Here is a 486,047-nt window from a genome sequence, read left to right on the forward strand (position 1 = left end):
AATGGTTTATTCAATCGTTTCTCAAATTTTCTCAATGGTTTATCACAGTAATAGTTATTATTAACAGGAGAAATGCATGGTATTAGCTATGAAAAACATGGTTTCACTGTCAGTTAGATAGTTTGGATTTTGTATAAGTCTTCTAATAGAGCGATGCTACAGGGCTTTTCATCAGCTCTTTGCAGGATTTTGCAAATTGTAACGTGTGAAAACATCACGGGAAACTCTCATCTACACAGCTCCACTGAAGCCCAAGGATCTGCCTTCATTACTCCGGCTAACATGTAAGGGCTATAAAGCATCTTCCTATGCATGCCAGGTAAAAATAGTTATTAGAACAAATTACGAGCTGAGCGATTTCAGCACAAGGGGAAAAAGAACAAGACCAGACCCAATGTGAAAAGTAAATCATTAACAAGCACTTTCTGTAGGTGAGCATTTCATTCTGTGACTAGCTGAATTCTGATTCTTAAAATAAACACAGCAGAACAGAGGGTGTTTTGCTAATGACTCTGTTTACTTAGGTTATAATCATACTTATTCACATATGATTAATGACAAACTATACCTCAAACCTATAAAACCTGAGGACGTACAGTACCAGGCGGTGTTCCTGCTTCATTGTTACCTTGGGGCCTAATGTACTTGGTATCGGTTTGACTGGATGGTTTCTCTCAATTCTTCAGAACAGAATAAGAGTTAAATATTGTAGCAATTTAGTTTACTGAACTGTTAGTTTTATTCTAGGAAAGCTACTATTTTCTTCTCAACAGAACTTGAAGACTTGTATCAAAATGTATTGTGGAGTTTATGTGAGTATAAAGATCTGTTCTCTGAAATCTTTCAAAACTTTCTCTTGCTCTTGAGTTGTCTTTATACATGTTGGGACCCATTTCCCTCCATTGGCAGAAATTAGTCTCAGGTGAAGTTAATTTATTTGTAATTTAGGTCTAATTCTGGGGTTACTTAGAGTATATATGAAGTATCTGAAATGAAGATTAAAATATAAAGAATTATCAGTCCCTGTCTCATAATTTTAGACCTTTCAAGATAAAATAATTTGTCTTTTATCTCTTTATGAGACTCTGTGGGTCTTCTATACTTGCTCTTAGCTGTTACACAAGACACAAAATAGCATACTATCACCCAATTGTATTGAAAATAAAAATGTTTTCTGGAAGATATTGGTTTATGGCACTATTTTGGTGGGTTTTTATTTTCACAAGACAGTCTGTAACTGCATAAAGTAACTGAATAGCTTTATTATTTATAAACATTTGGTTTTGTTCACAACGTGAAAAATATTTTAAGGCAAAGAAATACTATTCTACAAGGGCTATCAATTATTGTTCCACATCAAAAAAATTATAGTAATATATTAAATGTTTTCATTAGCACTCTTCAAGAAAATAAAAGTTCATACTGCAATTTTAAATCTCCATTCTGAAAGCTACTATAGTTATTATTTCATGACAGCAAAATATGAAATTGCATTCTGCACCTGGCATCACCAAGGACATTAATATTCTTTTAATTATTATTAATAGGAATAATGATTCATTCCTCTCAAATGCTTTTTTGCATGTGTATTCCCAATCAATTTACAAAGTAATATAGAATTTTCTAAAGGATTAACATTTTTTCTAACTTTTTATTTGAAAGTATAATTGCACTAATTATTCCAATCTCACCAGTAAAGTATTTCTTCCTTTAAAATTATATTGCATATATTTGTTTTTCTAAAAAAATAGGTATTGAATGGGTTTTACTAATGTGTTTGGTTTTCTGCAGTTTGGGATCTTGCATTCTTTATTAGACCAGTTAAGAACTGAAGGGATTTTCTAAAGGGAAAAGGGATTTTCTTCGTTTCTTGTTTTCTCTTAATTACTATGTTACTAATCTATTCCTGATAGTTAAAGGAAGACAGGAAGAATACCTCCATCTGACAAAGCTAGTAGATCATTTCAGTTGGTGAATTCAGGAAGTTTGTCTTCTTTTCTTCTACTGATTTATTGAGACCAATTGTATTTAAATAATTGGCACTGTATCTGCACATAGTATGTTGCCTGATATAATATATATCAGGTGAAATATAATTACACATATTAGTAATTACATATATTATATATGAACAACTGGATAGGATGGAGTCCCCCAAGATCAAGAACAAGATGTACAAAATGTCAACAGTAGCAGTTCTGCCAGATTCAGCAATGCAGGGCAACATCATGATCAGAGATTACGTACAGAAAACGACTCCCCACAATATCACAGAGGTAAAACTACCAGAAATTAGAAAAGATGACATCTGTGACCTCTCTAAAATACATATACTGGGAAAGATGGGAGGTATTAGACAAAGAATTTTCTGTGTTTGGAAGTATCCCTTCCATTATTGTATCTTATGTTATTCAAATGAAGTGTAACCCATAAAATAAACTCACAGCAAATCAAAACACTCATTAAATTTTTATTTCATGAAGTTGCACACAAAGGATATATTTGCAAAAGTATAGCTAGCTCATAGGCTGTAGTTAGCTAATAAAGCAAGTATTTTATTTTAGTATATATTCCCTATGGGGAATATTCAGACTAAGGAGTCTGACTTTGTTTTTATCAGCAGAATGACTTACTGAACAAATATTATTAGAAGGTTGTTCATACTTTAGGTTGCTTTTTCCATCACAAGACTGAATTGCCTGAACTTTACACATCATAATTTGATAAAAGCAGCCTCAGCTTTTACTGATACTTTTGTTGAACTACTTATGGCTTTGGTCAAGAAAAGCTGTAACTTCCTTGCTCTTGCACAGAAGAAAGGTAGAGTGCAAGTATCATTTTCAGACTTATTACAAATTTTACAAACCCTTTCCAATCTCTTTTGTTGTTTAGATTTGTTCCACTAACACCACACAAACCTGTTCTGCCTGCACAGCTGTTTTGGAATCAGTCCATTTCAAACGAGTTAAATGCACATGGGCAAACACACAGAGGTATTTATAAAGCGCCCATCTTGACCACCTCTGTGGAAACGGATGTGTGTTTTTGTAGATGAAGGTATCTTGAAGTCAGAAAGAAGATCAAAATCCTTAAAGACAAAAATCACTGAATCACCTCTGGAGATTTGTTTGCCTTACCCTTAGGTGCTTGAATACTTTGGGTGGCAGGGGGAGCAAAATATTGTTCATTTTCTTACTTCTGATTAATAGATATCCGTTTGTTAGGCTGCTGCAGAAGAAAGACAGTATGAAAACCATTTCTCTCATGGTCACATCTGGTCTAAACTACCCCATGAAAAGGGGAAACTACTCTCAGAAATCAGTTTCCTCGGCTGCTCTTTGAAGGCAGCTCTTTCTAACACAGAAAGCCCTGCCACGCTGAACACTAGCTTGCAAAGAGTGCTCCAAATGGTGTGTATGTGATGAGGAATGCTAAAATCCAGATATCAAAATTAACACAGTCTTTTAAAGTGTGGAATTCTTAATATTCTTTCAGTGACCATACCAGACAATTGACCCCTGGTTTCTTCAGAAAATTTGGCTGCATTTCTGTGTATCTGTGCATCCATCTATGCTTACCAGTAACTTTGAACTTCATAGTGAATTTCTATCATATTTGGCAGATGAATGGCAATCTCTTCTGAAGTCTTGTGAAAAAAACTGCTCAATGCGGGTGAGAGAACCTAATTCCTTTTCCAGTTAAAATACAGCAGTTTAAACTCAGTCATTTATTCTACTGGCCTAGCACTAGCCAAGCAGTGCATGCATACTCTGGCCTCAGTCACAGGACAAACCATCTTTTACTCAGCCAGTGATTGACTCGGAAAGGACCTGATGGATTGTGAATGTAGATGGAGAGTCAGTGAACAAGAAGGGGAAATTAACTGCTGTTGTTGTGGGTAGAGGAAGTAAGTAAGAATACAGAGTCAAAAGAATCTAGAAGAAACCAGGTGTTACTAGCTGTACTGCGCACAGAATAACTTGTATTTCAAAACCATCCCAATATCCACAAAATCCATATTATTTACCCAAACTGAGTAACAGAACGTGACATTGGCCAGCAAAACACCTATGTACGCACTTGTGAGGATGGATATTTCTGAGTGCAGACAACTTGAAGGAAAAGTTTAGTGTTACTCTATCCTGTACCTAATTAATATATCTAAAAAAACATGAACAAATCTGGGAAGAGCCACACAAGATTACCTGAGTTTTCATAAGGTTCATTATGAAGATCATGGGAACATGCAGTGTATTAGTAGTGAGGATATTTGAAGAATATCTGGGGAAGAGAGAAGTTAAGAGATTATCTAAGTTTAACTGTCATCTTGTGTAAAACAAAGCTTTACTGACTTCGACAAAGTTATGTACATTTACACCAACTGAGGACCTAGCCCATATTTCTTCTGTATGCTTTTTAGATCAGTATTTACTTAAGGCAATATTTAGATATCCTTTCCCCACACCTTTTGTTTGTTTGTTTGTTTTTCCATGAATTACTACATTTACCACGAAAGAGCTGAATAATGAGCTGTCTGCACTGACTCTGGTCTTGTTCCAGATACTTAGAAGTTCAGCTCTGCAGTTTCAATGTATGCTAATGTCCCTTTAGAAAGGCGTAACTATATTCAGATATTGGTGAAATAGTGAACACCTTCCTTACTATGGCATCCATCCCAGATTAGTATAAATAAAACCTATTTAGGGAAGGAGTCTTTTTAATGTGATTTATTTATGACTGGTAAAGATAAACTGGCTTGCTGTAGCTTCCATACAGACATTATAGTTAGGCTCACTTAATATCCATAAACAACTTTATTTTCTGTGCAAGTATCGAAGTATGTCACTCCTAATTGTCAATCTCTTAGGCTCCACGCTCATTATACCTTTGCTAGTTTCTCATCTGGGAAATGAAAATGCATAAATAAATTGCACACGAACTTCATAGTGGTTTCATACTGACATGTATACAATTCTTACCAGCATGATAACTGAAATATTCACATTCTTTACAGTGGACACCAATGATCACTGATGTAAGTGTCAAGTTTTGAGCCTGGTCCTGCAAAGAGTTTAGGATTCTTGAAGGCCTATGTCTGGAACTGGTGTACACCCTACAGGACTGATCCCTAGAGCATAATGCAGGTTTCTTTATCACTCAATCCCATGTCACTGAGACCAATGGGTGTTTCATAATGTTTACTTATTTTTAAAATTGAGAAAATCCTGTTAAATTTTGGTTTTGAAAAAAATTATAGAATTATTAGATTGAATGCAGGGTTGGTAGGTCATTTACCCCAACCTCCTTATCAAAACAGGGTCAACACTGAATGCAGACCAAGGTGATTAGGGATTTGTCCAGTTCAGTTTTTAAAACTTCTGAGGATGGAGAGAGCCTGCTTTTTACAAATCAAGAAACTTATTCAGTCTGTAGGTGAAAGGTTGGAATTAAATTTTTAACATTATAAATTATAATCTAGAAGTTCTGAACTACAATTAAACAATAACAACTTCAACTGTCAAAACTGTTTCTTAAGGGAAAGATGTCAGTGCAATCCCAGCCTTTCCCTCCCCGCCCCTTAAGCCACTGTTCTGCCGATTTTATTCTGCTGAATTCTTTTGTCTTTATGCTATAGCAGTCTAGTGCTTAAGGTGCACAACATGCTCAGTACTGATTTTTGTCACACTTTACTACCGTTCTTGCTGAGAACATCTTTTTTTTTTTTTTTTTTAAGCTTGTTTCTGTCTAGGGTGGCTTCTGATAAAAGCACAGATTGGTGTGTTGCCATCCCCCTCCCCCCCCCCGCTTTTTTTTTAATGTTCATCACAGTAATTCTTGATGCACTGTCTCACAGCAATTGCCACCTCATGTTTTCTATTTTACAGAGGAAGCTCTAGTGATTCTGCAAGTTTTTATTCACTTTGATTTATGACATGCTCTCTGGTCCTGTAAAATATTTTCAACTAATCTTCAGAAGGAGTTATTGTAATGTGATTGCTGCCTCAAAGCTGTTGGAATCTGATGATGGTACCAGTGCTACGGGCTTCCTAATAATTCATCCTGATCAATGGGGAGCTGTTACTTGAATTACTCAGAACTCTGTTGGACATTTCATTCACTGGAGGGTGTTTAAAGGTTTATGTCTTCTCTATGTAGGTAGCTTTTTTCTTTCACATAAATTTCACTTGATGTTCAGGATCTTCTGGTGGATATTTGGAAAAACTAAATGTATTTTTAAAAATAAACATTAAGTAAGAAAATCTCAACGGGGAATGACTTCACATCCCTGTAGTGACCATCTTAAGACATATGGAAGAAAAGTCAGGAGATCGTATTAGTAATTTCCCTGTGCTTTTCAGAGCTTAGGGAAAAAAAAAAAGATGGTGCAAGCAAAACAGAAATGGCCAGAGACTCAAAACTGGCCATGCTGATGTCAGAGTCCAATATTCTCTGACCAGATTCCTTCAGGTAATGTACCCCTTGAGGGTGTAATGTTTAGTATCAAATTTATTTATTTATTTAAAGATAAGTGATTTTACATAGGGCTTTCAATCTAGCAGAATAATACAAAATGTATTGAAAACACAATACAAATGTAACACCACTGTGACCCCCATTACTGGCCTCTGTGTTATGCTCACTGCTACAATGCAAGGCATCCACAGTCACCAGGAAGGAATACAGGTGCTGCAGCCAGCTCAAGCCCATTGCTCTCTTCCAAATTATTTTGCTAGTTGCTTAGTTTTTATACTCTATGTTGGGCTGAACCATATGCTCACTCCCCTCATGCTGGTCTGGCTAACTCAGGCAGATTTTCACACCCTTTTAATGAACTCAGTCATAAACGTTTACCCCACTAGTTCATACACTCACCTATTGATAGCTGTTCATCTAGAACAAAGGCCACCTTTGGTCCCCTTTGTGTTGCAATAAAATCAGCTTTCTTTGCAACAGCTGTGGTCAGTCACAACCTGCATTATCCCATGAGCTTCACTGCAACACTACCCTTACCCAGCTCCTCTGAGCCTTCTTCCATTGTAGGCATTTACTGGTCAGTCACAGCTGACTTCAGTGAAAATTAATGAAGTGAAATAGCAGTACCTGTAACTACATTCAGGTGTTCAATCAACCCTAAAAATGCCCTGCTTCAAAACAGGGCAGTAGAAATTCTCCAGTGAAAGATAATGGAAAGGAATAACTTCTTCCTGTGTAGTGGCCTGCTCCCTGATCAAAATTCAATCTGTTGTAATTTCATTCACTTACCAAGTGCCTCTACTGCTCTGCTTCCTGAGTTTGTGCAGTACACTGCTGCATTTCCTATGCACATTTAGGCATGCAAACCCTGTATAACCTTTTTAGGAAACAGGAATTTTTTTACCCTGGGCCCTAAGTTATGAAAGCAGAGCTGCAGCTTTCCCAAGGTGAAGATTGTTTCACCATGTTTTCTCATTTTCTTGAAGAATGTTGATTTTAAAAATGTTGTAACCACAGATTTATTACAAGATTGTAACAAATCTTTGCAAAACAAAATGCCTGCCACAATCTCCTGGCTTATCTCTCAGTACAGGAGATTATTATGAGCATTCAGGCTTGCTCAACAACTAAAAACTACACTTGCTCTTTCATCTCCATAAAACTACCCCAAAGGACATTAGAGCAGTCACTTGCTCAGAAAAGCAACCTCTTGGATTTCTGCATTGCTTTTGAACCAAGTTTTTTCCTTCTCACCTGCTGTGTAGCATCTTGTCACCACAGTACAGTAGTGCCGCCTGCCATCACGGCACTAAGGCCCCATCCTCTGTGACAAGTGCATGGATTGTCCACATGGGATTTACTTCAGAGAAACACTGACAGTACTTCAGCATCCAAGAATCAATCCCTGTCTCCCCTGAACTATCTACCAATAAATTTACTTGGCTTTGCCTTCCATGGTAAATAACACACAGTGCTCTCAAATTATTTGCAACTGGACAGAAAATGAATAGCCACAACACACAAGTGGTAGGCTATCACTGTGTAATCACACTGAATTAAGACCCAAAATCACCAAAGTTCAGCTCTGAAGGTTTGACACAGACCTGCTTGTGCCCATATTTCAAAAATTCAAAAACCACCTGAAAACAGGCAGAATAACTTTAATAAGTAATAAACTCCTGAAGATTTTGAAATTAAGTGCATAAAGTGAACCAGGAATGCTTCTGCAGGCTTGTCAAAGACCGAAACTATGAAAGTGGTTACAGGGTAAAACTGGCATAGGTTGTGATGGGATAAATCTTCCTAAAGGTTAGACTGTGTAAACACCACTAAGTAGCAAAATGCTTTCTTCAAGGTACACAACATTGCAACAATCACTCTGTGAGCTATGCCAGCAGTAAGGTATCACTAGTTATGTAGAAATTCTTTCTGAGGATCCTGACAGCATTTATGCAGTAAATCCTAGATCTTAGTTCAGAGAAGTGTGATGTATTCGCAGAATGCTGAATTTGCTGAGATACCACTGTGAAAATCCAAATATGTGGTACACTGAAAATCCTCATCAAAAATAACACTCTGGGACAAATGTCTTCTGTAGGATGCAAGACGAAGCCAAGTGCAATGTGTACACTGTAAGAAAATTTTAATTAAATTTTAATTTGTTTGAAAACAAACAAAAGGATGAGAGTTCTTTCCCACAAGGACTTGTATTTTATAAAAAGTTGTATTTTACACTATCTTCTAGAAGTTTTTACCTGAACCTTCATATTTAATTTGTTTCTACTTAAAAGCATTGTGTTTTTACTTAGATCCTGGCTAGGAGATAGGTGTTCACTAGATCAGGTTTAATCTACTGATGGTGAGCCTCAAATAATGAGAGGGTGAATACTTTATAAAAGAAGTGTTCAGCAACTCTGCTGAACTAAGGGAAAATGGAGCACATTCAAAAATCTATTATTTTGCCTGAAAGATCCACTGTGATGAGATTTTTGGTCAAAAATTTACAAGCCTGAAAATCTGTATATTCAAAACTGTTTTTCTATGATCAATTCCTCCATTATATTTTTGCAAATATGCATTCATGAAAGGCACTTTTTTTGTTTTGACTGTTTCATGAATACAGATAGATATTCAGAAATAATTAATGCTTACCTCCATTCTGACTGAGAAGTGATATCTACTTCGAAACCCACTTTTACTCATTTTTTGTTCCAAGGACTATGCAGGAATCCACCCTTAAAGCATTCACTAAGTTAGTCACTTATTTCTGATTTTAGTGCAAGTATCATAAATGCTGAAAAGATCAGTGATTTAGTGGTTCATTTTGTGACACCACAAACCCAAATGTGTGAAAGGAAATACTTTGAGATAACTCATCTTCATGGGAATTGAACCTGTTCAAAGCTGATGCAGAGATGAAGAGCCAGTACTGCCTTTAAATTAGCTTTGAATAAATGCACGCGTCCTACATTTTCTCTCCTCCCCACTGCCACCCTTCTGACCAGCAAGCACTTAAACTGAATGCCAGATACGCTTATGCTTTCTACCTTTGGTTTAAAGTGCAGGCTCAGTCTTTGAATCTCATGTTACTTGCATTCCATTTACATCCTACCATTCTTTGTTATTATTCCCACCAAAATGTTTTCTATTTTGGCAACATAATATTTGATGATGTGTTGTGTCTGGATTTGTTTTTGTTTTCCTGTCAAGATTGATGACCTTTCTTTATGTCTCAGACATTTTGGGAAGCATGAATTACAGAGCCAGAAAGCTAAATTTCTTTTCCTAACTCACAGCATATATGAATATGGTTTTGATTCTGCATTCTAACAGTGCCTTCTAGCACTTCTTTCCATGGTGATTTTGTTTATTAAAAAGCTTTGGGGTGGTTTGCCCAGCTGACCAGCCGCAGAGCTCCAGCATTTCTGTTTCCTGACCTATGGAGAATGATGATTGAACTAAGGTCAGCATTATTTGACTTGCTAGCAAGTGGGGGGGAAACAGAGCCTCATGTACCATGTGGCCAAACAGCACTCAAACTCCCACTGCTGCAAACAGCACATGCCTAGGAAACTTCTGGCAAATGACATTTGAAGAAGTATGTGTGCTGTCAGTAACAGTCATGAGGATACAAACTCAGTTCTGAAGCTAATATCTGCAGAGCCCTACCCTAGAGATACGTTAAGTAACAAGTGATGCCCAAGGGACACAGACAATTCCCACACTGACAAAGGAAGATGGGATGGAGCATATATTAAGCATGAGTCTGCAATTCATTTTAGATACAACAACACATACCAACCTACAAAAATTGGCACAGTCTCATTGTCTTCTCCATGGCCAGTATTTATCTCCATGGCTCCAAAAGGTTTTTTTTCTCATTATATTCCTGATTGTTTTAATGAGTAAAAAAGCACTATGTATTTTATGATCAGTTGTAAAAATAGGGCTTTATATTTAAATGATGAACAAACTGCAGAAGGATATTTTTCTACTGGTAAGTACTTTCTTCTTTGTGTAAAGGCATGTTGCTCTATCAGTACTTTTTAAAGTAACTCCTGTAAAAATCTGAAATTTCTGACCATGCATTCTTTTCTTTGCCTAGCCACTGACAATTTGTTTCCCCTACCTTTGCTTGGTGGGTCTAAAGTAATGATCAAACATATCAAGAAACGAAGTCTTCCTTCTCTTCTAAAATACCAACTTCTTGCTTGGTAGTTTTCAATTCCCTTGCTAAAACTGCAAGCCAGAGAAGCACAATCAGTGGCCATACGCAAAATCTGTATGTGTATGTCGTTACTACTGAAGGCATAACAAATAAAAGGTTTTCAAGTGTATGTAAAGCAAGCAAACAAACAAATTAGTGTAATCAGTGTAACACCTGATTCTAGGAGGTATTTGTAAAAATACCCATTTGTATTTATAAAATACACCATTCTTCCTTGAAATGTAAATTTAAAGTTAACAGTGTCATTTTAATCAGATGTGTTGACTGAGACCAGGAATCATCATGAAAAATAACCTTTATACTTGGTACATCTGGAAAAGCAGGTAGAATCCTCAGGGGAACTAAAGAGGTTAACCAGGGGACAGAGCTTTCTACCTCAGCTATTTTCTTCTGTATACATATGGGTCTGTGATTCTATTAAAATGAGTACATCAGTTCTGTTTATTATTCACAGATTTCTTAAAAAGAATATGAAAAAATACATTAAATATAAGGTATGACTGAGAATGAACTGACAGTAAATTAATCAGTTACAAAGCAACTAGAAAAAGTGTTGTCTTCCACCTGGCATATCAGAAAGCTATCTCACACTTAGCAGTAACATCATTTCTTCAAAAAAATCACTAGGTTTGTAAGCAACCTCTGTATCCCATTCATCATTTTCTCACTAGTCCTTTCAAATTAGAAATACCATGAGAAATAGATATTGAAGACTGTCAGGGATATAATGGATTAACTTTGAAAGATAAAATAATGTTTTCAGAAAAAGGTTGGGAAAGGGGTAGGCACAAAAATGTGGTTACATTTTAAAGCAAAAAAAAATTAATTAGGACTAATTTTTTTTTCAGGCCTAACTCATGCTAGGGGCAACTTCCTAAAACATGGTCTGTCTTCCTAGGGCATACTGCAAGTTTAAGTTCTGTTTCATAAATTAAAAACTTTGCATCCTGCTCCCCATGAAGCATAGACAATATAATGTTATGATCATTGGTTTTCAACAAAATTATATATGCAGTGTTATAGATGTAAAACACCTCAATTAAAGGCTGCTTTCTCCTTTAGCAGATGCAAGGAACGATTTTTCCCGCTCCGAATTTTAACCCTATTACGGATGCCCAGTTGCTAGGAGGAGCCCTACAGGGAATTAGTGAGTATCTTGACTGATTCTAACACATCTTTTTTTTCAGAAGGCTCTCATAAAATAACAAGCATTAGGCAAAATAAAAACTCATAAAATTAAAAGTGTCACCAAGTATCTGTTGATTTTTCAAGGTATCACAATAAGACACACTGGTGATGTCGAAATAAATCATGTATTTGCATTTACAGGAACTAAGAGGTGATTAAGATAATCTAAAATCTATACCAACATGTAGAGTAATTAATGCTTTCCTTGAGAACATAAGAAAAAAAGCCCAGAATTCTGTTATGCGCTACAGTGAAGATCAACAAAGGAAAGGTTTTTAATTTTAACTTCAACAATTAACTATTACCAGGAACTGTTAAGTCTTCTAATCAGCCATCAAGAAATAAAAATAAATGGAATAGAAAATTTAAAGAATTTATCTTTCACTCAGGAGCAATTTTTCTTTGTCTATGTACAAAAAATTTTTGTTTACGAAAGCATTTTTCTCAGTTCAGATTTTTGTGTTTTCCTGTTGAACATTGTTGGCATTGCTGAGGGTCAAAATATTGATTTTTAAATTTTTTTTTACTATCTGAAACATTTTCTACACATTAAAATCTTGTCCGTATCAAAATTTTTATACCTCTTGGGCTTTTCACAAGGCTGTACAGCACCAAATCTTGTTTTATCTTTTCAGTTCCTTTAATGGAAATGTGGGGACTCAGACTTAATGTCAAATGAATTAAAATGGGTATTATTGATCAAGAGGAATCTGATGTATCTTTTTTATTAAGTTGACTACAGACGAAAAGTTAAACATTTTGCTAGACTTCAAATGCTACTTTTAATGCAACATTGCTAACACAACACAGAGATGATTCTTTTCATTTAATACTGTACAAGTGCATCAACCTTACTTTTAATTTACCTATCAAAGTACATGGAACAAAGTTCTAATATCAAGGACAATCAGCAAAAAGGTCAGCTTCAGAGGAGTTTAAGTCTCCATAGCCTTTATAGGCACTGACACCTCTTACCTTGAATCTTGCACACAACATTCATCATTGTGATGAGGTTCAGTTACATTTGTCCCACTGATCCCAGTGGTATTACACAAATGGACAAAGTTATTTAGGTTTTTAAATATTTCCTGAATCCTTCTTCGTTTCAACTGTAGAGACTGTATAAGCTGTACAGATTCCTAGTGACAGTTATTTCTGAAAAGTAGAAAGAAATCCTTATGCACAGAGTTTCAGTAATATAGTTATTTTGTGAGTTTGATGGAAAAGAATCAGACTGATGTTAAATCAGTGTCACGCTAAAAAGGTGGTGTAATTGCGGTGAGATAATCCAGAAGAAAGAGAACTAAACCTGTATAATGAACAAATACAGACTTCCTCTGCCAACTTAAAAAATAAAAAGTATTCAATATCTGGTTACATCTGTATCAAAATGAAACCTGTCAGTTATAGATCATATGACAAAATCTGCCTAACATAGTTGTAATATGTACAGAATGTGTATCTAAAACATATAAATATATTTATGCATGCCTACATAACAATGACTGGTAGAAACATGAGAGACTACCCTAATGCATTCAGATGCTAGCTGATCCCCATGCTTTCTAGCCTAATTCATCTCTGCTGCAAGAGAGATAAAGTCAAATGATATACACTTGGAGATATATCTAAAATTACTGACAGCCATCTTTTGGGATGGAAAAAAATATAAAAATGGTAAAATTTTCAGAATAGGTTAATCGTTATCTTCTTTTTCATAAGCATACTGACTCATTATAGAAGTTTAGCAGTGTGCTCCAGCTATCAAGCAGAAGATCATATGTCACCTTCAATAAAATGCCCTTGGAAATTGGTTAAATTATTATATTTTTTAAAACTTCACAACTTTTTTATACAGTTCCTCTGAAAATACCTCTCTCAGTTTTTCAGCAAATGGTCTGATAAAAGAGATCCCTAATCCTGAAATGACAATTTAATCAATATCAACAGCACGTACAAGTATGACCCCCCAGGCTCAGCCACAAATTCTGCTAGTGTGCCTAGTTCTGAATAGATTAAAACCTCTATCTGTTTTATTGATGCTTTCAAATCCACTGAGCTTGAAAGAGATGGTGATGCATCTGATTGATAATAACAGACTACTTCACTTTTTGTTGGTATTACACCATCAAGTGAAAGGTACATAAGCATGGTAGATATAACTGATGTTGGTAAACACCAGTGGAATATTAATCTATTGATCAATTTTTTCAAATTTAGGTTAATGTTCTTGAACAAAACATGACCAATCACTAATGTAAGTAAATAACTACACTTCCTTAATATAGAGTCTGTGTCGTGTCTCCTTTACAGGTTGTGAAAAGGATGTGTTGATTGATATCCTAACACAGCGTTGCAATTCACAGCGGCTCATGATTGCTGAAGCGTACAGAGACATGTATGGCAGGGTACGACAGAGTCATTTTGTATTTTCATTACTTCTGTCCAGTACGGTGGTCAGTCCTTCCCTCAGGCCAGTCACTGGAACCAAAAGCCTGGCAGATAGCCGGCTGGCACCAACAGATTGGCACATCCCTTTGCTCATGTAGCTATTGCTACCTCTGATGGTTGTAAATTGTCATTTCTGTAGCAGTAGAAGTAACGTCTGCCACATGCGAAGTTTAAAAAAATGACACAGAAAGTTTCTTCTTCTATAATTCATTCTCCTCCTCTGTTGACCAAGCCAGAACTTCTGGACAGACTTATTTCTTCCTTTATGTGCTTTTGGGGGTTTCTGCATTACTTCTTGCAAGTTTTTGGAATACATAATAAAATAGTACTGTATTTGGGTTGAAATACCAAACACAAACACCATACCAACAGTTACAGGTAGTTGTATCTTATTCATGCGCTGATTAATGTCCTCATCTCAAGCACTGATATTCTCAGACCTCATACTATGTAATCCCATCCATACACTAAGCACAATACTGATCTGAGTTGCTGAATGTTAAATTTATGATTCTTTGAAAGGTGTTTCAAAAGTTTTCAGACAGAAAAAGTTAGCTTTTTTTTCAAATGCATTTTATCAATATTTACTGTATGTAACAAGGTAATTTTTGTTATATGAGTTCTTAAACACACACAGAGATAGATACCCTCATTCTATTTCTAGATCTACCATTGCTAACCAAATTACTTTGGGAAAGTTGCAATGCCTGCATTTTCCTCAGTTACCCCAGCTATAAAAGAGTGAAAATAATAATAACACCCCAGTAAAATCTTTACATTGGATTTTACTTAGTTCTTTCACAGCAAGTGTTGCATGGAAGTAGATACTATTGGAAAGCTAAAGAAAAATGCTGTGATTAAATTGACCAGACGTGCCCTTCCCCTAATAGAAGCCAGCCAAACATTTTAAACACAGTCCAGTTTTCTTCTTCTCCTGAAGCCTGAACCACTAATGGCTCACTGGAAAAAGCCTTGAAGGTCAGTGCACGCTTGCCATTGAACTGATCACGGTGAAGGAGGACAGTGAGTTTGCAGAAATCCCACCACACATCCCTCAGCCCTTGTTAGAATTAACTAGGAATGGTTTGTTCAAAAACTCTACATAAACTTCTGATGTAGTAGTCTCTTACCTACCAGACTGTTAACTGGTAGTACTATGTATTTTCTTCTTTGGGTAGCTGAGCAGTTTTCCAGAAACAGCCTTTGGACCACCTGTATACCAAAATACCTCACAACTGTTGACCTGTAAATATGCTGGAACACCCCCTTACTCTCCTAGACTTGGAGGAAAGAGAGGAGCTGGATTTATCAGTGTAGTGGGTTGATCTGGTGTTGTTACTTACCTATAGGACACCACTGGCTTTATTTGGACTATTACAGAAATACAAACCCACAGTATTTGTGGTATTTCAGATGCAGCTTTGAATGGATGAGTATGTTTTAAATAGACCATACAAGAACAACAGTTGAATCACAGGTATCCTTACCTTTCAAAGACTGTGGCAATGACTGAAATCAGTGGATCTGAATCATTAAAAGTGTTTTTCTATTATGAGGTATTTATAAGGTTACCATTGCACATGCAAACCACACAAGTTCAGTGTTTAAGCAGGCAACATTCTGCACAGAGTTTTAGTTTTACTTACAGAAAACTAAAGCATGTCAAGCTACACAAAGGGGCCTGTGACAGTGAAGCACCTAAGCCATTCTTTTCAAGTTTTCGTCTATCTCCCTGATCACTGGACAGTGCTCCTCCTCTACTCAGTCCATAGCAGCTGGCTGAGGTTTTTTGACCTTTTCTCTAGAGTGTTTCAACTGGACCTATAGTTTTAACAAGGGAAAACATTTAAAAGCTCTTTAGCATTTTTTATCTTTAATTTCTGTCCTCTGGTTCATGAAGATGACCTAGAGAGAACACCAATGATATCTCAATAAAGAACTGCCAAATGTCCTTCAGGAATGGAGTTACAATTTGCCATATTTAGTGTTCAAAGAGAATAGTTATTGACTTGATTTCCACGGATCCATTTTGATTTTCTTTTCAAATCCAAAATAAAAATATAAACAAATAAATAAATCCCTATGAAACCACACCAGCTTTACCTTTATACCACTGTTAGCTGTATTCAGTCATCCTGAAGTGCTGTGAAGCCAGTGGCCACAGACCTAAAGATCCAGAACCAAAAAAGCCAAAGAAAACCTGAGATGTAGTTTTTAAGAATGTCAATCTCTAAAACGTTGAATAATAATAGAAGGGAAAGGCAAGCAAACTATTTTTATATTTCAGCAATGGGCTACAGAAAATTCTGAAACTCATGGAACATCTTGCATATACACCCACAGTTTTAATTTAAATGAATCCATTAAGCACTGGGTATACTTTATAGCGCAAGACATATTGAGATACTCTTGACAGCTTTCCAAAAAAAGCCCCAACTAGTTCTAGCTTTTGCCATGTGGAAACAGGTCAGTCAAATTAGCTCTAATCTAGTTCAGAGATGAGACAGGAATGCAGATTTTTTTTGTCTCACCTGTGATAGCAGATATACTGAAATGGCTAATCTGGTTAGTGCTCCATGAAGTTTATTTGACTGATCCCTCAAAAGTCTGCTATCTTGGGCAGTAACTGCTGAACAGGATGGGATGCGCCTTGCCCTGAATTGCTGGAGTTTACACTTCAGAAGATCCTTTAACACACATCAGTGATAGCATTTCATTGGCTGTAATCTGTATTAACGGATATATTGCTTTGGGCAAATGTGCCATGCAGCAGGCCCAGCTTACGAGTGGTAAACCCTGCAGGACAGAGAAGACAGACAGCTAAGCAATAACAATTTTAGCCTGCTCAGTTTAATCTATAGTAAACCTGTCAGTCCAATCAATTCAGTCTGTTCAATATGGTAGCCACTATGCCCACTCATTTGACAAACGTAAAGTGTGGCACATTAGAAGAAGAAATATAGAAAAAAAAGAAAATAAAACCCTGAACTGGCTGCATGATTTAGACATACAGACAGGCTTTAAGATTCCTTCTTACAATTAGCCTTCAAGGATTTCTTATAAAAGAGACAATTAGGAAATGTTATTAATGAAAACTTAGAGTTGTCTCTTCTTATTTTTCAATACTTCCCTTAATTCTGATTGCAGGAGTAATTTTTAATTAGTATCCACTTGTATTATTAATCCATTTCCCCACAGGCCTATTGTCAGAGGTGAAATGTCTTAATGAATTAATTTCTATTCCATGTGTGATTTAGTGGTTGTCAAATGCATCTGATGTGCATTCACTGAAGACTGCATTTGTTTCTTCATCATAAATTTAATTTTTATTGTGTATATGTCCTCCTTCATTACTACTCTAGCAACTAATTTAATTATACTCAAATATGTATCAAAACCAAAGTACAGGCCTGAAAAAGATGCAGCTCTGAAAAAAAGAATAGTTTATATCATGAGAACTGTTTCTGCTACTCCTTTAAATTCAGACTTAGGTCAGAACATATCTGACAGCTGCCTAGTGCTGTACAGACAAAAAAATTAGTGCACAAGCACCATCTTAATCAGAAACAGCAATAGTATAACTAAGAAGTTTTTGGTGTTCTCAGTGTTTTGAAGGATGCTACTGGGAAAGGGGAGCATGGGGAGGAAACTGTCATCAGTTACTCAGCTACGTGGCAAGCAAGTACTGAGACACATGTGGGGGAAGAGGGGGGTTCCTTTTTATTAACCCAGAATCTGTCAGAAGTAGTAAATTCAGTTTGAATGTAATATATACATAAATTGAAGCACATAACCTTCCAGTAATCCAAAGCAGATACTTTTATGTACTAGGAGTAATACGGATTATTTTTTAAATTATTCACATAGTGAAAAACTGAAAGAAGCACATGAAATCACCTCTATTCTATGGGATTTGACTTCCAAAGGTGCCTAGCTCCCACAGGTTTGCAAAGGGAAGATGCCAAGGGAAGCTGAAGATGCTATGCCATGGTATTCAGGTTTCCAAGCCTTCAAGTAGTAGTTGCGCTTAAACCCCTGAGTTTTCTTCTGTATTCTAATGAACCAAATATCAACAATCCTATGTGGTCTGCTTGCTTGTGTGTCTATTATCGTCTCGCCCATACTATCTGAAGAAGCAGGTACTATTTAAAAGAATATTTTCCTTACTTTATTTTAGCCAGAGTTCTTCTTTGACAGTTATCTTTATTAATTTACAGAGAAAACCACTAATAGATTTTTTAAGCTGTCTTCGTGAAGTGTGACTATTGAAATAATCCTGTCTATGCATTTTCTTTTTCTTTTCAAGGATCTGATAACGGACCTAAAAGAGAATCTCTCTCATCACTTCAAAGAAGTCATGGTTGGCTTGATGTATCCACCTGCCTCCTATGATGCCCATGAGCTCTGGCATGCCTTGAAGGTACTTGTCAAATTCAGAATTGCTTAGAGTTGCAGTCACTATTTACAGTACTGAACATGTTAAATCAATTTTTCTTTTTTACATTTAAATGTCTGATAAACTGCTGGAAGTTAGTACACTGGAATGGTGTACTACTACATAGTACACTAGGTCATCAGAAATACAGTGCCATACAAATACAGCAGCCATGGTAAACTCAGTAAATTAAGAAATATTTGTACAGGGAAATGCAAGGCTCTGATCCTGAAAGCATTTATGTATGTTACGAACAAAATCCATTTGAACAGCCAGTGCCATGCAGTTAGCCTCCACCTCTGAAAAGACCCATACTTCTTTAGCAGAACATGTCTTTACATAAACACTTACAAATTACTCTGTGACAAAGCCATGATTGCTACATTCAAATTGAACTGGTTGCACATTTTGAAGAAAATATTTCCTTTTCTCCACAGGATCTGAGCCTGTGCTCCTTAAACAACTGAAGTTTTGAAACCAAAATATTTTCTCAAAGATCATGTAATGAACGAGTGACATTCATTCATGCAGGGCATTGTGGAGGCCGAAAGCACAAATCAGTTCATTCAGGACTTCAACAAATTCTTAGCAAATAGGTCCACTGTTGGCTATTGACGATAATAAACCTTGGCAAATTCCTTCTCAGGAAATTCCTAAATTGCCAGTTCCTGGAAGATAGGAAGGCATATCAGAGCTCAACACTGTTCTCCTTTTCTTTCCATTAATATTTGCTACTGTCCACTGTCACAAATAAGACATAGAGTCTGAGCAAGGTGATCTATCTTGCATATTTTGAGAATCCCTTCCAAAAAAAAAAACCCACCATTTTTTCTTGTCCTTCCTACACTTAAACCAATGCACGTTTAAGAACTACTGATATATTTTAAATTACAGTTGGCATTAAAAGGAAATATCATTGGTAGCACTGGAAGCATGACTTTTATTGAAATTATTAACAAGATTGCCAGTTTATATTTTTTTCTAAATGCGGCTCAAAGTTAAACTGTCTCATAGTATTCTGTCTTGATCTGGATTCATATGGCCAAAGTAAAAAACAGGCTATATGTGTCTCTAGGCTCAGGCTTGATATCATGTTCTCCCTTTATCCCAAATGCAGAATACTCACCAACACTGTATTTGTGCATACCAAAAGCAGCATATGCAGTGTATCTTATGTCAATTCAAGTTTATAAAAATAATTCAAATCCTGTGGGAAAATACAGCAATTTGCAGCACTACATGCATGGCCATGAAGCTTCCCTTACATACCAAGTTCTACAGTAGATATTACAGATTGTAACATTCATAAATAAATTAAAAAAAAAAAAAAGATTGAAGCACAACGTATCAGTTGTGCTCAGATCTACTTCAGATTGCCTGAACACTTATTGGGGATGTATGCTCAATCTTTGCATTTGATTTCTTTCAGCAAATCCTAAATTCTTATTAAAGCTCTAAAATTCTTCCCACTACGTTTCTCTCAACACTAGGCCTGCTTCACTCCCCACTTGTTAATGTACACACTGAAATTCAGATTAAGTAGGAATATATTTGAAATACAGGGTTCTACTACTAAAGTAATTTCTATTTGAACAGGTAGACTGGGCAAAAGTACACTCTGCATTGCTCCAGCAGAGACTGCTATTCTTTTGTTACTTCTGATAAGCACAGTATTGCTTTCTCCTGAAAGCTGTGGTTTCTACTAACACCTTTTCATATTTACTTCTTTCCACACAGGGAGCAGACACAGAAGAAAGATGTCTAATTGACATATTAGCCTCAAGATCAAATATGGAGATCTTCCAGATGAAAGAAGCCTACTTAATGCGTAATGTTTTTCACAAATGCACAATAGCAGTTGTGTTCTGGATGTATTAGCACACATGAAGGAACTGAACTACAAAAATATCTTAATACTAACTGGTTCCCTTGCACCTCCTTTCCCATAATTACATACAAAAGGCTGAAGCAAAATGTTTAAAGTTGAATATATGTCATAGTATTTTTGAGATGTATTGCTGCCTATGACATATGAAATACCTGGCAGCCATATTTTGTGATTTTCAGAAAGTTTTGCACACTTAAACATAAGCTGGTTTCTTTCAAAAAGTGCTTACTCAGGCTGGAAACTCCACTCACCTTCCTTGATGGGGCATTTCTGAGTATCCCACCGCCACACAGCAGCAGCAGCAGTGGTGGGGCTGCACCCGTGGGTGGGTGGCTGGGTGGACAGGCGAGCCAGGGCAGCAGCTGAGGCCCCCTGGCAGGGCAGAGCCCCCAGGCAGGGCCCAGGCAGACCTGCCAGCCCCACAGCTAGGTCCGTGCAGAACCTGCACCAGTTACTGTGGAATAATCACCATAGAAAATAGACAAGTATTTGCACCCTATTTATTTATCCTTTGCTTGCCAATCTTCATTAGTACTATCCAGAACACATTCATCTGTGATTGAGATTACACATTTTTGTTTTAACCTAGAATATAATAATGATCTTCAACAAGACATTGATTCTGAGACTTCAGGTCACTTCAGAGATACGCTCATGAACCTTGCTCAGGTACTGTGAAAACAAATAGCATGACTCATATTTCTAAAAAAACCCATAATAACTTTTGATACTATTTGAGAAGTCTTAAATTTTAAGGTGAATGCGGTTAAAGCTAGTTCAATAGGGCTATACTTTTGAAAAAGAGAGGGGGGGAATCAGAAGAGGAAGAGAACTTGAATTCCTCCATCTACTTCAAATTTGGCTTTCAGATGGAGGCAAAGGTCAACACACTATTTTATGGAGTAAGTCTCTGGATATTCAACTGCTGACCCTCTCCTCAATCTGTCTCATCTCAAAAGGCGTCTACTTCATGTACAAATGAGATTTTTGTTTTTAATGCTCTGTTTTCTCCGCTATTAGAATATATGGTTCATAATCCAGTCTAGGCATTATGTAAAAATTGAGATATATCCACATTTGACTATGATAGAAAGTATTAAATAGCCCTGTTTTAAACATTATATTCTTTGTGCTACTGCACGTGCTAAATCGCAGCATGTTTGCATGCAGGCAAACAAATTGTCACCATCACACACCAACTTCTGCAGGTTTACCGGTTTGTAGTTTTATGCAACAAAGTTGGTCATTCTTGTCAGACCATGAGTTCCCATTCTCATGGTAGTCACTGTGCTCATTATCTTAAAAACCTTTTGTAAACCAGAGTAACAAATAATGACAAAAGGACTGCCAGGAGATAATGGCATACATAAGGTATATCTGTATTTTTACATATGTGTGTCTGGGGAAAAAGTGTTTCTCACTGAGATTTGAAATAGCAGCAGGCTTCACTGAGGTACAGAGATAAAGAGCAGACATTTCTATAAACAAGATATATTTTATTCTAGTGCTGGATGTTTTTCCCCCTACCAATGAAAATTCTTCCTTGCTTAAAAATGAAGAGCTACAGGTTAAGCAACCTCAGTTCTCATCTTTAAAACCACGGGACTCATTTTACTGGCCAAAAGAACAAATTTAAAGTAAATTATCTGAGATTATATTATTAGCCCTTATTTTCTTAAACCACAATTATTGATAAAGAGGCCTGAAATCAGCAACTTCTTAGTTAACAAGATCTAACTGCTATTCTTCTCAAGATAAAGAAGAGTTGCAGGAAATTCCAACTTTACTCAGTTATACTGTATACTCCTGAAGATTGTTAGTTGAATCATCCATGTTTGGATATGATCTTATATTAAAACTCAGTGATATTTCATTAACATACGTCCTTTCTAATTCTAGTAGCATGCACCTTACACAAGATTATTCTATAGCAACATTTCGAATGCATCCTTTAATGCTTTTTTCAGACACGCTTTGCTTTGATTTCTGTTAAATCTTGGGATTGGTGACACATCTGACTACAGATAAAAAAGTAAATGTGTTTCACATATGGAGAGCAAACTATTCAATTGCTACAGTGTGGTATTTATGGTTTTCATAGCCACACTGAGGCAAATTAGAAATTATAGATTACAGTCCTTCCCAAGTAAATTAACAGAGTTACGAATTCAGGCTAACTATTATTCTAGTGTGAGACAAACAGATTTTTATTCTAATTCTCTTTTTTTTTATTAATTGAAATATTATCATTTTCTACAATTAAAAAAATAATTATCCATACTGGGGGTTTCTCCAGCAAAACTATGCCAAGAGTAGCCACTGTTAAACATTACTGGGGAAAGTGGGCACTTGACTCGTAGAGTATTATTTAACTTATTTTATTGTTCGTTTGTCTCTTTTTCTTCTCCTGTGTTTTCTCGTGTATGTAACTTTATGCAGCATAATTTCCTTCAAGTAATTTATTTTGTTACTAGGATTTCCACTGTGTGAAATTCCTACAATTTAATTAAAATATAAATTAACATTTTTAACAGGAAAGAGCTACACATCAGTCATTCTACATGTTGACAGCCAATACTTAATTTTAATCCTCCCTTTCACATATAGGGTAAAAAGACTGTAAATTTTAAACTAAAGCAAATTGCTTCAACCACATATGATTAAGGCAGTGACTACATGCAGCTTGAGATTGTTAAGAGTTCTGCAACCAGGGCTGACCTGTATCCTTACACGACAATTATAGTTAAAAAAGCAATTCCAAAAGTCGTGTGCTTTTCTCTTTTTCTAACAACAATGTAATTCAGATCATAGTGTGTTTACTAAAGCATATCAGCTTGATTTGTGTAACTGAAAAGCTATTAAATGTATGGGAAAATTAGAAGTATTCTTCTGTGGTTTATGTACCAAGGTTGTCAAACAATTTCCTAGTCTTGGATCTTAATTTTAGACAATGATTATAACCAAGCAAAATCTCCATTATTTGTGCTTGCTCCTTCAGTTGGTGCAGGGAGAAAAAAACTGAGAAAAGATTCTTCTGATAATATGCATGTTGATAAGAAATAATCAGTGAATGACAAATGTTACTCTTGTTTCCCTCATAGTTACATATTATATTAAGCAATATAACATCCATAATACTGGAAATGGTGGTGGGATGGTAGTGGTGAGGTAAAAGCTTCTTTAAAATGGAACTAAAAATGGAATAGGTTTATCCACTTCCCCTACTTTTTTCCTCTTACAAGACTGTCTGTCATTCCAGAGTTCCTCTACTTAGAGGAAATGAAGACATAACATTTGCAAATTCAGCCATTGAATAGACCGATCCAATGAAAAGCCCATATGTGTTATCTCAAGAAACAAAACATAGCTTCATATAGAGATAACTTTATATTCTTGCAGGCTTTTAGGATTCATTTTTAAAGAAAATGTATCTTTTTTTTTTTTTCTGCCAGGGAACAAGGATGGAAGGATATGCAGATCCTTCTACAGCTGCTCAGGATGCAATGGTAAATACAGTCAGATGTGAGCTTCTCAAACATAAAAAATGAACAAATACAAATTCTGAAAGGTAATTTAGGACTTACTTAAAATCTTTTGCATTTTTTTTCCTTTTTCTGGTATTTTAGATTCTATGGGAAGCATGTCAGCAGAAAACAGGCGAACACAAAAACATGCTGCAAATGATTCTCTGCAACAAGAGTTACCAGCAGTTGTGGATGGGTAATCCAGCAGTTCAGCTGTTTCAACATAGGGTGGAAGGGAAAAAACTGACTTGCTAATAAAACCATGGTTTACATACCAAGAAGCTGAATGCGCAGCAGGGGATTAGCCTGAAAGAGTGAACTGTTGGAGCTCTCAGACTCCCACTGATGTTAATGGGATTTTGGAAGTAATGCAAAACTGAACTTTGCCTGATGACTACAGACAGCTGTAGATAGAACAGACAGATATCAGGAAGCCTAATAACAGAGAGAAGAATGCATGACCAAAGAAAGGCATAGTCTATGACTGCACTGTGTTTACACACAACACAACAGGATGAGGCAGATTTTTCTTAACTATTTTCTTCATTTTTCCTAAGTAACCCCTTGCTATGAGTGGAAACACCTTGGGAGAGGCAGCTGGAGTATTTTCAACAAATGTTTGTATATGAGAACACATTGCTGTGTTGAAGCTGTTCCACAGAGTTTCAAAGAAATTTATAATGGGAACACTTCAGGGTCCACATCCGCTCTCTTGTAATGAACATACACACAGAAACATAATGGGACATTTTTATTTACAATAGATAATCCAACATAATTACAGATTGCAAGAAAATTATATGGGATCATCCAGATCTTCCACTGCGGAAAAGAAACCTGTTGTATCTGTTTGGTAACAAGTTTGAGATGTCTTTTGCTCTGCAGTGGAAAAACAGTCTGTTTGGTGACAAGTTTATCACTGTGCAGCCAGCTGTGTTTCTTATGCCAACTTCTAACAGTAGCTTAGAACTACTTTGCTGTCATGGATCAACAAATTAATTATTCTATCACGACTCCTGTAAGGCTGGTGATGATAGGATTAACAAAACATGACACACTTCTACTCTCTTTCTGTAACAGAGACTTGAGGGTTTGCTTGTAATGTAGCCCTCCGTAAAGTTTGTAGTGGGCAGTGAGTTGAAAATTTTCCTCCTTCCCCAAAGGAGTAAGCACACTCTGATATCTGTGTGTCTAAGTCTGGATACCTGCATTATCCAGGGTGTCCATGTCTGGATACTGACATGGTAAACATGTCAGGCCATGATTTCCCGTCACAATCTGTGAATCTCTGGCCAGTTTTAGCCAAGCTGAGCAAGGAAGTTGTCTTAACGACATGACATTCTTACAAGTTTCATAAATAGAGGTTGCTAGATAGAGAATTTATTAAAGCTTCCAGTGAAACAGAGGCTTTGGACTGCATTCATTTTTTTACTGTAGACTGGAGAACCCAGAGGGAGAACATACTAGAAGTGAGGTTTCAGGATACTCATTTAGATTGCCTTACCTTGGGGATATAAACTTAATGAAACACTGAGAATAAATAGCGAAAAAAACAAACCTCAGTAGTTATAGTACTGGGGGGAAGCAGGAGAAAAAAGGCAAGTTGATTATTATTAATGGTCTAGAATAAAGCAAGATGTTTTTTCCCCAAAGTTTTCCAGGAGTTCCAAAATATCTCTGGGCAAGACATAGTAGATGCCATTAACGAATGTTATGATGGATACTTTCAAGAATTACTGGTTGCAATAGGTAACGTAAAAAAATTATTTTATACTATGAGTAACCTCTTAATAAATATCTAGTATGTTATCTCTGAGGCACCAAGAGTATTATTTTTTCTGATATTTCTATCCACTTCACTCTCTTATATTGTGTAAATAAATTCTCAGAGATAATTAGAAAATAATATTTGAAGTACTTTTCCATGTTTGTGTAAATCTAAAAATGTATATTTGCAGCATTACCAACTGATTCTACACATATTAAATAACTGGTAAAGTTTTCAGGACATAAGTGATATATAACCAAGTTCCAAGCTTTATGTGCCTTTGTTTTCCATGTATAGAATAAGGATAATAATATTTCTACAAAGATGTCATGTGAGCATATTTGCTGATATTTAATAAGCCCTTCGATGCAACAGTAATGAGTACCCACCCAAAATAAGTACCACACCTTTAAAATTATAAATATAGTAATGTCTGTGAAAACTGGTAGCTTAATTGTAAAGCTGAGTCATGGACAGCACTACCCAGCTTTATATTTCAAGAAACCCAAAGCCAATAGAATTGGTTTTGTAATAATCTTATGTTCACCTGTTGCAACTTTTCTCTCCTAGTTCTTTGTGTTCGTGACAAGCCTTCCTACTTTGCTTACAGACTTTATAGTGCAATTCATGTAAGTAATCTTTCTTCTTCACATACCATAAAAAGTAGCTTCCCTTTTCTCTTGGTTTGCCTGATTATTCTTAAACATGTACTTACAAATCAGTCTGTTCAATCTTTAAGGTGTGATTGCATGTTTTAAAACTGTTGGTACCTACATATATTTCAAAGCAGTAGTGCCTAAGCAGCAGTTAGGATTTAACAGTAAAAGGTTAAATATTTAGATTACTTAAAAAGTATCTGTCTGGTAGCTTTTTCAATTTTTTTTTTCAATTGAAAACCTTTCTTCTCTGTGGATTGTATCTCCCCCTGCTGTGCAGAACTCAATGTACACTTTTCTTACTATGCAATTTTTGTATCTAGAGATTTCATAAGTATCACTAAAACTTAAACCATAAATTAGTGTTACATAAAAACAAATGGTCGCATTTTGTTGTGGGGCTCAATCTATATATGCAGGTTCTTTATCTTTGTGTGCAAGTGCTAACATAGTAAAACAAATGGGTACCAAGAAGAAATGTGTGTAAATGCAAAGAAACACCTACAAATTCTTCCAACTAGAGCTCACTGAAGACATTTTCTTTTGTTCTTCATTCAGTAGTAAAATAATGACGCAAAAATAAAGTATAATCTGTTAAGCTTAATCTTTTAAGTGTAATCTTTAGAAAATGGTCATAAAAGCCAGCCATGGGTAAAATGGGAAGTATCACCTTAGAGCAGGAATGGCAAAGACAGGATTCAAGCCAGAACCATTGAACAAAACTACTCAGCAACACATCAATGGGGCCCCAGTATCCTCTTCCAGATGGTGGAATGCCTTCCAGATGTTGCCACTAACTGCTGTCCCCTTTCAGCTAAAACAGCAACAGTGGCAGCAAAGAAACAAGGAAAATCCCTGGGGCTGAGAAGAGGCAATATTTTGTCTGAGTGGTCAAAAGAGAATTCTGGCACATGACATGAAAAAGGTTTGCCAGAAACACTAGGAAATACCAACTATCAGGAAGAGTGACACTTCTCAAAGGTCCTATATCAAGTTAAAACCTCACTTTTAAGAAATATCACAAGCAGTTTTATATTATATTCAGATGATGTATGTGATGCCGGAAAAATTTTTTAATGAGTGATTAAGAATAAACATTTGCATTTTGTTTCAATTAATATTTTTACTCTGATCCACAAAGTGTTTTAATGAACACAGATTACTCTCAAAAGAAATGCAAGAGTTTAAAATAGTGTCTGGTTTTGCAGACAAATTATGTCCAGCTAATACCAAAAGTTTTTTACATGTCCATTTATAATACAATATAATAAAAACCACCCAGGATTCTAATGCTTGAAATCATAGTCCATAGTGGTTTATAAGAAAGGTTTTAATCTAGCCACCAAACATGTACCAAATTCTCTATAGGCCGCTTTTTAGCATATCTCATTACTTGGTTTTTTGTGAGAACAAGATTTCAATATCAATGGCTAGTTGATAAAATTACGATTTAGCTTTAAACGAGCTAAATTGGTCATCAGTCGTCCCAACCCTAAATCTGTTCTGATTACTTTTACTGCCACTAGATGTCCCCGTTCTCCACACGATTACAATAGGAAAAGTTATTTAGAAACAGTTAAAATACAGTTGAATACAAGCTATGTAAATTATAAATCAATGGTTAAAAATCTCACTGAGTTCACATTTGGCAGAAGTTGTTGTGAAATAGATTACTTCACATAATAGTTTCACATAATAGTTTGAAGAGACTCCAAAACAACAGTCAAAACAGCTACCTACGAACTGAATACCTAAGACTACTGACAAAAGTTCATCAGGGTGTTTTTTTTTTTAAAGTTCCAGGGCATGGTTAAAATACTGATGTGTGGAGAATCTCTGTTATTCAGTAACATGAATTCTATTATTTGAGCATGTGAAAACTATGTAGGATAAAACCTTTGAATGCTTAGACTCCTTTAAAATCTAGGATATCTTTATAAGTAGCCTAATTCATCGGCTTATCTATTAAACACTAATATAAGCATATACAGATAGGCAAACACATATTGTCCAACTGTCAAGTTTCCTCACATCTTCTTTTAATTTCAGGACTTTGGCTTTCACAATAAAACAGTTATAAGGATTCTCATTGCCAGGAGTGAGATTGACTTGATGACTATACGACAGCGATACAAAGAGAGATATGGGAAATCACTCTTTCATGACATTAAAGTAAGTTTTTACACACTTTTGCATATATTCAGCACTGGCACTACACAGACTGTACCAATCCCTACCAGAAAAATACAGAGGGTTAATCTCCATTCATTCAGTTGTTGTTTTTGTTGGTTTGTGGTTTGTTTTTTTTTTTTAAAAAAAAGAGCAATGTATAAAAACAATAGCTATCTTTTCAGTGCTTCAGGCTGGCTGCAGTGAGCAATGAATTCTCAACTCACTCTCATTTTATGTGATTTTTTTCCCTCTCCCCAACAGAAGAAGAAGATATAAACAAGGCAGGAGAGTGTATGCTGAGGAATAGTTTGCATAGTTTCTACACTAATTGGTACCATCTTCTTTCACACTGTCCTGCAAGATTAGGCTGATACCACTTTCGTGAAAAACTGAGATAAAAATCTGGTTTTACCCTTGCGCTTTGGTAGTATCAACCTTCAGAAAAACTATTCCTCTTGTACTGTTGCTCCATATCATAGAACAAAACTCTGACACTGTTTAATAGTACAAAAATTACTCTTGCTAAGACACTTCACCTTTTTGATGTTGCTATAATACAACTGTAAGACATGCAGCAACTGTAAGAAATTGCTCACAATTTTTTGGTTTTGAACTTGACAAGTATTAAACAGGTTTGATCCAACTTTCAAAGGTAGATTGTTTCTAGGTGCCCAAGCAACCAAAGCCCAAAGTATGTGAAATTTTAAAAATCTTGGCCTAGAATCCTTAGGAAAACACTGTAATATTTTACAAAGCCTTACAACATCAGTCTAGTCCTTGTCCCACACCAAGAGATGAAAAATTAAGAAAACATATAGTCACAGAAATGTTTCTTTTTTTCTTGCAGCATTTTGCTTCAGGGCATTATGAGAGTGCTTTACTTGCTATCTGTGCTGGTGATGCTGAAGATTATTAAGGAAGAAGCTGAACTTTGAAGGCTGTATAAATCTATTTTAAATAGAAATTGAAGCTATACACAATACACTAAGAGATCCCTATTCTATGTAAAAGAACAGAAAAATCAGTGCTATACATTTGCTAATATTAAATCTTTCTTGAGACATGAGAAAAAGTTGTCAGGAACGTGGTTTTATACCTAGTTCTAATTAATAATTCTGTTTCTATGATTAATGTAAATTAATGAAGCAAGTGGTAAAATAACTCCATGTAAGCATATGTTTATCATTTAGTCTTGCAACATCCCAAACATTAGACAATAGGCTATAGAAGAACCTATTCCGTTCCACACTGGAGAAAAAAAATGTTTTGCTTTATTTACCTCTAGCAGCATGATTTCTTCCTTTAAGTAATTTTTTTCCTTTTCTTTCCCACTTCTTATACCTCATTTTATGCTCTTGAACAATATTGTTTTAGTTACTATCAAACTAAGCATCTGCCCCAGTCTATTATCATTCACTCACCGAAGAGTGCTTTTGTATTCTCCTTCATTTAGCCAACATACTTAATGGCATTTCCCTTTTTCCATTTGAAACGAAAGAAAAAATTAGAATCAAGTATCCCAAATCATTCTTGACTTAGTGCCATGCACTGGAAACCCCTGGAAGATGAAGCACTACGTTGCTTTGAGCGTAGAAGTTCCAGAGGATTAAACTCTGAAATTCCACTTCAGCCTCTCTCATTTGAATCTTTAATTGAATCTTGACCCCCAGAGCACTGAGGCATTTCCAGGATGCCCTGGATGGCGCAGTTCGGGAGCTGGCTAGTACCGCACCTCCAAAACAGGCTGAAGGATGCAGCGCTCCTCAGAATACCAGCGAGTGCAGTCTGACAACATCTGGTGCCAACAGCTCGCACCGCAAGGAGGAAAGGCGGCAGAGCCCAGCCTCAAGTCCTCGCAGGAACACTTGGCACTGCTTTTGAATACCTTGAGTGTATTCAGTGCAGCCTGTCAATGAGACTTTTCCGCCCCATGCGTTTGTACCTTCTGTCAGTCTCTTACGTAAACAGACAGAAGTGAGGAAAAATGCAGTAACACTCACTGAAATAACTATCCTTTGTTTTTATCCTGCAGCTAAATGGTTTCCAACTTGACACAGACATTTGATTTCTTTTTTCAATAGGTACTTTCTGCAAGCATAGCTCAGTATGACTGAATAAAGCACTACTATAAAAACATAGGAATACGTGTTTGCTTTTATGCTGTTTGCACCTGTCCCTTCCCCCAGTCTCTGAAAATAATGTTATTTTCAGCATATCATGCCCTTTTTTTGCCAACACTGACTTTATGTTACAAATCTGTGGAATTCCAAATAAAATTTCAATTTAGTGCCTCTTGAGTTTGACACAGTTCAAAATGTTTCAGGTGGCTAACGTAATTGCCAAGCCAGAACTTTAGAAGGAACGGCTCTGGGAGGAAAAATAAACTGAGAACAAAAGCGAGAGCGAGACGAGCGCTATGCCAGTTTGTCAGCGTTAACAAAACCCTAAGCTGAAATTCGATGACGATTTTGCAACTCTAAGTTAGCGGTAGTTAATGCCAGCCGTACCTCAGCGCTGCGGAGTGACTTCGCTTTAACGCCGCACACTGGCGGGCAGGCACGGGGCCGCCTCTCCCGACCGCAAACGCCTCGTCCCGCGGTGCGCCCCGCAGACGGGCCTCCCGAGGCCGGCCCTCCCGGCGCGCAGAGCGGGAATCCCGCGGAGCGCCCCTCATGACACGGCGGCGGCGCTAGGACCCGGCAGCCCTCCTGGGGTGCTGCCGCACGCTCGCGGGGCGGGGGACTGGTCCAGCATGCCCCGCCCCGCGCCGCCAGGCCGCCTCTCACGCACGCACGTCACCGCCCCACACCCTCTCCTCCTGTTCTGACTGGAAAGCGGCAGTGTCGATCTCGCGCCTCCCCCAATCGCCACCGCCTCCTTGCTCCTCCCCTTGGCTGCCGGGTTCCACTTCCTGGGAAGTTGGCGGTTGGAGTTGGGAGCTCGCGGGCTGTCCGATTCCTTTGCCGGGGCCCCTCAGCGGCGGGGCTCGCTACTGCTGAAGCTGCCGCCGTGCTGGAGGCGGCGGGGCAGCGGGGCTCGCCGGGGCCGCCCGCCCGGCCCGCCTGCCAGCCGGGACCGGGTTCGCTGCAGCAGGAGCGGCGGGCCCGGCCGCCCGCCTGCTTGTCGCAGATGGAGGCCAGCCTGACGTGCGCCGTGTGCCTGTCCCTCTTCGAGGAGCCGGTGACGCTGCCCCTCTGCTCGCACAACTTCTGCCGGGACTGCGTGCTGGAGTGCCTGGCCTCGGCCGAGGCCGCCCGCCTGCAGCAGCGGGGCCAGGGCCCGGCCCGCCTCTCCCGGGGGGTGCCGGGGCCGGGCGCTGGGGGCGGCGGGGCGGCCGGCGCCCGTGTGTCGTGCCCGCTGTGCAGGAAGCTCTGCCCGCTGCCCCGCGGCGGCGCCGCCGCCCTGCCCGTCAACACCACCCTGGCAGAGGTGGTCAAGCTGTACCGCTCCGGCACGGCCCGGGCAGGGGAGGCCGAGCAGGGGCCGGGGCCCGGCCCGCTGGCGCTTGGGGGAACCTGCCAGAAGCACCCCAGCCGGCTGGTGCAGCTCTACTGCCGCATGTGCCGCCAGGCGGGGTGCGGGCAGTGTGTCTCTGAGGAGCACCAGGGCATCTTCCACTCCGTCAACCTCATAGACACGGTGTACCAGGAGGAAAAAGTAAGCGCGGCGCTCCCCTCCGCGGCAGGGCTCCGGCTGGGGGCCGGGCTGTCCCACGGGGGACCCGGCCCGCCTTGCCTTTACTCGGAGGGGCAGGGGAGAAGGCAGCCTGGTGGGCAGGCACACGAGAGGCGGCGGGGGAGGGGTATGCTGCTTGGCAGCAGGAGTCGGGGTTTGTTTGGGGACCACCGGGGTGTGCCATCCGCCGCTGCCCTCAGCCTTCATCCACCGCGTACGGGGGACCAGGCGATATTGCGGTATCAGCAGATCTGAACCCAATTTCCAAAGCACCTGAAGGGTTGGATGGTTTGTGTTTTGTTTTTTTTTTTTTAAAGAAAAAGTACAGAGACTTGTAGTTTTTGCTGGAAAAACCCCACTGATGCTGAGTGTTTATTGTATGTCTGCATCCAGATTTTCCAAGTTCAGGAAGATGCTAGTCCTAATAACAAAAAAAAAACCAAACCACCAAACAAACCCTGCCCACAGATGTTTTGTTCACAGGCTCCCTGAGCTAGCATAGGTAATTTGGATCATAGGTAATTTGGGTCATAGATAATTACATATTTAGAAAGAGATGGTTTAGGTAAGTAATAATTTAATAAATGTGAAGCCAAAATGTGTTCCTGTTTACATGAAGAAAGCAACTGCCTGGCCTAATGTTTGGCTTGTTGTAGCGGTGGTAGTTGTGATTTTTGCCAAAATAGCTATTGTTGGGGTAGAATAAGCTTTTTGTGCCCTATGCAAATTAGGTACAGGATGGCAAGTCGTGCAGCAGTACTCCTGTGCAGTAATTGAAACGACTGCAGGGCAATGATGAAGAGATAGATATAAATGTTTAAGTACAGCACTGACTCTTCTTGAAGCGAAAAGTTCTTTTGCACCGATTTCCCTCCTGCCTCTCCGATCACCAATTGCGTGTCACTTTGGAAACCAGGGGAAAACAGTCTTTGCACTAGACTTTCTCTGTAAAACTTAGTGATAATGTAGTGAGGTAAAGGAGGAAAAACCAGTGATAATCTTAGTTTAAAACTAAACAGAAATAACTCGGTTATGGACAGCTTTCTGTTTTGTTAGTGTGAGGCTTTAAAAAAACAATATCATACAGTTGCTTGTCAAACTGGAGTAACAGTATTAAAAGTTATGTAGCTATCCTAGCAACATGCATTGTAGGTGAGCTTAAAAACATTACTTTAAGAGAGAAATAGCAAAAGAAAGTTTGTGTACTGATCCAGGAAAGCAATAAATAATATTAAGTGATGTTTTGAGTCACAAGCTATGTTTAATATGTTGCACAGAACATCCCATGATGTGATTCTAGATTAAATAAATACATTTCAGTGGTTATGGAGTGGATAAATTAATTATAAGTGTTTCAATTGTCTTGCAGTTAACCTTCTTCAGCAGTCTGAAAAAAATGAGAATACTAAATGAAAAGCTCATGAATGAGATCTCAAGTCAACCGAATGATACAGATGTGAGTTACAGATGCTGGATATTTTATATATATATATGTGTGTGTTCGTGTGTATATATATGTCTTTGTTTCTTTTCTCATGATAGGCTAATCACAACATGGAGCATACTGGTGCTTCTTGTGGCATAGATATGCTCTGAGCTTACATAGGGAAGCGACTCTAGATGTTGCTACTGCATTTTTGTCTGGTTTTATGTTCTTGTGCTTCTAGATGGTGCTGAACAATGATGCAGAGATAATTGCACTGGAATTTGGAGAAATTTTCAAAACTCTGGAAATGAAGAAACGGCAATTGCTAGAAGATGTTGAAAATCAAAGAAGTAAAAAAGAGAAAGAGTTTCAGATTTGGAAGAAAATGAAGGAAACTCACAAGAAGACCATTGAGAATTTTTTGAAGGATTGTGAAAAGCTTGTCCACGAGTGCGATCCTCAGCGTTTCCTGGAGGTGATGGCTGCCTTTTTGTTATTATTTGATATCATTTGTATAATGAACCTCAGGTGCCATACAGAGCCTGCCATATTGTAGATTACGATTCTGTTAATGACTGGATAAGGAAAAACACGTTCAACAAATGAAAAATACAAGACTAAAATTATTTAACACTTCATACTTCTTATAACAGTGCTTTTTGTTTTAGAAGAGTTTGAAAAGCTTTCTTTGCAGCTTATCAGTGATATTTAGTGATTTTGGTAGACATTTATTTCCTTCACTGAAAACTAATGAAACTAACATTGACCGTGTAGCTGTTGCTGTAACACTTGCTATGCCATGCTACCAGCTGGGAAAGTAACCCACCTTGATGCTGGGGAGTTATTTACTAGTACTGCCTTCAAAATTGTTGCACATTTATTTGCTTTTTCATATTTGCTTTCAAATGCTTTGTGTATTAAGCACTTCCATTGCATTTTTAAACTTGCAAGACATTAAAAATGCTTTTTGGGGAAACATTGGAGCCAGAACCGGTAACTTCTCTCTGCTGCACAGTGGAGTACCATGCTGGAATACCTGACCTAAGGTGATTATACTGATTTTAAAACCTGCTGTAAACTTTGCACTGAGGTGCGCAATGGAGATAAGCTAGCTTTGAATAGGCTAATTTAGGTACTTCTGATATACGCTATATTGTGTAGTGTATACACTACTGTATACAAGACCCTGAAAGTCTTCCTTGTAGGGTTTAAGGGATCTGCAGAGAAAAGCTGTTTGTGATCTAGCGATAAATGCTAGAGGAACCCAAGACACAAGCTTAATCTTCAAGTGTTAACTAAGCTACTGTAAAACTTTTCATCTCGTTTGTCAACACTGGCTGCAGTTGTGTGGAGTTTCAGCAGATGGTAGATATAGGGTCAAGTACTTAATTTTGTGTTTTCTTTAACTTCAAGGCTTAAGCTTTCCTAAGCAACCACGGCATATTGCTGTTTTCTGCAATGGGTCTTTTTGCTGCCTTCAGATAAATGAGAAGCTAAGAAGGTACTTAGAGTACGAAGTTTCTGGTAACAACTTGTTAAGGGAAATGTCACTTTTACCCAAAGTGAAAGCGACTCCCACTTTCGAAAGAAATATTCTGGCTTCAGTGATTAGTATGCTTTAAACTTAGCACCTTCCCGCCTGCCCCCCATAACAGTACACAACTCATTTCAGCGAGGTGGGTTTCTCTTGCTGTTTTGAGATTCAGCACAGTGGGATCACCTGGTTTTTACACAGAAGCAGCTAGTCTATAATCCAGTCAGATTTTTACTTTTCGTGACCCATTCTTTGGGCAGTGTCGCTTGATTACAGCACAATGCACTTCATACTGCCACTGTCTGGCTGATTTAAAACTAAAAGACAGCACTTCTTATTTTATTAACCCCAGTGTAATAGCATCTTGAGATCTTCCCTCACCAAGAAATACAACACAGTCTTTCATTTGAATGTTTACCAACATCTGAGATGGATTAGATAACCATATGGGTCATGATTGGCAATGTGAATGCTTTCATTTGGCTCTGAAGGAGTTCTTTTTTTTCTTTTTTTAACATTTGGATGCTCTTTTTTTTCTTCTACTTTTTTGAGTGTTATCAGATTTATTTCCTGTAGTTCTGTGAAATGAGGAAGGGAGTTCAGTCTCTGAAGTATTTTGATAAAGCAATAATCTCCTTCTTTTGAGAGTTGGAGGAACACTCATTCATATCTTAAAAATTCTTGTTTTATTTATAGGTGGCCTGTGGCTTGAATACAAGGTATATATATTTTATTTCATGCTTTATTAGTTCTCTAGTGTAATTTTAAGGTTAAAAACTAAGAAAATAGTTACTTTGAATATGGTCAGATATAGCAACCTAAAATGACAATAGAATTTTGTAATTAAGACATTATAATGCTTTCAGATTTTTGGATGCTCTGTGTCCCAAATTCAAGGAAATGTGTCAAAAATTTTAGTGATGCACCATCTGGGATTCATTATCTCTAATCTTTTGTATTGGCTTCCTGACAAAAACTGAGTGTAGGAATTCATTAATACATGGTGATTGGATATTTTTAGATATCTTGTTTAAACTCAGGAATGCTGAAGCATGTGTGGAGCTTTTAGAGAAATCTTAAAGTCGATGGATGGATGGAGATTCTGCAGTCTTCGTTTTTGTTTGCAGTGCATGTAGCCTGTATATTTAATTATATGTGTTCTATTATATTATAGAATTATATATAGAATATAAATATATAGAATTATTATATTTCTTTCTATATTTGTTTAATGTAATTAAGTCTTAATTATATTTCTTATCACTTTTTAAGCAGTGTTTAAAAAGAATATTGGAAATTGAGGTCTTTAAAATATATTGTGGTTCAGACTAACATTAGCCATGCCTTCTGAAGGAACAGTATAATTTAGATTCAGGTACAGTATACTAAGAAAATTGGGGATGTGTTGATCTTTTCGCTGAACAACGGGCACTACTTCTTGCAGTTTTCATTGTGTATGAAACCTAATTGAAGTGAATTGTCAAGTAGTAAGCTTTAAGAAAAAAATTAGGAAACTTGGCATATTATTGAACACTTTTTTCTGATTTCTTTTCCCTTTTAGTGTTTTCTTTTTAAAATACTTTTTTTTTGTATTAGGCAGGTGTAATTTAGTTGTTGGCATGTGAGCCTTAAGAAAAGTGTTTAAGGTTAGGGTTTTTTCCTTTTCCAGAATGAAAACTCAGCTTGACCTGATGAATATAGCATCCAGCTATGAAAAACCACCAGAGTATACTCAAAAGAAGATGGATATCAAACCTGTAGTTAATGAAATCTTGGCTTTGAGGTTAATGCCCGTTAACGTAGGCATTGTTAAAGGTAGGGAAGAAGAACCTGATGCAGGACGAGATTCAGGAAGTCACTCTAGGAACCTGCAATTTGTGGAACTAATTGCTGATAAACAATCTGCATGGCAAAAGTATTCAAGTGTTCAGAAAGCATCTGAGCAAATTAATGGATAATAAATTCATCAAGGGCTTTAAATGCATTTTAGGAATGTACTTTTTCTAGAAAGTCCCTAGGCTGTATTTTTGGAAGTTGGGGGAAGTGTCATAATTTTCCTATACAACCAGTATAACCGCTGTTAAGTGTGTTGCTGGACTAGGTGGGCATGCGTTGTAGTGTAATATGAATGTTAACTGTGCTCTGATTAAATACTTTTACCTCACAGGAGAAAATGTTAGGTTTTGTATCAGGGCAGGTATTGCCAGGCATTTCGAAAACTTCTTACGCTGGCCTCTTGCCAGAGGTATCACAGAAGTTTTGACAAGCACTAGGGTCTCACTTAGGGCAATATACTTTTGTCCTCACTTGGAATCTGTGTTTAGATGCACAGGAACCTTTCAGTGTTTTCTATATTTAATGTGCTCTCCATCAGTATTCTTGTATTCTTTCTAATAGATCTACCCTCTGGAGGAAATGAGAACTCAACAAAAAATACTCTATTTAAAAATAACATAAAGCAATGGCAGGACCAGAAGAATATACCCAACACATTTCTTGTAAGTTATTGACTGCGGGGCTGTAACACTACTATTTTGTTTATTTTGTGTTAACAAAATGAACTATAATGTCTGCTGCAAAACATTTTTCAGCCTGTAGCAGGACAGGAGGAAGCACTAGCAGATGGTAGCAGGATCTGTACTCGCTTAATGTCAATATCAGAAATGTCAGCATTTCAAAACATGAGTCATGAGGTATGGCTGAACATCTGTTGTAAGTATGGCTAAGTTACTATTTGTTCTGACACAACTTTGTAAATAAGCTTTTGTAATATCTTTCAGTTTTCTTAGTAGAAAGGTACCCTTCCAATTTGAGAATGTCAGTCTGACTAGGTTATTAAGTCTGTCAGGATTTTTACTTTCTTTTTTCTTCAGAAAGTTGGAACTTAATCTTACTACTGACTTCAAGTACTTATTTTTATATTTTAGTGTGGCTGCTTCTTGAGTTACATCTGTAGCTTTCTAATCCAAATAAGCTTCTCTGTTGCCTATCTGAAGAGGAAGTCATCTGCCTGCGTTCTGTTTTCTGAAGATAATATAATTCACTCTTTCTAAGATTACATTCTTGATAATTTGACTTGAAACTGAATCCAATCTCTTCTTTGTTTTGTTTCCAATTATCTGGTCCATAATGACTTGTGTTCTGTTGCCCTCTAGCAGCAATGGAAATCATAAATGGTATAGAGTATACAAAACCTTTTCTTCAGTCTTAGGATTGTATGTGAGTTTTATAACCTTATAACCTTTATAATGTTTTACTTAATGGAATTCTCTGCTGTAATTGTAGGAGTTACGTTACAAATACTATATGGAGCGTCAGAAGCTCACCAATGAGTTCAAGACTCAAACTTTACCTGCAGATAAAAAGTGTAAATTTGTAACTGCTGAGGCTTTGAAGGATAGATCCTTGGGAATTCCTTTTGTGTCTTCACCTACCAAAGCAAATAACACAGATAAAGTAAAAATGGGAACCCTGCAAGGAGCAGATGGCTTTGAGAGAAGCTTTTCTGGAACCAGTAATCACAGCACTCCATCCACAAATATGAGCTTTTCTGAAACAAATGGTGACTTAAAATTACTTCATGAGAGAAGTTCCCAGGAAGTAACCACTCCGGCCTCATCAGAAAACTCTAGAGACTTAGTAATGAAAGAAAAATTGCCAATGCAGGCATCGGCAGTTATTGTCTCCAACGAAATAGACACAAATTCTAGCACTTCCTCGGGCTTAAAACCAGCAGCATCAGTAGCTGTTACTGTTTCAAATTCAGAATTTCTAGGTGTTTCTGCAGAGAGACTTTCTGCTCCACCTTTTGCTTTCAGTGCATGTAACAACTCGTTACCCAGATTTATTAAAGATGCTGGTACATTTTCCTTTAAAAAGAAAGATAGGAAATATGTTTTCCCTCAGTTTTATCTAGGAAAATGTGATCATGTGGATAAAACTGATAACCAGGATGAAAGCAAATTTAGAAAACATGGTCCTGTAACCAAACCCACAGTTTCTGATGCTTCAACCAGTCCTAATTTAGACTCAGCAGAAAACGAGAAGCCAGATTTTTCATTTCCCATTGGCAATTCAGAAAGAGATTCTTTCACAGGATCGGGAGTCAGCAATTCATTTAAGTTTTTACCGTTATCCTCATTTTTTAGCCAATCTGAGAAGCCATCTGACAAAAATATATCATCTCACATGAGAGACAAAACACTTTCTGCGAAGGAAACCGCAGAATATGGTACAGAGAAACCATCTGTCTCAGGGGAACAAAAAGCTGATGCCTCAGAATCCATCACAACTGTAGCTTGCAGTACTTCAGAAACTAATGCTGCAGCTGGGGTGAATGATGTCTCTGAGTCCCCCCTTCTTCCCAGTAATTGTGTATTTTCCTTCAAAAATAACTGTTTTCAGTTGCCTTCACCAGTATTTTCATTTGGAAGTATCATCAGAAATACCTCTGATTCGTTGACTTCCTCTGTGTTCCTATCTGGAAATGGTACCGAAAAAACAGAAAAAGAGAAGGTGAAATCTGACGAAACACCTCTAAGTCTGGGGAAGCCTGTATCTTCAGAGTGTGCAGAGCCTGCTTCTAGACCTAGTCACCCAAAATGTGAAGGCTCATTCTTTCCTATGAAGTTGCCTAAGAAAACTGAAAGTGCAGAAATGCTTGCTGACAGTAGTAATTCTTGCAGCCAGCCTCTATGTCCAGCTGTCCTTCCTGTTAAATATGAGAATGCATCTTCCACTCAGATTTTTGTTACAGCAACAAAACAAGAAACAAAGGTAAAAGATGATGAACGTGAAAGTGTTGCTGAGAACAACTGTTCCTGTCCTAGGAGGGAAGATGAACCTGAGTCTGTACAGTTTGAGAATGCAGCTTGTTCTGTTCCTGGCACATGCAATGATCCGCCCTTAGCGGGTTCTGTGCTTACGGTAAATGAGGCAGGAGGCATGCCAAGTGACAGCGATTCTGACACTGAAGAGCTAAGTCAAACCTCCGTCTCTACTGACACCAGCAGTGCATCGGAATATTTTTTTGTTGCCGAAGACAAAATACCTACTAGAGGAAAATCGGAGACATGAGAGAATGAAATAGAAGATGACTGTACTTACATAAGCTGGAATTAAATAAATGCTACTTAACACATTAAAAAGTGGGGATAACTGTGGTTTTACAGCTGCTGTTCTCCCTGATTCTTGCCAATTGAGGTATCTCTGAAGTTAGAAACATAACTGCTTATCAGCAAGTGCAGTGTACTAAAGTGGTTTTTATACTACAAACACAAACTGAAGAAACAAAAATGTCATGCCTTGTTAAAGACTCAAGCAGGGCGATATATGCTGTATCTTCAAGAATGCAAACCTTCCGAGAAGTGCCACTGGGGTACCACTGGGGTACGTGTGGGTGGTGGGGGACTGAGGCTTCCCAGAAAGCCGGCTGAGTGAGGCCTCAGCAAGAGGAAGCAGTATTTTGTTGTTTTGGTGTAGCAGCGCTTGTGCTAGGGTTAAATCAGTGAGAGAGTAAAGGCAGAGCGTTCATCCTCGCAGGGAGGAGAGCCATGGGGAAGAAGAAGGGATGTTGAAGGGCATTACTGAAAATTGTTTTGCATATTTCCCTTCAGCTGTTTTCTTTTTCAATGACATATTTAATGTATATTGAAGGTACAACTTCTAGTGTACTTTGAATCATTTCTCTTACGCTTTTGAAGTTGAAACACTGCGTCAATATTCTTGTTACACATTGCAGCAGGAGGTCAGCTACGCTTCTGAAATGCTGCCTTTATGAAAAGTAGCCATCACAACTAATTTTCAATTCCTTCTGGCAACAGTTTGAGAATCTGGACTAGGAATCTAGCTTTTAAAACACAAAAATCTCCTTTTAAGAAAGGAAAGCAGCACTTCTTACCGTGAGTATTAGTGATCCAGAACTCATTGAACTTTTAGTCTGTGAAATACAATGCAAAGTGAGGATAAAAATATCTCTTCTAATTTATTAATCATTTTGTTGCATCCAAGAGATAATTGTGCTTTAGCTATTGGAATATAGACAGTAGTATTATTTCACATTACAGCTCCATTTCATTCAGTGATCCCTCCCCAGCAAGAGCTGGTGCCAGATTTTAAACAAATTAATCCTTCATTAGGTAGATAAGTCAAGGGGCAAGTAGTAGATCAGAATGCAGAATGTTTAATATCCCTTCAGAATTTTTCACTGGCAACTAGATAGTCATCTTCAAGGAAAAAAAAATCCAAATTATCTTTGAAACCTCAAGAGAAATATTACTTAAATTTAAATCTCTACAAGGCTTACCAATATACTTACTGTGACAGAATACTTAAAAATACTATTCTTGATTCAGGAAATGTTTACCTAACTTTCATTTAATTTGTCTTAAACTCTTGGCCTCAGTTTTTCTGTGGCAGTGCATACTTCAATTGAATGAGCTGAAAAGTAGTTTCTAGAATTCATAAAACTTACTAATCTTCCCTTTCTGTTTGCATTATAGTAAGGCAGGTGGTGAAAATTCTCTTTATTGTTAGTTTTACAGTTCTTTATGTTCATCTCAAGTCTTACTGTATTTCAGTTTTCTCCTAATAATTGTTCTGCTTTTATCTCTAGGTGTTCTTGTCAGGTTCTTCTGCATGTGTAGGAAAGAAGTGTTAAAAAGTTGTTAAGTTAAATTACTAAAGGACAAAGGCTGAGCGTGATGGTACTGGCAGAGTGTGTCATGGATGGAAGCTGATCTCACTATAATGAAAGCAGGAGAATTAGAACAATTTTAGAGACAAATAAGGCACCTATAAAACTCGTTGCCAGAAGGTTGTAGAAAATGTTTTTCTGCTACAGTGACAAAAAAAAATTCCTAATGAGTTAGGGTTATTCAGAAACCCTACTGAGTTTCTTAAAATTGTTCATTATCAACGTATGTTCTATTAATTTCTATTACAGTGTTTCATGAGTTTGATAAAGTTATACTTTAAAGCAGATACTTCATCTTTTATGGAAAAGACACTATTACAACAAATAAACAGACTACAATACGCTGTTTTTGAAAGCAGAAGTTGTTGATGTGGGGGTTCAACACAGTCCTAGGGCTTTCAAGCATGGAAAGTTGTGTAAGTGCATTATAGCTCAGCATTAGGGTTTTACATGAGAGATAAATGTAAAACATCCTGTTTACCTTACAGTAGGTCACAGTAAAATTACAATCCATGCAGACATTAAATCTGATATTTTCACAATTTGATTTCTTGGTCATTTTGAATTAATCATTTTGTCATCTTTCACTATTGACTCCCTACTAAAAGCCATAACAGGAGTGAGGTGCTTTTTATATATGTTATTAAAAGTGAAATGTAGATTGCTGTTACTAATGTTTCAAGAGATATTACAGTCTTCAGCATATAAAATAAGTACCATGTGATAGACCTAATAAGTTTGGTTTTTACCCAGGATTTCATGCTTACTGGGCAAATAACTGAGAAGCCAATAGGACCAATTCCTGACTTTATTCCTTGGTCAATTTCTTGTTTCTTAGCTAAAAAAATTACTCCATTTATACTGGGAAATATGAACATGAAAAGGCCTAAATAAGGTCACTTCTACCCTAGCTGAGGAACAGTTTTTCAAGATCTATCCACATATGGCATGACTTGCCAGACAGTAGAGAATAATTTGAGTAAATTTTATTCTGGAACACAGTGGTAGGAAACACTGCTTTAACTCTGCTTGCATTTGTCATCATCGTGTTTCAGACATCAAAAAACTGTAAGGAAAAAAGTTTAAGTCAGCTGATGGTAGCGCAGCAGCACTACCTGACTACATCCAGGTTTTCCCCCCAGTATCTCCTAGCAACATGTTGTATGTAGTTTAATGCTGCCTAAGAGATGTCAGGTCAAAGATGTCATCAGTGATCATTTGATCAACACCAGAGCTAACTCAAAGAAATGGGATTCTGAATTGGCCTTAATGCACATTTTGCTTATTTATCAATAGAGAATAACTTATTTCACTACCTTGGTCGTAACTATAAAATTTTGTGTGACAATGAGGACTGTTGTCAACGCCTACCTTTCCTGTGTTATCTAAGCATTAGTTTGTGTGTGTATATTTTTTCAGACAAGTAGACTAAAGTGTACTGTTAAACCGAAGAATTTTCAGGAATAGTATGAAAATACTGCTGAAAACTTTGCTTTTCCCAGAAAAACCCAAGAAAATAGTTAGGAAACCTATTTTACTAAACTCAATAACTGGTATTGCAAGGGACCTCTTGACAAGTATGCTAGAGGTGTCCTGGACCTTTCTGACTCTTCAGTATACAAGAGGTGAAAAATGAAGCAATTCTACATATGTTTGGAATATTTTATTGATCAAACTTGATTGTGCTGATATAAAACCCTATTTATACTTAAAATTTTGTAGTCTAAAACTGCAGACAGGTTTAAAAGATTTTATAATGGTTCATGAAGGTATTACATCATAATTTAATAGAAACCTTGGCAAATAATTAAAACAATTTATCATAATTGCCGAATATCCTTCACAAATGGGCTGGAAGGTTTCAGTGCTGCCCCACTGAGGGGCTAACCTCACCAGCTGTCACAACTGTGACATATGTTCAGCATATTTCTTAGAGCTGTCTTAACATATATATCACTGCCTGGAAAAAAAAGTGCAATTGAGAGATATGTGCAATTACCTAGTTTTGTGATCAGTTAGAAACAATTATTCAGTCGGCATTGGAGTTGCTAAAATGTCAATATGTAAAAGTTAATTCTCTAAAGTAAACGTTGCATTACTAATACTGGCTATTACTACAGCTTTATTATGAAACATATTTGATAACTCAGCCCTAGTCACTTCCTAACTTAAAAGGCAGCTGATCTGTGTGGTAAGAATATTATGTACTGCTGCTCTTCTTTTTTCTTCAGTTTTTTTTTCTTCAAGTAACACTCCTCAGTTTCTCTTCATAGATTTCACCCAGTTGTTGAAATGCCAGTAGAACATTATCGTTTGGATCGTCACACAGTTCACTGAGTGATGTTCTGGGGTTTTTTAAAAAAAAAAAAAAGCATAGTTTAATTTTAAGTTGCTTTAAAGGTGAAATATATTGCATATTAAAAAGCACGAGTTTATCATACCCAATAGACTTAATGAGGAGTGAAAAATCTTTGAGTGCGTAGTAAGCATCTCCTTCATTCAACCTAAAGAAAGAAAAAAATTCAAATGGATATGCACTATAACATACTGTTTCACCTTTAATAAACGCTGCTGTGTAGGTTGGGTAAGGATGCAGCCAGTATATACCATGGCCTCCAACACTGACATACTAGTTCATTAGCATCACCGTAGAGTAACTATAAGCTTAAAATAATTAATAATGCTGTAGATGTACATGTTTCTATAATTATACTAAACATATGAGACTCATGAGTAATATTTGGAGAGGTAATTTAATGTATTAATATCTTGGGAACATGGTTTTAGCTGTTTAGCTTGTGACAAGTTAGTTGTTCAAACTGGAATGCTATACTTGAGACAAATCTGTGGGCTGCATTGAGCAGGAGATAGTGTAAGCTTTGTACAAATGATGAAGACCAACCCTATATTTTGCAAAAGGACCACTGATTACTGAAAAGCATCTTAATAAAGGTCTTGATTCCTAGTAATTAAGAATACCACATTAAAAAAAAGTACAATCAGTATTATGTTGAAAACAATAGAATTATAGAATGGTTTGGGCTGGGAGGGACATATGAAGATCATCTAGCCCAACACACCCTGCTATGGGCAGGGACATCTTTCACTAGGTCAGCTTGGTGAATCAAAAAATTTGTATTTCCTCATCTCTTGATAATGTGGCAGGAGAGTGTAGAAGAAAAGACTGAAACTCCAGTTTTGGAAAATCTAGAGCATAAGTGATTCAGGAGGAAAGAAGAGGAGTGCATGTACCATGGGCTTATACATGGAAGTATGAGATACGGCAGTGGTTGACCAGCTGGGGCACAGAGTTTTTGGTGGGTGGTTGGGGTTTTTTTCTTCAAAGAGAGATGATAGCATGATTGAATTATCAGGACAAGTTGCTAAATACTTAGGAAAGATTAGGAAAAGGGGGAAATACTGAAGCAATACCGATACAAACAGTGAATTACTGGCAAATGTTGCTTTGCTACTGTGAAAGCCAGGTTTCTCTGATGACAGTCTTCCTGAACCAGAAAAGGGTCTGTGTTTTGGATGCTTCTATCTTTTAACACTGATCATGAACTCCTCCTTTAATCAGTTTCTGCCTTTATTATTTGACCAAGCTTTTGACATCTCTCTGCTACTGTGTTACTCTAGATTACTCTCTTGGGCTTCCTCATTTCAGGGACTTTCCTGATTTTTTTCATTGTGAAAAAAACCTTGATTATATATTAAAAAAAAAAACTTCTGAAGAGCCTGTCAAAATGGCTTTGCCACTGAGGTCAAGACTTCCGATTTACAGCACTGTTTTGAATATCTGGCTAACGCTTTACAGCTATTGCCATTGGACTTTAACGTAGTCTATGTTTTAGTCTCATTAAAACCTTCAACTAATCTAATCGTATTTAACAGCTATTCCATCCCTAAGTTCTGGAGGGAGAAGGCTTTAAAACCAAAAAGATGTACTTGTGTACCATATTGAAAACAATGCTGCTGTTTAACTGTATTAAAAATGGCAGTGCGTACCAGTTATCAGTTGTCAGTGCAATCAAGGAACCATGCTTATAGAAGTCCAGTGCATATGCATTGAGTGGCCGCCTCCTTCCTTGATTATCATACTTGTTCAAATAAAGTAGGGGGCAGTTTGTGATATTAATTCCAAGGGAACGTAACACAGCCTAAAAAAAAAAAAAAAAGTCGCATAGCTACTGTGGTTTTGTTTATATGCCTATTTTGTCAAACCTACACTTTTAGAGCCACAGCTGGAAAGTTCCACACTTCTAATCCTGGACCACTCCAAAAATCTGCACAAGTACATGTAGGCTGTAGCCACAGGAGGGAGTTTGCCAGTAAAGTGACTTATGCTGCCAGTGTAGCTCTGGGAGGTTCTGAGTAATTTAAAAGTTTGACTGGGTCGCTGGATTTCTCTTGAGTTTTAGATGAGGATTTTTCCATGTGCACAGATCACGTATTTGGACTCTCACTGATGCTTTGAATGTGTTCATCAACCTTAAGCATGGAACGTTTTAAGGACAAAGGTGACTTTCAAATCCCCAGTTGTAGGAATTTAATTTTTTCTGTTACAGAATTATGAGTCATGTGATAATTCCCTAATGCTACAAAGCCATGTAGAAGACCACAGGAAGATGCAAGCTGTAAACATGTTGATGTTTGTTACAGTTAAGCTGATTCATATGCTAACATAATCACTGAAATCCTAGGTAAGAAGCAAATGATCAAGGCAATAATGCATCCTTTTGCTAGGATCCTTGAGACTAATCTGTGATTGATTTAACAAAAAAATAAACTCCTGACATGGAGAAAACCATGGGATATGGTTTGAATCTGAAATTTTAGAGTAATTTACTTGTCTCAAGGGTCTCAAGGAACACAGCCCTTGTAAGAAAGCAAACTATTTACAGATTTTTTTTTCCTTACAGCCATCTGTTCCGTTTCATGCACTGTGATAAAGCAGTGCTACTCAGTGCTGATTTTTTTTGAGACCTTTCAAATTGTTTCTCCTGAAGGGTGGCACTTGTACATAGCGCTATCATATTACACAGAGGCAAGAAGATTGTAATAATTGTTTTTATTGAACGGTGATAAAATTCTGCCCCCATGAAAAAATAACTTACTTTATTAACGATCTCCCCGTGAAATAGGTCGTTGTCAACCACTCCAGATAAACATGCGAAAGGTGAGATGGCAGATATGCGTTTGGTGTTGTCCGTTAAATAAGATGCTAGTTCAGAGCCATGCCAATTCTTAGATGTAAAATCTAGACAAGAAGTATGAAATACAACATAAGCTATGCAGACACAAGCTCCCTGTCAGCAATCTAGTTTAAAAGCAAGAAATTTTCAGTTCAGCAGATAATGATAGGAAATAGAGTTAATCATCTAAACTTAAATCCTTCTTGACAGATGTTTCTTTTGTTCATAAGAACCTCTACGCAACTGATTATAGTAAGGAACGCACGTTATTTTTAGAGGAGCTAGGTAATGGGACAGTGGTATATTACATTCCTTTTATACCCCTCTTCTAGGAAGTAACATGAGATTATGTAGTAGTTAAATATTTTTCACCCAATGGCAATCCATGTTGCTTGGTAATTTTATAGTCATGCCTTTTCATATTGCTTTGGTTATTGGGCATCATTTATTGGCATAAGTAACTTTGTTGATGTAACAAATGGTGCAATGTTCTTTAACTGCTACTTCAATCTTGAGGCTGTTCCAGATGATGAAAACCTAACCTTTGTAAGACTCTGAAAGCAATTCAAGTATCACCGTGATTTGAGGATCTGCAAATGCATTGATGATTAGATAAAAAGGCTTTTATTCAATAATTACACTTAATTTTTTTTCCTTTTATAAAAAAGACCCTTTGATTTTTATTTCCTCTACAAAATAATAAAAGAATAGCAACTAAAATTGTCCTTTTCCTGTACAAAACTTCTACCATATACAGTAAAATGTATTATTATTATATTAGAATATTATATATTATTGTAATAGATGATTATTAAGAATTAGCCTAACTTCCCTAATACAATCCATTTCACAAATTATGAATATGCATTAATTTTTCACTTCCTACCTGTCTTTGACAGTGGAAGTCTGTATTCTTGCTCAATATCTGCCAGCTTGGCAGTTGTCAGAAGAAAATGAGCAAAATTTTCCTCCACTTTGGTGTTGTACTCATTTACAGCAGCTGCAAAGTCTTCTGGCAGATCTTCTAGAAAGACCTGAAATAACATGCAGTTTATTGCTTAATTAGTGTAATTTCTCCAAAACTGTCAGTTCTACATTGGTGCATACATAAAGTATTAGTAGACATAGCGTATTTGTGGAAAGAGTACAGCTCCAAACTTTACCCAACTCATCAGACTGCCTGGCCATCTAAAATTAATAGATCTTAAAGATGAACATGAATTTCATGCAGAAAAAGGCATGGAAGATAAACAGCAAGTACAAAATCCCTAGATTTTTACTCGCAGACCGCTTGGCGAACAGCTCTATTAAAGATGTTTCAGGTAGCTAAGAAGGGACTTTTGAAGGGCTGCCTTTCCCAGATCTTGTTTTGCGTATCTTGATGTTCAACAAGATGAACCAACGTGTCAGACTGATGCTTTGCTGCCGTTAGCCACAACAGTCCTGTAATCCCTCCTACGTGACTAGCCACTTTTCAGGAATAACGTTTTTCCTCTGGGTACGCTTGCTGGAAACTGGCCACATAAGCATCTTCATCTGGAAGATGTTTCCTTTGTTGTTCCAGCCATAGCACAACTATGTCCTGGTTTTGGCTGGGATAGAGTTAATTTTCTTCCTAGTAGCTAGTATGGGGTTATGTTTTGGATTTGTGCTGAAACCAGTCCTCCAAAAGTTTAAGGCTTTGCATAGAAGAGACAATAGCAGCACATTACAAATGTTTCACTTTCTGCCTGTACCCATGGTGTGTTAACTTTGTGCATAACTAATGTTAAAGATCATCCTACTAATATCGTCCTGTTTGGGGAAAAAGCCTTAAGCCTACAGTGTCAGGTACCACAGAGCATGCTGGTGTCCTTCTGGGTCACTGGTATGTGTCAAAAAAAGCTACGGCTCCTTAGACAGAGACAAAATTCTGGCAGAACAAGGAGAAGAAAGTAGATTGCCATTTGGGGAAGAGATGCTTGGTTGTACTGTATCAGGAAATGCTGCACTGTTTATACTTTTGCATTTTGCAATATCATGACAGTAACTATATAATCTTCTGTCATCACTAAAACATACTTGAATAATCTGGTACTTTTCATTCAACCTGGCAGTCAACTGCTGCTTCTGTGCTTAAATCACGACTTCTTTATTTTAATCCAGTGAGTATTTTCTTAATTTTTCTAGTTACTTGTGTCTATGTGGCAAGGTGTTGGGGTGGGGAGGGCACACAGTTCAGGGCTGGCTGCTGCGAGAAGAGGCCAAGGGCTGCCACATGACAGACACAGCCAGCTCCAATGGCCCCACCACAGGACAGTGCTGAGCCCATTAAGCACCTCTGTGAAAACTTACTTCAGAAAGGACAAAAATGTCACACAGGCAGAGTGAGAAGCAGCAATGTGAACACCAAGAACAGAGAAGGAGGGAGGGGAGGTGCTCCAGGTGATGAAGCGGAGATGCCCCTGCAGCCTGCAGAAGAGACCACAGTGGAGCAGAGATTTCCCTGTAGCCCTGTCAGCAGAGATGGCCATGCTGGCACAGATATCCATACTGCAGCCCATAAAGGTCCCCACACCAGAGCAGCTGGATGTTTCCTGAAAGAACTACAGCCCATGGAGTGCCCACACTAGGGTAGGTTTATCCTGAAGGACCGCAGCCCGCGGAGAGGACTCATACTGGAGCAGGGGTGACGTAGGAGGAGGAGGAAAGAACAACAGCAAGCTGTTAAGAATCAATCACAACAACTCATTTCTCATCAGCCCTGCACTGCTTGGGGTGGGGGATAGGTAAAGGAGTTGGGAATGAAGGAGTAAAGTTGAGCCTGGGGAAGGGGGTGGTGGGGGTGTTGAAATCTTTATTTTTTGTTTCTCACTACTAAAATCTATTTTAATTGGCAACAAATTAATTTAATTTTCTACAAGATGAGGCTGTTTTGCCCATGATCACAAGCAGTAAGCAGCCTCCCTGTTTTTGTCTCAACCCACAAGCATTTCCATCCTATTTTCTCCCCTATCCTGTCGAGATGGAGAGTGAGAGAGCGGCTGGGTGGGCGGCTACCTGCTAGCCCACCAGTCTACAGTACATCAATAATGACACTAGTCTAACTGACAAAAGTAAACAAGTTCATTGAAGTACACAACCCAAGTTGTGTTACAGTACATAATGTAAGTTACAGTAAAGACCATTGCTTTCTCTACCTTTGACTGGCAAAATGTGCGTTTATATTTCATTGAGCAGGCTGGAAGATATTTTCTGCCAAATAGGTTTGCTAGAATGAGCACTAGCGTTTCCAGGACATCTTCTGAAAAAACAGTTGAGCCTATAACAAAACAAAAAGTACTTCAGTTAAATATGAAAGTGTTAAAAAAATTTTTTTTTTTTCTTAAAACACACAACTACTACTCAGGAGCTTCTTTCCCAGCTGCCATTGTCATGATAGAGGTTATGCAAAATTATGTTGGATAAAGATCAACTCATTACATACAAAAAACTGGTAGATAATTAAGCAACTAATATACACAAATTAATACTGTATTCTTATATGTTCACATAATGCAGCTCTTCTCAGTGCACTGAATGGATCGGACTCGTACTCAGACATTAGCAGTACTTTATTTTTTTTAACTGGTTGATATTCAGAGTGGTCATCCATCTTATTTGCTACATGGCATTCAGATCTTGGGGGATTCTGGAGTCAATCATTATTTTTTCTATGTATAGCATTCTTTTGTACTTCATCGGGATGTTTCACAAACAGCAAATTTAGGTTCACGATATTAGCATTGCAATATGTGTGCCTTGGCTTTCTTGGACAGAAATATAAGCATATGCAGAGTGTGTAGAGGCAGAAGCCAAGGATATGAGGATGAAGGCTAGGCAAGCAAAAGGTGGCAGCAGCAAGAAGGCACACAGAGATTTCAGAACCATTGGGGTTACAGAGCCTGCCATAGACTGCAATTAAGATACATGTGGTATTATTTACCTTTAATTGGCTGGCACAATTTGTGGAATAAACCTTTCACAAGAAAGCTCACTAAAACAAAATTTGAAGGTTCATGATAGTACAAGTGTGTCACAAGTCCAGCAAATCCAGTGGGGTTACCTTCTTGATCCAAGTATCCCTATTTAATTTAAAAGCGAAAAAACTTAGTTGCGAAAGATGAACTTGGTTATGACAAAAATATAAAACGGTGGCATTCAGAAGAATAGTTCTTCACCATAATGCACAGGTACCTATTGAGACCATTCGGTTTCCAATGAAAGGCAAAAATTTGTCCTTACTGAAAAACGAGTCACCGACTATTTGAGGATTTCCATGGGAGATCTTCATCTCCCTGTGCAAAACAACGGCTAGATCTTGGCTTCATAGTTTTAGTGTCAATTTAGATTATGTTGCAAATGAAAAGCACATACAGTCACCAAAGTCAGATTTGATGCAACTTTCATTAGGAAAAAACCTATTAGCCTGAATGTTTGATGGGATAAAATCACAGCAAGCAGTGATTTGCCAAATATGTTGCTGCAAGATATTTGGGTGCTAGAAGTTTATAAAGTTTCAGAAAAACAAGTGGACAAGCTCATGTAATAAAACTCCATCAAAGGCTATAAATTCCAGCACACCTCTCCTATCAGAGATCACTTTGCAACACACTCTGTAAGAAAGTAGGGAGTACCCAGAGAATCATCATGATATGGTTGCCCCTTTTTTGTTTTAATACAGGTCTTTGGGAAAATTATTGGAGACGGGATACTATGTATGTGGGCCAGATTTTGTCCAGTTCTTATGCTAACTGAAACTTTTCAGAAATGTTACCAATCACTCTTGTACGCTGACTAGATTATTCTCTTCAATGGGAGTATCAGACTCCTGGTCTCACATACAAGGGACATCGAGTGGAGGAGGCAGAAATGTTGATTAGGGCTCCTTCTGAGAGCAGGACTGGGAAACCTGGGCACAGATGATTTGTTAATGTAATCACATTATTGGTGCCTCTTACTGCCTGTAGTCCTGGGCCGTGAGCCAAAATACAGTAATGCATAAAAATTTTCCAAAATGGAATCCATCAAATTGAAACTATTACTATGGAGAGACACAACAATAATTTTCAGTCTGCTCTAAGACCTACTTCCTCAGTTTTTGTTAGAGATAGAATTTCTCCCAGCATTTTGGAAATCATGCCATCCTTAGTATGTCTTAAACCCCTACAATTTCACATGCATGAATCTTCATATACAATATAAATGCACAACTTTTAATTTCCTAATCAATTTGTAATCACATAGAGCATACCATAAATTTTTTCCTATTGAATTTATTCCATAACATAAGTAGCTCTGAATTAACCTCAAACTTAATGCACTCTAATTTTATCTGTTTCCTTAAATTTCTTTCTAACAGAAAGAAATAACCTGGTGCTATGGAAAATAAAGTATATGGTTCTTTAAATGAAAGCATGCTAACACAAACAAACGAGAATCTGTAGATTTAAGAAGAACTACCCTTTATGAGAACGAGTTAAAGCCTACCTCTTTGAGAAGAAATTGCAAGGAAAACATAAAATAAATTTTTAATATTTCAGCATATCTCTTTTTTCTGAACGACATCAGTGAGTGCTTCAACACTGACAATGCCTGGTCAAACAAACAGAAAAAAGAGAAATTAGAAATACAAGGGAATGTTGATATTGTAACAAGCAAAGAAATTCAATACCCAGCTTTTATGCTTTGTTTCATTAATTGGTTTTCAGGGTAAAAATGCTGGGTGGGGGTTATGTTGTATATTTATTTAAACTGAATGCTTAACTCCTGGAAATGTTTGTGAAAACATCCATCCTCTGTCAGATGTGTGTGCATTTTGTAAATTTATGCTGAGGTTTGTAAAGTTAATGACATGAAATTCATATAGAGATCTAAGAGACAAAGATTTAAATATCATTAAACTAAACCCTGGAAGTTTTGAAATTACTCCTTACACTTTAATACCATTTTAATATTTAACACAGAAGTTTACCAATTTGCTTCATTATCTTAAGAAGATTTATGTCTGAATTCATTCAGTGAGTCCTTGAAAATAAATGCGTATAAGCTGAAATGGATGTAAAGACCAGATCATCTGGAGTTAAGAGTCCCTTCATTATTACAAGAGGTGATGTCTGATCAATTCGTAATCATGGTCATGAGTTGTTTACTTAAACCACTGCATTAACTGGCAAGAATAAGAATTCTTTGATTCCAGAGAGTTAGTATGTGGATTTGAACAAGTAAGTAATAGATGGAATTTTCTTATTATTTCAACTGAGATAGCATTTCAGAGCTATCTTCCCTATGGAAATGTATGTTCATATCTTTTCCTCAAATAAAGCTGAAATTTTAAATATTGAAAGACTTTCTGATTTTCCAAGCTAATGCAAATATTGCATAGAACAAGAGTCTGTAAAAATACCTTCCTGACAGTAGCATTCTTTCTGATGATAATATTTATTGCAAAGAATAAAGGCATGAAAATGGACTGCAATACTGTGGAGAAGGTGGCACAGGTACTAGAAGCAATACCGCAGAGTGCAATTTCATTTGGAGACAGATTGCTTACTTCGGAAGTCCATAACTTTCTGCTCATGTTAAGAGGATATTATAATTTAATTTAATTGCTATTAAGAAAAAAATAGTAAACCTTTGCTCTGGCATCTGCTTTGTCATCAGCCTTCGCAGCCAACAGCATGAGTCTCAATATTAAGGAAACAGTCAGAGGAAACTGGCCTTTCAACTGAGGTACGTTGGATTTCATCAGTCTTTCAACTTTGGGCAGTGGGATATCATAGAAGAATACATTTCCAATCATATCTTGTCCCCGTCTTCCAGCACGTCCTGACATCTAAGAATAAAACATTTAATAAACATATTATTAAATAATAAAATTATTAATTTAAAAACAAAATATACCAAAGTTGTATATGCTGGTATCATCTATACAGCATTAATAAAGCATTTATACAGAATTATTAAAATAATGTGTGCAAAATATATTGTCCCTTGAATATAGCTGGTTTACAAATGTGGCGGGTTTATTTACCTTTTTAAATATGAACTTCCAAATTTGATAGACCACCTAAACACTTATGTTCTCTCACATGTCTTTTTAATGTTTATATTTCTTCAAAGTAGGTTTTAACTTAATTTATACCTACACACCAACTTTGTTTTCAAGTTACATTTAGCTCTGAATTATTTCTGGGTAGATTTGGGGCAGAGGTAGTCTCAGTATGAATAAAGAGCAGAGAATATGAGTAAGGAAGAGATAGAAGTTGCCTAAGGGTGTATTCCCTTGCTTGGATCACCTGTTCTTGGTCAGGCCCGTTGTGGGGACTTGCCCCTTGTACCGGATGGTGTGACAAAGCTGGAACTGTGTCATGTGCAGCATGTAGGTCTGGCTACTGCACAGAACCACTCACACTCTGACTCTGAGAGCTACCTGCCAGGTGATGCCATCAGCTGTATCTGGCCTATATGGCCTACTGAACCAGAGGCAAACTGGCAGTACTTCATGAAAATACAGGTTTGAAAAGTAGCCCAACAGGAGGAAATGGGCTAATGAAAAGCTTAGAGACTCTCAGCCCACCCAGTAAGTTGTGCCATGGCTGGAGACATTCTGCTGCATTTGCAGCCTCATCTACACACTGCTGTGTTGCATTGTGTGGAGTGTTGCCTCCCAGATGGAGGGAACTCAAATATCCCTATTAATCCAGTCAGTAATCTTTCTTTTCCTCATTACATCCCCACTGCATGTTCTTATAGTGTATTTTTCACACGTTTATAAAACCCTGGCTAGAACAAAACAGCTTTTGTCCTTCCAGCTCCCATAACTGGAAGCTGAATCTATGCCTTTAATTCACGGAGCAATTGTAATACATTCATTGCTGAAATAGGTCTTTTGACTATATACATTATTTGTGGGCTGGAAGTTCTCAAACACTGGTAAAAGCATGTCAGCTAAAACTATTATAGTGTCACCAAAATGAACAGCTAAAACTCAGAACGTAGCCAGAAGTACATGTGAAAGAAAAGACATTTTTCTGAGTTTGTGTGTGATGATAGCTACATGCATGCTAACCTTGTAATAAAAAGTAGGTGTTCTATTTCCATACCTGTCTGTAATTTAGGGCATCTAAGAAAACAGAATCTTCAGCAAAGACAACAGATTTACATGGCATGTTGATTCCTAGAGCAAGTGTTGAAGTAGCTGTGACTACCTATAAAATATCAAACATGAGTATCTGTTAGAAAAGGCAATATCCAATTAAAAAAAAACATTGGTAATATCCAACTTAAATTAACAGGAATTTTACTATCATTTTTCATATAGCTAAACTTTGATTAATTTAACAGAGCTATGAACATACATGCATTTCACTCTTTACTGTAGTTCATATAGCTATAACATATTAAATTTTTGTACCCTGAAAAGTCATACCACATCTTTTATGGAACACAAATCAAAATAATATTGAAATTGAACATAAATTGAATCATTCTCTGAAGACAGTACAAAATATCATAATCCTATACAGTTCATTTAAACAAAAGACATTGTTGGCTGCTGGGGTGAAAGACAATAAAAAGTGGTTCTATAAATACATTAGCCACAAAAGGAGGGCTAAAGGCATCCTTTATTGGATATGGGAGGAATACAGTGACAAAGGATGAGGAAAAGGCTGAGGTACTTAATGCCTTCTTAATAGGTCAGAAGGAGGACTGGGGAACTACAGGACTGTCAGTCTGACCTTGGTGCCGGGGAAGGTGATGGAGCTGGTCGTCTTGAGTGACATCACGTGGCATGTACGGGACACCCAGGTGATCAGGCCCAGTCAGCATGGGCTTATGAAAGACAGGTCCTGCTTGGCTAACCTGTTCCCTTTCTATGACAAGGTAACCCGCCTAGCGGGTGAGGGAAAGGCTGTGGAGGTTGTCTATCTAGACTTTAGTAAAGCTTTTGACACCATTTCCCACAGCATTCTCCTGGAAAAACTGGCTGCTCATGGCTTGGACAGGTGTACTCTCTGCTGGGTAAAAAAACTGGCTGAATGACCAGGTCCAAACAGTTGTGGCGAATGGAGTTAAATGCAGTCAGCAGCCAGTCACAAGCGATGTTCCCCAGGCTCAGTATTGGGGCCAGTTCTGTTTAATATCTTTATCAGTGATCTGAATGAGGGCATCAAGTGCACCCTCGGCAAGTTTGCAGGTGACACTAAGTTGTGCGGGAGTGTCAATCTGCTCGAGGGCAGGAAGGCTGTAGAGAGGGACCTGGATCAATGGGCCGAGGCCAACTGTATGAGTTTTAACAAGGCCAAGTGCTGGGTCCTGCACTTGGGTCACAACAACCCCATGCAATGCTACAGGCCTGGGGAAGAGTGGCTGGAAAGGTGCCTGGTGGAGAAGGATCAGGGGGTGTTGGTTGACAGCCAGCTGAAAAGGAGCCAGTTGTGTGCCCAGGTGGCCAAGAAGGCCAATAGCGTTCTGGCTTGTATCAGGAATAGTGTGGCCAGCAGGAGTAAGGAAGTGGTCGTGCCCCTGTACACAGCACTGGTGAGGCCGCACCTTGAATATTGTGTTCAGTTTTGGGCCCCTCAGTACAAGAAGGGCACTGAGTTGCTGGAGCGTGTCCAAAGAAGGGCAACGAAGCTGGTGAAGGGTCTGGAGAACAAGTCTTATGAGGAGCGGCTGAGGGAATTGGGGTTGTTTAGTCTGGAGGAGGGGAGGCTGAGGGGAGACCTTATCACTCTCTACAGCTCCCTGAAAGGAGGTTGTAGCAAGGTGGGTGTTGGTCTCTTCTCCCAAGTAACAAGTGATAGGACAAGAGGAAATGGCCTCAAGTTGCACCAGGGAATATTTAGATTGGATATTAGGAAAAATTTTTTTACCAAAAGCTTTGTCAGGCATTGGAACGGGCTGCCCAGAGAGGTGGTTGAGCCACCATCCCTGGAGATATTTAAAAGACATGTAGATGTGGCACGTAGGGACATGGTTTAGTGGTGGACTTGGCAATGTTAGATTAACGGTTGGACTTGATGATCTTAAAGGTCTTTTCCAACCTAAACCATTCTTTGATTCTATGATATGCTAATCTGAAAGATAGAAACTCTTAAAAATAAAGTTCTACAGCTATCAGTTCATTTAGTTTATTTTATTTGTTTGGAAACTGTCATGTCAACATTTTTTAAATGAGTATGACAGAGTCAATGCAATATATTTTACCACTGGTTAAGGTACACTAAATTTTTTAATTATACATATGGAGATACTAAAATTTAAAAGAAAATAACTGATCCCAATTTACCAACCTTCATATATCCCAGCCTGAAAAGCATCTCCACTACTTGTCTTTCCTTGGCGTTCATAGATCCGTGATGATATCCAATGCCCCTCAATGCCATCATTTGCTGTAGGTAGCCTCTTCTCTCAAACCTAAGTCGATTAAAAATCTTCCTCAAAGTCTACAAAGAAAATAAACATTAAGTATTAACCTCAACCAGATGTTGTTAATGAATCAACATGTAAACAGAGCTGCATGTTCATTGTTCATGGAAATGAATTCACTGTAGTATACATCCAAGGACTCCTATCATAAGGACAAGTCAACATCTTTTTATTTGGCAGAATGAAAGTTGTCCATACATCTTAAAGTTATCTAAGACTGATACCTGGAATCCAATTTAAATGCAAATATTCAGAATGTTTCATGAAGTCAACACATACTGTTATGAAGTACAACTGCATCACACATTATAAGCATTTTATGTATTTATGCAGAAATTCATGCATTTTAGTCATACAAAACCAAAACTATAATTATCAGTGAATTACTTACATCTTCATCCACTGCTTTAGGATCAGCGTAAGTACACACAGAAGGGACAGCAGTTAGCCTTTTAAGTTTTTTTTCTAACTGCTGTTTTGTAGTCAAAAGACATAGCATGTTTTCCATTTTACTGGAGCTCAACTTTTTGGTACCCCTGTGTACAATAAAAAAATATTATTTCTGTAATTAACGTACATTTCTCAATTTTAAAATATTCTTTGGGTACTGAAAGATGCAGACTTATTCCCTTTTAAACTGTGGGCTCAAACATGTAGGCAGAGCTGTTAATGTCTATTAACGTAAGTTTACTGATAATGCTAACAGCTTCCTTTTATCATGGCTTGTAGGCAAAACAGCAAGTAATTCTGGGGAGGCAGAGAGGAATAATTATGGTGATATACAAAAATGAAGGAAGATGAAGACAGCAACTGTAAGTACCCCATTTATAAAATTAGTAAGCTAACAAGATTGCACAGTAGAAGAATTAAACCTGAAAGGAAAATGTGATGCATTTACTGCCAATAATGACATGGACTGTAGGAATTTAGAGCAGGATTTGAAGAAGAGAGGAGAGGAAAAATTATCTAGAGACAAATTTTCAAAATACTTCAATACCAGAATATCTGTCTAAATTCCTACTGGATTTTCAAGTTCTCTCTGCTATTAAAGTCAGCTAAGTTCATTCTTTCACGATATTATGTCCAAAGAATGCACTGTAAAATGTCATGATTAGGAGGGCAAAACCACGATGCTTTTATGTTTCTGATAATCCAGATAACTATAGCCTTATTTCATTGCCAATTGCCTTATAAAAATCCATACTTTATGATCACAAAAATAAAGAAAATTCAAGGTTAAGGGGGAAACAAATACAGCACAATCCAAGCAAAAGGCTGGCAAATATTGAAAGAACATCTCACCAGTCAGGTGAACCTGTACTTCAGAGATCCACCACTGTAACCAGCCATGATAAGGCTGAATTATGAAAATATTCTCCCACAGTGGCTGACCCAGCACCAGGGTCAGACACTACACTGTTTTTAAGAGACACATGACAAACATTACTGTCTGGAGAAAGAGCCATTCTGGTATCTTGATATCTCAGTAGTGAATTATTCCAAACTGACCAATCTCATATACTCAGTTCTCTCTCTTTGATTCTTATGTTGTCGTGCCAGCATCTTACCAGCACCAGCAACACTGTTATCTTCTTGCTTCCTGACTAGGCACTAGGTACTGCTGATTGATACCTGGCACAAAGAAGAACAGGAACTACTGTACCGCAAGCTGGATGAATGTGGTACAGTCCCCAGAAACAAATTAACACAAAATTATGCTCTGTCATAATATGTGAGCTTTTAAATAATATAGAGTTATAATACTTACTGAGGGTTGAATTTTATTAGCGTTTTTTTCACTTGTCTTAGTTCGCCCCTTAAACGTTCTTTTTCCCTCTCGGTATTAGGGTCTTGTTCTCTTTTTTGTTTTCTCATCAAATTGAGAAATACATTCTTGGCTGCATGTTCCACTGTATCCACGTTAAAACTTAAATTTAATAATACATAATATATGTCAGTTAGGTGAACTCTAATAGAGATGTCATTTATATGTAATGCCATTACAATAATATTCTGTGAGCCTTATCATCTGACAATACTTAGAATCTAATCATTAGAAGCATATCCCTGTTCTGTCTCCAAATCATAGTCCACATTCACTTTCAAACAGCTATTATTCCAAAATTCAGTGATAAAATGTAAAACGGTTCCATCAATAAATTATCTATAGAAAGTATGCTCAACTCTACCTTTCCCCAAGCTGGACTCTTGGACATACAGATAAAGCAAATTGTAGCTTAAGTCATTTTAATTCCTTTCAACTACCCAGTTGAGAACCAGTGCCTGTCTGTCTTGGTCTCCTACAGAGCTGTTCTTCCTCATAGCTTTTTTTCAGTATTGGACTGTCTGAAGTTTAACTGGGATGAATACTTCTCCAGCTTTACTATCAAAAAGTAGGTTTTTTTAATTCTTGTTGCAGCAGGCAGATCCTGTTAACTAACACCATACAAGGTGTTGGCAACACATGGGGTGAGGTTGCATCCTAGTCCATTGGAATATTCACAGTCATCTAAATCTGGCAGTCACTAAGAACAGGAGCAAAAATTGAAGGACTTTAACCTTTTATGCAGAAAGACCAAATACAGACTTTAAGTCTAGGAGGTAACCTCTCCTTAACTCAAGCTTTTCACATCTTCATGGCTGACAGAGGTCAATAACAGTCATTTGCCATTTACTCTTTTTTTTCCCCTTTGAAGCTCGGACTGAATGATCTAATTTCTCTCTATCATTGGGTTTATTCAGCCATAGGGAGTACTAAAATGGTGCAGCCTGCTCTTTTCTTTGGTGGCTCTACGAAAAGAAAAGCAAACTCTAGGTACTATTTTTTTCCCTACCACCAATGGCTGCAATGGCAATTTGGCTTCTACGGCTCTGATACCTGCTCTCTCAGGAGTCTCTCTTAATTCCATGCTGACATAACACCATAGAGAATGGCTGCTTTGTAACCTCATTCATCTATAATGGCTTAGGGAGAAAAAGCTTACCAGCACCAATGAAGCATAAATATCAATCTATTACTCCAAGTCACTGCCTACTATTTGTGAGGGCTACCCATCCCCTTCAGCTCCATCACAATTTCTTAGGACTGGGACATTTAACTAGAGAGGGGGTTTTGTTTGGTTGGGTTTTTTTTGTTTTTTTTGAATTCTGTCTGACTCTTGACTCTTGTCCTTTGTCTGACTACAAAGACACTGGAGAGGTCTACCAAGTGCTGTTACACTTTGCCTGTGCCTTAAAAGACCTTTAGATAACAGATTTCTGTACCTCATCCCCCCCAACTTGATACCACTAGGTTCTGCCTCCATGTTCACTTGTCTGGGATGTGTTCTTGTCTCACCATGATCATTTATCAATTGTCTAGGATATTCATACTCTACTTGCAGTCCCATGTCGGAGCCATAAGTCACCAAGAATTTCTAGGGACCCATCATTCCAGGGTAGATGAGAGGAAGGCACTTATCTATCTCCCCTAAGGAAACGCATCTTGGAACTTTCTGCTGAGTGCCCCAAACAATGTTGCAGTTCATACAGTAGCCCTGAAAATTATTCCTTATTTGAAGGAAATGCAAATACCTAAGAGTCCTTTTGAAAACTGTCCGTTTCAGATTGAAATCTGCTATAACATTAATTTACAACTACACCGTCACTGAGAAACAGAAAAATAAATCATTTACCAGCAACTAGAATAATTTGAGATGTACCATCAATATGTACCTTCACTTTTTGCTTCTTCCTTTCTACAGTTCTTTCAGAAATGCCTTTTTTAAATCACCATCAAGCGTGTGAGAACTGAAATGGCAGTGAGCATTCTACCCTTAGCTATCAAAGTGTCCAGTGTAAGGAAGACTTCAAATTGAAATGAGAAAACTTTCCATTTTTACGTGATTGCTCCTGTGCATTATTATAATGAGAATATGCACTAGACAACTGTTTTCTGATAAGCCGCTTCCTTTTATTGTTAATTCCAGCATTGAAGTACATACCTACTTTACTAATACCAGCAATGTCACTGTCAGTAATGTGACTGTCAGTAGGCTCAAAGTTGTGCGTATTAGACGTTATGTAATTACTTCCCACATATACGCAAAACAGGTTCATTGATGCATGTCACTGGATGTAAGATGAGTCTGTTAGAGGCTGCGCAGTGGAACCATCACCATGTGACAAATGCACACATCAACAGAACCTCATTCCATCCTTTCTGCTAGCAAATCTGCCCCTACATGCACCATTTGCACCTCTAAACAAAAAGCATACACTTTCCACAACTATTACTGACTACACTGGGGCAAAACAACTGAGAATCTGACTATCATTTTAATGTGATTCAGTTTCTTCTAACTCTTTCAGACATCATGCATGGATTCTACCCTGTCTACACAGTAATTAAACACTCCCAGTTTTATTTCAGCTAAACCTTTAGTGACATAAAGATACATGGATTGATAGAGCTTGTAGGCCTTTACTTTGTATATTTTAAAGCAAGGGTAGCAAGTACCATATAAATGGCATTTGCAGAGCCATATCAATGCTTATCTCTAAATGTAATTTTTCTGAATATAGGTAGTACACATATAATACATGGAATGTAAATACTTACATAAAAAATATGGCAGGCAACTTATCCATCTCATGTAATTTATCAACAAAGCTTGCAAAATGCTTCCACTTTTCCTGTTCTGAGCAATCCTCAGGTTTTGGCTTAAGGTGCTCCAGTAGCTCATTCACCTGACCAAAGTAGTATTATTGTGGAGATTTTAATAGCAGAAACCTCTGGCCCGAGGCTAACAAATATTTTTCTCCATTTTCCTGTGTCAACTTCCATCAGCTCAAATTTTTTAAATAATTCAGAACTGCAATAGTCACATATAGTTTACAGACTATAGTTTACAGGTCTGCAAGTTATCAGCCGACTTTGGTAAGAGCTCAAAATGCAAATTATTGTAGCATTTATGGCTACCATCACTGTGCAAATAATCAAGTATCACTAATGTACTGATTATGATATATTTTCACCTTTAGGTATCATATTTCAAAAAATTTATTTTTTCCCCAGATATTCTTTATTTTTTCCTTGTTGTCAATTCACCACCTCCTCATATTCCTTTTTATGATATAGGGATAGGTGGTCTCCAGTCAAGGACTTGATTTTCTGCTCATTGCTTGAATTTCTGTCTTTCACATGGAAACATATACATTGTCTGTGGTTACACAGATTTCAAATGAGCAGCAAAAAAGAGGCAGACTGAAAAAGCAGAGCAACAGTACTAACTGTAAGAGGTACCCTAAAGGAATCAGGAACTGAAATCTCACAGCAGTATCAGAAATCTAATTCCCAGAGAAGCTTGTGAAAACATCATCTTGAAAATAGTTATGGAAATGCCACAAATATTAGTGCTTATCTTTCAAGCACAGCAGCATTTAAACTTAGTAAATAATAATTATGGGAGGAGAAACTCCTGTAGTGACATTATTACATATAATTATTTTAAAGCTGTACACAATCTTAAGAAAGCACTCTGTAACAACAGTTACCTTCTGTCTTTGGCCAAGTACAATCCATTTGCCTAATTCTTTCTTCAGTTCCTGTTCATATTTCCTCACATCTGCCTTTTTTATGACTATTTTATCCTTGAAAGAGACAAACTCCTCAGGACATAGCTCCTGAAAAACATTTGTGTAAAGCATTTCAGTACTTTGTCAATTATTTATTTTGATGTGTATATGCACAGCTGTGTGTACGCACCTGTGCCCTTGGCCACTCTTGCCAGACTTTTACCATTGTGTCATAAAGCTGGATGCTCTCTCGTGGAGACAGAGAAAGATCTGAAGGAATACCATAGCTCTCAATCTGCAAGGAGTTTGAACAAAAGGAAAATAAAGTATTCATTTTGATGGAATGCATGTTGCCTAAATGTAACAGTTGCTAAACAATGTTGATATGCTTACATGATTGACTGTTAACGCAGCATATGGATGACAATGTTCAATGATGAAATCACCACCCTTTAGAGAACACACGTACTTTTCCAAATCATTGTACCTTTCTTCATATAAGACTGTGAAGAGACGAAAATGATGTAATGATGCACTTGGCTGTTTCAAAAAGTACTTAATCCTGCAAGATTTGTTTTCATTTAAAAGAAAAACCAAAACAAAATATGCTTAAGTTCAAGTTCACACACCATGATTAAAGCTTTTGCAGAAATAACACTAAAATTTATTTCTTAGTTACAAAATATCCTGGTACACACCTAGTCTAACACGATATGACTTCTTTTGTTCTTGTACTTTAGATTTCACTTTACATTTTCTTGTAAAGTTCTTCTCAGAGTTTGTAGAGCTTACACCCATTGTATTATCAGCCCGTTGCCAATACCTTTTCACAGATTGTAACCACCTACAGTGCAAGAATAAAATAAAAAGAAGAGTTGTAAAAAATATTTTAGGAAAATTGCTACAGCAATCTTCTCAATTTCTCGTATAGAATTTCCAGTCCCTCTGTCACCATCTTTAGTGCAATTTTCTCCAGCTTATCCCAGGGTACAAATAAAACATGTGAAATAGCGCCATTATATATATATATATATATATATATATATATATAAAAAATATAGTGCAGGTGTCTTCTCTGATTGATAATAGACAGGTGTGCTTATCAGGCTTTTGTAATTCATATAGATGTAAAGGCCTCCTAAATTTCTTCACCTCTGTCTTTACCAGCACTGCCGGGTCCCAGGCTTTGGGAACAAAATTCCTGGTTGATCCCAACACAGACCCACCATCAGTGAAGGAAGAGTTAGTATGTGAATTATTACAGGAGCCTGACCCGTACAAATCAATGGGCCCTGACGCCATACACCCAAGGGTGTTGAGAGAGATGGCTGACGTCATTGCAAGGCCACTTTCCATAATCTTTGAGAAGTCATGGAGAACAGGGGACATCCCAGAGGACTGGAGGAAGGCAAATGTTACCCCTATCTACAAGAAGGGCTCGAGGGAGGATCTGGGTAACTATAGGCCCATCAGCCTTACTTCAATCCCTGGGAAAGTTATGGAGTGAATCCTCCTGAGGGCCATCACAAGTCAAATGAAGCACATGATTGGGAAAAGCCAACATGGCTTCACTAAGGGCAGATCGTGCTTGACATATCTGGTGGCCTTCTACAATAAAGTGACTTGCCTGGTTGACATGGGGCAGGCAGTGGACATTGTCTACCTGGACTTCTCCAAGGCCTTTGATATGGTCCCCCACAGCCTCCTCCTGGAGAAATTAATGTGCTATGGCCTAGACAAGTGGGCTGTGCAGTGGGTGGGGAATTGGCTGACAGGCTGCACACAAAGGGTGGTGGACAATAGCTCTTTTTCAAAGCGGCAACCTGTCACAGGGATCAATATTGGGCCCAATGTTATTCAACATCTTCATAAGTGATCTGGATGACGGGATTCAGTGTAGCCTGGTGAAGTTTGCGGATGACACCAAATTGACTGGGGAAGTAGGCACTCCAGAAGGGAGAGCTGCTCTGCAGGAAGATCTGGATAGGCTGGAAGAGTGGGCCAACAAGAACCTTATGAAGTTCAGCAAGGACAAGTGTAAGGTCTTGCACGTGGGAAAACATAATCCAGGAGTGCAGCACAGACTGGGATCCACCTGGCTGGAGAGCAGCTCTGTGGAAAGGGACCTGGGGGTCCTGGGGGACACGAAGCTCAACACGAGCGCACAGTGTGCTGCTGCTGCAGCCAAGAAGGCAAACAGGATGCTGGGTTGCATCAACAAGGGCATCACCAGCAGAGGTAAAGTAGTCATTATCCCACTATACTCAGCACTTGTCAGGCCACGCCTGGAGTACTGTGTCCAGTGCTGGTCCCCGCTATACAAAAAGGATGTGGACAGGCTGGAAGGGGTCCAGAGAAGGGCCACCAAGATGATCAAAGGACTGGGAAGTCTGCCATACGAGGGTAGGCTGGGAGAACTGGGTTTGTTCAGCCTTGAGAAAAGGAGGCTCAGAGGGGATCTCATCACCATGTACCAGTACTTAAGGGGCAGCTACAAAGAAGATGGAGAATCCCTTTTTACATGGAGTCACATGGAGAGGACAAGGGGGAATGGACACAAGTTGCTCTTGGGTAGATTCCGATTGGACACCAGAGGAAAATTTTTCCCAGTGAGGACAGTCACCCATTGGAATAATCTCCCCAGGGAAGTGGTTGACTCAGCCGTGTTGGACACTTTCAAAAGTCGGCTGGAGAGGGTGCTGGGCCATCTTGTCTAGACTGCGCTCTTCCTAGAAAGGTTGGACTAGATGATCCCTGAGGTCCCTTCCAACCTGTTATTCTGCGACAAATTCCTTTGTGCAGCTCAGTTATAGGGTCTGAAGGAATACTAGCATCTGTTCTCATTACAGAGTTAAGAGTTGCAGTATTGGTTTGTGTCAATTGGGGGACTAAGGACAGTATAATACATATAACAATATAACTCCAAATCAGTTGTCCTCCAATAGTAATTGGCCCCTCTATTTAAAACAGCTCACATGCAATTTAAATATGCTCTTGCAAGCACAAAAATTCCATACGTACTCAGTTAGGTGTTCCGGGTTACTGACAGTGGCGGAGAGTGCCAAAAATGGGCACCGAATTGTTACCAGAAGATGCTCCCACACCTCTGCTCCTATTTCACCACCAAGACAATGGACCTATGTTTTCAGGAAAAAGGATTCAAAGAAAAGAAGTGTTCCTTATCAAACGGCACCCGTAACAGGAGTTGGTTTGTGTTTTGCAAAAACCAAAAGTTTGGCAAGATCAGTACTGAATAATTCTTATGTGGTAGCAATTACCATGAGGTCCAAATCAAATGTCCAATAAATCCCTCTCCAGACTTCACTGGATAACAAATTAGTCTAAATTTCAATACTACATTCACTGTTTGTACCCTAGATACTCACTGGCATCATATAGCATTAAATCTATATAAGATTAAAAATACAGTAGGAACTTTAAATTTAGCAAGATTAATCAATGACTTTTTCCCTGGAAAGGCTGACATGTACCATATGATGTGAAACATGTATGATCCAAGTCTGGAATGCCCTGTTTGTGCCACTGAGACTACAGTGGTGGCTTTTAGTTTCTCAGTTGACTGGCTTCAGAGAAATAAAGAAAATTCCTGGTGGCTTTGACTGAACTGTACGTCCTAGTGAGGACTAAAGAAGTTTTATGTTCTTTCACTAGAGTATATAAACATATTGGCAAACAGGAAAAAGCAAGTAAGTCTGAAATATATTTCTGAAAGTTGGTTTTTTACCAGCAATAACGTGTGTAATGAAAAACTGCGTCACTGGCATTTTTCCTCAAGATTTTTCATATATTTACTAAATTGATTACTACTAAAAGATGCCCACCTCATCAAATATAACATATTGTATCCGTTTGGTCCATTTCTGGCAACGAGGAGACAGCATCAAGATTTCTAAACATTGAGGCACGGTCACTAGTATCTAAGAAGAAAGGTTTGTAAAGCATTATTTTCAGGTAAAGTGACTAATTAACTACAAGTAGACTCCATATTTAAAAAGGATTGAAAAATATCTATGTATTTGATGTCAAGGTAAGCAGGAATGGATGGATGAATGATAAGAAAGGGTACCCAGGAAACTACAGGCTGGTCAGCCTCACTTCGATCCCTGGGAACGTGATGGAGCAACTAATACTGGAAATCATTTCTCAGCACATGGAGAACAAGAAAATGATCAGGAGTATTCAGCATTAATTCACTGAGGGGAAGTCATGCTTGACTAGCCTTGACCAACTCCTTGGATGAAATGACTGGCTTGGTAGATGAGGGGCGAGCAGCAGTCATTGTCTTCAGTAAGGCTTTCAACAATGTCTCCCATAATGTCCTCACAGACAAGCTGTTGAAGAATGGGCCAGGTGAGCAGATAGTGAGGTGGACTGAAAACTCTTTGGAAGGCTGGGCCCAGAGGTTGGTGATTAGTGCTACAAAGTCTAGCTGGAGGCCAGTAACTAGTGGTGAACTCCTGGGGTCTATAGTGGGTCTGATCCTGTTTAACATCTTCATTAATGATCTGGATGATGGGGAAAAGTGTACCCTCAGCAGGTTTGCTAATGACACCAAACTGGGAGGAGCGGCTGAGGGTGGTGGTGAGGGAGGAGTGGCCAGAGGGTGATGCTGCCACCCAGAGGGACCTAGACAGGCTGGAGAAATGAGCTGACAGGAACCTCATGGAGTTCAACAGGGAGATGTGCAAAGGTCTGCACCTGGGGAGAATCAAGCCCATGCACCAGTGTATGGTGGGGGCCATACAGCTGGGAAGCAGCTCTGCAGAAAAGGACCTGAGGGTCCTGGTGGACACCAAGTTGAACAGGAGGCAGTAATGTGCCCTTGTGGCAAAGAAGGCTAATAGTATCCTGGGCTGCATTAGGAGTGTTGCCAGCAAATCAAGGGAGGGGATACTTCCCTGCTACTCAGCACTGATGAGGCCACACCTGGAGTCCTGCATCCAGTTCTGGGCTCCCCACTAAAAGAGAGACCAACTTAGTGGTCTTCTATGAGGGAGTGACTGCATCAGTGGACAAGGGAAGAACTACTGATGTATTCTCTCTATACTTCTGTAATGCATCTGCTGTATGCTGGCAAAGGATTTGAATGTTTCTTCTTTTAACCAAAGCAAGACATCAACTGCATGTCTCCCAAGGATGAATAGGTAAGGTTGTATGGCATAGAGTTAAAGTGTCTGCTAAGCAGTATAGGTATGCTTAGATTTTTCTAGAACTTTGTATTTAGTAATGGCACAATTGTTATAATTAGAATCAACATTTTTAGAAGCTAGATGGAATAAAGTAGTCATTATCATTATGTGTTAAAACACCCATAAAAATATACCTGAGAATTCATGACATCATTGCGATAATCTCGCGTGAAGACTCCACAAACTACCAATCCATCTGGAAGTTTCTTGGTGAACCGACTGTATATAGTTCCCACCACTTGGTTTACAAGGGCCTTAAATAAAGCAGGTCATTAACAAAACTAGACAGTGTATGTCTAAAGGCATATGATATTCCGAGACACATAAAAGCATTCAATTTTGGCACCGATATTAATGTACTAGACTATAATGTACTATGTAATGTACTATTAAGCCTACGCTGTCAACAATGTTAATTTTAAAAAGATATGGTACATGATTTTCAATTATATTCATATGCTTTCAAATAAAATCAATGTTGTGCAAAGTGAGTTACACATTACTAATTCTGTATTTCAATTATTTTGGAAGCAGTTAAAAATGGATCACATTCTACTGCATCTACAAACACTTTAATGATCTCCAAGTCCTGGGGCTGCAGGTATAAAATACATTTCTGCACCCAACTGATATTCAAATGAAAAGATTATTTTGATGCCCAACCTGAGCATAACCACAAAAAAGTGATTTTACTTACAGAAAACAGTCCATGGAGATTGTTGTTGAATAACAGCACATGTAACTCAATATCCAAAAACTATATTACTGAATATTAAAATAAGTTTTGGAAGAAATCAAAACATTGCGCCTCAGCACTTAAGTCAGTTTTTAACTATTAGGATAGAACTCTCGTTAAAAAACATCCCACTTCCTAGAGTTTCATAAATTTTCTCTTGAAGCATCTAAGGGTGAATTCAATTAGAAAAAGATTACTTGCTTGGTCATTGTTCTGTTCTAATATTACTTTCAGTTAGGCTGAAAGTACTCTTGGTAGGCTTTTGATACTCTCACCATTTACTTAACATGATACTTACAGCACTTTTGTGTATATTAGTGTTTCTGACCTTAAGTTAGCTATAATATTAGCTATTAATAGACAAGAACACTACATGAACTTAAATATTTTGAAGATTAATCGTGGTAAATGTGATGTTTCTAATAAATGTAAATGTGAAACAGAATGTAAAGATTCAATTTCTAATTAAAAAATATATATATAAACTAAAAACTTGTGTAAAAAGTTACCCCAATGGTTTCAGAATCATACTGAGATAGTCATACACACAGAATATGCAGTAGGGTGCAACCTTACCTTTGTAGGAGCAACATACACAACTACTCCATCATTGCTTGTTTTCAGAACTTTCTCCATGCAATAGTATGATGCATATGTTTTTCCTGATGAAGTGGGAGCAACAATCACCGCAGACTCATTATTATCTACAGCATCTAGAAGTTCCCGCTAAAAGAAAAGTAATTACTTATGTCAAAATGTATTGCTATGAAGTTCTTATTGAGTAAGCTAGCCCTTTCTGTGAAAATGTCTCTTATTTTTGCATGTAGACTTCATATACAGATTTTAGACTTAGAAAGTAAGAATTAACATAGTCATTTTATGACCATATTCTTTTCTCTTAAAATGTTAGTGGACAAAAATGGAACTACAAATGATAACTTGTTTATTTCAATTATTTGGTCCGAGATTCTTATACCAGAACAAGTCCAAGCTTGGATGTTTTCAAATTAAAAAATAGAACCAGTTAACCCAGCAGTGTATAATTTAGTTCCAAAAACTTAATTGCTTTATATAAGGCAGTATTTTTTTTCTTGCATTGTAATAGTTACATCAATACTGTCCAAATCTCTCTTCTGCTCCTAGCATACACTGTTTATTAATCTGTTTTCTCCCCTATATTGTCTTCCTCCATGCTCTTTGACCTTACACAGGTCTATGAAAGGATGGTGGAAGGGCTACAGAAGGGGAAACAGAATTAGTACTAACACTATTCTTTATCAGCACATATGCCAAGTTCCAAACTGGCAGAGGATGAACATTCACAGATTATTCAAACAGGTCATTACCACCATCAAATATGGTAATAAGAAGTGAAATCCCATGGTTTCAGCATTTCTTATGTCAAATTCCTTGGGCCAAGCTCTCTGTAGAAAAGCTCTCAGTGTAGAAAGAACATGGAATACAGTCCAAAATGATCTACTGAATTTGCTAAACTTAAAAAAAAAATGGATCAGTTAAACAGCACTATTTTTGACAATTAGTATAATAATGTGTATTTTTAAATGGGGGGGGGGGGGAATCAAAGACCATTTCCATTAACTTTGGGCAAAAAGTTTGTGTCTCATTACCTGCCATGTATCTGGTATGAAATGTTGCACTCGGGGATCTGGATCATTTCTCTCTTCTCTGAGCAAGTAATAATCCATGTATTGCAGCTGAAAGCGAGCTGGACGCACTTCGATAGCATAGTTGCTTATACTCTGATTGTCACTTTCTCCTGTCTATAAGGTCAAACGGAAATTCAAGTTGGTTTGAAAGCTAGCAAGAGATTAAGAAAATGGTGCATCTTTTGCTCTGTGGAACCCTGCAAGTTTTGAAAAAATGAAAGTGCAGGTGATTTTAAAATAATTTCTTGCACAAACCTACACCATTTAGCCTTATGTCAGGTTATGCTTGTGTGTCTTCAAAGATTATGCTCTAAAAATAATATATCTTCCCATAGCCAGTGGTGGTGTTGGTGTTGGTTTTATTGTCGGAAGAGCTAAGAAAACTGGCTAGCAAGCAAAGCTCAGCCTCTTCAAGCTGTTACCTGCCAGAGCCTTCTCATCAACAAAGCTGGTGAAGGGTCTGGAAAACAAGTCTTATGAGGAGTGGCTGAGACAGCTGGGCTTGTTTAGTCTGGAGAAGAGGAGGCTGAGGGGAGACCTTATCACTCTCTACAGCTACCTGAAAGGAGGTTGTAGTGAGGTGGGTGTTGGTCTCTTCTCCCAAGTTACTTGTGATAGGACAGGAGGAAATGGCCTCAAGCTGCATCAGGGGAGGTTTAGATTGGATGTTAGGAAGAAGTTCTTCACTGAAAGAGTGGTCAGGCACTGGAACAGGCTGCCCAGAGAGGTGGTGGAGTCGCCATCCCTGGAGGTGTTCAAAAAACTTGTAAACGTGGCACTTCAGGGCATGGTTTAGGAGACTTGGTAGTGTTGGGTTGACGGTTGGACTTGATGATCCTAGAGGTCTTTTCAACCTTAATAATTCTATGATTCTATGATCCTATATTTGTCTCTCTTTTCATCAGTATGCCCTGACCCCTTGTGCAACAAATCACAGTTGCAAAAGGAAATTCAATATAAAGACTGGGTGTGATCCCAAATTTTGTAAAGCACTGTAATACTTAAACAACGCCTGTATACCCTAAGACATACCACATTTAATGTTCATGGACATGTCTTGTTACAACATCTGATCCTGAAAGCCATATAGAAAAGCATTATATGTTACAACATATACCAGAAGATCAGAAAATCATTTAATAATTTAGGTTGTCAGGGATGTCTGGATGTCAGTTAAGCCAACTCACTGCTTGAAGCAGGTGCAATTAGATCAGGTTGCTCAGAGCTGTGTTCAGCCAAGTTTTTTCTATCTCCAAGGATGCAGAAGTCACAACTTCAATTTTTTGAAATAAATATTTTCAGTTATTCCTTAAAATTTCAGTTATTCCTAAAATTCCCCCAACTTTGCAAAAAGTAGTAATCAGAAACAAGCAGCTGCAAAAGCAGGTCCAAAATGCACTGACTTATCTAGAGCCCTCTTGAGCAAGACATTAAACTTGTCATCATGTCCCCTCTCTCACCACAAACCTTTGCAACATAGAAATTCACATAGAAAAAGAGACAAATAGCTCCCACTCTTTAAGGGAAGAAATCGTCTTACAAAACAATCAATTCCTTTCCCACCTCTTAGTCCTGATCCTCAAGGAAGGATGATAAACACTTTCCACGACTAAGCTTCCAAAAATTCCTAACCCTGCCTAAAAAATGAGACATTGAAGTGATTGATATTGGCTTTACAGTTTACTGCAATCTTCCTTCCTTTTGTTATTGAATCCATATTCTGCAGGCCGTGAGTTATATCCTCCCTCTTCTACCTGAGATCCCCTCTCCCTAGTAACATCCCATCTACACACAAAGGTATCAAACTGCTTTTAACATTAAATCAGTCCATAAACAGGTTGTTACCATGCAGAAAAGCATAAGGTCAATCCTTACAGAAATTACTTCAGAGCCAAATTCAGTGCAGTTACTGGTGGTCTCAGCTGTGCTAGCAGGAACAAGCAATTCTGTATCTGAAACTGTTTCCTTCAGAGGTGGTCAGTAATACCATAACAACAAACAGAATAGTTTTCATCCGCCTCTGTAGTCTCAAGAATTTCCTTTTCTGAAGTAGCACATTTGGGCCTGTTAGAGGGCAGGTGTTCATCACTTAGCTTTTAACAGTTATTTTTAACATGCAGATGTTATCACATCAGCTGATGTGATGAATTGAGCAGCATGTACCTGTCAGATATTCAGAGATGTCTAAGGACTCAGGCAGACATAACTAGAGAAAATTAATCCTGATGCATGTTTCAAAGGATATCTTTGCAGCCATATAAAGTTCTATTTACTAAAGGGGAAGTGGCCTATTGTGACAGCTAGACCTCACATCAAGCAGAGAAAGTTATCTGTGAAACTAAAGAAGATTAATATCTAAAGCAAGAATAGATAGTTCCAAATTTTATGGTACAATACAAAATAAAATAAGCTCAGTATAGATCTTCTACACACTATTCAATGTTTAAGAAACCACTGTTGATATTCAGCTACAGGTCCAGTTACAGTATAATCATTGCAGTCTATAAAGTTACCTGGCCAGATAGAGAGCATGCCAAATTCTCAAATCCAAGAAGTCTTAGATATCTGGTCAGCTTCTGTAGGTGTGGTTTCTCCAAGAGATCTTGATATTTTTCAAGGAGGATATGAATTCTCCTCATGACTTGAACAGCTTTGCTTAAATCTTTAGATTTCTTACCTTTAAAAAAAAAAAGGCATATAGTTATTTGAGAGTGGATTGTATCATTGGGAATCTTCCAATGTTAGGTATTTTTAGAACAGACCTTACCCATCCAACCACATTTACAACTATTTAAAAATGAACTTTATTTAAAGACAAAGAAGACAGTCTACACTCCCGTGACCTCTACAAGGAGTGCCACTAAAGACCAAGTACCCAAATAATTCTGCTTCTGCATGCTCAGCTATAAGAGGGAGTCCTACATCTGACACCTACACAATAACTGAGCTCCCCCATTTCACCTTCCTGACCCACATTCTTGTTACTCAGTATTATTAGCAACATATTTCACTCTGAAGTTTACATGTCTCCTCAACACATTTAGAGCAGCGTGTGTTTGGATCCTCCTGACTGAGTGTATGGACTGAACAAATTAATCCTGGTGAAGTAGGCCACTAACAATGGTAACATAGATTTTTGTGCAAATCATCATCATTCAGACTGTGAGCTAACTACTTCAGCTAATTAAAAAAATCCACTGCAATATAGATACATTTTAGTGTGCATGCTACATAATCATTAAAGACATATACAATAAAATATTTATGTATGCAATGTGTACAAATCAAAACAGGAAAAACAGCTACAATCTAATTTCATTGGATACTTTACAGCTGACTCAAAGGATCTTGAAATTACAAAAGGGCACCAGAGCATGTTAATACTTGAAAACACTTTTCATGCTCCTGAAACAGCGCTGTATTTACATGTCTTTATTCCAGATGAGAATGTCCAAAGTCACTCACTGTCTTGGTTAAAGGGAGTGGAACTTGAATACTGAACATGAATTTGGCTATCATACCTTGCTCTCTGCAGTGTTCCTTCCACACTTCGAAACAGGCAGACAGTCCTGTCATTTCTACGCTGAACTTCACAGATTTACTTTTCAGGTTCTTGAGAAGCTTCTCCAATTTATTTATTCCAACAGACAGATTTGCTTTTATTTCCTTTTCAGTTGGTATACACAAGGCTTTCCATTGTTCCTGTTCTTTCATTTCTTCTTTAGTTCTTAGGCGCCTGTTGTTTTCCTCTGCAATTTTTTCTGCTTTACTTTTCTATGCAATAAAATGAAGATATTTAGAACTAACCATCACTGTGTACAAGCATCATCTAAAAAAAATTAATCGAGAAACTCAATCATAGCAGGTACATTACAAGTTTCAGTTCATCTCTCTAATGCATGTGTTTTGGGAATTGTTTAAAATAGTACTTCATTTTGAAGGAGATAATTTCTGAATCCCAATACATGTTTGCTCAAAAGAGATTCCCTAAGCTTTATTTCAGGTCAGTATAAAGCTTCACAAGTAGTATAAAAAAAAGCACAAATGTGAAAAAATAAATAGGAAATATCTGAAAGTTAAATTTCAAGCTTGTAATTTATACATGGGTAATAGCAATTCTTATTATATTGACATGCTTTTCAATAAGTTAAATAAAATTAAGAGTTCAACCTTACTTGAAGTTAACTAAGTTATTTTATATACAGACTTTTACAGGTAAGTCAAGAGGCCATAATCTGTAATCTGTAGTACAGTCTATTACAAAATACTAGTCAAAGTACTATTGCTCAGTATTGCTCAAAAGTATGCAAGTACATGCTACATACCCTGTGATGTCTGACAATGTTCACATAGTTAGGATTAACTGCAGTATCTACAGATTCTTTCACACACAATGTTTCCAAATAGTGAAGGGATATAAATAACTGAATAATGTTTTTTCCAGTATTTCTCAACAGTTTCTTAAAGTAAAATTAGATTCATGAACTCCAGTTCCCTTCACTCTACATTATAATACTGACCATGAGCCAAAACCTATCAGCCTTTATAGAGTTCGTATGTATTAATTTTTTAATTTACTTGTGCCTGTTAAAATATGATCACTTATCAGGATTCCTAACTAGGAAGAAAAATACTTTTTCCAATTAGCTAATTAAATTTGAAGTACAAAGGCAATTTACATTTCTTCAACTGAGAACTACTAGTGCATTTAGAATATAAAACTTCAACTGTGGCACTCAGAAATCCTTTCCTGGATAATAGAAAAAAGATTTGGAGAGAGCAACTCGAACATACTCACATGCTTTTTTTGTGTCTTTTTGACAGCAGAATTAGCATGCCCTGACACATCCTCCTGATGTACAATAAGTTTTGAAGCGCTGCCTTCCAACGTGCTTCCATAAAAATGACGAAAAGTTTGTAACTTTTGTATTTGTCTTCTTTCTTCTGGATCTTTGGATTTTGCTGCAAACAAATATAATTTATTAAAAAACACTCTGATAGAATTCCAGCCTAATCTATTTTCAAGGAAAGATACCTGAGTATTGGATAAATTTCCTAAAAATTCCTCATTGACCCACAGGTCAAAATCATATTTTGAAAGAGGCTGGCTACTAAGACGCACTGAAATCCAAAAGTACTTTGAATTATCTGAGAAATCAGCAATAGACTCCAATTCAAACTACTTTAGTCACACATTAAAAATGCTGGAAAACTTAACAAGCAGGATGCCTGGAGAGAAATTATAACTGTTAGAACAAAATGCCTAGGCTTCTCACACAGTCCATGAAAATAGGAAGGTGTCTTCCAAAGGCATTTCAGATGATCAGAAAGAGACCCCTTAGCCATGAAAACAAGACTCTGTCATCAGAACATAAATAAATAAAGCTGCTGGAAGAACACTTATGCTAGCCAATGATAAATACTGAACTGAGCACATGGACACTTCCACACTCAAGCATAGGTATTTCTCTCTGCCCTAAAATCAAAATGATGAGTCAGTTTATGAGTTTGAAAACCCATCTCAGATCTTTCTGTTTTTCACAAGAAAGACCGAGATGACACATGCCAGCATTCAGAGTAATCATGCAAGGCACGGCAGAGAGAGGGCCTTCTCTTCAGCTGGAGTGGACATAAACCTTCAACTCCAACATTATGGAAGGTGCTCTGCAGGTTATACTCTCCAAACTTCCCATTGAAATCATAGTTCACGGAAGAATGCAAAAAATCATCCAGTCAGAAAGATGAGCAGATGGAACCCTGATTTTGTAGGTCAAGTGGTACAAATACCCACTCAGGAAATAACATTTCTAAGTCACTGAATGAAAATCGTAAGCAACACTGGAAGTAACAACAGTAATCCATAACTTCTCAACTCCTGGTAGGTTTTTTACAGTTTAATTTACCATATAATGCAACAGATGATGGGAACATCTTTCAGAGAAAATTTTGTGTACTTGCTGGTACATACAGTATCGTATACTTCATTTCATGTAAATATGCAAATCTAAGATCAAAACTAAGTCCACAGTTTGTTTTCTTTAGTATCTCAAACTGGAAAAAACTTACAGGAAATTATAATGCATAACATCAAGCATTATGATACAAACAACTTTTGTTTACTTCTGTGCTGGTTTTAGTGAGATAGAGTTAATTTTCTCCAGAGTAGCTAGTATGGGGCTGTGTTTTGGATTTGTGCTGAAACCAGTGTTGGATAATACAGGGGTGTTTTCATTATTGCTGAGCAGCGCTCACACAGGGTCAAGGTCTTTTCTGCTTCTCACCCCACCCCACCAGCGAGTGGGCTGGGGGTGCACAAAAAGCTGGGAGGGGACACAGCTGGGACAGCTGACCCCAGCTGACCAGAGGGATATTCCATACAACATGACGTCATGCTCAGCATATAGAGCTGGGAGAAGAAGAAGGAAGAGGGGGACTTTTGGAGTTACCGCATTTTTATTTCCCAAGTAACCATTACGCATGATGGAGCTCTGCTTTCCTGAAGATGGCTGAACACCTGCCTGCCAATGGGAAGCAGTGAATTAATTCCTAATTTTGCTTTATGTGCACATCTTTTGCTTTACCTGTTAAACTGTCTTTATCTCAACCCACAAATTTTCTCACTTTTACTCTTTGGATTCTCTCCCCCATCCCACCAAGGGGGGAGTGAGCGAGCAGCTGTGTGGTGCTTCGTTGCTGGCTGTGGTCAAACCATGACAACTTCTTTTACTTCTTATTTTAATTATAGTCTCAAAAGATGAGATTGGTTATGTGTGTGCTGTCTAAACATCTAAGCAGATTTTGCACATTTATGGATGTGCTTACCAACCATTATCCAAACTATGTATTTAAACATTAAACTGCATCTGTACATACAGTTTGTGGATATAAATCTGTGAAGAATTTCGCAAGCAAAAGGGAATGTATCATGAACATCTGACCACAAGTGCTCATCCTGTTATACTCGTCCAACCTGTTTAAGATAATACACAATGCATACATATAATACACGTCAGTTTAAGTACACTTTAGGTACTGAAGTGTCTCTATCATGGCAAGTATTTATACAGCTGCAAATATTTTCTGAAATGAGAAGTCCTTCTCCACAACCATAATAACCTTTACCATACTGTTCTAGTCAACACAGACACATGGATTTCACGTTAGTTTTTCTTACCATCAGCGTTGCACCGTACTCGCTCATATTCCTCAGTCAATGGTCTGCCAGAATGCCAGTGACGAAGCTCATCAAATTCCTTGTATTTAATAAGTGAAGTAACTGCAGGATCGTTGCTGAAATATACAAAAATTTAAGAGCAGAAATTGAAAGAGTTTTCCGGCATCTCTAACAATCAAAACATTCAAAAAACTGGGCATGCATCAAAACAGAATTTTACTGTGGCAGAAAGCCAACAGAGGGTTTAATTCTACTCCAAATATAGCATGTTAAGATAGTAATTCTTTCTGAAAAACTGAGGCTAACAAAGTAAACCCCCATTTTTTTCACTTATATTCATACAGATTAATCACAGAATGCAATGTAACTACATAACTCGCACACTGGCTAAAAATAGTCATTGCGCAGCAGAGAACCCACTTCTGCAAGTAGCAGAACAAATGTAAAGGATAATCTCTTCTTACTTTTTTTCCACAGTATTTTTATTTAATGTTTTTCTTCTCCTGAAATCAATCCGAGCTTTGTGATTTAGGATAAGGTCTTTCAAATACAAATTGTACATTTAGAGAAACAGTTCCATAATGTAGAATAAGAATCAAAGACTATAATGCAAACAAATAACAGTATGAGAAAATATGGATATATTGACTCTTATCCATTCTTGTTCTGAACTTTCTGTTAATATTTACACCATGTAAATGTGAAAATTTACCCAGTCATAGCAAAAGCACTTCTACACTTGTACAAATTGAGCATAATATGGATGTAAAGTGTAGAAAATAAGAGTAGTAAGAGTAGAAAATAAGCCCATATAATATTAACTCATTAGAATAGAACTTATATATGTACCTTTCTAAAAAAGGTAGGTCTTTCAAAACATCTCCAGCATAATCTTCAACAAGATCAGATTTCACTGAGATTAGTCCAATGTTAGGAATGTCTTCATATTCTTTACAGTGCAAAAAATAAATAATATTTGTTAATTAAGAATATATAATTACATATCATACTTGAAAATTCTGTCAAGTTACATTATAAATTAAATCCTAAGAAATAAAATTTGGTAAAAGCAAACAGCAGTTCACTAGTTCCCCTTCTTCTGTTTCTTCTCAAGCATGGGAAGAAGAATGAAGCAGACATCATTATTGCTTCGGAGTACATATGCTTATAATCCATTTTAGACACCTGCACTAATGTTTTGTATGCCACAACCCATCCCATCTCACAGGCATCTACTTTCCTGCACTGATTCCCAGGATCACAGAACGGTAGGAGTTGGAAGGGACCCCTGGAGATCATCTTGTCCAACCCCCCTGCTTGAGCAGGCACACCTAGAGCAGGGGGCACAGGAACGCATCCAGGCAGGGTTTGAATGTCTCCAGGGAAGGAGACACCACAACCTCCCTGGGCAGCCTGTTCCACTGCTCTGGCACCCTCACAAGAAAGAAGGTTTTTCTCATGTTGAGGTGGAACTTCCTGTGTTCCAGCTTGTGCCCATTGCCCCTTGGCCTGTCATTGGGCACCACTGAAAAGAGCCTAGTCCCATCGTCCTGACACCCACCCTTTAGATATTTATAGGTACTGATGAAATCCCCCCTCAGTCTTCTCTTCTCCAGGCTGGACAAATGCAAGTCTCAACCTTTCCTCATAAGGGAGATGCTCCTGTCCCCTGAGCATCTTCGCAGGTCTCCACTGGACTTGCTCAAGTAGTTCCCTGTCCTTGAACTGGGGGGCCCAAAACTGGACGCAGTACTCCAAATGTGGCCTCGCTAGGGCAGAGTAGAGGGGGAGGATAACTTCTCTCGATCTGCTGGCCACAATCCTTTTAATGCAGCCCAGGACACCATTGGCCTTCTGGTCCACAAAGGCACATTGTTGGTTCAAGGTCAGCTTGCTGTCCACCAGCACTCCCAGGTCCTTCTCAACAGAGATGCCTTCCAGTAGTTCAGCCCCCAGCCTGTACTGGTGCATGGGGTTGTTCCTCCCCAGGTGCAGGACCTTGCACTTGCTCTTGTTGAATTCCATGAGGTTGCCCTCAACCCAGCTCTCCAGCAGGTCCAGGTCTCGCTGGATGGCAGCACAGCCTTCTGGTGTATCAGCCACTCCTCCCAGCTTGGTATCATCAGCAAACTTGCTGAGGTTACACTCTGTCCCTTCATCCAGGTCATTGATGAATATGTTGAACAGGACTGGACCCAGCACAGGCCCCTGGGGAACACCACTAGTGACAGGCCTCCAACTAACTCTGCCTATTCCATAAAGATCAGTGTCTCCTAAATATGCACTTTCAACTGCACTTACGTTAGATGACTGTTAAGAGATATTAGACTTAGATACTTAAAACAGGTGTTTAGAATAAGAAATAGAAAAATGAATGTATTCAATATTATTATACTAGTTGTGTTATCACAGGTGTATAACTGTTCTTTCCAGTTCATGTAGAGTACTGCTCACTCTGTCCCCTGTATAACCCCAACCATGGCTGGATTAATCACCAGCAGAGCTAATCAACAGCAAGAATAAATATAGAAAACTATAGTTAGACATGAAGATTAAGCGCTGATTTTAATATCTCTGTTAACTAAATACAGGTATGTAGATGAGGTATGTAGATGAATGAGTAGATAAATAAAAGGGTTGGAAGGTTAACTTCTAAGAGATCAGGAAACTTAAACAGGACATCAGGCAGGCATTCTAAGAAGGAGATCAAAGGCCTAACAATGGGCCAATAAGGCTCGTGACCAGAAGCAGAACCAAGACTGGGATGACAAGAACTTGCTGAAGGTGGAAAAATAAGAACTTTTAACTGACCGGAAAAATGAAGAATTGAGAACACAGTGGAAACTTATGGTGGACTTTGACAGTGACATAATTATCAGGGAAACCTATATAACCTGAAGGCTGTGTCTTGTTAGTTGCCACACACTGAGGTGGTGGCCCAACTGAGTTGTGATTAATAAAGCAAACCTAGTGGTACCCACTTGTCTTGAGAAATTCTTCAACAATGACTAAAGATAACATGTAACATTGTGCATCCTCCCACATGTGAAGTCTAGCCACAACTTCAGTCTTCAAGGTCTCCGAAGGACATACAGAAATAGGCAACACAAATGCTGTGCCAGAAGATGCCTTAATATCCCACAGATAACAAAAAAACTCTCTTTTTTTGCCCACTAGAGCCCACTTTGACCACTTGACACCTTTGAAACGAGCTGAAGAACACTCACAAACTTTAGAATTATATTCCAGCTTTTACTGAATTTCTTACTGTCTCTTCTAAAAATTTATACAATTTGATGGGTTTAAAACAAACATTTGAAGGTTGTAACAAAACTGGTTCTCAAGAAAGGTCAGCTATCAGGCGAAAATCTCTGCCTACTCCTTTCAGATATTCAGAACAGGTCTTCTAAGTGAGGGAAGAAAACAATCTCCAAGCCAATTATGCACTTCCCTAATTATGGGGTACTAAACAGGATGGTGGTGTAATTTAGACACTTACAGGCAAGTCACATTTCTACAACTTTCAAGGACTGTAATGTGAGCTAGTGATAGCTGGACTCTCTACCATTAGGGCAACAATTCTATATTTCACTTAATGTCCTGCTCTCACCCCCAACACCTGCATAACCCTATTTCAACATGTACAAAGATATTCTTCAGAGACAGTCTTCCTGCAGCATAATCATTACTTTAAATATGAGTAATTATTATGATTTTTACTATTATTTGTGTTACACTAATCATAATGTTTTTTACAACACGTACAATAGATTTGGGCTAGCTATCATGGAACTAAACCGAATTCCTATTGAAGTCAATTAAAATACTTGTGGTGTCTGCGGTCAGTCAGAATTTCACCCATAAGGCCTGGTCAGACTTATTTTAGCATCAGCTGCCAGTTTTGTTAGTGGGTTGAAAGGAAGGAGAAGATTATCCATAAAGCATGGATTAGATTTGTGATCAGGATAAAATCAAATCACTACTCCTAGAATTTTTAGTGACAGTAATGAAGATCACGCTTCTAAGTCTCTAATTTATGGAGTTGTCAGTACCTCTGAATGTCTGGTCCTGTTCAAGAAATAGTTGGGAGGTCTTTCGTATTGGGAAAGCATCTCCAAAACTGTATTTCACAGCCAATTTTGTTACAGCGTCCCATAAACATTGGTATTCATCCTCCATTTCTTTCCCCAATTCCTTTTTGAATGCTAATCCTGCACAGGGAGGAAAGAAAGAGGGAAAAAAAGCAAGCTTTAAAATTAAAAGTTTCCTCAAACAGAACTTACCCATTCACCTATGCAGCATCAGGTATAAAGACTTCAGTCCTATCCAAGGTCTTTGGTCATTAGAACAGATTAGGATAGAATGTTGTACATTCACAGTTTTTAATAGCCCAGGATACAAATAACTAAGTATACTGAGATGTATTTTGGAAAGAACACCAGATTTAGACTGTCTGTGCAAGTCTGCAAGCTCCACAGATAAAGAAGAAATTCTCTCACCTTCACCTCCTGCAGGAGAGGATCTAGAATTGAGAATTTTCTTTTTAGTGCCGAATAATAGGTATCATAAAAATAAATGTTTCATATTCCTGATTTATATTTCCTTTAAAAATTCTTCCACTCTTGCTTTACTGAGGTACATACAGGACCTTGTGACTAGATTCATAAAGTGTTCTGGTTTACTATCAGACAGAGTCATGGCAGAGGATTCCAGGTAAACAGAATTACTCTGAAAGAACATTTGCTACGAATCTTTTTCCACACTTACTTGCTCTGTCAGCTTTTGTAACTTTTTCGTGAATCATAACATATCTGATGGTGTTCTTAAAGAACCAGCTCCCAAATTCATGTATTTATAAGACAATATATGATTTTGTCTGAATCAATCTCATCTGCAATTAAAAATACTATCCAATGTCACAGTGACATTAGGGACTGAATCTAGTTTCCATTCTGACCGTGTTGCACTAAGAGAACTGGCTAAAAACCAAATGGTTGAGCATACCCAATGACAGTGAGACAGAGCTCTTACTACCTACACTATATCACTCTTCCTTTGCATCAGTACAGGTGGAACATTGAAGGTATGACAAGGTAAAGTATTTTGAATGAGTACTGGTGACACTAGTGAAAGACAATTCACATGTGATTTTCTAGACTTGGCTATGGAAAAAAGTTTCCCTATTACTCCATAAAATGTATCTATTATTATACGGGTAATTGGAAAATTGTACTCATTTCTGCTTGCACAAGCACTTTCATTCTCATTTTGCAGCTTAATAAAGTTAGAAAAGTAAAAAAGCAAACTGTTCAACAAAGATAAATACCTTCAGTGTATTCGACCTCATAGTAATGCGCAAGATTTACGAGCAGTGAATCATCATTTAAGTCAGGCAGGTAAGTTAAATCCAATTTCCAATGATTTGTATCACTTAGCTGTTTCAGAGCAAAATGCGTGCATAACTGTTGCTGTTAAAATAAAGCAAACAATTCTTATGGAGCACCTTTTCATGTGGAGGGATCTAAACATCTCCAAAGCAGGCTTAACTACCACAGATTTTACTGACATGAAAACCAACACACTGTTACTTGACTCCTCTGTGATCAGGAGACTGCCCTCACTGTTCTCCTTCACTGTGATAACCAACTTCAAACAATAAAAACGCTTGCCATCAAACCTCCCATACTGGATGAGACCAAACGGTCTATCTAGCCCAGTACCCTAACACTAACACTGGCTAACTGGAGATGTCTAAGAAGAGGTCAAGGATAGAGATATTGCCCCAAACATTCTCCTAGCCCCACTGATTTGTGGCTCACAAGATTCCTAAGCCAGGTAGGTTTCCAGCAGGTATATTACGTTCTTTGATCTCATCAGATGACTAAAGTAACATAAAAAGGAAAATAAAAACTGAAATGACAATTGCACCTGATGACAGGGGAAGTAAGACACTGCTACACATACCATTTTTATTAATGGTAAAACTTGCTTAGTCCAGCGGGATTTCATGATCCTAATCTGAGCTCTCTGTGAAAGAGGCATATGAAGAAGAAAAGCCACTGTAAGACACTGCATTCTACAGAGATCAGCTGCTTCTTCTGGAGATAGAGGTTTACTTCTTCCCTGTTGAGAGATGATAGATAAAAAGTTGACTACATCTTTCAGTAAAATAATTGTATTCACCTCTACTTAACTCAGTGGTTTGCACTTTGTTAAAGCAGCTAATAATTTTGATCTATTTAAGCAATTTGTGCATTGTAATTGTTTGTGGATACACATACTTGAAAACGAACATTCTTGTAGTGCTGGTAGTTGCAGATCAGTTATAATGTAAAAAAACAAACAAAAAACCCCAACTCTTTTCCAAAAAGAATACGACTATGAAAATCAAGACAAAATTTAAAAACAATTGTCAGTGTGTCAGTAGAAATGTTATTATTTTAAATGGAAAAGTTAATATCTATATATAGGCCTATTCTCTTTTCTCAGCTGCACAGCAAGAAGTCTGTACAGAAATGCAGCTGTGCTAATCACTCATAGCTATACTGTAGTCCACTGAATACATGTCTCATACAATATTACTGACATTTTGCATCTGCATTAACTTGATGAAAATATAAGGTTTGTAGTACAGTCACAAAAATTATGTCATGACCGCATCTTGGAAGAAACCTTTTTTCTGAAATGTCTTGCTAACTTGAGGAAAGGTGTGTTCTTCTGTAAAAGCTAACGTGCCACTGAAAATTAGGAAAAGAGAAGTAATAAGCACAACTACCTTTTAAGGTAAAACTTCCTATGGAAGTAATTGGTCCTAGAGTAGAACTTTCCCCAGGAATAGCCACTGTGGCAGGGGGCACAGTGCCACCCCACAGAGAGACTGTGCTCCTTTGGAAAAGCTGCGGCCACAGTAATTATTGGAACCAGACCACTTACAGAGTGCAGTCACAAAAAGGGCTTATCTTCAGCTTGGGATCTAGGAGGACAGCCATCTCTCTGGTTAGCAAAATATTTACAGTCACTGTGCTGAAAAGATATCTAAAAAATTCTTACTCTTGCTGATTGCTCTGCCTTTGCTCCCATGGAAGTATTTGCATTTTCCAACATGTTGCTGTATATTTTTAATCCCACGGCACAAGCAAGAACACAGACCACACGCCGAATGTCAGATCCTTCAGGCCACAGTTGTTTCAACAGATGGACAGTCTGGTGAACCTGTAGACATAACACGATGAATAGCACAACTGACCGCTGTAATAAAAATTACAAAAAATTACAATTATAAAAATCACAAAAAAAGGAGATGTCCTTTCCAGAGTTCCATCAGAAACGGGGTGAAAAAAAGGACATGAAAATTACAGTAGGAAATGTGGGCACAATCATTAGTTAAAATAGCTCTCTTTTGTCATTTCCCTGAGGGCACCAACAACCCTGACTGTCCTCACCTAACCCCTGGGGCCTGGTCCCACCTGCCAAGGGCCCCATATCAGCCCCTTGGGTGTAAGCCCTTGCCCCAGCAATGCCGCAGCAGCGCCAGTCTCCAGCTCCTCACAGCCCAGCAGGCTGACAACCCGGTCTGGCCTTGGCCCATTCCAGGGAGGTGCCTGATGCCTGAGGTTGCAGCTGCCCCCCAGCTGCCCTGCTCCTGGCTGAGGCAGTAGGACAGGCCCTGGCTACCAGGCCCTGCACAGCCACCTCCAGGGGAGCTCCCATGGCCAGGCTCCAAGGGAGCAGCCACCTGCCCTTCCTGCGCCCTGAGGTTTTTCTGCTCCTGGGGTATCTAGTTATCAGGAAAGATAATCATAATAAAACAAAATATTAGCAGTAGCCAGCTAGTTGCGTTTCTTCTGACTTTAAAATGCTTTATCAGTAACACCATTTTTTTCTGGACTGAAAAAAATCAACTTGCTGGACCAGTATCATTCCCACTGAAGTCCAAAGAAGCCTTGCTGCTGTTGTCTGCAGGAGCAGAAGTACAGTCACAACACTGCAGTGTAACTTAACACTCAGGAAAATGTAAGGGGTATATTAGGCAGTAAAGGTATCACATATACATTAAAATACCAAATTTTTAGGGTTAAAATATTGTAAAACAAGATTAATGAATCCATTGCTTTAATCATGCAAGCATAGACCTTGCAACTGTAATCAAGCTCTTTGAAAAAAAATTAAATCCCAGATTGTGAATACTTTTATAGTTAACAGTGTGTACAACCTTGGCAGCTGCAATGGAAAGGTTTAGATTTTGTGATGTCTCTACAGACAAAGTTGCTGCTGGCAGCAGCACCAACTCTCACTCGCCACTGCTGAATGTACCCTCCCATACCCTACTCTCAGGTGCCAGCTGCTGCTGCAGGGGTGAGGCAATGGCCGCAAGACACCCGGAGTGTAGTAGCAGCATGCCCCCAGGCATCTAAGGGTGGATTTATGCCACAGATGGTGTTTTCTGCTGAATGGGCTAGTTCCCACCTTCTACAAGATAAAGACAGTCACCAAGATGGAAACATCCCTCAAGTGGCATCCCACAGATCAGCTTCCAGCCAAACCATCCTACTTTAGTAAACTTTAAAAAAACAGCTTCAAGCTGCTGTGAAGGAGAGTGGGCACAGAGGAGACCTTCCCAGACTCAGGGTGTCACTTCAGGATAAGGCAGAGAGCCCCCAGTTCTGGCTAAAAAGAATTTCAGGTAAAGGAGTGGAGGAAGACAGACAACACGAGGAGGAAAAAGAAAAAGGATCAAAGAGGTCCAATTACCTCTTTTTGTATGCTTTTCAGGCTCAGCTTGAGATGTTCATATAGACACATGAATGGCTCTTTGTACCTGACGAGGTTTTCACAGGCATTTTGCAGATCTTTTTCATACTAAGAAGTGCAGAAGTCAAAGTTACATGCAAAAGTTAATATATACAATGCACCAGGGACTACTAGCCACAGCAGAAACCATTCAGATATATGACAATCCTCAGTCTCCAAGAAGCATCTATTCTAAATAAAACTCCTTTTAAAATCACGCGCCTGGCCTAAACGCTAGTCTTGTCTGGGATATTACAAGTCAACTAAGACACATGACACTGAAGATATGGGAAAGGCTGTATTTGAGACTAGCATATTTTAAGTGAACAAGGATGTGAAACGAGACTATAGACAACAGGGCAGGAATTTGCCACCAGTCCCAAGTTTGCCCATTAAGGATTTCAAGACCAGTAGACTAAAGATACATAAAATGAGACATACATCAGTGCTTTATAATTTTAATATGTAAAATCTAATACTCATATTGAAATATTTTAATTAAATCTGCTAAGTAGAACAAACACTACCATTGCAAACCAACAACAAAGTTGTGTAACTTACCTTTTGACAAAATAATCTGTGTTTATACACACTCTGAATATGATATCCGTAAACTCTAAGAATATCATACTCCTGTCCTGAAGCAAGTACAACATTGATTTTCTTTGACAATGAATGAGCAATTAAAATTGATAAATAGTCTGTTTGGATAGAGGTCAGTCCTATGTCAGATACAATGATGAAGTAAGGATAGCTTTTCTTCAGGAAAATCTCCCATTTGGCTGATAAACAATTGGAAAAATCTGTATGAACAGTGGCGCCTGTGTTATGCCTCAGGTGTTCTATTAATGCGGTACGTAAGAAAAGAAAATGAGGATACGGAAAGTACATCTGTTCTGCATCCTGTGGGAAATAAAAACAATGAAATTATTCAGTTACATTTGTTGACACAATGAACAGGCTCCTAATCCTGATTAGAATCAAGCAGTTGGTTTTGAAGGGGTGAAGTGGTTTAAACAGCAAACAAATGTTACTTGTTCAGTACCTTGAAGAAAACAATGATGTATTTTGCTCCTTTTTCAGTGAAATCCTGCAGGAAGCATTCAATTTGGTAGAAGAAATTTAGATACTGTGTTTTTTCATCTAAAAACATAAGTAGTAAGGAATCCCCATCTATCACAAAGAATTCAGACTCAACAAAGTCTTTTAACAGACTGACATACCTGAAAGAAAAAGAAATAGCACGTACATAACATTACTCCAAGACAAGCTGGGGACATGGGACTGAAGAAATGTGCTTACTAATAGGTTTAAAATTAAATCAACTAAACATTAAATTTATAAATTAAATTAATAGCAAATCATCTTTCTTGGATCTAAGGTTAGTCCTAAGTAGCTTGCAGTCCTTTCAGTTACTGAATGTATTAGCAATTGTCTGCTTTACAACTCCAGATACTTCCGTAGCATGAGAGACACCTGTGACTTATGTGGGACCTATTGTCCACAGGAGATAATCACAAAATATATTTTGAGACCCTTCCTGTCTGAGTTTCCAGCTAAAAATAGCGAGTGGGTTGTCAACAACTATCATGACATTGACAACTACCTCCCTTAGCCAAGGAATGTCTATGGCAAGAAAAATATCTTAACAGCAAGAGGAATCCAATCACAATATATTCCTTCAAGAGACCAAAGAATTAAAAGACTTCTTCATCCCCTTCCCTTTTCAGAAAACTATGAAAGTTGCTTAAAATTTGCATAAATCAGTCTTAGGCCAAACTGGGAGCAAATCCTCTTCACTGAAGATGGCCAGTATAAACAGGCAGTAATTTCTAATATGTCCTAGAAATGGACTGCATTCTCCAGCTCTCTAAGAATCTATGAAAGTCCAGGGACATGATGTTTTACCCAGGAGATAGCAAGTAGTTGGAAGAACTTTCGCAGGTCCAGATAAAGAGGCAAGCCCTTCTAGTAAAGGTTCCCTGCTTTCATGTTTGTTTATTACATACTACACTATTACATATTACAATACTAATGCATATTATGAGAACATTTATAACACTAAGAACCTGCTTGTTTTCTTCAAGGTTGTCAAAAATGCCTAATACACATCACCTTAGATCCACACCTGGGAAGACCCAGCTTTCCTTTCTGGCTGGGATCAATGGCATCTGGTTTACAGGTCCAGTTTGTTATCTGATGCAATGAGTAGCCTTCCATGAACAAAAACTATGTAAACCTCTGTCTTACATATTTAAATTGTCTGCCTTTAATTAATACTAATCTCTTTAGCATGTCAGCTCCACAATGCAGAGAGGACACTTCACTGTCAATGTGGATGACACTATTGCTAACCTTTTCCATATGAAGCAGGGAAAGAAATCAGAATCTGGAGATGCAGAAGATTGTGGATGAGAACTGATATGCAAAAACACGGAAAATATATATGAAAAGGAAAATTTAGTAGGACGACTGTTTTAAATGCTGTGAAAGTAGCCTTAAAACACGTAAGGAAACATGCTCAAAAAAAGCATGAGAGAGAATTTGAAAAAGAATAAATAGCAATAGTTAAAATTGTAGATCAGTTCCTAAAACATGCAGACAATCCCTACTCTTTGGGCAGTCTTTCTATTATATTAAGAAACTTCCTTCATGTGGCTGGAGGAAGTATAAAATCCTAAGCATGCCTTAGGTCTCCTGGTTTTCCACAAACCTAGGTGATGAGTACTTAGGACCTGGACAGGCTGGATCAATGGACCGAGGCCAGTCGTATGAGGTTTAACAAGGCCAAGCGCTGGGTCCTGCACTTGGGTCACAACAACCCCATGCAATGCTACAGGCTTGAGGAAGAGTGGCTGGAAAGGTGCATGGCAGAGAAGGACCTGGGAGTGTTGGTCAACAGCCAGCTGAAAATGAGTCAGCAGTGTGCCCAGGTGTGCAAGAAGGCCAGCAGCATTCTGGCTTGTATCAGGAATAGTGTGGCCAGCAGGAGTAGGGAAGCGATCGTGCCCCTGTACACAGCACTGGTGAGGCCGCGCCTTGAATATTGTGCTCAGTTTTGGGCCCCTCAATACAAGAAGGACATTGAGGTGCTAGAGCGTGTCCAAAGAAGGGCAACGAAGCTGGTGAAGGGTCTGGAGAGCAGGTCTTATGAGGAGCGGCTGAGACAGCTGGGCTTGTTTAGTCTGGAAAAGAGGAGGCTGAGGGGAGACCTTATCACTCTCTACAGCTCCCTGAAAGGAGGTTGTAGTGAGGTGGGTGTTGGTCTCTTCTCCCAAGTTACTTGTGATAGGAAAAGAGGAAATGGCCTCAAGCTGCATCAAGGGAGGTTTAGATTGGATATTAGGAAGAATTTCTTCACTGAAAGAGCAGTCAGGCACTGGAACAGGCTGCCCAGAGAAATGGTAGAGTCGCCATCACTGGAGATATTTAAAAGACATGTAGACGTGGCACTTCAGAGCATGGTTTATGAGACATGGTAGTGTTGGGCTGATGGTTGGACTTGATGATCCTAGATGTCTTTTCCAATCTTAATGATTGTATGATTCTATAGCTTTTTTCTCTAAGGGGTACTACACTGTGATATCCACTTAGTTCAAAGCTGTTTTTATTACCATTTATTACACTAGTTTCATGAACCCCGCTGTACTTACTGAGCTCTTGATAGGGATGCCCAAGTGTGTAACCTCAACTTCTTCAGAAATTCAAGATGTTTTCTTATTTCTAAAATAACCACATACATTGTTATTGATAGGACCATATAGCCGTAAGTCATCAATCAATTACAAAAGGTAAAACACTGCAATAAATGTCACAGACACAAGCATAAGTTAGTAACAACTCCTCACCAGGGCTTTGCGAATCACGTTTTTGCTGGAGAACTCTGAAATCTGTGCTTTCAGGTTGTGATGCTTGCTGTATCACTTCTTCAGTGGTTGAGACACTATAAGCGTTACTGTAATCTGGGTCTTCGGCTTCTTTTTTTCTATTTTCCTCTTCTTTAAGCATCCGTGTAACAGCTGCTTCTGCTTTGTCACTGGCCTCATCCTCCTCATCACTGTCACTTGTACTCCCACTCTCTTTATCTTCCTTTGTTGGAATGAAGCCTATTTTCTCACTGTCGATACACTCGCTGTCTTTATCATCATTACTAGCATTCTCATTTTCATCATTATAAATGGCTTTCTTGAAATGATGTCCTGCAGAAGCCATCACAGATCTTGATTCTGGCATCCAAAAAAAGAAAATTCTAAGTAATCAGGAGATAATTTTCAGGAAATACGGTATTCTCTGAGGTTTCAACCATTAAATTATGTACTTCATAATCACACTGGAATAAAACTTCAAGAAAAATCAAAAAGCATTTTGTGAACACCCCTGTGAGACATATTTTCATTTAAAAATCAATAAATATTTTTATAACTGTAAGGTAAACATCAAATTCTGTCTTTCTTAAAGTTTACTAAAGAGGAACACTGCATGTCTGTTCTGTGCTTTGCATGAAAGGACCCTTTGGGGGTCAGCTGTAATTTGCTATATTAGCTATATCCACATGGCACGCTCTAGGGAATGAGCCATGTTTCCTAGTTCAAGTGACTTGTACCCACACTGTTCATGCTAGTCCAGTCACAAGTAGGCATGCCGCATCTTCATTGCATGATGGGGGTAACGATGGTTTGGTATCAATTCCACTTTTTAATTCAGTTTTTGCTTTTTTCTTCTTTTTTTTCCAAGGGTAGAATTCTTAGATCTTGAGTGACCATATAACTATAACGGTTAGGGTAACTCCCCACTTTATGAGGTCATGACGTTCAATTCCTTTGAGCTAAGGAAAAAGCAAGCAGCTTGGGATAACCCTGCACACTCCCTACCACATCAGCTCAGTTCTTCTAAACTTAGTTTTCTCTAGTCTTCATTCAGGTAGCAGCCTCATGCAGTATTTATCATTACGGTATTTGCCATTGCAATACTCATATGCCTTATATATGGTCATCCTTCATCTTCCTGGGACCATAAAAGGACTATTTCATTTTCAGATGTCATTTTTAGTCTTATAACCTTTCTTAAAAAACTAACAAAAACTAAAGTGCAACCTCCATTTTTCAGATTTCACAAACTCCACTCAAAACTAAGCTGAAATTTTCTTTTTGATTTTCACCTTCCATTAGTTTAAACTCCTAGCAAATGAAGTTGCAGAAAAAAAGAAACAAAAATACATTTTTGTTATCTACTTGGAAAATACTGTACACAGTGCACTATATTACAGTAAGATGCTTAACATAACTTTACGGTTGAACTTTAACACCTATTTTCACAAAATATAAGCTATGTATATACATACAGCTACATAAAGTCACTTTTTGTGTATCTGCATGCATATTTTTTATTAAGGCAGTAATAAACCTAAGATTTTTTTTCCATTATTCTTAACTAAATTGAAAAAGTTGTATCAAAGACTTGAGAACACCATTCTGGGATGAATTATACATTTTTGCATGCTGAAATTGTTGCTTACCTAGAAAATGGCCATCACTACTTCAGCAATCTCCTAAGCAAGCAGGACTTTCTATGTCTGAAAATGTAAAGTCAGCCATCCTTAAAGAAAGCGAAACTGTATCTGTACCTACTCACATATGGAATGCTATATTTCCTTTCCAAAAAAAGCCTTAAATACCTTGCTGCATCAATGCTTTTCTGCAGCACACACACCCCGACATCTGCAGTTGCTGGGGCTACAGTGTGGGCAGAGGTAACCAGGTGGCTTGGACACCGTGCCAGCAGTCTCGCTGCCCCTCCAGCCTGGAGGGTGCTCCCTTGCTGCCCCTGCAAAGTTCCAGATGTTTCCCCTGCACGCTGTCCAGCCCTAAACCAACTGCAACCCTAATGCAAACCCCAAACCCAGTTCCAGCACCGTGCCTAAACCCAATCACAGGTCCCCCAGAACTAAGCCCAATCCTAGCCCCAACTCCCTCCTAAAGGCAACCCTGACCACAACTTCTACCAAAGCCCTGGCAGTACCACCTCCTGCTGTTGCTGCTGCTTCTACTGCTGCTTCTGCTGCTGCTGCTGCTGCTGCTGCTGCTGCTGCTGCTGCTGCCGCCGCCGCCGCCGCCCGCTCCGCTGCCCGGCCCGGCTCCGCCGCCACCCCACCTTTAAGTAGCCGCCGTGGCAGCCCTGGGGTCGGGCCGGGTCGGGTCGGGTCAGTCCCGCCCTGTCCCTTCGGCAGTCCCTCCAGCTTTCGGTTTCTGTTCCCGGCGCGGCCCGGCCGCCAAGTTCAGGTTTCTTTTCAGAAGTTGTGGGACAACCACGTCCCTGAACACGGCACTGCAAAGTATCACCAGTATTTCCTTCCTTCCATTAAATTATGCTTTTCAGTCATGACGGCTTCACCTAGTGGTCCAAGAGTCGTTAAGCCTGCATTGCTTAAGAATGTTGTTAATGCAGGTTGCATGTACAGTGCAGAAAATATTCATTCCTATTTCTGCCCCTTTTTTCACCACAACCTGTTCTTCTACCAGCCTGCTTTGCTTAAAGTAGGAAATGCCATATAAAAATAAACTAAGAGAGATGGTTTACACACTTTTTAACATTTGCAGCAAATCCTTTAGTGGGAACAGTACTGGGCCCCTATCACTTAGTTTAAAATAGTGAACCTTCGATTCGCAAGTGAATCTGGATACCCAAGCACTGTTGAAACAACGTTTAGGAAAACAGAGTTTATGTATCACATTGTCTTGGTGAGAAGTGAAAAGCCCAGCTCCTCCTGAGATGAGATGCTTGTGAGGCTACAGCACAGAAATGCACTGGGGTTACATAAGTAAGTATTCTCCTCATGGTCCCAGGCAGGTTTTTGCCAGCCTCCCTGGTGGACAGCTGACACGTAACACTTGCTGCGTAAGCAGATCAGAGGTCTTTTTCCACATCCTGCATTTCCTTTGAGACTGGTACAAAGATTCCAGAAACCCAGGAGAATGGTATCTTTTACAGAATAGTAAACACACCCACAGTGCTCCAGCATATCAGAATTGCGTTGCTTACCTAGCCAAGATAAGCCCCTGCTGCCTGCTCTCAGCACACTTGCTGCTTCTTTGGTAGGTAACAATCTAGGAAATAGTTGGAACTCGTTATTTCCTCTCCTCAAATTAAATGGGAGAAGATCTTTAGCCCAATGCTTCAACAGAATTTAATATAACTTTTAATTAAGTCCTGAAGACAGACCTTTAGATTCAATTTTCCATCCCTTTGGACAATGCATTTTTGTTCAGAGAAGTGTATTTTAGGTCTGCTATTCATCTGACTAAAAGGCAGATCCAACATGTTCCTGAGGAAGCTGGTGCCACCTCCATGAAAACATATTTAAGAAAGAGCAAAAACACCACTCAGGCTGGGGCCGGGGTAAGACTGAGAAACACTAGTGCAAACACCAAGGTCAGATGCTCCCATGAAGGACCCTATGCTGGAGCAGGTGGATATGCCCTGAAAAAAACACAGCCTGTAGAAAGCCCATATTAGAGCAGTTTTATTCTGAAGGACTGCAGCCCATGGAGAGGACTGCACTGCAGAAGGGGTAAAGTGTAAAGAAAAACTGTTATGTCCTGACTAACATACACCTTCCCCCCCACCCCCCCCAATCCCTCATCCCCCCTGTACTGCTCAGGGGATGAGGAGGGATAGAACAGTCAAGAATGAAGGACTGAAGTTGACCTGAGAAAGGGGAGAGTGGGGGAAAGGTGTTTAAAATTTTAGTTTTTGTTTCTCACTACCAAAATCTATTTTTAATTGGCAATAAATTAAGTCATGTTTCCCCAACTTGAGTCTGTTTTGCCTGTGATGGTAACTGGTAAGCAGTCCCCCTGTCTTTGTGTTGACCCACAAGCTTTTCCATCCTATTTTCTGCCCCCTCCTGTGAGGGGGGGAGTGAGAGAAGAGCTGGGTGAGCATCTGGCAGTTGGCCCATGTCAACCCACCACATTCTAGTAGATCTACATAATGCATGAGGCAAAGGGGGAAGGAGTATAGCTAGATGCTTGAAGTGAGGACCCAAGACAGCCGTTGTTTCAAGCATGAGCCAGAATGCCTATAATTATCAAGCATTTGGCAGTAACCATCTAGTATAGAAAAGCAGCTGCAGAAATTTTAACTTGAGACATCTTGCCAAAGGGAAATTCAAATAGTAACTGTTCAGCAATGGTAATTGGAGACCAAGTAATGACCTGCTCCTGGCAGTGGGAAGGCCTAACTCCAGAACCAGGTTAAACAATAGCAACAGGAATGCCAGAGGTGAAATGACGCTATATAAGGGAGAACAAATTCCCTTCCTGACAAAGTAAGAAATGCTGCAATATTGATTTGTAATGATATGACTGGTGCTGGTACGTGTATAAGGAATCAGCTCATGCTACATCTTTGCAGACTCCCTGTAGAACCGCTTACGGCAGTAGGACTCTGTCCAATGTATTGTCCATTAAATCACTTTATACTTAAGCACAAATGTGTATTTAATTCGCCACAAGGGGTACAATAAAAATTCCCCAACGTTTACTTGAAGCCATCAGGAATCACCTACCTTAAGCCAAGCTAAGCTCTCATCTTACAAGTAAATGCATAAATTCAAATTTTGCGTAAGTTGTGCCTCAACAGGTTTTTGGTCTGGTCTACCCCCAGACATAGAACTTTCACCACATTTCTCAGGGGTCAATTAAATAAACACTGGAAAATTAAAGGCAAGATTAAATGTGCACATACTTTGATGTAGAAGAAAAATTCTTAGCTTAGTGTTAAGATAGCGTTATTATGAACAAGCTAAAGTTTTAAATTAGGAACTATTCAGAGTTATCCAATCATTTTTCTCAGTATTTTTACTGTGCATTTTCTCATTTAACTTTCTAAAAGATGAAGCTCCAGTCATGCTCATCTTGTCAGTTTTTCCTGAAACTAATCATCATAGAGGGCTCCCCAATATCCAAATATTTCATCTCCATTTCTTAAGATCAGCTAGATTTTCATACATTTCTATTCAGTTTATAGGAATAAGGAACAAGTCTCTCCCAGACTCTAGGGATCTGCATCTGCTCATAATGATTTACCCATTCATGTGAGATTTCTGAAGTGGGTTTGCAGGCCATTCTGCATGGACAAATTACTCTGCTTTCTAGCACAATGGTAAGCAAGGCACTAGCATAGGATCCCAACGGTGGTTTTGCTCTGGAGGAGGGATATATCACGGTGGTTGGGGGTGTGTGTGTGTGAACAAACATGGGAAAACAGAGGGATAAGGAGGCAAGAGGCTGATTGCGTGTAAACAGGTTGCTGGGCAGAATGCTTGTCTAGCCATGCACATGCACCTAATCAGCACAGGCTGCCCTGTCTGCTCATTAAACCCCATTTCTAACCACCTTCCTGGGTGAGGGACTACCTGTGTGCGTGTGTGTGGATAGAGGTCTGAGTGCCACCAACTGGCATCGGACCACGGGTCACGGGGGTCCATGTGTCTGTGGAACCAGAAACAGGACTGAGTGAGGGTACATAAGTCAGCGTGCAAACCCTAGTGACTACCAAGCCAGACTTGCTGGCAAGCAGGTGAAGCAGCCTGGGAGCCAGGTATGCATGTCTCTAAGAGTGAGGCCCCTGGAGGAGTTGTCTACCAGGGGCTCCAGGCCAAACAGTGGCAAGACCATAAGGTCAAATTTAATGACATAAAACAAACTTTTACAGGTATAAAATCTGCTGATCACCACTAAATTGCATGTGGCTGTAAAAAGAGAGACAAAGAATTTGACATTAAATAGAAAAGCGTTCTTTGTAAAATAAGAATGCCTTTCTCTTGTGGCTGCCTTGAAATTCGATTTCCTACATGTTTATCAAGCATATTAATATCCTCAAAACCAGTAACAAAACACAATCTATAGAATTTCACATGCATTTTCTGAAATATACCCATCCTGAATACAATGTGTACTTGTAAGCCTTTTAATTACATACTTACAACATTGACACTTTCTGCATGAGCTTTTAATTGCTGCATAAGCAGTTATCATCACTTCCAGACCAGCAAAAGGTGAAATAGCTGTTCTTCCATTAATACAACCTATTAAGTAAGTTCACAATTCTGAGTTAGTGCATTCATTACCTGAGAAGTCTAAACAGAAATGACATAAAATGTAAGCGTAGCCATATTTATACACACCATTCTTCTCCAACCCATACAAAAAGCTTCTTCATGATAGTGTTATTTAAGCACTACCTCTATAAATTTGAAGTTACAGCAAAACATTTAAAATCTTCAAGACTTACTTTTTATTAAAGAAAAATTCAGCCATGTTCTTCATCAATTTTTTTTTAACAATTGAGATAATTTTACACCCCAGTAAATCTTTTCTCACTTTGTATATACAGAGTCTGTGTTCTCACCCACTTGTAATTTTGGCTAAAACGAATCTGATCAGAGATTTCACAAGCATGCTTTTTGCCTCAGTATGAATAGGCGTTCCTTAAAGATTCAAACCTTTTAGCAATTACCGAGAATAATTTTAGGGGAAAACAGGACTCTCTTTAGCTAGTATTATTTTTCTGTTTCTTTAGAAACCTCTATCATAAAAGGTTGTACCCAGAACTATTATGAAAATTTCCTTCCCTAATTGCAGTGTAATGAGGGAGTGGAATTTTACTGGAGTCTTTGGTGTTGTTCATATTTAAGTAAACTAAAGGACACCACCTCATCGCAAGCACCAGAAGGACAGCTCAGCCCCAGAAATTACAACTTTGCTTTTTAGAGATGCTCATGAAGGATAAAAGATACCCCTGGACAAACAAGGTAACACTAGCATCCTAGCCCTTCCAACACATCTTGGAAACCATCCCAGCATCTGGTGTCACAGATAAGTCCTACAGCAAGACTGAGTCCAAGGACATGTGAATCAGTGAACAAGCAGCAAGAACACTGATGGATGAGGGTGCTGCAGAAATACAGTTGCTTTGCAATGTTTTACTATGCTTAGTAGTAGGTAGCATATGTGTTAATTAGTCGTTAGTCAAATTGTATTGTACCCGCACACCTGAAGGGTATAAGAACCCCGTATAAAACCACATTCAGTGTGCCCCAGTTTGGCTGGGACACCTAATGCTCATGAATAAATATTTACCTTTGTAATTCTGTACTTTGCTTCCTAGCCTGTTTCCTTGGCCAGCTGCAAAATTTATGTAACACATTATATAGCACAGAAAAATTTCAATTACTTTTGGTGTTAGACATGTGCATTTTAAGTCCTAACAAAAGTTCACCAAGATTTGGGCTAAATTCTATCCATAGGTAGAATATAATTGTACGTATTCAGTACAGGTTATTTGTGACACCCTACTGAAATCTCTGATTACTCCTACATTTCATATGCATCAAGTGCGCGTACTAACCACGCTGAACATGCCTTACTCTCTCTTTCAATCTCACAATCATCACAGAGGAAAACTGTCAAAGGGATGCAAACACAGGAGCAGCAGCAAAATGTTTGTTGGTGCACTGGGTGGAGACACAATAAGCAAACAGGTTTTGATTAGAGGAAGAACAACCATGGTAGGAGAATGGGGGCACTGCCAGCCTGATATTATATGAAATGACATTTTCTTGCACACACCCACACAGATGGTTCTCCAAATCTTCCTGCAATCCATACAGCAGTTTGTTGAAGTTACACTGTGTGCCTGCCTATAAAAATAGAATATTTACCTGCCAGTTCCTAAACCAGGAAGTCAGTTTCATATCGACCATTCTAGAAGCAATCAATAGGAACTGGCCAAAGTTCTTCTTGGTTTTGCTGTCGCACTCCTTCGATGCAGCAGCAGCAACTTCTGGGAGATCATTACCTAACAAAAAAAAAAACAACCCACAAACCTGAACCCACTTTACATTTATGTTTCTGAGCAGCCAGAAGAAAACATGAAAAGCCATCATCAAATCAAATAGTATAATTGAAGTTCATTACAATACAGCCACAACAATCAATCAGTGCAGCTAATGACGAACAAGAGGCGCAGGGCCACTCCTGTCCTGTGGCCAAGCTGGAAGCACAGAGCAGGCAGCCACATTGCAGGCTGGGCAGCAACTGTACCGAGGGGCACAGTCTCACCACACCAAAGGCAGGTGGACAAGCAAGGCAGGGTGGTGACAGCAAAGGGTCCCACCAACCACCCAGTCATCATCAGACAAAGCAATAAGCCAAGGTCAACGCAGGAACCCCACAGAGTAATTCAGGAACAGACCTAAGACAAGCCAGCTGCAACTGGACCAAGCTTAAATGCAGCCCCACAGCTGGGGGAGCATAGAGGAAGGCTCCAGGTAAGGCTGGTCTGGGCAATTAGTACACTCAGGAACCCTGACAGTATCTGAGCTTAGGCTAAATTACTTTTCAAGCAGGTTTCGATATCTGTGTATTGACTTCCAAGAATTAAAGCTGATGTAAAGATAAGATCCATGTATTTTGCAGTTTTAAAGCACAGAATTTCAAAGCAAATCTACTTATTAGCTTTGGAATTTTGCAGACAATTTATCTTTTATTTCATACTGTTCCTGGAGCTTACACTTGAAGATGTGATTTGGTAGCTTCCTCAGCTTCCAAATCTGGTAAAAGAGTATTTTAGAGAATGTGAATATATCTTCTATGATGCATGTTTCTTATTGATTACATAGGAAAGACCTTACCCATAATTCCAGAAACTTATCATATGCTCGGTGAAAACAGTATTAGCACAGAATATCTTGGACTATGGTCCCTTTGTCACTGGTGATCAAGTGCCAGGGGCTGTCGTGTTTTTTAGACACTGTGTTCAAGAAAGCAGAAAGACAACACAATTAATATGTTCCTAATATTACTTTCCTGTGTAAAGAATTGTTATATTTCCAGATAAATATTTTTAAGGGAAAATTTTTTAGTGCATGAGAGAAATTCTTAGGTTGTGGTACATATTTTGTGAATGTTTGGCAAAGGCTTCTAGCTGTCATAGAAATACTCTTTCAGAGAGGTGATATGCTTGCAAAGGACTCAAATACCTTCAAGGGATCATCAACTTCTATGGTTTACATCTGAGAATATATTCTGAATCAACAGTTTTCAGTATGGTTGCTGTCACACTGGCACTCCCAGTGATAAAATGAAGTTGGATATTTCTTGCCAGATTTCCAACTATCATGTACTATCAGGCAGTCCACCTCTATTTGCCTTCCTTTATCATAATTTTAACATGCAGTTAAAACACAATGGTGGTGTTATGATGGCGGTGCTAGAACCTACTGTCTAGCTGATGATGTGGAATTCCTGACCTGCAAAGGAAATAGAGCATTAAAGTCAAGCTTATTTGATAAAGATGTCAAATAAAGCACATGGGTGGGGCAGGGAGGGAAAGAAAGTGTTAATTAGTAAATATTTAATCTCTGTTCACTATTCAGCATTTCTGATGCAAGTGAAGTGCATGGAAAGTGAACTGAAGTACACGGAAAATTTTGGGACTGAACAGCACAACTGGAAAGCTTTTGGACAGTAAAAGCAGTTACAACCAGTATAGCTGGACATGCAGTGACAAAAGCTAAATGGCATAACATATTTGAAAAGGAATTTACCCTGCAAAGAACTCTGCGTGGATAGATAGATATTTGTGCCCAGATAGTATATTGAGGTCACAAGAGTGTTGTAGGGGAATAGACAGGGATTGGCGACCGGAAGATCACGGGCTGTGACGGAAAGATAGACTCCTCCCCATAGGAGTGGCAGGAACAGGAAGCGCAAGAGCTATATAAGCGTGTGACGCAGTTAAATAAACGGACATTTTGTATCCATCATATTGACGTCTGTGCATCACTGTCCCCAGGGTGGGTAGAGCCCTGTGTCCCGGAGATATGCAGCCCAAGATAAGTTCTCCCACAGAAGCGTACAGTAACAGAGTGTAAATGCAGAAATAATCCATTTGGCTATAAACAAGAAACATGACAAAGAATTACCTCTCGTAAAAAAATGCACAGAAAACAAAAAGTAGAGCTTTAATATCTCTAAGGCTTTTCGTTGTTTGAAGGACATAAATGAATGCGTCAGCATTCTGACCCTCAGACAGCTACCTCAGCTCTGGTCATTTGGGATGTGAGTTGGTAAAAAGTAAGATTTCAGAGATGTGAGAACCTTGTGTTATGCAACCTCCCTCCATGTGATTATTTTACTGCAAGATGCCTCATAATTAAATTAAACCTTTTAAAACAGTCAGTGGATAAAAAAGCAGAGGCAAACCAGTCAGTGCCACTATTCAGACTGTATTTTATGCTGTACAGAGTAGGTATACAGGACCATACTCAGCTGTTAAATGAAGGAAGTGTAAGGAAAAAAGTATGCTGAGTTTTTTCATTTCAAAGTGTTTCAAATAATGAAATATTGCCACTTCCACTAGCTAAACATTTGTAAAGAATCAGGATTGGAGTTGTGAAGTGTAAATTAAGTTTACATGCTGTTACTGGAGTAACAGGAGTCTACATGTTGTTATTGTAAAGTGTACATGGTTTTTTAAAGGGACACTTATTCTTCCACTGTTTATGGCAGGACACAGTCCTTTGTTCCTCCTCCTCTCTGTTCACACACTTTTTATCAGGTCACCACTTCCGATGTAAAGGCTTAAAATTATCTTGGTTTTTATGATTTACAGATTTATTTATCCATGCATTATTTTTTTCTGTTCATCCAATTCTACATGTCACCCTGCCTCTGTGACATGCAGGAAAAATGTCAGTTTCAGCACTATATGGCAAAACTAATGAACCCAACTGCCAACCCGTTTCTTTCCAACTTGTGGCCAAATTTACACCACCATCCCTCTCCAAATCACTGTACTCTGCGGTTATCCCTCATTCTGTTCCTCCTACATATTTAAGTCAAATAATGTTGCATTATGATTCATTAGGGATGAAACTATAGGCAAATTTCACAAACTGCTACAAATGACAATGAACACACTCAAGCATTCTACATACACCACTTAATGTTACCAAAAAGATGAGATTTTTCAGCAAGTTTTAACATTGCATTGTAAGTATTGGGGTTTTTTTTCCAGTTTATGAGCTTCAGTAACTATCTTCATTCAATTGCATAGGTTAAGAATGGGGGAAGGAAATCCTCCATCAATTATAACACAGAAAAACACTTTTTCCCACTCCCCTGTCTCCACCAAGATCATAGAATCACAGAATCGTTAAGGTTGGAAAAGACTCTTAAGATCATCGAGTCCAACTGCTAACCTATCACTGCCAAGTCCACCACTAAACCATATCCTCAAGCACCACATCTACCCTTCTTCTGAATACCTCCAGGGATGGAGACTCCACCACCTCCCTGGGCAGCCTGTTCCAATGTTTGACAACACTTTTGGTGAAGAAGTTTTTCCTAATATCCAACCTAAACTTCCCCTGGCGCACCTTGAGGCCATTTCCTCTCATCCTATCGCTTCTTACTAGGCAGAAGAGTCTAACCCCTGCCTCGCTACAACCTCCTTTCAGGTAGCTGTAGAGAGTGATAAGGTCTCCCCTCAGCCTCCTCTTCTCCAGACTAAACAAGCCCAGCTCCCTCAGCCACTCCTCATAAGACTTGTTCTCCAGACCCTTCACCAACTTTGTTGCCCTTCTCTGGACACGCTCCAGCACCTTGATGCTTCCCTGTTTCTTATACTGAATGCGAGCTAAACCACCACTGAAAGACTACATAGGCTGCAAAAGGTCAGAGCAGGCTGAAGGGACATGCAGGTGAAGAAAAGAGGCAGAGAGCTTAGTTAGTGGATTAGACCTCCTGAGGTTATGAGATGTTTTACCTAGACTTGCCTTAAACACAGGCCTCAAGCATGACTTGTTTCCACACAGCTCTCATTTGGCTATTGAAATGTCTATTCATGCTGTAGGAAGTGGTGGGAAGAATTAGTCCTAGACAGTTAACACCATAAACCTCTGGCTCTTACCATCCTGAGAGGATGAGAAGGAAGAATTTCAGTTTGGGCTCTATTTACAATGCAGGATGCAGACGTGAGTGTTTTTACCCAAGGCAGCCAGGGAACAACCACAAACCTCCCTTTATACTTTGTGAACACGTGTACATGCTGGGCTGGGATTTCTTGCAGGTCACCAGGCAATTATACATAAGAAAATGTTGGTTTATATTTGTGGTAGCTACATATACATATGTATGAACTTTACATGTTCAGTATGCGTGTCATGCTGCTTATGTATTTCCATACCTGTCTGTATTTCAGAGCGTCCAAGCAAGAGTTCTGTAAAAAGACAACAGATTTGCATGCATGTTGATTCCTAAAGCCAATGACCTAGTAGCTGTAACAACCTAAAAGAAAACAAAAAAAAAATGGTGCAAGTTTATATTTTTAATCATAAGTTTCTATTTTGAAAACCAAAATTTTTGAAGCTCAAAATTTACAAATTCAAGTCTCTTTTCCTTAATTCCTTCAGGCACAGGTAAGAGACACAAGTGCTTCACCCCCTAAAGCAATGGACTTGTAGTAGAGTCAGATCTTCCACAGTCAAGGTGGTTGCTCTGTTTAAACGATGCACTTTAAAAAGTGATCATTAAAAATCTACATGTCTCTCAACTACAGTTTGGTGTGACTTTTATGTTGTAGGTTTTGTGTTTCAGATATGGAGCAGTTGAGCAAAGGATTCTTCAGGCATTTTTTTGAGATTTAGCCTGTTCAGCACATGGTCTTCCCTGTCCCATTAAGAAAGTAAAGCCTAAAATGCTCCCCATGAAAAGTGAAATGTAACAGTTAGTACTGCAAATGTATCAAGAATAGTAGCAAAAAGGTTTTGCTACTCTTCCTCAAATAACAGTTCTTCAGTGACAACAGTAGCACAGACAAAAAGTCACAGGATAATTGAGCCTGAAAGTTAACTTTACATGCTGTAAATTCCTGTTAGATGGAAAAAGGATTACAAAATGGAGTAGGGATGAAAATATGTAAGAATATTTAGCATTCTGAAATGGTGTCAGTTTGTCAAATAATGCAGTAAGGATTTATATTGGCATAGTACTGTATTTTTCATTTAAATATTTAATGCTATTTTTCTAAGGGACTGTGCACATCCCTAAGTTTATCTAAGGGTGATAGGCATTTCACAACATAGGTGAGCTGTAAGGTAAAAGGGTATTCAGGTGCAAGCCAGCTCTGAGATAACAGGAGAAAGAGCACGTTCTTTTACTGAAATACTATTGTAACACCAGAAAAAAACAGACTGTTAAGCAATGTATAAATGAATATTCTAATCTTCATCTGTTCTTTGTACTGCCCTTTCCAATAGTGCAATCAGCTTTATCAGCTACCTTGGCAGAATCAACATTTGACCATATTTGGTTTGAGGGCATCAAAGCAATCACTCTCTAGCTTTAAGTGAGAGAGTTGGCAGTGTCTCTTTTCCAGCATTAGTTAAAGATTCTTTTAAAACTGGGATTAATTTGTTCTACGTTAGTAAAGGCTTCTGTAATACCTCCCCCATCAGTAGTAACCTCTTTATTGCAGCTAATAAACCCTTTCCAATTATCAGTTGAGGAAAGGGGGATGTAAGATAGCTTATCACAGTTGCCTTCATATGCACAAAATCTTTGAAAAGACCTCTATAAATCCTTTTCTGAATAGTATCTATAGCAACTATCTTCCTTTGCGGTAGATAGCAGCATGATGGTATCCAAGTCCCCTCCACACAAGCATCTTTAAGCGATTTCATTGACTGTGTTCAATCAACCAATATCTGCAGAGTCTAAGATAAATAATAATTAAAATAAATGGTCGTCTTCCATACAAAATTTGCAAGTTCAGTGCCAAAATATCAAAATTATTTTTAATAGCCTTAAGGACATGGCTGGCAACCTTGTAAGATGGTAAAGTGGTACTTCACAACGTATCAGTAAGGATGGAGAACAGACAAGTTTCCCAGGGAGCCAAAGAAAGTACAAACAGAAATAAGGAATGTCATAAACTCCTCACTTTTACTTAAAATTCATTAGTTTTTCTCTGTCTTACTGTAGATAGAAGCACATAGCGAAGTATAGGCATTGTCCAAAAAAAAAAAAAAAAGAAAAAACGACAGGACTGGAACACTACTTTTATTTATTTTTTGTCTTGTAAAGGAGAGGAGTGAAAAATTGTAACCACATGTGATGGATATTAGTCCTATACCTAACAGCAGTACCAGAACCTGCCAGGATACGGTGGTAGTAAGAACAGTAGAAAACACAAGTAAAATAATATTTTTTGTGAATTTTTCATGTAATACACTAAAGAAAGTACCAGCAATATTTTTTTCTCACCTCTGTATTGGCAGCGTGGCAGTTTCCATATGTGCAGTCAGGAAGAATTCTAGTAATTCTCAAGTGTTTGCTGCATGTGTTGCTGTTCAGCTTCAGAAGCAGTCAGGGACTCGGGGAATGTGAGACTAATTCTTATTTAGAACAAAGAAGATAGTTTTCCAGGTAAAGTGATAAAATGGTTCTAATAACAGGTCAGAAATCTCAGACTGATCCTGGATGCATGAGCAGATTTGGACAGTTAGTCCCACTCAAGTAGCCATGTTCTAATGCTTGACAGAGAGAAGGCAGTTTGGAAGAGGGAAGAATAAGGAGGAAGATATCCATATAAATCCCTGTATCATTCAAATCTTTTTTTCTGAGATACAGGATATACAGAAGAGCACTTTGTGCTCCTGGGGAATCAAGGGGGAATTGTGGATTATTTGTATTTTAGAAAAGTTATTTGTATCTTTCATCACTAATACCTGGACTTGGGAGTATTGATACATTTCAGAAGAGTCAAGTGCAAATAACACTTCCATAGCCCTCTGTTTCTGTACTGTCTTTCCCATTTTTTCCCATTTTATTTGTCAATACTTTTGTATGCCTCTCAGGTTTGGGCATTTGTTTACTCTTCTGTTTTCCCTCCACGTAGTTGTTTACATTTTCAGCCCCTTGTTCCACCTTTTTAAGGTTGAATGTGAAATCAGATTTTGGAGACTGAGCCAAAGTCAGATTTTTCAGATGTATTGTCTGTACAGTCATCTATAGAATCGGAAGAGCAAGTCTCTGGATATCCAAGTATTTCCAGCCCCAAGGATTGGGGAAAAAGTGTCACAGCTGCTCTCCAAAGCAATGTAGTTAGGGCTGTCAATGAAAGAGTTGAAGGTAGACTCTTCCACTGAATCCTGTGGCATCATTTGTGGGATCTCACCTGCATAATAGCAGTGGGCAAAGAAAGTATCTACAGGTGAAGAACTTTGTGAGGGACTTACTGTAACAGGAGGCTGCCAAGGAGTGATGACCACAGCCATTAACTGTAGCTTCAGCACTGCACAAGAAGATGAGGAAACTTTCTTAAATCTAGACCGATTCAGCAGAAATATATACATATGTCAGTAGCCCTGCTTTTATTCCTAGCTGCAATATAAGGCTTCCCATTAGTTTACAATTCAGAGCTTTGCCTGATACGTTAAATGAGATGCATCATGCATTCCAGTACCACCTCCAAGTTTATGTAACAATAGCAACTGCTTCATGTATGATATATTCAGTGTCTTGCCACTCACAGATATTCTGAAATTATGAGGAAATGGAATTTTTCCTTTTGATTTCAAGTATTTCAGAGTCATAATGAGACCTGCCCTGAGAACTGTGTTTACTATTAGATTTCTTAGATTCCAAGATACTTCATTTGATTATATGCAACACCCCTATATTCTAAAAGCTAAGTATTTTATTTTTATTAAAGGTGTAACTTGCATAAAGAATAATACAAGCATTTCATTAGTTTCTCTTGGCTTTTCAGCGAAGAGTAGAAAATTGACTTTCATTTCATTTTCTGAATATGCACTGACAAAAGGTTGTAGCAAATTTATTACCTTCTTAACCTAGAAATAAAAGAAATAGTTGAAGAAGACACCAAATGGGTGGGAGTGTTGGAGGGTAGGTAGGCGAGGGTAGAAGGCTCTGCAGAGGGATCTGGACAGGCTGGATTGATGGGCCGAGCCCAATAGTATGAAGTTTAACAAGGCCAAGTGCCGGGTCCTGCCCTTGGGTCACAACCACCCCATGCAACGCTACAGGCTTGGGGAAGAGTGGCTGGAAAGGTGCCTGGTGGAGAACCAACCTTAATGATTCTGATTCTAAGAGCATGGAGAATCCACTTGATGTGTTTTTCAATGACTCCACATGCTCCTTCATCTGAAACAATAAGCCTTCTCATACACTGTTATCCTTAGGTCTGGAAAGCAAAACAAAACCTTTGCATCTTTATAATGAAGAGATTTTGAAAGTCTTTTAAAAGATTTTTAAAACAGAAGGAGAATGTAAGACAAAAGGAGATGCACAATGAATACAAGTACTTTAGTAATCAGAAATGCATATAAGTTATTGTAACAACATTTCATCCTCAAGAACTCACCATAAAGTAAAACCATACTTCTTAAAACAGTTGAAATTTCAGCTAGCTTCTTCATCTATGTAACAAGATTGCAGTATCCACTTATTATATATTTCCTGGTCTCTCTTTTTATTATGATATTTGTATCAATTTAAAAACTCAAGATTATGTGCCATCTAAAAAAAAATCAGCAACTTTATCAGTATTCACAAAATAAGCAAGTACATTCTGTACAATTCTGTATGTTTCAGCAAGATTATCATCAAGATAAAAAAACCTTAAAATTAGCATGAATTTTATGTATATATTCCAAAAATAATGACAAATTATTTTGAGGAAAAAAAATGTTGTGTATAAACTTTCTTCCTAGCAGAAGTAGAGTTAATGTTTTTGTAATAAATCCGATTTTCTTGTTTTACCCAAAGAAAACCCTCACAGAAATTAACAACTACCTCTTCTTTGTTATTATGTGAAATCCAATTTTTCTGTTCCTCTTCCAATTAATTGTCATATTTCCCTGCATCTGTCTTTTTGACTACTAGGTTATTTTTAAAGCAGGTAAATTCCTCAGGATTCAGTTCATTAAAAATATGTGGAAAATGTGAACACGAAAATTTCTTGACAAAACAACCACTCCAGCTAACTGTAGAAATAATAGCAAGTGGTACTTACACGGGCCCTTGGCCAGTTTTTCCTGACCTTTACCATTGTGTCATATAATAAAAGACTTTCTTGTGGTGATAAAGCAAGGTCTGAAGGGAAGCCATTTTTAAAACAAAACAAAACAAAACAAAACACACAAACCAAAACCAAAAGAGAACAGAAATATATTTTACTCTTGTGATTTTTTTCACTCTTAGGCCATAAGAAATTTTTCCACTCTGATATTTATACCTTTGGCTTTGATGCCTGCAATTCAGTGTGCATTTTAAAATAGGAGGGAGAAAAAACTTCTATTTATTGTGTCCATCAAAATACTCTGATTTTGAATTCTGCTACAAATGATATGGCAATGTTCATTAAGAATCTTCATTATTTGTTTATATAACATTCCTGCATCTGACAACCTAAGCAGGAAACCGATTTTGGTCATGAAATAACTTAAAAATACATTTTCTAATCTTTTAATATTTTAATTCCATTTACTTTTGCTATTTAAATTATATACTTCAGAGTTATAGGCTGCACATGGATGGTAGTGATGAATGACAAAATCACTGTTCTCCAAGGAACATATATACTTTACTAAATCATTGTATCTCTCTTCATAGTGCAGTGTAAACACATTTAGGGTTTTAAATCTGAATATTAAAAGCCAGCACTTGAATACAGGCACGCTTAAAGATATAGATTAGCACCTTCTCAGTGATGCCTAGAATGCACTTCTTGTGCTTTGCTCTCACCTGGATCACTGAGCCATACAAAGCTAAATACAAGCAGCCAAAAGAATGGGATTATTTTCAGCCTGCATCGTGTCAGTGATGCATCCCCACAGTCTTGTACTGATACAAGTATCAGTACAAGTATAGTTCCACTTGCAGTTGCTGAGGCCAAACTGATCAGCAGAGGGAGGGAGACCCTTGATCTACCTTCCCCATTGTACAAAAAATATTTTGTAGTATGACATGTGAGCTGATGACAGTTCATTGCAGCTGCTGGGAATATTTCCTTTTCATAATACCTCTCCTTCAGCTCTTTCACTCCTTTACCACCCATCGCTCACTCTCAAACACACAGCCTCATCCCTTTTCTAGTTTTGTTTGTCACTCATTTGCTCATTCAGCTCACTAAGATGGTAGAAAACTATTCACTTCCTTCTTGGGTTAGTTCTCTCCTGCATTGTCTTCCTGAATTCACTTGCTGTGGGGCCAGACGAAGTACCAAGAGCCAGTGTGAGATGGGGTAGCTCACACAGCTGCAACGGGAGAAAGAAAAGAGTGGAGAAGGGGAGAAGCAAAACTAGGGTGGCCTTTTTTGCCCCAACAAACCATTAGACTGGCTCTTGGCTCAGGGCCTCTGACGGTACTCTTCAGAATTCTCCATATTTGCAAAGATGTTTACTTTCCCATTTATATCAATGGTAACTGTGGGTACTAAGAATGCAGACAAACATGCCATTCAATCTTAAATATAGAATTAAGTGCCTAAACTTGGATGCCTATATTAAAAAAAAAACCTGTATTTTAAAAGAGACTTATATTCAAATTAAAGGCATTGTAGTTTCCCCTACTTACCCAATCTAACACTGTATGTATTATTTATTGTCTTGGCAGTCTTCTGTTTTCTCCTTCTTTTTTTTGGAATCTGCCAACAAACTGGAGATTTCTTCTTTCCTCTCAGCATGTTGCCAGCATCTCTTTACTTCCTGTAACTATCTAAAAAAACCCTAAAATACAATGCATTTATTACTTTTCTAGCAGATGTAATATAGCTATAAAAACTTGGCACACTCTTCAAAACAGCAACAACGAATGCAGAATCCACTGGTAAAAGGGTATTATTTTATGTCACTAATGAATGTATTTTTATTTCCATTTGCCTAACAGCCATTGGGTGGCAGACAATGAACAGTATGTAAATGGTCTGCTGTGGGTGTAAGAGGTTTCCTCATTTATACTGTTTGTGGCTGACCAGCCAGAGATTAGGTAGATACATTAGCTTCTTGTAAGGTGCAGAGTTAGCAGCACAGCAGTGTCCGAGAAGTTGCTGAACTGCTTTTAGATAGAGCCCACAGATTCACTCCCTCATCTTTTTTAATACAATCCCCACTCAGATTATTTTATACCTTTTTTTCCCCCAGGATTTATCATGAAAGGCAAATTCTGACAAAAAGTTTCTTCTGCAAAAAGTAAGTGGAAACTACAACTAAGACCGTTAGAAAGTAAGCAAACCTAACATGATATTGTAGCCAATTATACGTATATTCATCTTTGTAATACACAGAATGATTTTATTTTGCACTCTCCTGTGCGCCTGCATGATATGCGTGTACGTGTAGTTATTTGTCCACATGTGTATGTTTGGGTGCATAAGTGTATGAATGTTAGTGCAAGAAGAAGGAAATTACTTGGAGAAAAGCTCCAGATCCTGAACTCCATATGAGACAATGCCTAATAACTTATATCTAATTTCTGGGTTGGAATTCAACGTCTTCCAGCTGGCACTTCAATAAGATAGTTACAGTAGGTGTCAAATCAGCGTTCATATGCATTCCTTGGTGAGACAACCATGATGCTAATGAGAGCGTATTTGTTCTATAGCATCATCCTTTGTCCAACAGTGTTAGTTTTTATATGTTCTTATTTCTTTGGAAGGTCAACATTTATAAATAGAACTTTTTAATACTGATATACCCCAAGTTTGAATAATCATATTTTTCAAAATAATTGAAATAGTATAGCATACCTGGCAGTTGAGAGCATCATGGCAAAAACCCCATCTGAAAACACCACTCCCTGCAAAGCAATCTGGCAGTTTTATTAAATTGATGACAAATAGTGGCCCATATTTGGTTAACAAGAGCTTGGTTTTGGGGAAAATGCAGTAAACAAAAGTAAGAGATGAAAAAGTGTAAATAAAGATTTTGGTTCATCATCTTCCAGATGTCAGAAAAGTAGGAGTGCCTGATATGTCAGAGGGTCATGCTGTGAGGGTGACTGAGCACTAGCACAGGTTGCCCAGGGAGATTGTGGAGTCTCCCTCCTTGGAGTTACTCTTGGTGGCTCTGCTTGAGCAGGGGGCTGGACCAGATGACCTCCAGAGGTCCCTTCCAACCCTAGCCATTCTGTGGGTCTGTGATCAATGAACTACCCAAGTTATACTACTGTAACTACAGCAGTAGACTACTGTATGCTAAAGGCAATTCAAAATACAATTTATAGAGATTAAGGATGTGGTATAATAGAAAGCAACTCAGCATGTCAGGTATATCAGAAAAGAATGACAGAAGAATTATACTGAATGCAAGAAAGATTGCAAAAGATCAGATTAGCCACATAGTAGAGGCCAAATTAAACACCTGACAAATTTTTGCTGATTTCCATGTGGGTTTGGTCTTGTCTTTATTTATTCTACGCTGAAAATTAAGCATTTAACTCCAGCTAGCTAGATCATCAGCCTGCATGGCTGCTTAGCTTCAAAAAGTTCAATGTAAATACACTATTTCAGACATGCAGGTGATACTGTAACACTGCAGTGAATTACTGGTTTGTGTTAAGCTACACAAAGTAGTAAAGTCATACCTTTGTGGGAGCAACATACACAACCACCCCTTCATTACTTTCCCTCAGGATTTTTTCCATGCAGTAGCATGATGCATACATTTTCCCTGATGAAATACGGGCAATAGTCCCTGCAGACTTATTGTTACCTACAATATCAAGAATCATTTGCTGAAGAGGGAGCAACTGAATGGCAAGTTAAGAAAACTTTGTGATAAATACAGAATTACACACACACACAATTACAATGTTTCACTGATATAGGGGCAAATTTTCTATTTTTTCTTCACAATTTTTTTCTTTAAGGAAATAATTTCCTTGTTAAAGGAAAGTAATCTTTCCTTAATTGATGTCATCCTGCTATTTAGTATTACTAAAACACGACACTGTGAATAAAGCTCCTAGTTCCTTCTATCAATCCTCATCAGTTTGTCACGTCTCACAGTATCTAAGTTTAGATTTTTGCTTTCTTGTTGCAGGAAAAAATGAAGTTCTTTTGAGATTGGTAATCCCCATTTTGTTTTTGATTTCTCACTTTAGTGGAAAATGCTTGAAAACATGATCTAGATATACCCCAAAGTTCGGAATAGAAGAAAATTAAGAAATTAATTTAATAAAATTGTTTTGATCTGATTATTTTTAATCCAATCTCATGATACTTGAGACTTCACTCACTTTGAAATGAACAATACTGAAATGAGAAAGTAGATGTCACCTTCACTCTTTTCTTTGTTGAGCCTATTCAAATAACTATTGGCTCAAAGATACATGTCAGAGTACTTTTTTACCAGTATCTCAAGATTATCTTTGAATTTATTTCTTATAATACTAGTGTCTTCCTGTGCACACCCATAAACATAAGCACATTAAATAAAATTATCCGTGTATGGTATTACCTGCCTTGCATCCAGATAAAAACTTTGAACCCTGGGATCTCTATCTTCCTCTCTTCTCATAACAGGTAATGGCCCATGTCCTGTAGTTGAAATTGAGCTACTTCCAGACTAACAGAAAAGGTGGAGACCTCTGTTTGACTGTGCCCTGGATTCTGTAGACGTTTTGTACGTTTCAGTTGCATCAAAGGACCCAGAAAATATCCTGGGCAGACTTTAATTCTTAAAGAAATGAAATCTTGATGAAGTGGGTAAAAACAAGTGCCAAATGCATAATGCATCCCAGCTTGACAAAACTAATCACCTATTTTGAGAAATGCCATACAAATGACACAGACATCAGTGTAAGAAGAGTTAAGCAGAGTTTAAAAAAAAAAACAACCACGTAAACTGAATGGATAAAAGAAGATGTGGCAACAACATCAAGCACATACTAATATATCAGAAATTATCTGACATTCGGTTAAGGATTTCAGTTTACAAACCTCGTATTTTTCCCAAATATGGATAGTGGCCTGCCTTCTTTAGGGAGGTAGGCCTACAAAATGCAAATGAATTCAAAAGGACTACAAAGAATCACAGTTGCACTGCTAAAGTGGTATGTGCTCTTCAGAAAAAAAACAGAAGCATAATTTAGAAAGGGTATTATTGACCTAGTAAGTTGGAAGTGAATGGGATTGCTGGACAGTCATTTAAATCTGAACGAACTTCTAGAAGATGCTGAGAAAGAAATTTATTATAAAAGCTTACACACAGAGCAAGTGCTTCTTAAGATATCAAGCACCACACTCTGATACGCAGTCAGCCACATAGTGCTAGGCATTTAACATTTGAAAATGGCAGCCATGTCATAGGTCTAGGGGTTAAAGCCTTGGTGATAATGTGTTATGGAGTCAGTGCCATGTAATAAAATATTTTCTTGCCTTTTTCCCTCTAATGAACATAGAATTACATTTAAAATACTGTTACAGAGGCCTTCAATGGAGGTTTTGCACTTTTCATATTCAGGAAAAACAATCTTAACTTCCACTCCATTATTTGCTTACAAGATGTAGTACAGGCCATTAAATAGTGCATTGCTGAGCTTTACAGTTCTCTATTTTGCAATGTAAGTTAAGTTTTTATTGGGGCTTCACTGAAAAACAATATCAACTATGCAGCAGCAAATATATATAGGAAAAACAGTAAAATAACTTTTTGCATTTTTTAGACATAACCTGTGCTAAATTCTCAAATCCAGAATATCTATGGCATTTGGCAATCCTCTGATAATCTGTTGTCTCCAGTAAATCTTGCTATTTAACCAGTAGAGAATAGATTCTTCTCTTTGCTTCAACACCAATTCTTACACATTTCACACTTCTGCCTTGGGGAAAATATAATGTTTGTCATATTCAATTGTCATATTCAATACTTTTGCTTTTAAGAATCTTTCCCCTAATGGAAGAAACTTTCAAAAATCAGGAGCCAGTGATTCTCACAGATGTCCCAATTTGTACAAAAATCAGCATACGGAGTAGATATACCTGGAAACAAAAATGCATGCATATTCTGTCTGCAAATGCATGGCATGCATTTTCCCCTGGTCTCCCCTATCATTCCAGATCTCCAGTCCTATAAACCTTAGAGGCACCTGCTGATCTGGGTGAAATAGTTAATAATGTCAGCCCACCCCTAACTCTTGTCACCACTTCATTGCTAGGTGTTACTCTCCCAGTTATTCTACTTTAACTGATGATAGGCTAACCTTTATCTGTTAGGTGATGCAGCTTGAAAACAAAGCAAAAAGCTGCAATAAGAAGCTGGTATGTACAGGACTGGAAATTATTAGCCTGAAAAGAGCCAAACCAAAGGCTACTGCAAGCTGTTTATAATTTCCTTCCATTCCCAGAGAGTGAATCAGTGGGCTCATCAGAAAAGCTCAAATTGAGCAGCATCAACAATCCCAAATTAATGGGTTGTGGGTCTGGGCAACCACACAATAGCAATGCATCACCTGATGCAGTACCAGAGCCGCTGGCTGACACTGTGGAGTGTTGGGCAGAAGAGAGGCCATTACACCCAGTGGATGCATACCTCACTCATGGACCTTTTTACACCTTATTGTTCATCATGTGAAGAACATATGTTCACCATCACTGCTATGAATTTAGTGGAAACAGAAATGAAGATGTGCAAGCTTGATGTAATAAAACCACCCTCGAAAAGCACAATATGGGTCTATTGTGTGTCTTATCATGTTTAAAGCTTTATTTGCTCCTCTGTTACTCAACTGGCCCAACATAATCTGCAATACACCTATTATGAAAAACTACTTAGAAAACTCAGATGATGCCAAACTGATGAATTACTGCAATGCCTAGAAAACTCCTCAAACACAGAACACGCCTGTCCATAAACTAATTTCCTTAAAGTGTTCTGAGCTGCACACAAAACTCTGCTGTTACTATAAAAACACTATGCCATTACAATAGGCAAAATTTATTAGGATGTTCTTCTCCAGTCTTCATACAGTTAATTCCTGCCATCCCCTCCAAAGAAACCACAAAAAAACATACACTTACTTTTACCTAGGGATTGTTCTTTCCACAGTTGAAAACAGACATTCAAACCAGACATTTCTGCAGTACATTTCACAGAATTACTTTGACATGTTTCCAGGAAATCTTTTAACTTATTTATTCCAGACCTGAAATTCTGTTTAATTTGGTTGTCAATGCAAAGGCTTTTCCATTGTTTCTGCTCTTATTTTCCTCTTATCTTTCATCCTTTTCTGGTTTTCTTCAATGTTTTTCTGCTTTTGAATTCTACTGATAAATCAAATTACATATAAAGTATCTGTGAAATTTTATTTAACAAATGCTAAATGTCTTCCATAAATCCCATGTTCATTGTTTTATAAATTTGATTTACATTTTGCATTTCTCAAAATATTTTCAAAACAAAAACATGGTCAGCACATATACCACCAGTAATAACCCAGTGGTAAGGAAACATACCCACATACAGTGAAGAAAACATGTCCAACGACAAAGCAATATTAAGGCTTTGAGAACTCTTCAATCTTTTTTCTAAGTAAGGGCCGCATGTGTACTTCATCATACATACGAGTTGGTTAATACACAAATACACAAAACAGCAGTGATATTCAACTGAGTACCTTACATATTTAGACTAAATGAAACTTTTTTCCTATTGTACCATTCAAACTTTTTGAAACAAAGTTTTCAGTCTGTATCAGCTACTATCCAAAATTATAATGATATTTAGAATAAACAACCTTTGTAAAAGAATATTTGCCACTCGTTTGCTAATTAAAGTGTCTAACAATAACAATACCTAGAACATCGATTCCTTCACATGCCTTTGCCATTCCTCTGCCCTGTCCCATTTTCTGTGTATTAGCCAAGAAACAAAATAATTGTTGTATACATGTAAGCAGTGTGAATATCCCTGCTTTTAGCCCCTGTTCCCTGTAAGAAATGCTCAAAAAAGATGTGGGGGCTGCAAGCTCAAAGGACCAGTACTGATCCTTTCTTATCAGTATGCATCACTAAAACAAGAGACTGAAGAGATTTAGCATAAAGTCTTGCTAACATTTTGAACTGTATTTCTGAGGAAATGTGGATCTGAATGTATTAAATAACAACCACTCAGATGCCAGTGTTCTAGGTAGAACCTAAGAACCAAAGTAAACTTATACACATACACCCTATGATGAAACACTAGTACATTCAACATACATCTGTGCAATCCTGTAAGTGAAATTTTAGAAAGTCTTTGCAAACTATCACAAGGACTATGCAATCATATTCAAATACCCCTTTATTACAGGATGCAACACACAAGACAACATTAAGACTGAAAAGCCAAATATTCAGAAATCAGGTAATGACAAAATGAATCATAGAATCATTAAGATCAGAAAAGATCTCTAGGATCATCAAGTCCAACCATCAAACCAACACCACCATGTCTCATAAACCATGCTCTGAAGTGCCACGTCTACACATTTTTTAAATACCTCCAGGGATGGCAACTCCACCACCTCCCTCAGCAGCCTGTTCCAGTGCCTGACAACCCTTTCAGTGAAGAAATTTTTCCTAATATCCAATCTAAACCTCCCCTGATGCAGCTTGAGGCCATTTCCTCTTTCTATCACTAGTAACTTGGGAGAAGAGACCAACACCACCTCACTACAACCTCCTTTCAGGTAGCTGTAGAGAGTGATAAGGTCTCCCCTCAGCCTCCTCTTCTCCAGACTAAACAGGCCCAGCTGTCTCAGCCGCTCCTCATAAGACTTGTTTTCCAGACCCTCCACCAGCTTCGTTGCCCTTCTTTGGACATACTCCAGCAACTCAGTGCCCTTCTTGTACTGAGGGGCCCAAAACTGAATATAGTATTTGAGGTGTGGCCTCACCAGTGCTGTGTACAGGGGCACGATCACTTCCCTACTCCTGCTGGCCACACTATTCCTGATACAAGCCAGGATGCTGCTGGCCTTCTTGCACACCTGGGCACACTGCTGGCTCATTTTCAGCTGGCTGTTGACCAACACCCCCAAGTCCTTCTCTGCCATGCACCTTTCCAGCCACTCTTCCCAACCTGTAGTGTTGCATGGGGTTGTTGTGACCCAAGTGCAGGACCCAGCACTTGGCCTTGTTAAGACTTGTTAAAAATTCACCACAACTCTCTGGGCTCGGCCACCCAGCCATTTTTTTACCCAGCAAAGAGTACACCTGTCCAAGCCATGAGACGCCAGCTTCTCTAGGAGGGTACTGTGGGAGACAGTGTCAAAGGCTTTGCTGAAGTCCAGGCAGACAACATCCACAGCCTTTCGCTCATCCACTAGGTGGGTTACCTGATAATAGCAGGAGATCAGGTTGGTCAGGCAGGACCTGCCTTTCATGAAGTCATGCTGGCTGGGCCTGATCCCCTGGTTGACCTGCACATGCCTGGTGAGCACACTCAAGATGAACCACTCCATAACCTTCCCTGGTACCGAGGTCAGGCCAAGTGGCCTGTAGTTCCCCGGATCCACCTTCTGGCCCTTCTTGTAGATGGGCATCACACTGGCAAGCCTCCAGTCACCTGGAACCTCCCCAGTGAGCAAGGACTGCTGATAAATGATGGAGAGTGGCTTGGCAAGCTCCTCCACCAGCTCCCTCAGTAAAGTCTGCCTGCAGAAAGAAAATGAAATCATATAGAAACTTAGGACAGGAATGGATAAATTATCTTAGCAGTAAGGCAACTTCCCGTACAAATATGCAGTCTGCTTTCAAAGCCGTTGCATTTAGGAATTTGAAAGCCTTCTGCAAGGACTGAAGTCTGTACATGACAAGCATCAGTTCCTACTTGATTACAGCTGACCAAAAATAAAGTATTTGGTTAAACCCAACATTTCCTGAGTCATAAACTGTTACCTATCCATGTAGAATGCTGGTGAAGATCAGAATAATCATTATAATAGGGAAATACTTAGAATAAAAGCTCTGTAATGAACTTAGAAGAAAAAAGAGTTTTTATTAAAGTACCTTCCTCAAACCATATGAAAGTTTGATAAACACAAAAGAGGATTAGCTTCTTACTTGAATTTTTTAAATCTTCTTTGTTAAACTCATTGACTGTCAACATCTGCTCTATTTCTCTCCAATAAAATGTATTTGAAAATTCTCTGTAGTCACATTTATTTTTGCCCTGATCCTCAAAAGATATTTTTTCTTCACAGCTTTTAGCTATGAAATCATCACTATGATTTCTATTTTGAAAACAAACTGCAGATGCCATGACTGTCCCGTTTCAGTTTATATATACTTATTACATCTTCTGGGTACCTCTAAGAAAAAAAATATTCCTATAAAATTTACTAGTTAAATAACTATAAATGAAATCAATGGAACTTCAAAAGATGAAAGCTAGCTGTTGTTGTAAGTTTTGGTAAATCATATTTACTAATTTACTTCATCAGGGTTCAAAGTCAATGGACACCAACAACCCTAAGCATAGCCTCTGCCATCCCTTCTGTGCAGCTCCCAAAACTTCAAACTCACTCCCACCCATACTAGTGCCCAGGAAAATTAAGAGCATCAAAACTGGCTATACAGGAAACCCTCTAGGCTTCACTGCTTGCTGGAATGATACACCATCCATTCAAACTGGAGAAGGACGGTAAGAAGAGAGTTTGTGGTCAAACATTCCTAGATGTCTGCAAGGGAGAGCTGTAACTATTATGGGCTTTGAGGCAGTTGACTCTGTGACTAAACACTCACGGACAGCAGGTACCAAGAGGAAGCTTTAAATTTCAATTCCTGAGACTCACTTGTAAGATTATTTTCAATTTAGGACTTAAACAACATACTCCAGAATAATCCTATTAAAAATAGAGACAAGAATGCTGTAATAGCTTGTTTACATGGAAATTATCTACTGATCACAAAACTGTGCAATATGTTCTCATACAGTAAGTACAATTACCTCAAAACAATACAAGTTTTGTGTTAACTAATACCTCAAAACTCTGTATTTACATATTGTAGTTGTACATGTGCAGGTATTTTTTCAAAAATATGTTTTGCATGATTATTACCCCAATTCCATATAAAAGATACCTAATTCCTCCTCTCAAACTGTTTCTGCCAACAAAAACTTTCTAACTCTCCAGCCTGTTTGGATTATTTTAGGATTTGAGGGTGGCAACAAAGTGAATTAAGCATCTTGTTGTTTGGTATGGTTTGTTTAGAACACCAACCTCCCCCCCCCACTTGTTACATAAAGTAAAATCTAGATTGATTGGTTCTGTTGGATCCTAATTTTGCACACCAGACCTGCCTCTATTTTTCATCTGTACCACCTGTACAACAATACAGTTAATGCTATTCCAAAAAGTTCTTCAGTAACAGATTTACTGCCTAAGTTCTATAACCTATAGCCAGGTTTTACTCTTGCCCAAATTTCAAAGCATTAGGTTGCTTATATGGCACCTTAGAATTTCAGAGCCTTTTGTGATAGCATCACAAAAGCCTCCTGTCTTTCATCTGCTGGTTCTTTGGATCCAGTCAAGTATTGATGGCAAAGTCAGAAATTATATTCCGAACAGTTCGAAGGTGGTGTTTCTAATAATACACTTGGGTGAGTCACTGTTTCGGTAGCTCCCTCAGCTGTCTCATGACAGCTTTTAAGTCTCATATGCATACTAGCATCATCATTGAAGTGTAGTTGTCTTGGCTCTTCAGGCCTGCTTCCTCCAAGTCCACATTCTTCCTCTGACTGGTTGAATATTTTGCATCATTATCTGTAACATTTCCCCTTTTAAAGAGAGTTTGTTAGTTCACTGATCGGTCTGACTCCCTTTTCTAGACTAATACCACCAGCTTCATATAAGGAACAGAAAATCGCTGTATAAAGTGTTGTGGTTTAGAAGGCAACTCAGCCCCACACAGCCATTTGCTCACTCCCCCACCGGAGGGATGGGGAGAGAATCAGGAGGGTAAAGTTCATGAGTTGAGATAAGAACAGTTTAATAATTAAAACAATAACAGCAACAATAATGCAATGGAAAGTAAAACAATGAGAGAGATGCGAAACCCGGGCTGGGGGAATGAACAACCAAAACAAACCACACATGATGAAGCTGCTCACCACCCGCTGACACCCCATGCGCCAGCTGCCCCGGTTAATGTCCTGGTCATGGCGTCACGTGGTATGGAATGAACATCCCATTGGCCAGTCGGGGTCAGCTGTCTTGGCTGTGGCCCCGCCCCTCCTGGCCTCCCGCCCACACGGCAGAGCGCAGGAAGCTGGAAAGGCCCCTGACTGCTACAGGTGCTACAGTGAAAAGAATTAACTCTTTCTTAGCCAAAACCAGCACAAAAGTATCACCGAAACTCAAATGACATCTCATTCAACAACTATGAAATACATTAATTCAGAATTAACTGTTACTTCTTTGATAGGGAGTATCCAATACAATATGCACATCTGATGATGTAGAATTTAAAGCATATAAAAACATACCTGCAGGTAACTGCATACTTTGCCTCTTTATCTTGATTCAAACCAAGGTATCAAACCAGACCGCAAGGGAGGTGTGCATACCTTGTCATACATTTTTCATGCTTGATGGTGAGTAGAACCTATCATGTTATGTCTGGAATATATTTTTACATAGCTTTTAATCACTGCCTTCTAAATGTACTCAATTAGTCTCTACAATTTCACACACCTATCCCCCACCCCAAAATGATCACTGTTTAGGAAAAGGAAAAAACTTGATCCTGCCTAAATAGAGAACTTCTGTCTGTCTAAACAGAGAGAGAATATGTGAGCTTCTTTCACTTAAAAATCTTGGATCTCCTTTTTTCCAGTCCGTCAATGACAAAGTATCAGGATTTTTTATTTTTTCAAGGTAAAAAATTATTCACCTGATTGCGTACCCCACAGTGTTTCATCATTGGCTCTGAAGCTGTAATGCCTAGAAAGAGATGTAAGTACAAAATCAATACTCTGTCAAAATTCTAACTCTTGCTTTCAACAGAATCAGTGGATTCAAGCTCTATAAATTGACTCCAAAATGAAGAAATACAAGGATTGTTAGTGCCACCACACAAGTTTTCATTGCCACTGAAAGGGTCCTGCTTTCTCCCAAGTTCTGAGGCTTACTTTATGTCATTCTTAAAAGCACCTATTTTTAAAAATAATTTGTTTGCTACAGGATTTACCTTTAAAAGTACTCATTTACAATAGAGTAATACATTTCTATGTGAAGAACATAGGCACTTTGAACATAAAACATGTATTTGTAAATCAGAGGTAAGCAGAACACTTCATCCTGGAAAAAAAAGTATATTGTTTCAGTTTTAAGCCATTAAACATGTGCTATGGTAGAATATACCACTCCCAAATTGTGAACACAGGTTGTTATATTTTCAACTGACACTATTCAGTGCTTTGTCTGACCTCTTTTCATTTCACATCAGAAGGAAAGAAAGGAAAAATTCTGTTATATTTTTATGCGATACGGCCTATCATAAAACAAAAAATAAGTTCCCATTGCTTGTCCATATGATATTCACCATGTCTGGAATATTTCTGCCACCACCTTTTTCAGCACCTGTCTGTTGGCCAATCAGAAAAAAGCAAAAGGCCTCCAACTCCACGGAAACTCTTTCCAAAAATACTCCCAAGCTAAGTGTCTCCCTAATAGAAGCTAGTGACTGACAAATCTCTCAGCAGTTCATACTATATAGCCAGTTGTGTTTTAACTTCTTTTTTTTTTAATTTGGCCCCACTGAGGTTAACAGCGGAAGTAATCAGCTGTTCAGTGTTCCTCCTTCAGCATTCGTTCCTCTTTCCATAAGTATGGATGTCACATTCTTGCACATTTGTCTTTGTTTAGCACTATGACTTCTGGCAGCACTACACAGCTGTCTACCCTTATCTTGCACCAGACATGTTTTTAGGTGGCAGGCTGAGCCTTCCTACAGACCACAGGAACACATTTGGCATAATCAAAAGACAGCTTGCAGTAGCTGTTAAAAAGGTAAAGTAATGTAAAGCTGTATTATGATAAAAGGAAAAAGGGAAGAAAATATTTATTTTCCTAGAGATCAGCATTTCACAGTTCATTGAAAGAGGCACATTCCTTTTTCAAAGTTAATCCCCTTGTAAAGAAAGGCTTTAATCTGGTATTGAACTTCAGCGCTGTCTGTGGCTGCTCAGATCAAACACATTTCACATGCTAAGAAGGAATCTGAGTATATAACTGGCTGTGAATATAAACATGCAAAATATGCACTATAGGCTTGCAGCTAAAATTAATCTAATGGAGATCATCTTCCTTAAGAAGAGGAAAGTCTAACTGAGCTGCATTGACAAAGGCTTAGTACATACAACATAAAAAGATGCCATTTGATGCTATAATGCATTTTTCTCACTGCCTAGCTATGGGAGTTTTATGATATGCATAACTGCAAACAGTTTTTATAAAAACCTATCAGATTTGCTTGAAATATATTTTTCACAGAGGTATACAGGTAACAGCTAATGTGAATGGGATAGAAGCACATACTTAAAGCAGGAGTTCCATATTACACAGGGCATAGAGGGATGGATAACTTTTCAGATACGGTACAGGGAGCAATAACAAGTGTAATTAATCTACAAAATAAGAGAAATGGTAAAGCCACCTGAATATGACTAATATTTACAGAATACAGGACAAAAACTTAGAGAAGAGTTAACAGTTGAAGCAGTTAAGCTAAATGAAACTATACAATATTACAGCTAAGGTCTTGAACGTGGACCCCTTAAAAGAAAACTCATAATTTTAAGAACAAGACTAGTGTTAATTCTGCTTTGCACAGTCAGGACACTTAAATTAACTCCCCAACACTTCTGGTTTGCTTTTCTTCTTTCAAACGGTATATGAGACATCAGTCTGTTTAAGTTAGAATGTTACTTTTGTGACACAGATTTTCCACTACAGTGTTTTAGTTATAATTTATTCCACTTATTTCCTTAGAAAATTATGTAGGACTACACTGAGCCAATACATTAAGAAGTGTGCTTAGATTTTTAAAATGTATCATATGATCCAACATCTTTACAAGCTAGACTATCCAATCTCAATTATATTGCCATGTGCTACACTGCCAGATTTTATCCCTGTTTTCTCTACTCCTGTGAGATTGCATCAGTCCTGTCTTCTGTAACTTTCATGCCTTTCCTACGTTTCTTAATTCAACAGGAAATGGATTTCTTGGTTTTCTGTGCTTTAACATCAGCAGCTGTATACAGACTTGCTTAAATTCTCATTCATATACATTCCCAAATGCTAAAACCTGGAACGGCCTTTCTACGTAAACCACAGAAGACTGCCAATTCCAGTTTGTCAACACCTCATTTCTTGTCTTTTAATACTATTATATAATATGTCTTAAATATTTTAATGGAATCAGGGAGTGAAAAGGCCATCTCTAGGCCTCCTGCACAGATGTGAGCCTAGCCTATGTGGTTTTTTAAGGACTTCTATTACAAAAATATCACTACCTGTAAATCAGATTGTCCATGCATGTTCTCCATTCTGAGGAGGAATTTCGACGAGAAACGTGACAACCATGCAGGGCCTAACATACACGCTGGTCCCTGGCCGAAAAGTTTGACGGCACGCTCCAGAGCAGCACGGCCTGACAGCCGAGCTTGTTCTGTGGGCCTCTGCCGTGCCGCGACACCCTCCCGGCCGCCACAGCCAGGGGGAGCGGTGGGCTCCGGCGGTCGCTCCCACCCCTCTCCCCCTCACCCTTCCCCGCCCGAGACAGTGCAGCCCCTCAGTCGGTGACAACCGCCCGCCCCACTTCTCGCTCAGCGCCGACCCCCTTCCCGCCCTTTTCTCCTGCAGCGCCTCACTTCGGGCCGCTGAGCGGGTACGTGGGCCTGTGACTGGAAGGGTTTAAAAAGGCGAAAAGCAGGCTCAGAACCATTGTGTATGACAGCGTCATGAACCTCGAGGGAGTTTGGTAAACGCCGGGGCCTGGCAAAAAGCGAAGGGGCTGGAAGTCCCACAGGCTCAGGTGGCTGGCTGTTGGCTGCACTGCCCAGGCCACTGCCTGCTCTCAGGTAATGTGGGCAGGGACATCTTTACCCCAGGCAGCGTTTATTGGCAAGGATCGAATAACTTTGCTCTAGGTTTCTTCACCTTTGTGAAAAATCCTGTGAGGGCACAGTGTGCTTCACAGCCCCAGATGCAAAAGTGTATTAATCACAGTGCACAAGGGTGCAAATCCCTTGAGATTTTAAGCAATGTTGAAAACACCAGTAAAATAGCAATCTATCCATGAGTTCAGTTTTTACTTGTCTGGCTAGTAGTAGAGTAAAAAATATGGCTTCTGGAGAAGGAATAGTATTACTAGTGTTCTAGTAGTCTTGAGATAAGGGAAGCTGAATTACAGGTTTCTCAGTCTGAGGTAGATTGCCTCAGCAAGACCTTAGGTCTTGGGCTGAGAAGCCGCCATCTCTTCCCCAGTTTAACAAACAGCATTAGTTCTTTGTGAGATGCTTATTAGCTTTCCTTTCCATTTTATGGTTTCCTTTCCTACACACAGACATGGTAATTCTGAAAAGTTGCAATATTTTTAAGTTTATTGAACTGTTTGAAGTTTATTGAACTGTTGTTACTTGCAGCCCCTCAGTCACTTTGTTGATGAAGTATTCTGTAAAAGAAGGGTGTGAGTTACTATTACTGTTCTTTTAACAGTTTAATTTTACCAACGGTTGTATTTCTTCTGGACCAAGTACCGGTCCAACTGCTAGCAAAACTGAAGGTGTATGAGCTTTTCCGTTGCACTTCTACGGTGTCCTCCTAAAAAATCCTCAGAGAAACTCTTCCAGAAACTTGGAAATATGGTGTTTGAGTATCGTTGACACTGCTTGACTATTTCACTATGTTTGACAATTTTGTATATATATGACAGATAGGTACTTCCAATACATGCAACAAACACAGATTAGCTCTAGCTATGTAACAAATTTATTTACAAGTGTATTTACACGCAAGTATATTTACATGCAAAATTAAACTTGTTGGCATACTGAGGCAAAACAAAAAATGCAAAGCTATATTTGGCATCAAACTACAGCAAGGCAGTGACCCAGTATGTTTAACTGCAGGAGACCTTTTTTTTTTTAAACTTTCAGAGGTGGAAAAAATGTCTGTTAGTGACTCAAAATAACTGGAGGATTCTGTGGCAACTAATAAAGGTGCTGTCTACCACCTTTGTAAATGAGCGTACACATTATTTTTGCAATAAAAGTAGAAGGTCTTGATGAAAAATTAAGTAAGTTTCCAAAAGACTCAGCATAGGTCAAAGGATGTAAGCATTCCCTAAATCACGACAGAATGACATTTGGAAAATTTGTTCATGGCTTAATACAGCTGCATAAAACCTTACCCTAATAAATTTGCAAGTTATGCTGAGTATTTCATTAACACTTGAAGCCACTGGGAATAAATTGAACATGGATCTTTCACTTTCTGGCCAAATGTTTCTATCATGCTGTACAAAAAGTAATAGGCATACCTGATTTACACAAATCACCAGTGCAACTATATTTGTAAAAGCTCAGCTCCTTCAAAAATTATCTCTGCGGGTGTCTCCAGGCAGATATATTTTCTTCCCAGAAGTGTCGATTTAAACATATGATTCCAAGAACTAGGATTTCATCCACCCCTCCCTGTAGAAAATGCTGAAGATAGCCTGAGGCAGTTTGTTGCTGTTTATATGCGAGCTATTTTTGGCTCCCATTCCAAGGTGGCTAACTCTTGTGCATTTAGTGGAGGGGCCAGTGCCTGACACAGGGCCTGGATTCCACTCTGTGGAGTGACTGCTTAAAAATTAGGCATAGAGTGGTTAACTCTTATGTGATCAGCTGCGTTTTTCTGTACAGTTTTTAGCCTGGAATTTTTAGAATGGCAATTGTGTTCTTATTTGACACACTGAAATTACTGTAAGGTGACATGAAAGAAAATCCTTTTTATTAATTTTGTTACAACACAGTAAGGATCCCAAGTCATAAGAATGGGGTTTGTATGCGTTGTGAAGTAAGTATTGCTAATCCCACAGTGAATCTGTGGAACCTCTGATTAAGGGGCAGTAATTGCCTGTATGAAGATGCAAAGAAAGATATGATATTAACCACTGAAATAAAATGTGTGATACCAGCACTTGGTAACACATAAAGCTTGTGTCACCTTGGTCTGGGACCAACAGGGAGCTATGAGACTTGTGCACTTCTGTCACAGCAGCGGGTCTGCTGCACTGCCATTGTTGCTGAGGAATAAACTTCAGTAAAAAATGCAAGGCAATATCTAGAAGACCTTTAGCTAAGAACAAGTGCCAGCCCACAAAATGAATTCAAATCATCGAGCAGATGTAATGGATGCTGACAGAAGGGAAAGAGGTCCATTACACCTATTTGGAGCTACAATTTATCCTGTCTACTATGGAGAATTTAACTCCCAATGTGGTGCGGTCTGGCAGAAACAATCCTACCTACACATTGCTTTTATTTCTGGAAATTATGTGTTAAAGCATGTGGATTAAACCAGCAATCTTCGTGTTTATTTCTTCCTTTCACTGAGTATCAAAGGAAATTATGTGCCTGAGAAGGCACAAGTGTGCTCGTGGACAGAAAATTTTTCTACCTTGAGACAAAACTCTCACAGGAGTTCTTAATGAGGTGAAAGTACTGCCTTAGCAAAGCCAGTAAGGGAGGACTGACTGTGGTACTCATCACACTCTACAAGAAATGCATTTTGATTGTTTCAGTGTTAATACATGTGTCAGAGTTGTGGGGTCTTTTTAAAGCACACATGTTTCTAGGGATTTTGTGTGTCATTTCTGAGGGAGATGCTTCTTTTCTGATGATAGGATTATTTCATTTGAGATGTGAAAATTCAGTAGGTAAATTTATTTATACAGTATAGTATAAGATTACAGATTAATAATTATCTATTATTACAAAAATATGTACCATTTCTGCTGATAACTCAAAAAATGTTAAAGGTAATTTCCAACCTAAATGATTCTATGATACTCTGTTTTTTCTTTTACTGGGAGATTTTAAGGTAGAGAAGGAAACTATTAGTTTAAACTACTTTTAGTAGAAAAAGCCAATTATTTTATTTATTGTAATAAAAATAGTTAATTTTGCTAAAAAAAAAAATCTGTTAAGACAAAATGCTGTAGAAAGAAGTTGTTTTTCAAAAATTAACTTTCACACACTGTGTTTTCTATGACCTGTGGAGGTAGGCCCTTTAATAGTGAGCAAAAATCACATCCTAAAATTCCAGAATAAACTAGCCTAAAATACTGTGTTAAATACAACAAAAAAGGCTCATTTAAATGATTAAGTTCTCTGAAATTCTGAGTAGTAAGTGTACAGAACTTTGTGCTACTTCCAGGCCTAACGTTGCTTCTTCTGGAATTCCAGATAGCGGCCGTCTGCTGAAACATGAGTTCAGTAACCAAATATAGATGAGTGGGGTAAGAATTACATAGTCACAGAGGACAGATGTAATGCTCAGGCCACAGTCTTCTCAATGCTTACTGAGGACCAAGCAATCTTTAGTGAATAGCTGGAGCAACTTTAAGCCTGCTTAGATAAAGAAGGAAAAAAGCAAATTTACCTGCTGTTAATTACACTTGAGATCTTCATATTGGCCTGTTCATTGTAAGGTCTGTTTTGTATTTTCTGCTAAATTTAATTATTGTATTTTGGGGAGTAATTTTGCAGGATTTCAAAATTCAGAGGAAAAAAAAAGTGCTTTTTTGTAATAGATATATTTCTTCCTTCATATTATTCCTTTGAACAGATTGGCTTTGGGTCATATCTTTTTAAGTAAAAATTTTTCATTGGGCAGGTTTGCAAATTCAGGATGCTTATACTTTTCTTTAAATGAGTCCTTTGATTTTCTATGGTTTTCCATATTTCATTATTTATCTCTTGAATTTACTATTTACGACGTTATTCATTAGAGCATCTATATTATTTTCTGAATAAATATTTAAACAATGTGATATTAAAATGTGTGTTTACTTGTGAGTAGTTTTTAAATATATTGCAAATAGGACCCAATAAGTAGTTTATATGCAATAATGCTGGAAGTACAGCTAAACGCTGATCTGCATGCAACATTGTATTTTACATTTGTGTCACATCCCTCCAGGGAAGGAGGGAGAGGCTACTCAGATTCACCGACCGTCTTGGTGCACTCGCATGGTTCAAAGAGTTCTTTGTTCTAGGGGGTTACAAGTTAGCCTTGGTTTTAAATTGCTTGCTCTTCAAGTTGGTCTTCTATGGTTTGTGTCTTTAAATGATACAGTATATGGCTTTGCAGACTACCTAATGAGTAATGATGATGAAAACCGTTATAAATACGTTGTAGTCTAACTTGGAGAAGCTAGAAATAGCATTTAAAATTTCTAATTATGATCTTATATGCTACTTGATAGGGTTAGCAATACTTCACCTCTAGTTCGCTGTGGTTACAAGTTGCTCTAAAAGAATAGCGGTATTACAGTGTGGCTGAAAAAAAGTTTTTATACTGGAAGCTTCCATTCAGCTGTCTAAAGCTAGACATATAAATGCATTTTTAGGCACCAGACCTTTCTCACCGAGAAATCTTATCAGCATTAGAAATTACCAATAACCAGCACATGTTTAAATTCACCGACTTTATTTAAATACCCAGCTATGGATTGATTTACCTAAGTTTAAACATTGGGCTTTGGAAATTATGATGTATGTAGCTATTTTATTTTTCTAATGAGTGACAAAACAGCATAAAGCTGACTATTAGGAGGAGATATTCTCATTCATGAGACATTCATTTTAATCATCATCTTGGGTGTCTAGCAATAGATGAAATTGTCTTCCAACCCATAACTCAGTGAAACACTGGAGCAGCTTAATGTTGGAAGTCAGAGAAGTTTATCTAAGTATGTAACGTATCACTTTGAGATGTGAGCAAACTAGGAACTGGTACAAATCAGATTTAAGTAAAGATATCATTTGAAGCACAGATATTTATGAATTATCTAAACACTAAACTAGCACCTTTGTTCATTTTAATACAAAGTTTTAAAAAATAACTAAGATTACGGAGGCAGAAACTCTCCAGGTTTAACCCATGGTTCCCTGGCATTCATCCAGTTTATGCCTTAACAGCTGAGCCTCTAGACCAACTGTTTGCTTGGCTTCTCAGATTAATTCTTTAAAGCTGCTATGTGGTAGTCAGTTATACTGTATATACTTTTTTAGATCTTGTTGGCAAGAGATTGGCATGGTTGCTAAATTTGTTGCCCTTTAAACACAGAAAAAAAGGAAAGAAAGATGTAAAGCCAGCAAATAAACCTATCGCTGTATTCTATGAAAACATGTATCAAATCCTAAAATGCTTTGGTTCCCTTATACTCATCTTTTATGTGTTGAGTTATAATCTATTGGCAAGGCAAACAGGCATATCAAGAGGTGCATACGCCAGGCCAAGAATTCCAATATCTATCAGTCAGTTAATGACTACATGCTGGGTAAGCCCTGGTGAAGTGACTAAAGGTAATTGGAGCTTGCACAAGCTGATGTAAAATACATCCGAGTGTATCTCATGACTGTCAAGCCACCTATCTATCAGTGGAGGAATATTTTTGACCATTAAGAGAAAATATAATATTTTTAAAAAGTTGTGCAGAACTAATCTTATAGAAATTATCTTAAGAAAACAATTTTCAAGGGTAATTAAAAACACTGATGTTCAACTTAATTAAATGCTTTGCAGAAGCAGCAATTACTTTTAAGATCAGGTCACCCAAAATCTGGTGTCCAGCACAAATAAATTTCAGTAAGGAGAGTTTCAGGCAGATCCTTCCCTTGGGAGAAGAGTGGTTTCCCTGATGTCTTTTTTCTTGCTGGCTTTACAGAGGACAGAGAACACTCATTCATCCTCATTCTAAAGTCATGCGGGAAAACTGGAGATGCATAGATGCTTCTACACTTTGTGAAACTGCTACAGAATATTGTTATACACTTATGTGGTGCAGGATGATACATAGGTTGTGAAATCAGTTTCTTTGTGGTAGTTTGATATTCCACCTATCTGTTGAGAAAAGTGCTACTAAATTGTACTGAAAGGTAACAAGGTAAAAATGTTAGCACAAGAAGTAAAATAATATTCAACACATTATCAACATTAAACAGAAAGGATAACTTGGAATTTCTAATCCAGTCATCCTTGTGTAGATTCTTACAATGGTTTCAACTAGAACAGTGTTTTCCTCTTGGAATGTGATGGTTTAGTGTCTGGAAAGCAGTGCTGAGAAAAGTAAATATTTTCCCCAAATAATCATTAGCCTAAAACCATAAAAAGCGAAGTGTAATAGCATTGATGTGAAATAACAAATCAGAAGTCAAATAACAAATTGCTCATGATTGGTCCAGTGGAATTGAGCTTGTGCTAGGCAATGTACAGACAAAGGATGTCTTCATAGTTCTGAAGGAAGACGCATGAGAAAAATGACTCCTAAGTGCTCTCATTTCCACCTAGACATTTTGCAGCCCTGGACCATTCTAATAGAAACTAAGGTTTACAGTAAGTATTTCACATACCCTTGGGTTCTGCTCTTCTCTCAGTTTTGTGTCCAGCTTATGAGAACCAGGATATAACAGGGGTTTTATTATTGACAAGGATTTTTTTTTGTTAAGGAATTGTATTTATGTCTTCCAGGATGCAAGACAGAAGCTGTGGCCAGGCATTGCCTCTTTCTTTAATGCGGAAGGAGGCTTACTGTGCTGAGAAAGGCACCGATAAGGGATATCCTGAAAATATGTCAGAAGCTTCATCCTACCATGACTTTTTCTATGATTCCCTATCAGACATACAGAATGGGGAATTTTCAAATGAACTTTCTGCCTTCCTTACCCAGGAGGAGATATATAAGAGCCTTGACATAGCTCAGGAAGCCATTGCTAATTCCATGAAAGAGCATCAGAATGCAGCACCAGACTTTACTCATTATTTCAATACCTCTCTTCCTAGCACTTCAGAAAATCCTTCTTTCAGGGATACCAAAGTGCACGAGAAAGATGCTTTACAGAGGCGTCAAGCAAGCAGTCTGGCTTCACCTGCTGAAAGTCACATGCTCCCAGGGAATCAGAAAGCACAATTCACTGCACCTCAAACAGCAGGTAGTTTTGTCACAGTTCCCAGGAGGAAAGCAAGCACCTCACCTTTCCTAGCTGCTAGTCCCAGCTTCATTAGAAGCCTCAAACATTTGGAGAAAGATGGTCCAGGTGTAACTAAGACAAGCCCAAAGCCCGAATCAGCATCCCAGGGAGAAGTTCCTTTCAGGAACAAGTTGTGTGACAAAGCTGCCACATTCATAGAGGAACTGTCATCTATATTTAGACAGGCAGCAAAGACAAGAGGCCGAAGCCCTGATGGGGACTCTTCTTCTCCAGACAGTGGATACCTGTCTCCTAAAAAGAAACAACCAGCTGTAAGTACCTCAGTGAACCAGGAGTTTGACAAGCCACGTCAAGAGACTGAGACCGAGACAAAATTACCTGGGGTTCATCTGAATGGAGAACACTTTTCTGAAAGGGAGACCACCACTCAGAGTGAAATGGTCCTTTGCCACCCCTTCATCAACACGGAAGAGAATCAGTCTTCACCACCTCAATTCACTCAGAAGCTCCGGAGCCAGGAAGTTGCTGAAGGAAACAAAGTATTGCTGGAATGCAGAGTTGCTGGCAACCCAGTCCCTCATGTCAGGTAAGTGCATGGCTTTTAACTGAGTCACTGGATTGTGGAAGATACCTAAGGACAGATGTAACAGTGGACCTTCTCAGAGGTAGTCACATAAGAATGGTGGATCATGCAGTGGTTAGTAAGCACATGGAATAACAGATTCTGACCTCTTTAGTCCTCTTAGAGTGTTTTCATTTTTTTCTGCTTGGGAAATGAAGTTCTACTTGCTTCAAGAGCCACACGGCAAAATTAGGAATAGAATTGGTCCTAACATTCTGTGTGACCGTTACCTCATTAATGTAGGTGAAAGAATTCACAATTTACCCCTAAGAAGCATGTATCAGGCAGTTGATAGAGTTTTTACTGTCAATTTATTGGAATATCTCCAAGCCCCATACCAATGGGATTTGGGGTCTATATTATGTGATAACCTAAATGTAGCCAAATATCCTCTTGTGTAAGAGATTTCCAGAAGACATTAATACGGTCCCCATTTCAAAATTTCTTTTGATACTTTGTAGTGAAATTTATGTGCATTTGCTTTTGTTTGACAATAAAACATAAAAGCAACTGCAGTGTAAGTTTGTTTGGTTTAGGCTTTTTATTAACATGTGTTTATAACAGTTATAAAAGCTACATTTGCAGTATCAGTGAGGGCTGAATAACTCATAATGCTTTCCACTGTCTTTCTTTCCTTCTAAAACTAATAGAGATCAAGGTCAACCAGCACTGCACAGACTGCTTGCCACTTCACAGGTCTGAGCCTTAATACTAATATGATTGCTTAACTCGCGGAGAGGTAGATTATACCTCTAGTTTAATAGTTACTCACAATCTATTTTGGTTTCAAGTCAACTGAGCATATTTGATATTCTGAAAGGAAAATTTTGTCCAAAAAGTCCTGTTTGGACAGGACAGAATTTGTAGTTCCTCACTGAGGACTTTCTGTAAGGTTCTTTAGTTACTTCTGAAGACTACATAACTCTTTTAAAGTTATCAACATTTCCTTATAGGAACTTAGCAGTCAATTTCCTCTAATACCTGTGCTTTAAATTTCTTCATATTTTTTGCTGTGAAGTCTTTCAACACTTTGAAATTACTAATATTTTTGCATTAAGTTACCCCTGATTGCTTGCAGATAGTCACATGTATGGGCCTTGTGGCTATGCAAGCTTAGGAATTACTGTCCATCACCAAACAGTGTCTTCATGCATACCATAATTGAAGTTCCCTTTGAAATCAGTCTTTAACGTATTTTTAAAATCTATACCTTTTGGTACAGGTTTGCAGAGGGAATAAGCAGACCTGTCAGTTTGAATATTTTAGATCTATGTCAACAAGGTTAAAAAAAGTACAGCTTTGAAAAGGCATGCGATGGCTCTATGTGCTTGTATATGCTTTCTTTCGAAGGTGAAAACTTACTTTGTAGAAAATAACTTCAGAGTCTTGTTTGTGGCTGTTGAAGACAACAGCATTGCCTTTATCCTTCTCTGAGACTTCAGTGAAAATATATCCCAGACAACCTGAATATTGCGACACTGAAATTTTTACAGGGTCAAAAGATAATTTCTAGAGACATCAAGTATGTTCAGTTGTTTCTGCATACAAAGTGGAAGAAGTTGTACCTCAACACATTGAATACATTGGTTATGTACTCAAGCTTAGATTGTCCTGCAAACCAAAGCCAACTGATCTTCTAAACCAAGACAAGCTGTGGATCCAGGCATGCTAAACAAAGGAATTATATCATGAGCCTTGCCAACAAGTCAGGAAGCTTACCCTCAAAATGTAATCATAATGCCGAAATCATAATGCCAATCAAGCAATATGACAGCCATGTCATGTCATTAATAAACTGTTTGGTATTTTATTTTTTTAAACATCTGCTGGGGAAAAAAGGACAAGAATCATAGTTATGGGTGCAAAAGCATTCCAGTTGTTGGTTCTCTTTCAGACTTCCATGAAGCAGAAAAGAGGAATTGTAGAAGTCACACAATTATGACAGCCAGGGAATCCTTCTCTTGTGTCTCCTCATAGATTCTTCCTTCCTCCTCACTAAGATATTGCAGCCTGCCAGTGGTACTGATGCAGACACTAGAGCAACACAAGCTGTTAACTTCTAATAATTCTTTTGTTGTTGTTGTTGGGTCAGGTAATATGACAGCTAACATGCTATTACTGATACTTTTGAGTTGTAAAATAAAGTCATAGCAACAGACAGAAGGACTACCCTTAAGGGAAAAAAAAGTTACTATTCATTAATACTAAAGACCTTTTCACCTGATTTTACCCATTTGTAGGTTAGATATTTAACCTGACCACGTCTCTCCATCTACAGTCACTAGAGAAGCACGCCTACCAAGAGTCACCTGTTTGGTACATTGACAAGAACTTAAGGCAAATACATCAGACTAAACACTTCATTATTAGCTTGCTATAATAGGTAAGGTGAATCCCGCCCATCTCTCTGCCAATGGATGGCACAGGGAGAAAGAGTTGCCCTGCCAACTCATATCCACAGGTAATGCAACTAGAAGAAAAAACCTAAACTGTCTTTCTTACAGGTGAGAATTTACCATGATACATATTGCCTCAAAGGAACTAAGTTTTCCTAGGATTTCAATTTTGAAAACATCCATACTTCCATAACTTGAACAGCAAACTTCCTTACAAAGTTTTTTTGTTAAGAAAGCAAGAGATGCAAAGGTTTTTTTTTATAGGGTACTACTTATCAAGTAATTAATAACACTATTAAGGTACTGAGAGTGAGCCTGTAGACAATACTGTTTTACTAGAATAAAACACTGTTTCTGTTGGCTTGAATGGTTTTACCACCATCAGTCTGTTATGCTTTAACACATATTTCAGTCCTACTGTGTTACAAAACCTATTTTGTGGGGTGAAAATGATCTTAATGTAGGCAGCTCATAAGCATGGTGGACCTCTAAAAACAGAATTACTAAATATCCACTACATGGGTCCTCAGGTCAACAGGCATTTACTTTCATAACACAGAAAAAAATACCTCACTGGTGCCACAGACTCACAGACTCTGTTTCCTGCCATTTGTACAACTACAGTTCTCTTCAGAAATGATTGGAAGTTGTTGATTTGTTTTATGAAATACAGCATAGACAGTTTAGGTGAGTTTAACAGCAGGAATGAGGTTGCAGTGTTTTAATAGCAAAGATGCACTATTGTAATGCTTCAGTATCTTGTTGCTCTTATTTTATCTGGCAGAACATATGTCTTTACTTCTGTGATATGACTCCAGAACTGTACGTAAATATCAACTGAACTAGGAAGTTGTGTACAAGCTATGGAGCTTTTTGCTTAGGTCTTTTACATCACTGTTGTATTCATCTCAGAGGCTGCTAGTATCAAAATGTGTACAAGAAGTCTAGAGAAAAGCTTTATGTTCTTTAAATTTTAACTGTGCTTTTCTGAATCTTTATTCTTGCAGAATCATTAAATGAGAAGGCAAATCTTAATCACACTGCTGACATAATATTATTTTAAAAATCAAGTATAATTTTAAGTAACCTCATGAGTATCAATTAATTTGTACCTTTTGGTTTATTTCCCTTTTTGAAACCCATAATTTTGCTATGTTAATAGTCAGCAGATACAACCATTGCTGAATCGCAGCAAATTTGCTTCATTCCAACTTCTCAGTCTTTTGCAAAGCTCCTTGGCAGTCAATTTAGTACACTTGCATGGTCCATCCTCGAATAGGTCTTATTTAATAATTATTAATAATTCTTCACCTGGCAACAGCACAAAAATTTATGAATATACTTAAAGAAAACATACTACTTACTAACAAATAACTACTTTTCCGAAGTTCTCACTAAAAATACATTTCCCTGTTAGTCTCCATTTCATTGTGGATCTTCAAGAGAGGAAAAATATGTCAGCTTTACCTCAAAATTATTCGTTTTGAAAGCCAATGCAATTTTGCACCGGGAGCTTTCTGCAATGACTCTGACTTGGCTGAAGAGGTCACTCGCACACAGCACCGGCTGGGTTCTTGCAGGCTGGATGATTTCTGAGGGCCGAGGAGCATAGGGGGGAAGCATAGAGCCCCTTAGCTATCGGGTGCTGTTGGGGAGCCCATAGAACAAAGCCAGGATTCATTCAGTGGTTAAGAGACTGTGCTAACCGTGCAAAGTCTCAGCAAATACTTGTGTGCTGTTTAGGTGAGACTCCAAAGTCCTATCTCTGGATCTTGGGGAAAGGAAGGGGTTCTTTCCTGTAGAAGATAAAAAAGCATGCAGAAAAAATTTGTAGTGGGTTCTAGACTATAACAACATTACTAGGAACTCCTGAATAGTTACATAATATCACCTATGTACATCACTTCCTCTTCCTGGAGCTGAAAGGGGGCATGGTATATCCTGAATATCCAGTAAGTAGCTAATATGCGGCAGTGGAAAAAGACAAGCCTATTCAAAACCACTGATGTATTGCAGAGCAAGTAAAGAATGCTTGCTGTTTGTGGCACTTTCAGGAACTTTTCTGTAAATTAGATTTTTATATATGGTTAGAAAAAAAACCAAATAGTAGTGATACAATATTAGTTGACCATTCTCTTCCACTTTGGTAATCTAGTTTTCAAAAGCACTATCCAAATTGGAGCAAGAACCCTGCCACACTTCTTATAAGGCTAAGGATATAAGGTTGCAGAATCTTATTACAAGCAAAGAAACCGTCAAATGTAGTGTAAGGACGAGGTTTATGTTTGGAGGATATGTGACTAAGAAGGCCTCTTAAATTTTAAGTTCCTTGGATGTTCATAGCTGTATCATATAGAAAATAAAAATTGTAAGTATTATGGTTTGAGTAACAAAACTTCACTAAAGTAGCTTTGTTCTACAGGAGTAAAACAAGTAAACTTTGACAGGAGGACTTATAACTAGAAACTCAGGGTTCAATCCCAGGAGAAAACAAGTCAGTAGATTTCAAGAACCACTACGTTTCTTCAAAATTCAATGCCTAACTCACTAGTTCTGCTATCAGAAAATTAGATATCTAACAATGAAGATTTTGTCTCTGGTTAGAACAATTTTAACATTGCAGAACAACCCAGATTTCAACCTAAGACCTAGCAAAGTATTGGGTAGTTTGAGAAATTCTACGATATGTCTTCTAAAGAAGGACTAAAGCATATAAAATATAAGTTGAAACACAAATTTTCTATATTACTCTCAAAACCTTTGTCTCAGCCAGTAGCTCTCCTTCAAAGTGTGTGAGCCTATTATACTGTAAAAATCAAATATTTTATTGAAGTTTAACGTGATTCTCACATTACTTCCTATACATGTGCTTTAAAATGAAGCTCAGTTTTTGAGAAGAGGATAGAAATAGGCAACAATTCTGTTGCAGAAACTGAAGTGCTACTTTGTTCTAGAGATAGTATTGACTATACAAATAGTTTATTTCTGAATTTTTGCAATTTTTATTATTGAGACTTGTCATTTAAATTTGTCAAAATTCATTACTAATACTGTAATTATAGCAAAGTGCCTCTAATTTTTCTTTTGTCTTTTTTTTTAAACACATCCATCTCCTCATGTGTTTCTCTAGATGCTCTAGCAGCCTTACAGCTTTATAAGAGGCCTGCTTACTTTAGGAGGTCTCTAATACATTTTATTCAGGTATTGATAGTTTTAGGATGAAGTTACATTTTTCATTTTAACTCAGATATATTAATATACAAAGTATTTTAACAATGTTTTAAGCACAGCGACTCTGTCATGTTTCACTTTTTCCTTTGGTCTGTAGTCTACTGGATTTTCTGTTTATTGTGTGTATTTGTGGTGGTTTTACTTTAGTTTACTACTATATTGGGTTTGCATGGCAAGGTTTTAGTAGCAGGGGGGCTACAGGGGTGGCTTCTGTAAGAGGCTGCTAGAAGCTTCCCCTATGCCTGATAGAGCCAATGCCAGCTGGCTCCAAGGTGGACCTGCCACTGGCCAAGGCCGAGCCCATCAGCAATGGTGGTAGTGCCTCTGGGATAATATATTTAAGAAGGGGAAAAAAAAACAATGCTGTGGAACAACCTGCAGCTGGAGAGAGGATTGAGAATATATGAGACAAACAACCCTGCAGACACCAATGTCAGCGAAGAAGGAAGAGGAGGAGGTGCTCCAGGTGCCAGAGCAGAAATTCCCCTGCAGCCCCTGTAGAAGACCCTGGTGAGGCAGGCTGTCCTCCTGCAGCCCATGGAAGTTAATGGGGCAGCAGGTACCCATCCACCTGAAGCCTGTGGAGGACTGCATGCTGGAGCAGGTGGAGGTGCCCAAAGGAGGCTGTGACCCCGTGGGAAGCCCACGTTGAAGCAGGCTCCTGGCAGGACCTGTGGCCCTGTGGAGAAGAGCCCAGGCTGGAACAGGTTTGCTGGCAGCACTTGTGACCCCATGGGGGACCCATGCTGGAGCAGTCTGTTCCTGAAGGACTGCACCATGCGGAAGGGACCCACGCTGGAGCAGTTCATGAAGAACTGCAGTCCATGGGAAGGACCCACGTTGGAGGAGTTTGTGGAAGACTGTCTCCCACGGGAGGGACCCCACACTGGAGCAGGGGAAGAGTGTGAGGGGTCCTCCTCAGTGGAAGCAGCACAGACAACGTGTGATGAATTGACGGCAACCCCCGTTCCCCGTCCCCCTGCGCTGCTGGTGGGGAGGAGGTAGAGAAAATTGGGACTGAAGTTGAGCCCAGGAAGAAGGGAGGGTGGAGGAAGGTATTTGTAAGATTTTTCATTACCCTACTCTGATTTGGTAATAAATTAAACTAATGTCCCCAAATTGAGTCTGTTTTGCCATGGTGGTAATTGGTGAGTGATCTCTCCCTGTCCTTATATCGACCTACAAGTCTTTTTTTGTATTTTCTCTCCCCTGTCAGCTGAGGAGGGGAGTGATAGAGTGGCTTTGGTGGGCATCTGGTGTCCAGCCAGGGTCAACCCACCACAGTTACCAAATGAAATACTTTACACTAAGAATAAATCTAAAATACTTCCCTAACTTACAGGATAGTCTCTATTCCATTAATTCACATTGCTGTTATAATTGGTTTTGTTTATTGTTATTAACTGATTACTAAAGAAATAGTTGTTCTTTTTTATTGTGCAACCTTTTGTAAACAAGAGGTATTTCCAGAGTATTTTGTATTTATTTCCTAAGGGAAATAAGTTAGTTATGGAGTTAGTCGTTAAACTCCTTCCAAATATAAGCATTTTTGTTGTATTCTCCCCACAGTCTGATTGGTTTTCTTTATGAAACTAATTTGCCCGATAAACACACTTTTATATAGGAATCTACAATAGTCTTCTACTAATCATTTCAGGGCAGAATCCCACTAACCTTCTTACTAGTCTTCTACAAAGAGAGGGTACTTTTTAAGAATGGAGGAAGAGTCTTGCACCTAAGGAGGTCCTTGGATCAAAAATATTATCTTTGCAGATTTGGATATTTTTCTATGCATGGAGGATTGAAGATCATCTGAAATTATAAACAGCATATGTAATATTGCTGAATGTAAATAGAAGTATGTTGTTACACATTTTAATCTGGTAGTACATTCATTTCAAAAATCTGCTCAGCTGTTGTCATTTAGCATTTTGTTTGCATTCAAGTTAAGATATATCTCTAGATATGAAAATGATTTATCAACATCCTCAATATTTTTCTGTCACGAGAATATTTTTTTCTTAATCCTCCTTATGTCACTGATCTCTACTTTTGTCTTTTTTATTATTTATTTATTTACAAGTCAAAATAATGGCTATTTACAGTCTTGACTTTGTTATTCTTTTAGCCCTTCTTCCGTTCCCATTTATTTCCTTTCATATTCTTGGTTTATTGGCCCATTCTATGCCATTCTTATGTCTTGGATTTTGTTTGTTTGCTTTTGCTAATTTGAGATAAGGCCTGTCCATCTCCAGGGATCCCTGAAGTTTCATTTTCCTTCAGAGCAGATCTGGAATGTAACGTTGAAAGTCACCTCAGTGACTCGTGAAACTGCTTCTTAATTCCACTTGTCTTAGAACAGTGTTCTGGACTACTGGGCTTTATTGGGGAAGCAAGGGTTTATGCCCTAGCACAAATGGTTAAGCTATTGCAGTGGCTGCCTGTAGTAATTGGCGGTCTGCAGGTTTTAGGTAGGTAACATGCATCTTTCAAATATTTTCTTTTCCATTCTCCGTTCATTTTGTGGCAATGAAAGACCACCATGCCAGGATTTTCTGCATCTGGGGGCAAACATACAGTGGAGTTAAGGCCTATTTAGATCATGTGCCCATCTGCTTTGAAAATAGTGTGGCATATCTGAAAACTGCTAGTTAACTCGTAAGTAATCTCCTTTTACCTTACAACCACAGGGATGTTGGAAGGAGGATTCTTTATGATTTGTCATCACACTACTTAAGAGCATTTAGGAAACTCTAGTAGTATATGATAACCAAATGTTCTATTTGGATGGGGTTGTTTTGGTCTCACTTTATTGTCTAAAACCATAGAGTACAGTATTTAAAATGGGTATCATCTGGAGATCCAGGCTCTTTCCTAGGTGAAATAATTTTTACAAAGCCCAGAATGTGATAACAGGATAATTTATGAAAGTCTTATAAAATAAACAGATTGCTAATTCAAGCATAACTTAGGCTGAGAATTCCAATGATGTTACAAAATGAATATTCAAAGATGTAAAATTGAGACTATGGGGGTGTGGTTGGGTGAGTGGTGTGGCTGGAGGGGACACAGACTGTTTGCTTGTTTGTTTTTTGTAAAAGCCCCAAGGAGAAACCATAGATGCTGGACACTGGGGTTATTCTTGTGTTTCATTTACTTATTGTCTCTGTAGAATAGTTTTGACTACATGATGTATGTATTTCCTCATCTTCATTATACAGGCTCTGTGCATCACCAGGCTCTCTTTCTTCAGAGCTGTAAGTTTAGTATTTTTCATGAACACTGAAATACCTTTTGGTATTCTTTGTTTTAGAGTCTTGCATACTTCCTTTTTGGTCTTCCGTCCTAAAAATAGGAAGAATGAAGTCTGTTGGGTGCATGAAGATGGGTGTTGTAAGAGGCAATTGTAAAAACAGTGGGATAGTTGTTGAAACTAGGACTGCTCTTTCAAATTGGAGTTAGGAAGAGAATCCCAGCTCAGCTCCTTTATTTTTCTCTGCCTGCTTGTGAATACCAGTGTCTCTGTCTTGGTGTATTTCTTACTACATTACTGAAAGTTTAAAAGAATCTCAGTTCACTTCTTTTTTCTTTTTGTTCTGCTTTGTCTGCCTCTCAGTAAAAGAATGCAGATCTAAAGTTCCTTGCTAATGCTCCATAAATAAATAATGTGTTAGCTAGTATTTATAAAAAGACTCAAAGTTTAGATGAAAATGTTATCAAAGTACATTTTTAAACTGATTCTGTGCTTGATGGCTAATGTGAAAAGCTTAAAAGTAAATTAATAAAAGTTGCTCTTCTAAAATAAGAAAAATGGTACTGCTATCTGCATGATGAAAAAATACGTATAAAGAACTTTTGCCTTTTATTTACATAGGAACTGAATGAGACTTGGATGAACTCTAAAATAACAAGGCACCACATGTCTTCAGAAAGCTCTTTCACTGCACTAGCTTTGTCCATGTTAAACATTTTTACTTTAAAAACTAAGCTTAATTGAAGTAGTTTTAAAATACAGATTTCAAAAAAAAGTGGTGCTGAAACAGGGCCAGAGGCAGTATTCCAAGAGGCTGCTTTTACTTCATGTTTCAGCATTTATTTGTATAAATTTTATATATGTCTCTGGGCCTTTCCAGTATTGTGCAAAGCACCAACAGCCAAGAAGTCTGACAGTGAGGAAATACATTAGCAATCCGCTTGTCACGAACTGATTGAAAGTATCGACCTGTGAAAATTAAAAGTAAATCTAGAGGCTAAGTAGAACAGAGGTGGTAACATACCCAGATGTTTTAGGAGTGGACTATTTTGTTTGTACTGACGTGTGAAGAGAAATGGAGTAGTGAGTCTTTTCATAGAGAGAAGTGTTTGGAGTCAGTAATTCTGCAATTGTTACTTATCAATGTTCAACAGGTATTCAGTGCTATTCCAAATCCTATTTAAAATATGCTTAATATTCTTTGACATGTTTGCTCATTTGCCTAAAGGCATACCACATCTTGGATTGTTTAAGTTTCTTAAGGGTAATTACAGCAGTTTAATAATGTTACTTAAACAGGACATATCTTTGTAAGATACAATATGTTGCTTTATAAATATAAATCAAGTAAATACAATTATCACTTTGAAACTTGATGCTTTAAAAATTCTTTCCCAATAAAAAACATTGTCATGTCTGAAATACACTCTGTAAATGTGTTCTTGACAATGTGAAAGCTAACTTCAGGGATCTGGATGATGAAATTGAACAGGACTTTTCTGCAAACATTCATAGCTGTTGACTGGAAATGGTAGACTTCAGTTCATACAATTAGAGTTGACAGGACTTTGTGGTGGGTAGAGAAGGCTATGGACTAAAAGCTTAGAGTAGATCAAACATAGAAGAAACTTTGTTAAACAGAAGTGAAAATGGAGCTTATTTTATTAGCTCTAGAACCCATCTGGAAAGTGCATTCTTTTTAACAAGTCTTATATTTTGATGGGGCTCTGTTAAGTGGACCGTAAATGTGGATCATTTAATAGGCCATGGGCTTGCCTTTAGGCCCATGCAAAGTTAAAGGAAGGAGTAAAAGAAATTCCCTTGCCCACCTACTCCCTGTCACTTAAGAAAATAAGAGAGAAAGTGCTTCCCATAATATCTGTATTTCCCTTCTTGAGCACAGAGATGTAAAGTGAGCAGGAAAGTTAAGGAATTAGCAGTGCTTTGTTTTTATACCTTGTACAACGGTGCTCACGTTGAAAGGTGGGTGGTGTAAGAACATCAGTAAATAGACCTGTTATTTCCATGAACCCTCTGAAAATCTTCCTTTCAGTGAAACCCATCACCGATCAACAGTGAGGCTGGTAGAAGAAAGAAAGAAATGGAAATCCTGGGTAGCTTTTTAGGGTATGTTGGAGAGATGTTCAAGGGATACAGTGATGAAAGAAGCCTGTTGTTCCTACTTTAGGCAGAACTTCACAAAACCTCTGATGATGGACAATATGTGGAATAGCAATTTTGTTTATATCCAAGCATTATAATGTTTTCTCGCCACGTTACTTATTCAGAAAACATTTTATGTTGTCACGAGTTCTCACAATCCACATGTTTTGGGGTTTTTTTTGTTGTTGTTGTTTGGTTTTGGATTTGGTGTTGGTTTTTTTTTACTTTTGGATATTGAAAAATAATCTACAGTTATGTAGTGAGGAGAGCATTTCTTTTAAGATTGAAAAATGAACAGGATTTGGAAGTTTAGCTTTGCACAGAATAAACCTTCACTGAGGTGTTGTCCCCTTAGACATTTAGGGTTTTTTTCACTTTTGTCTTCTAGAAAACTTTTACAATAAGTAATGTAAGAAATTGACTTAATTACTGCTTTGTGTCCCTGCCAGTTGCCTCATCTGAGGCAACCCACAAAAGGAGAATTGATTAGTAGGAATAGTGAAAAACTGCAAACAACGGAAATAGTAGGGGGCTTGCTTAAGTATTGCAAACTTGACTCAATATCCATGGCATGTTTCTGTATATCAGGAAATGAGCAGATGTCTTAAAAATATACCTGGGTAGAGAAGAGATGCTATTTTATGAAACAAATCAGGAGATAATTCAACTAGGTAATTTAATTTGTATATACAAAGTTACCTTTAAGTTGCAGAAGGGGCAAATGCCTGTATACAAGTATCTTATCTGATGTACTGAAGTACTGCATGTCAAAGTGCTTATTACAGACCAGATGCCAAGAACCTTCTCTTCCTTAAGTAACACACTACTATTAGGGTGATACCTCTCAGTATAGATGAGTATACCACTCAAGATCAGGAGTAGTGTGAACTCAAATTGGTCAGACTTCCTGTGGAAAAGGGTAATAAATTAAAATGCTTGGGGGTTGGAGGTAATTAGCGGGTAGAATTCCTCCTAAAACACTGGGCTTTTTCAGCTACCTTCAGGTCAAAGCAGGTAGAGGACTAACATTTTTGTGCAACAAGTCTGTTATGAAGACAAGTTTCTTTTAGTCTAACATTAACATGCTGCTTCAAATCAAAGTGATTCATCGTTCCATCTTATTAATAATGTGTACTTGCAGTGTAAGCATGCAGTAATGTTATAAAAATAATTAATACTTCACACTTACGCAGTGCTTTTCATCTGAGCAGTTCAGTGCTTTATAAACAGCTTGGATATTATGTGAACAGCTTTTGTTTATCTCCTTTTGTTTGAAAAGGTTGTGCTTTTCAGGTGGCCAAGGGAAAAGGATTAGACAAGCAGAATCCATCTCTCATTTATGGTTCAGCTGACAGGTACCCATAGCTAACTATGAACTATGAATTCTTTTAATATCACAGAAAGTGTGGCCACTAAGATAACACTTGGGCCAAGAGTAAATCGTTGTTTATGGGAACACTACTTAAATATTTGCCCTGTGAGTAGCTGAGACATGTACTGAACCAACAAGAACTGAGGGCCTCCTACTCTTGTAGACTAATCTTGACGAGTGCAAGCTGATAACAAGCTTCATAGAAGACATTTGGCCACAACCTAGCATCCTCAGCATTTTGCTATTCCACTATCTTTTTTTCACTGTGACATATTAGGAAAATGGATAAAGTCTAATGCACTGACAATTAGGAGCCAAGTATAGCATCAGATGCTGTCAGAACCTATTATCCTTGGTATATGTTTTCCAGATAGCCAATTCTGAAGGGGAAGGTGGGTCTCTTTGGTCAAGCATGTCCCTGTGTGTTATGACAGCTTTGCTTTAAAGAGGCAGGAAACAGAAAAACCACCTTGAAAACCTAGGAGTCAAAGCACACTCCTTCATGCAGGAAGACAAGCTGTATTCAAACAAACTCTCCAAGGGTGCTGAGTGCATTACTCGCACAGTTTCCTCCTGGGAATAAGATATCAAAGTGGAATCCAGTTCAACAAAAATATAAATTCTCTGTTGATTAGTTTAACAGGTACATTCACTTAACTAAAATGAGGCCAGTTACAATGCAATGGCATTCTCTCAAATATGTGCAAAATCAATAAAGAAAATTCCTGTTCTCTCTCGTACGTAAGCATGTGTCTCTATTCATTGTCAAGTTAGAAAACATTGCAAAAATAGTTATTGTGTTATCAGATAAATATGTTTTCAGTGTCTAATGCAAGCAGTCATTGTGTGATGTACAGAAGGAAGAAAAGGGTTTTGTTTGTTTTTTAAGGTGGAAGTGCTTGCAGTAACTCATTGCTACAGTTAAATATTCTACATGTCTATGTTGGACTCTAAAGGCCATGAGTGGGCACAGAAGTATTCTTTGCAATATCCTACTTAAGCCCAGCAATCAAGTAGATACATGGATCTCATAATGTCAATTATCCATAGGTAAAGCTTGAATGTGAACTAACTTAGTTTTCACCTTATTCCCCAACCCCCCCCCCCCAAGTTATTTAAACAAAGATAATGTGTAAGTGAATTGACATTCTTATTTTCAGCTAAAGCATAGTTCTGGATAAAAAGAAGTAATGCATAGTTTGAGTTATGTAAGTTAATTTTTATAACTGTTAAAGTGTTTGAAAAGTGGATTTCTCTTATTGCTGATTAAAAAGTGTGTTGGCTTAGAATTCTTATTCAAGTATCAGATGTCCCGCTTAGTACAATGTGAAGCTCATCAAAACTTTTTTTGATTTGCTCCCTTCTTCCTGGAAATGTGTTTCTCTGCTAGTTCTGCATGTGAAAACTTGCTGAACCAATTAGTTCAGAAAATAACAGGGATGAAATAATGTAGATAGTTAAATTAACAAATGCAATGTAAGGTATAAAAGTGGCATTTCATTTTTCCTGTTCTTAATATATAATATAAGCTTCTTCTGTTAAATATTTATTGGCAAAATTCATTCTTAGTTCCAGTTAGATCCCTTCACTCAGAATTTTCTAGTTTTTAAATCTTAAAGACTTATATTAAGATAACTGACATAGCTATTTATCAAGTGGCCTGTTTATAAGCAGTGTAAACCAAACCCTTCTAAAACTTGCAGTGACCAATTGATATGTGCCTCAAGCAGATAAACAAAGGTTACTAAGTGTATTAGTGTTTTAAAAGAATGAAAAAAAAATCCTCCAGGGACATTCTTATGCACAATTGAAGTTATTAATAAAAAGGACCTGCTTTAATTCTGAATGACTAATCCCTGGAAAATTTGATTCTCAGAGTTGCTCTTTGGGGTATCCTCAGAAAGTGAACTCCATGATAATCAATGAATAGGATTTATGTTCCTAAATTCTTTGAGTTCTTTCATGCACAACTGATTTTGATACTATGTATAATATAACATAGTTGAAGATTGGTATAATATTCCAAACCGATTTTTAAAAAGTGAGGATATTCTCTCAATTTCTGTTTCTGTACTTTAACAACTTTCTTAATTAAATATGGATTTTTATGTCTCCTAAACTATGTTTTTCCTTAACTGCTCAACAGTGAAGCAAATTTGGAAAAGAAAAAAAATGGAGGGGAAAATACTTATCTCTCTGAATGGACAGTTTCCCCAATAATGCCTGTGAATCGCTGCTGCTGGAAGGAATTCTTCTGCAGATGTTAATTTACGGAGAGCTTGAAACATAGTTAAGAAGCAGGATAACATAATCCAAACTAGAATGCTGAACTTAATTTTTTAATATGTCTTTCCTACAAACTGCAGAGACCATTTGTATGTTACATTCTTTATCATCAATTAATATCGATACTGACTGGATCTAAAGACTGCAATCCTTTGTCCCTTACAGGAACAGAGATGGACAACTAAATTCTCAATTTATGATTTGCTTGAGATGTTGGTACAATGAGTCTTTTGTGTAGTGAAGAATAAGGGAAAACAGTTGTAGCCTTACAGAGGTAAACATGACTGTATATTTTCTGCCTTTTTTCCAAAACAGCATTGCCTCTGGTGAGGGCTTTCAAGTTTAATTAGGGAGGGTTGGGAGAGAAGGAGAGCTGATTCTCTCTGAGCTTCCTCAGGCTTTGCCATATAGTCAGAAGGAATCTATAAAAGCCTGTTTTCCACAAAACCTGTGAGAGAGAATTTTGGGGGACTTTACCTATAAAGGAAGTAGGTAAGATGGTGACTGGCAGTTAACTGGGGAATTATTACAGATGCCAGGCATTGCAACTCTAGAACATGCTACTGACTGCAAGTTCAGAGGCTGGTGATTGAGTTTCAGCCTAGAATCTCTCTTTATTCTCAGACCATTTCTAAATCACCTAATAAAGCCCCACCGCCATTTAAAAAAATAATAAAAAGAAATTATAAAAACCAAAAGAAAAAACCAAAACCCAACAACAAAAAACGAACAACAACCTAAAACACAATGTCAATGAGATTAACTTAATCTCTTGGTGGATAGAGGGAACACGACCGTTGCTATAATCGAGATAAGTGGCAACCTGAAAATTGGATGCATGTGAACTTGTGTAATGTGATATTACAGCCAAAGTCACTGCAGAACCCAGGACTGGCATAAGAGCTACGGCAAATTCCTGTTAAACTGATGCAGAAATTATCTTTCAGTGAAGGCCTTCCCTGGTTTAATAGTTATAGCAGGCCCACTATATTATGTTCCTTCACAGCTTTTGTCCTCAGATGGACTGTTCTTCAGGTGTATGACATAAGGATAGAAATTACATGGTTTGGATTGAGAAGGAAGATGCACTATTAAAGTTTCCCTAGCTGGATGGTGTTGGATAGGTAACCTTTAAGTGGAAGTAGTTACGGTTCAAAGCAGACTGTCTTACCCTGCCTCTTGCCTATTTGAAAGATGGCTCTAGTACATCAGCCTTCAGCACAAGGTTGGGCTACACTTCAATACTTTGCATTTTAAACACAGATGGATTTCATTAATTACTGCTTCCATTAACCATATAGTCTGCTCTGCTGTTTGACTGACTGAAAGACTTTACAGGTTTTTTAATGCAGCCTCTCTTATAGGTGTGGATAATTTGCTTGGGATTATATATTTTAAGGCTACTACATTATGTAATGTCTAGATAGTTCAAACTGCAACAAAAATGTGGCATGTACCTCTGTGGCCATGTTCATCCCAGGGATGAGCCTGATTTGCTGCACTATTATTTATTCATAGTATGAGAACTGTTCCCTTTTCTTTGTTCTGGCATTCTCAAAGATTAACTTCCTCACCTATAACTTAAATACTGCTTTCTAAATAGAGAACAGGAAAGGAGTTATATGTTGACATTAAAGTGGATTTTGCTGTCCCAAGAAGCATCTCTCGATCAAATGTATGTAATGTTACCCATAACTTTCCTGCTTCAGGAAAGAGCATAGTAGTGTATTATATGCAAATTCAAACTTCAGACCCTTTAGAAAATTAACTAGTGCATATTGTTATAACCTCTCAGTTTAGAAAGAATTTGCATGGGATTTTTCATGCTTAATTCAGAACTCAGAGCAGTTCTATGGGGTTTAGGGTGCAACTGAAAATTTTGACTTTAACAGACAGAGTTCTTCAGGGGCTTGGAAATTTGCTACTTAAGTCCAGTTGTCTATCTCTTTTTCTTGTACGAATGTGTGTTTAAGACAGCTCAATGCTCTGCACATGTTAGGGCAAAGAGGATAGCCAGGATAGCGAGGAGAATATTGTTTTGCAGTCGTTTGGTTCCTCGTGACTCTCCCCCCCCCCGCCCCTTAATTCGATAAGAAGCTCTAATTTGGTATTTTAGGTAACCTCACCTTTTTGTGGAAAAGGGAGTGTGAACATTGGGTTGAAGGGAGATATTATCCCTAGTCATGTATTTTTATATTGTTGATGTAAAGCGAGCATTGTCTAACAGTGGATTAATATTTAAGTCATATATATATATATAAAATATAATCTAATAATATATAAAGATGAAAGTATAGAATGAATATCCAAAATCAGAAGGGATCACACACTGAGAAATGGGAAACAATCTGCAAAAGGTACACTTGCTGAAAAGCTTCTTTGTATTCTTTGATTCCCTTCTTTGTCTTGAATTTCTTAATAGAAGGACTAAAGTTCTTTTAATCTAAATGGTTAATTTTTCTCCCAGAGCAAGTTATTCAATCTAGACTACTGGTTCTCTATTTTCAAGTAAGAGGGAGAAAATTAATACTAATCTTTGTTAAAAAAAAAATTCAACTCAGTTTTTCAGGAAAGGCCCATGTTCAGATAATATTTTTAGTATATGCTACAAATCTCCCATGAATTTCTGTCTGTTTTTGAACTGAGACATGTTGCCTGGCAAATCTATTCTTAACTCCAGTTTGTAAAACGCCTTGCCAATTTCCCTTATTCTGCACCAGCAATGACACTAGCAGGTTCAGTAATCTCACTTGACTGAAAAAATTCCATTTTTAAAAAAACATATAATATTAAAACTTGGAGCAGAGATTATTACAACCTGAAACCTGACTCAGTGTTGTAATAGGATTTATACACTTAAAAGACTCACGGGACAAACAAAAGCATGCTAGTCTAGATAAAGAAGCCCTCACTAAGTTTAAGTTCTATTTACACCCAGTTTACATGGTGTTCTATTAAGATTGCATTTGCAGCCAGCAAGAGCTTTTGAGAGACAAGCTGGAAGTGAAAACCACTGTTCTAGAAATCACCTGGTTGCCCTTTGCTGCCTTAAGAGTGCAGGGCTATTTCTAAGGTATGTAGCTGAGAATAAAGTATCTAACTTACCACAGTTAGAAGTGAAATGTCTCCTTTTTAATATTTACTAAAATTTGCATAGTAGTAGCCAGCAACACTGTAGCTGCACTTTTGGCAGCTTCTCTGTATTTTCGCTTGAAGAGTATTGCAGTAGCTTCCTTAGATAAGGAATGTCAGGAGTGAAATAAGCAACTTTTGATGCCTTAGAAAGGCGCTCTCGACACACCTAATAAAGATTCTTGGAATGCAAATGTCTGACAGTGGGAGACATGAGGAACCACTGACCCTGTGCATGGATCTTCCCATATATGCCTAAGGCATTCTGTGAATTGGCAGTGCAGGAAAACTACAGTACATGCAAACACGCTATTTATGGGTGAAATGAAAGAACTGAAGAAACAGCCACTACTTAGGAATGCTAGAGAGAGGCCTCGGGCACTGCCCTTACTGGAATTTGGTTTTGCCAGTTCAGTCTGGTTTTGACATCTCTTTAAGGACTCCCACTGTTGTAGACAAACATCTTATTCTTATCTCCTGCTCATAGGTGATGAAACTGAGGTGCAGAGCTTCCTGGGAGAAGGTTTAGAAGCATACCTCAATCTGACTGCCTTTTGTGCTAACCACACGCTTATATATTTTCTTTCAACAGAAATGTCCTTTGTTAATTTCTACTAATTAACCTACAGGTAGAACTTGTACAGAAGATGTGGTGACCATCACATACAACAGAAGAGATGAAGTTACTAGTGTTTTATTGTATACTTTTATCTGTATTACTAATGGTGAATTCTGCTTTAGAAATCAACTTTAGTAATGTACATAAAAAAATCAAGTGGTACCTTTTTTTCTTTTGTGGAAGAATATTTCACACTACCATCTGTGCCTCTCCCCTTTTCTTCAAATCTGTATTTCAAGAAACAGCAATTTCTTTTCATAGAAGGGCAAGTGTCTCTGAGAAATCAAGTAGCTTCATAACCCTTTACATCTGTCTACTAAAAGTCTTTGTTTCTCCCTACTTTTTCCTTTAGGTATTCAGAAAGTTTTTCTTTCACAGTATAAGATAGTCCCACTCATGCATAACATCCAGAATCTAATGTTAGGGATTTTTTTTTTCCTCAGATTCAGTCTGGTTTTCAAATCCAGCTTGGAGATCAAAGACAGCTGTGGAAACTCAGCTGCAGGAATGTCAGTTAGACCAGGGCAGTTCCTCAGTGTGTTGCCAGGTAGTTTACCAAGATGCTTATTCTTCTTCCACTAGAATACAGTTAAAGGGTTTGACTACTTGTACCTCTTCTTTAGCCTCTTGCTGTCTTTTTATTTATTTTTTAACTCCCTCAGCTGAGCTAGTACCTTTAGTTGTGTCTAAATTAGGCTATACTCCACTTCCATAGAGTGATGCTGATTTTTCTTGTCTTCCCAGAAGTAGAACACATCTGCCCTCAATTCCAAGTTCTTAATACATGAAATGTGTTAAGTCTTTCATCAGATTGCTGTTCTGTTGTTCTTTAGAATAATTCTGTTTCTTTTTATTGCTAATTAAGTTTTCGACCTTTGAATTCTTTCTCATGTCTGTTCGGTGAACAGTGTGCAGGGAATAGCTTCATACTTACCATTTTATTTTTGCCTTCCATATTATATTGGATCTATTTTCTTGTTTGTTCATTTATGCTTACTGAACAGTACAAAAACTATTTCTTAACACTCTTTTCCACCGTACTCAAAATTGAATCGGTCTAATTAGTTATTATCTCCCTCAAAATTTTTGGTCATAAAAAGTATTTAAGATTCTTTGAACAAAAAGGCTTTTTTTCCTCATTGTTCACCAAAAAACAGTGACTAAATCCATGACTGAATTAAAAATCAGTAGCAATGAAAAGATTCAAGTGGTCATTAAGTAAGGAAGCATCAAAAACTGGCTATTTGAAATCAAATCTCAAAGATACCGGAGTGTGGGGGTCGGGCGGGGGGGTTTAACACTACTCCATTACCCATTCCCTGTATATTAGATGCATGTCTTAAGATGGAAACATTGCATTGAACTTTTCACTTAGGTCTTGAAAAGTGTAATAAGAATTCTTAATACCTGTTATCTGAACCAGAAGGGATTTCAGTGGTGTGTTAACACAGATGTAATATTTGATATAAAATAATTATTTGCACCTTTGTTTAGGAGTGACAGTAGGCTATTTAAAATGTGGAATTTCTTTGTTGGCTTTTTTGTTGGTTTCTTTGTTCTACAGTGAATCAAGGGTTAGCATAATCTTCTCAGGAGGAAGGCACATAACTGACAATCTAAGGTACTTGTGGTACCATAAAGAACTGTTCTTTGCTTTTCTTTAATTAAGATTAAAAAACCAACAACAATGGGGACAAATCTCATGATGTATTGAAGATTACTGGGACATACTATGCTGGAAATTGAAGTACAGGAATAATGCTTGATTAACTTGGGCATATTTCTGTTAAATTTGGGGAAGATCTTATTTTTTCAGTTGTAAGACTAGATGTTTTTGTGAAGTCTTTAGTGAGCCATTCTTCACGCTTATTGCAGTGGATGGCGGTTTCATATTGTACTTAGTGTGTCACCAATATTATTTGAGGCATTATGCCTGCAAAACAAAATGTATGAATAACTGAGAATTAGATTGTCATCTATTTGAAGTCCTATGAGGCATTTTAAAGAGCTACTGTGTTTCATAAAAAAGTCAAAATTAACAGAACTGTCTAAACACACAGTGCCAAATGTTCAATCTGGCCTATTTCATCTTGACTCCCCAAAAGACCTTGTGTTGTGGGCCAAAGGAAAAGGGAGGAGGAGAAATGCTGAGGCTTCTAAAATATTGCAGGCATCTGGTATTCTTCTAAAATGAAAATATCTTGTGTAAGCTGAAGCAGGATAGCTTCAGCTATAAGATCAATTAAATCAGCTGCTCTGCTAGTTTTATTTAGTGAATCCTACAGAATAAAACTGAACCTTTTCTTGGCTTGCTGAATAGCGGAATGCCAAAATCTTTCAGATTGACCTTTTAGGCTGCAGGGAGATTAATTTCTGACAGATGCAGGCTTTCTACATAATAGCTCTGGCAAAGTTTTAAATTATTCTTAAAGCTACTGGTTGGGGGGAAAGGGGAGGGACATCACTGTTTTAGTACCATCCATAATTCAGGCTCTTGTACTAAAGAGTTCACTTAAACCCAGGGTCCTGACTAAATCAAAAAGCAAAATATGTAAAAAAGGGCTCCATTCCAAAGGAACTTGTTTAAAGCTGATGATAACTCTGTAGTCATACTTTGAAATTGCTTGCAAGTGTCCAGTTCTCATTTGTTAGTTAACTGAAGCAAGAGGAAGTTGAATTTGAAGCACATCAGTGTTTAACGAGTACAAGCCAGGGACAGGAAGCCTCCTGACTGTTATTTCAGAATTCTAACAATTTATTCTTACTTCTAAGCTTCAAGCAAGCAAGCATTTTGCACAACCAATTCCAATTTCAAAATACCCTTTATTGTATAGGCAGTACAGTAAACAGGAATCTAGGAGACTGATTTCAGGGCCCTGAGAGATTAATGTACTTTATATTTATTTCTCAAGTCTTAAACCCTTGTATTGAAACATGGGCATCAGTGAGAGATACCTGAGAGACAGAGCAAGCTAGTGGACAGAAAAGAGCTTGGTCTTCTTTCTGATGTAACTAGGTTAGAGAACTAAAGAAATCTGTAGTACAACAGACCTCATGAGATCCTTTGGTGACTCACTCTCCTCACAGAGCACAAAGATATCGCAGGATGCAAGCAAGGCAAGAGTCAGGCAGGGGTTTAAGCCCATGACATAGTTGAATGGATGGAGATTGGTGCAAGCTACAGATATGATTATTATTATTGCTATTTCCCCTATTCTTGTAGGAGTTTTGCAGTTGTCACTGGACTTGAGTTTTAATGCATTTGTGTAGCTCTACTGCATCCTAACTATAGCCACCTCATCCTAAGTATAGCCACCTCTCATTTGTGGTATAGAATTTCATGAAGTCACTCAGTTGTAGAGAATGGCTGTGACAACTTTGTACTTAGCTGTGGTGGTTGTAACAAGAGCATCATGTCCTGTTCCAGAGCTACCACTAGAGTCCAGAACTGACTGCTTTATTCTAATCTTTGTTTGCAAATATGTGTGTACCTGCTGAAATCTGTTCCATACATACAAACAGATATAGATTCTGAAAAGATGATAGTCTACCACGGTTTCACAACACACCTGTGTTGTGAACACAACAAACATGGTTTGATGAATAACAAGCCGTATGTCTATTGGCTACATGATGATCAAAAAACTTCTTTCTTCAAGGAAGACAAGTTATACATGCACTGTGCAACTTCAGTAAGGCCAGCAAGTCCTGTAGAGCTTCTTTTACCTTGTTTTGTAAACAGTACTGTGCTTTTTTGTTGCTTTTTCACAGAAGTCAGGAAAGGATCTTGAAGTGAGAAAAACAAGGGGCAAATAATTGTTGCAAGTTTTTAAAATATATCCAAATGGTTTTCCTTATTTCTATGTGATTATATTATTTCTATAAATGGTTCTTCTGCTATGTCTATTTTGGGCTAAGAAAAATAAAACTCTCCTTTCACCTAATATTTGAATCCCTTTCACTTTTCTAATTTTATGCTTCATGAAACCTTATAGTCTGAGAACCCTTTGAGGGCAGTCATCATAGATCTAACAGAATACTTTTGCTTTTTATCACAGCATGAAGGCGAAATGAAGAAATGCTGAGATTCAGTGATGTTTCTCTTCAGAGTAGCTACTTAAAAATACCAATGTTAATGTGTGTTAGGGCCAAATATTGGCTAGAAAGGAAGTATTTTGATTACATTGTAATAGGATGAAATATAGCCTAGATAATGAAAGGCAAAAGGATATGGCCTCTTACTATATAATCTCTTTGGCCATCAGCCAGAGCAGGAAATTTTCTCTGGGAGAGTGAAGGTATCGAGTAACTTGAAAAGTAATATATTTTTAAAGACACTAGCTTCATTTCACACTGCTTTCTAGAATTAGATTGTCACCTTAGAGAACAGACTTCTTGTTTGAAACACAGTCTGTAGTCTAACTCTTTGTCTGTATTTATTTAAAATATGCTTTAATTAGATGGGGAGAGAGGGGAAAAACTACAGAATACCATTGTTTTAGGAAGGACCTTTATTACACTTGAACAATAGTATACTGGAATATCTACTAGAGAGCAGCATATGCTATTCACGACTCTATAGCACAAATGTGTCACCTTAAAGGCAAACACTAAAATAACATATCTGGAGTACTTTACTTAACAGAACTGACTCTTGGCACAGTCAATGTCAGTAATATATCCTGAAAAGTGCAGTGATGGGCCTGCAATTATCCTCTGTTTCTTCTGTTTGTTGTACCAAGTGAGCTTGGTTTTTCTTTTCTTTTTTAAAGTCTTTGTGGAGAGGCCATTGTGTGCGTCTAGATAGCACTGGGGGGAGGGGTTGGCTGGGCAGGGAGGGAGGGAAAGGCTCTAGATGGTTGGAGGGATTTCAAATCCCTTCAACCTTGAAAGCATTTCGGTTACTTACGGACCTTTAAAAGAACTGTTGTTTATTGTACAGAAAAAGGTATGCTGATGAAATTTGAACAGTGAAATATGTTATTGCTCAAGATGATTGCAAATTGTGGACCACCATTCTATTTTTGGGGACAAAGCTATCACAATATGTTATTATGTACTAAATAACTTCTATTTCAGAAAGTGCACTTCAGTTTATAATGTGTTTGAAATGTCACTGCCTGTGTTACATTTACCACATGAATTGTGATAGTGATACTTCTTCTCTAAGCGAACGATTCAGCAATCACAATATTCATGTAACTTAAAAAGGCACCAGTAGGATCCCGCAGGGTAGGGGGAATTAAGACCCAGACCTACAATGACTGTCCTCCACCAAGACAGTCTGATCCCATCTCTTGCTGGAGTAGGATGGATGTTGCAACAGAAGGTGTCATTGGAGGGAATGTGGGATTCCATCTTTCTGCCAGTCCCACGCAGGAATGGTATCGTGGGTAGCATGTGAGAATCAGCATCGGTCATATTAGTACTGCAGGCATTATGATTCATGATGCCAGATACTGTAATGACATCATATCATAAATTATTTCTTTGGGGGCATCCACACCTCCCTTAATTGTTTCTATCCTTTGAAGACCTGCTGACTACGGCTGCATCATCCCTTAACTTCAAAAGTCCCAACCAATTAATAGGTTCTGGGAAGGATTTTGTGACAGCTAAGGGTGTGGGATTTTTTCTTTTTTCCTTTGTAAGAGAGGAATGAGCAGAAAATTAGGTGTTTAGTTTGCCTGAATTAAAAGAAAATGCTGCCCACTAATAGATACATTATCCTGCCAGTTCTTTAGGGCATATTTTGAAATTTGATACAGGGCAACCTTTGTGCTAGAGATGTGCCTTTTGCCACTCCTATGAAAATCCACCCAGACCTGGCCAAGTTGCAACCTGCAGTTCTTCCTGGGTTTATATGTGGTTCCATGATTGGGGAATTTTGCCCTAAGCAAAGACTATGTTTGTACTGGCTGTGTTCATCTCTGAAACATAACCCAAGCAGCCTAAAGCCTTTATGGTCTGGCGGACTTCTATGCTCTCCAATAGGCTAAAGAAACTGAGGCAGTGTGAAGAGAAGCTTTGGTCAGGAGCGTAGCTCAGCACTGATTGACCAAAGAGGCCACTACAGGGTGCTGTGAACAAACTGAGAGCTGATCAGATGAAAGCCCTCGAGAACTGGGTGAAGAGGGAAGGATGCAGTGCCTGAAAAAGTAGGCCGGAACTGTGATCCAGTAGGTATAGATGGAAGGAGCTGGAATACAAAGAAAACTAAGCAAGAGCAGTCAGGGTAACACTGGGCCTGTGGTAAGAAATCTGAAGATCATGAATTAGGGCTGGGTACACAAAAAGCTATAGATGTAGAAGGGATGGAACCAGAATGGGCGAAGACAACAGTGTTCAAGTGTCTCGCTCAATATTTAGTTAAGTCAGAAGTTCTTACGGTAGACAAAAAGGTTCTGGTGTAATTCCGTACCTTTCTGTGATGCTGTATGATAGAACTTACCTTGTCAGCTTGTTCTAAGAAACAAAAAAATACTTTCAATTATAAAGAATTATCAAAGTTATAAAGTCAAGGATTTAAAATGTAGAAAACAAAGTTGTACTTAAACTGTACACTACAGTATGTAATTACATAATCACATAATCACATTCCCCTCTCCCCCCCCATATTCATGAGATGAAGGGTACAATCAAGAAAGGATTTTTGTAGGATACTTATTATTGCTGAAGCTGGAAAGCATAATATTGAATGAATACTGAAAAATTACTCATGTTATTCAAGGTGCTGAAGTCAGCATTTTCAGCTGCAACTGAAAGCAGTAGAAATGCCGCTTTAAATACATATGTATTTAAAAGCATTTTGTATTCCCTGAAAAAGCAGCTCCTAAATATTTCAAATTATATTTTGCAATCCCACTTGCAAAGCAATGATAACACCTTTTATCTCACAGTGTTAATTCTGAAAAGAAGTTGCTTATGAAGTATTCGTGTAGAAGGAAATAAAAAAGACTCTAAGATATTAATGATAGTCTTAAAAGTAGGTAGGCATGGTATAGTAAAGAAGTCCAAATGTTGTTTGATGAAGCCAAGGTTATGGAAGAGATAAAACAGTAATGGGCATGGATATATCAAGTTGAGGACAAATGGGGGGAGAATGGGTCCCTTTCAGACTCTCAGATCTTTACTCTTATGCTTCCTGCACCATTAGTAAATGTTGGTGAAACCTGGTAACAAACAGCTCCATCCTATTTTCTCCCAGACACCATTTTTTGCTTGGTGAATTCTCTCAAGAGTAGGTGTTTGCTATTTGGCACTTCCTAACATCCGAGTGCTTAACCTCTTAGCAATGCTTTTAATGTACTAGGCTTGTATGTAATGTCTTTTCTTTCCAAGTGTAATACTGAAAGCTCAGAACCCTCAGTCGTCGTTCATGAGATGCATAAAGTCAGCTTGTCAGGCATGCAGCTGCTCCAGCTGACTTTAAAATACATGAATAATAAACTGTAAAACTATTTGAGAATGATTATTTAACCTGTGGGTTGAAATGAGTAAAATACTCAACAAATACTTTGTACCCTTTTAAAAACATGAGGAATCATTCCTCCAAATCTGCCGAAAAGCACAACTAACAAATATGATATGCAAATAAAAATTTCTGTTAAATGAGTGGTCACAAGGCATGAGTTTGACATTCTTCAAGCACATAAAAATTACCAGTTTTACTTGTGGGGAGTATTTTATCAGCACATTTTATTCAAACAATAACCATTCTTATCAACCAGAACCAGGTTCAGTCTTGTTAACAGGATGAATTGGCAATGACTTCTGTCTACATAGCAACCAGCAAATATTGTTCCAGTGGTCTGGGGTGGTCAATGAGAGGCAGGGCACATTGCGGTAGCTTTGCTCATGCCAATAGCACCATACTGCAATCCCTCCTTCTGAGAACCCCCTCCCCATTTCACTTACGTTAACGTTTTTAGAGTATGATCTCATCTGCAAATTGTAAATACTTGGCACTTTTATGACAGGAAAGTATTAGAAAGTGCTGAGGCTTGCTTCATGAAGAATTTAGGTAGGAAGCACTTTTAATTTTCTGTTATTAATGACATATACATATTTACAAAAAATTTTACTCTTAATCACTCTAACTTATTCATAATTTCAGTAAGAATTCGCGTGTGCAGTATTTAGCATTCTATTTAACATCCTCCCTGTCTTTAGGGCCTCTTAGTGGAACTGCACTCAGCTGCCTTTTATTGTTCATAAACAAGCAGTGACTGGAGAAAAAAATCAAACACTGTTCACTCCCCTTGTTTATAAGCTTAGAACATCTGCCACCTAATAACGCCTCTTTTAATTCTCCATTTTGTTGCTGAAGTGCCTTTACTTCACTCTGGACAGAAGAATAAAATGTGAAATATTATATTGGCTGCTTTTCCTTGTACATGTTATTAATATAGAATATACTTTTTCATGTAGAATATACTTAGGGCATCCGAAGGGAAGAGCCATCAAAATATAAGTCAGCAAGTGTTTGGAATGTTAAAAATGTTTTTTGTGTTTGTTTTTGGGTTTTTTTATAGGTGTCTATTTTTAAATGGTGTTTTCTATGTAAATACAATTTCTACTATGGAGACTTACCTCTTCCTTACAGTTTAAACCCAGTATAATATATTTTGAGTAAATGTTGTAATATATGTATATTCCACTCGTGAACATGATAAAGGATAATATCTTATAATTTTGCATATTATTAAGGTTTTGACTTCTCATTAATCATAAATATCACATGAAAACACTTCTATAGCAATACAAAGGAAAGAGAGAGAGGACTTTGAGGTCAATAGGGAAAATGCTACCTTTTATTTTAATTTAATTTTGCTTTTAGGAATAGGTCATCTTTTGTTTTAAAGATAGTGTTTCTGACTTGAAGAGATAGATGAGATGACAACATGTGTCAATAGTAGTAAAAAATGTCCAAAAGCACCAAATGTCCTAAAGTAATGCTTCTTCCTACATCTAAACTCAAAATTTAAGTAGAACTATTTTGAATCTAAAGAGCTAAAGTTTCCATTTTTTAGCATTCAGTGTAGCTTTCTGACTTTAAATTAATGAAACAAAAGATGCCACTTTTCATATATAAATTAAAGCCAGCAGGATTATCTTTTACAAAGTTGTAGACTGTAGAACACTGTGAAAAAACATTGTGGAGGTATATTTTATCAGATCGAATAACGAAGACAGAAAGAACAGTTGTTTAAATGTGCAGTGTTCATACAGAAATTATTGTTTGTACAAATTGTTGATACAAAACCATTTATTATGCCATAAACTGCTAAATTTTATATAGAGTATGTTCTTGTTCTGATTCCTGCTGATCATGCAGATTTCGTAATCATTTCAGTAGGTCACTTAATCTGCCAACTTAATCTGAAGACCAGAAAGGTCAGTGATATCATGGTTTCTGCACGTTGTCCTTAAAGGTGAGCTGCAAAGTTACACCTGAATTGGATGGGATCTAAAAGTCTAAAACTCTAATGCCATGCTGTGCTGCTGACAAAGAATATTAAACAGATTTTTCAGAAGAACTTAAATGTTTGTAAGCGTGGGAATATACACATTGATTTTACTTAAACCTCTTGCCTCAGATGAATACTTCGCTTAAGTTTTATCTTTGTTTGCATTGTGGTTTTTGCCTCTGTTAGTTCTATTACTGAATTTAAAGTGAGTTCATATTTACCCTGTACAGAAACCCTTTTGTTTCAGGGCTTGCCAACAATATTACATGTTCTACATAAGAGGAGTTATATGGATTGAAGAATTTTTGGATGCTTTTAGAGAACACAAAAGTGGCATAAAATTTAGGGTGTTTAAGTTCTAATGTGTATGCTTGCTATTTATGACAATTCAGTCATTAGACATTAATTCTCTTTCATAACTTTCCCCATAATGATCTTGGCTATGTAGAGGCAAATGAGTTAAATAAGTGATTAAAGACAAGGAAAATGAAGAATATGTAGAAAATGAGTAAGTAAGCTTCCTCGCAGGCAGAGTAAAAGCACTGGTCACAAAGCAGTTTGTTCTTTCATATTCTTTCCTGGACTACCCCTGTGAGGATCATCATGCTACAGGTTATTTGTACCAAGATTGCATAAATATGGTCCCTGTAAGATGAATGTTTGAAATAGCTCATATCAAGTGACAAAACAGATTTAGTCTATGTGGTAGCAAGATATCAAGTGCTTCCTCTCATATGAAATGTGTGTCATCTGACAGCGGTTATTCTCCACCACTTCACTGTGGCTATGCAAAAATGGTATAATTGTAAATTGCATTTGTACATGTTTGATCTTGACCCTTCCATAGAACACTTACAGAAATTCAAGCCCTGAATTTAATGGCTTCCTTTGGATCCAAACTGAATTGTGTCATTTTAATTAACATTCGTAGTCTCTGATTTCCACATCTTGATGACAGATTAGCATACCAACAGAGTGATAAAATGAGATTAAAAGGTAGACAAACTTCTGTTTTTATTAAGCCTGGATGTTACAGAAGAAGAAAGGAATTTGATCATGGAATGTTCCTAGATCAAGGATCTTAATAACAAACTTCCGTGGTATTTCTTTTAGGTTATTAATTGTTTACCTCTGTATTCAGATGTATTAGGAACTTAGATTATTGACTTGTTATGAACCATTATAATTTCATAGCTACAGAAAGCTCCAGTGCCATTGAAACAAAAAAAAGCAAGTGTCATTGTATACTTAAACATTTCTACTAAAGCCTTATCCTTGTTTTTAGTGAAAACATTCTCATTTGCTTATTTTAAGCTCCAAAGGCATAAATAGAGCTTGAAGGACTGCATCAATAAAATTGAGAGTTGGTTCATCTTATAAATGGGTAGTTGTCTATTGTAAATTAACATCTCCCCTAGGCTGAGTAGAAACTGCCAACAACTTCAGTCTTGGAAAAGATGTACAACTGGAAAATTCCATAGTGGATTCTTAGGTCTTTGGTTTTTAATGTTGTTTCTTACTTTCTGACTAAAACTATTTGTATTACATGCAATAGCATCTCAGAACAAATGTTTATATTCTTACAGACTCATTCAGCCAAACTAATTGCAGTGAATAAATTCAGCATACTTGAAGTAGACCTGTCTTTTGGACCTGTGGGCATTTTGATGATTTGAGCATAAATCCCACTGCCATATTTGAAAATACAGGGGAAGCAGTGTTTGAGCTTGAAAGAGAATTGGCAGATAGCTGTTATTATTTCTGGATATCCCCTCAAAGTAACAGTAGTAGCAGGTGCTAGTGAGCTCCAATGATCTTATTCCTAGAAGGGCCTACATTCATTGGGAAGAGCTGAAATACAGTTTCTGTACTTTTGTTGGCCAGAAGGAGCCAGCATATTGAGGTCTAGGTATTTTTTGCTTCAGATGTAGAAACAAGCAAACAAAAGCCTTCCTGTAGAGAGAAGTACAAGTAAACGTACAAAATAATCTGAAACCCAGCTGAATATTAGATATTATGTGGAACAGGCATTACATGTTGTGAAAATTTTCACTACTTGAAATTCATTTTTATTCAAAATTGGAATTAGGAACCAATTTTTTTTTCCTATGGGAGGGAGATCAACAGAGATTCTAGTGTCCACTTTATAGGATGAAGTCCATGACCCAACAGGGGCCTAAGGCCTCAACTGGAAGGAGTCCTTTTGTTTGTGTGTGATATTTTTAAGACCAACATCTGTTATCTCTACTGAATATGTGAGAATTATCTATTTCCTAGTTAGCTTTTTCAAAGTAATAATGTGCATTCCATAAATACATCCCTCTTTTTTTTTCAGAGGGAATTGGAAGTCCCACAGCATAGCTGGGCCTGCCTTCAGAGCCATCAAGGAGGAAAGGCCATGTCACGTTCTGTGGGAGTACAGGGAGAAAGGGGTAGTGTTGACTTGTAAGCAGGTATCGTCCAGGAGTTACTGACTTTGGCACTGTGTATTAACAGTAAACTGGATGCTCCTTTCAATGGATAGTGTAGTTGTGTCTGGTGAGTACTTTTATAGTACAGTAAATTGTTTGTCAGATTGAATGGCTGTTATATTCCTTGTTCTGCCCTGATAAAATAGGCCAGAAGTGTTTTCAAAACAGACTGCTCAGACTGGTTGGGGAACTATCAGTCAGCAGTAATCATACCAATAGGATTCTGAAAGCAGGTTTGTTTTTGTTTTTACCAATCCTACTAAACAAAGGTCTGTGCAGTATAGGAAGGGGGTCTTCTCACGGGGTAAAAGGCGGTAGAGAAGTGGAAATAACTCTTTTAGAGACTCATAACAAATTTTAAGATCAATATCAATGAAGCATAAATAAAAATGTGTGTGTAAGCATCAAGAGAAGCATCAGAATAAGTCTTAAAAGAATGGCCTGAAATGATAGCCAAGAACATAATTCCCAGTTGATCAAATGAAAGACTGTGTTGCTTCTATCAAACTGAAAAGGCCTGCACTTCAGTAGGACCACAGCATCTTGTTATTGGAAGACTATGCTTTCAGACAACAGAAGGGCAGGAACAAGGTTGTCATAGGTGCTATTTCTTTTTCTGTTAGTCCAAAAGGAAGAAATCTTACAGCAAAAGACTTCCCATAACAACTAACTCTTAAAGAATATAAAAATCTATCATTATTGCTAGTCAAGAAGAAGCCTAGAGAAACACAAGGACTTCATAGCCAGCATCTCTTGTTTTCTAGGTTGCATGCAAGTGATCTTGGCCAGACCTCTAAACACGTCTCGGTGATTGTAAATATATGTAGGTGTGAAAGCATGTGCTAAGATCAAGAGTAAATGAAATTGACTGGGAATGAGTGAGTAGGTAAAATCAAATTACCTGGAGATACTGTAAATGTTATTTCATCTTCCACAAGGTTTTGCACTGAGTTTTGTGACAGTAATTTCCTACATGCCTACCTAAAACTTATGAGGGAAGCATTTAATTATAAGTATGCACAACAGAAAAACATAGTGAAATTTCATCTCAAGAACAAATAGAAAGCTGAAAAAAAGTGTTAATTTACTGCACTTCTTTCTGCAGGCATGCTCTTACAGTTAAAAAAAACCCCAAACTGTAACACCAGCTCCATGTTGCACACACAAATCATTGCAGCCAGGGAGGGCAAATACTATACAGTTTTTAGAATGGTCATTTTTCCAAACTTTTGAGTAAAATACATTAATAAATACAATTAATATTTCAAATATTAGCTAAGCAAATCTTGCGATCATAGAACAGGATACATGACCTTGTCTCTCACCTAACTTTTCTGTTATTGCGATGTATCTGCTATTTCAATGAAGCATCTTACAGGCTACAGCAAGTCACCGCAGCCATAAACTCATATCTGTGAATTAGTGAAGAACATGTCTTACACTGATAAACATAAATACTGGTGAAGAATAGGAAAGAAAATCAATTGACAAGAATGTAAAATCAAGTTTTGCTGAGCAGACTGTACAAAAAGGTACATTGATGTAGCTGACTAATCCAGGCCAGGCAAAATGCATTTGAAATACTGGTTGGTATTTTATTTGACTGCTTTCTTGATTGTCACTTCTGACACATCTCACATGAGTATTTGAAGATACTTCTAAATCTCTCACAAATTTTTCTTTTAAGATAAATTTCCTTTTACATTAGTATATTTTAAATTTAATCATTTAAGGTGGCATTTTACTCTAGTAAATTAGGAGGATTCTTTCTCTTCCCTCCTTAAATGAGCCAGGAAATTATGTTTGAATATTTGCAGTTAAACATTGAAATAATTTACAGGTCAAAGCTTATCAAACAGGTATACATTTGTGAATAACTTTTTTTGTCAAATTCTCCAATTGGTTTCTGACAGAAGAAATTAAACCTTTTGTTTTAACAACTGCTATTAAATAATTTACATTAAATATAGGGTGCTCATTGGATCTTCATGCACAGTTTATTTTGTTCTCAGGATAAACAAGAGCATCTGTCCAAAGTGACACCAGCAGAAATGAAATGCAATTCGATTATACTCTAATAACCTCTTAATGACTGTGAAGTTGCTTATTGTCAACATCATGGAGTCAAGCTTAACTGTCTAGGTTACAATTTTGTAACCACTTCTTAGCCTCCTCTTAGCTAGAACTGCCATGTGTGCTCATCATTCAAGCAAAATGAGCCTGTGTGGGTGGTTCCTTTGTGGGAGCTGAAGACACAGTCTCCATTCCTCTTGTGGAAGTAGCTTACAGCTGGAGAAGGTGCCATTAGTCCTTCATCCTCTATTTCCCAAGGGTTTAGATTTGTCTTTTTTGTTCTTTCAGGTATCCTTTCTACTTGAATGTGATATCTTATAGTATCATTTTACAAAGACAGTTTACATCAGGGACAAATCAACTCGCTGTGGAGTTATCATTTACAATGTAAGAACTGGAGATAACTTATGCAGCATTCCAGTTTAGTGCCAAATAATTTATCTCTGTCTTTCTCAACAGTGACATCTTTGGTTGACTGTATATAAACTTTAGCAAGCCCCAAATTGCTACTCATTCCTAAACATGAGAGCACCCGTTTCAAGGAGTACTTCAAGGATGTTAAAGGAAAACGTTGGTCTTTAGTCCATATGTTAAAATGAAACTTGTACAGTATACTAATTAATATATGTAGGTTTCACCATCTTGAGTTAGAAAAAAATTCATTACGTATTGTCATATTTCATGTCATGAGCCTTCTAGCTGATTTGGTGTCAGCCTGTGTCCTCTCTGGTGATGACTGGAAAATGATAGTCCAATCTCTAGACTTATCATTGCCATTAGCTCATGTTATGAGAAATACACATACTAGATGACACCTCTTAGAAAGGAAAGCTGCAAGCAGGTGTACTGAGTTTAGTTCAATTTTTAGTTTCATCCCTGTGTGTGTTAGTTTGTATTAATGACTAAACTTGTGGGGAAAAATTTAATTTGAAGAAAAAGGGAAATGGAAAATGTCAGACTAGATTCTTTTGGTCGATTGTAAGACGTCTCCTCTTGGATGCTTATAGAAGAATATTTTCCGCAGAAAGGTTCTCAGCCCTTTGTAGTTTGCTTATGCTCCTTAGAGCCTTGATTTTGTGTTCTGCATAATGTATCAGTAGACATACTGATATTTATTCCTAAACCCTTTTTTTAATTTCACTTGAGTTGACTTTCAGAGACTCGTTGATACCATTTTGCCAGGTTGAAGGACCTGAGGCATAACACCTTCATACCTTGCTGTCCTTGCGCAGCAGCAGAACAGACACTACCTCCGGCGTCTCTGTACTGCACTCTAGTGTATGGTTTGGATATTTCCCCCATCCTACTCTATAAACTCCTTCCAAAATTCTGTTGATTTTTGGATGCCTATAGGTTTTTTTCCTCCCCTTGGTTTTTGATACAAAATGACAAATACTAAAGCAAAATGTAATATTCTGTGTTTTGCTTCGTCCTTTGAGAGTCGCCATACAGTGAAAGGAGGTTTTAGTGACTTTATGTTAATAAATGGAACTTCAAACTGCTTGTTTTCAGTTGTGTGCTGATGCTTTCAGGAATCTAAAGCAGCTATTCAGAATTAGTCCCCTGGAAGAAGAGTTCTATATTTACCTGCTTAGCTTTGAGCTAATGTTTGCCTGTACTTAGGTGCTTAGAAGGATCTGACATTTGAGTAACTTCTCTTCATATTGCTTTGACTAGGGAATGGTACCAACTGTACTACCACATGCTTTGCAGTGACATTGAGCTGGGTTATCCAGAACATTTGCAGGACAATCCATGTTACAAAAGACATGCAAAATCTAACAGAAGAGTGTAACTTCTAATGGAGATAGCTTTATGTGTGCCCGCAGTCTGTGTCAATCAAACAGGCTCCTGTGTATGTTATCAAACTCTGTCTGGAATGTAAATAGCTGTTCAGAAATGAAACTAAATCCAAATTAATCCCATCTTTTCTCTAGTGGACACCTCAGAACATGCATTTCTGTGTTGTAGCTGATTTTTTTTTCAGGTAACATAAAGTGGGATTGCAAAAGAAAAAAGCTGAAGTTCTGTTTAGCAGAAAAAGTCTTTACGCTCTGTTCCTGATAAGCAATGTGCAGAGAAAACCAATAACTTTTATTCCATATCAATAATTCAATCTTATATGCAATTTTACAAAGTTTACACATATTTAAATGAAAAGTCTTATCCTCATTTTAAAAAGGAATGCAGCATTAATTATGAGCTGCTACCAAGAATGTGCTATAGAGATACCCATTTTGCAGTTTCGTTTCAGTAGCTGCCTTTTGCAATGTCAATCGTATGCTGTAACATAAAACAAGTTCTTGAACTCTGACTTCATGATACGAGTTTAGTAATGGATGTGAACTGTATCTTACCTATTGTATCTTCCTGTTTTTCTATTCTCGCTTTTCTGTTTTGAGAACATGTAAAGGAAATCAGAAATGTTTCTTTGTTTCTGAATGTTTATTTACAGGGAAGATCTGCAATAGCTTAGTAAACAGATAATATAATGCTTGCAAAACTGACACTGCAATTTGAGGTGCTTTACATGGATCATATAATGAACTCTCAGCAGCTCAAAGACTCTATAGTCTTTTGTTCAGTACTTCAGTTGGACACGTAGCTACTCCAGTCATTTTTATTCAGCTAATATTCTATGCTGAAATGCATACATTTTAATAAATGTGCTTTTTTGTATGTACTAGCAATTTTTATAAAAATATTGTTGTTAGCGCTTGTGTGTGTTGACCTGCTTGCTCTGTAAATTAAGATACTATTTCAAGTCCCCAGTAACTTGTATTTATAGCATATTTCAATTGACTCTCCTTGTCATTCAGCAGCTTGCTGCTTTTCTGAAGAGTGGTAAAATAAGAGGAAATACAAAGTGATTGTCTATGAACCATCTCGATCTGGCCAGGCTCATCCCTTCTTCCTAGACTAGAAGGGTGAATGCAGTTCAGTGAGCTACATACTTGATAGATCGTAGTTGTCTTCAAATTGGCCAGGTTTCCTTCCGCAGACACTTCTGTTGGAAGGTAATTACTATGCAAGTCCTCCTACAGATAACCCTTAATGGAAGACAGGTAATGTTTGCAAAATGCGGCCCTTGAAATAGAGAAGCTATTGATAGAACCATGGTGGCACAGACAGACTTAACTCAGCTTGTGTGCACTTTACAAAGTAGGTAAACTGCCTATAGAAAATGGAGCACTATTACTGAAAAAGCTTTAATTTCTTTGTAAGGCTAGAGCATAAAAATATCTTTCTGCCTCCACCAAGTCAAGGGAATTGTATAAATATATAATAAGCCAGTAAGTGAAAATTTATTTCTATTCCCCATATGCATCAATCACTGCAACAAGTAGTAAGAAATCAATATTAATAATATCTATTAGAGGAGTAGGCAGGGTTGAAGGGAAAGCAAAGGAATGATAAGTCTTGCATCAAGTTACTACATGCTTAAAATAAAATGTCTTCCATTTTAAATGGAGAGTTGGCGTTTTCAGTGGTATCCAAAGGGGAGGCTGTGAACGAACTTTGGCAAACACAGATGCTCTGTCTGTGTCCCAAGAGCTCTGACTGGCATGTGTCAATGGGATGTTACTTCTGGCACTGTGTGAGCTTGATGATCTGCTGAGTCCCTGGCATACCAATCTGTGTAGCAAAGATCTGTGAAGACATCAAGGACTTGGCAGCATTGTATGTATCTTAGCAATACAACAAGCCTCAATTTGCCAACAGGTATTGCTGCATGAGTTCATTCACTGAATGCAGAAACAAAAGCCAGTTTTTCAGTGAGTGAGAGGGGAAAGAGAAGTTCTTGCCAGCTGCATTACTCATTAGTACTCTTAACCTAGCTTAACCCTTTTGTGCACAGTGAAGCTGTGAGGGAGCAAGGAGTGTTCGAATGCTTTGTGGATGTTTTCTGCATTCGTTCATCAGCTGCTATGGAGCAGCTGGCCATGCTGCTAGAGTGAAACTTTAAGAATGTGTTTCCAGATCTGCTTGGGCAATTTGCCCTCCAGTTTCTGAGGCTATTGTTGAAGGTATGTAAAGATCACGGATACTGCACTGGAGAGCAGCAGGATATCTGGTTAAGACATTTTGAATAGTGTATGCATGGAGTATCCATTTTGCACCATAAATCCTGTCTGCCATGCACTTAGCTCAGAGCTTGCACTGCAGAATGATGTGAAATGTGATCAGGTTCTACGATGAAATACACATGCAGTCTCTGCTTTTATTTTTGTATACTGGTTACTGGTGCTCATACCTTAATGAGATATTTTTTGCATATGGACAGGGTGCAACTACCCTGTTAAATAATATTGGACTGAAGGAAGACAACATATTCATAGCACTTCACCTCCAAAGGCAAGATGAAGGGATATTAAGTATGTAGGATAGGCGGTTAAAGAGTAGACTGTGGACTCCAGGAGGGTACCTCCATTCTTCCTGCACAGTACTCAGGCCTCCTGTCCCGGCTGCCAGTAGCGCTGCAATTCACTTCTGGCTATCTATCAGGGCTGAGGAGCAATCTTTAGGTAGACAGCAGGCCTGTCGGCCCGGTGTCAAAACTGCTTCCATAATGAAAAAGAGAAGTCATTGTCATAGGAGACTCCCTTCTGAAGGGAACAGAAGGCCCAATATGCATACCAGGCCCACTTCTTAGGGAAGTCTGCTGCCTCCCTGGGGCTTGGGTTAAAGATGTGAAGAGAAAGCTTCCTACCACAGTATGGCCCTCAGATTATTATCCATTAATGATTTTTCAGGTAGGCAGCAATGAAGTTGCAACAAGAAGTCAAGGGCAATCAAGAGACACTTCAGGGCCTTGGGATGACTCATTAAGGGATCAGGAGCACAAGTAGTGTTCTCACCTACCCTTCCAGTTACAGGGAATGATGAAGGAAGAAACAGGAAGAGACAGCAGACCAACGCCTGGCTCTAAGCTTGGTGGCACCTGCAGAATTTTAGGGTTTTTCATCATGGGTTGCTTTACATGATGCCAGGCCTGCTGGGAATAGATGGGGTACACCTGTCTCAAAGAGGAAAAAGGATTTTTGCCAAGGAGTTAGCAGGACTCATTGAAAAAGCTTTAAGCTAGATTTGAAGGGAGAAAGGGATAAAACCAGGCTCACTAGAGATAAGCTTGGGGTGGCATGCCAATGTTCAAGGGACAGTGTGCTAGCAAGGTCCTTCAGTCTGCTGTCTCCATGGAAGTAGGGGAAGGAGATCCATGCAGCAGCAAAGATGCAAAGGTTATTGGTGTGTTAGAAACCATGGAAGCACCTAAGAATGGTCACACAGGAAGTAGGTCTTCTCCCCTCAGAAAGACAGTGGGTTCAATAGCCCAGATGAAGTGCATCTACACCAATGCGCACAGCATGGGCAACAAACAGGAGAAGCTGGAAGGCACTGTGTAGCAGGGAAACTATGATACAGTTGCCATCATGGAAACATGGTGGGATGACTTGCACAACTGGAGTGCTGCAGTGGATGGCTATAAGATGGCTATAAACCTTTCAGAAGGGATAGGCAAGGCAGGAGAGACAGAGGGGTGGCTCTGTATGATAGGGAGTGTTTGGGTTGTCTGGAGCGATTGGTAGCGATAGGGTTGAGTGTTTATGGGTAAGAATCAGGGGGAAGGCCAATGAGGCAGATATCATGGTGGGAGTCTGTTACAGACAACCCAACTGGGATGAAGAGGCAGACAAAATATTCTAAGCAGCTGGGAGAATTGTCACAATCAGAAGGCCTTGTTCTCATGGGGGGCTTCAACTTACCAGATGCCTGCTGGAAATACAGTACAGTAGAGGGAAAACAGTCTAGGAAGTTCCTGGAGTGTGTGGAACATAACTTCCTGATAGAGCTGGTGAGTGAGCCAAAGAGAAGGACTTGTGGGTGATGGTGATGGTTGGAGGATGTCTTGGGCATAGTGATCCTGAAATGATAGAGTTTTTGATTCTTGGAGAAGTAAGGAGGGGGGTCAGCAGAACTGCCGTCATGGACTTCTAGAGGGCAGATTTTGGCCTGTTTAGGAGACTGGTTGACAGAGTCCCTTGGGAGGCAGTCCTGAAGGGCAAAGGAGTCCAGGAAGGCTGGACATTCCTCAAGGAAATCTTCAAGGAACAGGAGCGGGCCATCCCCATGTGCCAAAAGATGAGAAGATGAGCCAGCAGGGAAGAAGGCAGCCTGGCTGAACAGAGCGCTTTGGCCAGAACTCAGGAAAAAAAAAAAGGAGAGTTTATGACCTTTGGAAGAAGGGTCAGGCAACTCAGGAGGACTCCAAGGATGTCGTTAGTTATGCAGAGAGAAAAATAGAAGGGCCAAAGCCCACCTAGAACTTAATTTGGCTACTGCAGTGAAAGACAATTAAAAATGTTTCTATAAATAAATTAGCAACAAAAGGAGGGCTAAGAAGAATCTCCAGCCTTTACTGGATGTGGGGGGAAACACAGTGACAAAGGATGAGGAAAAGGCTGAGGTACTTAATGCCTTCTTCAACTCAATCTTCAATAGTGAGACCAGTTCTTCCCTGGGTACTCAGCCCCCTGAGCTGGAAGACAGGGGTGGGGATCATAATAAATCCCCATAACCCAAGGGGAAATAGTTAGTGACCTGCTACACAACATGGGCACATACAAGTCTATGGGGATGGATGGGATCCACCCAAGGGTACTGAGGGAGCTGGCAGAAGTGCTCACCAAACCACTTTCCATCAATTATCAGCAGTCCTGGCTCACTGGGGAGGTCCCAGTTGACTTGTGGTTAGAACATGTGATGCCCACCTACAAGAAGGATCAGAAGGAGGACTGGGGAACTACAGGACTGTCAGTCTGACCTTGGTGCCGGGGAAGGTGATGGAGCTTGTCGTCTTGAGTGACATCACGTGGCATGTACGGGACGCCCAGGTGATCAGGCCCAGTCAGCATGGGCTTATGAAAGACAGGTCCTGCTTGGCTAACCTGTTCCCTTTCTATGACAAGGTAACCCGCCTAGCGGGTGAGGGAAAGGCTGTGGAGGTTGTCTATCTAGACTTTAGTAAAGCTTTTGACACCATTTCCCACAGCATTCTCCTGGAAAAACTGGCTGCTCATGGCTTGGACAGGTGTACTCTCTGCTGGGTAAAAAAACTGGCTGAATGACCAGGTCCAAATAGTTGTGGCGAATGGAGTTAAATGCAGTCAGCAGCCAGTCACAAGTGATGTTCCCCAGGCTCAGTGTTGGGGCCAGTTCTGTTTAATATCTTTATCAGTGATCTGAATGAGGGCATCAAGTGCACCCTCAGCAAGTTTGCAGATGGCACTAAGCTGTGCGGGAGTGTCAATCTGCTCGAGGGCAGGAAGGCTCTAGAGGGACCTGGACAGGTTGGGTCGATGGGCCGAGGCCAACTGTATGAGTTTTAACAAAGCCAACTGCTGGGTCCTGCACTTGGGTCACAACAACCCCATGCAATGCTACAGGCCTGGGGAAGAGTGGCTGGAAGGGTGCATGGCAGAGAAGGACTTGGGGGTGTTGGTTGACAGCCAGCTGAAAAGGAGCCAGTTGTGTGCCCAGGTGGCCAAGAAGGCCAATAGCGTTCTGGCTTGTATCAGGAATAGTGTGGCCAGCAGGAGTAGGGAAGTGATTGTGCCCCTGTACACAGCACTGGTGAGGCCGCACCTTGAATATTATGTTCAGTCTTGGGCCCCTCAGTACAAGACGGACATTGAGTTGCTGGAGCATGTCCAAAGAAGGGCAACAAAGCTGGTGAAGGTTCTGGAGAGCAGGTCTTATGAGGAGCGGCTGAGGGAATTGGGGTTGTTTAGTCTGGAGAAGAGGAGGCTGAGGGGAGACTTTATTGCTCTCTGCAACTACCTGAAAGGAGGTTGTAGCAAGGTGGGTGTTGGTCTCTTCTCCCAGGTAACAAGCAATAGGACAAGAGGAAATGTCCTCAAGCTGTGCCAGGGGAGGTTTAGATTGATATTAGGAAAAATTTCTTCATTGAAAGGGTTGTCAGGCATTGGGACAGGCTGCCCAGGGAAGTAGTTGAGCCACCTTCCCTGGGGATATTGAAAAGATGTGGTGCTTAGGGACATGGTTTAGTGGTGGACTTGCCAGTCTTAGGTTAACGGTTGGACTCAATGATTTTAAAGGTCTTTTCCAACCTAAATGATTCTACAATTCTATCATTACCTACACTTTACTTAAGCGCACTCAAGTGAGGAAGCACCTCTCCGATGTGAGCAGGTAAGAGGGCTCTGAGTTCTGTTTTAAAGGTCTGTACACTCTCTTACAAAGAGGGTGCAGGGGGAGGGTTGGGGCTAAGATACAGGCTAAGATATGCCTGAAAGGCATAGCATGCTAGATGTAAGGCATCTCAGCTTTTCCTAATGATGTCCTGCTTATCCCTTGCAATGTCTATAACTGATCTATAAGAAGAAGCCTTCTGTGGAGAAGACTGTCCTCATTTAAAAGCTTCAGTTAAAAAGCTCTGACATACTGTGTACACTAATTGCTCAGACACATGTACATTACAATTTCACCTAAATTTTCCAATATCCTGAAACTTCCTTCTGTGTAAAGCTTTGCAAATTCAGCTTTGACATTGAGATACTTTACATGGAATGACGTTAGGAAAGCTTATCTCTTAAAAATGTAAAACCTATAACATAGATGTGACGCTGTTCCTGTTTCACTACTGTTGTTTGTTCTTTCATCTTGTCACCACCAAATATAAACAAAAAACTCAAGTGAAAAAAAACTCAGTTAAAAGAGCACGGGATTTCAAAGGACTGGTAGAAAAAAACACCCCCATGCATGCTAGCTCACCGTGAGAAAAGCACTGAAAGTGTGTCAGCAGCAGAGGGTTTGACAGCCTTTTTCTGAAGAAGCCATGATCTTAAAGAAGCCCAACTGTTCATGAAAGCTTGCCATGCAAGTGATGTCCTTGGTGTGGACACACTCCAATTCTGCTTGCCCTTCATCTGAATATTTCTGCCTCTTTCTGACATAATAACAGTTGAACTGCAGGCCAATTTCAAACAGAATTTATCACAAGTAGAGACTTCAAAGCTAACTAATTAAAAGTTCTGTTAAAATAAGAAATGAAACTTAATACACCTATTGAGCTTTAGGCTTCTTTGTTGGTGCAAATTGTTATGCAAAATTATTATTTTGTTTGCCCAGCTGCCTGTTCAGTCAGCTTGTACATAGCAGAGCAGAAGTATCGATGTCAACACAACATATAATGTTTGGTAGCTAGGGGCATAGAAAGGATTGCAAGGTGCAGGTTTGAGGGTTGACACTGATGCTGTTATGGGGAGGAGATTTTGTGATTTGTGTAACACAGCTTTGTAACTTATTAAGGTGGAGAAAACATAAATCTGCAAGAAATCATCCCTGAAGAGTAGCCTGGGTTTTATTGCTTGTAAAATTTAAAAAGCTGTATGTATGAGGATGATTTGGTATAAGTAAGAAATCACTCCTTGAATAGGCCCAAACTAACTGGTAATGTGTAGGGAACATTTACAAAATAGTGTTCTGGGTCACTGCAAGCGAAGTGGGCCTGAGGGGAAACTACAGGAAATATGTATGGAAATATCCAGAATTTGGAATAATTTAGCTTTGCAAAGGGGCACAAACTTCATATGTGTGGTGTCTGAAAAGAAAAAAAAAAACCTCCAACCATTAGTACCTCGGGGTAGAGGTAATACTTTATATGCATAAACATGGTTACAATGACTGCTAACTGTGTGTTGATGTTACCTGGGAAAGGCAATATGCACCTGAAGAAGGGGCAGTTCAGATACATGTATCTTAAATGGCAAATCAGTGGCCTTTTGAGATAGTGGCTTGGAAACCAGGTATAACTTTTAAATGGCAAAAATTATCTGCTATAAACAAACATAGTTGTTTTGGAAGTTATATGCAAGAATCATTTAGGTTTCCTAATACTCCCCGTCAAAGCTGGGAAGATGAGCAATTAAAGGAAAAAAGCTGGGGAATGAGGTAGCAACAAATAGGCTGTACATTGCAATATTTAAAAAAACAAACAAACACAAGAATACTGCATATTGCTTCTTAAATTGTTTGTATGTGTTTTAATAAATAGCTGATTTTCCAAAATGGCTGGATATTCTAGATATTTCAAAAGTGCTGTTCTGACGAGCAGAACCTGCTGTGTACTTGGTAACATAAAACATCTGAGCTTCTACAGAAAAAAACTTAATTTTAAAATCCCATTAACGACATCAAGAAAAAGTTTGGGTGCAGCTTTGGTTACTATTGGCCAGAAACACTACCGAATCCGTATATCAGCATGCACATACACCCCGCCCCTTCCTCAAGGTTTCAGCAATACATCTGAAGGGGAATAGAACTGTGTGTTAAGCATTACTTTTTCTGGTTTGCTTTAATTTTATTTTTTAATCTACCTATGAGCTCATTTCCTGAACTGATTTTCCTCCATGCTCAGGAATAGAAATATGTGGTTTACCTCAAGTTACTTTTGAAGAATTACTGCTGCGCAGTTAATCTGCCTGAATAGCATTTTTAAGATTTTTTCAAATCATGAAAGGGGATTTGTCCCAGAAGTAGGTGAAGCAGGCAGCCTGGCAAAACTCAGCCTTCACTCTGCAGCTATCCAAACAGCCAAAGCAAGCTTGAGTCTATATAAAAAGCATTGATTGATGTTCAAGGGAGGCCCTTTCCAGGCGATGCGTGAACTGGGACCCCCTTATGGTCCAGTCAGCAGTCTCTGCTAGGTGATCTATCGGGAAGTTTTCCCCCACCCGACCTAATCCTCAGTGTTTGTGCCAAAATAGCTTTTCTGGAAATCATTCTTAAAGACATCGCATAGTTTGTTTTAAAAAAAATTCTGTTTTGACTCCAAAGTGAAAGAATATAGAAATGAATGAGATTTCAATTTAAAAAATCAAGAATTAGATATACTTTTGAAGATTATTTAAATGTACTTTTAATTTAATTTTCTGCTGATAATAATACTTCCTCTATGACAAATGTTAATTCCTAAGTTGTTTCTACTTCTCACTCTCTATATCCAAATGTAATTTCTTTTTTTCTTTCATTGATAAAGAAAATATTTTAACCTTCCAGAAAAATATAATTTTTTAATATATAGTATCTCTCAAAATTTAACATTACAAAAGTTTAAGAAGGAAAAATTGTGGCCACCTTTGTAACCTTTCTTATGAAAAAGAATACCAGTAGTGGTAGAAAGAGAAGATGTCTCTTTAAATAAGTAGACATACATACTGTTTATGTCATCGCAGATGGACATGGGTTTTTGGCTCATTTAAATTCTACCCTTGTCTAACATAAAGCATTTGTGCAAACAATTTACATTTTCTATTAGTAGTAAACTAAAGAATCATAGGGGTTCTTTTGAAAACAAAGACTCAATGTCGTGGCTATAAGAACTTCTCAAGTACTGATTAATTTACATCAGAACCAAATACAAGGGTTTGTTTCTTCAATTTAGCTGCTTTCTTTATGAGAATTTGTAAATGCTGGCTAACCATCAACTCTGCTGAATGCTTGTACTGCTTAGTAAACACATCTTGAAAAATGCAGCATTTTTCACTTGGCTTAAACTAATCACTGTGTTTCATTAAAAGGAGGTGGTTCTTCCTGTTTTAAAGCTTTGTGGTTGCTGGTTCTCAACCTGCTGTTCTCTGAGAATAGGAGGATTTATTGTATGGTGACAATGGCAGGATGGTTACAGTTTTGCATGGTTTTGTTGTAAAACATGCAACTTATTTTTTAATAACTGTTATATGACTTTCAGGGGATGGCAGTTGCTTTGCTGTCAGTTAACAACTTGATCAGAGTTCAAGAACTGAACCTTTAGGACATGAGGAAAAACAGGGTCTTTTCTTCCCAGCTTAGCTACACTTTATTTCATTCTATTTTTTTCAAAATGCTTGTTGTTTCAATCTTAAAATATACTTTTATTTAAATGAAAATGCAGCAGTAGGTGGCTTTCTTCATTTAATACTCCTTTTGCTAATAAAGGCTGCAGAAAAGTATTGTTATTTAAAAGCTCGACTAGAATGGGATAAGGCAATGACTACACTTTTTAAAACCACTGTGGTTTTAAAGACAAACCAACAAACAAAAAACCCCACCTTCAGAATATTTGTATGAGATGTGGTGGGCAGAAAGGTTTGGGCCCCACGAACCTCTGGTTGTATTGCTACATTTTATTGTTAAGCTCCTGATAGTTAATTAGATCATAACATAAGGACTTTGGCATTGTTCATATTAAAAAACTATGTAAACTAAGCTAAGAACTAATATAAATAATTCTCCTTCACAGACTGTGTTCTTCACAGGGTCTTAGAATTGCAAATGAAATAAGTAAAAAAAGAATATGTTGTACAGGATGTAGTGATTCTTTTGTCACTTTATTGAAACCATCTTCTCTAAGTTTAAACTGAAAGAAAATTGTTTATGAGCTTCTTCTATCATTACTCTTTGACTTCTTGTTTCTTAGCTAAAATGGATTTGGTGGTGAGGTGGTAGCAGCAGCATCTGCTGACATCCTGGACATCCATTTGCCTAGAGAAAGATGTACTGGCAATGCTGTAAGCTCTTTTTTAAGAACTAATAACAAGCATTCTGCTTTTTCAGAATACTAGAGTTGTTTTGGTAGAGGAGTCTGGTCAGTTGTCCCAACCTTTTGCCTTGCTTGCTTGGAAAGAAAGGCTGCTAAACACCTGTGGTTCCAGTTTCTTTAGTAATATAACCATGGAAGGTTTATGCTCTGTTCAAGCTACATTTGTTTCTGGCATTCTTCATAGATTTTCTGTAGTAAATATTAGCAGATAATGACATGAAATAAAACTAACAGGAAAAAAAACCCACTGAGAATAGGGGTAGAACTAGGGAGCATTCACACTGAACATTATATTACAAGAGTTGCAACAATTTTTAGGTGTAGTTTGTTATTTTTTATAATCAAAACTGACACCTTTCTCTAGCCCTATATTGGATTTATAACTTCTTATGAAAGGAGGAGTGTAATTTTCTTTAATAGCTTTCAAAGCCTTCACTTATTTGTGAAAATCTTCAATTCTGACTGAGAATATCTGGACTATCCAGAAAGAAGTACTTGCGTTTTTACTTTCTGACAGAATGTAATGGAGAATCATTACCCATTTCCACACCGTAGGTTTGTATGTTTTCTCAACGTGAGAACGAAGGTGAACTAAAACTGCAGATAAACAGATGCATCAGAGAAGGCATGAGATTCTCAGACTCACTGGCAATTAAGAATAATAATTCCCATGAGCTATAGCCTCAAGCAGAATATCCCCAGTGTATGAATCATATGGACAATGCATGAATTAAACAAGTGGATGAGTTGAGTTTTAGAAATGTTTGGTTCCCCTCATCTCCACCCTACCCTTATTGTAGTTCATGCATCCTTTTAAGGTGCCTTTACATTTAATTGCTCAGCAATTTAAACGGAACCTATTTCAGGGTTGATTATTATATACTTATCCTGAGATTACAATGGATTCAATAAACAAACAAAAGAAGTAGATGGTTCTTTAACTCTGTGAATGAATACTTCAGCCATTTGACTTGTTTGGGCTTGGATGCCTGCATGTATTCCCCTAAAAGTAAACAAATTTCATTGAAATCAGATGTAGCAACTGATTGGGAAAATAACAGTTATTAAAATGGTTCTTTGGCTTTTCAGTCTTTGGGGAATTCCTGTTGGCATCTAAATGAGACATGCATACTCTACAAGGTTCCTACATTCTTCTAGTGTTCTGATATATCATTCATGTGGTTTGACTGACTTTCAAGCTTAAGTGCAGATGAGGAGGATTTTTATTTGTGTAATTGTAACAAATATGTATCCCTATCAGTTTATGTTATGATGCAGCTATAAAGCATTTGGAAAAGCAAACTTGTCCAGACCCGTACTGTCAGTATGATACAGATACTAATCTTGAGGGCATTCTGCTTGAGGCTGGAGCTTGTAGGTACTGTTCATTTTAATAGATATTAGGTTTGGAAACCTTGTGATTTCTTTGAAACTTCAGTTTAGGTATGATATTAATTCTGAACTTGGGTTGTGTGGAAGAGATCTCATTAATAAATTTATTCTAAGTTATCTGAACACACCCCTTTGATATACACTGCCTATATGGCTGTTTCTAGTACCTTGTTCTTTTGCATTTCTACTGCTTATGTATAAGTAAATTAACAATGTGTGTAAATAGAAACACTAGAGACGCCAAAGACAGAATTATGTATATTCTTTTTTCTTTCAAATAAGAAAGTTTTCATGCAAGGAAAGCATTACAAAAATTTTTATTTCCTCTGATTTAGATAATATTTTCTGTAAAAGTTTATTCAAATTTTGGGCGGGGGGAGTTCTATTTCTCATAAATAAATACTAACTTACGTTACTCCTCTAAGAGACAGAGAAGACTCTGAAACTCTAAGTCTCACTTTCAAAAATGTCTAAATGCTCTTTAGGCCCTTTTGAGAATGAAATTGTGGCATTAAATAATTTCAGAATGTGCAAATACTTGACACATTATCTTTACAGAGAAAAAGCTCCTCTCTAAACCTACACCACAGAAACACTTCCACTTTTTAAAAGAACACAAGTCTTTAGGAGCAGTGGAGAGGGTGAAGGAGATCAGGAAAGAGCATGCTTTGGGTCAGTAGTCACAGAAATCATGGTGAGGCTGTATGGATAGAAAAAGCAAAACCTTTACATGTTTTCCTAATCAAAGATAAACTCAGCATGGGTCATCATTTGAGCAATTAAAGTATGTAGACACTAAAAGGAAAATGTTTGAATTAGGAAAACACAGTCTGTCAGATCTCAGTTTTCTACCTTTTGCATTTTTCATCAGTCTTGTTTCTTTTATTAGATTATAGCCCTTGTCTTGCAAGTGCTCCCTACATCCAAACACTCTGTGACCTTAACTGCTGAATGCCAAATTTGCATAGGCTATATTGGGAACACATTTGTGTGTACAGAGTACAAGACACTGAAGTTGTTAAATGGCCCAATTTACCAGAGCTTTTGTCGAGCAACTGCTCAGAGGCAGCAAGTAAAACTTATTTTCCCTCTTAATATATGGCTATTATTATATTATACTATTATTCTGGGGAGAAAAAAAAAGAAACATAATGGCTTCTTCATGCAAACAATCCAGGAGGGTCTGCCATAACCTCTCTGAATGGGCCTTACCATATAGTAATCTGAGAAAACCTTGCATTTTTAGAAGTTACAACAGTAGTTGACGGTAGTAATTTCCGACAGTACTTAGAACACTTCAATCACCCTTAAGGAATGTTTTAAATCTGTATTATTTTTTGCTGATTATAATTTCTGATGCATTTATCTAATGCTTCAGAAATTACTGTAGCCATCTGGTCTGAGCAGCAACTAATTTATGATGGCTGTGTCTTACCAGTCAAAGTGTTGCTCTCACAAAGCACCTCATTTCTGTGTGTAATGAGAATGAACTTTCAGTGAAAGAAACTATAATACGTATCTTTTCCTTTCTAACTTAACTAGAAGTGACAACAGTTGGAAAACAAACTGAATTCTGATAAATGTCCATCAGAATTTGAAAATTGCAGCTGAATTGCTTGTAGTCAGAAAATAAGATATTTTACTTGGAGCAGATGAGCTGCAAATTAGCAAATGTATAGTTCTCATAAGTATCCTAAATGTGATAGGGTTACATTACATTGACTTAAAAACCAGCAACATTAGTCTTGTTAGCTTTTATGCAACTGAGACCCCTGAAAAATTCGATCTTTTAATTCACTAATTACACAATGACAAATAATTCCAGGTATTTTTTGTGGCGCTTGTCTTTGTCATCTATGTATACATCAGAGAACAAGAAGATTGTACTATCTATGCTAGTAATGATTCGTTTGATGGATAAATGTTGTGGAATATTAGCTACTGAACTACTCAACTTTACTTTATCATACCTAATTAGAATTTTTGGTTGTCTGGGTTTCAAATTCTCCTGAAAGCGGCATTATGGTTTTGGGTCTGGTTATGACAGCAGTGCTCAGACAGAGGAAAGCAGATGGCAGTTCCCTGTTACTTTTTTGTTTGCTTGCTTTTTTTGTGTTTATGTTGCAATTTTAATCTTTTGCTGGATTCGGGTTCTTTCAGGCCCATGGTTTTCCATAATAGCAAAACAAATTCAAATGTCTGGACTAAGACTGGGTTTTAGACTAACCTCTTTCATCTGGAGACTCAATTGCAAATGAAAGTAAATGTGGGCTTATTGTTGTCCACTCAAAGCATATGTTTTTCAAGTTAGAACTGTAATTAGCCAATTCAGCAAATTCAGTGCAGCTGATGTTCAAGATGGGATGAGGTGTGGACTAAAAGCCCTCAGGTAATCTTATCTGTTCTTGATCTTTTCTTGCATGTGAAATTTGTCAGGTTAAATTTGGACTGGCAAACCTTAGGACAGCAAAGGAAGCCAAGCTCTGTAATGCTACCAAGGAGTAAAGTACCAGCAGAAAAGTACATCACAGTAGGGCTCAGTGAACTTCCTGATACAGAACTTGGATTTACTGTAACTTTTATGGCCTTACAATATATTGAAATTCGGTCTCTAGTGAATATGCAGGAAGGCAAACTTAAATCATCATAACTTCCTTTCATTCCAGATGGTTTCTATAGGCTTCTGAGATTTACCTTCAACTTAGAGTGTATTTGTAGTTTTAAAATTTATCCTAACAGTTCTGTTTGCTACTAGCTTTGGAAAAGCACTGTAATTTCTGTAATGTAATGGGAATATATATAATTTCTATAAAACCTAAGCTCCTGTCCAAAGCTCCATTAGTCTAACTAAAGGATAAAAAAAAGGAGATCCAGAAAAATATTGTCCCTGGATATGGAAACCGCTAGGTCTGATCTACGCTGTCTCCCATAATAAGGAACAAAGTCTTGTGTAAACAGGTGGCTGGCACACCGGAGTGTTAATTTCTCTTTTCTCCCTTCTTTCCCACTTCTATTTCTGCTGTGAGAATTGGTATTTCAAAACCATTCATTGTGGAAAATGACCAGTTTTGGTTTTCTAAAATACCAAGTCAGATACCTCAAAATCTTGGGCTAAACTATTCTGCATGAGATGAGATGAAATCCAAAATTGCTTTGACCTTTCTTATTGTCCTAATTAAACCTTTTAAAAGCTAATACTACAATATTGTGCAAAGTACTACTCTTCGCAGAAAGTAGTATGATAAAAGGATAAGTTGTCCTGTGTTAGCTTGTAATATTTTGAGGGCACTTGCTTGAGATTGAAGCCCTACTGGATACAATAAAAATTACCCAGAAATTTTATCTAATCACAGAGACTGCTACTGGGTATATAGGTGGTTCAGTGGTCCTCAAATTTATTTGACAGCGTCCAGATTAAATGCAAGTAATAAAATAAAAAATTGAGGCTGTCACTAATGATTTGTTATTTTTCCTTAAATTTATTGTTCACTTATTAACTACTATTTTTAAGATTTTAAAATGCCCGCAATTCTTAGGACCTATATTATAAAGCTTTTTAAAAAAACATTTACAATAGTTACATTATAGCGTTCTGATTATCCAGGAAAGAAGCCTTAATATTTTTGCTCTGTGGGGTTTTCTTCTTTGTGTGGTGAGCGTTGATTTTCTTTTTGACAGAGGGTATTCTTTTGAATGTGGAATTTGTTTATGAAAATTTCTGAACAAGCATGGCAAAATTAAACTATATAGAGATTTTTATACCCCTATTTCTGCATTATATTGTAATCTTGCAACATTTGCTATTTTTAAAATCTACGTTACCTAGAAATACCTAGGACTGGAATTTAGGAACTTCTGGAAAGGCAAACGTGATGCCATTTTTTCTGACACGTAATAAACTTCAATAGTGGTTTCTGGTTTTTCTCTCCAGTTTGCGAACAAATGCACACAGTGCGAAATGCACTCTGGCTTCAGTATTATCAAGTAGATTGCTACTAAATCATGCGTTTCGTGACGTGTCCTTGTAAGTGTAGAGCTCCTCAGTTACAGTTTAATAGCGCAATCAAATGAGCTGCAAGTCACACTGGAAGGTTTTTTCTACCTACTCTTGAGATGAGAATCTTAGGATACAGACACTCTCAGCACATGCGATAAGAGGAGAGAATGAGGGGAGACGGATCACTACATTACTTCCTTCATGTTATTTTTGGATATGACTAGCATTCCTCCCCTTACACACACCCTCTTTTTTTCCCAGCCCCCATCTCTTACATGCGTTACAAGCTCATACAAACACTCTCACGTACTCTGAAGGAAAAGCAAGAGCAACAGTTGGACTGAAGCCAGAGGACTTAAACTCCGCTTCCTCATTGCCAGCAGGCTTTGTTCTTTGGAATCATTCAGAACTAGGGAGAACGTCTTCATTGCCGATCGTGAGTGGTTGGAATTTGGCAACTTGGCTGTCTATTAATTTTTTCTGTGCTCTTCTGCGAACTAGGCTGAATTTAGAGCAGCAAAGCTAAGACCTGGGGACAGTCAAGAAATAAAGGATCCAGAGACCATCAGCTATCAACTTCTTTGTGGGGGGTGGGGGTCCATCGGTTCTGCAACGGTAAGTGCCAGCATTAAATACATATAAAGATGCAAGAAACAAGAAGGTGCTTTAGCTGTTTTACTACAGTAGAGGAGGGAAAAAAAAGTACGTGAGTGAATCATACAGTGTGTGCTCAGTTATAGTGGTCTCGGAACAGTTCCTAGCAGTAAAATGTTCCATATTTTTCCCTTTCCAAAAAGCACTATAAGAATATATATATATATTAGCACAATTCCTAAGTACCTGTACAATTCTGGAAAGCTTTCCAAATGGCTTCATTATTGGGTTTTCTGCAATTCTGTTTTGTTTTGAACCATGTGTAGTATAGAGTAATTTTAACTAGTGGAGTAACCTATTTGTTGTAAGTGCAAGAGCACTTACATCACAGAGGATACGAATAGAACTAAAATTCAGGAGGACGGAGGAGTGAAAAGAGATGAAATGCTTCCTAAGTAGGTTAGGTTATAGGAACCCAAAATAAACTTGTTTTAAATGATTGGCATTCATTCAGAGAACACACACCCCCGCTCCCCCCCTCCCCAGCATTAGGAGCCAAGTGAATCTGTCTTTAAAAACAAAAAGCTTTGAGGGTCTACTGTTCGAGGGCATGCAAGTGAAAGCTAATGTACAGTGGAAAAGAGTGTATGCTTGGATAAATGATTCTGAGAGAGAGCACAAATTGCAAAAAGAAGCTGGGTTTTGCAAAATGATTTAGCTATTCTTGGTTTACAAAAGGGTTAATCCTGCTGCTGCCTTTTAAGTTTACTAGCAGAATGGATTGCTTTGTTACAAGGACGTTTTTTTTTCATCTCCCTGTCTTGTCTTTAGGAAAAGTTTTATAATCATCAGCACAGCGGCAGGTTAATCCAATAGCCTTGCTTTCAGAAATGCCATCTAGCTGTCAAAGAAATTCACTGTAGGGACTCATTTGTTTAAAAGCTACTGATAAGCCCTGCTAGCTATCAGCATGCTATTATGTCTTGCTACCTGGGTCATCTATCTTAATAAAGTGATAAATAATAAACTCTTGAAAAAGTTCAGCTGTATAATAAATTTGACAAAGGGGGAAAGACCAGGTGATTGAATGTACTTATGTACTTTTAAAAAACGAGCAAACAAAAAAAACATTACTGGGACAACAGACCTGAAAAGAGGAAAGCTTTCCTATCCCTTCCCTTAACTCTGGCTCTGTCAGCTGCTTCAAGTAGTTATTCCAATATTTTGTGTTGACAAGGTGAGCGGTCCCTTCCCCCTACCTCCTTATTTGTTGATAAGGTGAGCAGCCCCTTCCCCCTATCCCCTTATTAACTGCTGTTATCAGGGATTTGTGAAGGTGACTCTAGTCACATGAAAAATATGCTGAATGAGCAAATGGGTGATCGTGCAAAGTATAACAGGCACAGTCAATTAACTTTTTGAAGTCTGTAAGTTTGTTTTTTCCAACTCAGAAACTCGTAACCAAAGCTCTCTCATTCTGACTTCACTGGAAGTCTTCCTGCATTTGGAAGAACACTTTGCTTGGTGTGGTAGTAGGTAAAAATGATCCACTGAATTCTGTTACTATGTAATGACTGCAAAACAGTGCTCAGCAGGATAGCGTACGGTATGTTAGGGTGTTGGGGATGTTTAGTACACATTTTGTTTACCATGTACTAAGGCACTTCTTTCTATAGCAGTTACTAGCTCTATTTATGGCAAGTTACTCACTGTACTGGAATTGCACACTAGAACTAGCAAAGATACTTTTTCAGAGCTAAAAATGGAGTGGTGTTTTCCTGTGTTGGGCTCCCCCCCGCTGATGGCACCATGTCAGGTTGCCTCAGCAGCTGCTTTCGGTTTCAGAATTTACATGGGTGCTATAATGACATTTTTTCTCGTTGATGTGGTGGACATCTTTATGCTGTTTTTCCTGCTTTGATATGTTGAAGCATATTTTCTACTGACTGTGAGGTTTGGCAATGAGTGTTGAGTTCAGAGATGGGCCTGTACGAAAAACCCTGGATTCCAACATCCATGAACTATGAGAAGGTTAATAACTGGATCCAAACATCTTGGCTCTGGCCTATTCCCATTTTAAATGAGCATCACTTTGGCCACATGTTTAAATTGTTTTTTGAGGTGATTAAGACTGAAAGAAATCTTTCAGGCTGCAGACAGACTTTTAAAGAGGAAGTGGCATTAAGTTAGTCAAGCAAAGCTTGCTCATTTGCTCCTTAAACTTGACTTTTAGGAGCCCTCAAGGAATAACATTCCCCTTCCTCTATTATAACTTAGATGTAAGTAATATTTTGGAACTCCTTCTGAGATATGCTGAGAAAGCTAAGGTGCTTTGTGCCTGTCGTTGCTACTTGCTCGAGTGGAACAGTGGAGAAGGCTAGCAGCATACATCCAGGTAATTCCGGTCCTCAACGGGTTTTTTTGATCCTAAGTGGTTTGCCCACAAGCTTTTAAGAAAGTGCCATATACATACTCATCTGTGCAAAAAATTGTGGTAGCCCGTGGTAAGAAATACTGTAGTGCAGTGTAAGGGGGAGCACAGATTGTTACTGAAATCATGGTTATTCTGCTTTTTTAATTGATCAACTTCTCTGAGTCTGGCTGGTTTAATGGATTCAGTGGCTCCCTGTGAACAAAATTACACATGCATCTGCCAGCTACTTGGGGTATCTCTGCTTCAGCAAGAAAAACTGTTCTTTGGCTGTGTTGCCTCACTGTGGTTTGTGGCACACAGCACTGATTTATTAGGCAGTAGTTGCTTTTTTTTTTCATTTTTTCTTGAATGATTGAACTGTGATGTCACTTTTTGTCTTGGCTTTAACCTTTTAAAGAACTTTTTTTTTTTTTTTTTTTTTCCTGCAGACTATTCTCTTTAACACTAGGGAAGTGGGAAATGTCCCAATGTTCATTGCAGAGCAACTCTGTCTACCCCAGCACATTCCAGGGCCACCGAATCATTTGTGGTGAGAGTGATTCAGATCTGGTTAAGATGATTTAAAAGAGAGGTTATGGGCATACTGCAGTTGTGCATTTAAGAAAATACAGAGGGGTTTTTACTGCCTGATTGAGACCACATGGCTCCAACTTAGACTTTTTTTTAACGTGGAAATTGTTGGCTGGATGTACTCAAACGATTTTTTTTTCATTGCCTAGAGGCTAAGAGTGGGGATCATAGCATTTAATGGTAAGGTCGGGGTTAAAACAAATAGTTTTTAATGTTCCTTTGAATAAAAGGAGAAATGGCTTCTTTGAATATTTTGCATAGAATACAAACATGTCTCTCTTAAATGAGAGCAAATGTATCTCAGGAATTCTCTTGGACATTACAGGGTAATTGGTGACCTGATTCGAGAGAGAGAGAGAAGGATAGAGATAAGGGAAGATCTCCATTTATAAATCACCGTAAATATGTTCCATCCCAAATACATTATGAAAAGTAAAAAGAGGGGACAATGACCTTTTTGATAGTATACAGTTTAATTGCTTGCTCTCAAAGTTAGCATTTTGGGCTGCTCTTAAGAGGAACAAAAAGTTTATATTAAGCCCTTTATTAAACTGTTATAATTATCTAGAACAAAGTATATGCCTAATGTGAAGGGTGAGATTTTAATAATCTATATTGTAGGCACTTTGAATTCTTTTTATGCATATTGTTTATTCTGAAATAGATACTCGTAATCAAATCTTGTTCTTCCCTCAGTACTCTCATAGTTTTTTCTTCTCAGTTATATCCTTTCTCCTATAAACTGATGCATAGCACTTGATATAAGACTTTCATCAAAATCTCCTTCAAGTGTGACTATTAGATGGTGAATGTTTTTAATAAGGATACTTTCTAAATGGGAAAACGTGTCCATGGAGTTTCAAATGTAGACAACAGATCAAAAATTATAGCATTGAAAAACAATGTTTATTCTTGCCTCTGGTTGGAAGATGAAGTAAAGATGAAGAACAAGTCCTACAGCACTTCTGCATACACAGTAATTTATCTAGAAATAATATGGAAGTATTATTCTACAAAGCAAATCCATTAAACAATTATAAGCTTTTTGCTATCTTTAAGTATTGGGGTAGTAAATGTGGTGGGCTGAAACTGAAAAAAAAAAAAGAGAATAATCAGTCTTATAGCTGTGTAGATCCTTTTGAACTAGTTTCTTGCTTAACAATACTTCTCTCTATAATTTCCAGGATGCACATGAACTTTGTTTGTAACTTAAAAAAAGGATAAAAACTAAAAAAAAAACCCCAAACTTTAACCAGGGTTCACAAATCACTGTTAGTTAATTTTTGCCTCACATAAACTACAATGTAAATGTTTAAAAGTTATTTGCAGTTTTTTGTTACTTTGAAGTGCACAATGCAGATAGGAAAGCTATTAGTATTTCTGAATAACTGCTGTGAGAATTAATCAGAGGTCAAAATTTGTACTACAGCACCTTGATATTTCTGCCTCTGATATGGTAATGTGTTGTGTCAATGTTCAGTTTTGCTGTGTTAATGCATATGAAACATGTAGAACCAACCTGAATTGGTTTTATACTAGAAAACCCTAATTGTATTGTGGCTAAAACAGTACAGTTTTTCTGCAAAAGAAAAGGAAGGATGGTCTTTATGGTGCCCAGTCTTAAAAGATGCATCTTGTGCCTGAAGTCTTTGACAAATTCCAGAGCCCCTCAGTGTTTTACAGATTGAGTGAAGCAGTGGTGGTAAGATTCTGCTGCATAGTATAGGTGGGAATATCCTTGTGTCTTCATATAAAGACCAGAATATTCTGTTCCTTGAGACCTGTCTGGGACAGCTTTGATAGGGCTGCTGAGGGTATGCAGGTATTAATTTGTAACTAGATTGACATTTACTATTCTTCCCAAACTTAATGACTACTTATGTGGCTTTTCTGACTGTGTTGCTGGTGCAATCTGCATTGCACTGCCCATATGTAAAATAGATCCCCTCTCTTTCGGTCAGATTTTCAAGCAACAGAGAGAGGCATGATGGAAAAGGGCTGGAAATAAGGATCAAGGAATTCCAGGATTTACATGGGCCACAGTAAGCATCTATAGATTCTAGTCATAGCAAAAAGGAGTAGACCTTAAAGCAGTCTTGAGCGTTGACCCTCAGCCTGTTGGACTCCTGTGGAATTTTTGATTCTCCAGTAAAACCTGCTTTTGGTACTGTTTCGTACTTCAGTTTTCATAATGGCTGTGAAAAATACACATGGTATGCTTTGAGGCATGGCTGGCTAGGCCAGTGGATGTTGGTAGGTGGGAAGAATCTTGGAAGTGATGAATGTTTGGAGGGAACGAGCAGGCACTGGCCATAGCTACGCAGGTAGTGACCAAAGAACTTAGCAAGGGTACATGCATGCTTTTGGATCATAGCATACTGATGGCTGGCAACCATGGATATAAGCTTGTCTGATAAGGCTGAAACCAAAGCCTCAAGTGAGAGCCACGCTGTGTCTTGCAGCTAGTGAGAGCATTTAAAGGCACTTTAACTGATAGCTGAATAGATAGCATCAGTTAATCATTATTAATTAGGCAAAGGTGATGCCTAGTCCTTAGGTCTGGCTTAGGTGGTGAATGCAGTCCTCCACTAAAGAGAGTCTTTGTGGGTTTTGAAAGGCACAGTAATGCAGCAATTAATCCTAATGACAGGTATCTATTTGCATAAAACAAGTAGGTCAGTCAACTTTTGCCTATGCTATGTAATTGTATAAGGCTGCTGAGGAAATGGTGGTGTAAGTTTTGCTGTCTTGGGAGAACTGAGGCTCCAAAGGCAGGCAACTTTCCTTCCCCACCCTTTCCTTCCTCTTATCTGCTGTTTCAAGTAGACCCTTTCACATAGCACACTCTAACTCTGTCCTAGAACACCACAGATGTTATCTGGGAGTCTAAAGCCTTGAATCTTATTTTGCGTCTTTTAATGGGTAGCTTTTTGTTATGTCTGTTATTGTACTTACCTCTGAAGTAGGATAAAAGGAAACAGCATGCCAAAGGAAAGTACAGTTGCTTGTTAAGATGACAGCTGTCACATAGAGATCAAGCCTTCTTTTTCCACCAGCAACTGCGAAGAATGTCTTTGATAATATTAGCATTATGAATCAGAACAGGTATAGTCAGTATTGCTGATGTATTTTTTTGATAGTTAACGTTAGAAATTAATTCCCAAAACTTCCAGTTTCAGTCTAGACCGGTAGGCTCAGAAATTATTTAACATGTTACAAATGTGGGTTTGCAAAGTGAAGTTCTCTGGCTGTTTTGGATATTAAACTATTATTGAAAGAAAGTTAATTTTTTATTGTTTTCTGTATTTCAATTATTTTACAGGTGACCTTAGATCTAGCTTTAATAATTTCCTTTCCTGATTTTCCCTTTAAATAGTTTTCTCAAAATTTTCCCGTTGTCCTTACATAAAGAAAGTAGTCAATGTCACTGAGTCTGAATTACAAATTAAAGAATGCATGCAAGATAGCAAGATTTAGCTGTATGGATGAAGGAGACTTCAGCATATTTTGCAAAGACCACATCCATAAGTTAAGAACAAATTTTGACAAAAAAATTAGCCATTTAAAAATAATGCAAATTAGCTGCATTATTGCTGGGCCTTAATCCAGAATCCCAGAAGCTTCTATTGGCTTCTGGGATGCCAAGCAAATGTGAAAAGTAAAGAAGAAGTTCAAAATAAATAAAATTTAAGGAAGCATTATAGAGAAAGATAAATATTTTGAATTAAAATTGAACTGGAATGATCAGGATTTCTGCTTTTGCTCACTGCTTGGCATTACTAAAGAAAAACATTCAAACAACAAAATTGTCAAGACCCCAAAATACAGAATAGTCCCTATTTACAAAGTTCTGATTTTATTTATGAACAAGAAAATATTAGGAAATTGTTGATTAAAACAGCAAGGAATAAACAAAACCCCAAGAACCAGAGTATAAGTGGTTACTAGTGACTTTTTTAAAAAAAAACAGAAGGCATGTGAATTTTTTTCTGAGGTCTATGTTGTTGGGTACCTCATGCAAACACACAAAATACACATTTAATTTTCCTGATAGTCCTGAGGGCACTTGCATGAGGACTTTAAGTTTAGGAGATTAAAATTGTGATGATCACTGACAGAAATTATTACATAGAGCTTTAAGCCATACGCTGCCAACTTCAGCCAAACCATCTGTTATAATTATACAATTGCTGCTTTTGTGATCTTTAAATACATGAAACAGATTGAACTCTGGCAACTGTCTGTGAATACAGGTCATCCTAATCTGGAATGCTTCAGTAACGGAGTTTCCTCCGTTGACATCCGAGCCGTTCAAGATCTACTGCTAATATTGAAAGCCATAGTCAGTGAAGTGCTGAGGTGCTTGTTCTCTACATCCTGTGTCACTCTGCAGAATGATGCCAATCTCTGAAGGCTGAGCCTCACTGAGTAAATTTGACTGCTGTCATACTTAATGCAAGGCACTGACAAAACCGCTGACAGCTTGCTTCCTTTGATTTCAGCTACTAAGTTGCTGACCTGACCTGCATGGATCAAGCCTTTTATCTTCCGGTCAACAAAGTTATGTTTAGTGACTCTGGCTTGGAAGTAACTGGGAAGTAAGATAAAGGGAGGTGATAGTAGGAACAGTATCCATATAAGAATGAAACAGTTTTGTATTGCATATGTAGGGTCTCATTTTGTATTTAATCTGGTCTAGTTTAGCTAATGTTGCAGCTGGAAATCAAAGGGTTTATCTATTCAGCTACCATAATGTAGATAACTGTCTTCTGTAGGCATCATTTAATTGTGCCTATAAAAACACAGTGATGGCAATATATGTCATAACTGATTTAATAACTTCCTACCTTTCATAACTCCGGCAAGATGTCTGCCAGTTCTGAAGGTAAACCTGCAAGTTCCGCAGTTGCCACTTCCATATTTTCAGTACGAATTAGACTACATACCCTGGGTAGAGGTTTCTTTTTATTTATTTTTGATTTGCCAGTTATTAAGGTCTCATGATTGACTGTCGTTGGTTTTTTTTTCGGTGAACTAGATTGATTGGTCTAAAGTACTTCTCAGCATCTTCCCCTTTTTAAGTATTGTGGTTTTGGGAAGAAGTATTACTACTTCGTCTGAAGTGTGTGTTGCCAGCCATGAACTTGCCACTAACTCACTCACCACAATCATATTAAATGCAGTCTACCTTATGTATGGAACTTAAACTGCATAAATGCAATTTTATCCTTATAACTTTCAATTTTTTTTCTTTACTCTTAACTCTTTACAGTCCTCTCTCAATGTTATTCCACTAGAAGACTATGCCTGGCAGTTCTGTAAGAGGTTCCCCTCCCCATGTAGGCAAAATAATGGCAGCATGCTAGTTCCAAATCTGTTCCTGGTCAAAGGAGTATACAGTTATAATGGATAGCTAAGAGCGGCGTTTCTGTTATAGATAATATGCATTCCATTTCAGCTAGACAAGCAATTGTGTTAATCCTACAAGCCTCAACAGATCTTTGGGTCTGAAAAATGTTCAGCATTTGACATGTCATTATTAGATACTTAATTTTTTTAACCTGCTGTAATTGTCTTCATTGCTTTTAATTTTCTTTCTTTTCTCCCCTTCTGTGATCATGTTAATTTCCTATCAAGTACTAGAAGTGGTAACTTGTAAGCCTAGGTCTGCATAAGCCAAGTGATGGTATCTGCAATTTAAGCGTACGTAGTAACAACAGTTATTTAGTGCACTCACCAGAGAGACTTAGGTGCCTAACTGCCCTCTGGGTTAACAGAAGGCGGCCACATAAAATCCTTCTGTAACAAAAGGCAAACAGACCCCTAAGAATGAAACTCCAGTACGTCATTGCCATGCACTGCTGTGTAATAACTTATGTTAGTCTCTTCATTCCTATCTGCTAGGTTTTTTAAAAGGCTGAATAATAATTTTAAGGCTAACAGTACAGCTGGTAATGCAAGGTCAGAATCTGTTCTTGTTCCAGAGACCTGGTCAGCACGTAGAAGGTGGTCTTAGAGTTGAGGCAGTGGAAGCTGAGTTCTGACCTGGCTTTTACCTTTCTTTTGTGACGACGGACAAAGTGCTTAACCCCTGGTTCTCAATAATAAAATGTATCTAATTATCTTATGTTCAATTACTCTTTCAGTGCTCAAAGTCTTATCCTTTAGACAAACATTTTTATTCAGTTACCTCAGGCACAAGATCGTTCACTGCCGAGGTGCACAGAAGATTAGAGGGAACTGTTGTTGTGAACCATTAGATCCTCTCTAGGCTGTTGTTACCAGTGGTGGTCCAATGCTTATATTCAGTAAGATAAGTGCGATGTGCTAGACACTCTGGAAGATTATGGTGAGTGTTCTTACTGAGAATACACATGAGGGTATGCCTAACATAACAGAATGGGAAGAACGGATGAGGTGAGGGAATGGTGGAATAAAATGGCTGAGGCATAGTATGATGTGCTAGTTGGCTCTTCCAGCACACTCTGACACTGAGAACAAACCATATGAAAGCAGGAATGTTATCTCTAATGCCATATGTGTGTTTCTTCTGAAGCACTAAACTGTAACTCTGCTCTTGTATGCTTCCGCTGCTACTGGCTCCCAGTACAGGGCTGGTTGCATTTCAAGACTGCTTTTTAAAATTTATGGGATATCTTTCTATAACTTCCTTTAAACAAATATTTGAGGACACTCAACAGAAAATGAAACAGGCAGTGTTGCCTGCGTTAACTTTGCAATCCACTTTGGAGATAAAATTTGCATGTATGTATTTCCATGTGTGGCAAAGGGTTCCCGTAGCCACAGGGTGAAAAATACGGAGCAGCATCTCTACTTTGGAAATCTAATATTCTGATTTTTTGGAAAGAGATTATAATCTTTTCATGAAACAAAACAGCAAATAAATCAGTTTCTGCTGGCACAACTACAGACACAAGCAGAAAGGGGTCTGCTTGACTTACTGACAAATGAATTAGTGGAACAATCTGAAATGTAGATAATGTCTACCACACTTTGACTTCAGGGTAAGATGTTCCAGGCCCAATAAGGAAGTTGTACAAAACCCATCAATTTAATTACCTGTCAGAAAGAAAGAAATTATTGCTCACTGTCTGGCATTTCATGCCCTAAAACTATAGGGGCTCCTATGTAGTACCTAGTTAAATGCGAAGTGTGTGTTTCAGGTGTAGGGTTTTTTTCTGTGTTCAGTGATGAATTCCGTATAGAGTGTTTCACAGTTCTGTGATAAACCTCTGAGAGTATAAAACTCTAATAGTGTGGAAAATGAAAGGTTATACCTGGTAATCATTTAAACCTGAATTACATTTAAAAAAAAAAATGAAAACATCTACAATAATATTAGGGACAAAACTGCAGAGTCAGCTATTGTCAAGGTTTTTATGCTGCTGTTCCTCATTCTTCACATTTATAAACTGTTCCGTCTTTGTGCTTTGATACATGGTAGCAGCTTCCATGTTTATTGGCATTGGAGGCAAGCTATTGCCTATATTGCAGTGGAGACCAAACTGTATAAGATATTTCAAAAGAAAAAAAAATCTTCCAGCAAAATATGAAACGTAAAAAGACAAAATGAGGAAGTTGCATGGAGTGTTAAGGAATGAAACGAATGTGCATTAGCTGTACATACTCTGCCTGTTTTAATTTGAACTTGTACTTTGCTTCATTCTTCCTCTAACTGCTCATAGCACCTGCTTATTTTAGCGTAAAGTCTTCTGAAATACAGGTAAATGTACCACAAGACTACTGTATGAACATTCTTTTTCTGCGTCTACTGTCCTGATTCTTGGCTTTTGTTTTGTTTTTGTTTTAACTCATTGTGGAGAACTGGATTCAAAATATGTCAGAAGGCCAAAGAATTTTCCTTTTTAATGCATTTTAAATAATTTTGCAAATTGCAGATCACATTATGATACATTAGTATTCACGGGTGTTGGGCTGTGATTTTTTCATATTTTTTTTTTTTAAACTCTGAAACCCAGAGAGGTTACAGATGGGTTTACTACTGTATTTATTAAACAAGCAACCATTTTCCAAACCGAAGTCGCATAATCTGGGGGTTAAGAACAAGTGGGAATTTGCAACTATTAAATTATTTTGCCATATCGTGTGTTAAATGATACTGAGAAAACATATTTTTATATATAACACATATTTAAAAAAATACATACATAACTGTTGGGTTATTGCCGCTTGCTGCTATTTCCAATCCAATCTCTTTTTTTCCCTGATATTTGCAGGCTTTTATAATTTTGGGGTCTTATAACTAAGGAAAATAATTTTAAATTAAGGGAAGAGATTTTTCAGTCTTGACCTTTAACAGCTTAGCCTTCTGAAATTGAAGGAATTTTGTTATAAGGCAGTATTGGCTTTGTTCTGTAGGAAATTTATTTCAATTTCAACATGTAACAAGAGCTTGAAAAAATGACCTATTACCAAGCGCAGCCATCCAAGTTGTTGAGTGATTGCTTTCATTACTGAAATACCGATTTGTAATTGTAGTGGAGCGAAGAGTTTTTTGACTTTTCAGTTGTGCCAGAAGGTGCCTACTCTGACTTTTGAGAAGGGTAGTAGTTTTCCCTTTGATTATTCTGGTTTATCCTTGTTCAGTCTGGCTAACCTCTGACGCAGCAGAGTTATTTGTTAGGCACCTCCAAAGAAGCTCTAGCCATCTTTGCACAGACTGCACTTCATCTCAAAAGCCACTTTAGGAGATGTATCTCAGATATGTAGTTGAGTTGTAAGTGGCAGCAGTACTGATATATGTGCCAGGAACTCAAGCTTAGTCAACTAGAAGATTATATAAAATATCCTCCTGTAGACTTGAAGATATCAGGTACAAAATAATTATTGAGAAAATAGTAAAGTGTGAAGAAACTGTCCAAGAAGAGATGATGTAGGGAAATTGTTACATTAGATATTGTGAATCACTTGTTCTGCAATAAGATTTCTGAATTTTCTGAAGAAAATTACTGCTATGAAGAATCTCATTGAATTAACCTGCAGTACAGTTCCACATAGCTAATGAGTCCAACCACCCTCAGAAATGTCTTACAGATAAAAGTATGGAAACCTTAGTATCTTAAATTGCATAGAAGTTATTACTGGGTTTTTTCTTAATACTTTTTATGTACATGTATGAAAATAGACAAATAATTAGTAAATTTACATATGGCCAAATTCACTAGTTATAGAAGTTACTCAATGAAATGAGAAGGCATTGTTATTTTTTAAATAACTAGCAGTATATGTGGCAAATAATTAGCATGCTTGTTGTAAAAGGTAGTTTGCAGTTTGCACTACATAACTGGTCCTTAAATTGCACAGTACTTTCTCTTTCTTGATGTGATGATTGACCATATACAGAATAAACTGAATTATCTAGATACATCTATTTCTCAGTTAAATTGCTGCTTCTGAAAGTGACACATTTATAGTGTGGGCTTGTGCCCAAATACAGAAAAGAAAGTTCTTTGTAAGGTTTCTGAAACTGTGAAATCCATGGGTTACACCTACACCTGGTCAATGCTTTTGTCTTCAGAAAACATGCAGTTAGGATCAAGAGTAATAAGGTACTCTGTGTTCTGGTGATGGACAGAGGTAAGGAAAAAAGATAAATCTTTTGGGGCCAAGGGAAAAGATAAGTCAAAATAGGATATGAGGTAGGGTTTAAAGATTGGACTTCAGAAATGGAAAATAATTTATTCAGCATACAGTTCAGCATTCTGTTATTTCATATATGAAGGTTGACTGTAACATAAGCAATATTTTTTTAATAAGCATATTTGTTTATTCTGGTTAGAAAAGAAAACATACAGATTTTTCTTTTAATATTGACTGCTTCTTTGGCCAGTTAAAGAAATATGATCTCCTTGCTGTTATTACTGAATAAATACAGCTGCACAGATGGCTTTGTTCTGTATGATGAAACAGGATTACCTGAAATGTAGTATTTCATTTGGATACCATTGCATGCATTTGTAAAATATCATCTGCCCCAACACCACAATACCATCAACAGGAGTCACTTCCCTGCTGTGTGTCATAAATGTACCTATAAGGCTTTGAAGCCAGTTCAACAAGAAAGTTGCTAGATGCTTTTCATTGTTCTTCTATTAAGTATTTAGATAGTTTTCTTATAATCAGAGTTCTAAAAAATTAGTGAACATATCTAGTTTTTAAAAAAGTTCTCCTGCAGGAAGTGAGTGGCCAGTAGTGAACATTACCTTAACATCCTGCACAGCCTGTTATGAGAGAGATGTTTATTAATCACAAATAAATAGATTTGGATTACATATCCAAATAAGTCATACCGCACCTCTTTTCTATATGATAGATTATCTCTGGTTTCTATAAAGAAAATATTAGCATTAAACTTCTTTATAGACATAGAATATAATTCAGTTTTATTCTTTAAAATGCACCATCTTTTCCTTTACATCCAGATACTTCATTACTACATCACATCATGCATATCTTATAGACTTTTGTAAGAATGCAGGATTAACACAGAGATGTGCAATTTATAACAATGAAATTTCACTAAATTAGAATGGTTTTGCTTTATTAGCTCATTCTTCTCCATAATCTTCCATAATACATAGTCAGATTACAATACATGTAAAATAGAAAAAAAAATCAATATATTTATTTAAATTACTGGTTACGCTTGTCCCACACCAAGGCCACATCTTTAAGACTCTGTCTCTCAAAAAAAAAAAAAAAAAAAAACACCACCAAAAAAACAACCCCAATCTAAACAGAGCTGTAAGCATTCCTTTTAAAAAAAATATTTGTATTTCAGGTCAAATTTGTTGTGAACCTTTAATTCAGTGGCAAATTACCAGGAGATGTAGTCAGCTCATATTATAACATGCACAATTGTTTTGACTAGGGTGCTCCATTAAAAATAGTTTGTAACAAAAATCTGAGGTAAAGCAGAAGGGCCCTAGGAAATAGTAGGTAGTTGCCTCAGTGGTAAATTTGTAGTAGGAGTAAATTTCAGCAAGTTTGCTGACTTCAGAAAAATACATTTTGTGGCAAAAATTCTTGCTGTGCCTAAGAATAACCATAGCAGAGTTTAAATCAGTGGCACGCATTAAACCAATGCCAGGGAAATGCAAACTAAGCAATGGTAACTATCAAGCAAATTATTTAAAATTCTCTTAATCTAAGAAGTAAAAGTAGTGTTCTCTAGAGGATTTGGTGTATGGCAAGTTAGACAATTATAAATCTTTTCTTTGCTCAGTGTTGTGTTCAATTTTCATACTTTCTAGCATCAGTTTTGTGATTTTTTATGTGAATATCTCTATCATTCAGGTAATTAAAAGCTGTATTTTTTAAAAGCCTCTGTACTTAAAAGCTATAAAGTGAGGCCAACAATTGTGAAGGCAGATACAAGATACAATCTCAAAAGAATTTTAAGAACTTTTAAGCTAATCCTGTGATTTTAAAGATGGAACAATTAGTTTTTAATCAAGTGTGGCAATACTGTTTTTCTTTCGTAATTAACTGTACGCAGCTATGTAAGGCTATAGAACATTGCAGTACCCAGAGGCAGGATCTCTGCTGTAACTCTGAATATCTTGTCTGGAGCTGTCAAAAGCTCAAGCTAACTTTCAGTTTATTTCCCCAGCTGAAATGCTGAAGCAGAGCAGAATCCTTGTCCTGCAGGTAAAGTGAACAGAAAGAGACTTGGGAAATCTGCACAAGAATGTAGGGAAGGAATTTCCCTAATGGCAGGAATAAGTTAAAAAAATGATCTTTGATGTTCCTGCAGCCTGCAAACAGCGACAGAGGCCATTGCTCACTTTCTTGGAAGCTTTGTAGCCCATGGCTCATCTGGTCACATCCTTGCACAGAGCATGATGCAAAGCTTGACTTCAGAGGGAGCAGAATTAGCTTGTAGGAAAAGGCAGGCTGAAATGGTGATGTGTGTCTTGAAAATACAGCCATTTATGTATTCTTTTGCCTTTTTTTTACACTTTGAGAAGGCAGTTTTGGCCTCCAAATACCTAATCATGCAAATTACTCATCTGGGTGTGAAGTCCTCATTGAAATTTGTGAGAGCTTGGAAAACACTGTGCAACACCTGAAGAATCAGTTAAATTCTGAATAAGTCTATAATGTGTACTGTTTATAATGTAACACGATTTTTATTTATTATAAAATTGGTTTCTGCCATTTTCATTATATAGAGCCATTTTCTAATTGCTTAACTGGAGGTTCAGGCAAAGCACCAGCATCTATATTCAGATCTTCATTTTCTTTTAAGATTACAAATTTTAAGTATTTAAAATATGTATGTTGTTATTGGTAACTATTTTATGAATTGCTTACACAAATAATAAAGATGTATATAAGGTACGAAAATATTACATTGCAAGTTGCACAAATATTGAGCAGTTCGCAAAGAACATAAGCATCTGAATAAGCTGATTACTGCAGTGTACTCTAAATCTTATACAGTGAAGTTGATTTCTTTTAAAAATCAAGTTAAGTTCTTTAAGTAGTAATGCTTTACAGTCTAGAAGTGTCGGACTGCTTACCCTGAATGGAGAAAAAACAAAATGGAAGTTACACACCATTGTGATGGAAACGCTGACTCTGCCAGTGCAGGAACGTCAGAGTATGTCATTTTAACTTTTCTTGCTGGACATACTTAACACCACTAAGGATAAAATTACTTTTTAATTTACAACTTATCTCTCTGCACTTTTTGTAGTGGTCAGAGTTCCCTATTATAATTCTTCCCTAAGGCTATATCTTAAAGTTTCACTTCAGCTGCCATTTTAAATTAACTTTTAAGAGTGTGCAGAAAGGAAAACCTCTCTATTCCTCAGTGACTCTCAAAAAACACAAGTTCCAGCAGGATTATGCATTAGAGAGAACCTTGAACTGTTTTTCTTAAGGCCCTGGTGCTTACTCAGTCAGTGTACTGTTCAACTCTGTTTATATTTTGTTCACAGTCATTAAAAATCCCAGACACATGTGCTAGTATGTATTTCCATGCATGGTGGGTTGTGAGAGCATAAAGGAAAGAAGAGTGAAAAAGAAAGTCATATTGTGTGAATTGCTACTTGATGTCAGTGTGTGTGAATGGCTGCTCACCTGGCATCTGACTGTCCGTCCTTTTTTGTTATTGTTCTAGTTTTGCTGTCATACAATAATGTAGCCAGCAAAGTAGGCTTTGAAACATGAAATCGAGTATCTTAATCATTGTTCCCCTGCTACTAAAATACCTCTGGTTTGCTTCCTTGGAGAACAGACTTTCTAGTCTAGTGATTATGTTTCAGGCTCTGCATTAAAGACTTAATTGCTATTGTCTTAACATACAGTAGATACAATGTAGGTGAAAACTACGCGTAGTTGGAGAAAAGGCAAGGCAAAGAGTGGTACAGTGGAAATGCAGGCAGCAAAAGAACTGGAGGAAAGAGAATGAAGAAGAAAGTAGGAAAGAACAGAAAAGTTCAGTATAATATGAAAGTCGGCAAGATACATAATGACTAATAAAATATTCCAGCTACATAAAATGTATATTCCTTTTTCTTTATTTTCTTGCCAGCCTTTACCTGACATCACTACAGTTCTCTCTCAAGGGAAGAGTCGTCTACAAATTTTCATGAACGCTAGTATGGCCTGCAGGAATGCACCCAGGATGGAACCTTGAGTTCTTAGTCTGCGGACCGATATGTACACACATATGCAAAAGCTTTTGTTGGTCTCTCTGCCTCTTTTGTTTCTATCTGCACATTTTATACAATATTGAGAACCTACAACAATGGGGTAGGGAAATGAGTAGATAATTTTTGTACTTGCAGGATCCAGAACCTGTGAAATAGATGTATTTTTAAACCAGTATTCTCTATACAGGGAATTCTCTTTTCACAAAGCATCTGCAGTGCAGTTGTTCCTCTGTGGTACTCTCTGTCTTTTGGTTTTGGTTTGGTTTGGATTTTTTTGGCTCTCCAGAAGCATTATTGCCTTCTCACAGCTAGATCGTAATCCTCTTATCCCCAAGAGGATAAGTAGGCTGGAAAAGATTGGATATGAGTTAATGCTGCCCTAGTTAGCATAAAGCTGGAATTTTCTTGTAAGACTTGCTTTGTGGCTGTTTTTCTGTGTCTAGCCATGAGTCCTTTTGGTTTCTTTGGCTCAGTCTCCCTTTGATACTGATCTGTTACTTGCTTTGATGATCCCTCTGCAGAAACAGAGTATGCTTCAAAGATTTGTCTTTGAGTGTTTTTTAGTCCTTAGGAGCAGAAACTCCTCTTACCTTGACTATTCCCAGTGTAGTGGCAGTAAGGCTGACGGGGCCTGTAGACAGCAGTTTTGTGCTCTGTAGTAACCCTGTACTCTGTAAACCTGTGCTCTGTAGTAAACAATGGAAAACTAAAATTCAGTCTGTGTTTGGGCAAAAAATACTTCATTTATTTTTATTAGCTGACCCTTTTTTTAATTCACAAACTCTCTTGAACTGAACTGGCAACTAGCAAGTTATTGCAGGACAATTATTTCAATTGAGTATTTTCTCATTCACTTAATTTTGATGTAATCTCCAAAAGAAATTCACATTAATTAATCCTTTCCTTTTATCAACATGTAGATAGAAAAGAAAAAAAATACAATTAGAAAAGGAAAGAGAATATTCCTAAGTCTATTCCAGCGTTCTTCATGTCAAATAGCTCTGCTCTTGGCCATTGTGAAGGTGAATTCTTCTTTCCACAATAAACACCACAGTCCCACACCAGGGCTGTTTCCCATTCATCAAACATCACCTTAATGATTGCTGAGGTAATTTTGTATTGAATTGCTTACTTATGTGTTTTCCTCTGTGGCAGACAGTGTCTGATGTAGCAGGTCAGGACTTGTTTCAGTGGTATGGCACTGATGTGATACAATGAATCTCTGCCCTAGCCAGTGTTGAGGAATAGCTCCCAGTACTTGAGGCTAACTGTATCTATGTATGAATCAAGGGACAGTGTAGAACTTCTCCTCCTAAGAAAACTGTTTATTAAACACCATCTGACCAAAAAAAGTATAAATGGATTTTTTGGTTTAGGTTCATGTGCTTGTCACAGTTAAATATTTGGGGAACATGGAGTCCAGGAGACAGTAGAAAGCCGTACAATGTGGATGAAACTAAAACAGGATCTATCTGAGAAAATAATTAGGCTTGAAGGAGAGGTTTTCCTTTGCAGGATGTTTCTGGAAAGGAAAGAAAAATAGAACTAATGGTTATGTAGGACCTCATATTACAGGCTGTTGTCTGTGATTGTCTAGAAATTGAATTAACCTCTCTCTTGTGCATATCCTTTAAAATGTAACTTAGGAAAGGCTGCACAGAGGTTAGGACTCTGAAGGTCTAATAAGTAGAAATAGTAGCAGAGGTCCTCACACCGGGAGAAGGGAGGACTTGTGACAAGAGAGGAAAGGAGGGGGAGAGAGGGAAGAGAAATGTTAATTTTGGCAGTCGAGCTGACAGAACAGATTTGTCTCCAAGCCCAGTAGTTGTAAAAGTAGGCCAAAGGGGTCTACTGAGTAAACAAATGGCAGTTTGTTAGTTCCTTCCAAAAATGATACTTTCTGTGTGTACTGTCTGGGCACAACAGAAGACAGAAAAGGAGCTTATTAGTCTTTTAATTACAGAAGACAATTGCATGTGACTTTAATGCCACTATCAACATTTTTTTTTTCACATTCAGGAATAAAATATCTGTTGTTCATAAACACAGAGGGCTTGCCCACAGTTCTAGGTGTTAATCAAGGGGAGTTGTCTTAGATGTAAAGCTGTTAGGTTTTGTAACTCTGCATTCTGAAATAAGCATGAAATTTCAAGTTTTTCAATCTAATATTTTCAGAAAAATAGTTTTGTAACATTTTTTATTTCTTTTAATTACATGTACTTTACTAATAAAAAAAGCACTGTGTAAGCGAGGCAATTCATTTCTTCTAAAGACTCCTCACTGGCTGTTATTTTGTGGTATCTGCCATCCTGTATTGTTGCATGCTTTTCCTAAATAGGTTGGTTTCTGTAACTCTTTAGGATTACTTTGTTTTGTGGGGACAGGGGAAAGTCATCTGTAAGGAAAAAAGAACATTTTATTCTGAAGTATAACTGGAATGTAACTGCAAAAATTCTCTCATAGACCTGTAAAAACTAAAGGAAAAATATCAAATTTTTTGTGACAGATTTTAAGTGTTTAAAATATTTTTTAAAAATACCATTATCTTTTAATTTGAATTGACTGTCCATGAATTTCTGTGGTTATATTTGTTAAAAAAAATCCTTACTACAGAGGGAAACTAAAAGTGTATGGGGGAAAAGAATGAAAGATGACTTTTGAAGCTTGCTGTCAAGAATTTGTCTTTATCCTCACCACAGCAATATTTGAATTTTGGGGGGGGGTAGAGGAAGAAGAGGGAAAGGAAGGAGAGAGAGAATATGGAAAAGCACAGACTAGGATTATAGGGTGAGAGGAAGGGAAGGAAGAGTGGTAAAGATCAGACTGAGTTTGTAGGACTGGAGCAGGAATAACAAGCTCAGAAAGACTTGGCAAAATTTGGTTTTGGGACATAGTGAAAATCTGAGAACGGAAAGAAGACTGATCCCTAATGATTTTCCTTTAGTGACTCACCAATCTACCACTCCTCACAAAAATGCATAGTGGCCCCTGTAAAAAAAAGAATTATCCCCTTCTCATACTTGCTGGGCTGCTAGAGATATACATAAATCAGGGAGCAGCCTATGAGAACAGAACTAGCTGATAGGAGGGAATCAAACAGAAAAAAGATGTGAGCTGGTATGTTCATGGCAGCAATGTGGACTGAAAACATGGACTAGCTTTTCGGGCAGCCTGCACTGGAAAATGCTTGGTTGACCCAATGTAAACAAAATACGCTATGCTTTTGCCTAGCAATAAATCACCCCAGATAAGTGTCTCTTTTGCCTGTACCTATACCCAGCAGTTTTACTGGGGCATGCCTTTTTGGTAGTAGAACATGTATTATACACAAACATAAAAACCCAGGGCTAGAAAACCAGTTTTTGTTCCTGATCTGAGGCAGGAGTAAACCTTTTCAAAGTTTAGCAATATGGAGCCTGTATCATGGGATTATATTAGTTTGACTGGGCATGATAGGCAAAAATCAAATATCCTGTGTGGAGAATCAGTGAGTATTAGGAAGAAGGGAGTAGCAAGTTAAATTTAAATGGATTAGACTGTGGCAAAAGCAAGCTAGTACATAAGATATGTAGAAAGCATTAATTCTACCAAAACAGGACAGGGAATAGTTTTATATTGTAGGTGTGTACAATTTTCTTAGCATTCAAAAATTTCTCACTACCTTTTAAGCAAAGTTTATTCCAGCAAGCTTTTTCTTTGCAAATGCCATTAAACACTTCAAAGCACCATGTGCTGATTTCAGTAGTAATTTAGATTTTTGAGGCAGAGTGTAATGTCTTCTTGTGTGCGATGAGCCTGAACCAATCTTTTATGTTCTTTTCTTCTTTGGCTTTCTAAATGTGTGTGGGCTGCAGATGGTTCTGTGAAGGAAAAGAACTCCAGAATTCCCCTGACATTCAGATCCGTTCTGGAAGTGGAGGACTTCATTCACTAATTATAGCAGAAGCCTTTGAAGACGATACTGGACGCTATACTTGTCTGGCTTCAAATTCCGTTGGTTCAGATAGTACATCAGCTGAAATATTCATCGAAGGTAATAGGTGAAATAATAAGATATTTGATACATACAGGGAAAGATAATCGAGCTGAAGTTTACTTTTTGGTTCAGTATATTAAGATTACAATTGCTTTGGTGGTATTTTTATGGTGTTCCTCTACTTCCCTTTAATGCAACACATTTTCAACATCAAGTCATATTAATTCAGGTATTTCAAGGAATGTCCCAAGAATCAGTGGTTAGATTGCTATTTATTTAGGGTACAAGTAAGATAAAGAATGGAAAAGGAGGAAAAAGCAGAACTTTTGGCATATGGTTAGCTTTTAAGTAGTACCCTCTGTAAATCAAAGATTTGACTGGTGATATCAATAATGATTTTCATGATAGCAGTAATCCCTGCCTCAGTTCTGAACTTCCTCCCAGTGCACATAGAAGTGGCTGCCCCAAGTCAGCCTTCTTCAGTCAAGTGTAAATGTATTATAATTCTTAATTTTTGGAACACTGACTTTAAGTCAGGGTAAAAGTCAGCCATACTGATTTTGTCCAGAAGCAACTGCTAGTAATTGTCAAAATATTTCTTGGCTTTGAAATTAGGTATAATTCAAGTATTATTTTCTCTGAGGAAAGTTAACACTTGACCATGAGTAAAATTATTATTTTTTTAGTGGAGTATTGTATTCCAGGCTTGGATACTGATTTTTATTTTAATTTATGCATCTTTCAAAAAATTTGGTAATATGTATTTTTACCAGTTTTGTAACTCACTAAAATTAATTTAAATGGTTAATTGAAAGCATAAAACAAATTAATATAACAAATACTCATAACAAATCTGAATAATACCATACCAAAATGATTAAATAGCTTTTGATTAACAAAGCAATAAACTTTTCACTATAAATCAGCTAAATTGTGACAGATGAGCATTCATAGGGTTTCTTTCATTATGTTTTTTATTCTCAGAAATTTGTTATCCCGCATTGGGGTATAATAGCAAAATCCCCAAGACTTCTCTGAATCTCACGGATTCTAGTAAGACTTTTCTTTATAGTCGTAAGCATGATTTCAGAAATACTCAGACATAGTAGAAATATATAATACTGTGTGAAGTTATAATAACAGAAGCAACACTGAAAAAAGAAACAGCTAGGTGGAGAGATACAGTGAGTAAAACAATTCCTTTTTTGAGGTCTTGAAAAGTCTTACTATGTGGAGTTGTTATCTTGAAGTTTTGCAACATGTAACTTTGAGAGTGTTGTATAAGTCATTAGGCTATTCCCCTATGATCTTTACAGAAACCAGCTTGTCATACAAGCTTTGTATGTTGATAGTCTTGATGACACTGAAGCCTAATATTTTCCTCTGTGCAGCAGGCCCAGCCACACAAGACCTGGTTATCCTTTGCTCATGCGAAATACTTTCATGTAGACCCACTTTGCTTCTCTTTTCTTACCTTTTCTGTGCTACTTGTTGCTTTGGTCTTTGTAGTTTAAACTTTGTAAATAAATAGGGTACTTGGGTGCCTCAGTCCAAGCTTTGTTTTGTTTCACTGGTATCAGTCTATGCTGTACTATGCATAATGATTATGAATTGCTTATGATTTGTATTACAAATACAGCTATCCATATGTATGCACAAATATGTTGAAGAATAATATGTCCTGTATAAATGTCTAGAACAAATGTTGTGCGAAGTACCTGTTGTTAGGACAAATTAAGACAAAGTGAATAAATGCCTTCATATTTTTTTTCTTTAAGTGAGTTCAGGCTATTCCCAAACACATACATTATATCAAGACTTCCACTGACATGAAATACCAGTACATAAATGTTATGTACAGGTTAATATAAATAGTCTGAACTGTGGAGATAGTGGGTAGCAAGTTTAGTCTGAAAATGTCTTGCTATACTGAGTTGCTCTTACTTAAGGTTGAAGATCTTTTATCTGTGTATAAGTCATATGTTTGCTTAAGCTTTAAGTTTTAACATTCAAGTAAATAAAATTATACATTTCCAGTAGAGGAGTAGTAGTAGTCAGCATTTTTTTTCCCCTTTTTTGGCCATATTTGCTTCAATATGAAGGAAGACAACTAAGAGCCTAGGGAAAACTGTTTGCAGTTACATTGGTATGGTTGTGATTTCTGCAACTGTCTAAAGTACATAGTTACAATCTTTATCAGATAAGAAAAACTGCAGTAGTTTCCTACAAAGAATTCTGAACTCTTGAAGTGAAATGCAAAAGTAGCATAGCTTTTTCTTTAGAATTTAAACATTAATAAATCAGTAAAGGAATATAAGATTACTGAAAATACTTTCTTTTCCAGGTGCCAGTTCCACAGATTCAGAGAGTGAAAGTTTAATTTTCAAATCAAAATCTGGAGCTATGCCACAGTAAGTGTGCAAAGTAGAACCAATGATGTGCAAATGTTCTTAAGAAGGGGCACTGGAAAATCTTTGGTAGTTTTAGATCTCAATAAGCATCTGGGCTATATTTGTGTATGTCTTGTCTTTTCTCCTCTCATGTGATATAAAAGTGTAGTATTGTAACTATAAATTGTATTAATGTGCTTGTTCTGTCAGAGAAGTCTGGCCCTACTCTGACAACTCTATTGTTGATATCAGCTTTTCATATTTATTTGTTATCACCCTGTGCCTCCAAAAAACGATGCAGAGGCCTACAATTAAAGAAACAAAATGCATTTTAGTTCGTATCTTAAATCAGCCTTTTTATTGGCTGTGAAAGTGTAAATTACACAAAGATTGTGTTCTACTCAAGCTTCCTCCAATGTTGATCTTTGCAGCTGATAATGACATATTTAAAGATGTAGAAAATACAAGGTGGCTTATGGGTTACAAACTAACATATTCTGATTTTGGATCTTATTAAGTGCTTGCCATTTTCTTCTTTTTTCAGGGCACAGAAGAAAACCACCTCCGTTTCCTTGACAATAGGATCTTCTACACCAAAGTCTGGGGTCACCACAGCTGTAATTCAACCTATCTCTGTGCCCAGTCAGCAGGTATTTTTAGACACCAATTTCTAAATTAGTAGAAGTATTTTAAATTTTATTTCAAAATTTGTGAGTCCTGAAAAACTCTGTCATTTTGAGGAATTATATTACTGAACTATGAATTTACGTTATTATATTAAGAATGTTTAAAAATATTAAGTATATATCTAGTGAATGGGGCATAAAAGTAAATATGCATACGGATTCTTACACAGTATATATCAACACAGCATGTAAGCAGCTGACAGATCTGGTGATGATGAAAATTACAGAGTATATCACTTAATAGTGGCCTGTTCCAATTCCAAAAGATGTAATCAAATTAATGACAACAATATTTTGTAGAAAAACTTAGACATTTTGTTATTAAATTAAATATTGTTGTCATTTCTTTGGGTCTTTTAGAGAAGATTAAATTTTACTATCTAGAAGTTCAATATAGAAAATCAGTGTTCATTAGTTTATACTAAGTCTTAATGTCTCTGTGGATGACTTAGGGTTTGCATATAAATCATAAAACACAAATAAAATAAAAATCTCTATTAGACTGTACATGGTAAATTCTTTTCCCTTCCTTTGGCTAACCTTGATAAGCTTTTGGGTACTTGGATTTATTACTACATCAGTCAAGGGATGTAATAACAGGAGAGGCAAAAATGCTTCAGTGCAAAGGACTTACTTGAATGATATTAACAGGAGTCAAACTCTCAAAACACCTCAAGGCAAAGACAGTTGGATACAAAATTCTCATGGGAAGTATAGAAGCCTTTAAAGCTTGCATTTTGATTTGAGAAATAAAACAGATGTGAAATAGTGATGTCACCGAAGAAGCGTGCTAGCATGAGAACACCATAATAAGATGTGCATTTGAGAGTTTGCATTATTGCATAGGTATATGCAGGCCATATTGTTGAAACCAATATTCTTACCATTTTATCACATTGTTGCACTGCTTTGCAGGTTCAAAGCCCTCCTTCACACCTGCACCGTCTGGATGGACCCAAGCCTATCTCTTCTGCACCCATTTTTACAAAGGTATGTTTTATCCATCGTGAGTTTCATATCACACTCCTATAGTCCAGAAGGAAATATTAAAATGATATATCCTAATGCAGGAATGTTTGGTCGTGTTAAAAGTTTTACAGTTTTCATTATCCTTTTTCGTATTAATGACTTCCTAAGAAAATACTTTTCCACTGTAACAATGAAGTTATTGTACATTGTACCCTATTAAAATCACTAGCAGAATTAAATGCATATTGTGTGTTTGTCTTATGCCCATAACTATCCTCCACTGAGAAATCCTTGATTCCTGAGAATTCAAGAGTTCGTGAACTTGATGAATACTTGTCATTCAAGAGTTCCTTCTTGAGAAAGAACAAATACCACAGGCTTTTTAACTTTGTTTTAGGAAAAAAATCCATGTAGGTATGTTAGTTAAAAAAGCAGTTCAGATATTCTTCATTGGGATGTCTTGTAAAATGTAAGGCATAGAATCATAGAATGATTTAGGTTGGAAAAGACCTTTAGGATCATTGAGTCCAACCGTAAACCTAAGACTGGCAAGTCCACCACTAAACCATGTCCCTAAGCATCACATTTGCATATCTTTAAACACCTCCAGGGATGGTGACTCCACGACTTCCCTGGGCAGCCTGTCCCAATGCTTGACAACCCTTTCAGTGAAGAAATCTTTCCTAATATCCAATCTAAACCTCCCCTGATGCAGCTTGAGGCCATTTCCTCTTGTCCTATTGCTTGTTACTTGGGAGAAGAGACCAACACCCACCTCACTACAATGTCCTTTCAGGTAGCTGTAGAGAGCAATAAGGTCTCCCCTCAGCCTCCTCTTCTCCAGACTAAACAACCGCAGTTCCCTTGGCCGCTCCCCATAAGACCTGCTCTCCAGACCCTTCACCAGCTTTGTTGCCCTTCTTTGGACATGCTCCAGCAACTCAATGTCCTTCTTTTAGTAAGGGGTCCAGCACTAAACACAGTATTTGAGTTGCGGCCTCACCAGTGCTGTGTACAGGGGCATGATCACTTCCCTACTGCTGCTGGCCACACTATTATACCTGGAAGGGAAACTTTTATTCAGTAATTCTTAAGTAACTTTTTAAGTCAATATTTATCTTCACATTCATCCCAAATCAAACTTCAGAACTGGGAATTAGGTAACAGCAAAAAGGACAGCATATTTCCCTAATCTCTAATGTACAAGTTTAACCGAAAATATGATTTTCATTATGCCTCAAACCATCATCTCTATAGCAGTAACTATAATTTAATCACCATTGTTGACATCAAAATGAATATAAGAAGGCATTTCTGCTTATTACTTCAGAAAAACAGTTGACTAAACGCTAATATGGAACAGCAAGTAGTTTTGCATAAAGATAAGTAAGAGTAAACCCTGCTCTCCACAACCATCTAGCTTGGCTCCATCATATCCCTTTCTCACGTCAGGAATGGTCTGATTCTATCCCTCATAATTCTGCACTGATATTGCAGGTATCACAGGAGAGTGAATAGTGGAGGTGCAAGGGATTAAAGAATGTGGTTACTGCAAGGTAGGGAGGCAGGCAACTTCCTAGTAAGAGTGGGAAATAGGAGAAATCCAGCCCTCATTCAGGAGCTACCCAAGCAATCAAAGCTCCACTGTTCCTTCCCAGTCCTCGTATCTCTTGTCTCTGAAATCCAATATTAACTGTCTTAAGCCAGCTGGAACATACCAAACCAAACCAACTTCAGTTACAGAAGAAGTGAACCAGATATGAACAACAAAAAATACGCTTAATCCAGCTTCCTGATGTAAATTTCTGTCTATAGAAACTTCGGGGAACAACCCAAAGATTTTTTAGGTTTCCATGTAACAAATTTCTTACATATTTGATTAACTAGAGATCTATGAATAGTAACTAGGGATAACTCTGAGCTTAGACCTAATTTCAAGTGCTTTGCTTCATCAAGGCCTAAACGTTGTTAATAAACTGGACAGGGAATGAGACAGCCAGTACAGTAAAAAAGACTCTGATTATAATCTTAAGATGGATACTAAGACAAAAATAATGGCTGTCTCCTGTCAATTCTGTTAGTTAAAATACTGCGTTTCTCCTCTCTTGCTGTAGTTCTTCATCAAAGGTTTAGGCTCTTCCTGAAATTTTTCAGATGTATATAAGGATTTATTACAGCCATAATACTGTCTCAGAAGGTACCCGTAAACAAGCTGATATTTCCTAATCATATTTGTGTGATCTAATTTTGCTTGGTTGTTTATAAACAGCTCAGAGGAAAAGCAACTCCCCATTCTAGAGGCTGACCTGAAAGCAGTGCAGCTACTCTCTCAGGACCAAGTAAATCAATGTGTAGTTAGTGGCAGAATTTTCATTTCACCTTGTGGAAGAAGGATGAAAAATGAAAGGTCAGACTGCAGCTATCTGCTTGTGCTGGTCTGAGGAATTAAATACTTCTACACCTTTCCCAGCTTTGGTCATATAAAGAATGTATTTGAAAATAACCTCTTCAGGCATTTTTAACTATATAGCTGATACATTAAATTTTATCAGAGTGAAAATACAGCTCACAGAAAATGTCTATTGCAAAAATGTAATGACACGATAAAATACAGTTGAAGTACAGAGGGAAGAAAATACTATTTTTAAGAATGTAAAATCCTCCTGGTTTATTTGAATTGTGATTTTTATATTTCAGGAGCTACAAAACTCCACAGCATCTGAGGGACAAGTCGTGGTTTTGGAATGCAGGGTCAGAGGACCTCCTCCCATTCATGTTAAGTGGTTTCGACAGGGTGTTGAAATTCAAGATTCTCCTGACTTCAGAATTCTCCAAAAAAGTAAGGCAATAATCTGAAGTGGCTACTTTTGATATGAGGTGGGGAAAGATCATTAAATTAGTCCGTCAGGATTGAGTTTTGTATAGACTCCTCTCTTCCTCCCATTTCAGCAATTATAATGGCTAGAAGTAATAACTGAACTACTGCTACAAGCAGACAATTTAAGTCTTCCTTATTTTGCAGTGCATCCGCACAGATTCTGTACTTGTCTACAGTATTTCAGTATAATATGTTCATTCAGTATACTGTTGTTTATTAATGTAATCTCTAATACCATTTTCTTGTTTGTTTCCCCTCCTTATGATGTGATATACAGAGCCACGATCTGCAACTGAACCTGGTAAGAATCATATGAAAAAATGATCCTTGATTCACTAGCTTTTTGTGTTTGTACTGAAGCCATAAATAGAAAAGTGTTTCTGCTGAGTATTGGTAATATGAAACCCCCTTAAAGACAATGTTTCTTTGTCACACCTTCAGTATGCTACACTGTCCTTTACATCAATTCTTTTAATAGTCGGACAGTAAATTCCATTTAGACCAGCAAGGAGAGTCTCACAGCTTAAACTTTGAAGCAAACTTCGTTCTGAGAAAATGAGCAATTTGCATGCTACTGAGGAAAAAGAACGAATCCCACAAAATTCCATTACCCAAGTTGTACTCAGAAGAGTTTCATAACACCCAACCACTAAATGCTAGTTTTGCCAATCTAGTTTGGCATATGTGAAGTGTCTTAAGTGCAAGTAAAAGCTGATCCTCAAAAACAAGGGCACATTGAATTTTTCTAGCCTACTTGCAAGAGAAAAGTCCTAGATTTCAGCAAGCAAAAAGTGTTCTTCCAGCTACAGGTTTTCTCTGGCTGCTTCATTTTCCCATTATACATCACTATATGCTGTGGTATTTTCTTGAATAGTAAGTGGATGCTAAAAGAAGGAGAATGTTTGTTCTTTTCTTTAATGTTTCTATGTCAAACAACATGTAAAAGAGAAGACAGCGATATGGTCTGAGCCTTGCTTTAAGAGGGTGGCTGATTGTGACTGAACGTGTTTGAATTTGGAGAGATTTTTAGTTATGGAGTAGAAAGATAAAACAGAAAAGTTTTCTAAGACCTGGGTATTCCCAAAGAGTGTCTCTGAACTGAAGGACCTTAGCAACGGGGGGATGTTTTAAACTTTGAGGGGTTGCATTGGCAGTCTTTGACTGCAGGGTGAACACACTTCGCAGCTGAGTGATGTTTGTAAAGTAGCAGTGTGGCTATGAGGATACGGACTAGGAAGAAGTAGCAAAGGATTAATCCTAGGAGAAATGCAGCTTTCACTTAGCTTTCACAGAAACGAGAGGAGGTAAAGAGGGAAAAAGATTTTGCTTTTTTTTGTCAGTTATTCACTAATTTTCTTACTGCTTCACAAAATTGTTATATACCTGTTATACTTCATGACCATCATACATATATGTATATATGTACACACATATGTGCGCACACACACACGCATGCTCTATCCTGACAGTTAATATTATTAATTGTGGTGTGCACCATCATCACCTCTAGTAACAGCTGATGCCCACAATACACGTGACTGAATGATTTGATTTATGGAGACTTGAAATGTGAGCCATGTGAAGGAAAGAACAGTGCTGGAAAACCAAATTAACCTCTAATGAGGAATTAAAATATGTCCAAGTGCTAACAATAGGTTATTGGTAGTTGATAATCATAACCCAAACTTTAAGGTTTTAAAATTGTAAGTTACAGTACAAAACAGTTTGAGGAGAGTTTCAATATCATATCAAGCCTTTGGATATGAAAAGAAGTAAAGGAGAATAGATTTGTGTTGAAATATGTTCAATTCTCTATCTTTCTTGGAACATTTTCCTGTAATATAACAAAATAAGTCTCTCAACTTAGCTTTTCTTGATATCTTTAAAAAACTGGATTGACTTTTTCCCCTTCCCAGAGAAACTTATTTCCTGTCCAAGTAGTAACATCTTTTCTATATTTAATTTACCACCATAGTACCTAGTATATCTAACTCACAGTTACTAGGAGCTTCTTTTCTACAGAATCACTTGAACTGCATTCACTCTCTACTTTAACATCATAGAAAGTATCTGAAAGGACTGAAACTTTACACAAAAGTTTCTATGAAGACTTTACTAGCATATCTTAGGGTTTTTCTTTTTAATATCTAATTTGAAACTCTTCTGTCAAAACTCACAATCATTAATAATGTTTGCTTATCTTTGGTAATCTTTTTTTACCCCTACCCCCTCTTTAGGCAACATAATGTGAATAATGATAGATGAACAAAATAATTTAGAGTAGGAGTGCAATGTTATGTAGTTGAGGAGAAGCACTTCTTTGCTTGAGACAAAAGATTCAAATGCCATTGTGTGAATACCTGAGTTGAGTATTATGTGTCTTGCTAGAAGGCTTTTTTCATGGACAACACAGTAATTTTCAGCATTGTTAGTTGGAAGGTTCTTATAGCTTATCTGACAGATATTACTGTGGAATAAGTAAGAATATTCATGATAATTCACAAAGCTAACGATTTCCTTTCATAACTGCCACCTGAAATGGGAAATAGAGGGTGGGATTCTGAGTCCAAAAAGATCATCACTTTGCCAACCCTCTCACATAACTGCACCGTCACATTGATGTTGCTGAATGCTTTCCTTGCCATGTCTGGTTAGCTTGCAAATCTTGGGAGAAGATACCTGAAGCCTTCTAAAGAGTACTAGGGAATGGACCCTTACATGAAAGGTGCATTTCTTGAGTTTTCACGGATACAGGAAAGTAATTTAATATCAACATATCTCATACTACTCTCAAGGTGGGTCACAAGGCAAGAGTAGGAAGGTACCTCAAAATACTATTTTGGTATCTGTATTGTTGCAGTTTAATAGACATAAGAGTAGTGAATGCCTGACAGCAGTATGCCTTTTTTTTTCCATGCTTGTAATCCTGTTGTAATATATATTGGCCAAGAAGGCCAACAGCATCCTGGCTTGTATCAGGAATAGTGTGTCCAGCAGGAGTAGGGAAGTGATCGTGCCCCTGTACACAGCACTGAGGCCGCGCCTTGAATATTGTGTTCAGTTTTGGGCCCCTCAGTACAAGAAGGGCACTGAGTTGCTGGAGCATGTCCAAAGAAGGGCAACAAAGCTGGTGAAGGGTCTGGAGAACAAGTCTTGTGAGGAGCGGCTGAGGGAATTGGGGTTGTTTAGTCTGGAGGAGAGTAGGCTGAGGGAAGACCTTATTGCTCTCTACAACTACCTGAAAGGACATTGTAGTGAGGTGGGTGTTGGTCTCTACTCCCAAGTTAGTTGTGATAGAACATGAGGAAATGTCCTCAAGCTGTGCCAGGGGAGGTTTAGACTGATATTAGGAAAAATTTCTTTACTGAAAGAGGCATTGGAACAGGCTGCCCAGGGAGGTGGTGGAGTCACCATCCCTGGGGGTTAAAAAAATGTGTGGATGTGGCACTTCAGGGCATGGTTTAGGAGGCATGGTGGTGTTGGGTTGACAGTTAGACTTAATGTTCCTAGAGGTCTTTTCCAATCTTAATGATTCTATGATTTATACGCACCTTCCTGCTACCCAAAACCTATTAAAGAGTTTCAGTTTGGTATTTTGTTCTCCCTGGGTTCATTGAGCCAAGTACTATCCCTGTAAGATTTGTGCATATATCAGTTCCTACTAAGCCTTATTAAATAATGTGTAGTGTCTTACGCTCCATGAAAATTAATGACTACATTTATTGGCTTATTTGTGTAGGAATTGACTCTGTGCATGCAAAGGGAATGTAAATCAAGTTTGGGCCAAATGTACATATTTCCTTTTGGCATAAATGATGAGCAGTGTTTTGTGTATTTTAGTAGTAATGCTGGTAATAAGTAACACTGATTTTTAGGATGCCATGAAGGATCTTAAAATTTCTACAGTAGGAACCTGGTGGGTTCCAGAAAAGTAATAGGTACAGCACTGCTTTGTGTTGCAATTCATACTCTAAGAAGCCAGACAAATCAACACCTGCAGAGGAGATTGTTCATAAGCAAATGTATAACTGCTATTCAGCGCAGATGGGGAATAAGTGTACAAGACTGACAGGGAAACCAACATGCCTATGCTAGATAAGTATTCAGAATTTTGAAAGATGGACATGATTTCTAAAAATTTTTCCAAGTGTACAACTTCCATGGAATTTTACATAAATTGTAACAAGTTTTGGTGTGACTTTAATTGCTGGTTGTCAGCCAAAGTCCAACTGTCAATAAACACTTTGTAGTGCTCAAAACCATTGGTTATCCTTTGCTAGGTCAATTCTAATGATTTAAAAGAAAAATGTTCCATGAACTCATAAAGGTAAGAAATTAAGAAGTGGGGGGGGGAGGATCTGGCTATGCTTTTTTGGGTACATTCTATCTACCCTAATGTGTTTTGCACTCCTTCTTCTGTCTAGACAGAAATCAGTTTGCATCACAAATCTCTCCAGACTGCTTTGTGAATTAATAGCTAGTCAGATTACTTAAAGCCAACATCACAGTTTGTCAAATTACCTGCTCTGTACTTCTTTCTTGGACGTTTTGACTTTATACTGATTGAATCCTTCAAAGAAAAGGCTGCCTGAGACTGAAAAATCCCATAGAGTAATTTGCCAGCTGTTGATATTTTGACCATTACTCAGCTGTCTGGAGGCAGCCACAAACTGTATTGAATTACATTAGAACAATTGTCTAATGGCATGTAAGAAGAAAACTGTATGAAGTAATTTTTCTTAAATTGCCAGGGAATTGCCACATATACATGCTTTTTTTCCTAAGCACAATGCTGTGTATGTTCCCCAAACACATCTCAAAAGATAGTCATTGATTCTCTTGGATTGTGCTTTCTTGTTCCCTGTTTGACTGCTGTGTTCCAGAGTTTCAACTCTAGTAAGTAACTCCCTTAGAAATCCCCCCCTATTTCTGCATAATGTTTGAAACTGAAAATATATGGCAAATATTACGGATATCCTTACTGCCTCCGAACACCACGAAAAACAGCTTTCTGATAGCTGATGAAGCTCAAAGCACAGAAACTTCAGTAGGTCAGTGTGTATGTTGGATCCTTGCATTTTTTAGTGAAAACAAAAGAATTACACCTAAGAGTCTGGCTCCCTCTTTCACTGCTGAGCAGCAAAGAATGGCTTGAAGAAAGCAATCTCCAATGAGCTATAGCTCAAGATGGCAAATGAAGAGAAAAACTGAAAATAAGTTAAAACTATCCTTTATTAAAGGTGGTCTGACCAACCTATGCACTTTTGCTTGTCAATTACTTTTTCAGTTGTACTCTGCGCTCCCAAGGTACCTACAGAATTCTGGTCCTATCAGTTATCCCATCGGAAGTCTGACCGCTACGACTGTCCTTGCTTGTTGATGCTTCCAAATTCAATATAAACATCTGATCTTTTTTGTACCATCTCCTATTCCTCTTCAGTTTTAAATATTTAAAGCTTATTGGGGTACATTAATCATCACAATTACGTTGCTGAATATGTTGATTTCAGCTTTGATGTATACACCTGACTTAATTTCAAACTAGCTGGCTTAGGCATCTACAGCATCATAACTGCCTTAGTGTAAGCTTTAGCATAAACTTTTCCTTGACCCTGATAAATGGCTTAATTTCTCCTCAAACCTGAGCATTGCTTTAGGGACTAAAGTCCATTTATTGTACCTGAACTGGCTAGATAGCAGCCATCTTGGGTATTAGTTACATATGCTGTAACCTAGGTTCCGTACCCTGAAACTGCATTATATTGCCCACAATCATATTCGCTGTTGTTCAGCTTTATTTCTCAGTATTTTGTAAGTGCTGTTTGAGATATCTTCAAACATAGTCAGCTCTCTATGTCTTTTAGAAACTTGTCTCTTCATTTCTTGAGTGGCATAAAGCCTATTAAATAAGCCAGAACTGCTGCCTGTCTGGGTTGTATACAATAGTGATCATCAGAAACAGGTAAATTAAATACTTTTTTCATTGTGCTATTTCAAGTTAAGGCATCTACAGGTCTGCAACACTTCTGTCTATTATACTAATATGCATATTCAGTTCTTCTCTATTTTCACAATTTCCCATTCTCTTTATATAAAAGATGCACAGATACCTAAATGAGAAGCTCCCTAATGGGCATAGTGCTTTGCCATTAAACTGTAGTTAAACATCTGATGGATAAGGGAACAAGAGGGACAATGCGAGACGAATTGTCTACAAGATGGCAGGATTGTGTTTGGTTGGATTTTTTACCAGGAAACCACCACTGTAACTATCCACTGTCTTTGTGTAGCAGAAAAGTTATGGCTTTGAATGTATATCTATAGAAATAGCTCTGTTCATTGCATGGTAATGAACAACTGCTGATAAAAGACCATATTTATTTCCCAGGACTGTATGTGCATTACAGTGGAGGAAGCTAATGATCACATTTGGAGATGAAGATGAGATAAAGAACTACTCTACCATTAATGTAATATGTAGAAACATTCTGAAGTAAACGCATTGCCAGTGATGATATTTGTTAAAATACAACAGTTTTCTGTCTTACCAAAGATTATTCCTCCTAATGGACTCATGAACCATAAATAGAAAGGATTACTCTGTAAAATGTAATCTTTCTTTTAAATAACTGACAAAATAGTCAAGTACTTGCATGCCTAAGCATTTTGCATGTTTCAGTGAACAGAATGCTTTTGTATTCATTTAGTCAAGTGTTAAATATGTTTTAAGGCCCTGAGAACAGCATTTCGGAGCTGCTTTCTGGAACGCATTTTTGTGATGAAATTATTTGTGAACTGGTGATTGCCGGGAAGTAGAACAGACGTTATTTACTTCAGATCATCAGATTCTACTTAGCACAGTAAGAGAAAGAAAAATAATTACTTAAGTCAGGATGTAAAGCTAGAAAAATACTCAGAGTGCTATGCATACAGGCTGTGTTATGGAAATCTTTAAAGATATTTCTTTTGTCAAATTAGTATTTTATTTCTGTGCTTTCCACAGTAGTAAGCCTTTTAGCAAGGACCTGGAGGTCAGCGATTCTTGGTTTGGGGGGAGCAAAATGAATAAAGACAACGACAATATGTTGCTTGCACGTGCTTTTTGCCAGAGCTGCCTTTTGGTTAGTTCTTAGGGGTTTTTTTATGTTTTCAGTTTAGCCAGTTTTCTCATGATTGATCATAACTGTGTTGTAGTTTGGTCATCTGGCTGAGAACACTGAGTTTTAAACTCTGATTATTTTCATCACCAAGTTACTTGCAATTTCTTTCACAAGGATTACTGCAATTTACCATGTATAATTTTCAAATATATCACTTCAGTAAACAAACCACATCATTGTAGAATCCATTAGAATTCTATTACCACTGAAGACTGAACATCAGCTCTTTTTATGTGATCATTTTGCATACTTAAAAAGCTGAAAGAACGTTATGCATTGATTAGCTCTGCTGTTTGGAAAATAGGAATTCTGCTGGTTTTTATATTTGGTAGCACCTTTGCCCTCATTCGAACAGCAGTTCTCAGCATGGTGGGAGTGATTTTTTTACTTGCAGTCCCGAAATACCCAGCTTTCAGAATTTTGCTGTTAAATGAACAGGAAACTAGCACACTGCATGTATCAGATGGCATCCCCAGAGTCAGTTCAATCCAGGAGTATGGATATGTGGTTAACAGTATAGCTTCAGCTGCTTACAACATGCCAAGACTCTAAAAAAGTTGATCTCGGTAGTTCAAAAACTAGCTTGTGTTACCCATTGCTTTCCTGATAAGACCTTTCACGAGTCATTAATCTTCATCTGGGTCAGATAAGATCCAACGTGCTGCAGTATTACCAGACATGCCTCTTGCAACTACACAGAATGACTGGTTTGTGTTGCCAAAAAAAAGCATGTTCTATCTGAAAAACAACTCTCTGCCAAATCTTCAGTTAGTCATTCATTTTTAGCTCATTTCCAGTACAGGAAGTTTTTGGATACATTGTCATTTATAATTAGAAAAATTGCATAACTTTTTTGTTAACTCTCTAAATGAGACGGTGGTCTGCCATTCCACAATGAAAATTAGGAAAGAAAAAAAAAAAAGAACTATTGGAAAATGTTTTCCTTCTTTGAACTAAAAGAAGTGAAGCTTACCTTACTGAACCTCTTCTACAGAACACTTTTCATGGGAAAGTTATTGGAGACTGAAATATTTTCCCTCTCTCTTCAGTTTGTTTTTATTAGCTGTATTCCATTTATTACGTAATAATAAATGGGATTATTCTGTGTAAATGTCCAAAATGTGAAATGCTTTTTTTTTTAATTTAAAATGAAACAGAATTCTATAAAACTTCCCTGCTTCGGATTTGAGACTGGAAAATGAGCACAAGCAAAAGAAACTCCTAACTACTTAAGGAAACCCAAAATGTAATATTGTTCAGGTCTAAAATTATCTAGGTGTGTTGTGTAAATACTAGGATTATTTAGATTAGTTATACTGTGAATCTTTAAAAATATTAGAATACCATTACAAGTAGAGATAAAGTGACTTCTTTGAAGAATCTGGAAAAAGATATGCCTAGATAATTAAATATGCCCTTTAGAAATTGATGGAAATTATTTTAAAAACATTACTGTGAGACCCAACATTCATGCAACTTTTCTGACTGGGCCCCTGATATAATCAAAGCATATACTATGGCATATATCAAAGTAGAATGAACAGATTTCAAACAGCCACAGAATACATCTGTGTTGCAGCATTCTGAAGAGTTTCTGGGGATGCTGTTTTGTCCTATATTTTCAATTTATCCATTCTCACTGCTGTGCAGACAGAGACGGAAATTTTCTTCCCAAACTCTGCATAAGGGGACTATTTATGCATTCAGAGTTTTTAATTCTGGTCAATTTATGCAGAAAAGTTAATTGGAATTGATGACAAAATACTTTCTGGTTTTACTAGGAATGCGATTTAATCTAAAATGTTGCATTAAATATAGAAAATTTCAAGGAAAGAAGGAATGATATGACATTCATATTGGTGGTGTTATTTAGAGACCCACAAAAATCTTGCAAAAAGTGTTAATCACGTATGGAAACCAACACATTGATTTGTACGAATAAGTACTGTCCTATATAGAACCTGTGAAATGACTGCACAGACTTGTGATGGCAAAATTACAGTTCAAGACAGGCCTCTGTTTAAAACTTCGCTTGATAAATTTACTTGTTTTAGATACAAAGCGATTTTCTTTGAAGCCATTTATGTTGGAAGCTTTTCTGCAGTTCTCCCAGAATTTCTTTGTATAAGCACTTTCTGGTGTCCTTCTAACATACAACACAAAAACATTACATTATTTTGAATAGTTTATGATGCAGTTTATTTTTCTGTTTATTTCCAGAAGAGATATGTACCCTTGTAATTGCAGAAACTTTTCCTGAAGATTCAGGACTTTTCACATGCACAGCAACAAATGAACATGGTTCAGTAACAAGCAATGCACAACTAACTGTCTGCTCAGGTATGTGATGAAGAGAATGGAATTTTTAATCATAGATCTTAGATAATTAGTTTACCTGTGAAGTTATCAGTCTGCTTCCCTTGTAGAAAAGGGCTGCTGTAAGACAGTGGTCTTGTCAACTTCAGAGCATTTGTATAAAGCAAACTGAATGTTTTTATTGGCTCATTTCCTAGTTTAAAATTTTTCTTCATGTAAAATGCATTTTTAAAGTGTCTGCCACGAGTCTGGCAAATTTTTAAGCATTAGGGTTCTGGGACTAGATGGCAGCAGAGGCAAAATGAAAGCTGATTGAATTATGCTACCAGAGTTGGCATATGCCTTTTGTAAAATAAAAGACTGTGACATGGTATATTCAGTTTTGTAATATGTTTATATACTTATTGTTGCAGAATGCACTAACATGCCATGTGTACATACATCCTTCAGTATTTTTAAATCATTTGTTCTTAAATGATGCTGAGACTCCAGGACGTGGGAATGCCGTTTCAGATGATGTTGTCCCGTAGTACTTGCCAATCTCAGTTAGTGGCTGGATTCCAGGAACAGATTTAGAGGGACCCATAAGGTTACTTATTGTGTCTTTTGCATGAGGCAAAGTCAGAAAACGAATAGCCAGTCATGTATCTAATTCAGCATGAATTATCAACAGGAGGTCTAGAAATATATCTGCACAGAACCAGAGAAATCTTACCTTTAATAAGCTGAAAGTACAGCACGTATGTACGATGTACTTTGTCTATGACTTGTCAGAGAGGCATTCTTTTTTATTTCTTTTAGCTAACTCAGAAAGCTCTAGTCATGAATCACTGACAAGAGAATCCAATGGTGATGATTTCCATCATTTCCTACCACTTCCTCCAGTTGAAATTAGCTCTCTTGAGCTTCTTCCTAAGAAACATACAGACACCCATGAAGCAAACAACACTGAGTCAAGATCTGGTGTGACAGCCCTTCAATTACAGCTCAATTCATCTGCAGAAAAAACAAATGGCATCCATCCCATTCATGGAGTAAATGGAGTGATTAACAGCAAGCCAAACGGTGATAAATCCATTCCACCTCCAGCTGTCTTGCTTTCACCCACCAAGGAGCCACCACCTGTGCTTGCTAAACCAAAGCTGTGAGTATTTTTTTGTTTGTCTTTTTTTTGTTTGTTTCCTATAAACTTGATATTTATTGAAAGCAAATTTTTGCCTGGAACAATTTAGTGTTAGACCAATAATAGACTCTGTGCTCATCCCTTGAGCGATCTTCTTACTGCTGTGATTTATGTCCCGAAGAGCTGAATACAAGAACGGTGTTCTTTCTCATAATGCTACATCACAGGGAAGTGCATTATATATATAAAATTATATAGAAAGATTTAAGATAAAGTCACAAAAAATAAGTAAGTAGTAGTGTAGTAGTGGCTGTTGCTCTGTGCTTTTTATTCCTAGTCACTGTACCTGAATGTCATAGTAGCCTGAGATTCTTGCATGCTATTCCTTTTTCAAGACTGGTTAGCTATCTTTATTCTGAATGTTCTTGGTTTTGTGTAGTCAGTGGGTATTCAGGTGTGTAATGTTTGTAGTATTTCTTGCATTATGTTTATATACAACTTGTAACTCATTCTGTTGTCAGACAGATTACCATGGCTCTTTTCTAACTGAAAATCTGAAAAGGAAAAGCTCAAGCAGGAGAGAGAGAGAAATAAGTGAAAAAATGATAGTAACATTTTTGCCTTATGTTAGCAATGATACCATTCATATGCAAGAGGGATCTTATGCTTACTGTTAACTTATAGCTTGATTTTAGCATTGTGCAGACTCCCCTTTTCCATCTCCCTCAGGAGTTTTTTCTTTCTGTTGCTCTTTGTCATTCTAAGCAGTCTCTGACAACTGTAGAAGAGAAGGAGGACTGGAAGAAGTAGAAAGACAGAGAGGTGGAAGAATAGTATATATGGTAGTTACTGCATGTATGGGAGGGAGATTGCTGAGGATGGCAACTTGCAGATATGTGTTGTGGAGTGAGCGAGGTGGTCCTGTACCCACCACATCTGTTGCAAGACCCATTTGTGAAGAAAGGAGATAGCAGATCCAGCAGAGCAGCAGAAATCCAATTTCACTACAGAGCTTTCTTTCCCAAAAATGAGGTTGCCCTAGATAAAGGAGAGAAGGCTGTGTAATAGACTTCCCATTGTACAATGTTCACTGCTGCTTGTGCTAGATTTGTTTTGTTTTTAAACATAGAGTCAGCATATAAACAGGTGAACATTGTATACAATGATCTGAGAGGGATGCTATTATGGGAATCCTTTTGGTTGCTGATGTCCAAATTGATGACCTTGGAATCTCTAGTGCAATTTCACTTGAGTCCTATATTTTGCCATTAACAACACTTGATGTGCAAGAGACTGATCTTGATTGCAGTCAACATTCATGTTTTGCTTGGCGAAAGCCAGTATAAGTCATGCTGCTGTCAGAAATGGAGATCTTGCCTTCCCCTCAGCCAAGTATTTTGCTCCCAAGCATAGTGATAGCTTAAGAAAGGGAAGAGGTGCTAACAGGAGGAGGAAAGGAAATGTCTAGCTGCAGAGACTTAAAATCAGCTTTCAGCAGTGTGGAAACTGCATCCCAAGTCAAAGCTAACAAAATAATTCCATTAAAATTAGCTGAGTAGTAAAGTCATTATCTCAACCATGAGAGTGATCCCTCTTGAAGAGGACTCATCTATGGAGTTGTATCTGTCCATAGAGTATTAGTATTTGATGACAGAAGCAGCATATATTAACAATGACATAATAGCAAACACGTTTATTATAACCTATTTTTTTAATTATTTAAAATTTAAAGTAATGTTGGCTATGTAGAAAGCTTGAAGCTTCTCAATAGCATTAGTGAGTTTTAGTTTTGATAAAGACTGACTCTGATTTTAAATTTCCTAATGAACCTTTTCTTTTCAAGCTTAACTCATAAATTACCTAATGGTTTTATCTGTGAACTCTCTGAAAATAGTTTATTCAGCCAACACTGAAAGTAGTTGCAAAGAGTTTGGGAATGATGGGCTGCTTTTGGTTTGGTGTTTTTTTATGATAATTATTATTTTTAGTTTAACAAGGAGAGACGGAGTACCTTCTAGAAGTATGAAATACATTTGCACATTGGCAATGCAGCTGTAGCCAACACGTATAAAAAATAATTTACCACAATTCAGTCCAATGCAAGAGCTGGCATGCTACAGAGTTACTGTAGTTTTCTTCAGGCTTGAAAAGTGTTTTTAAAGCCCTAATAATGTTCAGTTTGTGGTTATAGATACTAAAGTTAAGTCATCTTTGAGCCATTATATTAGTTGTTGCCTAGTCTGGTGCTGAGGATATTTAAAACAGAGTTTAATGTGATAATATATAGAATTTTCTGGGGAAAAATATATTTAATTAACTGGGAAAGCAGTCAATACCAGATATTCTGCTAACACAGAATTTAGAAGACATAATGCTAAATATGGTTAAAAGGCACAATATTTTGTCATGCCTTGTTTGCACCAGGAGTTTATGTAGACAAGAGAGCAAGAACTGTTGAACTGAGGCCAAAAAATCCCCATATTTCTGCAATTCTGATCTCTGCTTCTGTGACCAGTTTGAAGAGGTCCAGCTATTGGACTTTTCCAGTCCATATGGGTGTAATGCACAGATGAGTTTTCCGAAATGTCCCCATAAGTGTATGGTATCTCCAGTTTCTTTGTATCTCTCAAAATTAGGCAAATAAGTGTTAATATTAATTTCAGTATGTAGTCCACATGTGAAAGTACTGCCTTAAACCTCTTGTAATCCTCAGTCTGAATGTCTGCAAAAAAGGCAGGACAGTGTTCTGTAGAACTGTATATGACATGTCCATTGTTTCAGATGAAGAACTTCCATTCAAGTGGCCTAGTATTGCTATTATTTTTCCATGTGTCTGTTAAAGCAGTAGCAGAAAAGAAGATGGTGCTCATATGGACACTAGATGTACCTAGGTATGTGATGTTAGCTGGCTTTGTAACAAGCCATCAGTTCAAGGTTCATACGCTCAATGTGATTACAGTGTGGTGCCAGAATTCCCTGACTGGAGAGCTTCTCTTCAAATGGTTACTGTTTTATCCTCTTTCTGTTGGAGCGTTATTCCAGTCTGTAACATACACTGATCAGAAAGAGTGTTAGCTTAGTGGGAGTTGCTCTCTTCCATGCTTCTCCCTTGCAGATGCAGAGAGCAACTGTAGGTATTGATAGCCTTCTTTCTATAGTTAATCTGTTAACATCAACTCAGAAGAAGCCAGTAGGAAGCGACATGTTTGACACCTTTAAAATGAGCACAGCAAAACCTACCTCTGTAGAATGATCAATATTTTTTTCATTGCATTGTTGTGAGAAGTAGTGTTCTTCATGGGTATGCATCACGCATGCTGTGAGGAAGACGAATAGGCAGAATTCCTGACTTCCACCTCACCCAGTTCTCTTTGACAATGTTTTTTTAACAGTGAAAATGAAAGGCAAGTATTAATTTTGTAAAAAGAATATCTGTTAAAAGTGAAAAGCAGTAGGAGATAATTTCTTGCACGTTATGAAGTTGTTGATAATGAGTATTTCCTTCAACAGCCATGGCTATATTTTTTCCTGTTTTTTTCTGAGTCTTAGTTTTTTTAAATAATATACAGAAGAAATTAATCATAAACATAATTTAAAAGATAGCAATCAGTTTATATGTAACATCAGTAAGGAAGAGCTGAGTTTATAATTAAAATTGTCTCTTAAGATAAGGAGTTAATCTGGTTGATATGCATCAAAGTCACAGCTGTGTGGGTTGATAGAACTTCCTTAACTATAAACAGTTGTGTTCATACTAGTTGTGAAAGTTATACTATTTCTTGAACTGAATTATTTGTCACTTCAGTGTCCACTCCTCAGCAGCTGAGTTTTCTTTCATGGTTTCTTCTGTTTTGTAATTGATGCCTTAGACATTTTTTGCAAAGATGCTAGTTCAGTCATTTCTAGAATGTCTCTTACATCCTTTATTAAATGTTTATTTCACTATATTTCACTCATCGCTGAAATTATTTCTTAACTTGATTTTTCTGCTAGCAACTTGCTTAATATTGAGCTTACTTTTACTTCTGGTCATCTACATGCTATGATGTTTGTAATGCCTATCCTGCCAGGCATTGAGTTTTAAAGATACTACAAGAAATTATTCCTTAATAATTGTACTTGATAGACGCAAGTGGTAGGTCACTGTTTAGGCTATATTAGGAAGAGCTGTATAGAAAAAGAACATGTGAGAATAGCGAACAATCCAATGATTAATGCCTTGGAATATACAAAAGTATAAGTCCTTAGTCTGCCTAAGAGAGCCCAGGCCACTGAAGCCCAGACACTTGTGCTGGGAGCTTTGAAGGCTTCACATTTGTTCTTGTGCAGAACAACATTCTGGAAATTGTGAGAAGACACGTGATGTAGGAAATCTGTTTTCCATCCAGTTCTGTGAATGTATATATGAATGTGATTTGCTTTAGCAGCCTAAACTAGGAAAGACTGACCACAGAAATGCTCAACTTGAATGTTAAACACTGATTTATGTAAGTTTTTCTTTGAAGTTATTGAATCTTCTGATAAAAACCTGAATAGAAAACCATTCTTGCATGGTTTGAATGATGCACAGAGCAGAGCTCTTCTGCCATTATTTGTATGAAACAAAAAATAACAGATCCTTTCCCAGCTGTGGGAAAGATATTTCCCACCTCTTATCTGGTTCAGCAATGAACTATGTTCTAGTGGGTTTTCCGTATTTCTCCAACAGCTAAGTTAAAAAACAAAAGCAGGTATTATTAATTTTGAATTAGAACTGTCAATCAGAAATATTTGCTACATCAAAAATGTGGGAAGTGAAAGCTTTGTCATTACAGAAATGCAAAAAGAAAAAGAAAACATGGCTGTTATAAAAAACTGTGAAGTTATATAAAATTTAAACCAAAACCCAACAGTTTTAAATTCCATGGATTCTGAAAGTTCACATTCCAAATCTGTACTCTTACAGAGAATAAGACACTGGTTAACATCCCCTGTAATACTGTCTGACAGAAAAAAGGTGTAATGTATAATTGAGGTTCCAGTATTCCATAAAGCTGAACAAAATTTAAAGTTGTAAACATTCATGGCATTTTACTTGCAAATGAACAAGAAAATCTTCATCTGTATAAGAAACTTGTAACACACTTGTTTTGCCTAGGAGTTTGTGATCACAGTAAACGTAACTTTGCACTCATGAACAAAGGTCCACCCAGGTCAACTTCCTTAGTTTCTTCTGCTCTGCTCTTTAAAGGCTGATAAGGACCTTTGGATCCTTATCTTGCTCATAAACTCTACCCACAATAAAACTTTGATCTACACATATTTTCTACTGTAGTGGAAATAACTAATGCTAATAAAATTTGCTAAAATATAACGCAGAAAATTGCACACAAAGTTAATCTTTTGATTATAGTATGTCCTGTGCATTTTCTACATCTGTTTTCACTATTAATATGAATTGTTCACTTGATGAATGATGAAATGAGTGGTTCATTTGTAGTGATTTTGTTTCTCTCTTCTATTTCATACCAGTGTTTTTTTTAACAGGATTAGAGATAAATCAAGGAAAACTCTTTTGAAGAATTTCCGTTTCAGTGGCTACTAATCAACAGGCACTTGTTGTACTACGACTAGGGTTTATGATTTACTAATAACAGATAATATATAAAAAGAGAAGAGGCTTTATGAGAGAATAGACTAAGAAATAGGGGTTTGTCTTTATTTTCTCAGGCTATTTTCTTACACAAAAGTTGCAAATCCTGAGAAGGAACAAGGAATATTGTAATGCCTCATGGCACGCCTCTGAACTGAATACAGTATATTATGTTAGTTTAAACCAAGGTATTAGTTGACTTCCATAGTGATCTTAGATCACTGTGAAAAACTCTGAGACCACTGGGAGATATAAGACAGGAAATAGGAAGTATCGGTTGAAAGTCATATTTATTTATCATGGTTTGTATCTCACTGCTTTAAAGAACAAAGGGAGTGTTGTTTATCTTTTACAAAAGAAAAAAAGAGAAGTCAGTAGGACAAAGTTTCTAGGCATTTTGTGGTATGTTAGATTGATGTTTGCAGGTAGGAGAGGCAAAAAATCACGTGGGCAATAGGACATTGCAGCTGTAGAGACAGCCACCTGTTAAAAAAGTATGCAAGGACACCCAGTGAGAGGACTAGAATCAAAACTATCATTCTCTTTTCTTCAAGTTATAATGATGCTAAATCCTAAATCTTCCTACAAATCTTTAAGCTGTTCTATCTTTACTGCCTTATGACTAAAAGAACACTTCTAAAAGCATTGCTCTTTGCTAGAGAACTGCACCATTTTTCTTATAAGAAGGAAGACCCAATTTTGCTGAGAAAACTAGATTGTCTGTACATAGTATGTTAAAAAATATAAGTGTAATTATATAATACTTGTGTGAAAATGCTGTAATTGAGTTGTATCAAGTTGTATCAGCTGTAATGCAACTGCCTGAACTTCAAGAGATATAAAACTATTTCAGTTCCACCTTAAAATAGAGCTTTCCATTTGTTAACTACTGATCAGATAGTTCTGATGCTGCATACTAATTATCCATTTGTTCATACTATCCTAAATTCAGTTTTATGAGACAATTCTAATCCCAGTGGCTTTCATCATTCCTCATTTAGACACTTAAAGTCACATGAAAATGTGTGAACAATTTCTTTTGTATTCCTCAAAATAGTTGCAAATATCTTGAATATTGGAATTATATGCCGGTCGGTCTGCTCTTAAAGGCAGCCTGCTCAGGAAGTAGAATGTCACCTTTTTTTCCAGGTCCTAAAGGTGACTTTAATGCAAACCTAAGAACAGATAGTAATTTCAAATTGTAAATAAAAATCATTAATTGGGTTTTTGTGCTTGTTCTGCTGTCAGTGACTTTAATTGCCTATTTCAGACCAAGGAATAGCATGATCCAAAAACAGTGGCAGTTTTTGCTGAGAAATTTCTTTTTTACTGATGCCTTTGATAACACAGTGTTAAAGGGTATGTGCAAGTGAACTTTAAGCCTTTCAAAATCTGCAGCAATAGAAATCAAATCTCATTGTAACCATGGATATTCATAACAAGAAAGGTTAAAGGTAGGTGAGAAATGTATTTTTTAGGGTTTTTTTCATTCTTCTTTTGGCACTGATGTTTTCTGACCTTTAGTAGGTGGAGACAACTAACTGTACATCCTGCTTACATAAAAGCTAATCAGTATTTTAACAGGAAGAGTCAAACATCCTTGAATCAGTTATAAAATAAGTGTAGTGTATACCCTCCCAAAACTGCAGTAGTGCATGTGCTGTCAGCACAATATGCACACAGGACTTCAGTGGTTTTTATGTTTTTCTTTTAACACTGAAAGTAATCCAGATATATAGGATATGCAGGGAAATGGAGGTAAATAAACAGAGGTTCAGCCACTTGATTGAGCGTGTGCATTTTGTTTTTATTTAAACACATGCTGTAAGCTTGTAAAAATCTTTAGTGCCTCCAAGAATGCTCTCCCTCTCTTTTCTGCCTGGCTGTTGTTTCATAGCTTTGCCACCTTTCTCCAACTGTTCCTCTCAAGGTACCAATAGGAGGCTTTTTTCTAAGAAACAAATAGAAACTAGAAGCTCAGCCTAAATGCTAAGAACCTTCTTCATTTTCAGCTGGTGTTGGAAGTACACGGAATCATGCAGATGCACAAATAACCAGACAGTGTTACCGAATAAAGGTAGTAAAGGCCAGGGCGTGGGCACAGATCTGGCCATCAGGGTGCTGGTTTTTTCTCTGTAACAAGGTCGAGTAGATCAGTATGGCAGCAGTTTATGATGCACCTTTGAATCAGAACATACAGGAGGAGATGTTGTACTGTCCATTTGCAAAAAGAGTTTATGGTAGTCGTATGACAGTTGTTAACTGTAAGCATTTTCTGCCCCATGTTATGAGAAGTTTTCTGGTGACAAAATGTGGGAGGTTGGAATTCAGTGGCATTTGTTTCTATCTGGTTCAGTATGCTTGCTATAAAACTTTGGATAAAGAATTTCCATGTGCTCATTTTTTGTTATTTAAAAACTCAATAGAGGTGCCAGGGTTTAAGGTTACTAATGTCGGTCAATTAAAGCCAAATTCCTAGTTTATGTACTCAAGCAAATGCCCACAGTAAATAGATTGGAGAAGACCTAAGAACCGAGAAAGTGCTGCAGGTCCTGTTCTGTCAGCCTTATTAATGCTATTGAATATTTCTTGCCATAAGAAACCTTATTGCTATCACAGAGACTTTTATGGAGGTAAGAACGGAAAAAGCTGTCCAGTGGAGGGAACAGTGTTGCTTGGGTACATGTCTGTCAGGGAGACAGCTTGATACTTTCTAGAATATTGAGAAAATAATATAAAAGCCAGGGGAGGGGGACCACTTTCAGAGACCTTGTTTGTGCCCTAGGAGGAATACCAAGTTGGAAGCATGAGTCTAGAATTTGGCTATGGAGGGAAAGTTGGGTGTTCAGTTAAAAACTATTAGCAGTGAAGGCAGAAAAGACCACAAACCTTAGGACAGGACACTAGAAGTGTTTACACAGAGCCATTCAAGGACCAATATATAAAATGCCTCCAAGGGATGACAAACGGTTGACCTTTGTATCAAGTAGAACAGTTATTTACTAGAGATATAACAACCTTTTTATCTTCTAGTAGACTTGATAATATATAATATATAAAGACTGTGTGAATAAAAAAATGATACCTTTTGTGTGTGCATGTGTACAGTATATATATAAAAAAATGTAGCACTTGTGAATGCTCCTAAGAACCTAACATGGTTGAGATCTGTGGCGTTCTAAAACTCCTGCCTGTTACTTTGTGTCAGGCCTTTAGGTATCCTCACAAAATGCTGCAGTATAGGTAGTCAGAAAAATAAGTAGCGTATATGAAGCTAATGGAATCAGACACCCAGTAAATGTCTTGAAATTTTGCTTCCAGGATGAGATCTAGGCAAGGCTCATATGACCTCTTGAAGGCACTGCATTTTTGTTTCATTTGACTAATTCCTGGTTTTTATTCATCACAAATTTATTAAAGCAGATCTGTGTGATGTTTGGTAATGCGCACTGTATAAAACGTCTTCGTTTTTCAAGAATGTGAAGCATCAGCTCAGTACAAGTTGAAATCTGTATACTGTAAATCTGTACTCCATATGCCTTTACACAGGCAAATTGCTAGTTTCTTGTATGTTCTTTGAAATTTGTTTCTCTGATCTCCATTATCTTGATTCTGGAGTTCACCTGTATTGTACCAACTAATACTTGAAAACACTTTCCATGTTCTTCTGCATGCATTTGAAAGACACAGTTGCAAATTTTCTGAGTTTTTGTCCTTCCTTCTCTGAATCTCTTTCCCTCTCCCTAACCATGTGGACCTCTGTAGTGTTTCTGCCTGTAGCTTCTTTTTGTTTCTGTAAACTGTTTAAGAAACACAGGTGACCTGTGTTTTTTCCTGTTTCACTCAAGTGCAAGATTTTGTCTGTCATGATTTTGCTCACCATCTCCCTGTTTCACCTTTCTTCCCTCTCTGTGGTATATCATGTAGGTAATAGAAGTAGAACTGTCTTCAATTTTTTTATAATACCTAAGCTACCTTTTTTTTTAATTGCAGTTAGAGTCAGATAACTAATGTGATATGTGAAATTAATGAAACTGTGAGTTTAGGACAAAGTGAGCTTTCTTTATGTTTAGTTTGTGTTTTTTTTTTAAGTACCATTCCATTTAAAATCTTCTCTGTGAGACCCATAGAGCTTTTCCTATGTACAGTTCTTCAATAGCACCAGCTTTTCCATTTGTAATGTATGTAAGGTTTCTTAAAAACTCTGTATGCCTATTTGTCAAAGGCTGGTTATTCCTGTCTCCATCAGTGAGTTAGTAAGTTGTTATGGTAGGAGTGTAGCTTTTGTAGATTTTTATACCTTGGTTTTTTTAAGTTAGATTTAGATTATACTTTCATCGACTAAGATCAAAACTACTGGAGTTCAGATTCAGCAGTTACGTGTTGGATAGTACAGAAGCGTGGAAGGTACAGATTTTAGGTCCATGTTTAACCCTAATAAAGGTGTTAGATCCATCATCAACCACACTTGTAAAGATCATCAGCTGCTCTCCTTCTCCATCTCTATTTCTGGCACACCTACACAGAGCTACTCGCCCTGAGATGGTCTTTCTGGACCACCAAAATAAGATTTGCCCCCAAATGAAGCAAGTCCTTTCCCTTCAAGCCTTTTCAATATGATTGGTCCCTGGCTCTTAGTGATAAATGTATATGGACTCCTGATTTTCACAAAAGAGTCAGAGATGCTTGCTCTGTTAGGAACTATTCTAACCTTTTTTCTACTATGCATTCTGTGAATCTTTGTTTTATCATGCTGTTTTCCAATGGCGTGACATAAGCCATTGGCGTGTCATTTTTTTTCACAGATATTCTTTCACTGCACTGTATTTGCTCTTCTTGTTCTCCTTAATTAGGTACACCACAATATTTAAATGTCACAAAATGCTTTCCTCCTTCTTCCAGAGATCTGCTCACCTGTTGCTTTCTCTTACTGCTGCACAGATTATGAAATTAATAAATCATGGATTAGAAGTATCAGTCAATTGTTTTGTCTTTTATTCTCACTTGCATTTCCAAACCTTATTTTGAGAATTATTATAATTTTTTGGTAATTATTATGTATGCCGTCACTTTACTACAGATATGCATCTGTTAGATTTCTTAAGATGTCCTTCTGCAGTTATTCTTAAACACATTTATAGTGTTTAATATTAATTCTTCAAGACATCCATTTCTAAATTCCAAGAGTCATTCTTTCTACTTTTCTATTTCTAATATTCTGCTGCCTGCCTTCAACCTTTCTCTGCATTTACCTTCCATTGTCTTGTCTACTACAACTTTTCCTCCTCTCCTAGTGTCTTCCACATTCTTACTGTTCCATGCATTAGATCTTCAGTCAGCCTCATGAACAGTGAACAAAATATACTGGTTGTCATATATTGGTTCAAGTTGACCTTATGCTCTAGGTCTATTTTTTGTCTCCTAAATTGAATTCTGTCTCATCGTAATTAACATATAAACTTTGTTAGTTAATAGCAGCCGTTGTTTGTGAGCTAAATACTAAGAAAAAGCTACATGTTTAGTTATTAACCATGAAAAGGTCCAAAAATCATGGTCACTTTTCACTAAGAAGGGGAGGCTTTCACACCCTATATATTATACCTGTGACACAAAGCAATAATATGCTTATACAAACAAATATTTTTTTTTGACGACTGAAGAATAACTGAAGCCAAATTGATCAGATCTACAGGTTACCTGTTTCTCGTATGACTGTGAAAACACTAAACTCCTAGGCATATTTTGGAGGTCACAGGATATTTACAATATCTGGCAGATGCAATGACATGTCAGAGAGTAGTTTTACACACGTTTTCACTACATATGTTTTCACTGGCTGTCAGGATTCATTAGAAATTTGAAGACTGTCTATAAGATTACAACCTGGGAAATAATGTGAAATGTAATAATGAAAATAGCAAAAGTCAGATGAGAAAAACATGTTTGCAAATGAAACTACTATCAAAATAACCTTTGATTTGTTGACTGTACTCCCCAGTTCTCTATGGGACTGAGTGCCTATATTTTTGCCTATTTTATATGGTTGATAAATATCAATCCATGGTAAGTATGCCGATTTGAAATCTGGTGAATTATGGCAGCAGATGAAAAATGCATTTAGAAAAACAGGGAGAATGCCATTAAAAACTGTTTAACATTTTCAGTAACATCTGTCCTCTGCCTGTATTAGAGACTTTTACAAATTAGTTTCCAGAAAATAATTGAAGGATATAAATTATGTTTTTAAAAACAGAAATATTTAAGACTGAGTGAAGAAGCTCACTCAGTTAAAATTGCTCGGTGAAGTTCACAACAATTTAAATTCTTAATATTTTTACTATACTAGTACTGAAAATTTACAAGTATTTAGTATTCTCTCTCTGTCATTCGTTTCATTAAATTCAATTTAGTACAACGGGTAGTAGTTTACTGAAATCCTGTTGCAGTTGTTGATGTTTCTGCAGTGAAAAATGGAGATGGGGAGAGTAATAACAATCCAAGGGAAAAATTTCTCTAGCTTAGATTACTGCATGAAAAATCTTTGGCTTTAGAATTTTAAAAGAGCAATTAAAGGAAAGAGTTTACTTACATGTTTCTTTCTAGAACACTTTTGTTAAAATAATTATAATAGGAAAAAAACCTCAAGTAACTAGAGCTTGAAGCAGCTTTTCCTTCATTTTCTTTCCTTCACTTGCTGTTGCTCATGTGCTCTCTCACTAACACTTGCTCTCGCCTTCTCTCTCCCTCCCCCCTTCTTTCATTCTGAAGGAAAACCTTCATAATTCTGACAGATGAACCACTATTAGCATAAGGCTTATCAGTTCAGGATAAGGACTCTTTTGTGTTAATTGCGCTGTCGTGTTTTCAGGAGGCCTCAAAGGCTTCTTAGCAGAGTCAGAGCAAAAACTCATAGCATATTTTCAATTTCAAATACAGTAATGTAAGTGTTGCAGTAGGAACTCCTTTCCTCGCCTGTGAGTTCTGGTTTATAATTTAGCTGTTGTATTCATTTTCCTGGTTGGAGAAATTAAATATTGGGAAGATCCTGACAGGTTTATAAAATGCAGATCAAAATACTTAAGTTCTCAGTGGGTGAAACCTTGAAAGGACAGGGAAGAAGTCTGAATTTTTAGTTTAAAAATTCTTACTAAAGAGGTTGCATTAAAGACACCATGGAAATTCTTTCTAGTGAACTGGTAAGTTATTCCTTGTAATATTAAGTGGTTATACTGGTCTGTTTTAATGGTGCTGACTTTACAAAGCCATGTATTCAGACTTCTCTAGAAATTACTGGGCTAACAACATACTTAGAGCTTGAATAATTAAGTCATTTTCTTGCTGATTTGAGTGGGAAATATGATATGTTTCTCTATTAATTCCACCTATAGTGCTCTTCTGTAATCATGTTCTGCTTTGTTGTTCTGATGTTCTCTGTTTGTGCAATTGCTTATAATTTCTCTTAGTATCTTAATATTACATTTGGAATAGATGTCTGTGAAACAGTTAACGTGTTGGTCTTCTAAAAAAACCCTGTACTTGCAGCTTCAGAATTGCTTATATTCTGTTACAATTCCCTAATATAAAAACCATCATATAGCGCCTATGAACTCTACTGCCTTCTTGGAATTGCCATATAGTGATTAAGACTTTGGTAAATGCAGATCTTCCTCTACGCTCCATGCAGACTGGTTGAGCTCTCAATGTACATACACAAAAGTATACCAACAATTCTTATTGAATACCAAGCGAGACATTGTCTTGTTGACAAACCAGCTGTTTCACCCAAGGATGTGTCATGCAAATGGCAAGCTGATGATAAGTTGTGAATGTAACAGATGTGAGTTTAACTGCCAAACCTTGGTTCTAGTTTTAAATACACGTAAATAGAGGTATAAAAATATTAGAAACATAACTGAATCCGCAAGTGGTCTGTGGGATATTTAAAATTTCTCACTGACTGCAGAAGGATACTTTCTCATTACATAATTTTCTGCTTATTCTGTGTGCTAAAGATTGGCCTGGAATCTGGAAAAAAATACTCGTCTAAAATCTTGTATGTGTACAGTATACTTGCCAAACATTAACAGGTAGTGATCTTACAGTAATTCATCTGAGTTTATCTCATGGACTTTCCAAAGATACCTTGCCAGTGAATGCATTGGGCAGGTCCTTTGGTATTTTTCCCCTTTCCTATTTGTACCTGTTTCCTTTTTTGTATTTCCACCTGTAGCTGATTTCTTAAACTAAGGATTTCTTTGGTTTTTATTTGTGTTGGCAGCCACAGTCCAATGTTTGGGTTTGGGGTGGTTTTTTTGGTTTTTTGGAAGAGAATTAGGGAAGTAAACAAACTTTACTAATCTTAAAGCCTGTAGATTCCTGATGAGGACCTGCGTTCAGAGTACTTGAATGCTACTTCTTTCTAGTTCAGCCTCTGTAATACAAATTAAGTAAGCAAATCTTGTATCTCTGCAGAACCTTCTCAGATATTCAAGAGTAGCAATAGGTATGTGAGTGGTGATCTGGTTGAAGAACCCAACTGCATGATTCAATAGCAGTGCATTTCTCCCTGAATAAATAGCTGAATAAATTAGAGCATCAACAGCACATACAGTTCCAAAAGGCAAAGCAGAATGGCATGACTGCTGTTGTAGTTTAGGGAAAGTTTAATGAATGTCAGGTAGCACATTTACTTTCAGAAAGTGACCTACTGAAAAATAGAGAGAGAAAACTCAACTAACCTCAAGTGAAAACAGTTTTATCACAGTGGTTTGTTTCTGGTTTTACCTAAAGGATGGAGGTGGTTTTGTTTTCCACACTTCTGAATTCAGCAGTAACATTTTTTTGTTGTGGCATTTTTAAGAAAAATAGGTTTTATTTTATTATTAAATATTCAAAACCTACGATACTAAAATGTCAAACATTAATGGAAAAGTCTGGTTTTATTTTCTGACAACTGAGTGTTCCAAACATGCATTTTAATAACATCTTTAAAATTCACTAATTTTACCTAACTGCTTACAGGATAAAATTGATAACGGAGATTACATGGATGTGAGAAGTCCTCTTAAGTGCTTCATTTTATCTTCTTTTTTTTTTTTAATTAATTTCTGTGGTATTTTAAAAACTTAAGGAAATAGTTGTCTTATTAGCCTAGATGTTATTGGCTTACTGAAATTGCTTAGAATTTTGAGTTGGATACAATTCAACTTATGTTTACTTTTATAATGCTCACTGGGAATTAAACTCTTTCTCCCTGAAGTAATATAGGATAAACAGTGTTTCCTGTCAGAAACAGAAAATCACAACTACCCTTCTGGCCCCCTTACTAATCATGTTTACTTAACTCTCAACAGTCTAAAATGGACTTAAGTGACATTTGCAGACTTTGTTATCTAGTAAATGCCTGTCTGAGTGAAACTGCCAAGTCAGCCCCTGAAGTCAGAACTGTGTGCCTTCAGCTTCCATTAAAACACATAAACATGGTGCTGGTTATCAGCAAACACCTTAGAAATGTGCAGCATAAAATACTCAATAAGCACAAACATCCTGTCAGCGTCCATTGCCATTGGGATCACGTAATAAGACTCAACCTGGCTTTATCAAAGTCACAGAAGATTTTGATGACGTGCCACAGCAAAGGACTGTATATTGTGCATCTAAAACACCTGCTGCAAAAGAAAATAGTCACAATATCTGGGGGGAGGGGGCAAAAAACCCTTACAAATGCCCAGCACTACATATGTTCACCCTGACTGTTGCTGTAGTATAGGTAAATGTATCTTCTTTTTTTTCCTAGTGCATGTGTTTATGTAGATGAGAGACTAAGAATTGTGAACAATGAAAGACAGCAGAGACGTTTAAGTCACCGAGATAGGACTCTGGAGTTCTAATACTGATGTGTGTACTTTTTGCTCTGCCCAATTTACTTTTCCTATGTGAATTCTTGTCCCTGGCAGTAGAAAAATAAAAGACACAATAGAACTCAACTTTTTCTGTCACTAATTCACAGGATTTTATAACTAACTGTAGTTGCAGTAATGTGTTTTATTGGAGAAAGCTACAGACGTGACCTTCTGATTTTGATATTGTGCAAACATAATTAGTAATTTCATTACATCATGAAGTGCTAAATACTATTCTCACAATATTCCCAGGTTGAGATAAAAACTCCTCTGTTCTTGGTAAGTGCAGAAGCAGATAAAACAGCTTATTAGAGATACTGCTGAACTATCAGCAGCTAATCAAGGTATTCCACAGTGTTTTCACTGGTAAATATTTTGCGAAATAGTTAAATCCTAATTATTCTGTGTTTCATTAAGGAAAAAACTGTAAAGCAATGGATAATCCAGATTTTACTTACACTCAGAATATTGCAGGGCTGTTTACCATGGCTTTTAAAAACAAGCATGTTGCTTGTTCAGGTTTCCATGTTGTTTACTATCACGTTAGTTGTAGGCAGTGTCTGGCAGCAGATGCCATTTTTTGTCAGAATCTTCTTACAGTGGGGCTGCTAACACCTCATTTAAGGCTCTCTGCTGTAAGCTGTGGACAGAAGATGGTTGTTAAGAAATGCAGAACCCTTACTGGGAGACCCATGTTTTATCCTCAGTACAGTCCATTTCTAACTAGTTATCAGCATATAAGTGGTTCTATAGCAGAATGATTTCAGGAGAAAAACTCAGCTGGGAATTTCAGGAAAGCATTTCAGTTTAACCTCAGTCAGGGATAGAAGTTACCCAACACAAGGTAATACTCTGTGCTGATTGGTAAAGAGGTATTTTAAATATACCTGCCAATTCTCTGTTAATATTAAAAAGAAGATGCTGAAGGAGGCTCTGAGTTGCCTTACCATGTATTATTCTACAGCCAGAATGAAAAATAAGTTAATTCTAGCAAGTTGTTACTGACAGAAAAATGTGAAAGACAGAATTAAATCATCTTCATTTAGGGTATCTAGCTGCTTTTCATAAATTTGTCAAACTGGAACTCAGAAGGTTTGAAATTTTGGATTTAAGACATGCTTTTGAAAATAAGCATGGGTACTTAAAGAAAATATTGACACATAGGTGTTTTGCTTGGTTACTGCCTCTACCATCCGCAAGAACTGTTACGGGACATAAAGTATAGTTCTTCAAAAGTTCTTCAAGGAAAAGGTGTTGAGTTTGTTTTTTGTGGTTTTGTTTTTGTTTTTAAGATACTTAAATATATGAGTGGATGAGCTTCCCAGGCTTTGATGTAGCAGGGTTTTTATGAGGTTTGTTCTGCCAGTTCTGAGCAGGAGAGAGCATGCATGTCAAATCCTTTTCCAAACAAGCCTCTCTGATTTCTGCCAGAGAACCAGCCTTATTAAAGCAAGGCAAAATTAACCCTTATTTGAGGAAAAAAATAGCCTTATGTATCTTCAAAGAAAGATGTTGTAGCTCACTGGAATGATGCTTCCAACAATAGACATGGAATTTGACCGTTAAATAAATTATGCCATTGTTTCCAAAATGAGATAAGGCCAATTCAGAACAAACTTTCAAGTCACTAGAACAAATGGTAATTTCACAAATCATCATTAATTTTTCTTTAAAAATATTGAAGAAGTCAGTCAACAATTAATGACATTTTATAGCTGAAAACCTCCCAAACATACTGGTAAAATGTGAGGTAGACAAATGTGTTTCTTTCTATTCTTTTACTACTACTGTACAATTCAAACTGGTATAAGTAATGGCATAAGCAGTAAAACTTAGAAAATATTTACTTCTCTGTTATCAATATTGGTAGAGTATGTTGTGTCCTTTCTTCATGGCAAACAAAATCGAGTGCAAAACAACAGCTTTGAAAGATAAGATCTGATCCTCCTAAAATGACGTCCACATACTAAGAACCCCTGCTGAAGCCACATCTAAATCCCAGTTTCTGCTCAAACTGTGAAAGAGCAAGCTCTGGACTGCCAAGCCTGTTTAGGCAATATCTGGAGTGAAACATTTAGAATCAGTGCTCTGGATAACGATATTCTGCAAAGATTTACAAATAGAGGTTAAAATGTAGTAACAGATGAGTACCAGTATGATTTTAGTGTCTTGTGAAACCAGTGACTGGAGATTTGGACAACAAAGATGTAACTTATTAAAGGAAATGTTAAGGATGGGAAATAGCTGTTTATATTCAACTCGTTGCATACCATTTGTACATTTCATGTTTATGCACCCCTGGAATGTTTCAGAAAAACACTGTGAAACTACATCAACATTTTGCTGATGAAAAATGCAGTCCAGCATTATTTAAGGGCAGAATAACATTTTTAAGAGTCCAGATTTCAGACAGTAACTTTATCAGCTTTGCATGTTGGCTGTTGGTTGTTGACCTTGCTGAAAATATGTAGCAAATTCTTTGAGTTCTCTGTACCCATTTGCTCTTGCTTGTATAGCAATCCATATGCTTTTAAACATTGTAACCCGTTCTAATTATTGCTTTTATGCCACATAGTATCCCCCATAAACCAGAAACTATTTTTAGATATAGTCAAAGGATTTGTCATAAGCTGTCCGAAAACAGTTGGTTTGCAGCCCAAGTATTTTACTTCTTCATTTGTGTTTAGAAGGAAGGTTATTCACTTAAACTTCAGAAAAAGTGAGTGAGAGAGAAATATTCTCTCTAAAATGAGATAGAAGTATTATAAACAAAAGATAATGAGTATTTCACCTCTGATATAAAGGCAAAAATAATTCTGAGAAGACAGAGGTATTTTTGTAAGTTTTGTTTCAGTAATCAACGTCAAACTTTACAAATATCCAAAACATAAACTTTCAGATCCCCATTTTAATGTGCAATGACCTGACTCTGATTTTCTCTGCCTTTACTGGAATATCCACTTAATACCCTATGTCTATGTAGCTTCTTGGAAACAGATTTTAAAACCCAGTAATATTGTAGCTTATTTTAGCCAGAAATTGAAATGGATTTTGTTATTTTTTGATACCACTAAACCCTTTTCTTTTTTTGGTTGGAAAGGGATAGACTTTTATAAGACCCTTTGAAATTAGCTATATATGTTAACATGAAAGTAAGGAGAAGGGGGTTTTCAGATACTAGTTATTTAATCTCTCCTGAATATTTGCAGACCATATTAATTCTCTTTCTGTAAGTTCCCAAAATATACTTTAGTCTTGTGCTGGTTTGAGTAGAACCCAGCTACATTCTTTACCAGCCCTCAGAGCAACGATATCACACACATCTTCTAGAATGTGGAAATAACAGGGTTATTAGATCCTTTCTTTTATGAACAAAAACTATCCAAAATGTAAGTTGGTTAGGTCTATGTTTATGATAGTTGGTAATAATGTATGTATATATGTGTATGGATTCCTTTGATAATCCTTTTAAAAAGATTCTTTCACATCAAAATATTTTCTAGTACTCAAAAGGAAACCTCAGTCTTACCAGTTTAGAAATAATGTATAATAGCCATTTTACTAGGCATCTGATATTCTGAATGTGAGTTCACTTTTGATTTTGTGTATTTACCTGGAAAGCACTTCTGCTGTCATTTTGGATTGTTAAGGGTTTTTTTGTGTTGCACTTGTTTTCTCTTATTTGACAGTTGTGCTGAATATATATCCCTGAAGTTGGTTCCAGGTTTGTTGATGGACTAGATCTAGGATACTGCTACTTTAAGAGTATTAGGATATTGTGTGCCTCAAATTCTTCACAGATTCAAAATTATTAACACTTGACCTTTCTCTTATGGCTTTGATTGCCAAGAACTGTGTTTAAAACTACCTCATCAACATCACTGTCTTCCAGGAGCAAATGGGAAGAACCCGCTCTCTCTCCACCGGGGTAGACACAGTGTCAATTTGGCTATACAGCTGATGGATCAGGCGACCTACCAAGATAAGGCCCAGCCAGACTTGTTCCATTAAGCTATCAAATATGGCTATATTTTTTCCTCCTTTACTCCAGTACAGGAAAACACTGGTTCCAGATTGGGAGACATTTAGTTGCTAGATTAACTGCATGGGTTAGTTCATCCTATATGTAGGAGGAAACTCGAGCATCACTCTGAAGTCTGACACTTCTTTTGACACTTCACCTGAGGTTTTCACAGCTCATTTCATTTGATCAGTTAAGCTTTGTCATCTGTTTATCCTCAGTATGTCTTGAGTGTGAGTCTCACTGGTGAGGCTGGTTTCACACAGTCGTTTAGAGGTCAGTCTTTACACAATCTGTTAGAAGTCAGTTTGTAGTCACCTAATCTAAGCTTGCAAAACTGGAGTCAACTTTTTTTTTGTAAATATTATTTATGACAAAATCAGGCTGCCAAAGCAGCACAGAAAACATAAAACTGGTACTGCATTTTTAATTTCTGCAGTGAGGCTGTTATGTTGTGGGTTTTGGTGATGCATAGTTGCAAGGTCACTTTTATATGACAATATTCTTAAACAAAACATCTGTAGCTCTAGGTGCAAAATGTATTTGGAACACTCTTGGTTTCCAAAGCTGCCAAGAGATGTTTCAGGTAAAGTAAAGCTGTCCCTTTAAAACTGGTCTGTTCAGCTCAGTGAGCTTAAGACAGCCTGCCAAAGCAAGGCAGGTTATTCCAAATCACTGTAAACATGCTCTGGGGAGGAAAGAAGACAGTAGTTTTTTCTTGACCAATTAGTTGCACACTTTCAGTTATTATTTTTAGTAGGTGGTTGTAATAACCCAATGACCCACAAATACTACATGGAAAGCTTAGAAAAGTATTCTGTTTCAAGAATGGTTTTACTGTACACTGAATAGCTTTGTTCTTTCATAGAATTTTTAAGAATAATTTCAGAGCAAGAGATCCTGCTCATAGCAAGTGAAGGGAGGTGCTTTTAAACTAGCTATAGCAACCCACTTTTCTTAGATAGCCTGAAAGGTTTCCAGCCTTCTGTAGCCTATAGTGCTTTTTTTCATAGACTTTTTATGGATTCTCAGTAGTGGATAATAGTAGTGATACGCACTCCAGGAGGCCTCTTCTGCTTTGGCCTACTTTCAACATGCCAGTACTGAAAGATGTGAGAGGATTAGTTTAAGGTGTGGTCTCATGTATGCACTATCACAACAAGTATAAGTCTATACTGCTGTCCCCCTGTTCTGGTCTCCCCTCAGCCACCCCAGCCCTGTGGTGTTTCTTCCCTTGGAGCAGAGGAAGAATCAGCCCAGGATGCCATGCCAGGTGAGAGGTAGTAAATGCAGCAGATGCCTGCATAAATGCTTGTGCTGGCACTAGGGTGGGGGCAGTGAGCAGTAGCTTCTTAACAACAATAATGCCAACTTAAAACACCTGTATGTGAAACTGTGGCTTCAGAACTGTTCCAGTGACGGTGGCCTCCTCCTCAATAACTCTACTGGGAGAAATGTTTTTGTTGCTTTTGGGTTTTTTTCATAACTGTGCAGTATAAACAGGTTTTAGTTTAACAGAAAGACTTTTGGCCCAGGATCTTTATCCATGAGTTCATTTGCTCCTTCTGTTGCTGTTTTTTATTTCTCATTCTGGATTTACAGTCCCTTGAGGTCTGGTAGCTGAAAAGACAAAGCTGCTATAACAAGTATCCTAGAAAATCAGACTCCAAAGAAACACCTGCAACTGATTTATACTCTGTTAGTGAGTTTCACCCCATCCTTCAGAAAATATGAAGGAATGTTCACTCATTTGGAAAGAACGGGAGTTGTAGAAACTTCCATTGGAACTGAGCAGTGTAATAGCACTGTTCCGTTCCACTTTGTTGTCCTGTGTTGTTCCCTTTCAAGCCCAGCCCCTGTCCTGCCCCCACCTCCTCAGTTCTTGTCACTTCAAACAGTAGCCTCTCCCCAAATTCTTTCCATTTTTCCACTGTTTACTCAAAGCCAGACAAAGCCCCTAACTATGAAAATTAGCAAATACAGGTCTCCTTCAGGGTGGCTTTATCTTTCCTTCTGTGGTACAGTGATAGTGCTATTGGGAATCTTGCATTGTGTACTTTTAGTACCAGTTACTGATTTCAAAATTTGTCTAATGCAACTGTGAACTTTGTTTCATGGGTCAACTAGTAACTGATTTGGGAGAGAAGAATAAGAAATAAATTTTGTGTCTCTGAGGTGACAGAAATAAATAATTATCACTTAACAGAAACATTTCTGTCACCTGAGAGTCTAATCACACGAACAGTTGTGTTAGCAGAGAGGTGAGAAACTGGAGCAATGGTGCCTAGAGGGATGAAGAAGTGACTGAGAAGGAGGGGAAGAGGCAAATTCCTAAAATTACTGATGGAAAATGTTTCTGTTCCACTTACTTAAAGTTTCCATTCTCTGTCCCCAGCTGCATGTTCATCTCCATCAGGTTGTGCCAAGACCAATTGTGTGTGTGTGTCTGAGACACAGAAACTTCTTTAAAATGTAATGAAAACATAAACCCATTATCATCTAAGAATATGATGCAAGATGATAATTCATACAGAATTATGATTATTTCAGAGCTAAAGAAACACTTCACAAAATTTGTCACTGTTTTCAATTAAGGCAAATCAATCTTATATAAGGCACTAGATTGTAAGGCAAAACTAGCATCTAACAGTACCAACTGAGGTAAAATAGTCAAAAAAATACGGCAAATGTTACTTTCACCACAAGTTGATGATTTGTATTTTATACATATCACTTAGTCCGGATGTTATGCTTCTTTTTCTACAACTTATATTTGCAGTTGAGTGTTCTTCTCAGAATTAGAAAAAAGTAAACTAGATCAGATAAAATAAGAATACCATCATCCCAGCTCTTGATCAATGCAAAAATGTTTGGATTTTTTTTTGTTAGCTGTCAACATTCCATCACCAAGGGATTTTGTTGGTTTTAATGTGAGACACCAGTATGCAATATCCTGAGCTTTAGAGGCCAGTGTCACAACTGGGTTTGTATCTGTTTTCTGATCATAGCTCTGTTTTTGGAAACAAAGTACCAAATTTTTAAAAAATTGTACATGTACAATTACATGTAGTGTTTAAATGAGCACTTAGTCTAAACATCCATAAAAATGGTTATAGGGCATCTGTGTTTGGATATTTGTGGGTGGCTGCAGTATGCACCCGTGTGCACTGATACAAACTGTATACTGCAGCTGGTTTTTTTCATTTTAAAGATACAACCCTAAAGCTGCTTGTTTACGCAAAGCAAAAAGGTATGACTCTAAATACGCTTCCACAATGGCTTTCTTCTACTGAAGTGGCAATGTAAAAAAGAATTTTCCTGGGCAGATGAAGAACACTGGGTGCTCCAGACAGAACAATCGCGCATTTCAGAATGAATTATATTAACTTGCTGAACCAGACTCTTCTCTGTGTGGGCATGTATCTGTTTGCATATATTTATCAGTCTGCTTGGAAACAGAATGAGGAACACTCACGCATTGCCTTTTAGAGAAGAATCTGAATGGAGGGCGTTTTATTGTATTAGGAAAAAAAGTATTCTAGGGAAGATTGTAGCCACTTACTGTAAACTAGAAAGAGTCTCTAAAAGCTCTTCTTCCCACTGGTTTTCACACAGTGTGAGTTCAAAGTTCATTTTTCCTTTAGATAATTCCAAGCTCTGGTTTAACAGTGAAGCATGCTATAATTCCCTGTCTCCTAGTTTGACATCCCTAAGGGAGGTAATTCAGGAAGCCCATACTTTGTTGTAATTTCTTGATTGTCAGGCTATTTTACTTCTTTATTTTTACTCATGACCACCCATGAAGCACATTAAACTTAATCTGATCACTAGGACTTCAACAAGAAGTTCAAATGCTTTCAGAATTAAAAGAGTTTTCAAAACAGTAAATGTTATTTTAGCAGCTGAAGTCTCACGAAAAAGCTTACTGGTTTATTAAAGTTATGACCTTGTGGCCTCAAAATCAGGTTAGGTCTGATATTAATGGTGGTACTTTGCAGACTACAGGTCTAGCTAGCAAGCACCACACAGCAATTACAGCTATTGACAAACTACTGGAATTCTTTTCCTTTGTGACAAGCTCTTTGTCCAGCAAAAACTGTTCCAGCATTTGACATAAAGCAAATGCTTACCAGTCACTGTGAAAAAGGTTGCTTGCAAAGAAGTACGGGTTGTTCACACTGCTTAATGCACACAAAGAATGCTATATTAGGAGGCTGGTTGCGCATCATGTCCTGTGTGCTTAGTAAGTGGGGGAGCTCTTATAGGGGTTGTTTCAGGTTATTGTTCTGCAGAACCCAGGAGCATTTCAATGTCCAGCTGTCCCATCAAACCATGTTATGTTTTTATCTCATGAGAAGACTCAGAATGCACCATCCCCTCTTCTAAAATTTTACTTCCACATCAGGGGAGCCTGATTTTCTTGGTTTCCTCTTCTTCTTGCAAATCAATGATGTTAGTCATTTGCCAATTTCTAAGCTAGGTTGCTTATAGCTCCTACACTCTTAGAACTCTGAAAAACAAACTACCTATACATTTAGCAGAGCTTATATCTCTCCTTCAAACAGTAATCATGTCAAAAGCCAAAAATATTGCTGAAAATAATTAATTTATTATCCACATTTTCCATAATGAGGAAAATGTCATACTGTATGTTCTTTCAAGAGTATATTTATTCAGGATCTAGGAATATACCCTCTTCAAATGAAGCTCCCTTTCTTTTTGTGAAAAATTTATAATGCAACTAGAATGGCAGTTCCACTGTTTTTGCTTATTGATGCTTACTTTCTAATTAATCTGGCATAACCTACACATTCAAAATGAAGCTGTAGCCCGTCTTGATTTATTGTGAATGTCTGTTTGTATCTTCAAAGCATAAAGATTTAAAACAAGACTGCTTGCTTTCTACTTTCTATATAAAATATATTGGCAGGAGTTTGAAAGTCTTGGGGAGAATCTGACCAGTCTGTATCAACCTCTTTTCAGCAAAAGCAATCATTCACTTTCACCCACTATCTAGCAGATTATAAAAACTGCCAGAACTTTTTAATAAGGAACAATGCCAAACTACTAACTGGTGAGATTGGGTAACTAGGGAATAACACAGTTTTTAAAAATGCCCATGTTTTGATTTATTAACACTTCACAAACTAATCTGCAAATTTCCCTTACACAGAAATTGTAGATTTTTATTACAAATGGCAGTTATAACTGTAACAGGCCATGGCGATTTTCCTCTGTGTGCTTTGGCTGTTCATTTTCAGGGCCACAGCAGTCTCAGTACCATAACCTGTGTAGCTTTTGATTTATTTTCATGGACTTCCCTTTTACTTCTTCCCCAAGCTTGTTCTCTATACTAGGGATCAAGAAATGGTTCAGACTGAAAATTACAAATCGGAGCTCCAGGGGATTTCAGAGGTGGGCTTTTGTTTCTGGCCCACCTTCAGCCATTTATAATAATTACTAAAATCTCCTTCAGTTTTTTTTCATTGTTTAAAAAAAGAAAAAACATTTTGAAATTATGTAGCTCAACCACGAGGTGGGAGGAGAGGAGGAGAGCTTCGGCTTACATCAGACAGACAACTGAAAGTTAAAAGTTGAAGCTCCCGAAGGAAGAATCTAAACAAGACAAGTGTTTGACAGTGCTCTGCAGACTATCAAGACTGACATCATCTCAGTCTATGGTCTGTACCGAGTATGAAGCAATATCCCTGAAATTTATTTGTGGTCAGAATTACTCTCATGAACTGGCCCAGCATCATAGTTTAGTCTTCGCATATCCTGAAGCGTTCTTTGCCAAGTAGGTGGAAAGTCTTGGGGAAGCTCTTGAAAGCCTTTCAAGATAGCTTCCCTTCCCCCGCTCCTTTGCAGTGAGACATAACCTGTCTCACAGAAATTTAGCCAGACAAACTGCCTTACAGATCTCTTGGTCCAATGACTTGAAGCTGACATAACTGTGGTTTAGATTTAAGGCAGCTGCACACAAATGAGCTTAGCTGCATTGCTGTGATATTTTTTGAGTTGAGATAAGCACTTTGAAACACAATTATATGTTTTAATTCATTAGTATATTCAGTAAGGGTGAATTATAGACACAAGAGGCTCAATCGTTACTTTTTCCAGATGGGGTGTCCTGTTGCCTTATGCAGCTGACGTTCCAAGGCCTTGCAATGGGACTTCAGAAGGGGAGAGCTGGTGGTGCTGGGGGAGTAGAATGGCAAGCGTGTGCACTGGGAGGTTTCTTTCTGCCAGTAGAGTTAGCAATGCACTCCCAAAGTGAAGGTCATTGCCAGCGAGGAGAGTTTGTCAAGTAGGTGGGGTAGTGCAAATTACCTCTCCCTCCAGCAACAGAAATGCAGAAACCATGCCGTTTTGCCAAGTATGAATCTGCTTCTGCTCCTTGGACTGCTAGTTGGAGGATTAAAGAGGGAATGGGACCTTCGTGCTACCCACATTTCTAAAATCCCACTGAAGTCTTGTAGAGACAAATAAGAAAAAGTAGCATTTGATAGTACCATGGCTACTTTTTTGGTATCCATACAGAGAAGAATTTGTTTACTGTTGTTGAAGAATGGCAGTCATCCATATTAATTTGTGAGACGCAGTTTATAGAAAACAGTATTGCTTAAATTCATATCTGTCTTCAAATGCTATTCATACCTGTGTCCCAGGTGTTACATATGTGCTGTTGTAATCTTGACATGCTCTGTTGTTTTCACAAGTTCTTCTGAATTCTCACCAACATCAACATTGATGTAAGCATCTGAAAAAGATCTACATCTCTGGTTTTGATTTGTGAATTCAATATATGATTAGTAGCCTCTAGTGTTTATTAAGTAAGCCATTCCACACCATTTCAGGTGGGACTGCAAGATCTAATGGAGCATGCGTGCCCTTGCTCTCAGAAGGGCTTTTTTTTTTAACTTTGTAAAGTAGGAAAAGCAGGAACTTGTATCAATACAGAAAGAAAAGAAAAAAAAAAAGGATAAGAGAAGCATACTCTGATTCAGAAACGAGCTGGCTTTCTTCATTAGGTGGAGTTCTGTCCTCTCATGGAAATACCCATAACCTGCTACTCAGTCTATTTGCTATCCATTGATTTTCATGGTTTCTTCTAAAGAGCTTTTTAGGTATCCTCGTTATGTGTCATTTGTCCAGTCTTTTTAAGTATGAAAGTTTATAATTAGTGACTGTCTTAATCTGCAGTCTCAGGCACCACATATGCCCAAAGGAGATATGCAGCAGAATTTAGTATCTTCATATTATTTTTGGTGTGAAGTTTTGTTGACTGACTCAGGCTGCACCAAGGGCCATATTTTACTGTGAAAAGCATAAACCTGTATTTCCCAACCCCGATCTTATGGCTTGTTCCCCTGCGAAGGCACCAGCAATCATGCAGCCACATGGCCAGCTGAATTAGGTAGCTGCTATTGTTGAAAAGAAAGAAAAAAAAATATTTTTGTTCAGCCAGATCACTACCCTTTCAGTGTTGGGCCAAATTTCGGTCAGCTTAAACTGACAGTGAAACTGCATCCTTAGTATGGAAGATGGCTTCAATACACCTTTATAAAAATCCTTTAAATGTTACTCTTGGTGCCTAGTATTTGAGAAACGGGGTTGTTGAAATATAAACCTGAACGAGATATGACTGACTGTCCTGTGCTTTGTACAGAAGGAAACTTTCTTGTAAGAATGGCTCACTAGCAATACTTCATGGCAACATTTATTGTGTTGATTCTGACATGACTCCCTACAGAATAAAAATCTTGACATTAATGAATATCTTGAAAACTTTCCAGGAATTCTTTCAATCTTTGCGCAGTACAAGAAATTGTACCTGAGAATTTAACACAAATATATATTAGAAGAAGAGCAATGGGGGAAGAAACAGCTTAGAATTTCCCATTTTATTTTGGGCAGTTGTTTTCTGCCCATTCATGGATGTTGTCATGCATGTGTTACATTATTATGTGAGGGATTTATTGATCTTCATTAGCAAGTCTGTTTGGACTTATTTCAAAGGTAACATTATTAAACTGATCAGAAACATTACGCCAGACTTTGAGTAGCACAGTCTGTTTTCTGTAGTATGGCTATGTCTAACTTCACTTCTTAAAGTTGTTTGTTTTGTAAAGCACTTTCATACTTGGAGAATATTTTTCAAAGTTACACCATCGGTATAGATCCACAAAAATTCTTTGTCTGCATTTCCAGCTGCTCTATAATAAATTCCATCTGTGTTTTATCTATATCTGTATTGATTTTGCAGCTATGCTAGCTTTTGTCTGTCCTCTGCCTTACTGACCCTGAAGTCAACCAAAGTGGTGGGCACATAGCCAATTTCAGATGGCATTTGGTTCATTTACTCCCTTTTAAAGTAGTTTAGGAAATGTAACTCAAATATTTCTGTTAGTTGACAAGGCTGTTTAACTGTTCCAATTTCACCCCCTTTACTCTGAATTTCCTCCTCAATATTTCCCAGTTCTAGAGAAAGGGATTAGAAATGTGCCTCACCCCTAGCTGTTTTCATTGTACTCTTCTTTCTAAATTTCTAGCTTTGTTTGTCCAACTATGGAGATTTTTTCCTAATCCTGGATTTATATATATTTTTGCTTTGTGCTACTGTGCATTTGTCTTTTAAGACGTAGTTATATAATCCTGGCATGTAGCCTAAACTCATAATTACTTTAAAGGGAATTAGGGTGTGCAAGGAATGCAGGATCAGGCGTTTGGAAAATGGTCCAGTGGAGTTGCCTTTTTTCCCCTGTATGATGAGTATTTATCTTAAACAATTTCCATGATTCTTGGAAACTTATTTCACTACTTCTCAGCTAATATGTGTTCCATTAGCGTTTTTTGGCCTGAAGCCAGTTGATTCCTTCAGGCTTTGTTGAAGTGTGGGTTGCTTTTTTTCCTTTTGTTTGGGTTTTTTTTTTTTCTTTTCCCAGTTTTCTGTCTGAAATGATTCAGCTTTGATTTAGTGGCTGTTGTGATGTTGGGCTTTGGTGGCTTTTAGTCTCCCAGACTAGTGACTAGCATTGCAGTTCCTTGTCCAGACCTTTATTTATATGTTGTTTTATTGCAGAATGTACGGGATGCTGTCCGGGCAATATCTGATTAAAGTAGGATAAGAAAGTACATTTAGGGATCAGAATTATCAGGCTTCCTTTATTTTTTGAGAATCACGTCCCAGACCCTGTATCAGACCATACTATCAATCATAGCATTCTGCTGGCAGTGTTATTTAGGGCATGTTTTTATCATTGCTCACTAGGAAATTAAAAAAAACCCACTGTATTACCGTTTACATATATGTGGGACTGTTTCCTCACTTCACGATGTATTGTGTTCTTGGAATGTGTACTTAAGTAAAGGAAGCAATACAGTATTTCTGAGAAGAACAAGCCAGGAAATAGTGTTGCAAATAAATCAGTCAAACAGGCACAGCTTTTGAAGGTGCTAATAAAACATGAGCTAGTGTAATTACCTAGCTGACTGTATCAAAAAAAGTATTGCATATTTTTCCCTAGGGTGGGCTGGGGGGGACAAAAGATCCTTAAAGCGTAACACAGAAGCTTCAAGGAGAAGAAAGTAACTTATGATAGTAATGAGATGCCGGCTTCCTTGTGCATCAGTGGAAAAAGCCAGCCAGCAACAAGGGGAGGTGGTGTGCAGCAGAGAGTTCAGAGACAGGTAACCATGCTAGACTTTACTCCTTTATTTATTGAAAAGGTAAGACTCATTTTGTTGTGTATTGTTTTGTTTCTGAAGTTGTTTGTTTAAACACGGTTTTTTGTTTTAAATACAATGCTCTTTGAGTACTATGACATAAATCACACTTCGTGTTGAAGAAGGAAACATATTTCAACAAAATTCTGAATTAGTCACGGGTATACCTGTTGTAATCGGAGTAGCGGAGTGCTAATAATCAAACTGGGGAACTGCCCTCTCCAATACTACTATCCCTCTAAGAGTTAAAGCCTTGAGGAGTTCTTCCCTTTGAGATATGCCTTATGGGATCCTGAGAAAAGACATTGGTACAGATAGTCAAGTGGCCGTGGTTGAGACATCCCTTGATAGAAATTTGCTCGTGTTTGTGCATGGCTTAGCCTAAATTGATTCCAGTTGTCCCATTTTTAGAGATGCTGAACTGCTGCTTAAAAGTGGTTCTGCAAAAAGTAATTGAGGGATTTCAGGCTCATGTGTCATCAAGCTTTTAGCTGTGTTACATCTGGATTGCTGTTCAGTTACTTTCCAGCAGCATTCCCCACTAATTCCCGACTAATAAAGATTGCGTATACTCAGTGAAGATCTCGAATATGCTTCTTGCATTATAAATATCAAATAAAAAGTAAAAAACATACATATACCACTTTGCATACCATAGTTTAGTTCTACAGTATTTTTCCAGTCAAAATAAATTTTCCACGTTAGTCATGTGACTGATACTATTTTTATCTTTAGTACTTTCCCAGGTAAACTTTTCCGTCTGATTTTATAATTCTTATGCATTCAGCTTCTCCTTGCACATAGATTAGATTCTTAATGTGGTGGTGTTGCTGCTTGAAATCTAGAAGCATCCTGGGACGAACCTGAATATTGAGTATTTCTCCCTAGAGCGCCCTGAACAATTCCTGCGATTGAAATATGAGCTTTTTCATATTCTTCTTCCTAGCAGCAGTTCCATGTGGTTCCTGGCTAGGCAAGGACTGCTGAAGTAAAACCTGCTGCCACCATAATTTTTCTTCTTTGAATCTTCTGGCATGCCCATCTTTTTTAGGGGTTTCAGAAGGTTGGCATAGCAACCACACATCATCTGGGAGCTCTTCCCCTATGAGGCTAGAATAGTCCTGGGGGCCTGTCATGAAGAGATTGAGCTGCTCTTCAAAGCATTTGCCCAGCTACCTATAAATTAATATTTCCAAACCTTTTTCCGTGACTACTCCTTTTTTCCTTCCCTCCAGTGTTACTTAGGTAAATGAATTCTGCAGAGGGTGGTTATTTTACAACCATTGGATGATTGAGCAAGGGATTTTGATTATTTTATTTTTAAAGTACAAAACATTTGTAAACTATTTCTACAATTAAAAAATATTTAAATAACTTATAGGAATTGCAGTAAATCTAGTGAGAGAGAGGTCATACCAAAAAAATCTCATTACAGCTATAGAAAACTGTTAGTTGCCTTTTTATTTTATAAGTCTATTAATATTGAGTGAGAGACACTTAGAGTTAAATTTTTTACCATGAACACGTAATCGTAATGGGAGTTTGGTTTACAAATTTCTATACAAGAAATATTGATTCAATTTAGAGACAGTGGTATTCTCCCAGGCACAGACACTCTCAGATAGCGGTCATGACAGTATACCTATTAACTTATAAAGTATTTTCTGTAAGTGCTGATTTCAGTATTTAAACAACTTTATTTTTCCAAAGTCTTCTAGCATAAACACCCTACAGCAAAATCCTAAATAATAAACAATTTTAACTAACACAGTGGAATATCTTGGAGAGAATTAGATATCCCCTCCTTTCCTCCTAATAAGCTGAAGGAAGGATAGATTTTACAGAATGGCAGAGTGTAAAGTTGTAAAAGGAACACAGTAGTTCTTTCAGAACAGACTCTCCATAAACTAAACAGAGCCCGCAGCAAAATAAACAGCGTTCCATTATACAAGATACCTATAGGGACTTCTCATTATGCCAAACCCACAGAAAAGTTTACTTTGGATTTGGCAAAGCAGTAATCCAAGAATATGTTTGGCAATGAATATACTGGGAAACTGTCTTATGCTCCCCCCCAACTACACCACCTTATTCAATTCCTAGTGTTTTTGGTTGGTTTTTTTTGTTTGTTTTTTTTTTTTTTTTTCCAAAAAAAGATTCTGCTAGTTCTGTAAGTTCAAGATAGCTACAATAAAATGTTGTAAACCAGCATATGTTAGTGTATATGAATCATAAGGGTTGTGTTTTAATGGAGGTGTTATGTTTCTCCAAATATGAACCATACATGTTATATAATATTGTAGCAAAATCCTTGCTGCAAGTATATTATGGTTTTAGTGTAATCAAAATAGTAGAATTTTGAGGGGAAAAAATACAATTGTTAGTCATTCTTTGTTGGCACCCACCCTATTGCTGGGGAAAAGGAGGTCAAACTTCTTCGAAGTCCAGTTTTGGTCAGTAAGTGTCAGTTTATTGATAGGAACTGTTTGTCTACAATGCAGTCCTTTTCCAGTGGGGAACATATTGTTGTGATACAGAAGAATCCTAATTTGCTATGGGTTTGTGGACTATTTTTTTGTTTGTTTGGTGGTTGGGGTTGGTTTTTTTCCCTTTTGATCATACTCTATGTAACAAATGGAGCTGGACTTCTTTTAAAATAACTCCTCTGGATAAGTGCATTTGTTGGGCTAGAAGATAAATTTGCTTTAAAAAATTTAAAACACTCTCCAGTTATCCTTCCTAATCAGAGTAGACAACATCCATACTGTTGATATCAGTAGAATTAGTGAATAGATCGAATGACCAGTCACCAATGTAGCTGGTGATAACATGAAGTAAACTTCCTGCCCAAGAACTCCTGTCTGCTGCTGTTGCACCTGCTCTCACAATGGATACTTGTAGAAGTCCATGAAACTTTTGGCATCCCATAGATTGCTGCCTAGGTACTGGCCTGCAGTACTGCTCCCTTGGCACACCCTCTCAAAGGAAATTTTACCTTTAAAAGTTTGGATTGAGATACAGCATCCCTGTCCAGGAAGCACTCCTCAATCAAGACCTCACATGCTAGTCTTTGTCACACTTCTGGAATACAAATGTTGCTGTGTTGTTTAGCTTTGCCAAAGAAAGGCCTTCTCGTGGCCTAACTAAAACTGTAAAAGAGAAAGTATCAAAGGTTGTTAGCACCTCTGTGTCGTCAGTTAGCAGATGTTATCTGTCCACTCCATCCACATTCTTTTAGTCTGTTACAATTTTAAAGCCTAGTTACAAATTCAAGCAGGATCTTAAACAATAATACAATCATGTGAAAGCAAAATGTTGTTCGTAAAAATTCATACGAGACAAAAAAAGTAAAAATTGTGATTTTTACAGAGCATGGTCTTTTTAAATCACGGAAACTGCATACATACAAAGTTCTTGTACCTAATGGAAGCCTATTCAGATAAATAGAATTTCAATGCTTTTAAGATAGTCTATATATCTACTGCTTCACTGACTTTTCAGAATATTTTATCACTGACCACTCTGTGATACCTTTTCAACTCTGTTTTTAAAGAGATTTCCCATTTTGTTTTTATTTAATTTTCACTTCTAATATAAAAAATCATCTTCTAGAGAAGAAAAGGAACGGCAGAATACTTCAGAATCCTCTGCACATCTGTAGATTGGTATTTCTGTCCTACAGCCGAAGTGTGGGCATTTTATTGCGTATTTGAACGGAGTTTAAGGAGAAAATCACTATGTTTAATAGAATTGCATAGGGAGAGGGGTAAAGTTTTAACCAAAATTCAAGATGAAGCAGCAAAAGTTTTGTTTTAATCTTTTTACCAGTTCTTGTCCAGATAATGAAAAAAAAACCAAAACAAAACCGTGTTGACTGTAAATTAGATAGCAAAGATATAGTGAAAGTTGTGAAGTAATTTAGAATAAGAGGTCATACGTATGTTAGAGAGGCATCAAAACATGCAATCATCTATTACACTTCACAGATTTTTACAAAAATGTTCCAATAATCCTTGTTCAATGAAATGTAGCATTTTAATATTCAGGGTTACTACACTATAAACAAATTTGTCTTAAAAGTACGTTCTTTCTGGAAATGAACTTTTATGATACCATATTCCTTTGCAGTTTATTTTCAACTCAGCTGAACAGCTGATGTGTGCAAAACTTGATGCTTCCCAAAAATACTGGTAAGAAGCCCAGAAAGAGATGTATGGTGCAAACTCTCAAAAGATTTTTGTGGAAGTTCAGCATGTAAGACTGGATGAAAATTGAGGTTAAAACTAATTTGGACAGGTTTGTTCATCCATTTCCACCCATATATATCACAAAAAATTATGAGAAAAGGAGTTTATAAAGTACAAGTTTATAATCTCCTGTGATTCTCTGTAATCTCTACTCTCTCACTTTCATACAGAATTTCATCCGGTTGCCCTGTCATCACCTTGGGCAAAGGCTGGGAATGCAAGAGAGACAAACTCCTTGCTTTCAGTCCTCATGCCTTGTATCTGTGATTTCAGAGCAGGATTTCTAGGAAAGTCCTGCTAAACCAGTAACAGTCCAGAGATCTAACATAGACCTTCCTACATGTATGATCCATGGATTTCTGACTTCCTGGAAAAAATCTGGGTGGAAATTTTGATGTCATACTAAGCATGTGCAAAGCTGAATTTTTGATAGGAAGGGTTTTTGTTTGTTTACTTTTAAAGAAAAGAGCTCATTGTCTAGCCAAATATAGGCATAGTTTAGTGTAGAGAAAAAGAACTTGTTTCTGGCACTAGTAAGATCCTCTGCCAAATAAATTAATTCTCTACAGAAGTGTTCACATGCTAGAATAACCTTAAGTTATAAGAAGCACATTTTATTAATTTCAACTTCAAAACTTTAATTGCAAAGGCACCTAAAATTTCTTTGTTCAAAACTTTAAAAAAGAGACAACAAAAATATTTTGATCAGATGTTTGCCATGAATTTTTTCAGCACAAATGGAAATAGTGCAAAGCTGTGAGCAGCTGATGGCAGGTTCTTCTAGCAATGTGCTCTGGATATGTGTAATAAAAGATGATGCTATACTTTGAAGAGTATATTACTACTTACCAACAAACTGTCTGAACGCTTTCTCCTGCAACCATGGAAAATGCTCTGGTAGCTTTCACACCAACACATTTGGCATAGGTGAGGCTTGTGCTGGTTCAGTGTCTCTTTGGTTGCCATACAGAGAGAGGACTTGCTGATGCAAGAAGTTTTGGTCTGTTAACAAATACAATGATGAAAGAGCTCTCTTAAGAACCATTTTGATATAGTGTTGGAGTGGTTCATGATCCACTAAGTAGGGAGAAGCGCCAGTCCACAGATTTTCTGTGTATTTTAGAACAATGGCATTCCTTTTTCTAAGACAAAACATAGCCATCACCATTATATAAATGTAAATCTTTGTTTAGAAGTCTGGTTCTCTTCCTTCATTTCCTGTAGCATGTTAGCTGCAGCTTAGTTCAGACTGTTTTCTCTTAATCTCCCAGAAAATGTAAACAGAGCATAAAAACCTTGTCCGCAAATCTTCACACTAAGTCATTCTGAACTCCCACTAGAAGTACATTACCTATAAGATCAGTTATTGCAAATTACTATTGAAGTGGGTTTTTTAAATTATGTTGTAATGTTTAGGAAGAAGAAACCTGGTTTCTAAAGGACAAAATTAAGTCTGTAACATGTTGTGCTTTGACAGTCCTTTGTCCTTTAGAAACCAGGTTTCTTCTTCCTAAACATTACGATGTTTTTGTTATGCATTACTGTGGGTTTTGGTTGCTCAAAAGTTCTGTTCTCCTGAGCATCTGATAAACATGAATCCTCCAAAGGAAGAATTTCTCACTAGTACAGGGCACCAAGAGAGCTAATATGAAAATGATTATGTATCACTGAGTTAATTTTATTACAGTCCTGCTTTATTCTCTGTTTGGCACTGTGTGATCTGTGGATATTCTATTTTGCCCAACAGACTGAGATGAGTTAAACTCTGGAGCAATGCTGTCAAGTTTTCCGTTATAGTCAGCTTCAGTCTGTCATTTCTTAATTTCATTCTGCCACTGTAGTCTGTGCTTATTTACTATTTACCACTACAGGTATCACTAGTTTTCATTTAACAAAGTCATGCGGCATATATTTCTCTCTGAAACCAGACTGGAAAGTGGTTGTCTACTTGCAACTGACAGAGATTTCTGCTGCCATTCTGTGTATCTCCTCCATTTTGATGATAATAGTTGGCAAATATTTTCCAGATCTAAAAGCAATACAACAGGGCATGTCAACTATACATATGGAGAATGACACTTCCTGTTCCCATGAATTTGTGCCCAGCTCTCTCATACATGAGCGTTGTCCTTGACTGCTGCTGTAAATATAAGTCAAATGTAGGACTTTTTTCCACTCATAACTACATTATATTTCAGAGTAGGTTTCATCCAGGTTTCCCCGAGGATATGTTTTAGTACTTCTGCACTGAAAGTTCTGGCAATACTATTTTGATATGAATGCACATGGTTTTCATTCAGATATATGTATTGTTAATGTTGTTCACATGGGTTTGTAATCAGAAAAGCATGCATTAAGATTAAATGAGGATTCAATTCAAGCAATAAATTGATGTGTAGTAATGAAATATTGTTGAGCAAAGTCTTGGTATTAAGCAAATGTTTTTGGTTTCAGTAAAAGATGGCATTTCTTTTTGAGTCCCACTTAAATTTAGTTGACAAAAATCCGTGATACTAGAAAAAATAATAGTTTTCTAGATATAGTTACAGCATCATGAAAAGCTTTTCTGCACAGTTATGTTGAAATATTTAATGCTATGCTGTAAGTTCAGGCATGTAGTGCATGATGCAGGGTTCCTTTTTGTATCAACTGTCTGTTTTTCTTATCATGGTGAAAATGTCGAGGTAGAAATGTCTTGTCTCTTTCTTGTGATTCCATGTAAACCTATTTTAATGGTCAGCTAAACTGTGCAGACTAAATTTAAACTGGGAAATAAGCATTCTTTGCCTGTGTCTGAGTGGCTGCCTATGGTACCTATGCTTGCATGTGTGCATTCCGTGTCTTTCCAGGAAAGTTCTGGGAGAAATCTGGAGCAAGCAGTCCTTGATTATGCTGTGTTGGTTTCAGTGTGGACGTGCGTTTCTTTCAAGAGAATCTAGAAGACTATAAGAGTCTAGGAAAAAAAATATTAAGCCTACCGATTATATATTGGCCAATACAGTTTGGGACGATACTTTGATATGAAAGTAATATGATATTTAGTTAATAAACTGAAGGCAGCAAATATAGCACTGATTTTCAAAAGGAGTTTCAGGGGACTCTTGACTGATGAGCCCTGAAAAAATAGTGGATAATGTAGAAATAACAGTATGATCTAGAATAAAGAAGCTAGAAAAATAATATCATGAACACAATGTGACATTTTGGGAAAACAAAGCAAATTTTGTAAATCAAGGTAGCACCTTACAAAACTATTCAAACAATTTGAAAGAATTGACAAGAGCCATGTGGATGAGTGAAGTCTAGTTGATAACATCCACTGGATTTCCAGAGGTTTTCAACACGGTCCATTTTGAAAGGCTTCTGAATAAAACAAGCAGCCAAGGGATAAAGGCTTGACAAAATGTATCTTCTTGCCCAAATAAAAATAAGTGTTTAAAAGAAAGTAACCAAGAATAGAAGTAAACTGTCAATTCTCAAAAGAGCAGGAGATAACCAGTTGAAATTGACACAGAACTGTGCTGAGTCTGGCACTGCTCATCATAGGTGCCTCTTTTTCCAGATCACTTATGTTTTAAAAAACAAAACCAAACCCCTTTCCTACAAACAAAAAAAAAACCAAAAAAATGGTGTTCAGGTTTTACATGTTTAGGTACAACAGATCTGTAAAGAATTATTTTCATCGGTTAAGTCAACGTATATTCTCATACTTTTGCAGGAGATTTGTTGAAATTCTGTATTAAAATATATTATCATCAGTACATGTATCTCTATATCCAGAATATGTAAAGATGTTAAGTCTGAGAAATATAATTGTGTTGTTGATTATGCTTTACAATATTACTAAATGCTTTAGCACTTATGTTACAGTGCTGGTTAATCTTTATTACAAGGCTGAACACTAGTACAGAAATTCAGTTTTGTTTTACGGATAAAATGCTGAGGTTTTCTGATTGTTTTCATAATTCCTTTAATAATAGTAAAGGATTTCGTGGTTTGTGTATTTGGTGTTCCCCAGTGGCACGTTGAAACGGTTGCTGCCAGTACTCTAAACTTGATAAATGGTTGTGTACTGGTACCTAATACCTTCATATTCAAGTGATAAAACTACTCAGGCCCATCGGGTTAATGATGTGATCTTTCCTGGCACACTTCCATTCCACTGTTCCTGTATAGCCTTCTGGTTTTTGACTACATAAAACAGCCAGAACGTTGATGTGGAGCTGGACACACGAGTGCACTCTGGCAGAAGTGCAGGTGGGACAGCATGCGGTACTGTTCTCTGAGGGCAGTGCTTCAAGCCCGTGAGAAAGATGCTGCCAAGTCTTGGTCTAGTTGCACCTGTTGATTTACTGTGTGCAGTGGAGTAGTCTGAGTGAGTGCGCTCACTGGGGGAGGAGAAGGAAGGATTCAATTGTGCAAGCACAATTTGCAGCTACCAAAATGAGAAGAAGGCATAGGTAACACACATGCTCTGCTTGCTGAAAGAATGCTGCTGGGGTCAATGGTAGCAATTTAACTGTGTGGAGTATTTGGAAAGAGAAAATCTGTACTTTGAAACCTGTTTGACCAGCCAGAGAGAGGTCTGGAATTGTCATTGAAAGTCAGTTGAATAGTAACTTCCAGATTTCTGGGAGATCATCCTTTCCGCAAGGGTAGAGGCCTAAGCTTTTGTATGCATTTATCTAAGTTTTCAGAGAGCTTTCTTGAGAGCATTGCGAGTTCTTCATTCGGCAGAGACATACTCTTATTTGCAGAAGGGAAATATGGCACAACAGCAAAAGAGCAAACATAGAACAGCCCCTCAAAGGTCGAAGGATATGTCCTTCTACCCTGAACATATCTGTTATGGCATAATTCATTCTATTCAGAAGAACTGATGTCAAATGACAGGGCCTGAACAGTAAATTGCTTGCAGAATCCGCAGTGAGTTATTTGTCAATAGCCTGAACACCTGCTGGAGATGATGGAGTTGTTCTGCAATAAACCAGTACTGCTGCAGCCTTTAACAGTGGAGAGGATGAGCTCCATGAACTATCCCATTTTGTTTTAAATTACTCTTTGGCAATCGTATGGCTTTGAGTTTTGTTTAATTTATTCTTAAAGCATTTCTGTAGTTTGATTTTTAGCATTTTCTTTGTCAGTTACGAACATTTTAATTACATTCATCTCAAAACAGATAACTTGAAACCAGGAGATTTTTCTGGACATAAATTCTACTAAATTGTTCCTATGTTTCTTATTTTGCCATAAGTTAGTTGGGTTTTTTCTTCTGCAGTGAATTTTATCATGGTAGCTTATACATGTAATATAAATATGATGTGGTCAATATGTTTCTTTTTGTGCTATTCTTACTAAGCTATTTCCTTAAGTTTTTTTAGTTTGAGAGTTTCTCGCAAGTAAACAAACTTATTCAGGCCTCTGTTGAGGGCAAGAATGCAATATAAAAATACCAGAGACAGTTTTCTGTTGAGCTGAAAATACAACTGGCTTAATGTGTTGGGTGCAGCTGAAGGAGCATTAGGGGAAGGTCTTTATAAATGCACCTTTGCATTCTCCCTCATCATTTTTTTTAATGCACTCATGCCCAGGAGCAGTCGCTATTGCCCCATAAGTACATCAGTGACCTAATGCCGCACTCTCTTTGTTCCAGTCTGCTACTTGTTTCCTACTTCACCCAAACATCCACAGGAGCTTGCAGTAATAGAAGACCTTTAAGTGTTACTTCATGACTTCTTTTCACAACTTAATACTAAGGAATCATATTGAGAAATATGGGAATGCTTCCAGACTCCCAAACAGAATTAGAAAGTTAGAAGTTTAGCTACAACTTCTTCTTTAATTTGTTGCAAAATACCGTTTCTTGTCATACTGCCTTGGAGAGGACCATCTTACAAGACTTGTACTAATTTTGAATCATTGCTTTGTGAAGGGTAGTCCTTGTAAGAAGTCCCAGCTCAGTAATTTCCTTAGTCAGATGGAGATATCCCTGCATATTCACTTTCTCTGTTTCAGTTGTCACTGTCGACATATTTAGTATATATTCTCCTGAACTCTTCCATTTAAATGCAAAAATGATAAAGAAAGAAGTCGCTTCCTGCAGGATTCCTTGGTATTTACTTTAAAAATTACTATTATGGAAATGCCTGTGATATTCCACTTCCAAAAGTTCAAAAATCTAGAAGACATGAACAAAAAATAGAGCGACCAGCAGGGCTAACTCTTTTACTTAAGTGTTCTTCCTTGCTTGCTGTCGGTCTGACAGACGCATGTACATTTAGGCCGTACATTTTTTCTCATGAAGTGCCTGATGTGCTGCTAGAACTGAGTATCAAGCAGCAGTAGTAACAGGATGGAGCGCTCCGCCAGCAAACATACGCCGACTTCCAGCAGGTAAGCTGCTCTTTATAACAGTACTTAAAAGAGTTTAGGGGCATGTCGAGAGTAAAACCAGTCTCGCTTGCTTTGTTCATGTAGCAAAACAGAATAGCCACTTTTTAAAAAATAGGTAGCACTGTTGAGGGGTTCCTTTTTCTCCGCAGAAAGCGGCAGTTAAACCCCCAAAGGGCACGCTGCGACCTGTTCTAAAGAACAATGACAAACATGACAAGAATCCGTGAGTTTTCACGCTGGAGCTCTGTGACCTCGCTCCCCTTCGCCTCGCCGTGCCGCGGCAGCGGCCCCGGCCGGGAGGCCACCGCCGCCCTCCGCCTCTGACGGTACGGCGGCGACCGCGGGGCGAGCGGAGCAACCGGGAACCGTCCGGCGGCGCCCCTGAAGAGGGTCCCCGCTGCGCCCCGCGGAGCGAGGCCCGGCCGGGGCCGGGCCTGCCCCTCACCTCGCCCCGCCCCGCCCCGCGCCGCGCCGCCCCGCCGGCGCCCGGGGAAGGTGCTCCTTACATGGGCATGGCCGCGGCTCGCCCGGGGCCCGGGCGGGGTGGCCCGCTGGAGCCGGGCCTGGCCCAGCCGGGGGCGGCGCGGCCCCGGGGCTCCAGCCAGACAAAGAACAGTCCCAGCAACCAAATAAGGAAGTTGGAGCCGGAGGATTTCAGAATACGAGCGCGGGGAGCGGGGGGAGACGGCGGGGAAGCTGTCTTGCTGCAGGAAGCTGCGTTCTGTTGTTTAAAGCGAGGCGGTAAATACAGGGGATGGAGGCTCGCGAACTTGTCGTTATCCTTCTGTGATCTTCTGCCAGCAAAGCTGACGACCTCAAGCTGTGTTTGTCATATTTTCTCATGTTTCTGAAACCTCTTCATAGATTCTTGTTTATAAAGGAGGGGTCTTTGGCAGCCCCGTTGGTTAGCAGCTTGAAGATAAATGAGCCTTCCTCTGCTGGGGAAAAAATCCCATTGTAGATACTTTTAAGCATTATGAAAACACGTTATGAATTTTTCTCTGCTGCAGTGTTCTAATGAAAACTTAAAAATTCATCTAGAAAGGGTACACGTGCACCCCTGAGAGACTGAGGTGTACAGTTAAGAACAGTAGCAGAGAGAGAAGAAAGAAAATGAGTTATAAAAAAAACCATCCTGACAATTCTGGTAGAAAAGCATTTCATAACAAGACGACTTGGTGGAGAAATATTCCAGGGTATCGGAAATGCAGCTAAGCTGCTCTTTTAAACATGGGTATGGAATTTATACCCTGCAATCCTGATCTCCAGTGTCTTGGGATTTTTTTGTTGTTGTTTTTTGTTTTGTTTGGTTTTTTTTTTTCTACCTATATGGGCTGAATTTAAAAGGTCTTATTCCTGGTGGGAAAAGACACAGAACACCATTCATCTTTTCACTTCAGACTTACTCGGTGCAGGAAGAATCAACACAACAGAAGCGTTCAGCAGATGAAAGAACAGCTGTGATCTCTGCTGACTGTGTGAAAGCTAGAACAGAGAAAACTAAATAGCTGTGGGCACAAGCTTCAGCAGTAACACCTAACATATTGGCCTGGTTTGCCCTGGTCTCAAAATGTTAGCAACAGAATGTCTCCTGAATTCACAGCCTTTCTAGCAAACAATTAAGTGCCCTGTGAGCATGACATCCTGATGAAAGGAAGTGAGTTATTCCTTGATCTTGAAATTGTGACCAGATCAGCTCATAAACAGCTACTGAAAAACACTTTAAATATTGTGAGGAAGCCTGACTCAGAAGAATCAGCTTCTTTATCTTTCCTGACAGGCCTCCCAATTACAGCAGCTGTAAGTTACTAAAGTGTGACTAATTGAAAGCTAGTAGTGCCATATGAGGAGTATTAAGAGATTGTAGTGCTGAGATTTGAGTTGGGAACCTCAAAGGACCAATGGGTGATGTTTGAATTGCTGCAACCACCTGTGACTTTATAGAAGCCTCCTAAAAATTTAAGCATCTGCAGTGTAGGTAGACCTGTCATAGGTCCATAGTGATGCTTGCAAATGTGATTTCAATATCACAGCTGAAGAGCATTATGCCCATTTTACTGTGAAGTAAAGAAGCAGCTCTGGATACATTGCTAACAAAACCACAGAGGGTAAGCCTTAGACGAGGTTATTTTGTGCCTGATCCTGATATGTTGATTGAAAGCGAAGAATATGTTACAGGTGTCTGAAATTTATTTCATTAATCAAAACTAGAGAATCTGAGAGGAGTAATAGGGTGAGAGAGAATGAAAGCGCAAGGAAAAGCTGCAAGAGTTATGAAACAAATCTAGGGCAGAACCAGCTGTATAGCTTGGGAGAGAAAAGTTGGATAAACATACAAAATAGTTCTCCTTTGTGGGGTTAGTGAAACAGAGAGCTTACCATGGGTCAAAATCCTTCTGGGTTTGAGGAATGAATTGTTTTCCAAGTTATAATTTGTTATATTTAATGTAGCTATTTCCAGAGCTCACACACATTTCTATACCAGTAGTTGCACAGGCCAGGAAATTCTCACGGATTACTCATGGTCAAAACAGACTAAGAATGTGGGTACTGATGTATCTAGGTACTTTAAGGAAGCCTTTGGGATGCTTGACTTCTCTATACACTTGTTGTACAACCATGACTGTTCCAGTTCCTTGTTAGAAAGTGCCTATATAATTGACTTGCGGTTTTTCTCTGTGCCATCATAGGGTTTACACGGTAAGTCTAATCAATATAATTTAAACAATTTTGTACCCTGAAGACCTTTGCTATTTTCATCCAAAAGGTGAAGTAATTAGTATTATACAAAGAGAGAAGACTTAAACATGAGTCACTTCATCACCATGTATATACACGCACATGTGTGTGGGTATATATATGTCCATTAAAATGGTAATTGCCTTCTTATGAAAATTATCTCAGCAATAGAAAGTTTTAATTTCTGCTTTCCTCTATGCATGATTAGAAATTTGGGAAAAGGTCCTGTTTTCATTTTATTTTTGTTGAATAATATTTTACTAGATGAGAGGCTTTGCAGTATGATTTGCTTTCAGATGTGGGCTTCTAGCAGCAACGGTTTCTTCTCTGTAAAACAGATAACTTTGATGGTGTGTATTGGCAGACTTGAAAGTGATGGGGAGTGTTTGTTCAAATAATCTTTCTTGTAACAAACATATGATCCTTTTTTTTCCAGAAGTACTAAGAAAAACAAAAGCCACGAACAACTTGGTACTCCTAGTTCGTCATTGTGAATGTCACGAACGGGAAATAATACCAAACAAAGCACTTTACGTAGTTACGACCTCAGTGTCTGCCAATGCCAGCAAAGTCAGGTAGTACAGGATGCTGATAATACAGGATTCAAGAGACTTTTGAAATAGTGCTGAATGCTTTGAGCTGGTACAGGTTTTGCAATTGCCGTTTCAGAGGTATAGTTAGTCTCTTGCGTTTTCAGGAAAACCTAACTTTGCATTCTGGCCCTCTAAAGAAGTCTCAAACTCTCATGCATTCCAAGAAGATCAGTGGCCTGTTCCTGGCTTAGTCATCCTTATTCAAAGCTTTTAAATGTTGTCAAGTACAGTATGGCAAAGGGTATGATTTTATACAGGTTTTTTTTTTTAATTTTAAATAAAAATTTGGGAATACACAATGGTTGGCATGTCAAAGCTTATTTTGCATAGCTAGCATAAATGGGATAAATTTCCTTTATGTAAGAAAAACAGGGAGATTGCTGAATTTGCTCTATAAATTATTGAAATCAGTCAGCTGCATGTGAATCTGTTTGAAAGCTTGTGAACTCTTTCAGTTCCCTCTTCTAGTCCTTCGGTATCTTTGTTACTGCCATTTCCATCTGAACCTAAGGACGTTTGAACTGTTATACGATGCAAAGCTCCATTGTGGGTAGCTGAATACTGTTTGGGCTGATTTACAGGTATGCCTATATTCTTGACTTAATTTCCAGTTTTTAAGACCAAAAGAATCTTGTGTCATATATGTCCCCCACGTAGAAAACACCATTTGAATCTCAATCACAACTTCTCCTTAGACCTCAGAATTTTTTAGTTATATTTTTTTGTTTTCCTTTTGAAAAATATCGTGTTTTGATTTAAAGAATTTGAGATATCTGGTCTTAACTAGCATGATCAGAATTGCATGCTCCAGTGTAGTTTTTAGTATCGTTGTGATTCACCAGCTAGGATGCTAAAATTTAGCATATCATAGTGAAGAAAAACCAAGTAGGCAAATAGTAGAAAGGAAATGGAACTGTGTGATTATTTGTAGTACAGTAGCACCTGGAAACCAGCTGTTGTGGGTGGCAGTGCATACACACTCCCTGAAAATACACGTCCTTCACTGAAGATACACTGCAAGCAAAAAGGTTGCATTTAAATACTACACATTGTTCTGCAGTAGTTGAAGAACTTGACAGACTCTCACAAGAAGCGCATTGAGTTGTTTTATCTTCATTTGTTTCCTCTCATATTGCTCTGCATGTAATTACTTTGTATGAGGTCTTTCTCTCTGCATTTTCAGCCTTTTTAGTTTTCATACTTTAAGCAATACTAATTTCTTTTTATTTACAGGGTGACGTAAAAAAATTAATCTTCATTTTGTGAAGATTCTCAGACTTTGAATGAATGCTAGCAAAAAAAACCTCATACAACTTCAGGTGGTTTGGTGTTTGTCTGTTTTACTAATGGCATTTACCATTACCTCCATTAGTTCACAGAAATTAGTTGTTGGGTTTTTTGCTGCATTTTTCCAAAACACTGTCTGTTATAATTGTAATTACATTTTAAATATTTCATTTAAATATTAGGACTTCATTGGAATTGTATGCAGTTGTCTTTTTACTTGTAAATTAGTTTCCCTCATTTTAGTTTGCTGGTCATGTTGCCCATAGAGTTGGAAACCCCATAAACTAGAACCAAATGTTCCTGGAGCTGGAATGATAGGCAAAGTTGTTTACAAGAAAGAATCACAGATCGTATTAAGCTTTAAGTAAAGCATATGGTTTTGTTTCCTTTCTCTTTGGATCTTTATCTCGTGTTGTGCCTCATGTTTGGTTCCCAGTAAGCTGAGCTTCGTTTTCACTTTCCATGCTCGGTTGTGCTTGTGGAGTTACAGTGAGGCAAGTGTCTTGAGCTAAGCTGATGTGCACAAGCTGTCTTTTCACTTTCATCTTCCATCCCCATGAAGTGAACGTGAGCGTACAGGCATAGGCATAAAATTCTTCTCCAAAAATTTTGAACATACGTGCGAAATATGTGCAATGTAAGAGCTGTGACAGAAGAAAATGTCCAAGAACTCAGTTTACTGCAATATTAACTCACTCTGTTATAATCAAGAGAAGGTGCAGTTGAGAGATGTGAAGTCCAGGTACCGTTCTTCTATAATTGGCTTTGCCTACTGTACATCAGTCTGTTCTTTGCTCTGTGGGTTAGATTATCTACAGCTGTTACTGTGATCTGCTTGTTAGATAAAATGCTATCCTGGACCAGCATACTCACCCCAAATCATATAAACACCTGATTAGTGATGAGTAATACGCTTTTTTTAATCTATGTACTTTCTTAATACTATGTGTATGAGCTACCATGCATCTTCCCCTAGTCCTGTGCCAGAATTGGAAAGAGTATTAGTGCAGTGTCAGTCATCTTGCCTCCAGGATCTGGCATGTCACTAGCTATTCTAGCAGTGGGGAGATGCTTTATTTCCCCCTCCCTTTTTCCTAGTTGGCAACATTCCTCTGTTTTTCCTGTTATGTTCTGGAGCGACCAAGTGATGTGGAGTGAGTTCTGAGTCCTGAAGAGGGCTGGATGGTGAAGGGGTTGAGTAAGCAGGGGAGATTTCAGAGCCACCTTGTTCTGTATCATCCACCCTAGAATGAAATTTCTCAGGCACAGGTCTTGCTCTTCTTTGGGGTTCATACCAGTTGGAAAAAAATAGTTACGATGATGTTCCTGTGTAAACGCAATGGATTCCAGGCATCCAGAGCTGGACTATAATACACTGACTGGAAAGTGGAGCACCCTTACTTTCAGCTGCCCTAAAATCTCTTAACTGTTGTCCAGGATGTTTAATAGTAGTGAGATAAGAGGCAGCGTGTTCGTACCCTTCATTTTGCTGCCTGTGCTGTAGAAAGTTCAAGTGATGCCACTGATTACCTCTGTGGATTGACCACGGATTTGAGAATAGCAGTTTTGTAGATGTATCTTTTGAGATTGTCTGTCTTGTTTTAAGCAGATGTTTAAGTAGATGTTACTAATGATTGGTTGCAACCTATGATGACACATAAAAGTGATGTTGGCATGTAAACTGTAAGAAAGCACTGGATCCAGACCAAATGGGTTCTAGTAGGAAGGGTATGAACCCAACAACAGAAATCTGTTCTTCAGTCTTCATCCCCTTGTAGAAAAAAAGAAGAAAACCAAGAAGTATCTACCTCCAAATTATGTCCTTAGTGGAATATGCAGTAGTAAATAATGTATTTACAGTAAGCGTTTGACACTCTGGATGGATTTGCGTAATTAGACTGCTAAATAGCATGACTTTTGTCACATATAGTACATGTGCTCTGAACCTGGTGCTATTCTTTGGCAGGTGAAGAAGGCACAGGAGATGATTGCACACTTTAGTCATCTGTTTTATAAACAACAGAGCGAACCAGTTTTTCTGAAAAAAGTTTTGAATTCAGTTTAACTGAAAACTCAGGGACTTGATGGTGATGAGTAATGGCGTAAGTGTTATTTACGAACAGAAAAAGCATTAAAAAGCTTAGAAGGATGACTTGAGACATCGTTTCTGCAGGCCTACATTAAAACATGTAGCCATCCCACCAGCTCTGTCATACAGACAAGAATGATGTGGAAATCATGGAAACTTTTTCTCCGCAGAAAAGCTAATGTAAACTCTCGGGGCAAGACTTTTGTGCAGCTGTACGGCAATATGGAAGCGCCTGGGACGTTCCCTCGACTCTCCAGTCAGCTGCAGCGCCCGCTTCTGCTTTAGGAGAAATTTCTCCAGCTTTTCCGCTGACTATGGATGCCGAGTTCCTGGCGGGAAGAAAGTGAACTGCCAGCGTGGGACCCGAGCCTTTTTTGGCAAAAAGCGTATCCGAAAGTCCCGGTTCCTGCAGCTCCGAGGGGAGAGCAATTAAGACCGGGACTGCGGCGGCAGGGAAAGACGATCCGGCTGGCGATTCGCTGCGGGAAGCCCCCAATTCCCCGCCGTTCCCAGCAGCCCGGTACCGCCTCCCGCACGCATCGGGGAGCCCGGGGCGCCCGCGGGACTCTTAACGTGAAGCCGGCGGCCGGGGACGCGCCGGCGGGGGCCACTGAGTCACGGCGCGGTGCCTGCGCTCCGCCGCCCGGCCCCGGCCCGGCCCGGCCCGCCCTGCGCTATATAGGCCGGGTACCTGCGGGCCCCCGCCGCTCCGCCCCGCTCCCGCCGCCGCCGCCGGGCTGCCTCGTCCCCTGCACACTCGCGCTCGGGTATGCGATAGCCGCCCGCGTAAAGGCTGCCGAGGTAAGATGGCAGGATGCTTTCACGAGTTCGTACGTGGCGGGGTTTTCTTCTGATGAGGCGAACGGGACCGTTCTCTAACCGGATCGGGCTGACCGCGTTTCTCCCGAGTGTTTCTTCTTTGCGCGGCTCTTTCTCGCCCTTCCAGTTTGCCACATCGGCTCTCGTTGCACCCGGGTTTGGCTGAAGCGCTTTATTTGCCGACCTTGGCCATCCCCTTCGTGCTTCCAAATACAGAAAGGATGCTGTTGTGGCGGCAGCTGCTGTCTGTAGCTCTGTAGCTCAAGACTTGCTAAATCACTTGTTAGTTTGTTAGAAGATGTGAGGAGCAGTAAAATACGAGTGCTTTCGTAGCCTTCTTTGTAGGAGACTTCTGTAATAACCGGGTGATACTCCTCGATGAAAAGAGTTGGTAATGCCTGGGGACTTGGATGGTTTAGAAAACTTACTGTGGCTTCTTACCAAAATCAAAATCAAGAAAAATATTGGTGGGGTTTTTTTAGTGGTTTGTTTTTTTTTGTTTTGGTTTGGTTTTTTTTTGGTCCTGTGGAATTCATTAGTCTGTAAAGAAGACTTATTTGGTGACCTAGCAATGATGTACTCCTATGGCTAACTTTTTTGTTGAATGTTTATCATTGAGTGTTGAAAGGAGTTTGGTGTTAGTAACTTTGTAACTTATAATAGTAACGGCTTTAGAGATTTTTTTTTTCCCTTCTTTTTCAAGTCTGTAGCAGGCATTTGTTTAAATTTTAGTAGAAAAGAAAAAAAAAAAGTGAAAGTTTCCTGGCAGCAGGCACATAATTAGAAAGAAGGCTGGGAAAAGTAAGACTGGCCTTCCTTATAATGATGTGTTTACAGAAACTTGGAAAGCAGAGATACGTATTGGCTATCAAAGAGAAACCAACGTCTGCTGTTGGAACATTTGGGTCAGCCTTATATTAAGGAATATGGCACTGCAGAGCATACATCTAAAAATAGGAGCGGACATATTGGATGTTTCGTTAGGCTTTGAGGTCAAGGAACTGTTTCTCCACAGTATTCTGTGGCTGTACTGAACTGAGGCCATGATTCCTGGGACCAAACCTTATATTTCTGAAATTAACTCCATAAAATGTATTGCATATTGTACGGAAAGTTTTATGTCCACTCATAAGTCTGTGTGCAACGAAATACACTGGAGTTCTGGGGTGGGAAAAGTTATGATGATGTTCTTAAGGAAGCCCAATGGTTTCCAGGCATCCAGAGCTGGTCCGTGATTCACAATGCATACCAGACATAGAAGGATTAAGATACAGAACTGATAACAAGAGGATGGAAAAAAACATAAAAAAAAATTAAATGGCTCTCAGCCCATGTCCATTGATTGCACCTAAACCACTTCATTATGAAAAAGGGGGCAAATGCATGTGAGAACAGGATTCTGAGAGAGATTCTGTTGCATCCTGATTTCAGATGGGGAACAAAACCTGAAAGAACTGACTGAAATAATATTCTGGTACTAATTTTGCTGGTCAGGAGGAAAAACCCTGACCTGGAGAAAGTGGAAGGGGACAAAGGGATAAGAGTTTGAATAAAAGAAACTAGGAAGATTGAGCGGGAAGTATACAGATGTTCTAACAACTTTTGAAACTCTTAGGAATATGCAGGTAGGATTTTGTTGGAATTAGGAGTGTCTCATCTGGATAAAAAAATTTCTCTAGTTTTTGAAATAGTAGAAACCTGATAATCACAAAGTCAGAATTTACCAAGTTACCATACACTGACATAAAAGTTTTCCTAAAATCAGAATGGTAATTGTGTAGTAAAGGTTTGTTAGCAGCTGGCAGATATATGGCACAGAGCTTTTCTTGTAGCTTTATGAGAGCCAAACAAAAATATTTTTTTTCAGTGAAAAACTGGTCTGAAAAATTAAAGTGTGATATAAGTAACAATAAACAGCCTGATATATCAGGATTCCACTAAAAAACACTGCTGTAAAATACATGGTTTTTTTATTCTAACACTTAATGAAGTCCTAAAAAATTTCTTTATCTTCAAATTGTTCTTCACTTTCTTGTGGTTGGTGTTCTTTTGGGGGTGGGAGCGTGCGGGGTTTTTTGCAGGGGGGAGGTTGGGGTTTTGGTGGTGGTGTGGTGTGTTTTTTGTTTTTGGTTTTTTTTTGTGTGTGGTTGGTTTTTTTTTTTTTTGGTAAGAGCAGAATAGCTATACAGGTTGTCCTGGCCAAGCTCATCTTGCTGGACACTCATGCAACTCTTACTGTGGGCCTATTATTTCTGACTACCCTGAGTCTACTGCTTTCTCTTTGCGGAGACTGATAATTGCAACATATAAAACTTTGCAAAGTGTTATTCTACAGTAACTATTGTTTTTATGCAATTACAATTATTGTCAAGTAATTATTGAGATCTACGGTTCCAGGCAACAGAAAGTAACTTGCTATTCTCTTCCTTCCACTGAAGAATTTTTTTGAGCTTATACAACAATTGTGGAGGGCATGATAGTCTAACCTCTCCACAAACAGGAGTGGGGTTGCAGTTTTGTCATCCACTTTGTGGTCTGTATGACTGCAACAGCCATTTCTAATAGCTATGTTAGAACAGCATGCCTCCATCTCTGCAAGGACACAGTGGTAAATCTGAGTAATGTTCAGCTGTTGGGTTTTGGGCACTGGAAGACAAAGGGAGTGGTCTGGCTGGAAGTGACCTGCGGGATGCTGGTCAACCTGCTTACATGGAGAACTCCTTCTTTCTCTCCTCTACAGAATTACAGAATCACAGAATGGTAGGGGTTGGAAGGGACCCCTGGAGATCATCTTGTCCAACCCTGCCGCGTGAGCAGGGACACCTAGAGCAGGGGGCACAGGAACACATCCAGGCAGGTTTTGAATGTCTCTCTTCCTTTTACTCTGCTTCAAAATGTCGCATGAGAGAGACTTGCCTTATTTAAACTTGCCTGGTTCTCAGCTGGGCAAAGTAAACTGATCCGACTGGTAAAATAATGTATTTGATGGGAAATTATTGTATTATTCAAACAGCAAATTAATTTCTCAGCCAGCTTTGCTTAAAGTAGCTGCTTTGTGATTTTACTCATGCCGATGTTAATGTGGACCCATGTGCCCGAGAGCAGAGTAGAGCATCAGTTGGTGTGATGTCATAGGTTTTCTCTGTGTGTACAGCATCATTTCCTGTATGAATAGTGGTAGGCACTAAACCTGAAAGACATGAAGGTAAAGACCTTTGGTTTTAAAAAGCTGAATTTCTAAGATGAAAATATGTAGATAAGGGAAGTGCATGGGGTGCAGTGAGGAGAAACTGTCTATAAGATGAAGATAAGCATATGCACTATTGGTTACATAATTACCATATGGAATGGATTGTTATTGTCATGTGTCTTTTCATTTGATGTTTACTCTCCAAGAAAACAGTCTGCAAGTATTTGGGGGATTCACTGGACCTTTACTGACCTGAGAAGAGTTGGTGGCTCTAACATTTTATTTTCCCAATAGAATTATCAGGGTTATGTAGAACATATTAATTAACTGATAGTCCCGTATATTCTTGAGAACATAATCATTGGCTGGAAATCTTTCATCATGGGAATATTATTTAATCAAAATATGCCTATGGAATTTTGTGTTCATGAATAATCTTACATCTTGGAAATATTCCCATTTTCTTAACAGATAGCATTTCAGTGCTAGATTAAGTAATAAAGTTCCCTTTGGATTGAAGCTCCCACTCAGTAATAGCAATACTGAACAATGATTTCATAGTAATAATATATCCATTTGGAAGAATTAGGAAGAATACATACAGAGTTATTATTAACCAAGTTATAGTATGCCCAGAAGACTCATTTTAACCTCTTATTCTGCAGGAAGTGAAGAAGAGAGTCTTTTGTGACTACAAGTGTCAGAACTTCCCGGAGCTTTACAGATCATTTAATGGTTTTGTGTTCATATAATTTAAAAAAAATGCTTATTATGCAATCATCATTATTATAGAAGGAGAACCAATAACTAAGGCGGTTCTTTTTTACCTATGTGAAGTATACTTTCCGATTCAGCACATGAATAGAAAATTTAGGAAATATTTTCCCTCTGCATGGCTGTTCAGACACTTAATGTGGTCCTTCTCCCACCTGCTTGAGACATTCTAGCTCTTGCCAAAGCAGGAAGTTTGTATTTCCTTTATTGAAGCAGAAAGTGATTGTAATTAGCGTATTGTGTATGGCACTCCCCAGTGCTTTCCTCTTCCACAAAGTGAAGGAGTTTAAGAAAAACAACATTTATTTTTATATAAATAAATACAGTGGGCTGAACTTATTGCTGAGCCTTTTTCTGCCTGGTGCACCTGTGTGAGATGAGCCAAGAAACATCCACATCTGCTTTCCCTAGTTTGCATAGTGTACCTGTCTCTCTAGGGATGATTTGATTAAGACATCTTGGATTATTTTAGAATCATTAAGAACCATTAAGGTTGGAAAAGACCTCTAGGATCATGAAGTCCAACCATCAACCCAAATCTACTGTGTCTCCTAAACCATGCCCTGAAGTGCTGCATCTACATGTTTTTTTGAACACCTCCAGGGATGGCGACACCGTCCTTTGGTAGCAATTATTCAGAAGTCATTCCAGTCCTTCCCAGGACTTTCTTCAGAGATTGGGGAATTTAATTCCTTCGTGTGACCAAAAAAATGTTCCTCTTGAAATTCCTTCTCAAAATGTTATTAGTTTCAGAAGATGGTCTATATTGTGTGTGCTGGTCCAAAATGTGGAAGAAAAAACCCAATTCTTCTTTTTGAATAAACCAAAATTATATCACAGTTTACTATAGAACACTTCAAAAAGAAAGTGGCAATGTGAGTTTGAGTTCATACTTCAGCCCTAAAAATGTGGAAGAGTTTAGTTGAAGAGCTGAGGCTGTGCGTCAGGGGCTGCTATACTGCATTGACAAAGTATCCAAGTCTTGGTAAATGTTCATAAGATGGCGCATGTCTCATTTGTCCTTTTAGATTTGTGTGAAGTGAAGGCTTCCTAGAGAAAGACGATTATTTGCAGACATGATGTGTCAACCAGAAGAAATGTACAGGAAAAGATTTTTTGGTTTTCATTGGCAACATGGTTACATTCTTTTTCCAGGCTAAAATGTAAAAATAGATTAACACACTAACATTACTAAAACAGATTTTTATGTTTATACCAACCAACTAACCCCATCAAATTCTCAGTGAAGAGTGATATTCTTGTCTCATATGCTACTGTACCCATTAAGGCAACATAGTACCCGAGGTGTGTATTTAAATAATGGGAAAACATAGGGAATTAAGTTTATGACATCAGTATTTAACTTCTTGCTTTTATGATCTCAGGTGGGATTGTTTTAATCTTTGCATTTACAAGAAAATGAACTTTGCTTTAAAAGCATTGCATTTAGATGAAGATTGTCAGCTGGATTTAATTTTTAAATTACAATTTAAAAAGAAGTCTTCTCCTATGATGAAGAAGAATCCACTTCAGAGAGCAAGAAATGCATGCAGGCACTATCTGGTGTGCTGGAGGAACTTCATTAGGAGTTTCTGCCTGGCCTCTAGTGAATAGAAAAAGACTATTGAATATTTTGATTTTTGTGTGTGTGTGCTGCTTCTACTACGAAATCATTTATAAAGTATGACCCCAGTTCTCCAGCCACATTGAATACAGAAATCTGGTTTCAATCAAGACCTGCATGTGTTACAGGAACTTTTCTCAGGAGAGACAACCTGCTGGTTTTAGGCCAAGCTTCAAGCTGGACTTGCTCCTACCAGTTTTTGCACCTCACAACTTGGAAAACTTATCCTTTAAAAAAGATCATTATGTTATTTCTGCAGTTGGATTTTGTAATCTTTTAAAATTTGTATTCTGTGGCTGAATTAAATCTTCTGAATAGGCTAAATCACAGTATGAAAGTAGTCACTAGAAACAGAATTGTTTCTTTCAGTTGTTTCAAAGACCGCATGCATATGTACATGCAGATGTGTGTAAAATGTATGTTTCTCGCTTCAAAGAACAGATAATGCAGATCTTTTTAATGAGAGGAGATAATGCAAGTCTGTTTTTGAGTGCATATGTATCTCATGGTGTGTGAATATATACGTGTGTGTGTGTGTCCATGCAGAGCATAAGTAAAATCTGTATCTGACTCATGGTGAAGATTTGTTTAAAGTAGCTATTAAAGTGCAAAAATATTTTAGTAGCCAACTTTGGCTAGTGGAGCAGATTCACCAAGGCAACATAGAAAGTTTTGCACAAATGAAAGGAGTTTCCTTGTGCAGAAACCCAGTGGCGTGGGTTTCCAGCCCACCTCACTGTACGTATTTTGGCTCTGAAGTATAAACCATTTCTTCTCAATGTTTGAAAGTTTTGGGAGGGCAACCTGATTTATGGCTGTATTTTGGGGTGACCAAAGATCTACTGAATTTTTTAGTACAAATGAGGCTTTGAAAACCCCAGAGGTGGTCATAATATTTTGTGGGTGGAGTATTTTCATGCATATGCATTCGTGTGTGATATTCTTTTCCTGTCAAAACTTTTAGGGAATTAAATGAAAGCATGAGTTAGTTGGTATTGCGTTACAGATGGTGAGTCTGTTGCAAGATGATGCCATTTACTTCTGTGCAAATCCGAGACACCTAAAACCAGAATTACGTAAAGAAAATTTAAAGGGAGTATTGATATCCACACTGACAGACGTGTTGGTGCATGGATACAAATGTCTTTCAGATGTTTTAATGAGAAGAGTGCCTGGACTTCAGAAGCATTCGTCAGTATTACTCAACTGACAAGCCACCAGACTCTGTGTTTTGCTCTATAAGCTGCAGATTTTTTTCAGTGAGGAATCAGACACTTTTGTGCTTTCTTTTCCACAACAGACATGTTTCCTCAACTCACACAGACAAATTCTATTGTTTTTCTGTTTGTAAAGCTACCTGATAATTTTCATGTATCCATGATAATTCTTACATGCCTAGGTTCAATGTCCTTGCTAAATCACATGTTTATTCTTTCACGTATAATCTTTGTAGAGTATTTTTTTCAGGCAGTAAATAGTTTGCCATACTGTTTGGCTGTGTTTTAGGGAGGAAGTCTTTATTTCCTATAAATCTTCAGTTTTTCTATCTTTATAAAAATCTGGAGATCTGTATGTAACGTGAAAAAGGCACACACCTCTTCTATCAGCTTCTGCAGACATAAGAAATCCAATTTATAAAGTGAGACTATAGAATTTCAAACTATATTGAAAGTACATTATGGTGTCTTATTAGTCTCTAGGATGTTACTTGTGGTTTCCATTCTTTTATCTTTAGTAGCTTTTGGAGTGTCTGCTAGAGATTTTGAGGTTATTAACTGTTTAACATTTTCTTCAGTTGTTCATCAGGAATTTCTGGAAAATTATTGCTTCCATTTTCTACTCTGTAGTAAAATACCCTCTAAACATCGTCTTTCTTTTAGAGAAAGGAGGGAAAAAAAATTACCGTCAGCTGTATTTCAGGAACATTTGTGCTTGTAAGACACAAAGCTTTCAGGAGAAAAAAAGGTTAGGAGCTGCTTTCACATATATGCAACTGATTTAGATGAGTGTTGCATGCATATTTGTCCTCATAAATGGAGAGAAAGAGAGTGCCTATTAACATCAAACCAAAATGATATGTCAACATTTTCTCAAACAAAGAATGAACTTTCAACCGCTGACTCTGAGGTTAGTTCTATGGTTGTCTCTGGCCCATAAAACACAGCGTCTTCAAGTGAGGATCCTGTGTCTCCCCATGCCTTCAAAATGTAGTATTCATGATAATAGATAGGTATAATTAATGTGAATAATGACATTTATCTGAATCGTATGAAATACCTGGAAAAATGAGCAGGTGACTCAGAAATCAGGATCTTTGCCATGTTTCTCTTGCTCTCCCACCCATTCTATGGCTGCCGTCAGCAACCAGCTGCAAGCAATGCATGAGCCTTCTCTGCAGCCCTAGCTGGAACATATTGCAGTAATCTAGTCTTGATGTCAAGGGCGCGTCGTGTGGTGCGTGGACCCGTGTATGGTGGAACCATTCCCAGGATGGTGAAACTCAGCGCTGACCACATGCATTGCAGTTTGCCCAAGATCAAGGACCAGATTTCAACTCTGAGGAATTTTTTTAAGGAGGGAAGCAATGCTTTCTGGAGCATGAGCTGTCATTTTAAAGGAGCAGGGTTTTGCAATTGCTTGTCTAAGCTTCAGCATATCCAGCTGGTCTATGATACCTCACTGGAATCTTTCTTATCACAAACAAACGATCGCTGGGATTCTGCAGGTTTGCAGAAGTATCAAGAAATGTAGACCTCAGAAACACACAGAAAAGTAGTGGATGTTCTGTTTGTTACAGACTGCATCAATAAATCAGGGCATTGACATGTGAGTGCAAATGTTATAAATTAGTTTCAGGTTCTTTTGCCATGCATGTCTTGAGATGAAGCAAGGTGTTCCTACCTTCCTTACAAGGATCTGATTGTTATCTATGGACATGGCTCTTTGTGTGGTGAAATGTTTGGTTCAGAAAAAATATTGATATTTTTAATGATACATTTAGCATGTTGTTCTACTAAAAGGCAATGAAATACTCCTGGTTTCATCCTCTTCTGACTGCAGTCTGCTCTTCCTACAAACTGCCAGGCAAGGCTATTTCATCCTCACTTTGAAGACTGTTTTGTAGTACTTCTGTAACTTTGTAAAGTTAGCATTCTTGTTGGGTACTAACTTTGGACTTTCTTGGTGGCAGACTGTAGCTAGAAAAGAGGAGCGATCTATGGACAGTTAATTATAATGAATTACGAAAGAGCTCCCTCGGCCACTGAAGCGAATTATCATTTTGCAACTAAAACACAGCGCTCACGTTATGTCCTTTTTTGGGTTAAGAAGATAGATGTTTGTGCTTTAAGCATTAATGCCTACAAATGCAAAAGACAGGCCCTGTTTACTGAATGAATTCTTGTACGACTACTGAATTAGAGGAACTGTTAGCAATGCTAATATTTAAAGTCTCATACTCATTGATAAAGAGCAGACCAGAATAGAATTGGAATGCATCTAAGCAGGAAGCTGATCTGTAGTAGATGAAAGTTTGGGGGAGTTGAGTGGATCTGTATGAACATACAAAGCTCTGGGATACCTAATTTTTTTACAAAGTATCCTCCCTTTTACAAAAAGGCATGGTAAGTCTGCCAGAATTTCCAGTACTGGCAGAGCAAAGTTGGTTTTGCAGAGTAATAGAGGATTGACTAATTAGTCTGAAACTAGGATGTTTGGGAGATGTTTGTAAAATGTGTGAATAGTACCTTTTTAATTAATGGAAATGTGTTTTAAAATGGCAGGGCCTCATATAGAGAGGGATACAAGACAGGAGCAGCCTGTTTGAGAGATTAAATTCTTCACAAAGCCATAATTATATAATACTTAATGTGTTTCTGAGTGAGGGAAATTGTCTTTCTGTCATCAGTGATGGTCTTTGCGATAGAGGAAGAATCACGGAAATCTGTTGTCAAGCTTCCTGAGTTACTGATATTAATCTTTGTGGTTGGTTGTTGAGATTATTCTCAAATGCTTCCTCAATTTGATTACCTCAGATTCCTCAAGAGTTTTGTTATAGGTTGTCCACTGTTTTGCATGGAATTGAAAATGTCTTTGACAAGAGTCAAAAAGGAAGGAAGCTACCAACATGATTAGTTTCTCAGTTAATTGCCCTTCATTTTGGAAAACTTAACATTTGCTAAAACCACTGACCGCTGGTGAAGTTTGTAGAGTAATTAAAGCTTTCATATGTGTTTTGTAGTTGGTAGAGGTAACTGCAGCATGCTGCATAAAGGACAGGCAAGGGGTGGCGAAAGGGCTTTTTGGAAGATGTGGGACATATGAAGAATATATTTCCCTAATTGATCTGAGAATCAGTTCAATGTTTCAGAGTTTTCCTTGGATGCTCTAGGAGGTATACATTCAGGTCTAAATTATTTGGTTGTCCTGTAAATTGCTGACTCTGCCTAATATTATTGTTAACCGGTCTTGCATTGTACAGATTCCTGCCATATAACATTGTACACTGATGTGCAGATCAGTGCGTAGTAGGGAGAAGGGCCTGTGTTTAAACTATCATGCTTTTGGTTTTATGGAACAATTTCAGTGCCTCTTTTCAAAAAATACTAGTACTTTTGCTGTGGTAATAGCATATGTTGTCCAGTGTTTTTGAATAATTGTCTTTCTAATTAAATTCTCATTGAGGTATTGATTCTTGAGAGTTATCTGTGGCACATTTGGACTTTTTGCTCCTCAGTAAAATTAGGATTACACTTACTGTTGCTGTTGAATTTACATGCTGGCCTAAAAACAGAGGGATATGTAAGCAATCAGTAATAATAGTGTTGTACCTCATATTCAGGCTATGTCAAGTCAGCCTATGGCTGGGAATAACACCAAGTTATAAAAGTCTCCAGGAAGTGTTAAGTTTAACTAGTTGTACCCCATTAACTCTGAACTTGGCTGTTTCTGTTCCAATATAAGTGTGTACACTAAGTAGTTTGGAGTACCTGTTGTGGTAGGAGTATCTATTCTGGTGCAATTCTGCCTATAGATGAGCCCAACTGGTTCCTTCAGCTCTAGCTTCCTAGCACAAAACAGAGGGAAAAGCAATATTTCTAAACTGTAGTACTGTAGGCTAAAACTACTGCAGAAAATTAGTGCAAATGGTTGTTAAGACATGGTTAGCTAAATGATACTTAGCTGAAGGAGATGCCTTCTGATTTACATAACATTTCTAGACATTTTAAACTGTTATTCACCTGGTGGTGGTACAGCTTCTTCTGAGGCTACATTGTATGAGCTTTCTGAAGATTTAATTTATTTTGGCTTTCAGCTGTCTTAAGCTATTTTGCAATGCAGAATTCATATTTTAATTTCAAATTATTAATTTTGGTACAGTTCTCTGTACTGGGAAGAGTTGGTACCTTTGTAGCTTTTCTGTAGCTCAAGCAGTCAAATCATTAAGTAGCAGTGACAAAGCAAGTTTAGGCAGCGTAAACCATAAAAGATGCTAAAATATGTCAATAGTACGTGAAGTTAGATCTACTCTAAACATGTGTGGATCTTTGCAACTTGCATATTATTGCTTTTTCCATGGTCATTTAGCAAAAGTTCTCCTGAGCTCCTGAGAAATTCTACCATACCCCTTAATAGGAAGGTTTTCTATTCCAGTTTTTGAAGCAGATGATGTCATTCATCACTATTGTTTAAATTACCTGGACTTGTATTGCCATGATAAGTGTTGCCTGTGATCTGAATTTTTAATTAAAACTTGGAAAAGACTCCAGTGTGACACCAGGGACACTGAGTTAACATCCACAAAATATTTCCCACACTACTTTATGTATAGGAACATCTTCCAGGCATGAAAGAGAAATTTCTGTTTTCACTGCTTAAATCTGCTAATACAGGTTGACATGAAAGGGAGTATATATAGGCTTTGTGACAACTTTTCTGGGAAGAGAGTGGAGGTTGACTCACTTCAGTCACACTACCAAATGCTAATCGGATATTTTCCATTTCTGTCACTACTGCTTCGACTTAACTGGGGACTGGGTAAGACACCTTTGCATCTCCAAGTATCCCTGTGCTATTTAAGTATAGGCAAGCTATTGAGGTACTTAACTCACCTTAAAAAATACTCCTACAGCACAAACTAAAATTTGAAACAAATTATTGTAATGCATGGATGAATTTTTAAATGTAAATTTTCAAATTTGAAGTTAAATTTGTACAAAAGTTGCCTGATTTTTAGAGCTACTAATTACCGTTGCTCCCATTCATTTTAATGGAATGTCTGTGTGCCTGAACAAATTGGCTACTGGTTTGAATTCCTGAATTCATTTACACAAATTTGGAAAGCTGTTGCAGCTTGTTTTTTTTCTGTGGTAAAATAAAAAGATGATAGATTTGACATGTACATGCCCAGCTAGCGTATCAGTTCCTCTTGTGGCTGCTATATATAGTAGGCTAACTTGCATAATAATAGGGCTAGGATGGATGAGTGAGAGAGACTCGCAGTTGAATTTTTTCCATTACAGCTCATTTTAGCAGATGTTTTCTCTGTTTGCAAAATGACAGTGCAACACAGTAACTTTTAACAGGGAATTATAATTTATTTAGCCGAAATTGTATCATCATCAGATTTTGGTGAAGTTTTATCAGGACTAAGATTTGATTAATGTTAGATAAATGTAATTGCCATGTTATTTAAGATTGTGTTTTGAGTCTAACTTAATTCCTCTGCTTTCCCTGACCTTTTCTGAAAACTAGGCATTAATTGAAGCCACTGCTAAAATGATATTTTAGAAAATGGGCATTGGATGATGCTAATAATTCTGCATATAGTTACAAAATAAAGAAAACCTAATTATTTAGGAAGTAGCCAATTCACGCATCCATAAAAGTACACAAAGATTAAACTGGTCAAGCGAATATTGTTATTTATACCTTTGTCAATCAGCTTAAGTCTTAAGATATGTGTCTTCATTTTTAGTGAAATGAAGGCCTGCACTGTGTACTTGGAGAGAGCATGTTAATGTTGCACAATACCCTCCGTCTGAAATCTTTAGATAGTTCCAGCAGTAGAGGTGAAACTTACTGCAGTTATTTATTGTGCATGCTAACCAGTTTAAAATCACTTTTCTCTGCTGTAACCTAAACTTTGGCTTTACTTCCATTAAAGACTTAATTAGTTTTAGGGCAGTTGAATTTAAAATGTACATGTGAATTAAAACAAAGATCTTGTTCATATGCTGCCATTCAGAGGTAAATTGTGAATATAGAAATGCTTTCTTGTTCTTCACAGTTACAAACCAAAGGTATGGCCTCACAAACCCTACCTTGGAAGGGACTTTCTCAACAGCAGTGTGAGCTGTGGGAGGTCCAGCTTTCAGGTGCTTGTTCCTGGACAAGCACTACCCTTCTGTTGCACCTGCAGAACCCCCTGGGTGGCTGCTCTTTAATCTGAAGCAGTGAAGAGATCCAAGTTTAAAAAACAAACCAACCCAACCACCCACCATGCCCCATCTCAAAGCCCCAAAAGAAAACCACAAAAAACCCAACCAACCAAAAAAACCACGAATCCACTCAAATTCTAGGGCTGCTTTCAACTTTTAACTCACTTGCCCCTTCTGCTGTAAGAGTCCTACACTGTTGTGTCATCACAACTGGACGTGAAAGAACAGGGAAGGGGACACAGAAGTACTTGGGGATGCCTTACTGAGTAAGGGGGACAGAGAATCCCTGGTATTATAAGACCTTGTGATTCCTAAATGAGAGTATTCACAGTGGCATTCAGTGTACTGTCTTACATTTATTTGCTGCATACTTTTACTTGATTAACATTTTCTTTCCTGAGAGTCACTGATGTAAACATGGCAACATTTACTGTAAATTTTCAAAGATTGTATGTTGCACAGCTGCAACTAAAAGCAGTAGGAGCCACTCAGTGAACACCTCAAACGTTTTTGGGAAAAGCAGAGGATGAAATGACCTACCCTGACTTTTTGTACTGTGGTAAATACGTTCTTGTGTTTTTGTGTGTGTGCGTGTGTGACAGTGCCTAAATAAATTATGCTTTCAATAAAATTCCATGCCAGCAAATACTGCATGCAGACTTGAAGCCAGAGTTGGATTACTGCTCAGCAATTGCATATTAGAAATACAATACCTGGAATTTACGTTTACATTAATTACAGCATGAACATAAATTTCTCTGGGCACTTTTATTCCTCACATACTGTTGATTACTTTTTGTCTTTCAATATATGACACAAAGTCTAGCAATCTCAGTAATGGATGCAAAAAATTGAGTGCAAGGACTATCTTTTTCTCAGAAAAACCTTGTAGGCCCACTGGGTTTTGCTGAACATTTAATTTTTATTTTGTACAACCAAGGAGTCCTATTGTTTGTGGTGAAAAGCCCAACATATATAGGTGGCAACACCTGGCTCTTAGTAAATGAATATCATATATTTTACAATAACTAATTTCTTTTAAAAAAGTCATATGAGGGATGGTACTGATGCTACCATAAAACAGAGGGTTTGTCTTTTTCAGGATCACAGAGTGTAAGCAGCAAATAAAACTATGGTAGATGCTTGTGTGTCTGTCCTGCTTTTGACCAGTGGATTAGACCTCTCTCTTTAATTTGTCGCTTTCTAAGGTTTCTAGAGGAAACCCCAAGCCTACTGAAGTAAAGTCATGGTAATTAGAACTTCATCCCTTGCTTTTTGTTGGAATTATGTACACCTTACACATATCTTTGGTTAGAGATTATGCATCTCTCTTGCTCTGCAGCTGGTGACAATTTAAAGGTGGTTTTAATCAGACATTCTCTTTTCAGTATTGTACCGTGAGCTCCAGCTCTATGTTCTTGTCCTTTGCAGCTAACAACTGGCCTTATATGATGATCCTCGCGGAGACTTTGTGGACACTTCTGAGTGTTTAAAGCAAGATGTTGAGTTGCAGAGAGGTTTCCTATTAAGGAAAAGTGATGTAATGTCAGTGGAACACTGCCAACTTCTCTCCACTCATTTTATTTATATTAGCTGCATACCAAAGAAAATGCCCCATAAAACATGAGTGCTCCTTGCTATATTTAGCCAAGCTAATTTACTAATACCAGGAGATTATGTTTATATGCAATGGAAATAATTATAAAAAGATTTGGGAGCGTCTTATTGAAATAAAACAGGTTGAACTTAGGTAAAGTAAATAACAGATTTGTTCCTGGTGCATAGGAAGACGCTAGGGTATCTTTTAGCATTTATACTTGCAACATATGTATTTCTGTGCTGAAATGCATTGTTTAACATTTTAATTGAACTCTTTTGCTGATTGTTTAAAGAACACAAAGTACAAGAAAGTTATTTACATTGATCTGAGTCTTTTTAGTCTTAGCAATGGAGATGGCCTCACATTTAACCTGTGTGACTTACACCAGGCTTGCCATACACATTCCAATCTGATCTGGTCTGAAATATTTACATTTATCTTCATAAGGGATACAGTGTGATACTGTGCTTTTTTTTTTTGGTGTTTAAAATCAGCTTGGCATATCTTTTTTGATTACCTTCCCTGACTTTCCTTTAGGACTACTTTTTAAATGAATAAATGAGTCACCTTTTTAATGAGTAAAATTTTTTTTGCCTGGTTTATGTTCAACTCTTTGTTCTACAGCTGATGGTGTTGATAAATAATCACAAGATTTCTTCCTGACTCTAACAATGTTATTTCAGAATGCTGTTAAACAATTTGACCTCTTCTATTAATTTTACTCCTACATGGTGACCCTAGCTGGGTGTGGTAGCGTTGGAACTATAAAGCCTCCCTGATACTAAGTCCACCTGAAAGAATATTCCCCATCAAGAGTAGCTGAGTACATTTGTTAGCTGCTGATAAATAAGAGCTGTCATACTAGTTAACTACATAATACATACCAAAAAAAAGGTATTTTTAAATTAATAAATTAATGTTAAGTCCAGTGTGACTGTGAAACAATGTGATGTATGATGAGATCTGCAGTTGACTCATGATCTACTAAGTGGTGGGCAGGGGGAAGAATTTTGAGTAGCATTATTTTTATCTGCATTACTGAGGATGTGTTGAACATCTTATGTGTTTGCTAGTCAAATCTGAGTCACGTGTCTTCATTTTGAAGTCTGTGTTTTATTGGGATGACTTCTAAAGATGCTTCTTTAAGAGGGTCTTCATACATTCTGACATTTAGCATTTAATTTACACATTCTGAACTGCACTCTGGAGGTTTCACTGGCTATCTAGGAGGCTGTACTATTACTTGTGTAAGTGAGATGCCAAAGATGAGATGATGAGAACATTTCCCTATGTGTCTCCTTTTCACTGGAAGAACTAAAGCAACTTGACAGCAAACTGAAGTGCTGCAAGGCCAGAAGAAAAAGGCAAGAAATCTTTTAGGCCTATCACAAATCAAGTATCATTGTTTTACACATCTGGATCTTGTTTTGAAATATAAAGCTATTTAATATATAGAGGATTTCAAAATTATTGCGAGATTCTGTTGCTATTTCCAAGTATGCAGATCTCTTCTCATTAGTTCTGAATGATTCATTAGGGAAGTAGATCATGCTGCTAAAAAATCATGAGAAAAAATTTTGAGTCAACTAAAGGTCGAAAAACATTTCCTGCAATTATGAAATATGTTAATCAAGCTGGGCCTTTTGCCTTACAGACTCTTCTTAATTTCAAATATCAGATTTTAAATAAGACAAATTTAAACAAAACAAAAAAACCCTTGGATCACGAGATGCCATTTCTAGTATTAGGCTCTTGAGGACAAAAGTTCTCCCTAGTGTAGAAGATCAGACATAACTAATCTGTGAAGTATTGCCTGGACAGTGTACAGCAAGAATTTTGTGCTATCAATTCTTGTTTAGCAAAGTTTATTTCCCCATTTTTAAAACTAAGGCCTGGTGGATTAGTTATTATTTAAGTAACTTTAATATTGAAGTCTTGAAATCCATTTGGAAAACTGCAGTCTCTGAAGGTTTGTGAAATGACCAAAAAATGGACAGCTTCAGACAACATTGCCTTTAGGGCGTGAGAATGTAATTAATGTGGTAAGTCTAAGTGCATGGGCTCGTTAGAGGCTTGGCATGCAAAAGAGGATGACTGTAGAGGAACAAACTTATTTTTCTCCAAACAAAATTACTAAGCAGCTCAGTCTTTCTGCAAATCTGGGTGCCCACTTTCCCCAATATGTGGCACAACTAGTCAGAGAACTTAAATCTTTTCGCCTTATTTTGCCCTCTGACAAAAAGTACAATATTTTAAAATGCTCTGTGGTGTCTCTAGCTTTTTGACTTTCATTTAATCATTCCTTGTTCAGCAAAAAATTATTGTATTTTGTATGAATTGTCTGATCAGTTAGCTGACCTCAAATAATCCAAACGCTTTTGTTATTGTGTAACACTTCTGTTCAGTGCTATGTTTGAGGTTTCTCCCTGAAATGGAAAAGGAATAGAGGGATCCTTCAAATGAGAAGCAGGATCAATGTACTGTGTAAGTTTTATTTGTGACTAGAGTAGCTTTAGTAAACTGGCCCAGAGACACAAGGGTCACGTGGGTTCTAACACCTTTAATAAGTATCCTTTCATTCACAGTAGCAAACTGTAGTAAACCGCAGGTATTTTAGACCGGTGTTTTCCAAAGAGTGAAGCATGCTTTTCTAGAGAAGCTAGCATATGAAGTGAGGTAGAAGGTAAAGTCAGGAATTTTGGTATCATACACCCTAGGTAGTGCTTCTAGAGCTCCTAAGGGATGGTGAAGAGGTGGTGATAGCCCAAGGGAAGAGGCAGGGAGACAGACAAGAAGGCAGCAGTTAGAGAGAGGGAGGTCAGTGAGAAGAAAAATTGAAGAGAAACCAGTGTTATACCATGACCTGAGTGTTGCTGAGAGGAACAGAGGATTGTGTGGAATCTCATGGTTCATACAGGATTGTAAAAATCCCTCTGCCTTTGAAGTAGCCTACAAGTCCAAAATTAAATTTTCAATATGGAGCTATAGGTTGTTTATTAAACCACAGCCAGATAAGATTTTTCTTTATATAATATAAAGATCTAATAAAGATCTTTCTTTGTTTCCGTTATTGGTATATAATATAAAGCATTGATTATTTTTTTTATTTCAATTTACTAACAGTGATTTACCAGTAGTTTCCAAGTGGAATCTAAGTACTCTAGTTACATTAAAGAAACAATTTATATATATTGTGCACACTGCTAGCTATCCAATGTAAAACTTTTTTTCAAAAAGAGTGAAACATAGGCTGCTGTTGGTCAAGACAAACTAAATTGGTTTCACTGTAGAAAAAGATAAACCACTTTTCTCATCATCCATTCTGGAATGTTCATTTTAACATTAATTGAATCTTAATAAATAAATATGAGAAAATATAACTTGGGGACCCTCAAATCAGAAAAGTGCTGTTTCTAGGCCAATATTCTTTCTCCAGGAGTGTCAAACTCCAGGCTAAGAAGGTGCATGACTCATCAAAAAATGGGTCTATCAAGAAAGAATCTTCCTTCATAATTGTCAGACAAAATGGGTTTAAATCTTAAGGAGCAAACTTTTCTTTTTAACTAGCTTTTTGGAAACTGCACAGTGATCAAACTGGAGATGAACAAGACACATTTCTTTTGACTGGGAGGTTTTTACTGCAAGGCAGAAGGAAGAAGCAGAATTAATTGAATTCTGAAGGTCAGCTTCAGACAATCAGATAATAAAATCTGTGCTACAACATACAAAATAGTAAAATTACTGCCTAGGATGGGTCTATACACTCTCTGAATATGAATGTGTATATGTAAAATAATATGCATGGTACTCTATTCTTCAACATATTATACATCAATATGCTGTGCACCTAATTTAACATAGAGTTTCTTGAAATATTTTTTAAGAGATTGATTTTCAGCATACTTCTTTAGCAAGACATGTGTTTAACTTCCTACAAATTGAGACTGGCATGAAATATAAAGCCAGAATCTCTTGTGGTTTACACACTTACCTTTAAATCACAGAATGGTAGGGGTTGGATAGGACCCCTGGAGATCACCTTGTCCAACCCCCCTGCTTGAGCAGGCATACCTAGAGCGGGGGGCACAGGAACACATCCAGGTGGGTTTTGAATGTCTCCAGGGAAGGAGACACCACACCCTCCCTGGGCAGCCTGTGCCACTGCTCTGGCACCCTCACAGGAAAGGTGTTTTTTCTCATATTGAGGTGGAACTTCCTGTGTTCCAGCTTGTGCCCATTGCCCCTTGGCCTGTCAGTGGGCACCACTGAAAAGAGTCCAGTCCCATCCTCTTGACACCCACCCTTTAGATATTTATAGGTATTGGTGAAATCCCCCCTCAGTCTTCTCCAGGCTGAACAAACCCAAGTCTCTCAGCCTTTCCTCATACGGGAGATGCTCCAGCCCCCTGAGCATCTTCGTAGCTTTCTGCTGGACTTGCTCAGGCAGTTCCACATCCTTCTTAAACTGGGGGGCCCAAAACTGGACACAGTACTCCAAATGTGGTCTCACTAGGGCTGAGTAGAGGGGGAGGATAACCTCTCTCGATCTGCTGGCCACACTCCTTTTAATGCACCCCAGGACACCGTTGGCCTTCTTGGCCACAAGGGCACATTGTTGGCTCATGGTCAGCCTGCTGTGCACGAGCACTCCCAGGTCCTGCTCAGCAGACCTGCTTTCCAGCAGGTCAACCCCCGATTTTTACTGGTGCCTGGGGTTGTTCCTCCCCAGATGCAGGACCTTGCACTTGCTCTTGTTGAATTTCATGAGGTTCCCCTTGGCCCAGCTCTCCAGCCTGTCCAGGTCTTGCTGGATGGCAGCACAGCCTTCTGGCGAATCAGCCACTCCTCCTGGCTAAATGCCCTCTAGCTTGTATGGTTTAGCTAGACACCTCATGCTAGTTTATACATCTACTCTGTATATATAGCCTACGTTTGCAAGTAGTACTCAAAGAAGAGTGGCTCTGTAGAGTGCAAAAAGCATGCTATAGGCATGGTATCTACCCTACACTTTCAGAGTCACTGAGTTTGGGGTTCTGTTTTCATCCTTTGGACTAGCCCTAGCCTGCTCCCATGGACAGAAGCCCATTAGTGGCTGGAGTTTGTTACATTTGTTTCACCTGACGGGAAATCAGTCCGTGTTCTTGAGAGGCTTCTTCAGGATTCAACCTGGAGAAAAAGCAAGTGGGCAAAACTGGAGGTTTGTTTCAAAAGCACATTTCTGATCCAAGCTAAAGCACAAATGCAGATGTGTTCTTACTGTCCTCTTAGGAGAAGTGGCAGGCTATATGGTTCCTTTGTCCAGTCACCAGGTTAGTTACTATTTTATTTGGGAAAAATGAAACTTGGTCCTTTCTCTTGTTTTCTCTGGGTAAGAAGGCTGGTTCCTTTCACTGAGAGCTAAGCAAGATTCAGAACAGTTTTAGAGAAGCGACGAGCCATACAGAATCACTGGCAGAGTGTTTGGCTGTAACAAGTGTTTATCGCTACACAATTGATCTGTACATTTCCCTCTTTTTAAATGGGATTATACATCACTTAAAGCACAGCTTAATTCAGGGAAGAAGTCCTTACTGTATAAGTCTCCCATACGTATTAATATATCAATACTTGATATATTTAGAAATAAATAGTATTTGAAATGAATCATCTTTATGGAATGGATTTTCACTCAGAAGTACAAAACGAAGTATTTGCTCTGTCATTTATATGTAAGGTAGTCTATTTAAGCCCTTCAGCACAATGTGCTTTAGTTAGCAGTTTAAAAAAGTGTTAAATTCTCACTCTTACATCACTTAGTCTATTTACCAGGGAAATACTATTTAAAATCATGCACTGCCTGCACAAGAGGTTAGTGCAAGCTGAATGTCTGTGTCCAAATGTCTGTTATTTCAGGATACTTTGTTTCTCTTTGTGATGACAGGGTATGCAAGTAGCTCTGGACAGGTTTGCTCGATCTGTTCAGGCACAGAGTGTTTTCTGAATATGTTAAAATATATTTTGACTGCAGTGATGTCTGTGTACTGTGGGGTTTTTTGCCTTTGCTCAGTAAGTCTGCTGTGTAGGTCTTGATTTTTTTGTTTTATAACAAGCAATGGGGAAAATACAGTAAGATGTAGCATTCAGTCGTGGAGTAAGGCTGTAATTCTACCTAGTCCTTAGGATTTGCCTGAAACATCTTCATTATAGATATGTTTATCATGCAGTTGCAATGAGTAGTCACTCTGCATATATAAGGGTGCTTTAGCAACATTTTGAGTATCATAATTTTTCTTGTCTCTTTGGGGAAGATTCCTTTTAAAAACAAAACAAAACCAAACCCCAAACCTCACACTTCTGAAGGACGTCTGGCTAGATAAGATGTGGCAGTGCCCTATAAACTACTTTATTTTCAAAATTAGTCCAGCAAGATGAATGGAGATCCACATCTTAAAAGATTGTTCCTGACGCAAGATAGGCCACAGCAGTATTCATCAGGCAGGTATCCCTGAAGTTGAAGCCAGTTGCTGATAGGAAAAAAATGCAATAAACCAAAAAGATTGTATCAGTCTATATGAGCAGATAAAGTTATGTCTACTGTTATAGCCAAGTCTGTCAAAGAGTCCTTTTCGTCTCCTAAATGCAACAGCAGACACACTGTCAAGTGTTTTCATTTCATTAAGATATTCTGTTGCTGCTGTTTTGCTGGTCCGTGTTGGAATTTTCATTCTGCTCTGTGAGGAGTGTAGCACACAAAGAGTGTTCTGGTTATGAATAGATTGAGCATTTGCCAACCCTTTGCAGAAATATTTATGTGCAATGCTGCAACATGTGCAAACACTGAGGACAATTCTGCTGTTTTTTATGTTCAGTTCTTTGCAAGAAAGTGAATATTTCACTTAACTAGAGCTTTGTCTATCAGCTAGCCTGTTGGGGGAAGAAAGCTGAAGCAGTTTCTTCCTACCTGAACAAACTCTTAACTGCAGCTGGAGCCAAGCAGCTATGTAACATGGAGGAGGTAGTTATTTGTTCCCTGTTTCAGGTGCCAGAGAACAAGGGCAGGGAAGCAGGGAAAGGCTGTTATTTCTTCAATTAATGCACGAGATGGGCTTCACCAGTGCTTTTAGAAGGCTGTCTAAGAGGGCATCTGGGAGGAAAATTTCTCCCAATAGATCTACAGATTTCTCTGGACGGTACCAATCCCTAATACGGCAGTAACTTCAGATACCCTAGGAAGTTTGCAGAGTGCAGAGTGACTACACAGTGGTTCGTCCTTTTAAGTATCTTTCTTTTCACTGCCATAACTTTCATTGAGATTACCAACCTAGATTACATGACAGGGATATGGTATCCTGCACTGGATTGAGCACAACATATAACTGCGTTAGGATTAGTTTGGTTGAATAAATATCACAAAAGTTGTGAGTAATGCTGTAGTGTTATTTTCACTTTCCAATAGATTATTCCTGCCTCTAGCAGTTGCTGTTACTTCCTGGTGCTTCTCCTCCTTCCATAAAAGTTAGTGTATGGTGTTTATAGGGTTATTTTTGTGTGTATAGGAGGGCTTCAGCAAGAACAGTATAGTACTAAAACTTTATGGTACTAAGGTGGTGCTAACACCTCAAGTCATATTGTTGTAGTGGGAGAATCTCAGATATACCTATTTATTTAATATAAACACCAGTTTTTATGTATTTATTTCCTTTCCAGCGGTTCCTTTTCAAACGGTATTTAAGAACAGGATACCTCCAGTGAGTTTCGCTAAAATAGACTATCGATGTATCAGCTGGTAATATCCATGAGGCAGCGACCTACTCAAATGTCAGAACTGTTTGTAAGTACAGAACGACTGGTAAAAGAGCCTAGAATTTAGGCTGTAAAGCTGCCTTAATTTCTTCAAGTAGTTTTAAAAAATAGTTAAAGTTTTAATTTTCCTAAAAACACTCTGACAGCAACTGTGTGCTCCCTTTAATGTCGGGGCATCCAGTACCTACTCTATTTTTTTGTCTTTTTAATATGATGTTCATTCTTCTTCCCAAAAGTATCTATTTCAGTAGAACTTAGCAGTTGTCTTTATGTGTAACCCAAAGAACAGACACTTGACAGATACTGGAATATTAATATTGAAAGCAAGAAGGTCCAGTCTTAAGCCCACTGTAACTGTTTGTGGGTAAGCGTAAAAATAACTACATGTCCTAACTTTGGTAGCTAGTGGTAGGTGAAATGTGATGATTTATAGAGCTTATTGTTAATCAAATATATTAAATTTAAAATAAATAAATAAAGACAACAACTGTGCATGTGCTGTTCCAGTGCCAGCACTGAGAAAATGCATCATACTATATGTAGAAAAGGAGCAGTGGGTGTCCGTCTTATCTTCTCTTCACTTCTGGTTTTAAGCTAGTTCAGTTTTTCTGCCCCCCCATACTTTCTTTGAATATATACCAATCAGCACAGAATATAACCTTCCACGTGCTATAGCACAATCAGAGGCAGAAGACCTGTTACTTCATTTGCAGGCCAGTTCATTCCTGCATTCCAAGTCATGATTTCCTACACTTTGGGACAATTCAGGTGTAAATTGGAATTTGTATTGCTATTAATGCCTTGTTACAATTTACCTCTTAATAACATAACAGTTTTTGCTTTTTGTGAGTAAAACATGTTACCTGCATGCACTAGTTATGTAATGCTATTGAATTATCAAGCCAGACAGATTTTTGACTACCAGACTAATTCTTATGATCTAACCCTACCAGAGATACGAAGTTTAGCTGTTTACTAAAGCTATATTGTGTCTTTATGACTTTTGGGAACAATGAATGTGCACAAGAGCACAATTTCCTTTCTTTCTGTACCCAGGCTAAATGTGTTATCTCACTGGTGCATGTTTTGTGTAAAATGTCCCTGCAGTGGTATAGAGATTAAAAATGGTTCCTGTCTGTAAAAGAACTCCTTGTGTTTGTTGAATACTGGCACTACCACTACTGTCGGTTTCCTTAGTACAGAAATTACCTTGATGCCTTTGGGAGATAATGAAACCATAATGGAAAATGGGCACAGGTACAACTGCCACTTTTTAGGATAGAGAGAAAAGTTTTTAACAGCCAAATTACAGCAAGATTTCCTTCAAGAAATTTCACAAACAATACAGGTACAATGCAGATTGTTTACATTTATCTTCTGTGTATATCAAGTTTCTCAGATGAAGAGTCAAGCTTAGTTTCATAGTGTGCTCATAATACAGTACCACTTGCACCGTACTGATTTCCCTGAGAGTGCATTAGGTTACAGAGAAATTAATTATAAACACTCCTGTATATCAACCTGAAATACAGAAAATATTATTTGTCACAAATCTGCATTTTTCAAATTGTTAAGCTTTGAAGGGCAAGTAATAAAAATGTTAAAAGGTTGCAGCTGGTGGAGATGGTTCCTGGTTACAGCTCTCTAGTTATTCAACATAAGGATTAAATTGTAATGGCAACCCTGCGTCCTCCCTGAAATCTGCTAGTATAGACAAAAAACATCTCTGAACATTTGTGGGGCAGAACCAAAACTGGTGTTGGTTTTTGTTTTTCCTTCCCCCCATGTCTTTATTTTAACTGATAATTCCAGTCTTACATGAATGCAAACCCTTGTAGGATTTAAAACAGTCCACATTTGTTTCTCACAGTATAAGGGATTGTTCAGCATAAGGAAGCTTAATGCTTGGGTAAATGTATTTATATTAATACAGCCTGAAGGCTGTCTGTGTAATGAATACTTTGTAGTTCTTGTAAAAAGGGATGTGTCTTCTCCCTTCTTGCCTTGTCATACATGTACATTTTAAACATCTTTAAAAATTAGTAAATTATTCCTTCAGTGGACACAGTTTAGTGTGTAGGTCCTGTGTATTCTGAGTATTTATTTTCAGTATAGCTGTTAATTCATCTACTGCTAGCTCTCAACTGTTGATAAATCTGGTGGAAAACCTTAAATTATGCTAGGACTTTTGTCAGAGGACAATGTGAAATTTTGCATGAGTTGGTATGTGCATTGCAGTCTCTGAAATAGTAACCATCAGAAGTAGTTTAGAAAACAGTACCATTTATACCAGTAAAATACAAATGATGTGGTTGTGGAAAGCAAATTAAACAGTGTGTTTAAGAGCTAGCTTAACAGCTACCTGGCAAGTCTGCCATGCCAGCCACTGAAGAGCCACAGATGCAGAAACACTGTGAATCTTATCTGGTGAGGGCACCACAGCAGCCCATAGCACTTCCAATTCTCCTTTCCTTCTCTGCCCACCAGTTACCCAGTTGGGCTGCCAAGGAGCTAGAGCAGTATAACTGAATTTGATTACATTCCAACTCTAATAAATTAATAACTTATTAATTTAAAATATTCCACCCATTGTATAAATATCTAGATATAGATATAAATATATACATATAAAAATATATCTAAACATCTAAACATTTACTGATGTGGATATCTGTGTTACCTGAGAAAGAGCCCTTGCCTTTTAAAACAGCATGATGGTGACTGTTTTCCTTTTCGTAGAGCTCTGGCGTGATTCTGAAGCATTAGTGTTGAGTTAGAAGCTAAGCCTTCCTTGGAAGGTAGATTTAATGGAGATGAGTAGTTGTTACCCCTAGACACAAATACAGAGGTTTGGGGGCATTGGTTTCAAATCTTAGTTTAGAAAACTGGCTCAATCTTAGTTGTGGTTAATTCTGGTTATTTTCATTCAAAATATTCCTGTACTTTCATTTCAGAGGTATTTTTTAGTATACCTCTGTAGAACTGCACTGTCTGTTTCTCAAGGTGCAGATTGCTGGAAGGATTGTAAAGGGGCCAGTGAGCTTTCACTCAGGAATGGCTTTAGGCAGAAGTGAGACTGTTGTTCTTCCATGCATGAGAGACATAGTATTCTTTCTTTTAAACTAAAATAATTTTTCTTTATCTGCTTTCCATTTGCTCCTTTCTTTTGTTAAGAGCACAATGGAGGACAAAGAAGAGCCAAAATCAGGAAATTTAGAAAGTTATAGCATAGAAAAAATGATTTAATCTTAGTTCTTTAACCTGTGAATGAGCCCGACAGACAACTTTCAGTATGAAGGATTTACTGGACCCCTGAAAATGCCATCTGCTGTAATGTACCCTGCAATCCAGTAGCCAGTTCCTTTGAGACTTTGGGATGTACAACCTCCTACCTATCTCCCCTCCTCCATAGCACTGTGTTCAGGCACTTGGCCTAGGCTTGGAATTACGGTTCCTGATGATGGCTGTTACCAGTTCAGCTCTCAAAGTTGAGGACTGCTGTATTAATTTTGAAAACAATGTGATAGAAAGAAGGTACCAGGAAGAAAAAACATTATGAAAATGAGATAAAAAGGTAAAACGGCCTATTATAATTTAACCAAGTGCATACCTTAGAACACGAATTCTTGAGTAACTATTAAAATATGCCATATGTGCTCACATCCTTAGAGAAGATTCTGAGCATCTCTCTCCACTATTTTCCTCATACGATCAGGGCAGTTTGCTTTTAAAAAGATAGTATTCTGTAGCTGCCCACCAAGAAACCTAATGTCTTATCATCCCTTTGAAACATGTGTTTTCAAATGTTTCTCACCACCATTTAGCTCCATTTAGCTTCACTTCCATGAAGTAAGCTGATAAATTAATTTTTAAAAATTTTAGTTGCTGTATCTTCCTTCAGTTGTTTGTTCTTAGAGAGGACAGAGAAGAAAGCAGGGTTGTAGAAATACATGGGAATGTGTAATATTGCATCTTGTTATCCACCTGTATATTAAGTAAAGAAATGCCTAAATAGGCAGCATAAAAATATCCACAAATTATTCTAGCTCTTCAGTGTTTAATATTATAAAGAAAAGGGAGACTGACATTGTGTAGCACAAACAGTGCTCCAAGAGTAGCTTCTATTCACTATCACATCCTCCAGCAGTGGATATTATTAGTGATGCAAACAAGTCCTCATCCTTAACTGTTGAACAAACTGAATTTCTTTCCCCTCCTTCTTCTCATTCTCCCATCTCTTTTCACAGTTAGAAATATATAGAAAAGTGGAAAACAACTGAGACAAATTCATAAGTGAAGGTGAAAAGTCTGTGCCTTCCCGTTTTAGTAGCTGATAAGAGAAGATTAAGTATTGTGGACAGTGAGTCCGTCCACATTCAAACTGTAAATAATAAATTTTGAAAATATTTATGTACTACTAGGCCTGCTTGTCAGTGAGTTGCTGAAATTTCTCAATATTCACCTTACTTTAGTTATGATTGATTTTTATTACTGATTCACTGATTGAATTTTACTAAAATTTACTTTTAACTGTTCATTCGTACATTGTTATAATTAATTAATTGGCAAAACCAAATCCTCCACACAATAAAATAAGTTTTATTCTCTATTGTTTAAACAAGCTTGATATGTTTTCTGAAAGCATGTGTGCCCTTTAAAACACTGGGATTACAAAACATATTTGAGCTAACTGGAAAGAGGATGTAATTACAATTAAGCTAATTTTTCCTGCAATCTCATCCAAAACCTGAACTTTTTTAAAATTGCCGCCTTTGTTTCCCTACTGATGAAGGCAACAAAACAGACCAATTGCTTTGCATCATTTTGACTACTGGGCTCTCTAGATCTGTGGCACAGCGGTGTTATCTTTCAGGGACCTACCCACGTTAGAGCTTCGACCGCTGTTGGTGTCACCATAAAGAACACTTGTGAATTGGTTATTTTTTTCCTTTTTTTTTTCTTTCTCATAATGACACATCCCTAGGATACATCTACTCAAGAAATTGATAAGTATAGGGCAGCATCTGCAGTTAAAAGAATAACTCTGAGGTGGAGAATATTCCTTTGCAGACAAGGATCATGCATTTCTACCCCTGGAATGAAAATTTGCTCTAGGAAGGTCTTCATGTTTTTGCTACTGGACTGATGTGATATTGATGGCGCCTGCATGCTATTTTTCAAGCACACATGCACTTTCTTTGTCTGGACCCTAAGCTGATCAAAAGCTTTGCACATGGAATTAGTGCTGTCCTGAACTAGTAAACCCTGATTTATAGGCACGTGCATTCCTGTGGCCTCAAGATGAGCTAAGCGTGACAGCAGAGCAACCTCACGTTTGCCTGCCGACCTTTTGTAGTCATACACTGAATCTGGTCCTTACTTCTGCCCGGGCTGGTATAGCAGCAGCCCAGTGGCAGGCACTGTAGTAGTCTACTTACCATTGACAGGGCCATAGATGGTCATTTGTGTTATGTTGTTGGCTGGGCATTTCGCCATGTGACTTGGCAGTGAAAATAAAAAAGTCCCAAGACAAGGCACTCTGACTTGCTTTCAGCACATGTTGGGTAAACATAGGAGTGTTGGAGACAGCTAAGTTTCTTTTGTATTCAACACGCTATTTACAATACTAGACTTCCCCTATTTTTTTTTAACCTTAGCCTTTCTGTAATAAATAAAAAAAATTATTGGGGGTGATTATGATGGAAAATAAAATAACTACTATTTTAAAGGTATCGGACAGTAGGTCTGCAAATAGTCAGACTAAAGATACAGAATGAGCTGAAAGTAGTAATCTTACAGGACTTTCTCTTTCCAGTCAGAGGTGACCTGAAGTATTTCTGTCATCAGCCAAGAAAGTAAAATAATAATGTGAACTAAAATTGTGTTGCTTTAGCCCATTTAGGGAAAGGAGACTTTTATGTAATTTAGCAAAAATTGACTAATAAGGTTCAGCCCATGTCCTGTGGATTGAAAAGTTGAACTGATCGGGATTTAGAGTTTCTATTGTCAACATCAAAAAATTAATTATAAAATGTACAAGTGAACTGCAATGTTTCAGTGTTCTAGTTGCTGATTTAATTAAAAAGGAAAATGCAGTGTTCTTTTAAGTCCTGAAATATGTATTGTTGGTGAGATGACTGTTGCTAGAATTGAACCATCTTTATGACAAAAAAGAAAAAAGCAACTGTTAAACGTAAATAACTGATTTTTCAATTTCTGTCCTAAGCAAGCTTGCTCCCCTTTTTCTTATCTAAACAGTCTCCTCTGGCCTGAGATCATAAGCAGAATTATTGTCAGAAAACTCTCTCTGGGAAATGTGGATGGTTGGAATATCGAAATTATTCTTAGAGTGGAAAATATGATAATATTACCATTTTTAATTTTGTTGCTACCAACAAAAGTGTATTGTTGTGCCAGAATGATACATTCATATGCCATGCATTAAGTAGACAGCTTCTAAAATTTCTGCTTAAATGACCTAAATTATGTATAAACAATGACACACTTGTATATAATGAAGTATTTATATATTAAGTATACAGAAAAGGTATATGTGCATATGCTGAAACTTTGTAGACATCTGGAGTATTGAGGTAAATTTATGTTTTCCAGCTGGAACATGACAATTTTTAAGCAAGTCAGTCTGATGTATTTTAAGATGAGAGATCACACAGTTAATTTAGATCTCGATGTCATTTGAACAACTGTATTGTGGACAAAAAAAAAATTAAAAAGCCAGTGCATGGTCTGGTTTGCTTCACTGCTGAACATTTTGCCCTTTTTTTTTTTTTTAACTTAATTAACAGTTTTGAGTGCTCCTGCATATTAGTTTTTTAGTCTTTATTGTTCTGCTAATGAATGTCTGCATTTCTGAAATAAATTCTCATTTCGATCTGAACTGATGGTACTGCAATTAGCAATTCCTTAGACCTGCATTCAGTAGATAACAAAGACAGGTCTCAGGACCTACAGTTAAGAGTAAAGCCTTGGAGAAAGAAGTGGGACTAAAGACATGGAGCAGTTCAGTTCACCATTTCCTTAGGTCCCAAATGTTTCTTCAAAGTCTTCGCTCATCTACAGATACATGGATGGTTCTTACACAGAAGTTGGTCCCTTGTCTCCAAGTACCTCACTGAGAGTATGGCAGTAATTAGGTCTATCTGATTGACCCACAGAGGCTACAGCAGAAATCAAGGCTGAAGTTGTCACTGGGTAAATATGAGGTTTATTATTGAAACAGGGCCATTGAGTGAAATAGGCAAGAAACTAAAAGAAACCTTGTCAAGAACTTCAGTGTTTTTACCATTATTTATATTATCTGGATTGCTCCTTTAAAATATCCCAAGTGTCTTCAAATGGTCTTATAATTTACCTTTATTTTAAGAATTGAAGGTTCAAATAACTTCTATTATGCATATACTTTTCTCCCCCCTTCTTGAGCTCAAAAAATGGACCTTTGTAGCAATGTTTTAGCACTGAAGAAATAAAGCTATTCAAGATATTCAAACGCTTTGAACTTTCCCTGCCTTCTAACTTTCCTAAACCATAGCTCAGTGGAACTTCTACCTCCTCCCTGACCAGCACTGCATGTCTGATTATCTCTTTGTCTATTTTTCCTTCCTACAGGGACCCTATAAAAATACAGCAGCTGCAGAACCAAATTCGTCTGGAGCAAGAAAGTGGCCAGTGGTATCGTCACCAAAAGCAACCTGATCATCATCAGCACCCTCCCTCTTCTCCTTCTTTTCCTCCTCCCCCCTCCTTCCAGGAGCTTGAGTCCAGCCAGTCTGTCACTCCTCCTGTGCCAATGAGTATTCTTAACTCTCATACTTCCCCAACCATGCAGTCTTCCAGCTCCTTCAACTATGCTCGGCCTAAGCAGTTCATTGCTGCTCAGAATATCAGCCCTGCTTCAGGTTATGTGACTCCATCTTCAGGATCATCTACATCCAGCCTTCCTTCTCCCATGTCTCCAACTGCTTCTCAGAAACAGTTTGGGAGAGTGCCTGTTCCCCCTTTCTCTCAGCAGTTTGCTCCAGAAGGGGAGTACGCCTGGTCTCCTTCTTCTCCATCCCCTCCACCCCCGCCTCCACCTATCTTTAGTCCAACCACAACATATCCGGTGTGTGATTCCTTTCCACTTCCACCTCCTCCGCCCCCTCCTCTTCCTTCGCTTTCTTCACCTTCCCACAGCCTATCTCCAACTCCCAGATTTCCTAATTCCAGCCAGTCTCCAGCAGCTTTTCTCAGCTCCATGCTGCCATCCCAGCCGCCACCCGTTTCTGTCAACGCATTAGGCCTCCCAAAAGGAGTGACACCTCCGTAAGTATCAGCTAATGAGCTCTTGAGTTTGACTGTACTGAAGATTGTACTGAAGATCATTGCACTTGCTGTGTTTTATGCTTTTCTAGGGTCCTTTGCTGTTACCTGCTACCTGAGATGGAGAGATGCATGAATTATTTGCAAATGCCTCTGCGCTAGAGATGGGATATAGTTTTCTAACCCTCACAGAAGTGAGACTTTGAAAGAGTCCTACAGTAGAAACACAAAAGAGGGGAAGCTAAAGCTTTAAATTGGAGTTGATGAAAGTATGAAAGCAGCAGCAAAAGGCTCTGCATGCCCAGGGCAGTGGAAGGAGACCCAAGAAAACCCTTCTCATGACCCAGTTCTTTTCAAGTTACATATTCAGTGATATTTGCAGTCAATGTTCCCACTATGTCTGGAGGTAGAGAAATATCAAGTAAAGAGAGCATTGTTCAGGAGTCCCTATAGCTTTGTGATACTTAAAGTATAAGGTATTAAAGTATACATCTGACAAGAAAGTGGTCATAATGATATATTGACTTTTGGCTGGAGCTTTTGTTCCAAGGGAGTTTGGAAGAGGGTTTAGGAGGGGATTTAGAAAAGCAGTGCATAAAAACAAACAGAATCCCTCCTCCTAACAACTCCGCATACTTGTTTTCCCCTTTTGTCTTCTCGAAAGGCCAAAATAGTATTTTGGAGCATGTCAGCTCCCATCATAGATCAGTTTGTCTTTCCACTGGCACTAAACTCTCATTCCATCCTTAGAGAACAAAGAGACATGCTGAAGAACAAAAATGAGAATAGCTGTATCCAAGGCTTATTTATAACTTTGTCTAGAAGTTTGTCTAAACATATCTACGGTATCTAGGTGACTTGCTCAGCAACATACCGTTGCGGTGGGAACTTCTGTTATTTCAGTCCAAGGTATGGAAAGGAAGAGAAGGAAGAAAGTGGACAGATATCAAAGTAGTAAATCCTGTATATGCTTTAAAAAGCATTTCTTTATCTTGATTTCTGTCAGATGGCTCATTATGGAGTCTGGCCATAAAACAGATTTAGGGGAAAAATGAATAAATATTACAGTTTGCCCTTGCACTCGTAATAGTTGTGATTTTCTGTCTTACTGTGTCCTTTGCACTGGCTGAATTTCTCTATTGATACTGACTGCTGAAAGTTGCATGATTAATTTACTGACAGCTTGACAGGTAAGAACAGTCCACAAAAGCCTGCAATTACCCCTGATTTTCCAGGAAAGGCTCTAGTACAGCTATAAAGTTCTGGATAGGAACTGGATTCTCTTTCAAGTTCCCTTCTGTGTGTTGTGAGGGTGACAGCAACAGCTTGAGTCTCTGCTGTGTCCCTCTTTCCCTCTTATGCATTGTTCACGCACACATGTCCTCACCTGAGGCATTAGCTGCGTTCTTCCTCATTGCCTTCAATCTTTAGACAGAGAGACAACTCTGCAAGGATGCTTCCCCCTTCCCCATGCCCCTCATCTCCCCAAGCCCAGCAGCTAGTTTGGGTGCGCACATGATGGTGTGTCTGTTTTCCTGGGACAAGGCAGCAGCCTCAAGGCTCTGAGCTGAGGCTGAGGTGGTTGGCTGTTTGGCCTGCATTCCCTCAGGAAATGTAGTCCAGATGGGAGCTGGATCATATTAACCATACTGAATGTATATGTGTATAATTTACGTAGATGTATATATACATGTGTGTGTGTATATATACATTGAGCATTTGTCATCTGAATTATAACATTAAAACATGGTAAAAGATGTTCTGCGTGATGCAAAAAAAAATTCTATTGTTGTGTATCTTTGATGCCAGTTTTTCCCTAGCCTCTCTTTTTTCATTTACTGTGTAGGTTACTAATGTCTGGTGTGTCTTGTTGAGTATATCATTCTGTTTCCCATCATTCTCATACCACTCCTGAGCAATTCTTCCCCTTGCCTCCCTTCCCCTCCACTGCTTTTGGTCTCGTCTGCTTTGCGCTGCAGTCTCAGTTCTTTTTTTCTCCCACCTTAACTTTTTGCTGCTTTCCCCTTGTCTTTTGCTCCATTCTCACAAATCCTTTTTTCTTGAACGCATTTGTCTTTCTCAGACGTTGTAGTTTTTGAGCCCCTCACAGTATTGCCTAAGCTCAGCCTATAGTCTCACCAGGTACTCCATGATCTCCAAGATCCATTGATTGAAAAGGATGATAGTATTGCCTGACAGCGTGCCGTACAGACCGGGTGCAAGGAATGAATTGGAACATTCACAGTTTTGCTTCAGCTTAGCACCTAAACTGCTAGTCAAGCCATCTGCTTCTTCATCAGTCAGGTAGTGGTGATACTGAGAATATGATATGGGTTGCTGAAAGTAAACCAAGCAGAGTTTGAAGTACCTTTCATGGAAAGGAGGTACATTTTTTACTAGTGACTCCAAATACAGTGCTTGAAGTGGTAGAACTTCCTCTTTAGACAATAACTTTATGATTTATTATTATATTTTAACAACAGTGGAAGTAGCCTTGGGCCTGTCATTCCATTTAGATACTTCAACACTTTCATATCAAGTGCCTCTAGCAGATAAAATGCTCTTAAAAGAGGTTTCCTGTCTGCTTTCAATGTTTTCATGGCACCTTTCTCTTGACTTGTCTTTTTTGTGTGTGTGTTTCAGGGGTGGTAATTCACTGTTCATATTTTGACTATATGGCCTTTTACCACGGTTGTTTCCTCTCTTGTTTCCCAGGCATGGGTACTGTGGCACTGATAGCCAAATATCTGAATGAAAACAATAAACGTTTAGCCTTGTCAGAGTCTCTTTTAAGTAACAAAAACTATTGTTTGGCAGAGTAAGAAATTCTGCAGACTATTTTTATAAGTCTGTGGAATTTTATTGAATAATTGTTTCATTTTTTCATACATTTAAATTATTTTTTCAATACTAAACTTAGCATGATTACAGATCTGCTCCTCGGAATCAGTGCTTAGTAGGCATCAGTCTTATTTTCTTCAGATTTCTTTTGTGGTAGGAGCAGATAAAGGTAAAGTAATAAACATTTCAGGTGGAGTTAATTATTTTTAGACATGGCCAAAGGCAGTATCGGTGAAGTTTTCTGTAAAATGGAAGACACAGTGGTTGTATATAAACCAACAGAGTCTTCATTTCTCCTTATGGAGCCAGACCTTCCCTCCATCAGTTTTCTTCAGGCATTTCCTTTCCCATGTGTGTGTCATCTTTGTTCTGCTTGAAAGAGAAATTAATCCAAGGGGGTGTTGTGCCTCTCTTCGATCCCTGTACTCTGCCTGTGAGCCCATGAGCAGTAAGTGCCATGCTAATATTTCAGCTAGGGTTGACATTTTCCTTGGTTTTGAACTCTGAGACTCTGTGGAAGTGACAGCATTATCTAAACCAGTTTGATCAAATGAATATTCTTTCCAGTTGATAGATTTAGAAATGTTGCACTGGGGTTTTTTGTTTCTTTGGGGTGGTGTTTTTTTTGTTTTTTAACAACATGTAGTCTTACAGCCTTGCCTGAACAATGGGAATAGCTACTTGTGAATGTATTATACTTTATCTGGACATCTGGAACATGGAAAGTGGCTTTGTGTCATTAGTACCTACTAATTCACCTTAAAATATTTTAAGCATTTATTTGCAACAATTGTATGGTAAATGATTCAGTTGAATAAAATATATCTCATCATTCCAGTAAGCTCTAGACACTTTGTAGTGACCAGCATCTTCAAGCTGTGACTGTGATGGTGTTAGCTGAACAAGCTTTGGGAATAACCTTTTTTTTTTTTTTTTATTAATGGGACAGATTTGATAAATTCATGTCTTGCCAAAGCTAGTGTTATTAAACAAAAGAGAAGTACTGGTGGAACTGCATAGCTAATTAAGTACTTAAGGGAATTATGAACACTTGTCTGTTATTTCTGAGGTAAAACTTGGCTGGAGTAAGTTTGTTGGATACTGTTCTTAAAAATCTCTTTTCTTTCTTTACCTAAAGAAAACTCCAGGGTGGGTGGATGTGCTGGACTCATGTTAGCTTTCAGTTACAAAAGACTTGCAGGGAGCAGAGTTAATGTGACAGAAACATAGAACTGAGTGGGTTTTGCCCACAGTTAAATCTGTAGAAGCTAGAATCTGGTCTTCACTCTTCACAGAGAAAACAAGTAATATCTGTATGAAAAGAAATAAGTATCCTTACAAATTCTAGGTGAGCACATACATTGGTAAGTTTACGTGAGCATTTGTGAAAGCGAAGTTAATCCCAGAGAAGGATTTAGTGACTATTTTGTGAATATTTAAACATCAAAAATATAAATCCTGCCACAAAAAGGTGTGGAGTCATCCAACCTGGAGGAATGGAATCTCTTTCTAAGTATAAAAAAAGGTATTGTCAGCTATACATATAGCCTTCTGAAAGCAACTTTAAAAGTGGCAGTATTTTCTTAAAGTAGACACTTTTCCTTAAAGTAGATTTTTTTTCTTAAAGTAGATATTTTCAGTAATACTACCTTAGTCACCAACAGAAAAAATATCTGACTCTACAGAATTGGTGAAAGAACATAACTCTAGATTTACTACTTTCTGGAAAAGAATGGAAAATGGAGAAGAAAACATTGGTTTGAAGACAGGATTGTCTAAAGTATCTTGTAAAACATAATTAAATAAGCTGCTTTTATCGGTCTACATAATAAATTTAACTGCTGTTTCAATGATCTCTAGAATCTTAAATCCAAATCTTAAAGGAGATTCTGTAGGAATCATGAGAATAGCAAGATCAGAGGGATATCGCGCTTTTTTTACCTTTGAATCAGAGCTGCTGGTCTGTCCTTGCAGCTGTGTACTGTGACTTTGTCTATTGAATTCTGTCTTAAATAGCACTGAAGCAAATATTTTAGTAACCCTTATGTTCCTTGAGTCAGCAATGGTGGTGACCACTCTGCGGAAAAGCTACGCTTCTCCATCTTTTCATCTTACAACTTTCAACAGCCTCCCAGTACAAATGCCAGCTTTCATTTCAGAGTAAACTGTATTGCTCTCCTGTGTAGAATGGACATTTACTTTTCCCATTTCTGTAAGTTATGTCTGTCACAACTCTAAAAAACAGAGGTTGCGTACAGTATGATCGGTGTGAAAATAGTGATACGTAGGAGGAAGTATCTTGATTAAGAATTCCAACGTCAAAATGAGGAGAAAGGTCAGGGTATTTTCTTGCTTCTGAGGGGTTTCACCTCATCTCTGTATGCTACCTATTCAGTCATACCTGGAGTTATCCCTGGATCTCAGGAAAATAGATCTGAAGACAAGTATTTCTGTAACTGGAAAAATTTAAGCAAATATTAGGTTTTGGATGCATTCCCAACCCCCAATTTTCTTAAGCTATTGCTCCTGTCCATTAGACAGTTTTTGTTCAAAGTTTCTTGATTTATTGTGTTGTACCTCCTTTTCCCATGGTTTGGATACTACTCGTGGCTGTTAGACCAACACCTGCGTGGTTTATCTGTGATATCAGATCGCTTCTTATTGGTTGTGCTAAGAAACAGTTCATGTTGGGGGCTTTCTTTTTGCACAGTGTAACACCTTCTTATTGTGTACATGCATGTGATTATCATAAAATACATATCCATATCATCTTTTTTGAAACATGAGGAATGCACGTTTGTTCCACTTGAACTTCGAAAACCAGGTTGTGACCCAGATCTAATCAAAGTTGCTCAAAAGTAGAGATTGAGGATTTAATATGGAGACACACAGACAGTAGCCAGAATAACTGACCTACTGTATCCTCACAATCATTGCATCTGGAAGTCTTAATTTTCAAGATGTTTTTATCCAGTTCTTTTTCTAAATGGTATTTGAAGATGCTTAAGAGTGTTGTAAGATGGCAAGTGAACTTAAGTTAAAAGAATTAAATAAAGAGAATTAGTACATATACCTCTCTGTTGAAAAGAGAGAGAGGCTGTCAGCAGCGTGGCTTTGCAGCTTTTTTTGGTCTGCAGGTGTTTTTTCTTCAGAGGACTTAATTTTATAACTTTCTTATTTCAAGCAGATCTGAATGCCACAGGAGCGTCTGTGAATGTAAAAGCCAGGTACAGTGCTTGATAGTTGTGAAGACCTTAACCAGTAGCATTTCATCAAGTACAGTAAAGGTTAATATTTTGGATATATTACCTTTTCTCAGTCCAGTGTAGATTTTTCTTCACATGATTCTGGCAGTTACCTGTTCTTCTCAAGATTTCAGGACTATGAGGACTGTGCCAGCCTTTTCTACGTTCAGGAGCAGTCAGTGCTTTAGTGATTTCTTCTTGACCGTCAGTTCTGTCATAGTGCTGCTGACAAATAGAAATGCAGATAAGATTACCAGTTACAAAATAGGTAGTAGTTTTTAAATGGATAACCAAGTATGTGGGCATCTTTTGTAGAGCAAATGGCACTTACGTATCTATGGTAACCAGTGCAGCATGAGGCAGAGGGATAACTTGCTCAGGTGGGGAAGGAGCTGAACAGGAGAATGAAAAAGTAGCAATTCTTCTTTTAATGAGTAAAAATGCATTTTTAAAGATAAGCCTTAGAAAAATAAATTTTTGGTAGAAGACATGCAGTTTATAGGTGAGTTGTCTTCTTGTGTTATCTAATCATTAAGAAGGATCAAACTTGCTCAGAAATATATATAATTCATGTCAGTCTTGATCCTATCCAATGCTGAGGCATGATATTTTTTTGCAACTACAGTTTCATAACCTTTTCTTGGGTGGTAGAAATAATTGAACTTTTGTTACCTTTGTTTCATTTAGTGCAAGTCATCCTTAGCCAGGTCTGTGCCTCAGGCGTTCCCTTAATTCAGATGCATGTAACATCGCAGTACTGAGCTGACTCCTGGTCTGCACAGTGTGTACGGCAAGATCAGACTAAAACAATCTTAATATGCAGCTGCAGCTTCAAAGTTTGTGACCTGTTACAGTGCTTATAGTAACTTTGTTCTTACAGTAAGTGAGAAATGTGTTAAATGGGCAGGAATTAGCTGTATTTTTGGAAGGCTTTAGTTTTTAAAGGAAAAATCAAGTTACTGTTCATTACCTCAGTACCAGAGAATTGGTTTGGATTTCTGTGAAACTGAGCCATATTGGCTGCGAACAGGAATTTGTTCTTGGAAGGATAACAACAGCCAGCCTGTTGCCCTTGTTTACACTGTAAAAGGTACATAGGAAAAGAGGGAATCGCATCCAGCGTGCGCTCTGTGTAATTAAAACATGAAAAGTACTGCTGGTTTGGCCTTCTTTCTAAACAAATGTTAGGGCAAATATTCAAAACTAAGGAGAGCCAGGCCGAGGTTGCAAAAATCTTTGCTGTCAAAAATCTCTGTGTGAATTAAGATGACTGAGTTTTGGCAATTTCTTTGCGCCCTTTCTGTCCAAAAGAATTCAGACTTCTGTTCTTTTATCTACATCTGTACTCAGTCCGTCAGTGACTTAAGTGATGCATGTTTCAGAGGTGCTTAAAATCCATGTGGATTTCAGCCTTATTCTCAAAGGCTGATAGTTTGTTTGCATATTTGTGATGGTGGTTGTGTGCTCCAGACTAATGGTGTCAATATCTTGAAATATGCCTTCTCCAGCCATCTCCTGCTACCTTAGTACTCATGATGTACTCTGAAAATAGCATCAGGCAAAAATTGAACATACAAATACAGAAATGAATTGGCAGAACGTTTTGTTTGATATTATCCCTGAGGAGAGGCAAAAAGAAAGCTGGTGAGTCACTAAGGAGGACACAAATCTTAGGAACTTAATGCATCCAGATAAGGGCATGTATGGATGCTGAAAAATATTTGCAAAAGCAGCTGAAGAACGTTTGCTGCCAGGCTGTCTTGACATGTAAACCATCTCAAGCTGAACGGATCTGTGCTTTCAGACGATAGACTTACCAAGGACCTTCTATTTGTTGCCATCGCCTTGTAGCCATTCTGAAATTCATCTCGAGAATGTGTGTCTTAAGCGCAAAAACTTGGTGTAGGGGTATGTACAGGTGTATATATATGTACATATTTTAAAGTGTATATATGTAAAGAAAGAAAGGTTCTACAGAGAGGTTGGAAATAGAGCATTTGCAGGAAGAATTACATTTCCTTGTGCACCTGTTCTTTTTTTTTTGTCCCAATTTAAAATAGTTCTGAAAGAGAGAGACCTTTCTAAAGGGCATTTGAAGGAATTTTGACTGATACTCATTTTTATAGTTATATTTTTAAACGAACTACTTCCTCACTTAAGTACTTATTTGTGAATGTAAGAGAAGAGAATCTAGTTTTCAGGCAAGTTGCCTTGACGAGGTCTTCGATGACACTTCCACACCCACTGTGCAAAGCTCAGGATGTTCTGGCACATAACCAGAGATCTGGAAGGTTGTTAGGGAGTCTGCCTCTCCTGTTAAAAGCTACCAGGGATCCCCAGGCCATTGCTAAAATGTTTGCATACCTTGTTATTAAATTAATTCCTTAGCTTCCCTACGTGACTTGTCCCAGTGTTGAGCCGTCACTGTTGGAGGGTGGAGAGAGGAGAGTTCTGAGTTGTTTTTGTCCAAGCTAGGCCTGTTGCTCTTCAAGTTGTTGTCTGCTTCATCCTCAGTGGACGTGGAGAATGACCGAACGTCAGCTGGTTTCTGATATTTTGTGTTTGATTTACCTCTCTATCTTCATTCTCGTTATTTCCTGACTAAATAAACAAGATATTTTTGTGTGTGTGAGAGACCATAGCTTGTCACAACAGCTAAGCTTTTAATACCATCTGACAGTTTTCTTGTTCTAAAACTTTCCAATTTGCTGTATTTTTCTTGAAGTGCAGTGTTAAAACTGGATTCAGTGTCCAACTGCAAGGAATAAAGGCAAACAATGAAGTTTCAGTCTCAGGCTAATGTGTCCCAGAATTATATTTCTTTTCCTTTTGAAATAATGGTGGTGTTGTCCAAGTTTTAATCTCACAGATTCTGGATAGATGCTTAATACGTTAGTGCTAATTTTCCATTTGTATTGCTGTCATGCTTTGAACATTTTTCCAGCGTTTCATGAACATTAGTCCACTTCTAGACTAGTTATGAAGATTATTGTAAATGACAGTTGCTACCTGACAATGAGTTGCGAACTCTACAAGTTTAGTGTCATCAGCCAATTTGAGGAATGTGCTTTTTTATTTCGCTATTCCTGTCATTAAGGTTTAAATACTAAGTAGCGAACTTACTATACATAGACCTCATTGGTCTATATTCTTCCAGTTTGATAGAAAAAGAAAAAATCATTGCTACTCTCTGAATAACTTTTTCATACAGTTATGCAGCCATAGGATAGAAATTTCAGCCAGATTCTGTTTCCCTGATTTACTAGGGAACTTATTGCAGCTCCTGAAGGCTTATTCAGAAGCCACAAACTGAAGTGTATCGAAGATACTTCTTTTTGCCTATCTGTATGTCCTTCAACCTGACACAGAGAGAAATTTGTGAGGTTTGTTAGGATTCAATATTCTTTTCCTTATTATCCACAATGCTTTGAAATGGAATGTAATATTGTTTTCTTATGTTTAGTATGGACATTGTACTCACTGACTTGTAATTCTCCTGGTACTCCTTTCGCTTTTAAAAATGGGTGTGTTTGCTTAGGGGTTTTTGTTTTCAGAGGTAACTGATAATGCTTCAGAAAATGGTTTCACTTGTTACTTGAAATCCACTCCAGAGCACTTAGCCCATCCCCCTCTTTTCATGTACTCTTCTGACTTTCTTGGGTAAACTGTATATTTTACCTTTACAGCCTATGGAGTGCCAGGCATCAGCAGGCCTTTTTCTGCTAAGACTATTTTTATCATTCAAGTATGAAAATTGTAAGAATGTGAAGTAAAAACTGTATGTCTTAATGTATCACTTGAAATTTTCAAGGCAGGGTGCATGTCTCCATTAAAAGCTGGTATGGGGCTTCTGCAAAGTGAAGCCAAATTTGAAATTTGCTGCGTTGGCTGTATGGTTTTTGGGGGTGTGTGTCCTTATCCAAAAAGTGATAAAACTCAGTTCCATGGGGGTGCTGGACTGGGTGGGGTAAGAGGCCGGAAGGTGAAGGGAAAGACTGAGGAGAGACAGATGCCACCTTTCCACTAGCCTTTCAGCAGTTGGTCCAGCCTTCCTGAGGGACATTACCTTCTGATCCCTCTTCCCAACTTCTCTTGCCCATCTTCCTGCTGTATCTTCCTTTACATTTACTCTCCCCAAGTTTCTTGAGTTATTGAAGCATCTTTCTTGAAGAGACCCTACTCCTCCCTCTTAGCTTTCTCTTGCCTCCTTGTAAATGGGATAATTTTCCTGACTTCTTCCCCAAAACAGAGTGGAGAAGACTTTGCTTGTTACTTATGACTGCAAACACCCCCAGCCAAATGCTATGGGAATTATTCTGCCTCATGACTGAGAACGTCTCCAGCTAATGGCTGAGTATTTCTAGGGTGAGGGGTGTTGCTCTCTGGCTCTTGGTGACGTTAGGCAAATGTCTGCTCTTCTGCTGTGATTTAATACGAAAATGCAGTTCTTTTTACAAGAACTTCACCATTTTCCCGTTTTAAATTTACTTTCAGTAACAGAATATGAAATGTTTTAGGAATTTAGTCAGAAGTGTTTCCAATTATTGTCTTCTCCATCTATTCACTTAATGCCTTTTTGGCTTTGGACAGCATATGTGTATTGTTTCATTTTAACTAATGCTAAAAATTACCATTGAAAACACTTAATGAAGAATGAGTTTTCTCTGTGTTATAGAAACATAGTACCAAACAATATCCAACAAAATCTGTTATCTCTGAATGATTCTTGTTTAACATTTTGGTGCTGGTAATTAAATTATTAAGTTGTGTATTGGAAAGAAGTTTACTCCTTACACGCTGGTCTGATCTTTTTTCCATCTGTGCCATCTGTGAGTTTGGCAATTTACCTGATTCAATTCCATATTTTGCATAAGTCACTCTCATGTAATGGACTGAGCCCTATTTATCACTATCAATGTTTTAAATGGTAATGTGTGACTTCGCTGGAGAAGTGGGGTGTGCTACAAATCTCAAATACTGATAGCAATGTTGATTTCTTCACAACTGTGTAAGAGCAGATGATCTCCAGTAGAAACCAACATTGCTGGGCGTTTCCAGCAACACAGCCATCATAATATTTCTGAAAAGTGTTAAATATTAGTGCAGATTGGAAAAAAAAATTTCCTGTGCCATTCCAGAAAACAGGAGCGAGATGTTCTGAAAGTGCAGTCATAACTTGTAGACTGGTATGAGGAATAGCTTAGCCCTATGAACGCAAACTGCGAAACCCGGCTGCTGAAAACTGCTTTACAGGGATGATAGTTCTTTTTAGCAGTGTAACCTAGACTCTGTGAATGGCTCTTCTTTCAGAAACCACGTTTCCTTGTTGCCTTACGGGTATGTGTTCACAGAGATATGAAGGATAAACATGAAATTATGCATTGTGCATTAAAAAGCTGTAACACAGAATTAGTTAAGAAATAATGTAGGAAATTAATAATTAACTACCTTGTCTTACATCTTTAAGATCTTTATCCATCTGGTACCTCATAGGAACCTGGTTTATCTTCCATTCCCATTTATCTAGTCATGCTTTCTCTTTCATGTCTCTTCTCACTTTATTGCCATTGCTCACCACTTTCCTCTTTAAGTGTATGGTGTTTACAGCCACTGCTACAAAATCCAGAGCCCTAATTCAACTAATGCACAAATAAAGCATAGTTTCAACGTTGTCCTTAAACTAACCATTTAACCAGTGATGTGAGTTAGAAGGGACAACATAGTAATAAGACGCCAGACCTCTAAGTTCAAAGACACAATGTAATTTTCTTTATTAATAGCAGTGATTCCAGATAAATTCCTAAATACCAATGGTTTCAGGAAAGCTAATGAATTTTCCTGTACTGTTTTGCAGGGGATTTCCCAAGAAAACAGGCAGAACTGCTAGGATAGCATCAGATGAAGAGATTCAAGGGTCAAAAGATGCTGTAATTCAGGATCTGGAAAGAAAACTTCGCTTCAAGGAAGACCTTTTGAACAATGGGCAACCGGTATAAAAACATAAAATACCCTGGGGAATGGGAGTGGGAATCATGGGTAGTTTCTCAGACATGCTGCATATAAAATAATTTTTGTAGATTATTCTTATATTTTATGTATTTATTATTTTTAGTTGCATTTCCATAAGGAATTATAGTGTACATTTTGGCCTATCATTCCTTCTTCTGTTAGACAACTTGGACTTAACAAAGCAATGGAGGTCTCAAAGGTGATGAATTTGCATAAGAAGCCTGCACAGTCTGAACATCAAGGGCCAATAAACATATGTATAGCTCTTGATCAGTCCAGGCTCATTCTACCTTTTGCCCAGCTGTTGGACAAGATGGGAAAAGAGTAGGTGGTAAGTGGACATCAGAGGGGGACAAGGCAGTTCATCATGAGAAATGACCCATTAGGAATCAGGTGTCATTAGAGCTCGCAGTTGTTGGATCTTTTTGACCAATAGAATAAAGAACTACTGATAGTACTAACTTACAGACTTTGTGAAGAGTTAACAATCTGCTTGAGGAGTCAAGAAACGAGGTGAAAATGGGCAAGTATTTCAAACAACTGATATGTGCAGCCAAAAAGTTCTCCCTTAGTTTTTGTGCATTTTAAGGTATGCAGAAAAGATAAAATACCAAATTCTTCCTGCTCAGAGTGGATGAGAACCAACTCTCCTAAGGCTCGATTACAGTTATTAAGGCATTGATTTAAATGTTTTTGAAACAGGAAAGTAATTTTTTAAATGTAGACTGTCACCCCTGCTTTGTCAATGAAATGTTTTCCAAAGCATCTGAATGCCTTGGGATGCCTTTGTGCCACTGAAAGGTAGCGTGCTTTCGTTTCTCGGGACAATGCTCGGAAGTTTGCTATGCTTCCTACTGTGTCTGAGATACGGACTCTGGAGTTGTAGTTCAAGACAGCCTATTGAGTCAGACACTACAGCTGCCAGATTCTGGTTCTTAATAAGGTCAATGGAGTGAAGTAGGGAAAATGTTCAGAGCGACTAGTGCTGCTGTACTTACCTTTCTCCATTGACTGCACAGGGCTCAGCAATTTTCTGTAACAGTTAAGCAGAAGCACTCTCATAGTAGAAGTTCCCACTTTTTTCAAAGGAGGTGGGCTGAGCTTGATTGTCAATGCCTATTTTGGAAAATGAGAGACATGTTTGGCCTGGACAAATGAATGGAATGTCCTGAGAAAACCCGCATGGCCCAAGGATAGGAAAGCATAAACTCCCCCCTAAACAACAAACCCAACAAACTGTGATCAGATGATGTGGGAGCTTGAACCAAGTAAACTCTGTTTTTGTGCTTGCCGTGAGGCTGTTGCCTTGCAGATTCCTGTCTTGGGTGATTCTGTTTGTGTAATCATGGCTGTGGGCACTTGGAGTGATCACAGGAGAAACTGAAGTGAAGAAAAGTTCATGACTTGCTTAGACATTTGTAACCAAGCCAAGAGTGGTACCTAGTTTTCATGAGTCTCAGCCTGCTGTTTTAGCTACAATATGGCATCTTTTAAAAACTGAAGTGAGCTTTTTTTAAAAATGGAAGCATTAGGTAGATGTAATGTTTTTCAATTTCCATTCTTTCATTTTTCTGTTTAAATGAAGCATTTCACCATGTAATGACTTTGCCTTTCATTCACTGGCATTTTTTTGCAATGTTGATTTGTTAGGAAGTGGCTAAGCATCTGAAAAGTGTTACTGATTGTAGAAGGAAAAACAACGATGAAATAATTGAGTTGTACACTTAAGGTTTTCTTTTAACTTGCTTTACCTTCAGAGTGTAAATGGTCTTTTATAAGCTGCCTCTTTAATTTCCTAACAGGTAAGAAGAAATAGAAATAAAAAGTCCTTACAGAATATATTTTTCTATAAGGGCTGTCATATTTTTGACAAAATAATTGAGTAGAGTAGTATCTCCTTAGCCTTTTTGGCAGAGTTTTCTGCTGTATGGTTCTAATGTAAAAATTGAGCAGAACGACAAGGAGTAAGATTTGGGATGATTTGACATGCACTTTTTTGATGGCCATGCTGATTTAAGCAGTTCTAATTGCTCATTCCTGCCCAAGTTCCTGGCAAGAGGATGGAAACAAATGGCAGAGTCAGGGCAAGGGTTGCTTAAGCCACAAGAGCCACTTGTAATGCCAAAAAAATGCATTACAAACTGTAGCAGAAAATTTGTTAGAACCATACTGCTGCTTTATTTTATTAACATTATTTAAAGCATTGCTTACTAACAGCCCTGTAGTTTTTAAGGAGAAATAAGAAATTTTCAACCTTCTTTTCCCTCCCCCTTAACCCACCCCTTTATTTTTTTGCTCAGAGATTAACATATGAGGAGAAAATGGCTCGTCGATTGCTGGGAGCAGACAGTGCTGCAACTGTCTTCAACATACAGGAACCAGAAGAGGAGCCTGTTATACAGGTGCCACATAACTCTACCATTTCATAGGAAAACAAAAAATTTCTTTCAATGTTTCTTTTTTACAGGCTGTGATTGTCTTAAAAAAAAGTCCTAGATAAGACAATAAATATGCACAGGATAGGACGGTTTTCATTACAGAAGTCATATGTTACGTATCAGTGAAGTAAACTGGAGGATCACATGCCTATTGCTCGTTTTTTCCATACTGAATAAGGTTGAAAGTTCTCATATGTCTGCTCTCTGCTTTAAACTCTTCCATTTATCCTATTCTATCCTGACCTCTAAGTCTCTCAAGGCAAAAATACATTTACTATCTTGAAACCACGTTCTCTTTATGTGTGTAATCTGCACTTTTTGGATGCAGACCAAAAACACAACATAAAGTCCGCTTGAAAGGCCAGGTACACGTTCTCCATTGTTCAGATGCCAGAGTTGCTATTCGGAAATGTGTCGCTATCGTTTGTTTATGTTACCACATAAAGTACGTTCTCCTGATTAAAAACTCTGAGAAACTGCCATGGATGCCTCTTGATCTTCTTTCTGCTTCTTGATCTTTTTTTCTACCTTTGCAGGAAGCTCGCTCTGTTGGTGCTTCTGTAGTCACTCCTGTGGATATTCAAAAGGTTAATGTTTTCACCTTTTTCCTGTCTTGCTTTTTTGTCCACTGTTTTTTTTTTTCTTCTTCTCTGTCATCTTTGCCCTTTCCCTTCTGCTATTCTTGGTTAATAACAAGAGGTCACCTAGCATTAAGAACCGGTGAGATTTTGGCTGCACTCCCTTCAAGGTGTTAAAGTTGTCCTATAAGCCCAGTTGTCTGAGTGCCGGCAGCTTAACCGCAGTAATGGCGTGCTCCAGCATCCTTCTGCCGTAATGTTAACATACACTGATCCTAACTGCCTTGCATCCAAATCAGCTGCTTTTTATATATACCATGTGTACTTCATGGTTTACTTTTATGATAAACTTTCAGCGAACAAAGAAATTTAAAAATATCTCTGCAGTTTGCAAAGGTATTTCTCTCTTCTTCCTTTTTTTTACCGTTATTGAGGGTTATGATTAGTTCTGTAACCAGTCAGTAGAAAGACTACGTGTCATTTTCAGGCCAGAGGCAATGACAGACGATGGGCATCTGAAAGGAGGCTTCGTACAAGATGTCTGTTCTATCTTAAATAAAATAAGGGTCAGAGACAATGGCCAAAGTCATTTGAAAGAGTGCCTCAATTTCTGCTGACCAAGAAGAGCGTTGGCAAATAAAGATTTGACTTTTTTTTTCTCTCCTGCTTCTGAGCTTTCTTACATTCTGGCATTATTTTTGTTATCACTGAGATTCAAAGTAGGACTTTTGTACTGCCATGTAGACCAAGTGAACAGTTCAAGAAAGTAAATAACTGCGTATGCCACAGTAATGTTTCCTAGTATCTGAATAGCAAATTTAAACCAGCAGTAGTGTTTTACACTGGATGAACTTTTTACTCTTCTTTCTGTATCTTTAATACTTTTATGACAAATTTTGTTTTTAAGGCCAGACAAAGGGGACCATGGCAACAGGAGTAAAGGGAAGCAACTATCATGGACTGCCAGTGTTGCCATTTTCTTTTTTTTCTTCCACACACACACCCCCCCCCCCCCCCCCCAGTTTTACAGGCAACTGTAAACAAAATCATTTTAGCCATCTGGTGCAGCCTCTGGTACAGTTCTATGCAAATAGCAGATGTGAACCATATGGTCTTCTGGCCATCTGGAAACAAAACCCACCCTAAATCTGCCTGTACCCTCAAGGAAATATTAGTGTGTTTCTTTGGTCTTTATGAACTGCTTCAGAATACTTTTGTTCTTATAGGCTTTTTTAAAAAATGGAAAGAAAGCAACCAATGACTTTCCTTCCTCTTATAAATTAGACCTTAAGATAACATGAAATACAATTTTTGCCTCATACCAGATGTCTTCATTGTTTCTTAGGGAATTTATTGGAGGCATGGATTATAGTGTTTTTCTTCAACAAGATACAGTTTCCTTTTATATGTAAAACCTTAACGGATTGTCAAAGATCAGTAGAATAAAAAAAAAAACCAAACCAAAAAAACCCAAAACCATTAGGAACACATCTTGCTGAGCACTCTGTTGAAGCTGGACAGTAACATGTTCTTTTCTTGTTTGACAGGAATATAAAGTCTCCAGCTTTGAGCAAAGATTGATCAGTGAAATTGAATACAGGCTGGAGAGATCTCCTGTGGAAGAATCAGATGATGAGGTGCAACATGGAGATGAACCTACTGATAACAGCATGTCACCATATTTTGAGATAAAGCTGAAGCATTACAAAATCTTTGAGGGAATGCCAGTCACATTCACATGCAGAGTGGCAGGAAATCCAAAGCCAAAGGTAAGAAAAGAACGTAAATGTTTCTAGAAACATTCTGAAGAATTCTGTATTGGTACCTTACCAATATTGGTAATGCCTTACCAACAGTCAGCCCCTGGACCCTATGGGCTGTACAGGAACAGCAGACATTCTCTCTTGACAAGAAAGACTCCTAGCTGGTATAAACTGTCAAATCTCTTTTCACATCACTGTAATTATTTAGATTTATACTATGCAAAAATCCTACCACGAGGTTTCCGCTCTTAGTTACTCCCTCCTGAGACTTCATCTCAGTTATTTTACCTACAAGTAATACCTCCGTCATTTTCAAGGTTACCTTCAGGGTACATCTGTGCCACAGAATGCAGTGCAATGCTCGAAAACCCCATGTGAGCTGGCACAGTAGTCCCAAAAGCAACCTCATCAGGTCAACATGGGTCATTAGCTCAGACACAGCAACATGCTAATGCAAAAATACGTTGCTTCTGGTTCAGGAGCCAGCGTGGTATTTCTGCATTCTTCAGCGTTGCAGAGTTCATACTCCGCATACACCCTAACAAGACTAAATTTTATTGAAAGTTAGAGGAAGGCATAATAAAATACCATAAGCTCCCACATATCCCAACAGCAAGATGAGACATGATGGTTGAGGTTTTAATGATGAGCGTCTGAGGGAGGGTTGGGCTTGGGAAGTGTTTCCTTTTAGCAAATGTAAAAGTACCGGTTGCGTGATGTCAGTAGTCTGGAAGAATGCCTTCCTTCGGTAGGTTGTGTTTAACCGTTGAAAAAAATTGCTTGGCAATCAACTGACTCATTATGCAGCAGGCAAACAGCAGGAGTGTCTTCAACTCCCTTGCCAAAACCAGTATCTTCCCCGTGAGGTCCTTGCAGCTCTTACAGTGACCTCTTGTGGACAGGGGCTCTTTTCTTCTTAGGCAAGTTCAAAGCTGCCTTGTCTCTTAGATAAGATCTTCACAGAAGCAGCCACATCCATATCTCTCATCTAGTGTAAGCTTTACAGGTATTTAGGATTTTGAACAGAGATAAATGCAAATGCCATTACATGTCCAGTGATACACGTGTATGATAGTGCACAGAATGTAAGAAGAAAAAATGGACTTTGTCAGGTAGCAAAGAAGGAGCAACAGAGAACTAGAGCTATGTCTACATTAGCGAGTAGTGCAGACCAGAAGAAGCAAACCTGTGGAATGAGACATCATCCCTGCATGCATTTCAGGAGGTTTTACTTCAGGCTAGCTCTGATCTCGTCCCGCAGACCGGAGCAGATGCAGCACATTAGATGTGTTCTTGGAGCACATTTTCTGGCTTAGTTTCATCTGAAAGGAATCCAATTCTGTGCTCCAAGACCACAACACGATGTGAACCACTGCAAAGTAAGTGGGGCTGATCACTATAGTCATGTCAAAAAGCACTCCTGCTTCAAGCTGAAGACGCACACTGAGAAGATTAGCCCAGCCTGGCTGAAACCAAACCTTTGATGTCCAGCATTCCTTTGGAGATGACCGCACAGAAGAGTCTGTTGTGCTGAATAAGGGTGGAAGACAAATGGGTTCGTTGGTGTTAGAGGCGCAGTGTCCTGGAGAGATACTCTCTTTGCCTGAGGCTCATGACTAAGTTGCTGGATCACCTGTAATGAGTCAGCCTTAGTCAACTCAGCCATTCCCTCATTTTCAGTTTTCAATTAAGGTGTAGTTTCACGGTCATCTTAATCTGATTTAGGACAGATGAAAGAGGATGTCTCCTTTCCCTCACTCTCCTCGTTTTGGTGTTAGGGGTTGCACAGCCAAGAAACCACATTGTTATTGCATCCCCTAAAGCGTGGCTCTGTAAAGGAGTATCTGATGTGAGTGCACTCTGATTCCGATACGGTGTTCTGGTTTTATGCAGTGTCAAAGCACGCACATTAAGCAGTGATTGGCTCCTTCACCTGGGGCTATGACCCTTTATTCCATTCACTTGCAGATGCTTTGTGCGATTTGTTAAGTTGCTTGGGATGGAACCAATTTCAGTCCTGTTGGATGGCTACTTGTTAGCTGGGCTTTGCAAATGTCCAAGGCTGTATCTTCCCCTCACCTGCCGGAGCAAGCCGAGACAGCGATTTTGACCTGCTCGATGGCTGATGGCTGCCCCTCTGCTGTCGTTTGCTGAAGCTGGAAGTGTTGCCCCTGAATAAATTCTTTACTTTGGCAAATGAAAAGCTGGAAATAATTTACTAACTTGAAGCTCCTCCCTTCTAAGTCTTCTGTCAGCTCTGCCAAGGAATGGCTTTGGGAAGGGCTGTAGTGTTTCTAAAATCTGGCATTCATTACAAGGGATTTTTCTAAGCGGGGTTATTGGCTTGATTATTTTTTCCCCTGAACATGCCATGTAAATTGAATACTGATGTGCAAATTCTGTCTTCATAAATAGGACTTTTTAAATCTGAGTCTACTTGTGTTATAACCTTCAGTGTAATATGAAACTATTTTCTCATTAGAATGAGAACCTGTAGTGATTCAGGAGGGATTGTGGAATACTTCTTTTTAAGAGATATTTCCCTTCAGAGTTAGGACAATGCCGTACAAACGGATAATTGAGACGTGACTGTTGCGTAAAGCTCATACTGGCTGAATATAATTCCTAGTGATTAAAAATGCCTGTGCCGCCCAAGATCAAAACCCCTTCTGTACTGTGTATTCCGTTCGATTCCTAGTCATTACACATAGGTTTCTGAAAACGTGGTACAAACAAAAGAAATCCAGATGCAGCGTTCGGTGCTTGCGTAGCTTAATGGTACATTTATGAAGAGGTATCCTAGCAAGAAAATGCTTCCCTGCAAGGGCCGTTGTTTCCAGCAGTGGTACTGTTTTACTTATTAGCTCCATGTCGGATAAAGGTAACATTAAGAATTTACTCATAAGTAAAACCCAGTGGTGCTAACGCTTTTATACTTAGTGGAAATGAGTATTGGGCAACACACGCATGGTGTTTGGCTAGCTGGTTCAGTCAATATTTGCATGTGTTGCCTTGTAACAATTCCTGGCGTGTCTCCTGATATTTCTGATAAGTTCATTGTTATTAAATAATTACTACTTAATGCAGCCGATTTCCAAGCAACGTTACGACACATGTAAAGCGTGCAAGTTAAAACTCATTTTTTGCATCTATGTTGTTACCAGCATCCATTAGCATGTGTGTGTAAGTGATCAAATATCTTCTGCATCTCCAGTAAGTGCTCTGTCAGCAGATGAGAAGACATGACTAAATCTTTTGTTAGCACCACAGAGTCTCTGCAAGGCTGCTGACAGACAAAACGGGAAACAAGTATAACCAGCTATTGAGGAAATGAAATCATTTCTAGTTACGCATAATGCTTGTTAATATAAAAACCATACATGGTAATTAATTTTTAAGGGAAATTTCTAACCGTTCCCTCCAAAATGTTCTCCGTTGTCTTTTTGTGAAACTTAAAAGTATATCCTTAACTTTCCCCCCAAGTGAATTTATTTGGAGCCTTGAAACATGGGCATGTATGACGAAGGCGGCACGTTAAACCCGGGAATTTTGATTTGCTTTGTCACTTCATTCTTACTGGAGAGCCGGCACCCTTTCCTCACCGTCAGACCTCAATTCCCACTTCAGGAACTAGACTGAGGAAGCTGTGTGTGTTTTCCTCACACTAAATAGCCCCAGCAGTCACGTGACTGGGATGAATATATTTGCTCTACTTTGCACGGGTCAACCTCATAAAAATTGTGTCGGTACCTGCACAAGTGACTTAAGAAATGCTTGACACCGCTGACCTTACGGAGTAATGCATACCTCAGAAAGGACAAGTAAATACTGTTCTACTCAAATGTTGGTCTGGGGAGCTGACTGCAGCTTCCCTAGGGTAAAATTTTTCACATATTCCTATGTGCGTTTTCATGTGTACACCATGGTTTGGGGTTTGGTGGTTTTGGCTTTTCTTCGTTTGGGTTTTTGTGGGGGCTTTTTTTTTTTTTTGTTTGGTTTGTTTTGTTTTAATTCCAGCAGATTTCAGTTTGGGGTTTTATATTATTTTTAAAAGATAGCAAAAAAATCCCAAAGCTGGGTCAAAATATTTGAATTCTTTTGCGGCTCAAGTTTGAGGCACTAAAAACACATACATGGTTTTTTGTGTAACTTATGGATTACTCTAAGATATTATTCTGCATACATCATTTTTTTTGGCTCACTGAAAGTAGATCTCGGGTCAGCCAGAGAATAAAATTGTGTATCAAAAGTAATGGAAGAGACCTCTGTTTGACAGATAACTTAACTGTTCTGTACAACTTGGAACTACGCCGGTGTTGGCGCACCATCATTAAAGGCTATCTGTGTGCTGACTCGCTTTGAAGTATTTCCTCTTACTTTGTAAAGCCGTCCATTTCTGAAGGCGTCTGTCACGTCGGGGTGACACTGTGGGTCTCAGCCGTGCCGCTCTGCTGAGCTGGCCCGGCCACACACCGAGCTGCTCGCTGCCAGCGCCGGCGGCTCAGCCCCCTTCGGCTTCTTGGGGCGGTCCAGGCAGCGCAATGGGTAGGAGACAGAACCGGGGTTTCAACAGTGAGAGCGTTACTTCTGTTTTGTTCGTCGCTGAACTAATTATTCCTACAATTACCTTGGTCTATGTTTTTATTTTCTGAAATGAGAGCGACAGCGTTCTTTCTCCAACTTCTTCAGATTCAAGTGAAATAAAAACTGAAAATTAGTAATCTTCTCTGAAACAGGACTTTTCTCTATAATGTCACTTATTGTCAGCTCTTGAAGCGTTCAGCTGCTGTTCTGCCCTCGAGATGGGTACAGCCCTTACGCACCTGTAAATTTCTTTGGTAAATGTTCACGCTGCCGCCTTTCTCTTTGATTGTTAATCCGTAACTTGTCTTTCAGTGCAAGCGGTTCGTGGAGTGTGATTCTGCACTTTTACTTGTTGACCAAACGGGTTTTCTTTTAATGCTTACCAGAGAGTTTTCAGCAGTTACGATTCATTAGCGCTATTAATTGAGAAACGATGACAATGCGCACCCACCTCTTATTGGCCGCGCCTTGTTTTTTTTCCTGCAGATTTATTGGTTTAAAGATGGGAAGCAAATTTCTAAACGAAGTGATCACTACCGAATTCAAAGAGAACCTGATGGAACTTGCTCACTGCATACTGCAGCCTCCACCCTGGATGACGACGGGAATTACACTATTATGGCTGCTAACCCACAGGTAAATGAAGGTTTGGCTCCAAAAGTGCTTCTGGACATAAATCTTGAGAAAACTATCTCATCTTACGTATGCATGATTTAATTAAATGATGAAGTCACCATAAAGTATGTAAGTTAGATTTCTGTTTTCATCTTGCATCAGTAGGGTGGGACCTTTCTATCTCCAAGAGATTAGCAACTCAACAGCAGTTTTTTTTTTTCCTGTGGTTTGAGGATTCAGAGGGGAGGGGTGGTATTTTTTAATCACTTTTCCCCATTTGTTTCAGCTGATAACATCTCAATATCCTAACCCAGCACGGATAGCAAGCGTACTCTAAAGGGAGGAAAAAAAATCCAGTTCACCAGCAGAAGCCACCCAATCCAGCACCTTAATTTTTGTGTTGATGCTCCTCACTGACTGAGGCCGACTTTTTTAAATGAGTAGGAAAGTACCACACCTCACCGTGTTTACGTTAGGCTGTGATTGCAATTCTGTGAGGCAAAAAACTCCAGCGCTCATAATGCAGGGGGGAGGTCTCCTGTGCTGATCCCCAAGTCTTAAACAAAGTTTTTCTGAAACGCAGAGCGTGACTGGTTTTGTAATATTATTTGTTCGTCGCAGACCCAGTGCAGGAGCTGAGGTGTGCAACAGAAACCCACGAGTGCGTAGGACCCAGCTAAGCTCACAGTTCATGCAGCCTGTTGAAGTAATTTTTCAAGCCGCTTTTCCTACAGCCCAGCAACTTGAGGGGAAAGATTTGCACGTGAGAAACCAAGGCAGCAGTAACATAACTTGTGGGATATAATGAATTATTTTCTTCTGTAGCACCAAATATCTTGCCAAGACGAGGCCTGCAAGCAGAATCACACTGTAAAATCACAAACTGTATCACTGAGACAGAGTTTAATCTAAACAGGAGTGTTGTGCTCTGTTATGAATGTTGCTAGGTTACTTAGCGCGACACTGCCATTTTTGCCTCGCTCTTTGTCAGTCCTGCTCGCACTGCAGCGTGCTTGTGAGTGCCTGGGCTGGACTGTGCATGCCGGCGACACACAAACAGCAGTTTTAGGCTAGATTCTACACACTGCAGTGCTTAAGTCTAGGTGGTTTAACCATTATTTCTACATATACAAATAACAGAAATAAAGAAATAACAAAGAAATAGCAGAAGGCGAAAGGACTTCTGCAAGCTGGGAGCTTTGACACATAGATGGCCATTGGGTTACAACACTTGGCACCATTTAAACTGCAGAAATTCACAGCAGGTTTAAAAATGATGAATAAATACATACATGCTCAAGGTAGGAAGTAAATCCTGTTTGTCTTCCTGTAAGTGTTGTGTTAACGCAGTACCGGGTTGCCCGAGGTGGCATTACTGCGTGATCCAGCACCTTAGAGCACCTGGTGAATAAGCTGCCTCTGTGTCTGGGCACTGCACTCGCGCCCCAGATATTTAGGGCTTGCTTTTGGCATTTGTTATTCTGGTAACGCTCCCGTTCAATGACACAACGGTGACCTAGGTTATCAGCTCTGGTCACTGATGACACTACTTTGTCAGTGGATTTTTAGCTGCACTAAAATGAGCTGGGTTTGTATTGTTCCTAGTTTGGGGATTGAAAAAGCAGTTTTGTTGAATGGTAATACTGCATCTGTGCTTTTTTTCCCCTCCCTCTTTGGAGAAGGACCAGAAGCATCTTCTTCTGGCTCCCCTAAACAAAACATCTGGCTGTTGCACCAAGCCCATTCTGTTCTTTCTTCACAGTTAATTCCCAAGCAAACCCACTCATCTCTTCCACTACTTGCTTGCTTTTACTGTGTGTTTCACAGCACAATGGAGGCAAAGAAGGGCTGTGAGTTAATGTACTTGCCTTTCACACTCAAAGATCTGGATTCCAATTCTTTTAAGTCATCCTGAGTGGAAATAATTTTGGCATAGCCACCCCAATTGTAATGGAAAGTTGTCCGCATCTCCCAGCTATCACAAACTTAGGCAAATTTGGCAAGCTTTCCTCAAGAAAAGCAAAACATGTAAATATAAGGGAGCCGCATCGGGCTTCTGATGGGCTGGTAGGTATTTGCTAGGCTGTTGCCATGTTTTGGTCATTGCTAGTGGAACCACCGAGCTACAAAACAAAAAGGCATATTCTTAGTTGACGGAAATGGATTTTATTAACGCAAAGGGTTCAGCTCATTGAAGCTCTGCCAGTTCATGCCACTTCAGGATCTGGACTAACATGACACTAATGTGAAGTGACTTGTTGACATGCCTCGGAAGGCATCCGTGGTGTGACGGTGTCAGGCAGCACTGCCTGCGAGGTGAAGCGCAGCGACCCGGAGTCAAGGTTCTAATGCACCTCTGGGGTCTGCAGTAACACTTGCCACAGAACTCAGTCGAGAGCAAATGGACCCCAGGCCTGGGCAAACACAGAACCTTGCCTGTTTTAGGCCTTTAGTTAAAGGTTACGTCCCTAAACCGAGCTTCTCCCATGAGCTGAGTGGGCTCGAGTTGAGTTCTTATTTTCACCTTCTTTCCTTTCATCCCACTCTCTTCTCTGCACGATGCACCTGCAGTCCTCAGGCTGGACTTCCCTTATTTTCTAGGCCACTTTCTCATCAATTACGTCCACTCATCGCTTCCTTCCCTTTCATCCCATGACTTTTCCGAATCTTTGGCTTCCTGCTTGTTCTTCCCTATCCAAATTCTGTACTGTCCTTTGTGCTTTCATTTGTGATGCCTTCCTGTACTGAGATACGCAGAAATTATCTCAAAATGTGTGAATGCATCACCTGCCAGAAAAAGAATAATATGCAGTGGTGCCTAAAATAGAACTGTATTTGTTCCAGATGTCTCTCATGATCTTGTAACAGGGGGAAAAAAAAAAGCTTTTGCTTAAGAAATCGCTGCAGGTCACAGGCAAGGGCTTATTTTAACGCAAGTATTTTTCTTGTGGACTAAATGAGTCATGGGAATAAAGGCGGGACACAGCAACTTCGTTTCTAACAGCCTGGCAGTAAGGCAGCGGCTGCTGTACTTGGAGGCTGCTTGGGACCCCAGTGAAATTGTTTTTCAGTGGGCTTTGGATGGTTGTTAGTGAAGAGCTGCTTGCATCCCCCCGAATTACTGCGGCAAAAATATTTGGCGCTTTTATGTGGACAGACTTGAGCATGCAGGACTCATAGCGTCGACCCGCAATACGCTGCAAAGCTGGCGTGGGCATCGCCTTACTGCGCCCACTCCAGGGGGCCGAGAGGCAGATGTGCACCAGCTATCCATTTATCAAAGAGCTATTTAAAACTCATTTTGGAAAGCTAGTAAAATTATTACATTGTTATAGAGAAGTATATAAACTTTTACCACAGTATTATTTTTATACACAGCTTTTCTATTTGTATCTGTTGTACATATTTATTAGTGCCACCAGATGCTTCTCCCCCTCACCTGGTGAATTCTGCAGCCCCCTGGACAGCAGCAGTTCTAGCTGCAGGCAGCCCCCGCCCACATTTGTTACCTCTAGAGATTGTGGTGGACACGCTGTCTTCTGGGAAACAAAGTAAAATAAAAAAGAGAACCAAATATGACAGTGCCCAGGTTTTCTTTCTCATTCACTGACAATAACCCAGGACGACTGAACAGTCTCCAACGGCCACCAGCGCAGCGCTGCGCTTCGGTGCGATGCCTACCCCAAACCAGGCTCACCCTGCCGAGGGGACCCGTCAGGTACTCCAGCGATTCTTTTGGTTGTTACATTCGTGGGGGTGTCAGAGCTGTGGCCCCGCCAGGTGAAGGGCATCGATCCGCTTTGGAGGCCAACGCTTACCAAGTGCCGTTTTCAGGATCTTGACTAGTTGGCTCGTCTTTCTGTCCACACAGAGAAACCTCCCACCCACATCGATGACTTAGTCAATACACTGTTTCAAGGACTTAATTGCCAGTGGCACTAATAACCTTTTTTTTAAAAGAAAAACTTCCAGGCAGAACCCTTTAACCAATAACCCTTTACTGTGTTATGGTGCCAGTAACTCCAGCCTGTTCTGCGTTAGACTGGAAGCTGGTTCAATAGTTTAGCATCAGAAGGTATCTTGGCAAATGTTTTTCAATGGCTTTGTGAAAAAGAGCTTGTGTTACGGGCTCTGTAACAGGTGGGCAGAAGAGAAGCGAGCAGGTTGAACATTTATTCATGTTCCATGCTTTTAAGTCTTTTAATGCTTCTCCTCTCCTTCATCACAACAGGGCAGAGTAAGTTGCACGGGCAGGCTGATGGTTCAAGCTGTAAATCAGAGAGGCCGCAGTCCTTGGTCGCCTTCTGGTCAGCCTCATATGAGAAGGTACCTGATGCTTTTTTTTTTTAATCTCCCTCTTTTAATAATATGTTTTGTAAAATTATGATGGTAAGGCAAAGAATGTGAAGTAAGAAGGTAAGTTATGGCATTGGGGGAAAAAAAATGTAACCTCTGCTGTCTACAGAGGTCTGCAAAGCTTGCGTACGCCTCTGAAATGACGCGACGTTTGAGGATCTTTAATTTTGCCTGTCTCCTCCGCCTTTCTTTGTGCCGTTCACTAATTACTCCCTGGCTTACGTTACCCTGTCAGCTGTTGGGAAGGACCCTGTCACTTCTCTTTTTTTAAAACGTCTCACCTGACCAGGGTCCTGCCAGGAACCTGTACTTTCTGCAGATTTTAATAAGTAGCCATTTAAAGAAGCAGCAGAAATAACTGCCACCAAAGACATTTATTAGATTTACATTAGAAATATTTTAGTATTTCAGTGATTTCACTTCAGGTTCTTATAAGGAATTATGAGTCAGAAATAAAGTATTAAACTTATCTTTGAGTTTACAATTATTCACATAGGAAGGTTTGCTTTATGTTTTTGGACCATATAAGGGAATTTTCCTTTCAAATACTTTTTTTCCATTACCCAAAGCATTTCTGAGGCTATTGAGCACTGCTTAGGCAGCTGTAGATAATACAAAAATATTCGTTTTAGTTGCCCAACCAGAACTGCTCTCACAGGAGTACAAGGGCTCCCGCATCACAGCTCCTGCTGCGATGAGGCATGTGTTTTGCTTAAGGGGCACACTGGCCACAGAATCTCCATACGGTCCAACCATAATACACAGGATAGATGTAATTACATAGTGTGCAATAAAGAAATGCTTCCTGTAACAATTAGTAGAGGTAGCAGGATGGACTGTAGCCCTGCTGCACACAAACAGGCTTGCTTTCCCCCCCTCTGATAACTAGAAAGTACTGGGAAGTGAGGTTGGGTGTTTAAAAGATCTTGTCAGTTTTATTCCTGCGCAGAACAAACTGGGCTTCCTGCAGTCCTGAAAGCATTTCCCAGTGTCTCATGAGGCATCCTACCACCTCCCCCTCGAACACCTCACCTTTAGGCCAGTGAAACCCCAGGCTCAGGCTGCTTACGGAAGGGAGTATCCTGCGCTCTGTCGCTGCAGCGTGACAACAGCCCAAAAAAGCTGGGTCTGTGGGGCGTACAGCAAATAAGGCACGTGACACCTGCAAATGAAATGAAAAGGTAGAAATGAAAAGTCTCTGTTAATCCCTGCAGGGAAAAGCTGCCATGCAGCGCCAGGCTTCAGCTGACTTAGCGCGCACAGGGTGAGAAAGGGGAAGCGTCTTTAAACAAGGACGGGAGAAAGGAAGGTGGATGCGGGCAGGAGCACAGCGAGCAGCTGCCACTTCTGCCTCGTTCTGAAGGCCAAAAGGCAGGCGCCTCTTTCTGCAACGGGCAGAAAGAACCCTTGGTTACCCACAGGGAGGCTCATCTTTCAGTCTCTCCAAACTCAAACAAAGTCTGAGGCCGCCGGCAGCTGGTATTTTATTTTCTAATTGAGACAAGTACTCGGGCAGCCACTATTGTTTCAGTTGGGTGTCCAATAGTCATGAATTCCAAATATGAGATTTCCATATAGCAGTTTAATTAAAATTAGGGCAATTATTGGGGATTCTTTGTTCCTGTAAAACGACCGTATGTGAAGGGCTCATTCCGCTGTGTTTACTTAGGGCAGGCCTGGCTCTGCCGAGCATTCAGCACAATGCTATTTCTGTTTAGTGACATTTCCCACTGCGCCCAGCACCCCGTTGTCCCCAAGACGGATGAAATTTGAGTGTGTCAAAGCCCCCTAAGGCAGGCTCCCACTGTTGGCTTGTCTAATGCACCGTATGGTGATACCGTGCTCCCCCTATACCATCGTATGTGCTGCGTATACTGCCATATACTTCTGATAAGTAATCCTCCTGTGGCATTACAATATTATTTCTGGAAGCTTTCTGCTTGAGAGCAACAAAAGCCTTTTTTCCCCCCCCCCCCCCCCTCTTTTTTTAATGAGTGTAATTATTAGCTTAATGAACTTTATGACTTGTTACACTGTTGACAGGCTTTTCCTGAAGTATTTTTATCCTCTTACAGAATGTGTTCTGGCAGAGCTCTGTTTTTTTGTCATCCTCACTAAATCACAGACATTTTAAAACACTCTCTGTAGTTATTTCATTTTTCTGACATTTGCTTAGCTTGCAAACATTACCTTTTTAGCATCACTTTGCAGGGGGCGGGGGGAACGTCTTGAAGTGTCTTGATGTGTACAGAGCTTGGGCACAATCCCTTAGACGACACAGCACTCGACACTGTAGCACCTAGGCTGTCTTGCAGTGCACTGCAGCCAGAGCCCCAAATAAATGATCTTAAAATGCATAAGATTTGAGGAAGCTTTAAAAAATAAATATTCCTATCGCCCCTGCTCTCAGTGAGAGGATTAATTTGAACTTAATCTCCTTTATCCCAAATTAGTGATCATTATTACAAGGTGAGTCATAAAGTCTTCCCCAGCTTCTTGCTTGCTGAAATTCCTCGTGCGTTACGCCACTCCAACCCATGGAGTCTCCCCCGGACACATTTAGTGCAGGATGTCAGCACTGCTGAAACTGATCTTCGCAATTTGATGCCCACATCACAACTCTAAAGAACCCACAACTAATCCAAGGGTATTCCAGTCTATGGCAGTTTGTCTTTCCTGGACATCTGAAGTACGTGGCTCTACTTGTTTCATCATTTCTTTAAAACCACAAAATGTTTTAGAATTAGAATAACCCTGGTTTCACCTCTCAAGGTGAAAGCTTAAAAGTAGTCTGCAATTTTAGAAGTAAATTTACAAAGAGGTAAAAAGAAATGCATTATTTATTTCTGACTCCAGACTAAACAGAATGCTGATTTAGGTTTCCTTTCAAATGAGTAATTTGAAAACAGTATGCTCTTGAATCGTGAAAACTTAAAAAAAAAAAAGCCATCTTCAGTCACAAACTCCTTATCTTTTTGCATTTCATTTCGCTGAATTTTTCGCCCCAGTTTTGGTGAGCACTGTCTTTCCATGCATCTGACCGGGGTGCACATAAGTGCTCTGAAGGGTTGCATGCATTGTGTTGTGCTCACTTGACCGGATACCATCATCTCTGTTGGTCTTGCAGAACTCACTACCAAAAGCTCCAAGTACAGGCTTTCTTTGTTACCGCCCATTTTCCATCCCAGCTGCATGCGCATGAGGCAGGTTTGTCTGCAGAAATGGTTAGGAACTCACCAGCTGGAGCTGAGTGTTGCTTATGAGCTGTAATCCAGTAGCTTTAGGTATATTCAAGTGGCAAAAATCCTGGGTGCTTAAGACCTGGACTGAGGCACCTGAAGAATTACCTAAGCTTTTAGTGTGCGCAAAGATGTCAGCCTGTTGGATTCCCCCCCCCCCAACACACATTTGCTTTAGTTATAGCTGTGGGAAGGCTGTGATGATCATTAAAAAGTCAAAATTTATCTGTTCATGACAGATTTATATGGTGGCAGAAGTGATGACTGGTCAGAATTCAAACAGCGCAATAACAGAGAGAAGGGCAACAACAGAGGGCAAAATAAACCAAATTCAAGCAAGTCTAATTAGGCTTAACCTCAGTGGCACACAGCATGCAGCAAGAGGGTTTCTCTCTCATACCGTAGCACAGCATCTTCTTTTCCACATGTAACTGTGGGGAGTCTAAGCTGTTTTGTTGTTGTTACGAATTATTTTAACCTAAAGAAACGCCCCTGGGCAGTGGAAAAAGCAGTAGAGCCATGTCTACGGCAGCATGTATGCTGCAGACACCGGCCAGAACACTGACAAAGTTAACAGAAACTGGAATTCAGAAAAGAGAATTTCCCTGTGAGGTATCATTGATAAGAGTTACCTGGGAGGATATTTGAATAGCTCCCCTTCGCTGCAGCAGGATGGTACCGTAGGCAGCAGCTGGCTCCAGAACAGAATCCATCAGAGCTGATCAGGAAAGGACAAAAACTGACCTAAAATTTTGTTTCCATTACAAATTTATTTCATTACTAAATCACATGAACGGAATCATGCTAATTTCAACTGGAAAAAAATCCAGTTAAGCAAAGAAAAAGATTCTATAGATTAAATTAACAGGCAAGAACAGCGAATGCTGAAAATAGATCAGATGATACCGTGGAAGCTTATGGCAATTGATACGGTTTCTGGGGACAGGAGTTATTTTTCCTTCTTTTTACTTTTTGTTAAACTTTAGGGTCCCTTTTTGAAGAACAATTTAATGACCAAAGTTTTTCTTCCTATTGCTTACAAATGCCATTCTCGTTGTTTTGACACCACAGTTTGATGGCTTTGAAAACGCTCAAGAACATCTCAAACAGAAAACCTGTTAAATGAGGAATAAATACCCACAGCACTTCAAGCCACAGAATTTTCTGTGTGGCCTGCAGTGGTACAGAACAAAATAAAAATAAGTCTCGTGCAAAGTCTCTTCTCAGCTGAGATGGGTCAGCTTTTAGCTGCTGTTATTTTCTGAAAGGTAAACACAGTTGACCAACAGGACAGGTGCTTTCTGCTGTAATCAGCAAGGGTGAAGGGATTAAACACCCAGGACACCAGAAATGGGGAACTGAAGCTACGTGCTAAGGCCCACTGACTGACTTTATTTGTACTTCAGTGATTTAAAGACTAACTCTAAAGAAAAATACTACCAGGTAAAAATACAAGCAATTATTCTGTGGCAAGATTGTTTTCTAGATCGTATTTTGCCACAACATGAATTAAACAAAAGTAATTCACAAGTACAGTGTCATCATTAACTCAGTCTGAGCCAAATACGTGTGTTTGTGTGTGTGTAAATATGGAGTGATTATGGTATAGGTCAAAGAACTGATTTAAAATTCAAAGCAGTCTTATAAGTGATTTTGGTTCTTCTGATTTATCAGGGAAAAAAAATAATTTACCTTTATTTCATATTATTTTAAGACCACGATCTCGATCAAGGGACAGTGGTGATGAAAATGAACCAATTCAGGAACGATTCTTCCGGCCTCATTTTCTGCAGGCTCCTGGAGACCTGACTGTTCAAGAAGGAAAACTCTGCAGAATGGACTGCAAGGTAAGTATCGTGCGCCGGCCAGTGGCAGCCTCTCTGTAACCTTAGCTGGCTCAGGACCCAAGGTAGTTTCTCTTTAAAGGTGGTTTACCTATTGGCAGTTTCAGCGACTGCCACTAGGTTAATCAATCTCATCGCTTATGAGCAAGCTGACAATAAATGTTTGCCTCCCCTCCAATCAAAGTGCTTCAGGCGAAGGTTACAGCTCAGAGCAAGCTGGCAGCTAGAATTCAGCTGTGCCAGGGTGCGGAGGGAAGCAGCACCACACTAGAAAGACAGCGCACTTCTCCATTTTAAGTCCTTTCACTACTTGAGTTTCGATCCCCCATTAAAGTTTCAAACAATATAATCTTGATTTATGACTTTGCCTAACAGAATTGATTAAGGCTTTGATGACTTCTGTTTACTTTACGCTGACATATTTGGGAGAAGATATTTGCTTTCAAGTAGTACCCACAGCACGGCTTCCCAAAGCGCAAGACTGGGCCACACACACCAAGCATTAATAGCACAGGCGGTGCTGTCACTACACCTCAGCGGAATGGAACTTGGAGTCCAGCAATTAGTCAGCTAAGCATCTTTTTGGCTGCAAGTTTTCCACAAAAAGTTAATCCAGAAAGGAGTATCTTCTTGTTCCACGTGAAGAGCGAACAATCTAAAAAGACAAAAGGTGTCACCCTGCCTTTTCTTTTGCAACGTATTACTATTTAGGTTCTAGCATATCTAAACACTGATCTTTCTTCAGTCACGCCCATAAGACGTGGAATCCAGGGAGTTGGCCAGAAAGTAAGTAAATGACTACAACTGAGTCAGTGTGTAACTCAGGACAGAATTAGATCTTCAAACCTTGTAGTGCACCTGCAGTAGCAAACACAACCGAACTTCTCTGAAGTAACAAGTCAGGACTCCTCTGGTGTTTCATACGGCTAAGACCGTTTCCCTCTATTCTGTTTACACTTAAGGTTAGTGGATTGCCGACTCCAGATTTAAGCTGGCAACTTAATGGAAGACCAATTCGCCCTGATAGTTCTCACAAAATGCTGGTGCGTGAGAATGGTGTGCACTCCTTGATCATAGAGCCCGTCACAGCCAGAGATGCTGGAATCTACACGTGTATTGCCAGCAATCGAGCTGGCGAAAATACATTCAGCCTGGAGCTCATTGTTGCAGGTAACACTGTCACGCTAAGCTTCCACACAGAGCACTGTAAGGGTACCATGGAAAAGGAAGCCTGAAGTGCCATCAGGCAGGGTGGTTAAGGGGTGGGGGTATGGGAAGGGAACCTGGCAGAAACACAACTATGGTAGTTAGTTGTAGGTGACACATTTGCGTTATGTTGTGGCATAAGTAACCTCCGTGTACACGGTTAAGAAAAGAGGGCGGTTGCCACATTGGGGCCACACACCAGACTGTTCACTGGAACAGGGTTTTTAATGGCGATTTGTGCAGCCCCAGCCTTACCATTGGGTAGCGAGGATGGCATGGCTTGTGCCTTTCACAGCGTATTAGACCAGTGCCATTCCAGCCTCCCGGTAGAGCAGTTCCTTCTATAATTAAAAGCCCACCCTATTATTAAGGAACACTGCTTAACAGGCATTGTGCGGCCAGTTTATGGAGTCTTTGTGCTCCACATATCAATTCTTTCAGGGAGGCGGAGGGGGACACACACCACTCCAGCTCTATTAGTGCTCACTTCTTGCCTATTAAAATACTGATGGGACTGATGTTTTCTTCAGATGAACCAGGGCTGGACTTTGTGATTAACAAAGACAACGCTTAAGTTTCCTGCCACTTAGGTTTTTCACTATTGGTTTTCAGCACGTTGCTGAGAGAAAGGCTATATTTTCATAGACCAGTGTTAACATGACTGCAATCTTTATTTTCACAGCTAAGGAAGTACACAAAGCACCTGTGTTTATAGAGAAGCTACAAAACACAGGTGTGACTGAGGGGTTCCCCGTGCGACTGGAGTGCCGAATCTCAGGGGAGCCGTCTCCTCAGATATTTTGGAAGAAAGAGAACGAGTCACTCACATACAACACTGACCGAGTGAGGTTAGACTGACTTAGAATAATCTCCCCGTATATAACTGCAGTGACAATTTATCCTGTAACACAAAGGAAAACCTAGAAGGTCTTCAGAATGCTTTGTGTGAGCAGCAGCTCATGAATATTAACTAGTTATTGTAGTAACAGATGACATTTACTCAAACCTGGAGCCAGCCTGGTGGCTGAGCCAGAATTAAAATGTTAGCTCTGCCTTCCAGCCCTGGACTTAAACAACTATCTTTGCACTTTAAGCATGTGGAGAAGTAGTTCTTGTCTTGAAGAACTAAGACTTAGAGAAATTTACTGGTGAAAAGCTAGGCTCCTGAGTAAAGCCATCTGCTTCTCAGCAGAAACCTTGATTCATAGATATGCTGTGTAGTTCAGCAACTAAGATTCAATATTTTTAATATTCTATATACTATAAACTTGTCTTCAATATTTGATAACATTTTGTACAAATGTTTAAAAGCAAATGCATGATATATTGCAAGAAAAGGGACTCGTTACTGATATGACGCTGTAATGAATTATTGCTGTCCTTCTAAATAACTAAGAGTATTTAAGTACTTTTTTCCGGAAGGTTTGGGGTTTTTTATCCTTTCCCCAAAAAGTCTGGGTAAGTTCTGGTGCCCCCACTACTTAAACTCAAATTCCAGATGCCTTAACCTGTGATTGTGAAAAAGAAGTTACTTTATGCATTTTTGCTTCTTAGTTTTCAGTACAGGATATTAAACAGGATCATCACGCATACTCAAGGTTTTATTTTCTACCTGCTAATTTCAGAGGAAGTTCCATATTAATTAGAAGTGGACTATAAGTAGTCTGTAACTAGGGTTGGCTCTGCTTACATTTAAAACTAGCCTATGCTGTTTTGCAATTTCAATAGTAACTTTCTACTTTTCTTTCATTTAGCATGCACCAGGATAACTACGGCTACATCTGCCTGCTTATTCAGGGAGCCACAAAGGAGGACGCTGGCTGGTACACCGTTTCAGCCAAGAATGAGGCTGGGATTGTGTCCTGCACTGCCAGGTTGGATGTTTATAGTAAGTGACTTCAATTTTCATCATCACATTAATTCCCCCCAAAAGCGACCGTTCTACAAGTTTCAGTTTGTTCACAGAATGGTTTACACTGGTCTCTCTTTCTTTTGTTTATAGTATGTCCTCAATAATAACGATCCACATCAAGACAACAAATGCTCTGTCAAAGTACATTTCACCATCTTTCAGATACCTAAAGCAAAACAAGCATGCATGCTTTCTGTTTTTGCTCAGTATATTAAATTATAGCTAATTAACAACAGATAACGGCATGATTACGTTATTTTTGTGGATCATTATTACTATTGCTCTGCTAGCACTTCCCTAACCTTTCATATTCTTTTGTACATTAGTCTATAATACACCCGTGACAGCTATCACAAGAACAGTAGGTGTTTTTATGGCTTTCTGCTTAATAATCAGTCTGGTCCAAAGCAGCCCCTTCCATAGTGAATGTTTTCTTAAACCAAAGTCTCTTACCAGGCTTCTCGTAACAAGAATTAAGGGGGGCAGGGAGGGGGGAAGGGGAGAGGCTGGGATGATAAAGGATAGGTGCTGGGGTGGTGGGGGTAGCGGGACTTGTGAATTAGATGTGGCTCAGCGTTCTTCAGCAGACAAGGGGCAGCAATGGCAGCCAGCTGAGTTCCTTCTATGTACAACAACAACCCACCCTAGAACAGGCCTGTCACTGTAATATTAGTGCACAGAAGCAAACCCCTCGTTGCTACCCTTCTCAGTGGCACAAGGGAAGGTACAAAGCTATGCCAAAAAGGCAGTGTGACACACAGAGAGACAACTGTTTTTACTTACTGCATTTGAAAGTGAAACTAGATGCTGAGAGAAAAAAAAACCCCAAAACACAAAGAAATTAAAAAAACTTACCTTTGATATCGTGGCTTTCTGCCACTGAGAAATTAGCACCTCCTTTACAAAGGGTTGATTGTGCACCTGGTATGCTTTGTTGCAGAGCTCAAGAAGGCTAACCTTTTTTCTTCGCTTTTTAATCTGCACAGCTCAGTGGCAACAACCACCTCAGACAACCAAGCCAAAGAAGGTGCGGCCCTCGGCCAGCCGATACGCTGCGCTTTGTGACCAAGGACTAGACATCAAAGCAGCTTTCCAGCCCGAAGCAAATCCAGTCCACCTGACAATGCAGTCTGGCTTGGTAGAGAGTGACGATCTGTAGATCCAGCGGCTGCTTCCGTCATTTTCTTTCAAAGCAGAAACACTGAAAGCCATTGCCTTGACCAATGATACTCCTATGTCACTTTATGCAAAGGCAGACACCTTCAAGTACAAAAGATAAACAACCAACACAATAACCATATATTCCTTATTCATTATGCCAAATTAGAAGACTAGGTAGGTAATTAATAGAAATGTACATGTTGCACAACAAATCACATTCACCAGTTCCTTATACCTAAGTTGCTTCAGCTCTTATGAATAACCCCTTTCATAAAGGCCGAAATACATGAGAGAGACGGATTTCTCAGAAGAGAACACTATTTATCACTACACGCCTTCATAAGCAGTGAGTAGATGCTACACAATCCTAATGGTGCGAGATGTTTCATTTGAGGACATTAGATCACAAAGAAAATTAGAATGTATGGTTATCTGTAGTTCTAAAACGGCAATGCATTCTGATAGCTACAATGAACAAGTGCAATAGTGTAAGGATAAAACAGGAAGGGACGAGGAAGAGAAACGTAAGCAAATGCTGTATCTCTGCAAACCGCTTTCTATTCTACAATGGGAAAAAATACCTTGCCTTAAATGCTGTTAGTACGGACACTTCTATAAAGCAATGCCAACACCCTAACTTTCAATTCTTTTGTATTTTTCCTTTTTGTCATCTAGGAGGAGGCTTTCTTAAAAACAAACATACAGCAAAGACAGTTTAAGCATAAGTAACTTAACCTCTTCAAGATAACGAAGAAAAAGAGCTGCCATAGTAACAGTCTACTCCAGACTGTAAATATTAGTTACTAGATGGGGAAAAAATGCCAACAGTATGAACCACTGCAGGAGGTTCCTGCAAGGGGTGGGAGGGGGACAGGGCAAGAGGTTGAAACTCTCTGTGGATTTCCTGAACCAGCCCATAACCTCGTAATACTCCCCTTCAAGAATCTGAAATTCCAAGGTGAGCTGAAATCTAGGGAGCGTATGTATGGGACGTTCGACTGTTTAAAGCTTGTGTTGTGTCTGTGAGGATTTTAGGAATGTACAGTAAGTGAAAAATGGGTTGAGACTGCAATACGAATTAAGTGACAAGTATACGCCACAGGTGATAAGCTTGCAGATCTGAGAAAGTAGAAGATGAGGATGGACAAAAATAACATCAAATTTGCACCTTCCCCCCCTTCTTAAGCTAGCATGTGTCTCTGGTAGGTTTTATTTTTCCTTCTCCTGACTGCAGGCCAACGACAGCTCCTTTAATGGGTAGAGCCTGTCTGCTGTAGATGAAAAGCCTGAAGGCTACTTTCAGAGTGCAAAGCAATCCACATCAAACTGGAGCCCCACCTAAGTCAGACCAGCCTAGGTAGTTTTAAATTAGAATCCAATGAATTTCAGATGAAGGGGAAGGAGGGACGGATGGGAGAATTACTAGGCCTGACAAGAAAAATGAGCATTTGATGGTACGAGCTATGATACTTTGCTATGAAAGGAAAACACTGTATTCCTTATATGAAGCACATATATGGTATCTTTCATTATTTATAATAAAAGTGTTGAAATCTTTTATCTCAGTTCAGTTATTCAGAAGTCCTGTACTTAGGGTTGTTTTTTTTTTTTAATTTTGTAATTGTGTACACCATATATTGCATTACTGCTATACATGTATTGCTTTGTAAGTACACAAAGTTTGTTTTGTTTTTTAGTGACTAATAAACTTTAGCACATAAGGTAGTACTATTCTGGTGCAGGATATGACCGGTTATGGGGATCGTTAATCTAGATTAACGTCGTAGTCTGTCATCTGGGAATAATCTGATTCTATTCTAGAAAAAGTATGTCATATCATTTGCCAAATTTTTCTCGACTGTGACATGCTAATTTACTTTTTTTATTTAGCTTCACTAGCATTATTTTGCCACCTTTCATTTGTATTTATAAAAAAAAAATGTATTATCATTACTTTGGATTGTTGTGCTGATATAATGTGGGTTTAACATCAATAAATATTACACAAGTAGAAAGCTTCCCTTCTGGTAAAGACTATTAACTGTTTCAGTAGAAGCATGCAAGCATAAGATTTAGAAATTTTAAATATGATGAATGCAGATGAAGTGAGGGCTATATGCAGCATCTAAAACTGACCAAAATTTATCAGACTATTCTGCTTGTGACCCAGAATTTCTTTTAAACAAAATGGAGGAACATGACCCATAAGTTCTGAGAAACTTTTGCCAAATAAAAGTACCTGCAGATGCTTTTTTTCCATAGGTTAGAAATTATGCAGGTCTACTTTGTGCATCTAGTAATTGCAATACAACATCACTTACAACTGATTCCAAGTAAAGGGCACAGTCCAAGCACTGTTGAATTAGTTTAAGAAGAGTCTTCTAACATGGCAATATCAAAATTCAGAAAATAAAATGGTAAGATTTACTTGTAAAACCCTGACTATTAACTAGCTTCTCTGCCTTTCCTTTCTGTGCAGAGATACCAGGAAAGAGGCATGATAATAAATTTTTTCTTTTAGGTTTATATTTCAAGCGCTGATCACTACAAACGGAATTATCTCAGCAATTAAGTGAGTACCGACATTAATGGTCACCCTGCAACTGCAGTCAATGGAGCTCTGTCTGCTTACAGTAAATTTGTCTTTGGCTTAGAGACTAAAAAACTGAGACTGCGCTTGTGAGCTGGTTTAAGATGAGGTCATCATCACTTTTTGCCCCTGTATATATGTACAGACAGACACTAAAGTACTAAATCACATCTCTAAGCAGCAACGTTGTTTTTATGAAAACATTCAGCTGTGCTGTTACTTAGTTACTGGGACTGTTTGGGTTTACAAATTCAGAGATAGAAGCGTGGCACAAGAAAACGACATACTTTTCAAGCCAAAAATCTGAGTGTCTTGGAAGCATCGACGTCACTTTCAGAAGTTGAATCTCCCTCCACAAACTCCAAAGAGAGACAGTATGACCTGTGCGTGTACTATCATTTTACAGGACTAAAAAAGAAGTCCTAACTTTTTGCAAGCCTTCAGGTTTAGCTATGGGAAGACTTCAAATTATTGAGGAAGCTGATCAATCCAAGTGTGCTCAAAGCAATCGCTGGCTCGATGCAGCTATATTCAGGATGATGGCAGAAACCTCTGCCAACAGCACCAGCTGCGAGGTGCAAAATGCCACACGCACCACTCAGCTGGCAGTGTGCACCTTAGCGCACAATGCCTTTGTCCTGCAACATCACGACCACAGCGACAATTAGTTAACATACACAATTTTTTTTTTTCCGTTGCAGCCAGCTGGGGGTTGGGGATCAAAACCAAACTCTAGGCCAATTTGGAACCCTAGCTTATATATCATAGCGTCTTTCTATATCAGCACTTTCAAAGACTATTTTAATTCACTCATGTAGTATGCTAATAAATGCCTTGAGATTCCCCACATACGGCCAATGCCATCCTTATCTCTGCAAGCAGCCCAAATGGATTTAAGTCCTTCATGAGACCATATTATCCATCACATCATGATGCTGAGGGGGATCAGCTGCCAAATCCATACTGTGTCATACAGACGGATTAATGCATGGACCGGAAATGCCTGCTCCGATTGTGCACGCTGACACCACACCTGATTCACTATGTCATAATTTAGCTGTACATAGAAGGGGCAGAATTTGCTGACGTTGTTTAGCTCCTTCTCCTGAACCAGCCAAAAGAAAAAGCCCTCCCCTGCACAGTTTTTCTGTTTGAACAGAACCGTGCACACAACAGCCATATCAGACAGCTGAAAATGCAGCTCCTGCCCCAAGAACTTTAAAGTCTACTCCAGACAGCACACAGCTTTCTTTAATGTCTCTTAAAGCTTGCAACTCTAATTCAGAATTATGCCACAATCTGCATTGTTTACACAAGAGCTTAATACATAATCTTATATGGCACAGAGCCTCTTAATAAAAATGTCAGTGTTTGGAACATAATGCTTGACTCATGCTTTGAGCAAAAAAGCCAGCCTACAAGCAGCCATGCCTGTACAGCAATGATTTCAGCAGCTATACAAAGGAGCAAGACAAATGAACTTCAGTCCAGCAACACATGGAAGGAGAAATTTTTGGCTTTATAGACCAACTGCAGTGCAACAGGTAGGCCCTGGGGGAGGGCCAAGCCTTGCTGCCACTGTCACTTTCTAGTTCTGTAGTAGCTGAAGTGGTCCAGAAACAAACAGCTGCAGAACAAGAAAGGCGAAAAAAATAACAGCACATGGCCACTATTCAGAATGATTACATCATGTACAGCAGGCGCTCCACAGTTCTCATCGCACTGAATGGATTAGTTGGTTGGGGTTTTTTCCAGTGGGTTGGGATTTTTTTTGTTTTGGGGGGTGGGGGGGGTGGGGGTGGGGAGGGTGTGTTGGTTTTTTGTTTGGTTTTTGGGGGGTTTTTTGGCCTGAAACTGTTCTGTTAAACACCCAACTAAACATATTGTCAAACTTCTTTGGCCAACTCTTGGCCCAGACATCACAGAGTATTACTGCAAAGAACTGAGGGTACAAAACCATACAGCCAAGGACAGGGCCTTTCCCAGCTACTGCAAAAGGTGTTGAAAATACCTTGTAAGCTAAAGCTTCCCATTCAACAAGCAACACACCTCCTCTCTACTGCAGATTAAGAACTAGTGGGTTTTGGAGATGGCTTTTACCTGCAGCGTTTGTCTGAGCAGCTGCTGGAGTCAGCTGCAGGAAAGGGCCTGGCTGAAAGGAAACCTGTTTTACCACACGGCTCTACAGTATAATGCACAATTGTTTCGTATTAACGTATTAACTGGCTTCCCCCTACAATACTTCAGAATCAGATTCACTGAACAGTTTCGTAATACACTGTTAATCTACAATAAAAGTTTTACCTTTCTTAAATTCTGTATTAACTTCAGCTGTCCAGTCCCCGATCATTTACTAATTCATGTTTAATAATGTACAGTAACTGAAAACCTAAAGTCAAATGTAATTCTTCTATCAGCACAACTCTCAGTAAATCCAAAGATCTTGAACTGTACGTCAATGATGTAATTTCAGGTATGGAACAGCAGCAGCTTTCAAGAATTTTGGTCTGTATAGTTCCAGATCCACTTTCCACTAGGAAAAAAAGTGTAATTACAGAATGCAGATTTCAAAATCTAAAATAGGCTCTGTTAGCTATACCCTTCAAAGTCCTGTATATGAAAAGCATAACACAGTTAAAAATCTCAATAGAAGAATGAGGTAATTTTAAAATTATTTTTAAGCTTTTTTCTAAGAAGCAAATCCATTACATTACCAACTTCGTAAAGCAGGACAAAGTTTTCCTTTGTGATTATTAGTGTTTTCCTGCAACATATAAAAACGGTTGTAAGGAAAGCCAGAGCCACTGCTAGTAACTGCATTCCAAAAAAATAGAATTTCAGGTCAGCCTATACATCCTAAAACTGGACATAGTGTGTCACGGTTTTTCCGATCACTAATTCCAAGGACTAAGACATCTGTCTTTGCCCAGGGCAAGCCAGCGTGCAGCCTAAGGGGAAGCAAAAAGAACACCACACCTCCAGTGGGGACAAAACCCCTGGTGATGACCGGTGCGCCTCCATTGCCCTCGCTTCAGAGGTCAGATTTGTCCTGGTTGCTGCTGGCAGATGCCAGGTCAGAATTCAGAAGGGAATTCCCAGTGAGCGTGGTGGAGCTCAGTGTGGAAGTCAGGGGAAGCTGACATAGCAGAGCATTAATCAGCAGTTAGCATGGCACAAATAGAGCTCCTAATCACAAGGACAATACAGTAAGGGGAGCTCAGATGAGCTCTCCCCTTTAGAGGAAAAACTAAGATTATTACTTTGGCGATGCAAGTAGCTTTTCATGGACAGCTTCAGCTGAATATGGCTGAGTAAATAATTTCTTATGAACACAACTCACCCCACAGATCAATCACCTAGTACACTTGTTTCTCCCCCAAAAGGAAAGACACCACTTTAGTTAATCACCAAGAGATACAGGCACATGATAAGCATCATTGGAAGACAAATAATGCTAGAAACAAAGATCTTACATAAAACGTAATAAACAGCTTTGTAAAACTGTGTAATAAATTAACCTCGCTAACCTAATATTTACAGAAGGACTGAATACAGCTTCACTGCATAGCAGAAAGGTTAGCATGACCTCCAGGCTGGTGTCCTGAAAATCATGATGAACTATAAAACTACAGATGCTCTCCATTTTATGTGCCTTCCAACAAAAACAGCTACAAGAAACCTGCAGAGATGCAGTTCCAGTCTACTGCTGGCAGACCAGTCTCACCACCAAAAAATCATGCCATGCACACTAAATGGTATCTATGCAAAACACAGGCAGTGACTATATTGTTTTTTTTCACATTGGTTGCAGGAAGTTTTCGGTAGAAATCTACCAACTACCTGAAGAAAACAGGACAAAAGGTCAGACCAACAGCAACAGGAAGTAAAACTCTGTGACTTGGAGCTTTTAACAGGTCTATCAACGTATGGGTGGAGATGTGTTTACAATACTGGCCTCCAACTTAATGATGCAACATGTACTTTTAGTGCCTTTAGCATTAGAGGTACTGAGCTGGGAGATCTGCAAAGCAGAATTCACGAAACATCGAACTGCTTCCCTAATGTGCTTCAGCAGTACCATACAATCAGCTTGCAGTTATTCCTAAACACATGGCTCAAAATAACGCGGCAATTTCAAACCCATCAACATGCTAGGCGCGCAGGGCCACCTCAGCAGTGTCAGCCAGCAGTCCGAGAAATGGTAACGTTCATGCAGCTCCATTTGCTCAGACAAATGAGATGTCAGCTCAGTGACATCTGACGTAATGACACCAAGGAAGGTGGGTTTTCCTTATATGTTGTCACATGTTTGACGTCATCATACCCAAACTCCAAGTAGCCAAAGCAATTTTAGTTTTAAAAACAATGACAGAAAGATGCATTTTTACTTCAGAATGAGTGACTATAATGGTGGAGTACATAAAGGAAAAAAGGAGAAAAAAATTAGTAGAATTGGATCTGATGTATTGCACGAGTGAAAAAAAACACAATTGTAGGTTTCAATGTTGTATTTTGGTATATGAAATGAACAAAAAGTATCCCAGACCAGATCCTAAGAGGTATGAGCTATTAATAGAAAAAATAAAAGCATAAAATACTAGAACAGTTGTGCTCACAGTCATGCTGACATCTGGCAAGGCACAGGTAATATTTGTTACTACCTCAGTAGACCTATCTACAGCAAAATGAGCCTCTAGCACACGGTCTGAAATTGAACATGATGTGTGGGTGAAAACAAAGTGTAATCTGGGGCTGCAGCAGAATTCTCACTTCTTCAGGCAATCAGCACAGCCAGTGCTCTTTAAAGACTTCTCTCCACTGCTACATCTGCACCATCTTTTCAAACACTGACTGATTACCCAAATTAAGAAGGTGTATCTGGTCTTAAAAAGTTCGTCTTTCATTAGCTTTACTTAAACAAACTACACTGTGCTACAAACAACAGCAAAAACCCCCAACCAAACCACCAAAAAAAGTCACATAATTGCAACAGGCAATTCACATTTCAGTTCCATGCAATACAACCTCTTATCCCGTGCAACACACCAAAGGAGGAAAATTTGTCTAACAGCAATAGATAAATATTACAATGTGTGTTTTAACTGTAGATAATAATGTAACAAAGAGATTTTGAAGGCTGGGATTTAGATACCTATTTTCTATCCAAATTTCACTGAACTCAATATTGAAATCCTTTCCATCTTTAAAAATCATGCCTTACATCCCCAAATAGCTCAGGATATATCAATTTGGATATTACAAAACTGGTATAAGCAATGCCAGCTATCAACTTTGTATCTACACAGGCAATTCCACTTTCCCTAAAACCGTACAGATCTACTAACCAAATCAGTGCCATTATAATAATGCCTTAGGATAGACTGCCCTCAGGAGGCCAAAGTGAAATCTCTTCATGGGATATCACATGGTACCACAGTCTGCACACACTAACTCAGCACACTTACATACTTTTGTTAACATAAAAGAAAGTCTGGAAAAGCTGTTCCTTGCAACAGCCCCTACTTACGGCTGCAATACTCAAAAAAAAAAACCAACCCCAAACCACCTCACCAACATTTTGTGTGTCCCACTAGAAACTTCTACTGGTGATAATCAATTGCAATATATGCCTCAAAAGTTGGAAAAGACTAACACAGCGAGTTCACTACAGCAAGTTCTAAGTTACAAACACATTTCTTACAAGATAAGCAGAAGTAAGGCTCCAATGACTTATCTAGGAGAAAAGAAGAACAAGAGTAGCCCATCATCTTCCCAAACACTAGAAAAATGCAGAGAAGAAATACAAAAAAATTAACTTTCTAATCTTGCTCCAGAGATTAACTAAAGCCCAGAACATGCAAATCACACTACCTACAAAGTTTAAACTAAATCAAATGTAAAGTCAACAACAGAACTGTTTTAGGTTTCCTAACTTGGCAGTGACAAGGCAGGCCACATAAGTGAGGGAATACTGCAATACACCATCCTCTGTTAGCGAGGTTCTCTCTGAAGCAGGAATCCAGCTGAGTTAAAAAAAAAAAAAAGCACAATAATTTTGGGTGAGTCAGAAAGGGGGTTGCTGTTCAAGAGACCTGCATGCTGAATTACACACCAGCTGCAAAAGCAGCCACCCTCAACACATGCCTTGATAGCCTTTTTATAAGTTGTTCTGGGGAGGCGGTGAAAGGCCATGGATGTACCAGTGACACGGGGCAGGGCAGGAGAAAAGATCTGGAATAAAATGTAGATTAGGTTAAAGACCAGACCTGGATAGCAGCCTTCTTTCAAGAGCTCCCAAGGCTAGATGATGAGGCCAAGTTTCAACGCGTGCCTGAAAAAACAGTTGCAGGTAGAAGAGTATAGCTTCTTTAGGAACTGCACAAACATGGAGTGGTGGGAATTTGTAAAATAGTTAATTCTAAACCAAAAATAAGTAGGAAGATGTTGGTACTTAACAAAAGATTATAGGAGACTTTTAAGCAATATAGCAGGTGAAGAAACAGCAGATGAATAAGAGCACATGCTCTTGCTTCCACTATGAACAGAATCACAGAAACTTTGTATGTCTAATAGAAGAGGGGGCTGAAGTTTTCAAAATTCAATTGAGAAATCATGATAAGACAGTCAATCACACAGTCCTACTCAGAACACCCACATGCAAAAACCCCCAAAACATTTATATATAGCTCGGCATAAATGCTAGCATCACAGGATGTAAAATCCAAACATCTGTTTCTAATCAAGGGCAGGGACATAACAAGCAAACCAGAAATATGATGGAAGCAAGACAAATAAGCAAGCTGTCGACATAACATATCTAAGAAACTAATCAAACTAAGTATCAATATATTAACTCATCAAATCAAATATGGATTGAATTTCTAGGCCTAATAAGGTGAACTCTGCTGGTAGACAATATTATTGCCCACACAATTAAGATGATGGCAGTAGCTGTGACATCCAAGGACTCTAAGGCCAGTAATGTCACTGTAATGAAAGAAGGCAATTACCAGCAGGTTGGGTAAATGTCACACTGAAGAGGCCAACATCACTTTTTAAATATTTTTTTTTTCATGCAGCCAATCAGGGAAACCCAATTCTGGCTGCGGTCCCTGGAAGCATGCAAGACCTGAGTCAAAATGCTATTTTCAAAGGCTGGTTTTGTGATGGTAATTTTTATTTCTGCAAGAATATTGACCAAGTTATTAATAAAGACAACAGTCCACTACTGCAGACTTCCATAAAAAAGAAGCAACATAAAATAAGGAAATATGCTAAAATGAAACCAAAAAGACAAGTCAAAAAAATGACGATGCAATGCTTGAAGACAACACTAAGACTGTATGCACTGAACTTTGCTATGATGACTTTAAATACGCATGCCAAATTAAAATTTTTTGTGGGGAGGAAGCTGGCATGGGTTAAAAGCTACCAGAATTTAAAAGCCAACCTTTTTAAAAACAGCAGCCTAGCTTTAGCCGTCAAACGGAATCTGCCACTGAATGTAAACTCTACAGACAGGTCAGAGTGCAGAGGAGCAATATGCAGAAGTGCATACAAACTGAATACCAGTTAGGAACAGCTACTGTGCCTGAGTAAGCCAAGCAGATGATCAAAATAAAAAGCAGTGTCCAGGGAAGGCAAGACCACAGAGAAAAAAACTTGCCAAACTCTGAACAAAACCCTGCATCAGTTTTTGGTACCATGCAGAAACTTGAGAACCTCTACAGGCAACTTGCTGAAGGTTTTAACCCTCAGAGCAAACCATCAGAAGAGGTTACAGAGTAACAAATGGCTGGGGCTGGGGGTTACCACTCCCAAATTCTAAAGGAAATCAAGTAACTGCAGCATGAAACTTCTGGGTAAAAAACGCCTCATTACCAAATGACTGGAAGCTGACAGAAGTGCAGCAAGCTTTTGGGAGTTTTGTGGGTGGAAGGATCACTTGTTTTTTAAGTTAAGATACCAGAGGGATCCAGGGAACTACAGACTAATTACATTTTTCTGTACATTGCCAACTGCTAGAAATTGTTCTAAAGCCATGGAAACAACTCCATAAACATACTAAGGAAAATCCTTGCTTTTGCAAAGGAAAGTGATGTTTGATAAACATTTTAGAGTTGTTCTAAAAACTGATGTGAGTAAGGAGATCTACTACAGCATGCTTGAAATTCTAAAAGGCATCTGGCACATTCCCTTGCCAAAAAACATTAAAGATGCTATGCTGCCAAGAGAAGAAGTTGTCATATCAGTAAATTGTTTAAAGATAGAAGAGAAAGGTTATGAATCAGCAGTCATGGACCGCCAAATGAACACCACAGGCACCTATGCTGGGGCTGGCAAAGTATAACCTATTAGTAAGGGTTCTGAGACAGCAAATTCTTAAGGCCACTGTATATTCCAGTCACACTAAGTTACTCGAAGTAATAAAGGAATAAGGGAATTGAACAAAAAATTGCAGAACCATTTCACTGAGGGAGTAGGTGTTAAAACCAGCAGACTAAATTCACTGTAGACAAATGAGAACAGTTCACACTGGGGAAAATACAAAAAAACCAGTCCTTAATACATATATAAGGAAATGGGCTCCAAGTTGACCATTCATTATTTAGGTCCGAGTTATTGTTCTTCTATAACTTCTGAAGACATAACTGTAAAGGTTAGGAAAAGGCAAAATAAATCGGCATTATTTCTGGAAGCAATATAAACCAAAACACCCTGATTTTTTTTTTAATGAATCCACAGTGAATACTGTGAGCAGTTCCACCCGTTCCTCCCTCCTCGAGAAATTGAAAAAGTAAAGGACAACAAAGATGACATAAGGTACAAAAGAGCTTTCCAGCAGCAAGCAACTAAAAGAAATACGACCGTTCAATTTGGAACAGAAACAACTGAGGCAGGCAGGATGGGACACAGGTCTACAAATCCAAGAGCGACACAGAGAGCACACAAGAGGGCTGTTACGATGTCTCATCACATCTAAGAACCTGCAGGCCTCAACCAGAGCTGTCAAATAGCAGATTCAAACATACCAGTCACAAATGGCTGGGGGTACAAGAGTCTTCTAAGGAGACACCACCACACACTTCATCTGTTACCCACCCCTAGGCATTCACTGCTTCTGGGATGTCACATTGGGCCAGACAGAACCCCAGTCTGACAAACAGTACTTCTTAGAGTAGATGTGCACAGTAAACAATGAAGTGGATTACTGTTTTTAACTCATTTTCAGTTCTAATTCACCAGTTTGAAGAAAAGGGGAGAAAAGGTCTTTTAAAACCATGACTTTAAGGCTACAAACACTTCAGTCTGGTCCTACAGCAACAGCAGTAATAAAAATGTAAGTATGTATTGCAACATTTTCAAAAAATTACTTCACAGAATGCTGTGCTTCTTCTGAGGGTGTTATTCTAGGTTTTAATCACAAATATAAACTAAAAACGCCATTGCTAATAACTTATTTAACAGTTCCCTTTCCCAACAAAACAAGGCATAAAAATAATCAGGGTCAGAACCCACTAAGAGGAAATTATTTTTAGTCTCTTAAATTTGGCTTCCTGTTAGGATATGTCACACAGGCTTTGCCTGTAACATACTAAAGACAGGTACGGGCAGCAGCCAAGCTACTGACATATTACTACTTGCCTAGTAAAAATGGAAGTACCAGCTGTCCTTCCTCACCTTCAGTGCCCTTGGAAAAAAATCATCTATTCTCTGGCCAATTCCTCCTATCAAGAGACACATAATTAACAATTCTATATTTGGCACAAAGACACATACCACATACAACTTTTCATAGCAAATAACACCACCTCTCTACAAAGAGATAACAGAAACATAAGCACCCCTGAAACGACTACCTTTGGTGGTGGTTTATATTCCAAATGAGTAACGCAACCAACTGTAAAATCCCCTGAATATACACCTATTCCTTGTATTATTTCTCCATACATACCTGCAAGAAGCTTGAAAATGCCTGTTTTCTGGCACAAAGACAACATTTCTCAGCTGCACAAATGAAGACAATCTCAGCCTTTAAAGGCTCAAAGTTATCATCGGTGACATCTCTTCTTTCTGTACTTTGGTTTGTGCCAAGAGAGGAAGTAATTTCAAAAGCTGAATCAACATCTGGATCATGATGCAATGAACACTGGAGCTAAGAAGTGAAGGTCCTAAACCACATTCATCATTTTCTTCAGAGTTTATAAAAACATCAATTACCCAAAATTACTTGATCTCAATAGAAAAGCCTGAGGTTAAATTTTTGGTAACTTTTCAGCAAGAGAGGAACACTCAGGATCATTTACAGCTGAATAATTACTCTGCTTCAAAAGCTGCTTTGAATAAAATAAATGGCTATTTTATTGACTACACATACATATTAAGGAGCATCAACATAACAGCTGAAGTGAGCATTCAAGAAGATACAGAGCAAAACATCTCGACTTCACACTCTGGAAGCGACACATGTTTTCTAAACATCTAGTGAGTCAGTGAAAAGCCTTTTATGTGGCAAGGTCTGCAACTGTACTGTTCACCAGTGTATGTGCAGCTCAAACTCAGAGTATTACCACATTAGCAACTGCAATGACCAACCAACAGTCCTTCACTCAAGTGCTACTGGATTAAACAAGCACTGTACATACATTCAAGAATGGAACCGAGCAGGTTTTGTCTTTATAAAAACACACTGCATGTAATTAAATCTCCTAAAGGCAATTCAGGTATGCTGCAGATCTAGAAGCTCCCGGCTTTGTAGTGTTAGCTACAAACAAGCAAAACCCAAAGGAGACTCCTTGCCACTTTGTATGGACTCACTGATAAGACTAAAAATTATGCAGTTCACAGTCTTCGCCCTACATGACAAACTTGATGCAATCATACCTGCCAATGAATAAACATGCCTCCACACTTTATTAACCTTTGTGTAACATGATAATTTGAATAAAATCTCCACTGTATCCCAAATTGGGAAACGTTATAAAAATATAGTGACTAAAAACGTTATCAGCATGTTATTTTAAACAACCACCATACCAAAGTCAGATCTTTTTCAACTTCTTGTATACACAGACTTCGTAATACCAAATGGACTCTTTCAGGTAGCTAAACATACACGATGGACTTTACCGCTGCTGAACTTCTCCTCTGACTAAATAATATCAAGTCAATTACATACATCAAACTTCAAGCAACTTCCACCCCTCTCCCTTTCATTAGAATATATTTATATATTACCATCATGACATTAAAGCAGGTACCCATTCAAAGGTCATATTTAAGTCAGAAGCTGCAAGCCTCCATCTACAACTAGAGTACTCCCTGTAACATAAGGGGACTCTAGAAGAAAGGCAACAGCTTGTGCAACTTCACGAGGCTCTCCAAATCTTCCAAGGAGAATTGCTTTCTTCAAGTGGTCTTCTTCCAAATGAGCAGTCATCTCTGTGTGAATAAAGCCTGAGAGAGGAGAGATATTTGCAGAGTTACCTAACCTTCAACTAAAACTGACTAGCAGATTTTCCCTGGAATCCTCCAAAGTTAAATCTACTGCCAGGATTCAGCACCAGCTACCATTCTTGATGGTCTCAGAAGTCAGTCCACATAATTTTATGGCTAAGACCAATTTTTTATATAACCAGTTAAAATGCCTTCCCATTTTGGAAGTACTGATGTAATAATCAAAATGCAGAGATCCATAGAAGTCCATTAAAAAAAAAAGGTAACTAAAATTGGGTCCCAAACCCACATTTAGTATCGCTTTTCTTGAAAGACAAAATATGCTCATTTCACCAAAACATTCTCAATAAAAACCTGAGTATGAAACCTTTGGCAAGAAACCCCTGCAGCTTGCAAGTGTTTCCATTGTATTTTAGAACTGATGACAGTACTTGCATAATTTCTGTTAAAGAACTCATTTGAAGAACATGTCTTAACATTTCTGAAGGACATCCTGCCATCCTCACCCCTGGAGCTGAGTAGTTAAGAATTACCAAGTTCTAGAACAAGTTGTTTTTGTGCTGGTAAAAGATATAAATTTTACTTCACAGGCCTTGGCAGCCATTCGTACTGAAATGACCCAAATCCAAGAGGCCACCTTAGAAAACTATTTGTTGTTGAGACACAATCACAGTTGTGAGGAATTTAAGGGAATGTTTTATTTCAATCTCTTAGATAATTCACAGCTACTAGAAAGTAAAATACAATAGCTGAGAGGATTAGCCTCTGGACCTTATGAAACGGAAGGACTGGATCTTTCTTGGTTAACCTTGTGGCTTCCCAACTTAGGATGGCTAAAGCAACTGTTTGTAGTCATCTTATTGATTGTACTAATAATCATAACCTCTTGTTGTCTTATTCAGTGGTCCCTGAGGAGATATAAAGAAATTATTTGAGACTTGGGAGGTGTTGAGACACCTTGAGCCTCAAAAAGGGGGGAAATGATAGAGGACAACCCCCCCGAATACAGGGGAGTGTTAGTGTGAACCTAAGGAGTGTTGGTTAGCGTGAATCTAAGGGATATTGCGTATGATTAAGTTAGCATGAATACAGACTCTTTCCTTTTTGTTTAAGCATTCTTAATAGTTAATCTAAGGCTAGGGCCAAGATGTCCTGGCCATCAGCTCACTCATTTAATTAATGACAAGCATTTCTTTTTAGAAGAAAAATGAGTGAGAGTTGCTAAGAGAAAATAGTTTTAAGTTGTTTCTACGTAACAGGAGTTAGGATGCCCCATCCGCCAAGATCACCAAAGACCCCTGAAGAAGGGAAGCATATGTGGAAGAAACTGAAGCGGAGCCAAGAAGAATGACTCAGTGCCAGTTATATAATTTATGTAGATTACAATGAGTATGTATTAGGTAGAATATGTACGGACATATTGTATAAATACGATACAGTGTGCTTGATTTGTGGAAAACCACCGAGCACCCAGGCTTGTGCAACCCTGAAATAAATTTACAGTGTCTCTCCTGAGTGTGTGATTATTGGCTTACTGCACACTGGGCGACGAATCTGCTTTTTGGATAACACAGGCAGACATAACTCTTCCAAATTTTTCAGTATCCCCTCAAAAAGCCTGAAGGTTTTGTAAAAGAACATATTATACTTTAAACTGGAAAAAAGGGATTAAGAACAGTTACTTACAAAAGCTGAAGAAAACAACAGCAATTTGTCTTAAGTTACTTTCAGAGTACAGAAAATATCCAGCAGTCTTGATGATCGTGTATTGCAACAGTCAAGCATGTAGGAACTTCCCAAAAACTAACCTGGAGCAACCACGTTGACTCGAATTTGTTTCTTTGCTACCTCTTTAGCAAGAGAGCGTGAAAATCCAACTAATCCTGCTTTGGTGGCACTGTATACACTTTGACCAGAGTTGCCTTTAAGTCCTACAACACTCCCTATAATAAAGAATCATCAAAGAGAAGGAAAGATTAAAAGCCTAATTTGAAACATTGCACTAGCTTTATCATTTTAGTTTTAAATTTGGAATGGAAAATTAGATTAAAAGGAATTAAAATTATATTACTAAATGTACTTTATAGCTTACTGCTGGGATAAGCAAATCCCTCAATTATCTGTGATTTTGGTGGAATCTATGTTTTCTATGTTGACCAACAGGCACCAGGAGAGTAAAATGAAGAGCTTTCTAAAAAAATATCCTTGCACAGGAAAAAAAAAAAAGGAAACCAACTGTACCTATTTGAGTCTTAGTTCATAACTAGCAGCTGTAGATTTACATACTAAAAGAGCTGATAAGGAATGGTAAATTGTTTTTTTCAATCAAATATAAACCCTGAGGTGCTTATTACTGAAACAAGCTGGCTTTGCATTTAGAAGTTGCTGAAATTACACAAAAAAATAAGCATTCATAAAGAAATGCTAAATATGGAACATCTAAATAAAAAGAAAACAGTCAATTTACAACTCCCAAATCTTTCTCAAAAACTATTACATAGAATTCCACTGGATTAGACAAGCAACTTACCTATATTGACAATAGCACCTCCTTGCTGTTGAATCATGCTTTTCACAGCAGCTTTGCATGTCAACATTGTTCCCAAAAGGTTAGTGTGAATCTGGGCTATCATATCTTCAGTCTTGGTTCTCAGTAACAAACCATCCCTGGCAAACAGACCACCAAACCCAAAAGAACTCACTGAACAATGCCAGTGATCACATTTACTCATAATAAAACATGACTGATGAATGGAATATTAATGGGGATTTACACAGTTCTAGACATTCTAGCATTCAAAATGATGACGTTGCAAGGATGATACATAGCAAGAAAAAAATTTAGATAGCTTCTGGCAACAAAACCTCCTTTGCAGAGAGGTATGAAACATTGGTTTGGTCTATTTCAGGGTGAAGAAGTGGAAGAAAGAGCAGTAGAGGGGGAACTCAAACTCAGAATGCAGAAATGCAGAATGCAGAAACTACAGTGATTTTCACGTTAGATTTTCACCTTCATCAGAACAAAGTGAGTGCTTAATACTGTTTTCAGATGTACTCAGTAACAATACTCTTACTAATGGCAAGGGCCATTAGCACCTTATAGTAAGATATTCCCATCTAGAGTTACATATAATCTTGTAACAAATAACTAACCTGTTGATCCCAGCTGCATTAACCAAGTAGTTTATAGGACCTAAATTCCTCTGCATCTCCTCAAAAGTACGTTGGACTTCTTGTTCACTGGATACATCACAGCTAAGTGCCACGTGTCCTTCTGTATTGAAATAAAAGCACATCACAAAACAGATGGTATACCATTCTTCAGAATTTATCAAATCAATTGCTAAAACAGATGGTGAACTAGTTGTAACTCGAGGAACCCATTTTATCATGAGAGAATTAAATAAGGACAGTTTTCAAGCACGGTATTGATCAGCTATGTGACAATTTCTTGTTTTATGTTTTGGCCTTTTCAAATCAGAAGTTCAGCATGAGCAGACTGGTCTCAGTTCTGGCTTGGTCAGGAGCCAAAAGATGACTCAATGCATACCACCTCCCTGTTGTGACCTTGAACAATTCCTTTCATCTTACCTATTCTATCTGCAAGATATGGATTGTAACATGCTTAACTTTCCCAAAGAATATCGTAAGAAGAAAATTGTACTGATATAGCTTTCCTTCCAAATTTCTCAGCCTTTACTTTCCTTTTCATCTAGTTAAACAGTGGGGTTTATTTTATGACTTACTACTTTTACAAGTGACCTATGCAGTGAAGAAATTATTGCAAAGCAGCATACATACCACCCAGATTACGTGCAGTGGTTTGGGCTACTTCCAGATTTCTAGCAATAATCGCCAGGCGGCAGCCTTTCTGTGCCAGTAATTCTGCAACAGCTTTTCCTATTCCTCGGGATCCTCCAAAAACGGCACAAACCTTGCCCATCTTGAAAAACAATTCACAAATTGCAAATAAACCATGAATTGCAGGTCCATTATAGCAGGGAATAACCACTGTTCTTGTCAACATCACGGCCCTTTTACTAGTCTGTAGCATTTTGTAATATCAGATTATAGAACTAGTGATTTGTTAATTTTTATTCACAAAAAAACCAAATACTTGAACTAAATTAAGACACCACTTCTACAAATACAAGTTAATTCTTAATGATTTCTGAACTAGTACAAAAATTATGCATGTAATCTAGTGTTTCAATGCTAGTGTTGTGATAACTCCCCTGCAATTGATTAAATATCCGATTTATGCATTGAAAGACCATAATGTATCATTCAGCTGTTTAATCAAAGCCAGCATAGTAACTGTAATTATATTGTTCCTGCAAGCACTATTTTTGTACTAAAGTCATTTAGCTTCAAGATCTCACTCAGTCCTAAGTATCTGTGCTGGACATCCACACTGCAAACACTACTGAGCAAGATTTGATACTACTGTATTTACACTAGTTTAATACTAAGTTACTCTACATAATACTATGTTTTACCACTAGCCTCAGGTTTTGTTTCTGCTTTTGAAGAAAAAGAAGCTTTTTGAAATGTGAAATGATTCTGAAGTAGTTAGCTTAAATGTTTAGGAAGGAGTGTAAGAAGAAAGCACTTCTGTAGAATGCTCTTTTATTCTGCGACCTCTAAAAACCAATCAGCTGTTCTGGGATTTCCTGAGGAGCCAGAGGCAGAATCCAAGCAACAGTAATGAACCTCTTTCCCATGCATTTGAATAAATCCTTTTTGAACCCAATTATACTTTGTCTCCATAACGTCCTGAAGCAACAAGTTTCATTATTTGTAGAAAAGTACTTCCTTTTGTTCTTAATTTGCTTTCTGATTAGAGAATCCTAAGCATTTTTTGTCATATCTTCCCCATATTGTTTGTAACTTCAGAGGCTACTCTTCTGCATTTTACCCTCCCCCTATATCCTCTTTCAGGTCTATTTAGCAATTCCTATACATATGGAAGCCATTCTGTATCTCACTACAGACTGTCCAAGTTTTTACTCCTGCCACCCTACCTTTGCCTTCCTTAGGTCTATTATACCCCTTTTGACATGCGCTAACCAGAACAGCACAGTGTTAAGCATACAAGGACACCATCTACTCATACAATGGCATAATGATTTTGGTCTTCTGTGACAGGGCCCAGAAAAGCAGACATCCCTTTTCTGTAACAAAGTAAGCATAAGTGCTTCAAATCAACCTATGTGCCTGCTTCCACTAGCAAGTTTAAATCAGCTTCCTTGAACAGGAAGAAGATTAAACACTTGTATCTCAGGTTGTTCTTTCAAAAGAACACATATAAAAAGATGCCCTGAGTGAAGACGCTTCCTTAGTGATAAAAACAGGCACCACTACCTCAATAGAAAGACTGATCTTTGGGGTAGCCTTCATTAGGTAGCTAGACTGCAGGAGATGAATCGAGAGGTCTTGCACCCAGTAACTCCAGCTCTTACAGCCTTAGCAGACTAAAGGGACAACACGTATTCCATTGACAGATTAATTTTGTTAGAAACAAAATCCCAGTCTGCCTTCTCTGTAATGACTGATCTCTTCTTTTGCAGAATTACCACAGTGACTTTTGGAATTTCTTGCCTACTTGTTGCAGCAACGTTATACTGGGGTTTCCTCCTTCATATTTTGTTCCTACCAGCACTGAGCATACCTACTGTCTTATTTTTATCTGAAACACAGAATAATACAAATTCGGAGGGATCCCTCTGGAAGTCATCTTGTCTAACTCCTCCATGCCTAGGCAATGTCAAGTGAACCATCTAATACTCTTCATAAATGCTGTCAGACCTAGATGGATTTTCCAAGTAATTCTGAACATACTTAGCTACACAGGACCCAGAAAGCTGCCTGTGGGGTGAGAACTTCTTTAGAACATATTACTCTAACCTTCCTAGTTTCTTTGAGAAGGGAAAAAATCTTAGTGATTCTACCCTTCTCAGGAGATACAGTGAAAGTCCCATGTGCATTAACCAGGTATTTACAGGGGAGCATTAAGGCCTACCTCCAACGCAGCAATGTACAATTTGTGTTTAACACAAAGGAGCGATACAGATTCTTCAGAGTTGTGACTTGGGGGGAAAAAGCCTGCAGTAGGATTAATAACCCTATATTCCCATGTCATATAAAGGCAGGAAAGAACAAGTATCTTTTGAGCAACAGGCTCATCTAGGTCGCCACACAGCGCACACAAGCGCCCGTACCGCCTTTGCCCTCCCCGGCTCTTCTCCTTTCAGAGCAGACTACTCAACCCGTAACCACCAGGGCTCCGGCGGCGCTGCCGGTGACCGCCTCGCGGCGCACAGACCCAAATCCGCTGCAGGACACCTTTCAGCAAGGGCCAGCCGGGATAGCGCCGCCCCCCGGGCCGGGCGTCCTCAGCAGCCGCCCTCGCCGCCCCGCCAGGACACCGCCCCCAGCCCCGGGACAGCCCGCCCTCCCCTCTCGGCAAACCTCTGTTTTCCTCCCCGCTTTCTGTGGGGAAGGCGGGGGGGGTGGGGGAGATCTGGGCTCCCACCGACCTCCTCCGGCCCGAAGGAGGCACCTCTGTCCCGCCCGCCGCCCTCACGGCTAAGGCTGGCCGCTCCCCGCCCGCAACAGTCGCTCGCGCGCGCCTGCCGCGAGGCCTAACGGACCCCGCCCGTGGCGCGAGGAAGGAGCGCTCACCCTGCGCCTCCTCGCCGGGGCAGGGCAGGGCGGCGCGGCGGGACGGCGGAAAGGAAGGGGGGAGGCGGCGCCCCTCGCAGCACGGCTTCCGCCCGGCGACCAGGCTCAAGGCGGAGCCCGCGGCCCGGACATCGGGGCGCGGCGCCGGACGAGAGCCCGCCACGCCGCGGGGCAGGCCGGGACGCGTAGTCCGCCGCGCGGCGGCGGTGCCACGGTGGCAGGGCGGGCGCTTTCCGGCGTCTGTCCGTCCCCAGCCCGCTGCTGCCCTGAGCCAAGCGCGGGCCGCGCTTCCCGCCCACCCCAAAGTCAGGAGGGCGGTGCGCCACGGGAGGCCGATAGAAAACCGGCCGTTAGGCGTATCCCCATGCACCTCACGGTTTCTGAGCCACCGATTGATTGCTTTCCTCACAGAGGCTATTTTCCTCCGCAACAAAACGACGGTTTAGGCTTGAAGTGAACGCGGGAGGTGTCACAACACGACGAAATGCTGTAAACTGCCTGTTCACATACGGCCGTATTGCTGGTAACAGCTAGAAAGGTCTCTGCTGCACCCCTGATCCAGCTGCCTGGCCTGGGCATGACTGAGCTTCCCGCAGCATGGCAGCCAGTCGCCCCCTGGCCAGAGGAAGACCCGCCAAGGCAGGGCCACTGCCACAGCCCTTGCATGTGCATGACAGGTCTCAGCTCCTGCTGTCGTTTTACGCTTTCAAATTTTTAAAATAGGTTTTACATGTAGTTACCTTGACAACATCCATCTGAGCCGCTTGTACTACTATCCCGCCTAGCCCAAGTATTTGCCGCCAGAATTTACATGGGGTGTGAAATAGCTGCCTGACTCTGAACTGGAGATCTCCATCCTGCTCTTGCTTCCCCCTCCACTTACAAAAAGATATTTCGTATGTAGATGCATATGAGCAGACGAACAACGATTTTGTCTCATGTTCAGATTTCACAGAATCACAGAATGGTAGGAGTTGGAAGGGACCTCTGGAGACCATCTTGTCCAATCCCCCTGCTTGAGCAGGCACACCCAGAGCAGGGGGCACAGGAACGCATCCAGGCAGGTTTTGAATGTCTCCAGGGAAGGAGACTCCACAACCTCCCTGGGCAGCCTGTGCCACTGCTCGGTCACCCTCACAGGAAAGAAGTATTTCCTCATGTTCAGGTGGAACTTCCTGTGTTCCAACTTGTGCCCATTGCCCCTTGGCCTGTCACTGGGCACCACTGAAAAGAGTCCAGTCCCATCCTCTTGACACCCACCCTTTAGATATTTATAGGTATTGATGAAATCCCCCCTCAGTCTTCTCTTCTCCAGGCTGAACAAACCCACGTCTCAGGCTTTCCTCATATGGGAGATGCTCCAGTCCCCTGATCATCTTGGTAGCTCTCCACTGGACTTGCTCAAGTAGTTCCCTGTCCTTGAACTGGGGGGCCCAGAACTGGATGCAATGCTCCAGATGTGGTCTTACTAGGGCTGAATAGAAGGGGAGGAAAACCTCCCTCTACCTGCTGGCCACACTTCTTTTTATGCACCCAAGGATACCATTGGCCTTCTTGGCCACAAGGGCACATTGCTGGCTCATGGTCAGCTTGGTGTCCACCAGCACTCCCAGGTCATTCTCAGCAGAGCCGCTTTCCAGTAGTTCCAGTAGTTTCCCCAGCCCGTACTGGTGCCTGGGGTTGTTCCTCCCCAGATGCAGGACCTTGCACTTGCTCTTGTTGAATTTCATGAGGTTCCCCTTGGCCCAGCTCTCCAGCCTGTCCAGGTCTCACTGGATGGCAGCACAGCCTCCTGGAGTATCAGCCACTCCTCCCAGCTTGGTGTCATCAGCGAACTTGCTGAGGTTACACTCTGTCCCATCATCCAGATCACTGATGAATATATTTCCTTGCCCCCCAGCCCCTAGGATCTTGTGTGAGGCATCGCTATACCAGTAGAGTTAAATCAGAAACACTCAAAGGTAGATAAACCCAAAATACAGAAACACCTGCGAGAATTCCTGTTTAGTAACCAAAATAAGCTTCCTGATATGTAATTAAACTAATAAAAAAACCTGCTATGTTTTAACAATAACACTGTTAACATTTAAGTCTGATGATATGCCGAGGGGTTGCTGTGGGCTTTTAAGTCACATATACTGAGTAAATTTTTTTGCTTGAGAAATAAGAATAAAACCGATCACAACTGTGTACAAGAGTACACTTTTGAGGTGGTTTTTTTTTTTTTTTTTTTGTTTTTTTTTAAATTATTATTAAAAGGTTCCACAAAGTAACAAGCATCAAAATCACAGTGGAGTTTCTACGAGCTCAGTGGGAGTGTGACTTTGTATAGTTCTTGCTTTTGGCTTGAAGGCTGTTATTCAGGATTCCAGATTATCAGTGTTTCCAGGGGAGCTCTACGGAGTGTAATAACATTACCTGTATTCATGTAGTCATCATCACTTTTTCTATGGATCATTCTTTACATAAAGAAAAGCAAATTTAGGCATTACTAAATGGATGAACATCTCTAAGAAAAAAAAAAATCTTTAAGAAAAGCTGTTTTACAAAATTAGTTCCTTTTAGCAAATATACGTATATTGCAAACTGGTCCTGTTTTCAAAAGAGTAAATGATATTTTTTTATCCAATAACATTTCAGAATATGCCATATTCTGAAAAGCCAGAGGCATAGAGAGCTGAGACCAACTCAGTATAGTCTCTGACCAAGACTTTTGGTCTCTAGCATAACTAAGGATCCGGATTCACAGGGGAAAATTATGTATTTTTCTTCAAGCGATACACCTAAGCAAAGTAACACAGGTAGGAAAAAAACTGTCCTTCGTGATATGGCATGCTTTCTGAAGAGGTGTATACTACAGAGAGAATAACTATGAGCACCATATTGTAGGAGGACAGCAGCAGGCAGATTTTATGTGAAAATTATATTTGTAATTATGGCTTTAACCTATTTATGTGACCTGTGTCCTCATCCAGAGAACTGACCCACTCATGTAAGAAAGTTAAAGAAAAACTGTTCTTTGCTGTACTGTTAGGAATTTGCTGACACAGACTAAGCGTGAGTTTCACCGTCATTTTTTTTAAACTGTTGTCATTGACAAAGTAAAATACCCTTTTCCAAAGTTCAGACAAGATTCTGTTCAATTCTTGTTCATTAACTGAGCATTTAAAAACAAGATGTGTGTTCATTCATTGGCCAAAGTGACATTAGCCTTTTTCCTTTGGATGCCTGGTTAAATCATGAGATCAGACAGCCTAAGCAGAATTCATCTGAGCCAGTTCATTCACACCGATTTCCAGCTAAAGCAAGATGAGCTACCAGAGTCCAAAAGAGAAATCAGTGTCATACTGAGTACGTCCCTTTTCCAGGGGACAGCAGCTGATACATGAACTTGATCGACCTGCTCCATCTATCCTGTCCAGATCTGTAACAGCTAGTTTAATACTGACCATTATTATGCCTGGCTTACTATCAATGTGGAATTATAAGCTAATAATTCTTGTACAGCTCTCTATGTGACCATTTGGAAGCTGTTCACAATATACAAAATAATGCAGGAGTCTTTCCTGAAGCACAATGCATTCAGGCATTAAAAATACTCTTCCTAAGTGAGTTTTAAACTCTTTTCTTAAAACGTTTCAATCATTCTTCCACACAATTGAGATTCTGCTTCCAAGTAAGCATGTCTCTATTAATGGGAAAAACACAATATCCTCAAAACAGGAAAGGATAATTTAACGTATCTAAAAGCATAAAACACAAATCAAAGCATAACATCACAAAACAGGGGCCACTAGCCATTTCTGTAGCTGAGGTTCCCTGTATCAGCTATTTCAAATTCCTCTTGGTTTTGGATTTGAGGCTAGATTTACAAAAGAACTTGAGCGCTAATCATTAACCACATTGGTGCCCAAATCTGTAGTGTCTTAAGTTTCTGCCAAGAGTCACACCTGAAAGAGTCACACCACTCAAAGGTCCAGCAGCACTTTCATATTGTTCCCTATACTGCTTTTGAAAGTACCCCTGCCATGTTATATGGTCTTTGTCGGCGGCCAGAGATAAAGCAACTGGAGAACTGGCTGCATGTACGGGTCAGTCCCACTTTAAACAAAAGCTTGCTGGTTGGAGCACTCGGCTAAAGGAAAACCTGTTTTCAAATCTTCTATCGCACTGGAAACATGGTCACTAACTACACTTCCTCACAATCGAACAAGAGTGTCATAACCATCAATCTGAAGCAGTTTCAGTTTATAGGAACAACGAGAAAATTCAAGTAAGCCACAGAGATTTGACCCTACAGCCAGATGATTACTGTCCAGAGATGTAAGAGCCTGGGGATTAGGCATCTGTTGAAATCAACAGTTCATTCAAGAAACTATTTTGCTTTCCAGCTGGCATATTAAAAATGACCTCTCTAGGTTAAGCAAATCTGATGATGACAGCATGTATCTGGAATACAGGAGTCATGGACTTAGAACAGAATTAAGCCAGTGAAGAGTTTAAAAACAGGTTTCCTTCCTTCCAGGCCAAACGATAACTGGGTGGCAGGTCACACAGTCAACACACCACTATGCATTTCCTCCTGTTAAAAAACAAACAAAAAGGCATAAGTAGACTAGGTGCCTCATTCTAGGTGAGCTCTCCCCCAGACCACAGAGGAACACCGTCGTTAGAGCTCCTCATAATTTTCTACTTTGCCTGGGCAGCTCAGCACTGAGGTTGCTGATTCTTTCTGCTCCTGTCAAGCCTAAATCACCCCTTTCACCAGATGTGCACTTGTGATTTGCATTGGGGAAAATCAGGTCTAGTTACTAATTACACATATACATATTATATATACAGACACATGTATATAATTTATGAATTACATAACTAGCAAGTTATACATTGCAATTCCCAAATCTCTTTGATATGGCCTCAGCCTTCTAGGCAAGTGATACAAAGCCTGAGATGAATGCCTGAGGAAAAACCCAACCACCTAGTCGTATGACAGAAAAACACTCCCCTCTTCTCCCAGTATTTTGCACCTTGGCAACCTTTTCCCAGCTATGCCAGTTCAGATATTTAAGTGGCCAATTTACCGTACTTTTGTTCTTAAGTGATCTTTTTTTTCATTACGCTGCAGTCTGTTTTGTTTTTCTAGACTATCCAAAATCTCTGCAATATTTGTTATTGTGTTGTAAGAGTGAACTTTTATCATGCCAACATGAAGTGGTTTTGTACAATTTAGATGTACTTTTTCCACAGATACGTGGGGAAACTTCTTCCTCTTAAGAAACTTACGCCCAGTGTCCCTGTGAAAAATCTTTCCCCTTAAAAAAAAAACCAAAACAGAACAAAACAAAGCCATCAGAGGCTTTGGCAAATTACCTAATGTTTTCATATCCTCCTGGCTAAACAGGTTTTCCCACTGCAAGCAATACTATTTCACACTTCAGCGTGAGGCCCCTGTTTAAGTTAGCACAGTCACTGAACTGCTGCTGCTTCTAGTGAGAAGTCAGGCGCACCACAGGGGCAAAAAGAGAGAAGCTTGTATTATTGCTGATTAATCTGTCGCTAAAATCAAACACCTTGTTTCCAGTGCTGCCATGCAGCACCTTACACATTAAAAGAACACAACCCCACCATCGTCCACCCCGTAATAGTATCTTCAAGGAACATTTATTGCACATTCAGCCTCTGTCCACAGCTACAGTCCAATCACAGGCACTGGCCACTCCTACCAGGTATCAGCAGACTTCAGACCAAAGAGATGGAAACTAGGATCTCAGCATCTCTCAAAATCTCTTGCTTTCCTCCAGATGTCCGACTCCTCATTTAAGGGCTGCAATGCCACCGAGTCTATCAGTGTTTACCTCATGAGTTCCAAGCCAGTGAGGACTGGGAACAAGGAGGAAATAAACAGCTCAGCCACCCAGAGAGTAAATTCACTGCTTTCTGTACAGCACCTTTTCAAAACTGCAAAGAGCATCACCCAGAGCAGTCAGCATCTCCCACCAAGGTGATCTGGAAAATGAGCAAAACTGACAACAGCACAGAAGGACATGACTCACTCCCAGCAGTCACCACTGGCCATTTTGTATAAAAAGCATAGTTTTTGTGTATTGCGTATTTTGTAAGCACTGTAAGTTTCCACTAGAAGTCTGGTACAGTGACAGCCAAGAGTTTTGCAGAAGCGTTTGAATAGCCACGACTGAATAACTGTCCTCCTGTTCTTTTAGAGGTGGTTTACTTTTAATTGTACCCAATATACTCAGTAGAGAAAATGAGCAGTCTCAGGAAAAGCACTTAAAAATAGGTAAATGCCATTTATAAAAGTATGATCAAGGCCTTGCATAATTCGTCTGGGCTTTTTTCACATATCAATACAGTCTTAACTTCCCCCATTCTCCTCCTTTCTCCCATTCACTACATATTCATATAAGCTGCAAAATAAGATCCATGGCCAATCATTTCAAGAATTAATTTATCATGTAACAATCTGTTTGGAAATTATTACAATTTCTGGGGGGGGAAAAGAATATTTTCGAGAAGTATTTATCAGCAAACATAACTGGCTTTTAGCTCACAGACATACAGAAAACTGCTCTCAGCATTGCAACTAACAGCAAAAAGCTCTAAACAGCCAAAATTTCCTTCACATTATGAGGGACCAAGTGTCAAGGTTTTCCCTGCTCTAATATATCACTCATCACAGTCTCAGGTTTTAACCCTCCACAAGTGGCATGGACAACTCCAAACTGTCGCCCACTTTGGTCCTGTGATGCAGCCTTCTGGAAATTTACTGCATCTACTCATATTTACATTTTGTACACTGTATTTACTGTGTCTTCAAGTTTGTTTTGTTGGGGAAAGGGAAGAAAGTGGGATGTTGGCAGAAGACGACAAGAAGGGGGCAAAGTCAGAAAGAAGGGCGTGGGGGAATAAAGATGGAAAGATTCTACCTAATGCTTTGGACTGCACTCATTAGGGTAAGAAAGTTCAGCTAAAGGCCAATGATGCAGGAGTAGTAAAACAGTTAATAAGCAACATGAGTTGGTCCTTCATCTCCCTCCTCATGAGAAGCTCTGAGAACTTAAACAAGGAATGTCTTTGTTTTATAAACACAGTAATTAGCCCCCAGGAAATAGGAGACCTGAGGGAAATACTTATATGATTCCTCCTAATACCTACTTTGAAATCCATAACATTTATGAAAAGAGACCAAAAGCTGTTTGAAGCAGGAAACTGAAGGCATATCCACAAGCATTAAACCGCTTTTATAGCCTCACCTATTTTAGCGCATGTTCATTATGCGACCAGGAATATGTTTTCAAGGTTAGCCCTAATGAGGCACAGATTTACTGAGTACAGAAATGCCAACTTAATGTAGCACATCTACTTACTGACAGAAAGCAGCAAGTCAAGGGACCACATAGTCATCCCCCTATAACTGCAAATAGCTGTGATCCTAAACATAAGGACTTGCACGGGCAAAACTTCAGCTGATGATTTGCCAGCAACGAGTGTTGAACACAGTCCATAATAAATGGCAACTGGGATAGTGATAGTGACAATCACTCATATCTCATAGACTGCTCACCTCCTTTATCTTCACCAGTATTCTACGAAATGTCAAAACCAATATTCTTTACAGCTGTTACCCATTTTGCAGCCTGAAACACATACAGTAATACTTGGAGAGCTTTCAAGGAACCCAATTCCCAACATTCAATTTTCCCTATCAGATTGTCCTAAATAAATCTAGTTTCATATCGCATCTCCTCGCAGAAATACTTCGCTGTCATTTCATCCTGCTCATGTACTTAACGGAGCAGCTGAAGACTTCATCTTCTCGTGACATACAGAAGCCCTTACTGTTGTTTGTCCTTCCAAGGACTGAGCATTAAAGTAGTAAATTGTAATAATACCCAATCAGCTGGCTTAATGGGGTAGGAAGTAGGTTATTAAAGACGAGAAGAGGTATTTTTAGACGATTGCTTACACCATTTTTTAAATTTAGCTATCACTGTGAATATTTCCTTCAAAAATTATCAGAAGTGATTAGTATCCTTGGAAAGAATTAACTATTGCTCATGCCAGACTATGTCAAGTCAAGCAAAGTTTGATTATATAAAATGCCTACTTTATTTCAACAGTTTTATTTTTTAATCATTCCTCATAGGTTTTGATTTTCATGAGGATAGTTGATGATGAGATTCTACTAGAAGTCAAAACATTTTTCTAGCTCCCCATAAGAGGTCTGGTAACCGCTCCTGCCCAACCACACACAATTATTGGTGTGGCTTACAGAAACCCAGGACAGCACCAGCTACTGTCTCTCAACTCTGGCAGGGAATTTTTTTATGAATCCTATATATTTATAGAAAAGACAGTTAAATATTTACTGCAAAGTGGGGGAAAAAAAGAGCCATTTAAAAGATCAGTCTAGTAGGTGTGTATTTTACAACACTGTGACTATATTGGCTATGAAAACGCAAAAGTGATTAGCAACTCTCCTGATTCAAAGCCATGTGATGCAGGTTAATACAGCTGTAGGGTGAACAGGAAAAATTCACATATACATTAAGTGCACTTTTTTGGTTTTATCCTCACTTGCCTAAATCTTCTCTATAAGGTTGTTTATTGTTTCTATACTGAACATAAAGAATATACTGTATTCTGCCCACTGCAGTGGTAGATTATCCCCAGCCTGCCGTGGACAAGAGCCCCATTCTGTCAGAGTTCAGCCTCTCTTTTTCCAGTTTCTACACATCATGTTCTTTTTTCTTAACAAAAGAAACACTCTCTCCCTCTCCCCATCCAAGTTCTTTCAACAGATGCAAAACTCATACACCATTGCTTGATCAAGGTCCTTTTTTCCTTCTTTTTTTAGGGAACTATATGTTTGCCAAAATACCAGCTCTGAAGGACACTGAAAATTACACACACACACACACACACAAAAAGAATAAAATTTAGGAATTAAGTACATTTGTCCATGTTTGAAATTTTTTTTTTAAAAAAGCTAGATGTTAACTTTTCTGAGTTATTTAACCGAAACGCTGAATATTCTGAGAAGATTCAAGCTAGTATTTCCCTCCTAATTTTCACAGCTTAGCTACTAAACCAGAGACGATGCGTAAGTGCAGACCAAGCATTTTATCGAAGACCCTGCTATTTTCCCAAAACCAGACAGATGGCTTCTCCTCCCTGCTGACCCTCTGCAGCAGGGAGGGTTCATTAGGCATGACTTTTTAAGGTGTACCTGCAGCTCCAACCAATCTTAACTAGAATAGTGGAGTCCATTGCTTTTATGTCTTTTCCTTCTTCTACATGGTTATCCCCTTCATGTTCTTCTCTCTTCCTCATAGCCAAAAGGAGAAATAATGCTTCTCTTTTTCCATCTTACAGGAAGAAAACCCAGTCATCTTTCTTGTCTTCAGTCATAGCTTTTCCATAATATTGCCTGCAGACTGAAGATTTTCAAGCAAAACTCCCCGCATCTGGACTTCAGTGACTATCATTGCATAATACCGCGCTGTATCATGTATTTCAGATTATAATTATTTTAGGCAACCTATGAAAGCGGGTAACATTTCTGCAGAGAGTGTGGTGTTTACATAGCAGAATTAATTTCTGTTTACTTCATCAAATCATTGTTGAATTTGAGGATGCCTTTCATAAACAATTATTCTGTGCTAATAGTAACGAGTATTGTGTTTGCTTTACAGACACCTCAGTGAAGCACTCCTGTCAACCTGAGTTGTCTGTCGTGTGCTTTAGAATGTTTTGAAAAAAATACAGCATGCCATATAGCTCCCAAACGTTCATTAAATCCACTGGAATATGAGTGTTTAAGGAATCTAACATCACATGATGCCCACCGCTTTAAAAAACAGAAAGAATATATTTATAGATGATACAAACAAAAAAAAAAGGGAAGCCATTAGATTTTGTTTGTAAGAATTTCCTACAACTAAGATCAAGCCAGCCATTTCAGAGAATAAGGACAGATGACAGCTTCTGTTCCCAGCAGTTTATGGTCCAAGTTTATTTTCCGAGTGGAAAATAAAGACGGGAAAAAAATCTAGCCGGGGAATGGGATGCTAAAGCCATAGACTATTTAGGTTTCTCAGGGGAAGGATGTCCCTATGAACTGAGATTCAGAGGGCATGCTCCAAGTTTCTTTTAAGACTTGCCAAGTCACTTAGCTTTTCCCCTCCAAATGTCAGTTCTCCCATCTTTAATTGAGGTTAATGGTTGCCAACTTCCGCTGCTGACACAGCCCTAGGGAAAGATCTCCTACTCTACAGTTACTGTCTTTTTCTGTGGAAGCCGTTTTAGGCCTTAATGTAGAAAGAGGGCTGCACCTGAAAAAAAATTAATTCCCAGATACAGGCCTTAAACCCCTTTTGGGAAGGTATCATCTTTTATTAGGGGAGTTGCTCAATTCATTTTTCATGGGAAACTTAAAAAATAAATAGATTAGGAAGGCTTGGTGGAGTTTCCAAAAACAAAAATCTAAGTGTTTAATTTAGAAAAAACAGGTTTAACATTAACTCTGTATTTCCTGTAATTTTTCAAATAAGATTTATCCTATTTACTAAGGACTGTTAGACTTTCATTTGCTGGAATAAGCAAATGAAAAGGTTTTTTGTGGTAATGTGCATTTAGATTCAAAAGCTGTTAAATATATGCAAATATATGCAAATAAACAATCTGATAAATACAGGTTAAGCAATTCTACTTATGACACATTGGTCCACTGCCTGATGACAGTGATGCAACAGAAAAGAACAAGCTGCAGTCCTGCAGAAAATAGTCCAGGGGAATAAAGCGAAGGAGAATAACAGACAAACAAATGGGTAAAGTTAAAAAAAAACAGTAAGGCCTCATCCAGTGGACAGCAGGACACCATCTCCTGAACAACACATGGACTAACGGTGGGTGTATTTTCTCCATTGTAAGAACCTGGTAATGTTGTGCCGACTGACCTTATCCAGCCTCTCTGCATTTTCTCAACTCAACACATAGCTATTTTTAGCAGCAGAACTCTGCAAAATGTTTTATAAACCACTTTGGCTGTAACGCTGCATCCAGTTGCAACATCCTTCATAGCTTTAAAGTAATCTAGGCTTGCTATTTTGTTAAGCAGTTGAGGAAAAAGGATACATTGGAAAAAAGAATAAGGCACTTATTTGGCTGTAAAAGGAAGCCTTTTGCTCTAAGACTTCTGTACCTGCCACACTCAGAAATTATGATGGCAAGGCCAATTCCCTCAGTGAAGGGTGGAGGCTGTAAACAAATACACTTGCTGCCACCCTCTTGTGTTTTGCCATCTGGAACTTTACAACACAGCAGGAGGTTTCAAAACAAGATTCTTGTAAGTTAATAAATCTGCTATGCTGACAAGAGGGTCATTCTGTTTTTGATAAGACAGACTGCTCCCTGAAGGATGAGAAAACCCATGTATGTGGAATTAGCGTACACTGTCTGTGCTGGCAAATTTACATGAATGCGAGACAAGCCATTGCTGGGTAGCAGTTCCTAATGAGCCTCCCTTGGCGTGTGCAGTGCAGCCATGCAGAGATTTGTTTGATGATAAAATGGATATGCTATAAAGAGCAGGATGCAGTAGGTATTCCACCCATAATAGCTTGAGAAGCAGCACACATTTGAAGATCTTTATACCAGCTGAGAAATCACAGGTGTCCAATACTAACTATTCCTGTGTATTTTATCAGCCTAGCACATAAATTAGCAGTTCATTTCTTCTTTCAAAAGTAAAAACCATACAGGACAGTATCCTACCTAATGGTATCAGCATTCCAAGTATTTCCAAGCTTGGGAGAATTACACTCGTGTAAATGAGAAATGCAAAACAAAGCCCAGTTCTACCATCTGACTAAAGCCCTCTCACAGTAACGTTACCATTTGCATCTCTTGTGCCTCTAAATATAATTGTTTCATAAGTAAGAATTTTCTGGGTTTATTTGTAATGTATATATGCATCATGCAAAGCACACTCAAGTTGATAGAATAATTTTTCAGTAGAAGAAAGATATCATCAGCCGGAATCACAGCTCCATCTATAGCTGTTTTCTATAATAAAATCAGCTCTGTTTTCTATAATAAAATCCATTTATTCTGCTACAGCATGTTTCAATTCTTTCACAACACTCACATTTACACATAAATGGCAACTACAGCCATACAAATACTAATGGCAGAGTATTCATCCATGTACCTTCCTTTGGAGGACAAGGCATTGTAATGCTACAGGTCCTAATTTCTTTTTACAGCATCATTTGAAAGGCACATCTTTTTTGCAGACATTATAAGCACAGGTTACACGTTTGCCTTAATTTTCATACCACATCCTGTCACCATAAAACTTTAAATTGTGTGCAGCCATTCAATTTCTACACACAGTAATTTTGTCAAATTATTGCAGTCCTTCCTGCAGCTGATACCTAGCATTGGAACCAGTACCCATCCCAGAATTAACGCTCCCCCTCACCGATACACGTCTAGTTCTAGTTTGCCTGTAAGGTGAGGAATCAGTTATCTCACTCTTTCCCCAAAGCAAATGCTTTGCTTTTCAAAAAGAGCAAAGAAAGGACGAAAGAAAAGCATATGCACTAGTGTTACACCCTCCAACCCTTTGAACATATTACCCTGAAGTAAAGAGTTTCCCCCCATCCGTTTTAGAAAATAACGTCCCTCTCCCACCTTCCACTTTCATTGTTCAAACTGTCAGCACAGACAACATTCAACTTGCTTTTCCTTTACAGCTTGGGTAAGTAGTTCTCCCAGATGTTGCCTTCCTGCCAAAAACAAAGCTATGCACCTATACTACAGATGCCTGCTCAGATGCCTAGCTGACACCTAGCACTTTATTTCCTTTCCTCAAAGAGAAAGCATTTGCTCTCTTAATTTCTAACTCTGCATCTATAAATTTCTCATCCTAGACTTCAGCAGTTTTCAAGCAGTAGTGACAGGAGACGCCACATGACTAACGTAGGACATGCATAAGCAGATCAAATTTTTTGTCAGCATTGCCAGGATTTCTTGGAACAAGACTTGATCCGTGTTCCGAGCTGCCCAACTCCAGCAACTGAAGGCCTTCGCGCTGTACTTGCTTTCAGTGGAGACATGCGCTGCTCTTGGTGTCTGTGTCAGCAGACTTGTTTAAAATACCCAGTTGGTGAGGCCTCTGGGATTATTTGCTTAAGCATGGTCCAAGGCATAATTTAAGTCCCTGATTCAGCAAAACTCCCAAGCACCTGAAACTCCCACTGAGGTCAGTACAGCTGTAGCACACACACCAAAGGGCTACACCAAATCACAGCCATGGCGACTAATGCACAATGTGGGAGGAAGGGAGAGTATTCTAGGCTGATTCAGTGAACTGTGACCATTCAATCTTAAACTAGAAAGAAGAAAACATTACCCGAGCTCTCCGAAGTGCTGTACTTTCGCCTCATATCTAAATGTTACTGCACCCAAGAAATCAAGTTCAGGTTTGAAATGTCAATTTAATTTATTTTTGCTGGATTAGGAAAGTACAAATAACTTCTATTTGTAAGTAACATTGCTTCCTTTTTTCCTAGAACCACGGCACTTTATTTCCAGGATGGTCAGAGGGAAGGAACCCTATGATTTGGCAAAACACCTTATCACACATTTAACTTAAATCACGTTGCTTGTTGTAAACATGAATAAATCGTGGTTAAATCCATTCCTGTTCTGTAAAGTGCTTACCAACATTTCTTTTTGTTTGCTTTTTTGTTTAGTAAGAGTCCAATACACTTAATCCTTTATGAAATGAAGGCCTAGGAGGTTAAGTGGTGCATGTGAGAAAGACAGGGAAGAAGGTGGTTGGGCATAACATCAGGCTACATTATAATTAGCCACTAGACATGCTAGTTCCAGCTATAAAAAAGTAATTTAAAGTTATAAGCAAGACATTACATTCATGCCTTAGGGACCTCTTTTATATTTGGAATCACTATTTCAGCATCTAATATCTCTTCCAAAAGCATTCTACTGTGTTACTAAATATAGCAGGAAGATAACATAAGCCAGCTAAGAAGCCACTGTAGATTTGTCAAGAGTGCTTTTAGTTATAAGAACATCGGCTTTCTATTTATGTTTTTTTCAATGCCAGACACACTGGCAGCTTTACGAAAAAACATCAACGAGAAGTTGACCAGAATCTAGTATTTGCCCTTGAAAAAAATACTATTTCATTAAAAAATGTTGCTTTTGACAGGACTTTAAGAGAGAAATCATGCAGACAGATCCTCAGACACACACAAAAAACTAGAGAGTTCCAGCCTCTGCTAGCATTATCTGATGATGAAGTCCAAAAAGCTCAGAAGTACAGGTTTACTAATTTTTCTCCAAACTAGCTCTTGTACTTGACAGAACATACTTCTTGTGCTGGTGGATTTAGCCATTACTCACTAAAAACAGGGCTGGAGGCTAATTAAATCACAGCTGCGCGAGATGCTCTATTACTGTCAGCTACAAGTGTGTGATACTTCGCAGTCAAAAACAAACCTGTTACGCAGATCGGCAAAAGTACTAAGAGAGCAGATGGAAAAATTCCCACGTCATCTCGTTCATCAGTAACAGGCTTACACAGAGTCCACACAACAAAGGTTTGCCAACATAAATATATTACAGTGCAAAGACAGACACATCCTACTGATTGATCTTTTTCCACCAGCATGACCTCTGAAGAGATGCAGCTACTCTGGGAGCAGACAGCTTTCACAGCTCAGTTTTGCTGTCTGAGGCTGTTGTGCAGCCCCAACAGCCATTCCTGCCAGCAGCCTAGACTGTGTCTGCACTTGGGGGCACTGGAAACATAGCTATCACTGCAGAGGCCCCACAGACATGTAACTAGCTAAGTTCTGTTGTGGTCCTCATCTCCCATACATCCACACAGTTGTTAACATCCAGTAACAGACCTACTGTGGGAGAGGAGCATTAGCATCGTTTTCTAAGGGATAGCTTAGTGTCAAAAAAAGAAATAGCTGTGGTTGGATCAGAGAATGTTTCACTGAGCTCTTTAATTACAGGGCTGTTTCTCCTCCCACCCGTTCCCCACTGGCACATTCACTGCTGACGTGTCAATCTTTACTAAAAGAACTGCAGCAACTTTCCCAGACTCAGAAACTGGTGTTCAAGCCTGGCTGATGCTGTGCTGCAGAAAACAGTTCAGAAATGTTACCCACAGAATTTTATATTTTAGTATTTAGTTTTTCTTGGATCTTCTAAATATTCACTAACACTGCCAAATCAGAGAAACCAAATTACAAGAGCACTGTTGTGTTTTGCTGATATGGCCAAATTTTATCTGCATTTGACACCAAGTTAACATGGATTTCCTTACCAGGGAGTATTCTAGGTAAGAAAAAAGAACAAATGAGAAATATTGTCTGCCATTTTCTTGAGCGCAGCTGTAGCAGACCTCCAAATAGCAATAGGGTTGTGGCATGCACAACTGGACCACTAAAAGTTGGTCCTGAACCAGCCTCTGTTCTTCAGACAGAATTCAAAGGTGATCTCATTCCTCCTCTTTCTCCTATTTAACTGGAGACATTCTCAACAGAAACACTCCAGCTTTCTGAGAATTGCGTCTCGCAGTCTGTGGCAGAAATCACCAATTCTGAATTAAGGAATATGAATTAGGTGCAAGTAGTCAAGAATACTGAATGCCTAGGCAGGATGAGTAACCATTTTGTTAGAGTTTTAAAACATACATCTCTTTGCATGTGTCCTTGTCCTCCATTAAAAGGTCAATCTTTACAAAGCCCAGTATTATTTTGTTTTAAAAAGTTATTCAATTTTGTCCTTGCAAAAAAAGCTATATTGTGTACCAGAGATCTTAAATTATTGAATACAAAGAATTTCAGTGATATGCAGAGGAAAATCATTACTTGTGCATTATAAACTTCGAAGTTGGACACAGGCAGAGAGTAAACCTTTGAAAAGGAGCAAAAAAATAAGAGATTTTCCCGATCTGTGTGTATTCCAAATACACACTGAGATTGCCTACCAAAGAGGAGTGGAGAAAAATTCTTTGAACTGTAAACTTTTTAGAGCTAGCATTCTTCAGCTTATTGAAAAGTTCAACCAGCTGAAATAAGAAATTTGACCCAGGGCACATCCCTTTTTTGTGGAGAACAAAGTCAATGACCACTTTAAAGTCATTCTGCAGCTGACTCATCTTCTCTCCCAAGCATCCACAGATATACCATGAGAAAATACAGCAGCAACTAACCACAGAAGATTCTGGGGCTAGCAGCTGTTAGCAAACCAAACCCTACTCTCCAATTGTGGATCTGAAAATTTATAGGTTTGATTGAAAAATGAACAAGTCTCCCATGCTTTATGGTGCTGCTAAATGGCATCATCTTTGATCTAGTGCCTCGGCCGTACCAGTGGGACAAACATTTTTTGAGAAAAGGATAACACAGCCCAAATAGCTCTGTATTTTCCAAGTATGAAAATCATCCAGCTCAGTTTCTTTCAGACATATTAATTCCTCTAGGGCAGATGAGATATTTTCTTTCACTATTTAACAGCAGGGGGCATATTCAGTGTATGCCAGCAAAGTTTAATGAAATCAATGAAGTAGCACTGATTTGCAGTAATTGAGAGTCCAACCATGTGTTCTAATGCCAAAGAATCTGGATATTTTAAAGGCTTATACTGCCTTCCTTTCTAGGAAGGGAGGTGTGTGTGGGGAAATCAAAGTCCATTTGCTTTGTGGAATGGGGTTCCGTCTAAGATAGCAGGGACAAGAAAACACCTGTACAGATACTTAAAAATCCTGACATTTTTCTTTCTGCCTTTGTAATTAAAGTGTATTTTTTATTGCTGTGCTAGCCAATTTTCCACTCTCTATGCCCCTGTACAAGCTGTTCCCACCACTCCAAAATTAGAATGTAGCCAGTGTTTGGACACATCTTGTGAACTGGTTTTGATCTAAATGACTACTAGATGCAAACATCGGACGGTCTTTGGGTTCTGCATGCCACATAAACAGAACCATAATATAGGCACTACAGTTGGCTGTGGAGTGCAGCTGAGTGCTATTCATTTACATGTGCTAAGAGGAATTTTTACAAGCTAGTTACAACTGTGAATAATTGAAATCTGGGCTAATGTTTAAATTTTTTTTACTCCACTGAGTAGGAATGGCAGAAAAGAACTGAGTTTGCCATTTCTCATTTCAGCAAAATAATACAGCTGACAGGAAAGAGTACAGTGGAAGAATGGATAAATAGTGATTTCTGACATCTACTAACATTATATTCAGTGTAACTGCTATGATTTGATAGACATGCATGAAATGTTCATTACGGTACATTTTGAATGGCTTTTGTACATTGCAGATTGAATATAGAAAATGCATTTTAATTTTGTTCCCTTTATCAGGCTGGTTCTGATCAAAGTGCTCTTCAGCTGTTAAAATGGGCCAGCTAAGTCCCTCATCCACAGAAATCCGTCTCCTAGAGACTTCTCTAGGGGAAAGTTTAGATGTTGATTGTATTTGAAGGCAGGTCTAATCCATCAGAATCTATTTGCAAATTCATGAAAACAAGTCAGCCTTTACTTTCCAAACAAGTTTTACATCACATACCTCACAAGAACAGGCGTCATCAGTTTGGCAAATGAGGAAACTGAGGCTCAAAAAGGCGAGACCTCAGGTTTTCAAGAGCAGCTCTCAACAAGTTTGTCTCCTAGAAAGTAAAAGCAATTTGGATAACACTGTGGAAGGAGAATGCATTGCTTCCATACCACTTCCCAAGACAGCCCTCTAATATTAGTGTTGCCGTATAGACTACGTAGCAAGTGGACACTACCCCTGTTTATTAATGCAAACCTGCAACTCCCATTGTTTTTTTATTTAACTCAGTACTCAGTGTGAGATATATATGTTCTCAAAGCACACCCATAATATGAAGCCTTTCAGGTAACTGAGGAATACAGATGCTTAGTTTTGAATTTCAGATGTGTTCTGATGTGAGACCAACAATGCAGCTTGGGCCTACCAGTTGCTCTAGACACAATCAGCAAACAAACAGCTTAAGAGACTAGATAAAGACTGAGGGCTTAATTTTCAGCCCTAGACATTCAAGTTCCTCTTAGGACCTTTCACAGAGCTGGACTCTGGCAACTGAGGTAAGATCACAAATAAGTCAAGTAATATTCAGGTCCCATATACAGGCCTTCCAAATCCTTTTCTCCGTCCCATCCTTTCCCCACATTTAATGTCCATATCCTCACCATCCACCATCAACATTCTCAGCTCTTTTGTTTCTATAAAAAATATTTCAAGTATGCCAGCTTGTAAATGATTGTCATTCAAAAGAATTATGACACTGGTTTTGCTCAAGTCAAACCTCAGATCTGCACTAAGATTTACCATTTACCAAAGTGTAGGAAAGAGCACCAGAGAGTGATTTGAGAAGTGTACATATTGCAGATTCGTGATAAGAATCCAAAGATGATGGATGCATTGGCACATCCTACAGAAACCAGTGGCATCATTATTTATTGTGCAAATATATGAAAGACTATAACGTAGGAGTTTTAGTAATGCCAGGCACAAGTCTTTTTAACTAGACAAGTGCTTTCTTGTGTTTCATTAAAGTCAATATACGCCTTTAAATACATTTGCTTAAAGCTACTGGAAAGAACAAGCCATTTAGAACATTTTGCCAGCCCTGTGAAAGAAGCCAGAATGCTCAGCAGCCATGTTTTCAAGCTTATGCAAAACTATCAGAATTGTCATTACTGCTATAAGGCAGAGGTAACTAAGTGAGGGTGAACAGGATTTCAGGCACTTTTGGCAAGCCAAATGTTAAACACATATTAGAATTACTCAATAACTACAATATTTTAAAAAAAACCCAACCCAAAGAAATAGTCTTACTTCTACTGTACAGCCATGATGTTTGTATGTACTTTTCTCCTATGGGCAGACTGATGTCAGATCACAGTTCTGAAAAACAAATAAAGCTGGTTTTCTCTATTCTGCATTCCTACAAATCATGTTGCCTCCCTGCCCTTAATTAAGGAAAGTTAGTCTAGATGCTTGGTTACAGAGAAGACTTAATGCTGTGGTACTCACTGCTAACAGAATCTGCATCCTGGTCTGTCTTAACTAACACGGAGCCTATTACAATAGCTGAAACATTTACAGAGTCTAAACATTTTTGCAAAAACTTTTAGGATTAACTTTCTACCATTTCCCCAGCAGCTACGTGTATATTGTAGACATGTAACTGCATTCAAATCAAGATCTCCTAGTTAGGCAGCTACTGTCTGACTGCTGTGCACAGCAAACTTCTTCAGGGCAAACGAGTCTCTCTCCACCAAGCACTTTTGCCCTCAGTGAAAGTTCAGCTAGATGCTTCACCCTCAGGGCTTTGGACTCTCTCTCAGTATACACACAGCAGATCCATTACACTAGACACTTCTTTCTCTAGGGAAAGCACTTTATTATGCACCTGAAGTGCTGTTGACAAGACCAAACTAGTCAGTCATGATCAGATTGAGATGGAAGTTACCTACCTCTTCTGAAGTCACTTGCAGAAATAAGGAGATGGAAAAGATCAGCCAGATCCTCAGTTCTCTCTACAATATTTGCATTATATTAATCATTCCAAACTTCTAACATTATGGAATCTGAAGACTTTTTCTCTACGAGCAGAAATATCCTCCTATGAATTCTGAAATTAAGTTCTGGTAAGTTTATTGTCAAATCCTTTACATGTAATTTATATTTAATGTTTGCATACACATTTTGATTTAGCTGTTTGCTATGAAAATATTTATTAGGATTGGAAGTTTAACATAGTAAATCAAACACTTAACATTCACTGGACTTCAAACATAGATATAAAATACCTTACAAAATTTTTTATGGAATTACACAAAGCAAATGCACAGGGTTTGTCTGTTTCTACACTGAATTAATCCCAAGCCAAAACCAAAAAATAACCCCCAAAAGATCACAAAAAAGGCATGATAAACTGCATTTTTTGTCATTGTTGCACTGCTATGTAATAAGCCCTTTTTACAAACATTTACTTAATGTTATAAAAAAAATCAATTAAAAATGTATTCCAACTAACAGAACTATTGGATTAACAGCTGATTTTTAACTGACTTTACACCATGAAATTCTATTAATAGAGGTACCTTAGTCACTTAGTTTAAAATATGGAGTAGAGATAGAAAAAAATTAACCTTTAGTAGTCTTTAATATAAAATGCACTAAATTTTCCAAAATAAGAATATTATGACACACTAGTGCCAATTTATGCTGACAAAAGCTGATACCAGCTTCTTTCTAACTAAAATTCATTTCAGAAAACCTTTATATATTACATGAATATTCAAGTAAACTATTTAAAAATATTTAAAAACACAAAAACTGAATTATACAGTGTTTCAGAGAAATGGTTAATTTGGGAATGCTGTCACGTCCTACTATATATATTTATAGATATATTTTTCTTATTTTTAAGACCATCATGATACTACCTGATATTGCAAGAAATTCTTGTCATTAACATCTGATATTTTTCAATGTATAACTTAAAAAAATTATAAGGATTTAACACATTACTGTGTACTTTTTCATAACCGTTTCTGTGTGCTGTGCGACACTGAATCACACTACTGGCTTCCCTTTGTAAAGTGCTGAGTAACAGCCAAATTACATCAGATTTAACTGGAGGTGATGGTGCTCAGTGTCCTGCAAAAAACCACCATTTCACTGCTATAATCAAACACTTAAAAAAAGAAAAAGTTCAGCTGAGTAGCGTGTGTGTTCACCAGTGTCAAATCTTTAACAAAACCCTGAAGGACTAACAACGCTTTTCTTGCAGGCTGCATTCTTTATATCCATCAGCTGCAAGGACACTAAAATATTTTATTAATGACTCAAACACTGGACACCTTCTCTGGTTGAAGGTGAGTGCTCACTAGTTTTGGTCAAGTGGCTTTTGGGAAACTTTCAGAGCAAACTAACCCAGCATCAGGAAATTGGAATGGAAAATGCCAACCATGCACAGTTATATTACTGCAAGAATTGAGTAACACATGCAAGACAAAGAAAAGGTCAGAACATATCAAAGTAGCAATGGTTAAGAAGTTAGTAAAGTTTTCACAGTGTTTCATACAGCCTTTAACACAAGTGCATCACTTACCACCACTACTGCTCAGACATTTTAAAACATCTCTTGGCCATGCAGATCAGTTTGAGAAGAAAACATAGCAAATTACACTTCTTCGGCATTTTTAGACAGTAAGTACAACTTATAATTTTATTTTTATGTTCAGTCTTATCAAACAGATGTTTTCAAGATATAATCATTCTAAGTGTTGGGCTTTAACATTTCTTCCAATTTTGCTGGATCCTGAGCGCTAAATGCCCAAAGAACTGGCCAAATATACAAAGCTATGCTTTGTTCAAATAGCCAAGTTACTACATAAAGAGAAGGTATAGGGAACTTCTTATTGGCACTCCTAAATTTCTTCTTTCCTAACCTTGAGATGATACTAACCTTGAGATGGTTGAATTTTTATTCGGTTGTTCACATACATCTTTGCCTCCTGGAAACATTACTCTGCTTGGGTGATTTATGAAGAAGTAGAACAAGACTCAAGAACACCACTGACTTTTTTTTTTTCTCTGTCCAAAGAACAAAATATACATTTTTTTCCCCACTTGGTAAATTCTATTTGACACCACATCACCACCACTCAACATTAACTCGTAAAACAGAGACTTACTCCACTGTCAGACACAGCAGGGGAAAAATGTCCAGAGGATAAATGGGAGGCTCTTTATCAGATATAATTGCTTGCTCATAAGGAGAGAATCCAGCTTCCCCTTAGTTATTTTTTCATAAATTAATAATTTGTTAAAATCATAGTCACAAGAATTTTAGCTATTACACAAAATTCAAGTTTAAAAAAACAAGAATAAATTAGTTACAGCCTTGTAAACAATTGCTCATTTATGTAACACACTTGGGGGAAAAAAAGTTCCTCTATATAATGAATCAGACAGTACAAGGCACACATCACACTTAAGAATTCAAAGTGATAAAACCAGCAGATGCCTTCATCTTCTTTGTTCGCTGGTGTAATTGTGCTATAGACACTGTAAAAATATGTAGATTTTTGTTTACATTACAGTCATTTGAAAATATTTCATGACTGTGCTTTTTCTGGTAAAATATTTGTGCTATTTTACAGTACAGTATCATTTGAAGCTCTTGGAATGAATCTTCTCAAATGTTCTCTACAAAGCTGCCGGGGAAAAGGCCAGTTTTTCCATTTCGTTGCAGAGTGCCTTTGAACCAGCCATCCTCACGTTTTTTGTGTACAAAAACAATGTCACCTTCCTTAAGTTCAAGTTCTGCTTCACTCTGTGGAGGATAGGATACCACAACCCTGTACCTGTGTAATTAGAAAAAAAACCCCTTAGTTTAGGTTTTGTTTTGTTGGTTTTTTTTTAAACCAATGCTTTAAAAAATATTCCTGTGCATGGTAAAACTTATCAAAATAGGAAACTGCCTAGAACTGTTTGCTGAGTACGTAACAGCTTAAAAGTAAGTGCATCTGGAACAGAAATTAATTTAAGGCAAATGTATGCATCTCCTATCAAGTTTTTTTCACCAAGATCCCTGTAAAAATACATAAAATGGTTAAATAACAGGATAAAATTGTAAACATGTTTTTGGATATAAATTTGCAGACTTTTCCAGCCAGCGTGACTCAAAAATAATCAAAGCATTCACAGCAGTAACTGGGCATAATTTTATGACTATGTTTAATATGAAGTTATCCCAGAGAAGGCTCTTAAGGAAAGGCACAGAATGAAAAGAAGCAACTAACAAAACCTATTAATTTGCACTGTTGTTTTAAATTATTTTTGTTTATCTTAGAAGCTTTTCAGCATAGAAAACATACCATCTTATTTGGCCACAGTTGCACAATTGGTGTACTACTGTATTAAAAATAAACATTTTTAACAGTGTTCAACTCAACAATATCCTTAAGCACCTGATAAAATTTTTTTTTTCAGTTTTTCACAGTAAAATCACTTTTCAAATATGAGCATATTAAAAAGAGGCTATACTCTTCTATCTCTATTTTTAAACATGCATTACACCACTCAATCTTTTATATCACGGTTTGAGTTCATATCAACCAAAATTTAAGTGTTGCAGCTCTGTAGACAATTGTGTCAACTTCTTGATCAAGTTTTCTGATAGATATTGTAACTCGGTTTCTAGTTACACAACCAATAATGTCTGCCTGTTGAAAACAAACAGAATCCATGGCTGACTCTAGAATTCAAAAGCTTCTAAGCTTAAGAGCCTTAAATGCAGTGCGAGGAGATCTGCTGGAAAAAATCTAATTTCCAGTTGAGCAGAACACTTTGCACTCATGAAGATTACGTATTACTTAATAAAGAAAATTATTATCTTAATAATCTTAAAATAATTTATTAATAGATTAAGGCAATAAATTAACAATCTGCTGAGAACACAAAATAACAGGATACTTACAGTAAAAGATGTAATACCAACTATAGCTCGCTACAAACATAATAATACAAGTTAATTCTGTAATACTGAAATGGAGAAAGAGACTATATTATAGTAGTACATTTTGCTTAAGAACATATAAACCTTTATGTTTTTTAGTAGTGACTTGTAAACTATGACTTTGTTGCAGCATGGCAGATGCCTGCACTAACTTTTACTTGGACAACTTGGATTTTAACGCTGACTTAGGACATAAGAAGCAAACATTTTTCACAGATGCTAAGTTTAATTAAGACTGTACACTATTTGAGATTAAACAACAGCCTCTACTCAGGCAGGACAACAGAGTAAAGGATAAAGAACTGCAACAAAGCTATGAAGAAATTCTTCTATTGAAATAAACTATGAAGAAATTCTTCTATTGAAATAAACAGGTTGCTTTCAGGCTGAAAATTAACCAGCACACTATGTAACACATACATAGCACTAGTTTTATCCAAAAGAAAGCCCATTAGAAATGAGTTTCAGGAAAGAACACCTGCCTGCCTTACCTTGTACTCTGTCAAACGCTGCCGTGTAAACACTAGACTTGAAATACACTTGGTTTCAGTTTCTAATGCTGTCAGTAACCTCTGCACTCTCCTGATAGACTAGTCTGTTCTTTCCCTAGCTTCTGCTGCTGCCTCCTGAGTGTTAAAACTAATGGCTTTGCAAAAACCCATCTTTTCTTTGCCCTCCTTAGAGGATCACCAGCTTGCACAGAAATACTATTCTCCTGAGCTTTCCATACAGTTTTGAACTTCGTCAACCCTGCAGTAACTTGGTACTTATCATTAACTTTCAGTTTCCTGGTGACTTTGATAGCATTTTACCTTCTTGTGCAAGATGCATATTTTCCTATATTTTCTGATGTTTAATGAGAAGCCGCCCATCAGGCTTTGCACCTTTAAATCACGTCTCCTCAACAAGCCATCAAATTTTATGCCGTATTTTACAAATTCTACTTGCCCACATAGAGGTGATCAGATTCAGGCTCATCACACATTCACACAGCTGTCTATTCAGACCCCCTTCGATCAGCTATGGAACAAAAACTGATTTTCCATTACCTATTTCATCATGTACAACATACAGCCAAAACTACCAATTTCAGGCACAGTAAAAAGCTTATGCTTCAGCTTGAAAGTCCATTGCCAAGTCCCTGGAGAAAAATAACCATGTTTATTAAGCGTGACCGATGTTTTGGAAAAACATGTTCATTCCCACATGTTTGAATCTTCCAGAACACTTCCTTGTTTATCCCCTGTTCAGTATTTGCAAATGTTTTCAATGTCTGAAGGTCAAATTGGCAGATCTCTTATGGTCACCTAATTTATAATATTTTACATGCACCTAAGCTGCACAGTATGTGTTTTCTCCTTTCTATTTTCTTTGACTGTCTTACGGTATTTTTCGGTAATTTTCAAAATATTATCCTAATTCTTTTTAAACAGCTAGTGATAAAATATTAATATTATAAAAATAGAAGTACTTTAGCTTCCCAGAAGCAGCTACTGTATTTACCATGAGTTGTTTCCTGATATTACTAATGCATCTGGCTGTATCCCACAGTGCTCTTGCACTTTGTGGTTTTTGTTTTTTTTTCTGAGGAGGGCGGTGGTGGCAGCAGTGGTCTGTCTTCACATTTCTCCATTCCACTTTTCATTTTATCATGGGCATTTCTCACACTCTTCAGTAAAATGGAAAAGATTATATCTTTCATGTGTTTCTCCCTTTCTTCATTGCTTCTGTTTCACTAGACACAGAATACTTCCCAGCTATTTATAGTTGATTTTCAGACAATTATCTTTGGTCTTCCTGATCACCAAGTGGATAAAAATATTTTCTCATATGCAAAGAATTTTAACCAAGGAAAATGCAGAATGTTGGAATTACTATTATTACACAGGCTAAATTCATACTTATTATTCAACTTCTTGCATTAGTTTCTTTTTCTTACATATGGAATTTTTACTTTTGAGCTCACCTATGCCCTGCTGCTTTGTAGTTCTCCTGTGGGCTGAGTGGGTGCCCTGACTCCTACAGATAATCAACGCCCCTCTAGGGCAGACTGATTCTCAGCATTGAATTAACAGCATTAAACATTACCAGTTGCAATAAAACCTGCTTCCCTCTAAAGTCACTGGCCTGCTCACTGGAAGGAGATGTTATACTAGTCATGTTGTGGTGGAGAACACGTCTTAGGGTCACTTTATTCACAGAACAAAACTACTGGCTGTCCTTCACTGTAACTGGATGAAGGTTTCACCTTATAGTTTAGGATGTGCAGTGATGTGTATTTAGGTCCAACTTCAGGTCTTTAACACCATTGTCGGGTGCTGGGAAGTTTATTATTACAGTGCTGCATATTTACTGTAAAACTTAAGGCTATTTAATCAATGTTTCCCTCTAAAAGAGAAAGCTCATGAAAAAAAGCTTGAAATATTCTTTTACCCCTTGGCATGATAAAAACTAAATCCCTCTGTTTTCATAGCATAACATGGCTCCCTCTAGGAATTGCAGGGAGTTGGGTCTATCTTTCTAGTGAAAAGACAGTGATCCTTGGCCCTGCCAGCACTGCATCAATACAAGAAATCACAACACCCCAAGAGAACTTGTGTCTCGGGCTGGTGAATCAGAAGGCATGACCAAACTCCATTCCAAAGTCTCGGGTGACAGGAATTCTCAAAACTGGAAGCAACACTTGGCTGAAATGTCTTTTTAACTTCTCTGTCCCTTTGGTACAAGGAATGTATGAAGGAGCATGGACCACAGTGAGCAACCAGCCTAATTCACAGGAGAAGAGTTACTATAGGAATGGAACTAAATTACTGGTTTGCTACAGAGAAGACCTGCAATAGTAAGATGGAAAGGAATGTCATCGTCTTCCCTTCCTCCGGGGAAATGGCCACTGGTATTAAGTATACATCTGCAAATCCATGCCATAAAGAGCTTGTTTGCTATCAAACAAATCAAATGCCCATCCATTTGATCTGTATGATTGGAAACAAGTTCATAATTTTTACTTCCAATTTTCTGCAGAACATACAGGAAAGAGGTACTCTAAGATAACTTGCAATTCCAGTGAATGAAGAAACAGTGTGATGAGAATAAGAATTTGCTACTGGATCTTAAAGGAAGCAAGGGCTTTGGGGAAAACTCTGTATCCAAACAGGAACATTTTCAAGTGCTTTCCAGAATTGAGCCGGCTACTTTTGCTCTTAATTCACGCAGAATAATCAGCAGAACCTGACTCCTAAATCCTTTAGTCACCTTTGAAAATAAAACTTGAACACTAATAATTATACGGCAAAGCCAGAGTCAGAACAGAAAGAACACTTTCTTTTTCCAAAAAGACTGTAGCCTGTGATTGGAAATGTGATACCTAAGAGCAGAATAATCTTAGCAGGAGATTTCTCTGTTTTTCAGCTTTTTGTTGAGCTTATCCTCATGAATATTTTCCTCCTCGACCCCAAATTTTCACTGAAGATACTATTGCATCATCGGTATGTTTCTTACCCACCCCTTCTTACAGACTAATGAAGATTAATTGATGCTTATAAACTACTTTGAAGATACTGAGTACAATGTAAGTGTACTTACTAAACAATATATTTTAAAGCAATTCAGCCTAAAGAAATGGAAACATGAGATGAGCACATCAGCAGGAAAAGCATTAACCCTGCCCTGAAAAGGACAAAGGAACCCAGATGAAATTTTATTTAAATACGCTGACCAAAATATAACAATTCTGCATGAATACCATGGAGGATGATCTTGTGATAGCACTTCCCTGGTATCAATTACTTAAATAACAGTAAGAATACAGATATACATTAAAAAGAATGTTTGAGTGTGTGTTATTACTAGATCAATAAAAAGACACAGCATTATTCCGTAAGTTGTTTTGAGAAAAAAAAAATCTCCATCACAGAAGTGAAAAAATTACTTTTTCTGAAGACACAAATAGCTTTTTACAAATATCCACTGGTTGTGTCAGAATGAATTTGATATTATTTTCACATTCAAAGCATAAAAACATATTACTGTGCCAAACAGACTTATGATAATGTGAAAATACATTATGTTATTCTTAAGGAAAAGTCTTTCAGTTTTTATTTTCTGGCGTGTAAATCTACTTCAGAAATTCAGTATGAAATAAAATTTCCTGCAAGGAAATTGCATAGAAACAATAATAACCTTTAAAAAAATATTAAAGGTATTACAGAAGTCAAATAAAAGACAAAGTAGAAACTTATACACTGTCTGGCTCTTAATACATAGATGGAGATTAAGACTGAGTCTTAAGGAATGGGCCTCTGGAAATACAACAGTATGCCCACACACCATGAGTTAACAGTATCAGAACAAAGTCTACAATAGTCAGCATGAATCAGTTCAGTCCTAGAGCTGTTAACATTGCAACTCCACTATTTTTTTTCTGTACGCCACATAATCCTAAAGCTACTGCACAAGAAATCCTGTGACACTCTCCATATTGCTTGTCTACTACCAGGAATAATAAGAAGAGACTGTAGTTAGAAAACTGCCACTTCCTTCACAGTCTGTGCAATCTACTGAGGACTTGGAATTTGAAAAATAATAGGTGGGCACAGAAGAAAAGTGACAGAACTTTAAAGCAGCTGCCTGGCAGTTTCAGAGTCTAGACAACTATGTGTTTTTCAGGCTCACTTGCCAGGACACACAGGCTGCCCTAGAGCATGCTGTGCGGAATGCACAGTAATGGGACACTCAGGTAGTAAAAGTATCTTTGCAACAGCTCAAGAAATCACGTATTAAGTCTACTCGTAGATAAGGATCTAATTCACCATATATTTAGGTTGGCAGTTATGCACTGCTAATAATCTCAAAGGACTAACCTGATATTCATAAATGCATTACTACAATGTGTTCATGTTTTGTAAAATAGGAGGCATATTTTATCTACCTCTTCTCATACCAGACCTGTGATCACCCTATTTTAGTGTCTATTTGTTCCAAAACCTCAAAGTAACACAAAAAATAAACAAACATAAACATGACTGTTGGTTGCTAAGCATATAAAGCATCGTTAAAAAAGTAAGTTTCATTTTGCTGTAAAATATGAGCATTTTGAAGCAGTTCTAATATACACTGCAAGTGTCAGAGTGGATTTTTTTCGTGGTTTGCCTGAGTCTAGCTGCATAGGATAATTTACCTTTCACAGACAAGAGGCCTGGATTCATTCAAGACTGGACCCAGGGATGAGCAAGGCTGCCGAGGTGGCGGCGCTACTGGAATAGAGGAATCCAGGGAACTTGTTTTCCGATGCAGTGTCTCCTGTGCCAGCGCAGAGACCTCGCTGTCAGTGGGACAGGATCCAGCTTTGCTGTGACCACCTGCTGATGGAAGCTCTGGCCCGACTGCACCTTGCAGGGCTAACTCTGCGGCTGCTTGCTCAGCCTCCAGCGTTGGTGATGCTGGAGGTGACAATCGGGGCTTGCGTTTCGTGGATGCTCCAGAAAGCAGTTTCAGCAAACCCTTTTTTTCTTTCTGTAAACCAAAAGCAGTGCCTCATTTTAGAACAAGCCTCCCGTGAAGAGCTGAACACTTCCTTCTGATAGATGCCATCGTGATCAGAGGGGACTCGGTAAATTATGAGGAGATATTGTATAAATTACAAAAGGTAATTACGAAAATTACAGAAGATAAAGATAATTATTAAAATTCTAAAGAGAAAAACAGTAAGTCATTTAAACCATAAACCAGCTAAGTCCTTTCACTTAGTTAGTTAAGTTAAGGCTTACCTTAAAAGCCAATGGCACTGGCCCAAAAGGTTGTCTAGAAAAAGGAGCGAGGAGTTAGATTCCCACACTGGGAATCTAAGAAGTAAAACATTTCATTAACATGGAAGTTTCTAGGAAGGCATGAAGAGTCATTTCAAACCAAGCAGGGAGAAAAGTCTGCCCTGGAGGCTGCTGTTTAGATAAGTGTCTTTTATTTATCCTCCCTCAGTAAGGGAAGACCTTCATGATTTAACAGAAATTTGCCACAAGGGGAATGTACTGTGTTTTGCTGCTCTGCTAGAGGGGAGAATTGTAAACATTCTTTCTGCTTGTCCAGACAGGAATCCCTGAAGACTATTACTTACCCTGAAGAGAATTATTTAAGTAGCTTTTGTGTTTCTTGTCTTTTTTTAAAGGGGTGTGGCAGTGATCTTCTTACCAACCCTTTGACTGAGTGAATTTAGTGCTTAAGAGAGGTGCCAGATTGTAAGCCCTGGAGACAAGAATAAGCTATTTAACTACAGAAAAAGAAAAGCATGAGCAATGTGAGATTTTTATTATATCTTGGGATGCAGTGGAATTGGTGAACTGTGAATGAAAAATCCTCTGTCCTTCTTCCAAGTCTCCAATAATTTAAAGCTATTTCAGCGAAGAACCGCTGTCTAGCAAATAGGAAAGAAAAAGAGAAACTCAAAGAAATTAACATAGTCCAAATATGTTAGCGTCTTTAACCTTAAACTATAAATAAGTTTTCTAAAAGCCCTGCCTAAGGGCACATCAGTCTGATTTCAGTGGCTATGGCTAAAGTAATTTTAAAACAAAGTTCTAGGTACCTCTGTTCAACAATAATCAGCAAAAATAATTAAAAAGTGGGTGAGATTAGTGTACAGCCTATGATTAAAACCATCATAAACTTCATTAAGGAGTGCATATGGGTGAATAGCAGTAAGGTAACACCTAAAACATTTGAGAGGTAAACAAAGCTGTCAAAAGGAGAAAAAAATATTCTAACTACACCACAATCATAGAACAAAACCAGTTAGAAAATTGGAGAAACGTTTCTGCCTACAATATAACATAATCACATGGCTTGTTGGACAGAGCAAATGAGTTTAGACACAGATGAAAATACTTCAACTAGAAGGAAGGAAAGCAGAATCACTACAGACTCTGCTGACCTACATTTAGAAAAGACAGAGTTGGGTGCTTCTTTTTCTTTGCCCAATAACCATTGCTGGTAAAATATTTTTCATAATATCTCAGCTTAATAAGGAAGGCAACCTAAAGGAATACTGATTTTCACTGAATATTAGGTTTATTTTATTAGACTGAACTTTTTATGCTCCCACAAGTTCATGGGGGTTTGGTTTTTGGTGGGTTGGGTTTTTTTAGGTTGTTTGGTTTTTGGTTTGGGGTTTTTTTGGTTTTTTTTTGGCATTACAGGCTTATTAGTTTACTGATACTTACTGAACTTAATGGCAACATTTGCTATGCATACAACTTTCTAAAATATTCAGGAAACTGACCGGAGGTAAAGAAAAACAAAAAACTTAAAATTCCAAGAGTTAATCTTATAGTTCTTTTGAACTTTATACATATACCTTTTGTTTTTCCTGCTTAAGGTGTGAACCTGCTACCCTATTTTAACCCTTTCCAAGGACTGCTCTGCTTTTATCCATCCTAAATTATTCTTGTATGGCCAAGAATAAGTTTGCCCATAGCTGTAGTCCCAAAATGGCTGCCCAAGTTTCAGGCTCAGTCTTAAAAACCTTGCAATGCTGCTATTCAGCAAATGTAAGAAAAAATATGGATCTCTCATAAGTTTGCATGATGAAAATGGGAGAATTCAAGGGAATTATTTTAATCTCTACCCACCTTGCCATCCTTGTCTGCTTTACTGACAGCAGCATTTCCACCAGCTGCTAAAGCACTCTCTGGAGATGCAGGAGCTCCAGGGTGAGCGTTTACAGTTCTCCCACTAATATCACCCTCCAGAGATGAAGCAGCAATGCTGGGAGAATTCAAAGAAGCTGCTGCACATGCCAGTGGGATAGTTGAGCGATTCACATTCACAGCTGTGACATAAGCAGCAGTATTTGGAAGCTGGGGCTGGAGCTGCTGGGAGGCAACAGAGTGGTGGGGAATGATCACAGCTGCAGGAATAAGGCATGTTGGACTCTGTGCTTGTATAGGTGTGACTGCTGCCGTAGGTCTCTCTTGACTGTGTGCGGCAACTAGAACAAAAGAATAAAATGTGAGATAGTTCTTCTTTTCAGAAGACACACAAAGTGAGGTACAGTCGCTCTGTTACAGCTCATCAGTCATATGAAGCTTCCTTCCTACCTTTGTAACTTCCATTTTTATTACTATAATGACATCTTATGCAGCATCAAATTTATCTCACCAGAATAAAGAAGTAGCACATGCACCAGCATGCACCAGAAGAATAACAGCACCGCAACTACTGGGGGGAAATCCAAGCTGCTAAGTAAAATGTTTCACATATAGACAGATAGGCAAAGTGAAGATTACAGTTTAGTTCATAAGAGCTAGCTAAATCCTGCCTGGAACCCGTTTGTTCCTTTTATTATGCTGTGTAGTTGTCAGGGCACATAAAACAAAGTAGGAAGAAACACTCCTTATAGAAGCTGCTAAAAATATAATTGGATTGTTTTCCCTAAACTATTCACAAAATCCACAACAGATTTAGTGGATCTTTCAAACAATACGTACAGTGGCAATTACTGCTATGAGTGGTTTCTCTGAAAACGTAAGCTATTGTCTCTTGGGATGTTTAAATATAGAAGTGGATTTACTCATAACCCTGTGAAATAAAAGGAACATCTACACTGGAAGTTGGAGAATAGCACAGGGCTGAATATACTAACCTCAGCTGCAGCCTAGCTGCAAAGCACAGAGCTCTGCATGAACTAATTTATCCTCTCCAAGAAGCAACATTGCTATTATAGTTATATGGTCAACCCTATGTGCTTTTGGGTCATTTCAACAGCTTGGATATCTCCGCATCACTGGGTGGTATGAATTGCAGACATCTTACCTGAATAATATGAGGCAAAATGCAGCATCCCAGTGCTGCACAGCCTCCTTCCTTCAAATACTCTGAAACTTCCTATCTAAGGAGGGGTCATCCCTCTAGTTTGGTGCACGTACATCTTAAACGTATCAATTCACTCTGATTTTTCAGATACTAATTAGAGTTTCGGGCTTGTTGTAAGTGATATCCTAGAATCAAGTCTCCAGCACTTGCTCTCTTTCCCCTCTCTCTCTACGTTGTAGATAGCAAATTCTGCTCCCTACAAATTCCCCCGGTAGTTTGGTTAGATTGCATCAACAGTATATTAGAGAAGACTTTCAAAGACCACAAATTTGATATAACAATCCTACAGTATTATACCCAATTACAATCTCTAAGATAAGAAACACAAATTCTTTCTTAAAAAGGAAGCACTACTAAATGCTATGTCTATTTTTTTATATGTAACCTCTTCCCCTCTACTGACCTTCCTAACTCTGAGCACCACAAACATTTCAAAAAGGAAGATAAGGAGAGTGCAGCAAGACTTTTTCTAAAAAACCTATTATTAACACTGCCTTTTTCTTGTGAGATAAAGTCCGTTTTCTTAAAAGTAACCGCTATCTTCAAGATACGTCTATACTTACACACAATCAATGGAGTACAAGCACTGAATAACTTTCTGGTTTTGTTTGCTTATCCCTGATGGAATCCGCAGGACAAATGCTTCAAGTCACCCTATTTTCATACAGTTCATCCTTTAATGAAATATGCAGAATATACATTTTCTTCCCACTTCCTTTCAATCAAAGAACACATACCCCCTCAGTGAGGGTGATGTCAAGCAATGTCTCACTAAGATCATTTGAAGAAGCCTCCTTGAAGTCCTGAGCTAAACTGAAACTGAAGAACAGCCCTGCAAAATGCAGCATTGATCTGCGAAGCCTCATCAAGAGAGTAATACTCAGCAAAGGTGCTAGGGAAAGCTCCAGATGATCACATTTCAGACGCTGACTACAAAGTTCTTTGTAACATTTGAACATAAAGCAGCCATTATTGCTTCAGTTCTCAGGCCCTTATAAGGGGCAGATCTGTCCCTTGTGACAGATCTGTCACAGATTTGTGACTGAACAGTACACCTTTACACTGTAATCAAACGTTAAGTTCTCTGTGAAGAGAGTGCAGCCCCTTTGATTTTTTCATTTTGGACCGGAAAAGTTGGAGGGAAGTATGTTGTCGTGTTTTCCAGCTGAATGGAACTGTAAGAGCTTATTGATCTTGACAGCGGTGCAGAGATGCAGGGACAGACAGGCCTCTGGAGCCCACAGGAGGTTTCTCCTTTGTGCTGTCACCTGCAAGCTTCTAGGCAGCTCAAAAGGAGGATTCAGAGTTGAAACCTCCTATGCCTGAAAGGCAGGAAAGTGCAGATGCTTTGTTTAGTTTCTGTTACCAGCTGCCAAGAGCACCTGGTTATTTTTATTTAAAGGTACAGAATAAGGTTGTTACAGAGGACTATCTCATCTGTTTCAGCCTAAGATCAGATTGGAGGAAGATGCAGCCAATTAAGGAAATAAAACACCTAAAGACATATATACATATCCTACCTCCAAAAGCAAACTGTGTACTGACATCTGAACATGCATAGGGTGTTTTGGGAGATGCATGACTCTGAAGAGGTGGTGGGCTAATTCATGGATCTTGAGATCATAAGAAACAATCATCCTTTGAGGGAATAACAGATAATACCATTTGCACCTTTTGCTTTCTATTCTGCTCTGCCAATAAGAATCCCATGATTAAAAAAACCCTTTAGTCACAACTGTCTCAACCAAGAGACCTTAGGACCCGAAATCAAGGCTGAAAGACAGATCACTAGGATAGTTTGATAGGGATTTGGGGTTTTTGGTTTTGTTTTGTTTGTTTGACTTTGAGGCCCTAGGAACAACTGGAACAGATTAGGCTCCAGTTGTGTGGTATTTTCCTAGCCTGGCAAATTCACAGAGGACTGCATGGATATGGTAAATAAAAACTCTTGAAAACACCACTATCAATGTTTTTAGTTCTGGGTTTAAATAACAAGAAGGCATGCTTGACTATGATGTGGCCTGCCCCAGACGGTAAAGACAGAGTTATACCTGCCAGAAATACAGAATTCTATGACATAGATGGTATGGATTCTAAATCCACTATAGCGTTCGTGTTTCAGACTCAAAGCTGAAAGAAGCTGCAGTCAAGTTCAGAGAACAAACTGGAATGCCTAAGGGCCAAGCTTGAGCCAGAGCTATGAAAAAGAAGGAATGTATGCTAAAGATCTTCAAAGATTTTAGGAAAACTTAAAAGTGAATGCTAAATTATCACAGAATCATAGAATGGTTTGGAGTTGGAAGCGACCTTAAAGATCATCCAGTTCCAACCGCCCTGCCATGGGCAGAGACACCTTCCACTAGACCAGGTTGCTCAGTGCTCCATCCAACCTGGCCTTGAACACTTCCAGGGATGGGCATCCACAGCTTCTCTGGGCAACCTGTTCCAGGGCCTCACCACCCTCATTGTAAAAAACTTCTTCCTTATAGCTAGTCTAAATCTACCCTCCGTTAGTTTAAAGCCACTGTCCCTTGTCCTATCACTATGTCCTTGTAAAAAGTCCCTCTCCAGCTTTTTTGTAGGCCCCCTTCAGGTACTGGAAGGCTGCTATAAGGTCTCCCCAGAGCCTTCTCTTCTCCAGGTTGAACAATCCAATCTCTCTTGGTCTGCCTTCATAGGAGAGGTGCTCTAGTCCTCTGATTATCTTCATGGCCCTCCTCTGGACTTGCTCCAAGAGGTCCATGCCCTTCTTATTTTGGGGGCCCCAGAGTCAGGTGCGGTACTGCAGGTGGGGTCTCACCAGAGTGGAGGAGGGGTAGAAACACCTCCCTTGACCTGCTGGTCACACTTCTTTTGATGCAGCCCAGGATATGGTTGGCTTTCTGGGCTGCAAACACAAATTGCCAGGTCATGTTGAGCTTCCCATCAACCAACACACCCAAGTCCTTCTCCTCAGGGCTGCTTTCAATCCATTCTTTTCCCAGCCTGTATTTGTGCTTGAAATTGCTCTGACCCATGTGACCCTTGTAATTGGCCTTGTTGAAGCTCATGAGGTTCTCACAGGGCCCCTCTGGATGGCATCCCTTCCCTCCAGCATGTCAACTGAACCACACAGCTTGGCGTAGTTGGCAAACTTGTTGAGGGTGCATTCAATCCCACTGTCCATGTTGCCAACAAAGATGTGAAACAGCCCCAGTCCCAATACTGACCCCTGAGGAACGCCAATCATCACTGGTCTCCGCTTGGACATTGAGCTGTTGACCACAACTGTTTGAGTGTGACCATCCAGCCAACACATTATTCACTGAGTGGTCCATCCGTCAAATCTACGGCTCTCCAATTTAGAGACAAGGATGTTGTGTGGGACACTGTCAAATGCTTTGCACAAGTCCAGGTAGATGACGTCAGTTGTTCTTCCCTTATCCAGCAATACTGTAACCCCATCATAGAAGGCCACCAAATTTCTCAGGCATGATTTGCCCTTAGTGAAGCCATGTTGGCTGTCACCAATAACCTCCTTATTTTCCATACGCCTTAGCATAGTTTCCAGGATGATCTGCTCCACGATCTTGCCAGGCACAGTGGTGAAACTGACTACCCGGTAGTTCCCCAGGTCTTCCTTTTTTCCCTTTTTAAAAATGGAAGTTATGTTTCCCCTTTTCCAGTCAGTGGGAACTTCATCGGACTGCCATGACTTCTCAAATATGATGAACAGTGGCTTAGAAACTTCATCCACCAGTTCCCTCAGGGACCCATGGATGCATCTCATCAGGTCCCACGGACTTGTGCACCTTCAGGTACCTTCGATGGTTTCGAACCTGATCTTCTCCTACAGAAGGCAGCTCTTCATTCTCCCAGTCCCTGCCTTTGACTTCTGTGACTTGGGCGGTGTGGCTAGAGCACTTGCTGGTGAAGACTGAGGCAAAAAAGTTGTTGAGTACCTCGGCCTTCTCCATATCCCAGATAATGAGGTCTCCCATTTCCAGAGAGGGCCCACATTTTCCCTAGTCTTCCTTTTATCATTGACATATCTACAGAAACTTTTTTTGTTGCCCTTGACATCCCTGGCCAGATTTAATTCTTTCAGGGCTTTAGCTTTCCTAACCTTATGCCTGGCTGCTCGGACAATTTCTCTGTATTCCTCCCAGGCTACCCGTCCTTGCTTCCACCCTCTGTATGCTTCCTATTTGCATTCAAGTTTGTCCAGGAGTTCCTTGTTCATCCATGCAGGCCTCCCAGTGTTTTTGCCTGACATCATCTTTGTTGGGATGCATCACTCCTGAGCTTGGAGGAGGTGATCCTTGAATATTAACCAGCTTTCTTGGGCCCCTCTTCCCTCCAGGGCTTTATTCCATGCTACTCTACTAGGCAAATTCTTGAAGAGGCCAAAGTCTGCTCTCCTGAAATCCAGAGTAGTGAGCTCGCTGTGTGCCCTTCTCAGTGCCCTAAGGATATTGAACTCCACCATTTCATGGTCACTGCAGCCAAAGCTGCCCTTGAGCTTCACATTCCCCACCAGCCTCTCTTTGTTGGTGAGAACAAGGTGCAACATAGCACCTCTCCTCGTTGGCTCCTCTATCACTTGGACAAGGAAGCTATCATCAACGCATTGCAGGAACCTCCTGGATTGTTTATGTCCTGCTGTGTTGTCCCTCCTACAGATATCGGGGTGGTTGAAGTCCCCCATGAGGACTAGGGCTTGTGAACATGAGGCTGCTCCTGTCTGTCTACAGAGGGCCTCATCCGCTCAGTCTTCCTGGTAAGGTGGCCTGTAGCAGACCCCTTCTATACTATCACCTGCCCCTGCCCTCCCTTTAATCCTGACCCATAAATTCTCAGTCAGCTTCTCATCCATCCCCAGGTGCAGCTCCATGCACTCCAGCTGGCCACTGACATACAGGGCGACAACCCCTCCTCATCTCCCCTGCCTGTCCTTCCTAAAGAGACTGTATCCTTCCATTCCAACACTCCAGTCATTGGAGGCATTCCACCACGTCTCCATGATGCAAATGAGATCACAGCCCTGCAGGTGTGTGCAAGTGTCTAACTCTTCTTGTTTATTCCCCATGCTACATGTGTTTGCACAGAGGCATTTAAGTTCGGCCCCCAATGGAGCTGACTTACTGGCTGGAGCGGCTGGAATTACTTTGTGCTGCTCTTCAGGTGCTCTCCTGCTGATCCGTGATCCTTCTCCTTGGGCATGTATTGCTGGCACTGGCATCAAACTGGTAGGAGTGGGATGGATTGAGGTTTCCCTCCCCTGGTAAATTTAGTTTAAAGCCCTCTTCACAATTAGAGCAATCTGTGGCTGTTATGCAGTTAACATGAAAAAATAAGCTATGACTCAGATGTTCTTATCACTTTTATTACTATATGAATTGCATGTGAGTGGGAAAGTTCAAAGAATGCCCCCATCCCAGATACTGCTGGAATAAAAAAATTCCACCTAACGTACTTGCATATAAAATCCCAACAGTAGGAGTATGTACATACGCACAGTTGCTTAGAAGAGAATAATAAAAGATTCAACAATTCAGAGAGATATATTGTCATTTCAGAAAGCATTCAACTCTAAAAAAATATTAAAATACCTTAACCCCACCCCCACACATTTACACATACCCTGACTCCAGCCACTTGCCCAGACAGACCTTACAGTTTATCTACCACACATAAAAAGCTTTATTTTATTTTTTTTTTTACCTGTTCTAACTGCATTGCGAGCCTGGTTGACTGTCATTTGTCCTGTCACATGCATAAGGACCTTTGTTTGTGGACTAGTTTGGATATGCGCTGCAGAAACCACAGCTGTGGGTACTGTGCTGGAGTTCACTGCCACACCATTCCCCTGGAGCTTCTGAGATGTTCCACTAGCAGTGGAAGGGCTGACCATAGTTACCACTCGTCCCGTTTGGCCAGCGGTAGACATGGGAACTTTTGTTTGTGATGCACTTGTCACTGTCCTGCCAAAATTAAAAGCAAAACACTAAAACACAACTGAAAAATGAGCTAGTTACTAAAACCCACAGCTCTTTTACCATTAAATACAAGAACAGAATCATTTTGACCTGGAAACTAGATAAACTATTTAAACACTTGTATAAAAATATACCTTGTAACTGGAGCCACATAATTTCCGGGAAAAACACCAATCTTGCTTGTATGCATGGAAGTTCCCTTGAACCAGCCATCTTGACAGCGTTCAAACACTAAGAACATTTCTCCCTTCCGCAGTTCCAGTTCATCATCTTTTCGAGGAGTGTAAGGGTATATAGCAATATACCTAAAAATGGGAAAGTAGATGTAATTGGTAAACTTAAAACAATTTAAAACATCACTTGTGTTTTCTGGCAGAGAGAGTTCAGTCAGCGATGAGAAGGCGTGGCAGAAAAGGTTATGTGTTAGTTGATCCATTGTACTATTACAATATTAAAACAGAAGTTATGGCAATGTTAAGGGAAACAATGACCACTAAGAATATCCTCCTAACTGCACAAGTTAGTGAACTTAATTAAATAGGTGTTTATCAGCTACAGATCCCAGCATATCCCACTTCTCTCTCCCTACACCTGCTTCTATTATCTCTTACACTTTGTGACATGCCAACTCCAACTTTTTTTTTTCTGGAGGGGTGGGGAGCATGGAGAAGTTCTGTTACTTGGGATTGAAAGCTCAGTATCAGAACTACTTTTCAAATTGCAAAATTGGAATCTTCCTGTGCAACTGCAGTGCCAAAAAAAAGATAAGTTACTAGAACTTGAAGTCTATGGGTAAGGTAGCTAGCAGTTATTCACTTGTAAAGGTTATTTCCTTTTTTTGCTTCTAAGCAACATTGATGCATAATACAGAGCATCTGAAATCAGAGTGAGAGTTCAGAAACATTTTTCATTTTTTTCTATTAAAAAAAGACATTCTTAGGGGAAAAGAGTAAAAATAAAACTGCAGTCACATGCTGGAATATTCCTAGTGAAGTCTTCAAATAAGATTGAGCAATTTCCTATTATCATGTTAAAAAGCAGCACTGTTTTAACCACCAGTGTTCTATTTTCTGCCACAGTTTGAACGTAAGAAAACTGTTAAACCATTTATATAAAATGTTTATATAATTATAGATCCAGACCTATGGGAAACAGCATTCTAATAGATAAAATTTTATTGAAAGAATATACTTTTCACAAGAAGTCGGCAATTAGGGTAGATGGGTAGAATACCCCCTTTTCTGAAAAAGGATCCACAAGTACTTGCCATGCTAGTCTTTCCCACTCCCCTTGTCACCCCAAGGGTAAAAAAGTGGCTTTACAAAACATTCTCTCATCATAATTGTCTCTTGCGCACAGTAACAACAGCATTAATTGTATGCTTCTCCTTTCTGCATTATATTTTGGTCCTTGCTGTTCACCCAGGAAACTCTGCATTATCTGCAAGAATGCTTTAAAGGCAAGATAGGTACCTGGTAAAGCAAGTCCAAAATATGCTTTAAAGGCAACATATGACATGCTGGCAACAAAAGGCTTCACTGGTACATAATTTAGGGGTGATCTACAAAGCCACATACTGAAGCTCTGTGGGAAAGCAACTGATGTACTCTAATTGGTGTTCATTAACTTCCCTTTTAGTTAAATCATTCCAAATTTCATTAGTATCCTCATATAGAGCAACCCTTTGAAGATGGAGGATGGGAATAAATGAGGTGGGAACTTGATTAACTGCAATAAGCACAATAATCCATAAGAAGCAGTGTTAAAATGCTTGACACCAAAGAAACAGCCCAAATCCAGATGCACCTGCTGTACAAGAGGGGTGCTCTTTTGGAGTGGGAGGAAACCAGTGGGAAGATAAAAATAAAGACACAGAACAAAAGCTGTCCTTGCATTATTCAAACATGTCCTATTAGATGGTTTACCCACTCCTGAATTTTTTTCTTTTATCGTTTTTACTCTCCAAGCTGCAGACAAAGAAGTTTCCAAGAAGAAAGATGTTGTCAGCAGTGCATGTTAATACACAAAATATTTTCACCCAGAAGGATGACACACATTTGCTTGTAATACAAGTGTGAAGACATAATGCTAACTAGCAGCTTTCTGCCTTCATTCTAAATTAACTGAACTGTAGAATCTTCAGTCAAATTTCAGTTGCAACTTACGCAAACAGTCTGACAATGACATGCTAATATAACAGTCTAAATGAAATACAGCACTTTCTGTGTTCTGGCATAAGTTATTCCATATGAGAATAGCCTTTTCATTCCATACATAACAGAAAACATCGAATAAATTCACTCCAGAGTTTGCCACTTGAGAGTTATACAGTCTTCATCGCTAACTCAAGGACTCATTCGTCTGCATGTGTCGTGGTTCAGCCCCAGTCAGCAACTAAACACCACGCAGCCGCTCGCTCACTCCCCCCACCCCTGTGGGATGGAGGAGAGAATCGGAAGAGCAAAAGCAAAAAAAAACACCTTGTGGGTTGAGATAAGAGCAGTTTAATAATTAAAATACAATAATAATTATAATAATGATTATGATAATAATAACAATAATGATAATATAATAAAACCGTAAAGGGAAAAAGGGAAAAAAGCCAAAACACAAGCGATACAACCGCTCACCACCCAATGACCAACACTGCCGGTCCCTGAACCGTGATTGCACCCTGCCTCCCCAAGCCAGCTCCTCCCAGTTAACATACTGGGCATGACATTACATGATATGGAATATCCCTTTGGCCAGTTTGAATCCGCTCTCTTAGCTGTGCACCCTCCCCTCCCGGCTTCTTGAGCCCCTGGCAGAGTATGGGAAGCTGGAAAAGTCCTTGACTAGCACAAGCACTACCCAGCAACAACCAAAACATCGGTGTGTTATCAACATTGTTTTCATACTAAGTCCAAAGCACAACACTGTGCCAGCTACAGTGAAGAAAATTAACTCTATCCCAGCTAAAACCATGACAGCATGATAAATACTTTACATTTTTGAAGTGAGTCCTTTCTATACACAACAACAGCTGATTATATTGACCTAAGACATAAATAACCCTCAGTGTGAAGACTATTTGGGGATATCACCTTTATGTATGATTTGTTGCTTTTGTTCTGTTGTATGCTTGGCTTTCTGGGATTCCTAGCAGAACATAGCCAGCTGGCATGGTATAAGTACATGTGAAGTTATTGATCTTGCTCTGTGTTTCTGACTGGCAAGAAGTTTCAATTTTACTTACACACTTGGACGACTTTGTGGTCGTAAATGTGCCGTTTGGTCAGCTGATCCTGATGTAGGCCTTTGTATTACACCTGCAGACTGAGGTCCAGAAGAGGCCGACGCAATGATTGCAGCAGACAAGAGAGGTGGTGGTGGAAGTGGGGGATTCATATTCTGAATTTATGAGAACAAAAAAAAAAATACCAACAGATGATCAATATTTTTTGATGAGTTGAATCAGCTGCAAGAAAAAAAAATCGTCTAAGAAAATTGAAAAAAAAGCAGCCAAATTCAGCATTCCTTCACCTACTGGTACAATATAACCGGAGAGTTAGGTTTGTCTGTATTTCTCTTTCTCCAGTTTAAAGTCTTGAAGCCTTGGCAGCTATTTAGGCAAATGACAAGCAATTTCTCAGCACAGGAGAAACAGAAAGCATTGTTTCTAATTATAACATCGTTAGGATAGGACCAAAAATTCAGAAGCCTTCCAGGAGGTAGATTTTGCATCCTACTGCTGGCTGTATTTGAAAACATGATTGGTTTTGTACCCTGAAACTGAAACATAACACACAATTCAGCAGTAGTGCACCCAAAACCACCCCTTCTGGGGAAAATTTTCTTTTGATGTATGGGTTACAAAAGCAAGCACAATATGAGACCATAGTCACTGAGCTATTGTTACCACTTTCTCCTATTCTTCTAGTTTAAAAAGTTAGCTTTTGAAATTCAGTATTATCAAGATTGGTAAGCTTTAACAAACACCCCAGTAAAAAGGCACAGTTCCTTTACAGGCAGATCATAATGGGAGTCCTGCCTTCTATGCCTTTTGAGAATCAATGGAGCAATTGTTACCTTCTGTTCTGTAAAGCTTCAGACAATTCTTTAGGACCTTGTGTACTGACACTCCTGGGAAAAGTCTCTCACAAAAGGAGAACTTTTCCTTCCCCCCTTGCAAAAATAATTATTTGTGTTACAATGCACACAAAAAAAGTAATAAAAAACCTCCAACATTTGAAAATGTAAAAGTGAATTAATTTCGAACATGATCTTTGACTTAACGCAATCCTTTAATACTGAAACAAAACTCTAAACCATGCCACTTCAGGTTTAAAAAACCACATAACAAAAATATAAATTAACAAAATGTCCTTTAGTACTGCCTGGCTCTTCCAGTACATCAGCATATAAATGCACAGCATTACATTATCAATTTGGAAAATATGTACTTGAAAGTCATTTTAATTCCCCTCAGCCTACTTCTAAAGGGTTTTGTTGTTGTTGTTTTTCTAAACAAAAAACTATGAGGAAAATCACTTTTAGTTCTACGCTGTGTGATTATGACCTTGCTGCACTTCGTCCAAGTGTTAATAAAAAGACAGCTCTCTGAAATAGTCTTATTCTGTCAAGACACGATACAGAACTGCATGATTAAAAGCTTTCACATCCAGAGAAAACTGATTAACTCTTACAGTTCTTCACTCAAAATTCTTATGCTTAGTTATGATACAAATTACATGGTATATTGTGAGATATTTCTATTTTATTTAAAGCTTTTTTTTTCCTGATTGTACATTAACAATTTCTTAACACCAAATAGGCCTCCTGTATCCAACACAAAGCAGACAGGACCTGCTGGAGAAACATCATTGTGAGCTTTGATACTAATAGTTATTTACAAGAATGGCAATTGCATTTGCTTTACATCCTAGATCCCCATCCATCCAACAATCTTTTTCAAGTATCTTGGTAATTCATACTGAAATACCAATATTTCTCTTCCAGTGGTTCTACAGCAGAAGTTATTTTCCCCACGCAGTCAGCTTCAACAAATGTCTTAGATGAATCCAACCTGAACGTAAGCATCTAACTTTTAGGCAACTTGGCTACAGAATATAAATTCAACTTGTTTTTTTAGGCATCTAAATTCCTTTATATATGGTAGAACCTGTAAATCCACATTACGAGATAATTAGCTGGAAATCTTTAAAATTAAACCTATTCATGCACAATATCAGGGTTGTCACGATTCCACACTTCCTGCACCTCTAAAGATATAAATGATGGGCGTTGTATTTTATTCATTTGAACACACAATATGCACTGAATTTTTAGCTGCAATAAAGGCACCTTCCCAGCTCTATTTTATTCTGCTTTATTCAAGGTCTGCGCCCCTCCCCGTGTCTATTACTATGGTAATGAAACCTGCAGTGAGCCACAGCCCGATTAAACTCCTAAAGACTTGGCAAGTACTTAGAAATCTAAATAAACTACCTGATAGGCTTTAGAGGACTAACGCTTCTTCAGCTTGCACTGCTACAACTTGATAAAATAGATCCAAATGCTCTATCCAAGTTTTCAAGAAGTTTTCTGGCACGTAACCATTTTTCTAGCTATTGAGAAACATACCTCCAGAGCACAAGCTAGTTTTGATGGTTCCCATATTCAACATTCTGTGAAAGAATATATGGAAACCCCACGTGATTTAATAAAATATGCTTATCAAAATAATGGAGTATTTTTATTTTAGGTAGTTGGGGGGGGAATTGAAAGATTCTGCAACTACTTTTCAGAAAACAAGTGTACTTTCAAGCATATAAAACAGCAAATAAGTGATTTTTATTTTTAAGTAGAAGATGAAACATGACATAATTTGATACTTAATTTATGTAAAAAATCTTCAAATAGTACCTATACTCATGCTCTAGAAACTCATACATATTACTAAGTTTAAATATTATTAGGCTGCATTACCGTACCAGTCAACTGAAGATCAACGATCAGCTCACCAAAAGAATAACAAAAGGCACAGCAGTGGAAAAAAACATTCATTAACTGTCTTCACTCCCACAAGGTCTAGGAAAAAATATATGACTTGCAAAATCCCCTGAGGGCTAACAAATTAAGGCTTATGTTTAACAAAATTCCTAAACTCTAAATATATGTCATCAAGAACAGGCCTCTCATACAAAACCTCATTGTTTCTTTCAGCTGCTTCCTCTTCCCAACAAAAGTTGATTTGAATTTTTGTTGGTTAAAACCCAGGCAGTTCTTATTTAAATCTCCTCCTGACTTAACTACATGAAAGAGAACTAAATGTCATCAGTATACGACAACCCTCACAGCTTGTGCCTCATTAATAATAACTCAGACTACTTTATATACTTTAACACAGGGGGGTGATTTTTATGTGTGTGTGGGCAAGAGAACAGGACCAAAAAACCCAGGGATTTTTTAATTTTTTGAAACATTCAGCATGTAAATGAATGTAAACCATCCAAATATAGACCCCCTATTTCTGCTAGTTAAATGCACATACCAAGACACCATTTCAAAATCAATATATTCAATCTCCAGAAGTAGCAACAAGGATGGCTAGGTCAATTGCAGTCCAAAATACTTTTAAGTTCTCAAGAGACTGTTAAAGGCAGAATGAAAGGAAGGTAATTTATCTGTTGTTGCTACATTCTGTTTTTCTTCTGCTGCTTCTAGTTTCTGCTAACTTTGCTGTGGTATATTTTTTCTCTGTTTTTCCCACATGATGGTGCAAATCACATACTTTCTTTAAGAGTTTTTTCAGCAAAATCTATGGCAACTAGATCTCTTCCATTAGATAACTACCTTATAAATTACATCCAAGAACTTCCTCCAAAGTAAATGAGCCTTACCTAATTGTACGTGCATATTTTCACCCAACAACTGTTGAACTTGACATCTGCTATTTATATTTTATAAAGAACTTCAAATATACTAAGCGCCTACAGGGTTCAAAAATGCCAGCGGCCAAGAAGAGCAGACCAATTAATGCCCCCATTAAGGGCAAAGTTGTGGTTTGAAGTCCCAGAGAACAGCGTAAGTGATAACACCACAGTCAAAAAGCCTCTGCTGTGATAAGTTTGTCTCAGTTCATAGCTTCTTCAATTTCAGAGAAACAAGCCTCAAAACACAAAACAAGAATTAATGCTGCTGGCTAAAGAACTAGACTGAAGAACTGCTGCTGTAAAATAAAACTTTTAAATAAATTATCACAGGTTTTCTGAATGCAAATTAAAATTTGCTTAAGTGACGCAAGCAGCAGATAGTATATATGGTCATTTGACAAAAGCACTCTTATTCCTAAGTCTTATTTGTGTCAATTTTGGCTGAAAATTTGTAAATTACTTACTTCATACAATATTTTGTACCAAACAGCATCCACAAAAGATTATTATGGACAAACTAAAATTAATACAATTGGCATTTTTTGAACCACCATAATATTTCCCAAAATAACAACATAGCGAACTAAAATGTGATCCTATGCATGTACACAGATGAGACTGACAGGCTCCTTTAGGCTAGCAATTAATCTCAACACTCTTCGAGAAACTTCCTACCAATAGGAAAACATCTCCTCTTAATAAAAAATAAAAGCCACCTTTCCTACAGAAGGTAAGAGATGACACTAGCTTTGCTTCTAGTTTCAGAATAGATAAATGTATCAAAGATGCATAAATTCAGGTTTAATGTAAAGGAATATATCCTTCTCTTTTTCACCGATGGGGAATCATGCTCGTCCTCTCTGATTTCTTCTTTCTCCCTTAATCTGAGTTTGGCATGAAGTAAAAGAAGTTGTATAAACATCTTGTTCTCAAAGAACAATCAGTTACTTTAAATAGTGTTATAAACACCAAAACGATTGACAGGAAGAAGATCCAATTAAACCCTCTTCATGCTAAAGAGAAACCGTCCCTGCTCCAATCCAACTCCCTTGTAATTTGCTTAGCATTCAGAAATGAAAAAAAAAGCTAAAGGGAGAAGCTTAGAGAAACGCAGGAGTTTGTACTTACAAAAGCAAAAAAATACAAAAGCAAAAGGACTCAAGCCAACTACTTCTGATGTATTAAATCATACAGTCACAGTTGTTCCACAGCTTAAAATTAAGGCTCAGAATCTCCAGAAGGGAAGCATCTAGAGAAACAAGAACAAATGTCTCTCTTGATCTGTCAGAACCGTTTTGCACATTCCTGAATTAAAACAAGAGTTTATGAAGCAAGAGGAAAAGTGGACGTAAAAGACACACTTTGCAGTCTGTGACTACAAACTGCGTCATCATCTAATATCATCTATAGTAAAAGAACGCAGGAGTGACCTGCCCATAGCCTGAGCTGCCAGCCTGTATATTAGTCATGCTGAAAACAAGTCAAGAAGAAACAGAACATTATGTACAGAAGGTTACTGACTTTTAAAGAGGGTGGCAGAGAATAATTCAGATTCTCAATGGGAATTATATGCCTAACTGGAAACATAACCAGGAACACGGTTATCACAAAGAGAAAGTAGCACTCCAGGATACAGGATGATCATGTGGCAGGAGTTTTACCCCATGCTGCATTTAGCACTGTAATTTAGTTCCTGTGGGTACCAATGGTGAGATCGCCTTTGAATAAGCTTATGCAACTAAAGCACCCGAGGTGGTTTAATGACTTTGCACCAGCACCAAAATAAAGTATTTTTCCATGTTGGCATCAAAGAAAGAACTACTGATTCTTAGTAACAAACAGAAGTGTTCGTTGCTGAGAGAAAAAAAGGAAAAAAGCAACTTCTGACAGGAATTTGAAATTATGCTTTGAATTCTGCCTACCCCGTCCTCTCCAAAACTTATCTCATCCACAAATCAAATCAATTACTCTATGTTTGCAGCATAGATGTTAGCTAGACTCGTATTCTGCCTAACAGCACAAACGATACCCAAACTGATTTTGTTTGCTTCAGTTCTCACATGTATTTTCTGAAGGACAGAATTAAAGAAGTATAGAAGATTACATGGACTACTATATAAGCAGCTAATTGTTTCTAGTATTAGATGTACACCTCGTATGCAAAAAGTAAGGACCTGGGGGTCCTTCCTCGTGGACACCAAGCTCAATATGACCCAACATTGTGCCCCTGTGGCAAAGAAGGGTAATGATATCCTGGGCTTCATTAGGAGGAGTCTTGCCAGCAGGTCAAGGGAGGGGATTCCTTCCCCTCTCCTCAGCACTGATGAGGCCACACCTGGAATACTGTGTGCAGTTCTGGGCACCCCAGTGCAAGAGAGACATGGACATACTGGAGAGTCCAGGAAAGGGCCACTAAGATAATTAAGGGACTAGAGCACCTCTCCTCTGAGGAAAGGCTGAGAGCTGCGAATGTTCAGCCTAAAGAAGGCTCATCAATGTGTGTAAGTACCTGAAGGGGAGGTACAAAGATGAGAGTCATACTCTTTTCAGTGGTGCCCAGTGAAACACAAACTGAAACACAGGATGTTCAGTCTGAACATCAGGAAACAGTTTTCCACTGTGAGGGTGATAGAGCACTGGCACAAGTGGCACAGGTGGCCCAGAGAGGTTGTGGAGTCTCAGTCCTTGGGAGATATTCAAAAGCTGTCTGGAGACCATCCCGGACAACTGGCTCTAGGTGGCCTTTCTTGAGCAGGGAGGTTAGACGAGGTGACCTCCAGAGGCCCATTCCAACCTCAACCACTCTGTGACATTATAATATGAATCCAAATATATGGAAATTATTAATTGGTTTCATATTAACATACATCTAACAGTAGGACTGCACAGATGATCAACAGATTGAAGGAGTCATTAACAATAAAAGGACAAAGCATTGCTACAGCGCTACCTGCATTGTTCAGTAAGGCAGGTGTCCTGGTTTCAGCTGCGATAGAGTTAAATTTCTTTGTAGTAGCTAGTATGGGGCTATGTTTTCGATTTTTGCTGGAAACAGTGGTGATAATACGGAGATGTTTTGGCTGTTGCTAAGTAGCGCTTACACTGGTCAAGGACTTTTTCAACTCCCCGTGCTCTGCCGGGTGCACAAGAAGCTGGGAGGGGACACAGCCAGGACAGCTGACCCAAAATGACTAATGGGATATTCCATACCATATGACATCATGCTCAGTATATAAAGCTGGGGGAAGAAGAAGGAAGGGGGGGATGTTTGGAGTAATGGCGTTTGTCTTCCCAAGTAACCGTTACGCGTGATGGAGCCCTGCTTTCCTGGAGACGGCTGAACACCTGCCTGCCCATGGGAAGGAGTGAATTAATTCCTTGTTTTGCTTTGCTTCCGCGCGTAGCTTTTGCTTTACCTATTAAACTGTCTTTATCTCAAACCATGAGTTGCCTCACTTTTACTCTTCTGATTCTCTCCCCCGCCCCACCAGGGGGGAGTGAGCGAGCGGCTGCGTGGTGCTTGGTTGCTGACTGGGGCTAAGCCACGACAGCAGGGCAAAAGCACACTGCCTGTAGAACTGTCAATAATACAGTCATCTGTCTGAAGAACAAAGAAGGTGAAATACATTTACTTGGATGAAAGCAATTATTACATCACTACTGATAAAGAAAATTTGTGGGATCATGGTGGATACCTAGCTAACATAAACTTTGTGTTGCACTCAGGCCAAATGAATGGATGCAAATTCTCAAGATATAAACATCGGACTAACAGGATAAAAGTAAAAGGGTCATACTATCAATATTTTCATCAGTGAAAATAACCGTGCAGTATGGTGCCCAGGAATGCACTTACCATGTGCTTACCATGCCAGAAGGAAGTATTGGAGACAATTAAGAAAATAACAGCATCATAATTTTAAGTTCTGAAAAAGATAACTTAAAAGTCCCAAAGAAGGCTGTCAAAATGCAACCTTCTCAGCTGTGACCAAGCCATACCTAAGCATTTACTTAAACAACAAAAAGTTGATAGCAGAAGACAGACAATTCTGCCTTCAATTTTGCAGACAAATGTGTAAAATGATCCAAGTGCCAAAAGTTGAAAACAAAACCAGACAAATTTAGCAGCAAGGCTATTCATCATGTTTTACTTGCTTTAAAAGACTGCAAGGATAATTAGACACCTAAACGAGATCAAGCCCTGGGGTTTTTCATTTGGGTTGTTTGTTTTGCTTTGGTTTGTTTTTTTTTAAACTAAGTCGGCACTTATTCAGCTGTCCCCCACCCCCCAAAGGTTAGGGGGACAATTTTCAGACTTGAAACTAGAATTAGGTCTTGAGAATTCCTATGATCAAAATAAAGGCTTATTAAGTTCCCTTGACGGTCTTTGAAAACTGGTCTCTACACTCCTTACTGCAGTTACTGTCAGGCTCTGGTTAAGTGCAGTATGATACAGGACATGCCAGAGCTTCTCTACCACAAGCACAGCAAAATGGAGAATTTCAGTTGATTTTGGAATTAAATCCTGCAGTTTTTGAAGACAATGTCATTTTCTTTGTCCACAGGAAACAGCATTGAACGTATCCTTCTCTTAAAAGATGGCCATTTGCGATGGTTTGGCATATTGATCTCCAGAACCTAACTTAGACATTCTAGATATGTTCTTCATCTGCCACAAGCGTACACACAACTAAAATCATCTTATTTAATTAGGACAAGAGGGAAGTTTTGAAAGTTATTTCAAAGAATCTTGCTAATATTGAGTTAAGTAAGACAGAAATATCTGGCAGCTGTGGTCTCAAGTTGACAGTTTTTTGTAAGATCTTATTTGTTTCCCCTGACTCCCCCCCACCCAAGCATAATCTCTTTCCTACTTACGCTGAAAAGAAACACTGTTCTGCAAGGAAATGTGCTTCTTGTGTTTACTACAGAGAAATGACAGAGGAAAGGTAGAGAAATGGATACACGTGACAGGATGCAAACATTATTGTATCAATAATGCTTTTGCTACATTAATTTTATACCACTGCCTATCACATAGTCAATCATCATAAAATCCTCATTTCAATTCAGTGTATCAGAACTTGAGAAAAAAAATTTACTGTACAGATCAAAGATAAATGGGAAGGCTGAGTTCTCTTAAAATGGTACTTACACCAAGAGCAGCTTGGTAGGTAACTTCTGATGGGAAGGTAAATGAAGGCCCTGTTGTGACTGGGCTGCTAGGGGGTGGAGTCACAATTAGCCCTGTAGTACCAATATGAACCTGTCAAAGGGGGGGGTGGGGAAAAAAAAAAAGCAGGGTCAGTTCTGAGTAGTTTAATTAATACGAGCTGGTTTTGACACAACTCTAACCTTCATGGTAAAAAACCACCAGTACTCTACTATCTGTAACTTTAGACTAGAACTAAGTTTTTGTTAGATGCTTTTACAAATGGTATTGGATCACAATGCTCACCTTCTCCTCCCCTCTGCCCCAGTGTTTCAGAAACTTTGGAGATATATTGAACTAGCCATGTCAAACACATTTTTACCAATGTCAGTTTACTTTTTTTTCCCTAAAAAGGCTGCTGGATCCCAAAGATGTGCAAATAAAACCTATTTGCTAGCTCATGTAAAACAACACCAACACTTCTTAGTCTCCATTACTATCTCTTCTCCCAAAACGTAATCTCTATGTGAAACAGACAAGTGTTCACAAACTAGTGTAGCCTGTAACTAAAAGCTCTGAAGAAACAGGAGATTAACAAATAAATAAAGCCAGATAAATATTTCTACTTACCACAATGAGATTATTATGGTATATTTCTGGAATTTATGTAATTTACAAGTTGAGTTTACGTTTTACTTGCATGTGCTTATTAATATCCAATATTATATTCAGTTTAGAAAAAAATACACCAAGAAATTAAATTGTTCCAGTTTCTAGTTTCTACAGTTCAATAAAAACCTTTGTGGCACTTAAGAAAATAACAACTGTGGAAAGAATTAGCTTACAAGACCAAAGAGGCTGGCTATAATTGTATAAGAAGTGTTGTAAAATGTTTTCCTTAAATGCTCTCATGTTGGAAGAGAAGCTTCATGAAAGCGTATGTTAATATTAATTACATATAATTAATAATTTGGAGTAGTAATCTGGCAAGATCTGAAGCCTTTATAGTTATTAAAAAAATACACACATGATTTATATTTGATTTCATATAAATTACCTGAGAAGGGGCACTACAGGAAAGTCCCGTCAGCTCACTGATGCGGGCTGCTGCAGTTGGGTTGCTGGAGCTGATGAGGACAGGAGGACTAATTTCCATTGAGTGGCGATTCTGAGAAGACTGTGAAGACTTGTTGGACATAGTGAGGGAGGTAAAAGAGTGCCGTTTTTTGGTGTTTTTCTTAGTATCGGTGTGCTTTTGGGTTGAATTGTTGTGGGCTGCCCCAGAGGTACCTTCTCCAGAGTCAACAGCAGAACCTGAGGGCTTATCCAATTCTATCAGCTGTTTGGCTGCTGTGTTAAACTACAAAAGATAGTCACACATTAGTATTTTTTATTTATAAAAATCACATGGATATAACAAAAAAGCCCCCTCTTTTCCTTTTATAATATAATAGAATTTAAACCATGCAGCTTCAAATTGTGACATACTGACCTACTCGACAAACGAGTCATTACAGAGTGACAAGTCTTCCACTACAAACTCAACACACTGTTGGGCTGGAGTGGACTGCCCATCCAAGGTAAAATTTCATCAAGAAAGGACATTATGCTCTAGTCCAGCCATGGATTAATTCAGCAATATCTGCTGCCTGTGTTATCTAGAAGTCAGACTAAATCACAGCAGTCCCCTTTGACTTTATAATAGAAAAATCCGTATTACAGAACTTCTTGAATGTTCATTTATTTTTAAGCCTTTTTTTTGGTTTCTTTGCAAGTATGACATAAGCCCACGCCTTTGGATGTGGGCTCTTGAAGACATTCCTCTTAGTATCCCTTGGATTTATGCACATATCTTTAACACTACCAGTAGTAAAACAAAAAGCAGGCTTCCTAAATGAATATTTAAGAACATAGAAGGACAGACTAAAAATCCAGTTGTACCAGTATACTGCCTGACAACAAGTAGCTATACAAGCATAAGACAGTACAAGGAGAAAAGAAGCATATATTAGCAATTCTGTGAAAATACCTTCTCAGCTTCTGCATTTTCTAATGCAAAGGCAGCATTTCTGTGCCTAAGAACCCTCAAATGGATTTTTTTAAGCTTATCTAATGAAGTTTTGTTCACAATGAAATTTTCTATTTGTTAATTTGTTACAATAATTTTATATTAAATGCAAACAAATCCTTCATTTCCAATGAAGAAATATGGAATCCCACACATTTTCTTCTTACAATGAAATGTAAGCTATCTAAGAGAGGGGGAAAAAACACCAACCAACCAAACAAAACCCCCTACATTTTTCACAAAACCTTTACTTCCAGCAAATCTTATTTATATTTTAGAGCTATTGGAAGTAACACTGTCAGAACTCTCATTTATTCATGGGCTGAAGTAGCGCCAGCAACAGTTTTCTGAACAAGGTAAGTAATGTTAATATGTACCACTAAATATGAATACTGTTACTTGGATAAGTGTAGCCAAATATGGAGATAGGAAAAATCTTTTTTTGAAGAACATCAAGATGAAAGAATGAAATTAGTTACTGTGGAAGTACTACTACTATTCTTCAGCATATTATTTCTTCTATTTATTTTACCCATTTTTCCACAAGTCTTAAGATTCCTACTATGCTCATGAAGAGTCTTAAAAGAGTATTTTACCCCATCAAAACTTTACTAGAAAAATAACACATCATTAATCGTGATAGCATCAACACTGATTTAAATGCAGCTCCTGCAAATGAAAATAGCTTTTACCCTGAACACTCTCCTATCTCTGAGGACAAGTAGGTTATATATAGTGGTACAAAAGAATAAAGAATATATATTTTTATAATATAGAAAAGATTTTCAAGTGGTATTTGAAAGATGAGATCTGGAAGGAAATTCCATGCACATACAGAAGAAATAAACAAAGTTCAAAACTATAACTACTGGAACAATGAAGAGTTGACATAAAAACCTACTAGTATGTAACAGCAGGAAAATTAAACCTATGAAATGCTTGAAGAGGAAGTACTACCTAGAACATATTGCAGTAGAAGAGGGGCATACCAGGGGATTTGAAAAAGGATATGAAGATGAGAATGTAGAATTTTTTCCTAAATGTTCTTACTGTCAGTCCTTTAGAAGGCAGCTGAAGAGAACAGGAAGGATAGAAGACAATGTCACAGTAGTAAACATTCCTAAGAAAAAGGTGGACCTAGATTTTCCCTCCTGCTAATACTCAACATGGATCATATGGACAAAATAATTTTGTACCACTTGAGTAGAACAGAAGACATAACCACACAGCTTTGTCTAATTAATTTGCAAGCCTATTATTTAGATAATTATTTTTTATATTTAATAGATTTTAAATTCAGAGCGAACATACTTTTAACAGAGTAGTGAAAATAATGTTATTTTATCACAGAACACTGATATGAGACTGAAGGATATGAAACAAGTAGAAAATAATACCAAAAAAAGCCTACTCTGTTACTCATCCTGTCAGGGTCACATCCTTCATCATGGAAGATCATGCAGGCTTTTCAAAGCCTAATCATTTTATGTATTTAGCACATTTTATTGTTTCCAACTCAGATTGAAATTCTTCATGTCCTTCCTGAAAATGTGTCTCTCGTATTGTCTTATGCAATGGCTGTAACCACTTTTATTCTTATCTAATCTACTCCCTTATTTAGCAAAAAGCCTGTTCACAAATTACACAGATCAGAGAAAGAAAAGCAGTACTCATTTCTAAAACAAGAACTACCTAATCAGAATAGTTCAGGGATCACCCAGGAGTAAAAAACAAAACCAAAATCCACTCTGCTAAAAGCACCCCGAGGTACCTGCTACACCTAATTATGTTTGCTTACCTCCTGAAGCTAATAATGCCTGCAGAATCTGATTACTTCTACACAGTGAACAAACTATTAGAGAAAAGCTAAGGCTTGCCCACGAGATTGATTAAAGACTGATTCAAATATAAGCAATGTAGGGAGCTTTCTTATGTAGCGAAGAAAGCAGAGGGTGGTAGCATGAACCTAAACATGGAAGGGAACCGATTACTGGCCTTTTCTTAGAAGCAACCTGAGGACAGCAACAGTTGCAGAATATTTTGCAGAGTGCAGTTTACTTCTTCCTTGAGAAATTAATAATTTGCATGCACTCTCCAATGTAAAGGCTAGCAACCATTCAAGGTCACCACGGGAATGCATCCCACTCATGCTATGAAGTGTTTCAATAAAACGTTCCTTTCTGCAACAAATACCCCTGTATCTATTCCAACATTTTCTACATCAGCTATTTTCCTGAATGTATTTGAACCAAAGCTTCTTTAACTTTTACATTCACATTTATTTGTTTTTTCCACTCAACAAAATCTTTGCTGTAACAGGTAGCCTGAAATGCAATTCCTCTTCCCAACAAAACCCAGGAAACAGAACAACGTTCCAAACGGGGCAATACAGAGCGGCCAGCTGAGCTGCGTCTCACTGCTGTGGTCGGGGTGGAGGCTAGCAGACAGGTTTCCACCTGCTTCCAGCAGTCTGGAGAAATTATCAAGTAGACTACCATGCCAGACCTATTTCAAGGGCTCTTACAGTTGTGCTTTACTGTACTTATTTTACAAATTAATTTAGGTGTTCTTCACTCACACATAGACAGAATTTAAATATCAACACTTTCCAAAATTAAGTGAAAACACCATCTTCTTCCTCAAACGTTCCTTCTATTCATGTTCATCCAAAATTTTTATTTATGCAATTTTACTATATCACGATACGTCAAGAAGTTATTTTTCCACATTACTAACACTCTTATTAGCCAAATTCCAATTTCTAGACAATTTTTCACTTTCACATACATTTGGAAACAAAGGAGTAAAGTGTAAGTGGAACTAAGGTAAACATTGTCCTTATTTGACATTATCATTTTTGCTAAACATCATCCTGGAGGACAGGCAATAGCACAGAAACCTAAATTCAGCTTTGCAGTTAAAGTTTGGGAACAAATATATTTTGTCCAAAGCAGCAGAATAATAATTTTGCAATTCTTGAACAGTCATGAGCAAACCTGCCTTTATATTAATTTTTGAAACAATTAAAATAATTCTGTATTGCAGTTTTGTTAGGGAAATTAATCAAACTATGGTGCTCAGAAGTTGTCATTGGAATTATAACAATGACATTATCACGTTCAAATACAGTAGGGATTAGACTATAATTTTCTACTCAAAACAATGTTCTACACAAACTCTGTTTTCAGGTGTAACATACAACATTCATTTTTTACGTATATTTTCTGCTTTAAGGTCCAGGCAGGCAAAACAGTCAAAAAGTAGAGAAAAGTTCCCATAAAAGTTTTTATCTTATTCTTCTGAGTTAGCATTGTTACAAAACTCTGATTTTTTTTTCCTAAGACAGATTATAGTATTTAACAGTGACAAAGATTAGCTTAGTAAGTACAATATTGAAAAGACCATCCTAGAAATCCAGCCTAAAACCCAATCCAGAATGTATAGACCCAACAAAAAATATGTTTTGAAACACTCCTGTTTTGTACAGGAGGACATGCTAATTAAAAAAACCAAACCACAAACCCACCTGACACACTAGATACATAAAAACTTATGTTCTCATTGATTAAAATCACAGAATGGCAGGGGTTGAACAGGACCCCTGGAGATCATCTTGTCCAATCCCCCTGCTTGAGCAGGCACACCTAGAGCAGGGGGCACAGGAATGCATTTTCAATGTCTCCAGGGAAGGAGACTCCACAACCTCCCTGGGCAGCCTGTGCCACTGCTCGGTCACCCTCACAGGAAAGAAGTATTTCCTCATGTTCAGGTGGAACTTCCTGTGTTCCAACTTGTGCCCATTGCCCCTTGGCCTGTCACTGGGCACCACTGAAAAGAGTCCAGTCCCATCCTCTTGACACCCACCCTTTAGATATTTATAAGCATTGATGAAATCCCCCCTCAGTCTTCTCTTCTCCAGGCTGAACAAACCCGCGTCTCAGGCTTTCCTCATATGGGAGATGCTCCAGTCCCCTGATCATCTTGGTAGCTCTCCACTGGACTTGCTCAAGTAGTTCCCTGTCCTTGAACTGGGGGGCCCAGAACTGGATGCAATGCTCCAGATGTGGTCTTACTAGGGCTGAATAGAAGGGGAGGAAAATCTCCCTCTACCTGCTGGCCACACTTCTTTTTATGCACCCAAGGATACCGTTGGCCTTCTTGGCCACAAGGGCACACTGCTGGCTCATGGTCAGCTTGGTGTCCACCAGCACTCCCAGGTCATTCTCAGCAGAGCCGCTTTCCAGTAGTTCAGCCCCCAGCCTGTGCTGGTGCCTGGGGTTGTTCCTCCCCAGATGCAGGACCTTGCACTTGCTCTTGTTGAATTTCATGAGGTTCCCCTTGGCCCAGCTCTCCAGCCTGTCCAGGTCTCGCTGGATAGCAGCACAGCCTTCTGTACCATGTCAACTGATGGATGCAGTAGTATGAAATGACAAGGAACTTAAAATTCTACTACAGTGAACGTTTTAGATCATTTGGGGTTTTCTTCCCCTACATTTCTGTAAGGTTGTTTATAAATAAAGCTAGAGGAGCTGGATTAATACAAAGGTATTTCCCAGTTGTTCATGTTAACTTGGGAAAACAAAAGTTGTTATTTTCTACTGATGTTCTGATTGGAAAATGATTACTTTTTCCTGATTTTTCTTTTTCTGTTCTGGGTGTTTGTATTTTTCTAGTTGTTCTGAATGAATGTTAAATAACTTGTAAAAATTTAAATACTTTTTAGATTTGGAGTGTATTTACTAAGTGTTAAACTACATCAAAGTATCAAATTTGAGGTCCTTCTAAGAAATGTATATTTTACCCAGAACTGTACTCCACATTAAAAAGTTCGAATACTATCTGTTTAGTTCTGATTAATCTTTCTTTTTGGAACAGTGATAAACATTAGTGTTATGAACTTAATCATACAGTTTATAGACTCACTGCATTTTATTTTGTAACTGTGCAAGAACCTGGTTGACCTTCTTTTTTAATGCAAGCACGTTGAAATTCCATCAGTCTGAAGTCTGGTAATTTAGATATATTAGGTCTTACTCTAGTAAAACTAGAGGGTTAGTTTGGTTTTAGCATTTCTTAGAAGACAGATTTTCATTTTTTTGCAGTGCTTTGCATTATTTATAATTTGCAGATAGAAGTAATTATTTCACAGTGCTATGTGTCTACAGGTAAAGACAAAACGTTTTGTGACTCAGTGACTATATAATCACTATTAAAATTCCTCTCAAAATGTTTTCAGTCTTAGCTTTTATCATTACCACAAATTCAGTAAGTGAAAGTTATATAAAACAATAGAGCAGACTTGCAATCATCGAACCATAAAATGTTCCTCCAGGTAAAAAGCTGTCCTCAAATATAATAGTTTTTTCTTGACTTCAACATACCTAAAGTTTATCCTGTGACCTCATCATACAAGAAACATCGCAAGTATCAGACCTACACTACAGAATAAACATCACACACTACACTCATTTTAAAGTTAATGACTTCAGCAAATGTAGCTAGTAATTCACATTTAAACAAAAAAAAAGGATGTGGACTAACATACACAAGGCAAAGATATGTGTGTCATTATGACAAAAATAGGCAATGATTACAGGATTGGGAAATATAAATAAAAATACCATATTAAAAATACCTCAAAAATATGAATTACTTCTCATTGTCTTTAATAATAACATATGTAACAATGGTTTGATATACTGTCTGCATATTTTCCATAATCTTAGAAAACAGGCATTTCAAAATGCAAATTGACAGTTTTCTGCATATCTCACTGCTCTTCACCACAGCATGTGTTTTGGTTTAGTATATATTGGAAAAAACCACCTATCTGATATGAGGTATCTGTTTGGGCATTATTTATCGTTCTAGATTTCCCATATCATTTTAGTGGAGATTTGCAAGTGTGTACACAAGTGCTTGGGGCTGTTCTAAAAAGGTTAATTGAAGATACATTTCCTTAGTTGATGGAATTTGTCTGAAAACATCAACAATTAAATATATTTTGTGACTGTGTATCATTTGTACAAAATTTTTTTCAATAGTATGTCTCCAGTTTGCAAACTTCTGTAGAGTTGGAAACAAGAGTTGTTAGCTAGTTAGCCCAAGTGGCAGCCCTAGGAAAGGGCTTTTTCTGACTTGGCTAAGTGATTTATTTTTAAAAGGCACCACAAATACCTTCACTGGCTGAACTGAAGGGGCAGTTAATTGCAAGAAGCTAGGAATGAACAGCCAGGGGCAACAACTTCTTAAACTGCCTTTTAAAAGTTGGCTTTTAAAAACTTCTTAAACTGAAGCCAGAATTGAACTAAGCAGGTTGAAACCCTTTTGGTTTTGTTGTTTTTGCAGTCACGTAAAAATTTCTATCCCCAGCTACACAGATCCTTACATTAACCTATAAAAATGTATTTTCCCTTTTAAAAAAATTCTGTTAGTTGAACACAGTCAATTTTTAAAATGTTCCCATCTCATCAGGGCATACAGAAAATGAAGTCATAAAACCTGACTCGATTCTTAGTATGGTTACACATTTCTTCTGTGACCTTAGGGACATATTTCTCATCCCACAGGATATGTGAAAATACTTCTTTCTTTCATCGTTCTGCCTCATTTACTTAAATAAAATCTCTTCAGTGGGAGAAGTGCATCTTACCAAGTATCCATAGCATACCTATGAGAAAAAGACAAACACTCTTCCAAACCGCTGTTGCAGTAATACACGCTGTTCTTAATCACCTATGTCTTTCTCTACAGAAGATAGAGCTTTCAACTCTTAAACCTTAAAAGGTTGGGGAAACTTTCTCAACTGTGACCTCCCACTGTAAATTATCACATCACATATGAGAAATGCAGGAAGATACAGAAGATTTTATATAAGGGTCTTTTGGATGTAAAAGTCAATGCTTTACCTGCTTAACAACAGCCTGTATTCTCTGACTTTCTAGTTGTGCTGATTTGGTTTTGAGAGGCAGGTATTACGGACAGTGCAAAGCTTGCTACTCTGACTTGCTGATAGCTAAGTAAAAATCACTGGTTCAGCTGCTGAGATAATTAACTTTCCCAAACTAAGCACACAGATCTTATTTTAGGTCTAAGACTATTTATTTTTCAGGTTATTTTAGAGTCAACACCAGTACTGATTATCTTTCCTTTTAGAAAATTAAATACACAGTGGGCACAATCTTACTGAGGGCCCAACTTTACTCACCTCAACATATGAAATTGGAAATATTCCTATCTTGTCAGCCAGCATTCCTTCTGCCCAGTTTTCATCCACACGGCGAATTACAGTCAGAACATCATCCTGTGTGAACATGCAGTGATTATGTCTCCCAGCTCTAATTAAACTTCCAATTTAATTTGCTTCCATAACACACGGGTAATCAGAGAAGGTGGTACATGGACAAGAATTGCAGAGAAGGCACTCTGTAACAGGAAGATGCCGCTTTTGGGGTTGAAGTCAGTTCCAGCCATTCCTTTTCCTATTTTGTCAGAGTTTAAGCTAGCTGTTCACAGCTAACCTCAGCCATCCAGCTTTGTCCTTAGTGCCAGACTTCCTGCCGTGTTCAGTCCATGGTATTCATCAGCCACCCTTTAAGTCCCTGGCACTAATCAACAGAACTGCAATCTTTTTCCTTCTCAACAGACTCATTACCTAATCTTCCCTTGATGTTGCTTTTCTACTTAAGTATTTAAGAACACTGGTAAGTGATATGATTTCTTTCACATTTACATGGAGCATTTGGATTAGATGTGGTTTTGAGACTGTTACATAAAAAAGGATTTACATGCGCATTAAATATTGCTCTTGCTTATACTGACATATGTAATTGTTTCATATTTAAGTTAATATATTTGGAAACATACATGCTTACTCGAGCAAGACTGCCAATTTAAAAAGCAGAAACCAAAAAACAACAGTTTGCCAACAAGTTAATCAAAATATGCAAGCTAATGCCAACCATCCTTAAAAGAATTGCTGTTCCGTGGTGTAAGAGCCATTGTTCATCCACATGTTAACATCTTCCCTTTTCAGAATTTTAGCCTTTTCATTTTTAATAGACAAGGGTAGAAAAGTTATTAACTCACATTCGATCTTGCAACATTTTTGTGCAATTTGATAAACTAAACAATCAGAAACTGAAAAAAAAGGAACAGCTCTGATTCCTGTTAAAACTCTGTACCATTATATGTCTTGCAAGACAGAAAATTAACTACAATAGAAACAATATAAAAAGAAACATATTTTCCAAAAGGCAATTCGTAATATTATAGAATGACGAGGTTTAGTAGTACTTTGTATCTAGTATCTAGATCCTAAAAATGTCACTTACTAAATGCAAAGCTGAAAATAGTACCAACTTCAACCATTTAAAATGACTGTTTCTTGAAAAGATGGAATGCTTAATTCATAACATAGGTTATTTCTCATAAATTAAGAACATTACTACCACAATTACGAAAAACTGCATTCCCAAAAATAAAATCTCATAGAAATTATATGCAATTTAGCAAGAGAAGGAAGGCAAAACTAATCAACATAGGAGAAATGCCTGCAGAATTACTTGCCCTTTTCATATTTGTGCAATTCCATTAAAAAAAAGCAGACAAGACTACAGAACAGTCTTATAATTTCTTATCCAAGTAAATGAAATTATTAAAAGAAAATAAGAATTTTATTCTGGTTTTACCTTTGCAAATGGTAAACAGTCTTTATCTGCTTCCTTGTCTTTTACTTCAAAGTCATAAAGTGCTTTGCACTGAGGCGGAGGTTGAGGTAAAGGTTTAATAATCTGAACAAAATTGGTAGGAAAAAAGCCATGGATACCATTGACTTCTCCATGATACCAATTTTCATCCACCTGTCGACGCAAAATGATGATGTCTCCTTTACTGAATTTAAGATCTCCGGGTTCTTTTCCCTCGTAGTTATACAATGCTTTGGCACATGGTAACTGAGGTACACCCTAAAGAAAAAGAACAAAAAATTACTTGAATTAGATGAGTATTCTAAATAGAATTTATATTACGTTTTTTGGGAGACTATGAAGGACACTGTCTAAAATTGCAAATTAAAATTATACACAATAAAATTATTTTATTGCAGTGATTCTACTGACTTTACCCAAATGTGTAGAAGAGCTTCAGTTCTATACAGCCATACATCCCCCTAAGTTTCATGATGATTTTCAGTAATGCTACAACGTTGCTAGCACAAGAAAGGCAAAAAACCATAATACTTTAACCCTCAGGTACTAATTCACTAATTAACTAAGCTTAAACATTAAAAAAAAAAACCAAACAAACTGGAAAGAATCCTGACCACTTGAGAGATCTGACAGAAAAATGATGCCAGAAAATACAGCACTAGAATAACAAATTTGCTATAAGACCCCTAAGGCATGTTTTCTGCCTGACTTTCTTATCATTTGCCTCACCTTATTTATTTCACCGGCCCAGAACGCTAAGGATGAGGACATAAGGGAGGTGTTTTCCAGCTTGAAAAACAAGTCTCACTTTATTAAAGCTGAGATATTTAATCCTGGAACAACCCTTTTAATTTAATTATTTAAAAACAGATAAAAAGAATCACCAGGGGAAAAAAAATCTGTTGAAGGTGTGTATCCTTGGCTTTTCTTCACTTGACCTCTCCATAATATCTGAAAACTATAGGCCATTGGTGCTGCTCTTGAGTGCATGTCAGAAGGATTACAAGACAATACTGTTTCATCCTCCCTTATATACACTGCAGGTATTATTTTTTAGTTGCTCAGTCTGTGCCTCCACATTTTGCAAGAGCAAGACATAAAAATCTATAACTCTAGTGTTAGGGCTACTGTCTTCAAACCTCTCCTTTCTCTCCAACTTTAAATACCTAGAGGGGAGCTCACCGCCTTAATGATGCAAACAGCAGTAACCTGCATTGCTAAGACAGTCCTTCCATAGCAAAGACAGCATTTATAGTCAACTAGAACACGGTATTCACATCTTCAATGCTATCCCTCATGGAAAAGGCAAATTTTAATGAAATTCAATGTTGGCGATATTATTCGCCACATCTACCCCATGGTATGTCTCTCCTTTCAAGTCTTCTACCAGCTCGGATTGTAAATTGGAGCTGCACTTGCAAGATCTCAAGAGGTACACACACAATGCAAGGGAATTCTCAGAGGGAATCACCACTTCGAGTCTGTCTTGTTGGTCAGAAGACAGAGTGCTTGCTAATTTATTTCACTTTTAGCATGTAAAATTGTTTCTTTCAATATAATCCAATTTGTTTTGACATCTTTAATTTTTGTGCATGATTTTATAACGACATTGAAAATTTCATGAATGTATAAATGATATCGTAAAGATTAGCTTACTTAATAATTTTCTTTCTAAACCAAACAGTCAATGGAAAACCATATGTATATATGTAGGTACAGATGAATATGATTTACATATGAGCACAAGAAAATCACAGTTCATTCTATTGCATCTGGGGTGGGTACTAAAACTATTATATTAGCAGGATCCATGCAGTTGTTCACAAAATCTGCTGATCTTCAGACAGAAGGCAAACAATACTTTTTCTTCATGATTACACTTAACTGCATCAGTGCAGAATGTAAACACCCCTGGCATACTCTGTATAAACCTGGACAGAGGAAAATACTAAAACATCAACGAGAGATTTGTGGGCCCCAACTGACTGAAGGCGCAATTCATGGCCACAATATAAGAATTAAAAAATACTGTACATATGTATGTATTTTTTAGTCCTACCTGCTCTCTGCACAGTAAACAGACAGAATGAAGGAAGCAGTCAGTGCAGATGTAGTAAGGACGAGTATAGAAAGAGAACTGCGGGGGGAGAGGGCAGGTTGGATGAAAAGAACACCTCTACACAAGAGAGGAAACACTGCTAGCTTATCCATTTCCATCCCAATAACAAACAAATAAACAAAAAAAATTACAGCCCTTCAGTGATGAGGAGCCAAATAATTACTTGATAGAAAAAGGGCCCCAAGCAATTATGGCTACTACAAGACACACACGTGTCTCTTGCACTGGAGGGAATAGCTGGAGTTCTCCCAGGAATCAGCCCATTGTCCTGGGAGAAAGCTTTCAATGTCCCCATACTGAGGAAGAACTTTACAATTAGCTGTGTGTATAATATACAGCTGGGAGGAAAAAAAAAAGTTTTAAAAGCAAACAAAACCAAAACAAACCAGGACTGCCAGTGCAGCAGATCATGTCAAAGTGATGAGGCTCATCAATCAGTCATCATTTAATTGTTAGAACTCAATATTGTGTTTACGCAGTTTATCACAAAGCCACCCAAGAACAAACCTTCACTCATACATACAAACATCTGTTTTTATTTTATAGGAAGTTCCTTTTCCAGTGTATAGGTTGAGTTTCTGCGAAGCTGGTTTCCCACGTTAAATAAAAATGGTTCCAGTCCGTAATTTCAAACAGAACAAAGGTCAACAAAACACACGCTTAGTTCTCAGTCAGACTGCCAGGGATTGAAGAGAAACAGTTAAACAACTCGGAAGAGAAGTGAATGCCTTTTTCTTCTGTCCTGGGGTTAGGGGGATGAAGTGAGAAGAAGCTGGTGTGATGGGGAGCGCCGTTCTCAGGGGACCGGTACCAAGGGCCCTTGAGTACTGTCTTCACATTCCTCCTCCTCTGAGCAACCTGGGAGCCATGGCTCATGGCCAGTGCCTTCCAGGTCTTTGAGGTTCACAGCCTTGGGCGGCTTCGGCCCCCCTTCTGCCCCTCTGGCTGTTCACCAGGAGAGAAGGCCATGAGGATATGCCAAGCTGGAGTTTACATTTCACTCTGTGTCTCTCACTTGGCTAAACATGAAAGAAAGGCTTTGGAAGAAAAGCTTTGCAGCGTACCCTTAGGTTTACAGCTGCCATTTACCCTGCCAGCTCTTTGAGAAAGCAATAACAAAACACCACACACCCAGACAAAAAACATTTTAGGAAATTAAAATATAAAACTCAAAGACTCCACACAAAATAGGTTTCTTGGAATTATTTCCTCAGTCCTTATGCAAAAAAAATTGAGCTTCTAATGCTACTGCTGATATACAAGTTGTTTAAATTCACTTTTAGCTATGGCATGGATATACATACATTTCACATGCCAGATTCCTTTAAAGAAGATAAAAGTAATAATATATGATGACATCAAAACAAATAGCTTAACAAGAATATGAAAAAAATGCTTATGCATTTATATACATGAGGCTCGGGTCTCTAGATTCCTTCTCCCAACCCAGGTATTTTGCCTTAGAAACCTACAGAATTCACTAAGAGTTTTCCTCTTTAGATTTATACTTTGTCTTCAGTCACCTTATTTTGAACCTGACTCATTTTTTCAACGGACAATATGCAACTGTATGTGTTTTTCATGAGCTTAAGCCAAGAGAAACTTATGCCTGCACAGAACCACAAGGTCTGATTTCCTTTTAAAAAGGAGTTTCTGTGGCAGAAGCCCAAATGTAAATATGCTTACACTGGCATAAAACAGTGTTCGTTGTATAACTTACTGTGCTTGGAGAACCAGCATAAGCTAAAGTAGCAAAAATAGTACATGGCCTCCCAAGGAAATGAATGGAACCGATACTGGGTCATCTGCATCTCTGTCTCCATCCAAGCCTCCGCAGCTGCCATGCTGCTGGTTGTCACTTTTCCAAGGAAGCAAGGTATTCCCCTTTCTAGGGCTGTTAGACTGGGATGTGGCCTGGGCTCCCCTGTGAACCTGTTGAATTCACACAGAATATCTACACCATTTTCACCTGTTTGAGGTTCTCAAGACACTGAGTATCTTCAAGAGGCCAGGAAGCCTTCTTTTTACAGAAGTACTGTTTATGTTAGTAGTAGGACAGACAAAAAAGATTTCTGAAACTGTCTACATGCTCAATCAAAGTGTTATAAGCCTCCAAAAAAGCTGGCCTGCTCAGACACCTCAGTAGCAGTTTTTATGGCCAGTTCTCCCAAATAACTTCTGCCTGTCTTTACAGAAAATCTAAAAACTGTAAGTCACTATCAGTTTGATCCATATTATAAAAGGATCTTTAATAATCATCAGTTATTTGCAATTTTCTTACAAGTGAAGACAGAAAAATTTTTTTTCTTCGTCCATCATTTTCCTTCCATGCAGTTCCTAAATCAAACCAACAGTCGCATTAATAAGTGGGACAAGATGAGAAACTATTATGAAAAATCTTCAGTTACACAGCAATTTTAAGTACAATAAGTCTAGTGCTACAGAGGTGCTTTCACCAGTCTTTTTCCCCCCCAAAGAACCAGTATTGCAAGACATACTTGATTTCCAATAAAAGTTGCCTTTACATAAGGAAAGGAGCTTGTTAATATGCTGCAGCCAACTTGTTTGAAAGGCAGATTTGGATTTTTTACTGTTCTAAGTCAAATGTTCTTTACGTATACATTCTCCAGTAGATACAGGTGTACGCAAGATTTCCTCTTCAGACTCCTAGTCATTCAAACCTTCCGAATGACAATATTGCTTTTAATCTTCTAGCCCATTCTCTTTCATATTGTTGCCTTCTTGACTCAAATCTTTCAAATGCATCCTTTTCATTACTATTTTTAATGTGTATTTTTGCTTTCTTGCCTTCTTCGGCCTTTACCAAGCTGTCCAGTCCTACATGCAAGAACATCTCATTTTGCACCTACAATTTTTTCATTACTCTTTTATCTTGCTGACTCCAATACATGTTTTCAAGTCTTAATTTAAAGCCATCTGATCTGTCTGGTTCCATTTTATTTGTTTCAGCCTCCTTTGTTCTTATTGTACCTGCATTTAAATTTTCACATATTTGGAGACACAGAGCTTGTAAGAATACTTCACGGAGGACCTTCTTAAACTGCTTATATTAAAAGATGTGTTCACTTCAGTCAGATTTTCCTTCTAAAGGAAGGAAACATGCTCCCTATGTTAAGCTATAGGTATACTGCTTTCATCTAAACAAATTAAATACTCAGTTTTGCAGAACACACCAACCTAGAGGCAATAACATTTGAAACTAAGTCTCCCCATTTCTTTTCGAGTTCCAGAACACAAAGTGTCTCCATAATCCAAGAAGAATGTTAACAGCCAGCTCCCAGCATTTATTTTTCTCATCTAAGGAACAATACAAATGAGGTCAGATTTGCTCAAAGAAAGGCTAACTCAAGCATTATTAAACTGTATCTGACACTAAATTTTACATACTTCTACCATCAGAACTATCTTAGAAGACTGTACAGAGGTCATCCGTGGAAATGAAGTTATTTCTAGTTAAAGCACCTCTGAGGTTCCTGCTATCTGAATGATAAAAATGTAAGATATTTTTATGTCAGGACACTGTATCAAGTTGCCTGGATGTTGTAATAACCATAAAACCAAACCTTTGGTATCATCTGATACGAATTGCTATTGCTCTACTGAATACAGCAGAACCGTATTTTTTATATGACAGTTCACTAGATTAAGGAAGTGAGTAATGTTGATGTTGGAAGTATATTAATTTCTACTTGCTTCTAATGATACAGTTATACTATATCTCATTTTTCCCAGCACACAAACTAAGCGACCAACATTTGACTTAGAACAGTAAAAAATTTGTAGTTGTTTTGAAATGCCATGTTCAAATATGGTTAGTCGCAGCTTGGTACAGTTTTTGATTTTAATAAAAGTAGAAGTTGTGCATTGAGAGGAAACTGGCTAGCCAGGTTACCCTGATTAAAGCGACCAGGTTTGAAACCCATCTGTGCGTAACTTAACTGTGACCTACATAACAATTATCATTTTGACAAAAGATTACTTTAGGAAAAAAACCACAGGATACAGTATTAAAAAAACCACAATCAAGCTGACCTACTTGTTATACTTTTGGAAAAGGTGAACAACTGCAGTCAGTAAAAATGTTAAGTTCTTGATAAATGAAGAAATGGGATGATATTTTTACAATTATTTAATTTGACCGTCAAGTTAAAACTTATTTAATAGACCTGCAAAGCTTCTCTGCTACTAGCTAATTACAGAATATGGTAAATTTTCTCCACTGCTTATACATGATAAAATCCAATCTAGCTCTAGATCTAATAGTGTGTGATATATCAGAACACTCTTTATTAATTTCCAGGTTTCAGCCATCTAACGCAGGTTGAAATGCCAAGCACTCCTACAGCCCTTTGTCTGACTCTTTTGAGGACTTTATCAGTTAACTTTGCTCTTGGTAACCTACAGAAGAACTTCACAGCAAAGGCTCATAGAAACCCTATATTTTGCAATAGAAGGGTAGATCCTCTCCTCATGTAAACAGTTTTTGTGTGTTCTTTTGAGGTAAACTATCAACGACCTGCTTAAAGTCGCCAGTTTATGAAAGTCCTTTTTGGTTCCTCTGTCTTAACAGCTTTTAGAAGAAAACATTTTGACTTTTTTTTTGTCTGATGTCAAGAAATAAATATAAGGTTATTTAATTTAAGTATGAGCAACTCTCTCCCACAAAGCTGTTTTGAAATTAAAAGCTGGAATACAGGAGAATGAAAGGAATTTAAAAATGTTGCCTTAAGGCCTAAGCAATCAGACTAATATTATGGAAGGTTAGAAAGGGACATCTTTACAAAGCTTTCCAAAGGCACTTAGTCGAGGCCCTTTCTGTGCAATACCTGCGTTTTTAAAAACCTTTTTTCAAATGAGAAAACAAGTGTCTTTAGAATGCCACCTTCTTTCCTTTGCCATTCCGAAATGCAAAGTTCTCAGCTACTTACTTTTTCTGATGTTTGTTAAGTAAAGAAAATTTTGAATGCTTTCCACTAAATAAGCTCTCAAAAATAACCAAACAATTAAGTAAAAAGTAGGAAAAAGTGGAGAGGACAAAATAATTATATCCTGCACACTGCATGTCCCCAAATGTTTTAACTGTATGCACTTAACAGGTTAAAGACTGCTTCTTTCCATAGGCAAAAAAAAAAAAAAAAAAAAAAAAAAGCATGAGGAAAGTGCTCTGCACAAGAAAAACTGAGAAGGTAACTTTCAAGACGCAGAAGAGACTTTGTGCCTGTATTCCCATTGATTTTGAAGAGGAAAGCCAATGCCTATCAAACAATTTGATTCTGAGTTTTTAAAAACCTTTTGACTGTTTTCTACAAAGCCATTTTGCTTTGAATAAAAACAGATTCTTGTAAGACTCTAAACAAAACTAGTGTGCGCTGTGTAGAACTAAGATGTCTACACAAAATAGTTCTTTCCAAAAGCAATGATTTGCTTTAAAGATTTGCTCTTATAAGCTGTTATACCAACGTATCATAACTATTTGCTCTCCACGCAGAACCTGTTACAGGACAATTTTCCTGTGACAATACAGATTCTTGAATATCACTTGGTTTTTTGCTGGTTGGTTATATGAACATAAAATCACAGTTACTACAGAAGAGGAAAAAAAAACCCTTCTGAAAACTACCAAAATACAGACCATATCTGAGTGTTAAACTCTTTCCCTATATTCATCCTTACCTGGCTATTGTGTAGCCTTCTCTTTCCACTCTTCATTCATAATAATCCAGATTAACTAGAGATTTTCGCATAAACTCAGAATACTCTTCTTTCCCGTTGGCCTAATGGGAGGCAACTAGAGATGCCACAGACCTTCGTATACCCTTCCACAAACAAATAAAGCATCAGTAACTACAACTGTCAATATTAGAAACCTGCCCTACTAACTGAATTGCCATCTAACCTTATAACAACTTCTGTTAGTCACCAGAAAGAAAAAAAAGATTAACTCAACAAAACATTTACAAAGCAACATCTTGCTGTAGTCTATATAGTCAGTGCGGCAGACATACTGTATATGACAGCTGGTGAGAATTTCTGGAGCATATGTAGCAGTAACAAGACAGAGGGACACAGACAACAGCAATCTCGGAGAAAGGAACCCTCTTGCAACGCTAAGAATCATCTCCCTTCTTCTGTTTCATACCGTCTCTTTTTTTTTTTTTTTAATACATTAACACAAAAACTCACTGCCTTAGAAAGAAATGAAAGGGAGCCTACATATCCCCATATGGTATTGCTAACACCTAGAAAAGATTCCATTATTAATTGGTACCACCAGGTTGTGCTACGCTGAAGTAGTGGTAAGAAACACACAGATCCATGTCATCTACCAGTCTTAACATGGCTAATCAGAATACATATCTTCTCTTTCATTTTTGCATTAAACATAAGCCATCAATATTGAAAAAGTAGATCTATTTTACTGACATTTAAAATTCTCTCACAAATCTGCACTTCGTAACACCACTTTACAAATCACTTTACAAAACACATTCCGTTTGCTCACTTTTTTTTTTAAAGTTAAACTACTTAGTGCAGAAGATTGGAACATTTAGTTTATCGGCGAAGCACTGGAACACAGGAGGCCCTGTTCCTACTTCAGGGAGCTGATATTTTAACACAGGTATCAAAAGCTCCAGGGGGTTTATCAACAATGTAAAAATTTAAGAGTAATGCTCCATATTGTTCTAAAGGTTCTTACACTTTGAAACTGAACGTAAACAAGCTTTCCTCACTGTGATGTGAAAATGAATATGTTAACTTGTTGCACCAAGAAAAGGAGAGGGAATTCCAGGTGAGACGACAGATTGAAAAAAATTGAATAAATGAGAAATGAGATCGCCAGGAGCAAACTCTTACTGCGCTTTGAAGGTGAGGAGTTTGAACATGATACAGAAGGAGCAAAGCCAGCAAATGACTCTGAACAAGGGAGTGACTTGGCAAGACTACTCTTGGTGAGATCAGCATGAAGAAACGTTCCTTTAATCTCTCAAATACTTTGCTGCCAAACGAAGTATTTGAAAACAAAGAGTTGCAAATGAAGAGGTTGCTGTATTTTTTGATGAAAACCTATCAAGGTTGACAGGCGTGAGTTTTTATCTGAGAATACTTTGCTTTCCATTATGACCGAGTGTTAATGTATTCACCACCAAAACGGTGCAAGGTCTGAAATTAAAATGACCCTGACAATGATACTAAAAAAGAGTAACCACACACAGCTCTCCTATCTGAAATTTATTTTAAAACCTGAGATAGCATCTGACATTCCATTACCTGCTGAAAAAGTGTTTTTAGGTTTATTTTCTGTCACTTCCACTATTTCGTAAATGTTCAGGTGCTTGTCCAACCTTCTGGATAAACACAATTTCACTGTCACTCATCGTTCTCAGGTATTCCCTGCAAACTCTTGTTCCCAGGATCTGGAGGGACTTTTGCTAAGCTTGATTTGGGACTGGTGCTGTGTGCTCCTTCTCCTGAAACCCCCTCGCTCCCTTGAAATTCTTTTGGAATCAGTTTAATTCCTTTAATATCCTGCCTTCAAACGGCCCCTTGCCTACTGCAGAAAAGAAAAGGTGCTAATTTTATCTGTCACAGTAGTATGCACAAATACATAGAGTCATAGAATGGTTTGGGTTGGAAGGGACCTTCAGAGGTCATCTAGTCCAACCCCCCTGCAGTGACCAGGGACATCTTCAACTAGATCAGGTTGCTCAGAGCCCCGTCCAACCTGACCTTGAATGTTTCCAGGGATGGGGCATCAACCACCTCTCTGGGCAACCCATGCCAGTGTTTCACCACCCTCATTGTAAAAGATTTTTTCCTTATATCCAGCCTAAATATACCCTCCTTTAGTTTAAAACCATTACCCCTTGTCCTGTCGCAACAGGCCTTGCTAAAGAGGTTGCCCCCATCTTTCCAGTACTGAAGGGATAGTTACAAAGAAGATGAAGACTCCCTTTCTACACGGGGTCACATGGAGAGGACAAGGGGGAATGGACACAAGTTGCTCTTGGGGAGATTCCGACTGGACACCAGAGGGAAATTTTTCACAGTGAGGACAGTCACCCATTGGAATAATCTCCCCAGGGAAGTGGTTGACTCGGCCACGTTGGACACCTTCAAGAGTCATCTGGACAGGGTGCTGGGCCATCTTGTTTAGACTCTGCTCTTCCTAGAAAGGTTGGACTAGGTGATCCCTGAGGTCCCTTCCAACCTGGGATTCTGTGATTCCTAGAGTCCCCCTTTAAGTACTGAAAGGCTGCAATAAGGTCTCCCCAGAGCCTTCTCTTCTCCAAGCTGAACGACCCCAACTCTCTCAGCCTGTCCTCATAGGAGAGGTGCTCCAACCCTTGATAATTTGTCCGCTGCACGCACACAGTTAATGACAAATTCCATTTGCTATTTATTTTTACTTATCCTTTAAATTTTTAATGCCTAAAGCTTCCTGGAATATATTTTTTTTTCCCATAATATTTTTATGGTACTCTACTTGAAGCAGCTGGTTGGCCTTCTGAAAAGGCAACTAATCCTAGTTGAAACTATGCATTTTTCTGCAAGATGAATGTTCCTGTATGCTCTTTACGTAACAAAAGATCTGAGTGAGCCAGAAGAATGCTACGTTAACATTTATCTCTTGTGCAGTGACAAGCTGGAGTTTACACCTCCTGGTTATTTCAGCCAGACTGTGAAAGTAGACAAACAGCCTGGCACAAATGAGGTTTCTGCTCAGTGTAGTACTGCTAGAACAGGCTTGAACCCATAATACCTATGGAGAGTACTGTGCTTCCCATTTCATATCGCTCAAATGAAAATATTTTAGCATAAAAGTCTTAGTGAAGAAAACAAAACTGATCCGCACGTCAGGAGTTCATTGGGTCTAAATTGGTACTGAGACATTTCCTAGCCACACCTCGCACCACCATTCTCCCTTCTGCTGCCATTGTACCTTTACAAGCCCTTCCCGCTGACTTCCATAACCTCCCCAGCCTCCCTTCTGCCTGAGCGTTGCCTTTCTTAAATCCCATACCTACATGTTCAGTGTTTCTGAATTCCTTCAGTCATCCATCCCCACTTCCACCTTCTCCACACTTCCTTTCTGCAGGTGAGCTCAGGGAGGAGCTCCCCACTTGGCCAACCCAGCCTTCTTGCAAATGTACCCCACCACCCCCCACCTCTGTGGGTCCTAACATTACTCTGTTCCTTGATCGGCAAACAAATTTCCAGCAATATACAATTCCCTGTCTGTAAAGTAGTGCAGAAAACCACATTCCATCTGTTTATGTTAATTAGCTACTTATTCCATTAATTACCACTGGTTTTAGGCAGAAGCTAATCCTTAAGCAAGGTGTCAAACTCAGTTACTCCAGCAGATCTTGGCCAAGTTTTGTCCCAAGTTGCCCAACTCCAGACTGTCCTTCACTGTACAGGAGTGCTTAATTTTTACAAAAACTATCCGCTCAAATACAGCAAAATCTCTCATTATTGTAATTCCACCGTCAGGGGCAGGCAGAGTTGCATAAGGAGTACACAAAGGAGAGCTCGATATTCCAGGATAGACAAGAAAGGATTTTCCATTTTGCTTTCAAATGCTGTTGTTTATCCAAGAGGTTTGTTTTTCCATATTTTTAAGCATGACAGATGAACACGGGTTAGAAATGCTAGGCAATAAGAGACTTACATTGAAAGGATAAGCTGTATTTTACCACAGAAAAACTACCAGAACTTAGGTTCAGGGAGGTCTAGTTGGTCTGCATTTGCTTATAGCAGTTCTGCTCCCCTAGTCCACTTGCACTGTTGACATTCTATTATTAGTTGGATACAACAAACCAAACAGATTTCACTGTGCCACAGAAACTAGAAGCATTTAAACTGCTTAAATGAATGGTCTTTCAGCAACTCCACAGAAAGAAGAGGAAATTTGAAAGTAACAAGCTGATCATTACTATGCTGTTGTGACACAGATTAAACCTCTCTGTTTACAGATGATTTCATCGTGAAATCTTCCACCATCTTTTTTTTTATTTAGTAGACACTGCCTTGAAATGGTAAGCTTTGAGTATTATATGCAGAAAACTGCTTCTTGAAAGTAGTCCTCTATTCCAAAATACACATACTTTCTACTTCAAACAACAATTTAATAACAATTCTCTCCTGTTGTCATATGCGTTTTCCTAAATGCCCTTCGCTTCTCCAAATGTTATGAGAGCTTTGTAGTCATTTTGTAAAACGACATCTGAAGTATTTCTTGGACTTGTACCACAATTTACCAGTCTCTGTACCTATGAAAAACAAGTTTATACAAGGGGTTTTGGTTTTCCCTCTCAAGTGTTTGGAAAAGTTAAGGAAGGTAATTTTTTCCACTTGTCTATAATATAAACACAAAAGAAACAATCCATTCTTTTATCCAGTTCAATGAAAATGGCCATTTTCCTTTGCCAGCAAAGGGGGGCTATTTATATTGCATACTATTAACTCTCTCAGATCTGCACATAGTTTTCATTTATGTGCTCCATAAATGCATGCCATAAGATGCCATAAATCAAAATGTATACTTCTATATAATTATTTTAATCAAGTAGCTATATGTATGACAAAATTTAATAAGTAGTACATTCTTGTACTTTTTTTTTTTCTTCATTTTGGAGCAGTCTTAAAGTATATGAACTACACTACTTTTTGGTGAAACTGAAGTGGAAGATGTGCTTCAACAGTGATGTACTGTTCCAACATTCCCTGGAATCAGAGTAGAGCCCATTTAAAGTATTACCTCTGAAAAAATACAGGCTGTGGCCACCAAGTCCTCAGCACCCACTGTTTTACTTCTAGGGATCCGTTCCCACTGCAAATTACGTGCTAATATAGATACAGCCAAAGTTCTCCCAACCTAAAGAAGTTTTTAGTCCTCTGGTTCTAAAATGTGATACATGCCATGATCTCAGTGTTTTCTCTGAAATAATTAAAACCGTTCTCACTCCAGGTTAATCCCGCTAACAGTTTATTCCACAAAAGTTAATTCCATGATCTCCAGACAGATGTTTTTCCAAAACCTGCCTCCTAAGAACAGTAAAACTCTTGATAAAATCACAAACAACAAGAGGAGACTAGATATCAGAAACTCTTTTACAGGAGATAGTAAGCTCTTCCACAGACTGAGACCATGCACTTGAGCAATTCTAACTTCCAAAACTTTAAGGAGCCTGTAAACTCCTACTGCATAAGGACCTCCTGCCTTTGAGACTCCAAAGTAAGCAAATTAATAACCACCTACTAACATTAAAAGGGAATGCATAGAATAATTCTGTTCCACAAATAAATTCTCAAGAACAACTTACAAGAAGTACAACTTTCTCATTTAGATAAAAAGTATTTTAATTACGTGGTTCAGTCGTAATGCATAACTATGGGAAAGTACTGCTTTGGAGCCAAGAGTTAAGAATCAGATAGGATAATGAAAGGCTGACGGCTCTTTAATTCTCTCTCTTAACTATTCATGCTACTAAACTGGTTGAGATATATTTGGAAAGCAGAATGCAGTCATCCTGTGTCAGAGTTCTCCGATTTTCAGATTCCAGCAAGGGCCGATGGAAGACAACTCCTCAAGCAGGATACTCAAAACACTTTTTGTCACCCTGGTAGGACAGCTTGCACCTTAAGGTCCACTGCTAATGGAGCTGTTTTTTCTCAGCTCTTGTATGAGATTGGAATTTATTTATATAGACTCAAACTCATCAACTACTCTTAAAAGAAACACAAACGTATAGTAAAACCCCTGCAAATCGCAACTGCATCAACACAGCCCTCAGCTTTGTAATTGTTCCACTCAGCACATTTGTGTGAATTAGTGCTGACACAGAAATACTGTCCTGAATAAAAAGCCCTGAATATATATCCATGTAGGTACAAAACTTACACATGGGATGACAGCGCTGATATTAGGCCAATGTACATGCCATTGTCACCCCTCATTCAACTTGCCTGCAAGGCAAACACCCTTCAACCCACTGACTTTAGTTCAAAATGAAACAAATTATCTTGTAAAAGTAACAAAACCCCCATGTTTCTCCTAACTTTCCTTCCCCTCAAGTTCTGTTGACGTTCCAATTTTTCTCTTTATTCACTCAACTCTGTTCTCTCTTTGTAGGATGGCTAAGGTTCAGGATTTGATGTGACCCCAGACACAGTTTTGCAAAGTATAGTACAGAAACACTGATGATTACCATGACACATTCTGTCCAAAATTTGCTGCCTTCAACAGAGCTGGCTTGTAAGTCTGTCCCTTGGCTGCCTGAAAGCCTGCATTTAAGGTTGCTTCTAAAGAGCCCATTAAGCCTGTGATGCAGAAAATCACTTTTTCCAGAAAGGCACCAAGTCTTAAACTGAAAACATCGACAGATGAACAATTTACCCCTTCCATTTGGAGGTTTCCACTGGCTTACTATGCTACAAAGATTTATATGCTTCTTAAAGTGCCTGGGTAACTCACGGTAACTTTAGCCCATTGTTTACAATCACTCTTCTAATTACGTAAAGCTGTAATTTGTATTAACTGCGATTCCTTCTTTCTGCCACTTGTCATATGAGACTATTTTAGCTAAACTTTGGGTTTTTTTCAGCTTTGGGAAAGTAGCCCTTTTGAATCACCAAACATATACACCAGAGGTTGCTTATACTGAATATAATTTACTACTTTTCTCAGCAGCCAATACTTTGTCTTGAACTTCATTATGACAGCCCAAAATGGTCGAATTCCCGGATTAGGAAATTATACTTCAATCATATTTTATATGTTTCAATACATTCTGTGAAGTAAAATAATTATCTTTATTTTTAGAAATGAACATTATGTTAATTCAAGCTGCATAACATCTTCAGAATAAGACTACCGTACTGAAGATTTTCAGTTTGAGACACTTCTTCATATTATATTAAGTGCTTAAGGAGTAAACAATTATCTTCTTTTTTAAGCTTTTTTAAAAATTTTGTTTAAAGAGGTGACAGCTAATTACAAATAATCTCTCTTTGCTCTCTTCTTCCTTCCGACACTATTTAAGGTCTTCTCACATTTTGCAGTAGATTAACTTTTCTCAAGTACAGAGTCACACTGCTCCTATTTCATCATCTTTATGAGTCCTGGAGGAGACAGAAGCCAGACTGTGAGAATAAATACAGAGAGCCTGTGAAGGTCTATTCCTAAATGCATTAAAAATGCTTCCAATACACAAGCTGATGTTTGCAGATACCTGCAGGGAACTCCAGTTAAAGAAATATATTTCCAGTATTCTCTACATTGGAAGCGCTAACTCTGAGGTGGTGTTTTGAAATGGCTACATTTATGTTACTGTTAATGTTGCTGCACTGCACCAGTGTAAGATCTCCTCAATATCAAAAAAAGGATCCAGTCATGTGAGCACAAGCTCTGCAGCTCTGCAATATTCACACAGAACTGGCATATGAATAATTACACTTCTGCCAATTTTTCATGTGCTTCCAGAATTCAGTCACATTCTTCCAGTTCCTGTGACTTTCAATCTTTGGGTTTTAGTACTTATTTCAAAACCCCAGGCTTTACAGTTACTTAAATATACACTCTGACGTTTTCACAAATAAAATTTTAAACTCTTCTAGCTAAGAAAAAAGGCCAAAAAAGTAATGCTGCAGTTTCAAAACCTGAAAGTTAAAGTCAAGTTACCTCCAAACTTTATTTTTTTCTTTAAACATGTGTTTGGAAGCCCCTCACCCCACTTCCCCATCCTGAATGCTTTGAGTTGCTGGTAACCGAGACTAGGTTGTCTTTAACATTATTTATGAGACCTGGAGTACAGGAAAGAAACAAGCAAACCACATACTGCCATGTACCTTTCAAAGCATGCTTTGTCTCCCCTAGAGGTAACTCAAATCTTCTCTATTAATAGACTTGACTGAAGTTTTCTCTGGATCCCTCAATCATCTTTATATAATTTAGGAAGGAAAGGCCAAAGGAATAACTTTCTGTGATAATGATCGTAACAGGAATCTTTATTTACTAAAATTGTAAGACTTTCCACACGAAACTACTGTTTTCAGTTCTCTGGATTCAACTAACAAACTTTGTGGACTGAGGAGGAAATCTAAATGCAGAAAAAGCAGCCATGGATTTTCTATTTAAACACAGCTTAAGATACAAAAGCAAAGCGACTACAGCCCTTTTTCCTAAGTATCAAATAAAATACAAAGAAACAGAAGATTTTTTTTAAACGGTATGTTTATCATAATAATTTAATTTATGTCTATCATAAATTCTTGGCAATGTTACAAAAATTAAGAATATATAAGGTCTGTATAGAATAAAACAAAAATAATTTCTAAATAATTTCTAAAGCATGTCTTCATTTTATATTTACAGTTTTTTGGGAACCCCAAGAAAAGTCTCTCATGGTACATACCAGGGCACTTTCCTTGTAACCCTGTCTCCATTTTAGTTAGGCATAAGCATGATCACCCTGCAGTATAAACAAAATTCTACCCTTCAGAAAACATTAGTATGACACCACACTGATTCTAAGTATTCTGCTGTGTTGCATGCACACACTTCTGCAAACCTCATTTATCATCCTCACATCAGACAAAATACATTGCAAATTCACTACATTGCCCAAAGGAAATCAAACCTATTATGTCATTATTCAAGTGTTCAAGTTTAATTTCCTTACAGTTTTTATATCTACATTTGCAGCTTATATCTAGTTTAAACTTCCAGATGAACAGCAATAATTATCTTTACATTAAAAATGGCCAGTTTTGGCAAGATGGTGTCTTGAGAGCTCCCTGCATCACACTATTTTTGTGCTTCCCAGACTTTCAGTTGGGAGTGCTAAATACGTGTTCCTCTTTGTTTTTGCAGAGCTATACCGCTCAACAGTCCAGTAACATAAGGTCTGACAGCTGGCTTTTCCAATTAAATTATTTAGATGTTATAACAGGTCAGACAACACCTACACCTCTCCTCCTTTCCCCTGCTTAAAAAGCAGGGAGGGGGAAGAAGGAAAAAAGACATTTTTAGGAATGTACTTTAATTGTTTTGTGTGGGTAAACACAGCACTGGCTTAAATGGTCTCTGCACATATATCACTAACTAGTTACGAATAAAAGCTTCTCCAGATGTGTAAAAGGTAGTACAGTTTGGTTTCCTAAATTCTCTTTGCAGTTGATGAAAGCTATTTAAATACAAGAAACAATTAATAAAAATATTATTTAGCAATTCAATCCACATCTTTAACATTGCCCCTAAAATTAACTATACAAAAAGCCTTCTGTTTAAATTGAACATGAGTCTCTGAATGTTGTACAGACGAGCTTAACATAATAACATATCAGAAGGAACTGTATTTTGTAATTCAGCATTGTCATCAGAATTGTCATCATTACAAATCAGCATGTATTTCAAAAGCATGTCATTGATTTTCTTTTAAAATATTAAAGACAATAACAATAAAAGCCACACATACTTTGGAAGCTTGTTCTAAACAATAATTGTTATTGTTAACATCTGCTCTAAATACAAGCTAGAATATAAACCTTAATAATGTGGATGAAAATTCCAAGATCCAATCATGACTTTACAAAAAAAAGCCAAATTTGTAGAAGTGTTCCATGTCTGCTATGGAGCCAAAGGCAATTTTTAGCTTGGTTACATTTGAAAAGGAATCCCTGTGGTCTTGGCCAGCTCCACTCCCCTCTCTATCGAGCTGCATTAAAACAAGCAGGCACATAAAAAGGCAGGGTGCCGTGTTAGTGCCATCCTCTGCGGACACGTATAATTTGACACCAGCTACAGGCATCCCTTTTCCAGCTGGCTGGTAGGGGACACAAGAGCAATAAGGGACACCAGCAAACTCCAAATGCTGTGGGACCAGTTAACACAGACGACATGAAGAAGCATCACAGGTCACTGTCTAAATCTTTATCTAATGAAAATAAGCATCCTACTTAACCAGAGGAGACTTCAAGTTGAAATGCCTTTCCAGAAAGTTACATGTGCACAAACTGGAGAAATAATGTAGATGGTCTTCTACTCTCCCCTACCCAAAGGAGCGCAGGAACAAAACCAGATCTTCCTTTCGCTTGGGTTCAGTGGTTTGATCGTTGCAGCTTATCAGGAGCTAATATTCAACATACTGAACAAAAACCAATCAGCCAGTAAAGGGAGAATTGCTAGAAAGCAAACATTCAGGCAGGGTACCCAGCTGACAACTACAGCACAACCACAGCTTCAGCAATGAACAAACTGAGGCAACGGGATTCACCTGGTCTCTCTAGGGAAAGAGGACACCCGTGCTTCCAGCACACACTGACCACTTAGCTTCATTCACTGATGAATGTCCATTATCTTATACTTGCTTTGTTAAATTAAATTATCTGCCTTGATACGGAGTTACAAATCCAGCCTTCCTAAAAAAAAGCTCTTAGCTGGGAGGGGAAAAGGACAGGAACAGGCAAACCCCACCACGTAAGACAACCATCAAAATCCAGACTGCAGCAGCCCTGCAGCTACCAGAGCAATGACCGCTTCACTTCCCTACAAATGGGATAAAACAGGCATCTCCTATCATAACGTGTAACTCACTCACCACACAAAAATAAAGCAAGTCTCAATCTGTGAAATGTGTTAGAGAGTGACCATTGAACATAAGGACTTCTGACAAGCTGCTCAGATTTGGAGACCTGCCTTGCTTTCAAACACCATCCTGCACAGTGCCACGGAGCCTCAACGCCCCTGCAGGTCAGAAAAACGAGGAGTAACTCATTATTTAGCTCTGTCTTAGTAAGGACTGGGCCTACCCATGTACTACCATGTAAAATCTCACCTTACAGTTTCTTATACAAACCACATCGTATTAACATTGGACTAGACGATCCCTGCAGTCCCTTCCAACCTGGGATTCTGTGATTCTGTATTGACTTTAGCTTGGTACGTTTCCTCAAGCTGTATCTAAAGTCTTTAAATTTGTCAGCCATTGTCCTGAAATAATTTACTGTTTCTTCTGAATTGTTACTTCTGTTACGTTAACAAACCTGCTTCACAGTCAGTGAAGCAGGTTTATGTCTTAAAAATATCAGACAGATGGTAGCGGCTGCTTCTAAAACATCATGTCTTATTGTGCCAATGAACTTCAAGAACAAGCACAAGGGAAAAACTATACTTAAAATCTTATGCATGAGATATACTTAAAGCCTTCTATAAGAATTGATTATTGTCTCCCACTCAAAATGCCCCTTTAAAGAAAGATCTCATGTCAGGAAGACGAAGGCAAAGGATCGCACGAATTTATCTTCAAAGAGATCATCACCCATCAGGTCATCCAGAACACAGATTTTAGATTTTCCAAAAATGCAGCTGATGCTTTGGAACATACAATGTACTGAACTACTTGCTTTACCTAGCCATGAATAGATTATTCTCCCATTTCATCTCCCCTAAAAGATCATTTTAATGATACTTCTTTAAGCATCGTAAGGGCAACAAAGTTGGTGAAGGGTCTAGAGAACAAGTCTTATGAGGAACAGCTGAGGGAATTGGGGTTGTTCAGTCTGGAGAAGAGGAGGCTGAGGGGAGACCTTATCGCTCTCTACAGCTACCTGAAAGGAGGTCGTAGTGAGGTGGGGGTCGGTCTCTTCTCCCCAGTAACAAGTGATAGGACGAGAGGAAATGGGCTCAACCTGCGCCAGGGGAAGTTTAGGTTGGACATTAGGAAAAAATTCTTCACCGAAAGGGTTGTCAGGCATTGGAACAGGCTGCCCAGGGAGGTGGTGGAATCTCCATCCCTGGAGGCATTTAAAAGAAGGGTAGATGTGGTGCTTGAGGATATAGTTTAGTGGTGGACTTGGCAGTGATAGGTTAGTGGTTGGACTTGGTGATCTTAAGGGTCTTTTCCAACCTTAATGATTCTATGATTAACAAATATTCAACTAAAAAGGCTACTACTTAGCTTTTTTCCTCCTTATATGAGATTTTTACACCCAAGTTAGCCCAGTAAATAAGAATTCAAAGTTGAATTGATGAGCCTTGGTTTACTGTATAAACAAATGAAATTATGCTAATATATTTTCTCGACTTTAAGCCTCACGATTATAACAATAAAATACAGAGTCAGAGAAAAATGAGTCAGAGCAACTTTGAATATACTTGGTCTGTATAAAATAAAAGAGAACGTAATTCTATCCTGTCTCCAGCCAGTTTACCAACATGTTGACTTTTTTTTTTTTTTTGACATATACAGAGGTCATAATACAAAAATATTTCCTTGTAAATCTGAATGGAGCAGTTGAGAAATTAAGTTCTGTCTTTTAACTTTAGGAATTGAAGAAATTGCACTTTTTCAAGAGTTTTAAAACTCTACAAGTTATTTCAAGGATCAAGATTCTTCTCATATGGGTGTTTGGTGTTTATTAGATGAGAAATTATATTTAGCTGTAGCTCCATTTAAGTACCCATACTATCATTGTGACTGCAAGTACAAGCCAAACTCTCTCCCTCCCATGACTTTGCTACAAGTCATTTTCCCTGGCATAGTTAAGTACTTTACAGGTTAAATTAAGGGTTTTCTACTTCTCCAGTCTTCAATTTTATCCTCCACTCTTTATAAAATTAATAGTTGTTTCCAAAGTTGTCTAGAAAGAATAACTTTTCTTTATATCCCACACTGATAAGGCTTCCAAAATATGCAACATAATAAAAAAGGAAACTGTTAAACTTCTAAAACTGTTAGTTTAACCCTCTACATTTTAAGGGTGTGAATTAAACTCCCAATTCCTTTTTTTCTGTAGCATTTACCAAACAAATTCTTAAAGTGAACTTTTGGCTTTTGGGTTGTTTGGGGTTTTTGGTTTTTTTTTTTTTTGTTTGGTTTTTTTTTTTTTTTTTTTTACTATATCCAGCAATTAGTTTATTCCAGCAAAGACACCAACTCCACATCATTAACTTTCCAAACATTAGCTGATCCCTATTGCCTTGCATTTACTACCATCCACAACTATTATTTATTTAAATCCCTTGAAACCTCATTTGTTTCCACATACAGAGCAGGAAAGGTTTTGGACTAGTAGTCTATCTGAGACTAGAACAACTGGTTTCTGAAGAGGCTTCCGTAGCACAAGCACTCCATACCCAGACGTATACCTCCCACACCAACTGAGCAACAACCCATCTCCTCAGGGAGTTCAGCAATTCTTCCAATCAAGTAAGTGACAGATATTAATTTGCTCAACTGGTCCCTTCCAGAGCATCAAAAGCTCGATTTTGTCCAAAGATGAAGCAGCAGTGATGCCACAGAGACACAGAAACCTTTATGCAAATCAGCATTTTAATTTATGTGACTAAAATATTTATCAGATAAGGAACTTAATCCCACACTTCAGTAACGAAATTAAGGTTGGGAAAGGAAGTATGGAAAATGAGAGTGTGAGGAATGGAAAGGCATGCACTGCACAAGTTAGGAGATCCCTCCACAAAGTTAAGACACTATTTTTATATTTAAGAGGAAGGCTAATGATAAGATGCATTGCACAAATTAGGATTTGAATCTGAAGACAACTTTTCTCATTAGCTTCAGAAAGTGTTAGTATTTTGCTCTGGCTACAAATTGAAATACAAATCACGCAAAGGTTTAATAATTTTCATAAATTGGGTGGACAAGATCCCAGATTTCTGACAGCCAAGTAACTAGCTCAACAAGTGTCATCCCATGGAGGATCTCAGTAGCTCTCCTCCCCCCACCTCCTTTTTACCAAAGGGATTAAAAAAATACAACAGAAATCTATAAGATATCATGCTTAACTTCATCCACCCAGGCAATGGTGGAAAACTAATAACCAAAAAACACCTCTCTCTAGAGACAGAGAAAAAGCCAATAGTGCAGAGATTGTACTTTACCTATTGGTGTCATACTGGGATCTGAAGATGAAAGGCATTTTAGTCACACAACAAAGCAACCCCTCCAACAATACAGAAAAGCTAGTCTCATTAGTTCATTACCAGGACCAGCTTACATTCAGACACAAGGTTGATCATCTACTGTCTCTCCCTTTCTAATACAACTTATTTCCAGTAGCATTACACACTCAAGTCCTCAAAGTTAGTAGATGCTGAGCTGAGATTGCCTGTAGAACTTTACATTTTCCCCCTGTATGTGCACCATAATACAGTCTCTATTTACACAATCAGTATTTTAACTTTCTAGAGAAGAGACGGCATTATATTGTTTTCTTATCATTAATCATAGAAAAATAGAATGGTTTGGGTTGGAAGGGACCTTCAGAGGTCATCTAGTCCAACCCCCCTGCAGTGACCAGGGACATCTTCAACTAGATCAGGTTGCTCAGAGCCCCGTCCAACCTGACCTTGAATGTTTCCAGGGACGGGGCATCAACCACCTCTCTGGGCAACCCATGCCAGTGTTTCACCGCCCTCACTGTAGAAGATTTTTTCCTTATATCCAGCCTAAATCTACCCTCCTTTAGTTTAAACCATTACCCCTTGTCCTGTCGCAACAGGCCTTGCTAAAGAGGTTGCCCCCATCTTTCCTAGAGTACCCCTTTAAGTCCTGAAAGGCTGCAATAACGTCTCCCCGCAGCCTTCTCTTCTCCAGGCTGAACAACCTCAGCTCTCTCGGCCTGTCCTCACAGGAGAGGTGCTCCAGCCCTCGGATCATTTTTATGGCCCTCCTCTGGACCCTCTCCAACATGTCCATGTCCTTCCTGTGACGAGGGCTCCAGAGCTGGACACAGCACTGCAGGTGGGAGTTAATCAGTGATGTTAAGTCTTCATGTCTCACTCACTTGACCAACCTGGAATACTAAATTCTCTGTTTCCCTTACTAAGGTTTTAATTATGTTAAGCACAATAAAGTTATTAAGAAATATTCAAAAATGCTTCAGTGAGATGAGGGAGTGATGTAACTTTCATTTTGCAGAGAGAGGCAGAAAGTTAACAACCAAAAGTCCTCATTCCCTTTAGTTGACTTGTTTTGTTCTTTCTCTCTAGCTCTCCTTTCCAGGATACAGGGCAGTTAGTTTTGTACTTTAGAGATTCATAAGCAGTGATGGCAGCTCAAATATCAAAATGCTAACACACACACACACACACTTTTCCATATAGGAAACTCTTGCATACTTATGAACTTACTTGATTACGAAGTCTGGGGAAAAGAAAGACATCAAGCAACTTCTACCTTAGAAAGAATACCTGAAGTTCTCAGCTGGCCACCAAGGGACCAAATGATGCTACATCCATAAGCGAACAGGAGGAATGCTTTTCCTTTCCAAACATTCAAGAGCAAAAAAGGTGAGGAGATCAGTTTTTATCTAGAATGCTTGAGACAGTATTTTGTTGGGGCCCACACTAAGTAGTACTGCCATGTCAGCCTTGGTGTTGTGGCTGTCCAAGGCAAGCCAGCTATTAGACCCAATCTTCTTTGACAATAGAGAGAGGCAGAAGTGTTGGCCTTTGCAGGAAAAAAACCATGGTCCCTTCCTTGCATTTCTGGTTTGCTGCATTTCCCTGGCCCTGCCTGAGTGGACCAGCAAAATTACCACTTAAATACCTTGGAGAAGGAGGAAAGAAGGCTTACAAGCAATTGCATGATTAAAGTAACTCAAACACAAGTTTTTAGAAGAAAGCATCATTTATATCCCATAGGCATACATAGATTATAGAATTTGTCCCTTACCTTATGACCTGAAACATCTGTTCTCTCCTGACTCAGACTTTATTTTTAGGGATCTATAGATAACCTCAGATAAATACACCTGGCTCAGCAGAAACTGGCTGAAATATGCAACTTTTACTGATGTAATATTTTTTGGTTCTTATTCTCTACCTTCCCCTTTCCTCAACCAAGATTCTTCATTTTCTCTCATGGGCAATCTCACTCTTTCCTTTCTCAAAATGGACTGAGCTCCACTCCCTCGTGTGGGTAACTGAGACTTGACTCAAATCCTGTAACAGGGCATATAGGCCGTCATTATCTGTACTTTCATCAGTACAAACTCAAATGCAACGTAAACTTTAAAGTCTAAGCACAAAAAGTTAAAAATTTTATAACTCTGGTATGCTTCCTAGTTGTTAAAGATAACAGTAAAAAAAGTGAACACAGACATTTCTCCCCTCATCCTCCACATCCTACTTGAAAGCATGTATCATTGAAAGACTACACCGTGCAAATGTATTTTCCAGTGTTGAATAATCAACAAACTCCAGAAAACTACTGCAGTTAACATTATGTAAAAACAAAACAAAAGTTCTATTAAATGGACCATTTAAAATCATTGTGTTAAATACTTTCCCATTCTGACAGAGTATTTTGAAGTCTGACTCATAGTTAGGATTACAGTATTTGAGGCAGGCAACTGAAAATGGAAACGGTAATGCCCATCAGCCTAGCTACTTTCTATATACTGTTTGTATATTAGCATTTCAAAAGATCTATGAATTAGAAATTAGCCATCTCCAGATGTAGAGTGGGACTCCAGTTACTCAAAAAAAAAAAAATGATTAATTACGTCAGGAAATCCAAGAAAAATCAATCAGTATATCAAAAAAATATTTAATGCAATAGTTAATGACTACGTTATAGCTTGCAAAATGCTTTTTAAAATCACAAGTGATTTAAAAATGCTCACGCACTCATTTACACTTATGGCAATGCATACAGACTTACCTTAGAAATTGCTTGTTATTCCATGGGTAGCCAGCATCCCTACTACAGCAGATTTTGTGCATTTCATTATACCCATACAAAAGAAAAATTAATCTAACTCTTATTCTTCTGTTTCTCCAAACAAATAAACAATGTAAGGTTACAGTTTAGAAGTTAGCCGGTGTTACCAGAAACCAGACAGAACATTCATTTCTAGGTGAACAAGTCTTAGTACTCATTCATATTTTGGCATGAGGTAGTTCATTAGCAGCTTGATAGTAAAAGCAGACCAGCAGCTTTCTGCAGTAAAGACCTACTATGCTATTTGAATACGAAGCATGTTTTGGACACAGCAGGAAAAGGGAGTATTTTAACATATGAGTTCAAAACCGCACAATTTTCCATTCTGGTCCCTCAAAACATGTAGTTGAATGCATTAGAGAAACAAATTCACACAGTTAAAATATAACCAACTTCCTTGGGAATAGGTTTCTGTTTTGCAGATGCATTAAGAGCTTTGAGTCTTGGAAGGAAGCACTTGGAGAATGCTGAAGGTTAGAGTTTGTTTTGTTTTCTCCGAATATTTGTTGCAGGGAATATAGGCTCTTTAGAAGAAATATGGGGGTTTTTGTTGGCCCTCATTTTTCCCAGCAGACAATAGCTGCTACTGTCCAGCGTTTAAATGACCTTTGCCCTGCCCTCCTACTTTGTTTCCCTTAGGAATGTCATTCATCCTTTTGTAACACATTGCAACTCATTATTGCCTTATTTTTTCCTGCCACTTTTGTTCTGGTCTTCAAAAGAGAACATATACACTCTTTCAGTCTAAGGGAAAAAAATGAAAAGGAAATCATTAGGACTTGTGAGAATGCTCAGAGACAAATACTCATGTTGTACTCCAATGTAATCTGAAAGTTTTTACCAATAAACTTACCAAAAGGAGTTAGTGACTCAGTGAACTAACCACAGACACAATGAAATACCACATTAAAGTACAAAATTTAATGCTCTTTCTATTTTCTCTCTTTATTTCTTCTTTCTCATTGCTCACGTATCAACGTTTCATCGTATGTTTGTAAGGGAAAAGGGGTTTCTCCCCCGGCCCATCTCAGACCAACCTTCATATACTCACACCCTTCCTTAGGAATTCTGAATTTATTTCTACAATAACAGAGTTTTCACAGTGTAGTTGCACTGATGCTATTGCTACCTCTGAAACACTGGCACTGAAGAACAAAGGCAGACCTCCTGCTTCTGTAATGCACTGATGCAGCTGAGCCAGTATTAGCAAAGACTGAACTTCTTTTTAATAATCACTCCTCACATATACAGAGGTGCAGTATGTTTCTTTGAAAAAGTACCTGAGAAGAAGAATATAACTTGAGGAAATTGAAGGTCATTTTTATTTTAGACTCTTAACTACTATATAATAATGGCATTTTCACAGCCAGCAATACAGACTAATAAAATTTTCCTTGACCACAGTTCTTTGCCTATGAGTAATAAAGATATTAGCAAGAAAATACAAAAACAACCAAAGATTACAGGAGAATGGCAGACGCAAGAGCTCAAATTTTAAACTACCCTAGAACTTCTACATATTAAAATATACTTCAGTAATCAAATCTAACTATCAGAAATATATAGAGTGAGGATACAGTGATTAAAGTAAGTGTTTTGAATAATCCTTTTTAAAAATAAACATTACATGCAAACAGTTACAAAAAGTTTGCTGTTACAAAAATGATACAAAACATTATTAACAACACTGTTCACATTGACAGCTTAGGCAACCCAGTGAGAAAGGCACAATTTAAATCTCTGCCAGGGGTAAAAAAGAAAAAAAAAAAATAGAGGATGTGGATGAGGAGACAGTGAAAAGATTCAAGATTACAACCATCTACTGTGAGCAAGCAACCCTGGAGGGAAAAATGTTTCTTCTCCTTTTCTTTTAGTTCACCAGATATTTCTCCCTGTGCCTGTGCTACACACTAGCAAGAAAAATGAAGTCTTTGTTTTCCCTTTTCCTTTTATTTATAGTTCTGTGGCTCCAAAAGCTTGCAGTCTCACGCAATGAAAACTGCCACTGGAAACATGACAACATCATGTCAAATCCCACAAGGTACTTCCATATCATGTCAAACTGCTTTCTGTGGAAAACCAGAGGCCTCTCTTATAAAAGGACAGCTGATATGTTGAACAGTGTATTTCATTCTTTATCCTTTTTCTTTTCTGTTTTTTTCAATCCCACTTAATGACCCAGCTGCCAGTCACCATACCAGTCACCAGTGAGGGTTTTACAAAACTGTGTTAGCTGGTTCCTGCCGCCAAAGCTACCATTGGGATTTAAAATGGGCCCCTGGCAATCCATCCCTCAATTCAGAGCATCTCAACTTTTGCAAACAGATAGGTGCAAAGATCTGCCTAAATCATTTACAGCTTTGCCAACTGGCTCCTTGTTCCTCAGGCTGAAACCCTTGGCAGTTTAGCAGAGCTGCTCTTCTTGTCTGCCTTCCAGCCGCCTGCTGGGATGAGCAATATTTACCATCTTACTCTTCAATCGGAGGGCAACAAATAACAGTGTGAGTTAAAAGGGGACCAATTCCCATTCTGACAGGAGTATTTGAACTACTGTCTTCAGGGGAAAAATTCAAATAGCCTCCTACATACTCACCAAAACTTGATGTAAGAGTAACTTTAATCTTTCAGATGCAACAGTGAAAAGATCCAGCGACTTCAGAGGAGAAGCAGTCAACAGCCTAACAGCATGTGTCTTCTCTACAGCCCAGCTGCCAGCAGTACAGAAACCTGCTCTGCCACAAGTTTTCTAAAAAACTCTTCAGCATTTTAATGCTGTAACACAACATGAGCCACTCTCTTCGAGGGCACCATTTCATTTCAGATTAACAGGAACCAAGGAAAAATTACATTTTACAATTACAGACTTAAATTTTATGTTCATACATGAGCATTTGGGATTAAATGCACGCAGGCCTGAATGCTTGCAAAACAGTGTAAAGGATGCGTAGGAGGAAGGTTCAGGGGTGATTATACCCATTCCTGCAACTAAAGACAACTCTGCCTAGATAGTAAAAATTAAAGTTTCAGTCCTTCTTCTAGCATGAAGATGAGAGAGGACTAAATTCCTTTTAAATGATACTGCTTTTACAAGTCGATATTGCTTACATGTTGTGATCACCTTCAATCAAAAATGATTTAAAAAAAAGCCCCTGTAAATTCTTTTCTGCACAACCCCACATGTAAGGTAACATATGCACAACCCATCAGACAAACAATTTTATTAGTATTTAGTGTGATTTGAACTGCACTCAATGTTTAGATTGCAGGAAATACAAACAATTAATACAGTTTTCTCCTTAAAGTATCACATCTATTCTAACTACCTCTAATTAAAGGCTTTTGGCTACTACCAGATGACAAATAATGTAAACTAAAACCACAAGAATATCTAATTCGAAAGAACAGGAAGACAAAGGAACTCGCTTCAGTTTGCTTTATTCCCTTACTAAAACAGGTACTTTTTTGAAGCAAAATGCTGGGCAGAAGTAAAAATAAAGTATATTGTGTCTGGACATTTTACAAAAATTAACAAATTAAAACTTCAAAAAAGAACCTGAAAAGTCAACTTACTTAAAATTTCCCTGCTGGAAGTCCCCAGTACTCAGGAAACAAGTCTGCTTTTGAAAGACAAGATGACAGTACGAGGCATACAGCTGTATGCATACAACTGTACCCCTTTCCCATGTTCCAATGAATAACAAATTTGAAGAGAAAACCCTTAATTTTCAAATTTCTTAAAAGTGAAATTTCCCTAAAAAAATTTAGTCAAAAGTGGAAGTCATTTAAAAGGTTCTCACAGAATACAGAAATTTCTGATTTTAGTGATTTAGGGGTTTTACCTCAAGTAGCAAATGAGCTTAAAAAAACCCCACCCTCAGTTTAAATGAAAATATTGGATGCCACAGCTCATGGTTTACATTGTCTGTATCAAAATTTGCCTAGAGCAAGCCAAAACATTCACTCCTATTCCTATTTTAGATATTTCTAGTTATTCATAATAGCATGAGATGATAATAGACTTCAAATAAGGAAAGCAAACCTTTGAGTTTTATCAGTCTCATGATCATTAATGTTTCTTGTGCTTTCTCTGATCGCTTGATAAAGACAACATCTTTAACACCATACTCTGAAACAATGCATATATGCTGACTTTCAGGAAAGATTATACTACACAATTTTTACAACTATGGTAATGTACACAATCGGTTATTTAAACTCTTTCATAGGATGGATCTCTGTATTTAACATCCACATTGCATTAACTAGACCAAAATAAAGCATTGAGCTCTGTGGGTAAATCATGCTTATTACTGATTAATTTAAGAATATCTCGCCTTCAAAAAAGCACCATGCCAAGGAAAAAAAAATCCTATTTGTACAAATGGTAGCAAACCAGTTAGAAGAAACCTGTTTATCTACCACATATCTTAGGAAACACTCAATATAAAGTTAAATTTGTACAGCTATATTCTCAAAAAAAAAAAATTAACTAGGCAGAGGAGTTTTATTCTTTCCTATTACGTATTATAACCTAAAGAAATCTTTATGTTGAAACTTGGGTAATCTCTGCTTGCAAATGTTTACTACTATTACTGTAAGTTACTAAATCCACAGCATGCTCTGCAGTGATCTACTATGTATTTGCCATGTGGCTGATTAAGGCTTTATCAATCTCAGCACAGTAAATCAAAACACACATGTATCCAAGGTTTTAAAAACTGTATTATGAGATGATATAATGCAAGTAATTAAGGGTTGCACATGAAAAAGGCTAAAGACAAGACTGTATGCTAGTTTAATTATAACTTTGAGGTGAATACTCAATTGCATATTAGTAAAGCTGTACATATACAGCTAGAATAAGAAACAGACCATTTTTCTGTTTACTGAATGTATAATAGAAATACTTAAACATAAATCACATATTCACAACATAAAAACACATTCACAAACACAGCACCCTATAGAGTTATTCTAATTTATGCTAAAAAAATATAATCTGATCTAGATTGCTATTATCTACAGGGGTTTTCTAACCAGTTCTGCCAAGACTTGCCTATGTTCTTTTAATACTCTGCTCACCATTGGGAATTTTCGATCCATTCCATTTCCTCAGTACAATGATTTCCATTTCAACAAGTGCGTAGATACAATCTTCAAGAGCTCATTTTTGAGTAAGCAACCTTAATTTCTTGTGTTACAAAGTTCAAAAGCAAGATATATCATCTGAAAAATACAACACAATATTCTAGCATAAACACCATCAATACCCAGTACTTCCAGGTTTGAGATTTCTTATCAATTACACCCGCAAAAGAGATCTAAATGTGTTAGAAATTTAATGTTTTGTAAGTATACAAATTATACATGCTCATTTCATTAAAAACAGGAGGAGATATGCAGGGGGGTTTGAATGACAAATATCCAATGGAAAATAGATCTGTTCCACTTACAAATTGAAAGAAATATTTTTCAAAAATCAAAGTATGCCTCAAAATACAATTAGAAAAACCATATTAAAAAAACCAGCCCTACTTCTGTGTGCTACTACTAGTTACTATTATTCATTGCTTTAGTAATGCAGGTCCACTATTAGAATCACTAATTTACAATTTCAGTAACAAATCCTACAGTACTACCTTTAAGACTTGTTCTGGGTGTAATAATTTTTTAGTTAAAACTTTAGCATAAAAGAAAGCACATTTAATGTATTTAATAAATGAAAAATAGTTTACTTCAGCAAGCTTTCTGTAAATGACAACAACTGAGAGACTTAATTGCATAAGCTAGGAAAATGCATTGTGTCTCTTTTAGGGCACCTGGATATTCCCTCAATCCAGTATCTAAATGCAGCACAAGGTAATTTCTGACCCACCTTCAATCCTAGATACAAAACAAATATGCAGCAGACAAAGTTTTGGATTTGTTTTTTTTTTTAAAAAAAGGGGAGAAGACAGAAAAAAAGGGGCAAGACAGGGAGAAAAAAAAGGGAGAAGACGGGGGAAAAAAGGAAAAAGGGTTGAGGTAGGAAAAAAAAGGAAAAAAGGAAGAAGGCAGGAAAAAAGGGAGGAAAATGAAAAAGATTAAAAAGTAGAAAAAGGAAAACAGGAAAAAAGAAAGAAAAAAGTATTATATTCATTTCACAGATCAAGAACTAAAGACTCATTCGTCCTCTCTGGAAGACATTACTACAGCATCCAAAATGTTATTGCGTCTATTTTCTACTCTGCTTTCCTGCTGAAGATCATTGTCTATTTGGCAAGGACAACAGGAAAACCCCCACATGCTAGCTCATCAGCAGGCACAGTTCATAACCTGATGATTAGCCTAAACTGACTTTGTCAGTAACCTTCAGCAGAAGGCAGGAGTGATAACAGTTTGAATTGCCACAGATAAACCTGTCAAAGATCATGATTCAGCTCACAGCGAGACTAAGTGATTTGCCCAATGTCATATATTCAGCTTAAGAGCTGGAACTTAACAGTATCGCAGAGTCTTAACTACAGGATAGCATTAATTACTGCATTTTATTACTGAGGGCAAAAAAATGAAGTTTCTGAATTGATCCTGTAATTTTCAGATTTTTATAAGTGCTTCCAGTCTTTCTTTTCTGTAATGCACAACTCCACCCAAGCCTCCACAAGAAGCTACAAAAACTCCACAGCTCTATTACCTAGATACTCTCTTTTGCAAGATACAACTTTTATCAAATTCATGCACTGCCGTATGGCAGGGCTGGGGAGCAACCTTGACCACATGAACCTGAACTGAAAGAACAGTTAGACTCACTCTAGAGCTGACCTGTGATACAAGGTAATCTCATTCAGCAAATTCAGTTGGGAGTTGACTGTTTTTCCCCAAAGTAGTATGTTTATTCTGCCTTTCATTTCAAAAGTGCAAGTCCATCAGCAAAGGAAAATAACCCTGATAAACATAAACCAAAAATGAAGCAGTAACTTTACCTGTGAACAAACAGAACTAAGTTATACAACCACCCTGAAATAGTTTGTTCGATATAGCATTGGACAGAGATTAACTTTGCTCAATATTTCTCTTCTCATCTGCCCAGGAAATAAAAATGCAATTGTTTTTCAATAAACAGATCAAACTATCTAATGTCTTGACATATTATTTCATTATTTCCTCCAAAAATAAACCACATTTACTCAATACGGGTACTTGAGTTTACCACAGCAAAAAGTACACTGTAGCTGGTGACTCATCTATATTGGTTTCTCAAACAGTGAAGGAACACAAGAAAAAAGCACCAAATAAAGATCCCAACCACAACGTGTAGCACTTGAAAGGTCGCTACATGCATGTAAAACCAAAGCATGGAATAAAACTGTCATTATGGTAGGAAATACAAGCGCCCAGGACAGAAAATGTATGAAGAGGCACCTTGTATATATAACACTGTCTGAACACATAAATATACCAATATTTATTAATGTATGAAGGCACTGACTATTGAGTATAGGAATATACTAATAGTGTTGCTGTGCCTCCACCTTCACATGCACAGTGAAGTGAAAAAAACTTTCTAGTACAACCTATTATTTGTCTGAAAGGAAATAAAGGGCTTCAATCATACCTCTGAAAACAACATGTTATTTTCACTGCTTGTTATACTTATTGCAATGGACAGTAAGATAAACTACTCTGATAAGAAAGTTTGTCAGAGAAGTAAAGTTAAAAATCAAACAAGTGGTATGTAAAATGCATCTTGACTGTGGGAGACAGAGTCTTATGAATCAGATTCAATCTACCTCTCTTTATTCTGTTTGAATGGAGAATTATGGGCCTCATCTCCCCATCTGCTGGAAACAGGATCTAAATGGCAATCCAATTCATTAAATATATTTTATAAAGTATTTTGGTATCATAATATAATCTTTCTACTAAGGGCTTAGACTCAAATGGAGAATCCAACAGCAAGAAAGAAAAAAAAACCACAAGGAAAAAATGGTGATTGTTAAAATATAGGTATAGTCTTAGGTAAAACTAATAAAAGATTATTTCTTGTCCCTCTTCCCCACAAAAACCTATACTCACATTACTTCTTTTATAAAGAAATAGAAGTTGCCACAAGTTTATCCACCAAGTGAATCACTAATAAGAAAATAAAAATTCTTATTTGATAAGACCTTATTGTGCCTTTTCAACAGCTGTATACAGAAGGCGTACACTGAAACTCATTTTCAGTATCTTCACTTCACTTACACACTTAAAGAAAACAAGAAATATTTACTTTGCCACTGCAGAAATTAATACTTAATACTTTCCTACTACTACTTAAGTCATAAGTCATAGTTTTTTTAAGATTTTAAGAGCCATGTTGGATGGACCTTCATGGATCCAGTGGCTCTTTCCTTACTTATACCACTGAAGAGTACAATTCAACCTATTGTTCCAGGCTCCTTCATCTACATATTCATTTATAAATGAGACCATTCCATTCAAGATGAAGGCAGCAATATGCAGAGTCAATCACTGCCATACCCCAGAATAATTTAGGGGCAGGAGCTACAGAACAGCTCATAGCTCATGTTCCAGTAATTTCCCAAAAAATTCTTGAGTCAAAAGCATTCGTAAAAGGAGCAGCTTCTACAGTAGCTTGGAATCCTAAGCTCTCCAAGCATACCTAAACATCAGGTTTTCTTTTATGAGAGATTTCTCCCCCACAGAATTTGTATGGAAGCTGAGCAGCAACATAGAACGTCTTCTTTGCCAATGAATATTTAATCTCACATTATTTTCTGTTATCCAGAATTTATTTTTTAAAGGTTTACAGAAAAGTAGGCTTTAAGCAATTTTGAATATTGAAACTAAAAATTCCTGTTGAATACAAACACAGTATCTGAAAGCAAATATAAGTTATCTTAAAAAATTGAGATGGTAAGGTGACTAGAAGCAACTCTTGTTCAGCCAGTCAGCATACTAACACCTCTTGCCCTTCTTCCACCTTCTATTTTAGCTAATCAAATAGATTGATTTTCATTTAGGAAATCCAGATTAATCTATGTACTGTCAGGCTTTCATTTAGAATTTGTTTTCTTAAAACTATGACCTCTAGAGTCACTGAGATGCTTTTTAAGCAGCAAAAAAGGTATAAACAAAAAAACCCAAAATTTTCAAAACCCAACAAAAATACTTTCCTCCCTGTGAGTGAGGACCTGCTTAACATACAAGTGATTTGATAACATTTGACCTACAATGCGGTACTCTGTCTTTAGGTGATCTTTAGCTATGGCTGTTTCATGCTTTCGTGCCTGATTAAGAATTTCGCTTTTTACTACCTTATATCTATTTCAACTGTATTACACCAGAATTTTAGCAAATTGCCACCAGCAGCACTTACTATGCTCACCAGACCGAGCATTAAAGCAAACTTCAATTTTACCTTTGAGAAATTATGGAGAGAATACCATCCCCCACGCTGATTTAGAGGCATTTGTTATCAAGTAATACTTAATGTATCACGTCTTCTTGAATCAGAGACACATATCAGCCCTGGTAGCTGCTTTACTCCCTGTTCATTTTCTACTGACCTTTTGCAATTGAGTCAATCAATTTTATTTTCTAGCATGACCTGCACAAGAGGGTGGAGACACCTTACAGCTCTTCAGCCTGTAGATGGGTGGATAGTGCCCACCCTCCAGAAGCTGGAGCAGAAGAGTCTACAGCTCCACAAACTGAGGGTAAACGATCAATGTACTTTGGGAAGTCCTCAAGTCACTGAAATACCAGGTAGTTTTTTTTGCTGTTACTGTTTTAAGTGACTGCCCTATTTGGGGGTGAGTTTTTTTGTTTTTAAAGAAAAAATAACTTTTGAAGGAATCATCAACATAACCATTTAACTCTATGAGAGGATTTCAAACTGTGAATACCAGTGAAATAGTCCTCTGCAACTCAGAATTAGCTCACTCGACTGTGGAGGAACAGGATTTCAGATGTGCTGCTTTTCAGTGCTACCTATGGGCTACCTGCAGCGGGTCCCCTTTGCAATACCGGTCACTGGGAAACCTAAATCAAAGCTCAGCTATGTGATCAAAGCTGCAGTATCTTAATAGCCAAGTTTCTGTCAGTCTAGCAAAAGACCGTAAGAATATAAACACAATTGGGTTAGAGAGCCAAACTGGGTGTCACCCGCCTGACTGCAACAACAGGTTTCTGCAGAACAGCATGTGGGATAAACATCTGCCTGCTGTAATAAACATGCCTAAAATCAGTTTCAGAAGATAGCATTTCAATTAAGATCTCTCACCAGTAATTGTCACGGAAAGCACACTGAACTTCAGCAAGAGCAAGTGTGGGACAAGGCTTTCATTAATAAGCTTTATCATTAAATCTACTACTAAGTCTATACTCACAGAGACTCTACTGCTTATTAACAGTTCTTTCTCATCTCAGCAACATATTAGATTAGGAGATAGACGAACAGCTTTTCTTGTTAAAGTGCTAGAGGCTACATGTAATTTTTGACAACCATGGCAGTTTTGATGTGCCTTGGTGGCACATTTCATTGCAGCGTTATTGTCACAAACTGAAAAATCCAAACACTAAAAGCACACAAAGGAAAACACTGGTGGGCCGGCTTAGCATTTAATGGTCTTGTCCATTCAAGGATGATTCATTTCAGAGAAGCTTCCAGCACAATTCCACTTACAGTAAGAATTTCTCCTAATTTTGTCACCTTTGGTCTAAGCAACATTTAAAGGAGTGCACTGATGTAAGCCAGACTCCAGCATTTTGGGTTTCCGCCCCAGCCAAACCAGGCTGGTTCATACACTGGTAATAACCTTGGCAGCACACTCCTCTGCTTCTATCACTGCCAATACTAATGAAGCAAAACTAGACGCAAGAGGTTTCTTAGAAACTTGGTGTTAATACTGCTTGGCTGGAACTATCTGTAATGCCTGTACTAATTATTCCTGAGTAGATTACACCAGAGAGTGCCAAGCCAGCCCAGCAGCCCTTTCTGTGCTGAGTGCTGGGTAACCACATTTCTAAATTCAAAATTATATTAAATGGTTGACACCAACACAAATTGCGACAAAGCTATGAGTTTAGGAATCATTATACCTATGATAAAAGCATCATCACTGAAGCACCTTGAATGCAAGAGATTAAAAAAATAAACTCAAGCAATACATAAAAGTAGTTTACATAAATAAGAATAATCAAGTGATACATAAAAAGTAGTTTTATTAAAAAAGGCAAAGACTAAAATACGCCTATAAAAATCCCAGTTTTGCTTTTTATTTGAAATATTGCACAGAGTAAATGAAGAACATGGAAAGAGAACAAAGGGATAGTTTCTACACATCAGCAGTTCAGCTTTCTATCACCAACATTTTATATAGCACATTACAGTCACTTTTATGCCCTCATCTGCATGCATCAAGTCAAACAGTTAGTCTTCATCTAAAGCCATAATGTAAGTATGTACTTCTACTTCTCAGTAATACTACATTCATACAGCCTCAGTTGTTCTCTCTCCTTGGAGGTAAAAAGTTATGGTTCTGTTTTGCTTTTTTTTTTTAAAAAGGAAACAAAAGAATATTACACTGCTCAGTGCTTCTTTTTAAATACAGATTCACTACGCAGGCTTTCAAACACTTTGTGCTGTAACATAAAGCACACAAAATTTAATCATTTTTCTTACCACCTAGAAGGAACATACCTGACACTTATTTCTTAGTAAGAGAAGAACATTGAATTGGAAAAAGCAAAAGGCTAGATTCAATGTGCAAGGTCATATGAAAAACTGAAGTCCACACACATCTCAATGCAATTTGTTGGTTATTATTATTTTTAAGGGAATAGCATTACACTGAAATTACTATTTCTGTTACATTGCCTTCCAATTCAATAGCAGACATATAATCGCCACAAGATCATGGAGATATAGCTAACCTAAAATGCAATATTCAAAGTTATGTATGCATTTAAAGCTGTCTTCTTACAAGTGATCTAACATGTGAAAAAAACTTGATTTATGCTTTGATAAATATTAATTTCTTTCAAAATAATTATGCTCCAGCACCTGAAAGTTTATGCCAAGATATACTATTTTGTCATTAAAAACGGAAGTCAGAAATGAACTATTTTCTCCTAAATTAATCTCATCTTTACATTACAGAGGAAAATGAGAAGAAAAATATCACATCTAAGCCAACACAAACGACAAATGTTACCTTCCCCATCTGATAGTCAAAAAATAGAGGAACACCACACTTCAAGCCATACTTAATTTTGTGCTTTCTAGACAAAATATACAGTCGGAATAATTTTATCTCACCAAATAATTCACTGGGGACACAAACAAGGAGATTAAGAAAAAAAGAAGAAGGTGCTATTCCCTTAAAAAGTGTCATTAGTACCTTCAATACATGATCCAACATGACATGAGATCCAACAATTAAACCACAGATGTCTCAGCATGGATTCCCCTTAACCTCTATTACAGCACTGAAAGGGATGGCAAAACAATTCTCTGGCCCAATGACACAAGCACTTGCCTGGGTTGTGGGCAGTCGGGTTTTAATCCTTTTTCCAGTGCATATTTTATTTTCATAGAGCAGAACAACTCCAGTTTTAGAAAGGCAGCCAAAAGTCTACATGATCAAGACACTATGATCACCAGCAACAATCTTCACAGTACCTTAAATGCTGAACCAAAGGCTGAACTACTTTAATTAAGGTGTTTCAACTTCAGGTAGATTTAACATATACTGACAAAATTACAAAACAGAAAAAACACGGGACTTCTGTAACCAATGCTATTTTCTCCAGTGTCGTTTGAAAACGTGCGCAAAGACAAAATTCACAGAGATAAAACAGAAAGTCTTTCTTAGACTTTGGTGTGAATTACTAGCCAACATTCATAGGTCCTTGCTGGCTTACCTCCATTAGAAAGACAAAATGATAATTCAAAGCACTATTTATCAAGAATGTGCATAAAATCATGATTCTCCAAAAATAACATGACCAAGAGACATCACCCATGTACTTTGCAATTGTTAGTGCTACCTGCAAGTCCTGTGCTCTCTACAGTGTTTTCTGTTGCCTTGACAGTTCATGCACAGCTCTGCTGCTTTTTTCCTTCTTTTTCACCCTCTCTCAGAAAGTCCATTTTTCTTCATGCTCTAACCAATGACCCAGCTTTGGTTTTTATGGTGACTTTTATCAGTCCTCATAGAGTAGCCTCCGCTGTTCCAGATGTATTATGCTGATCAGCACCTTTAGCAGCAGCTTCTAGTGCTTCAGTTACCACAGGAACACTGAGACCAGTGTCCCTCTAATGAAGGACATCTTCTGTGCTTGTTGATTTTTGCCAGATCTGTTTTCATGGAAGCCATTAACACTCTTCTGTGTTCCAACAGAATATTTTCCAATGTATATTTTAACAGCAAAGTTCAAAACTGCAATTTTATTGCTATAGCTACAAGACCTTGAAAAATATAAACACAGTGAGCGTTTACATAAGACCACTTTGGACAGATTTCTTCCATTAAACTCAATGTGCTGAACATAAAAAAGAAATCTGCGAAAAGTATTCTTTTTTCAAAACACAGCACAAATCAAATGCTATTTCATCCACTGAGTACCTCTACTAAAACATTCAGATTCATTTATCCTAACAAAAATCAACTACCTTCTCTGAAAAAAAAGCAGTCTGGCATCTAACAGTATGCTCAGCCTAGACTTCAGTAATTGGAGACTGCACCCGAAACCAGAGCTCTGTGGTGATGACAAAGCTCTGCCATTCAAATTCTGTTTGGTGCCGAGTTTGGTCTGCCTTTATACAAAGCAATGGGTTTTCCCTACAACAGAAAGCCCCACTCTACCTCTTTCCCCAAAATGAAACACAAGGAAAGAATATGAATCTGAGTTTTTAAACACATTCATGCATTCAGACCTAGAAAATCAGTCCATAACTTGATTTTGGCTTATCTGAAATCTTACAAACTCTTACATTCTAGCTTTGAGAACCAGAGGTATTTGACTTCCCAAGAATTAGATGCTGTTTCTAGGAGGATGTAGGTCTTAACCTTACACTGTAAATAGCAGTTAGAAATGAGAGCGCCATGATTTCCTAAACAAGACTGCAGCCAACGTCCAGATCTGAGGGTCAAGTTATCTGTTTAAGCACAAAGCAGATATCTCCGACATCATAAGGTATCTTATGCAAACAAAACTTATTAATTCCTGGAGGCAACTGTTTAACATTTGCTTGAAACACATTATTTGGAATACTTTGCTTTCCATTTCTATAGGCGAGACTAACCAAGCCTGGCCATCAGATATGCTGTGGTTACTACATACTGGGCTACATGATTTTTTCAGCTCTAAGACGTGCCTAAGTACAACAAGCAAGTTAATGTTTCTGTGGGATTCAGATGAACTACCTTGAACTTTAAACTGGCTACGTGCAACTGGGCTTCAATCTGACTGTATCCAAGTGAAGTTGCACTGAAATCCCCTTGTAAGAAGATGAAAAATGTCAGACACAGAGATTTCTTCTGAGGACTGTGCCTCTGAACACCCTTCCATTACTGGAAATACAAAGTTGGCTGTAAAATTTTATTTCTTCTTTTTTAACCATTTCTAATCCAACTTCTTCATTTGTGAACTGAGCAGTGCACTCTAGACAAAAATATGCACCCACTCAGACAACCACAACCTACAAAACCCAACAAACAAGGGCATAAACTTCATTTATCTTGTTAACTCTCGTAACCTCCATCAACACCAAAAAATAAGGAATTTTGTGGTATAGCCTAATTGCATGTGCATTGCAGACATTTCAAAAGCTCTAAAAGAATTGAGGATGCCATGTTACATAAAATTTTAGTCAGACAATATTTTTAAAATGGCTTCTGAGTTTGCATGTAAAATTCTGTGATTGCTGCAGCAAAAAAAGGGTACAAACACTTCCTGACAGTTGTGCTGGTTTTTAACTCATACCCCCTTTTCTTCTTGGCTTCCTTGAGCACAAACTTAGAAAATTTAAAAGAGTATTACACTAAAAAGAAGTCTCCCTACCAATTGCTACATATGGAATTATGAATATTTCCTATTTAACTGCATCAGACATAGTATTTAATATTTCACTATTTTTAAAGAAATAAAACCACACAAACTTTGTATGGAGCATGTAGAATAACCAGTTCCTCTCCTATGCCATTTAAAATAAATTTTGATCTATTTTATACTGCTCCTTTTAAAGGTAGGGAGATGGTAAAATAACAATTAGGGAAGCATAAATGACACCAGCTCCCAGTTGCAAGCAACAAAATTCTGAATTGAATATATGAAAAAAATATTATTTCCTGAGTAAACAGCATATATGCACAACAGGAGCTGAAGTCAGAAATAAGCTTTCACTGACCCTTATGTTTCTTTCTGGGTTCAGATGTCTCAGTCTGAGAAGATAAACATTTCTTGAAATTTTAAACTGCTTTGGGAATCCATTTCCAGAAACTATTCTATTATTCCACTAGCTATTCTGTTTCTCCACTAATAAACCAATTCCACTTATTAGTGAAGGTAAAAGTAAGCACAAATCCCCCTTACGGAACAAAAATAATGTATTTTGAAATCATAATTCTGGAAAGATCGTTCTACTTTTAACCATATTACAGAAAGGTGAGCTGCTCCAAGGGACTGAAAACGTACTGAAAATATTCCGTTATCTTGCTTGGAGAATCTGCCCCGCAAAATTCATTCTTCTTATGTGTCATGACTGAATTCAAAAGAACAGTATGTAAGATTGCAGCCATGCTCTGTAATGCTGGTAGGATGTTTACATCTTTATTTTCAGCTATTGCTCACTGAAGGACTACACAAAAGACTGAGGAAACATGGAAGTAAGGTGAAAGAAAATGCACCAAAACAGAATAGTCACAAATGGTATTTTTTTTCCCCCTTCTTTGAGAATCTGTTCTGTTTTCCAAGCAATTCCTAGGATGCTAGCCCACTTTTTCCTATATTCTTTTTGAGTTCATCGAATGGAAGATTTAAACTTGTAGCTTTATTTGTTCTAGAACTATGAGAATATTTTATTAGTAATAAAACTGACATTTTTAGAATCCTGTGAAGAATCCCAAAATGCTTGAGAGACATGCCAGAAATAATCCTCATGGTCCTGAATAAGAAGCTCTTCAACCAGTTTGGAACTCAAATATTCTAAATGTCACATAGTATATGACATACTATTTCAAAATAAACAATGAATTAAATAAAATTCTTTAATATCATTTAATAATAATTTAAAAATAGATTAAAATACACACATACTGGAGGAAAACAGATAGCATGTGAGTTAACACACTTAATTTTTGTTCTCACCTCTTGTCTAGCCAATGCCTCCATATCAACTTTTCTATTTTGATGCTCTCCAAAACCCTCCTCTAACATCAAGCTACATCTTCACTTGGTCCTCCCAGCACCTTCTCCTCACCATGTCTCCAATTCCAGCAAGCAGAGAAACATTTGCCCTACCCAGTTTCCTCCTCCATCATTTTTAACCAATCTGTCTATTGCTGTGCTCCAAATCTACTATCCTAGTTTATTTTCTTTCAGCATAATTTACTATCCCTCCACTCCCTTATTACTTGGCCTTTTGGGTCTTTACCACCCACCAATTTTGAAGTTTTTCTACTTTTCAGTCATCCCCTCCCAGAGGCCTTCTCCCTTCTTTCCAATGAGTTGAGTGATCGCTTTCATGCCTCATACTGTGCGCTCAGCTCTTCTGCCAGCCTCTTCAAATGCAAGGTCACCCTTGGCATCTCCTGGCTTGCCACCCCACATCCACTTCCTCTGCTCCTACTCCGGTGCTGTGTGAATACGTCTGGCAGGGATCCTCATGTTAGGCTGAATTCTTCCACTATAAGCTGCTTGGTTTGGGTTTTTTTGGGGGGTTGGTTTTTTCTTTTGGGGGGTGGGGAAGGAGGTGGGTGGGTGTTTTTTTTGCCTTCCTCCAGCTCCACTACCTCAAGAGCTCTGCTCAGGAAACGGACACAGCGTAAGTTCAGTAGGGCTGAAAGAGACAAAACTGAACAAAAGTAACATGCAGACTGTGGTGGTGGCCAACATCACATTATCTGCATCAATGTTTTTTAAATTCTGGCCCACAGACTACTGATTGCCTGAAAGATTTTCAAAGACAGCTTGTGAAGCAACCACAAATAAGCTTTTAATCTGCATATGCATAGTAGCAAGGAAACAAACTTATTTTTATTTACCTCATTCTATATTTAAAATCTAACCTAATTTTGTTGGGCTGTAAACCAGGAATTAATGCATTAAAAAACTCCTTTATTCCCTTCCCCCTTGCCAACAAAACAAAACGATAGTCCTTTCAACAAGTTGTAGGTACTGGGGTAGCGTGTCTTATACTCAACAGAAGTTCAGATCAGCATTTCTCAACCTTTTAAAACTCAGTCAACACTTATTCCTGGAAGACTTCTATGTCTTCTGAAAGATTATTCATCTACTTATTGACTATCCCTGCCCTGCTTAGACCAAAGATCTAAGAGGATTATAGAACCTGGTGGCAAGGCTGAAGGCTTGTTAACTTAATAAGTCTGTGGATTTAAAACTGTGTTAGAGTAAACAGGTTTTGAAAATGGCTTAACTCTGCTAGTGAGGATAAGATTTAACAGTCTCCTCTCAGATCTTTATCTAGCTTGTGAAAAAGACCATGTAAGATAGTAGGGTGCTGGCATACAGGAACAAGCAAAGGTCCATGAGACATTCATTTTCTTTTAGCAAGCTCTCAGCTTCAGAGTAAAAGCTCCATCTTTACTCAGAGGCATATTACCACAGCACACTGAAGTCATCTTTACCGGATTTGTTTAAAATAAGCTTCTAGAACAGCTATGCCCTATATATGCCAACTCAGATCGTCATCTGATTATCTTTGAATACTTTTCATGTTAACACTTTTTAATCAGAAGTGCCTCGTTCTTTCCCAACTTTTTATTATAAATAAAATACAGGCTATAACCTAAAGATTTAAGATAGCGTGCTAATAAAGAATAATTGAAGAGACTTGTTTCAAATTATTCAGTATTGATCCTCTCACTCCTCTGTGCAAGTAAGACTACCTTCCTTTTCTTGAGTCTGGTAGGAGTGAGTACTTTTGTCTTTAACCAGAGCTTTTCAAAAGTTTGTCTTGTAAAATCATGGTTCACGCAAGATAAAACAGTGCTTCAGTTCTTTAAAAAGCTTTTAATGTCCGTGTAGATCTTGAGGGTTTAGGTGCTGAGAAGATTAAGTCAAGAGAGGGGTAATATACGCATCTTTCCTTTTTTATAAAAGGAAAGTGGAGTTACCTCACCTTACTGCGACACTAATGCCATGAAACAAAATCAGTCTTTAGTGTTCCTTTGTTAATAAAGCTGAGGAGTGCTTCAGGTGTTATGAAATCCAACAGGACATTCACTGATGACAGACTTATCTTCTCTGCAACACTGGCAGCACTCCTTCACTTCAGAGAAGAGGAAAATCATATCTGCATTAATTTTTAAGCAACTTTACCTTTTATCAAAATGCATTTATGAATAATAGCATGCTTCCCAGCTAGAAACTGTAAAATTATACTTTGCACATTTACCAAAAATTAAAATGGACAATCTATTTTCAACTCTGAAGAGTCATGCTAATTTGGAAGATAGAACAGTTAAGCAGCAGACCAGACCTTTTAGTCCAATTAAAAAAAAAAATTATGTTTTTTTATACTTGAGAGTTATACTCTCAAAAGTGCTTATACTACCGGTGGTGGTGGTAGAGAGCTAACTAATCAAGGGCCAAATAAGATAGGAACAAAGACTTAGACAAGAAATTAAATTACTTAAAATTCTGAAGTATTCATATTCTTATGCTACAAAAACTTAACTTTGGATAACAAATCGCATGCTTGAGTGCCACAACAAGTATCAAATGCGTGTCACAGTCCTAAGCTTCTAAGGGTACTGGGATAAATTATTTCTGTGGTAGACTGCTCATATGTGCCACAGTTGATTTTCACGTACCTAGCAAGCTCAGATTCTGAGAGACTTTGACAACAGTGTCTATAAATGAAACATGAAGAGTTGAGTTTGACTTCTGTGCTTCATTTTCTCCTCAACTGGAGAATCCAAACCTGTATATTTCCAGGAAACACTGAATGACATTTTAAAGATATGTATATAAGCATCACATGTCAAAGAATTCCAAATACTGGACTCAGTTTCTCTTTGGAGTGATTGTCCTTATCTCCAGAGTATCTTCCTGAGTCCTGATGATACCCTGACATTTAAGAGCATGCAGAACAGAAGACAGACTTGATTGTATGCCTCTGTGATGCCCCAGACCAGCTAGGGTCTTCATGCCCAACCTGCATGGCAGCCCCAGCAATATCTATGGGACAAGAATAAGTGAAAGCCGTTATTCAGGCACTCACAGTGCAGCAAGGCTCTAACTAGGACTCGCCCTGCTGTTCAGTCTGTCAGAGGACAGTGTTGCCATCTCACCCCCTATACCCAGGAAAGAGAAGTGCAAAAAAGAGCACCTGGATGTGTGATTCTCCCACCTCAAGGCCATTCACTTCCTAAAATTAATCCAGCTCACCTCAAAGCAGCCATTCTCAGTCAAAAAAAAAAAACCAACCAAAACACAACAAACCTGTTCTCCAAAAATATTTTGATTCGATGACGTGAAAAGAAAAGCAAAAAACCTGATCTAGTGCAAATGACCCAAGAATTCACTGCTGATTTTCTGAGATGAGCTTTTCTGTCTAATAATAAAGAGGCATCTGACAGGAATTGAGACGTAACAGATGCACAGTTTTCCTTCCTGCACACAGTAACAAGGTGTATGCAGGAATAGGGCTGACCAGATCATATTTCAGTTTTAATTACTGAGACACATCCTTGCCCACACTAGGATGAGCATATAGGCAATGATTTAAAGGAGAAGAAAAAAAAAAAACCACTTTCAAACCAAAGGAGGCTAAGCAATACAGTAATATAAACCTACACTTCATGCTCTTCATTCATTTAGCAGATGTAGCCATAAATACAAGAGTATCTGTAGTCCAGATACTTCAACAGGATGTTTTGTTTCGTATTGCTTATTTTATGTTCCCTATGTTTGAGACAGTGAAGGATAAATTAGACACAGAGGGAAGAAAAATATGTTTTCTTTTTCTTTAAATACTCTAAGATAAGAGGTGAGAAAACATTTGAATAAAGGACAACGATGGAACCAAAGAAAAGACCAAGGAAGGTGTTAAGCATAAGGTAAGGAGAATGCCAAATGCACTGCAAGGGGAAGTCCACCAAAAGAAAGACAAACAATTGAACATAACAAGTTTCCTGCTTTATTATCACAGCTGCAGTTTCAAGGCTTGCTGTTTTCCACAGTTCCTACCCGTGCACTAAACACAGAGCTAAGAGGAGAATGTACCACGTGAAAACCATTTCACTCAGGTAAAGAAGAGGGGAGAAAAAGGATTTGTAGCTGACCCCATCCCAATCAGCCCCTTCAGCCACTCCTATCATACAGGATGCCTGTAAAGCCACCAAACAAGAGGTATCCATTGCAGAAAGCTAGAAGCTATGCATACAGAAACACAGCAACAGCACTACTGACTGACTTCCCTAACCAGACCCTGGACCACTTATGTAAAGCAATTTTATTGGTATTTGATTTCTGTGGTAATAACAGAAAAATTAAAAGATTTGTACTCTCTTAAAAAAATGCTCCCCCTCACAAGCCCATTAAAAATAAGGGTTTCAGACTTCCTTTCTGTGGAGAAGTTTAAATTCTCTGAATGATAAAAGCTTTTGAGTAACCTGCAGCTCACTGGCCATATTAATGTGGAGAAGAAAAATACACCATTTTATTAAAGGTAGGCGGTTTTAAATGGATCTACAGAAATGGAGGAATATTAAATGGGAAAATGAAGGGAAATAAAGACAGCCCTCTTTTCCACCTGAAAAGAAAGCAACCATGCAAGAGTATCTTCCACTAATACACCACAAGAACGGAAACAAAATAAAAAAGGATTTAAGTATCACACTTAAATACTGTGGATTTGTTTATTAGTTTATAAATCAACTTACTTCAAAACCTAATTATTTTCTAAATAAAGGGATTACACTAGTTTCACAGCTATTTTATCAAGCAGATTAATGTTAGCTAGCAGGTTGAAGACTGCTATCGAGGTTCAAAGTATGGAATTAAATATTTCTGTACTGCCAACAACATTCACATTAGATATTCTCTTTTTGTTCTTTTCAAAACACCAGTCAGATGCAGATTTCTCTAGCTGAGGAACGGAACACCAGCTTCCACAGATTTTTTTAAGTGTCTGGCTTTTTCCTCACTGAGGTATTTACGTGATTCCTTACTAAACATCCAAACAAAAGAAAATCCTTTTATCAATGTAACACTAAGCACTAGACCATCTTTGGTACAGGAAGTGAATTACGTACAGCTCTCCACTAATGTGGAAGTCAACGATTTAAAGAGCGAACAGCAGTATCTACTGATCTCCACTGAGACTGTGGACCCATTGTAACTCATAGATACATCCAAAAAAAAAAAAAAGTTAATCTGTGCCCTAGAGAGTATACAGTTTAAATAGTGAGTCAAACAAAGGAAGTACTATCAGTCATATCTGCAGATGGGAAACAGAGGCACAAAGAGCTTTAAATGACTCTGTGCAAGGTTATAAAGGATGCTTGTGGCAGAGCCAGGAACTGAGCCCGGAAGCTCTCAGTCCTAGCCCGATGCGTTTGGATACTGAGACAATTCTTCCTTTTGCTTATCCTCCCTCTCTTTACTTAATTACTTATCTCTGAGAGGAAACACATTAACACCATGAGAAACAGTCTATTTTCCTTTTATATTTATAATAACCATTACATTTTCTCTAGCTTAACATAGGACACAAAAGTGTTACAGAGAAGTAATTAGAATTGTACAAGCAACTGTAAATGTAAAAGCAGAATCTGATATTTAAGAAAGCACGAGAGGAAACAGAAGTATGCATACATGATTTAGAGAGACTTCCCAAAACGTTTTCCAATGATCACTCTGGAATATGAATAGATGTCTATCTCCACATTCTCAAATAAAGATATTTCACATGTTAAAGTTGCACGTTGACACTTCTCACTTTTATAGGATGGAATACATGCAGGAATGCATAATTAAAACTACATAGACAACAATAAGATACAGTGTTGTGTTGGGGTTTTTTTCTAATAAGGGGGAAAGCAGACTTTGTACAAATTTGTAAACAATGCTCAAAATAAGGTATCATCAAGTAATGATTCTTCAGCCTACCATCACAAATACCAATCATGAAACTAACTGCATTAGCCCCTGTTCCTTTCATATTTCTACAGCCACTTTTTCCTCAAAGTAGCATACTTTACCATCTGATCTATTATCACAATGTGAGCCTCTTCTAAGAGTACCTGACCAGCAGACGTTTACTGACATGACATTTCTGTGCACTGTTTTATTCTGCTAACTCTTGTTCAGAGACTATTTAAACACCTGTTCCAACCTACCCCTGCTGCTATGCTTGGCAATCCCCATATTTATTTGCAATCCTTTAATAAAATTACTGATATAGGAATGCACTTTTTCAGTCCCATTGTTGTTTTCTAATCATTAGAAGTTTTCTAATCTAAGAAGTTTCCTTTGACAACTAAGTTCTACCAGGATCTCAGTAGGCCAGCGAGTGCCGTGGCTACATCAGCAGCATTTGTTTCAGATCCTGTCAGGTTTTTGAATCTGCTAAATAGTCAAACTGTGCGAGTGGCCGCTCTGAGCTCTCGCCTCTGGAGTGGTTAGGATAAAAGAAAAACAATTGCTAACCTCATGCATTGAGTCCAACAGACACAGAAGCCTGACCTGCTTAAGTCCTCACAGACCAGAAGGTGGCCCATTGCCCCAGCTTGTGCTCCGAGTTCAAACACCATGGCTGGGGGTAGAGAACCTGGCTCCATTTATTTTCCTTTGTGGCATTACAGCTGCTTTGGCAGTTCCCAGGCAAGCCTACTGATCACAAATGACTGCTGCTGCAGCAGTATGGATGTAGGATTTTATAATTTTACTGTTGCTTTCCTGTGTTACACAAGCATGAGAATGGAAGTGTGGGTTTACACTACAATGCAACACAGGTGAGCATTAGCGGAAGTTCACGGAACAACCCCCTACTTGTGGGTTTCTCTCTCCTCCTCAGTTTAAAGGGATTTATTGCAAACATCTCAGTTTTGGGAATGCACAGAGCAAGAATTAATGTGGTTAGAAAGCCCCCTTTAACACCTACATGAGCATCTTCTAATGGCCTGTAATGTTCCTTTACACTCTCATTTAAAGACTTCACCACAACTGAGATCACCAGAGGTCTCTATCAGCTTTCCAGAATAAAAACAAGAAAAAAGGGAAAAGCTTTAGGACTTCCCTACTGTCTGCACTGTAGCATTTTTCGATAAGATTTCCCACTGACATACAGTATAATATACTCAAATTACACCATCAATACTTGTTCAGCGTACGCACCAACTCTGTTAGGCATGGCCAACTTTTGAACTATTCATACTTTTCTTTTGAAAGGGGAGACCATTTGAATCCTTTGCTGATCTCTTCCTGCCTACGCTTGGTCCAGAGGACAGCTGAAAATATTACAAAAAAATATTTTCACGACACTGATGACATTTCAGACTATCTAGGCAACTCTGCTCTAGGTTCTGCTGAGAAGACAGCCCTAACTTCAAAAACTTGGACTATAAAGGAATTAGCAAGAGAATTGGTATGTCTTACGCACATACGAATTCAAGGGAAAAGTTAAAGGTGTATTATCTTAAATCTATCCTCTAGTAGAGAAATTAGAACAGCTATCCAACATCTATCAACTTATGCATACAGCTACATTCAAAACTCCTGCAATAAGCATACTCTTGTAAAACTACCATAAGGAACTTAATACCTGTTTGACATACTTTGTGAAAATAACAAGGTGAATAACATAAGCATAAATTTGTAAGCAAGTACCCTAAAATTTTCTGTGCTCTTTTGAAGGAAACAAGGCTCATGTGATCATGCAGTCCCTCAACATCTCTCAATAACTTGCTCCTGATGACCAGTACCAAGCAGATTTGACAGCAGGCTGCAGATCTTAAAGCTCTTCCAAGCTGTCAACCCTAGCTGAAGGTTTTCGTTTTAGAAAAAAGAAAAAGCATTAAATTAGCACCAGTTCCAGAGAGGAAGCTGCAGCATGAGCCTAACTATTATGTTCTCCCAGGCAAGCTGGCTGCTTAGAGCCGGGCAGTGAGCAGACAGAGTTTTCCATCAGGTACAGCAGTAGGCTGCCTTTGTCCAACCAGCACCAGGGGAAAGGTACAGAAAGTGTTATGCATCAAAATACCAAGGAATAGAAAGAATTTAAGAACTTGCAGGGAGAAATGCAGTTGTTACAGTGGTGAAAGATTATAGAGGTTACAGAAAAAAACAGGGTTATTGCAGTGGGGGAGATACAAGGCACAAGATTTGTTAATCCCCACCACCCACCCAGCTTCATTAGTTTTAAGACTCAAGGAACCATTTGTTTGTTTATTGCCATGTCACCACATACACACAGGGAATGAAACATACACAGTACTGTGCAATAGCAGGGCTGGCAGCTCCATAGTCATTGATGCAGTTCAGGAAATCACACTGCAGTACATGCTGTATTAACCTTTCCTGAAAATTATGGCATCCTCTGAAAGGGCATTTATGAGCTTAGTATTACTTCAGGGTATAAGCAGAATGTTTATAACTTGACAGCCTTCATCCACGTTCACTTCATTTAACATAACAGCAACTTTCATTTACTAGTTCCCCCTCAGCAAAATTAGTTTAGGAAATCTGACTCTGCCACTCATCTAGAAACAGATTTTCCTCTCCAATTCCCAGAGAGGAACTGTATTTGCAACAATCATTACGTTAGAGTTAGCAAAACAAATAGGGCATTCACTTCAACACTATCCATTAAATTGGCATTTTGCTGTCTGGACTTCTTGTTTTTTTAAAAAAACACTTTTCATATAGAGAAGTTGTTCTTATCCCTCAGAGTCTCCTTGTGTTCTTAAAAGTACTGCCTTCCTAGTATAAAAAGCTCTGGACAAAGTGGACAAAAGATGAGAAGATCATCTTTCCCTGTCTCCCAAAGGAAAGAAGACACAAGAATGCCTGTGAAACCTCAGAAACAAAGACGTATTCAGACTCAGTGTAGAATGTTGAAATCTATCACTAATATACACTGAGTATCAGCTAATTGCATGAGAAATGCACATGGTCACAATTTTAATGGTACATGGTACACCATAACCAATAAATTGACGCAACATTCCATATGTTATCACTTTCTACTCTGCGCAACATCTGGAAATGCAAATGTTGCACAACAGGATACTACAGAACATTTTAAAAAAAAAAGAGAATATTCCATATTCAAGTTATTTTTTCTAATAAGACTTTGAGAAACTCTGAAGCACAGTCATTCACCTATGCAGTACATTGCTGCACTGGAAGCCTTTTCGGAGGAGAAGCAGTTTCTGAAAACAGAGTTATTTACAAAGGTCGACACAAATATATACACGAGTTACATGCACATTTTGCTTTGTTTTAAGTTGAAGAGCTTTTGCAAATGCAAGGTACCATGGTAAACACCTTAAGGTTCTGGAGAAGACCAGACTGGTTTCAATACTGCTCAAGCTGCTTTACAGTAATTCTTAAGAGGCACCTTCTGAAAGGAGGAAAAAAAAAAAAACCAAAAAACCCCACACCAACCAAAACACACCCACACCGTCTTCCCTCCTCCCTTATCAATTAATCTATACACAGAACAAAACTCATCAACAGGAAGCTGATAATTATTATTTTTATATTCTAAAGTGTAGAACCTACTGAGAGTCCCTACCAAGCAGGGAAAACAATACAGTCTAATAGAAGGACACCTGCATTTTAAATCCTCATGCAAACTTAAGGGGTGTCTGTAAGATGTTTTACAGAGATCCCAATCATGTAAGCACAACTGAGGACAAATCAGTGTAAAGCTTCCTTTACTGTGTAAGTAAACTAAATTATTGAGCTATACTTTAAAATAAAGAACAGTCCGGCCAAAAACACGTTTAAGCCCTCTCCTTGGAACTCTTTAAGACATTTCTTAAAAATAACATAAACTTTGCAAGAAGAAAACCACCTAAACTATTCAGAAACTCCACTTCAAACACAGGAATTCTGACTACACAAGCATCACAAAGTGACCAGCGAGGTCTTTCAGAGAAGCTGTCCTGCCTTGTCATTATATAAAACAGAGGAAGGTCAGTCATCTCATAAAGTTACATTTCCCAATACAGGCTCTAGAACGGATAATCATATATGAGGCTACTGAGTCTTCATTATAAGGTATGACAGAACCTACAGGTTGCACAGATCTTGGGAAAGAACAGGAGTACAGACAGAAGGCAACGTCCTCCCGTCATAGTACAAAGATTTTCCAAATCACTTAGAAAAAATACTTTAAGGTAAAATTAATTAAAGATGCAGGGAGAATTGAGAGTACAAATAACTTACCAGACCACAGTAATTGAAATATTTCTTTCTGAAGGAAGAGAAGTAAAAATGTAGCTCCTTAGCAGCCAATGGCAAACTCCTCATTGACTTCAACTTCCCTGCTCATGTTTACCGTTCGCTACGTCTAACTCAAAGGAAATTTACTGATAGTCGGACAGAGCCAAAGTAAAATCTTGCAGTTGACAAACCAAGAACAACTTCAAGTGTTCTTCACAAGATGTTTATCCTTCACAATTACTTAAGCTTTCCAGATATATCTTGTTCTATTTGACTTCCTTTTAATAAGACAGGTAAGGTATTGAGACGCTTTTCTCCTGCTTAGCTCAACAACTAAGACCTTTAATAAGGAAGTATTATTACTGGTATTTACATAACAGTAAACCAATACGGATAAGAGCACTGACGTGTTTTGCTATGAATCTACAACAGTTCTCAAAAATACTTTGTTTGTGGTATTTACTATCTGACTGCCGTTATCCTGAAGCTGAGGCCATTAACCGTTTTAAAATGGTGCAGGAAAAGATATGATTGCAATAAAATACCACCATCACCTAGTACTTACCCTAACAGGAGGGCTCCGTGCTTGCACCCTTTGCTGCTGTCCAACTTGAGAGCTCTGCAGGTCCTTTGATCCGCAATTAGCTACTGTGTTGATGGGGACCCTTAAAGCATTTGTGCTACCAGTCCCACCACCAGCGCTGGGTTTTCGAGGCCTCTGTTTGATGCCATCCAGTAGTCTAACAAGCAAAATATTACTGGGAAGTTCATCAACACTGCAGTCTACTAGAGTCCTGCACTCTGGGCATCGAAGCTCATTTCGAGAGCTCACGATGCCCAGCAGACAGCGTTTACAGAACGTGTGTTGGCAAGGCAAGACTTTTGCAGAAGCATCAAGGCGTTCTAAGCAAACAGGACACTCCAACAGATCCAGCAAAGCTGATTCATCCATTTTCTTTGTATTACTTAACCAAAAAACAAATCTTTGCAGAACTTGTGTTTTGAGCACTCCAAGGATATCATGTTACATCCATTCCTCTTCTGACCATGCTCTGAAATTTTTTAACAGAGAAAGGCATTAATAAGCTGGAAAAAGAGTCAGAGAGACTATTTTACTCAAAGATGTTCATACAAAGAGCAAAATAAAAGATCTCTAGACTAATTCAGTAGATATTTTCAATATATGAAAAAAACATCAGAATAGCAATAAATAATAACAGTAATCCATATTATCATATCGATTTAGTTAAAATATAAAACAAACGCTAACAGCAAAGATTTTTAAATTCAAGTCCCCATAAATCTTAGTCATGAGTAATTCTGTTTTCTCAGATTATTCCAGAATGAAGAGCTAGCCCCAGTACAGCATTGTAATAAAGCTTACTTTTCATGGTTCTTGCTTAATACACCTGTCCCTCCGAAGGCTTATTTGAAATCAGCCTTTTTCACAAGACGGCAAAGGTAACTACAACTGGGTCCAAAACAAGACAGCGTACGCCAGTGGGGCATAGCAAGGGGAGTTACATTTATGCCAAGATCAAGCCAATAGCAGGCTACATTTCTACCATTTCTGTGAAAAGTCACAGCGGCTCATTACACACATCGGTCTTGAAAACAGGCTCTAGCTCACAGAGTTTTAAGCTTACCCCAGGCACTGTGGTAAGAGTTGCAGTGCCGCCTTTAAGAAGCGCTTCAAAAACTATCGCGAAGTGATTTATTCACAGCAGGAAGCGCTACTGCCATATCGTTAGGACAACCCGAGCGCTGCCTGTGCAGCCACAGCAGCAAGCCTTCGGCCAGCCTCAGCGTATGCGGCGAGGGGCTGGAAAAAGGGAGGGGGGAGAGGAAATCCCACCACCCAAAAGCCCCTTGGAAACTACCACCCTGCAGGAAGCCACACCAGGCTGCTCCGCAGGGGAGAAGGGGGCTTGTGGAGCTTGGCAGTCCCCGCCGCTGAGGGCGGGCGGGCGGCCCCAGCCGGGGCCCGGGCCGCTGCTCCAGCGCTTCCCTCGGGGGCTGTCCAGGCCGGGCTCCTCCGGGCCAAGCCGAGCGCCTCAACCGGGCCCCGCCGCCGGCTTGCGAGAGCGGCTCTCTCGACCCCGCGGGCGCCGGAGGCGTGCCCAGCCGCTCCTCCCCGCGCCTACCTGCCCTGGGGCTCCGCGCCCGCACCAGCCCCTCGGTATATTTACATCGCCCCACTCCCTTCTTTAAAAGCGATGGGCGGGCGAGCGGGCAGAGCTCTCGGCAGGCGGTACGCGCCCCCCCGCCGGGAGGGGTGAGCGGGGCCGGCACCCCCCGGAGCTGCACCCCGCGGCGGGGCGGGGGCAGGCCCGGGGCACACGGCTGTCACCCCGCCCCGCGGCCGTGAGGGGAACGGAGCGGGGGGAGGCGGGCCTGCGGCCCCTCCGCCGCTCCCAGCCCAGCCGCGCCGCGCCGCCCCTGAGGGGGCGCGGGAGGGTCACCGGGGGGGGGCCCAGCAACGCCCCCGCCCCGTCCTTCACCCGGCTCTCACCGTGTGGCGCCGGAGGGGCCCAGCAACGCCCCCCGCTTTGTTCCCGTGAGGAGGAGCCGCCGCCGCCGCCGCTGGCCCCACCGGTGCCTCTCCCGCCGCGGCAGCACCGAGGTTCCCGTGCCGTCCCCTCCCCTCCCCTCCCCGCCGCGCAGGGCTGACGCGAGGGGCGGCACCGCCCCGCCCGGCACCGCCCCGCTGAGGGGGCCGCCCGCCCCCCCGCCCCAGCCACCTCCCCGCCCCAGCCACCTCCCCGCGGCGGCAGCGCCGCCCCTCACGGGTGGAGGCGAGGCGTGAGGCCGGGCCCTGCCGGCCGCCCCTTCCTCCCTCCCTCCTTCCCTCCCGTCCGCCCTGGCGCCCCCTCGCCAGGTAGCCGCCCAGTTTGTGAGGGGAGGAGGAGAGGGGGGACCCGGGGAGCGGCTGCCTGCCCTCCGCTCCCGGCGCGGGGGACGCAGCCCCTCTCGGTGGGGAGGGAAGGGGTGAGGCGGGTGGCGGCGGCGGAAGGGGGGGACGGGCGGGTGCCCGGCGGCGCCAGGCGCTGCCTGCGGGTGCGGCCGTGCTGCCCCGGGCCCTCGCAGATCCCTCTGCGCTGAGGTCGTATGCGGCATAAAGCAGTCGTGACGAATGCTCAGGATGACACAAAGTTACGTGTTAGCGTTGCTCAATTAAGTACTAAAAAAAACTGCCCCAAATTGGCGTCGGCCTCTCGACGCACGCACCTGGGATCAGGAGATGAAGCGCTTGCTTTGGAGGCGTTTCATCTGAAATACTTCTCTAGGAGACTGCGGGAGTGAAGGAGGAAGTAAACCTTCAGGCACATATAAATTATCATAAAAGAAAACAGCAAAAAGGAATTTCTAAAACTCACCTTTTAAAATAGTTGAGGCACCTTGTCAATGGATGGTGAAAGAACTCCAGAGAAATGCTTAAGTTCCTGTTAATCATCTTGTCAGCTGCAACTCAAAAAGGAAGCAAACCAAAAGCTTCCTTCTCGTCTCTGTAGTTTTGAGCTATTCAAGTTTGTTGTCATTCTTGCCGAATTTTGTGTGCACATAAAAAGCTTTTTTTTTTTTTTTTTTATGGTTTGCGTAGGTTGGTGTAAGTTGATAGCATGACAGGCTTTTCTGTCTTGCTTTCTGGATTCGTTAACTTGGTTGTTTCCTATGGTAATGATATTCTGTGATTATTAAGATTTCCAAATAAGTGATCACACTGAATACATCTCTAATTTCTAATTTATTTTTTATTAGTAGTAGTAGAAATATTGAAAGCACTAAATATCTACAGTTCATTAAGAAATAAGGTTTCCTCTCCCATGAATTCTGGAGTTTAGGAAAACTGCTACAGATGGGGTTCTGGTCTGTGTCTGTGCTTTCCAGGGAGTATCGTAACGTAAATAGAAAAGGGGTATAAACATCTGATACTTCAGAATATTCCCATGTCTTGTAGTAGTTCTCTATCTTGCTGTGCCAGCACTGCCATGACAGAAAGAAGGATAATCAGGACATTTAAAATAGGGGCTTGTTGAATCTAAACAAAAGTTCATCTCACAGTTGGATTTCCCTTTTGACCATAGCTCTTCCAAAAGATCTCATCAAGGTTGCACGGTAATAATTTGCCAACCTTTCCAGCATAGTTTTGTAGGCAACACAGTTATTGTTACCTAAACTTAGTTTGCTGCCTAAGGAATGTAAAATATCTATCAAACAGTAGAGAAGCTTAGAATACAGGTGGTGCACCAGGGAAGCAAGATGAAAGTTCAGGGAAGCAGGATAAAAAGGTTAGCCCTCTATCAAGACTGGTCTTTGATAATGTTTTATGTAAAGTCTGTGAAATACTAAATATATTGTGGGATACTAGCCAAAGCAGTAAACATTCTGAGGAGTATCAGATAAATGTGTTACTTCCTGAGCAGCAGCAGTAGTAGTTAATTTTCAAACAAATATAATCTATGTAAGAAACTGTGGGTGTGCGTGCTGATGTACGCCACTGCCCTCTTACGGATTAAGTGTTTTGACTCGGAGCGACTGGAATAGTCTGATGCCAGGACTGAAAGGAACAGAATTGCTATTACATTGAAGTATTCATTCATTCTCACTTCCAGCCACAAGCAAGGAACTGTGTGCACTTTGCACATTTTTCTACAAGGACACCTCCCTCCTTGAAACCATTGCAATCTTATGTACAGTTCATTAGTTCCTTGCACAGCTTTTAATAAGTCATTGATGCAAAGGAGCGATTGCACAGGGTGGAGAACCATCAAAAACGCAGTTTTGAAAGAAGAGGCCCTGCAGTTTCTCAAATCCTTGGATTTCTCCAGTTAGTGTGTCTATTAATATTTGTTCGTATTTGTGAAAATATATCTTACGCATTTTTGGTGTAATAAATTTTACTTCTGAAGTTGGTTTTCAGGCACAAACTTGTTGTTTTTTTTCCCAGTGTATGTTGTTGTTCTTCACCTGGAAGCCGTTGGGTAAGGGAAGAAGCAAAGGGCAATAGGCGGAGCACCAAAAGACGAAATCTCACTATCAGAACTGGTAACACCTGCTTTCTTGCTTTTTTACTGTGTCCAGCATCCTTGGTGCAATAAACCCACTGTGTCCTCTCTGCTCCTCCTTCCCTTTTGCCGATACCCTTTTTCTTCTGGGGACCAACCAACCTACAGGCCTCCCACCATGTCTTCAGCCCTCTCTGCCAAAGCAGTCATACTTTCTATTCCTCCCTAAACCCTACTGTAATAATTCCTGTGTCTATCATGTTTCCAAGTATCCTTAGCTTTTCCTCTGTCTTTAAAATGCTAGGCAGTGTCTGCTGTGCCTGGCTTTGAGCAACACAGGCTAACTGATAAGTTGGCAGGCTAACGAGAAGGGATAGCTTGACCTTTGCTGCATCCTTTTCTGTAGGGGGAAACATTAAATTTCAGATCTTTTCTGGATATGACCGCTGTTTTCCATGAAGTCTACAGAATCTTAATATCTTTACAAATGTTCCGTCAGCGTCCACCAGTGAATTATAAATAATTAGGAAGAGGGGCTGACAGATGCGCTCTATAGTCATTTACACCTAGTTCCTTAGGAAATTTAAACAAGAAGCAGTATGAGACATTTCAGAATAGGATTCCACTTGTTAGCATGCAAATCTTTTGAAACTTACAGACATTTGTAAACTAATACATGAAAGAGCAAAAGCATTAGATGCACTAAAACACACTAATGCACTGAAAAACAAAACTGGGTCCAATCTCGATTCCAGTACTACACAATGTCCCAGAAGATTGTGACCGTGATGGCAGGATGACCCATGTGCCTAAAAAAGTCACGTTAGCAGTCCGTATATTTGGAGTCATAAAACAAAACTGAGTGAGTGCCGAGTAGAGAAACCCTGGCCTGTGAGAATAAACGTATGAAGGCATATTTTTTTTTTTTTTTTGTGAATTCCATCCTTAAAATCTTGAGATGACTACAAAAGACTCAAAGGTAATAAGGATCATGGAACAAGACATGCTATGTTCCATCAGAAATAATATATAACAGAAGATAGTATCCTGTGGCAGTCGTAGTCTGATTTATTTCTTTTTCATTTGTAGGTTCAGGAATGAATTTTAACATTAAGATTGTTTCTACTGAGAAGAATAAGCATGTTTTTGTTTTAAGATACATTTTTTTGTACTAAACTATTTTATGGCTATTTCTTTGTCAGAAAGGATGATGTTTCCCCATTTGTAATGTCCGCATTAGCCCATCTTTCCCATGCAATACAGACCTCAAGCAGAGACCCAAAAGGTTAATCTTTTTGTCTTGTAAAATAACCTCTGGAGATGCAGTGATTTCCTTTCAAAGGCCACGCAGAATTCCCACTGACGTCAATTTAGTAAGAGTCTACCACTGATGGCCATGCTGATATCGCTGGCTTTATATTGGCAAGTACAGCACGTAGCGAAGCGCGGCCAACTTTCTTGGCAGAAATGAGCAAAGATGTTCTTCAATTACTTTGTTCCTTTTTCATTAGGGACTTAAGGGGATTTTTTTGTTTTGGTGTTTTTTGTTTTGTGGTGTTTTTAGGGGGGTTGAAGGGGTTGTGGTTTGGTTTTGGGCTGGGTTTTTGTTACAAGATGTCTGCACTGTAGTTAGTGCTAGCTTCGAATTGCCTAGCTCGGTTACTGCTGGCAGAATTCTAGCAGCATGGAGCTCAGCATGGTTGATACTGATCCAGTCCTTTCGCTGGCAAACTGAGTTTTGTGCTGCCCCTGCTGCACTTTCTGTGTTGTGAACTGGCTTTTACTAGATCAATGACTAATACAAAGGTACTTCTAAGGCTCTGCATCCTGCCAGAAGGATCTCTGCTGTTCTTGTATTTGTGAGGAGGCAGGAGAAACGGGTAGTTGTGCTTTCGGTACATTTTGCCTTCTAGTTTTACATCTTTATTCTGTATTCTAGGCATCTAGCTTGGGGTATAGACAAAAGTAGCCTGTTTGCATCTCAATCCTGACAAGACAGAGATGACATTTGACTTCTGATTTCTTTTTAGTTTCCTGTTTTCTTGAGGGGAGTATTATTTGTGTATTAATATTGTGAACTAGCTCCCTCTGACAATGTGAAGTTGGGGCACGTATTGATGCCTTTGTAGTAACTTAATCGGTGTCTTAATAAGGGAATATATAACAGAAAATGTGTCTGTGGCATTAAAGAATAAACATGTTACAAATTCTGTGTTTAGGTGAGCTCTTTGTTACCTTAAGACATTTCCACCAGGCTAGTCCCAGGAAAACCCATACTGGCTTATGGGTGCTTATGGGATCCATGTAGCCTTGCTGCAGTGTCCACTGCTGTACCTTGTAGAAATGCAGTAAGGTGTTGGTGTGTGTCGGTCATCAAGAACTTCATCTAAGTGATCATTATACTGGTAGGAACATAGTGCCTGCATCTCACTAACCAGCAAGCTTGAAATTGCCCTTACTACAAAGAAAGTTAAATTAAAAGCAGAGGAGAATGTTTATTTAAAGAAATTAAACTAGGTGGCACAGCTGAGAAGACTTTAGAAGAGGTAGAGAAATACAGGAATCCATTCTTAATAAGTTTATTCGAAAATCAAATGATCTTTTTTCCTTCCTTGCAGGCAGCTGATAAGCTGCAGACCTCATCTGTGAGGCTGCAGCACAGGTCCTAATGCTCCTTTGCCTCTCTAGAATTAGTGCTGTGCCAACAGGGGAGGTTCCTGTAGGGACAGAGCATCCCACCTTCTCTGTTGAATCATTTCTTACTTATCTCCCAATCCTATTTAGATCTGCTCTCCCAAAGATTCAGAAGTGATTCAGGATGTAGTTTTAGAATTATTGACTGCCCTAGGCTTTTTGGAATACTTACATGCTGTTTTGATAGTTTGCTCTAGTGTTAGCAAATTTTAAGCTATTAAAAAGCTATTAATATTTTCCCCACTTGCAAAGGCTACGTACAGTTCACAGGGTAAAGCTGTTTTGTATGAACAGTAAATGAATAATAATATAAGTGTTTAAGTAGAATTATTGTGTTAAGTGACTAGACTGAGATCAGGCAGAACTGTAGTCACCCACTTTGAGTGATAGTGGGCTGGAGTGACCAAACTCTGATTTTATCTTTGAGGAACATTGTGACAAATGTTTGGAGCTTTCAAAACCCAAACAGGTAAGATGAGTTGTGGGGCCCAGACAATTTTTTTTTCTTTTTAAATAAGTGAAAACATAATATCATAAAGGATATTCAACATTCATAAAAGTTTACTTAGTCTTTATTACCACACCTCGTTACCAAAGTATCTGAAAGAAGCTGAATGTCTGGAGACTGAATACCTGGTGTGTATACTATTTGAACAAAAACCCAAAAAATTACATAGGAGGGGGTGGAACTGCTGAGGAGAGTCAGAGGTACTTTTGCACGTGGACTGTGCAGAGGGAGACAGGGAGGTTGTGGGCATTGGGAGAAGACTATATCCATCATGTGAGGTGTACAGTTCCTACAGTCTGTCTTTTGTTGTATCTTGTGTTTCTAGAAATGCACTACAGCTTCACCTTCTAAAATCCCTGAGGCAAACAAAAGCTGGTCAGTAAGTTTCATGACTAGGGAAGAATTCACAGTGCTGTGCTGATTTATCTAGGAGGGACCTGCATTCAAATTAACCCTCCTAGAGCAAACATTCTTGGCCAAAGCCTCAGAAAAGCATCCTCTAAAAAGTAGCAGGCTGGAACCTCAGACCTCTCCACATTTTCACACCAAATATATCTTCAGAACATATTAAGCACCCCTTCAGTCTTTCTAGAGAAATTTTCAAGTCCACTCAGACCATAGGCTCCACAACAGGTGATTTAAGGGATGTTATTTCTCTTTTGGGCAACTGCATGACAACATAAGGAAAATTCAGAATTTTGTGCAGGTTTTGACAGACACCTTATTCTAGGTGTGTTATTCTAAGAGCAGTTACTGGAAATGCATTTACAGAGGAGCAACTGTTAAAAACCGCTTGTGCTTTTCTGGTCATTAAAGCATGAGAAATGTATAGTAACACCAATGATAGGTCTGTGCTGTGGGTTGTGTGTGTTTTATGGTCAGTCCTGCAGTTCCTCCTACTGTCCAAATCAGGAAATCTGTTGACAAGCACCGTACTCCCTTCACCTAGGTCTCCTCTGCAGTGAGAGTTGGTTTGGATTTTGTCCCAGAACAGAGTCGTAACGTAGCTGTGCTATGCTCCCAGGCTTAGGAGCAGGGACTGGTAAGATGCTCCAGGATAAATATGTGACATCTTTCCATATGAAACTTGTGTGGTTTTAGGACAAAATCTCCGAGAAGAATTTGCTAGCTTGTTTAAATTCTGAACTAAGCCATTTTAGAATTTTGAGTGCTGCAACGGCTTGACAGTTCACAAAAAAACCACAATCCAACCCACACAAAAAAAGAGTTGTTGTGTTAGTTCTTAAAAACATGCCCAGCTAGCTTTTATAAAGAGATTTATTTCCTTAAAAGCATTTTCCTACTAAAACTGCCTGCTGGGCAGAGCTATCAGACAGGCAAGTAGAATTATCAGCATGTTTACTTTTCAAACATCTCTGCCACACTTACACAGTTCTGCTGTGGTATCAAACATACATGAATGATGAGATAGGTTTTGGAAGAGTTTGTGTACTAGGATACAAAAAATTAAAACATGTTACAACATTTAAAGTGCACTAACCTCTCCATCCCAAACTAGTCAAAGCAGTGTCCTCCTTCCAAGGTAAAGCATTTTCTTTGACTGAAGCGTCCCTTTTTGGCATGTCCCCTCAGCTACAAGGGAAGTTGTGTTCCCATTAGCACCACTTATACTTCTCGTGTTGTCTGAAAGGCGCGGAAGCTCCTTTATGACTTCAGTTATCTGCAATTTCTAGTACACTTATGAAAGGATGTAGGCAGAGGTTTGGATGCGATCAGTTTACCATCCATGCACGGCTGGTTTTGTCTGTGATACCTTAGAAGGAAAAAATAAAGGATTTCCAGTGCAGCTTGACTCTGAAGGAAAGTTTTGAATTACATTGGGATGAAAGTAAGGGAATAAAGGGACAAATTCCCTAGTGATTTTTTTCCAGAATCACTACCATTCTGCTACCACAGTTCTTTACAGTCAGAGGAATGTAGAAAAAAAAACAAACCCAAACTTTCCTTCTTTAAAATAAGATTAAGGAAGTGAAATAAATTTATGGAGTGTTCATGGCACTATTTTGTATTTCTTGTATAAAGCTTGGGACTTGGCTTTTAAGTCGATGAAGACATTGAGATGCAAAATGAATTCTCTGAGGCTGCTAGTGCTACAAGGCTATATAATCACTCTGGGATTGCCAAAGGGGTTTTTTTTTTCTAGATTTGTGTCACTTTCACTCCCACACATCTGGCAAGAGACCTCTCTGGACTGGCTTAGTTGAAAATCTTATCTCATAGATCATTATTAGCAATAAATTCCACCCTTTGTGCTTACTTATGTTGTCCCACAGCCTGGAGTCACTGATTTTGTGGAACTAGGAATTCGGGCTGTAAAATATTTACTCACTAACACACACACACAAAAAAAAAAAAAAAAAAAAAGCCTCCAAACCAAGCCTCTAGCTCTTTCTTTTTGAAGCCAACTCTGAAAATGTAAATCATATCAAACTGACTCTCAGGGCCAAAGAAAACAGGCAGCTGGATTCCATCCCTTTAGCTAAGAATCGGCCCTTAAATACCTCTTAAATATACACTTTATATGAGCTATAGTCAAACTCATTTTCAAGTAATGCTTTCCCACATGTCCCAGAAAATACGAGCAGCAGCTCTCTGCATGAGGATGTGAGCGGGGCACTGACAATGGGTAAGTGTGCCAAAAACCTGTTCGCAAGCATCACTGCAAACTGCTAATGCAGTTCTACCACCGTTCTTCTGCAAGGTCACACCTACACTAAAAAAAGGATGTGTTTTTAATCCATGTCACAGTCCTTAATATAGCTAAGGCAGCTGTGCTCAAACAGTTGTCAGGAAATGGTCTGCGCTAGGTGTTTTCCTATGTGCCAGTTCACATCAGTCAGTGAGCATTTTCCTGGTATTGCATTCTGGAAGCATTCTTATTTATGGTATTTGTTGTGCTGTTCCTTTTCTGTATGACAGGTGGCGAGCACAAAGGCAATTACCTCATACAGTGAAGACTTTGCAACTAATAACGAAAAAGACTGGAAGGATAAGAGAAGGCAAGACAAATGAGGGGAGATAATGACTGGTATAGAGGCAGTTATCTCTGCCGGATAAATTAAATAATTTGCTGGGGAGGAAGCAAAGGGACAATTCCCAGAACTAAACCACAGATCTCTAGTGACCTGTCTCCTGGAATACCCTTAATGAGCAGGATCAGAGTTAGTAATGACCAGCAAGTGTTGCTGGGTAGCAGGGGCGTTCTCCAGGTGTGTGGAGAAATAGTATGGAGATGGTTGAGATGTAGAGTAATATCCCTCCTGTAATATCCCTCCGTTCCTGATCATCAGATTTCAGAATAAAAATTGGCAAATGGCAGATAATAAAGCCAGAGTATTTTCCAAGTGTCCCAACAATCATTCTTGAGTAACTTCCCCCAGCAAAAACATGGCAGAATAAACAATCAGGGTATAATTAACTTGAAATGCCCTCCCCTTCTGTTTTCATAGGACAAACAAAAAATGTTTTGACTCTACGTAGTGCTGCGTAACGTGAAACATAGTAGTTTTAATCAAAATACCAGGATAATCAAGAAAGAACACGCTGTAGCTTCATTTTTGGCATTTTTATTTTCAGTTTCCCAAGTGAATACTACTTAGTGCGTGGAAGTAGGTTTTAATCAGTCCTGATACATATCCACATATGCGGCCATCTAGAATGAGGTTAGTGTGTTACAGCTACTGTGGGAACCTTAACTCACTTTCATTGACTTTAGGAGGATTAAGTTAGAAACAATACTATTTTAATGCCATTTTTTCTATTTACTTGGCAAATACTCTTGTCAATTTGAAGTTTCCCATGGGAGGTGTCAAGAGGTCACTGAAATTTTCCTGGGCAAGGGCAGGAGAGTGGTTGAAACCTTGGCCTCCCTGCCTTCAGTGCTGCTGCCTTCAGTGTTTTTCTTCATGTCATTAGTGCTGTACTCAGCACTTTTTCCCCAGCTTCCATTAGAAGAGGGAGTGAGTGAATGTAAAAATGTTAGTAAGAAATGAAGGCAAGAAGCACAGAGAAGGCTTCCCTGCTGTTTTATTTGGCTAATTCTAGGCCTCGGTAACAGTAAACTTAGTCACAGAAAGTGAGTATAGAACGTATTGTCTCATATGCACAAAAAACCTCCCAGATGGTTTCAGCACATTTCTTTTCCCAGTTCATTGTATTACTCTACACAGTCTTCTGTCCAAGGATCACAAAGCCTTCTGACCTCTCTGTTACCCTATGGCATGGAAATACAGTTCCCTAAGGCTGAAAAAGCATCAGGTTTGACTTCCAGAAATGAGGTACCTGCAATTTCCATGAATGTCAGTGCAACCGTGAGTGAACAGCTTATCCTTCAGACACCACTAAGACAAAAATGCAGAAGTGGGGGCACAGGAGAGACAGCCCACGTCTTACAGGCCTAGTATGGAAGGCTTCTGAATTTTAGCTGAAAATATCTGAGTTGAGGTATCAAAGACAGCTTTGTTAAAGCTAGTGGCTGTAGGAAGGGATCTGACCTGTTTCTTACTATGGATTAGCATGAGCCCTCTAACAAGCTCTGTGGTTTATCATATGATAAGCCAGGCAATTTCAAAATTACTAGATTTTTTTAACTATTTCAGTTATATATCTCTCACATTTTTAACTGCTGTAAGGCAGAATAAAACATCTGTGAGGAGTTTTCCCAGCAAGTGAAAACAAAAATTGTGTTAAGTAAGTACATTATGGCTTGATTAATGCAAGATAAACATTATACGCTACACAGCTTTTGCTCCTCAGCAGGGCTATTTCACATTGTATGTTCATACATCAGTTGCTCTTACTGACACTGCATGAGCAGTCTTGCACCATCCTTGACAGATGAGCTTTAGGAACTATTACGAAGTGGTTTAAGTTATAGCTCCATCTGTTACACCCCATCCTCCTGATCAGGATTACTTTCACTGTGGCCGAATAGGCAGAACGGAAGATGTGCCCGTATTCTCACCAACTGCAGCTCAGAGTCTGGTGACTTGGCTCAAACCCATCTTCTCAGCAGTTTAATCAACAACGCTCTGCTTTGTGCCGAAGCATGAGGCTGGGTGCATGTTTCATTCTGCTGGTCCTGATAATCGTCAGCAGAGGGAATGAACAGAGAGCTGAGAACAGGAGCATCTTAACCACTCACAGTGGGATTTGACTCAAGCTTTCTTTTACTGGGAGGAGAGAGGCCTTGTGACTGTGGTCATCCATGTTCTGCTGTTGAACGTATGGCTAGATACTGGTATTTATGGTGGAAAACCCCTCCGCTACTGATCTGAGCAGACTAGTTACTGTAGTAGCACTGCATGGTTAACAAAGGTCACAGGCCAGGTTGAACTGTGCTCCCTTTCCCAGCTGGCAATGCTTAATCCGACTGTCTTTTAGAGTCAGAATTTGCTGGAGTCTCTTCCAGAGATTTCCTAGCGTAGAGAAAGCAATAGTGGTCATCTGAGGAAAGGAGGCACTATGGTGAATCAAGCAAATACGGTGAGTTAAGTTATTCAGGGCACTGTGATCATTAACTGGTATACTAAAGTCCACAGTGGAACAGGACATACAATTCAGTGCAATCAGGCTTTTCAACAGCTGAAAAAAAGTGCAATATTATTAATAGCTAAAAATTACATTAGCAATGTTTTACTGCTGTGGAAATAATTCTCCATATATGTTTACTAACAGTAAAATACAGATCTACTAAATAAGGCTTTAAAACTATTAAGCATGAAAAAATAAAAGATACTAATATTTCTTAGAATTCAAAAGGCATAGAAGTATGTCCAACCTTAAGTCCAAATTCACTCCATTGAGAAACTCAGCTGCCGTAATCTTCACCTTTTGATCTCCTCTTTCAAAGTTTGAAGACAAAAATACTTCAAACTGCCACATAAGTTATGAAAATTAATGTCAGTGGGAAAGGATCAACTAAATGCGCTACAATAATGGCAAATTAGATGCATTTCATTAGTGTCTTTTAGACATCTTTATTAAGAGCTGCTACAGCTCAACCCAGAGGAATAAACGGAGCTTAGAGGAAGTACAACAGCTACAGCAGTTTATAACAAGGAGAATGACTGACCCTTTCAGCAGCAGTCATGTTGGTATGGCTCCACAACGGATAGAGGTGTAGCTCATCATTAATGCCATCTCAGGTTTCCTGTCTTTTCTATATCCGCATCGAATCAATCCCTTCTTCAGAAAAAAGGCTACGTTACCTTACTTTTGCAAAACTACTCTGCTAGCATTTAAAATAGTTCTAGCAGCAATAAAACAAACAGTAATGAGAACTCTTGACTGCTGATGAGGAAGGCGATAGAAGGAAAAAATAGCATCCCTGATGTATTACTTGAGATTTAAAGTTTTATTAAAAGAGCTAGAGCCGCAGAGCTTTGGCCTAAAATTTGAATCTGGGGAAGTTTTATCCTATGCTGAGGAGACAGCAAAAACGCATACTTCATCCCTTGCCCTAGAGAAGAGATTACTGTCAGGACTGTCTGCAGAATACAGCAAAAATTAGGGTATGTCAGGGACCTGATTATGGTTCCATTATCCTCAGAGCATGCCTGCATCAGCTTGAGCCACAGCGCTATTTAAAACTGAACTGTGTTTTCTCCTGGCTGAGTATAGTCCCTGAGGGAACATCGTCAGCCAAGCAGAAGTGACTCATGCAACGCCCCAGCCTCGCACTTGATACAGTCAACCTCAGGGATGACTTGCGAAAGAACTGTCACAGCCGTCCTGAAGCTAAGCAAATGCTGCCTCGCTGGAGTTTTCCTACCGTGCAACCCGCCTGCTTTTGGCTTTTGTTGTGCAGCTAATGTGAAAAAAAACCTCTCCAAGTCTTCAGCTCTGTGAGTTTTTGAACAGCGTTGTTAAAAAGACAGTTAATGGAATTAGCTAAATCCCATCTTGGTTTAAAAATGCCTAGGGAATAAAATCTGGAAGAGTGCACCAGGCAAGCAATTTAGCAGGAGCAGCTGAACTCTGTATATGTGCCTCACAAGTAACTACAAATTAATATATCTTTTTGGAAGCAGTTCAGTTAATGTTTTAATTGCTGAAGAAGTGTTTTTAAGACTCACACAAGCCAACCATTCAAAGTGCTACTATTTGATGAACTTATCAGCTCAGCTGGAAAACATATCAACTTGGAAATGCAGCTGAAGTATGTATTGCCTTAACACACAAATTTAATTTAAAGGAAGAAGCTCTTTATGGATTTTAAAACTAGGAGTTAAGCTCTGCACATTACTCCATCTAAACTGTTATGATAAAAATGGCAAAAAGAAATGCTCTAGGAATGGTAACCATTGGTTTCCATTTCACGCTAAATTTTAGCCTACGTGGCTCATGAATGAACAAGCGTTAAAATGAGATTTCAGAAAGCACACAATTACTTGGGAAGAAAAACATTTTAAAGGATTGAAAAATCAATTTCTATATTTGTCTTCAGTTTATCGCAGTAACTAAAATTAAGTAGAGCCGAGTTTCATCTGAGCCTCGACGAGGTGCTTTTAGCAGAGAGAGGAAAGTCAATTCAGTAATTTAGTCGGGGGCCCTTGTCTACCCCACCCTCTGGCCGGGCGGGGGCAAGACTGACACAGGGTCCAACCACGCACAACACTGTAACTGTGCTAAAAGTGTCATATTTTGTTTTATTTAAATTTGCATCGAGTCATTTGGGGAAACTGGGCATAGTGTGCCATCCTCCAGCGCCCCAGGGACGGGACTGTGTGGATCGCATGGCTGATGCAGGCTGGGGAGCTGTGCTCTATCGAAAGCCTTGCTCCCCAGCAGAATCCGTTTTTCTCCGTGATTTTGATTTGTAAATTATTTGTGAACAACAACGTTTTGCAGGCACACCGAGATCTGTTTCTGCCCTCCATAAGGCGGTGGGCGGTGCTCCCCGCCGCCGGGAGGGGCGCTGCTCGCCCCGCCCCCGGCCCCGCCCCTCGGCTCTGCTGCCCCCTGGCGGTGGCACGGCAGCCGCGCCGCCCCACGACGAAGCCCTGCAGGCGTGGGACGTGCATCGGCGGTGCTGCCGTAAGAACGCGCCCGGCAACTCGGGGAGGAAAGGACAGACGGAGTTTTGAAAGGGCGTAGGTTCCCCTGCAAACAAACGTGGGAAAAAAAGCAGTCTTACAAAAATATTTTTTGTAAGTTTTCAACAGATTTAGGCAAGGTTGTACGGCCGTAGAACAAAAGGGTTAGTAGAGAATGCATGCTTCAATAACAATACAGCATTTGCGCACAAATCAGAGCGAAAGGGAGACCGGAGCGCTAGAAGTTGAAATCAGAATTACTGCCACGCGATGCAGATGTCTCCAGGCAGGATTCCTCGTCAGGAATACGGTACACTGCGGCATTGCTGCAATCAGCCGTTCGCTTACCAGAGCACAGAAACAGAGCACAGGTTCACATTGCCCAACCAGGTAATAAATTTTTCTAAAGTATCTTCTAGTAATAACTTCAAAGTTCAGCAAACTTAAGAGCAAAAGCCTCTTCAGGCTCTGTTCTTCAAAAAAGGTTCTAGGCAGCAAAGCTTGGGGTAGGGGTACTGTACCTCTACAGCTCAAAACAAAGCCCATTAGCAGTCAGGGCTCCATCTCCCGGCCAGAGGCCATGGGGACACATTCTCCCTCGTTCTGCTGAGGATTTACTCTTTTCTGGTGAAAGTCAGAAAAATCAAGGCATACAGACAGCTGTAAATAGCACAATTACCCAGGAGACTCCAGCGGCACGGACAACAACCATGGCTGCAGGACAGCACACTGTGGGCACTATGCGTGGGGTTCTTTTGGGGTTGTGTTTTGAGAAGGGTGTATGTGGGGGGATTTTTGTTTGTTTGTGGGTGTTTTTTGGGGGTTTGATTTTTTTTTTTAAAAAGATTCCTCATCTGAACTATGGTTGGCTTCCAGGGTCAAGAAGTAAGACTAAGCAAAGGGACACAATCTGAAACAAGTTACAGAGTATGGTTTTTGAACAAAAATACCATTCTATATCTCAATTTGCTACTAGAATTACAACAGAAAATTCTTTATAGTGAATGCAATATGAATAGAAGCCAAATGCTCAACTAGTTTCAATAAGTTAGTACATTGAGACCTATAAATCATCCTGAAGTCACACTGCCCTTGATGTCATCATAGCGTACATTAAGTAGGGATTTAGAATTTCAGATAAAAATAAGACTTCAGCAGACAAACTTATTTATGTGTCAGTTTTAAATTAGCTCTTGAGGGATTTC

At 38.4% G+C, this 486,047-nt stretch overlaps 6 protein-coding genes and 1 long non-coding RNA gene across 21 annotated transcripts; 4 read left to right on the forward strand and 3 right to left on the reverse strand.

Annotated features, from left to right (window-relative positions):
* Positions 1 to 485: 485 nt before the first annotated feature.
* ANXA10 (annexin A10) lies at positions 486 to 31,188 on the forward strand. Of its 3 annotated transcripts, none has more exons than XM_075091081.1 (12): positions 486 to 812; positions 11,765 to 11,849; positions 14,204 to 14,298; positions 18,648 to 18,761; positions 20,514 to 20,604; positions 21,254 to 21,333; positions 24,117 to 24,170; positions 24,291 to 24,384; positions 25,842 to 25,937; positions 26,527 to 26,585; positions 28,662 to 28,784; positions 29,632 to 31,188. In XM_075091081.1, the coding sequence occupies exons 1-12, from the start codon at positions 795 to 797 to the stop codon at positions 29,698 to 29,700; spliced, it is 978 nt and encodes a 325-aa protein (XP_074947182.1). In that variant the 5' UTR covers positions 486 to 794; the 3' UTR covers positions 29,701 to 31,188. The 3 variants fall into 3 exon arrangements, with proteins under 3 accessions (XP_074947182.1, XP_074947185.1, XP_074947184.1); XM_075091084.1 differs by having other exon boundaries at positions 578 to 812; positions 30,455 to 31,080; XM_075091083.1 differs by having other exon boundaries at positions 604 to 812; positions 11,768 to 11,849.
* A 481-nt stretch (positions 31,189 to 31,669) lies between these two features.
* On the forward strand, positions 31,670 to 42,660 carry LOC142056395 (uncharacterized). The gene is made up of 8 exons (XM_075091080.1): positions 31,670 to 32,441; positions 33,829 to 33,915; positions 34,127 to 34,360; positions 36,116 to 36,138; positions 37,089 to 37,234; positions 37,817 to 37,917; positions 38,011 to 38,112; positions 38,705 to 42,660. Exons 1-8 carry the CDS (start codon positions 31,914 to 31,916, stop codon positions 40,493 to 40,495), a joined length of 3,012 nt encoding a protein of 1,003 aa, XP_074947181.1. The 5' UTR covers positions 31,670 to 31,913; the 3' UTR covers positions 40,496 to 42,660.
* Positions 42,599 to 93,067, reverse strand: LOC142056394 (putative ATP-dependent RNA helicase DDX60). 3 transcript variants are annotated; one of them, XM_075091079.1, is made up of 39 exons: positions 92,915 to 93,067; positions 92,409 to 92,465; positions 90,742 to 91,119; positions 90,547 to 90,616; positions 87,939 to 88,116; positions 87,455 to 87,796; positions 86,855 to 86,962; positions 85,154 to 85,315; positions 84,068 to 84,226; positions 83,430 to 83,571; positions 82,156 to 82,314; positions 78,953 to 79,052; positions 78,104 to 78,219; positions 75,728 to 75,891; positions 74,451 to 74,703; positions 73,443 to 73,606; positions 70,891 to 71,043; positions 69,839 to 69,988; positions 68,661 to 68,780; positions 67,159 to 67,254; positions 66,338 to 66,453; positions 64,015 to 64,160; positions 63,710 to 63,819; positions 63,507 to 63,611; positions 63,296 to 63,424; positions 62,361 to 62,488; positions 59,529 to 59,687; positions 58,152 to 58,296; positions 57,625 to 57,777; positions 55,432 to 55,536; positions 53,961 to 54,161; positions 52,817 to 52,921; positions 51,273 to 51,411; positions 50,488 to 50,609; positions 48,195 to 48,342; positions 47,231 to 47,373; positions 46,122 to 46,273; positions 44,555 to 44,617; positions 42,599 to 44,458 (listed from the first exon to the last, which is right to left on the reverse strand). In XM_075091079.1, exons 3-39 carry the CDS (start codon positions 91,103 to 91,105, stop codon positions 44,356 to 44,358), a joined length of 5,472 nt encoding a protein of 1,823 aa, XP_074947180.1. In that variant the 5' UTR covers positions 91,106 to 91,119; positions 92,409 to 92,465; positions 92,915 to 93,067; the 3' UTR covers positions 42,599 to 44,355. The 3 variants fall into 3 exon arrangements, 2 of the variants coding, with proteins under 2 accessions (XP_074947180.1, XP_074947178.1); XM_075091077.1 differs by having other exon boundaries at positions 42,599 to 44,617; XR_012660316.1 differs by lacking the exon at positions 46,122 to 46,273 and having other exon boundaries at positions 43,769 to 44,458.
* Positions 93,068 to 127,513: 34,446 nt separating this feature from the next.
* PALLD (palladin, cytoskeletal associated protein) lies at positions 127,514 to 337,035 on the forward strand. Of its 5 annotated transcripts, none has more exons than XM_075091120.1 (21): positions 127,514 to 127,666; positions 130,711 to 131,757; positions 203,405 to 203,583; positions 205,871 to 205,937; positions 206,461 to 206,566; positions 207,518 to 207,592; positions 210,269 to 210,410; positions 210,727 to 210,750; positions 219,830 to 219,949; positions 220,727 to 221,069; positions 298,532 to 299,227; positions 311,165 to 311,300; positions 313,620 to 313,721; positions 315,883 to 316,104; positions 321,169 to 321,318; positions 325,529 to 325,623; positions 330,607 to 330,739; positions 331,699 to 331,906; positions 332,625 to 332,790; positions 333,697 to 333,830; positions 334,841 to 337,035. In XM_075091120.1, the coding sequence occupies exons 2-21, from the start codon at positions 130,712 to 130,714 to the stop codon at positions 335,011 to 335,013; spliced, it is 4,317 nt and encodes a 1,438-aa protein (XP_074947221.1). In that variant the 5' UTR covers positions 127,514 to 127,666; position 130,711; the 3' UTR covers positions 335,014 to 337,035. The 5 variants fall into 5 exon arrangements, with proteins under 5 accessions (XP_074947221.1, XP_074947222.1, XP_074947223.1 ...); XM_075091121.1 differs by having other exon boundaries at positions 220,811 to 221,069; XM_075091122.1 differs by having other exon boundaries at positions 220,928 to 221,069.
* A 10,905-nt stretch (positions 337,036 to 347,940) lies between these two features.
* On the reverse strand, positions 347,941 to 356,165 carry CBR4 (carbonyl reductase 4). Of its 6 annotated transcripts, XM_075091128.1 has the most exons (7): positions 355,534 to 355,724; positions 355,085 to 355,167; positions 352,864 to 353,005; positions 352,216 to 352,336; positions 351,593 to 351,729; positions 350,871 to 351,005; positions 347,941 to 349,062 (listed from the first exon to the last, which is right to left on the reverse strand). In XM_075091128.1, the coding sequence occupies exons 3-7, from the start codon at positions 353,003 to 353,005 to the stop codon at positions 348,884 to 348,886; spliced, it is 714 nt and encodes a 237-aa protein (XP_074947229.1). In that variant the 5' UTR covers positions 355,085 to 355,167; positions 355,534 to 355,724; the 3' UTR covers positions 347,941 to 348,883. The 6 variants fall into 6 exon arrangements, with proteins under 6 accessions (XP_074947229.1, XP_074947226.1, XP_074947227.1 ...); XM_075091125.1 differs by lacking the exons at positions 355,085 to 355,167; positions 355,534 to 355,724 and adding an exon at positions 355,747 to 356,165; XM_075091126.1 differs by lacking the exon at positions 355,085 to 355,167 and having other exon boundaries at positions 355,534 to 355,772.
* Positions 356,166 to 375,145: 18,980 nt separating this feature from the next.
* LOC142056406 (uncharacterized) lies at positions 375,146 to 384,403 on the forward strand. The gene is made up of 3 exons (XR_012660320.1): positions 375,146 to 375,498; positions 376,647 to 376,731; positions 382,107 to 384,403. It is a non-coding gene; the product is annotated as an uncharacterized LOC142056406 (long non-coding RNA).
* On the reverse strand, positions 375,567 to 471,250 carry SH3RF1 (SH3 domain containing ring finger 1). Of its 2 annotated transcripts, XM_075091132.1 has the most exons (12): positions 471,090 to 471,250; positions 469,143 to 469,629; positions 417,047 to 417,322; positions 415,564 to 415,659; positions 407,346 to 407,648; positions 406,292 to 406,402; positions 397,458 to 397,612; positions 394,354 to 394,524; positions 393,945 to 394,204; positions 386,999 to 387,357; positions 384,556 to 384,890; positions 375,567 to 378,225 (listed from the first exon to the last, which is right to left on the reverse strand). In XM_075091132.1, the coding sequence occupies exons 2-12, from the start codon at positions 469,527 to 469,529 to the stop codon at positions 378,057 to 378,059; spliced, it is 2,622 nt and encodes an 873-aa protein (XP_074947233.1). In that variant the 5' UTR covers positions 469,530 to 469,629; positions 471,090 to 471,250; the 3' UTR covers positions 375,567 to 378,056. The 2 variants fall into 2 exon arrangements, with proteins under 2 accessions (XP_074947233.1, XP_074947234.1); XM_075091133.1 differs by lacking the exons at positions 375,567 to 378,225; positions 384,556 to 384,890 and adding an exon at positions 385,145 to 385,178.
* Between the last annotated feature and the right edge of the window lie 14,797 nt (positions 471,251 to 486,047).

Source organism: Phalacrocorax aristotelis, chromosome 4, assembly GCF_949628215.1.
Source record: "Phalacrocorax aristotelis chromosome 4, bGulAri2.1, whole genome shotgun sequence".
Classification (NCBI taxonomy): domain Eukaryota; kingdom Metazoa; phylum Chordata; class Aves; order Suliformes; family Phalacrocoracidae; genus Phalacrocorax; species Phalacrocorax aristotelis.

Bases quoted from the DNA above. Each gene is read 5' to 3' on its own strand.
- ANXA10 (XM_075091081.1), top strand. The intron at 18,762-20,513 runs GTACTTGTCAAA...CTTTCCACACAG, and splicing joins AGCTCTGGCATGCCTTGAAG to GGAGCAGACACAGAAGAAAG. The intron at 28,785-29,631 runs GTAAGTTTTTAC...TTTTTCTTGCAG, and splicing joins CACTCTTTCATGACATTAAA to CATTTTGCTTCAGGGCATTA.
- LOC142056395 (XM_075091080.1), top strand. From the start codon at position 31,914: ATGGAGGCCAGCCTGACGTGCGCCGTGTGCCTGTCCCTCTTCGAGGAG. The intron at 37,235-37,816 runs GTAGGGAAGAAG...TCTTTCTAATAG, and splicing joins TAACGTAGGCATTGTTAAAG to ATCTACCCTCTGGAGGAAAT. The intron at 38,113-38,704 runs GTATGGCTGAAC...CTGTAATTGTAG, and splicing joins TTCAAAACATGAGTCATGAG to GAGTTACGTTACAAATACTA.
- LOC142056394 (XM_075091077.1), bottom strand. From the start codon at position 91,105: ATGGCTTCTGCAGGACATCATTTCAAGAAAGCCATTTATAATGATGAA. The intron at 57,778-58,151 runs GTAAGTAATTCA...TTTTCTTTGTAG, and splicing joins CTAAAGCAGTGGATGAAGAT to ACTTTGAGGAAGATTTTTAA. The intron at 48,343-50,487 runs GTAGAGAAAGCA...ATGTTATTTCAG, and splicing joins GCACATTTTGCCAGTCAAAG to GTCTTTCTAGAAGATCTGCC.
- PALLD (XM_075091120.1), top strand. From the start codon at position 130,712: ATGCAAGACAGAAGCTGTGGCCAGGCATTGCCTCTTTCTTTAATGCGG. The intron at 131,758-203,404 runs GTAAGTGCATGG...TGTGGGCTGCAG, and splicing joins AACCCAGTCCCTCATGTCAG to ATGGTTCTGTGAAGGAAAAG. The intron at 210,411-210,726 runs GTAAGGCAATAA...TGTGATATACAG, and splicing joins CTTCAGAATTCTCCAAAAAA to AGCCACGATCTGCAACTGAA.
- CBR4 (XM_075091125.1), bottom strand. From the start codon at position 353,005: ATGGGCAAGGTTTGTGCCGTTTTTGGAGGATCCCGAGGAATAGGAAAA. The intron at 352,337-352,863 runs GTATGTATGCTG...ATTTCAATACAG, and splicing joins CACTGCACGTAATCTGGGTG to AAGGACACGTGGCACTTAGC. The intron at 351,730-352,215 runs GTTAGTTATTTG...TCTGTTTGCCAG, and splicing joins AATGCAGCTGGGATCAACAG to GGATGGTTTGTTACTGAGAA.
- SH3RF1 (XM_075091132.1), bottom strand. From the start codon at position 469,529: ATGGATGAATCAGCTTTGCTGGATCTGTTGGAGTGTCCTGTTTGCTTA. The intron at 407,649-415,563 runs GTGAGTAAAGTT...TATCTTTTGTAG, and splicing joins TTCCAATTTCATATGTTGAG to TTTAACACAGCAGCCAAACA. The intron at 384,891-386,998 runs GTGGGTAGAGAT...TTTGGTTTACAG, and splicing joins AAGCAGACAAGGATGGCAAG to AAAGAAAAAAAGGGTTTGCT.